The following is a 487,587-nucleotide window of genomic DNA, read 5'->3' as shown; positions in this document are numbered from 1 at the left end:
TGAGTGTGGAAGGGTATGCTCAGACATGAGTCCCTTGCTCATTGCACCATCAGGATTCAAGCAAGCTGGGCCGAAGACGGCTGTAATGCCAGAAACCGGTCCCCGGAAGCTTGTTTCCTTTCCAGTGAAGAATTGGCTTGGTAGTTTGGTCTGCCCTGTTCCCATGATGCACTGGGCCAGGGACAGACTAATTTGCATATAGCCAGGTTCTGAACTGGGATGGTGCAGTGAGCTAAAAAACGGTGATGGATCAAGCCCTGATCTGTTGACTGGGTAGGAGTGTTCTGATTAACTCAGATACTCTGTCCATCACCACCCCCTTTTTTGTAATTATTTTGGCCACCATGAGTGTGGAAGGATATGCTCAGACATGAGTCCCTTGCTCATTGCACCATCAGGATTCAAGCAAGCCGGGCCGAAGACGGCTGTAATGCCAGAAACCGGTCCCCGGAAGCTTGTTTCCTTTCCAGTGAAGAATTGGCTTGGTAGTTTGGTCTGCCCTGTTCCCATGATGCACTGGGCCAGGGACAGACTAATTTGCATATAGCCAGGTTCTGAACTGGGATGGTGCAGTGAGCTAAAAAACGGTGATGGATCAAGCCCTGATCTGTTGACTGGGTAGGAGTGTTCTGATTATCTCAGATACTCTGTCCATCACCACCCCCTTTTTTGTAATTATTTTGGCCACCATGAGTGTGGAAGGGTATGCTCGGACATGAGTCCCTTGCTCATTACACCATCAGGATTCAAGCAAGCTGGGCCGAAGACGGCTGTAATGCCAGAAACCGGTCCCCGGAAGCTTGTTTCCTTTCCAGTGAAGAATTGGCTTGGTAGTTTGGTCTGCCCTGTTCCCATGATGCACTGGGCCAGGGACAGACTAATTTGCATATAGCCAGGTTCTGAACTGGGATGGTGCAGTGAGCTAAAAAACGGTGATGGATCAAGCCCTGATCTGTTGACTGGTTAGGAGTGTTCTGATTAACTCAGATACTCTGTCCATCACCACCCCCTTTTTTGTAGTGCTTTTGTAAATAGCCTGTACCGTGCCCGAGCCCGTTTACTGCTTGCCCTTGTGAGGCCTTTTCCTCTCCTTCGCTCATCAGGGACCTGGGGCCTCTTGCGCCTTTTTCCAGCGTTGTCCTCCGATTTAAACCGGCCCCTCCCTTACTTTTCCACTCATTGCAGGCTCGCGCTGTGGGGCTAGGAAGCGGCGTGCGACGGGAGAATTCCGACGTCTACTCACTGGGCACCGCTTCTTCTCACACCAGCGCTATTGCAATGGGGGGGGTTCGGGGGGTCGGGGGGCCGAGCGGCCGCAATGCCGCTACGCCGCACTATGACAGGCCGTGTCCAAGCTTCTTTATTCTGTTCCGCTGGGGGGGGATCAGGGGGGCCGAGCGACCGCAATGCCGCTACGCCGCACTATGACGGGCCGTGACCAAGCTTCTTGATTCTGTTCCGCTGCACTCGCGGCTCTCGCGGTTCTTCGGTCACGTGGGGGCTCCCGGGTCACGGTACGGCAGTTACGCAGCTACGCACTGTCACGCAGCACAACAGAGATCTCACAACAGAATTCTCCACACACAATCCTCTGCCACATACCTCTGTGCAGCCACCTGTCACTCACAGAACTCGACACACAATACACAAGCTAGCAAGGCAGGCTGGATGGTTAGGTAAGAAAATACCTACTTTCTAAAAGTGGTATTTTCAAACGCAGAATGTTAAAACCAACTTCACTAAAAGATGTGTTTTATCATTCTGAGTTCAGGCATACTAAATTCGAATTTCTACCGTGTTCCCTGGGTCAGTTAGGGTTATAATGTGTTCTAATCAACCTGCCCATTCTGGCCTATGGGTACTGGTTGCCTTGCAATAGTGAAAAATGAAAATGGCTGTAATTCACTATTAGGACATGCCAGGGCATGTCCTACCTTATACTTACAATGCACCCTGCCCTTGGGCCTACCTTAGGGGTGTCCGATATGAAGAAAAGGGAAGGTTTAGGGACTGGCAAATTGGTGCACTTACCAAGTCAGCATGGCAGTAACTAGACTGCACACAGTCTCTGCAATGGCAGTCCTGAGACATACTTTACAGGCTGCTTCTGTGGGTGGCAAAACCAGTGCTGCTAGCCCACCAGCGGAATTTGATTTACAGGCCCTGGGCACCCATGGTGCACTATACTGAGGTCTGACAAGTAAATCAAATAAGCCAATCCTGGAGTCACGATTCCAGTACATCAATTTAACATAGGGAGTACTTGCACTGTGGCACTGAATAGCAGCAGCACAGTGCCCAAAGCATCTAAACCAGCAAAACATATCAAAAACAGAGGAGGCAATCAGTGAAAAATGGAAGGGAGACTCACGCCAGGTACCAGGTCTGACACCCCCGCAGATATAGACTTTTTGGGCTCTTGTGATGACTTCTGGTCTTTACCCTTCTCCCCACCCTTATCTGAGGTTTTAAAATCTTGCTTCTTAGAGTCACCACCATGTTTCTGAGCTTTCTGATTCACCCTGGTTCTGACCAATTTGTCTGCCTTCTTTCCCAATTCTTGGGGAGAGGTCAAATCAGAATCAACCAGGTAGTGATGCAACAACTGATGTTGGCACTTATTAAGGATCTGCTCCCTCATAATTAAGTTGTACAATCCTTTAAAATCAAACACCTTACTGCGAACTAACCAGTCTTCCAAAGCCTTAGTAGCATAATCTACAAAGTCAACCCAGTCCTGAGTCTGTACTTTCTGGGAGTCTCCGAACTCAATCCTGTACTGTTCAGTGGTTAAGCCAATCCAATCTATGAGAGCACTCTTCAAGACTGAGTAATTGTCAGGTCCCTCAGATAGCTGCCCATTGCTCCTGAGGGACCTTCTGTACTTTACAGGCCATTTCTAGTGCAGTTATCCATTTGTGGATGTCATCCGCACTCTGATATGGAGGGACTATCTTGTTCAGGTTCCTAAAATCATGAGAGTACTCTCTAGTTCTAGGGACACTGTTGCTGCCACCATGGGACTCTAGTCCCAATCTTCTGGTTTCTCTCCGGAGCTCCAGGGATTCCCTGTCTAGGGCCAATTGCTCTTTCTTGAGCCTGAGCATGATTCTCTCAATCTCTAGAAATTGGCACTACTTGTCATAAGAGGATTCCCTCTTATTAGGTATGGAAGACCCTACAAAAGTACCTTAGTGTTAGATTCCACAGAGGGAGATTTAGATCTCCTAGGTATAGGTATCTCTAAGTTTTCCAGGTTAGAATCATTTTGATTCTCCTGGTCAGGATTTGAGTCCAGGTCACCACAGTTTATACTGTCTGGCCTTTCCTCATTCCCTGTTCCACCCACTCTACCTACTTGATCAGACCCTGGGGTCTTTCTGAGGTCATCTATAAGCTATATCTCTATGAGGTGCTGTGTGCTGGCACTTCTCCCTGTCTTCAGCTTCCTAGATGTGCACATGTTTTTTAATTATTGAAATGAGAGACTATCATACCTAGTTGTCAAAGGGCCACTGCCCGCTTCTCTAGAAGACATACTAGTGTTATGTGATATAGGCACCTACCTAACCTAGTGGAGACTTAACTCTCTTGAGATGGAGAAAGGGTGTGCTAGACCCTTGGCTTACCCAACTCCAAGTTCAGTAGAACTTACTTTATTCTAATCTTGACGTATTATATGTACCTAATACTTTTAGTGCTTTTTATTTAAACGCTCAATGAGATTTATCTGATTTATCACCTTTTTCGTGTGGACTTAGGGCATTCTTAATCTCTGCTTTCGCTCTCTAGCACTTGGGGCTGCCTCTCACCATAGCGTGGGGACACACCAGTGGGTGTAACCAGGCGCTCTATAAATCTCTCTTATTATTATTATTATTATTATTATTATAAAACAATAGCAAGCTTGAATCCCACCGCTGCACACAAATGTGAGAAGTTGGCCTGGTATATGCTGTCCACTAATTAAAGTGAGCACCTTGCACCAGTCCAAGCGAACCTTATGGTGATTAGGTCAAAGATAACATTTATAGAAAGCTATCCCAGTGGAGAGCAGCCTTCAGGCTAAGACTTGAAGGAATGTAAAGCAGCTTATTTTACCAAAACAGAACCTGAGTGATTAGATTCCACAGAGGGAGAGCTAGATCTCCTAGGTATACTCAGTACTCTTCCTGATGGGGTAAAGAGATGGCCAATGGGGCCTTCTCCCTCACCCAAAGGAAGATCTAAGTTGTCCAGGTTAGAATCATTTTGATTCTCCTGGTCAGGGTTTGAGTCCAGGTCACCACAGTTTCCACTGCCTGGCCTTTCCTCATTCCCTGTTCTACCCACTCTACCTACCTGATCAGACCCTGGGGTCTTTCTGAGGCCATCTAGGAGCAATATCTCTATGAGGCGTTGATTGCAGGCACTTCTCCCTGTGTTCAGCTTCTTAGATTTGCACATGTTTCTCAATTTTTGGAATGAGAGACTATCATGCCTAGTTGTCAAAGGGCCACTGCCCTCTTCTCTAAAAGACATACTAGTGTTATGTGGTGTGGGCACCTACCTAACTTAGTGGAGACTAAACTCTCTTGAGTTGGCGAAAGGGTGTGCTAGACCCATGGCTTACCCAACTCCAAGTTCAGTAGAACTTACTTTATTCTAATCTTGACGTATTATATGTACCTAATACTTTTAGTGCTCTTTAGTTAAACACTCAATGAGATTTATCTGGTAAAACAATAGCAAGCTTGAATCCCACCGCTGCACACAAATGTGAGAAGTTGGCCTGGTATATTCTGTCCACTAATTAAAGTGGGCACCTTGCACCAGTCCAAACGACCCTTACGGTGATTAGGTCAATGATAACCTTTATAGAAAGCTATCCCAGTGGTAGCTATGGAGAGCAGCCTTCAGGCTAAGTCTTGAAGGAATGTAAAGCAGCTTATTTTACCAGAACAGGACCTCCTGAATGATCAAATGAAAGTAGACCACACAAGTGTTATATAAAAAATGTGTATTTATTACTAAACACTCTCTGATAATCTCTATATGAGATTAGAACATAAGGCACACAATACTTAATCATAGAACATCAGTAAATAGCAGAATACACAGTGGGCTCCAGGGGGAGACGGAACCATATACTAACAAAAATGGTATAACAACAACGACTTCACTAGACACAGGGCCTAGAGCCTGTAGAATTGCAGGGATCCCAAGGAACCACTCAAAGGAGTGACACAGAGAGCCCACGGATGACGGGTGTAGTGTGGGAACACAGACGCATGCTCCATACAACTCTATGGGAAAGTCACAGTTGGAAAATTATAGTTTGAGGACACTTCGGAGAGGACTTCAAGCAAACCCTTTGGAACATAGAAGAGTCTGGGTCACTTCAGGGTGCCCAGGGGCTCGATAGAAGAATGCCCACCAATGTCAGGTGCTTAAGGTGTGAAGATAGGATGCTTGACTCTGCAGCCACCGGTACCAGGAGACGTTGACGATGACCAAATTCTGGAGGTGAGCTGTCCCACAAAGTATGTCAAGTGCCGAGGGGTCAGTGTCTGGATTGAACACCAAGGAGCCTTGACAAAGGCAACCCACATGGGCAGAGGAAACAGCTCACGGTGTGGACCAGCAAGGTCCAGAAGACTCTCCAAGCTATGGGGAGTCAGGGCACATCTGGAGCAACCAGGGAAGCACAAGGAAAATCAAAGTGACCCTCACCAGGACTCACAGGCCAATGGACCAGGGATTGCGAGGGGACAATGAGCGGATTCACAAAGCACCAGCCCACAGAGCACCCGTGGAGTGGAGGCCAGAGATTTTGGTGGAAATGCTGCTCAAGGTCGGGACTACACGTAGTCCAAAGCACAGCCTCAGGTCAAAAAGCATTTGCTGCTACAAAAGTACTCTGTGCACAGGGGTTCGGGTTGCACTGTCCCCATGAGGGATACTGGTCTCAGGGTTGCTGAGAGGGCAGATCAACCTCAGGAACGTTCAGGAACCCACCTCCTGTGTTGCAGAAATCTTCAGAGTCCTCAGGAGCTGGGGAGATGCAAACCGGGCAGATGCATTTAGGTGCCTGCTGCTGCAGGGGAGTAACCTATTTACTCCAAGGGAGATTCTTCTGTCGTCCAGCGAAGTGTAGACTGTCAAAATACTTGGTTTCAGTTGCAGAGTTTAGCCCAGGTAAAATCCAAAGTCCTGGAATCAGGTTTCCCACTTTATACCCAGGGAATGGGTTGGACTGACTCAGGGGACCCACCTAGGGGAAGGGCAGGACAGAGGGGTGGCTACACCCATGTCCTTTGTCCCATTTTGTGCCAGAGCAGAAGCAAATGGCTCCTGGAACTGGTTTGAGCTAAACTATGCAGGGGGACACCAAATGTGCCCCCCGTGCAACCTATTAAAAAATACAGGAGGCAGAGGCAAAAAGACAGGGGAAACCACACCAAAGATGCCAGGTCTTACTCTGCTTGAGCTTGGCTCAGCAGCAGGAGGGCAGACTCGTGTCTGTGGCGGGCACCATCCATTTTCTGATGCCTAGGTCGAGAAAGCTGGTACCGGGTAGACTGGTGATCCACATAAGACCCTCTAGGAGGGTGGAATCATACCTTCGAGGTATGATTCCAAGGTGTTTGACACCAAACATGACATGTTTCTAAGAAGTCGTTTTAAAGTTAGCATTTACCATTGAGGTTATAATGCACCTAAGTATATATAATTGGCTGCATCACAGACAACCCCACAGAATAGGTTATGAAGGCTGCAGAGGGCCCCTACCCATGCAGGGGCACACTCTCACACAAAACTCAGCACCCTGCCTTCAGGATTTTGAAGGCCTGCGAAAGGGGTAACTGATATGTTTATATGTGTAGTGATTTAGACTAGATATAGGGAACCTATATCTAAGTAAGGGGTGCATGCACCTCCTTACACAGGCTGCAGTAGCAGACCTGTGGTGTCATTTTGAATGGCCTCTCAGGGGTGGCACAATACATGCTTCAGCCCAGGGGGATGCTCTGGGGTACCTATGCCCTGGGTATATGGTGTACCATATACTAGGAACTGATAAGTGTACCCCAGAATCCAATCTGGAGTGTACCTAAAGTACATGCAATCAATTTACAGGAGAAAGCAGGTAGACTGGGGTCCTGAATAGCAGGAACCCAGTCAGTCTAAGTCAAAAACAGTGATACATCATCAAAAAGTGGGGTAACCATAAGAGGCAGATCCTACTCTCCTACAGTTTGCTATTATGATGACGTAAACAACTTATATACAGGTACTAAGCTAGAGAACAAGTATTGTCAAAACCAATGGGTCTGGCATTGGCCGCCAGCCTTTTTGCAATTCTTGTTGTATCTGGTCATGTTTTTTGCAAAAAAAAATAATTCTGGAAGCTGCGGGGCACTCATTAAATCTAAAAAAAACTGGGTAAAGGCAAAATTGTTTTTCTCGCCTCAAAAATATACACGTTTCGGGCCTGATTCACAAAGGCAAACCTTCTCTTTTGTGTAAGTTTACCATTGCTTGCTATTCACAAAGTAATTTTACTAGTAGGACAGAACAGTCTTTCACGGTGTCTAGCTATACCAAATGACCTACCACATACTTGAGCAATCGTTTCGCAGACGCTGTTTTTCTCATTCAGGTGATTTTAAATAGCCTGAAGAGGATCTTGACCCAATACTGTTGAGATATTTACAGTGAACACCGGAGTCAAAAATCAAAACATAAATTAAGCATTAGCAGGGAACAAGTCTGTGTCCTCACTTTACCCGTGTACAATCATATTAATGTCTCTGTTTTGTATAATGAGAGCGTGCCCATGGATTAAAGGAGATGCAGTCTATCATTAAAGGAAGTATTTATCTTAGTATTGTTGTGCATCCAGCACAAGGAAGAGTGTTTTTCATGAGCAGAAAATGGATTGACGGCACCCAGATCAGATTTTAACTCAGCAAATCTTAGACTAGTGATCTTCGGTGAACGAGGGAAAAAACCTGTTTGACAATTAAGGTAGGAGCCATAAATAATGGATACTTTAAGCACAATTTGTGAATCTATATAATTCCAAAATAATCAAAATGGGGAAATGTGTATGAGGGTCTTCTCCAGTGTCCGGATCACAATGGCATCGGTTCATGAAAGCATTGAAAGTGTTGGGTGACGTAATAATTCAAAAGGTTTTTTTTCTCAGGTGTATACAGTTGCACAGAACTCAATAGGATGCCATTAATGTTTTAGCACCATCCATTTGTTGGTGTTCGAAAGGTGTATTGTGTTGGAAAGGTTTGAAACTGCATTTCCAGGATATAGCTTTTCAAGCATCCTATAGAAATGTTATAATGTGCCACTTTCTATTTCCTTATAGTTTTGTAACGCTACATGAAACCATGTTGTATCATGTGATAGGAATAATAACCTAATTTCCACCTAGCACCAACCCGCATTTTGTTTGCAGCTTCTATAGCTGTAAATAGCAGATGTTAATATTACCCTATTTGATGGTACCCAATGGGATCTATTCACAAAGGCATTTTAAGGATGTAAGCAAAGCAGTTCTCCTGTAGCACGCTTTGCATAGCCTTACTTGCTTAGGGAGCCTATTCACAAAAGCAATATATATGTATGTATGTATATATATATACACACACACACACACACACACATATATATATATATATATATATATATATATATATATATATATATATATATATATATATCTCTATATATATTATTGTTTACGAGTAGTACCTGGGTTTTCCCATTCCATCTCATTTTAGGGTCAATTCACAAAGGCAAGTAAGAATACATAAAAGAGTACAACAGGACTACAATTTTACGTACACCAAAATGCTTTTGTGGTTAGCCCCCTTTGTCAATCAACCCCAAAACATCTAGGAGACCAATTCACAAAAGCATTTAAGGGTATGGGAAGTAGTACTATATATTTCTGGAATATTCCCATTTTAAAGGTTTTAGCGGCAATATACGATGTCAGAGTACGAAAAGTACTAGTATACTACAGGAGTAGTACTTTACATACCCCCTTAAATGGAAATAAAGGAGGACTATTCAGGAAATATTCCTATACATTTGGTGCAAATAGAAAGGACTGAGCCCTTCTTGCACTTTTAATAATAGGTAGTTGGGCATCTTAGAGTTGATTCACATATGAATGTAAGATTAAGTAAATAGGTAGTCCTGTGGTAGTACTTTCTGTACTCAAAAATGTTTTAGGAAAACGACCCAAGGTGTCCCTCTCAAAACTATGGAAGGATGAGTTGTCCTTGCCTGATAGGAACTACTGCCCTGAAGGTCCACAGAGATAATAGCAGCCCGCGCTGGTATAATCGTATTTTTTTTGAGTCACTGAACCACACCATCGCAGTCAAGCAAATATATTTTCAGTAAAGAGAAACAACAATGTCTTTGTTTATAGACCCACAAAAAAGACCCACAAAAATATGTTAAATGTGAGCTATCACCCAACCTCTACTGTAAGGTACACAAACTCCAGTCATATTTTATCTGGAGTTACTAAAATGTAAAGGTAAAAAGTGTATGGGCAATGTTCCCTTTCTTTCACTATATAGTTTTCAGATGGAGTTCAGGTCATGTTATCTGTGTGTGTATTTCTGGCTGAACTCCCTGGGTATTTTCAGACAGGAGCTAATATTAATCCAAATAAAGGCCGCTATAGCTTGAGCTCTTTTTGTATATGAACAAACATACATGGTGTGTTTACATATCTGTCAGGTCTTGCAACTTTAGCATCCATGAGTTTGACCTCGTGAGGGCACCTCCCCTCTTTTGTAGAGACAAAGACGCCCTCAATGCTTGTGTAATAGGCAACCAAGAATATTCAAAGGCTAGCTGATTTTGTGGCTAGCTTACTTTTATGTGTGATCCGTAGGTCATCAGGTAAGGAGATTTATTCCAATTGTTACCCAAATAATAAAGTCTTCTGTCTCTATGGATGCATATAATCACAGAATCCAAAGATGGAATTTCCTAAGATTTACTAGCACAGCCAACACGTGTTTCACGACGCAGTTGCTCATCAGGGCAAGGCAAATGATTGCGAACAATGGTACCCTTCAATAATCAATAAATGCTGAAAAGCGAATTCAGCAACCTCAAATAACAGTATGGCCATGTTTAAAATCAGGCAGTATAGATATCCTCAAGAATGGATAGGGGACTCCATGCTAAGGGAATCAAACATCATTCAGAAAACGAACAAAATCCTGATCTTGCAGCATTCCTCCCCCAACAAATTTGGGAGGTATGCTGTAAGATCATGTTTTCGTTTGTGTTCCAAATGATGTTTGATTCTCCTATTATGGGGTCCGAATTGAAGTCTTTTCGGCATTACAGCTTTGAAGGATCTGTTCTTGCTCCTCTATTGAAGCTCTTTCATCAAGATGAACCCCGCCAATCTTTGGGTATCTCTTACCTAGGTGGGCAGAGGAGGGACTCCCAACACCGGAGGGCTTGCTGGTTCACCCTTCCATCTTTAAATGACCTTCTAAGTGTAAAAAAACACAGAAATTGCCTCAGTATATGGATTTGTATATTCCATGTAGATTACATACAAGATAGATTGCCTAATTTATTAGATGAAAGATAATGATGCAAACGTACATATGGCCATGTCTGAACTGGGGTGGCAGAGTGGGCTAAAGAACGTTGATGGATTAAACCCAAATCTCTTGACTGGGTGTGAGTGTTTGATTGGTTCAGATGCTCCGGTCATCACCACCCCCTTTTGTACTGCTTTGTTCGCCATAAGTTGGCAGGGTATGTCAGACGTGAGTCCCTTGCTCACTTTGCCACTGGATTCAAGCAAGCCTGGCTGAGGACGGCTGAAATGCCAGAAACCGGTCCTAGGAAGCTTGTGTCCGGTCCAGCGAAGGCATGGCTTGGCAGTTCGGGCTGAACTGTTCCCATGAGGCACAGGGTCAGACTGATTTGCATATGGCCATGTCTGAAATGGGGTGGCAGCGTGGGCTAAAGAACGGTGATGGATTAAACCCAGATCTGTTGACTGGGTGTGAGTGTTTGATTGGTTCAGGTGCTCCGTCCATCACCACCCCCTTTTGTACCGCTTTGTGCGCCATAAGTTGGCAGGGTATGCCCTGACGTGAGTCCCTTGCTCACTTTGCCACTAGATTCAAGCAAGCCTGGCTGAAGACGGCTGAAATGCCAGAAACCGGTCCTAGGAAGCTTGTTTCCGGTCCAGGGAAGGCATGGCTAGGCAGTTCGGGCTGGACTGTTCCCATGAGGCACAGGGTCAGACTGATTTGCATATGGCCATGTCTGAACTGGGCTGGCAGAGTGGGCTAAAGAAAGGCGATGGATTAAACCCAGATCTCTTGACTGGGTGTGAGTGTTTGATTGGTTCAGATGCTCCGTCCATCACCACTCCCTTTTGTACCGATTTTTTCGCCATAAGTTGGCAGGGTATGCTCAGATGTGAGTCCCTTGCTCACTTTGCCACTGGATTCAAGCAAGCCTGGCTGAAAACGGCTGAAATGCCAGAAACCAGTCCTAGGAAGCTTGTTTCCGGTCCAGGGAAGGCATGGCTTGGCAGTTCGGGCTGGACTGTTCCCCTGAGGAACAGGGTCAGACTGATTTGCATATGGCCATGTCTGAACTGGGGTGGCAGAGTGGGCTAAAAAACGGTGAGGGATTAAACCCAGATCTGTTGACTGGGTGTGAGTGTTTGATTGGTTCAGATGCTCCGTCCATCACCACCCCCTTTTGTACCTACTCTAGAAAAATGGACACCTCTGAAAGGGCAAAGAATTTAGACCAGCCGTGGGTGGTGCACCTTTTACACTCGCTCTATGAGTGGCTTTTGGATTTAACAATGAAAGTCCACAGACCCTCTGCAGTAACCCCTGAGAGGAAACTGTGCGCCCTGAAAAGAGAATGGCAAATGGTTTCAGATACAAAACCAGGCAGTGTGGAGAGTGTCACATATCTGGCCCTGAACACCCTTGCACCTGACTTCTAAGGGCTTCCTTTGGCCTTCCTGAAACCACAACTGCACCTTCGGCCCCATCCTTATAGGGTCTGGTGAGAAAGAGACTCTATGCTGAAGTGTTTCTAACTTAGGTGGTAAATATACATTGCAGTACCACCAGGACTCTGTTATATGTGCAGGGAAATGTCATAGTCCTGTGCATGTAAGATCATCTAATCAAACCACTAACCCATTCTTTTATTTGGGGCAGGTGTGATCAAAATTGAATGGCCAAGACATTGCTTTGGTCTATGGCCTTTTTAAGAAGCATTTGTGCGGAGTTACATTTTAGGTCCCTAACTTACATCCTTTCCTATCTAATAAAGAATCCTATTTAGACTGCATTTGACTCTTAAAAATAGCTACAGTGCAGTTAATGAAGTTAAATGGTGTTTGACATTATAACAATAGTAATACCTGCTTTCTTGCTTGCTTGCTGCTGCTTGCGGCTAACTGTTCAATTTATCACAATTAATTTTTTCTGACAAAAAACTTGATCTTAAAAAAAAATATTTACAATTAAAGACAAGCGTAATTATTCCGAATGATGTACTAATGATGGTAAGGATTGGGAAATCAGATTAAGCTTGATTCCCTTAGGTATGGTTTAGGAGGTAAAAACAAATTAAAATTGACAGTAGATGTGCTGTAGCCAAAATTCAGGACTACCTGAAGGTGTCATTCATGACATGGGCTTCCTTTTCAACTATGCCAGTCTGATTGTTGACCTTTGTGTGGTTTGTATGCAACTCTGCATTGCCTACTATGAAGGAAGGGTCCTAGAACTTCACATAAAACCCGTGTCTACACCCATTATGTTAGCACCAGATGGTGGGATGTGGTCATGTGCTTCTTCATTATGAGATAAGGCATTACAGAATATTTTGTTTGGTGCTGGGTGTACCAAAACTTGACAAACTTGATTCACCTAAGTGTCTCTGGGTTTTGGCATCATAAATACATTCTGATTTGATTTTGTGATGCTTACAATTTGTCAAAGTCTTAGACATTACCTAGTTTTAGTTTAGGTAAGCTATATTCCAAAATCTGCTTTTACTCAGATGCATGTTAATATTTTTTGTTACATGCATTGTTGTAAAGGCTGAATTACTAGTTTAACTGTTTCAAATAACCTTAATTTTGAATGTGTATATTTTTAGCAACTGTTATTTAGTTGATTTGACCAAAGTGCATGATTCGTGGGGTGTGTACAATCTACCAACGATCCTATTGAAGCTAAAATTAAGATTGGAGCCAGGATTGTTATCATTTTAATCCTAAAGACTGACTATTCTTTTTTGATGCTGTTTGACAGAAAGTGGTACAACAATTGTTAAAAAAAATAGGGCTCCATGAAATGCTCACATTGCAATGAATATTAGAAGCTATTAATAATCTTGTTGACGTTCATCTTTGTATGATGAACTACTGTACATGTGCAAGCATCTAAACAGTAGACATCTTTTCACGTAAAAGATGCACATTTTACATTGACGCACACAGGACTTTTATACTGCTTACATTTTAGATTTTATAAAACCAGTACAAGAAATCTACATTAGGATTCCAGGAAATAGTAGTGTTATGATGTGGAAAGAGTTGAAATAATGATTCGTTTTCTGTATTATATCAAAAATATTTCGGGCTCTTAAGACTTCGATATGAGTTTATTGAGGAGGCTGACTTGAAATTTTTCCCAATATTACATGGGTCAGTATAATATGAGTTTATTGAGGAGGCTGACTTGAAATTTTTCCCAATAACACATGGGTCAGTATATCCTGGAGATTACATTCTTACGTTTTTACAACTTTTGACCCTTTTATTGGGGAATGCCAGTGTGAACCTGTATTTGCAGTGATTTCACCCAATACAATACTTTTGCCCATTCATGCATTTCAACAGGTTTTACCTGCCCAAATGTGAACATGGGAAAATAAAAGGGCATTTAGGTTAAATGCACAACTTGCAATTTCAATGCAGGCGGATACTCCCTTATATGCCAGCTATAGAATTACAAAATACTTCACAATAGGGGTGGGTAGAAAAGGGATTGCATAGATATTCTTTGGTTGTCTTGTGTTACACCTCAGCCAACATAATTGGCTAGTATTCTGTAGGCAAATGATGTGCATGCATACTTAAGAACATTTGATTGGATGTGGTTTGATGATATCCTGAGACAATTAACTGGATACAGTCTTTTGTTTGTCCATGTTTGAGACTGGTCACTTCCAGATGCTGAAGGACACTCCAAAGACAGGCTGCTGGCATTCACTCCTACATTAACAGTACTGAAATCTGGAAAGAGACTGTCCTTCCTGATCGCTGGAGAGAGGATGTCCAGTTAGGCCCACTGGAGTCTCAAGCTGGGAACTGCTGAGCACTGAGGCCCTTGAGAGAAATTGGCCACTGTTTTTCACCCTTCTGTCCAAAATCACAGAAAGCTAGAGAGAGAGAGACCATAGTGAACAACGAGAGTTTGAGGCTGTGCACTATGCCAAATACCAGAAGATAATTGGTTTGAGGAGAAAACGTCAATTGGCTGAAGTATTACTGCCGATTCACAGCATTTGCTTCTCACATCAGTCTCCTGTGAGATTTCTCAAGCATAAAAGGTTGTCCATGCTAATTATCAGCTGCTGTACTTTGCAAGAACTCACAATCTTGTAAGGATTGCGAGAGTCATGATATTGATTTCTATCAGTTTTAGCTCCACTGAAAAGCACACTAAGGTCACCTTGCCAACAAAGATGTCTAATATTTCTATCTATCTCACTGTTATACTAAAGGATGTTCTATGTCTATGCTGTGAGCACTTAAGAATAAAGTAGTCTCAACACTAGTTGAAGATTCTGCCATCTGTAGGAGAACTCTTCTCTCTTTCTTCTATGTAGATGAAGGAGACACAGTGAAAAGATGTTAATTAAGGTCCCAGTGAGGCTCTTGACCCCTCAAGCATACTAAAAATGTGTAAAAGGCAGATTAATATATTTTCCTCTATTTTATTCATCACCCCCTCAAGGAAAGGGGACAAAGGGCTAAACAATATAATTAGGTACATCATTTATTACAATTCTACTCAATAGTTTCCTCCTCTTCTCTGTGACTGAAGGTTAGTCACATTTTTAGAGAGGCTTCCTGCTACCCTGCATTGTTCAGGTCCTCCACTGAACAACATAAACAGGGGTGAAGAACTACCACTCTTGAAAGAGGTTGTCTATTTGTAAAATGCTGCTATATACATGGGAATCCTTACTCTAAACTAGTGTCTCATATTAAACTACATTTTTTCCTTTGCCTAATCCTTCCCTCACATTACTACGTCAGTTCTCCCTAAATAAGATTTTTGCCATTCAAAAACATTAACCATGTTTCATCGCTGATCCTTCAACAATCAGAACTTCTTTCTATCTCTATCATAATGAAATTGATGACCTCAGCAATCATAAGACGTTCCTTGCCATGCTTCCAAAAGACCCTTAATTGCTTCATTAAACCTTGTAAAATCAATAAAGGCCCTAACGTAAACACTATGATAAAAATTCCAATTTCACTGATCCTTTCTAGAAATGTAACTCTGTTCTCACTGAAATGCCTTCTTCATGGAAGAATAGAAGCCAGATGCAAACTGAATATTGCAGGTGTGATCCTAAGGAAAACTTTAGACATATTGTTTCTGGTGTAGAAAAACACAGCTAAATGAATATTCTCATTGCATTGTTGACATTCTCATACTATAGGATTACTCAATATTCTAATCAGAATGTTGGTACACATAGTTGGAGAACTGCCCACCAGTTAAACCTCTTTTCAGCTATAAAATCTAATAAATGACCACTTCTAGGCTTTCCCAAGTCTATCTGCTGACCTGATTACAGATGAATGGCGCCACACTAAAGGATACCTCATTCATCAACACTCATATGTATTCTAACAAGTGTTTAGCAATTTATTTTATTTTTCACTATTCATGACATATGAGATATTTTTTATAGGGTTTCATCTTACTATTGATGATAATGAGAGCTATGCTGTCTCTAGTGGCCTACTTTTGCCTTAACTATGGCCATTTTATATCAAGCTCAATAACCACTCCTGAAAAGATGAAATCCTTGATTTACTAATTATTTAAGAGGATCTGTTAGGCCTGAGGCCTTATCTTAGGTTAGCTGTTCTTTTTATTTCGTAATCATTTTTTATATCGTACTCTTTGGAGTACTAATTAATGGACTAAGTGACCAAAGCACTGGGTCAGGGATACAAACATGCCTTCTCCATGATAGCATGACAACTCTAGATATATCTACAATCACTGCAGGAGACAAGCATGTACAATCTCTTGTGGAACATCACAATGAAGCAATGACTGATATCATCAATGAAGTAGCTCCAATTCAAACAAAAAAGCCCAAAACTCAAGAAATGTTCTTTAGGGTTCAGAAAGAAAGAAAACTACAAAATAATTCAGAACGCACTGATTGTGTCGAAATCTCTTCTCTTCCAACCTTTTGAATCTTTATAAGGATTGAATGATGTATACAAAATCATCTTTGAGGACAAACCCACTTACTTTAGCTCTGATTGGTCTCCTAAAAAAATCAGCCAAGAAAGTAAACATATTATTATCCAATTGACCAGTCAAACAAACTTTCTTGTGCAGATTTAGTAAGCGATCCCAAAGAAATAGGTAAGAAAATTAGAACAACTGAAAGATCTATAGCCAACTCTGATCAGTAACCAAGGACTAAATTCCGTGGTTCAGAAATGCAAGAAATGTAAGAAGGTCGTGTTGACTACAAAACTGAGTACATAAAAAGAGACAAAAACACCAAATTAACCTAGACCCAAACCTCTCAGTCAGTCAAAAAACTTTATTTTGCCATATTTTGACCATAAAAGCACATGTGCACAAACCATGTGTTGACTTGGCCCTTTTTGCAGGGTCATACCTGAACTTTTTGCCTTCCTCCTGGTATTTTTTCTCACCTGGTGTTGGTGGTTTTAGGACTCTGGGCACTCTATCACTGTTGTCCAGCGTAAAGTGCATGTGCTCTCTATGTTAAATGTGGTACGATTGGTCTACGGCTGTATGGCGTATTTAATTTACCTATCAGCCCTTGTAAAGGTGTATCTCATATACCCAGGGCTAGTAAATTAAATGCTACTGGTGGGCTTGCAGCGCTGCATGTGCCACCCACCAAAGTAACCTTTCAAACCAGTCTCAGGCCTCTGCCATTGCAGGGACTGCACACGCTGTTTACTGCCGCTGTGACGTGGCAAATAAAGTGGGTGCCACGTCTGTGACTCCCCTTTTACTACATATCAGTCATCCCTAAGGTAGGCCCTAACTAGCCCCATGGGCAGGGTATGCTGTAGGCAAAAGGTAGGACACGTGCCTTACATGTGTGGCATGTACTGTGACAAACAACCATTTTGTTTTTTCACTAGTGTGAGGCTACCCTTTCATAGGAATGCATAGGGGATTCTCTGATATGTGCTTCAGCTGTAGTTCTTGACATGAGAGGAGTGGAATGGTTAAGTTTGGTATGTTTGGAATAGTGGTAATAAATGCTGCGTAATGGTGTTTGAAGATTTATTATCACTATTTCAGAAATGCCACTTTAAGAAGTTGGCATTTCTGTGTGCTATGTGTCTCTGTGCTTGCCTCTTGTGTATTGCATATCTGACTCTGGAATGAAAGGGGGTTGGGGAGGTGCAGTAACTCCAGATGGGCTGGGTGAGTCAGCCCTAGGCTGAATAGGCCCATCTGCATTTGGAGTAGTGGGAGGTGTAGCACCTGACCCTGAATAGGACTGTGCCTGCCTTCCACAATGCTGGCTCCTCCCCCCTGTGGTGTGTCTGGGGCCAGAGCCTAATCTGACAATAGAGACTGTTGTACACTTGTTAAGTGCCCCCCAGATCTGGTTTTGACTAGGTCTGTGCCAGGGCAGAACAAATACTGAAAGTGGTATAAGTATTATGTGACCCCATTAAAAGAGTGTTGCTGAATGACCGCCGGGCGCCAGGAGGAATCCCCACAAGGGATTACCCATCAGCTGGAGGGACCTGTGAGCTGGTCTGCCTTGGCCCATCTCTGTCCTGTGTGAGTTTGGGGATTCAGCACAGGGTGCACGCTGGAGTTCCCACCTTCCTTTGAAGAACTAAGAACCGTGGCCTCTGGGCGCATGCTCAGCATGAGAAGAGCACTGCCTAGGCTCCGGTAAGATGATTGTCAGGAAGCGCCTGGTGAGCACTTTAATTTTTGGCTGCCTGAGTAGGGGGACTCACTCGGTGCAGCATGAGAGGAGTGCTTTTGGCCCTGCGGATTGGCAGGGGCCGCGCTGCACTCTTCTCCATGGCCAAAAGGTTGGTCCTGCAGCTGGGGCTCTGCTACGGGCCGAGGGCTGCAAGGAGAGCACAAGCGGCAGGGAATCCCCGGCTGGGGATTTCCCTAGTTACGTGAAAAGAGAGAGGTAGCCCAACCTTAAGCCAGCGAAGCACCGAGAAGCCAGGCAGAGGTAAAGCCTGTTTGAGGGTGGGACCCTACCCAGACAGCAAAGTCGCCGGAGCCTACGCTCCAGGTCCTGCTCCTATCTTGCAGGGAGCTTTTGCGGTTGACTCCGGTGGGGGCAAGGAGAGCCGCTGGACACCTGGCAGTGCACGCCTGCCAAGCCTGGGGGTAGGCAGAACCTCCAACGGGAAACGGATGTCAGGCAGGAGAATGCCTGGTTGTGGGCAGGCCCGCCAGCCCAGAACGACGCTGCGGGAGAAGAGCTTGAGGAGCCCTGTTGATTTTACCTACATTTTCTCAGCTGCGCCGCATGGTATATTAGTATAGCAAAACATAGGTAATTTCCTGTCTGCCACGGAGCGACGCGCACTGCCATCAAAGTGCGCCCGCCACCGCGGCCAAGGGCCAACACAAGATGACCATACACATACAAGGCTGGGCAGACACAAAGGCTAACTGTTCAATTTATCTCAATTAATTTTTTCTGACAGAAAACTTGATCTTAAAAAAAAATATTTACAATTAAAGACAAGCGTAATTATTCCGAATGATGTACTAATGATGGTAAGGATTGGGAAATCAGATTAAGCTTGATTCCCTTAGGTATGGTTTAGGAGGTAAAAACAAATTAAAATTGACAGTAGATGTGCTGTAGCCAAAATTCAGGACTACCTGAAGGTGTCATTCATGACATGGGCTTCCTTTTCAACTATGCCAGTCTGATTGTTGACCTTTGTGTGGTTTGTATGCAACTCTCCATTGCCTACTATGAAGGAAGGGTCCTAGAACTTCACATAAAACCCGTGTCTACACCCATTATATTAGCACCAGATGGTGGGATGTGGTCATGTGCTTCTTCATTATGAGATAAGGCATTACAGAATATTTTGTTTGGTGCTGGGTGTACCAAAACTTGACAAACTTGATTCACCTAAGTGTCTCTGGGTTTTGGCATCATAAATACATTCTGATTTGATTTTGTGATGCTTACAATTTGTCAAAGTCTTAGACATTACCTAGTTTTAGTTTAGGTAAGCTAAATTCCAAAATCTGCTTTTACTCAGATGCATGTTAATATTTTTTGTTACATGCATTGTTGTAAAGGCTGATTTACTAGTTGAACTGTTTCAAATAACCTTAATTTTGAATGTGTATATTTTTAGCAACTGTTATTTAGTTGATTTGACCAAAGTGCATGATTCGTGGGGTGTGTACAATCTACCAACGATCCTATTGAAGCTAAAATTAAGATTGGAGCCAGGATTGTTATCATTTTAATCCTAAAGACTGACTATTCTTTTTTGATGCTGTTTGACAGAAAGTGGTACAACAATTGTTAAAAAAAATAGGGCTCCATGAAATGCTCACATTGCAATGAATATTAGAAGCTATTAATAATCTTGTTGACGTTCATCTTTGTATGATGAACTACTGTACATGTGCAAGCATCTAAACAGTAGACATCTTTTCACATAAAAGATGCACATTTTACATTGACGCACACAGGACTTTTATACTGCTTACATTTTAGATTTTATAAAACCAGTACAAGAAATCTACATTAGGATTCCAGGAAATAGTAGTGTTATGATGTGGAAAGAGTTGAAATAATGATTCGTTTTCTGTATTATATCAAAAATATTTCGGGCTCTTAAGACTTCGATATGAGTTTATTGAGGAGGCTGACTTGAAATTTTTCCCAATATTACATGGGTCAGTATAATATGAGTTTATTGAGGAGGCTGACTTGAAATTTTTCCCAATAACACATGGGTCAGTATATCCTGGAGATTACATTCTTACGTTTTTACAACTTTTGACCCTTTTATTGGGGAATGCCAGTGTGAACCTGTATTTGCAGTGATTTCACCCAATACAATACTTTTGCCCATTCATGCATTTCAACAGGTTTTACCTGCCCAAATGTGAACATGGGAAAATAAAAGGGCATTTAGGTTAAATGCACAACTTGCAATTTCAATGCAGGCGGATACTCCCTTATATGCCAGCTATAGAATTACAAAATACTTCACAATAGGGGTGGGTAGAAAAGGGATTGCATAGATATTCTTTGGTTGTCTTGTGTTACACCTCAGCCAACATAATTGGCTAGTATTCTGCAGGCAAATGATGTGCATGCATACTTAAGAACATTTGATTGGATGTGGTTTGATGATATCCTGAGACAATTAACTGGATACAGTCTTTTGTTTGTCCATGTTTGAGACTGGTCACTTCCAGATGCTGAAGGACACTCCAAAGACAGGCTGCTGGCATTCACTCCTACATTAACAGTACTGAAATCTGGAAAGAGACTGTCCTTCCTGATCGCTGGAGAGAGGATGTCCAGTTAGGCCCACTGGAGTCTCAAGCTGGGAACTGCTGAGCACTGAGGCCCTTGAGAGAAATTGGCCACTGTTTTTCACCCTTCTGTCCAAAATCACAGAAAGCTAGAGAGAGAGAGACCATAGTGAACAACGAGAGTTTGAGGCTGTGCACTATGCCAAATACCAGAAGATAATTGGTTTGAGGAGAAAACGTCAATTGGCTGAAGTATTACTGCCGATTCACAGCATTTGCTTCTCACATCAGTCTCCTGTGAGATTTCTCAAGCATAAAAGGTTGTCCATGCTAATTATCAGCTGCTGTACTTTGCAAGAACTCACAATCTTGTAAGGATTGCGAGAGTCATGATATTGATTTCTATCAGTTTTAGCTCCACTGAAAAGCACACTAAGGTCACCTTGCCAACAAAGATGTCTAATATTTGTATCTATCTCACTGTTATACTAAAGGATGTTCTATGTCTATGCTGTGAGCACTTAAGAATAAAGTAGTCTCAACACTAGTTGAAGATTCTGCCATCTGTAGGAGAACTCTTCTCTCTTTCTTCTATGTAGATGAAGGAGACACAGTGAAAAGATGTTAATTAAGGTCCCAGTGAGGCTCTTGACCCCTCAAGCATACTAAAAATGTGTAAAAGGCAGATTAATATATTTTCCTCTATTTTATTCATCACCCCCTCAAGGAAAGGGGACAATAGGGCTAAACAATATAATTAGGTACATCATTTATTACAATTCTACTCAATAGTTTCCTCCTCTTCTCTGTGACTGAAGGTTAGTCACATTTTTAGAGAGGCTTCCTGCTACCCTGCATTGTTCAGGTCCTCCACTGAACAACATAAACAGGGGTGAAGAACTACCACTCTTGAAAGAGGTTGTCTATTTGTAAAATGCTGCTATATACATGGGAATCCTTACTCTAAACTAGTGTCTCATATTAAACTACATGTTTTCCTTTGCCTAATCCTTCCCTCACATTACTACGTCAGTTCTCCCTAAATAAGATTTTTGCCATTCAAAAACATTAACCATGTTTCATCGCTGATTCTTCAACAATCAGAACTTCTTTCTATCTCTATCATAATGAAATTGATGACCTCAGCAATCTTAAGACGTTCCTTGCCATGCTTCCAAAAGACCCTTAATTGCTTCATTAAACCTTGTAAAATCAATAAAGGCCCTAACGTAAACACTATGATAACAATTCCAATTTCACTGATCCTTTCTAGAAATGTAACTCTGTTCTCACTGAAATGCCTTCTTCATGGAAGAATAGAAGCCAGATGCAAACTGAATATTGCAGGTGTGATCCTAAGGAAAACATTAGACATATTGTTTCTGGTGTAGAAAAACACAGCTAAATGAATTTTCTCATTGCATTGTTGACATTCTCATACTATAGGATTACTCAATATTCTAATCAGAATGTTGGTACACATAGTTGGAGAACTGGCCACCAGTTAAACCTCTTTTCAGCTATAAAATCTAATAAATGACCACTTCTAGGCTTTCCCAAGTCTATCTGCTGACCTGATTACAGATGAATGGCGCCACACTAAAGGATACCTCATTCATCAACACTCATATGTATTCTAACAAGTGTTTAGCCATTTATTTTATTTTTCACTATTCATGACATATGAGATATTTTTTATAGGGTTTCATCTTACTATTGATGATAATGAGAGCTATGCTGTCTCTAGTGGCCTACTTTTGCCTTAACTATGGCCATTTTATATCAAGCTCAATAACCACTCCTGAAAAGATGAAATCCTTGATTTACTAATTATTTAAGAGGATCTGTTAGGCCTGAGGCCTTATCTTAGGTTAGCTGTTCTTTTTATTTCGTAATCATTTTTTATATCGTACTCTTTGGAGTACTAATTAATGGACTAAGTGACCAAAGCACTGGGTCAGGGATACAAACATGCCTTCTCCATGATAGCATGACAACTCTAGATATATCTACAATCACTGCAGGAGACAAGCATGTACAATCTCTTGTGGAACATCACAATGAAGCAATGACTGATATCATCAATGAAGTAGCTCCAATTCAAATAAAAAAGCCCAAAACTCAAGAAATGTTCTTTAGGGTTCAGAAAGAAAGAAAACTACAAAATAATTCAGAACGCACTGATTGTGTCGAAATCTCTTCTCTTCCAACCTTTTGAATCTTTATAAGGATTGAATGATGTATACAAAATCATCTTTGAGGACAAACCCACTTACTTTAGCTCTGATTGGTCTCCTAAAAAAATCAGCCAAGAAAGTAAACATATTATTATCCAATTGACCAGTCAAACAAACTTTCTTGTGCAGATTTAGTAAGCGATCCCAAAGAAATAGGTAAGAAAATTAGAACAACTGAAAGATCTATAGCCAACTCTGATCAGTAACCAAGGACTAAACTCCGTGGTTCAGAAATGCAAGAAATGTAAGAAGGTCGTGTTGACTACAAAACTGAGTACATAAAAAGAGACAAAAACACCAAATTAACCTAGACCCAAACCTCTCAGTCAGTCAAAAAACTTTATTTTGCCATATTTTGACCATAAAAGCACATGTGCACAAACCATGTGTTGACTTGGCCCTTTTTGCAGGGTCATACCTGAACTTTTTGCCTTCCTCCTGGTATTTTTTCTCACCTGGTGTTGGTGGTTTTAGGACTCTGGGCACTTTATCACTGTTGTCCAGCGTAAAGTGCATGTGCTCTCTATGGTAAATGTGGTACGATTGGTCTACGGCTGTATGGCGTATTTAATTTACCTATCAGCCCTTGTAAAGGTGTATCTCATATACCCAGGGCTAGTAAATTAAATGCTACTGGTGGGCTTGCAGCGCTGCATGTGCCACCCACCAAAGTAACCTTTCAAACCAGTCTCAGGCCTCTGCCATTGCAGGGACTGCACACGCTGTTTACTGCCGCTGTGACGTGGCAAATAAAGTGGGTGCCACGTCTGTGACTCCCCTTTTACTACATATCAGTCATCCCTAAGGTAGGCCCTAACTAGCCCCATGGGCAGGGTATGCTGTAGGCAAAAGGTAGGACACGTGCCTTACATGTGTGGCATGTACTGTGACAAACAACCATTTTGGTTTTTCACTAGTGTGAGGCTACCCTTTCATATGAATGCATAGGGGATTCTCTGATATGTGCTTCAGTTGTAGTTCTTGACATGAGAGGAGTGGAATGGTCAAGTTTGGTATGTTTGGAATAGTGGTAATAAATGCTGCGTAATGGTGTTCGAAGATTTATTATCACTATTTCAGAAATGCCACTTTAAGAAGTTGGCATTTCTGTGTGCTATGTGTCTCTGTGCCTGCCTCTTGTGTATTGCATATCTGACTCTGGAATGAAAGGGGGTTGGGGAGGTGCAGTAACTCCAGATGGGCTGGGTGAGTCAGCCCTAGGCTGAATAGGCCCATCTGCATTTGGAGTAGTGGGAGGTGTAGCACCTGACCCTGAATAGGACTGTGCCTGCCTTCCACAATGCTGGCTCCTCCCCCCTGTGGTGTGTCTGGGGCCAGAGCCTAATCTGACAATAGAGACTGTTGTACACTTGTTAAGTGCCCCCCAGATCTGGTTTTGACTAGGTCTGTGCCAGGGCAGAACAAATACTGAAAGTGGTATAAGTATTATGTGACCCCATTAAAAGAGTGTTGCTGAATGACCGCCGGGCGCCAGGAGGAATCCCCACAAGGGATTACCCATCAGCTGGAGGGACCTGTGAGCTGGTCTGCCTTGGCCCATCTCTGTCCTGTGTGAGTTTGGGGATTCAGCACAGGGTGCACGCTGGAGTTCCCACCTTCCTTTGAAGAACTAAGAACCGTGGCCTCTGGGCGCATGCTCAGCATGAGAAGAGCACTGCCTAGGCTCCGGTAAGATGATTGTCAGGATGCGCCTGGTGAGCACTTTAATTTTTGGCTGCCTGAGTAGGGGGACTCACTCGGTGCAGCATGAGAGGAGTGCTTTTGGCCCTGCGGATTGGCAGGGGCCGCGCTGCACTCTTCTCCATGGCCAAAAGGTTGGTCCTGCAGCTGGGGCTCTGCTACGGGCCGAGGGCTGCAAGGAGAGCACAAGCGGCAGGGAATCCCCGGCTGGGGATTTCCCTAGTTACGTGAAAAGAGAGAGGTAGCCCAACCTTAAGCCAGCAAAGCACCGAGAAGCCAGGCAGAGGTGAAGCCTGTTTGAGGGTGGGACCCTACCCAGACAGCAAAGTCGCCGGAGCCTACGCTCCAGGTCCTGCTCCTATCTTGCAGGGAGCTTTTGCGGTTGACTCCGGCGGGGGCAAGGAGAGCCGCTGGACACCTGGCAGTGCACGCCTGCCAAGCCTGGGGGTGAGCAGAACCTCCAACGGGAAACGGAAGTCAGGCAGGAGAATGCCTGGTTGTGGGCAGGCCCGCCAGCCCAGAACGACGCTGCGGGAGAAGAGCTTGAGGAGCCCTGTTGATTTTACCTACATTTTCTCAGCTGCGCCGCATGGTATATTAGTATAGCAAAACATAGGTCATTTCCCGTCTGCCACGGAGCGACGCGCACTGCCATCAAAGTGCGCCCGCCACCGCGGCCAAGGGCCAACACAAGATGACCATACACATACAAGGCTGGGCAGACACAAAGGACACCACACACATACTTCATGACATATCTCAGCCAGCTACTAAACATTTGCACAGCATCACACCCTGTGCTGTCAGTGTCCCCCAACCAGACATGTGAACAGTGTAGGCAACAGGAGCAAATCACTAACAAGATGGCTGCATGGCAGGTAAAATAGCCATCACACATTACAACATTAGCAGGGTCAGAATATACTGAAGACCCTGTCACCCCTGACCAAAAATATGATGCCTGCAAAGAGCCTTGCAATGTCGAAGTTATACATGGAGCATGGTGCACAGGCAAGCAAATGCGAACAGAAAAATAACTTTAATCAGCAAGGACACTGACAAAACACACAACAGAAGTAACGGTATTTATTCACATATTGCACAGATGTAGCGGTACAACAATAGTAGACAGCAGCAAGGCTCAAAATGATGTACAAAGGCTAGATACCATGCATAGGTGAAACACAAACAGGAAGGCCAGTGTCCATGGCAGGGGAGAGTACAGCACAGCAGAGTGACAGGGCCAATGTCCATGGCAGGGGAGAGTACAGCACAGCAGAGCAACAGGGCCAGTGTCCATGGCAGGTGAGAGGCCAACACAGCAGAGAAACAGGGCCAGTGTCCATGGCAGGTGAGAGGCCAACACAGCAGAGCAACAGGGCCAGTGTCCATGGCAGGTGAGAGCCCAACACAGCCGAGCGACAGGGTCAGTGTCCATGGCAGAGGAGAGTGCAGCACAGCAGAGCGACAGGTCCAGTATCCATGGCAGGTGAGAGGACAACACAGCAGAGCAACAGGGCCAGTGTCCATGGCAGGGGAGAGTACAGCACAGTAGAGCGAAAGGGCCAGTGTCCATGGCAGGGGAGAGTACATCACAGTAGAGCAACAGGGCCCACAACACACCAATGTTCCAAACAATGTACAGGACTAGCACACATGTATGATGCACAGGCATATGAGGGTGATGTCAACTCACTCCTGTCTGTCATGCGGACTTGTACCTGGCTGTGTGTCGGGGACAGCTGGCCCACTTGACTGTGGTGACAGAGCCCCAGGTGATGTGGGGCTAACAGTGGCTTGGCAAGCTGGAGGGTTGTGTGGACCAGGTGGCATAGTGGCACGTGGAGGTAGAGTCTTGCAGACCTCTGACACAGTGTGGGTGGGTGAGGTTGGCGGGGTGCCCTTCTACTTTTTGGGAATATGAAATGGCTTCCCTGTCTTAGGGTTGATGGGAAGTGGTGATGACACAACAGGCACACACCCCAACTGTCCCACATCAGGTCAGACACTGGCACTGCCTCTGGAGATGTGCTGGAACCCACAGAACGCTTAGTCTGGCTAAGTCTCTGGACCACCTTGCCCTCTTTGCTAGGTGTACCTCTTACCATGCCCTCCTTCACCTTCTTGGCAGGTGTACCCCCTACCGTGCCCTCCTTCGCCTTCTTGCCAGGGGTGATGTCTACAGTGCCCTCCTTTGCCTTCTTGCCAGTTGTACCCCCTACCTGCCCTCCTTCACCTTCTTGCCAGGGGTGGTGTCTACAGTGCCCTCCTTTGCCTTCTTGCCAGGTGTACCCCCTATAGTGCCCTCCTTTTCCTTCTTGCCAGGGGTGGTCTCTACACTGCCCACCTCCAGCTGCATCAATGGACGTGGAATTGGGGTAGAGGTTTTTGGTGGATGTGTCCCTGTGCTCTTCCTAGGTGTACCCCTGATATGCAAGACCTCCTCAGTGAGCACACACACTGCATGGGTAGGTTTGTGTGATGTACTACGGACAGGAGAGTCTTTTGCTGGTGATGCCTCTGCAGCATGTGAGCCTGATGTCTGCCTCATTGCTCTTCTGGCCTTGCCCTTCCCTGACTGGCTCTTGTCTGTGCATTCTGTGGTGGCCAATGCTTTCAGTGGGGATGGTGTCTGTGGGCGGGAGTGTTTGGGTTGTCTGAGTGTATGCCCTCCATGTATGCAACCACCTGGCCTAATTTCTTGACATGGACACTGAAGGCATTGAGCAGGGCAGTCTGGCCCACACAAAGCTCACGCAGGAGCTCAACACACTCTGCACTGAGGGCAGCAGGGGGGACAGGTGCTGGGGCAGCGGTACCAGGTGTGAATGTAACTCGTCCCCTCTTAGTGACACGGATATGGGCAGCACCAGAGGAAGTGGATGGGAGGCTGGGCACTGGCCACTGGGTGGTAGATGATGATGCAGACTCCCCATCCCCTGTGCCTGCCAAAATGGATGCATCCCCGCTGGCATCTGATGATGTGGTACTCTGTGTCTCTGCCACAGATTCCTCCTGCATACTTCTGTCCCCCTCAGATGCACTGGTGGGCTCGCTGTCGCTGGCCTCCGGTGCAGCTGTAGTGCTACTCTCGCCACCACTGGTTTCTGGCTCATGCTTCTCCGTGGTCTCTTGCGAATCTGCATGAGAGAGAGATACAGGGTTGTGTAAGTGTCATCATCTGGTCACACGAATTACAAGCAATGCAGTATAGGAAATGGCGAAATCTACATGGTAACCGCCACACCCTGCAATCACTGTGCAGCAACACACTACATAGACCAGAACAGAGCCTGTAACGCACAAATAATGCCATGAATTAGCTATGTTGATGCAACACAGCACTACTCCCTGCCCGTAGATGGAATCCCCCACCCCCCAACTCTCCCTGCCCTAGGGACATGATGTGGATACAACACTTATTACCAATGTCAGACCTTCAGGGAACAGAATGGGACAACACACACAACTATTAGGTCATTACAGTCCACAACGCCAAGTAGACCACAGCAAGCACCATGTGGTAACCTGGGGCACATTGTTGTCAGATGTGTGGGCATCAACGATCATGGTGCATGCAAAGTAGGCATACATGAAGTCACAGTCAGAAAGTTGACACTGCAGTTCACCCCATTAGAGATTCCCCACACTATCACAATGAAGAATGACCATGTGGAGCCTAACCCATCTGGCAATGCGAAAGTACATCAGTGATTAACAGCTCAGTAAAGCCAGGGTGGGCCAATGCTTGATACAACCACACAGCACCACAGCCACTCACATTACACTGCACATCGCAGCACCGCACGCATATCACATGGGTCTCCACTGCCACAGGCCCTGTACACATGCATCCACTCCCAGCAAATGTCACCCTCCCCAGATACTCACCACCCCTGCCTCGCTGCCGTGCTCCCTCAGATGTGCATCCAGGTCTGAATGAGTCACTGCCAAGATGCGGCCCATCAGTGGAGTCATGCTGCACCGTGCCAAACGCCCAGTGCGTGGTAGCATCCCCAAGGTCATCTCTACCACTTGCTTTGCCAGCCGGCTGATGTCGTCCCACCTCTTGTGACAGTGGGTGCGTCGTCTGTTGGAAACCCCCAGGGCTCGCACCTTTTCTGCAATGGCCCTCCACAAGGCCTTACGCTGGTGCACCTTGAGCTGCAGGTATGAGAGAAAAGAAGGGTAAATGTCCAGTTAAACAATGACAGATACCAACATCTATCTGAACAGTAGCAAGGCACAGACTCATGACTAATTGTAACCTCCCTCCCTCCAAAACTGGGGGACCCCTCACAAGGGCACTATGCATGGCCCAAACATTTGTGATTGCATGCACACATTGGGGCTTATAGGCTCCATGATCTTCCTACAAATGCATGATGCCTCAACACAATATGCATCGACAGAAGTGTGTAGGTCTGCAGAAATCCAGGGAATAGATGGGGCATATCTACTATTCAGTGTGAATGAACTGGAGCACGGAGCATGTAAGTTTGTTGATGTATAATCGTTTGGGTGGGCAGGCACTGAATCTACTCTCTGGGTCACACTCACTCAGACTACAGGTGCACACAGAAATATTCACACATGCAAATACTGTCCTGGCACCTACATGGCTATCAACCGTTGCCTCTGTATGTCTGACAATGTAACACACACCACACACACATACCAGTCTAGGCATATAAAAGAGTGACATTGTGACACACACACTCCCTTGCCAAGGAGACAGCTTGTCTGTCAGTGTTTCACACAACACCACACCACCAGGCATATACTGCAGCTGCGCAACTACACATCTGACACCCCCGTGCCCTGCAGCTACCTTCATGGTGACTTACCACTACATTGGGACCACCAAACAGCCTTGGGTACTGTGCCAGCACCTCGTCCAAAAGGACCTCCAGCTCCTCACTTGTGAATGGACTGGCACGGATCTTCTCTGTCCTTGCCATCCCTGTGGACATGGAACACCTGCGGTCGAAGTGAGTGGTCCCAGGCAGCAGTCTCCTCAGGCAGCAGCAGGAGAGGGTCCCAGGCAGCAGGCTCTTCAGGCAGCAGCAGGAGAGGGTCCCAGGCAGCAGTCTCTTCAGGCAGCAGCAGGAGAGGGTCCCAGGCAGCAGGCTCTTCGGGCAGCAGCAGGAGAGGATCCCAGGCAGCAGGCTCTTCAGGCAGCAGCAGGAGAGGGTCCCAGGCAGCTGGCTCTGTGAGCAGTGGAAATGTGAGTCTCACTCCCACAGATTTATAGCCCCCTGGGGTCATTTGGAAGCTGCAAAGCAGCAACAATTGGTTGTCCATGTCTGCCTCTTTCAAAAGCATCCAATGACCGCCTCCAAGGTGGCGGAGCACACCTTCCGAGACTTTCAAATCTGCATCATGCCACGGCGATCATCGCACCCATTGGCTGCAGGAAATGCTCCATGGCGGTGATGCACCGTGGGTGCCTGGGGTGCGCTATCGCGATGTTGCATCATTCAAAAGTATCCAATGACCGCCTCCGCGGTGGTGGAGCACACCTTCCGCGACTTTCAAATCTGCATCAAGCCACCGTGATCATCGCTCCCATTGGCTGTAGGAAATGCTCCATGGCGGTGATGCACTGCATTGTATTGTATCAGAGTGGTGCATTCACAATAGCTCATGCACACAACTGAAAGTTTTCCTGATACTGTGATCATTGTGTTGATGGATGTGTGCAGAGTTTACATGATGTATTGAGGTGTGACAGGTACAGCAGATGGGTATGATACAGACATGGTAATTTCCAAAACATTGGAGGATGTTACAGCACCTTGCCTGCACATGTTAATTGTGTTCTCCAGTATGTGTGCATTCACATTCCCCTATGTGTTTGTGGCACTTGTGTATTGTCAGTGGAGAGGTGTGCCCTCTGTGTGTATCAAAAGGCCACCCATGTAACCTGGTGTGCCATGCATCTCTAAGGCAGTCTTTGTTTTTCCATGACATCATTAATGGGATGTGCTGTGGCCATCTCATGATGGTTGTCACTGACATTTTCAATTTTACATCTCAACTGGGAGGAGGCCGAATCTCCTACGTCACCTGACAGTGCTGGAGGACATGGAGAATGAGGCAATAATCCGGAAATTCCACCTGGATAGACCAACACTGAAGATCCTGTGTGATCTATTGGAGCCCCACCTGCAGCCTCGCCATCACTATCCAACGGCATTCACACCCACATACAAGGTGTTGGCAGCACTCCACTTTTTTGTGACAGGTTCATTCCAGGAGACCGTGGCTAGCGCTGGAGGGATGTCGCAGCCCATGTTCAGCATGGTGCTGAGGGATGTTCTTGCAGCCATGATGCTGTATCGGAATCACTACATCCATTTCCCGGATGTATGACATTACAAAGCATGCTTTTACCGCGCATGCATTTACAATGCAGTTCTTACAACGCATGCCTTTACAACGCATAGCGCTTAGGGGTGCTGGATAGTGAATAGTTTAATTTACTATTCCAACTCCAGTCCCCGTGGATAGTAGGGAAGGTGTTGGATAGTAAATTAAATCTATTCCCTATCCTAGAGCGCCCCCCAGCGCAATGCGTTGTAATGACATGCGTTGTAATAGTTGCGTCGTAAAGGCTGGGCGTGGTAAAAGTTGCGTTGTAAAGGATGTTTCCCTCATTTCCCTAGAGGAGGAGAATTGGCTGCCGTGAAGGGTGACTTCTATCCCCTTGGGGGCTTCCCACATGTTGTTGGTGCCATCGATTGCACCCATGTAGGTCTGGTGCCACCACAGGCGACAGAGCACATTTATGGGAACCGCAAACATTATCATTCCATCAATGTGCAGGTGGTGTGCCTTGCGGACATGACCATTACTCATGTGTGTGCGAAGTATCCTGGCTCGGCGCATGATTCGTTCATCATGAGGAACAGCATGGTGCCATGGATGATGGAGAATCTGCATCCCGAGCGTGCTTGGCTTGTAGGTGAGTATACTGATATGGCGTGCTGTGTGTTACCTGCTGCACTCTGGCTGTGCAACATTGCAATGGGTGTTTGTCATTCGCAGGTGACTCAGCATATCCCAGTAGGCCATGGCTGTTAAGCCCCTCAGGAATCCCAGGACCCCGGCTGACATCCGCTACAATGAGGCCCATGGCAGGACCCGACGGGTAATCGAATGGACTTTTGGTCTGCTGAAGTCAAGATTCCGCTGCCTTGACAGGACCGGAGGTGCACTGGCATACTCGCCTGGGAAGGTGTGCAAGATCGTTGTGGCATGCTGTATGCTGCACAACATGGCCATCCACAAGGGGGTCCCCCTGCTCCTGGACGATGGTGAGGAACCAATGCCACCACCTGCTCAAGGACCTGAGTCCAGTGATGAGGACAGTGGAGAGGAGGAAGGAGTAGACCTGCGCCAGCAGCTCATCGACCGCTACTTCACTTGAAGGTGGGTGACGAGGTACAGCGTGTACATTGTCTGGTGGGGTTGCTGTTGTTGTGAAGGGCTATGCGCGGATGTAACCGGCAGGCACACGTTCAGTCACCTGTGTGTGGTAAATGGGACATTGACGTTCCATATGGGGACGTATGCTGGACCCTATTTGTTCACATCTGCAGCCCATTGTCTATTATGCCTGTTGTGTCTTGTGTATGTTTTGTGTAGTGTTGTTGCCTGTGATGCCACAATGAGAGCAGTGACTGTTGTGCTGTTGTGTCTCCCTAGGTGCTACAGAAGAATCCTGCCCTACATACTGTACATCATTTGGACGCATCATGGACATTGACAACACTGTAAATATTGCACTAAAAACGATACTACACAAAATCTGGTGCGTCAGGTATTTTATTTTGAAAGTGGACATGTGAATTGTGCGTGAATATTTACATGAAGGTGGGGAATGAGCAGTGAGTTGACAGTCCTGTTCGATGAGATGCAAGAGTAGACACCACATGGATGTGGTGACCCAGTCCAACAGACAGGTGCCATTGCCAAGGAAATGTGGGAAAAGACAGCCCAAACAGTAAATGCAGAGGGTTGTGGCAGGTGCTTTGCCTCCAGAGACTCCCAGGCTCTTCTTCGGATGCCCCCAGGATCTTTTTGGCGGTGGGGGCCTGCTGAATGGCCAGCGGTGTCAGAGGACTCGCCCCTCCCTGTTGGCGCAGGGGAGGAAGGTGCGCTGTCATCCTGCGGCACAACAGGAGGGGACGGAGGTGGTGTTTGGACACAGGCCTGTCCCTCTGCAACGCCACTTGCTGGCCCATGAGGTCCACCATCTGTCCAAGGCGGTTGTCGATGGACCTCATCAGCAGGATGAGCTCCCTCATCCAACCGGCCACTTTGTCCCTGGACCTCTTGGTATGCCCGCATGACTCCGGTGAAGTGGTCCAGGGATGGTGTCCACTTCTCCCGAGGTCTGGTGGTGACCCTGGCCCTCCTACCTGCTCTGCTGCCACAGACCTCTTGCCTCGCCACTGTGGGTCCACGCACTCTCTCCCTGCCCTCCACAGTTATTGCTGTGGGCTGGTCATCCCCTGGGACAGGGAGGGTGCTGCAGGTGGTACTGGTGGTACTAGTGGTAGTGGCGGTGGCGGAGGTGGCGGTGGTGGCTGCGGTGTAGGCAGAGGCCGTGACAGCAGGGGTCTGCTGCGCTGTTGTTGCAGCAGACGTGGTGGTGGGGATGATGGGGGCCTGGGACCTCTGGGTCTGTGGCACACCAGATGGGCCGGCCTGGAGTTCATCGTCCAAACTGTCCTGGGAGTCCACATCTGGAGTCCATGTGCCGGGGGTGGAGACTGGCTCTGCTGGTCGTTGGTGTGGTCCTCAGCAGTGAGTTCTTCATCACCTGTGGAGTAGATGTAGAATGGTCAGTGTTGTGCACTGTGCAAGTATTGTGTCAGCTGCGTATCATCGACTGTCTGTATGTACACTACACAATTATGAAATCACCAGTAGTACAATTCATGGCAACACTGTGTGTAATATCATAGTGCAGAGGAACATCTTGTACTCATACATGTTGAATGTCAATGCATTGCATGCAATTGTTGTTGTGTTTAGGGATGCAGGTCTACCACACACACACATACACCAGGAAGAGTTCAGATAGCTACCTACCTGTTAGGTGAAGCTTAAGAGTGCAATGGCTGACACATGCTCCTGGGTGGGGGAGGCCTCCTTGCTGTTGGAGTGTGGGCCAGGGGGCATGCTGGGAGTGGTAGTGCAGGCCTCCCTCCCCCAAACACCCTCCCAGTCAAGATGGCTACCTACCTGTAAGTTTGTTTGTGGAACAGTGCAATGGCTGACACTTGCTCCTGGGTGGGGGAGGCCTCCATGCTGCTGGCGTGTGGGCCAGGGGGCATGCTGGGAGTGGTAATGCAGGCCTCCCTCCCCAAACACCCTCCCAGTGAAGATAGCTACCTACCTGTAAGTTTGTTTGTTGAACAGTGCAATGGCTGACACTTGCTCCTGGGCGGGGGATGCCTCCATGCTACTGGAGTGTGGGCCAGGGGGCATGCTGGGAGTGGTAGTGCAGGCCTCCCTCCCCCAAACACCCTCCCAGTGAAGATGGCAACCTACCTGTAAGTTTGTTTGTTGAACAGTGCAATGGCTGGCACTTGCTCCTGGGTGGGGAGGCCTCCATGCTGCTGGAGTGTGGGCCAGGGGGCATGGTGGGAGTAGTGATACTGGCCTCCCACCCCCAAACAGTGCTCCAATACAAGAAGGCTACCTACCTGTAAGTCTGTTTGGTGAACAGTGCAATGGCTGACACATGCTCCTGGGTGAGGGAGGCCTCTATCCTGCTCAGCTGTGGGCCAGGGGGCATGCTGGGAGTAGTGATACAGGCCTCCCACCCCCAAACAGAGCTCCAATACAAGATGGCTACCTACCTGTTAGTCTGTTTGTTGAACAGTGCAATGGCTGACACTTGCTCCTGGGTGGGGTAGACCTCCATGCTGCTGGAGTGTGGGCCAGGGGGCATGCTGGGAGTGGTAGTGCAGGCCTCCCTCCCCCAAAGACCCTCCCAGTGAAGATGGCTACCTACCTGTAAGTTTGTTTGTTGAACAGTGCAATAGCTGACACTTGCTCCTGGGTGGAGGAGGCCTCCATGCTGCTCGAGTGTGGCCCAGGGGGCATGCTGGGTGTGGTAGTGCAGGCCTCCCTCCCGCAAACACCCTCCCAGTGAAGATGGCTACCTACCTGTAAGTTTGTTTGTTGAACAGTGCAATGGCTGACACATGCTCCTGGGTGATGGAGGTCTCTATCCTGCTCAGCTGTGGACCAGGGGGCATGCTGGGAGTAGTGATACAGGCTTCCCACCCCAAACAGTGCTCCAATACAAGATGGCTACCTACCTGTTAGTCTTTTTGTTAAACAGTGCAATGGCTGACACTTGCTCCTGGGTGGGGGAGGCCTCCATGCTGCTGGAGTGTGGACCAGGGGGCATGCTGGGAGTGGTAGTACAGGCCTCCCTCCCCCAAACACCCTCACAGTAAAGATGGCTACCTACCTGTAAGTTTGTTTGTTGAACAGTGCAATGGCTGACACTTTCACCTGGGTGGGGGAGGACTCCATGCTGCTGGAGTGTGGGCCAGGGGGCATGCTGGGAGTAATGATACAGGCCTCCCACCCCCAAACAGTGCTCCAATACAAGATGGCTACCTACCCGTTAGTCTGTTTGTTGAACAGTGCAATGGCTGACACTTGATCCTGGGTGGGGGAGGCCTCCATGCTGCTGGAGTGTGGGGCATGGTGGGAGTGGTAGTGCAGGCCTCTCTCCAACAGACAGACATCACAAGCAAGATGGCTACCTACCTGTTAGGTGAGGGTGAACAGTGCAATGGCTGACACATGCTCCTGGGTGGGGGAAGCCTCTATCCTGCTCAGCTGTGGGACAGGGGGCATGCTGGGAGTAGTGATACAGGCCTCCCACCCCCAAACAGTGCTCCAATACAAGATGGCTACCTACCTGTAAGTCTGTTTGGCGAACAGTACAATGGCTGACACATGCTCCTAGGGGAGGGAGGCCTCTATCCTGCTCAGCTGTGGGACAGGGGGCATGGTGGGAGTGGTGATACAGGCCTCCCACCCCCAAACAGTGCTCCAATACAAGATAGCTACCTCCCTGTAAGTCTGTTTGGTGAAGAGTGCAATGGCTGACACATGCTCCTGGGTTGGGGTGGCCTCTTTCCTGCTCAGCTGTGGGCCAGGGGGCATGGAGGGAGTGGTAGTGCAGGCCTCCCTCCAACAGACAGGCCCCCTAAGCAAGATGTCTAGCTACCTGTTGGGTGAGGTTGGACAGTGTAATTGTGTTTGGGTATTGCAAGGACGTACTTCTCAGTGTGTTGTTTGGCATTTGTTTGTACTTACCAGCCTCCGCTCCCCCGGCTACTCCTGTGAGACTCAAAGGCAGTAGTATGGCAAGCACCTTCTCCTCCCATGGTGTGAATGTTTTCAGTGGGATGGGAGGGCCACTGCCAGTCACGTTCGTCAGCGTCCAGTTCTTGCTCCTCCTCTCCTTGACAACCCTCTTGAGATCATGCCACCGCTTCATGATCTCCTTCTTGGATCTTGGGGTGGTCCCTACTGCATTCACCCTTTGGACTATCCTTTCCCACATTTGTGTCCTGGTGGCTAATGGTGTCTGTTGGACCAGGCTACCAAACAGTTGTGGCTCTACTCTCACAATCTCATTGACCATGACTGTCAACTCACTCTCAGTGAATTTGGGCATTTTTTGTGATGTCATGGTGTGTGGTGGTTGAGGTGTTTGTGGGTGCAGGGGTGTGGGTGCAGGGTTGTGGTGTTGAGGTGTGAGGTGTGTTGCGTGCTGGGGGATTGTTTGTGCTGGTGTAATGGTGGTGGTGGTGGTAGTGGTGGATGTGTGTGTGTGTGTTGTGCTCTTTTGCCTCTCCTGTTAGATATGGTGTATGGCCTTCTCTTCTGGAGTGTAGCAAAGGATTGTGGTTAGTGAAGGGGGTGGCTTTATACTCAGCTGTATGGGTGTGTCCAAGTAGAATTTGGGTGTCAGGTGTGTTGTGGGAGTTGTCCTGTGCTGTTTTATTTTTATTTGCATTTATTTGTTTTATTTGTATGTGTGTTATGTATTCGGGGGTCATGGCAACTTTTCTTTGTGCAATGTTTGGCATCACTGCGGTGTTTTGGCATTGTCCGCCATGTTTTTGATGTCCCATCCGCTGCGGTGGCTATGCTGCAGCTCTTCCACTATTTCTCCCATTCACTCCTGTGTGCGACCGCGGCGGTCGGTAACAGCGGTTCCGACCGCGACACCCTCGGGGATGTCCTGTGCGGTGTGTCTGCTGTCCTTGCGGCGGGTTGTTGCTTGTCCGCTGCTTTACCAACCGCCGCGGTCGGTTTTTGGCCATCACCGCCCGCGTCGGACAGCTTTGCTTAGACCGCTAATGCCACGCTCGGTCTTTGGTGGTGGTTGATCCTAATGTGGCCGCCGGTGTATCCGCGGTGCATGCGGGCAGTTGTTTTCCGCCTCCATGGCGGTCGGGGTGGTTTTCCGCCCGATATCCTATTGGCCCCTAAGTGTTAATATGCCTATTGATGGATGGAGGTTCCCAATAGGTGCACAGTGATGGTGGGACTCGGATGTATGCATAGTATGTGATACGGGTACCCTGCTGTAATGATTTTGCCTAATGTGTGCAGTGATAGCGATGCATTGCACTACTGCTAATTATGTTTCACCTAATTAGTGGTACCCGGTGATGTTAGGATGTATGCTTAAAATGCTTATGCCTAATGTGTGGTGCTAGGAGCATCTTTAACAGTAGTTACTGGTTGTGTTTATTCCTCACTACATGTGTGTTCTAATGGTGATGACAGTGGCCCAATTGGCCCAGTATTGTATATAATCCCCTGTAAAGTCATACCTAGTGCCAGGTGGTACAGTGTATATATGTGATTGCATTCTAATGTGTTTTATGAGTAATACAAAGGCTATTTTTTATATAAACTTGTGTGGAGTTTCTTTTGTGGTGTGCCTAGTGTGTCGCTGCTGTGTGAGTGTGTTGAGCAAATGCTTTACACATTGCCTCTGCGATAAGTCTGACTGCTCTGCCAAGCTATCAAGGGGGTGAACAGGGGTTATCTTTAGCATGTAACTCCCTTGCCCTGACCAGAGCGGTGGTTTCTGCCTGGCTTAGGCACATGCCCCAGCCAACCAGATATCCCATTTCTAACACCATAAATAAAAGGAATAAAAAGCACATATTCACAAAACATGAATTAAAAGACTAAGGGCCAGATGTAGCTCGCCAAATACTGGTCGGTAACGGCCGATTTCCAACCGGTATTTGGGATTTGTAATGTAGGGGGCCATTGATTTACAGAATCGGTAAATTTACCGATTCGGTAAATATACAGAGTCGGTAAAATAGCGAATCGGTAAATTTACCGATTCTGTAAATCAATATGTAGGTGGCACTGTAATCAGTGCCACAGACCCTTACCGAATCGTTATTTACCATGGAATACTATTCCATGGTAAATAACGAATTCCTGTGTACATGCACATCTGTGCATGTACACCTGTGCCATGTGGCACACAGACATGCCCTAAGGGCATGTATGTGTGTCACATGGCACACAAGCCAGAAACAGGGGTGCAACAGGGTGTCAAAGTGACACCCTGTCCCCTTGGCAATTCGGTATTTTTACCGATTCGGTAATTACCGAATCGGTATTTGCCATTGAATCCTATGGGCTTCGAGGCCCATAGGAATCAATGACAAATACCGATTCTGTAATTACAGAATCGGTAAACACCGAATCCTACCGATTCGGTATTTGTTACCGAATAATTACCTACATTAGATTTACCGATTCATGAATACTGAATCGGTAAAATTCGGTATTTATGAATCGGTAAATCTAATTTACCTACATTGGGCCCCAAAAACCATACAGTTCATCATAAAGATAGGTTTAAAAATTCATATGAGCTCATCTTTCATAGGTCTTAGTTCCCTCAATTCCATGATTAACCTATCAAGAGTTAAACTACTGCAATTTCATAAGCCTTGTTAAAGTGCATTTCAATACGATATTTATCATATACCCACTAAAAAAATAGTTGTTCTACTACACATTTATTGCATGGTGAAATATTTTCCTATGCCATAAGGCCCCAGCTAAAAAGCTCACCACCACAAAACATCAGAGTTGAGGACAGCATTTGCAGGTATGTCAGAGCAGGCCTAACTTGTGCAAAATTGCAATGTTTTAAAAGTGGTAAAATATGTCTGCTCCGGAGATCATTATAAAATCCACAAAAAAATGTAAAATGTGAAAGATCTTGATCCGAAAAATCATCACAGGTGCAAGGCTTCAAAGACCCTGGATTGTAAAAGCCCTTTGTAAATGTAAGACACCAGTGGATACAGTTAAACCTAAATCTTATTAAAAGAAAGCTATGGTGTACATTTTTGATATAAGACCAATTAGGTTGTTCTAGGGGTCCCGATTTCAATATTATGTGTTGTCTAATTGTCGGTTTTTTAAGTTCTATATTTTCCCTTTCCAGCGCCCTCCTGACTAAAAACTGATTTTTAATAGCTTTCAACTCTCCAGGATACATCTTTCTTGGATGTCTAAAGAGATCAGGACACCCTAGATTAGCTAGTTGCTTAGAAATGTAAGCTAACCGGGGTACCTCAGCAGCCCTATCCAGTCTCATACAGTCTTTTAATACACATTGGTTCAGGGTAGTTATGGTACTAGACCATGCTTTTAACCACCATATTAGGGTGGCCACTGCTATCTGATCAGAAATGTAGCCCTGCCCTAATTCTTCATGCACCATAAACGACGATTTACTGGGGGAAACAGCTTCCGCAAATATTTCTTTTCAGCCACTTGCAGATCACCGGTCTCTTTATAGCCCCATACTTCACTGCCATATGTGGCCATTGGTAAACATTTCTCATTATGGATCTTCAAACGTGGGCTTAACGGTTTACTCCTCAATCTCCTAGCAAAGTCCAAAGTAGCTCCTGCTGCTCTGGACAGAGTATTTTAATTAAGTAATCGTTCCGCCACCCATGAACCCTTTTCATCAAACAAAATCCCCAGCTACCGGAATGTGGCAACATTTGTTAGTTCCCCACCTTTAAATACAAGCATGCACTTTTCCTGTTTTGAATTACCTATGGAAATTATGTGGGATTTAGAAACATTTCAATATAATAAACCATAAAATTACTGAAGGAGTTTACAAGTCTTTCTAAAACTATCAGTGTCCTAGCTAGCAAAATGGCATCATCTGCATATAGGAGAGCTGGTATTGATTTAGAATCTGCTCTAGGGATGTTGTTACTAGCAGTTTCCAAAACAGCCCCTAGATTATTTTCAATATTTAGAGTAAACAAGACAGGGGCCAAAAAAGCACCACTGTCTTACCCCTCTATTCACATCCCTGACTTTGTGAGGGAACCATTTCCATTAAATCTGACAGAGGTAGTCACATTTAGTGATACCAATGTAAAAATGCCACCAAATTGGCTTCCATTCCATAATCTATTAATAAGGGCCATTGGTATGACCTATTCACTGGATCAAAGGCAGATGTTAAATCCATGAATGCCATATACATATGGCCCATTTTAGCAAATGTATATTTGCCGGTCAGCATGAGCAGATTTATACATTAATCCCCAGCCCATACCTTTTCTAAAACCATATTGCAGTTATGAGATTACATTCGTGGTATCTACCCATATTTTTAATTGATCTAGAATCGCCTTCCCCATAATTTTAGTGGAATCTGGAAACCTTTTAAAAAAGGGGAAAATTACTGCTGTTGACCATGAAGGCGGAAGACCACCTACTGTCACTGCATTAAGACCTTAGTTAAAATCTTTGCCCATGTCCCTGGATCAGCCTTATAAAGATCCACAGGGACCCCATCAGTCCAGGTGCTTTTCAAATAGCAGTGGCCATAATTGCTTTCTGAACCTCATCTATCCCAGAACTTAACAGTCACCTCTCTATGCTAGGTTCCCAGTGAGCAATATGTTTCTCTTGGTCCACACCTTTATAAATCTGTTCAAAGTGGCTAATTCATTTATCGGCAGGGTTGGCACAGTTGATATTCACCGTATGCTGTTCCGCAAAAAAGGGACTATGTACAATTTTTCTGAAATTTTGTACTGTTACGCAGAGCACAAACCTAATTTCGATCCAGCCATGACTGTTCCCATATCTTCTCTTTCCTTTGAGGTATAGCTAATTGATAAGCTTTCCTACAACCCTTAATCATTTCTGGGTTCTTTGGCTTTTTGTTTTAGGCTAAGCATTAACGCTTTATGGGTTTTAGAACAGTCTGTTTCAAACCATCGTTCCATTTTAGGCACTCCTGTCCTTTGCCCCCCCCTGGTAAATTGCCTGCAATTCGCTTTGCAAGGTTACCAAAGGCCTCTATAATCACACTGGTGTCTGTAAAATCATTAAGACACAATTCAGTATCCTCTTTTCCCTCCATATAAAGCTTGGCTAAAAAGGCTTTTGGAATTATCTTTCCCCAACTTATTTTTCTAGCCTGGTCTATTGGTATACATTTCTGATTTGTCAGGCTCTTTCTCTCACCCCTTGGAAGACTGACTTACCTGTCATTTCTAAAGTTAACGGCTTATGGTCACTATAACAACTCTAGATAGAGTTTCTTTAAATATGTCAATCAACAGAGGGGCTGATACAATATTAAAATCTATAATTGAATCACACCCCTGCCATTAAAAGATGGCACTTAGTCTGTCTCCCCTGTGTGCACAAGACAGTGTAAATTATTTATTGCAAGTAAGCTCTCTAACTGAAAACCTTGGGCAGAGTGTTCGAAATGATTTGAAAGGACCAAGATATCCCCAGATCTCCCACCTTGGGAATAATTAGAGGGACAAAGATGTATGTTAAAGTCTCCCATTAAAATTTCCTCAAGTAGGAGCTACTCTCCTCTCCATATTGCTCCAAAAAACCTCTAATGCTGCAATGTGCTCGTTATTATTTTCCCTGCAGAAGGAATTGTAAAAGTTAATTATTACCAAGGTTGGATGTTTGGCAAAAATTAATTCCACAGATTGGGGAGAAGAACAAAATATTCTCTTCAATGTGCCGGCTAATTTAAGCAATATCAAAGTAAGCATACCTCCTTTTGCGCGGCCTCCAGTGGAGGGTAAAGCTGCTTCATAAAGGTGTGTAAAAACATCCAAAACGAAATAGTTTGACGTGTTCCAGGTTTCTTGTAATGTAATGATGTGGCAGTACCTTACTATATCTAGCCACACCTCCTCGTCTTTCTTAGCCCTAAGACCTACAATGTTCCAAGACATTAACCTAAGGTTAGGTGGACCATATTTTATAGATACAAGCATTAAATCCGTAGTTGCGACCATGAAGAGGGTGCCTTCCAATTTCCCCACCCTCAAGATGAACCGCTTGTCTATCAATGCTAACAAGGTCCCTCAATGGGGCAAATCTATTTTCAAGCGAGATAGTTGTTTTCACAAATGAGTGTTGAAGTGGGCTTGCTGGCATAAGCCTTTAGTGTTGTACACCTGAATAATAGCAAAAATGAAGTGGGAGAATATTAATTCCAGTTTTAGAATCATGACTATAGTGGCTTTGAATCATGGCTTTAGTATGTATTGGGTGTGTTAGGTTAACTACTGTACAATCACCCTACCTGTCTTTTTCTGCAGTAGTTCCAACCTAACCCACTCTTCTGACCATGATAACATAGGATAAGTGACGATTATTTACTAGTGATTTATCCAACCTATGAATCACTTTGTGGATCAAATCTATTGTTGACTCCGTCGTGCCCTGTTTAACGGGCGGAACACATGTCATGACTGTCACTAAGGGAGTCCGAAGCAAAGTGCCCAAAATATTGGAAAAAAAAGGTACTGATTTAGAGTTCAGTGGGTTGATTACTCTGTCACAAACGTGACAAATATCCCTTCCACCGTATTACAAGTGCCATTGGGTATAATGCACTTGTAATATAGTGAACAGGTTATTGTCACATTTGTGATGGAGTAGCTCATCTGCTGAACTCTGAATCAGACCAAAAGTATTCAATACAATTAAACATAAAACAGAGTAACCAATAGAACTCTTAGGGGCTCATTAGGATGGCGGGCGGGCTTTGCCCGCCCGCCATCCTATCGGAAATCGGGACCGCCCGCCCTAAGGGCGGGGGTCCCGCATGCACCATTAGGATGTGCCCGCCACAGTTGCCAGCAAATCCTGTATTTATAGTATTGTGGCGGGCGGAGCTCTCTGCTCCACCCGCCACAATAATAAAAATGCTTTGCATCATTTACATAAACAAAGCGGCAGGCACCGCGCTGTGCCTGCCGCTTTGATTATGCAAATGCAGGGCGGTACCACAGGTACCCCCCGTGTGCACCCCCTTGGGCCTTCACTCTGGGGGCCCCTCAGGGGGCCCCCAGAGTAACCACTGCATGCCTTTCCGTACGGCATTGCCGCCACGGAAAGGCATTGCATTATTGCCAATGTAATATGGCTGGCTGTGTCTCATAGACACCGCCACCATATTAATCATTTTCCGCCCCGGCCTCAAGGCAACCGGGGCGGAAAAGTGGCGGGCGGTGTTTTGCTCCGCCGTTGTCCCCCCGCCATTCTAATATGGCGGGGGGGAATACAGGGAAGGATGGCGGATGGATTGCCCCCGCCAGGCTGGCGGTGGCTACCGCCAGCCTGACGGGGGCAATCCGCCCGCCATCCTAATGGACCCCTTAAACTAATTAAAAACACACTATAAAAAGAGCATACAAATCACCTAAACCTTGCAGCAAACATGCTATACTTAGATGAAACAAACACTCTGCTATATACTACATTGAAATTCCAAGAGCTACCCTGCACAACACTGACCATTTGCATTGAAAAGTAAGTCAAATAAACCAATTAACTATAGATTAACCCAAACTACTGTAGTGTAGCTCCTATTTTCCCAATAGGCTCTGCGCATTGGAATAGTACCTACAGCAGTAAAGGCCTAGACCAGACGTGAACTAGGTCTACTACTGTCGATACTAGACTTAATTTTTGGGTTTGCCAGCTAAGCTCAGAGTTCGCTAGAAACTTTCTCGAATGTTCAAGGAAGGATTAACTTCCCTGATTAGACAAGAAGGGATTTAGTTTCTGACAACCATAGAACATGACAACTTTGCTCTCCCCTAATCAAGAGTCAATCTCAAGAGTCGTGTGAGCACAAGGCAATTATTTTACTCAGTCAGTACGTGCATTCTTAGTCTCATCAGAATGTAGAGAAAAGGAAGAGACGGGCGTGTTCAATAAAAAGGTGTTATTTATTGATCAGTCTCTTTTCTCATACATGAGAAATGGATCGATATTATTGCAATACTTATAGTTAAGTAAAGTGCATACATTAAAAGCAATAGTATAAAATAATACTGTAAAAACATTGATATGGTTTCTGAGCCATATGATGTTTAAAATGATTAAAATATATTTACATACACATATACATTTGACTAAAGGTACTCAACTGGTGTTTCTAAATACGCCTACCCCGTGTACCTGACCTAAGTCTAATGCGTGGGCGGGAATAGAAAGTTACAGTTTAAGTTAAGTTTGTTTTTGCCAAGTGAATAACTAAAGAATTCTCTGTGAGGGGTTATTCAGTTCTGTACCTGGAAGTTAGGATGAATGAGGAATGGTATCTCTTTCTCTGCTCTCGATATTCCAGGCTGCCTGCGAGGGCTACCCGGAAGCGCCGGTGCTGGGTCTCTCGGCTTGAGATAGCAGCGCGTCTCTCAGCGCGTCAGGAAGGCGGGGCTGCTGCCAGCGGGGTCTGCTTCTGCTCTCGGCTTCGGCAAGTATGGCTGCTCCGTCTTGTCACCACGCGTGTGTTTGCATAGGGCAAGGTCGGCAATATTTATACCTTAAAGGTGCCGAGATTGACGTAAGGATGGACATAGGTACGTCAATAAAGATGTCATACGACTTGCTCGTTAGCACATTCTTTACTAAAGTTCTCTGTGAAATCAAAACAATGGCCGCACGGATTTTCCAGGTTGTCATAGGTTTGATTTGTTATGAGAACGTCGTATGCCTTATCAGGGGCTGGAGGAATGTCGCTTGTCTAATTAGATCTCAAGCGTTATGACCTAATCAGATAACACGTTCCTGTGCCGTAGTGTGACTGCGTCAGATAACGGTATCTGCATCATGGGGGATTTCTTGCCTCATGGGCTGACTGTTAGTTAACTTGATAGTTAGTTTAACCAGAATAGGGTCAGGAATAGGGGGATCGATTCAGAACCTATAGAAATACACGACACCCACTCCACGCTAACTATGGTCATATCTACTAATCTATGCATAGTATAACATAGTACAACATACTATAGAGTATAGTGTATACCTTACCACCCCAAAATACATAAATGCATTTCGAAATTTTCAAATATACCGAAAAATTGCAGTCATATATATTGTATGCACTTAAGCTATGAATTAAATGCAAAAGTAAACACGCATTGTTATGCATTATTGCTTATTGGTATATGAGAAATACACATGAAATGGCTCTTAATATCGCTATACAGAAAGGAAGTTCGAGACCATTTCATCACATAATAAAATATTTGTGAACATACCAGCGGGCAGCTAAAGTCTATAAAGTATCTAAAAATAGAAATCTTAGTTCTCTAGGAATAGTTTCTTACTTTAAGCAGAAGATCAGTGTCCCGGGGAAAAATATGTAGAAAAATAGTTTTAAGGGGCTTGCTGAAAAAATTGCTGTCCGTGAACTGGAGTGAAATTGTTCATGTGACTTTATTTTTAAAGTTGAAGGCCGAATTCAGGGAACGCCGTGTGCGAGTTTACTCAAAAGTCTCTATTTCTGTTCTGGAGAGAACATCATATCATTCAGGCTTTCGAAAAAACTGTCAACAGCTTCATGGGAAAGTTCCACTAAGTCGGAAATAGGGGTAACCATGCATTCGTGCGCATGATTGTCTGCATTGACATTCTGATTCGCATTGCTGACAGAAGGTCGTACCTGATCGATGCTGCTTTCATCTTGAACTTCACTACTCTTCAATCGTAGTGGTGAAGATTCCAGGATTGCCGTCATCAGGATTGGCAGCCTTTGAGGGCAGCACAAAGCGTGAACCTTGGTAGGAACCAACAGTGTATCTGCATCCACTGGCGCATCCGATTGTAGCGTCAGACAGGTGTCTAACACGCATTCTTCTCCGCATAGCAGACACCTTAGTACAGGTAAAACACACCTTTGCCACATTGGTCGAAATGATAGAAACCAAGTCATGTTCAGGTCTCTAAGCCGGGAGATTCCCAGGATTTTTGATATCCGGTCCCGGTATCCAATGGCTAGGATCGTATCTTCCATTGTCGCGAGAGTTTGATCTGTGACATGGGTTGCCATAACGAAAAATAAGGACTAGGAATAGGATTCCTGCAATTAGTCCCAGGATCAGGGGAAGTCCGCCAAAAATCGAATGGACGAAATCTGGAAAAATACCCAGTATGGCTTTGAATGGTGTTAATGCCATCGAAAATACTGTCTTAAATACCTTTGAGACCCCAGTGGTATCAGAAATATTTAAGATTTCGCTCAGGATTTCCGCGAAATGTACGGGGGAATTTAGTTGATAATAATGTATGTATCTCTGCAGTCGTCCTTGCGACTTGTAGATCATACGTTTCTTTTGATGACGTGAGCCTTGTAGGAGTCTGAAGAAGCACTGTTTTCATTCTGATTAAAGTAACTATTCGAATAGAAGTAATTTTCAAACTGGGCCATGCCCTTGCCTCCCTGTCTGGAAAGGAGCTGGGGAACAAAGAACGTCCACAGCACTTGACCTTCGCCGTTGTAGTGACTAGATAAGGAGTCCCGGGCATAAGACTGCAACATTTGCGGTCTACAATAAGAATGTAACTCCCATTATAGAGTCTTTGAAAGAATGGTTCTATTTCAGTTGCAGGTGCGCCTTGCTGGTGACATGAAAGGTTGTATGAATTCCCTTCACAGGCTCCATGCAAACTAATTCCGTTACACAGAAGCGTGCCGCTTAGTGACATAGCACAATTGTTGCCACTAAGAAACACTTTCTGTCCTTTATTACTGACACATGCATGTGAATAGGGCAGGTTCCAAGTTGTTTTAAGGTACCCCTTTCCCAATTTCTCGTACATGCCAGCCTGTATATATTTTTGGCAGTATTGAAACCTGAAGGTTGAGATTGGAATATTTATGATTCCGTGGATTATCCATTCACTGACAGGTCGTTCTGACATTGTCATTGGTAATCTTTCTAGTTTTTCAATGCTCAAGATTGTATAATCAGCACCCTTTTGCGCCATACCGATTTGTCTATCAGTAAGGTAAAGATTTGGAATAGTGACGTTGTGTTGATTAAACGCCAAGGCACGTAGCCTGAACGCAGATTTTGTAACGTCCAGCCAAGTTGTACAATAGAACGCAATTGTGACTGACCATGTTGTAATAACAGTAAGTCTTGCGATAATATATCGATTGCTGACGACACAATGCTGTCCAATGAAAAAATTCTGGAGGACAGAGTCATTAACCCATTGTCCACTACAGAAAGTGATTTTTCCAAATTGATACGGTCAATTTCCCGTATTCTTTCTGCTGTCTCAATTTGAGTAACCTTCCAGGCCTCATTGTATGCTGCATATACAGAGGCTGCTATGAAACGCTTTTGACGCTGTTTGCGTGGTCCTAGTATGAAATCACGCAAGTCAGCACCATCAGTAAGTAAAGTTAGGTGTTGCTTAATTTCAGGCAGTGTGGAAGTTTGTAGCCACTGAAGGCATAATTTGCCCACACTGTAGGTTGTTATTATCCCTGGGTGATGTCTTTGGGGATATCTAGGGTCTGGCCTGGTCATTTTGAAACCCTGTGTTTTATTCAGGAATCTATCTTGACAGTTATTTGTATCTGTGGGCCAGATCAACCATTGTTTCCAATCAGGATGTGTTCTGTTTTGGTTTAATATATGGTTTACGTCTATTTCTTCATCTTTAGAAGTTTTGCTAAACATTGTTGGCTTTGCAATAGACGGGTTATTTAAATCTTTGATTTTGGCTAAGCCAAGACAGGTGGTTTGTTGAACAGTGTCATTTAAAAATATCATTTGTTCTGGGATCATGCAGGCTCTAAACAAAGCTTCTAAACCCTGTACTTGCCATTCTTTTGTACCCCAAACACTTTTCAAATCAACATTTTTGTCCCAATAATCAAATCCAAAAGTGTTCATTTTTTCAAAGAATGAATCTGAATATATCAATTTTGTGTTGGTTATCATGGTTTTCATCCCTGTCTTGTTTGACAATTTAAAATAAAATGTTTCAGCATTACTTGTGTTAAAACCTGAAAAATATGAATATTTGTCATATACGGTTCTAGAGCTCCCTTTTGGAGGTGTAGCACAATGTTCCCATTGATTATAATTTAAAACATTTCTAGGTTGTGCCGATTTATGCAAAAAATGGTTACCATAATGGTTATAGCAATACATACTATCATAATTTGTAGAACCTTGCAAATAATCATGTTTTGTAAATTTAGCAGACATTACTAAATCAGACATCATGTTGTTAATACTCTCGAAGTCCCAATCATCAGCAAATGAGTTTGGTTTTGCAAAGTCACTCAAAGAGATCTTGATTTGGTGTGGATATTTCAGGATCTCGACCGGACCATAAATTTCATAGTCAGTGTTGTCCCAGGCTACCCCACCAGGTATAGGATTGGCTGTGAAGTTGGCTGAAGAAAGTTCTCTTTTCTCGACGTGTGAAGATGTGTGTGGTTTGAGGACCAAGTTGATGTTCTGACTTGCTGTGTCCATTTTAGCATATTTTCCCTCAATGAAGCGTCCCAAAGTAAATACCATGATGAGCCAAAGTATGAGGATAAATGCACCAAAACCCACCCAAAATTCAATCCATGGAGAAACCAGATATGTTTCTTTCAGTTGTTTCAAAAGTCCCTTCGCTTTGTCTTTAAAGGATTTTGATGATGGCTGTGTCTTTGATTCACTGAAGCCGTCAGAGGAATCATCGAAGTTGATGAAGTACCCGGATGCAGTTCTGTCAATTGTTCCAATTGGTTCAGGATTTTTGTTTTTTGCATTGTCACTCGGCACTTCATTGTAGATTGGTGTGTCTCTGCTAAATGTTTTTATTTGGGTTTTCAGAGGTCTGAGTTCTATTGCATTGTTGCATAGTCCTTGTTGTTCTTCTGTAGGCGTTTCGAATGTGATGAGCCTCTTTGATAGGACCTCTGTACTGGTAGTAAACCTTGGTGTTCTGCTACTTATTGGGAGTCCACTTGGCCTACTGTTTGTTATCGGCCACATGTTGTGGTTTTACCAGGTCGATGGATACAACTCGGTTCTCCTTTTTACCAGCAAGTGGCGGTAGTACAACTGATCTTGTCCCGTTGACAGACAAGACAGGAACTGCTTTTCTGTAAGAAGGCCCAAATTCCTTCTTTACCGCGATCTTCTCCCTGACTAGATCCCCGACTTTTGGAATCCAGACAGGTCTTGCTGGGACAGGTGGTGATTCTTCAGTGGTTGTTGGCTGTTGTTTCAACTGTATGTTGCTCAGGTCTTTTCTTGTTTTGTTTAAGTCCTGCAAAATAGCCAAACGGTCTTTGACATCAAAGGTTTTTTCTATTACCACTGAAGTCTGACTATCAAGGTCAGAGATCAACATCCTAGTTCCGAATAATAATTCGTACCGACTGAATCCCTTCAGAGAATTTCTTGGCAAGTTATTTAGACTACGTTGGACACTTATTAGATGTTTGACCCACCCAGCTCCCGAACCTAATATCCTTTCTATTATAGATTGCTTTCTGCCTTGGTTTTTTCTTTACACCATCCCGTACCCTCAGGAAGGAAGTGAGAAGATTCCCGCTGGACTGTGCTCATTTGGCCATGTTTCCCCCCAGGCTGGTTTGCCTGAGTGAAAACAATGGTCAAACGTAACATGCTCTTAGCGTATATGCCAATTAGACTCGCAAATCTTGTATAATAGTCCGGACGTCAGCCGAGTGCTGGTGATCTACATTATAAGTGGAAACTAGCCTGTATATGTTAATCGCAAGCCATTCTTTTTGCTGGTAATATTATCTGCCTTGATACGACGAGGTATTAAACTGCTTCTCTCCCCACTGCGATCTCTGTTGCAGTTTGGGCAGTTTTTTACAAACATGGTGTAGTGCAGGCTCATGCCTGGCCACCAGTACCGTGATTGTAATTCTTCCAGAGAATCTTTTAATTTAAGGTGTCTGAGACCCTCGCCCATGTGTGCGTCTGCGATTAACAAGTTTCTCCTGTCCATGTTTGGAATCACTCTATCCCCCACTCCAGGGATTCGAGCAAAAGGGACGGAGTTTGCATCGATTATGTATGTATAATTGAGTGGATAGTTGATCGGTAACGCTGAGCAGTCGCCTTTTGATGACGTTTTCACCGCCAGCCATGTTTCACCGTCAATGTATTTTAATGTACGCTTTTTTCGATCTACGGGAGCCGGTTTAGTGGCTGCCGCTGCGGCTGCTTCAGCCAATGAATTCCCTACAACGTGAACGCCATCACGTTGATGACTCAGTGAGTGAGTCACGTGAGTCTTTGGTAGTTCTTTTTTCAAAAGAGCTACTTGTTCCCAGAGCAGTCTCTGCTTTATTGGTGCATCTGTGTCATCTTTGTAACCGTTCTGAATCCATGTCTGCAAATCCTTGTTATATGCTTTGACGCAGTAATATGAATCTGACACTATAAGCGTCGGGAATTCGCGATCCGCATTATCTAGCGCCATTTTCAAAGCTATTATTTCAGTTTGTAGTTCTGAATTAGTTTCTACTGAGTGTGATTTTGTTAAAAGAGGTCTTAGTTTACCTCCGCGCCACACTTCTTTTGTAATCTCACATGTGGGGTTGTATGCATGTTCTCCCCAAACGGAGGGTTGAGCACGTCCGTCTGTATAGATTACACAGGCGTAATGTCGTAGAGCAAGAATGTCGATTGGCAGAGGATACGTCTTTTCATATTTTAGATTTTTTAATTCTTCTAGTTCTGGAACAAAGTAGTAGTATACTTTGTCCGTTGTGATTGAATTCACCCATTGTATCCATTCCGGATTCAATGTTGTTGTCGGTAAATTACACGGTGTTGTTAGTGCCTCAAAGGCTGATTCTGCTGTTCTGACTGTGATATGTCTACCGTCAGCTATGTCTTTTTCTCTAGCTATTGCGGTTTGAACTGCACGAATGATTTTTTCTGTATTACTGAATTTCTGTTCAGCTTCTGTGTACATGTGTGATTTGAATGCAATTGGTACCTTTTCTCCCTCATTAGAGGTCAGGTATGTGAATCCGCATCTCCCTGGGATGACTCGGATCACAAGGTTGCGTGTGTTATCACGTGTTTCTAATTTTGTTTTAATTAGCATGTCTGTTTGTAAGGATCTCCAAATTTCTGTGTGTGTTTGAGTCCAACTGGATCTTTTAAAGTCTGGTTTAATTAGATCATAAAGGGGTTTGACCCTTTCTGCGTAATTTGCAATGTATGTTCTTCCGAAATTTAGGAAGCCTAGAATTGACTGTAGGTTTTTTAGTGTTTTAGGAGCTTGGATTACGGCACATTTCTCTAGGAAATTGTCTGCCAGGCTTTTACCTTCACTTGATAACTCATATCCTAAGAATAGGACCGTCAGATGGTCAATTCTTGACTTTTTAAAGTTGAATTTGTAACCCTCTGCAGCGAACCCAAGTATTATGGTGTTCACTCTTTTCAAGTGAGTCTCCAAGTCATCATCTGTTAAGTAAATGTCATCAACATAAGATAATGCTTCATCATCATATAGTTGTAGTAATTCTGTTACTCTCGCTGAGAATACCCCCGGGCTGTTCTTGTACCCCTGGGCTAACCGACAGAATTGTTTTTGAGTGCCATTTACTGAGAATGCAGTTAAATATCTGCTTTCTGGTGCTATATTTTGACAAAAGAATCCATTGGAGATGTCCAAGGTTGTTTTGTATTTTTTGCGCACTATGTTATTCATTAGTGCAGCACTGTGTGAGTTTTGCACTGCAAAGGTTTTGCAACATGTGTTAAGGTGTCGGTAATCCAAAACTAGACGATATGAACTGTCTGGTTTGGAGACCGGAAACAAGGGATTGTTCATTTGTGAGGTGCAAGTTTCAATCACCCCCTGGTATTCTAGCTGATCTAGTATTTCATTTACTTGTTTTTTAGCTTCTTGCTTAATTGGGTACTGCCTTTGTGCAGTAGGTTGTGATTTTAACTGGATTTTGTGAGGAGGAGAATCCTCATCCCATCCTACATGATTTTTATATAAAGCAGGTGCTAAGGCCACTGCCCACTTTCTAGCAAGTGTGTATTTTTTATGAATCGGTATTTGATTCGAGAAGGCAGGCATAATTACTTCTTCGCCATGAGGGCACTCCCTGACAAACTCTGGTGGCCAGTCTTTTTCAGCTAGAAGGATGTCATAGCCTTTGGAGAGGTTATCCCAAAATAGTCCCCTTATTTTCCTAGTCTTATCTCCCTCTATACGTAATGTTATCTCGTAAATCTTGTGGGGCTTGCTAACTCTGGTGTCTGCAGTTTCCACTTGAAGGTATTCATTCCTGTCCACTGTCTCCAGATGATTCATAAGGACTTTGCGAGCTATGCTCACCTCTGCTGCGCTGTCTAGCATTGTCTGAGCCCATTCTCCGTTTTTCAGTTGTGTCCTCAGTATTCTCGGCATTGTTAACTACCTTGATACTGGCTACCTTCTTTTTTGGAAATTGTAATTTCTTTTTTAGCTGAGCAGGTTCCTTGTCTTTGGACTTGGCGTGCTCTTCTGACCGTCCTCTTCTTTCCGATTTCTGCGAGGAATTCTGAAAAGATTGAGAGGGACGTGTATCAATGTCTTGATATCTATCAGGTTTTTTAATATTATCCCTATTTCTAAGGTTATATCTGTTCCCAGAGGGGTCACTCTGCGGTGACCTCTGTCTTTGGTTTGGAGACTTCTCTCTTCGCCTAGGAGACCTTCCTCTGGACTGGAATTTCTTTTCTTTAGGATTGGATTGTTTATTTCCATCCCAGTTCTTTTTTGGTGAATTATTATTATTAAAAAATATTTTTTCTGGACTTGTAGTCAGTTGCGGTTTTACTGGTATTCCACCTAGACTATCTCTGCCTAGTTCTTCATAGGATTTTTCTATGATTCTGGCAATTTCAGCTGGTTGGTCTGCTATCTGTCTCTTTTAACCTCTGGCGGATCGCCACGTTTGCTGCTTCACCTTTTATGTTGGCTAATAATATAGCCGAGACCTGCTTGAAGTCTTTTAGTAATTTCATACCAAGAGTTAAAGCAGGTTCTGGACCGTATTCATCTTGAATTTGTTTTAGCACATCTGGTATTACCGAAATGGATGGAACACCGTGCGTTTTTGTGTAGATGGAAGCAAAGACTGTACCCCAAGTGTCACAGTCCTCAATGTGTGGTGCGATTCCCATTGGGAGACATATAGTCAGAATCCTGTGTTTTTCCAGCGGGGTGGTGTCAGGAAACACCGCCTCTATTTGGGTGATTTTCTGTGCCAACCAGAATGGTATTTGTTCCCGTTTAGCTGGAACTTTACCTAGGCAGGATTGGATGTTCTGTGGTGTAATTTTATTTGTGTTCCCCTGGTGAGGGGTCAGCTGTGGAAGTTTAATCGCTGGCTGAATTGTTGAAGTCCGCATTACATACTGAACTAATTGTCTATGAATTTTTAGTAGTTGTTTTAGCTGTATTAACAGCTCTGCTGCAGGCATTCTTTCGATGTCTGGATGTGGTGTGTATCCGGCTAAGACCGGCCACGTTGCTCCTGGTCTTCCTAAAGGACCGAGCCTTGTAATGTGATTGTTATGTATTAGGACGCCATCAAATAAGAGCAAATGCTCTTGGAATTTGAGTGGTACTTCCACCTCCTCGAAAGGAGTGTACGTTTCAGGAGGTTCCTCTACTTTGTAATAGTGGAAGTACTTTGTTACAGCATTCGCTGCTGGAAAATGTATCCATGAATAGTATACCTCTGTCTGCCGATATTCGTGTGCCTCAATTACGAATATGACTGTGCCACCTCTAGGTGTCAGTCCATTTTCTATAAGTTTTAGAGTTATAGATCTTCTTTTGATGACCGGAATGAGTATTATATCCGCGTCTGCTGCTTGCATGGTAGCATCAGCATCTGCGAGTTCAGTTGCTAATCTAACTGCCTCTCTTTCTTCATCACTGTCTCCCATTTTACAGACAGGATGGTATTATGTTTGTTTGCAGATCAGGTTTCTTTATGGAACAAAGATTAGATGCACAATATTTTGGAACTGTTTATCCTTCAACGTTGACTTGACCAAGAACCATACATAGGAGTTCCCTCCTGCGAGGTTTTGGAGGATATAACCTTTCACCCACTCCAGACGTCTTTGGAGTATTTGGGAAAAGGGGTCTGAGTGAGAAAGCACGACTGAGTTACTCTAAATGTCTTACGTTAGTTTTATCGCCCTTTCCAAACGCGTTGGGCGCCATGTAGTGTAGCTCCTATTTTCCCAATAGGCTCTGCGCATTGGAATAGTACCTACAGCAGTAAAGGCCTAGACCAGACGTTAACTAGGTCTACTACTGTCGATACTAGACTTAATTTTTGGGTTTGCCAGCTAAGCTCAGAGTTCGCTAGAAACTTTCTCGAATGTTCAAGGAAGGATTAACTTCCCTGATTAGACAAGAAGGGATTTAGTTTCTGACAACCATAGAACATGACAACTTTGCTCTCCCCTAATCAAGAGTCAATCTCAAGAGTCGTGTGAGCACAAGGCAATTATTTTACTCAGTCAGTACGTGCATTCTTAGTCTCATCAGAATGTAGAGAAAAGGAAGAGACGGGCGTGTTCAATTAAAAGGTGTTATTTATTGATCAGTCTCTTTTCTCATACATGAGAAATGGATCGATATTATTGCAATACTTATAGTTAAGTAAAGTGCATACATTAAAAGCAATAGTATAAAATAATACTGTAAAAACATTGATATGGTTTCTGAGCCATATGATGTTTAAAATGATTAAAATATATTTACATACACATATACATTTGACTAAACGTATTCAACTGGTGTTTCTAAATACGCCTACCCCGTGTACCTGACCTAAGTCTAATGCGTGGGCGGGAATAGAAAGTTACAGTTTAAGTTAAGTTTGTTTTTGCCAAGTGAATAACTAAAGAATTCTCTGTGAGGGGTTATTCAGTTCTGTACCTGGAAGTTAGGATGAATGAGGAATGGTATCTCTTTCTCTGCTCTCGATATTCCAGGCTGCCTGCGAGGGCTACCCGGAAGCGCCGGTGCTGGGTCTCTCGGCTTGAGATAGCAGCGCGTCTCTCAGCGCGTCAGGAAGGCGGGGCTGCTGCCAGCGGGGTCTGCTTCTGCTCTCGGCTTCGGCAAGTATGGCTGCTCCGTCTTGTCACCACGCGTGTGTTTGCATAGGGCAAGGTCGGCAATATTTATACCTTAAAGGTGCCGAGATTGACGTAAGGATGGACATAGGTACGTCAATAAAGATGTCATACGACTTGCTCGTTAGCACATTCTTTACTAAAGTTCTCTGTGAAATCAAAACAATGGCCGCACGGATTTTCCAGGTTGTCATAGGTTTGATTTGTTATGAGAACGTCGTATGCCTTATCAGGGGCTGGAGGAATGTCGCTTGTCTAATTAGATCTCAAGCGTTATGACCTAATCAGATAACACGTTCCTGTGCCGTAGTGTGACTGCGTCAGATAACGGTATCTGCATCATGGGGGATTTCTTGCCTCATGGGCTGACTGTTAGTTAACTTGATAGTTAGTTTAACCAGAATAGGGTCAGGAATAGGGGGATCGATTCAGAACCTATAGAAATACACGACACTACTAATGCTTAAATTAAATTAAACCACTAAAATAAATGTTTTTATTTATATGTCCAAACTTTAGCTGCTATTACAAACTACAAACAGAACACTTTACTGCTCACCAAAAACACCAACTTAACAAATGCAAAACTTGACGGACTGAAAAAGTAAATACATAATTAAATCTAAAAAAACTGACACCTCTAAACATTTTTAAAAAAGTAACAAATACCACTAAAACTAACATATTTTGTTTTAAACGTAAAATTAAAACAAACCTTTTCTATCCAATAGACAAGAAAGCATCACTTGACCCATATCTTGACTGAATTTAACAGAAGAATAGAAAAAGCATCACTTTAAAAGGACAGTTACTATGTAAGTATAAATCAGTAACATACCCCTAATTTACGCTCTGCTTGCTAATAAGCAAAGTGCTACCTACTGCAAACTACTCAGCAAAATTAAAATAACTAACAACCCCTACAAAATCATAATAGGCTTTGAACAAGGAATGATGCAAATAATTAAAAAAAAAAAACTACTCCTGCAGAGCCATTCATGGCTGCTATTACCATTTCAACCAGCTCCAAAAATCTGCAATAAGTGTAGAATATGCTACAAACAGACATTTCTTTTATAAAATAAAACAATTAATAGTCAACTCATATGTACTAGTCACAGAAACATCTAACCCCTCAGCCTCTGCATAGAATCCCTCTACTACCAAACCCACATGCAAAAACTAAGGGGACGATTACGATGGCGGTCGGTCGGACCTCCGGCTGATATTACTGTGGTATGGAGACCGCCCAACAAGCATGCGGCAGTAAGAACACCACATTTCAATTTGACCGCCATGCTGGTAATCAGAGAGTGATCTTTACCACAGCGGGGACATTATGAAGCCAAGGAAAAGGACTGCAGCACATTCAGCTGCCGTGCAGCAACTCTTGCACATCCATGCACTGTGTGCCACGCACCTGGCGGGGGCAGCGGTCTTGCATCCAAAAGCTCTGGGTCCGACCACCAGAATGCTAAAATGGCAGTCGGACTGAAGGGTTGTCGGTGGTCGCATAGCCACCGATGGCCTTTTGGCGGTCTGACTGCTCCTGTCGTAATCGCCCTCTAAGCCACCTAACAGACTATTTTGAAGACACCTGGATGGCCAAATGCAACATTCTAGCCACAGACGCCAACCCAAGTTTCAAATACAATGGCGGAATGTCTAGTAGGTGAAGCACTGTGTCCCAACAAGCCAGAACAAACAACTCAGGGGAAAGATGACACAATGCCTTCCAAGCGGAATTTGGCCAAACTCATCTTACCCTATATTAAGTCTTAGAAAAAACACGAAGCTACCAATAATTTAGGAGAGAGCAGTCTTTAACCCGAAAAAAAACCCTAAAATATCCAAACAGACCCAAAACTCTTTATAAATATTAAAGGCCTTCACAACCTAGAAAGCATAGCGAGAACAATACGATAAACCACATAACAATCCAGCCAACAACTCTCATTTAACACAAACCAACAAAAACAATACAATATATTTATATATATTATATTTATTAATCAGTCAAACTTAACATTTTCTTATAAACCATATCCAATAAGACTAATAAATAAAAATAATTTTACATAAAATCAACAAATAAATAAACACATAGAATAAAACACAATAATAGACAATGTAACAATTCTAAAGCAGCAAACAATAGGAAATAATATGACAATGATATACAGTACATAGGATTTTATTTTGTTTAAAATTACAGACTAATACAAAACTAGAAGCATAACAAACTTTTCTGAGACAAAATAAACATTAAAATCAACTCACAACAACAAACCATGAAATGAGAGTAACCCAAATCCAAATAAATTAATTTTAAAAATGCTCCTGGAAAACCAGAACATTACAAGAAATTAAAAAGTAATGTTATATTAAAATATACCCACAATATTTTCCTTTTAAAAACACATCAAAAAATAAGTAAAGGCTTCCATTCTAACCAAAATACTTATAAAACACAACATACCCTCCTACATATAATATACACCCCACAAACATAAAAAACCAATATAAAATGCATCCACAAACTATGCTCACATCATAAAAATAGCTAAATAAAGTAAGTACACCTCACATAGCATACTAAGACCTACCTTTCTTTACTACCTAACTACAAAACACTACCTAACACAACACTACCTAACTAATACAAAACTACACAACTAAGCACAAGACTATTCTACACTAACTTCCCCATCTCACATGCCCCCAGTCACAAGAACTTAAAATAAAAACTTAAAAGTTGTCTTACTTTATGCGCAGACCTTGTGGAATTACACTGCACAGAATCAAGCAGATTTACAAAAAACTCAGTGACATTCCATGGAGTACCACCAATGAGTGGAAAATGCATTTGTGCTGCTTGTAGTTCGATTTTAGCGCCGGAGGCGCATTCCACACTGAAAAGCCAGTGCCAATGGCACTATGCTATTTTGTTGTTGATTTTGCTGCTGCTAGAGTTGAAAATCTACTCAGGAAGCAGTCCTCTGACTGCAACCACTTGCGACCTTCCACGTTCATGAAACCTCACCAAAGGGGATCCCAAATTTTCCATACGATCGCCAGCTCGCACTTTAAAGCCTTTCTGTTCTCATCTCATTGCTCGAACAAGAAAATTATTCTGAGAGCGAACTTGAAATATTTTGGTGACTCCGTGTTACTCTTGTAACTCAGAGTTGCCTAAATTCTCCAAGTCCGCTTGCAAAATGAAAATACCACCCGGGCTTAAAAGATATGAATGGAAACTTAAAAAAAATATTAAGAATATAAAATGTGCTGGAAAATTGCCGTAAAGATGTTTCCAATGTGTAAAAGTATTTTAAGCACATGAAAAGGTATTTGGTAAATATATTTTAAAAAGTACTATAGAATTCATTTAATTAACTAATAGTACTAGAAATATATATTAAAAATATATGTTGTTATAAAAATTTTTATTTTTTCGATACAAATGTAAATGTTATATACAGCATGTGAAACAACATTTTGCAATGGCAAGTGCATATATATATATATATATATATATATATATATATATATATATATATATCAAATGAAAAATTACATTATAACATGTATTAACACCAAATAAACTGTATGTAAAATGCATTGTACAACAAAAGTATGTCAAACAATGTTTTTCCTACTATTATATGTAAAAAATAGTTTGACATACATGCATGTGTGGTAAATAAATGTAAAATATTTAAATATACCCAACGAAACACACAATAATTCAATATAAATATGTTTATCTTATTCCTCTGTATAATACTTAATATATTAAAAAGTATATGACATTGTTAAAGTATAGCACATTCACTAATATATCATGGAAACACATTAGGCATTAAAAGAATAAAATCTACTATTCCCACACCAAACTAAACTATACTCTATTGAAAATTAAAGCGGTCATATTTACTATTCAAAAATATATCGGTGAAGATGTTGGCCACCAAAGGGATCAGATCTACTGTTCCCAACTTTGGGGAATGCGCTGGGCACTAAAACAGTCAAAATTCTGTTCCCACTCAAATGTATGCCCATTTTGGGTAAGGTGTTGGATACTGAAGTAATCAGATTTACCATTCCCAATCCAGTCTGCACTACTTTGGAAAATACATTAGGCAATAAAGGAATCACAAATACTATTCTAACTACAATCTAAACCTTTTTGGCATATATGTTGGTTCATTAAAAGGGCCAGATTAACTATTCCTACTCAAATCTAAACCAAGCTTGATGGACAGTAATCGCTACTTTGCATTACTCTACCCCAGGGACGCATTCCTTATGTGTAGCATGGGTGTTTGCACACATCCACTTATAGATTTTGGCACATTACCAGATTTACCATCAGTAGTAGACCTGAGAATGCTTCAAAATGCTAAGCCTCCCTGGCAGAGGCCTAGCGCTACTATATGTTCTGCATTCTGCAGCACACATAGAATCTTTTGTGTATTTAGGTGTCTCTTACTACACAAAAACAATCCTGCTTACAACACAGGCACCCTTGCCCCATGGGGCAAGGGTGCCTGCATTGGCACTAGGCAGCATAGTGTGCACCAGCACTCTGAAATGACCGGAGTGTGCCATATATTGTTAAGTACAGCGCATTCCTGCCCTTTCCCTATCATGCAGTGCAGAAAGGTGATTTGCTGCGCTGGATGACTATTTGTTAAATATGCCCCTTAGTTTAAAGTTATTAGTGAATTTATTTTACCTGCAAGTAATTTTAGATTTAAATACAGCATTAAAATGGTGACTGAAACTGGCAGTTCCTCCCTCTCGAACTGCATGGGACTCACTTGAGGGCTGTCTATTTCTTTTTGGTACTACACATAGTTCCTATTTCAGAGAGATCTGCTAGATGAGAAGCCAGTTTTTGTCTATATCCTATTATGCTCACTTGATATGCAAGAGTGATGTCTTAGTATTTACTATAGGGGTTGCAAAGGACAGATCACAAGACAGTCAGAGTTCAGGCCCTAATAATCAAGGATCCCTTGGCCAGCCTGTAATTGAAAATGAGGCATGGTTATGAATGAAGTGGAAAATGTTATGTGCCAAGTGAGGATTGAGAGCATTAATGTAAACAATTTGAAATCTCAACTGAATCAAAAACAGCTGGTTATGTTCGAACAAATATGTAAATCAGTAGAGCATGACTTTTACATGATAAGTCTGAATGTTACTGTACAGCATTAAAGCCTGCACTCTTCTATGTTAGTGGTCAGGCAGTGCAGGGAAATGTTTTCTGATTAGAGTAGTGACTGCATTTGTTTACACAAAGACTAGTTGTGATCTTTCATATGTTCTGAGTACTCCTACTGGACTAGCTGCTCATAACATTAAAATAATCACATTGGATCGACTACTTATGTTGCCTGTGGAACATGACAAAAAGCTTGAGTAATTGAAATTATCTGTTTATGTTTTTCATGAGGCCTCCAGGGTTCTACAATAATTGAAGGTCTTTATTATTGATGGGGTTAGCAGGGCATCAAACCTAGTGCTAGCTTTCATTCATCTGGGGAAGCAAGAGGTCCTCAGAGCTGAATATGATGTGCTGTTTATTGGTAAGCATGTCAACGTTTTTGGGGACATTCTACAGTTGACTGCTGTGAAAGGTCAACCAGATTTTAAGAAACTGCCTCATGAAGAAACCAAAAAGTTGTTAGGAAGCATTGGAAATGTTAACACATGGTTACATTTTCAGTATGCTGAGTTGACTCAACATATGAGACAGACTGCAGATGTGAAGAATGATAATAACTTAAAAGATATGATAATAGGAATTATTAGTAAAGAAACAAAGCTCTTGCTTCTCACATGGCTAGCTTTCTGTTCCCACACAATCACTCACCTGCTTCTGTAATATGACATCTGTTGAAATGTCACAAACAGATTGTGTGCCTTATGCCAACAGTGAATGACAGCCCTCAACATAACTTTGAAATGCTTAATTTGGAAAAACAAGATATTGTTTATCTTAACAGTTAAGATAAAATTGAACATCAAAGTTTAAATGTAGCATTATGTCAATCAGTGGTAACAAATTTGAATCACTAGAGAAAACAGTTTCACATGCTGCACATTTAGAAAAGACTCTTAATCTCGGTAAAACTTGCAGAATATTTGTGCGGCAAAATATCAACGTCATGGAAGAATAAGTGAATGGTGCAGTGGGGAATGTGATAGACTTTGTTACATATCCCAATAGAGCAGAGCATGAGTATATTTTGATTACATGTGATCGCATTCAACAGGGTAAAAACATTGGAAGATGCATTACTATATTTCTGTTAGTAAAACACCTTATGGGGGAAGACAACTGTTTCCTCTGTGTTTGACCTATTCTGTCACCAGTCACAAATCTCAAGGATTACATTTGGATGCAACAATGATAAATATAGGTCACACAATCTTAGAAGAAGACATGTATTATGTTGCTGTATCAAGCGTTAGGTCATTGTCAGGGTTGTACCTCTTTCAGTTTGATGAGAGCAAAGTCAATGTTGACTCATCATGTGTGATAGAATACAATTATTTGAGAGGGCTATATTCTCCTCATCTGAGCTTATATCCCATTGTTGAGAAACAAGAAGTTATAGGAAGCAAAAAAGTGCTAGCTACCTGAAGTATCTACAAAAACTTCATAAAAGTTTAGAACTAATGAAGTCAAGAATGTAATATGTTTTGTATTTTCAAGCATTTCAGGAGTTTCATGTTACTGTAATGTAGTAGTTAATGGTCCATTCCACCTACTACCAATGGTTGCAAACCTTCAGCAGAACAAAGACAAAACTTTAAGCCAAGCTTTCTCAACTCTGCTCAGTTTAGTAGAGATTGAAAAACTTGTGTTCTTCACCGCATTTATACGCAATATTGTTGATCGCTATAATGGTGGTTCACAATTCACTCCGAAAGTGCCACAGGCTGCACAGGAATTTTGAATGATCGTGCTAAATGTACCAGTAAAGGAGGGAAATGCAATGAATAACTTTCTTAGAACAAGCTATTCATGGAATCATGAGTGTGGTAATTATTCCTATTCAGGCAGAACACACACTGATTGAGAGTGATTTGTGTACCTTACATTACCAGAGTACAAGTCAGTACCTTTTGAACAACATTTGGTTAAAGCTGGACAGAATAACTCCTGTCCAGACTGCAGATCAGAAGTGTTGTCTACATTAGTTTTGAGACACAGTTAAAAGTACCTTCATCTCATGCAACAGAGGTGTAGAGCAGATTTCAGTAAAATAAACACTGATATCACCAACTTTAATACTGGTCAGAAATAAATTTACAAGAAAATATACACTGCTGTTACCATTATTTTCCACCGTAGGCGTTGATCAGGTCTGGTGTTGCACTGCATACCTTATATATTCGCCTCGCTCAACAGAATGTAATGACACATACCTTACAGTAAAGCAAAGGGTAAACTGGAAACACCCACACTCTCATCCTATATTTTTGGAACCAACGTTCTTGAAAAAATAACAGTAACTAGAATTTATGTACCTATAAATGGCAAGAAAATGTGAGACAATGCATGTTAATTGTTGGTATGTGGCCTACCAAGGATAACAGCCATGTAATCAATGGCATTTTCTTTAATAGTAATAAACAAAGTTTCTATAAAATGTATTTATTATTTAAGAATGTGGAGCAACTTACTTTTCTAATAGAGTTATTTTAGAAGATAGCATTACAATAATGACTTACTGACAGTGGTGTTCAGCAAGTACTTTTTAGTAATGTACTTTGATATAGTGTTAAGATATGATTTATTTTTCCCCATAGTGCGATGAGGGTCTGCAATACTTTGATTTATTCCCAGTAAATGCACTTTTTGTATTCAAATAAAACATATGTCATATATGAGAGCAAGATATATTCAGTATGAATGTAATTGCTGAGATAACACAACATTCAGTTCAGTAATCAGTAACTTTAATAAATATAATAAAGCAGTAACACATACACAATATAAATAACATAATATGTTCTCTATTTTTTATATGGTTTGGAATATCTAAAAAGACATGGTGTTGAAGTACAGAGTCAATCTTTATAGATTCTACTGTACGATATTGGCACTCTATTGAGACCTTTTACCATACATTTCACTTACTGCACACTCTCTAGTGCAAATAGCCAACATTCGAGGAGACATGACCGATTATAGGTGTATACCTTTACACACTATAATAAATATGTATAGTAGACAGGAGAACAGTATCCTTGAACAGGGTAGTCTATCCCTACACTTTACTACATGAGACTAGTGTGTCTCTATATACTACTAACAACACTAACCATCTAAAACTGAGGCCAGTTTGAAGGTCTTTGTTAGATTTGGGCGTCTCTAGTTAGCACAGGAAGGTACTTGTGATAAATAGGGACCCTTGCCTCTGGTCAGGGTAAGGGGGTACACTCCTAAAATAACCCCTGCTTATCCCTTTGGTAGCTTGGCACGAGCAGACAGGCTTAACTCAGAAGCAGTGTGTAAAGCATTTGTGAAAATATCACAGTAATCAAGTGACAACACTACAGATGGACACCACACAAGTTTTACAACAAAAATAAGTATTCTTTATATAGATTTAACACAAGACCACCAACGACAAAAATCCACATTACCGAACAAAAAAGGGTAGAATTAGCTTAGTTCTCTTTTGATCTTAAAATGCGACACTTTGAGTCAATGTACCTTAAGGTGCGTAACGCTTCTACAACAAAAGTGTTGCAGGGATGATGATGCGTTAGTTCCTTACATGCAAAAACAGTGAGGCGTTGAAGATCCAGTGCAAAGAAACAAAGATGGCGTCTATTTCTTGATGCAGCACGCTCCTCCGATGTTGCAAGATGTCTCGACTCGATGTGACAGCTGCAGCGGCGACACCCTAAATCAGTGATGCGACAACAGCGAATTTGCCAGTGACACTCTTGTCTGACAATGCGAGACATTTCCGCTCGATGCGACAGCAGCAGCAGCGACACCCTTGTTCAGTGATGCGAAGGCAGCGGCTGCGATACGCTTCTTTGATGTTGCAAAACATTTCTTGTGATGCGGTGCAATGCGACAGCTACAGCGGCGGCATCTCCATGCTTCTCCGTGGATGCGAGGCGCTTCTGTGGTGCAATGCGACAGCTACAGCAGCGACACCCTTACTCAGTGATGCGACGGTAGCAGCTGTGACCCGCTTCTTTGATGTTGCGAGACGTTTCTTGAGATGCGGTGCAATGCTACAGCTACAGCGGCAACATATCCGTGATGTGACGGCAGCGGCTGCGATGGCGACATGCTTCCTTGCGACACGCAGGCCCTCAGAAGGCCCAAAACAGCTGCAGGCACTTCCAAAGAACTCTTGGGGAGCTGGGGATTGAAGTCTGTTGTCCCTGAGACTTCAGCAGGAGGCAAGCTCTTCTCTCAAGCCAATGGAGATCCTTCACAAGTTAAATAAAGCACACAAAGTTCCTTTCGCCTCCCTTTGGCAGTCAGGCAACCACTGCAGAACCAATCCCCCAAGCAGCACTTCAGCTTAGGGATAGTCTCTCCTCAGTCTCTCTGGTTCCACTCCTCAGCAAAGGTTTCTTCTTGTTTCCTAAAGTGATCTAATTCGCTGGGGTTTGGGTCCCCTCTTGTATACACAGTTTCTCTTTGTTCTCTGAAGGCAGAGAGGCATTTGCCTAGTCCAAACCAGTTCTTGTCAGTCCTGGAACACTCTGTTTACAAAACTTCTTCTTTCCTTTCACAGTGAAGGGCAGATACATCAGACACACCACAGTGGGTGGAGGCACAGTCCTATTCAGGTCCCAGGTGCAACTCCTCCCTCCTATCTAGATGCAGATCTCTCTATTTACCACTGGGCTGACTCACACTGTCTCCTGGAATCCCCCGGCCCGTCACGCAAACTCCAGACAAGGAATACACAACCAAGCAGAGGCAGGCTTGGATAGTTCGACAAGAAAATACCTACTTTCTAAAAGTGGTATTTTCAAACACACAATGTTAAAACCAACCACTAAAAGAAGTATTTTATCATTCTGAGTTCAGGCATACTAAACTCGAATTTCTACCTAGGTCCCTGAGTCAGTTAGGATTATAAAATGTTTTAATCAAACTGCCCATTCTGGCCTTTGGGGAATAGGTAGCCTTGCAACAGTGAACAATGAAAATAGCTGTAATTCGCTATTAGGACATGCCACACACATCAGGGCTTGTCCTACCTTATACTTACAATGCACCCTGTCCTTGGGCCTACCATAGGGGTGTCTGACATGAAGAAAAGGGAAGATTTAGGGCCTGGCAAGTGGGTGAACTTGCCCAGTCAACATGGCAGTACCAGACTGCACACAGGCTCTGCAATGGCAAACCTGAGACACACTTTTACAGGTTGCTTCTGTGGGTGGCACAATCAGTGCTGCAAGCCCACTAGCAGTATTTGGTTTACACGGCCTGGGCACACTCAGTTCACTGTACTAGGGTCTGACAAGTAAACTAAATCAGCCAATCATGGAGTCGCTAATCCATACATCAATTTATAATAGAGAGTGCATATGCACTTTAGCACTGATCAGCAGTGGTAAAGTTCCCAGAGTCATAAAACCAACAAAAACAGGTCAGAAAAAATAGAGGAGAAAGGCAAAATGTTCAGGGATGACCCTGCAAAAAGGGCCAAGTCCAACAGTCTCACTTCTTCTGTATATTCTATAATACACTTCTATCATCCTGATAAGTACCATCATACAAGAGACAGATGTGTTGGTATATACTACGATTTTGAACTATAACTCTCGTAACATCTTTCACTGAGCAGGATATTCTCCTTACTCACTCCACCAAACAGCGTTTTTTCTGAGCATCACTGTTACTTAACAGGCTAGTCTTTCCCTATACCCTAATATCAACTAATATTACTTTTGTAAGCAGTCTAAAGAGTAAACTAAGAATGGTGTTATACCCTACTACATACACCCAAAACTGTTACAAGATGTCTTAAGTTAGAGATCATTACTCGTACAGAATATACACACACTTCTGAGACAAGAGTAAATTCTTAGTAGACAGGCACGTTCCTGTTTACAATTGACTATACAGACTAGTTATTGAAAAGAAAAGTGCCAGTGGAGTCATGACACCTTTTCTACAACCCAAAAACAAACATTCTGTCCTGAAGACAGTGGTCTGAGCAGAGAAGCCCCAGTTTTGTTATAATCTACTATATAAAGCTGTGCTTAAGGAGACACCTCTGAACAAAAAGGCCATTTTCTCTTCATACTATACTAACAGCTGTGACACAATAGACATTTATCTGTAAATATGTTAGTGTCTTTACATGCCCTGCTACATAGAGTTGTTACTCAGGGAATCAGGGAAGAACATTTAGTAGAGAAGTCAGTTACTCTCTATACCGTGCTGTGCACAGTGAACACACTGAAAAGAAGTGTAAACAAACAGATCAGATTGTCCCCCACACAACCTTTTCAGTCTGGAAAATAGAATCAGCACAGAAGCAGTCCGTTCCAAGCCAGAGAGTTTGTTTTAGTTCAGAGGAGACTTCTTTTTCACATTTTATTCCTTAGATACATCCTTGAAGACAGAGATCGAGAAGGAGAGAAGTGTGCATCATCATAGTCTACTATCCGCTTTTGTTACCCTGTGTATAAGTCTCAATAGAAAGTTGAGTCTTTTTTTAACACTCTAATCTGAAGTACAAATACTCTCAAGAAAAATTTAAATGATGATTGTAGTTTGAAACCATACCTTATCACGCAGTAGTCTTATCCTCTATTTTAATCTTAGCATAGATGGCAGTTGATATTTCCACCCTAAAATACATGTTCATAATTTCGTTAACAGGAGTTATCTGTCTTTCTTAAGAATGTGATATGGACACCCATCATAAAAAACAAAGGTCTTACAGGTGAAACTAGTGTCTCACTGCACTCTAGTATATGGTTCATTTATACAACAAAGACTTTCAATTTATAACGTTGTGGAACTTGTAAAAATGTAGAAAAATCATGTGGATTAGGTCCTCAAGCTCCTGCGGGAGCCATCAGTTTTTTAATAAGGGGATGTTCTAATATAAATGCGGTAGAGAATTACTTTATAGGATAGCTCTGAAAATCTTTTGAGGAATTTTCCAACTTTTTTGTTGTATTTATTATATTAAAAAAAGAAAACTAAAGCATAATGCTTCTTCAAATAAATGGGACAAATATAAGAACTTTGCTTTTCTAAGAAGCCGGAAAGGATAACTTGGAGGAACCCAATACCCACCCAAAAAACTATTGCTGGGTGGGCACTCTTCCTGTTTAAGCTTATCCTGGGTAGCTCTACTCACATCAGAAGAAAAGATTATTTGATAACATGGGCAGCAAAACATAGCTGTGTTTAATTAGGTTGGATTAGTATCAGCCTGCCTGGACAGTACTTGAGGTGGTACTGTATTCCCAGTTGCACAATATGTAGAACCTCCTGAGGTTCTGTCCATTTCAGTAGAGTAAGCCATCTCAGTACAGGCAACTCTCTGTGGATGCATACACCTTAAATGCTGCCATATGCCAGTAGTGTCCAAGGGGTACTGCTTCTTTGTCCCTCTGCTAAATTCTCTTTTTACAAAGTTTTCAAGTAACAATCTTCAGGCAGATCACTTTTTTCCTCTTGCTCTCATGTGAAAAACTGTCAAACAAGAGACTGTTTTGCAGAATAAGCATAATGAGGTGGTGAAGCTGCTGATGCCTGCTTATCAGAGGATTTTCAAGAAGATGATCTTGGTAGGATTGCCCACACTCAAAGGCAAGGGTGGATTCTCTCTTTTGCAAGTAATGAAATTGATGTTAACAGGTAATAACTCTTTCAGACTTCTCAGTAGTTGTTGGGTGTCTCATGTGATCGAAAAAACTTTGAAAAAAATCATTGTAGGTTTGTAATGCTGTCATGCATACCCAGTTTTTGTCTTTTTCAGATAACCTGAAGGATTAGATGTCCTTCACAATTACTAGACAGTAGTATTATCAACACAATATACGGTCTCCCAAGCCATTTACGAGAGCGTAACAGGAAGTTCTGCCCCCTTGGACTGCACGCAGGGAAATATGTGCCTGCCTCTTGTGGGGGGTCATATAATAATAAATGAACTATAGATACTTACATGACACCCTTACTGAGCATTAGTATTAACCACGCACATAACAGGTAAATGACATGTATAGAAGAGCATTAAAGAAAATGTATGAGTGTACGATCTTGTAAGACTCCCACAAGAGTAGAGACGCAGCACTAAAAAGGGATTTTATTAATACTAATACCATACATTATTGAGTGAAGCGTTCACCTCAGTACAATCAGCTGTTTGATATGAAATGATCTCCTGAGCCCTGTGAGGATCTTCTCATACAATACTATTGAACTTGGTGCGAAGATGGCTTCATTAGAAAGTGATGAACAGAGAGAAGCTACATCAGCCAAACTTTCTAAACCCCCTAAGGAGTCGATTGCATGGCAATTGATGGGAAGAAGGAGTCTGCGAAAGCATTTAAAATGCAATCCGTAGATAAGGAGTTAATCTTCCCAACGGCCCCCAGCACCGGGACACCTCAGACGGAGGTAGCAGTGCGCTTTACAAATGCTGGCATTTAACATCCTATTATGCTCACATATCAGTCAATAAAGAGGTTTCAGCGAACAATGCAGTCCCTTCCCATAGACTACCTTACAAAATCATTCCCCTTGGAAGGGATGAGTGTAGACAGTATACTTCCTCTCAACATCTTACTATGTGCACCGTGGAAATAAAACATTACTTTACATTTGAAAAAAACATAGAAATCTACTGTAAAAAAGGTTAAAATAACATTACATTTAGGTATGATAAAAAAGATTTTTTTTGTTTAAAACAAAAAAAAATTTGAAATTCACTGAAAAAAACAAAGGTTAAATTGACGTAATAGACAATTATCTCAGTGACAGCATTAAAGTTTTGAACTAAGAAAAACACAGAAATTCACCAGTTATAGTTAGCAGAGCTAACTTTAACTTGTTCCTCCCATGCACTGATTTTGACTCACAAATTGCACCACTTATAACATGTTCTATTACATCATTTAGGTAGGACATCACTGATGGTATTTCAAATGACACCATTGATGACATCACTGATGACATCACTCAATCAGTGTGTTAGTTTGCTCTATAGTTTACATAGTGGCAGGTACCTTAATGGTACACCAAATTTGGTAGAAAGCTGAATCTTAGTCTAGAAGGAGGGCTTTTTGTGATTTGGTGTAAATTCGTTCATGTGCCTTTGAGCAAATAATGCTCAAAAATGTTGTGTATATTGTACTACACCTGAATAGAACTTAAAGCTCCCGGAGCCTCTTCAGGCCCCAGGAACCCCATCTACCGGGGTTGGCTCACCGACTGTGTCCCAGGGAACTTACACCCGGGGAATGGTAGTTTCCCTGCCCACGCTGATGCATACAAATAATTTCTCCCATTTTTAAACCTGCCACCTGGTTGAAGCAAACACCCCTTCCCTGTCTTCAGAAGTATAGGCAGGGAAGGAAAATCTGCTCTCTGTTTGCTGTTTGGTGGCCCCCCCCGGCGGGCACCGGGATACCCACTTAAAAGGATTAAGGGCTGTCCGCCCTTTGTTATGGTAATTGCCCCCAGGATAGGAGGTCTAAAGGGCCTATTAAGGCTTAGGTAGTTAGGCCACGAGGCCCCCTCCCCTTTTAAGTAGGGTTCATCCCAGGGGATGTCGTTCCCAGGGCCTGCTAGGGCTCGGTGAAGGGGGTCACATGCCCCATTTCCTCTTCTAAGGAATTTATTCCCGGGGGATGTGGTCCCTGTGGCCTATTAAGGCTTAAGGAAGGTCCCCTTAAAGGCCATGGGGGCATGGTTGCCATGGTTCTTTTTGGTTGAGGTAGGGGACTTGTGCACCCCTCCTTTTACAAACATCTTTTGGCCCTAGGGGTCTGGACCAACACCAGCTCAGGAAGGGGGCAGCGCTCTCCCTACCCTTTCCAAGAAAGTGCCTCGGGGGATGGGGCCTGAAGTGGCTTTGGGAGTGGGGCGCACTAATGGGTTGGATTCATGACATGGGGTTGGCTTTACGTATGGTAACAAAATATTACTTTAAGTTAAAAAAAACTAAAAATTCACTAAAAAACAAAGGTTAAAGTAAAGTTATAGTTAGGTGAGAATATCAGTGACAATGTACCATTTTAAACATACAAAACCACTGAAAATCACCAGTTATAGTTATCTCAAGTAACTATAACTCGTGCCATGAGGTAACTATTACCTTGTGTGCTATATGTGTCCTTTTCATTATTTTTTTTCAGCCCTCAGGGACCAAATCCTAAAGTCCAGGGATTGCGGCTGCAATGTGTTCACCTGAAGTGGTGGCCAGCAAATCAGATTATTTGGTCCTGAGTGTCGTTAACTTTAAAACCCATTCAAGCCCAACACTGCACCTTTTTAAGCAGTACTATCTCTAAAATGATGGATTTACACCAAAGGAAAAAGAACACTTTGTGAGTGAAGTTCTGACTTTTTGCCAAATTTTGTGTTATTCCTTTCAGCCATCTTTCCTGTATGGGGGAGCAAACATTCCTTTGGAAATTAAAATTGGAAGTCACACTTTTGGAATGTTCCCTTTTTCTTGGCCCCCTCTTGACGAATCAGCACAACACTTTCTAAGAAGGAGCTACAGTGGACAAATTCTTTTTTTGGAAAGGGTCATGCAGATTTGTCAAAAGGTGACAAGGTTATAAATAGTTCTCACTTTCCCACTGGATTCAAGCTAGCTTGGCTGATGAGGGGTGTTACCCTGAACCGGTCCCAGGATGCTTGTTTCCGGTCCAGGAAAGGCCTGGCTTGGCATTCCGGCTGGAATATTGCCATGAGACACAGGGTCAAGACTGATTTGCATTAGGCTGGTTCTGAACTGGAGAGGGAAAGTGAGCTATGATTTATTCAACCTAGATCTGTGACTGGGGGGGTGAGCGTCTGAAAAATGTCAACGCTCCGTCCATCATCTCTTTGTGTTTTCAAGGTTATAAATAAAACAAAAAATGCCTCACCTATGAAATGTCCACTCAAGCTATGCGCTGTGGAAGTAAAAATAAATGTGTCCCAAAAACTACACATTTATTACTACAGTGCAAATTCTAGTTCCTTTCCTCAATAGCATGACATTCACATGATAAAACCATTGTTTTGTGCCTCACAGAGTGCCTGCAACAATTGTTCTACACATGGGTATAGGCCTCTTTATAGTTATAAGGCCTCTTCAGTGTGTTTTTATATTTCTGCACATATTTAAACCTCTGCATCCGAGGTTTTGTTTAAACACCTTCTATTACAACAAATACACATGAACACAATGAAGTGGCATACACTACATATCTGCAGATGCACAGAGTACAATAAACTATTCATCAACATTGTTGAGGGGTGGAAAGGGCATCAAACTTATGTTTTAAAACAAAAAGAAACTATGAAATTCACCAGTTATGGTTTACTGAGCTAACTTTAACTTGGGCCCCATGCCATGCATTGTTTACATATTGCAAGAAAAAGTGGAGAAATGGAAAAAGGAGGAACAAATATATACAACTAATTTTCAAATAGGTGACAATAATTTCTCCTATTGGTTTTGTGGCAGAAGTCCACTGTTCGATTATTCACATATTCTCAATGTCATCATGCACACAAGAGGATAAGATTACAAATTTTATTTATTGTAATCAAACCGAGATGTTCTTATCTCATTTATTTTTTATATATATATCACAAAACCGAAAAAAATCCAATCAAGGCAATTTTATGCACTATACAAAGAATTACATACCTATGTACATACCTATATGCAACAATTTTACGCAGTGAACAACATATACACTTTATACAAACAAAACAAGTGACGGAAATGATATATATCATGGAAAGTACTTTTTGTCTTTTCTTCACCCTAAGAAACAATATTACAGGAGTGCCCTCCTATTCACTCTAGGGGGTACACTAGGAGGTAGTCGGACACAAAGATTCCAAGTAAGAACCTCATAGAACCTAAATCTTCAGATGTGTCCACTGGCATTAATTTCCCCAAATTAATTCAAAACATAGACTCCTCCATATGGGAAGTGTCGACGCGGTTGCGTTTCGGCCTTCCAACAAGTCAGGCCTCTTCAGGACAGGGTGACAAAAGAACTCCAGGGACGCAGTTCCAGGGCGGCAAGCCACCGGAAGCCCACGGAACGCCAACTATTTCTTTTCTTCTATGTGTCCGTTCTGTATGTACTATTCTTCACAACAGGCTCGGGGTAGTAGATATCCCAGGGGCCACTAAATTGCGCGTGGGTTATTAGTGATCCTAAATCTGTACATCGCCAACATATTGCATCACACATCACATGTTAAATAACATCATAGATGACATCACTGATGGCATCTTAAATTACATCATTGATTTCGTCATAGAATGTGAATTATGTTCCTAAACAAAAGTAAAAACAAAAAAATGTGCATCTGGCTCTCATGGGTTAACTTTGCACATGTAGATCTACTTCTATAACTAGGGGCCTGATTACAATGTTGGTCAAAAACTAAACCGCCCGACTCATTGTCGGATTCAGTTCTGACCGACTCGGGGTCGACGTTTGGGCCAGACCGATTAAGTCTGTTTTGACTTCAATGGGAACCTATTTTCCGACAGACAACGCTATGGGGAAATGGGTGTCTGCGGAAAACCTTGCACCCTGTCGAGGGCACCCCATGGTGCCTACCACATTGTGCAAGGTTTTACAGGGGGGTCCCTTGGGTACCGCTCAACTCCAAACCAGAAGACTCAGGATGAAGGGGGCCTGCTAGGGGCCTCCACAGTCAGTTTCCGACTGCCTTTTCATGTCGGACAGACCGAATCAGAAAGGTTATTGAAATCCGATATCTTTTGGAATTGGCTCCGACCGACTTGGATTCTCCTAATGCCGGTCAGAACCGATTTATAATGACAAAACGGTTCCCCTTCTGACCGCGAGCATCGAAATTGGTCGGTTGGAAATGTTGGGTGGGTGCCGACACGGTCTAGGAGAATCCGACTGTTGGTTGGACGCTTTCCGACCAACATCAAAATCAGGCCCTTTGTGTAAACCTCCACTAATTTGCTATTCATAATTTCTTAGTGGAGATTTACAACCCAATGTAGGTTCAAATGAGGGAAAGGAGACTTCTACAACTGAATTTGAGACTTCTACAACTGAATTTATCAGTAGAAAGTTACTGTTAGTTTAGGAGCAAATAGGCACATTTTAAAAAGTACTTTTCTAATTAAGGGATGAATAAATAAAATACATGTAACTATAAAATAAAAATGAAAAGTTATTTTCAACAAACACTATTATCATAGTACTACTTAAAGAAAAACATATTGCACACTACTTCCCAAAATGAATATTTTAATACAGTGTTTCCCAAACTGTGGGTTGCGATCCACTGGCGGGTCGTGAGCTGAATTTTGGGGGGTCACGAAAACTGATATTTGGTGGGCTGTAAAAGTCCAATCAATAAATATAGATGCCTTTAAATTCTGTATTGATCTTCTCACATTTGCTATAATTCAAAGACAAAGATCAAATGTCAGGCTATGTCTTCCTACAAATTACTGCTTATTTTTTTAACAAGGAGAATGGTCTTTACACACTCCCCTCAGTTTTCAGTCAGGGCGTAGTGAAATGCCCCTTTCCCATGTTCAACCCCACATTTTTTGACTGATGCTGTTGGTTTTTCGTGTCTGAGAGTGCACTGAGGCCTGCTAACCAGATCTCAGTGCCACTGCTCTGACCCTATACAAAGTTACACCCAATTGGCAAGTACTGCCTTTCTTATAAGTCCCTGGTAGATGGTACACTAGGAACCCAGGGCATATAAGGCAGAGGGGCCACCCAGGCCTGCAGCACTGTTTGAGACAACCTGCAGGTGACAGAGACAAGATGGACCCCAGTCTGCCACTGCAGTCTGACAGGGCAGTGTTTTACAGTGCTAGTTTATCTTTGCCATTACACCTGACGAGAAAGCCACCACTTCCCATAAGGATATATCTAAGTCTCCCCTGAGGAAGGCCTATGGAGCCCCATGGCAGGGAGCTATATATTATTAAGTACAACTTCATTTTCTCTGTGTCTGAGCAGCAACACTTCCAAATGGTTTTGCTGTGGGGAGGTTTGGAGTCCCCAGTCACTAACACAGGGTTACTCGCTGGCATCCTAGCCCGGCTAACTTTTGAATGGGGCTGCCTAACAAGGTCAAGTAGGGTATCAAATTAACTGTGGTATTAAATCCGACCTGAAGCCCAGGCCAGATTTAAATCACTATTAAAGTTACGTAACTTTTTGAAAGTTGCCCTTCTGTACTTCAGCTAGTCCAGTGGCCTTGCAAAGGCGCTGACACAAAGACAGATTTCTGACTGCCTGAAAAGATGAGTGAATGACTCCCAGATGTAGGAACAAAGGCAGTTGCCACAGAACGGAGTGTTACGTCCTCTCCCAGGATGGACATTCAAGGTATTAGCCCAAAAACGAACTTCAAAGGAGAAGTCTTCTTTGAAGAACCGCTCATGGCAACACCCTTGAGAAGAATGCCTTTTGTTCCTGCAGACAATTAGGAGAAGGAGCCAAAGAAGGGAAACCTGTGCCCAAACCGGTTATCCCTTGGGCGTGTAGCCCACTGGTAGCCACACCTCTAGGGTGGGCTACTCTGCTCCTGACAACCAAAGGAAGGGTTGTGACTTTTGTAAGAGGTAAGAATGGGGCACTCTGGTATAGCCAAATGCCACACATCACATGAAAAGCATCACTAGATAGGAAAGGATCCAGTGACCCATTGGCTAGTGCCCACCTGGTCCCCTTGGGCTCTTTTCTGGGATAACTATGGAACCCCTGGCCCCGTGCCCCTCAGTTCACACTGGCAAAGAAGAAACGACCAAAGAAGGACAGCCCTGCTGCCCTTGAACTGAACAAAGAAAAGCTGCACCATTGAGAGGACTGCAGCTGCAGCACCTTTGGGCTAGTGAGATAGGGACTTTGCCTGCGGCTCCTGACATGGGGAAAACTTGATTTCCCACCGTCACCCACAGCAGTGACTCCAAGGAATAGTCAGCTGATCCCTGGGTCCAGCTCCAGGGTTACAAGAGCTGAAAGAGCCCACAAAGAAATGTTGGTAGCCACTGCAGACGTTTTGCCACTACCAGTCACCAGGCATGACAATACACAAATCCGAGATAGCGAAAACTTGCACCTAAGTCTGCCGGACCCAGTAGTGCTGTCAGAGTCTGGATTTATCACATCTAGGAGACACTAGCCCCACCAAAGGTTTTGCATCCAACCGCGGTGCAGTCAGACCAGTTGTGCAGCATCAGCTGCTCGACTACCACAAGATAGAGGACTTCGAGGGACCACGATCTCTGTGGCCAAAGTCACCCCACATGGACCAAGGAAATACCACAGACCACACCCCCATTGACCCACCACAACTGGAACATCCTTTTGGGCATATTTGCCTGCATTCCTCAGCATCAGGACCACTCCATTGAAGTCTACGGTGGTCTTCCTGTAAAGTTTGGAACTTGATAAAAAAACGCTCTGGTGGCCAGGTCACTGTCCAAAGTATCCTTTCTGGCTCCCTAGACCTTTTACCTGCCATATTTGGTTGACCAACCCAGGCCAGAACACTCATACTCGCAGTAACTCTTTCAAACTTTTGAAAAAGAGTTACACATTTTTTGTTGACCATTGCTTGTTTGTGGTTGTATTTAAAAGTGATACAAGCTTCTAAAACCTGTATCTCTGGAACCCTCAAGTGGATTTTGATGATCAAGGTCTCTAAAAATCTGCACTATTTTAGGACTTATTGTTGTGTCTTTTTATTGGTGTGTGATTTTCTTATTCTGTTGTTTGATCATGTTAATTGCTTTACACCAGGGGGTATGTTTATGAACCTTGTGGCACAGGGTAGTGCAGCGAGTCACCTTGCTGTGCTGCCCTGCATCAAAGGGAAAGGGCAAGAATGCACTGTATTTGTCCAATATGGTCTATTTTTGCCCTTTCCTTTTGCGCAGCTGTGGGAGCCTAGCACCAGTGCAGGCACCCCTTGCACCATGGCACAAGGGTGCCTGTGTTGTAGGCAGGATTTTTTTTGTGCAGGAAGGGGCACTTTCCTGCACAAAAGCAATCCTGAGAGGCTTTTCCCTCTTTCTACGTGTGCTGCTCTGCGGCACACGTAGAAAGAGGAAAAAACTGGTGAAATAGAGATATTTCTGCTTGTTAATCCTCACCTGAGGAGCCGAATCTTTTTGGCTCACTACCAGGTTTGACAAAATCTGGTAATGCACCATGCCCATGGAATGCCTCCCTTCTGCAGAGTAATGCAACACTCCGATTTGCACTGAGTTGCATTACTCTATATTTTTTAAGTCACTCAGGGCCATGCAAAGTGGTTTTGCGTGGCTTAAAAAATATGACTTTAGGTTTGCATTGCACTTGCACCACCCTGCGTGTCAAAAATATGGTCCTAAGTTCCTTTGCCAAGCTTTAATGCTCGCAGCCACAGCTACCCAAGGTTGAGCTAAGGTTTAGTAAACAATACTGACTGGACTCAGAATGGTATCTGTGAGTGTACTCCACGATAAGGCCGCACAGCCATATCATATAGTACACCCAGATCTGCACACAGGGAAAGAAAAGTAAAGTAAATTATGTGATAGTCGTGCTGGAATACAGAGAATGAGAAAGGAAAGGCTGTAGAATGTCATTTTATGTCGTTCTGAAGTGTGATGGATGCAAAGATTTTAATAGGATCAAAGCAAATCAATGCAATTGGTTATGCGTAAATGATAAATATTCACTGAAACCCGATTTGTAAACGTTATCATTTGTGTGCAACTATCTTTAGCAGTAAAACTGTAGGTCTGTGCAAATGTAGTGGCCATTTCAATGGAAAATGTGCTGTTTGTAAATGACAGTGCGCTGCCACATGATGCTTAACTTACATTAAAAAAGAGCCCACCTCACGTCTATTAAATCTAGGTGTGTATTGAAAATGAGTCATTCTAAAAAGCGGGTTGGGAGTCTGAAAAGTTTGGTAAGCACTGTTCTAATAAATTATAAATTACTGTAATACATACAATTAATGCTTAAATATTATTTTTTGAAAATTGAAATTACCTGCTCCTTACTAACATTTCTAATTTTATTTACATTATAGCACACATGGTTATAAGTTTTGTTTTAATTCATTAAAAACATTCAACTTATAAACAAAGTCAAAAATGTATTTAATTTATGTTAAATGTAAGTGATTTTAAATGTAAGTGTACTGTTAAATTAAAAAATAAATTTACATATATTATTTAAATATGAAGAATAATTAAATTTATTTTACATTATATTCTAGGGTGTTATTGTCATATAGCCTGCCTTCATTGTTTCTAAGGCAGCGTTTTGCAGTACCAGTGGTTGACCATATGTGGAGCTTAACTTGTGTGGGTGTGGCTGGAGTATTTCAGATTGTTTTGTTACTGTTAGGACTGTCTTAGAACTGTTTTTTGTGAATAGCAATTGTCTTACTAGTATATGGATGTGTTTTATATTAGGCAATCCCTTCCTAACTCTCTCCTTAGACTACCATTATCCCCACTCATTTTATCATAATTTATACCCATTTTACCACCACTCCTTTCCACATTTATACATCTGTATAGAAAAGATAGGTGAGTTGCAGTTTGTGAATTGTCTTTTGTTGTATGTGAAGCATACTTTATGTACTCCAAAATGCCTTTTTGGTAATGAGGTCCAAAAAGTGATTAAAACAACAAAATAGTTATTTTCAGAACCAACTACAATGGCATCAAAGACACAAATATATGTTGTTTTTTGCATGCGTGTCAGAGAGATAGTGAAAGTGTGGGGGGCGGGTAGAGTGGATTAATACAATAGTGAGTGAAAGAGTGAATAGGAAAAGTGTGTTAATGTAAGGAAGTGAGCAGGGATTGAGTTGGTCAAGGTGAAAGTGACTTAAAGAGATAGAATGAGAATCATTGAGTGAAAGTGACGAAAAGTATGAGGGAGGGTTTGAGGGAGAGGGGATACATGAGAGAGCGGGTGACAGTTTTTGAGATACAAAGCGAGGGGATAATTGATGAGTGGGTGAGAGAGTTGGGAAAAATAAGAGAGGTCAGGCCCCGCAATCAGCCCTTGACCAACCCACCACGTGTGGGAAATCCGTGCTGTGCAAGGCCTTCACCCATGCTCATCAGGGGTAAGGCACAGACAGCCAAGCCTCACTGTGCCTGTCCTTCGGACAGTCAAGCACCCAACCTGCTGTGGGTGGCCAACAGTATAAAGTGGGCTATTAGTTGAGAAGAATGAGGGTCCTTTGGAAGTATTACGTTTCCAATCTTCCTTCTGCTTGGAACGGTAGCACTTGACTCCCTCAGGGTAGTGAGGAACAGCAGCCCCAGGGCTTACTCAATGGAGGTGGTGTGGGTTAGTGATTCATTTGTCATGCATGCAACAACAAAACTTAATAAATCATTGTCCAGTCAGCCCTATTTCATTATGAAAAGGAAAAGTACCTTATAATGTACACACTTCTCAATACTACACTTTAATTTGTAAATGTCTGTATGCTGGAAGGAAGAAATACCTTAGGTGAGCCCCTTTAACCATGTGCACCTCTGCAAGTTTTGAACCCTAAAACTACCCCTGAACGTATGTTTAAAGCAATATAATGCAGTGCAGTTATTTAAAGTCAGGTCTACTAACTTTGTCAACTGCCACCACAACAATAAAAGTGGAATCATCTCATTAAAAACCCACTGCAGTAATATTAAAACAGTTCAAGATGCTTTCTCCATTCAATGACACTCAATCATAGGTATACTGAACCTCTTTTAACAGCGACACTGTGAATGAAGAATTAAAATATGTGCAATGTGATTCTTTTTTACTTTGATACTTGCTTCTAAGCATTCTCTGGACCTAATAACAAATGTTTCTGTACACTAGAGCCCTTGGACTAAATGTACTACTGAAAGGACTCCCTAGGTCAGGATTTCAATGACCTAGCAGGCTTAGGGTGCCTCCGCCCCCCAAAAAAAAATCTGGCTCCTTTGAGGGCTGCTGTTCTCCTAACAGCCCCATGAACATATCTTATTCTGTGGGTCGTGCCCCTGAGTGTTCTGGGCACCATGAAGGTAGGTCAAAGTAGTCTCGGACAACACTCAGCTGTTTGTCTTCATTAAAGAACATTCTACAGCAGTCTTTGACAATTGTCAGGACAGCTGAAGGACGTTGCTGGCTGGATGGACAAAAATTGCTTGAAACTTAACACAGATAAGACAGAGATCTTATTTTTTAACCAAGCATTGCCTCCCCACTAAGCCTTTCATGGCCTTGGGAGATGGGCTCCCCACCCTCCCCAAAAGACTTGGTTAAAATCCTTGGAGTCAGATGGAGAAGGACCTTGCCCTCAATTCACAAGTCGGGTAAATTTCAGCAGTTTGCTTTGGAAGAATGAGATCCATCAGGAAATGTTTAAGCTTCCTGCCTAAAGAGAGCCACAGGATCATGGCTCATGCTTTAGGGAACTCCCAACTTGATTATGCCAACTGCCTCTAAGTGGGACTGCCTGGTTACCTGATCCGCAGGCTTCAGGCAGTGCAGAACGCGGTGGCAAGGCTCATCCGCAAGGTCCCTATGTGCCAACACATCTCCCCAACCTTAAATAGCTCCATTGGATCCCTGTAGCCAGAAGGACTAAATTTAAGGCCCTTACCCTCACCTGTCGAGCCATCTAGGGCAAGGTCCCCGGCTACCTCAGGTTGAGGCTTAGCCTTTACCCCCAGGAGTGGATATTAAGATCTAATCATCCGTGTCTCCTTAATGTCTCTCGCTTTGCTAAATTTTTAACTGTCAGGACCGCCAAACTTTGGAATGCCCTGCCTTATCACATTTGCACGCTGAATTCAGAGTTTGAGTTCAGAAAGGCTTTACAAACCTGGCTCTTCAAGCAAGGGAAATAGCAGATCGAGCCTCAATCTCTCTAGTCTAGTAAATGCCATTTGATTGATTGATTGATTGATAAAGCACAATATGCAAATTTCATAGGCCTTGCTAGGGCATATTGTGTAATTTCCTGCCCTAAGATAATCTTTTTTATAATCAGCCATGTGGGCCGTAAAAATTATTTTCAGTTTTTTCTTGTTTTTGCGTTCTCTTCTCTCTTGCTGGGTGCCACTACTCATCATCTGGGGAACACACTTTTTCTCCTGTTAGGCTGTGCTGAGCCTCCCATCACCCTGTGTGTGTTTTATTTACTGCCCTAAGTAGCATGGTTATGCCCAGACGTGGGTGCCATGTTTACTGTGTCACTGAATTCGAGTTGTACCCGGCTGTTGAGCCCATACCTAGGGAAAAACTGGTCCTGGGTTTCTTCTGTTATGGTTCAGGGAGGACCTGACTTGGCAGCTCGGGTTCGACTTTTCGCATGAGGAGCAGGGGGAAGACGGATTTGCATTTGGCTGGTGCCAAACTGAGGTGGCATGGTAAGCAAAAGAATGATAGGTTGGAGTTCTACCTTGAGATATTGCCAGTGCTTAGACTTATTGCAAGCAGTCTTTCATCATCTTTTGTGTGTTTCAAAATTTCACCTGGTCCCTGTATTTGACTTATGCCCCATTGTGGATGGCCTTAAACCTTACCGTTGTACTACTCAAATGCCACCAGATGGCTGCGGTTAGCACTTAAACACATTTTGGTGGTACTTTGAATGGTAGACTTTAAAAATTCATAACTCAGGTTCTACTATTTGGATTTAGTTGTTTTTGTGTCATTTTATTCATTAAAATTGCCTCTATTTTTCCAAATTGGGATATTTCCTGTATTGTGTTTTTACTTTATTACTGTTTGAGTGCTGCATGAATACATTTACAAATTGCCTCTAAGTTAAGCCTCACTGTTTTTTGCCTAGCTATCAGGGGGTTAAGCACAGGTTTATTTAGGGGCTTTTGTGGTTCACCCTGAAAAGGATTGGGTTTATTATTTGAGCGACGTTCTCACTACCGTCAGCTGATACTCCAATTTCTAACACCCTTGGAATCCTCTTTCTTGTCCTGGGTACAAGAGGAAGCAGTTCAAGTCCTTTGGGGCTCCTCTCAGGTCAGATTTAAGGTCATGTCCTCTTCTGTACTTCGGCAGGTCCAGGAAGAATTCTGTAGAGGGTGCCCGGGTATGCCTTATTTATGCCTCACACTAGCTAGTTTTGTGGGTGACTCCCATCCTCTCCCTAACCAAACCGGGTAAAAATTCCCGGGTGTTGACCTACCTACCTTTGCAGTAGGTCCTTTTTCCTGTACTTCAAACAGGCCCAAAAGACAATGCGTCAGGGCAAATCCAAGGTGGCAAAAGTCACTAAACTTGCCTCTGAGGACTGGGGCAGTATAGGGACTATACTATGAAAATTATAAGTATGGTAATTATAGTGTATTCTCACATCTAACACTAAAATCAAATTTGAAACAAGCACTGTGCCCACAACCAACCCAGAGACAGATGTCTGGTAGGGCAAAGCAGGGTCCTTCAAGAATTGTCTTGGCATTCTGTTCTCTCTGTTTCAAGTGTGCCCTAAGTGTTTCATTTGGCTCCCAGACCTTTTGTAGCAGGATTTTGCCCCAATTAAATGACAGCATCACCCATACAGCCTTCACAAGCATGCCTGAAAACAGATCCTGTGCAAATCAGATCCACAAGCAGCCCCACAAGCAGGGCTCCTGTCAATACCCAGATGGATCCCTTAAAGCAGACGAACAGTCTACCCCTGTAAATCTTAAGTTAAGACTAACTTCTCAGTCAAGTGATGTAACCAACCACAAGTTACCAACTCAAAAAAGATACAGCAATACAGAATCAGCAGGAATTGAGAATACTTTCAGCCCCCAAGCAGCACAATGGACCAGGATTTTGCCAGGCAGTATCAAATTGTTAACTTCAACAATGCTACTAGCCCTTGCGGCTTACGACCACCCCCATAATAAAGCAGGGAGAGCCCAACACTCATTCTTTATTGGATCTATCTTTCTTCCAGGCAGATTTAAACAGGATTACTTACACACACAAAGTTCAGGACATGACTGTGATTGAGCCTAATGCACTTTGGCCTCAACTTCTGCAAACCTTAAAATCCACAGTAAACGCAGTACATTTTCACTTGGATAAACTTGGCCTACAAATCGATCTTTTAAATACACTTGCAGTATACACGGCAGGGTTAGACCACATTCATGCTCAACAGATTTAATCACCAAGACTGTCCCTAAGGAGCATAGAGCAAAGAGAAAAATTAATACAGGAAACAAGGACCCTGGAGCAAGCGCCTACACTCCGTTGAAAGACGTCTCTGCAGCTGTCCTCTCCTCCGACAACCAAGCTGTAAGCACCAAGTGCAGAACTTACCAACAGGTTCAACCAGATAACAGGGATAAAACAGTATTGAAGATAGAACCACAGTACATGCTGAAGGCAACGTCTACATTGGGCATTGGGGATACCGGGGATGCTTGTCCAGGAACTGGAATAATAAATAACTCACTACAAAATCTACAGCTCAGTAAAAGGAAAAAAAAAGACTGCGAAAAAAGAGCAATGAGCGCAGTGCATAGGCACAAAATATAGTCATCAACTCCTTTCCAGCCTATAAAAGCAATACACAATCTGACTCAATAAGCACTGCAAGCACCTTTCTGTCGCAACAATCATCCCTAAAACCTCCAGCTGAGCTGACACACAACGTGACAGCTGAATTACCCACTACAATGAACTTAGGCAACTCCTGGGCATTGGGGGAAGCTCCGTCAAAGATATTACAACCCCCAACCCCAGTTGAGTCAAAGAAAGGACCCCGAGCTAGTATTTTCATTGAATCTTACTGTGACTGGAATTTATGTCTCAATAACCCCCATGATCACAGCAAACATGACTAAGTCAAACAACAAAAAGAAGTCACGGAGCAGCACAACGATGAAATAAAGCTAGGTGGTAAGGAGAGCCTTTGGATAACACTTGTCAAAAACCCCGATATTACAAACATGGGCAAAAAAGTTCCTAATAACGTGATCGTCCCCCTCGCGGCGAACAAGAGGGACATACGGAATGAGTAAACATCAAACAAAAGGGGAATGATTTATCTCAGCTAAAGGATAAGAGCAACTACACGTCCCCAGGGCAGGACCCAATCACAATTAAACCAACATCTAAACTGCTATTTGTCCCTGAATACCCCACCCGAGGGCTGCACGATATCCTGAACAGAGGAAACATCCTTAAATTTAAACTATGCAACCTTGAATCCAGCAGCATAATTTCCATTGAATTCATACCCACAAAAGGTAAACAAACCACTGAACCGACTTTAATTACACTGGCATCAGCAGCAGTTAAGGAGTTGGTAATATCAAGGTCAGACCAATTTAACAGCAGGGGTATCAAAATAACTTAAATAGAACCGCGGTACCCGTCGGTACTAGCAAAACTTCGGTTCCTCCTGACAATCACAGCAACCCACCCGTTTCAATATTAAAATCTGCTCAAAGTCGAGCTCCTGCAGGAATTAGCCAATTAGCAATAAGAAGTTAGCCTCTATGAAGGACGACTGGGCCTTGTGGGGAAAATCATGATTGAAATAGTGCCCAACTTGGACTTCCAGTGTGCTCCTGGAACATCAGTGTGCTCATCACAAAACTCTAGTCACTGGATGTGATAAAGTTCCTAAAAAACACACAATGTCATACTTCTTCAGGAAACATGGTCCGAGGTAAGCCTCCCAAAAGAAGGATACCTGTAATAATGGTCCCCCGCTCTAAGATTGAACAAGTTCAGCAGACCTAGGGGTGGACTGTCAATCTATATTGATGGCAAGATAAACGCAAACATCAACCGCTATCATTTGATGAAGAACGGATTACCTGTATAAGGATCAGAAGCCCCAAATCCATCGAACAAATGCTTCTGATCAATGTTTATTTCACCAAGCTCCAGAGAGAAAAGGGCCAAGTTTGACCATTTGACCCGGATCATGTGCAATCTACACACAGTATAGTCTGTCTAATATCAGGGGATCATAACGCAAATCTCTTCCAAGATCCTCCAGATGAGCACGATGAAACATGCCCGGGGAGATACCAGTATACCAAGGAACAAATAAAGCTAGCATTAACAAATACAGCAAATTCAATGAATACATTGTATTACTGCTCAGCATTTTGGGCTACACAACCCTGAACAGTCGTTTTCCCATTGACAAACCTCCAAACTGGACAAAATCAAATGGTCATACTCATTCCTTTCTAGACCACATTACATGAAATAAGGAAATGTTCTGGACAAAATTAGTCCATGCAAGCAAAAACCCTGATCGAAAGGCATTTTGGTCCCTCGTCAATGGGAGAATATATGGCCAAAGAGGACAAAGACGTGCAAATATTTGTGAAGATGAATGGGTATCCTTCTTAATGGCTCACTTTAAAGTACCTGAAAAGGAAGTGGGTCCATCTGTCAGACCAATAACATCAGTCCTCCCGACCAAGCTAAGTCATCTGCAGTCCCCCTAGGCACAATGCGACCCGGTATATCTGAGCAACTAGTAGATATTGCTATCCGGATACCATCAATAACTAACCATAAATTCCCGCTCCCGCAAGAGGAGCCTTCTCAACAGGCATCAAAGGCATCCGAAGCACTGCTGACCCAAATGGCACGAATCATAACCAAAAGGTGTTAAGACAGGGCCCCTGGGCCAAATCGTCTTGCCCAGGCCTTGGACAAGCAGGATACTGAGTTTGGGCCGAATGTCTGTCACCCTTATTTGGCTATTGTTGGTCTAGCCAGTTTATTCCAGAGTGCTGGTGTGGAACCATCATACATCCAATTTACAAAGGTAGGACATGATCTGACCCCAAAAATGATAGGATGATATAGCTCTCATGGATGCCGAATCGAAATACTACGCCGGTCTGCTGCTTGAAGATCTGTCATTGTGGGCTACAGAAAATCATCTTCTACCCTTTAATCAGACAGGATCCGTGGCAAAATCAGGACCTATACCAAACCTCTTTGAGATTTGAGTACTGATGGATAAAGCAGCGGCCTCAAGAATGCAAACTCATTGCTGCTTTGTTGATTTCATGGCAGCCTTAGTTCATGCGCCTAGGGGACTATTACGGTCCATAAATGAAGGATTCCACCCATCCTCTTAAAGGCTATAATTCAGCTCCATACAAACACATGGAGCTGTATACAATTGAGAGATGGATCACACATCTCAAGAAAAACACAAACAGTACGTGGAGTAAAACAAGGGTGTGTGTTGGTGTCCCTCCATTTTAACCTTTTCATCTCAGGTCTATTGCAGTCACTTGAAGACGTCAATTCACACCCTCCAAAACTATGTGGAACTTACTGTATGCAGATGAACTGGTCCTGCTCAGTCATACAAGGGTTGGCTTGCAGAGGCAGCTCAATAAGTTGCTTTCATACACAAACCGTAATCTAATATTCTAACAAAGACATGGGCAATCACCTATCAGACAAGAAAACATAAAGGCAACAAGTGGCAGTTCAACAGAAAAAGCATTAAAAGGGCCACCTCCTACAAATACCTAGGGGTTCACATGGGCACAAGATGCACGTTTTCAAAACATAGGGATGAGGTCGGAGCCAAAGCGATGACTATCCAGGTAGCACTTACGAACCTTGCAAGGCGGCTATCTGGACCAATTTTGACCCCTTTAATGGCCGTTATGAAGACAAAAATCTCTATCTATCCTATGGTCAGGAGATCATGCAGGGGAAAGACAACAGCCTGATGAACAAAATAACAAGAATCTTTAAGCAAGTGCTGAGTCTACCAAAAACCTCATCCCCAGCCTAGATAAGACTTGAGTTTGGTCTTCTAGATCACTGAGCAGTTGGGGCTGGAGCATTTATCAAGCTGTGCAATAAGCTACACATGTCAAGAAAACGAAGCTTGGAGGCTATGCTGTGGCAGGAAATATCAACCAGTCAGCTGGGATGAAAACATTGCCGTCACCTAGAAGACTCCTTGCAACTCTTGAAAGAAATCTGGGGTATTAATTCATCTCAGCACGTCCTCAAAAAGTATATCAAAAAGGGTGTTCGTTCTTAGTCTTTTCACTCGGATAGAGCACAACTGGCAAAACATAAACATACCAGGATTATTATATAGGGTGTAAGCCAGGGATTATGGTGCCACACCTGTCATGTACATATGCAGTTGTTTGGAAAAAGATTTCTGCCCCTCAGGATGGGGGAAAGGCCCTTTTTGCCTCACCTACCAGGCTGGCGCTGCACAAATGACAATACTATGTGTAGGGGGTAGGGATGCACCAAGGAATCGATTGAGCACGTGGTAAGTGTTTGCCCTGCATTACTCAATGATCGAAGGATACTGTTATGAGGCACATGGAATAAACTTGGTGTTCGCTCTTGCTGAAAACCCATCCTTGCATTAGGAATCCAGAGAATTCGATGCTCAACATTCAGTTCACTTAGTTTGTCATAAGAGCTGCAAAAAGGTTTACTTAGTGGGAGAGCCAGTAAGTTAATAACTATTATCCTGCATTGGGCTGCCTTAAATCCATCAAGTCGTCAATAGGCACGTTTTTGTACTGCACTAACTGATAGCGGCCCCGTCTGATAACTGGCACCCCCTTTTGAGGCTTTGTGTTTTTTGTGATATTAGGGTTTTTGCCACCCTTCTGTAAGGATTCATTCTTTTATAAATAAAATCATAAAGCCAGTGGAATTGCTAGTGGGTTTTTAATGATTAGAGCCCTGTCCCCTTCGTTTAGTTTGAAGTAAAAAACGAATAATTTACTAATGCTTCTCAACTACGTTCTAATTAAAAGGGCTCTCGTCTAGAATTAATCCTGTGAATTACTCGGAATACAGTTTTAATACAAAATAGTATGAAATTAGAAAAACTATGACATTTTAACGAGCACCAATTTGGTTTTTTATGTAATTATCAATTGCTAAATATTTCAATCTCTTATCACTTGCTATTTAAATGTGACATTAATAATGGATGAAGGGCTGTACTTAGGCTTCCCACAGAATGTTAAGAAAACACGCAGTATGGAATTAGAAATAAATGATTTCTTTTGATCATATTTTATTGTTCGTACGTTTACTATTGTAATGATTTTTTCTCAATCACACAATAAAGCATACTAGTTTCTCCACCACCGATTTTCCACTGTGTTGTCAGAAGGAAGCCCACTGCCACATCCTGCATATGCCATATTCTGTTGTGCTCAAAGGAGTCATATCTGCCCATTCATTTCAGCCTATTGTTTGCTCCTGGAAGGCATTTCACACCTCTGTAAAATCTACTGAACGCTACTCACTGACTGGGCTACTGCTGAAGAGCTAATGCATATTTGCCTCCAGGAGTTTCAGGCAGGGAAAGCGTGGCATTAATAAAGCTACTTTCCTTAATTTGTATTACAAATCTGAATTCACCATTGAATTGGATTTGTAATAATTATTAAAATAGTTATTATTTTTGTATTTGGTCCCTTTTTAATGTTAGCAGTATTGGTATTTAATTTACACAGGACAGCTAGGCCTGCCACACCTAAAGTAGCTTTATGTGTCTTTTCATCGTAGGAACATTGTTATATTAATGTTTTACATGTCCCAGTTTCAGATACCATGCCCTCTACCTTGTGGGCTACAAGGCTTACATTGAGCACTTACTAATATTTATAAGGGAGGTTTTCTCTAGTCCAAATGGGTTATTTTAACAGATCACAAAGCAGGCAATACACTGCACCAGTCAGTCTACAGACGGTAGGGCTGCAGCCATATTTGCACTCTCACTGTAGTGGATGGCACACTAAGTGCTGCAGTCAAGAAGTCAAGTCAAGAAGTGGCATTTAACTTCCAAGCACTAGATGTACTTTTCACACCACGTACTAGGGACTTATAGGCTAACACAACAATTGAATCTACAGTCGACTCTGAGCTGAGCACATTGATCTTAAAGTCCCATATAAAGTCGAGTCCTATGCCATCCATTTGTAGGCTTCCGGTATTGTGGTTCGTGGTTTCTGTTACTTTGTGCAGAAGGCTAATAGGATTCCAACGTCTGAGTTGTATCATGATCTCGTGGGCATAATGTGATGGCCCACAGTAAAGATGTCCTGTATGGTGTGGACATTTGTATCTTTATTTGTTCATTCTGTCAAACTGATTACTTTTAACTTCGCCGTTATCCAATTCTAGCCTCAACTTGGCACTGCTGTACACACTAGCGGGACCATCATAATTGGGTGTAGTTCCTTTGCTACAATTCCTTCTTTCGACTTCTGTTCATTGGATTTATGGTATTCAAACACAGGCTGTGTACTGTTCAGCCTGGAGAAATTGCCTGCATAAGAGATTAGCGAACTGCGCCCATGTACAGATACTGTAAAGACTTTGGATCTTGTGATAGATAATAGGATCGGGATTAACACTTTCCAGGCCAGAACTTTGGGTCCATCCTATAAGTCTACATTTCTCTTGCCCTGAGGAAGTTCCTTTAACAGCACCGAAACACGTTGTCTGTTGTCCTTTGTTTTTATGAAGATCAATAAAGAACCTTTGAAATAAAGTGGCCGATTTGTGGCTTCATTCCTGGTGCTGCCTCCACTTATGTAGTGAACTAGGGACTTATATGCAAGTTAAAGCTGCCAACCAGCAATATGTCAAGTTAAAGGGGAACTAAAACACGTTATTACATTTTAGAATGGAAAAACCTCACAGCGTTCTGAAGCCAACAAAAATAGGGTCCAGAATAAGGCAGAAGGCATTTGGGTTGATCTTGCAGAAAAGATAGGATCCCTGCAGCCGCCCTCCCTTTCAGTTATATGATGACATATTTTCTTTGTTATATACAACACATCTGATGGAGATGCCAAATATAAATATAATTGTGACACGCTGCAACAGTGAGAGATCATGAATAATATCATTAGGAGAATTAAAGAGGTCATATCAAAGAGCCTGAAAGGCCATGATAGTTTAAGAAGAGAATAAATACAACCTAGCCTCCCTTTCTGCATCAATACTTCTATACAGTCAATTAGACTTTAGGTAACATTTCATAAAAGGAAAGTGAATTGTTTGCAGTGTCAGCCTTAGGGTGATCTTTACCAAAACCTTTTTCCTACTTACTTCTATTTTTCTGCTGAAATTAGTTTTTGTTGGACTTAGGACTTAAGTAGCCCTTTAAAACATGTCCCATGCCTGCCACGGCAGCCTGAATGCAGTCTTAAATGCCAAATTGATGTGGCAATATAAAGTTCTTGTCAAGCCTTAAAGTCTACTTTGATTGCATGTAAGTCGCCCCTAATGTAGGCCCTAGGTAGCCCATAGGGTACGCTGCATTGTAATTAAAAGGTTGTCCATGCACATTTAAGTTTAAAGTCCTGGTAGTGAAAAATCCTACCTTCATTTTTCATTCCTGTGAAGCCTACCTGTCTCATAGAATAACATAAGTGCTACATTTTAATTGGGACCAGGAAAGCACTTCCTGTTTGTTATCAATGAAATGGTAATGAAAAATCCACTTTATTGATAAATTCAGGTTTTAAAATTCTATTTTTAGAATGCTACTTTTAGAAAGTTGACATTTTCCTACCCTTGGCCTTTCGGACCCAGAAATACCAGAGTAACTCCACGGGCTAGTTTACTGGCCTCCTGTCCGAGCCACAGAGACATAACAGGCTCCCACCATCATGGACCTGCACCTGGAATCAGCCTGACTTGAGTCCTGAACCCCCCAAATTGTGTCTCACCAGTCCTGGACCCTTGGTTGGGGTGCTAATGGTATCCAGATAGTCAAAATCCAAAACTTGGGAATTTTGGCTAAAAACTTCTCTGAGAACAGAGAGGAGACTAGAACCCACCTCCGCATCAATCTACCCAAGGTGCATTGCTGGTCGACCTGACCTTGCGGCTGCTCCTGCTACGCTCTTGTCTGCAGCAGTAAATCCTGTTCAGGGGTCCTTCAGCAAATGGGAATCCAGCCCTGTCTCGAACTATCTCCGGCTACAGCCTCCTGCCTCACCCCACTGGAGATTTTTCACTTTCAAAAAAGTAACTGAGTGAGAACTTAGAAATGTTCTCTTGAGCTTTGTCCGGATGCTCCCCAACTATGATGCTTCCTGCTCAGACACCATCTGCAGCCTTGTCCTGGTGAACTTTTACCTTCTCAGAACGTTTCTTCTAAATGTCTTGTAATTCCAAAGGTAAGGGATGACTGGGTCCAATCTACTCCTTGTGTCTGACCCACTCTCCAACGGGGTTGGCCATATTTTTTGACTTTGACCCAGTCTTGTGACACTAGATGTCAGCAGTTGGTGCTTTGATCTTTTAGGCACTTGTTTTTACAAAAAATGTAAAAATTCCTAACACTGGTTCTACTGATTGGATTCTTGTTGTTTAGGTGCAAAATTATTTATTGAAATTTACTCTATATTTCTAAATTGGTGTGAGATTTTTCTTTTGTTCTGTTTTCACTTTATAACTGTTTGTCTGCTGCATAAAATGTTACACATTGCCTCTAAATTAAGCCTGACGACTTTTTGTGCCAAGCTACCCAAGGTTAAACACAGGTTCATTTAGTGACTTTTTGTGGTTCACCCTGAGTAGGATTGTGGCTGTTGCTTGGTCAGCGCTCACACCCCAGTGAACCAACCACTCAATGTCTCACGTGAACATACCCCTATGTGGTCTTTTGGAGTTTAGTGGATTGGGTCATCTACTGTAAATCATCAGAGGCCCCATTCTGCCAAACTTACTGTCCCAGTGACTCAAAGAACCGCACCATTCTAATCAATTGTTCCCACTTCTCTACGTGTGAGCGAATAACTTTCACACCCAAGTTATATTTTTCCAGGTAGGATGCCTTTCTAGGAGATAAATCGGCAATTCTGGAAGAATAGCACAGACCAATTAGGTTCAGTAGAAAGTGCCTTTGTTCCAATTACCAAGCATAATACCAAACACATTGGTATACAGCTTTGCAAAAGGGCAACTAAAAGATTCTCGACTTGTTAGGGAAATTCTTCCACACTTAACACATAATCAATCCCAGTGACTGTAATTCATTCATGAATAAGGCAAACACTCAGCCTGGATGGCTTACTATTTCATGCAAAATAAAACAGGAACAAATAAGAGCATATGGTAAGGGAAGGGGAAACATTGTTAAGAACGCGGTCACTACACCGCAATGCTGTTACAACGCGGCCGTTACAACGACCGTGATGTAACCACGCTATGCCATTACAACGCAAGTCTTTACATCGACTTGCGCTAGATGGCGTGCTAACATTACAAATAGTGTAGTTTACTATCCCAAAACCTTCCCTACTGTTAAGTGGACTGGAGTTGGAATAGTAAATTACACTTTTCTAATGTTAGCACGCCATCTAGCGCAAGTCGATATAAAGACTTGCGTTGTAATGGCATAGCGTGTGTTAAGTGGACTGGAGTTGGAATAGTAAATTACACTTTTCTAATGTTAGCACGCCATCTAGCGCAAGTCGATATAAAGACTTGCGTTGTAATGGCATAGCGTAGTAACATCGCAGTCGTTGTAACAACTGCGATGTAATGGCACGCATTGTAATAGCTAGCGTTGTTCCGTCATACATCCTAAGGGAAGAATGTGCATTTGGGGAATGGATGTTACATTAGATGCAACCGTAAACTGTCAGAAAGAGCCAATCTTGTTGTGTGGATCCATGGGTCTGAATCCACTACGAATCATGCATCAAAAAATATTTTGGTTGCAAGTAAGCATGGTAAAATTGAAATGGGATAAGAGAAATCAGAAACTCTGGATATCACCACTATGATTTGTCATTCATCTCTACATATCCTTCAGATGGAGGAGCATGAATGAGGAGATAAGAAGAGGCTTCTAGCATCTTATCAATCATGATACAGCATCTAGTTTCTAATACTGCTTATGATGTACCTTCTAAACATTTCTGTATTTTCTTGTCTCCAAAACTTGGTTAAACTCTGAGTCCTTCTGTAGTGTAGTTCCTATATTCCCAATAGGCTCTGCGCATTGGAATAACATAAACGATAGTTTAGACGTAGGACTGAGGTCGACTAGGTCTCTATTGAATATGTTAGACTTAATTATGAATGCCAGTCTTCTTTCTCATGCAAGAGAAGTGAGTTGCCACAATTGCAATACTTGTCATAAAGTAAAGTGCGTACAGTAAAAGGAGTATTATGAAATAATACTGTAAAAGCATGGTAGAGTTTCTAAGCCATACCGTGTTTAAAATAGATAAAATATATACATACATAAAATCATTGACTAAACGTACTCAACTGGTGCTTCTAAGATACGCCTACCCCGGTGTACCTAACCTAAGCCTAGTACGTGGGAAGGAGTAAGTGAGCTGCAGTTTAAGTTAAGTTCGTTTTTGCCAAGAATCTGAATCAAGAATTCTCTAAGGATCTAATCAGCTCCGTACCTTGGTTATAGAATGAAGGAGGTCTTGTATCTCGTTCTCAGGACTCGATCTCCCAGTAACCCGCATGGCTGACTTGAAATACTGGAGCCGGGTTTCTCGGCAGGAGAAAAGACAGCGTCTTTCTCAGCGCGTCAATGTGAGGGTCGCTTCCTTCGGCACTTGCCTCAGCAGGGCGTCGGGCAAGTAGATAGCTGATCTGCTTCAAACCACCGTGTGTTTGTTAGGGCAGCTCTTGGTATATTTATACCTGAAAGGTGCCGAGTTTGACGTAAGTTTGGACATAAGACGTCACTAAGAACTTACAGTTCTTTCAGGACTCCAGGAGTTCTTGGACAAATCAAAACAGAAGCAGGGGGAATTCCCGGGCTGCTGGAGGCTTGGTTTGTTTAAAGAACACGTTGTACTTTCTAGGAGTCTATGGGAGTAGCCTTGCCGTATTTGGACTGCATTGGCTATGACTAAATATGGATATGATTCTTATGCCTTTATAAGGATTTGATTTGTTAGAACCACATAAGGGCATAAATCGGGAATATTTAAATAGGGTCCTAGATACGTTCACAACACCCACTCCACGTGTAATGTCCATCATTACTAAATACTAAGCAATATTAAACATATACCTATGCATGTGTTTTCCAGCCCACCCCAAAATACATAAAATGCATTTGAAATGGTATGTACACGAAAAATGAGTAGTATACTGTACGCTTTTCAAGCAATGATATCATTCAGATTATGCATATATTGTACAATGGAATGATGACTGAATGAATCACGAAAATTACATTTATGAAATGGCTCTTAATACAGAAGAGAAGGTTGAGACCATTTCATCACATATTTATACAATACTGTACATGTGCTAGATGCTAAATCAAAATATTGTCTCTAGAGTTTCAAAAATAGAAATCTTGTTCTCTAAGAATAGTTCTACTTTAAGCAGAGTATCATGTGCCAAAAAAAAAGTTAATACGGGAAAAGAATTTCGCTTTCAGGGCAAAACATAGTTCCAATAGTTTTTGAGGAATTCTGTTTATCAAAACTGTAGGCCGAATTCAGAGTTCAGGGAACGCTGTGTGCTCATGTTTTCAAAAGTTATTCAAAAATTATTCTCGTTGCTAGGAGAGAACATTAACTCAGATAGGCTGGCAAAATATTTGTCTACAACAGTAGGTGAAAGTTGGACCAAGTCTGAAAAAGTAGAAATAGTGCATATGTGAGATGCATTGCCGTCATCGATGTCTAGATCAGCAATGGTCACAGAAGGTTGTACCTGTGTGCCGCTTTCATCTCGTACCTCACCGTCACCTAATCGTAATGGTGAAGTCTCAACGAATGCCGTCATCAGAATAGGTAGCCGCTGGGGACAACACGTTGCATGAGCCGTTACCAAACCAAGCAAAGTATCGATATCCATAGGTACTGCTGATCGTAGTGTGAGACAGACGTCCAGCACGCATTCTTCTCCGCATAGCAGGCATCGTAGAACAGGTAGGATGCAATCTTGCCAGATTGGTCTGAATGAAAGAAATCATGTGGTATTCAGATCTCTTAGCCGAGCTAAGCCGAGTACTTTAGTTATTCTTTCTCGGTATCTCATCGCAAGGATCGTTTCTTCCATTGTAGCCTGAGTTTTGTCTGTGACTGGACTTGCCATATCGGAGCAGAAGAAACAAAAATAAAATTCCTGCTACGAGTCCCAAGATGAGAAGCAGGCCGCCGAACACAGAGTGCACGAAATTCGGGAAGATGCTCAGGACTGCTTCAAAGGGTGCTAATAGTCCCGAAAAAATTGTCTTAAATACATGTGCGATGCCACTGGTATCAGACATGTTTAAAATTTGACCTAACATTTCTACAAAATGTACGGGGCAATTTGTTGATAATAATGCATGTATCTCTGCCGCTGTCCTTGCAACTTGCAGATCATACGTCTTTTTGGACGAGGTTAAAGGCACAGTTGTTTGTAAAAGAATAGACTTCCTTCTGCTTAAAGTATCAATTCGAATAGAAGAGATATTCAGAGAAGGCCATATTGCTGCCTCCTTGTTTGGTTTGCTGTTTGGATACAATACTTGCATACAGCAAATGACCCTGGAAGTAACGCTCACGAGATAGGATATTCCTGGCACCATGCCACAACAGCTGTGGTCACTTATTATAACGTAGCTGCCATTGAAAAGCTGTCTGAAAAAAGGCTCTATCTGGGTTGCAGGGATGCCGTGCAGGTGGCATGAAAGGTTATTTGATGAACCTTCGCAGGCTCCATGTAAGTTAATACCTTGACACAGAAGTGTACCGCTTAGTGAATTTTTACAGTTGTTACCACTAAGAAATACCTCTTTTTTCCCTTGACTATAACTTCTATGTGTATAAGGTAAATTCCAGGTTGATTTGATGTATCCTTTACCCAACCTTTCATACAGGCCTGCTGGTATATACTTTTGGCAATATTGAAACTGAAAAGTTGTTATCGGAATTGTGATTGTGCCATGTATTATCCATTCAATGACAGGTCGTTCTGACATTGTTAAAGGCAATTTTTCTAGTTTTTCAATGCTCAGTATCGTATAGTCTGCTCCTTTTTGTGCCAAAGAGATTTGCTTATCTGTCGTTGTAAGCAGCGTATATACCGGCGTATATGAAACGTTTTTGACGCTGTTAGCGAGGTCCCAATATGAAATCTCGCAAGTCAGCACCTTCTTTAAGTAAAGTCAAGTGTTGCTTAATTTCAGGCAGTGTGGATTTCTGTAGCCATTCGAGGCATAGTTTCCCTACACTGTATGTTGTAACTATCCCTGGATGTTGTCTCTGGGAATATCTTGGGTCTGGCCTGTTCTGTTTGAACCCCTGTCTTTTATTCAGGAATATATCTTGACAGTTATTAGTGTCGGTGGGCCAGATCAACCAATTTCTCCAATCAGGATTTGTTCTGTTTTGTTGTAAAATATGGGATACGTCTATCTCCACATCTGTAGTGCTATTACTATCAGGTATGGTCTTAGGAATAGACGGTTTGTTTAAGTCCTTTATCTTGGCTAGGCCAAGACAGGTTGTTTGTTGAATGGTGTCATTCAGGAACATTATCTGTTCTGGGATCATGCAGGCTCTAAATAATGATTCTAGACCTTGTACCTGCCAATCTTTTGTACCCCAAATGGTTTTTGTTTCAATGTTGTTTTTCCAAAATTCAAAACCAAATGTAGACATTTTTTCATAAAATGTTGTAGAATAAATCAGTTTAGTATTTGTCAACATGTTTTTCATTCCTGTCTTATTTAACATTTTAAAATAAAACGTTTCTGGATCTGTGTTGTTAAACCCTGAGAAGTATGTGAATTTCTCATATAATGTTTTCGAGCTGCCTTTTGGCGGTGTGGAACAATGTTCCCATTGATTATAAGTAAAAGCATTTCTAGTATTAGCAGGTTTATGCAAATAGTGATGACCATAATGATTATAGCAATACATTTATTCATAATTTGATGAGCCTTCTAAATATTCATGCTCTGTGAATTTTGCTGACATTTCTAAATCTGACATCATATTATTAATATTTTCAAAGTCCCAATCATCAGAGAAAGTACTAGGTGATACAAAGTCACTTAATGAAACCTTAAACTGATGTTGATATTTCAAGAGTTCAACCGGGCGATAGATTTCGTAATCAGTTGTGTCCCATGCTACACCACCAGGTATAGGAATGGCTGTGAAGTTCACTGATGATAGTTCTCTTTTTTCAATGTGAGAAGATCTGTGAGGCTTTAGGACCAAGTTGATGTTCTGACTTGCTGTGTCCATTGTACTATATTTTCCATCAATGAATTTTCCCAAGCTTAAAACCAAAATGAGCCAGAGTAGGAGGAAAAGTACACCTAACACAATCCATAATTCAATCCATGATGAAATCAGATATGTTTCTTTGAGTTGATGAAAGAGTTCAGTCATTTTTTCTTTGAAAGTTTTAGTTGCTGGCGTTTCTTCATGTTCACTTGGATCATCAGAAAAGTCATCGAAATTGATGAAGTAGCCAGATGCAGTTCTGTCAATTGTTGGAATTGCTTCCGGATTTTCATTAATCTTTGCACTTGTGTAGTCAGAGGCTACATCATTGTAGATTGGTGTTTCTTGACGAGCTGTTGCAATTTGGGTTTCAAGAGGCACAAGTACCATGGCTTTGTTGCATAGTCCTTTTTTATTCACTGCAGGTTTATCAAATGTGATTAGTCTCTCAGTTTGAACCTCTTGAATTGTAGCAAGGTTTGGTCTTCTGCTACTTTTTGGGGGTTCACTGGGCCTACTACATATTATTGGCCACATGATTGTGGTTTTACCAGGTCGATTGATACAACTCTGTTCTCCTTTTTACCAGCAAGGGGCGGTAGTACTACTGATATTGTTCCGCTGACAGCTAAGACAGGTACTGCTTTTCTGTAAGGAGGCACAAATTCCTTCTTCACCGCGATCTTTTCTCTGATCAGATCCCCAATCTTTGGAATCCAGACAGGTCTTGCTGGGACAGGTGTTTTTTCTTCAGTGACCGTTGGCTTTAACTTTATGTTACTTAGACTTCTTCTTGTTTCATTTAATTCCTGTAAAACAGCCAAACGATCTTTGATATCAAAGTTTTTTTGTTTCACCACTGAAGTCTGACGATCAAGGTCACTGATGATCATTCTGGTAGCAAACAAAAGTTCATACGGAGTGATTCCACCCAGAGAATTTCTTGACAGATTATTAAGACTACGTTGGACACTTGTTAGATGTTTGACCCACCCATCACCCGAACCTAATAACCTCGCTGTTATAGATTGCTTTATGTCACGGTTTTTTCTCTCCACTACCACATTTCCCTCGGGATGGAATGGACTAGAGTACCGCAATGCAATGCCCAAGCTGGCTATGGCCTCCTTGTAAGCTCGAGAGCTAAACGCAGGACCCTGGTCAGAATGTAGCATGCCAATTGTGTATGTGCCGATAAAGAATCACAAATCTTTTATAACAGTTTTGGCGTCAGCCGAGCGCTGGGGCCACATCTAAATGAATCTCGTGCAGGAATCCACTGCGACCATGATATATTTATAGTTGCCATCCCTTTTTAAGGGACCACAGTGGTCCAGGTAAACACATGCTAATGGTTTATCTGAGATCAGAAGGGGCGTCTATGCTGGTCGTTTCACTGTTGATACCTTCATTTTTTGGCATATTTCACATTCTAAAACATAGTTTCTAGTTTGTTTTCTCATGCGTGGCCACCAGTATCTTTGTTTTAATAACGATACTGTGGCGGAAACACCAGAATGTGCAGAAGCGAGCCCTTCATGTGCCGCTAAAATTAGTCCTAACCTGTGTTCCATGTTTGGAATTGCTCTATCCCCCACTCCAGGGATTCGAGCAAAAGGAACATTATTCGCATCAGTTTTGTATATATTTCCGAGTGGATAATTTAGAGGTAACGCCGCATAGTTGCCTTCCATTGAGACTTTTACTGCTAGTAACGTTTCACAGTCTATTTGTTTTTTAGAATGCTTTTTGTAGCTACGGAAGCCGGTTTGACAGCTGCCGCTGTGGCTCTGTTAGCCAATGAATTCCCTGCAACGTGAACGCCATCACGTTGATGACTCAGTGTATGTATCACGTGAGTCTTTTTTAGTTCTTTCTGCAAAAGAACTACTTGTCCCCAAAGTTTTTTATGCTTTATTGTGGCACCTGTCTCATCTTTGAAACCGTTTTTGATCCAGGTCTGCATGTCATTATTGTAAGACTGGACGCAGTAATGCGAATCGCACACTGTTAGTGCGGGGAATTCGCGATCGGCATTTTCAAGCGCCATCTTTAAAGATCTTATTTCAGCTCGCTGAGCTGTACAGTTTCTGAGTGATTCAGTTTTGGTGACCATCGGTCTGAATTTAACTAAGCGCCAGCGACCTTTAACAATCGCGCATGCTGCATTGTAAACTTATTTTTCCACAACGTAGTGTTGTGCGAATCTGTCCGTGTATATTACACCCGAGTACTATTCGAGAGACAGAATTTCGATTGACAGAGGACAAGTATGTTCATATTCCAGATCTTCTAGTTTTTTCATTTTTGGATCAAATACGTGTTTCACGTCTGTTGCAGCAAGAGAATTTTCCCATTGTATCCATTTTGGATCTAATGCCATAGCATTTGGAATGCTTGGTCTTGTTACTGCCTCAAGGGCTGATACTGCTGTTAAGACAGATATACTCTTCCCTTGGGCTAGGGCTCTTTCTTTTGCTACAGCAGTTTGAACCGCAGTCGGAATTTTTTCAGTAGAACTGAATTTCATTTCAGCTTGTGTGTACAAGTGTGATTTATATGCTATTGGTACCGTTTCTCCCACATTAGAGGTCAGGTATGTGAATCCGCATCTTCCTGGGATGACTCGGATTACAAGGTTGCGTTTGTTTGCGTGTGTTTGCAGTTTTGTTTTAGTTAACATGTCTGTTTGTATTGATCTTAAAATTTTTGTGTGATTTTGTGTCCAATTAATTGGTTTGAAATCAGGTTTTAATAATTCGTAGAGTGGTTTAACCCTCTCTGCGTAGTTTAGAATGTATGTTCTTCCGAAATTCAGGAAACCTAGAATTGATTGTAAGTTTTTCAGCGTTTTTGGAGCTTGGAGTACTGCATACTTTTCTAAGAAGTTGTCTGCTAGGCTTTTGCCTTCACTTGATAACTCATATCCCAAAAATAGGACAGTGAGGTGGGCAATTCAGGACTTTTTAAAGTTGAATTTATACCCTTCAGCTGTGAACCCAAGTATAATGGTGTTCACTCTTTTTAAGTGTGTCTCTAGGTCATCGTCTGTAAGATAGATGTCATCGACATAAGATAATGCCTCATCATCATACATTTGTAGTAATTCTGTTACCCTGGCTGAAAATAATCCTGGGCTGTTCTTGAATCCCTGTGGGAGACGACAAAATTGCTTGTGGGCCCCCATACAGGAGAAAGCGGTCAAATACCTGCTTTCCGGTGCTATGTTTTGACAGAAGAAACCATTTGAAATATCTAATGTAGTTTTATATTTCTTGCGCACAATGTGATGTTATTCATTAGTGCTGCACTGTGTGAGTTTTGTACTGCAAATGTTTTACAACAATAGTTTAGGTGTCTGTAGTCCAAAACTAGACGATATGAATCGTCTGGCTTGGAGACAGGAAACAAAGGATTGTTCATTTGTGAGGTGCATGTTTCAATTACCCCCTGGTATTCAAGTTGATCTAAGATCCCCCTGACTTGTTTTTTAGCTTCTTGCTTAACAGGATACTGCCTCTGTGCAGTAGGTTGATTTTTTAACTGAATTTTATGGTGAGGAGAATCCTCATCCCATCCTACATGATTTTTATATAATGCAGGAGCTTGGGCCACTGACCATTTTCTAGCAAATGTGTATTTTTTATGAACTGGAATCTGATTTGAGAAGGCAGGCATAATCATTTCTTCGCCATGTGGGCACTCCCTGACAAACTCTGGTGGCCAGTCTTTCTCTGCTAGCAGGATATCATAGCCTTTTGATAGGTTCTCCCAAAAGAGACCACTTATTTTCCTAGATTTGTCCTCCTCTATACGTAATGTTATTTCATATAATTTATGGGGTACACTAACTCTGGTGTCTGCAGTTTCCACCTGAATGTATTCATTTGTGTCCACTGTCTCCAGAAGATTCATCAGGATCTTGCGAGCTATGGTCACTTCTGCTGCGCTGTCTAGCATTGTCTGGGCCCATTCTCCGTTCTTGAGTTGTGTCCTCAGAATCCTCGGCATGTTTTATTTTAATACTGGCTACCTTCTTCTTTGGAAATTGTAATTTTTTACTTTGATGAGCAGGTTCCTTGCCTTTGGACTTGACGTGCTCTTCTTTGTGTTCTGACCGTCCTCTTCTTTCCAATTTCTGTGAGGAAGTCTGAAAAGAACGAGAGGGACATGTATCAATATCTTGATATCTGTCAGGTTTTCCTAATTTATCCCTATCTCTAAGGTTGTATCTTTTCTCAGAGTGCTCCCGTTCTGGAGACCCGCCCCCCCTGTTCTGGAGATCTATTTCTCCGATTGGGTGAATTTCCTCTTGACTGGAACTGTCTTTCTCTGGGAGTGGTTTGTTTGTTACCCTCCCACTTATTTTTCGAAGTAATGAGATTATTTTTAATAAAGGTTATTTCAGGATTTTCAGTTAGTTGGGGCTTTACTGGTTTCCCACCCAAACTATCTCTACCTAATTCTTCATAGGATTTTTCAATTATTCTGGCAAGTTCAAAAGGTTGTTCTGCTATATCTGTTTCTTTCAATTTTTGGCGGATCGCCACAGATGCTGCTTCCCCTTTTATGTTGGCTAATAGTATAGCCGAGACTTGTTTAAAGTCTTTCAGTAATTTCATACCTAGATTTAAAGCAGGCTCTGGGCCGTATTCATTTTGAATCTGTCTTAGTACGTCTGGTATAACCGCCATGGACGGAACACCATGTGTTTTTGTGTATATTGAAGCAAAGACTGTGCCCCAAGTATCACAGTCCTCCACGTGTGGTGCGATCCCCATTGGAAGGCAGATAGTCAGATTTCTGTGTTTCTCATTAGGTGTAGTATCAGGAAATACTGCCTCTATTTGAGTGATTTTTTGAGCTAACCAGAACGGAATTTGTTCCCGTTTTGGGGGTAATTTGCCAATGACTGATTGTATAGTCTGTGGTGTAATTTTATTTGTGTTCCCCTGGTGAGGGGTGCTGTGGAATTTTTATTGCTGGTTGGACTGTTAAAGTCCGCATGGCATATTAGACTAATTGTCTATGTATTTTAATTATTTGTTTTAGCTGAACTAAAAGTTCTCCGTTTGACATTTCTTCAATGTCAGGATGTGGTGTGTAGCTGGCTAGAACCGGCCATGTAGCTCCTGGTCTACCTAGTGGACCAAGCCTGGTGAGGTGATTTGTATGTTTTAGGGCGCCATTAAACCAGAGCTGGTGTTCTTGGTATGTTAGTGGAATTTCAATGTCCTCGAAAGGAACGTATTCCTCTGGAGATTCCCCTACTTTGTAGTAGTGAAAATCGCGTGTCACAGCATGTGCTGCTGGAAAATGTATCTAGGAATAGAATACCTCTGTCTGCCGATATTCATGGGCCTCTACCACAAATATGACTGTACCACCTCTTGGTGATACTCCATTATTTATAAGTTTGTAAGTTGCACTCTTCCTTACATTGACTGGGATGAGAATAGCATCCGGGTCATCTTGCCGAAGACTTGTGTCCTTCGCTAGAAGTTGAGCTGCCAAAGCATCTCTTTCTCTGTCGTCGTCCGACATTTTACTGACTGAAAGTTTGCAGAGCAAGTTTTAAGGAAACAAAGATTAGGTGCACAATATTTTGGAACGTTGACTAAACCAAAAACTAATACATAGGATTCTCATCCTACTAAGTTTTGGCGGATATTAACCTTTCACCCACTCCAGACGTCTATTGGAGTATATACGGGAAAAAGGGGTCTGTGTGAAAAGCACGACTGAGATACTCTAGTATCTAGCGTTAAATTATCGCCTTACCAAACGTTCGGCGCGGTATGCAGTCTAAATATCGAGTTTTTATTTTCGAATGGACATAATATCGACTCCAGAATATCGAGATGGCAGTAATATTGAGGTAAGTAATATCGATGTATTTAATATCGATTTCTATGTTTGTTAAAAAATATCGATAGTAAAAATATCGAGTAAGTAATATCGATAGTAAAAAATATCGTTTCTTCTTGTTATTTAAAAATATCGAAAGTCAAAATATAGATTGTTGGAATATCGAAACTCATTTTATCGACTGTCATGATATCGACTGTCATAATATCGATAATCATAATATCGATATTAATAATATTGTATATTTAAATGTACACTGTATTTAATGTTTTAATAGTAATTTTGTTGTTTGAATAAATATGTATTTTAGTTCTTTATTTATTTGGAAATAATAATAAAAAATATTAAATATTTATTAAATATATTTTAAATAGTATATTAATTTCTAGGAGTGGGTAGTGGGTTTTTAGGGGAATAGGGTGGGAAGTGTTTTAAAATATATGTTAAATAATTATAAAATATAATACAAAAAAAAATAATACATGAAAAGTATGTACAAATAAAAATAATTATACATTTTTTATTAAAAAAGTTACATATTTTCTAGGAGTGGGTAGTGGGTTTTTAGGGGAATAGGGTGGGAAGTATTTTAAAAAATATATTAAAATGTTGTACTATATTTAGTAATTTAAAATTTTTGGGGTAAAATTTAAAAAAAATTCAAAATTATTTTATACATTTATTAAATGTATGAACATTTTAATTAATCAATTGTGTGTTTGAATGGGAATAGTGTTCGAATTGTATAAAATATAAAATTAAAAAGTTAATATATTTTAAAAATATTTAAAATCTATTTAAAATTAAATAATATATTTAATTTTAAAAATAAAAAATATAATTTTTTTCAATAATAGTGTTAGAATTGTATAAAAAAATTATATAAATTTTTTTTATTTAATTATTTTAAAATATTATTTACAATAGAATAAAAATAATTTATAAATATCAAAAATTATGTTTATATTCAATAAATGTATTAACATTTTAAAAATATATTTTTTAAATTTAATTTTAAATTTTTATATTTATGGGAGTAAATTTGATTATTTTTATAATAATAAAATATATATGTAAGTAATTTTAGGATATAAAAATATTATTATGATTAGTAATATGAATTTATTATGTAAATTTTATAATATTAAAAAAAGTAAAAAACTAAATTTGAAATTTGAAATTTAATTTTTTTAGAATTTTTTAAAATAATATTTAATAATTAATATTAAAATGTAGAAATTTATTACAAAAATTATAAATTTTGAAAATTTTAATTTAAAGATTGTTCTAATGGTGTATTAAAGTAAGTGTTTTAAATTATGTAATTAAATAATTTAACAAAATGTATATATTTAAATATGGCAGCATTACAAAAATGTTGTATTTGGTGCTAATATTGATTAGTGTGTGATTGTTTTTTACACAAAAGTCTTTTCAATAGAGAAAATTTTACTTACATTTAAAAACTAATATTGTTAAAAAAATTAAAATTTTAATAAAAATTATAAAGTAAATTTAGTATGATAGTTTAAGATTTATAATTTTAAGAGCTATATAATTTTTTTAATAAAACTTTTAATTAATTAAATATTTTATTTTATATTAATACTTTTTTTCAACATTTTTGTTCTTTATATAAGATTTGTAATGTAGGTTTTTAAGAGAATGATGTGATTTTTTATGTAAATTGTTAAGTAATAAATACATATTTAGATGTAGTTATTATTATTAATTACTATTTTTTGGTCTTACATTTAAATGTTTATTAGAATAAAATGTTTATATATAGGGTATTGTGAATGTATTATCTAATGGTTTCTATGTACATTGTTTATTTTGAGTTTCTATTTTGTGAATAAGAAATAATTTTTATATGGGTTTAATGTCCAAAACTATTACTGAGTTTAGACTTGGTGGATTGGGAATAGTAATTGATATGGGTTTAGTGTCCAACACCTTCACTGAATATTTCCTTGGTGGAGTGGGAATAGTAATTTGTATGGGTTCAGTGTTCTACACCTTCCTTGACTTTACACTTGGGGGAGTGAGTATAGTAATTTGTATGGGTTCAGAGTCCAACACCTTCCTTGAGATTACACTTGGTGGAGTGGGAATAGTAATTTGTATAGGTTCATTGTCCAACACCTTCCTTGAGTTTACACTTGGTGGAGTGGGAATAGTAATTTGTATGAGTTCAGTGTCCAACACCTTCCTTGAGTTTACACTTGGTGGAGTGGGAATAGTAATTTGTATGGGTTTAGTGTCCAACACCTTCCTTGAGTTTACACTTGGTGGAGTGGGAATTGTAATTTGTATAGGTTTAGTGTCCAACACCTTCCTTGAGTTTATACTTGGTTGAGTGGGAATAGTAATTTGGATGGGTTCAGTGTCCAAGACCTTCCTTGAGTTTACACTTGGTGGAGTGGGAATAGTAATTTGTATGGGTTCAGTCTCCAACACCTTCCTTGAGTTTACACTTGGTGGAGTGGGAATAGTAATTTGGATGGGTTCAGTGTCCAACACCTTCCTTGAGTTTACACTTGGTGGATTGGGAATAGTAATTTGGATGGGCTCAGTGTCCAGTACCTTCTTTGAGTGTACACTTGGTGGAGTGGGAATAGTAATTGGTGTGGGTTTAGTGTCCAGCACCTTTCTTGAGTTTACAATTAGTGGAGTGGGAATAGTAATTTGTATAGGTTCAGTGTCCAACACCTTCCTTGAGTTTACACTTGGGGGAGTGGGAATAGTAATTTGTATGGGTTAAGTGTCCAACACCTTCCTTGAGTTTACACTTGGTGGAGTGGGAATAGTAATTTGTATGGGTTCAGTCTGCAACACCTTCCTTGAGTTTACACTTGGTGGAGTGGGAATAGTAATTTGGATGGGCTCAGTGTCCAACACCTTCCTTGAGTTTACACTTGGTGGAGTGGGAATAGTAATTTGTATGGGCTCAGTGTCCAGTACCTTCTTTGAGTGTACACTTGGTGGAGTGGCAATAGTAATTTGTATGGGTTTAGTGTCCATCACCTTCCTTGAGTTTACATTTGGTGGAGTGGGAATTGTAATTTGTATAGGTTCAGTGTCCAACACCTTCCTTGCGTTTACACTTTGTGGAGTGGGAGTAGTAATTCTGATAGTCTCAGTGTCCAACACCTTCCTTGAGTTTATACTTGGTGGAGTGGGAATAGTAATTTGGATGGGCTCAGTGTCCAACACCTTCCTTGAGTTTACACTTGGTGGAGTGGGAATAGTAATTTGTATGGGTTCAGTCTGCAACACCTTCCTTGAGTTTACACTTGGTGGAGTGGGAATAGTAATTTGGATGGGCTCAGTGTCCAACACCTTCCTTGAGTTTACACTTGGTGGAGTGGGAATAGTAATTTGGATACGCTCAGTGTCCAGTACCTTCCTTGAGTTTACACTTGGTGGAGTGTGAATAGTAATTTGTATGGGTTCAGTGTCCAGCACCTTCCTTGAGTTTACACTTGGTGGAGTGGAGATAGTAATTTGTATAGGTTCAGTGTCCAACACCTTCCTTGAGTTTACACTTGGTGGAGTGGGAATAGAAATTTTGATGGGCTCAGTGTCCAGCACCTTCCTTGAGTTTGCACTTGGTGGAGTGGGAATAGTAATTTGGATGGGTTCAGTGTCCAACACCTTCCTTGAGTTTACACTTGGTGGAGTGGGAATAGTAATTTGGATGGGTTCAGTGTCCAACACCTTCATTGAGTTTTCACTTGGTGGAGTGGGAATAGTAATTTGTATGGGTTCAGTGTCCAACACCTTCCTTGAGTTTACACTTGGTGGAGTGGGAATAGTAATTGATATGGGTTTAGTGTCCAACACCTTCCTTGAGTTTACACTTGGTGGAGTGGGAATAGTAATTTGTATAGGTTCAGTGTCCTACACCTTCCTTGAGTTTACACTTGGTGGAGTGGGAATAGTGATTTGTATAGGTTCAGTGTCCAACACCTTCCTTGAGTTTACACTTGGTGGAGTGGGAATAGTAATTTGGATGGGTTCAGTGTCCAACACCTTCCTTGAGTTTACACTTGGTGGCGTGGGAATAGTAATTGATATGGGTTTAGTGTCCAACACCTTCTTTGAGTTTACACTTGGTGGAGTGGGAATAGTAATTTGTATGGTTTTACTGTGTAGTACTTTTTGTGATTTTACAATTGGTGCAGTGGTAATAAGAAAAGATTTTTAATAAAATATAATTTTTTTGGGTAGGATAATATAATAAAGTTTTACAATAAAATATAAAAACTTTACTATTAATTCTAAATATTGTTATTGTTGTAGTAAAAAGATATATACATTTTTATACATATTCAACTATAAAAAGCATCTTTAATTAGAACATTTAATATTTAGGTAATATTTATATTGAATATTAAAGAAGGACACATAGATAGGGTTAAATGGAACAAATAAAAAACAGTTTATTAACATGTCAAAATATTTTTTCTGTACAACTACTTTTTTCATTTGTAGTGTAAATTAGTAAGTAAATAGTTTTTATTATCACAAGAAATATAGTAAGTGTATATATATTTTTAAAAAAATGATTTTTAAATAATTTTTATGTTTAATCACATATATTGTAACATAAATAGTGAAAGCAAAAAATGTATAATATGTACTTTTCATTTAATAACAATTATTTTCATCACATAGTCATTGCATAAATAGTTAGAATAAATGTGTTGACAATTATATTTTTATTTGTTGTACATTAATTTTTACTTTTTGTAAATTGCAGGAAAATCATAGATACATATTTATACATTTTTTATTACAGTAAAATTTTTCTGGGTTACAAAGTTGTAATAGTTTGTTTAAGAAATTAATATTATGAATATAGAAAATATTAATAATATTAATTTTTACAAAGATAGACACAGAAATACATTTTTATATACATACATAAGTAAGAAAATAATATTAGATTTTTTATAAACATATTTTTTTGGACAAGGTTATACATTCAATTTTGTTTAACATATCAATTGTTTTCAAATGTATATATAAATACAAAGATATTTTTTAAAGTAACTTAGATAACAGTTCAAAAATTATTTGAAAGTAAACAAGATTTAAGAAATAATTTTCTAATTTTTTTTACATTAAGTACATATAATATAATACTGAGTTTATATTTTTAAAGTGTTGGAATATAGAAATTAAATAGCTTTTTGGGATATACAGGGACTACTTTTTAACCGCGTAATGTTATTTAGGCTTATTTGGTGCTTCAACAGATCGCGGTTGGATGCTGCTTCGCGTTGGAGAGGGTAAGTTTGTTTTAATTGAATTTTATAAGTTAATGAAGTTATTGTAAGTGTATGTGTGGCGTGTTTAGCTTAATTTAGATAGTGTTATTGAGATAAGATTGTGTTTTGGGTGTTAGGTCGAGTGTACGATATTTTCTGATTACCGCGTTTTACTTGTAACTGTGTGAGGTTAGCTAATATGTTTAAATGTTTCCAAATTAATATGTTTGCTGTATAAATATGTATTTTTATGTATGTACGGGTGTATTTGTGTGGGTGGGTATGTATTTTATGTTTTTCAGGTTATCGTCGCGTTTTATTGTTTTGGAGGAGGTACTTTTGTTTTTTCAGAGTTGTGTGACGAGTATTATTAACTCCTATTTTTACACACATACTTTGGTTTTCGGGTTTTCCAGGAACGTTTCTTTTTTTAAATTATTATTTTGGGGTTTTGAATGGTACATCGTGTGGATTACATTGGAGAGGAGTCGCTATGGAATTGCTTGTATTTTTCCCTTTTTTTTGGGCTTCCTTGGATTGTATTGGTTTTGGCAACGCTTTCGTATGGATTGCTTTAAATTGGATCACGTTTGAAGGTGCAACAGAAATGTAAGTATTTACAACACATTTTGTGGGTGGGGAAACTGTTTTCATTTTTGCTTTACTTACGTTGTATGTAACATTTTTTAAATACTTTATCAAAATACATTTAATATATGTTATTAATATGTATTTGATAGTTTAATTGCAAATTGTTACATATGAAAATCTAGGAATTGTGAAGAAAATAAATGCTTCATGTAACATGTATAGTTATGTAATGTTTTATAGAATAGTTTTTGCTATCATTGATAGATATTCTAGTCCTTTGCTAGTTGGATAGAGTGTAACTTGGCTTTGGAGTGTGTTATACATTTTTTTGTTTCTTTGGTGAGTTTAGGTGCAATCAGGGTTACTGAATGCTCCATTCGAAGCTCCTGGTAACTCTGTTCTTTTTGTAAGGATTGTATTAATTTGTGAAGGGTCGGCGTTCCTCTTCCTGTAGTTGATTGGAAGGCATTGTGCCATCCTTCAACTGCATTGTTGGTTTTTGCTTCCTTATTGAGTGTGCTAAGGTAGACATTCCACCAAGCTATTTGGTATTTGGGTTGTCTTCTATGGCCTGATCTGTGTAGCCTTCCTACCCATGTGTCTTCGAAGTAGTCAAGCATAGGGCTTAGTCTTTCTTCGTTTCTTTTATAGTAGGGGCTGTCTATTAACAAGTTATAGTGACATCAGTCAATGGAACATAGGCTAGGGCGATGAGTTTTTTTATTTGATAAGCAAATGTGCTATCTGTGGCATATTGGACACTCAAGGTAGATTTTTGTAGATGTCGCCATATACATTGGTTAAAATGATAATAGCAACCTTGTATTGCTGTGTGTGGGTATGTTTTAAGGATGCTATTTATCATTGCTTTCTCAAAGTCAATGATTATTCTTTGTGGAAAACAGTTGTTAGTATGTTGTTTGACTTCAGTTAGTATTTCTTGATAGGTTGCTTGCTGTTTGTTTGGTAGGAGGGCATATAGGAATGGAATATTAGCATTTTGGAAATGACCGTGGATAGTGTATAATTGATAAAAGGATTTTGGACATACAGAAAAAGTACCGTCCATCATCCAAGTTTGGCATTGGGTAAGTTTAGTCATGTTGTTTGCTGTGGCAAACAGTATAATTCTTTTATCTTTAGATTTGTTGTCATATAGTATAAATTGATCTTTACTGTGAGTTACACAGAGTTCAGGGGGAATTTGCACTTGTTGAAAAGTTGTAGGTGTGGGAGGAGTTGTGCATTTAGCTCTTTTTTGTCTAGCTACAGTTCTTTTAAGGGATTCTATAGATGGTAGCTGGCTAGAAGCATGTTGGGGAAGTACACTTAAATGATGTTTCAAAATAGCAGTTGTTGGTTGATCAGTACTAGTACTAGCTTCTTTCAGGGAATCAAGCATTTGTCTAATCTCTATTTCTGTTACATTGGGTGGGTGATTATGTTCCTTAGTATAAGTAACAGTTGTTTCCTGAGTTATAGCTCTACCATAACATTTGTTGGCATAATATTTTGTACATTTCCAAAAAACTTTCAAATCTTTTTGTTTCTCTTGAGTGTAGACATATCCCATGTAACAAAGAAGCATTTTCCCTTTTTGAGAATAAATGAATTTAGCTCCTTCAGTCATGCTTGTATTTTAGTGCTAGGAGGTAATTAAAAGAAAATATCAATACATTGTTTAAAGAATGAAAGTTGTATTATAATCACACACTTTAACACATTTCTGATTTACCTGTATATGTTTTTATGTTTTCAAGCTGTTCTTTTCAGATGTTGATGGTTTTCAAACTGTTATTTTCTGTGTATATCTTTTTGTACCTGTAGAAATAGACAAAATGTGAGCTAATATTTTACAAGTCTTTTTGATGTTTCCCTAGTAGGTTTTTAGCTCGTTTCTATTTAGTTACCTATTTATTAAATTTCGAAGTTAAATTTAAATTATATACTTACTTATTTAGATTTTGAGTTTGATGTCCAGGTGTTGTGTAGGTCTTTTGTAGATTCTTTTTGTCTGTAGGATAAAGAGTATAGATAAAAGATTTGTTTTAGTTATTTGACTTTTAAATACAGGTGTGAGGTTTGAGAGTTTAATTTTCAATGGATATTCAGGTAGTAGTACTTACTTTAGACAGGTGTAACTTTCTTTATGTTGAAGTCAATTAGTTTTCTTTCAGAAATCCTGCAGAGTTTCTTCTTCCTTTAATTTGGAGATTTAGTCTGCATTTTTAGTTTGTTGAAATCTTGTTTATATAGCATTTGTGTAATAGTTTCTGAAATAGGATTGGTTGTTTCAATTGATAGTCTTTTCTTATTTGTGGATTTGAATTTTTTTACATGGTATGGTAATTCCTTTCCTTATATGGGTGACGCCAATTAACGTATTTTTTATGTGTGAGGCCTTATTTAGTATAGGTAATGTTATACATTTGTTTTTAAAGTAGAGGAGTATATATACTTAGCAGTAAGACATTTTTAGGTGTTAGTAACATTGTTTATGTATTAGAAAATGTATATTTGATGTTATTTTCTGCTTTTAATTGTTAGTAAACTATATAGTATGTTTTATTTATGTTTTAAACGCTTTGTGATAAATTGTGATGCATATGAAAAAATTGTAAAATAATACTGTGATTTATGTAAGTATTTTGTAAAGTCGATATTTTAAAAAAACGATATCTTTGCATTCTATATTTTTGTAATCGATATTTTGTTTTTCATGTAAAGATGTGATATTCGATGTTTTAAACATCGATAATGTTGTTTTTCGATATTGTTGTAGTCGTGGTATTTTTTAGTCGATAATGTGGGTTCGATATTTTGGTGTTTTGTTGTTTAAGTATAGGCTATCGATAATTTTGTGGTCGATATTTTGGCATCGATATTTTGTCCAGCTGATATTCGGTCTGTCGAGGTTATGTCAGTGATCCGTTGGGCGCCATGTAGTGTAGTTCCTATATTCCCAATAGGCTCTGCGCATTGGAATAACATAAACAATAGTTTAGACGTAGGACTGAGGTCGACTAGGTCTCTATTGAATATGTTAGACTTAATTATGAATGCCAGCTAGCTCAGGGGTCACTAGAAACTTTCTCGAGTAAACAAGAAGGTGTTAACTTTCCTGAAAAGACAAGAAGGTATTAGTTTCTGACAACTGCATAAACATGACAACTTTGCTCCCTCCAGAATAAGGAGTATATCTCCAGAGTCGCGGAAACAATAGATAAATATTTTACTCAGTCAATCGTGCATGCGTAGTTTCACCAGAAGCGCAGAGAAATAGAGAGACGGGCGTTTTCAATAAAAGTGGTTATTTATTGAACAGTCTTCTTTCTCATGCAAGAGAAGTGAGTTGCCACAATTGCAATACTTGTCATTAAGTAAAGTGCGTACAGTAAAAGGAGTATTATGAAATAATACTGTAACAGCATGGTACAGTTTCTAAGCCATACTGTGTTTAAAATAGATAAAATATATACATACATAAAATCATTGACTAAACGTACTCAACTGGTGCTTCTAAGATACGCCTACCCCGGTGTACCTAACCTAAGCCTAGTATGTGGGAAGGAGTGAGTGAGCTGCAGTTTAAGTTAAGTTAGTTTTTGCCAAGAATCTGAATCAAGAATTCTCTAAGGATCCAATCAGCTCCGTACCTTGGTTATAGAATGAAGGAGGTCTTGTATCTCGTTCTCAGGACTCGATCTCCCAGTCACCCGCAAGGGTGACTGGAAACACTGGAGCTGGATTTCTTGGCAGGAGAAAAGACAGCGTCTTTCTCAGTGCGTCAATGGGAGGGTCGGCTTCCTTCGGCACTTGCCTCAGCAGGGGGTCTGGCAAGTAGATAGCTGATCTGCTCCAAACCACCGTGTGTTTGTTAGGGCAGTCATTGGTATATTTATACCTGGAAGGTGCTGAGTTTGACGTAAGGTTGGACATAAGACGTCACTAAGAACTTACAGTCCTTTCAGGACACCAAGGGGCTGATTCCGATCCGGTAAAATGCGCTCCGAATCATCGTACGGAGAGTTTTTTCCCCATACGAATCGTACCCATAGACGTCCCGTACGTACGACGAAGTACGATCCGTACCAGGTGCCAAACTCCGTACGAGTCGTACAGGACTCCGTACGACTCAAATCTCCGTACGAGTCTCACTCGGAACCGGCTGTACGCGACATCACTACGGTTCGCGGCTGGTTTTTACGACCCAGCAAGTACGATTCGTGTCGGGTACGCGCCGTATGACCCTTTTCCTACGGGAGCCGAAAACAGTCGTAAACGTAGAGTTCGCGCCGAAAAAGGTATGGAACGCCCCCCCCCGGGTACGGCACGTACCCCCCATGATTGCAGGGGTACGCGCCGTACCCCTGTGATCATGCGGGGGACCGTGCCGTACACCCAGCGTACATGGGGTACGCACCGTACCCCATGTACGGTGGGTGTACGGCGTACGGCGTCCGTACGAGTCGTACGGAAACGGCTCCGGATACGATTCGTACGGACGGGGATTTTACCGGATCGGAATCGACCCCCAGGAGTTCTTGGACAAATCAAAACAGAAGCAGGGCTGCTGGAGGCTTGGTTTGTTTAAAGAACGCGTTGTACTTTCTAGGAGTCTATGGGAGTAGCCTTGCCGTATTTGGACTGCATTGGCTATGACTAAATATGGATATGATTCTTATGCCTTTATAAGGATATGATTTGTTACAACCACATAAGGGCATAAATCAGGAATATTTAAATAGGGTCCTAGATACGTTCACAACACTTCTAGAACCAGAATACAAAATCATCTGTGAAATAAATGGTAAAGGTATTGAGAGCTATTCATTCTGCTTTTCTCAATATAGGCAATGACTTTCTGTATTATAAGAGAACACTGTATGATTTCAATTATTCTCAAAGAGACAGGTTATTAAACAGCAATGTATTAAACACAAATTAGGAATATAATGTTCCCCTGAAAATAAGAAATCACTTTTCCAACCTATATTGACATCATAATATAATATGAGAATCGAGAAGAAATGTTATCAAAGTCTGTGAAGTGGTGATGATCCTTTCCATTCTTCACATGAAGCTGAGGTTGTGAAAAATATGGATTAATATTCCTTAAAAGATTGCTCCTGAAACAGTACTTTAAAATGTAGTCTAAATCCTCTAGCACAAATGGTTTGGTATAATACTTTTCTGTATCCAGTTCACTCTTACGTCGAATCCAAAAGTATTGAAACAGTCTTCAAGGGTTCTCTTAATTCTGACAACAAGATCCTGGCTGCAGCAACAATGTGTCTCAGTTGCCAAGCAAGGACACTCTGGTACACAAAGTGCTTATACTCTGACTTCAAAAGGGCTACTGCTGCTTTCAGCCATAGTGAGAGTTCTGTGGCTTCACAGGACATGCGGTTTGCTTCACTGAACTCAGACACCTCATATAGCTTATCTAGAAAATATGCTAAGCCTGTCTACAAGTCGTATCAACACTAAGGGCCCCATTAGGATGACAATGTCCGCCCACCACCCTATCGGAGAACGGGACCGGCCGCCATAAGGGCGGGGGTCCCGTGGGGGGAATTAGGATGTGCCCGCCACAGTGGCGGGCACATCCTGTAGTTTTAGCATTGTGGCGGGCGGTGCACTCTGCACCGCCCGCCACAATGCTAAAAATGCTTTTGCGCAATTGCATATGCAAAGCGGTAGGCACCGCGCAGTGCCTGCCGCTTTGCATAAGCAAATGTTGGGGGGTACCATAGGTACCCCCCCGTCGTCCCCCACCTCTGCCTACACCAGGGGGGCCCGCAGAGGCCCCCGCAGCAAACACTGCCTGCCTTTTCGTGGCGGCATTGCCGCCGCGGAAAGGCACCTATAGCTCTGCATCGTAATATGGCTGGCGGTGTCCATTGGACACCGCCACCATATTATTCCCTTTCCGCCGCGGTCGCAAGGCGACTGGGGCGGAAAAGCGGCAGACGGTCTTTCCGTCTGCCACGGTCCCTCCCGCCATACTAATATGGCGGGGGGAATCCGGGTAAGGGTGTCGGGCGGATTGCCTCCGTCAGGCCAGCGGTGGCCACCGCCAGCCTGGCGGAGGCAATCCGTCCAACATCATAAGGGGCCCCTAAATGCTCCAAATTGCCAACCTTTCCTGCTTCTGATTACGTGCATCATCATGCATTTAGAAAATTGTGCTTCCTGTGTAGTCACTGCAAACACAACAATGATGGACAGAATGTGGATCAATGTCACACATTCAACCCAGTCCAAAGATCTGGGCCCAAATCCATCGTTTTTTCACTCCACACCACCCTGGGTTAGACAATGGCGATATGCAAATCAGCGCTGACCCTGTGCCCCATGGGAACAGTCCAGTCCGAACTACAAAAGCCATGTCCTTCCCAGAACAGAAACAAGCATCCGAGGACCGGCCCGGTTTCGAGGTAACACCTCTCTTCAGCCCGGCTAGCTTGATTCCAGTGGTGTGGAGTGCCTGGGACTCACGTCTGAGCATCCCCAGTACACTTAGAGCGGTAACTGCAAACACAACAATGATGGACAGAATGTGGATCAATGTCACACATTCACCCCAGTCCAAAGATCTGGGCCCAAATCCATCGTTTTTTCACTCCACACCACCCTGGGTTAGACAATGGCGATATGCAAATCAGCGCTGACCCTGTGCCCCATGGGAACAGTCCAGTCCGAACTACAAAAGCCATGTCCTTCCCAGAACGGAAACAAGCATCCGAGGACCGGCCCGGTTTCGAGGTAACACCTCTCTTCAGCCCGGCTAGCTTGATTCCAGTGGTGTGGAGTGCCTGGGACTCACGTCTGAGCATCACCAGTACACTTAGAGCGGTAACTGCAAACACAACAATGATGGACAGAATGTGGATCAATGTCACACATTCACCCCAGTCCAAAGATCTGGGCCCAAATCCATTGTTTTTTCACTCCACACTACCCTGGGTTAGACAATGGCAATATGCAAATCAGCGCTGACCCTGTGCCCCATGGGAACAGTTCAGTCCGGACTACAAAAGCCATGTCCTTCCCAGAACGGAAACAAGCATCCGAGGACCGGACCCGGTTTCGAGGTAACACCTCTCTTCAGCCCGGCTAGCTTGATTCCAGTGGTGTGGAGTGCCTGGGACTCACGTCTGAGCATCCCCAGTACACTTAGAGCGGTAACTGCAAACACAACAATGATGGACAGAATGTGGATCAATGTCACACATTCACCCCAGTCCAAAGATCTGGGCCCAAATCCATCGTTTTTTCACTCCACACCACCCTGGGTTAGACAATGGCGATATGCAAATCAGCGCTGACCCTGTGCCCCATGGGAACAGTCCAGTCCGAACTACAAAAGCCATGTCCTTCCCAGAACGGAAACAAGCATCCGAGGACCGGCCCGGTTTCGAGGTAACAATTCTCTTCAGCCCGGCTAGCTTGATTCCAGTGGTGTGGAGTGCCTGGGACTCACGTCTGAGCATCCCCAGTACACTTAGAGCGGTAACTGCAAACACAACAATGATGGACAGAATGTGGATCAATGTCACACATTCACCCCAGTCCAAAGATCTGGGCCCAAATCCATCGTTTTTTCACTCCACACCACCCTGGGTTAGACAATGGCGATATGCAAATCAGCGCTGACCCTGTGCCCCATGGGAACAGTCCAGTCCGAACTACAAAAGCCATGTCCTTCCCAGACGGAAACAAGCATCCGAGGACCGGCCCGGTTTCAAGGTAACACCTCTCTTCAGCCCAGCTAGCTTGATTCCAGTGGTGTGGAGTGCCTGGGACTCACGTCTGAGCATCCCCAGTACACTTAGAGCGGTAACTGCAAACACAACAATGATGGACAGAATGTGGATCAATGTCACACATTCACCCCAGTCCAAAGATCTGGGCCCAAATCCATCGTTTTTTCACTCCACACCCCCTGGGTTAGACAATGGCGATATGCAAATCAGCGCTGACCCTGTGCCCCATGGGAACAGTCCAGTCCGAACTACAAAAGCCATGTCCTTCCCAGAACGGAAACAAGCATCCGAGGACCGGCCCGGTTTCGAGGTAACACCTCTCTTCAGCCCGGCTAGCTTGATTCCAGTGGTGTGGAGTGCCTGGGACTCACGTCTGAGCACACCTGAGGGTGGTGTGGAGTAGAAAAATGATGGATTTGGGCCCAGATCTTTTGACTGGGGTGAATGTGTGACATTGATCCACATTCTGTCCATCACTGTTGTGTTTGCAATTACCGCTCTAAGTGTACTGGGGATGCTCAGACGTGAGTCCCAGGCACTCCACACCACTGGAGTCAAGCTAGCCGGGCTGATGAGAGGTGTTACCTCGAAACCGGGCCGGTCCTCGGATGCTTGTTTCCGTTCTGGGAAGGACATGGCTTTTGTAGTTCGGACTGGACTGTTCCCATGGGGCACAGGGTCAGCGCTGATTTGCATATCGCCATTGTCTAACCCAGGGTGGTGTGGAGTGGAAAAACGATGGATTTGGGCCCAGATCTTTTGACTGGGGTGAATGTGTGACATTGATCCACATTCTGTCCATCACTGTTGTGTTTGCAATTACCGCTCTAAGTGTACTGGGGATGCTCAGACGTGAGTCCCAGGCACTCCACACCACTGGAGTCAAGCTAGCCAGGCTGATGAGAGGTGTTACCTCGAAACCGGGCCGGTCCTCGGATGCTTGTTTCCGTTCTGGGAAGGACATGGCTTTTGTAGTTCGGACTGGACTGTTCCCATGGGGCACAGGGTCAGCGCTGATTTGCATATCGCCATTGTCTAACCCAGGGTGGTGTGGAGTGGGAAAACGATGGATTTGGGCCCAGATCTTTTGACTGGGGTGAATGTGTGACATTGATCCACATTCTGTCCATCACTGTTGTGTTTGCAATTACCGCTCTAAGTGTACTGGGGATGCTCAGACGTGAGTCCCAGGCACTCCACACCACTGGAGTCAAGCTAGCCGGGCTGATGAGAGGTGTTACTTCGAAACCGGGCCGGTCCTCGGATGCTTGTTTCCGTTCTGGGAAGGACATGGCTTTTGTAGTTCGGACTGGACTGTTCCCATGGGGCACAGGGTCAGCGCTGATTTGCATATCGCCATTGTCTAACCCAGGTAGGTGTGGAGTGGAAAAACGATGGATTTGGGCCCAGATCTTTTGACTGGGGTGAATGTGTGACATTGATCCACATTCTGTCCATCACTGTTGTGTTTGCAATTACCGCTCTAAGTGTACTGGGGATGCTCAGACGTGAGTCCCAGGCACTCCACACCACTGGAGTCAAGCTAGCCGGGCTGATGAGAGGTGTTACCTCGAAACCGGGCCGGTCCTCGGATGCTTGTTTCCGTTCTGGGAAGGACATGCCTTTTGTAGTTCGGACTGGACTGTTCCCATGGGGCACAGGGTCAGCGCTGATTTGCATATCGCCATTGTCTAACCCAGGGTGGTGTGGAGTGGAAAAACGATGGATTTGGGCCCAGATCTTTTGACTGGGATGAATGTGTGACATTGATCCACATTCTGTCCATCACTGTTGTGTTTGCAATTACCGCTCTAAGTGTACTGGGGATGCTCAGACGTGAGGCCCGGGCACTCCACACCACTGGAGTCAAGCTAGCCGGGCTGATGAGAGGTGTTACCTCGAAACCGGGCCGGTCCTCGGATGCTTGTTTCCGTTCTGGGAAGGACATGGCTTTTGTAGTTCGGACTGGACTGTTCCCATGGGGCACAGGGTCAGCGCTGATTTGCATATCGCCATTGTCTAACCCAGGGTGGTGTGGAGTGGAAAAACGATGGATTTGGGCCCAGATCTTTTGACTGGGGTGAATGTGTGACATTGATCCACATTCTGTCCATCACTGTTGTGTTTGCAATTACCGCTCTAAGTGTACTGGGGATGCTCAGACGTGAGTCCCAGGCACTCCACACCACTGGAGTCAAGCTAGCCGGGCTGATGAGAGGTGTTACCTCGAAACCGGGCCGGTCCTCGGATGCTTGTTTCCGTTCTGGGAAGGACATGGCTTTTGTAGTTCGGACTGGACTGTTCCCATGGGGCACAGGGTCAGCGCTGATTTGCATATCGCCATTGTCTAACCCAGGGTGGTGTGGAGTGGAAAAACGATGGATTTGGGCCCAGATCTTTTGACTGGGGTGAATGTGTGACATTGATCCACATTCTGTCCATCACTGTTGTGTTTGCAATTACCGCTCTAAGTGTACTGGGGATGCTCAGACGTGAGTCCCAGGCACTCCACACCACTGGAGTCAAGCTAGCCGGGCTGATGAGAGGTGTTACCTCGAAACCGGGCCGGTCCTCGGATGCTTGTTTCCGTTCTGGGAAGGACATGGCTTTTGTAGTTCGGACTGGACTGTTCCCATGGGGCACAGGGTCAGCGCTGATTTGCATATCGCCATTGTCTAACCCAGGGTGGTGTGGAGTGGAAAAACGATGGATTTGGGCCCAGATCTTTTGACTGGGGTGAATGTGTGACATTGATCCACATTCTGTCCATCACTGTTGTGTTTGCAATTACCGTCCTGAGTAGTCAAGCACAAAGAGAGCCATAGGTCATGATATAAACATAGTGAGAGATATTGAGCAGTCAGAAAAGTATGTGGAGAAGATACGAGCAAAAAGTAATATAGATGTTTATATAGTGTATACAAAAGCATCCTAGAAAAATATGGATCAAGTTGACAGAGCGACTGAACAAAGTCTCAAGAACAAGAAAAATTATTAATTCAAACGCTGTGATTCAATCATACTTTTTCCACTTAAATTTTGCTAAGCTGTTGTGAAAAAAATCAATAAGTGTGGCCATAGTGATAATTTTAGCAGAGTTTGCAGCGATACAGGGAAATCAGATATAAATTGAGTAAAGGATGGAGACATTCCTGAAGAAGATTGCTCAAATTGCAATATTGTGTTCAATATAGCTAGGAGCAAGAAACATGGAAAGGGATAACCACACTGTTTCATACAAATAGATGGGTGTGAAATTGAGGTTACGTTACATCCTGGGGCATTGTACACCATTAAACAAGAAAGTTTGCCAAGGTAAGTATGAGAATCAGGGGATCTACAAATGTTAGGTATTTACGTCCAGATAGTTAAAATTAACATTAATTAAATTTGACAGGATATGTTTGGGCTGATATTTCCTTTAAAGGGGGAAAACAAGAGGTAAGGTTTATTTTGTGAAGAAAGGGTTAAGTACCTTTAGGGTGCCACATCTAGAAGAGAAGGCATTACATTAGACCCAAACAGAAATCCTTCTTTTTATACCGTGAGTGAGAAAACAGGCAGAGTGCAATTGCAAATGGGTAAGCCGGAACACTAGCAATACTAAGGGGTCCATTAGGATATCGGGCGGATTGCCTCCGCCAGGGTGGCGGTGGCCACCGCCACCCTGGCGGAGGCAATCCGCCCGACATCCTTACCCGGATTCCCCCCCCCCGCCATATTAGTATGGCGGATGGGACCGTGGCGGACGGAAAGACTGTCCGCCGCTTTACCGCCGTGGTCGCCTTGCGACCGCGGCGGTAATATATTAATATGGTGGCGGTGTCCAATGGACACCACCAGCCATATTACGATGGCAAAATGTGTGGGCCTTGCTGCCACGGAAAGGCAGGCGGAGATTGCTGCGGGGGCGCCCTGCAGGGCCCCCAGGTTGCCGCCACTGTCGGGGGGGCACATGGGGGGTACCTATGGTACCCCCCCACATTTACATATGCAAAGCGGCAGGCTCCGCGCGGTGCCTGCCGCTTTGCATGTGTGAATGCGTCAACTTATGTTTTACATTGTGGCGGGCGGTGCAGAGACCACCACCCGCCACAATGTAAAACATATAGGATGTGCCCGCCACTGTGGCGGGCACATCCTAATACCCCCAATGGGACCCTCGCCCTTATGGCGGGCGGTCCTGATCTCCGTTAGGGTGGCGGGCGGACAAAGTCTGCCCGCCATCCTAATGGACCCCAAAGTATTAGAAAATAAATGTAAGCATTGTTTAGTGGGACTTTAGCGAATGTGGTGTGTTTCAAGGAAATACATTTTATGAAAGAAGATGCTGCACTTGTGAGACATTGTTCAAGAAATGTATCTTTTACATACAGGGCCGCTTTGAAAGAACTATTAGAGTATGTATGTGAGAAAATATATCAGCACACCTATTGAGTTACCTCTAGTTGCAATTCATCCTAAGTCTTCAGACGATTTAAGATTATGAATTGATTTAAGGAACATAAGTGAATGCAAATGGGTGTGCTGCCATCCTCTACTTAATATTCATGAATTGTTATCTTGATTGGCTGGTGCAACTGTATGCTTGACCTAGCTAATGCCTAGCACCATGTAGAGTTAGAAGACATTTCTAGCGTTTGCAACACTTTAAGGGTCTTTAAAGTTTGGCCTTGCGAGCAAAGTCTCAGGATTTCAAAGAACCATGGACAAACTGCTGAACAATCATTGTGGTGCATTGGCATTCCAAGTTGACATCTTAGTCTTTGGAAAAGATCAAAGCAAACATGATGCTAATTTGGAATCATTATTTAGAATATTAGATGACCATTGGCCTACTCCAAAAGTGGGTAAATGTAAATGTGAATAAAAGCGTGTAGAGTATTTTGGCCATATAATTTAAGGCAAAGGAATTGAGCACCTCAACCATCCTAAAAAAAATACTAATTTATTTTAAGGACCTGCATAGTTTTATTCTAAAATATTCATAGACTTTGCAAGTATGACTGAGACTCTCTGTTCTTTCCTTAAGAAGAATGCTAAATTTGTGTAGTGGAGGAGCAAAACATTGCCTTTGATTGTCTAAAGCAGGATATTGCTAATGTACCATCTCTAAAATCTATTGTTATGGATAAGAAATATATCCTATCACTGGATATGAGTCAATATGGTTTAGCTTCTGTATTCTCACAAAAAGATGAGTAAATAGAATGAATAGGAGCATTTGCTTTAAATACTCTGAGAATGAGTGAAAGGAAGTACTCTGTGAAAGAGAAGGAGTTGCTAGTGCGTTGTTGTGAGAATGAACATTTTCACAATTGCGGGAGAAAAGATTTCACATCCGGACTTACCATTAGTCTTTGGTAAGTGTTCTCTCGCCCAGTGGAGGAATCACATTAAATTATCATCCAAAATGCAAGCATTTTAAATCAACACAGAGTACGGAAACTCAAGGTGGATTTCTGTATCTGCTCGACAATGAAAAAATTATGCTAGTGGGACGGAAAATTAAATCAGGCTCCCCCCGTGTTCAACTAACCTCCAAATTATTTGCCATCCTTGCCCCAACGCTAGTAGATCCTCGCTCTAGCCTTTTAAACAAATCCCTGAAAGAAGCAGAATTCCCAAAAATTTGGAATGCCGCAAGAGTTAAACCCATATTTAAAAAACTTGGCGTCGATGCTAATGTTTTTCTAAACTATCGCCCTATCTCCTTGCTGCCATACTCAGGGAAAGTGTTGGAAGCATTTGTAAATGAACAACTGGTAAATTATTTGGAGATGAACAACTTACTTGATCCCTCACAGTCAGGTTTCCGTGCTGCCCATAGCACGGAAACTGTACTGATCGAAGTTGTCGACAACATTAGGCTTGCTCTGGATAAACGTAAATCCTCTATTCTTGTCCTTTTAGATTTGTCGGCTGCCTTTGACACCATCTCCCACCAGATCTTGATCAGAAGACTGTGGGAGTGTGGTGTCAGAGGGCAGGTCTTAAAATGGTTTGCCAGCTATTTGACTAACCGAACAACCACATTACAAGTAGAGAATACCCTGGCCAGTACTCGGCCTGTCCTAAGAGGTGTGCCTCAGGGCTCTATTTTGAGCCCCTCACTTTTTAATGTCTATATGGCCCCCCGGGCCAATGTGATCAGGGCATACGGGTTTGATGTGTTATCCTACGCGGATGACACACAAATACTGGTCACATTTGGCCCTGACGTAAACGATACCAAAAGGCGTTTTAAAATGTGTATGGTAGAGGTAAAAAACTGGATGGGCCATAACCATCTCCAGTTGAATGACACCAAATCCGAAGTCATGCTATTTGGGCGAGCAAGTGAACACTGGACCCAAGATTGGTGGCCTTCGGAATTAGGGGAGTGTCCCGTCCCAAGGGAATCAGTCCGCAATTTAGGATTCCGCATAGACAACCAGTTGTCCATGAGGGACCAAGTAAATCATACGGTGGGCACCTGTTTCGGAATTATGCGGAGTTTACGCAAGGTCTTTAAATGGATACCAACCGAAGCACGCAGAACTCTGGTCCAGGGCCTCATCGTAAACAGGCTAGATTATGGCAATTCACTCCTCCTCGCTATAAATGAGTGCCATACTAGGAAATTGCAGGTAGTACAAAATACGGCCGCCCGTCTTATTCTAGGCATACCTAGACGATCTCCCTCACTGCCATGCCTGAGAATCCTACACTAGCACCCTGTAAACAAAAGAACTATATTCAAGACCATGTGTCTGGTTCATAAACACATGTACGGTCGAGGACCAAAATACTGGACTCAGAAATTGACATGGTATATGCATGGGCGACAGCTGAGATCAAGTACTAAATCACAGCTCACGCCGCTCAGAGTTCAAACGGCCAGAAAGGGTGGTCGTGCCTTTTCTTTCATGGCACCATCCCTATGGAACGAACTTCCCTTAAGCCTACGCACAACAACGGAACATACGACCTTCCGCAAAAAATTGAAAACATGGCTCTTCTGCTAGTTCCATCCTCTGATTCATCCTCCCACCCCAGGATCGCCCGCATGTGCCATGAGACTCCCTTGGGACGTGATATGTTGCGCAATACAAGTATCCAGACTAGACTAGACTAGATTTCATTCCCAAACTGCCTATTCAGGTGTCTGAAGTGAGGGACTCTATGAATGAGTGGGAATGTGAAGTAGGGTTTACTAGTATGGCTGTTAAAACAGGTTTTGACTATAAGATGGATTTTCTAGATACTGTTGCGAATTGGAATCTACCAAGCACACGTGCCTGGAAAAGGTTCAAAAGTTTACCCATCAGGGTGGCCGAAAAAGAAAAATTGAGAAGGGTACTTCAAAGTTTTTTTAAAATGTAGAGTTAATCCAGAAGGTGATGTGGACTATTGCTTATGCAAAGAATGATTATTGATGCAAGCATCTTGGACATAAAGGGATGTGATACACTAAATGCTGAATTTGCCAATAATTTTCTGATAGCAAGGACTGGATGCTGAGGTCGACACAGTGGTGCAATGTTGTTAGCTGCAAATGACAAATTAGTCAATGCTTGTATTGTTCCCATTATTGTAGTTGAATTTCTGTTGAGTCTGTGGTGTAAACTTGTCCTTGACATTGTGGGTCCATTACACTGAAAATGACCAGAGCCTGAGATGGGTGGGAGAGTACACACTCAAAATGTAAGAGAATTCCTAGGAGACATTTTTTGCACAATGGGATTCCTGAAGTAATTGTTTTAGCCAATGAGTTTGTTTCTAGCAAAATGCAGTTATTTGAAGGAAGTCTGGTACTGTGCCTAGTGGGGTTGCTATTTTCACCTAGGGGAAATGGAAAAATAGAACACATGAACTGGGTTGTTCTAGAAGCTTACAATTGGCTGTGAAGTTTAACATATATTAGTGTACTGTGCTTCAGAATGTCTAATTGAGCTTATAGATCAACACCACACTTGGCTGGCCACTTCTCAGAAGGAAGACTGCAACATAATTGGCCCTTAATAGATGATGGAAAGATGTTGTTCCGAGATGAAGGGAATAGACTGGGATATGATGCAGAAGGTGAAATCTCAGTATGGAAAGATGTTGAGGTACATGAACCGTAAGCAGAATTTCAAGAACTGTGAGCATATGATGATAGTAAAGGAAAGTTTAAATGGTCTAACCACATAAGCATGGTGAATCTTTAAGGAACATTGAGAGGATAGGGAATGGCAGGGTATCGAATTTGCGTAGGGCGGCAATTTGCAAAGGGGTGGTGAATGGACCATGGGGAGCTGAAACAATGAATGATGCAAGGTTCTATGATAAAATGACAGACGACCGCACCTATGTAGTTGGGGGAGAAGGTTATTTAGTGGGAGGATATAGTGTTGATCATGATTGTGGTTCACAAGATGTGAGGATTCTGAGAACAGGTGACTTGGTTCACAGGATGGTGAGGATATTTTCAGTTTGGATTTCCTAGGAGACATAAGTTATCTGATGATTATTAGGATTTTGTTTTAGATTCCTATTGATTTTTCTTTGATGCTGTTTTTACTTTTTAGTGTTTTTTATTTCGATGGGAGACAGTTGTGTGTTAGGGAAAGAATGTGTACATGTGGAACGTTCAGAGAGGGTGTCCTCTTTGGAACATGGGTGAGAATGTTGATGTTTGGGCGACAGGCAGATGGGTAGAATGGAGGAGTGAAGAGAGTAACTTGGTTACTTCTTTTGGATCACTATACATCTTTTGAACTATGAATAAGGTATTAAAGCGTACTGTGTTGTACCCTTGTCTTTGCAACAATGCGAGAGAGAGAAATGAAGAGAATAGTGAAAGAGGGAAACGTGTGGGATAAAAAAGACTATGTTCAGGATGCAGTAGGTGTGGATAAGGCAAGAGAGTTAACAAGGAGTCTGTTATAGTGTCTGAAAAATCTACGGTTGGACACCATTGGCAAAATGGCAGAAAAATACTGTGATGTTGACTGACATACAAAACCTAACTTAGGCCCTATTTAGAGTTTACTGAAGAGGGTAATCCATTGCAACAGCAAAAGAGTATACTCACCACCAAATTGTCAGTCCGCAGAGGTAGGCGGACCAAAAGTATAATAACGAAGGAGCTTACTCCAGCTCTGGCACTGACATACTCCTCCAAATTATCAACAACAAAAAGGGGGAGAGAGAGAAAATATAAATGGATTCGTTCTCCCTAAACATATGTAAATAAACAAACAGAATCCACTCTTCGTGTATTGGGTGTATCCTCCACAGTTGGGGAACACCTTCCTTGTTTTTAGGTCCCCTCACATACCAACAGGCCCCTTGGTGTCATGCTTCATCATCGGGGTCATCGTACCCCTATACGGTTTACGGCGTGCTGCGACCTACGGATACGGGGGAGCACTTGGTAGACTATGTGTGGTGCGGATGAGGGGTTTTAATTTATGTGAGTGTGTGGTGTGGTTTAGAACTAAGTGAAGGTTAAAAAGGACCTGGCTCATGGGGTGACTACAAAATATTTAATAAGCCCCCGGGCTGGTGCTGTTAAAATTAAAGTGTGGGAGGTTACCACGCAGACAATGTGCATTACCTCCTCTCGGTGTGCATCGACATGTTTCGGTGTAAAGACACCTTCTTCAGGACGGGGTGCACAAATCCCCACCTTACTCACGTTTCTCTAACTTGTATCAGAATCTCCAATAAAAAGTGAGAATTACAGTGCAGGTAAAACAATGTACCTAACAAAACGTCGTTTTTTAGTCAACTGTTTAGATGGGGTTGAAAAGCTTCATGAGCCAAACGTCAGGGTCTGGTATGCTATTTAGCACGATTTCAGCAAGGAAATTCCTCCCGATCGACCCCTCCGTGGCTCCGGTGATTATAATCCAATACACGAAGAGTGGATTCTGTTTGTTTTTTATACTCCTCCAAATAACAGATGGAGTGCAGTTCTTCGTATGTTAGCCATCCACTGCCCACCTTATTTAGAGTGAGTGGTCGGATGGCTTTTTTTGCCGTCAGTCACCACCAGGTTTTACCTTGCAATAAAGGAAGTTAAACATTAATAATGACCTCCACACTATGATGAGGGGGCCATTAGTTTTACATTTTTCAATAACAAAATCTAATTTTATAATGGTTTGATGGAGGGCCATCGTGTTTGATGGAGCCGTTCTTCAAACGTTTACAACATTGACCGAAACTGCTGTGACAGTGATTTGGCTGAGGTCTCTCAAGATGGCAGGAGGAATGTCACAATCTCAACAGACTCCTCTGTAACTGTCAATATATAAATCAGCCCCTAAATCAGTCTCAGGAAATGGTAATCACAACTTTTTGTTCTGGATTTGTGCACCAGAGCCAGCCAAGATGACTCTCACTACTAGAAAATTACCCTGAAATGCTGTAACAGCCGCCCAACAAGGCGAAGGTGGCTCATAGAGATTTCAAGCAATCATGCTACTAAGAAAGCCTAATTAGGCACTTTATCACAATGAAAATGCAGTGCACTAAGAGGCCATATTGTTCTAAGAAATATGCATGTTGTTGAGGACTTCAGAAGGTGTCATTTAGTTCGAGCAATCTCTAACAGCTGTGCCTAGCTGCCTGCTCTCCATTGCAACTTTATAATTTAGAGTTAGGTTATGGATGAGGTGTGTCAGAAAAAGACTTTAATAACAATGGAATTTGATTCAGTTTTTTATAAAATTACAAATGTTTTCACATTGTAGCACTGCACACTTTTGATTAGTTTAAGCACAAAAACAAAGCAACACATGTTGGTATACAGCAAAATAAAAAAGTCATTCATTTGTTATGGGTCAAACTGGCCTGATGCAATAAATGTTAGTGAAAGGTTTGGGATTTCATTTATGACTTGTGTAGATTTCTGACTTTTCAAATATTCTCAAAATATTTCTGAAATGTCCATAGAATTCTATGCATATTACAGATTTCTGTGTTCTCTCGTTCCTCCATGTGTACTCCATTGCTTTGTCTGCATGACCAGTAATCTGCTTGAATGCAAGTGGCAAAAAGTGCATTCACTATGGTTTTCTGCGTTGACTCTTGCCAAGTAAAATGAATAAACTGTGGGGAACCATTTTGATATACCGCCATGAAATCTGTGGTGATACCTTAACCTACCATACAAAAAATACTCTTACTGCATTTTTGAAACTGTGTTATGCTCATTCCCACGGACTGAAAAATCTTGAAAGATGTTTGTGAAATGTGCTCCCTTCCTCACCTCTACTCCGAAACGTAGTTTTCTTTAATATCCACCATGCTAGATGAATTACTGGGATACACAGTTTACCCTGCAAGCATGAACCTCAACATGTTCTGTTTATAACACAAGTTATTAGAATGTACTACAGCAGATACTACTGTTTCTACAGCTAAGTTTAACAGAAAACATCTCTTAATCAGGTTTGCTTTTTGTAGTTCATCTATATGTTGCCCAATATATAAGGGAGAAAGTACCCCCTACAGTGCATGAAAAGGATATTGCAAGTCACTGAGACGTTCCATAACCATATAGAGGAACAGGCCAAAGGCCGAGTTCCTTTATAGGAGTATGGAAACTCCAAGGTGATGCACAATATCCTTATAATGTACGGCAGGGGGTACTTTATACCATCACCTTTTCCACAACCCACGTAAATCCTTGGTGTATAGTTCTTTCATATGAAAGAGAGAGCATGTTTGTAAACATTCAGATTACAAATAGTACCACTAGTGCAAAGTAAAACACATCAAAAACCTGTTAGGTATTTGTTGTAAAATGATATTAGACACATTACAAATCAGTTTTTTTCTAAAAAAATAAAAAAGCTGCAGTAACTTTTAATGTGTATAAACATGCATAAAGACTCTAACTGTTCTATAATTATCTAAAGAATGCATCAAATAAACATGTTCTTTCAGCTTGTCACTGTAGGCTAGAAAAATAGAGCAGAAGAAAGAAAGGCAATGCTTTATTTCTACTGCTTTAAACAGCTCCTCTCTGTCCTGACCTGTCTTTTGCTTTGACTGCTGGCTCTGGCAGCAGGCATTGTATTGTCAGAACTCAACTGTAATAACTTATGGAAGTTGAGCTCTGACATTTTTTCTTCATAATCTGTGATTGTGTGCGTCATAAGTCACATTTAGAAAGAAATAAGAGACGGGTCTTAATACAGGGATTACAGAATCCCATGTATTATAGTTTGATAAGGCCTTTGAGTACACCATTGGGCTGCCTGAGGATTATGCCTGCATGCCTGACATTTCTGGTGAGCCTGATTATTATGCAGAGCCACAACTGATGGTGCTGGAGTACAGTTATGCAAGTTTGGGGGCCGATTAGTCCTGCTTTAGAGACATATCCAGGGAGAATCTATGTTAACTTTTTTACTCACCCCCAATAAACTGTATTTGTGGATCTTGACATTAGGAACACTCATTATACAACACCACCTGTGTCTCCAAACTTTGTTTCACAACTTGTGAGAGATCTCAAGTGTGACACCAAAAATATGTAGATATTTGAACACAGTGAAAGACAGGTGGAAAAGAGAGAGCATGAAACAATAAAATGGAAGAAATGTGTTGTTCTGCTGTCTCTCCTTTTCTAGATCCCTCCACTTGAATTCAAATGAAAGTTTTAGCAGAAAAAAGCCACAATGAAAAATATTAATTTAAGAGTTTTCATTTTAAAATCTGTTCAACAGATGTTATTTAATATAAAGGGGAGAGATCTCAAGTGTGACACCAAAAATATGTAGATATTTGAACACACCTGACAAATCACATGTGAAAGACAGGTGAAAAAGAGAGAGCATGAAACAATAACATGGAAGAAATGTGTTATCTGTTGTCTCTCCTTTTCTAGATCCCTCCACTTGATTTCAAATGAAAGTTTTAGCAGAAGAAAACACAATGAAAAATATTAATTTAAGAGTTTTCATTTTAAAATCTGTTCAACAGATGTTATTTAATATAAAGGGGCCGTTTTCGATGTTGGGCAGAAGCAACTCAATCCTGGGACCGACTGACCTCTGGTCAGTGGTCCCGACCGACCTCTGGTTGGTGGTCCCCACCGCCTCATTAGGATGCAACCGAACAATGTTCGGTCACATTCCTGATTTCCCTATGGGAGCATGCATTACGGCATGCGGCATGCATTCCGGCCATAAACCTCCTGTAATACACGCTCCCATAGGGAAATGGGAGGTGCTGTTCATCCCTGCACCTCAAGGTGCCTGCCACGGGGTGCAGGGATCAACATGGGAGCACCATAGGTGCCCCCTCAGCCCTCAACCAGAGGCCGCGCACCCAAGGTGGCCCTGCTGTAGGCCTCCCAACATGGTTTCCAACCTGGCTTCCATGTCAGAATGCCAGAAAGAAAAACCATGCATGGTAATCCCAAGGGCAGAAAGGCCCGTCCTATGGGATTACGAGCCGGTTCCGACTGGCCAATGGGTTCCTTAAGCCTGTCAGAAGCGAGTCAAAAGGACCAGCTGGTTTACATTCTGACCTCTAGCATTTACAGGCCGCATTGTAATCGGCCCCATAGTCTTTATACCTTTAATACATATGGGAGCTAAGCTGCACTTCCTGGATATATGCAGAAGCTATGTCCAATATACTCAAACCTCATTTAAAAAGCAACAAACACTTAGCAAAGCTGTTATTTTGCAATTCTGTGCCCTGAAATGTCTTTCAAACCAATTTGCATTTGTGTTGAGATTCATCTATTTAAAAGAACTTATTTTCATAACTAAAAACTAAGCAAAAACATCCCCACAGTTAGTGTAAATGTCTCTTATAAGATTGACAAAACATTGCTTCCTGAAAACAGCTCTGAGTTGTTCTAATTTAAATCTCTCTCCATTTTATTATCTCTGAGTCCTTCTGTTATATATAAATGTTTATTGTTTTAAAAAAAGAATGTTGTCCTTATCTCGCCATAGACTCAGCAGTTTTGACAAGCCGTTTTGTATTAACTGTACTCCCTCCGACTTACTGCTTCCGTCTAGCCATCCACGGCCTTCCTCTTTATCCCGAGGACTCGGCGTAATCATTGGACTTATATTCCGCTCTCTCCAGACCTTAACCATTTATCATATGCAGGCGTCGTCCCCACGATGTCAAGGGGGGCCAGATATATGTTGATGATTCTTCATATTCTAAACTCGCCATTCGCAGAGCGGATTTAATTCAACTTTCTCTGGTTGGGGGGCAGAATCCTATCATTTCATGCAGATCTCTCTTCTGGCCAAAACCACCAAATAAGAAGCAAACCCATCTGGGGCTGTAAAGATGTTATATTTTCCTATTTATTCAAGCCGAAAATGACCAGAGGCAGATCCGGCACTATATGCATTTGAAAAATATTGGTCAGGGATTCTCCCACCTCTTTCCAATATCTGCCCAGTTCTGCACACTCCAAAAACATGTGTATATCATCCACCTTGTTAATATGGCATATGATTGTTTATAGTGTAAACCTGGCCCTAAGGCAGCAGGGTGCTGGGAATGGCCAGAGACAAGAATAAAGTCAAAGAGTTATAGGAGAGGTAGCGAGGTGCTTGAAGGATAATTCATTGTGATGTGGTGTTATTTAATAGGTGCATCTTCAACTGTTTCCAAAAGTGGAGCAAGGTTGGGATGGTCCTGATGGATGCAAATATATTGGATCAGATCCTGGGTACATAGATGACAAAGGCCTGCTGCATTGTTTTTTATTTCTTACATTCCTTTTAATGCAGTCTGGTGTGTTCTGGCTGCGGGTGTGCCAAGAACCATCAAAGAAGGTGATATTTTCTGCAAGGTAAGCAGGGCTACTGGTTGTGATGGCTTTGTAAATGATTGAGCTGGTTTTGAAAATTATGCTTGGCAGCAAGGGAGACAATGGAGTTCAACCAGGATGAAGTGATTTGATCATATTTCTTCAAGTCCTTATTGAGGATGCTACAGCATGTAGATGCCATTATGGGGCGCCAGTCTGGAATCTGGGATGGATTGGAGTAGGGGTTTTTCACCTCCCAGTTGTAAGAGTATGAGGGTTTCAACAGCATTTCTGAAATCACTTACTGGAAGAAATGGTTTCACTTTCTTTCGAAGTGAGAGCTGGTATTAGGTCTCCTTTGTGTTTTTGGAAATGTATTCCATGAGGGTGAGGTTGGTTTCCAGGGTGAATCCAAGTGACATGGCATTGTTATGATTCCCAATGTACCCCAATATAGGCCTGGGTAGTCACCTACCCTTTCACCTACATTTACCCTGCCATTGTACTCCACAGGGGTTCTGGTGGTGGCCTTTTATCTAGTTAGGTGCTGCATAAATATTGTGTGGTTTTCTCTGAAAACCAGACTCATTTATTATGCATGAGATTTCTCAGAATCACAGCAGGATTACCCTCTTCTGCATAATTACTCTGTATAAGGGTCATCACTATCGTCATCCAGGCTGGCTTGACACATCTAGGCAGAACCCTTGAGGGTACCTTTTTGGTATATAAGCACCACATCTTTGCTGGACAAGGAAGAAGAGAAATACTTCCATGGTGACACACTGACACAAGACGCTGGGGTTCCTGCATGCAGATACTCCAGCACGCAGTGGCCTGACATCCCTCGAGGGGTGTCCAACTCGAGACCAAGATTGAGTACTTCATTCTCTCACATCAGGTAATAGGGTTGGCTCTTTCCTAGGGTATTCTTGGCTATACACTTACATACATGCCAGGTACACTTAGGTACATCTACTTAGGGTGTGCATCGTAGGTGTACGCATTACTGTCATGTATCTATGGTATGCCGACAAAATATTGATGTTTTAATATCGATATACCATAATACAGAGTATTAAATATCAAAGGGACATAATATAGAAGGTAAGTAATATCGAATTTTTTAATATCGAAGGTACATAATTTCGGAGGTAAGTAATATCTTTTTTGTTAATATCGATGTAAGTAATATTGATGTTACTAATATCGATATTAGTAATATCCATGTTACTAATATCGATTTTTATATTATTTTTATGTATATTATTATGTATTTAATATGTATTATTTTTTTTAATGTAATTTAAGTAAATTTTGTATTTTAGTACCGTAGCGGGTTGTGGGTTTATAGGGGAATAGGATGGGAAGTAATTTAATTATAGTAAATTAATTATAAATTTTTTGGGAATTATAAAATCTTTTAAATTAATTAGTAATTAATTTGTATTAATTGGTAATTTATTTTAATTAATTGATTAATTGATAATTATGTTTGTAGGGGGTTATGAGTTTATAGGGGAATAGGGTGGGAAGTAATTTAAAAATACTAAATTAATTATTAATTTTTAGGAATTATAACATCTTTTAAATTAATTGTTAATTCATTTTTATTAATTGGTAATTTATTTTAATTAATTGATTAATTGATAATTATGTTTGTAGCGGGTTATGGGTTTATAGGGGAATAGTGTGGGAAGTAATTTAACTATACTAAATTAATTATAAATTTTTTAGGATTTATAAAATCTTTTAAATTAATTTTTATTAATTGGTAATTTATTTTATTTTATTGATTAATTGATAATTATGTTTGTAGCGGGTTATGGGTTTATAGGGGAAAAGGGTGGGAAGTAATTTAAATGTAATTAAATAATATTTTATTTTCATTAATTGTTATTGCTAATTATATTATTGTTAATCAATTATTAATTGTGAATTAATTTTCAATATTTGATAATTAATTTTAATTAATTGATTAATTGATACTTATGTTCAGTGTATTATTTTATTATTGGTGTTTGTTGTGTGTTCATATGAGAATTGTGTGTTAAGTATTTGATATGTTATTAAGTAGTTATTAAATATATAGTTGGGTATTGATAATTATTTTTTGGATATTCATTATTAATTGGTAATTATTTTAAAATAATTATTTATTGTTTTTTGTAAATAGTTTAGACTAATTCAATAAATATTTTTTATAAGTATGTTATTTTTTACTTCTACAATATCCAACACTTTCCCTACTGTTGCACTATCTGGAGTGGGAATAGTAATTTTTACCCCTATGCTATCTAACACTTTCCCTACTGTTGCACTCTCTGGAGTTGGAATAGTAATTTTTACCCTTACGCTATCCAACACTTCCCCTACTGTTGCACTCTCTGGAGTTGGAATAGTAATTTTTACCCTTACGCTATCCAACACTTCCCCTACTGTTGCACTCTCTGGAGTTGGAATAGTAATTTTTACCCCTACTCTATCCAACATTTTCCCTACTGTTGCACTCTTTGGAGTGGGAATAGTAATTTTTACCCTTACGCTATCCAACACTTTCCCTACTGTTGCACTCTCTAGAGTGGGAATAGTAATTTGTACCCTTACGCTATCCAACATTTTCCCTACTGTTGTACTCACTGGAGTGGAAATAGTAATCTTTACCCCTACGCTATCCAACACTTTCCCTACTGTTGCACTCTTTGGAGTGGGAATAGTAATATTTACCCTTACGCTATCCAACACTTTCCCTATTGTTGCACTCACTGGAGTGGGAATAGTAATTTTTACCCCTCCGCTATCCAACACTTTCCCTACTGTTGCACTCACTGGAGTGGGAATAGTAATTTTTACCCCTCTGCTATCCAACACTTTTCCTACTGTTGCACTCTTGGGAGTGGGAATAGTAATTTTTACCCCTACGCTATCCAACATTTTCCTTACTGTTGTTTTTTTGGAGTTGGAATAGTATTTTATTCCCTCTATTATTTAATATTTTTTGTACTGTTTTAGTTAATGCGTTATATAAAAAATGTTAAATATATTAAAAGTAAATTATTTTTTTAAATTTGTTTTACATAATTATTTTATTTTTATTTATGTAATTATTTTATGTGTGTAGATGAATTTGTAATTTATAATATTTTTAATTATTTATAAGTTATTACAATAAATATTAAAACTAATTATCATGTAAGTATATATATATTAAGGGGTCGATTCCGATCCGGTAAAAAGCGCTCCGAATCGTCGTACGGAGTGTTTTTTCCGCCTACGAATCGTACCCGTAAACGTCCCATACGTACGACGAAGTACGGTTCGTACCAGGAGCCGTACTCCGTACGAATTGTACAGAGACCGTACGAATCGTATACCCGTACGATTCGCACTCGGAACCCGCTGTACGTGACGTCTGTACGGTTCACGGCTGCTTTTTCCGACCCGGCAAGTACGATTCGTGTTGGGTACGCTCCGTACGACCCTTTTTCTATGGGAGCTGAAAACTCCTGTAGAAGCAGAGTTCGTCCCGAAAAAGGTACGGAACGCCCCCCCCCCCCGGTACGGTGCATACCCCTCATGATCGTAGGGGTACGGCTCATACACCTACAATCATGGGGTATGGCTCGTACACCCCATGATCGTAGGGGTACGGCTCGTACACCTACGATCATGGGGTACAGCTCGTACACCCCATGATCGTAGGTGTACGAGCCGTACCCCTACAATCATGGGGTGTACGAGCCGTGCCCCATGATTGTAAGTGTACGAGCCGTACCCCTACGATTATGGGGTGTACGAGCCGTACCCCATGATCGTATGTGTACGAGCCGTGCCCCTACGATCATGGGGTGTACCAGCTGTACCCCATGATCGTAGTTGTACGAGCCATACGGTGTGTATGTGAATGTGCTTTTCCGTACGAATCGCCCTTACCTGACGTGGCCCGTACGAATCGCGTCCTGATCACCCGGTCTGGATCGTACTCGCCGAGTCATATGGTGTGTGTAAGAGTCGTACGGAAACGGCTCCGGATACGAATCGTACGGACGGTGATTTTACCAGATCGGAATCGACGCCTATATGTATATGTTTAATTAATTTTTTATTAAATTATGTATATTACTTATTAATTTCAAATAATATAAAATAATTTTAACTATGTTTATTATATTTTTAAGTATTTTTTTATTAATTTTACGTATTTTTTTTTAAAACAATATTTTTGACATCGATATTTTTTTCCCGATATTTTAGTACTTACCTTGTTGTAGATAGGATATCGATATTGTATACATCGATATTATTGCTCCGATATTTTTGTATTTCGATATTTTGGGTTTCTATATTTTGTCATAGATCCGTATCTATATACCTGCATATATCCAATGTTTTAGCACTATGGTAGAATTCTGCCATCTGTTTACTATGCTGGTGCTTATAAATGTATAGATCTGTTTCTGTCTTATGGTTTTTGCAGCACACATATTTTATACTAGAATGATTCAGGTTCAAAAAATGCTTATTGAATTTGTCCCCCTGTATATCTCTCTGAGACAAACTGAGCATGAGTAACTGAGCGAAAAGTACTGTACTGTTTCCACGATCCCTGAGGGGTCAGGGTTGTCATGTTCGATAGTTGCCAGAAACTATTTTACTCCTTTGTAAGAGGAGTTCATAAGGGCACTGTGAGCTAGCTGGTATACAGGCGAACACATCCGGTGGGAGAGTCTGGAATCAGTCTGGACACCAATCCCATAGTCTATGTTGTCCAAACGTGCAGATACTATATAGATGTATAGGAACTACACAACAGCATCTGACGAGAGTTGGGATCCAAATATTTCAAGGTTCATGTCATTGAGCCAGGTTTGTAATGTTTCTTGTTTGTTGTCATCAGGAATTTTATGTTGGATGGTTTGAGCTTTAGGTAGGCCCTGGATGCCAGATTTTGATAATGTTCAGGCAGTGTTTGAGGTGTTGGATGTCTGAAGCAGGGGAAACTTTGAAATAGATTGTGTATCATTGGTGTATTGATAAATCTTGATACGCTATCTGTGATTAGTGCACCAAACAGCTCCTTGAAGAGGTTGAAGATGACAGTAGACAGTATGGCATCAGGGGGTAACTCTGCAGGTGATAGGGATGTTTCGGGACCTGGAGATGTCTGTGTGAAAAAAACTGGTGTTTGTTGGTAAGGTAGACCAAGTGAAAGACATTGCTGGTGAATACCTTTGAGACTCCAGGGTGCGTATGAGGGTGGGATGGTTGACTGTTTCGAAGTCAGCTAAGAGGTCCCGCACTATCTGGAGGCAGGGGTAATTTTAATCTCTGGTAATTTTCATTGTGGCCTGGAGGCATCGTCTATGATGTGTTATGCACAAAAACATTTTTTAATTTTAAAACTGTCATTTAGAATTACATTAAACAAATGTATCAAATAAATATGAACTTTTGCAACATTGCAAATATATTTTATATTAAATCACTTTACGACATATGTTGATGTTGACTTTCTTACAATGCATTTGTAGGAGCACATTTTAATGTAACATGTTTTGCCAAAAATAAAGACTTTCATGTATCTAAACCAGCACTTAAATTGTAAAAAAAAGAAAAATTGCCAGTGCGCAAGATCTTTCTCAGGGAGCATCTGAAGCTTTCATCTCCCATTGTTCCTGCTAGAGCTGCCAAATGCCATTCACAACGCTACAAATTCACAGTCCCATTCCTACAAATGGGATCGTTTATTTAGATTATTGCTGCCCATGCACTGCTGTTAGAATGGCCTGGTTGCAGTGGCATTGTTAAATCCTTTGCTGATGTTTAACAGCAGGCAAACAGGGCCACCATGTGTCTGGCTGCCATAAAGAAGTGCCCGTGTTAAGAAATTATTGCTGGTGCCAGCATCCGGCTAATGCCGTCATAGTCAAACAACGATGTCAATCAACCCCAAGTCTGCTTCTATGCTTTAGGAGTATTTTTAAATGGTAAACATTAACTCAAGCCATTTATATTTATATTTGTAATAAAAAATGTTACCTACGTTGCTCTGTGGAACTGGAGTATTATATACTTTCTTGTAAATTCTGATGCAAGAAAGCTAAATGATTATCTAATTTTTATAAAATGCATTTTACGAAGTGTAACTCAATGTGGCCTTTATTTGGAGGCTGCAGATAATCAGATATTCAACATAGAACTCATTACCCCTCAGCTCCTTCAGACATACCTTTAAGGTTAGCCAGATTCAAACAATCCAGACTTGATCTAATGTTCTGCATTATCAATTGAATTTTCTGTCTGTTCTAGAGTAGAACCCTGTACTTCTAGATAATTTAACCCTTTGGTCCCTCCTGCCCATCTATCCTACCATTTTTAAAGAAAATTCCTCCTTTTAGAATTTAAGAGTGTAGGAAAGTGGTTTATTAGTAGATGTAGGTAGGGACCTACCACTAGTAATAATGCCACAATCACAATATAAGGTACAGTTATGGTCTCAATAAATTATTCCCTTGGTAGATGGCAACGAGCATGCAGTCTTAACTTGGGAGACAGGTGTGTAAAGCATTTAAAAACACAAATTGATTTAATAAACAAGTGACAACTCACAATAAAAATCCATCACGAATTTAATAAAATAGGAAATATATGTATTTTCAAAATGACACCAGAATGACAAAAACCCAATCTAGGGAACCAGATATATGATTAAAAGAAAATATAGTGCTTAGGAGCAAATAGCGCTGTAAGGGTTAAAATAGGTTGGGCTGGGCCAGGAGAAAGTTACAAATTCGAGCCACTCACCGTGTAACACTTTTACACTTACTTCCAGAAGTCTTTCTTGATCAGGAAAGAGTACACCCGCCAGGGCTCCAGAAGCTCTTCTTTGCCTCTTAGAGGTTTGGCACTACAAGTCTCGCAATGCACCTGGTCAAATCACTTAAAAGTGCACTGGACGCTGTTCAGCTGGGCTATTATTGGTGGAGTTGATGCAGGTGACTTCTTGAAGCTCCTTTGTATCTGTTGCTTACAAGGATCTCACTTCTTATACTTTAAAGCGGGGCAGAGCCCTCCTTTGTGAGGCCCAAAGTTTGCAGCATGTGCAGTCCTTATGATTGCAGTCCTCTGTGGTGCAGACAAGGGGTTCAGCGGGGCAGTCCTTCTTCTTCTTGTTGCTTCTTTTGCGTATTTGTCCACAACACCAAATCCTGAATCTCTGAGTTGCTCCTTGGGAAGTTGGGACAACAAGACCCACAATGCACCTGGCCAAATCCCTAAAAGTCCCGCTGAAGGTGGTTGGCTGGTTTCTTCTTGGTGGAGATGATGCAGGTGGAGCTCTTTTAACCTGTGGCTTTCAGGGAGTCCACTCCTTAATCTTTCAGAGCCAGGCAAAGTTCTTAGAGCAGTAGTTCCCAAAGCGTGCAGTAGGTGCAGTCATTCAGAGTGAAATCCTCTTAGTGCAGGCCAGGGTTCCAGAAGGGCATTCATTTTTCTTCTTGTAGTTTCAGGAAGGGATCTGAGTTGCTAGGCAGCTCTTCCATATTTAGTCAGTGTTCCTGGGTGACAAGCAGGGAGGTGCCCCTGGCCAATGTGGTGCAGTGGGCCACACTCAGATATGACCACTTCCTCCAAAGTGTGGCATATTATTGACCCTGAGAGCACTATTCTTCCAAAATCCAAAATGGAGAAACTCTCTCCTGGAGGTTAAGATGTGGCTAGGCCTTCCCACAAGATTGGCTAAGATTCCATAACACTCCATTTCTAGCCCCTCTGCAAATCTAATTACTGGGGCTTCTGTCTGGCTGGGGGTGCAGGATGTAGGGGCGAGCCTGTGCTGCCCTAAACTGTCATTGCCTCTTTGAAGACCAGTTTGGTTACTCCACCCCCATCCTTCCTTCTGGTTTGCAGTTTGCAGTTCTCTTTTCACAGGAAATCCTGTATCTCCAGTCAGGCCAGATCACACCTCATTAAGACAGTGTAGGTCAGCCTGGCAGAGGCTGGCTAATCAGAGAACGGCTGCTGGAAGGCGGGATTGTGGCTCACAGAAAAGAAAGTACTATAACCTATTTTCTGTGATAGTTATAATAATTCTAACAGTGACAAGTTGTTGAACTTTTTCTAGCTATCATTTTGATAGTTTGAAGTATATTCTTAGCTGTTTTCTTTCAATAGTTAAACTTTAATACAGTATTCCCATGTTAGGCTAAAGATATATTGTGCTACAATGGGGATAAACAAAATTGGCAGTTTCTTTCTCACCAGGGCATATAAAACATATTTTATAATGTTCCTGTTTCTAGGTACAAGGCACCCTACCCCTGTGGTGCCTAGGGGAGACCCCAATGGTGACCTTTAAGTAAAAATAAGGTAGTTGGACACTTGGGAAGTACCTTTAATTCCAAAGTCAAATTTGCATGTAATTTAAGTTTAAAAGCAGCCTGCAAGGCACGGCTGGCTTTTAAAATGACATCAGGCACCACAATAGTGCATACTTAAGTGCCTTAAATCTACTGGGCCTCTAGACCTACATGCCCAACCATATGCTAGGGACTTACAGGTAGGTTGTCAGTACCAATTGTAATTATACCTAACAACCATGTACTTATAATCAAAACACAGGCCCTGGGTCTGGTTAGCAGAGCCCAGGGCACAATCAGTCAGAAGACCACCATCTAGTAGCCAAAATGGGAGCAAAAAGTGGGGGGACACTACAAAAGTTTCTCACAAAGAGCCCACAGTAAAATGTGAAAAGCATTCATTGGGAACTCTTAACCCCTTCGACGCTCATGACGAGCTGGGCTCGTCATGAGGTAGCCTCCTCGCACGCTCATGACGAGCCCAGCTCGTCATGAATAATGGGTTTTTGCATATTCCAGCACAGCAGGGGAAAATGCGCCGCAACGATGCGGTTAAGAATATTTTACCTCCCTGTTATAGGAAATGACTGCAGTAAGATACACCCCTTACCTGGATGTTTGGAAGGACTCAAGGAGCCATGGGGCCTCCCAGAATCCAGACTCCTGTTTCCCAACCCGGTGTGTTGTTAGGATTCCCCAGCAAGGTCAGTATGAACTAATCCCTCTCCCGATGTCATCTCAGTATGGCCACGATCCAAAAGAATGAAAAGTCCTTGAAGCAGACAGAAATGTCAGCAGAAGCCTTGCAAAAAACAAAACAAGAATCCCCCAACAACCAGAGTGAAGATCCAGCTGCACAAGCCAATCAAAAGATCCATCACTCTCTGTCCCTGCTAATAATGTGTGGTCAAATGTGGCATCTCTCTTTCTAGAGGTATCTAAAAATATATTTTATTTCTCATCAATCCAATATGATAAGTTTCATATAAAATCATCATTCATCACACAGCAGAAATCTCAAACATTCAATGCTGATTTGGGTCTGTATAAAAGTAGCACTTTTATACAGACCCAAATCAGCATTGAATGTTTGAGATTTCTGCTGTGTGATGAATGATGATTTTATATGAAACTTATCATATTGGATTGATGAGAAATAAAATATATTTTTTCATCCTTGCAACCACCTTCATCTAATTTTTATCATGGAGGACAGTTAAAAGAAATTGTACATAATGAAGGGCTGTTCTCGACAGGTTTAGTTGTTTGATGCAATATTGAATTAAACAGTTTTTACTTAGCTTTGAAATGTATCCTTTAATTTAAGTATACAAATCAAATGTGTCCTTAAATCTAAACATGCAAATTTACTCGTACAGTTTGTAGTAAATGTACTACTTTTGGCTATGCACCATGTCCAAGGGAAAATGTACTTCATAGTGTACATCTACAATTCTAAACCCGCTGAAATGGGATAGAACTAAATTTATGACTGTAAAGTTGCTACCAGTAAGTTTTCACATGTAGGCAAAAGTCTCCAACACCAGAGCGGAGTTCTCTGTATAGAAAAATATAGGGACATTTTAAAAAGTCTATTAAACTTTAAAGAAATAGTAAAAATATGTTATATTAATATTAATTTTATATATTTATTTTAAATAAAGAACGCAATAAAAACATGCTACAGGACTATAAACTTAATTTGGAATTAAAAATGTAATTAATTTAAATATATTAAATTAACTAAAACATTTTTTAAAAGATTTTTTGAAAAAAGAAATCCCACGAAAAGTAAAGTATTTCTGTTTATTTATCACTCATTAAACATTGCTAAAAAATATCTGCAATTAATTAAATTAATTTAAGTAATTTTAGAAAAAGGCATATTTATTTTAAAATGTAAATGGTTATTCAAATATTTTATATTAAAAAATAAGTAATGTTTTATTTATATTCATTTTTAACATTACAATAAAAGCAGATATATAGTTAAACAACAAAAGTAAACATAATTATTTTAACTTTATTTCCTCAGGGATTTGATTTTAAGTCCCTTCCTCTATTATTGCCTATGAGAGTGTGTTGCAGCACCAGTGGTTGCCCATGTGTGGTGTTGGATTCACACCCGGTCTGAGCTGGGGTACATTTATGACTGTTTTATGACTGTTTGGGTCCATTTTGGCTGTAGTAAGTATAAAAGTGCCGTTTGTGAATAACAATGGGCCTACTCTTTTCTGAGTGAGTATTTGCCCCTCTCCAACTCCTCATTAACCATACTTTAACCCCACTTAACCCCTCATTAAATCCCTCCCATTTTGTAATAAGTATGATTTTCCAGTTACTCCGCTCATCGCTCCCACATTTCCTATTAAAAGATAGGTTTATGTGTGTAGACAAGACAGACATCTCTGCATCAGAAAAGAAAGGAGAAACAGAGACCTTTACACATAGGTTTGTAAACTGCATTTTTGTAGTCTGTGAGTAGCACTATTTTAGTACTACTAAATACAAGACAAAATGCAGTTTGTGAATAATCCCATTGTTTTTATTTGCCACATATCATGACTACATTATAGCTCCATTAACCATAACACAAGTAATACTTCATGCATTGCCTTCTGAATTAAATGACTAATCACGTTTCATCTTTTCCCCAGGGAAGTCATGCATTCTTGCTCCATAACATGTACTTTGCAGGTGTGATGGCCTCTGTATGGGACAAAATTATGATTAAAAGGCAGTACAAAGAAGTCCAACAAATCTCTTGCACGAAGGAGATTTACTTGAGAAACATCTGTTCAGAACTAATCCAACAGGACTACGAAATGATTAAATAAATGCACTCTTCTAGTGTACAAAACATGTTTCCCTCAGGCTGTATAGCAGACATATTTGGTTAAACCCACTACGTATTTGCTCCTAATAGAAAGTAAAATGGGATTTCTGAGATCATTATCTCTCTTCACATAAATCCTGACTTCTACACTTTTCTAACCAGACTCCTACACTGTGCACTACACAATGTCATAATGAATATGCGACGCCATAATGACGAATATTTGCCTCTTCCCTCTGCAGCATCTGCCTCACTTCCGGATCTTGCTCAAAGACCCGGAAACCTCCGAGTATTTAGGTCTACGTGTTTAACTGAAAGTGAAAATGGAAATACTTCACCTGAAGAACATCCTGATCCTTGGTGTTGGGTTTCTGCTTTTATTTACTGCCTATGGAGGACTTCAAAATTTGCAGGTAAGCGATATGGGCTCATAATTAATACATTATGTTATGTTATAGATTCTCCGCCATTTGTACTCTGAAATGTACAGTTATTCTATCCTTATTACTACGTTTTTACACATTAGAGTATTTCTTGCTATTCAAAATGTTGGAGGGGAGTAACTGGGCTTACACAAAGCACCAGCTCATACTTGCCTGTGAAGATAAAGGAAAGGTGAATTATAGCTTCAACAAAAAATGCATAATTTTCTGGTAGGATATTTGTCTTCGTATAATTTCGCATTTGTAGGAAACCCGTTGGCAGATCTCACTGCATCAGTGTGAGCTTGAAATAACAACAGTGATGGACAGAGCCAGTATGTGCAATTCCAGTGAACTCGCCTCAACAGGACTGAGGGCTGCACATGTTCTTACACTGGCTGACAATTAAAACAATCACATTTGCATGTCTGCTTGTGTGTCCACTAGTCGTAAGTAATGTCTCAAGCAGATTGGTTTTTCCTTGCACTGATTTCTAGACAACTTAAGAGCTGTGTGTCGGTCTGAAGAACAGAGCCTTCTGGCACCTGCAGTTTCCAGACTCCACTGCCTGGCAGCACAGACATGCCCCCACAGCCGTCCAGCCACCACTGCAGGGGGAGGGACTTAGTCCAATGAAGACTGAGGCTTGTACCTGCCACACAGTTGACTTGCAGAGGTCTATGTGGCACTGTTGGTGGGGAAGGGGTCTCCTACTCGGGGGAGTGTCACTTCCCATTCGAGGGGGCTGCTTGCAGCTTTTGATTCTCTCGTCCAGGCTATTCCAGCAAGATTTAATTTATATAGTCTGGCTCACAGGCCACTGTGCACAATAAAAAGGCTAGCGTCACATCCTCACCTCTTCCTCGGCCTTGCCAGAGGGGCTTATGTACAGGAAGGCCCATAATGGTCAACGCTTCCCAGCACCGAGCACCGTGTGTAGATGTGGAGAGCATTATAGGACTTCGGACGAACTCTGGCTATTTCTCTCGGGAGTGGGAATCACACCTGCCAAAGAGCACCGGAGGCATTGCCTAAATATTGGGTCCCTGGCTTAATGTTAGCTGTACGTGGGGGCAAGGGGCGTAAGGCATAGAAGACCTTGCTATATAAGTTGTATTGCTTTTGACAGGAAAATGAATGACATCATACTCCAGGAATGGATAGAGCATTCATTGAGATTGGCAGACAGGCCTGCCAGTCACTCTGAGGATTGAATACAATATTAGAAGCCCTCTCTTGTTGGTGCTCAGGGGAAGTTGTGCTTTCCTATGGGACTTTTCAAGAGAGAGTATCTTTCCTCTTCAGGCATGGGCTCTCTATGCTTACTGTCAGAAATAGACAATGTCTGAGGGGTGGAAGTTCTTCTTATACTCTTGTGGAACGTCATTCATTTTACAATTACCTGCCTTCCTCTCTAAACTGTGTCTTTAGTACCAGTCGCCCCAGATACTACCCAGAGCGTACAAACCTTACCTACTCGAAGATGATAAACCTGCTGGGATGGGTCTGCCCAAATGATAAAAACTACTTGGCAGGGATTTGGTTATCTGCCCGTTAGGATCAGAATACAGATTCTTGATCCAATTTCAACTGTTTGAATCTTTCTTCACTATTTGACTTTTTGATGGTGCATCCTCAGGGCTCCTAAATGTTCAATGTTATCTTGCTTGATTTCGGCTATGGAGTATTTTAGGGAACTGGTCTATTCTTGTAACATGTGGCCCTATCTTTGTGGATTTGCACAAATCTCCTTTTTTGTTTTATGGCCTAACCATTACACCATTGAGTCTGTGTAAGATCCTCTGACATCATCATTCAGGAGAGGTAGGGTTGGTTGCTCAGAAATGTGTTTCTAGACATTGCAAGTCCCTCCATCTACCTGGTCGCCCAGCAGGCTAAATGTTTATCTGACAACTGCAGTGCTCTGTGGTGCCAGTCATATGTGATGCAGTCATTCCATCACCAGCTCACACAGCAGTGCTTTATTTGTTGCCATGAGAGTGGTTTTACACACTTAGTGCCTTATTATGATGAGGCTCGGAAAGCCTCTGACCACGGGTCAGAGGCTTTCATAGTCTTATCGCACTTTCACTTCCGACCACCTATTTACAATCTAGGCGGTGAAAAGTGAAACCGGCCGGTCATTCAGGCTGGATTCCGACGGGCTCAAGAAGCATATCGGCAAGTCGGATACCAGCATGTAATCCCAGTGGACGGCTTTTTTGCCATTCGGGAGTATGATGCTCGATTTCTGGCAGGCTTTCCATGCTGGACTTTCCGACATGGATAGCTGGTCAGGAAAGTGAGTTTTGGGGCCCATAGCAGGGCCCCCTTCTCCCTGCTGTCTGCGGTTGGGGGCCAGCGGTGCACCAATGGTAATCCCTGCACTGCATGGCAGGCACCTTGAGTTGCCTTCCACGTGGTGCAGGGATTAACAGAATCTCCCATATCTCTATGGGAGCCTGTGCTACGGCAGGTCAAAAGAAGCATTACGTTGATGACAGTGCTTTGTTTTCAGCAGAACAAAATGAGCGACTGTAAGCCGCTCTGCAATGGGTCATCACTAACATTTTTTGCCATTTATATCCTGGCTGGGAAAGCAGTCAAAAGGGAAGAGAATCAAAATACCCTTCAAAACCCCCACCGCCATTTCTAATAATCACACTGTGGATACTTATACACATTATTAGAAGATTGGAATGTGGAGCACTCCATTGAATACAAAGGAGTTCTCCTTGCTTCTACGGCAAGGAAAAGGCTAGCAGAGCAACATTCCAATGTTGTTTTGAACAAATGCCTCTCAGAGCCCCAGGGTATTTCAATCCCCTTGGGCTCCAAGTGGCCTTTGTTTTATTTGTTTGAACATTCTGCCCTCTAGTAGCAGAAAGTTCTAACAGCCTTATAGCCCTTCGTAACAGGGCTAAATAAGTCCTTCTCCCTTGTTTAACGCTGGAGCGCGCCTTTAATAGCCGATATAACCCGCTACAGCAGGCTATAAGGCTATTGTAAGGTCTGCTTGACCAGAACAGTATGTTTGGCAATCATATTTGATTGCATTTTTAAAACAGTAACAAAACTTAACTTCAATGTTGAAATAAGTCTAGACATATTTAAACATTGGCAGTTTATTAGAATATTTGTGAAAAATGTTGAGATTGTTGGGATTACGATCCGACTGATGGCTGACTGACTCTTTGAGCCTGTCGGAGGGGTCGGTCGGTCCCTCCGACTGCCGCGGTTGGAATGACTACATCATAATGCGGTGGTAGGGCTACAAGGTTGGATGGCTTCCTAATCAGGTCCTTAGTATACATCCTTCACACCTCATAAAAGTTCATAAAGTTACTCTGGAGATAGACAGGGATGTATTTTACCAACATATTTACTTAACGTATTTCTCAGTGATATTTGTGAGCACCTGACTTCCATTACTACCTGTCAACCTGGTTAGATTCCACAAAAATGTGTGTGCTATTTCTTCTGATAATTTGTTACTGTTAGACCACATAGTCACATGTCTACAAAGAGTGCTTAATAAATTTGCCAAGTACTCCTAGACAGACCATCTAGACATTAACGACATGAATCAACTGTTAACGTTTGGCAAGTTGAGTTACGAAGAGTATTCCCTATCAAAACACTAAGGGGGAGATTTACCAAACCTCCACACAACGCAGTGCAGCCTCCCGCGAGGCAGTGCTGCTTTGTGTAACAAGGAAGGAGCAGGAGAGTGCCTCTTTTTCAAAGATGTCGTTCTTTCTGCTCCTTTCCCTGAGCCAGCACTGATTACAGTTGCCGTGCACCACACATCACCTTGGCACCATAGCGCTAGGGTGGGTGTGTGTGAGTCTAGCATGAAAGCATTTCTCCTTCCTTGCGCCTAGTTTAAAAGGGAGCAGTTTTCTCACACTAAACCCAATCTAATGTGTTTAGTAAATTGGTTTTAGCATGAGAAACCTTAAGTGGTTGCATGGGAATGCCATACGCCACCCTTGGCATGTCCCCATGGCGCAAAGTAAGTTATGTGCTGCTTCGCATTACTTTTACATTAAACAGTGGCGTAACGCACCTTGAGGGGGCCCCCCCTGCAGGGTACGTGAAGGGGCCCCCTCCGGACTCAATCTAGAGCTCCCCAGCAGAAGTGCGGTGCTGACGGGGCCCCCTGGAGGGTGAGGGCCCCCCGCACCACGGGGGCTGCAGGGGCCTGTGTTACGCCCCTGTTTCGAGGAGAAGTTACCATATTTTTAATGCACTCCTAGTTGGAGCTCTATGCTCATCGCTGTAGTGCAAGGCTCTGTTGTGGTTGTTTTTATGATTGAATTTTATGGGCAAAAAAATGTAGAAAAAGAAAGAGTCAGAGACATGTTGATTTTATTTTTGAAAAAAAAGCCCATTTCTGAGTCTTTCGTATAATATTTTTCAGTCCACAAAATGCAATCATAAAAGCTATGTTAAAAGAAGGACTCACAGAAATGTCGATGTTCTTTTCCAATTAAAAGTTTAATAAACATTGTGATAATAATCACTATTATTAAACTTTGCATTGTGTGAATTACTAAAATATACTTAATTGAAAATATTGGTGATTTTTGGACAAAGATCATAGATCTGTTTTATATATATATTGATATATTCACCCCTTGATAGAGCCAATAGGTCTACTTTTAAGTTTTTTGGTATTGTAACTCTTTGACAAAGTCCGTAAGTCAGCCTCAGTGGGGTAGGACTTACGAGATCAAACCACACATTGCGCATGCCAGAAGGCTGTGTGCTGAGAGTGTAGGGCTCTCACAGAAATTCACTAAAAAAAAATAAAGATGAAAATGTTAGTCACAGCAAATGTTTTAAACTCGAAAAAAACACTGATATTCACCAGTTATAGTTATCTCAAGTAACTATAATGAATGCCCTAAAGTAACTATAACTTGCATCCTCGCCATGCACTGCTTATGACCTCACATATTACAACACTCATGATATGTTCTATGACATAATTTATGACCACTGATGTCATCTCAATTGACATCACTGATAATAATAATATATGTGAAGAATCGTATTGTTTAATTACATTTGTTGGAAGCATATTGTGGTATTTGCTCCAGCTTGCTGCTCAGCCTGTGGATGTGTGTGTGGAATGTTCGTATACTGAATGATGTCATAGAGTGCTGTATGCGTGGATGAATGTCAGTTGAGTGCAGGGCTGGGCAGCAAGGAGGCTGCTCCTATTGGGGTTCGTGTATCTACCTTACTTCATACCTAATAAACTACATAAAGATACCACCTGCATCCGGTCATTCTTCCGTTACGACACTGGCGACGATCTGAAGAACCTACATCTGTTCCCAAGGCCATCTGAACTTTAAAAAACTAAGCAACTACAAGGTATGATCTAGTAACTATTTATGAACATGCAAGGCATTCTGGAAACCTATGTACTTTTAAGCTTTCTGGCACCTACGAACCCCAACAGTGACCTCCCACCGGTCGCCCTCAACACCTACGTGCCAGTCTCTGCTTCAATTCTTCCTTTATGCCTAATGTAACCTGCCTCAGTGTGTTCCTTTTATTTACGCATGGAACCTGTCTCTACTGTCTTTACTGCTACCTGGAGCACTGTCCAGCTTCCTGTTGGATTTTCTGCCTGGTACCTCCTTCATTGCTGCCTCTCTACTACATGCCTGCCTGCCTGCTCGCTACATGATGCCTACAGACTGCCTTGCAGCCTGCTCTGCTGCCGTCCTGTATGCTGTAATCTGCTTTTGGACATTATCACTTCTTTTGTGAGGGAGAGAGCGTTCCCACTGTGTTTTCATCATTTGAGACTGCTGCGTTGTGAAGAAGGTGCCTCTTCTCTTGCTGCCTTCATTGCGCATTTTGTCTACCTGCTCTAGCCAATGTACCAAGAGCAGGTAGACAAATGTAGGAAGGGGCGGAGCCGGGCGGTCATAACCCGTCTCGGCTCCCGGCTCCAGCGCTGCTCGGGAGCCTAATTTGGCGGTTCCCCAGTGGCCTGGGAGCTGTTTCCAGCACGCCTCGGAAGCGGAAGGTGCAGGGCACCTGCGGGGCTACTCCGATCGCCTCTGGTGCCCCTGAAACGGCTAGATCTGCGAGGAGACGTGAGGAGAGGACAGTCGCGGGCAAAATGGCGGCCGGAGCCCTGACGAGAGCGCCGATGACATCAACCCTCTGTGGGAGGTACGCTTAACGGGCGAAATTTAATTGACACAGGGGCTGCCTCTAGTTGAGGATAATCTCGGGGGGGCCTCTATAGCGGCAAGACACCGGGGGCGGCCCCCGTCACAATCTGCCTTCCCACGCCTGCCTGACCTTAAAATGGCGGCCGGGTGTGACACGCAACTATCGGTCGGCGCCTCTACTTGACCATCTGGCCCCAGTGCTTACTGCCTCTCCCATAACAAAAGCTGCATCTGTGGAAAAGTAAATTTTGCCATGTTCTGTGTCCCTACGCCTCATCCATCATATGTTATGTGTGCATGACCAATATGCATATGTATTCCCCATGTCCGATTAATGACGCAATTACAGTTGTGTCCACCTCTAGTATGCCAGTTTCCAGTCCTCGTGAATACTACGAATATTAGGCCTATGTAAAGTTACGTTGCCACGTTTCTCAGTGTGCACGTTATTTCATTATAAAGTCCCCGTTTCCAGGCCTCAACAGGGCCTGGACATCAGATTCAGCTCCTGTCTCCCAAAAGCCTCGCTGAGGAGCGATACAGCCCCCACCTGTATCCTCGACCCTTCACTTACTTCCTGTCTCGCAGTGCCCGGTGCAGCTTGGCTCTGCCTCTGAGTCTGCCAAATGTATGTTATAGTTCCAGTTATCAGTTCAGTCCTCCCTCTCTGCATTCCTAAGCTACTGAACTGCATCAATAGTTCCCGTCATTGTCTAGCCTATGCGGCTCCACGTTAGAGAAATACTGTATTTAATGGTCATTTAATATTCTTCATCACGCACTACATGTAGAATAATGCATGGTCCAGTCTTAGAGTCAAGTTAGCTTTTCCCCTCATGACTTCTAGTTTATATCAACATGTTCCCTAAACATCAGATACCAGATAGGGTTTAGGTACATGTCGCTCCGACCCTCCAGACTTTAGTCTCTGCTCCTAGCACAGAGTTCATAGCCCCCAGCTTCTCCTAGTGATACGTCATTGCCAGTTTGCGCGCACCATCAGGTTAGAGGTCCCGGCTCCTTAGGTAGCCCCCTCCTATGTTTCCGCCCCATTCATGACATATTCTGTTACGTTTGCACCACATGTCTATGTACACGCCCAGTTACATATACTTTTACTGTTATCTTTCGCGACTGCTACGCGTCACGCCTTCTGCTCCACCCACTGCTACGCCTACTGCAATGTAATGCTATGTGTTTGCGCTATGTATAAATGCTCTTGTATTGTTATGAAAAGTTAGCGCGCGCTCATCCCAGACCCAGCCCCGGCAGCTGCCGGGCCTTATTGTCCTATTCCTATGCAGGTTGTCCTGATCCTGTCCTTATGCTGTAATAAACCTGCAGAAACTCCTACTACCTCGAATCTTGACTCTTATTTATTGAGCTATCTGTTATGCTATATGCCTAGTCAAAAATAGGGTATTATTTATTTATTTACCACATAATGGCGCCCGAATAGGGACTTGCCCTTTCCCCACGCGTCGGTGAAGCCACGCCGACCCCCTGACCCTCTGCAGTCGTGACGGAACCATACCGTGCACTGGCAGATATTTCTGCTCCAAGTATCCCTCAGGCCCACGGAGGAGACGGAGGAGGCGGTCCAGCATCCGAACGAGACGGTGGAGGAACGCGGCGAGTCCCGACCAGAGCCCAAGCCGAGAGTCCAAGGTCCGAGGTATCCGGAGGCCCACCCGTAACTGAAGTCCGAAGTCCGTCGTCGTAGCAGTCCAGTCCAGTCCAAGGCTTTCCGTTCCGTGCTGCCCGGTGAGTACCATTGCTGGGGTAGTATCTAGACAGGACCAATCTAAATTGACTCCTGGTCCGTGGGTTGGTGGTGCCCAGACTCACAAACGAAGTGTTCACCTAGGTGGATACGGGTCTTGATGCGTTCCTTTATGGGACCGGTATGTTCCGTACTGTTACAGCAGTGCATCCAGTAATTCTAGTCTGTTCCGTTCTCGAGAAAATTCTTGTATTTCTGTTCTCAGTATTTCAGGTAATATTCTGTTCGAACTGTTATTTATAATGTTCTTTATGTATTTTAATGTTGTGGTATGAGTGTGATGTGATTTCGTGTTTTTATTGTGTATTGTATTGTGTCTAGATTACAGTTCAGTCATGCCTATATTTTCCAAATTACGCCAGTTAAAAACTAGAAAGGGTCTGCTGGAAGCAGCAGTTCCTGTTCCGCCTAGGGACAGTCCAGGTCACTTTATGTATCAGAAACATGGCATAAGCGCCATATTGTATCTAGATTTATGGGTAGAGTATACCAAACAGTTAGAAGAAAAGTATAGATGGCCCGTATCGGGTACATGGGATGCCGAATGTATCATGCGAGTAGAAGAAGCATTATGGAAAAAGAAAGCCAGACAGTCACAGAAAGATGCCATCGAGTTATGGCGTAAAGAAGCGCATAGAAGAACCGAAAAGGAAGTCAGAAAGTCAGAGTTAAGTAGAGAATCCCAAGAACGAGCCCAAGAAAGAGAATTAATCGAGATAGGTGAACAAGTCAAAGCCGAACAGTCAGACAGACAGAGGCATGCCCTCATTAAGGGTATGTATCCTCTTCTTGCCGAGGGCTTGCCAAAAGCGACCCCAGAGGCATCCAGTAATTTCCCGCCACCATTAGTTCCGACCAAGCTACGTCACAAACAGACCGCAGCTGATATTTTTATTTCGTCCTATTTGGACGACACAGTCCCAGAATATGCAAATCCTGTTCGCGCTCCGCCAGTCCCTGTAAATCAGGTAATTCCTGCTTCTCCAGACACCGGAGTACCTGTTACGGTACCCCCGGTCCAGCCCGTCATACAAGTCCAGCCTGCATTTCCATTTCCCACTCTGCCAGGACGTAGAGCCTCAGTAGACGACTCCAGTTTAGGGGCCGCAGGAGGAGGTCCTCCTCAAACCCCGCCGCCACACAAGCGTTTAACGTTAGCCGAATTACATGCACAAGCATCACAGCGTACGCCTAGGTATCAGTCTGTTGCAGAAATAAGAAAATCCCTTGCCGAATGTGTCTATGATCCAGTCCCAGGCGAGGATAATATGGTTTTATATTCATTCCGCGTAAGAAAGGTGGCCGAGTATCTAGTCACCTTACCGAATATGAAAGAAGATCTAGACAGAATATATCGTTTCATCCGTACAGGGGATGATCCAGAAAGTATTAGCGAGACTATGTCTCAAAGGAAAGCCGAGATCCAGCTCATGATATTAAAGTTCCTGATCAATTGTCTAATAAGAGAACAAGATTACCCGTCTAAAGATTCCGCCGAAATGAGAATCCTGACAAGGTGGAGTGATAATATAGCCGAGGGTAAGCACAAGACCGTCGGTGCTATGGAAAGTATGTACAAGAAAATCCGTAAAGAAATAATAAAGATACACGAACAGCGTAAAGCAGCACAAGTAAGCGAGAAAGAAAGTATCTCTGATCCTGAAGAGGAAGACGAGAATCCCGCCAGAATAGCGTATGTAGGAAAATCTAGATTTCCAGATCGCCATTTACGCCTAGAACACAAGTCTATTTTTCATCATTCAGCACCAGAACAAGGTTCTCTAGAACAAGTATTTCAAGCTACCGATCACATTCTGAAATCACGAATCGGTTATAGTGAGTTAAGTACCATGCATGAACAAGAACTAGCCCGATCAGCAGTCCGATGGATTACTGATTCTACCACTTTTCCAGACGAAATAGTGGCACAAATGTTCCTGAAATTGCCCCCAGCCGAGCAGCGACTGGTGGGTATGTATATGATTCAGCACCTCATTACTCTGTATGAGGGTCAACATTCTGATCCAGGTCCGTTACATGATATCCTGAACGAGTTACTCCAGTACAGATGGAGAGGTCTAGGTACCGATTTAATTAGTGTCATTCTAGAACAGCGCCACAAATATAGAACGTTTTTGAACCCGCATTTTGTTCATGTCTCACCCCCAGAAAGTAAATCATTCTATATAGACAGACAGAATCCGTTACGAGAAGTCCACCCAGTCAGAGGGACGGGTGGCGAAATGCAACGAGTGTTTGTATACACTCCAATATCAAAGATGGAACTTCTTGAAATGAAGAAATTAATTCCCTGTCATGACAAAGATCCAGCGGGGTTCCATAGAGAATTAAAAGACATGCTCCGTATGGGAGAATATACTTACCCAGATATCATTAAAATGTTAAAGGTTCTGCTACCCGCAGGGGTGTATGAAAAGCTAAAGGAAAAAGAATGGGAGGTGGGAGAGAAAAAGATCGATTGGACAGCTCTAGAAGCTGAAGACAAGGCACGAGTACCAGGTACCGGTCTTGGAGATAAATGTAAAGAATTACCAGAATTATTGATTCAAGTTTTACCCAGATTATTGACAACGAGAAAAGAAGACTGGGATGCAATCTCAGCCTGTAAACAGAAACAAGACGAAGATATTAGTGATTTTTATTCTAGATTTGAAAAATGTTTTAGTATTAACAGTGGTCTCAAGACAAGTAGTGAGTCATACCCTCACCTTTTCGTTACTAAATTAGTCGAGAATTCAAGTCCACAAATTAAAAATCGAGTTTTGAAAGTCGAAAGCACCTGGCAAGCAAATACTCCGTCCCAGATGCTCCAGATGCTCCAATACCACCAGAATAGAATTAGGGAAGAGCAAGAACACGAGAGAAAACGTATGAAAGACACGAAAATGAAAGTACTAGTTGCACAATCTGTTCCTCAAGACAGTCAGAAGAGAGGTCCGAATCAAGCCAGTCATCCTGCAGCTCCCGTTAAAGGGAACTGCAATTATTGTAAACAGCCAGGTCATTTTATAAACGAGTGTGCAGTTCTGAAACACAATATAGCTACTGGTAAGACTAAAGAAAGACCACGTCCGCCGAGACAAGAACAAGTTTCACAGACTCCTCAGTCACAGAATGCACAGCAGACAGTTACAGCACCGCAGCCTATTGCTGCAACACAGCACGTTACATCGCAGATGTACCAGTATGCACAGTCCGAGTATCCAGAGTACCAGTCATATTCATGAAACAGCCTAGAGAGGGAGGTAGGCTTGCCTCTCATCGAGATACCTGTAGATCAAGAAGGTCCCTATGTTCACAGTCAAGTATTAGGGAAAGACAGAAAGTTTTTGATCGATACAGGGGCAAGTAGGACCACAATTAGTCACGCCGAAGTTCCAGGGGCTCCGCTCTCAGGCTCAAGAAATGTTTCCCTTGGATTTTCAGGAAAGCCAATAGTTAACGAGATATCAAAGCCAGTTACTCTAGAAGTAGGTCCATTGTCCCGTACTACTGATCTGTTACTTACTAAGTCATGTCCAGAAAATCTGTTAGGCATTAAGACACTGAAAGAGTTAGGTGCAGTTATTTGCTGTTCCCCAGAGGGAATACGTCTGTTCCTACGTGACTTCAAGGGTCACTATGTATTACGAGATTTTGATTCCAGATTGTCTAATGTTCCGCAGCATTTATGGGCACAAGGTCCAACAGATGTAGGTTATATGCAAATCACACCCTATCGTGTGACTCTCAAGCCAGGTGTAGTGTTACCCCGAATCAGACAGTACAGATTGCCACCTGAGGCTGTAGCAGCCTTATCCAAAATTATTGACGAGCTCATGGCACAAGGAGTAGTTGTAGAAACTGACTCAAATGTATGTAATTCTCCGATCATTCCAGTCATGAAACGTACTGATCCAAATGCACCCCCAGTATATCGATTAGTGATTGATTTACGAGAACTTAATAAATGTATTATTCCTCAGTACCCAGTTGTCCCAGATATCTCTTCCCTGTTAACTGCTATTGATTCCGAAGCCATGTTCTTCACTGTCATAGACCTCAAGAATGCATTTTTTAGTGTTCCAATTCATCCAGACAGCCAGTTTCTTTTCGGATTTTGTTTAAATGGAAGGAGCTATATGTTCACACGCGCTCCTCAAGGTTTCACAGAAAGTCCTAGTATTTACAGTCAAGCACTCAAGAGACAACTAGATAATATTCACATGCCAACTGACACTGCCCTGCTCCAGTATGTCGACGATCTACTGATCACAGCCCGTTCTGAACGTGCTTGCGAGCGAGCATCACTTACAGTCTTGTATTTTCTAGCCGAGATGGGGCACAAGGTGTCACCTTCGAAGCTTCAATTCTGTGTCCAGCAAGTGGTTTACTTAGGACACTTGCTGTCCAAGAGGGGTAGGCAGTTGACACCCGACCGTATCCAGTTAATAGCGAGTCTTCCCCAGCCCAGAACCCAGAAGGAGGTACGTGCCTTTATCGGCCTTACTTCTTATTGTAGGCAATGGATTCCCCAGTATGCATTTCTAGCCAAGCCACTGATACAGTTAACGACACAGGAGGCAGCCGTATCGACTGTCCTCCCTTGGACATCTGAACATACACTTAGTTTCAACGAGTTAAAGAAAGCCTTATGTCAAGCTCCAGTTCTAGCTACACCGAACTACAGTAAGCCTTTTACACTTTTCGTTACTGAACGTGAAGGTACAGCATTATCTGTTCTCACACAAGATCAAGCAGGACAATCCAAGCCCTGTGCTTATTTTTCTAGCACATTAGATCCAGTCGCCCAGGCGTTGCCTGTGTGCCTCAAGTCAGTTGCAGCCACAGCACTAGCTATCAGACAAAGTGATTCCATAGTTTTAGGACATTCCCTGACAGTACAAGTCCCACATTCCGTGGAAGTTCTTTTAAACCGAACACAAACTCAGCACTTGACAATTGCACGTTTAACAGGTTATGAATTGACACTGTTCCAGCCACACATAGAAATTAGACGCTGCAACGTTTTAAATCCTGCTACACTGTTACCATCAGTTAGTTCAAATTCTGATCCACATGACTGTGTGGAAGTAGTTAACATTACGACAAAGCCAAGACAAGACCTGACAGACATTCCGTTACCAGATCCCGACCTGACACTTTATGTGGATGGTTCATGTATGAGAACTAGTACAGGAGAACTAGTCGCCGCGTATGCCGTGACTACTGACACCGAAGTTATTGAAACACACCGTATTGACACCCTGTCCGCTCAAGCAGCAGAGCTAGTCGCTCTGACACAAGCCTGTATACACGCCAAGTACTTGAAAGTTAATGTTTACACAGATTCGCGCTACGCATTCGGAGTTGTACACGACTTCGGAGTGCTCTGGCAGGAGAGAGGTTTCATGACTTCTCATGGAACCAAGATTCAGCATGGTCTCCTTATTCAAGCTCTGTTAGATGCCATACATTTACCGACATCCATTGCTATCATAAAGTGCAAAGCACATACGAAAGTTACTGACATTATTTCTCAAGGTAACGATCTAGCAGACCGCACAGCCAAGCTTACAGCACAGACTCTAGACATTCCAGTTAATCAGACACACACTCCAGATCCGACTACATGCATGACAGTTAAGGACCCTACTCAAGATGTCATAGATATCCAGTTACATGCTACTTCCGAAGAAATCAAGAAATGGTCTGAACAAGGAGGGGTCCAGACAGATCAAGGATGGTTAACGAAGGGTAGAGCCACATGGTTTCTCCCCGACTCTATGGTTCAAGTCATTATCAATACCGCACATAGTCCAGCACATTTAGGAGAAAAAGCTATGTTAGACAGTATCCAGAACATTTGGTTCAATAAGCATTTACGAGCTGCAGCCAAGCAGAAAGTCCGTACCTGTATGATATGTTGTCAGTTTAATCCAGGTAAAAGTGTCCCGGTGGAACAAGGTGGTTTCCAGCCCCCTGACCACCCTTTTGAGGTCCTCCAGATGGATTATATTCAAATGGAGCGATGTCGAGGTTTCAAGTATGTCCTTGTAGTTGTATGCGCTTTGTCCAGGTGGACAGAAGCATATCCAGTCCCAGATTACACAGCCGCGACCACTGCCAAGCAGTTGGTTCGTGAATTTTTCCCTAGGTATGGACTCCCTAGAGTCGTATATTCTGATAACGGTCAGCCATTCTCCTCAGAGTTAATGAAGCATGTTTCCCTGTTGTTAGGGTACCAGTGGAAGTTCCATTGTGTACGCCATCCTGAAGCAGCCGGTCTAGTCGAGAGACATAATCAGACCCTGAAAATCCGTATTGCAAAAGTCTGTAAAGAAAAAGGTGTGGACTGGCTAGTAGCTCTGCCAGTCGCTTTATTTTATATGCGCATGGTTGCACATTCCAGATCAGGTCTGTCCCCGTATGAGGTCGTATTCGGCCGCCCCCCTAACATGTGGGGTACTCCTAGACCCCGAAGTATTACCGATGTTTCATGTAATATGTTGACAGATTACCTAGCTTCCTTGATGTCTGCCCTCAACTCATGTCGTTCACAGGTTGCTGCCGCCTTTCCAGACAACACCGAGGTGGCACCGCATGAAATCGTTCCAGGTTCCCTTGTGATGGTCCGAAATTTTGACAGATCAAGTCCGCTGGAACCTCGTTGGAAGGAGCCACGTCAGGTCCTCTTGACCACCCGTACTGCCGTCAAGCTGGAAGGCAGGAAGGGGTGGGTCCACCTTTCTCATGTAAAACTTTTCAATGGATTGAAACCCGTTTCTAAAAACATTTCTAAGGAGTCCCAGGATTTTAAAGACTGCCAAGACATTGTTTTAAAGGACTGTCCCGCAAAAGACATTGACACAACCCCTTCCCTGTTAGAGAAAACTCCGCAACAGGAGTATAAGTTAAAGCTCAGGTCTAGTAAAATAAGTCAGTCAGTTTGATTGTATAAGTCCTCCCCTAGGTGAAACGGTTAGATTGTTTCTGACATGTATAAAATAGACCCCCATAGTGAGAGAGTCAGTCAAAGTTCAATCAAATGTATCGTTTTTCTGAGTTTCATATTATTTCTCAGCATAATGATTTCCTGCACCAGTTATGCATTTTTCCTGTGTTTCTCAGTTCCTCATGTAAATATGTCTGCTAATGCTACAGTAGAGCACACGTTTAGTGATCTGCCTCCTCACGAATATTCATACCGCCTCGCTATGCGTAACAACACATTTATCCGTATGTTACATTATTCACACCAGACCAGCAATGCCACTAATTGTTGGGTGTGTGGTCGACTCCCCCCTTTCCAGACATCAAAGGGAGTTCTGCCACTGTTTCCTTATCCATTCTCACATAATGGTTCATGTGGAGCATGGTCCACGTTAACGTCATCCGCAACAGATATGTCTTTTCTTAACAGTACATGTTTCCCAGACAAGCAAGGTCTCCCCCACAGAACAGGTTTAGATCTAGAAAATGAAGTGTATAATTTAGGTAATTATTCGTCGAATTTCATGGTCCTGAATGTTCAGTCTGATACTACTCCAGACTCACCTGCTATTTCAGTACTACCAGTCAAAGGCGAATTATGTGTCCGTAATTATGGTTCTGTACACGTAGGCCATAGTGAATGTACTACTATTGTCAAGTATAGTGACAGTGGGAAATCTATTTTTAAAGCCTCACGTCATTCTTATTTTGTTTGTGGTCAAACTGCATATGTTCGTCTGCCCCTCGATTGGGAGGGAACCTGTTACATTGCCTTCCTACTGCCACCTGTTTTTCTAGCCCCACCTGACTACCATAGGAATTCCTTCCTAGTACATACTAGACACAAGAGAAATCTCCCGATTGTCGATTTTACTGAAACTGCCGCAGAGCAATTCATTGATATAGATAAAGGTGTCTTCCCTTATTTAGGTACAGTTGTAAATAGTAAGCTAATCCGTAGGTTAACAAGAACCCTTGAAGCAGTAGTAGATGAGACTGCCTCCGCTCTAGGTAACTTAACTGAAGAGCAATCCTTTATGAGAATTGTCGTTTTACAGAATCGTCTCGTCCTTGACGTCATACTGGCCGATAGGGGCGGGGCCTGTAGAGTTCTCGGATCTAGTTGCTGCATTTTCATTCCAAATAACGCGCCGTCTGTTTATTCAGCTATAACCAGACTTCATAAAATTGCCCATCTGTTACATCAAGATCCAGGCACCTGGACATGGTCCGGTTGGTTCTGGAATATAATTTCCGCATGGGGATGGAAAGTCCTGTCCTTTCTAAGTATTGCAGTAGCGATCATATTTAGCTGCTGCCTCTGTATACAATGTGGCCCTGCGATTTGCAGCATGTGTGCTACCTCTTGTATTCCTAGTCCCAAGCCCCGTTCTAAGTCCCGTTCCAAGATAATTCGAGACGAGCAAATGGTACTGTATGAAATGATAGACGGTATCATGAATATTGATGTTTCCTGATGGAAACGTAGTGACAAGGAGGGAATGTGGAAAAGTAAATTTTGCCATGTTCTGTGTCCCTACGCCTCATCCATCATATGTTATGTGTGCATGACCAATATGCATATGTATTCCCCATGTCCGATTAATGACGCAATTACAGTTGTGTCCACCTCTAGTATGCCAGTTTCCAGTCCTCGTGAATACTACGAATATTAGGCCTATGTAAAGTTACGTTGCCACGTTTCTCAGTGTGCACGTTATTTCATTATAAAGTCCCCGTTTCCAGGCCTCAACAGGGCCTGGACATCAGATTCAGCTCCTGTCTCCCAAAAGCCTCGCTGAGGAGCGATACAGCCCCCACCTGTATCCTCGACCCTTCACTTACTTCCTGTCTCGCAGTGCCCGGTGCAGCTTGGCTCTGCCTCTGAGTCTGCCAAATGTATGTTATAGTTCCAGTTATCAGTTCAGTCCTCCTTCTCTGCATTCCTAAGCTACTGAACTGCATCAATAGTTCCCGTCATTGTCTAGCCTATGCGGCTCCACGTTAGAGAAATACTGTATTTAATGGTCATTTAATATTCTTCATCACGCACTACATGTAGAATAATGCATGGTCCAGTCTTAGAGTCAAGTTAGCTTTTCCCCTCATGACTTCTAGTTTATATCAACATGTTCCCTAAACATCAGATACCAGATAGGGTTTAGGTACATGTCGCTCCGACCCTCCAGACTTTAGTCTCTGCTCCTAGCACAGAGTTCATAGCCCCCAGCTTCTCCTAGTGATACGTCATTGCCAGTTTGCGCGCACCATCAGGTTAGAGGTCCCGGCTCCTTAGGTAGCCCCCTCCTATGTTTCCGCCCCATTCATGACATATTCTGTTACGTTTGCACCACATGTCTATGTACACGCCCAGTTACATATACTTTTACTGTTATCTTTCGCGACTGCTACGCGTCACGCCTTCTGCTCCACCCACTGCTACGCCTACTGCAATGTAATGCTATGTGTTTGCGCTATGTATAAATGCTCTTGTATTGTTATGAAAAGTTAGCGCGCGCTCATCCCAGACCCAGCCCCGGCAGCTGCCGGGCCTTATTGTCCTATTCCTATGCAGGTTGTCCTGATCCTGTCCTTATGCTGTAATAAACCTGCAGAAACTCCTACTACCTCGAATCTTGACTCTTATTTATTGAGCTATCTGTTATGCTATATGCCTAGTCAAAAATAGGGTATTATTTATTTATTTACCACACATCTGTTGCCACGATATGGCGGCGCGGCGGGGATTTCTCTCTGTGTCGCATGCCTGCGGGGGTGAACCCTCTTCAAGGATCCTTGGCGGTGACTTGTGCGGAGTGCTCTGCCTCTCCCCCTCGCCTGCACCCCAGCGTCACACCATGCCCCAACAAGCCCCAGCTTTGACTGGCCTGCTGACTCAACAATGGTGGCGGTTGAGGAACCAGCCAGCGAGATGTGCGAGGCGAGAGTGGCGAGGAGCGCCACAAGATCCGTGACAAACGTGGTGTCAGCGAGGAGACTACCACACTGATGTTACACTGCTACCACAATCTACCTGACATTTGCAGTGCCTTAATGTGAGGTTCCCACCCGAAGACAACAACCCACCATGCCATGGCGCCTGTGGTCTTTCTTCTCATCTCCCACCTGGGCAACAGGCTGCTGGTGGGTGACGGGTAGCCGTACCACACCACCACCTTCTCTCCTGGACTTCTTTACTTTTTTGTTTTGTCCTGGCCGCCTTTTTGCTGCTGATTTTGGACACTTTTCTATGGACTCTGACCCTTCATCCTTTCCCTCGTCCTCTAACCCTTTTCCCCGTTGATGATCCTCAAATGTTTCTGCTTTGCCTTTTTCTCCATACCCTTGCATCCCTCCCACCCTCCCTTTGTGCTGTGACTGCATCCCCCCTCCGACCCCACTTATGGAACTCTGCTTTTCTGTATATAGAGATAACTCTAATCACTAGTATATGCAGTAGACCTTTGTACCATCTACCATTCCTATGTGACTCTTAGACTATATCCATTTGTATCCCTTCCCTATGTATATAGAGATAACTGTAATCACTAGTATATGCAGTAGACCTTTGTACCATCTACCATTCCTATGTGACTCTTAAAGTATATCCATCTGTATCCCTTCCCTATGCATATAGAGATAACTCTAATCACTAGTATATGCAGTAGACCTTTGTACTATATATCATTCCTATGTGACTCTTAGAGTATATCCAGTCATATCCCTTCCCAATGTATATAGAGATAACTCTAATCACTAGTTTATGCAGTAGACCTTTGTACTATCTACCATTCCTATGTGACTCTTAGAGTATATCCATTTGTATCTCCTTGTGTGACTTTACATCTTGTACATTTGCAATTTTTTTCTGTTTGTATCCTTTATGTAACGCATGTAATCCTAAGTCCTTATGTTTTTCAACTGGTCCTTATGTAAAGCGCTCTGACACCTTCGGGTAAAGTTCGCGCTATATAAAATCACAAAAATAAATACCCAATTGCCTGAAAAAGAGCTTTGAACTGCTCGTTTTTGTGATCTGGGGAGTCTTGGATGTTCTTCTCCCACTTTTTAATTACTGCCACATGTAACTTTATTTGTGTTTTCACTGCGACACGTTTTTTTTTTTTGCTTCTGCTTGCTCTGACAGTAGTGAATGGAAGGAGCTCTACGGACCTGCTCTTCAGCAGTGCTTCGGATGTTACAGTGAGCTTTTTGAAAAAAATTTTTTTACAATTATTATTGTAAATTGCCTAATGGCAGTTTAACTGTCATCTAAATCTTTTTCAAATACTACTTGAGCGCACACACAGCTAGCTCACGCTGTCACCGTCATCTCTGCTGCCTCTGTTCCTCATGATGTCTCCTGCATTCAGAGCTGCATTCCTTCCTCTACATTCCAACATGCATCGACTTGCCTGGAGCCACCCATGGCGCCGTCGCGGTGCGTGCCTCCATTTTGTCTGGCCCCGGCGGAGCTCTTTGACTTTCAATTGTGCTGCCAACCACTTCTAACCACACTTTCAAGATTTTGGCAGTCGTGTCACTTCGTCCTCACCCGCACATCGAGCATTAGCTGTTCCTTGCTGCGTGCCAATACTGAGGTGTTTTCCAGCTTGTGATCGGCATTTTCTTGCCAGTTTGGGACCAAAATGTTCTTCATCATTGCATCGTAAGTACTTCATTTGGAGTTTCATTAACCACAGCGCCATCTAGCGGTTATCTAGAATTACTGCACCTGTTCCAGGAAAAGGAAAGTCCATGTTTGTGCTTTTTAGGTCTCGGCCTAGAGACGCGCGAAGCGCATTCTCGGCAGAGAACTATTGTAATCATGTCAGCCGCCAAAGCCGACAAAAGGAGACAAGAGCTGGGCACGCGCCCAGCAATCCTAATGGGAGAGGGAGCGACAAGTGCTGGCACGCGCGGATTCCATCGCGCGCACGCTCACGGCGCCAGCGTCCCCGCCGCGCGCCGATCACTGCTCTCTTCCTGGCCGGCATCGAGAAGTTTCGCAAGGCAGTGAGGGCACTGAGAGGTAGGTGCTTGTTCAGAATGTTATGTTCTCTAATTGCATGGACTTGAGTGAGTGGTGAGTGTAGAGTGGTGAGTGCAGAGTGGTGAGTAGTGAGTGCAGAGTAGTGAGTGCAGAGTAGTGAGTAGTGAGTGGAGAGTAGTGAGTGCAGAGTAGTGAGTGCAGAGTAGTGAGTAGTGAGTGCAGAGTAGTGAGTAGTGAGTGCAGAGTGGTGAGTGCAGAGTGGTGAGTGCAGAGTGGTGAGTAGTGAGTGCAGAGTAGTGAGTGCAGAGTAGTGAGTACAGAGTAGTGAGTAGTGAGTGCAGAGTAGTGAGTGCAGAGTAGTGAGTAGTGAGTAGTGAGTGCAGAGTAATGAGTAGTGAGTGCAGAGTAGTGAGTAGTGAGTGCAGAGTAGTGAGTAGTGAGTTCAGAGTGGTGAGTACAGAGTGGTGAGTACAGAGTGGTGAGTGCAGAGTGGTGAGTAGTGAGTAGTGAGTGCAGAGTAGTGAGTGCAGAGTAGTAAGTAGTGAGTGCAGAGTAGTGAGTGCAGAGTAGTAAGTAGTGAGTGCAGAGTAGTGAGTGCAGAGTAGTGAGTGCAGAGTAGTGAGTGCAGAGTAGTGAATAGAGTGCAGAGTAGTGAGTAGTGAGTGGTGAGTGCAGAGTGGTGAATGCAGAGTGATGAGTGCAGAGTGGTGAGTAGTGAGTGCAGAGTAGTGAGTGCAGAGTAGTGAGTAGTGAGTGCAGAGTAGTGAGTGCAGAGTAGTGAGAGCAGAGTAGTGAGTAGTGAGTGCAGAGTAGTGAGTAGTGAGTGCAGAGTAGTGAGTAGTGAGTGCAGAGTAGTGAATAGTGAGTGCGGAGTGGTGAGTGCAGAGTGGTGAGTGCAGAGTGGTGAGTAGTGAGTGCAGAGTAGTGAGTGCAGAGTAGTGAGTAGTGAGTGCAGAGTAGTGAGTAGTGAGTAGTGAGTGCAGAGTAGTGAGTAGTGAGTAGTGAGTGCAGAGTAGTGAGTGCAAAGTAGTGAGTAGTGAGTGCAGAGTAGTGAGTAGTGAGTGCGGAGTAGTGAGTGCAGAGTAGTGAGTAGTGAGTGCAGAGTAGTGAGTAGTGAGTAGTGAGTGCAGAGTAGTGAGTAGTGAGTGCAGAGTAGTGAGTAGTGAGTAGTGAGTAGTGAGTGCAGAGTAGCGAGTAGTGAGTGCAGAGTAGTGAGTAGTGAGTGCAGAGTAGTGAGTGCTGAGTAGTGAGTGCAGAGTAGTGAGTAGTGAGTGCAGAGTAGTGAGTAGTGAGTGCAGAGTAGTGAGTAGTGAGTGCATAGGAGTGAGTGCAGAGTAGTGAGTGCAGAGTAGTGAGTAGTGAGTGCAGAGTAGTGAGTAGTGAGTAGTGAGTGCAGAGTAGTGAGTGCAGAGTAGTGAGTAGTGAGTGCAGAGTAGTGAGTAGTGAGTGCAGAGTAGTGAGTGCAGAGTAGTGAGTAGTGAGGGCAGAGTAGTGAGTAGTGAGTGCAGAGTAGTGAGTGCAGAGTAGTGAGTAGTGAGGGCAGAGTAGTGAGTAGTGAGTGCAGAGTAGTGAGTGCAGAGTAGTGAGTAATGAGTGCAGAGTTGTGAGTAGTGAGTAGTGAGTAGTGAGTGCAGAGTAGTGAGTGCACTGTAGTGAGTGCAGAGTAGTGAGTGCAGAGTAGTGAGTAGTGAGTGCAGAGTAGTGAGTGCAGAGTAGTGAGTGCAGAGTAGTGAGTGCAGAGTAGTGAGTAGTGAGTGCAAAGTAGTGAGTGCAGAGTAGTGAGTGCAGAGTAGTGAGTGCAGAGTAGTGAGTGCCGAGTAGTGAGTGCCGAGTAGTGAGTGCTGAGTAGTGAGTGCAGAGTAGTGGGTAGTGAGTGCAGAGTAGTGAGTAGTGAGTGCAGAGTAGTGAGTGCAGAGTAGTGAGTAGTGAGTGCAGAGTAGTGAGTGCAGAGTAGTGAGTAGTGAGTGCAGAGTAGTGAGTGCAGAGTAGTGAGTAGTGAGTGCAGAGTAGTTAGTAGTGAGTGTAGAGTAGTGAGTGTAGAGTAGTGAGTGTAGAGTGGTGAGTGCAGAGTGGTGAGTGCAGAGTGGTGAGTGCAGAGTAGTGAGTAAGGAGTGCAGAGTAGTGAGTGCAGAGTAGTGAGTGCAGAGTATTGAGTAGTGAGTGCAGAGTAGTGAGTAGTGAGTGCAGAGTAGTGAGTAGTGAGTGCAGAGTAGTGAGCGCCGAGTAGTGAGTGCCAAGTAGTGTGTGCCGAGTAGTGAGTTCCGAGTAGTGAGTAATGAGCGCAGAGTGGTGAGTGGAGAGTGGTGAGTGCAGAGTGGTGAGTAGTGAGTGCAGAGTAGTGAGTGCAGAGTAGTGAGTGCAGAGTAGTGAGTGCAGAGTAGTGAGTGCAGAGTAGTGAGTGCAGAGTAGTGAGTGCAGTGTAGTGAGTGCAGAGTTGTGAGTGCAGAGTTGTGAGTGCAGAGTTGTGAGTGCAGAGTAGTGAGTGCAGAGTAGTGAGTGCAGAGTAGTGAGTAGTGAGTGCAGAGTAGTGAGTGCAGAGTCGTGAGTGCAGAGTAGTGAGTGCAGAGTAGTGAGTAGTGAGTGTAGAGTAGGGAGTGCAGAGTAGTGAGTGCAGAGTAGTGAGTAGTGAGTGCAGAGTAGTGAGTGCAGAGTAGTGAGTGCAGAGTGCAGAGTAGTGAGTGCAGAGTAGTGAGTGCAGAGTGCAGAGTGCAGAGTAGTGAGTGCAGAGTGCAGAGTAGTGAGTGCAGAGTAGTGAGTGCAGAGCAGTGAGTGCAGAGTAGTGAGTGCAGAGTAGTGAGTGCAGAGTTGTGAGTGCAGAGTAGTGAGTGCAGAGTTGTGAGTGCAGAGTAGTGAGTGCAGAGTAGTGGGTGCAGAGAAGTGGGTGCAGAGTAGTGAGTGCAGAGTAGTGAGTGCAGAGTAGTGAGTGCAGAGTGAGTGTGCAGAGTGAGTGTGCAGAGTGAGTGGGCAGAGTGAGTGGGCAGAATGCAGAGTGCGAGTGCAGAGTTGTGAGTGCAGAGTGTGAGTGCAGAGTGTGAAGTGTGTGAGTGTGTCGGGTGAGCAGTGTGTGAGCGTGCAGGGTTAACAGTCTGTGAGCGTGCAGGGTGAACATTGTGTGAGCGTTCAGGGTGAGCAGTGTGTGAGCGTGTAGGGTGAGCAGTGTGTGAGCGTGCAGGGTGAACATTGTGTGAGCGTGCAGGGTGAATAGTGTGTGAGTGTGCAGGGTGAATAGTTTGTGAGTGTGCAAGGTGAACAGTTTGTGAGTGTGCAGGGTGAACAATTCCAATCCAAACCACATAATTCCATTACACACCACATGCATACACTCCATAACACATGGCTAAAAGACTTTGCCATTTACAATGCCATTAGCTCTAACTCAAATAAATCCGAGACCTATTGCATTTCCAATGCTTGTTCTTCAAACTGTTGTAATTGCTCAATGATGTCTTCATTGGTCATCTTTGCATCAGTCCATGGCAAGGTACTGTTCCATTCTGTTTGGACATCAGCTGCACACTATGACGACTACGGTGACCACTTTATTTGTGTTATCTTATTATTTTATTGGAATCTTACTTAAAGTTTAAAATGTATATCATTTATGTTATGAACCATTTTGCCAACATGTATTTCCTTGTGTTCTCGCATTTTGCGCTGACATTATTAGTACTTATTTTACTTTATGTTACAGTACTTTAGTGGCTGGTATTTATATGGCTAAGTGCATCTGTTTTAATAGCCTACTGGCTCTATACCTTGCCTTGCAGTGTTTTCTTCTCAATTTCTTGTTTGTGAATCCTCATGGGTACTTTTATAGTATGTATTGCAACATTACTTACACTTATACTGTTATCATTACGGTACTTTACTGTGCCATTTTTTTTATGTGACTTGCCAGGTCACCTCACCATGTTGCATTACGGTATGTTCTTTTAATGGTTATGTGACTTGTCAGTTCACACATATGCTTCACGGTTTTTTACATTCCTGTTACGTGACTTGTCAGGTCACCAACAATGTTATCCATTTTGTATGTTACTTTCTCTTGTTTCGTGACTTGTCAGGTCACTTTCACTGTAATCTATATTACCTTACTTTATATGTGTCTTATCCTTCTGTATATGGATTCGTCATTTCCAACATTTCTTTCATACATTAAATTGTACATTGCCTTACTGCGCCTACCTTTGGGCATATATTATATTTGTCATTGTGTTGTAATAGCCTATGTTTCCTATTCCTTGCATCTTATTACTTATTCATGTTCTTGGGATCTATGACACATTGTATTTCATTTACATGGTACCTGTATTTTGATTTTCATGTTGTCACATTATTATTCTCTTGCCTATTTTCTAAATACTAATAATTTTCCTTATACATCTCTCATACATTTTGAGTGTTTTTCTTGTCTTTGGCCTTCAATGTCCGTTTTCCTTTGCTGTTACTTCTTGCCATCTTCTGTCTAGTCTGGCCAACTGGTATGTTTGGTGGCGATTTGCAGCGTCAATTCTTTTTGCTGTTTGTGTTTGGTCACTATTGCTACGCTATTGTTGTCCTTCCATACTTTGTTAGTATCTCTTTACCTTTTTAGCATTTCCTATTTTCTTCTTCCTTTGCTTTTCCTACACATGATTCTTTGTCGTTCTATTAAAGAGGGAGGATGGTTGTGGGTTAATTGGTTATTCCTGTTATTCCTGGTTGAGGTACTCATTGTCCTCTTCTTCCTTATTTTAGTGTTATGTTCTCATTGTTAGTCTGCATATTAATTCCATTGTTTTATTGCACAGTTCTTTATCATAATATTTGCAATATGTTCTCATTTAGTTACTTAAGTTATTTATTTGCTGACTAATTGCTTCTTCCATGCATTGTCGTTATTATGCTTATTCTTTGCATTTTCAATTTTTGTGTTTTTATTAAAGGGGGAAGAAGTGTGGTATTTGCTCCAGCTTGCTGCTCAGCCTGTGGATGTGTGTGTGGAATGTTAGTATACTGGATGATGTCATAGATTGCTGTATGCATGGATGAATGTCAGTTGAGTGCAGGGCTGAGCAGCAAGGAGGCTGCTCCTCTTGGGGTTCGCGTATCTACCTTACTTCATACCTAAAAAACTACATAAAGATACCACCTGCATCCGGTCATTCTTCCATTACGACACATATGGCTGCGACTTGTATTTTTTACTTCTTTTTGCAGTGTATACAAAAAAAAAATGTATCATTCACAGCAGCTTGCCCTGGCATGTCCTATTGGCTTTTTTAATGCTTGTTTTCCACTGGATCACTCTATCCCATATATTACTTTAAGTAAACAACAAAACAAAATTGTGATCTGTTTTGGTTGTGGTGTCTACAGTAGTCACTCCAAACACAATCATACAAGAAGAAAGGTTAAAAAAGTATATTAAACCAAAATTGAGGGGGAGCTTGTAATTAAACATTTTCTGAGACACTGAATTACCCCAACTTCTAAATGGCCACGTACATCACAACCAAGAAAGACCCGTGTTTAATGCTCTTTTATAAGCAGATATGTATTTTTAAAAAAACATTTGTGTAACTAGTCATTACACCAACATATTCTTTCGATGATGCAGTTTAACTTCTATTCTGAGTGCTCCTGACAAATTATTTTGTTGTTTATTTTTTACAGAGCAGCCTGAATCCTGCTAAAGGGATGGGTGTTGCCTCACTAAGTGTCATTTATGTGTCCCTCATCATCTCCTCAATGTTCCTGCCTACTGTAATCATCAAGAAAATTGGTTGCAAGTGGACACTTGTTATTTCCATGTGCTGCTACATCACATACACAGTGGCAAATTTCTACCCACAATGGTAATGAACACGTAGCACATATTTCTTGTAATTGAAAATAGTAACATCTGTAGACAGCTATTGAAATGAACCGATGTCATGTTTGAAGCACTCACTCTTTATTGCTCTGACAAGCATTAAGCAGACATTTACATTATGTGGCCTTTAGGCTCTTTTGTGTTATAGGAAAAGTGAACTACGAGTCCCAGAACGCAAAGTGCTGTTTGCTAAACAAACAAATAAAGGATAGTATTGGCTCAGGGTGTCATGGATGCCATTTGGCCACTTAATAGCTGTGAGTTCTACTTTTTTAGTGAGATTGCAATATGGGTAATTCCTATCAAGTTGGCCACTCCCTACCAGTGTCCTGGATTTAAAAGTCTGTAATACTGCAACCAATATCAGGATTATCCGTAACACTTGGTCCTGGTTTTACCAGGAAATCATCCTGATTCTTGCATGTAAAACCATAATTGCGGGCTTTTCAGCAGGGACAAAGCCCTTTTGGGATGAGGGCCAGATTTACTAAGGGCTTGCCTTCCCCTTGTGTGACGCAAGTATTCGCAAAGCAACACACAACCTTGGATTCTGAAACACACATAGAAAAAAGGAAAATGCCTTTAAGGATTGTTTTTGAGCAGGAAGGTGTTGCTTCCTGCATGAAAACAATCTTGCTTGCAACACAGGCATCCCTGCACCATGGTACAAGAGTTCCTGTATGGGTGCTAGGCAGCATACAATGTGCCAGCGCAGGGAGGCAGTTGGCGTATTTTTCAGTACATCTGGGCTTAAGTGCAATACTGTATCACTTGTAAAGAAGGCCTTATTCTCAAAATTGGGGTAGACTCTTTAGAAATCAGTCCTTTTCTTCCATTTTAAAGTTTTTCTTAATACATTGCTTTTGTAGCAAAGGCACAAGAGTGCATCATAGGCATCAAACAAAGCAGTAGAAATCTTGAGCGAATGAAAGTATTATATATGTAAATTTTAGTACTCTTGAAACTTATACAATTAACTGTCCAATGGTCAAAATATATACAATGCATAACTGTACCGAACAAACGTTTTGGATTAAGTTTTTTAGGATTAGACCAAGGGAAAGAGAGGAAGATGAGTTGCCCTTGGTTGTATGGAATCTCCTCATAATCCCTTAAGGACAGCTTTTCTGTCATTGGAATTATAATGTCGGTTTCCGACAGCCTTTCCACCGCTAGCAGGGCCCCCTTTTTCCCCTGGCCCTTCGTATGTGGCCCTATCATGCCTGTGCCTGCCACACAGTGCAAGGATGTTAAAATAAACGTAAATTTTTCAATGGGAGCTTGTGCTGTGGGCGGTTTTGGCCGGCAACACAAGCTCCATTGAAAAGTATACGTTTGCGACCTCATAATGTGCAGTCGCATCCTAGATGCGGTGTCGGAACTGCCGACCTGAGGTCGGTCAGTTCCCCATCCGCAACGATGTCGGTCTTAGGCAACACCGACCTACATAGTAACAAGCCCCATAGTGTTTTATTTTCTGACTACTAGAGGAGTGTGTTATCCATAAAGGAGTATGTAAGGAGTGTGTAATGTATTGTGTGTTTCAGCCCATATTCTACAAATGAATGAAATGCTTGGAGGCCAGGCCTTCCAAAAATCTGTGCCATCAAGTTTTATAAGAGTGGAAGAATGGATAGAAGAGAGAAAGAGTAGGAGAGAAGTAAATGCAAAAATAAACAAGAACTTTAAACCCACTTGCACCCCCAAATGAATTGACAAGGCTCTCGTACCCACCCCTCTTTAGACACAGTTGGTGTGAAGGAGCACCCTGAGCAAGCCTCCAAAAGCTAATGTAACAGTTTGTTTGTTGAGTTATTGACATTACTAAACTTAGGGAATAATAAGAAAACCTTAATTGTCTACACCTTGCTAAAAAACTGTAGAGAGCTTTTCTTTTAATGCAGAAGTCTGACTAAATGATAATAACAGTGTGAAGATTACTCATATGGCTTGGATGTGGCATAACTTGTAATCAACAAGTATTGGTTCACAGGGTAAAATTCTAGCACAGGTAGGGACCAATGAGAAAAATAGGAGAGCACTTAAACATACCTTAGAACAGAGTAGCAACGCCTCTTATAGATGACCCCTCTTTCACTTTGCTAAGTTTACTATCCAGAGTTCAAATTGAGAATCAGCCAGGACAATGCAGACAGGAGAATGTTCAAATCTTCCCTAAAACGCTAATACCAAATGTTTTGGACCACTAAATGCGCCGCTCTGGCGTACCTCATTGTTGCCAACACCAGAAGCAAAAACATCTTTGCCATTGTGAAAAAATTCACCACTGGCCGCTTTCAATTCGATCATCCCATGGCTGGACCTTTGCAACAATCTCCCTCAATTCTTCAGCAACAAAATCCCCAACATTTACAGCAACTGCAGCCCGCACCTGGGCTCGACAGAACTCACTGAAAGCCTCCTGGTCCTATCAAATTACCAATGCTAACCACATAGGCCGTCATCAAACCTGAGAAAAAACACCACCACCATAGTCCATGCATTCAGGGGGACCTTCGGACCCATCCCTCTGCAATGCCTACTCCAGAGGACTGCATCCCATCAGCCCCATGCTCACTTCCATTCTGAAAGCCTCCACCTCTTCTGTGACCCTCCCCGATGCTTGGAAATACACAGCTGTCCTCCTATTGCTGAAGAAACCCTCTACGGACCCTTCAATGCTTGCCAACTACAGACCGATCTCCCTGCTACCTTTCTCAGACAAGGTCTTAGAGAAAATCATCAAAAGGCATCTCACTGAATACCTCAATGACCACCAACTACTTGACACCACTCTGTCTGGTTTTAGACTCAACCACAGCTTGGAAATGGCCCTCACCGCTGCCATGGATGACATCCACATGACTCTGGACAGAGGAGACATGGTGGCTCTCATTCTCCTGAACTTCTCTTTAGCATTAGACATGGTCACCCACCCCATGCTCATTAAAACATCTACACAACATCGAAATCCAAGGACACACACTCCTATTGATTCGCTCCTCCCTGACTGGAAGGGCACAGTCAGTCAACCTGGCACCATACTCCTCAGGTGCCCGGGACCTTATCTGTGGCGTTCCGCAAGGATCCTCAATGAGTTCAACCCACTTCAATGCATCAACACCCTCTCCTATGCCAATAACACTCAACTTACTCCCTTCTTAATGAACAAGAACCACAGTAGCCAGATCATGTTCAATGCCTGCATGACTGAAATCACCCACTGGATGAAGACCAGCTGTCTAAAGCTAAACAACAAGATCAAAATCAGGGTCTTCAGGAATAGCACATCACTATGAGACTCCAACTGGTGGTCATTAGACTTAGGACTGACACCACCCACACCAGGAACCTTGGGATCATCATCAACAGCAAATTCGACATGACCACTCAAGTCAATGCTGTCACCACCTCATGCTTCCATATCCTGATGATGCTGAGGAAGATTTTCAAATGGCTTCCAATCAGCATCCAGAAACTCATCATGCATGTCCTGGTCACATGCAAGCTGTACTATGGGAACATATTCTATGCCGGGATCAACAAAAGACTCAACAGAAATATGCCAATCTTTTTTAAATAGGAGGCCAGAATCACTCTCAAACTCCCACACCGCACTCAAATCACATCCCACCTGAAGGAGCTCCATTCGCTCCCTATCTACAAATGAACACAATTCAAACTCCTCACCCACACATTCAAGGCACTGTGTAGCACTGGCCCTGCATCTGCTTTCACAAACCTTCCAGATACCGCCTCTCATCCAGACTCCTAATTGCAAAATCCCACACATATGGAAAACCAGATCCAGCAGTAGAGTCTTTTCCTACATCACTCCTAAAGCATGGAACAGCCTGCTGCTACACATAAGAGCCTCCTTCTCACTTCTTGAATTCTACAAGAAGCTGAAGACCTGGCTTTTGAGTAGTCCCACTAGGCTGTAGGCGTGCCTATACTCACACCTGCTCAGCACCTGGATACCCTCCCTGGTGACAGTGTGATCTACAAATCTTCATAACATAACTATTAGCATTACATAATGACTAATTATGAGCTGTGCAAGTTGGGGTCTGAATTGCGGCAGATAATACTACAAAAAGTACATTTTTCAAAAGTTGCTGGGTTACTGTTTCATTTGTAAGTTTTTGTAACTGTAACTGTAAGCTTTTATTAACTGTGTGATTACTTAACATTTTTACAGTGTAAAACACATGAACAGCGCCCCCCTCCCAACCACCCTTCCCCTAGAAACAACCCGATATTCAGCTTTAAAATAGCACTATGGCTACATGGGCTCTATTTACTACTTTATGTCCATTTAAAACTTCAACAAAAAAAAATTGTTTAAAATATTGAGTTACCATCCTTTCACATTTTTACACCTATAGGGATCAATGGTTATATAAAAATCCAACAGGGTCATTCCCTCCGTGATATTAATTGTCATTACAAAAGAGTTCTTAGCATGCCCCCTGATGGGCCCCAAGTTTGATTTATGATTACAGTGACCTTGCCAAAACCCCCTGGGTTAGGTGACGACTGACAGGGTTAGGGCACCAGATGATTTTCATTACAGAATGACAGGAACCCTGAATTCTCCGGCCTTTTGAAGGGAATCAAGTGCAATTCTAATTTGATTGATAAACTTGCCAACTGTGGCAAGTGAAAGTGAGCAAGTTGTGCTTTCTGAAAAGCACCAATCCGAGGCCTCACTGCAAGTTCTGAGGCCCATGTTCCATTTCTGTGTGGTTAGTGCTCACTAGGAAAGCCTGAAGATAATCCAGTTCCTCAAAGATATGGACTTACAATTAAAGGTGATTTTTAAGTGCGATGGTCCTACAAAGAAGAAACAGAGAGTTAGATCACAACGTTTTTTTACTGAGTGCTAAGAACCCTTTCCTTCTTAGTGCTGTGTCTGTGGTATAGTCTTGAACAATGTTGATTCTCACCCTTTCTAAGAAATGTTTTCATCCTTTTCATATGATTAAGAATTTCTTAAACATATCTATATTTCCAGGGTTTGAAGATCATAGCCTAAACTGAGTTGCCAGAGAGCTTGCCTGGTGGAATTGTATGTGCTCTCTCTATTTCAAAGTATTTTGTAAAGGGGAGAACCAAGACACAGGAGATCCAAGTTTCTAAGAATTCTGTGCAGGAGCTTGCTGATTTTTCCGATCCCTCAGGCAAAATATCTTTAAGGTTCCTCTTTGGTTTCAGTTGTCAAGTCCATGGGCGCTTTAGATAAGGACGAGACTTTGATCACCTTCTATTTGAAAAATAACTGCTCACCTCCTCTCCACTGCCTATGCCTATGCTACTGATGACCCCAAATCCCATCTGATGCTTGGGTTAGGTTAGGCTAAAGTACACAAAAAAGTGTTGGATAGGATGCTTGAATTAATCTCAGCCACTGGTAAGTACCCGGGCCGCATCCCAATTAACTCATATTTTGCACACTATGTCAGATCAGTTTGGACCCAGCCATTTCCAAATCAGCCTTGACCCTGCTACATTTGGAACAGTCCCGCCTGAACTGAAAAGCCAGGTCCTTCCTGAACAGGAAAACAAGCCACCCAGGACCGCTTCTACAAAATATTAGCCTATTAGAGTAAATATTATAGCATTATATTCCGCTGCCGAGAACTATAAAAGTGGTTAAAGGTCCTTCTAAGAAATTAGGTTACTGCTTGAGTGGGTTGTGAGCCCTGGTCAAGAAGCAACCAAAAGTCTTCCTAGGGTGAAGTCACTAGCAAACCCTAAATTAACCTTCGCTCAACCCTCGGGTAGCTTGTCACAGAGCAGTCAGTCTTAACTCAAAGGCAATGTGGCGATTATTTGTGCAACACTTCAAACAGTAACACATGCAAAATGCACCATAAAAGGAACCTATAACAATAGAAAAATAGAGTAATTTTTATTAGATGATACAAGACCAAAACCACAAAAAGCCAAAGAGTAGAACCGGAGGTATTCAATTTTAAAGATTTTAGTGAAAATAGTACCAAAAAGCACAAAGCGCCAACTGTGGATATCTGACCACCCTGGATTGGGACAAAGTCACAAGTTCAGGCCGACCACGATGGAGTGCTGCCAGCTGCAGGGATCCAGTTAGGCCGGCTATATAGAGTACCTTAAACTCTGGTTTATGGAGTGCTGAGAGGATCCGCATCACACATGCATCATGCAGCTGACGTGATGTGTCAGTTCCAGTAAGCTGTGAGGCTGTGGTGCGAGGTCCTGCGTCAATGATGGAGATCCTTTCGACGAAGGCTTGTGATGCATAGTCCAGCATCAAGAATGCATCTGTTCTGAGGAGTTGCAAGGCTGCGATACAGAGTCCGGCTGCCATCACCGAGAGATGCAAGGCCCTGCACCGAGGAAGCGTTGTGCAGCACAGCAGCGGTTCCGATGAAGTAACAGGCTGCAAAGCGGATCTTTGTGAGGGATCTAACCATGCAGCAATGGTGATATGTCGGTTCTGCTTCGGGTTGTGCTGCACAACAAAGATGTGTCAGTTCCACTGGATCCACAGAGACTGGCAAGCCCCTTAGGCCCACTTCCAAGGGTCCCGGACTGTGGCGACACCACTTACCAGGGTAGACTTACAGATGGCCGAGTCCAGGTGCAGAGGCAAGTGAGCTGTTGTTCTCCGCTCCTTTTCCTGGCCTGCTGGATGAGACTAGAGTCGGAGCCACAGCCTGAGAAACCTGTGTTTGGGCCCGTTGTCAGAGAGGGGTGGCCTGGGCTCCTGACCAACCCCAGAGAGGCCTGACAGCTGTGGGTGAATGGCTGAAATCCCCTGCTGTGACTCCATGCTGGGTAGCACTGTGGACCTTGGTGTATGGTTCTGCCTGCTCTTGGAGAAGTTGGAGTCAGGGGCCTTGCCTGAAGGGAGGTGCAGGAGGGCATTGGGATGGGGCTCTCCTGTTGTTCATGAGGGCACCTAGAAGCTGGGGGCTTCTAGGGGTGGTCCAGCTACAGATGATGAAACTTACCTGGGACTGACCTCCCTTCTGTGCTGCCCTGCCTGCTGATCACTTTTCTCTCCTCCTTATACCCCTTTAGATGGGCTACTGGAAGGGGCCCCGCACATGCTTGGAACCATGAACTAGTGCGCTCTAGCCATTTGCCTTCATCTCTAGGCTCTATCATTATTTCTGAGGCCTCTTTTGACTCCCTCTCTACCTCTTGTTGGTCTGGTTGCCACCGGAATACTACAGATTGGCCTGTTGCCCTGGTAATTGGGGTGGGGGGTGCTTCCGCAGTGTTAAGCCCCAGATGAGGCGGATGAGAAGACTGTTGCTGGCACTGCACTTTGCTGAGTATAGGTGGCCAGCCTGCCAGTTGAGGAAGGGCCTTGTGGAGGACTCTCTCTAATGAGCCAGTGGACTGCACAGTGGGTAACTGCCTGCTAGCCTCAGCATTCCAGGGCTGGTGTGGTGGCTCCCTGGGTGGGTTGGCACCAAGGATAAGCCATGTCCCACTAATCTGCCGGCAGCCCCCTTGCCACATCTGGATGACAACGTGGTGTCTCCTTTGGCTGCTTGATCTAGCTCCAGGGAGTGCCCTGGACCTGGCCGTGCTGCCTGCTGCTCCTGGCCCAGGAGGCAATGCACAAATCCTAGAGGTGATCAATGCCTCCAGATTATCTGTAGAGGTCAAAATGAATTCTGTGGCCATTGACTTGACTCTTCTCTGACTAGATCAACGTAAGCTGCAGTACAGAGTTGCAAACATGGAGTCGGCCATAGAGCAACATCAGCCCCAGGTGACAGATCCCCAATGTAGGTAGGGTCTGGGAGCTTGGAATTCTCTCCATACTCTTGAGGAGCTTATGGATGGTCTCCATACTCTTGAGGACAGTGCTGAGGATGTGGAAGGGCGTGCTCGGTGAAGCAATATCAGAGCAGTTGGTCTGCCAAAGGCACAGAAGGTCAAGAAATGGTGATCTTTATGGAATCCTGGCTAGCTGACACAGTGGTTCCCAGTGTCAACTCAATGATTCCTCAGGAACGGTTGATGGCAAAAAGTGGTCCACCTCTCAACAGTCCCAACCCTGAGTGCTATAACAGCACAGTTAAATGGGATGATCAAGCGGGGGAAGGAAAGGAAAGGGGTTAGCAGGGAGGGAGATCTGAAAGGCAAAACAATGAGGGTAAGTATTGGTGGGTACAATGTCCCTCCTACGGCTACTATTTGAGCTGCCCATACCTGTAAAACAACACTTCCCCATCCAGTTTGGAGAGAATAGAGTCCAAGTTCCTGTAACTAGATCAGCAAGGCTAGGAATTGCGCAGCACACAGAACAGGTTCCACATCACAGGGGAAGAGCAGAAGGTCGCTTCTTGAACCCCCTGTTAGAGTTAAATAAACAGTCACCAAAATTCTTTGTTTGTTTTTCTTATGTTGTATGCAACTATCACATGTAAAAAATACATATATGCACATCTGCTTATCTCCTCTTTTTATCCATAGATCCTAATTACCTCTGTGATAATGCTTTAATCCTTTAAGTCGTTGTATATCCAAAACATAAACTTGATCATGAACAAAGTTTCTTTGCTACCAGCAATTCCATTGTTATTAATAAAGGGACTAACAAAACTTCACGTGAATCAAATATTCTGCCAAAGTTGTAGCAGCTGATCTTCACAGTATCGAGGAAGGCTGCGATTACGGACGGTGCAAGTGTACCCTTAGCATACACAGAATTGATCAGGAGACATTCAGGGTATGCGTGCTTCTTGGCGAAGGAATTATCAGCAGCTTCATTCTTCTCGGAGGCTCCTTTTAACCTTTCCTCCTCTTCTGAGTCGTGTGCAGATGGTCCCAGGCAGTCGCGGATACTTCTGCTTTACCTCATGGGACTTGTAGTTTTTTAACCATCCGTTGTGCAGCTCCGGTACCCTCTTTATTTCTCCACCACTCCACTAACCAGGACCAGGCTCTTCCACCCCGGGTAAGGAGGGGCGATGAGGAGGTAGACCCCTGATTACCAACTAGAGTGCAGGCATCTGTATGGGGGCAGATTGTGTGTGTGACACCCAGGCAGCTATCCACTTTCTTCTCCCTGGACAGGGTGCTGGGGCAGCTGCCACCCCCAGCGCCCTACACAGGCTTGTGATGGCAAACTCCTCCACTGCCAGGATCAGTATGTTATCCTGAAAGCAGCAGGACTAGCTGGTCATTACATGGTTGGTGACAGCCGAGTGCTTACCTTACTGGACTATACTGTGGCTGTGCATAAACAGCGTGCATTTTTCTTTGCAGTTAAACATAAGCTACGCAATATGGGACTCCACCATGTTTTGTTCTTCCTGGCCAACTTAAGCCTATTTTGGACAATAAATCCTTTTTCTTAACCAATCCGTAGAATGCCTGGAGCCGGATGGAGACACAGGGATCCTCCTCTCATGATCGGGCATCACAGAAATGGTAGCAGCAGTCCCGGGGCTCTCACAGATCATGCCACGAGACAAAGCGTGGAAGAGTAGCTTCCAACAGTCAATCAGCCTTAGTTCCAGCCAACTCTCAGAAAGCTGCTTATAAGGAATTAGCACTGTGGGCCTACCATGGCTATCCGAAAAAAGGACAGACATTTTTGCTTCAGACTCAAGTAGCGATAGAGCCCCTCCTGAACTCCTTAGTAGCTCCGAGGAGGAGGTGGAAGCACTGCTCAAAATCCTGCTGCAATCTGCTGATGATATAATTTAACTGAAGACAAAGGCAAGGACCCATGTTTCTTAGCTGGAGAAAGCTTCATCCCACATTTAACTGTATATCCAGATGCCATTGACTGAATTCGGGCTCCTGTGGGACCTCACAAATTTAATGTGCTATGGCTAATCTTCTGAAGGTTATTGCACCACCTCCTATTAATTCCTCTTGCTTGATTCATTATAGGCATACTAGATGTTCATATGATTCCCCTGGGGGCCTATCTCTTCTTTGTTATGACTGTTATTGCTTGGGTGCCGTGATACGTTCTCATGAGCGCCATCCTTACTCCGCCCCCTTGACAACATTTGTTCCTTTTTTGCTACATTGTTTTTCCGTTCCTCGATTTTCCTTCTTCTCCCCTTATGTCCTCCCTTATCTTCCCCTCCCTTTCTTTACCCACTGTTACTGTATTGCCCTTGCTTATATTTGTTGCTTCAATTGGGCAGGGTGTGTTTTTTTCTTACCAGCCCTGGTTGGGGAGTTTATGTTGAGACTGATTTATTATTGTTGGGTTGTTATGCTTTTAGAAGCTTTTTTGCATGCACATAAGCAACGGATACCATTGTATTGCGAGACATTGGCTTAATAATTCACCTTGGCATTGGATTGTTTTTGGGTTGATACGTAATTCTTGTAGATGTACTGATGTACGGCAGAGGAGGAGGTATCTTTGCTCCCCTTCCTCCTCTCCCGACTACCTAGCAGCATGTCTAGTTTGCATACATTTACCTTTTTTGACTTGGCATGTTCAGGGAATGGGGTATCCTGCTAAAAGGCAAAGTATACATTCATATCTCAGCAGGTGCAGTATCCATATTGCCATATTGCAGGAAACCTATCTCACTCAGGTGAAAGGTCAACATTTGCAAGTGTGTAGAGGGGTCCACAGTATTATACCACATGTTCTGCATTCTCTATAGTGGTGCTTACTTGGATTAGGGCAAATGTCCTCTTTCACCTTGACACACAGAGGGTGAATTCAGAAGGGAGGTATGTTTGCATCTCTCCTGGATAGGTGTCCTAGTCACCATCTGGGACTTTATGCACCCAACACCAGGTAGGTTACCCACCTGCATTCCTTGGGTGGCTTTGTTGAGTCCTCCTTTTCAGGGCCTCTAGTGTTAGGAGAGGACTTCAGTTGTGTGCTGGATACTTCCTTAGATAAGTCCCACCCCCCTTTACCAGGTTCACTTAACCATGCCATGTTTTCGGCCCTGAGCGCCTAGACTCAAGCCTGGAACTTGACCAACGCTTGGTGTGTGATCCAGATGTGAGAATACTCCCATTTCTATTACATTCATGCCTTACACACATGTACAGATATGTTTATGGTCTCAACACACCGCCTAGGGTCAATATATAACGCTGAGCTGCTGGCCGGTCTACAATCAGATCATTGCACCCTTTTGCATACTCTACTCTGGGGCCCCTTGTGGGCCAGAATCCCTTTGTGGTGCACTAAAACACAATTGAGGAGGAGGTACAGAATCTCTTTACAGAAAATGCCAGCTCTGCATCCAGCCCCCCCATCAGATGAGATGGATTTGTTAGTGGGAATTTGTCTTAAGACATCAACCGGAGTTTGATTTGCGTTTTTGGAGATCTGAGCTGTATCGGATGTGGACCCGCGCCACCTTCTTGTACAAAACCACTGGCAACATTCCACAAATATAACACCATGATTATGTCATATATATGGCTACCAAGCATGCAGAAGGGGATAGAGCCTGCAGACTTCTTGCAAGGAACCTCAGGGCAGAGACTCAACACCATCCCATTGCCACAATCTGTCACCCAGATGGCCATATAGTACACAAACAAGCGGACATTAATGCAGTATTTGCCACGTACTACCCGACGTTGTATGACCAACAAGAGGGCTTGGATGTGGATATTCTGAATCGCTTCTTGCATGATACCTCTATGGTGGTGTTGAAGCCTGATGACCATTTGGAGATAGAGGGTCTTATTACGGATCACAAAATTAATGTTGGTATTTAACAGTTAGCCACTGGTAAAACACAGAGCACTGATGGGGTGGCCCTAGAATTTTACAAATGCTTTCAGGAGGACCTCACTAAACTCCTTGTGGTGATGTATCAGGCTGCATGTGAGGAAAAACGTCGACCACACTCCTCCAGAGAAGCCCTTATTGTATTACTTCCTAAAGTACAATAATGGTAACATCCTCATTCAAGCCTCGGACCTGAATCTCATGCGCTTTGACAGAATATTTAGGAGGGTTAAAAATACACCTAATATCTTGAATCTGGCTACAAACCATTATATCAGTCTAACCACATTTTCTGCACCCTCTAGCCAGGGCCGGACTGGGCACCGAAACTGGCCCTGGCACACTGCTCGGTGGAGAGTGCTGGCCCCGGTAACAAAAACTGCACCCTAGAGGGCCACAACCGTCCCCAACCCGGATGGCACATGGAGGAAACACCCGGTGCCCTCTACAGTCAGTCCGGCCCTGCCTCTGTCTCCTATGCTTCTTCTTTCCCCAATTCCGCGACCCCCTCTTTATCTATTTCCTGTTCAGTTATTTCCAACAGTCCGGAGGATGAGTATAACACCCACACAACTAACCCTGACAACCCTGATAATCTACCCTTAGACTCCACTATTACCAACCCGAGGGCCTTGCACATAACTGTGGTCCCCAGTACTTCTCCTCTTTACCCACACCTCCCTTACTCCTCTCCCTGCACATCCCCAATTGCATTTGTTAAAACCACCTTGCCCATAACCAATCACACTCAAAGATCTTCCCCGCGCCCCCTGATCCGAGGCCTATTCCCCTCCATGCTAATCTTCCTTCCTTTTTGGATGTTGAGACCATTCTCAAGCGGAACTCTATCTTCCCCTGTAATTGTAGTGAGGGATATACTTTGCCATACAACAACCCTCTCACAAATGGGTCAGAACCTCCCTTACCTTGAAGAGAAGATAGCTGACCTCAAGCAGGATCTCCTTGCTGTCAAAGATATCATGCATACCTTTTTACAATTCTCCATGAAGATGGTGAAGCTCTGGAATCTGTACCCCTCCTGGGGGACTGTTCAACCAATCTACTAAGAGTTAATTACGGCAGTGATGAACGGTCCTCTATCATCGCCCCACCTAGCCCTAGTAGGAGATCTAGGCCTCTTCCTAACCACCATTCTAGGCCCGTAAGTCTCAGCCTCAGTTGTCGGTTGAGGACACTCTTGCTCTTCTTCTTCCATACAATAGCTCTGGGGGTGTGTCCTCTAACTCAACAATCAACATCCCTACTATTACCTCTGACCCTGACAGAGCGCCTATGGTCAACATCAGATCGGTTAATCAGGAAAACTTACTTACCTCAGGTAACCACTTCTCACCATGAAGTGGTCACTACCAACCCTCACATCAAATCGATGCTTCTCAACTGCAGATCTGCAGTGAAAAATGCAGCTGTTAATTCTGAACTCATCATTTCGCAAAATTTGGACCTCTTGTTTCTCACTGAAACCTGGCTTAATATTGCCTCCTCCCCAATTCTCAATATCTTAATCCCTCCAGATTATGCCATTATTAGATGCAATCGACTTGGGGGGGGGGGGGGGGGGCATTGCTTGCATTCATCGTTCCAGCCTCATTATAAAACAATCTGAAAATGCTTTGTTACCCTCGTGTGAGCAACTAGTCACTGAAATCTGGTATACTGGCAAGATTGTCTGTGTGCTCCATACGATCTATCATCACCTGATGATAATCTGTTCTTCATCAAGCAATTCATGGAGGACATTAGCTCTTGTTCAGACCAACCCAGCCATATCTTTCTCAGGGACTTTAACCTTCATTGCAATGATTCAAATGACCCTTTAGTATGCTCCTTTAAGGCTTTCCTCTCTGATCTCACTTTCACACAGGTATGTAAGGGACCTACCAACAACAAGGGCGCCACCCTCTACCTTATCGTAGCTAAAGACAATATCATACAATTGGCTGACATTCTACCCTGTGACTGGTCGGATCATCATCAAATTGCCTTCCACATTCTGGAAAAGATCACGCTCAGATAGGGCCAACCTCTTAAAGCTAAACAACCAACTCATAAACTGAGAGACATCAACCTTAATGCTCTAACATCCATCACCAAGAACAGGCTTTAACCACCCCTTAACAAGACGAACCTGGACGATCTCTGTGATCACTGCATTAGCACTTTGGCTAATATTTTGAACACTATTGCGCCAAAGCAACTCAAAAGGATTCCAGTCAAACAATCTAAACCTTGGTGTAATGCCCACCTAAATGATGAATGTTGCAAACTTAGGCTTTCAGAGAATCTTTGGAGAAACTCTCCCTCCACTTCAAGCCTCATACATTTAAGGAAGATGAGACGCACCGACAACAAACACATTTGCAATGCTAAAACCGACCATTTCAGAGCTCAGCTTGACGGCGCTAAAAATAGACCCAAGAAGTTCTTTGAAATCATTAAGCAACAATCTACTCTTCCAAACATATCTCAACACCCATGACCTCCCTTCCTAGTGCGGAGGTCTTCTCAGCTCATTTCTCTGAAGAGGCAAGAAAAATTAAACTGGAGCTGTGACCTGCCTGTCCAATTATGCGGCCTCTGAACTACACTGCATCATCAGATGAACCTAAGGAACCACCGATAGGGCCTTCACCGTCCTTCCACATAGGTTGTGTTTCCAAAAACAATGCCTCTTGGAATTCTTTTCTTCTTCCAGATGACACGGAGCTACTCCACTCTATGGCATCTTTTAAACCTTCCAATCATTTCAGCGATCCACTACCTGTTAAGTTTTTTAAATATCTCAATTCGGCTATTCTCCCTCGTTGGTCCTGGATCATTCGTGAATCCCTCTTTCAGGGAAGGCTCCCTGACTACCTCAAGATGGGTCATGTCACTCTCATCCCTAGGAAGCCTAACACCAATCTAGCTGATCCTAATAACTTCCGGCCTATCACTAACATCATGACTCTAGCTAAATTACTTGAGAAATGTGTCCACATGCAGCTCTGCAACCACATAGAGAAGTTTCAACTCCTTGACCTCTACCAGTCAGGTTGCAGAGCAGGACACAGTACTGAAACAACACTAACTCACATTGTTGATGATGCCCTGAGATCCCTTGATCATAATGTCCCTTGTCTTCTGATCCTTCTTGACCTGTCCTCAGCATTTTACACCATCAAACATAAAAACCTGGCTGCTCTTCTTCAGCATAGGATGGGTCTTTCAGGCCATGTCTTAAATTGGTTTGCCTTGTTTTTACAGAACCGCACACAAAGAATCAAAGTTAACAATTCCCTTGCAACCAGTATCCCACTCGCCATTGGAGTTCCTCAAGGCTCTGCTCTTTTGTCCACTCTTTTCAACCTCTCAATGGAACCTCCCTCTGATATTTTGAACCGTTCTAATATACATTACCACATGTATGCTGATGACATGCAACTGTACTTGAATATCACCTCTCCAGAGGACATTAAAGCCATAAATGATGCAATCTTACAACCTCAAAAATGGGTAGCCCAGAACCATCTTTTGTTAAATACTCTCAAAGCAGAATTCCTTCTGATTGCCCCCTGCAATCTCTCTGCACCTACCCTGGACTGGCTTAAACAACTCACTGCTCTTAACTGCACCCCTCATGTTGTTGACTGTGTTAAATCATTAGGTATCACCTTAAACAAATACCTAAATATGCAAGCTCGCATGAGTGAAGCAATTTGGGGATCCAGTCTTCAAATCAACGCCCTTAAGGAAATAAAGCCTTTCCTTCCGCCCGAGGACATCCGGCCTGCAGTACAATCCCTGATTGTCTCTCAACTGGAATATGGTTTGGTGACCCTTGCTGGGCTTCCTAAAGTTAGTTTGTCTCCACTCAGAGCCACTCTAAACGCATCGGTCAGGCTCATCACAGGCTCCAGAAAGCATGACCACATCACGCCAGACCTAATTCAACGAAATGGGCTGTCTATAGGATATGTTTTAAGATAGCTTGCTTGATGCATAAAGCTATTCAATACAACACCTACAAAATTACTTGGCTAAAAAGCTTGAACTATCAGGCTCGATTCGGAACCTAAGAAGTTTGGCCACCCTTCTTTTGGAACCTCCCAAATTCAAAAAGAATAGAACTTATAATCGTGCTTTTACTGGTCTTGCTCCAAGAATTTGGAGCGCTCTTCCTCCCGAGATTAGATCCAACCTACTCACAGCATCTTTCAAGAAACATGGCGAATGGCTAATCTTGAGTGAACATCAGCAGCATTAACCTGGCTTACCTTCCCTAGACCCTTTCTATATGGATTTGAAACTTCTTTTATACCGTTTGTTTGAATTTTATGCTTTCTGTTTACTTGTTATCTCATTCTATGAACCTTCTGAAACTGTACTGGTCCCTCCAGTCTGGCTGACTGACCTGCCCCTTGACAGGGATTGTTCCCCCCTTTGTTTGACAGTGTGATTATTTAACTACCTCATTTGTTCCATTGTGTTGTGTTATTCTTGCTTTCGCCACTTTGTACTGCGCTCTAATATCCGTGAGGGTCATGTTCGCACTTTATGAAACTTTTCAAATAAAATAAATAATGAATAAAGATGGAGGTGGCCCACTGGATAGGAGTTTCTATCACCCATTGTTCACTTGTAACTTAGATTGCAGAATCCTTGGGAAAATAATACCCAATCCTATTATTCCACAGCTGTCCCTTTTGTTCCATCAAGATCAGTTGAGATTCATACTTGGGCATAGTCAGCTAATATTAGGCAGCTTTTTTCAACCCATCTCCCTTAATGTGGTCGACATCCTTATATATCTTGAGGACATTACCTTTGTTTTGGATCCAGTTATGCAACTCCTACACAACTTTGGTTCATTTTCTGGATTCCATGTTAATGTGCAGAAGTCCTGTATCTTTCGTTTGTTAGACCCATATGCCGCTCTGCGGGAAGAAGGCAGGCTGACCACTCTGCCTGCAGCCCTTCACAACTTTAAATATTTAGGTTTCTGGGTGTATCATGATCTGGACGCAGATTTGGGAATATCATTTTGGGAGGGCCGTGACGGGGATACGATCCTCTGCCACTTTTTGGAAGCGCCTCCTTCTGTCAGTCAGTTAGTATAACATTATTTCGGCTATCAAAGCCATAAAAAATCGTACAAAAATACAATTTAAAATGTATATACAATACAAAAAGCAAAAATGTTGCCAATAAAATGCAGGAACAGATAAATGATGAGATATAAAATATACTCAAAAGGCCCTATAAGTAAATCACATCAATGTAAACAATAAACATGAAATATAATAGTTAGAACAAACCTTATAGGCAATATTGTACATTTGCAAAAAGGGGGCCTTTCGCTGAACCCGCCACAGAGCACCCAGAAATTTAGCAATTGCAAAAGCATGTAAGGGTTGACAGTCGAACCTGAGGATAGGAAGGGCAGAACCATAACTTCTGGTGCCTAGCTGCCTATAAAGAGGAGACAGCCTGACATCACGCGCTTGGGCATATGCAGGGCAGGCAAAGAAAGCATGAGTAACAGTTTCCTTAGGGGCATCATAAATGAGACAAACCGTGGAATTAGATGCCACCCACTTACAAGGAAAGGATTTTAGAGGTAGAGTTCCCACTAAAAATACAGTTTTCAATCCAATGGCACTGTAATGATATCCTGAAGCTGTTCGTATCCACAGGATGATTTGAAGTCAAAAACCTCTCACAGGGTAGCATTAGCAGCTTTACGGGCATCATCAGAAAATATTTTCACTAAATAAAGCTTTTTCAAAGTTCCTTTTGATGGAATAGGGAACCCCAATGGATTTGACCATAGATAACCAAAGCCAATAGAAACTAATGAATGTTTGATGTTATGTAGCCGCTGTCTCCAGGTGCCCCATCACATTGTCCAAGATGGTGGTATTGTCTTGTCTCTTGTATTTCTTTGCCAATGTCCCCATGTTGATCCATTAGAAGGCATTTAGGGAGCTTAACACTTGTCTTTCTGACCTATTTGGGTATCTAGCAGGCATCAGATTATGCTGTATGGATTGTTCCTCCCACTAGCATCAGAGGGCCTTGCTGCTCCTGACTATGTGGCATATAAATTAGCCAGACAGGAATAATGGCTGACTACTTGGATCACATTGGACCCCTCCTTTGGATGCATAATATCGCTAGTCCATGGTCGACCGGCCTAGGGGTGGGTGATAAACTCCGCTGGTAAAGTTCATGGGGTTTTGCCCACTCTGTGTTACGCTTGTAATGCAGAGTTCCAAAAATCTCTGCTAACCACCGCGTGCCAGAGTTTTTTCGTGAGATTTTGTGTCCCCTATTGTGATTTTTGGGCGCTAGAATGCCACCTGTTGAGGTTTTCTCAACGTGGACAGTCACGTCAGGGCTCAACCGTTAGTGATCAGAAAGCTGCCACTCGAGTACAAAATCTACTCGAGCGGCAGAAAGAACCAGTGCCCTCTGGCACGCCACATGGTGCCACTCGTGCTGATTTTACAGTGCGGAACAATCACCCAGCACTATATATCAGTACGACGTGTCGAATACCGCAACATGCCGAATACCGCCCACTCGTGGAATTCCGTGGAAAGTCGCAGAATATCACAGAGTTTTTATTTAACTCTGCAGAATTCCATGGAGGTTTGCACACCCCTACCTGAAGTACTCAGAGATGTGCCATGGTCCTTGCCTATGGTTGTTCCAATGCTCCTTTGGGTGGTCAGGTACTGCTGGTTCAGGTATCTCCAGCATCGACATTGTAAAATAGCGCACTCACTGGCTCTTCTCCTATGGCCAGATCTCGCTGAGCTCGGTGGTTGAGTGAATCAGGTTCACTGGCAACTTGCTGACTTAGACTAAGTGGGGAAACTCTTTGACTCCGAAGGTACCCATTCATTTGATGAGCTTTGAGAGACTTACGCTTTGCCTCCTGGCCAGTTCTTTGAACGCGCTGCCTTGCTCAATGACTTGTGCACTCTCTGGTGTAACTCCAACTCTGAGCTGAACACTGACCACACGATACAGATGCTGCTGACGTGGAGCCCTGAACATTATAGGGTCACTAATGTCTACAGTGAAATTTGTCTTACTATTCCCGCTGTACAGCAGAGTAGGCGACAGAACCTGCAATTGGATCTAACTAATAAGGACTGGTCCAATATCCTTGATTACATGTTGTGGATTTCCAGCTAAGCAAAACTAAAGTTTTTGCTATTTAATTATGTTTGACGTACTTACTTAGCCCCATCTTGTTTACACTGGATATTTCTGTCAGTCCCTCATGACTGCCCTCGCATATGTTTTCCACATGACGTGGCAAGTCTCATGCTGGGCCATTTCTGGACTGCTGCCTGTGACTACATTACCCGGGTGACCAGAAGTCGCCATATCAACATCCAACAAACCTGCTTTTTGGGTTGGATGCCCCAACCAAAAACTGATAGAGCCAGGACAAAACTAATCATTCTCGCTTTTGCATTGGCCAATCATTCCATCATGATGAATCGAAGAGCGAGTGTAACCCCATCGATCTGTGCCTGGCAAATAGAGTTGCAGCGTTGGGCCCAGAGACAAGATTTTGTGATGCGTAGACTTTGGGAAGGGATGCACAGATCACAGGCTGGGATATTATATTGCTTGCCTTAGAGCCCGCTTCCGACCTGAGACCACTGAAAGCTACCAACACACTACTATGTGCACCCTATCTGTTTATGCTCCAGTGCACCTGGGCCATCCATTCCTGCAGTTGTGTCTGTGCAGCCTTTCCCTCTTTTGCACTGTAGTTCCCCTCTTATTTGTAATTATATGAGGTTACGCTTCTGCATGCCCTATCTTTGTATTCCCACTCTTTTATGGTCATGCAATTTAGTGTGGTTGCATGGATGTATGCTATTGCCTTGTCTCCCACCCTGCTTGTCACCTCTTTGTTATGTCTCCTTTTAATTTTTCAGATTTCCTCGTCATATGCTATAATGGGCATCATGTCTAATTATATTGTTGTCTTGCCTGATGATCTTTTTATGTACACTTTTTCAAACTGCAATTCAAAAATTCGACTTCACCATAAGTTAGGATTGCAACTCCAAAAACACTATATATGAACTGGGTACCTGTTCCCATTTGGAAATTCCAGCTTATTAAATGTAATATATGATTCCAATGTTATCCTATGGAAGAGATAGGCCTTGCAGTAGTGAAAAACAAATTTAAATGGTTTTTCACTACCAGGACATTAAACCTTAAGCATGTCCAACTTTTTAATTAGACTGCACCCTGACCTTGAGGCTGTCAAGGGTCTCCCTTAAGGGTGATATATGTATTAAAAATGAAGGTTTGAGCTAGGAAAAAGGTTAATTTTGCCAGGTCGACATGGAAGGTTATAAATGCAAGCACAGCTCTGCAATGTCAGGCCTGAGACATGTTTAAAGAGCCAATTAGGTGGGTGGCATAATCAGTGCTACAGGCCCACTATTAGGATATAATTATATATTAGTTTAGTGCAAATATTACCATGTTTTAAGGAGAGGGCACATGCATGTTAGCACTGGTTAGTAATGGTAAATGATCCAGAGTACAAAGGCCAGCATAAATGAAGTCGGCAATAACAGGAGGTCAGAAGACAAAATGTTAGGTGGAGACCATGCCAAGAAGGCTAGTTCAAACAATCAATTTATATCACTGTTTTGAGAGGAATTTATTAAAACTGTTCATAAATGCCTCTCAATATAGTGATCGAAACTGAGGTACTAAAGTGTAGAGCTCCCACATTAAAAGCATACAAGAGACTAGAGCACTTTTAAAACTGTGAGATAAAGAAGTGTGCATCAAGTACTGAAGTAGTCTCTTGTATTTTTCTAGCATGTGGGAGCATTTCACTTTAGTACATCAATTTATATCACAATAATATTAACAGTTTTAATAAATGCCTCTCAAAAAAGTGATATAAACTGATGTACTAAAGTGAATTTCCCCCGCATTATAAAAGTACACAAAGGGAGCACTTTTAAAATACAAGTTTAGGTGCTGGGCCAGCCTCCAGTTTGTTTTTATTCTTTCAAAAACAGTCAAAACAAGCATGCAGGCGGGCCTGATTAAAGGCCTCCATCCGCTCCCCCCCCCATCCTACTTACCTAGCAAATCCTGCTCTGCAACACGCAGGGTGGCACGCAACAGGATGTGCTGCTACTGCCTTGTCCGGGAGAGGAGGCTTGAGAGTGCCAAGCGTGCCCTCTCAGCCTCTAAATACAATTACGTGCTATACGATGCTCTGTACATGATACAGCATGTGCAGTGTTTCTGTTTACAGCATGCATGTGACACGAGGTCACAGAGTCTCATGACTCTGTGCCCTCGAATCACATGCCCACAATATTTCACAAGCTACAAGCAACACCCTTTCCCATCATGTCACAGGTGAGGAGTTCGGAAAGAGAGTTGCTTGCAGCCTGTGAAAATGATTGACAGGCAGTACTGGGAATGCCATAGATGGCAGGAATGCTTGTAAATTTGACACTGCTGCATGTCACGAATGAAAGGTCTCTTCAGACCCCTGAAAATTGGAGGCCAGGGCTGGTGCTAGGTCAGCCATTAGCCTGGCTTAAAGATTTTTTTTAAAGGATCATGCTCACTAGAGCATGAGTCCCTCTCAAAAGTGACTGGATGCCTGACGCTCATCACAATAAGTGTGAGATGCAGCCAGACACTGAGCAACTCCCGGCACAGGCTTAAAGCTCCTATTTAATACATGAAAAAAAAAATGTATGTGTATGGTAATTTCACGAGACAATTACTTTCCAGATAACTTGTAAATTGAGGCGGGTGGCGCCCTAGCGACCTCTAGTGGCAGCCGCAGCTGTAGAGGAGAGAGATGTCCAGGCGGAGGAGGAGGGGAAGATTTCACACCCCTAAAAAGACTCCCTGATATGGAAATGCTTCAACATTTCATTAGGAGGCAAACAAAGGCAGAGAAGATAGCGGGGTGCAACATCTGCCACAATCAATCTTCCCGAAGAACTGGGAAAAGATACCCTCTTGGGAACACAGCATGTGGAAACACATGTGAGCCATTCACCACAGCACCTGGCTCGACCACAGAGGGAGTCCCAGTTGGTGAACACTAATCAGCATATCAGCGCAAAGTGATTCTGCTAGGGACGCTGCCCCAACAGATGTTTTGGAGCAGGGACAAGAGATCATCTCTGAACATATGAAGATAGTGATCTATTGTAGGATGTGTAAAACCATTGTGGTACTTGGGGAACAGTTGACCTCTGCATGGAATACACTTGTGAGGGAGCACAAATGTCTCACACACAATTTTCTTTTTTACAACTTTCAAGTTTTGATGCTCTTTTTTCCAGTTTGGGTAACGACTCGCTTTTTTACAACAATTACAACAAATTTACCAAAAGAAAAACGTTTTTTAATAAATGGTTCTTTTAAGAGCCATCTATTGTGGTTTCCAAATAGATGTGTTTTTATGTTTCTGTATAATTATAGTCTGCTACAGAAGTCTGTTCTTAATAATAAAATTCGATTGTTATGTGCTGAAAATAAACTCAAGCAGATATATTAATAGATTTATTTTACAATTGTAAACATTTTGTTTCAGGCTTATGAAAAGCATACCTGATATAAAAGATATTTCTATTTATAATTTAACAGAAAGTACTCTTTCTGTTTGTTTATAATCAACAGACAGTTATACAATGCAATGCAATGCACTTCTTTGAATTGTTTTGGATAAAGATGGTGTTCCATGGGTCTTTATGGCCACACAAATAGAGTTATCCATGGAGTTTGATGCCAGTCCATATTTACAATAACTCGTAAACATAGATTTGTGGCAAACTACTGCACCCTCTGAGGGTAGCATAACAAAAAAAATGTATTTCTCTTTTTTCTCTCTTCACGTTTGCTATACTCTGCACAACATATACACAAAGGAATTAGCCTTAACTGATAGTTGTATTACACAAAGGGACTCCTTCTCGTACAAAAACTATCTTAAATAAAACACAGACAATATTGCACCACAGCACAAAGGTGTCTGTCTTGGCACATGTGTACATAATGTGTGGCAGTGCATTTAAAGAGCACAACTGTGCTCTTTCTTTGAAAATGTGAAAGAATAGTGTACAAGGTGAATATTGTGTGTAGAAGCGGATTGGCCACCTCCTTAAGCTTGGATGTGTAAAATGAGTAGGTACTCTGTAAACAGTTGTGCACATATCAGTACAATATAAAGTAATGCCTTAGCATCCTATATGTCAGGGCTGTGCAGTGCTTAATTTGTAAAATATTTAAGTGCCAGGGCTCTGACTAGGAGGCCACTGCAGCTTGCACCACCCAGCGACCCTGCCATCGCTGCCAAAACAACTACTAACCATCTCTCTCACATTTAAATGTGACAGTTCAGATTATTCCAGGTCCCCAATGCTAAAGGAATGGCTGGGGAGGCCTGTCCTAGTAATTTTTCAATGTATATTGTTTTCCTAAACAACTGTTATACTGCTCATCTCTAAATTACATGAGCAGCGCAATCTTGTGGCAGACTGCCCTAAGTGTGGTGTTGACAATTAGGTGCTGGTGCTGAGCACCGGAAACCAATTAAGTGCCGGTGCTCAGCACCGGAAAGCTCCAGCTCAGATTAAGCACTGGGGTTGTGCCACTTTCATGGGGAAGTCTAGATGCAAAATCCTTTCTGGCATCTATGCAAAGTCGATTTGCGTGGCTTTGTGTTGTGTAGTAAATACAAAGTAAAGCAGCACAGCTCATAATGCTGCCTTGCGTTACTTTGGATGGGGTAGGCAATACATTCTTGGAGCATGGGCATTCTCGTGCATCCACCCATGTATTTTGATGCAAACCCAGATTTACAAACACTTCTAAACCTTGTTTTGTGGTAAACTAGTGGGCCTAATTGACAGAGGTGTAACAAGGAGAAAGACCTTAACTTCTCCTTGTTACTTCCTCTTGTGTGCTGCATTCTGCGTGCCTGGAGGGAATGGGCTCTCCATGAAGACATCCGTGCAAGGCAAAGAGTAGGCGCTATCACACCTAATGGGATGAGGCTGTCTGCGCAGAAACTGACGGAATACCTGGTGCATCGGCATTGTTAGCTCCTGACCCACTGGGGGTATTGGCGACACCTGAAACTTGAAATATCAGGTAAACACTTATTCTCTGTTTTTGGTCGGTGCTTTCTTCTACTCAACGCCCCAGGTTATAACAAATCCCAGAGGCAGTGCTTTTTTGTATCTGAAAATGCTGGCCCCAGTCTGCGTCTGGTGGTCTCAGTGTGGTAGAACACTGATGCAAACCCAAGCTGTGTACTTAGAGCCCTGCAAAGTAACTGACCCTTGCTTCCATTTCCTACCTTCTAGCATGGCAGTGTGTGCGATAAGGAAGAGAGTACTGTATATTAGGTATAAACTGCATCAGTTTGCCATATACCATATGTAAAGTGTCTGGAGAGCCACAGACAGACAAGTTAATACACAAACCGATTGCATAAAAATAATCCGTCACTGAAAAAAAAATGGGTTGTGGGTGGTCTTTCTTATTCTAATTTTTTCCTGAAAAATATGTATCCATAATTTACTGCGTTTCTTTTCAGGTACACTTTGATGCCGACTTCTGTAATCCTGGGGTTTGCAGGAGGCCCTCTGTGGACTTCAAAATGCACATATCTGACAACAAGTGGCATCAGATATGCAGAGAAAAAAGGCAAAGACAAGACACATGTTGTGAACCTCTACTTTGGAATATTCTTCCTGTTATTCCAGTCAGCAGGCGTATGGGGAAATCTCATCTCTTCTTTGATATTTAGTCAGAGAGCCACAAATGGTAACGATTATGTGTGTGTATTTGTTTCATTATTACCACACAATGACTTCACTTTGAACAAGCTTCTCCAATGAGTAGCTCGTGAGCTCCTGGCAGCTCTCCAGCTACCTGTGATTAGCTCTCCTTTGTGTAGCCCAGCCTACGAATTTACTAGCTCTTTCTTTGTTAAATTGATAAATGTATATCAAAATTGAGAATATGTATTCAAGACGAAATTGTGTGTATGTCTAAACTATTTGGTTGGTGTCTGCAAAAAAATGGCTTATTTTTTTAAAAATATATTCAAAGTTCATATTTGAATATTAAAATAATCAGGCACAGGGGAAGACTTATCACAAATATAATCACACTGAAAAAAATATATATTTTTTTACATTAATGCTGGCAACTCTGTCTGGTGCACCAATCTGATCACTGCTAGAAGCCTTACATATGTGGCCACTACTGTAATCTTGTCTAGCATGGTCACTATTACAACTCTAATAGTACCAGTAGCTCTGGATTGTTTAAGTAGCTTTTTTTACTAAAAAGATTGCAGACCCCTAATGTATTGTATCAGGGCACAATGCACACAAGTCCTTGAATTACCAAAACCAGCTCAAATAGCTTCCCCAATGGAAAGTCCCAATTTGTAATGCACAAAAGGGCCTTACAATTCATAACGACCCTTGATTATCATGATAAGCATGTTGTGAAACCGTGAAAATTTAAATGAGAGGTAATTGAGTGCTTTTTTTGCATTTTTTTATATAGCGCAAGTTCGACTTGAAGGTACCTGAGCTCTTTACATGCTCTGCTACATTGCACAAGGAAGCATTTTTTTGTGGGCATGGGGTGATTAAGTGATTTGCCCAGAATCACAGGATGTTGAGCTTACGCAGAGACTTGACCTCAGTTTTTGGCGCTGCCCCATTCTTGTAAGAATGGGACAGTGTCAAAAAGCAATGGGTGATGCGGTGGAAAGCCCACTACAACACCAATTCCCTGCCCCTTTAGCGCAGCAGACTGCTGCGGAAAGGGGCATATTTACAATGTGAGGTTAGGCCATATTAAGTGACTTAATGCCACCTTTTAAACATGGGGTATTGATCAACGTCACCGGATTATCAGAAAAAGTGACGCTCCTGTGGCATTAGGGGCTTGTAAAATATGCCCCCCAGTTCCCCAGTCACACTGCCGGCAGCTCTGGTTGTAATGCCACATCCTTTCAAGGGGTTTCCTCCCCCTTAGGACTCACTATGGAATGCACAAATGCTTTGAAACCTCTAATGCAGTCTAAAATCAAGATATGGTACCAAATGGAGAGAGCAGGCAGCAACTATTCGCAAGGTGTAAGTCAATAGCTAACAATTGGCATTCTGCGTTTGCAGTCTACCAACACTGGGAAGACTATACAGCTTCCACAGATACTCATGCATTCTCTCCCCAATGTCTAATTCACAAAGTGCCATTACAGGGGGCAATCGAAATGGTGTCACATTACAAACCCGAATGCTGGGAGAGGTGTGCTGTCCCATTCAGACCTCGGTCCAGTCTTTCACTAATGTTCATAGTGAGGCGCAAGAAAGGGCCCATCTATTATTATAAATGAGTCAGGCAGTTTGCATCACACTGCGAAGAAAGCCTTTCTGCTGGGATGGATGACAGAATCCCTCACAGCAAAAATGGTGCAGCTGCATGTAGCACAAAACAAAAGCAAAGCATCATATGCCATGAGTAATTAACATGTTTCATTTATGAAAAATTCGAATATTTAATGAACAAACATTTTAATCCAAGCGTATCTGCCTCTGTAACTGCCACCATTAAGGTGTTGCACTACAAAGCCCTGTAAGAATATCTTCTCATATAAAATCTGTGACTTAAACATGTGCTAGAAAAATATCTTCCCGTTGGGTGTGTATTTTATATTATTAACTTCACTTTGATGGTAATTTTGTAACCAATGTTTAGGATACCTTATCTATGGCAGAGCATGTTTCTGTAGGTAAACATTCTCACAGTCAACCCACTATGACCACTGTAGCTTTCCTCTTAAGTGCTTCCGGATTAGGCACCACAGAAAAGATAGGTCATGGTGTGTGGGTCCTTCCACATGCTTTAGTACTCACTGCCCACCCCTCACACCCTCCATCGAGTACCACTATCCATGAAGACCACGCAGAAGCAAAATAAGAAATCACCATTTCTGAAATTCAATTAATAAAGAAGTCCTCTTAAGCAATTCAGTTTGTAGAGTTAGACCATACAAGTCTGTTCAGTCATTCATTTATATGCTCATTCATATCATTGACCAATTTAATTTTGATTGATTTCCAGTAATTCCTTTCTCATCATTTTACTTTCACATCATCTGTGCACAAGCAAACATAAAATTCTGTCATTCGCAGGGCAAGAGGAAGCTGAAACATGTCAATGCTTGCACCTCCGTCTATTTTGAGAAACAAGAGATTTGTGTGTGTGTGTATATATATATATATATATATATATATATATATACATATATATATATATATAGAGAGAGAGAGAGAGAGATAGATATAGATATATATATAAATTCCGAACGCAATGTTCACCTCAAACGAAGGAGCCAAACAACTGGTGAGTAGTGCTTTCCAATCTTTAATCAGGGCAGCAGCGCACATTGGTTAGAAACACAGGCAGTCAATATCCACAGCTGACGCGTTTCTGGACTCTTCCCTTTTTCACAGGCAAGTTAATCGTGACATCAATAGACGAATGGTGCACCTGATTGTCCATAAGTACCCCGCCTCAGTGGGCGTAACCGCATGCACAGCCTCCTGGTACTTGCAGTGCTACCCATGTTTTGCTTCCGTGAGCCGTCTTGAAGTCAGTCCGATAAAACAAACATTAAACCCCAGTGGGTTGCTCAGCGTCCTCCTTACTTGGCGCACACATCTTGTTGCCCTGATAAATAGCTCCCGTCCCGTAGTGATGAGACCAGATGGCGTCACCCAGGTCAGCAAGTATGCAGCAGGACTCCTTCACAGCCAGGCAAAGCCGTTGCTCATTCCAATCGCAAAGTTCACCTCAAACAAAGGAGCCAAACAACGGGTGAGTAGTGCTTTCCAATCTTTAATCAGGGTTGCAGTGCACGTTGGTTAGGAACACCCTGCCCTTGCAACGCAGCCCCCTGGCGCATACTGGAGGTACCTGGTAGGCTAGTTGGCCCCCAGGGACCCCCATGTCATGAGTGATGTAATATGTGATGTCATCAGCTGTGGATTGCGGGCGTGCGAGTTATAGTTAGCTGAACTAACTGTAACAGGGGAATTTCAATGGTTTTGTATGAGTGAAATGTCCAGCTAACTATAACATGTGTGAAACCTATGGTTATTTCAGTGAATTTCTAAGGTTTTTAAATGCTAATTCCTAACTACAACGTGGCTGAAACCTATGGTTTTTTCAGTGAATTTCAAAGGTTTTGTAAATGATAATTTTTAAATGTATTAATTGTTATATTTTTTATACTGATTTCCTACATTGTTTTAAAGTATTTATTTGTAGATATTTTATTTTTTACATTACATTGCATATTTTTAATATAAATTGAAAAAAATGTTTTAAAAAAGATTGAAATTGTAATTTTTTTTATTTTATATTTTTTATAATTTATATATATTTTATATAGCAGGCAATGATATCCTATGGAAGGAAATTCAAGTTACTGGTAAGTACGGTTAAAACTAATTTTCAGGATCAGTACTGGGCTGAAAGATGCAGCACTGAGGTCTCTCCTGATACCAGGTGAGTAAATTGGAATTCGTAGTTCGGCTGATTTTAGAGGAATTTTTTAAAGTTCCAAAAATCCACACTTGGAAAAATTTCCAAGTGAAACCAGTCAATGTTAGCCTATGGAAGGAAATTCAAGTTACTGTAAGTATGGTTAGAATTACTTTTGAGGATCAGTAGTGGGCTGAAAGATGCAGCACTGATAACAGGTGAGTAAATCGGAATTCGTAGTTCGGCTGATTTTAGAGGAATATTTGTAGGTTTCAAAAATAGACACTTAGAAACTTTTCTGGTGAAAACCACACAATAGATTCCTATGGAAGGAAATACATGTTACTGGTAAGTATACTTAGATTTACTTTTCAGGGTCCGTACTGGGCTCAAAGATGCAGCACTGACGTCTCTCGTGATAACAGGTGAGTAAATCGAATTCGTAGTTCAGCTGATTTTAGAGGAATACTTTGCTCAATAGTGAAGGAAGGGGGCGGGGCCTGAGGTGACATGTGTGCAAACACGCCCTGTGGCGCGTTTTAAGTTAGAGAATTAATTCCTCTTCAATCCTGAGGTCCCCTGTGGGCCAACTAGCCCACCAGGTACCTCCAGTATGCGCCAGGGAGCTGCGTTGCAGAGAGGTGTCAGAGGCCATGCCCCCTTTTTACAACACTCTGCAACGCAGCTCCGTGGCACTTACTAGAGGTACCTGTTGGGCTAGTTGGCCCCAAGGGGACCTCTGGATTGAAGAGGAATTAATTCCCCAACTTAAAATGCGCCGCGGGGCATGTTTGCACACATATCACCTCAAGCCCCGCCCCCTACATTCACCACTGTGCAAACGTGCCCCGTAGCGTGTTCTAAGTTGGGGGATTAAGTCCCCTTGCATACTGGGGGTCCCTGGGGGCCAACTAGCCCACCAGGAAACTCCAGTATGTGCCAGGGGGCTGCGTTGCAGAGAGGTGCAAAAAGGGGTGTGGCCTCATTAAACCTCTCCAACAGGCCCCCCTCCCGGCCACTTCTGGCCCCAGGCACGCCATCCCCGGGGCCTAGCCCTCTCCGTTGGGGACTGTGGGGGGGTCCCCAAGCCCCCCACGGTCCCTGCCGGCTCCCCGCATCCTGCGGACGCCGGCATTGCTTTTCTGCATGGGGAGCAGCTAACATGCTGCTCCCCATGCAGAAAAGCAGTCCGCTTTGGTTTTTGAAAGAAAGAGCAGGTTTCCTGCTCTCTCTTTCAAAAACCAAAGCAGTTTGCAATTTTACACCTCTCTGCAACCATGTCATGAGTGATGTAATATGTGACGTCATCAGCAGTGCATTGTGGGCGCGCGAGTTATAGTTAGCTGAACTAACTATAACGGGGGAATTTCAATGGTTTTGTATGAGTGAAATGTCAAGCTAACTATAACATGTGTGAAACCTATGATTTTTTCAGTGAATTTCTACGTTTTTTAAATGCTAATTCCTAACTATAACATGGCTGAAACCTATAGTTTTTTCAGTGAATGTCAAAGGTTTTTTAAGTGATAATTTTTTTATATATTAATTATTATATTTCTTTCTTTTTATACTAATTTCCTACATTTGTATTATAATTTCTGTTCCCTCCAGTGGGTTGTGTGTAAATACAAAATATTTCCCGAACGAGTGAAAAACCCTTCTGTGGGTCTCATATTAGGAGTCCTGTTTCACATTACAAGCCGACTTAAATGCTCTGAAATGCGTAGGGAAGGAGGACTGAAATACTCGGTTAAGATGCCTATTTCTATGAAATAAATGGTTGAATAAATCACCGATTTGTTGGATTTGCGTCCTTAAATGCAGGGCACAGTTGGGAGGATATATATATTGTTAGATTTGGTGGTCTCTAGTTGGCACAGGTAGGTACTTGTGACAAATAGGGACCCTCCCCTCTAGTCAGGATAAGAGTATTACACTCCTAAAATAACCCCTGCTAGCCCCCTTGGTAGCTTGGCACAAGCAGTCAGGCTTATCTCATAGACGTTTGTATGTTAAGCATTTGTGACCACATACAGTAAACCAGTGACAACACCACAGATGGACACCACACAAGGTTTTATATCAAAAATAAGTAGACTTTATATAGAGTTACCACAAGACCATAAGCAACAAAAATACACAATACTATTACTTTAAGATGGTAGATTTAAGCTTAGTTCAATTCCGTTTTTAAATACGACACTTTACGTCAATGTACCTTAGGTTGCGTTGCGCTTCCACGACAAGCAATGTCGCAGCAATGGGAATGCGGCAAAGTTCAGATACAAAGAAATAAAGACGTGAAGATCTTCCAGATGCTTCTCTGCGATGTGGTGCAGTGCAACAGTTCCAGCGGCGACACCCTCCTTCGGAGTTGCGATGGCAGGCCAAGTGACGGCGACACGCTTCTTCTCGTTGAGTCGTGCTTCCTGCTCCTTGCGACACGCAGTTCCTCAGAAGGTCCAAAACAGCTGCAAGCACTTCCAAAAGTACTCTTGGGAGCTGGGGATTGCAGGCTGTTGTCCCTGAGACTTCAGCAGGAGGCAAGCTCCTTTCCAAGCCCTTGGAGATCCTTCACACGTTGAAAGCAAAGTACACAAAGTTCCTTTCTCCTTCCATTGGCAGTAAGGCAACCACTGTAGGCCAATCTCCCAAGCAGCACTTCAGCTTGGGAATAGTCTCTCCTCAGTTTCGTCAGGTTCCTCTCCTCAAAAGGTTTCTTCTTGTAGTCCAAAAGTGATCTTATTTCCCGGGATCAGGGTCCCAATTTTTAACCCCCAAATCCTTTGTTCTCTGAGGGGAGACGGGCCTTTGCCCAGTCCGAACCAGTTCTGAAGCACTCTGTTTTCCAGACTTCTCCTTTCCTTTCACAGTCCTGGAGCACTTTGTTTACAGGACTCCTTCTCTTCTTTCAGTGTGCAGGGCAGAGACATCAGCCGCTCCCCAGGAGGTGGAGCCAGCATTGTGGAAGGCAGGCACAGCCCCATTCAAGGTTCAGGTGCAACTCCTCCCTCCCATCTAGATGCAGATCTCTGTGTTCACCACTGGGTGACTCAGCCTGTCTCTTGGAATCCCCGAGCCCTGTCACTCACAAAACCACACAAAGGAATACACAACCTAGCAGAGGCAGGTTTGAATGGTTAGACAAGCAAATACCTACTTTCTAAAAGTGGTATTTGCAAACACAGAATAGTAAAATCAACTTCACTAAAAGATGTATTTAATTATTCTGAGTCCAGGCATACTAAACTTGAATTTCTACCATGTTCTCTGAGACAGTTAGGATTATAAACATGTAATAATCTAACAGCTCATTCTGGCCTATGGAGAACAGTTAGCCTTGCAATAGTGAAAAACGAAAATGGCTGTAATTCACTATTAGGACATGCCACATACATCAGGGCTTGTCTTACCGTATACTTACAATGCACCCTGACCTTGGGCCTACCATAGGGGTGCCTGATATGATGAAAAGGGAAGGTTTAGGGAATGGCAAGTGGATGCACTTGCCCAGTCAGCATGACAGTACCAGACTGCACGCAAGCTCTGCAATGGCAGACCTTAGACACATTTTACAAGGCTGCTTCTGTGGGTGGTGCAACCAGTGCTGCAGGCCCACCAGCAGCATTTGGATTTACACGCCCTGGGCACACTCAGTGCACTAGACTAGGTTCTGAAAAGTAAGCCAAATAGCCAAAAATGGAACCACTGATTAATAATTAATTGCGGTGTGCGCAACCGCCGACCCACTTCCCCATTTTATATATAACACACCCACCGATGGGAGGTTGCGCACACCGCTTCCGTTAAAGCCCCTGAAGAGAAGCATATGGAGCTTCGAAACGCGTCGGGCAGATCCCGTACGGAGCGGCGTCTACGAGTGGATCCCCGTCCTCACCTATACATAAACCAAGCTGCTGTTTGCGTGCTACTCAAAGGTGGACACCTTCGAGCTTTGATATATATATATATATATATATATATATATATATATATATATATACTCTGAAATAACCATAGGTTTCAGTCATGTTATAGTTAGGAATTAGCATTTAAAAAACCTTAGAAATTCACTGAAAAAACCATAGGTTTCACAAATGTTATACTTAGCTGGACATTTCACTCATATAGTTAGTTCAGCTAACTATAACTCGCGCGCCCGCAATGCACTGCTGATGACGTCACATATTACATCACTCATGACATGTTCAGTGACATCACTCATGATATCACTGATGACATCTCAAATGACATCACTGATGACATCACAGATGCCATCATCCAGTGAATGTGTGTCTTTCTGAAAAATAAATATTTTTTATATATGTATATCTAAAGGTCGATGGAAGATTAAATGGGTAAATAAGTGTCTAAATGGATGTTTTTTTTGTAAAATTGATTGTATAACCGACTTATTAAGTGTATCTTAGTCAATACATGCATTAGCGAGTAATGTTTAAATATTTAAATATCTGTATCGTTGTCTCACTTTGTGTATAAGTGGCTGCATCGGTTGGTGAGTAGCTACATGAGTGTGTAAATGGGTTATTAGTTGTTTTTTTGAGTATCAGTATGAGTGTCTGTATGGTTCGGTGGGGGATATTACTTAACGCATAGATGCATGAATGAGTGACTCACTGCTTGTATGTGTTTTGAAGACAGCATGTGTGCAGGACTGTTTGGGTGGATGAGTGTGTGTATGGGTGTGTTAGTGAGTGAATGACTGTCTCAATAGTGTCTTTATGAGTACGTGCATAGGTTATAAACTAGTATATGTATATGTGAGTATTGATGTATATAAGTGAGTATATGTGAGAGTGAGAGATTGGAAGAGTTCCTGTATAAATAAGTATGTCTTTCTATAAGTGATTGTTTAAGAGAGTAAGTATGTGTATGTTTCTGTAGACGTACATTTAGTGGTGTGTGTATAGCTGTATACGCAAGTAAATGGATGTTTGATAGTTTATTTGCATGTGTGAGTATGTGTGTAATTCTATGTATGAGTGTAGGTGTGTAACAGGATGTATAGGTGTATGAGTACATATGATGAGTCAGTACATGTATGAGTGGCTATATAGAACTGTTGGTGAATGAGTGGATGTGTATGTAGATTTTGGAATTACTGAATAGGTTGTTCTAACTGGTATTGGTATCTCCATTGTTTTGAAAATGTTAGTTTCTATTTTTCAATGTGTGTATCAAAGGTTATATTAGGGTGAGTGGAGGTCTGCCACTCTTTCACAAGGATGATGTCATCAGTGATGTCATTTGAGATGTCATCATTGATGTCATGACTGATGTCACTGACCATATCATGAGTGATGTAATATGTGACGTCATCAGCAGTGCATTGCGGGCGTGCGAGTTATAGTTAGCTGAACTAACTATAAAGGGGGAATCTCAATTGTTCTGTATGAGTGAAATGTCCGGCTAACTATACCGTGTGTGAAACCTATGGTTTTTCAGTGAATTTCTAAGGTTTGTTAAATGCTAATTCCTAAATATAACATCGCTGAAACCTATCGTTTTTTCAGTGAATTTCAAAGGTTTTTTAAATGATCATTTTAAAATATATTAGTTATTATATTTCTTTCTTTTTATACTAATTTCCTACATTTCTATTATAATTATTTATAGTTATTTTATTATTTAAGGTATATTCCATATTCTTAATGTAAAATAATAACACAATTTTCAAAAAATTTTTTTTAATTAATTAGTTTTTTCAATATATTAAAATTAAATTCTACACATTTCCCTTTTCAATTTTTTTGGGGGATAATCGTACGGTACGCATACGTTGTTCGCACCGTCCTTTGTATAGCTAATCGTACTCTGCGCGTACCCGCGCACACGTCAAAAATACGTTTTGACGTTATGCGGCACATCGGGGCTTCCGCATGATGTCATGTATTGTTGTACGGTGCCCCGTATGCGTACCCCACGAAAGTTTTATAATGTTTAAAATGATATATCTATGTATTTAATGTACATTTTAAGGGTAGACATTATCTGGTTTAATCATGAAAATCGTTTTTTTTAACTTTCAATAAGTGTATATTACTTTTAAAAGCAATTACCCAAATCGTGTTGGTACGTCGTTCGTACTCGCACCGTAAGATCACCGTAAGCGCCCCGTAAGCGTATGCAAAGCCATGTGACTTTCAAAGAACAGATTTTATTGGTTCATAACACTTCCTATTCCAACTGTTCAAAGACCCCTCCCATTTTAATCATTCTTCTTTGAGTTTCTCAGGAGAAGCATCTCTTCTGTGGAGCTTCAGTCATTTAGAAAACAAAATCACCATGGCTCAATTTGTTGACTCTTCTTCTCAACATTCCTCTAATGAAGAATATCTACCTGAGCAGCCTCAGAAGAAGAGGAAGGAAGCTGTTATTTGGAAATTGTTTACATTTCCTGAAGGGGAAAAAAGGTCAACGCTCCCAAAGTAACCTGTAAAATTTGTGAGGTTACTCTCTCTAGGGGTGACCCCAACAAAAAATAATCATTCGGGACGGCAAGCATGGTGCGCCATATGAAGAATCTGCACCCAAACAACTACGCCAGTGTTGCAACACAAAGGTTGCAGGAGGAGCGTCAAGCTGCTGTTCCTAGCACATCAAGAGCACCACCACCTTCGCCGAGCAGTCCACATGCAAACATACAACCAGATTTTGCAGATCTGACTATTCGTTGCAAATTTTGTGATGAATTATTATGCTATGGGGAACAATCTATTGACCTCATTGTACGCCGAAAACGGGAGCACCATTGTCCACGGCAATAATTTTTTTTTTTACTGTTTTCTTGCTGTTCCACAGTTTTTTGGGTTCCAGTTTCATTGTTTAAAAAAAAACTTGTTAAAAAAATACAAAAAAATACAAAACTAAAAAGACAAAAAAAACAGTTCTTGTCAGAACTACCTTCACTGGTCAAAAAGAGATATATTTCTATAATAGTGTGTAAAACTTTGTCTGATTGAATGTGTAGTGCATAAATGAATGAATGAATACATTAGTAGTGTATGGTAAATGTGAAAGTGCAGAACTATAAGGAAGTGGTACAGCATAAATCTATAAGGTGTTTACTTATAGTAGACTGTAGTACTTTCAAAGCACTTCAATGTCACATATGTGCATAAATATGTTACAAGTCTTTGCTTCCCTTTACACTGCTGGTGAACCTGCCTGGGTGAATTTGTAAGTGTTAGGGGAAGCTTTACAACCTCCTTCTGCCTCTTTTACACTGCTATTGCATCACTTTTCTGATGCAGCAGTGGTGCAAAAGATGCGTCATGGTGTGTGGTATTTACAATATGATGCATGTGGGAGGTGCGTCACATTGTAATTTCCTGTACCAGAAGGAGACATTCCTACACGGGGGGATGGGGGGCGTTCCGGCGCAGGAACACCTCCTAAAAGTGGCTGGTGAAATCTACAAGATTTCGCTTTGCCACTTATGAGCTCAGGTTGCGTCAAAACCCTGCACTTGCTTGAAGCAGGTGTAAGGATTGACTCAGCATTCTGAGCATAGAGCCCCCCGAGCATTGCTGGAGATGCGTTGCGCTTGCAACACAACTCAAGCAATGCGCTGACTTCAGGGCACAGATACATCACATATCTGTGCTGTTTTTGCCCCGTAGTGCACCATATTGTAAATAAGGCGCATCCATGGTGGTGATGTCACAGTGCACAATAACTGGCATATCCCTGGGGATGTGCCAGTTATTGTACATCTGCCCATTAGTGTTTTAATGTAGTGAATGGATTACTACACACTGATCAATGAGTCACTACAAAACTATACCAGGAGTGACAGAGTGTTTGGTGGAAGTGTAAGGATAGAGACTTGGGAATTGAACATATAAAAGGCAAGTTTGCAGGTCCATAGAAGTCTGCAAGCACAGTCTATAGGAGTTTAAAGTAGTCCATGGCCTAAGGCCTACTTTGTTCCATAATTACTTGGGTACTGACTGGATGATTACAGTTTTACAACAAGAATGCATGACTGAATTTATAAGAGCTTCATTTTTAGCACAGTGCATAGATAAGGACATTCTGCTGAATGGCTCAGTACAATACTGCATCAGCAATCACAGAGTATTTGCTGGAAGTGTAAGGATACAGACTGGGGAATTGAAGGTATAAAAGACAACTTTTCTGGTGCATAGAACAGTGCATGCATAGTCTATAGGGGTTTGAAGCAGACCAAGCCCGAAGGCCCACTTTGCTCCATGAGTACTTGGGGACTGGCTGAATGATTACAATTCTCCAAGGAGAGTGTCTGGCTGAATGTATAGCAGATTCGCTTTTAGAACAGTGTATAGATAAGCACATAGTGCTGTATGGCTCACTACAATACTGAAACAGAAGTGTGAAAGTGTTTAGTGGAACTGTAAGGATACAGACTGGGCAATTGAAGGTTTAAAAGGCAAGTTTGGAGGTGCATAGAAGAGTGCATGCATAGTCTATAGAGATTTGAAGCAGTCCATGCCCTAAGGTCTACTAAAACAGTGTATAGATAAGCACATACTGCTGTATGGCTCACTACAATACTAAAATAGCAGTTTGGAGGAAGTGTAAGGATACAGACTGGGCAATTGAAAGTTTAAAAGCCAAGTTTACAGGTGCATAGAAAAGTGCATTTATTATCTATATGTATTTGAAGCAGTCCATGCCCTTATGCCTACTTTGCTGCATGACTACTTGGGTAGTGGCTGAATGATTACAATTCTCCAAGGAGAGTGTCGAGCTGAATGTATAACTGCTTCACTTTTTGTACAGTGTATAGATAAGCACATATTTCTATATGGCTCACTACAATATTGAAACAGTAGTGGCAGAGTGTTTGGAGGGAGTGTAAGGATAGAGACTGGGTAATTAAAGGTTTAAAAGACAAGTTTTCAGGTGCATAGAAGAGTACATGCATAGTAAATAGGAGTTTGAAGCAGTCCATATTCTAAGGCCTACTTTACTGCGTGAAAACCTGGGTACTGACTGAATGATAACAGTTCTGCAAGCAGAGTGTCAAGCTGAATGTATAACTACTTCACTTTTAGAACAGTGTATAGATAAGCACATACTGCTGTATGGTTCACTACAATACTGAAACAGTAGTGTGATAGTGTTTAGTGAAAGTGTAACAATACAGACTGGGGAATTAAAGGTGTAAAAGGCAAGTTTGCAGGTGCATAGAAGATTGCAAGCATAGTCTATAGGGGTTTAAAACAGTCCATGGCCTAAGTCCTACTTTGCTCCATGATTACTTGGGTACGGACTGGATGATTACAGTTTTGCAAGGAGAGTGCCTGACTAAATTTATAAGAGCTTCATTTTTAGCACAGTGCATAGATAAGGACTTTCTGCTGAATGGCTCACTATAATACTGCAACAATAGTGTGATAGTGTTTAGTGAAAGTGTAACAATACAGACTGGGGAATTGAAAGTATAAAAGGCAAGTTTGCAGCTGCACAGAAGACTGCAAGCATAGTCTATAGGAGTTTAAAGCAGTCCATGGCCTAAGGCCTACTTTGCTTCATAATTACTTGGGGACTGACTGGATGATTACAGTTCTGCAAGAAGAGTGCATGACTAAATTTTTAAGAGCTTCAGTTTTAGCACAGTGCATACATACGGACATTCTGCTGAATGGCTCAGTACAATACTGAATCAGTAATAACAGAGTGTTTTCTCGAAGTGTAAAGATACAGACTGGGAAATTGAAGGTATAAAAGACAAGTTTGCAGGTGCATGAAAGACTGCATGCATAGTGTATAGAGGTTTGAAGCATTCCTTGGCCTAAAGCCTGTTTTAATGCATGAGTAGTTAGGTACTGGGGAATTGAAGGTATAAAACATATGTTTGCCGGTGCATAGAAGACTGCATACATAGTCTATAGGGGTTTAAAAAAGTCCATGTCCTAAGGCCTACTTTGCTCCATGATTACTTGGGTACTGACTGGATGATTACAGTTCTGCAAAGAGAGGGCCTGACTAAATTTATAAGAGCTTCATTTTTAGCACAGTGCATAGATAAGGACATTCTGCTGAATAGCCCAGTACAATACTGAATCAGCAATGACACCACTATCCCACTGTAAGTAATATCTTGCTTAATCTTCCCAACGCACCAAGCGCCAGCACACCTTTCTGAGGGTAGGTTTACGATTTACAAATGCTAGCATTTTTTAAATTAAGAAGCATAATAATAACAAATATTAATCCTTTTTTTTTCTTCTAACGATAACGATATTTTTTTTTATTATGTCTTCTATTTAGATGTTTTTAATCATGAAAATGCAAAGAACACAGTTTACCGAGTAACACTTTTTAAACTCTTCAACGTATGTAGATAATAATACCTTATATGTGTTACTATAGAAATCAAAACCTTTACAGCTTCACAGTTTGTAACTTTTCCCAACACGTGCAGAAGTAAATCAGTTAAAACGTGAGCACGTGTAAACTGCAAAACGTGGCATCTAAATAGACAGAGCCACATCTTCCTTCAGTAGACTACTAACAAACCAAAAACTATATAAACCACACCTACTGTGCAATTAGTTTCGTTTTCGCGAGTTATTTATGAGTCGCCAATCTGTGTTGCAGGTTCCATTTTCTACCATCGGATTCTCTTTTTGCGTCAACAAACATATTCCGGAGTTGTAATTTGTTTCAATATGGCATAGGCATAGTACTTAGTTATAATTTGTGGCTATTTGTCAATATTTAAACATTTATTTCTAGAAAAAAATGTTATTGCATGTTTTTCGCTTTTTCTCTGTAACGTCAGCAGCTTGTTTTTAGAAACAGATAGATTACAAAAAACATTGCTCCTTTTCTGGCTCCTTTCAGCTTATATATTGTGACTTTTTACATTATAATATTGACACTGTACTTCGCTCGAGAGGTGTTGGTGACCCATCGGCGCAAACACTAAACATTTACAATCAACGTCACCATCTTCCACTTGTTATTGGGTTTTCCCCTAGAGATCACATACTGTTAATATGTATATTATAACAATAACAGTCTTGGTGTTCTTAGTGAAGTTCACGATCCGTCGTCACAAAGAGTAACGATAAGTAAGCAACGTTCCCGTTTTGCGGTTTTCAGTCTATTTTCCCCTTGTGGTCATGTGCTGTGAAAATATATACATATTATTATTCTCATCGTCGTGATCTCAGAGAAGTTTATGATCATTCGCGACGAAGATCAAACTTTTTCATCTCCCGTAGAAAAGAAGTTCAGTAAATAATTACCCCTCGAAAGTATTTCATTATGGATGTTCTGTTAAATACATTACTTTATTTTCCTTTTCTTTTTACTGTAACAATGGTATCACTCGTTAAATTATAATAGATTGTCCTATTGCTACAGAAGAGGAATGGGACATTTTTCAGCGCCATCTGTAATATAACTTTCAAATATTAAAAAGTACTTGATCAGATATTTTTTTCAAGAAACATATTTTACAAAACAGCAGAACAAAAAAATATAGCTATCATGCATACTTTGTTACTTTAAATATTTAATAAACCCTACATTTCTAAATGTTATTTTCTAATTTCTATTCTTATTTGCGGTTCCTATTCACCTTCTCCCTAAAGAAAATATAGGACATGTACTATATATTATAAGAGTACCATCCTATATATTCTTTAGTGAGTATGTGATTTGTTAGTGGAACAGTCTGCAACCTCTAAGCACTACGACAGCACGTTCCTGAATTGTACAAAATACAAATTTGAAAAATAATAATGCATACATTTCTATGTAATATGAAGTCACTTGTATTTAACTGTTTTTTACTTGTTCTCTTGATCTCAGATAATGTAGTGCGGGAGTGTTTGTTGTAGCACTTCTATTCTACTTTATCTAAAAGTAACTGATGCCCTCTTACATCATCAAGAATGTGGGGCAACACTTTTACAAACTGTAGCAGAAAAAAGAAGGATATAGCCACGCTTAACTGATCATTTATGAAATCCCATTTTTAATTGTCACCCCTTTCATATATACAGCGACAGTTTCTGAAGAAAGTTTATTTGTATTTGCTTAATAAATACTGTTTCAAACCTAGACTGAATTTTTTGCTGCACAACCACACCTCCCCATCAGGAAAGTAAACACCTCATTATAAGTAAATAGTACTCCTAAGAAGTATGTCACCCACAAACTTGATAAAAAAAACAGCGCAAGACACTTTCATTTTTCCGCCGTGATTTATACACCACACTGCAAATAAATAAATGGCCCTTGAAACATATAAAAACTATGTTTTCCCTCATAATCCCTCTCCACCACCTTATGGGCACTGTACAGAGTTAATAGTGTTCCTAACCTGCCCTCTGACAACAGTGAACCGTACCCACCCAATAAGGAGCAAACTTGTGCTCAGAAAACTTTAGCCAATAAAATGTCCATGTTGTTCCACTCAGGAGGAAGGAATGACTGCCAAAACTTATACTTTTAATACTTCACAGCCAATGAACATTAAGCTTCATAAAGTCCCGCTTGGAGCACGTTACCCTAATATTCCGCGAACAGGAAGGAATCGCTTACAAAACTTTTCCACTGACTTCTTCTACGACTAACGGTTCCTATGAAGAAAATATAAATCTCCAGCTCAGTAACTATTTCAATTAGCAACATATTGTGCTGAACTTTTAACCTCTGGGCTCACGCAAGTATTCCATGAACTGTTACTATGGTAACAGGCAGAAAGCCGTTTGAGGATAAAGTTGAAAGGTACTGGCTGTACAAAAACCGTTATATTTACCCAGGATCCTCTACAAGACAGAAAGGAAAGCAAACTAAAACAAAACACTGTGTACCACATTTACAACCCCTTTGCGCCACTTGTGTGTCCATCCCCCCCTACAAAATTAAAAGTGTGTGGCCCTCAAATCCTGGGAACAACCGTCCCCGGAGATTTTTGTATTGTATGACAGGGGCTCAGAGGCCCTCCGCCTGGTGCCCTCGAGAGCCCTGAAGACCACCACGCCCAGAGCCAGTTCCTACAGTGTCCCGGGGTGCCAACCCCCGGTATACTGCTGTTTGCTATGAGAGGGCGGAAGTCTTATGGCTCACGCCTTCCCATAGCAAACTTAGTTTGAACTTTGAAAGACACAACAGTGAAATCTGTTCTCACTTTCAAAATCCAAACAAGATTGCATTTCCACATGCAACTTAGCATCTCCCCATGTGTAAAAGCAAAGCTGGCTCCAGAAGGACACAAGGAGTCGGCGGGACCGTGGGGGCATTGTACGCTCCGTCTTTTTTGTAGATAGGGTCACATGTGTAGTGACGTATGCGCTGGATGGGTGTGGTGTGGGTGTATACCAGCCATGAGGTGTGTTCCGATCTGACAACTAGACCTGGAACTAAGAAATCACTACAATTGAAATCTGGGCCATGTAGTGTTGTTGTGTTTTACTGGTAGCGTAAGCACAGTGGGCTGTACCAACGTCTTCAGTCTCGATTAATTTACACCTCCCCCCGGGGCTTTTAAATGTTGGGAGTGGGGGCGCCCGGCTCCAGGACACTGCAGGAGCTGCCTTTCGGGGTCTTGCGAAAGCAATTTATCTTTAATAATTCCCTCTCGCTGCATGTACATGTGAAGATATCTCATTTACTCGTATGTTAAAAACAGAAACTTTCAACACCTCTTTTTGATTGGTTGTGAAGCATTGTAAGAAAATAAATTAGCGACCAATCCCTTTCCTTGGGCAGATTTTGAAAAAAATGTGATTGGCTGTTGAGTACTTACATCTACCTTCCTCATGCTAATTTTGATTGGCTTTCTTTTTTCTATGTGACGTTACGATACAGTCACCATGTATATAGCCCATTTTGTGACGCACTTTATTTTACTATGCGTTTCAAAAACTAGTTGTGGTAGGGTGCTTTTAACTTAAACTGTGCACTCTGCTTACGAGTTTATTGACTGTAAAAGTATTTAAAAACATTATTCCATTTTCTATTCAATCATAATTGTGCTGACTTTTCTCCTTTAGCGTGCAGTACTATGTTATTTTATAAAATGTATAACTTTCAAACCATCCTTGAAAGAAAAATACTCATGTTTTCAAAATATTTTTATTGAGTCTTTTATATTCATCATATGGGTGAAATGCAAAAATTCTTTTACATTCATTAGTATCACGCGCTCCACCACATTTATTTTATTTTATCATAAGCACTTATTCCTTATGTTTACATTATATAAGTGTTGCCCCATCATCTTTGTATAAATGTTTGGGCTTCTTTTACTTTCAGATAAATTAGAATAGAAGTGCTATGACAAACACTCCCTCACTACTTCATCTTTCTTTTTTTATGTACATTTCATGTCATTGTTACATTTAACAATCATGACATTTTAAACCACAATTTTATTACTTTTTTTCAAAAAAGTACTTCCGAAGATAATCCTCCTATTCTTCACGAGTGAAATTTACAAAAAGCACTACTTAATATAAATACTTTAAGCCCAATTTCACTCTAGAAGATAAAGAGTTTTGGTTTTAGTACATTTTTCAATCATAAAGAAATACTTGCATACTAAAAAAAGAAAATGTTGGTTGTAAGTCAATCAACTCCAGTTGAAGGAGCATACAGTTTAATATAAATTAAAATATACATTAACAATATATGATCCCTCTCTGGAAATGAAAGATAAATTGAAGATTATGACAACGCTCCTAATCAATACTTTGCACGTACTAATTCATTAAATAACCTATATTCCCATTCAGAAAATGTACCTCTCTTCGATATTGTTTCCTTCCTCCGTTGAAATTCATCTAAGTCCTCTGAAGGGCACATAGTGATTTATGTATTTTTAAATATACATTAACAATATGTTCCCTCTGAGGAAAGGAAAGATAATGTGAAGATGTTTCCGCAGTCCCGAATCATTCCTTTGCTCGTAGTTTCTTCGCCCGTATTGATTCTCTGAAACAAAACTAATCATCCCACGGGTGTGGTTTATATACTTTTTGGTTACTTAACAGTCTATGGGATCAATCTATTGTTCCTCCCACTATTAAGTCATGTTTTTCAGTTGACAGGGGTTCTCATTTCACTGTTTTAGCGTGTCACGTGTTGATGTAAATGTGCCTCTTTCCATACTTTTTAACTTTCGTGTAATTTCTAAAATGCTTTATTTAAACCCGTTTTTATTATTAAAGCATTTTTATAGGTTACTATTTTTTTAATAGGACTATTAACATTCATTCCCCCTTTTTTTGACTTATTATTCTAGTAACTTCTCTTTTTTTTAAACTTTTTTTTAATTCTCTTTATTACCGTATATTAATGTAATCATTCACTCAGTAAGCATGTACTCATGAAGTGAGGCAGGCTTTAGGGAATGCACTGATTCAAAGTGCTATGTATTATGCATTTTCTGGTGTAATAACCTTTACATTCACGCTTCAGGACTACAATTCCCCACTCACTATATATACCAGGAGTCTTCAATTACTAGCTCGGGAACTACTGGTAGCTCACCATACCCTAAAAGTAGGTCTCAGGCGTGAAGCCAAACCAAACCAATCTCAGAGATTCTGTGTATATTAAAGAAGGTAGTACTGCTCATTTCACTACCCTTAAGAGTTACAGACAGCCAAAGCAATGGCAGGGCCTGTTCATAACACTCAAACACAAACTGTGGTGGCGTATGAATTAATCAATTAGAGATGTATAGCCCTCACTATTCACCTGTGAGGATATCCAAGCGCTGGGGGAGTATGTGGGGGGGATTTGTGCAGCTTTCGTCATTCGAAAAGGCATGTGTTATGGCTCTTCCTGAATGCTTTCAGTGTGGGGGTTCATCTGATGCTGAGGGGGTGCCTCTTGTCTGGTTATCTCATTACAGAGGATTTCGGCCAAGTCCTCGTCAGATGTGTGGACCCCCCCTCTGGGCCACCCATTATAAATAAAAACATTCCCCCCGGGGGCTAATTAACAATAAAGCGGGTTTTGTTTTTTTTTTCTTCTTTTTCACAGCTTACGCGTATACCGCAACTTAAAAAATTTTTTTTTTTGCCTAGGGGGTTCTTGTGGGACCCCCTGGGCAGGCCTACGGGGTCAGCGTATTTCTACCATGCTTTGCATGTTTTTCGCGTTTCTTTCGCTGCTTTCTTGTGCCTCGGTTCTACCGAGGCACAAGATGGCTGCCAACACTTCCTGGTTTGGAGTGTTGACAGACAGTCGACAGCCAATTAGCATGCAGCTCGTGCTCGTAGTGGTACGCCCACTTTCCTCGGACAGTACTCGTATGGTACTTCATCTATAGATATAGATATATGATTTTACTTTACATTTTCTGAGAAACTACTGAACGAATTTACACCATTTAACAAAAAGTGTAATCTGCAAACTGAACTCTACCTTTTTGCCAAATTTGGTGTAATTCCGTTCAGCAGTTCGGGTTGTAGCCTCACTCAAAGGTCCCTATGGAAAATTGCACGGGGAGAACACGTTTTGGGACTCCCTTTTTTCTCTGCCCCTGCTTTACAAATCACCCCCAAACTTTCAGGGAAGGAGCAGAGCAGAGCAGGCCATTTTCTTGGAGAATTTTGCGAAGATTTATTGACCGGCGCCAAAGTTATTCCAAATAGAATGTTGCGGATTTCCTATGGAAACTAGGTCCTAATTATAACTAACTACTGGCGACCGACAGTAGGTAATATATATATATATTTATATATATAATTATATATATATATATATATATCAATGCTCGAAGGTGTCCACCTTTGAGTAGCACGCAAACAGCAGCTTGGTTTATGTATAGGTGAGGACGGGGATCCACTCGTAGACGCCGCTCCGTACGGGATCTGCCCGACGCGTTTCGAAGCTCCATATGCTTCTCTTCAGGGGCTTTAACGGAAGCGGTGTGCGCAACCGCCGACCCACTTCCACATTTTATATATAGCACACCCACCGATGGGAGGCTCAAATGAGACTGTGCATTCTGGGAAGTGTGGTCCAGGAAGCACACAATCAAGTCCTGTATGGACTCCACAAGTGGGCCCGTCCTCGATTCCAAGTACGACTGCTGCTTCACTTTCGTGACCCCCAGGGTACCGGGGTGGTGCATACTCCGCGGCTGGACGGCCGCGTATAAATCAATGCTCGAAGGTGTCCACCTTTGAGTAGCACGCAAACAGCAGCTTGGTTTATGTATAGGTGAGGACGGGGATCCACTCGTAGACGCCGCTCCGTACGGGATCTGCCCGACGCGTTTCGAAGCTCCATATGCTTCTCTTCAGGGGCTTTAACGGAAGCGGTGTGCGCAACCGCCGACCCACTTCCACATTTTATATATAGCACACCCACCGATGGGAGGCTCAAATGAGACTGTGCATTCTGGGAAGTGTGGTCCAGGAAGCACACAATCAAGTCCTGTATGGACTCCACAAGTGGGCCCGTCCTCGATTCCAAGTACGACTGCTGCTTCACTTTCGTGACCCCCAGGGTACCGGGGTGGTGCATACTCCGCGGCTGGACGGCCGCGTATAAATCAATGCTCGAAGGTGTCCACCTTTGAGTAGCACGCAAACAGCAGCTTGGTTTATGTATAGGTGAGGACGGGGATCCACTCGTAGACGCCGCTCCGTACGGGATCTGCCCGACGCGTTTCGAAGCTCCATATGCTTCTCTTCAGGGGCTTTAACGGAAGCGGTGTGCGCAACCGCCGACCCACTTCCACATTTTATATATAGCACACCCACCGATGGGAGGCTCAAATGAGACTGTGCATTCTGGGAAGTGTGGTCCAGGAAGCACACAATCAAGTCCTGTATGGACTCCACAAGTGGGCCCGTCCTCGATTCCAAGTACGACTGCTGCTTCACTTTCGTGACCCCCAGGGTACCGGGGTGGTGCATACTCCGCGGCTGGACGGCCGCGTATAAATCAATGCTCGAAGGTGTCCACCTTTGAGTAGCACGCAAACAGCAGCTTGGTTTATGTATAGGTGAGGACGGGGATCCACTCGTAGACGCCGCTCCGTACGGGATCTGCCCGACGCGTTTCGAAGCTCCATATGCTTCTCTTCAGGGGCTTTAACGGAAGCGGTGTGCGCAACCGCCGACCCACTTCCACATTTTATATATAGCACACCCACCGATGGGAGGCTCAAATGAGACTGTGCATTCTGGGAAGTGTGGTCCAGGAAGCACACAATCAAGTCCTGTATGGACTCCACAAGTGGGCCCGTCCTCGATTCCAAGTACGACTGCTGCTTCACTTTCGTGACCCCCAGGGTACCGGGGTGGTGCATACTCCGCGGCTGGACGGCACCTCCCCGAAAGAAAAAGGGGACCACACGAGGAGGAGGCACCTCATCGAATTTGTGGGGTAACAGCAGGGATATAAGACGGAACCCCCTGCCTGAGTCAATATCTGTATCTATAAGAACTATCGCTCCCACAATGCTCAGCCATATCATCATCCTATTGGAGGACGTGCATTGTTGAAATGGGAGCGTGAATCTCCGTGAAAGCCTCTGAAGAGAAAGCTGAGGAGCTTTTGAAACGCGTCAGGCACACCTGCACGGAGTGATTTAAGCGGCAACCGCCTGTACCGTAAAGAGAGTCTGACTCTCTGCTGCTGTTGGTCGAGTGCAATTCCAAACTGATGGACACTTTCCTGGAGCTTACATATAACGCGGCCGTCCTGCCGCGTGGTTTTGCACCTCCCCGAAAGAAAAAGGGGACCACACGAGGAGGAGGCACCTCATCGAATTTGTGGGGTAACAGCAGGGATATAAGACGGAACCCCCTGCCTGAGTCAATATCTGTATCTATAAGAACTACCGCTCCCACAATGCTCAGCCATATCATCATCCTATTGGAGGACGTGCATTGTTGAAATGGGAGCGTGAATCTCCGTGAAAGCCTCTGAAGAGAAAGCTGAGGAGCTTTTGAAACGCGTCAGGCACACCTGCACGGAGTGATTTAAGCGGCAACCGCCTGTACCGTAAAGAGAGTCTGACTCTCTGCTGCTGTTGGTCGAGTGCAATTCCAAACTGATGGACACTTTCCTGGAGCTTACATATAACGCGGCCGTCCTGCCGCGTGGTTTTGCACCTCCCCGAAAGAAAAAGGGGACCACACGAGGAGGAGGCACCTCATCGAATTTGTGGGGTAACAGCAGGGATATAAGACGGAACCCCCTGCCTGAGTCAATATCTGTATCTATAAGAACTACCGCTCCCACAATGCTCAGCCATATCATCATCCTATTGGAGGACGTGCATTGTTGAAATGGGAGCGTGAATCTCCGTGAAAGCCTCTGAAGAGAAAGCTGAGGAGCTTTTGAAACGCGTCAGGCACACCTGCACGGAGTGATTTAAGCGGCAACCGCCTGTACCGTAAAGAGAGTCTGACTCTCTGCTGCTGTTGGTCGAGTGCAATTCCAAACTGATGGACACTTTCCTGGAGCTTACATATAACGCGGCCGTCCTGCCGCGTGGTTTTGCACCTCCCCGAAAGAAAAAGGGGACCACACGAGGAGGAGGCACCTCATCGAATTTGTGGGGTAACAGCAGGGATATAAGACGGAACCCCCTGCCTGAGTCAATATCTGTATCTATAAGAACTACCGCTCCCACAATGCTCAGCCATATCATCATCCTATTGGAGGACGTGCATTGTTGAAATGGGAGCGTGAATCTCCGTGAAAGCCTCTGAAGAGAAAGCTGAGGAGCTTTTGAAACGCGTCAGGCACACCTGCACGGAGTGATTTAAGCGGCAACCGCCTGTACCGTAAAGAGAGTCTGACTCTCTGCTGCTGTTGGTCGAGTGCAATTCCAAACTGATGGACACTTTCCTGGAGCTTACATATATATATATATAGATATATATATATATATATATATATATATATATATATATATATATCATTTTTAAGGAATATTTTTAGTTTGTGAAAATAAACCCTTAGAAACTTTTCTGCTGAAAACCAAACAATGGATTCCTATGGAAGGAAATACAAGTTACTGGTAAGTACACTTAGAATTACTTTTCAGGGTCAGTGCTGGGCTAAAAGATGCAGCACTGGGTTCTCTCCTGATAACAGGCGAGTAAATCGGAATTCGTAGTTCGGCTGAACTTAGAGGAATATTTGTACAATGGTGAAGGAAGGGGGCGGGCCTGAGGTGACGTGTGCAAACACGCCCTGTGGCGCGTTTGAAGTTGGGGAATTAATTCCTCTTGAATCCTGCAGTCCCCTGGGGGCCAACTAGCCCACCAGGTACCTCCAGTATGCACCAGGGAGCTGTGTTGCAGAGACGTGTTCAGAGGCCACGCTCCTTTTTACAACACTCTGCAACGCAGCTCTGTGGTGCATAGTGGAGGTACCTGGTGGGCTAATTGGCCCCCAGGGGACCTCTGGATTTAAGAGGAATTAATTCCCCAACTTAAAACACGCCACAGGGCGTGTTTGCACACCTATCACCTCAGGCCCCGCCCCGTACCTTCACCACTGTGCAAACGCACATTATAAGTTGGGGGATTAAGTACCCTTGAATCCTGAGGTCTCCTGGCGGCCAAGTAGCCTACCGGGGGCTCCAGTAAGCACCACAGAGCTGTGTTGCAGAGAGGTGTAAAAAGGGGCGTGGCCTCAGAACACCTCTCTGCAACGCAGCCCCCTGGTGCATACTGGGGGTCCCTGGTGGGCTAGTTGGCCCACAGGGACCCCCAGTATTCAAGGGGAATTCGTTCTCCTTCTGCAAAGACGCCAGGGGGTGCGTTTGCCGAGTGGTGCAAGGAGGGGGCATGGCCTCCGGCCCGATCCCGTTTATTTTATTTTTCTAATATATTAGCCCTGGGGACCCCATCCAGGGACTGCCCCCAATTTTTAATAAAAAAAATCGGGAAGGGGGCTGTGTGGCCCCCCTTCCAAGGCCATAATTTGCTTGGGGCTGTGGGGGGTCCCCAATCCCCCCACGGTCCCAGCCAGCTCCCCGTGTCCTGCGGGAGCCGGCATTGCTTTTCCACATGGGGAGCAGCTAACATACTGCTCCCCCTGTGGAAAAGCAATCTGTCCTGCTCTCTCTTCCAAATAGTAAAGCAGTTTGCATGACAGGGTGGGAGCCATGAGGCTCCTGCCCTGTCATTGCAACCTACAGTGTCCCAGGGTTGGGCACCCGGAACACTGCAGGAGCCGGCCCTGGGGGGTGGTGGTCCCCAGGGTCATCTTGGGCTCCAGGAGGGGGGAAGCGCGGCCCCCACCCACACTTTGAAGAAGCCCCTGGGGTGGCAGTCCCCAGGGATGGGGGGGGCTCTGAGCCCCCCACCTAATGTTTTGAAGCCCCGGGGGTGGCGGTACCCAGGGCTGGGGGGCCTAAGAGTCCCCCACCCATTTTAAACAAGCCCTGGGGGTGGCTGTCCCGGGGGCTGCGGGAGGGCCCCGTGAGCCCCCCACATACATTAAGTTAGAGCCCCGGAATATGGCTGTCCCCGGGGCAGTGTGGGGGGGTTTGGGACCCCGCACACTATTTTTGGAAAATGCCCCCGGTATTTGGCTCCCCGGGAGCTAATAACCTTTAAAGCGCGGGAGCCGGTGCTTTATTTTTTTTTTCAGCAGCAGGATGCGCGGATCCTACGCGCATCCAGCGATTTAAAAAAAATATATATTTTTGGGGGGCTGTGGGACCCCCTGAGCAAGCCTAGGGGGTCAGGGTGTGTCAACCCGGCCCCCTTTTCGCATTTTGCAGCGTTTTTTGGGGGGTTTCTTGTGCCACACTTCCTGACTCGCTCTACGCTTTGGCCGGAGTGGTCGCTCCCAGTGCCCCTAGCACCTCACTGGTATCGTTTGCAGCGCTTTTGCCAAATTTGATTTGTGATTTAAGCCTTCAGCTGTGCCTGGCTGCCGCTTTGCTCTGTAGGCGCTTTACCTGATTGTAATAGGACTTTTATGCTGCATTAGCGATCTTGCCGAATTTGATTTGTGATTTAAGCCTTCAGCTGTGCCTGGCTGCCGCTTTGCTCCGTAGGCGCTTTACCTGATTGTGGTTGTACTTTCATGCTGCTTTAGCGCGTCCTCCCCAAGCGCCCTGTTGTGCTCCCCCCTCCTCCATTTTGTTTGTTGTTGTCGTGCGCAGCCCGCCCCGCCTCCCAGCTGAGCCGCCCTCCCACAGACTACAAACGAAGCTTCCCGACCTGGAAGCGCTGTGACTCGCTCTACGCTTTGGCCGGAGTGGTCGCTCCCAGTGCCCCTAGCACCTCACTGGTATCGTTTGCAGCGCTTTTGCCAAATTTGATTTGTGATTTAAGCCTTCAGCTGTGCCTGGCTGCCGCTTTGCTCTGTAGGCGCTTTACCTGATTGTAATAGGACTTTTATGCTGCATTAGCGATCTTGCCGAATTTGATTTGTGATTTAAGCCTTCAGCTGTGCCTGGCTGCCGCTTTGCTCCGTAGGCGCTTTACCTGATTGTGATTGTACTTTCATGCTGCTTTAGCGCGTCCTCCCCAAGCGCCCTGTTGTGCTCCCCCCTCCTCCATTTTGTTTGTTGTTGTCGTGCGCAGCCCGCCCCGCCTCCCAGCTGAGCCGCCCTCCCACAGACTACAAACGAAGCTTCCCGACCTGGAAGCGCTGTGACTCGCTCTACGCTTTGGCCGGAGTGGTCGCTCCCAGTGCCCCTAGCACCTCACTGGTATCGTTTGCAGCGCTTTTGCCAAATTTGATTTGTGATTTAAGCCTTCAGCTGTGCCTGGCTGCCGCTTTGCTCTGTAGGCGCTTTACCTGATTGTAATGGGACTTTTATGCTGCATTAGCGATCTTGCCGAATTTGATTTGTGATTTAAGCCTTCAGCTGTGCCTGGCTGCCGCTTTGCTCCGTAGGCGCTTTACCTGATTGTGATTGTACTTTCATGCTGCTTTAGCGCGTCCTCCCCAAGCGCCCTGTTGTGCTCCCCCCTCCTCCATTTTGTTTGTTGTTGTCGTGCGCAGCCCGCCCCGCCTCCCAGCTGAGCCGCCCTCGCCCCTCCCCCTCAACTATCCGTATATGACAGGAGTTCCCGCGCCCTCAACTATCCGTATATGACAGGAGTTCCCGCGCGCAGCGTTCACGCGCAGCGACCGCGCCCAACCCGCGCCGAAGGTGCGCCAAAGGTAAGCCCGTCTACGCCCGTCCGCGCCTGGACCGCGCCCAGCGCCAGACCCCCTGCCCCTCGCGCTCCCCAGCCCTCCCGCATTACCTACGATGCCGCCACCCTCCTAGCCTTTAACCCCGGTCGCGCCCCTAACTGCGTCCAAGCCGCTCCAGGACACACCCATGGACCTGTCTCCTGCTACTCCTGCAAATTCAGCGGCACCGACAACTTCTCCGCTTCGACCACACCTCAGACTCCCGACCCCAACCACCTACAATGCATCCTTCTCAACACCCGCTCGGTCCACAGACACGCCATTGAACTATGGAATCTACTAGACACCATCTCTCCAGACATCGCCTTCCTAACGGAAACATGGATGAACGCTTCCTCCGCCCCAGACATCACCATTGCCATCCCTGAAGACTATAAGATCACGCGCAAAGATCGTACCGGCCACACAGGAGGAGGAATCGCTATCGTCCATAAGAAATCAATCCGCATCTCAACCAGCTCTGACTCCAACCTCACCAACTCCGAACACCTTCACTTCCAGATCCACATCGACCCCAAGACCACACTCAGAGGCACCCTCCTCTACAGACCACCAGGACCCCGCGCAAAATTCAGTGAAGACATCTCGGACTTCATCACTCCACACGCGCTCCCCTCCAAAGAATACATCCTTCTGGGAGACCTCAACTTTCACCTTGAAAAGAACAACGACCGCAACACCACCACCCTCTTGGACAACCTCGCCAACCTCGGACTTAAACAACTGGTCACTTCCCCCACCCACATCGCAGGTCACATACTCGACCCCATCTTCACCTCCAGCAATCATGTCTCCTTCAGCCACACTACGGATCTCCTCTGGACTGACCACAGCTGCGTTCACTTCACCTACAACAAGCCCAAACCCACCAACCACCTCCAACCAACTCTACAAAGAAACTGGAACAAAATCACCACCGACCAGATCTCCTCATCGCTCCTTCTAAGCACCCCAACCCATTCTTCTAACCCAAACCAAGCCGCCGCCAACTTCACCCTATGGCTATCCAACACCGCCGACACCTTAGCACCACTGAAAAAACGTCAAAGCAAACCTGGCAACAAGAAGGCCTCATGGTTCAACGATGATCTTAAGAAGTCCAAGAAACTCTGCCGCACCCTCGAAAAAGCTTGGAAAAAAGACCCAACCACCAACACCAAGGACGCCTTCAAAAACGCCACCCGCACTCACCACCAACTAATCCGAAAGGCTAAGAAATCAGCATTCAAGGAACGACTTGACAACAACGCCCACAACAGCAAGGAACTTTTCAACATCGTCAAGGAATTTTCCAATCCCTCAGCCAACTCCAACGACATCACCCCCTCTCAAGCCCTCTGCGACTCCCTAGCCTCATTCTTCCACAACAAGATTGCAGACATCCACAACAGCTTCGACAACCAACCCGGAGTCCAACCCACCCAACCATATGCTGAACACTCTCCCCCCGCGAACACCCTTAACAACTGGAACCCAATCTCCACCGAGGACACCATCCGCCTGATGAACTCCATCCACTCTGGATCCCCCACAGACCCATGCCCTCACCACATCTTCAACAAAGCAGACTCCGTCATAGCACCGTACCTCCGAGACGTCATCAACTGCTCCTTCAATTCCGCCACCTTCCCAGAAAACTGGAAACACGCTGAAGTCACCGCCCTTCTGAAAAAACCCACAGCGGACCCCACCGAACTCAAAAATTACCGCCCCATTTCGCTCCTTCCATTCCCGGCCAAAGTCATCGAGAAAGCTGTCAACAACCAGCTCGCCGCTTTCCTCGAAGCCAACAATTCCCTCGACTCCTCACAATCTGGATTCCGAGCAAAACACAGCACTGAAACCGCCCTTATCGCAGCAACAGACGACATTCGAACTCTACTGGACAATGGAGACACAGTCGCCCTCATCCTCCTCGACCTCTCTGCAGCATTCGACACAGTCTGCCACAGCACCCTTTTACAACGCCTCAGCAACATCGGAATACAAGGAAAAGCACTTGAATGGATCACCTCGTTCCTCACCGGAAGAACCCAGAGAGTCCGCCTTCCACCATTCAAGTCCGAGGCCACCGAAGTCATCTGTGGCGTACCACAAGGATCCTCACTCAGCCCCACCCTCTTCAACGTATACATGAGCCCCCTCGCGGCCATCGCCCGCCAACACAACCTCAACATCATCTCTTACGCGGATGACACTCAACTAATCCTTTCTCTCACCAAGGACCCCAGCACCGCCAAAACTAACCTACACGAAGGAATGAAAGAAGTCGCTGAATGGATGAAACACAGCCGTCTGAAACTGAACTCAGATAAAACAGAAGTCCTCATCCTAGGTACATCCCCCTCTGCATGGGACGACTCTTGGTGGCCGGAAGCCCTTGGAAAAGCACCCATCCCGACAGACCACGCACGGAACCTAGGCGTTATCCTGGATTCTTCACTCTCAATGAACAGACAAGTCAGCGCCGTTTCCTCATCCTGCTTCAACATTCTTCGCATGCTCAAAAAAACATTCCGCTGGATCCCCACCGAGACCAGGAAAACAGTCACCCATGCTCTGGTCACAAGCCGACTGGACTACGGAAACACCCTCTACGCAGGTACTACCGCTAAACTCCAGAAGAAACTCCAACGAATCCAAAACGCCTCAGCCAGAATCATATTAGACATCCCACGCAACGAACACATCTCTGGTCACCTTAAAGACCTCCATTGGCTACCCGTCAATAAGCGAATCACCTTCCGACTGCTAACCCACGCGCACAAATCACTCTACGACATTGGACCAGAATGCCTTAACTCACGACTGTCCTTCTACACCCCCCCGCCATCTACGTTCTTCCAGCCAAGCCCTCGCCACTGTACCTCGCATCAACAAGACCACCATGGGAGGCAGATCTTTCTCATACCTGGCTGCTAAAACATGGAACTCACTTCCCACTTACCTTCGCCTCACCCAGAACCACCTAGCATTCAGAAAGCAACTTAAAACGTGGATATTTGACAAGTAATCCTCTTCCCCTCCTAAGCGCCTTGAGACCCTCTGGGTATGTAGTGCGCTATATAAATTCTCTGACTTGACTTGACTTGACTTGATTTGGAGTGTTGACAGCCAATTAAAATACAGCTCATGCACGGCAGAATTCGCGTAGGCTGCGCTTGGGGTATGCAGATAGGTACGCGGATCCACCGGGCCCACAGATATATAAATGCTTCAAACTGTAATTTTCTCAAGAATTACTGAACGGATTTGCACCAAATAAGCAAAAGGCATGAGTCTGAACCAACGACTACCTCTTTGCCAAAAGTGGTGTAATTCCGTTCTGCAGGTCGGGCTGTAGCTGCGCCTAAAGGTCCTATGGGAAATTGCATGGGGAAAACGCGTTTTGGGCCCCCCCTTTTTTCTTGCCCCCCGCTTGATGAATCATCGTGAAACTTTCAGGATAGGAGCTGACCGGAGGTGGCCAAAAGTTTTGAAAATTTCGCGAAGATTCGTCAATCGGCACCAAAGGTTTTCCAAATAGAATGTTGCGGATTTCCTATGGATAATAAGTCCTAACTATAACTACCTGAAACGCGTTGATGAAAGGTTTAAAGAAGACGGATTAAATGCCACCTCCAAGCAGGAAATGAAAGTATGATTACATACCTGCTGCTGTCAAGTGCTTCTTTTCTGCAGGGCACATTGGAAACCAAAATTTACACAACGGCCTCCGTTGTGAAAGAAGCACCACCTGGTAAATGAGGAGGGAGCCACTGGAGTATGGGGATGTCACAGCAGGAACTATTCAAGCTGTAAGGACGGCGGTGAACAGACATAATATCGACCACAAAAATATCGACTGGACATAATATCGAGGTAAAAATATAGAATAGACAAAATATCGACCAGACATAATATAGACTACAAAAATATCGATTACTATCGATATTAATAGCCAAAATATCGAATCAAAAATATAGACTAGACATAATATCGACTAGATAGAATATAGACAACAAAAATATCGAAAATAAGGTAAGTGTTTTATAATTTGTAATAATTGTGTAATATAAATCTGTAGCGGGTTGTGGGTTATAGGGGAATAGGGTGGGAAGTAATTTAAATATAATTAATTAAATCTGTAATATAATAGTAATTGTTAATTAATTATTAATTGTTAATTAATTAAAATATAATTGGTAATTAATAATAATTGATGAATTGATCAATAATTACATTTTCGTAAAATATTTTCTGTAGCGGGTTGTGGGTTTATAGGGGAATAGGGTGGGAAGTAATTTAAATATAATTAATTAAATCTGTAATATAATAGTAATTGTTAATTAATTATTAATTGTTAATTAATTAAAATATAATTGGTAATTAATAATAATTGATTAATTGATCAATAATTACATTTTCGTAAAATATTTTCTGTAGCGGGTTGTGGGTTTATAGGGGAATAGGGTGGGAAGTAATTTAAATATAATTAATTAAATCTGTAATATAATAGTAATTGTTAATTAATTATTAATTGATAATTAATTAAAATATAATTGGTAATTAATAATAATTGATTAATTGATCAATAATTACATTTTCATAAAATATTTTCTGTAGCGGGTTGTGGGTTTATAGGGGAATAGGGTGGGAAGTAATTTAAATATAATTAATTAAATCTGTGATATAATAGTAATTGTTAATTAATTATTAATTGTTAATTAATTAAAATATAATTGGTAATTAATAATAATTTATTAATTGATCAATAATTGCATTTTGGTAAAATATTTTCTGTAGCGGGTTGTGGGTTTATAGGGGAATAGGGTGGGAAGTAATTTAAATTTAATTAATTAAATATGTAAATTAATAATATTTGTTAATTAATTATTATTTGGTAAATAATTAAAATATAATTGGTAATTATAAATATTTAAAGAATAAATAAATAATAATTAGTCAATTATTTTCTGTAGTGGGTTGTGAGTTTATAGGGGGATAGGGTGGGGAGTAATTTAATAATAACTAATTAAATATGTTAATTAATTAAATTTGTTAATTAATTAATAATTGACCATTAAATAAAATTTACTTCGTAAATAAAAGTAATTGGTTTTGGAAATTAAATTTAAGTTTTGGGTTTTTGGGTAAAGGGGTATTTTTAGGGTTCAGGGTCAGTTTTGGGTTTTTGGGTAAAGGGGTATTTTTAGGGTTCAGGGTCAGTTTTGGGTTTTTGGGTAAAGGGGTATTTTTAGGGTTCAGGGTCAGTTTTTAGTTTTTGGGTAAAGGGGTATTTTTAGTGTTCAGGGTCAGTTTTTAGTTTTTGGGTAAAGGGGTATTTTTAGGGTTCAGGGTCAGTTTTTAGTTTTTGGGTAAAGGGGTATTTTTAGGGTTCAGGGTCAGTTTTTAGTTTTTGGGTAAAGGGGTATTTTTAGGGTTCAGGGTCAGTTTTGGGTTTTTGGGTAAAGGGGTATTTTTAGGGTTCAGGGTCAGTTTTGGGTTTTTGGGTAAAGGGGTATTTTTAGGGTTCAGGGTCAGTTTTTAGTTTTTGGGTAAAGGGGTATTTTTAGTGTTCAGGGTCAGTTTTTAGTTTTTGGGTAAAGGGGTATTTTTAGGGTTCAGGGTCAGTTTTTAGTTTTTGGGTAAAGGGGTATTTTTAGGGTTCAGGGTCAGTTTTTAGTTTTTGGGTAAAGGGGTATTTTTAGTGTTCAGGGTCAGTTTTTAGTTTTTGGGTAAAGGGGTATTTTTAGGGTTCAGGGTCAGTTTTTAGTTTTTGGATAAAGGGGTATTTTTAGGGTTCAGGGTCAGTTTTGGGTTTTTGGGGTACAGGGGTACAGTCTAAAAATAAAGTAAAATTTAATTTAAATTAAATTAATTTAATGAAATTAAATTAAATTAAATTATATTATATTAATATGTTTATTTAATAATATGTTTATATATATATATATATATGTATTATTTTTGGTGATATAATTTTTTAATTTATATTAATTATTTATTAATATTACATGTATTTAATAATTATTTCTAAGTTTATATTAAATATATTTATATATATTATTTTTAACTTAATTTTAAGACATTTAAAAAAATCGATATTTTTACAGTCTATATTTTTGTAAGTCGATATTTTGGAGTCGATATTTTAGTACTTACCTGTTTGAAGATAGGCAGTCGATATTTTGTCCCTCGATATTTTAGACTCGATATTTTGGTATCTCGATATTTTTGAGGTCGATATTATGTCAGTGATCCAAGGACGGCACAGCAGTACATTAATAAATGAAGGAAGCAAATCATACAGGGGCGCACTGGAGTGCCTTATGTCACAGTGAATCCACTAATCACTGTGAACCTTGCAATTGATGGCAAAAGTGCGGAACCCACTGTGGGCGAAAATCGGCAGGAATTACACCACAAGTCCCACAATGCACAAGAATGAATTCACGCTACAAAGCGGTGACTGCTTAAGATACGAATTCATGAGACTGTGTGGAAGCCGGAAATCAACTGCAAACAGCCGTCACACCCAGAGGAAGGAGCAGACAGCTCTGAAATGCGTTGGTGAAAGGTTGAAAGAAGATGGATGTAATGCCACCTTCAAGCAGGAAATAAAAGTATGATTACATACCTGCTGCTGTCGAGTGCTTCTTTGCTGAAGGGCACATTGGAAAACACAATATATATATATATATATATATATATATATATATATATATATATATATATATATATATATATATATATATATATATATATATATATATATATATATACATATTACCTACTGGCGGTCGCCAGTAGGTATATACAGTTAGGATTTTTTTGAATAGGGATTTCTGAAAATTCTATGTTGGATAACTTTGGCGTTGATGGACGGAATTGGCTGAAATTTTCAGGAAAATGGCACATTTTGTTTCTGAGTGTCCCCTGAAAGTTTGGGGGGGTTTCGTCAAGCGGGGGCCGAGAAAAAAGGGGGGTCCCAAAACGTGTTTTTAACATTGAGTTTTCCATAGGGCGGTTAGACTCACTTTTAGCTCGAACGGCTGAATGGATTTCCACAAAACTTGGCAAAATTGTAGGGACTGGTAGCCCGATGTGCCTTTGCTATGTCTCAAGATATATGCTCCAGTGGTTTTTACGAAAATTAACTTTGAAAAATATATATTGGGCTACATTGGGCTATATATATGTTAGAGCCCAAATGTAGCCCAATGTAGCCCAATGTAGCCCAATGTAGCCCAAAGATGGCCACCAGAGGCAAAAAAAACAAATGTAGCCCAAATATCAGCCAGATGTAGCCCAACTATAGCCCAATGACAGAATGTCCCAGAGTGTTCTAAAGAACAACTAGAGCGCTAACAGTCTTACTTATGACAAAAGTATGGCACACCTGAAGTCATCTTGATTGGAATAAAGTGTTAACACCTAAAACATTTAATTTGCAAAGGAACAAAATGAGGGGGTTCATTTTGCCATAGAAATTATGATTAGTGCTGAAGAAAGAAAAATTAGGGCACATTTTGTAGTGACTTCTCAAATCCTCTTATATTTCATTAAAAAAATTCTGATATGCAGTCTCCCAAGATGGGCACCAGAGACAAAAGAGCCCAAATGTAGCCCAAATATCAGCCAGATGTAGCCCAACTATAGCCCAATGACAGAATGTCCCAGAGTGTTCTAAAGAACAACTAGAACGCTAAAAGTCTTACTTATGACAAAAGTATGGCACACCTGAAGTCATCTTGATTGGAATAAAGTGGTAACACTTAATACATTTAATTTGAAAAGGAACAAAATGAGGGGTTTCATTTTGCCATAGAAATGTTATATATATATATATTACCTACTGGCAGTCGCCAGTAGCTATATATAGTTAGGATTTTTTTTAATAGGGATTTCTGAAAATTCTAAGTTGAATAACTTTGGCGTTGATGGACGAAATTGGCTGAAATCTTCAGGAAAATGGCACATTTTGTTTCTGAGCGTCCCCTGAAAGTTTGGGGGGGTTTCGTCAAGCGGGGTCCGAGAAAAAAGGGGGTCCCAAAACGTGTTTTTAACATTGAGTTTTCCATAGGGCGGTTGGACTCACTTTTAGCTCGAACGGCTGAATGGATTTCCACAATACTTGGCAAAATTATAGGGACTGGTAGCCCGATGTGCCTTTGCTATGTCTCAAGATATATGCTCCAGTGGTTTTTACGAAAATTAACTTTGAAAAATATATAATGGGCTTCATTGGGCTATTTATATGTTAGAGCCCAAATGTAGCCCAATGTAGCCCAATGTAGCCCAATGTAGCCCAAAGATGGCCACCAGAGACAAAAAAAACCAAATGTAACCCAAATATCAGCCAGATGTAGCCCAACTATAGCCCAGTGACAGAATGTCCCAGAGTGTTCTAAAGAACAACTAGAGCGCTAACAGTCTTACTTATGACAAAAGTATGGCACACCTGAAGTCATCTTGATTGGAATAAAGTGGTAACACTTAATACATTTAATTTGAAAAGGAACAAAATGAGGGGTTTCATTTTGCCATAGAAATGTTATAATTATATATATATATATATATATATATATATATATATATATATATATATATATATATATATATATATATATATATATATATATATATATATATATATATATATATATATATATATATATTACCTACTGGCGATAGCCAGTAGGTATATATAGTTAGGATTTTTTTCCTATGGGATTTTTGAAAATTCTATGTCGAATAACTTTGGCGTTTGAGGACAGAATTGGCTGAAATTTTCAGGAAAATGGAACATTTTGTTTCTGAGCAGCCCCTGAAAATTTGGGGGGGTTTCATCAAGGGGGGGCCGAGAAAAAAGGGGGGTCCCAAAACGTGTTTTTCCCATGCAATTTTCCATAGGGCGGTTGGCCTCACTTTTAGCCCGAACGGCTGAATGGATTTACACCAAACTTGGCAAAATTGTAGGGACTGGTAGCCCGATGTGCCTTTGCTATGTCTCAAGATATAGGCTCCAGTGGTTTTTACGAAAATTAACTTTGAAAAATATATATTGGGCTACATTGGGCTATATATATGTTGGAGCCCAAATGTAGCCCAATGTAGCCCAATGTAGCCCAATGTAGCCCAAAGATGGCCACCAGAGACAAAAAAAAACAAATGTAGCCCAAATATCAGCCAGATGTAGCCCAACTATAGCCCAATGACAGAATGTCCCAGAGTGTTCTAAAGAACAACTAGACTGCTAACAGTCCTACTTATTACAAAGGTATGGCACACCTGAAGCCATCTTGATTAGAATAAAGTGGTAACTCTTAAAACATTTAATTTAAAAAGAACCAAAATGAGGGGGTTCATTTTGCCATAGAAAGTATGATTAGCGAATATATGACGAAATCCCGCATACCATCAGTCCGCAAAAAAAATCCTGCATGTACTATTAGGCCGCAAATTAAAATAACGAAAACTTTTAGAATGAATATGCCTTTAGCATACACTAAACAACTAAACTACCCTAAACCCTAAAACACTACCCCCAGCATGACCCTACACTACACAAACAGTACAACACTACCCTAAACCCTAAAACACTACCCCCAGCATGACCCTACACTACACAAACACTACAACACTACCCTAAACCCTAAAACACTACCCCCAGCATGACCCTACACTACGCAAACACTACAACACTACCCAAAACCCTAAAACACTACCCCCAGCATGACCCTACACTACGCAAACACTACAACACTACCCTAAACCCTAAAACACTACCCCCAGCATGACCCTACACTACGCAAACACTACAACACTACCCTAAACCCTAAAACACTACCCCCAGCATGACCCTACACTACGCAAACACTACAACACTACCCTAAACCCTAAAACACTACCCCCAGCATGACCCTACACTACGCAAACACTACAACACTACCCTAAACCCTAAAACACTACACCCCACCATGACCCTACACTACGCAAACACTACAACACTACCCTAAACCCTAAAACACTACACCCAGCATGACCCTACACTACGCAAACACTACAACACTACCCTAAACCCTAAAACACTACCCCCCAGCATGACCCTACACTACGCAAACACTACAACACTACCCTAAACCCTAAAACACTACCCCCAGCATGACCCTACACTACGCAAACACTACAACACTACCCAAAACCCTAAAACACTACCCCCAGCATGACCCTACACTACGCAACCACTACAACACTACCCAAAACCCTAAAACACTACCCCCAGCATGACCCTACACTACGCAAACACTACAACACTACCCTAAACCCTAAAACACTAGCCCCAGCATGACCCTACACTACGCAAACACTACAACACAACCCTAAACCCTAAAACACTACCCCCAGCATGACCCTACACTAAACAACCACCACAACTCTACACTACACTAACACAACACTACACTACACAACACTACACTACGCAATCACTAACCCACGAAAAAATTAACACAAACCCACTTACCTCTCTCGTCATCGTGGTTTTCACAACGCAAATGCATTTACCATACATGCCTTTAAAACGTAATTCTTTGTAAAGGCATGCGCGATAAATGCACATGCGTTTTGAAAAAATGCAGGATAATGGTATGCGAGGTCAATGACCTTGCGGGATAATGGTATGCGGACTGAAAGTCTGCGGGATAAAAAATGCGGGAAAATGGCTGCAAACCATGATTAGCAGCAGACTTCTCTGGTGGGCACTAGCTTTACTACAGTGATCTAATGAGCAACTAGAGTGCTAACATTCAGAATTTATGGCAAATGTGTGACACATCTGAATGCCTTCTTGATAGAACCAAAGTAAACAAGCATTGAAAATGCAATAGATCTCGCCCTCGTTTAAGTTAAAGCCATTCTGTTTGTAATGAGGTGGCTTTTTAGCTTTGCTTTTATTAGTGTTTTTAAAACTTTCATGTAAATAACATGCATATGTATGCATATATGTATATGTATGCATGCATTTATATTTATATAGATATGCAGATTATATATGTTTATATATGTATATTACCTACTGGCGATAGCCAGTGGGTATATATAGTTAGGATTTTTTCTCTATGGGATTTCTGAAAATTCTATGTCTAATAACTTTGGCGTTTGTGGACGATAGCCAGTGGGTATATATAGTTAGGATTTTTTCTCTATGGGATTTCTGAAAATTCTATGTCTAATAACTTTGGCGTTTGTGGACGGAATTGGCTGAAATTTTCAGGAAAATGGCACATTTTGTCTCAGAGCAGCCCCTGAAAATATGGGGGGGTTTCGTCAAGGGGGGGCCGAGAAAAAAGGGGGGTCCCAAAACGCGTTTTTCACATCCATTTTTCCATAGGGCGGTTGGACTCACTTTTAGCTCGAACGGCTGAATAGATTTACATGAAACTTGGCAAAATTGTAGATATGGTTTGCCCGACGTGCCTTTGCTATGTCTCAATATATGTGCTCCAGTGGATTTTGAGAAATTAACGTTTAAAAAAAATATATATCTGTGACAGCGCTCCGGTTAGCGCCCCGGTTCGCGTACCTGACGCGTAACGGAACTTCGCGAAGCGAAGCTGATTGGCTCTCCGGTGTCTGTCAACATTCTAAACAGTCCGGAGCGGCCGCCATCTTGTCTCTCGGTAGTATCGAGAGACAAGATGTGGTGAAAAACGAAGGGGGAAATGAAGGAAAGGGGGCAAGGTAGACCCCTCCTGACCCCCTAGGATTGATGAGGGGGATATTAAAGTGCCCCGCGGGGCAATAAAAATATATATTTTTTTTTTTGCGATTTTACGCCGTAGAGGCGAGTCCCGGTACGCGAACCGGGCAGCTCACCGGGCAGCTAACCGGGCAGCTAACCGGCAGCGTAGCTGTCAACATTGTAAACAGTCCGGAGCGGCCGCCATCTTGTCTCTCGGTAGGTTCGAGAGACAAGATGTGGTGAAAAAAGAAGGGGGAAATGAAGGAAAAGGGGCAAGGTAAACCCCTCCTGACCCCCTAGGATTGATGAGGGGGATATTAAAGTCCCGCGCGATTTTTCACGGTAGAGGCGCTTCCCGGTACGCGAACCGGGCAGCTAACCGGCAGCGTAACGGGAGTCCGCCATCTTGTGTTTTTGGAGCGTCCGGTTCGCGTACCGGGTAGCGTCCCGGTAAGCGTAACAAGGGGAAAACCAAGAGAAACAGTAAAAAAAAAATGAAGGGAACAGATTTCCAGCAAACTTGGCAAAATTGTAGGGACTGTTTGTTTGATGTGCCTTTGCAAGGCCTCAAGATATGTGCACGTGTGGATTTTGTCTAATTAAGGTTAAAAAAAATATATATCTGTAAGCGTGCTCCGGCACGCTTACGTTACGGGTTTTGTTTGCGATGCAGAGCCGATACGTCACGGTTATGCGACGCGTCATGAGGCGTCTCACGTGGCTACGTGATACGTCACGTAATAAAGAATATATTTTACAGCTATAGATATTAGCTTTTAAAAAACCAATGAAATTCACTGAAAAAACCATAGGTTATAGACCATATATAGTTAGGAATTTGCATTTACAAAACCTTGAAAATTCACTGAAAAAACCATAGGTTAGAGACCATATATAGTTAGCTGGACATTTTATTGACATAAAACCAATGAAATTCCATATATAGTTAGTTGCACTAACTATATATCGCGCACCCGCAATCCACTGCTGATGATGTCACATATTACATCATTCATGACATGGTCAGTGACATCACTGATGACATCACTGATGACATCTCAAATGACATCACTGATGACATCACTGATGACATCTCAAATGACATCACTGATGACATCATGACACACCAATACCAGTTACTACATACGCACTCACTGATTCCTACGTCTACACACACATTCACTCATTCACCCATACAATCACTCATACATACAGTCACTCATTATTACAACACTATCATATGCACTCATACACCTATGCAGACACTCACACACTGCCACTCATCCATGGAGTTACTCACACACCTAGTCAGTCCTGTAAAGAATCACTCACACTTCCATTTCCTCATCTATACAGTTAAACACAGAACACCATACTTCAGTGACATCACTGATGACATCACTGATGACATCTCAAATGACATCACTGATGACATCTCAAATGACATCACTGATGACATCATGAAACACCAATACCAGTTACTACATACGCACTCACTGATTCCTACGTCTACACGCACATTCACTCATTCACCCATACAATCACTCATACATACAGTCACTCATTATTACAACACTATCATATGCACTCATACACCTAGTCAGTCCTGTGAAGAATCAATCACACTTCGATTTCCTCATCCATACAGTTAAACACAGAACACCATACTTTTTCACACATATACTAACATATACTTACTCTCTTATACAATCACTGATACAAGTACACATTGATATGCACAGAGTCACACACCTCCCAGCCAGCCACACACACACTCAGTCTTCCATACATCCACTCATTCTTCAATATGTAAAACATATTTAACCACTTGGCTGCTAAGGGGTGTGTGCGAGGTCCATTGACTTTCCATTGAAATCAATGGAAAGTCCATGACGAGTTACCCTTGTCATTAGCGCTGAAGGGGTTAAACTTTACAAAAACACACAGACACTAGATGATGTCATCAGTGATGTCATTTGAGATGTCATCAGTGATGTCATCAGTGATGTCATTTGAGATGTCATCAGTGATGTCATCAGTGATGTCACTGACCATGTCATGAATGATGTAATATGTGACATCATCAGCAGTGGATTGCGGGTGCACGATATATAGTTAGTGCAACTAACTATATATGGAATTTCATTGGTTTTATGTCAATAAAATGTCCAGCTAACTATATATGGTCTCTAACCTATGGTTTTTTCAGTGAATATATATATATATATATATATATATATATATATATATATATATATATATATATATATATATATATATATATATATATATTACCCACTGGCGGTCGCCAGTAGGTATATACAGTTAGGATTTTTTTGAATAGGGATTTCTGAAAATTCTATGTTGAATAACTATGGCGTTGATGGACGGAATTGGCTGAAATTTTCAGGAAAATGGCACATTTTGTTTCTGAGCGTCCCCTGAAGGTTTGGGGGGGTTTCGTCAAGCGGGGGCCGAGAAAAAAGGGGGGTCCCAAAACCTGTTTTTAACATTGAGTTTTCCATAGGGGGTTGGACTCACTTTTAGCTCGAACGGCTGAATGGATTTCTATGAAACTTGGCAAAATTGTAGAAACTGTTTGCCCGATGTGCCTTTGCTAGGTCTCAAGATATGTGCTCCAGTGGATTTTGAGAAATTAACGTTCCCAAAAATATATATATCTGTGACAGCGTCCCGGTTAGCGCCCCGGTTCGCGTACCAGACGCGTAACGGAACTTCGCGAGGAGAAGCGGATTGGCTCTCCGGTGACTGTCAACATTCTAAACAGTTCGGAGCGGCCGCCATCTTGTCTCTTGGTAGGATCGAGAGACAAGAGGTGGAAATAAACAAAGGGGGAAATGAATGAAAGGGGGCAAGGTAGACCCCTCCTGACCCCCTAGGATTGATGTGGGGGCTATTAAAGGGCCCCGCGGGGCAAAAAAATAAAATACATTTTTTTTATCGATTTTTCGCGGTGGAAGCGCTACCCGGTATGCGAACCGGGTAGCTCACTGGTAGCGTAACGGGAGTCCGCCATCTTGTGTTTCGGACGAATTTAGTCACAAGATGGAGGATAAACAATGTTGGGAATGGGTATAAGGGGGCACGGGAGACATATCCTGACCCCTTAGGTTTTCTGAGGGTGGCTGAGGAGGCCCATATATGTAAAAAAAACACCTTTTTTTTCAAATTTTCGCACGGTTAGCGCCCGGTCCACGCACCGGGTAGCGTTTCGGAAAGCGTAACAAGGGGAAAACCAAGGGAAATATTAAAATAATATTTTAGAGTGCTTTGAGGTAGGGTAGCTCTGAATAGAGCTGTTGTGTTGTGTGGGTGATGTAAGTACCAACATGTAGGTACCAATGAAGAGTCTAAAATTCAATGTACACCGTCTCCTCTGTAGATATTTTGAATGTTCTAATATGGGTTATTTAAATGTAAATGTGTGGAAAAGCACTTCATGCTTTAAAGCAATTGTATTTTTGAACTGATTGTTCTTTCCTCTTAGTCCTCCTCTTTGTTTTTTTTCCCCACACTCTTCTTCAGCATGATAGTTGATAAATTTGTTCCCTCAAAAAATTTATATACATAAAAAAATTATATTAAATACATATAAAATATATTTTTCCTTTAAAAGAAGAATACATTTTACAGCTTTTGATATTTGCTATTAAAAAACCATTGAAATTCACTGAATAAACCATAGGTTATAGATCATATATAGTTAGGAATTAGCATTTACAAAACCTTATTTTACTCACACAAACCATTGAAATTCGCATATATAGTTAGTTGCACTAACTATATATCGCGCACCCGCAATCCACTGCTGATCATGTCACATATTACATCATTCATGACATGGTCAGTGACATCACTGATGACATCACTGATGACATCTCAAATGACATCACTGATGACATCACTGATGACAACATCCAGTGACTGTATGTTTCTGTAAAGTTAAAATATGTCTTACATATTGAAGAATGAGTGGATGTTTAAGTGTCTGGATGAATGATTTAGTAGGTGCATGACTGACTGTATGAGTGAGTGATTAAATGTGTCTCACTGAGTGCATGGGTTAGTGACTAAACTGTCTTAATTTGTGCATCATTATGTCTGTTGTTCTGTAAACTGCTGCATGTGTTGATCAGTAGCTATATGAGTAACTATATGGGTTATTGATTGGTTGCCCAAGTATTTGTATGGGAGACTGAGTGTGTGTGTGGGTGGCTGGGAGGTGTATGACTCTGTGCATAGATGTGTGAGCAGTTGATTCACTAGATGTATGGGTTCAAAAGTGCATGTGGAAACAGCTGTATGGGTGGTTGACTGTGTGCATGAGTGTAATGGTGAGTGAATGGATATCTCAGTGCTACATGTCATAGTAAGTACATATGTAAAACACAGTACATGTGAGAGGTGACATATATAAATAACTGTGCATAAGAGCCAGTGAATGTGTGAGTGGCTGTATGGATCATTGTGAACTTGTATCAGGGATTGTAAGAGAGTAAATATGTGTTAGTATATGTTTGAATAAGTAAGGTGTGTATAACTGTATAGTTGAGGAAATGGAGGTGTGATTGATTCTTTGCATGACTGACTAGGTGTGTGAGTAACTCCATGGATAAGTGACAGTCTGTGAGTGTCTGTTTACACTGAGTGTATCTAAGGTTATATTAGAGTCTGAAGAGGTTCATCGTATTATCACATGAATTATGTCATCAGTGATGTGATCAGTAATGTCAAATGAGATGTCATCAGTGATGTCATCAGTGATGTCATTTGAGATGTCATCAGTGATGTCATCAGTGATGTCATCAGTGATGTCATTTGAGATGTCATCAGTGATGTCATTTGAGATGTCATCAGTGATGTCATCAGTGATGTCATTTAAGATGTCATCAGTGATGTCATCAGTGATGTCACTGACCATGTCATGAATGATGTAATATGTGACATCATCAGCAGTGGATTGCGGGTGCGCGATATATAGTTAGTGCAACTAACTATATATGCGAATTTCAATGGTTTGTGTGAGTAAAATAAGGTTTTGTAAATGCTAATTCCTAACTATATATGGTCTATAACCTATGGTTTTTTCAGTGAATTTTCAAGGTTTTGTAAATGCTAATTCCTAAGTATATATGGTCTATAACCTATGGTTTTTTCAGTGAATATATATATATATATATATATACATATATGTATATATATATATATATATTACCTACTGGCAGTCGCCAGTAGGTAGTTATAGTTAGGATCGTTTTGCATAGGAAATCTGCAACATTCTATTGGGAATAACTTTGGCGCCGAATGAGGGATCTGCCTGTAATGTTCCTTAACGTTGCCTCGCTGCGCTCCGCTCCTTCCCTGAAAGTTTTGGGGGGATCCGTCAAGCGGGGGCCGAGATAAAAGGGGGTCCCAAAACGTGTTTGCCCCATGTTAATTTCCATAGGGCGGTTGGACTCACTTTTAGCCCGAACGGCTGAATGGATTTCCACCAAACTTGGCAAAATTGTAGGTACTGGTACCCCGATGTGCCTTTGCTATGTCTCAAGATATATGCTCCGTTGGCTTTTACGAAAATTAACTTTGAAAAAATATATATTGGGCTACATTGGGCTATATATATGTTAGAGCTCAAATGTAGCCCAATGTAGCCCAATGTAGCCCAAAGATGGCCACCAGAGACAAAAAAATAACAAATGTAGCCCAAATATCAGCCAGATGTAGCCCAACTATAGCCCAATGACAGAATGTCCCAGAGTGTTCTAAAGAACAACTAGAACGCTAACAGTCTTACTTATGACAAAAGTATGGCACACCTGAAGTCATCTTGATTGGAATAAAGTGGTAACACTTAATACATTTAATTTGAAAAGGAACAAAATGAGGGGTTTCATTTTGCCATAGAATTTTTTTATATATTTATATATATATATATATATATATTCACTGAAAAAACCATAGGTTTCACACCAGTTATAGTTAGGAATTAGCTTTTAAAAAACCTAATAAATTCACTGAAAAAACCATAGGTTTCACACCAGTTATAGTTAGGTGGAAATTGGAATTTTTATTTGCATAAAACCATTGAAATTCCCACGTTATAGTTAGTTGGACTCACTATAACTTGTGCGTGCAATGCACTGCTGATGACGTCACATATTACATCACTCATGACATGGTCAGTGACATCACTCATGACATCACTGATGACATCTCACATGACATCACTGATGACATCATCCAGTGAATGTGTATCTTTCTGAAAAGTAAATATTTTTTATATATGTATATCTAAAGGTTGATGGAAGAATAAATGGGTAAATAAATGTCTAAATGGATGTTTTTTTGTGTAAAATTGATTGGTTAACTGACATATTAAATGTATCTTAGTGAGTACATATATTAGCGAGTAATGTTTAAATATTTAAATATCTGTATCTGTGTCTCACTTTGTGTATAAGTGGCTGCATGGGTTGGTGAGTAGCTACATGAGTGTGTATATGGGTTATTATTTGTTTTTTTGAGTATCAGTATCAGTGTCTGTATGGTTCGGTGGGGGATATTACTTAGAGCACAGATGCATGAATGAGTGACTCACTATTTGTATGTATTTTGAAGACAGCATGTGTGCAAGACTGTATGGGTGGATGATTGTGTGTATGGGTGGGTTAGTGAGTATGTGTTTTTATAATTGATTGTTTAAGAGAGTAAATATGTTTCCGTTTCTGTAGAAGTATGTGTAGTGGTGTGTATATAGCAGTATAATCAAGTAAATGTTTTTTTGATAGTTTATTTGCATGTGTGAATTTGTTTGTGAGTAACTATATGGATGAGTATTAGTGTGTAACAGGATGTATAGGTGTATGAGTACATATGATGAGTAAGTACATGCATGAGTGACTATATAGAACTGTTGGTGAATGAGTGGATGTGTATGTAGATGTTGGAATTACCTAATAAGTTGTTGTAATTGGTATTGGTTTCTCCTTTTTTAAGAAAATGTTAGTTTCTATTTTTGAATGTGTGTGTCAAAGGTTATTTTATGCTGATAGGAGGTCTGCCACTTTGTCACAAGGATGTTGTCATCAGTGATGTCATGAGTGATGTCACTGACCATGTCATGAGTGATGTAATATGTGACGTCATCATGAGGCCCTGGTGGCAATGTCGATTGCCCTTGACAAACGGGAGGCACCCGTTCAGGTACCAACAACATTTATCATCTTATTGCTCAAGATTGCTATGATGAGGAATTTCTTCATTTTCCGCAATTGCTTTTATCTCCAGACCAAGGGTGTGGCGATGGGGGCGGCCTTTGCTCCTGATCTGGCCATAATCTTCATGTCTATGTATGAAGATACTTTTGTACTCACCAACGCCAATCCGTTCAGATCCCAAATACACCTTTGGATGAGATACATAGATGACGTTATCTGTATCTGGTCAGGCACCGAGGATGATATCACCAACTTCTTCAACTGGCTCAATGATAGATCACCAGATATCAAGTTTACGACTAAATGTGATAAGAAATCCATCGATTTCCTGGACCTAACCATCTTTGTGGAGAATGAGATCCTTCAAACCAACCTGTTCAGGAAACCCACGGAGAGGAATTCCCTCCTTCTGTACTCCAGTCACCATCCTAGGGGCCTCCGTGACAACCTCCCCTTCGGCCAGTTTTTGCGGATTCGCCGCAATTGCAGCAGGAAGGAGGACTACATGGATCAATCTTCAATCCTATTGGGCAGACTACTTGAACGTGGATACCCCAGGCGGTTGGTAAAGAAAGCCATGAAGAGAGCATGGTTCAACCCCAGAGAGACCTTACTGGAACCAGGAGACAAACAAAATAAGAATGAGGATCGCATGATCTGTGTTACAACGTTTTCCACCAAAAGTAACAGGATAAAACATACCATCAATAAGTACTGGAACCTGATATCTGATGACCTTAACATGAAGTGCCCTCCTCTTCACGCATTTAAAAAGGCAAGGAACATCCGAGACCATGTGGTGCGCTCCTTCCTATCAAGCCCAGCTGAACCATCGATCACAACCATGTGGAACCTTCCTCCCATTGTGGGACACTATCGGTGTGGGTCCTGCAAAGCCTGTCCGTCGACCATTCAGACGAAGATCTTCACCTACAAACAACATCAAGTTCCCCTCAAGTCACACACCAATTGTAACTCCACTAATGTGGTGTATTGCGTAATATGCCCCTGCGACCAGATATATGTGGGTCAGACACAACAACGTGCGAAGGTACGTTTTCTGCAACACTGTAGCCGCGTGAGATGTAAAGTCGTGGGAGCCCCGCTGGTCGATCACTGTAACACACACAACCACCCCCCCTGAAAGTCTGAAATGGACAATTCTGGAACAGGTCCGACTGGGCCCAAGGGGCGGCAGCATCGAACCCGTCCTTAACGTAAGGGAAATTAAATGGATCCGTCTCTTTGATTCAGTGTCCAGGGGTCTGAATGAATCAGAAAGTAGCTTTGCACAAATGGCCACGTTGTGAATTAGGTCCCCCTTTTTCCCAAGCTCTGGGGTGCCTTCACACACCAACATGCTGACTTTCTAACTCATCTGTCTCTTTAATCCAGTCTGAGTGCTTCTCCACTTAATCCAGGCGTTTGACTACCTTGTTCGGTGGGTCCACGCCGTTGCGTCACATGCAGTGCATAAGAGGGGCCTCATTGGGGAATCATACGTGTTTTCTGCCAGCGTGACTTATTTGACCTTTTAGTCGCTTGACTACCTTGTATGGTTGGTCCGCGACCATGGAACATATGTGTTGTATACCACACTCAGAGATTATATAATAGTTGCTATGGGGATTTTTTGTATAATATTCCTTTGCCCCATATGCGCCTTGACTACCATGCTGGGTTGGTCCGCGCATATGTTGGACTATCAACACATACAAATGCCCTTTTCCCTTGAATGCGGGTCTTTCTCTGACTGCTTATGTCTATTTGACTCCTATGCTTTTGCGACTCAGTTGACCTACCCTGTTTTGAGATACTGTGCGCCAGACCGCCATGTGTGGCAGGTTCGCGCTAGTAATTATTATTATATATTTTTTGCTGTGTGTTGAGTCTAATTCACCCCTTACTTTTATGTCTATCTGGGGCCCCATTGGAATTGTCAATCGCTGCAGATTGAACCCATATCAACGGGTCATATCAATATCAACTCCGTCACCTTTTGCAATAATCCCCCTGTACCAGTCTTTTCTCCAACTGGGACGCTATCCTGTTACTCAGCAACCCGTTTGAGTCTTTCTTCAGGAGTTTATAAAATCGATCCGCGTAGCCATGGCAACACTTCCTGGTTCCAGGCTGACACGCGCAAACGCTGGCTCCGCTCTGACCCTTCACGGGTGAGTTCTCTGAAAGCAGCCGCGTCTGCAACCCCTCTGTTTAGAGTCAAATCCGTTTTCTCACTTTCTCTCTGGCATTCGCTTTTCCAGATGGCGGTCTGATGCACGATATCCACTTTCTGGGACGCTCAGGCCACGGAGGCCCCTGCCCTTTTCAAGGAGACACGCTGAGACGGCTCCTTCCTGATAGCATTTTATAAATCCCCTTTGGGTAAGTCACAGCTCTTCGTCCACACCTCTCTGACTATGCGTGCCATCCTGCCTGCATATCCAGCTCTCTATTTGATACTTGATACCCACTCGTTTTTTTTCAGACGAGCGCCTGGGGAATTCCTAAAACGCACTTGAGGGACCCCACCCGCCGGGCCATCCAGACCGGTTGACCTATTTACTATAAGGTAGGCCTTTGACGCTCCTGCCCCCTACCTGCTTGAACACAGGTTACCATAGGTGTTTGGTGCTACTGTACCGAATTGGTCTCATATGTTTTTTCAGATAACTCTAATATTAATCTGGACTGGGCCCTGCCTGGAGACGCAACACGCCCAGCAGGCTTTGTGGCCGTGTCTACCTGCGCTGCCAGGTAATCATTTTTGTTCTGCCCTCAGTTCACCTACCCTCCTTTTTAAACCTTCTTAACTCCTCTTTCACATGTTTTGTATTTTGATGCGACTGGCCTGCGGGCTTTTTAATTTATGTGTGTCGGGACTCTTTTGAGACCGTCTAAATAATGCGCATTTTTTCATATTACACTTAGGACCCGGCCCCACCTCTTCCTTCACCCCCTCACGTCCTGATGAAGACCCTCGAGTAAGGATCAATTGTCCTACACCTCTGGGTCGAAACGTAGACCATCTTCTACTTATACGAACTCCTTACCCCAAGATTGATATTAAGAATCATTACAGGAGTCTCTGTTTTATGTGGAATGTTGTATTTAACGTGTGTTTGTCTTGATCTTTCATTTATGGATCAATGATAATGATGGTTTCACTTGTGGATTTGTGCTTATGGATTTGTTTGATTAGTGATGTTAACTAATTGAAACACACCCCCTCCCTCTGCACTCCTTCCCCTCCCCCGTGTGGGCGCACTTATAATTTTGTGCTTAATAATAGCGAATGTACAACCATTATACGGTTCTTTTGGGTTCAGTGAAAATAAAAACACTGTCAACCAGCATTACTTTTGATTTTGATCTTATTCAACTGTGTGAAGATTAAGTATTTATTGTGTTTGTTGGTCTGGGACCACTCCATATACTTCAATTTATTACCCAGGTCCCACTGACCATATGGGTCGAACCCCTCTGTCTACAACAGTGACATCATCAGCAGAGGATTGCGGGTTTTTTGGCAACGTGCCTTATCCACGGTTTAATAACGCTGCCTTTTGCTTTATATAAGTTTTCAAATTGTATGAAATATATATCAATAGGTCGTTATGAACCTTTAGGTAGTGCTTTTCTTCATGAGGTCTTGTCGCTTCCATACACATACAGATGTTTCAAAGATGATCAAGAAGTTTATCTGAATGGAGAGGAATGCACTGAGACGCCAGATCATTCACTAATGTGTAGGCACATACAGTTACACGGTTCATGCAACAAACACCGACCAAATATGGCTTGCGTGTTGCAAGGCACGCCAGTTCCTGCTATCATCCCCACGTTCAAGTTGTTGGAAAATGGTAGTTATTTGATGCTCAATAATGAAGATTGTTCTGAGTTAATTAAAAGTATTCCTTTTATCGTAACAGTAAGTGAACGGGTTATTTGCTGCAGAAATGTTCTATTTCCTCCCACACATGAACATAGGGAGTTTTCAATCTGGCCACAAATACCAACCTTGGGACAGATTTCAACGGCATGGCAAGAATAAGAGCTCTTTTGTCTCAGAGAGAGGTGGCCTTGAGTTCGGCCCGTGAAACTTTCGTGCTTCACATAGCGAACACCCGTACAGAGGTGCAGACCCTTTTCAATTCAGATTTGCCTTTCAATTTCAGCAAGATGGTTCCGACTATCTTTAACGCATCCTCCACAAAAGCCCTGGCGCACTTTTTTAAAGTTGTTACCAGTGGTCTCGTGACTTCATTTGAGAAAATCTTTGGAGTCATCCCTGCTTCCTTTCATTCTATTTTCTCCACTCTGGTTCGTGGATTGGCATTTTCACTTGCATTACCAGCGGACGCTCTTGTGCTTTTTTACATTTTTAAATATGGATGTCCCTCCTATGCAACCTCCCACCCTGCAGCTGCTGACACTGTTCCGCAATCGCATGCTAGAATATTATGGCACAATGCCGTTGGCGATATTAAGCACGGCATATGGATTATCTTTTTGATTCTCCTACTTCACCTGTGTCCAGCCTGTATTTCACTGCCTGACCTGTGATTTCGATTGGGCCATTGATTTGTGTCTCTGCGGACCGGTTTCTCCTGACGTCGACTTTAATCAGCTGATGACTCCTATCATTACTCACGAGTTGGTTTGTCCTGGCGAAAGGATTATGGCTGTGGCATTGATGCATGGACTACTTGGTCCCTGGAATTTACTGGCGGCAGCACAGTCTTTCTTGGAACAGAGCTTTCTTGAAAACCCACCGAGCTGTCCTCTGATGGTGATAGAGGATCCGGTGTTGGGAGAGCACGTATGTTCTTTTCCGCTTTTAAATTGGATGGCTGAACTGTTTTCGGATGAAGACGGTGACTTCCTATTGGAGGCTGTTGCAGCTTATTTTGCATACACAGTTATGTCATAGACCTTTTTCATGTTTGATATGCTGAGTACTAGCATTTCATTGACAATTCATTGACTTATTTGTCAAGTTTTTATTATTTACCTTGCCTATTGGCTTAAGACTCGATAAAGTACTTGGCTGTTTTATTTTTCTTTAGCATTAAATTTTCCTAGTTTTTAATGCTTTACCTTGCGGACCGTCCACATATAAACTTGCAATCTGCTCTCATGAGATGGCACTTTTATTATCTTATTCAGTTCGTTTCCGGATCATGGGGAGGTGTCATCTAGGTCCTGGATATCTTTACACCGTGTTAAGTTAGCATGGGCTCATTACCGGTTTAAACGCCATTTTTCCTTTTTTGCAACTTCTGCACACGACACTTAGTTGTTGCTTTAGCTTTCCACCTAGTAGTTCATCGTGGTTTACATGAGAATAATATGTTATTGCTCTACTATCTGCTTTGCTTGTTAAACTATATCTGTACAGCGAGTGCTAAAGTTTCAAGAACAACACGATACAGAATTGTTATGAGGTCTGATCTCCACGACTTCATACTCATAACATAAGTGCAACTTCTGCCAATTCTGGGCATGAGGCGGGTTTTATATTGCTTTGCCGAACACACATACACAACAGTTGATGCGGTTCACATGAAGAGAGAGCTGGTGTATGCTGATGTGATTCCTTCAAATCTAAGACACTAAAGTATGGGCACGCCCTAAACCACAACAAAGAGACCTTCTTAGCAAATAATATAATATGTGTATTAGGGAGGGTGAGATATAAGCAGCCGCGGGCCGTGGAGGGAGTTACGGTGAGGCAGGGAGGCGGGGAGGGGGAGAAGCAGGGTGGAGCCCTCTCTACCTTGCCCCTCCCCCTCCCCGCCTCCCTGCCCCACCGTAACTCCCTCCACGGCCCGCGGCTGCTTATAAGTGTTGCTAACTCTTATTCATTTACAGCATGTTAACATACTGTCACCATTCGCTTTTTATGTACTAGTAACTATGCTGGTAATTTTGCTACTGATAATATGTGTACTTGTATTCTCCACCCTGCTTCTCCCCCTCCCCGCCTCCCTGCCTCACCGTAACTCCCTCCACGGCCCGCGGCTGCTTATAAGTGTTGCTAACTCTTATTCATTTACAGCATGTTAACATACTATCACCATTCGCTTTTTATGTACTAGTAACTATGCTGGTAATTTTGCTACTGATAATATGTGTACTTGTATTATCTAAGATACTACGCCTGAGAAGACGGCATTAGTAAATAAACATTTCAAATACACATGTGTTCTTCTTAACTCCATGTTCTGGTTTCTAAGAAATATATAACGACCGACTGTTCATGAGTTCCACGTATCCTGAGGTACTATAAGTTCATATTCTGGATTGTCTAAACATTGAGAGTTTGTTATATCCAATGTGACACTGTACCTAGCTTGCTAAGGAGTTTTTGATTACTAACGTGAGTTTTGGGACACCCTAATTCGCCGAGGTTCCAATCCTCTGTCCACAGTTCTGTGTGAGAACAGAAACCCTGCGACAGGGGCACCCCCGACCCTTGCTGGAGCTTCATCACACTTGCGATACAACTCCAGCAATGCGCCACCTTTACGGCACAGATACATCACGCATCTGTGCTGTTTTTGCCCCATGATGCGCCGCATTGTAAATGCAGCACACCATAGGTGACGGAACAGCGGCACAGAATGACTAACACATCCCTGGTGATGCGCCAGTCATCATAAATGTATCCCTATGCTTCTTATCTTGTTAGAGATGAACCGCCATATGTATCATCAAAGTTTTTTGCATTTCCTAAATAGCGAACTTTAAGGAATAAATAGCGATTCTTTACCATTCCTAGTTTGCGATTAGCTATTTGCTAATTACAAATTACCCATTCATTTCCTTCATTTCCATAGGGCGGTTGGACTCACTTTTAGCTCGAACGGCTGAATGGATTTCCACGAAACTTGGCAAAATTGTAGGGACTGGTAGCCCGATGTGCCTTTGCTATGTCTCAAGATATATGCTCCAGTGGTTTTTACGAAAATTAACTTTGAAAAATATATATTGGGCTACATTGGCCTATATATATGTTGGAGCCCAAATGTAGCCCAATGTAGCCCAATGAAGCCCAATGTAGCCCAATGTAGCCCAAAGATGGCCGCCAGACACACAAAAAAACAAATGTAGCCCAAATATCAGCCAGATGTAGCCCAACTATAGCCCAGTGACAGAATGACCAATCAGCTTCGCAAACCTCCGTTACGCGAAGCGGAGCGCTGTTACAGATATATATCTTTTTTTGAACGTTAATTTCTCAAAATCCACTGGAGCACATATATTGAGACCTAGCAAAGGCACATCGGGCTACCAGTCCCTAATATTTTGCCAAGTTTCGTGCAAATCCATTCAGCCGTTCGATTATTATTATTATTATTATTATTTTTTGCCCCGCGGGGCCCTTTTAAAACCTCCACATCAAACCTAGGGGGTCAGCGAGGATCTACTATGCCCCCTTATAGTTATTTCCCCCTTTGTTTTGACCTCCTCTTGTCTCTCGATCCTACCGAGAGACAAGATGGCGGCCGCTACGGACTTTTTGGAATGTTGACAGACGCCGGAGAACCAATCAGCTTCGCTTCACAAAGCTCCGTTGCGCGAAAAGTATGCGTCCTGGGACGCTGCCAGGTCCGCTGTTACAGATATATATCTTTTTTTAAACGTTAATTTCTCAAAATCCACTGGAGCACATATATTGAGACCTACAAAAGGCACATCGGGCTACCAGTTCCTACAATTTTGCCAAGTTTCGTGTAAATCCATTCAGCCGTTCAGGCTAAAAGTGAGGCCAACCGCCCTATGGAAAACTCAATGTTAAAAACACGTTTTGGGACCCCCCTTTTTTCTCGGCCCCCCCTTGATGAACCCCCCCAAATTTTCAAGGGCTGCTCAGAAACAAAATGTGCCATTTTCCTGAAAATTTCAGCCAATTCCGTCCACAAACGCCAAAGTTATTACACATAGAATTTTCAAAAATCCCATAGAGAAAAAATCCTAACTATATATACCTACTGGCGACCGCCAGTAGGTAATATATATATATATATATATATATAATATTTTTTTTCCTTACAAATATTTTTTCCATTGACAGCTAAACCATTCTGAAGAGATTCTAGGCTTTTAACTTGGTCCACCTTATTCCTGAGTCTCATATTTGTCCATCTGTATTGGGATAGAAAAACAGTTGTACAACAGGGGTGTGCGTTGTATTACTGAGGACAGTGCAGGTGTCAGCTACTTCTAGTGATCATTATCAATTGGGCACTACATTTATCCAATTAGCCCAGGATTATTTAGTTTCATTCATTTTATACAGACATCCAACCATGGATGGTAACATTATATGGTTATCTTACTTTCGGAAAGTTATGAATGAGTTTCTATTATGAAGCTGGTGGGTTGAAGGTTGATTGACTTTGTCTTATACAATGTTTTAAGATGATTATACACTGCATTAGCAATTCTGGTATTCCAAAGGTTATATGAAGACAAAGTCTTGTGTTTAACAATGGTTTAAAGTGAGCTTTGCATTTCTAATGGCTTCATTTGCATTCTCTAGGGACAGGACTGAACTACTCAAACTGTGGAGCTGTCAATTGCCCAGAATTGAGCATTAATGCTAATAATTCTACAGAAACAGTTCGACCATCAATTCATTTAATTTACACTTTGATGGGAGTATATACAGGTATGTGCTTCTGCAGGTACTTAAGAGAAGTCTGTAACGTTGCATAAATAAATGTTATTACCCATAGTAAGTAAGTAATTTTATTGTCTGGTTAATTACAACTTGTAAAAATCCATAAAAGAAGAGTTATAGCAGCAGGGGTCACAATTTCAACAGATTAAAAATAGCATTCCGTAAACTCCCATTCATAGTATTGGCTGCAATGGGACATATGGCAGACATTATTATTCATTCCTTTGATAAAATACATTAAAAACAACATCTCATAAAAACATTCATACATTATACTGGCTAGTGTCCATAGTTGTCATAGGATGCAGTACAATGGTAAAGGGGTTACAGCCTTTCAGGTCAAAAACAAGTTACCAAATAGTTTCCTTGTGAGGATCTGCCCTTAAAAGAGAACTTTTGTTGCAGTGGTAAGGCATACCGTTCAAGGGCGACAGAGTTTCTTCCCTGCCACTTCCATAAATTGCACCAAGCTGCATGCTCACTGAACGTCTCCTCCTCCAAGGCAGGCCTTCACTGCTTGTCTGCAGGTTCTTATCCCCTTACTTAAAAATGAAGGCTTCAATAGCTGATGTCTTTTGATTTCTAGTTCTCTGCAGATGCACAGGAGGTGCATTACGCTTTCTTTGGTTTTCTTGTTGTAAGCGAGCTATGTCTTGGCGCTGTATGTCGAATTCCAGCCTTATCTGGGCTGGTGAGACGTACTTAGGTAAATTGAAGATCATTCTGGCTGCTTTTGAAACAATGCTACCTAATATGGCCGCATCTCTTCCCCTCATACATTCGCTCCCATAAGTGATTGCCGGAATGAGCTTTGCTTGCCAAACTTTTAAAAAAGGAGTAAGGTTTGGGCCAGTGATTTTGTTCTTTGTGTAGGTTGTAGGAGCCCCTGTTGTCCATTATCACTCCTAGATATTTATATTGTTTGACTACTTCTAATTTTGAGTTAGCCATATGCCAGCGGAATTTGGAAGTTTCCTTTCTTGGGTGAATCCTCATTATCTTGGTTTTGTCGTAATTGCTGGTCAAACCGTTATTTACAGAATATCTGCTAGTTGTGTCTAGTAGGTTTTGAAGGCTAATGGGAGTTCGACTAACCATAGAGAGAGAATAACTTCTGAAAATAGTAACCGGGGCTCGTTTTTCCTTAGCAGAGAAATCACAAGTCCTTCCTTCATCGTGTTTCACGGAGCAATTCGAACTGTTGTGGACTTTTAAAATGACTGGCAGGACAAAAATTAAAGAAACAATGTTTTTTAGTTAGCACAGTTATAATACCTTAAATGAACTCGACTTCTTGAGTCATGGGTAAAATATTATGAAAATGATGCCTGAAATAGAGTTTTAAGTGTTGAGGTAAATTGCTTATGAAAAGGCACAATGTTGACCCATGCCCAGCCGTCTTGCCTGGCAAACATTAAAAACTTTGTTTTCAGTAATATTCCCAAAGAACTTTGAGATTTCTTGCCAAAAGAAATGTAACTTCAACAAGACTTAAGAAATACACCCTACTCAATAGAACCTTGGCTGATCAATATGGTACATATGGAAGGATCTTCTATTGGATTCCTTTTGTACAAATATTGAGAACATTTGTGTTTATCAGTTATCTGTTTTATTTTCTGGTTAATGGTTACATAATATTTTGGTCTGGGCTACAGGTAGCTGTAACTGTCTGTTGGCAACACCTCTTGCTTCCAATACAAATTACTTATATATTTAGAGAGGGTAACCGATGCTCATGATTGGATTACTTTGTTGCCCGTTTCAGGTGGCTGGTGTTTGTCCCACCTATGAGCATTTAAGTTTTACTATGCTTTTGATTGGATTTGTTGTATGGTTCCAATGCAAACATCAGGCAACTATCTCTCCTTTTGCTGGAACATGATACGATTTTTAGCTCTCAAATGGAGTGCATGGCCTTCTTATTTCCCCTCATGTGTGTCTGTCTGTCCTCGCTCATGCTGACACTATCTCTCCCCCAATCAGTCCCCTCCCATCACTTCATATCTCTCTTAGGCAGCAGCAATCGTCTCTCTCTCTCTCACTCACCCCCTCCCACCACTCTCTCTCCCTCTGCCTCACCTGCCAACATCAAGCATGATTGCTTTGCATTTCTATGTCACCCTCCAATACTCAGTGAGCAGGGCAGTTTCTTTTTTCTCCTTCTCCCACCTTTGGACTCCAGATTGTCCCACAGGCATGCTACATGGCACCTATATGTATGTCCATTCTGTGTTTTGGCTAACACAAAATATTAGTACAGTGGCACTTATCAAAGAATGATAAGCTGTGTAATCGATGCTCCAAGACTATTGGCTCTTACACGTGTAGAGACTAAAAAGAGCTTCAACCTTAGCTTACTGTCTGTGGAAAGTCATCCTTAGTGGAAGAGGAAACCTCACACACTTTTTTAGTGTCATGCTTCATCATATGAGTCATCTCAACCACCCCAGTAGGACAGTGCCACCAAGGCAGACTCAACCTCCTTGAAGACTGACTAGATAGGAGGGAGTTCTTACGTACATCTTACTGGAAAATACCTACAGAAATGGGGATCCAGATGTAAACTTAAAAATACCTTAGTGTACATTGGAAAATACCTTTATTCAATGGGACACTAGGTATGATTAAAAGTCAAAGTTGGGTGGGTATCTAGAGTACAATGGCTCACACCCATCCACTACCTGCCAAGATGTTTCTGCCTATTGGTAAATAGCCTTAAAGGTCTAGGACATTCGTCAGGGCATGTGGATCCCTAATGGTGATTTGTTCCTAAACAATCTAACCTTTCGACTGGTTTAGTTGGTCAGTAAGACTGTCTAATTAGGCCCTACACATCTGTCCTACCTGTTCCTTGATTGGTGGGAACTTGAAACCCTAGTTTTCAGGGGATACCAGCATCAGGGTCCCAGGGGGGGTAGGGTCCTTTTTTTAATTAATTTATTATGTTTTATATAGCGCTGGCTAAACTCGTAAGTATCAGAACGGTTTCAGTTACAGTTACAAGTATAGGCATAGGAGAAAAACATGAGATTACACAATAACATAATTGATTAGCGCATTGCATAGCAAAGATACATGTCTTATGGGGAAAGGAAGGTAGGGGGGAGAGGAACACAGAGGAAAGGAAAGCAGATAGAGTCATGCAGACCAGAAGGGGGAAAGTACCTCAGGAGTAACAAGGCAGTCAAAGAGAGAGACAGACAGTGCCGTGAAGAACCGTTAAAAACAATGTCCGAAGTTCCTGCTAGGTAGGTGATGGCCAAGGGGGTAAACCAGAGCCAGACTCCTCTAGTACTACAAAGTACAGCTCCACCGGGCAACGTCCGAAGATAGTCGGGTTCTGCGGCAAGTAAAAATAGTTCCAAGCTCGTTGTATAGACCCGGAGGGAACAGAGCGCTTGACATAAGAGATTACACAAGTAACATATGCATAGATGCAGATTGCATTGAACAAGAAAAAACATTGGAAATAAGACGGAGCAAGGTGTAAACAATAGGAAAAAGTAGTACTAGAGTAGGGGGGAGGGACTAAGGCAGAGGCAATCATTAGTTTAAATTAACATCAAATTCCGCAGATCAACAGAGTTACAAAGTTACATCAGTTATTGGAGAATAAAACATAGCATAGAGAAAACCAAGTTATAAAATTACATCTGTAGCTAGAACATCAAATAAAAATAGAGAGCAAGTCCTGTAGAGCATTGAGGGGGTGGGGGGGATAGTAAAGTGTTTATCAGGAAGATCAGTACAACAGGGGACATAAAAAAAAAAGTCTGAGTGTGAGAGCCTACAAACCGGAAGGGGACCGGTGATGAAACAACAACTAATGCCGTACATCATCACAGGTCGAAAAATAAATGACAAGGATCCAAACTGGTCACAAGGGTGATTCACCGTGACCAAAACAAGTAGTGAAAGGTCTTCCAAAAGGGGTCAACTAAGGCAGTGGTCAAACTGGCAGCACAGGCGGAGACCAGCGGCAAGAATCGATCAAGGGGATCTGTTGTAGATGCAAGATAGGGAGTCCAAGTCGTGAGCCCCAAATAAATTCGAACTAAATGGTGAGATTGTGGGAGAGACAGAGACCTGAACACAAAGTCATTATGGAAAAACACAAAGTCACTAAGGAAATATACCCCCAGAGCAGGGCTGAAATGTGGAAGGCAGCCACCAGATCTGGCGGGAGGAAGGCTGGAGGGAGCCAAAGTTAAAGTCGGGCATTGTCGTCAGGGGGAGTCAGCGCGGGCATCCATGAAGCAGCCCCAGAAAAGGATAACAGCTGCGGGGTCAGGAGGGCATGCTAATTCGGAGAAGAAAGAAGGGGGAGCCAGGTCGTTGGAACAAGGCAATAGAGTTGCAGCAGTTTCGATGCTGCTTTGTTGGGGGAATCAGGAACTCAGGTGACCCAGCCGCCGTCCTGTAGAGTCCTGGATGTCGGTGGAAAAATAATCGTGCGTCTCAGTGGCAGTCCTTGAGGGTGAAGTGGGATGTTCCAGAAGGGGCTGCGGTATGTCAAGCAACAGAGGTCGGGTCTGGAAAGTAGGTGGCGGCCGGTGGGGAGATCCGCTAGCTCATCTCCTATCAGCTGCGGGCAGCTCAACTAAAGCATCGGCCATGATGGCATTGGCTCCGCAAGCGTACCATCGGGATGCTCCGAGGGTGAGTAGTAGGACACGGACATCTCTCGGGGGGAAGGAAAAGACCAGAATGCAGTCCGTTTGTCCCCGAAAGTGTAGGTGGTAGAAGGGAAAGGAAAAACCCAGGACAAGTGTCAAGGATAATCCCTAGTCGGAGGAGCTCCTGGCCGGAGCTCTTCACCCTGCGGCCATCTTTTGACCATCTTTATAGTCACACATTTGTTAGAAGGAGCACCCAACCGTGTTACATAGTCTGGTCCCTTCTCTGTGCCGAGAGACAGTTTCAAGTTCGTACCAATGGGTGTGAGTCATTGTACTCTAGATGCCCACCCAACTTTGATTTTTAATGATATCTAGTGTTCCATTGAATAAAGGTATTTCTCAAGGTGCACTAAGGTATTTTTAAGTTTAAGTCTAGATCCCCATTTCTGTCGGTGTTGTCCAGTAAGATTTATGTAAAAACTCCCCCCTTCTAGTCAGTTTTCGAGGAGGTTGAGTCTGCCTTGGTGGCACTGTCCTACCGGGGTGGGGAGAGGACACCTATGATGATGCATGATACTAAAAAGTGTGTGAGGTTTCCTCTTCCACTAAGGATGCCTTTGCACAGACAATAATTTAAGGTTGAAGCTCTTTCTAGTCTATAAACAGGTAAGCGCCAATAATCTTGGATTGATTACACGGCTTATCATTCTTTTATAAGTGCCACTGTACTAATATTTTGTGTTAGGTATAATGTAAGAGATGTACAGTGTCATGCCCTTCTCTTCTCCTTCAATTGTGTTTCCATTCTGTGTTATGGTCCAGCCTCTCATTTCACTCTGATCCTTCCATGCTCATCGTATAATTGTTTGTTTTGTTACAAAGTTATACATGTTTTGTTCTTTTAGAGCAATGGTGGTGAAATTTAAATTATGCTGGCATAATTTGCAAAAAGCTAGGAATTTTGAGTTACCTTTCTAATGTAAAAGGCCAACATTATGCCATTACGCCAATCCACATAATTAAGCACGAAGTGGCGCCTTTACAAATGCACAGGAACAACAGAACGCAAGTAGCTGTTGCTCATGCTGCTTGTTTTTATGGACTATTTTTTCGAGTGAAATGTATTTCTAGGGCAAAACTCAAAGAAATTATGCATTTGGTGCTTGGGGACAGTTTTGCATTTCACGCAATTCTGTTTAGTTTTGTACAATTTTGCTGAAATATAACATAATTAGGCGGAAGCAAATTATGTAAATTTCTCATACCCTACTTTTTTTCTAATGTCTGTGCTGCTTGTTGTTTTATGAACAGGGGCACTACTGTTCATTAACCAAGCTGAGCTGAATGTAGAAATAAACCCCTGTGCTTCTCATGACCCATATGAGATGCAGGGCGAATTACTGGTGTGCGTTACCTACTTGCTCCGTGGGGCGCTACACTCTCGAGCAGCCCTTCTGGCCTAATGGGTATTTTCCTTTGTTTTTTCTTTGGGTAAAACAGTAGTCCCACAGGTGACTAGGGTGATCAGGGGTTAACATCAACTTCGGTGGACTGCGGCCCCGCACACCGGAGTTTGAGTAACTCATCTAGAGCTTGGTGGGTAGCTTGCCATCCACAAAGGGGTTGAAGGTAATAACCTATGCTGCCTTGGCTGACTACCACCCACCATGTTTTGAGCTCTCCTTCTGCCTTGCAAAGAGCTCCATTCATTCACAGGTAACACTGCCATGGCGGCTACCCTGAAGACACTGAAAGTTTGCTGCTTGGCCGCCATGTTTCATGTTCAACAGATTTTTTTTTCACCAAAAACAAACTCTCAAAGCAGGAGTTAGTTTTTGAAAATATATGACCCTGATACTCTAGGAAAAAACCTACCTTGGCTTGGGAGTAACTTCTACATTTTTACAGTTACAGACTGCCAGGATTTCTCTTGTGCACCCAATCATTAATAAGCACCGGGGGAGGGGGGGATGCGAGGCTAGCAGCCGACGAAGATGGCCGCAGCTTAGGGAGGCTCCGTGTCCCCCGTATCAACCCTGTCGATCCGCACATAGATCCGGTTGCCCCGCTCGCCCCTGACTGGGAGCTGCAGTAGCGGAAGCACCGGATTTCGAAACGAGCTGATCCCGGGCCGTGAGGAGAAGTTTCTGGGCCGGCTGCAGCGTACAAAACTTTGGGGCCTGGTGCGGCGAGGAAAGCCGGGGCCTCAATTTTCGAGACAGACCAAGGCTCTCCTACAGGCGAAGGGCTGCATACCGGAGGACGGTGAGTGGCGGCTGGGGGTCTGTACCCACTGCAGCGGGGCTCAGGCTGCCCTGCCCGCAGTGCTGCATTACTTTGTAGACAGCCCAACGGTGCGTGTTGCGGCTGCCGATGTGCCCCTGTACCTCGTCGGCGGGATCACCAGGGCTGTGTACAGCGAGCGCTCGAGATGTCACGGAGGTAGGGGACTCGGCGCCGCACCGTTTATTCACCTCATGCCGGGAACACCTAAAATATGTGCAGGTACGAGTCCTGAGAGAGGATTGACTGGTCTGGCCCTGAGTAACATCTGAATGAACTGGCTACTGCGGAGGGAACAGTGAGGCCTGGACCAGCGTGGTGAGCCGGGGCCTCAAGTTTAGCACCGACCACGGGGCCTCTGGCTTAAAGGAGCGGCAGGGAGTGAATGAAGAACTGGCTCCGTACTATTAAGGATATTGTGTGACTTGAGGAGACTTTGGCCAAGGAGGACCCAGATGGAACACTTAATTTCAGATGGAGGGACCCTGTGCTCCCACACTGGCTCTGGGGAGATAGCGCCTGAGCGTCACGAGGATCGGCGTCATACTGTATGCCTGGCAGGCGCTGTGGGACAATTGTGTTGCGTCTAATCCTACCACCCAGAGTCCTAGTGAGGGATTTTGCCTGTCCTTGTGGCTGAAAGCTCTACCTGCGCTACAAACTTCGCTGGGTTGGAAAAGGACTGCTGCTGGAGACGCAGCTAGTGACTACAACATAGGACTCGGCCCGGGTGCAGGTGGTCGACTACAATGAGTGGCAGGAACACAAAGGGCTCTAGCCTCACAAAGCTAGACAAGTTTTCCTATGCCAAGACACTGACGGCAACACCAGAGGTGGGAACCACACCATCGCAGGGCGGACCTGCCAGTGCGGAGCAGGAGGTGACACTGCATGACATTATGGCAACATTGAACAAAGTGGACTCCCGCATTGAGACTCTTGCGGTGGATCTGTCCTTAATCCGTGCTGAGTTCAGTAAAATGTCAATGAGAATGTCGGCAGTCGAATCTGCCACGGAAACATTAACAACTGGTACCTCCACGCTTAAGAAACAGGTGAACCACCTCCTGGCAGAAAATAAAATACTAGCGGCCAAGCTGGAGGACCAGGAAGGACGATCGCAGCGGAACAACATACGCCTTATTGGTGTGCCGGAGCGGACCGGGGGCCTGCCCTTGACCTGTTTGTGGAGGATCTGATCATGAACCATTTGCACCAATTATTTTTTGGTGGAGCCTGCAAATCGGGTCCCTGGAGGCAGACCGAGGCCTGGGGCGCGGCCGTGGCCTATTCTGGCGCATATTTTTAACTTTCGGGACAGGGAAGCGATACTACAGGCCGCGCGCGCACCCCCCCCATTGAAGATCGACAATGCGACTATGAAATTTTTTCCTGACTATACCGCAGCTGTAACGAAGCAACGGCAGAGCTTCCTGGAGATCAAAAAGACGCTTCACCACCGAGGCACTAAATACTTCATGCTCTTTCCAGCCAAACTAAGGGTTGAGGCCGAAAGTAAGACGTGGTTTTTCGCCTCCCGGATGAAGTGCAGGAATGGCTGGAGGGTTGGCAGAAGGCTGGGCGCCCTGGCAGAAACGGAGACAATGGCAGCTGGCGCAGAGACCGAGCGTTAAGCGAGGAAAGTGAGTGACACAAGGCATAGACTGCTTCTTTGAATCTTGCGCACTGAGATGGCGCCCTGATGGCGGGTATACCAATGAATAGACTATGCTTAGTTACAAGGAATTCCCCAAGACTATCCTTAATGAGCATGAGAAGTGGTGGAGTCCTTGTCAGGTTATATTGTTACTTTATTTAGCATGGCCCCATGGTCCTAATGTTTCCTGAACATTTATTGTTAATGCACATTACATTTGACATATCTCTCCATATGGTGGCCCTGTGTCCTGGGTTGGAGGGGAGGGAGAGGGGTCGGGGACGCTATAGAGTTATGTGGGATTGGGGGACACCAGTTGCTATCCTTCACCCCTGTCCACTGGGAATTGGGAAAGGGATTAAGCACTCTGCTTGGTTGGGGAGGCGGGTAGTTTTAAATACATCAGGCAGGGAGGCAGGGAGGGGGGTGGGGGAGAAGGTACTGTTATTAAGGGTTTGTTTTAGTTTGTTGACGCAGTTCATAAGGGCATGCATAATGAAACGAATGGCTATCAGTGCATTAGGGTTGTATTGTCCGACTGAATTTACAACGCTGCAACTTGTTTTCATTACCTATGTCTACACAAAACCAACGCGACACTAATGAACAGATGGCTCAGCTAGCCCCGGGGACCCCACTGACTGTGCTAACTTGGAATGTGCGGGTATTGGGGGACAAGGTGAAAAGGGGTCTAGTATTGCAATACCTGAAGAGATGCGCGCCTGCGGTGGCTCTCCTACAGGAGACACACTTAATGGGCCCAACGTGCAAGGCCATGAAAAAAAAAAGAAAAAAGAAAAAAAAAGCACCGCAAATTGTATACTGAGTATTAAATGTAACCCAAAACCAGTCTGATTAAAGTATGCTCTTCAGTCCATTATTTTTGGTAAAATACATTGCAAAGGGAGACAAGCTATTTATTTAATCCATTATGCAATGCCCACGAGTTGCTTGTGAGAATTCAATGGAAAAGAACATCAACCTTTTACAAATAAACTGCAATGCAGAACCTTTGTTGTGAAAGCATGATGTGAAGTCAGTCTTGTGTAATCTCCATCCTGCAATACCTCCACTAAAGGTGAAAAAGCAGTACACCTTGACACTAGCATTACTGATGTGAAGCATGTTATGTAGCTGTGTTTCTATACAGCACAACACACACCATTCTCGAGGAACTGACGGCATTAACCATTATTTGCAAGGCTAATGAATCACTTCTAATATTCAAGTCAGAGTCAGACTTAGAGATAAACAGAGTGGAGTAAGCCTGGACAGTATGGTGAAGTGGATTGAACACTTGCTAGTGATATCTGGGCCATTTAGCCAAGTAGCAGTGGTATAATCAATCTATTATTAGTAATAATATCCACAGTAGTATGGGCCCAAATGCCACCCAGAGCACCCTTGGTCTGTTTGCTGTCTCTAGCTGTCTGTATAACACACAGAAACCCCAACCCATGGATAGATTTGAAGGGCTTCAGAGGTGTTGTCTACTTTTTTGATCAGGGGGCCACCTTCCAACTTGCACCTCTGAAACACCTATAAAACGTTATCCTCCTGAATATCCCATGGCCCTCAAACCTCCCTCCCCTCACTTATTTTACAGTCTATTTTTGTTGAATACAACTCTATTTATCTCAGCTAATCTCAGACTCAACCCCTCCGTACCTCAGTGCTTACTACTGATGAGCGCCGGCTTTTATGGTAATAACATGTGCCAAATATTCAAGTAGAATATTAGAAAAATGTTCAGGTCAACATATTTTTTTATATTTTTGTATTTTAAAGTTTTAACAAACATCAAACTTTTGCCAGCAGAGCACTGTGTCACAATCAGTACAACATCTGTGAAATATCATAGTAGAAGATTGTTTAAAGATAGTAGCGCCATTTTTAAAAATGTTCACTTATTGTGGTTTACTGGAATCTTAAGTTTATGTATTTTATTTTATAAAGCGCGTTGGTGCCAACCTGGACTCCCCAGCAATAATGAATGGCCATTAGCAAGTCAAAACTGCCTAACAAAATAGGTTTTTAGCTGTTTCCTAATAATTCCGCTCCGCCACCGGCGGAGTTCATGGAATTTTGCCCACTCTGCATTACGCTTGGAATGCTGAGTTGCGACCAAACATCACCAACAGCCACGTGATGGAGTTTTTCTCGTGCACGGCAACGTGAGCAAGAATCTGCATCCCTTTGCGTGATTTTCAGGCACTAGAACGCCTCCCAGTAAGATTTCTCAATGCTGTTAGTCGTGGCAGGTATCAAACGCTCCTATTGATAAAGCTGCTCCTCTAGTAAAAAATTGATTTGAGTAGCAGAAAGAAGCAGAGCCCTCTGGTGCTCTGCGTGGTGCCGTTTGGGCTAATTTTACAGCATGGAGCAAGCTCCCGATGTTAAACATCAGTTCAAGCAGCATGACGTGCCGAATTCTGCCAGCTCGCAGAACTCCACGGAATCTCACTGAGTTTTTATGTAACTCAGTGGAATTCCATGGAGTGAAACTCCGCAAGTTCCGATCACCCTTAATTAGGACTATGACAAAGGTGAGGAGGGACAATTCCAGCAATTGGAAGCCAGCAATTTAATGTACCTGCCACCCACCCTGGCTCTTCTAAATCTAGGATGGATGACTGAGTTGGAACTAGCAGATTTAAGTGCTCTAGCAGGAACATAGGGCTGTACAAAAGAGTTAAGCAATATTGCCCACTCAAAAAATGTTCTAATTGTATAGAGTGGTGTCTTGATTTGAATCTGCTTTTTCACTGGAAGACAAAATAGAGCAAACAGCTGAGAGGGCACAGATTGCCACTTAGGCATGTGTAAAAGCAGTCATGCTGCAACATTTTGAATAGCCTGCAATGCTTAATCGAGTAATGAGAAGTACCCAGATAGAGACCATTCCCATAGTCAAGGTGAGAGATGATGACTGCCTGCACAGTTTTTTTGGGCTGGAATTTGTCAAAGTTCAGAGAAACATTCAAGGCTTCAATTGACCCCACTGTTACTGGGCGATATGGGCCATCAGAAATTAGTGGGTCTTCTGTATTGCCAAGATAGGATTTGGTCAAACTTCCTGGCCGACTTACCTATTGCCAGGTATAGGGTCTCAAATGAATATTTCTTCCCATGGCTCCAGGTGAATTATCTCTGGTGGGCCGTGGCTCTTGTGCTGCATTTTTCAGGATCTTCTGTACATTTCTGTGCCTGTCTGCAGGTCGACAGTTGTACTCTACATCCAAGACCTTTAGTGGTTTTAAATAATTCACCACTCACCAGTGCACATACCATTTAAGGAAGACATTGCAGCCCCATGGACAGCATTTAGGGGTCGCCAGGGGTCAAAGCTGTGACCCCTGGCTTGCCCTTTGCGACTGACAATCCTGGGGATTTTCACAGTGTTGTTTCTTGTTAAGCCCTATTGAAAGGGTTCTATATTGTTTTGCAGGCTGTATTTTTTGTTACATAATTGTGCTTTTATAACTGTATATATGAAGGTTGCCAGTGTCGGCTAAGGTGTAAATCCAATGGTAAAGGCTTCCTCAGATCATTGAGAAAAGTCATGCCATATTTCATAGGACTCATCTGCCTATTATGAAATGCTATAACAAAGTTGGAGGCCTGGCCAACTTATTGTGAATAGCATGTGTTGAATATATCTTTAAAGGATAAATTGTTATGTTACTATGCTAAAAACCTGTAGACAGGTATTTTCTTATATGGAATTTCACAGATTACAATACTAAACAAATATTTTATGTCGGTAATTTACCTTAAACTGCGGGTATAAAAGATATGCATTAAAATAACCGTTGTTAGGCTCTTTTTGGACAGATAGAATTTTGCTTTGCCATCTGTCATTTTGTATTGTATGTAGGACTGTAGCCTTGTAGAAGGTTTAAGCTCAGTATAGCAGGCTTTAGTTGGTTTTGGTGACATGCCAATATTAAAGGTTATAAGCTTGATAGTTTTTAATCAAAAGTTACAATAAAGGAAGGACACCTGTTATATTGATTTTAAAAACATATGTTAAAGTCAATATGTATTTAAGGGTGGTTTGTTATTACTCTGCATTAAAGCCTACAGATATGTTTTTGTTAGCTGAAACCTCACAGATGACCTTAGAAGACAAGGGTGTTGGTGCTGGTTACTCCATATGACAAACAATGGGTGTAGAAAATGTGCACTGTGAGAATCCTTGCGTAGCCCTGTTAAGAAAGTATTTTCTTTGCCAACAGTCATTTTGTATACATTTGCAATTTAATGACTGTATGACTGATGGTTGTCTTGTGGGATAGCTCACGCTAAGCACAGTAGGTTATGGTGACAAGCTAATTATAACAGCAAAAGGCTTAAGTGATGTAAAGGTAAAGGTTAAGCCAGATGCCATACGTTTGGCCAGTGTATTATGAAAAGTTAGTACAAAAGCAGTAGACTTCGTTAACTTTTAGTGGAAAGCACAAGGGAAATCCAATTGGCCTCCAAATGTAGATTGTTGTCACATTGTTACATCCTGAGGAAAGGTATTTATTTACATGTAATCATACCGATTACTATCATAAGAAAGGGTTTTGGTGTTGGTCACCCACTCTGACAAACCCAGGAAGCAGAGTGTCACTGAGATTATTTTTGTTAGGGCTGTATATTGTTTTGTCAACTGTAATTTTATAAATATTTGTAATTTTACACTTTATACGTGGTAGTTGTCAGTTCATGCATATTTCAGTAGACCCGTGTTGTACTTAGTGTGAAGCCATTGGTGAAGGCTAGAAGGCTTTTAAGGTTCACTCGGGAAAAGTTATGTCAGATTACTTACAAGTATTCTATTAATATGACTGAGTAAGTAGGCGTTACATACTTATTGGGAAGAGCATGGTTAAAGGCAATATGCTGTTAAAGGTGAATTGTCATTACACTATGCTAAAGCCTCAAAGCAGGTAATTTGTCATGTGGAACCTTGCAGACCTTAGTAAGCAAGGGTTTTGGTGTTGGTGACTGAGCCAATCATACCATGAGGATACATTATTTACACCATATTAATCCTTATAGGCTTTATTGATAGGGATTTTATGTAGTCTTTACTTCTGCATTTTGTAAATAATTTCATTTTTGTATGGTATTCCTGATGACTGCCTTGTGGTGGGAGGGCTTATAACAAATGTATTAGGTCTAAGTTGGCTATGGTGGCAAACCATTGATAACAGCTAGAGGCCTAATTGGTTCACTAGGAAAAATATATATCCAATATTTTCCAATGTCCCTATATCTGATCTGTTTATTGATATAGTCCAAACCTTGGTTGATAAGAAGGTGTTTCCAAAATATATTTCATAATCTGCTTTTGTTGATTTCTCAACAGCAGTTGACAGGGTGGATAGACCTACCTTCTGGAGGAAACTGGTTTAAAGTCCTGATGGGTGGGAATAAGTGCTTCGCTTCGAAGATACACACAGAAAATGGCTTGAAGAAGGCTGTATTTTAGCTCCTCTTTTGTTCCTCAGCTATATGTATGATTAACCTGCTCAATTCATTAATAATAAGAATTTCTCTCCCAGAATTGCTTCACATGACTCGCATGCTGTTATGTATACGGACAATGTTGTTATTTTTGATCTCACTCCAATTGGTCTCCAGCAAAACATAAATATTTTAACCTTGTTTACGGAAGAAAACTTTTTGAAAATAAACATTCCTAAGAAAATGTTTTTTATAAACTCTTCCAGAAAGCACCACTTTAAGTTTTATTGGAAATTTACAGAGCAAAAATCCTTCTATTCTATTTTATGCGCTTCGGTACCAGCACAAGCCTTGCTTTGTTTATTTCTTAGCAATGGCAAAGGTACTGAGATGAGCATATCAATTACGACATCCTTCTGATGGCACCCAGAGAGATTTGCTAAAGCGCAAAACTTTTTTTGTTGACACAGAAGACTATACTTTAAATGTCAATCTCAAGACTGCCCTCACCAAACTGCAATGTACAATAGTCCATTTACATTTGTTGACCCCTGCTCTACTTCAGGTATTTAAAAAAAATGTAGCTCATAGAATAAATTATTCTAGTGACATTTCTCACTGATTGTTTTAAAAATGCATATATCCAGATATAGTAACTTTTAAGCAGATTAAAAAATTCTACCTTTTTTGTTGGATCATAGTGTCAGGGGAACAATACTTGTTGTAAGACTGGGCATTTTGCCTTTGAGTGTGTACAATAGGCACTGCTCTGGCAGTGTTAGTATGGACAGAATATGTGATCTTTGTGATGGGGGTACAACACCACAGCCATGCACTCTTTTTCTGTCCGAACACCGTTGTATTTGAAGCTAGAAATTATTTCATAATGCCTTTGGATTTTAAATGCACAGTAACAAAAGCTGATGAATTGATTAATATGGTAAAAGCTACACCAAATGAATGAGTCTGTTTCAATCTTTTTACATTTCTGAAATTGTTTCAACTGTTGTAGATAATACGTCATGCTTGTTTATATTTCAATCGTATTATATTGTGAATCCCAATGGGATCTAAATCAATAAAAATGATGTCTTTGACTTTTGATCTATTTAGTCCGAAAATTTATGATGAATGTAGTAGTCCTTTTGCGGTGTAAATGACATGCAGAGTAATGTATGCTGGGTAAAAGATGTTTCCCATGAATTACTTACATCTTGAATGTAAATCATTTCTAAATAATCAGGAGTCTTTCACAAAACACTGTTTTTGAGTAGTTACCTTTTACGGCAAGTATATGTGTCACTTACTCATGATTTGTTCCTGAATAAGACATGCTTCTTCATGGAAAAAAAATTGTGAATCATGAAAGTTGTTTCTATGAGTAAGAATGTTGACATCTGTTAATTTAGTGAGCTGAAAATTCAGAAACATCAGTAACCAATCAATGTTTGTCTACTGGTGTGAGAACCTTTTCTTCAAGCATTGCTTCTCTTTTAGTGTAAGTAAACATTTAGGCCCCGATGTACTAAGGCTTTGCCCTAGATCACAGTCACAAAAAAGCCATGCAATCCCAAGAAAAGTCTTGTAAGGGTATTTACTTTCCAGGTGCTCTTTTTTCACTGCAAATGGCACCTTATACCTCTTTATGTTGCTTTGCATCAAGGGGTCGGTACTGGGTTGTTACTTGAGCAGGTCAGCAAACATTCATATGTTTTAATGCAAATCCTGACCTTCTAATAAAGCCAGACTTGGCTTTGCATCAATGAGCCTCCTTGAAGCAGGCACAAACAAGGAGATGTGTTTTAACTTCTCATACATATCCACATGCTGCATGTGTGCTGCAGAGCACAACACTTAGCCAAAGAATGGGATGCTACAGAGTTTATCTAGGCATAGGAATTGTAGCTTCCAGAACAATGGTTATGCTAGACAGCTCACATTCACCTCTGCAACAGCTGGTCAATCTTAGTAGATATGGCTGTCCGCTGTTTTTCCCCTCGCGCAATGTAGTGCAGCAAATATGGTTGCTGCACTGCGTTGCGTGAAAATGTAGTACATTTTGCCCTCAGTGTCAGACTAGCCATGAAGAATAATTTGATTCCTTGACAAATTACACTTCAGTCTGGATTCCAAATTAGGGAAACTGAACCCTGTTGGTGCTGCGGTGCACCCGTAACTAAGAGCACCCGTTGCAGACAGTGACTGTGCTCCTAATCCTACTAAAAAATGTAATGTACTCAATGCAGGCACAAGCTCTAACCCCATGCCTGCACTGCTGAGTTCTCAGTCTGTCACTATGTATTATGTACTGTGCTGCAAGCAATACTCAACATCAATAATGGGGCTTCCCTCCTGATTGTTCTTTTGCATTTTTTGCAGGTTGTGGTGTGCTGGCAGTGCTGATTGTTGCAACATTTCTGGATCAAATTGATCTCAAAGAAGGCCAGGAAAAGGAAGAGGAAGATTTGACCATGTCTACTTATTTTCTAGCAACCTTCCGGCATATGAAAGATAAACGGCAACTTCTCCTGATCCCTTTGACCATGCTCAGTGGTTTCCAACAGGGATTCCTTTCTGGTGATTATACACTGGTATGCAGTGGTTTGGAAATGTGCACCTTCAGTTTTGCCTTTCACACATATGTTCGATATTTGTTATCTGTATTCTGTTAGTTATTTTATTGAATCTAGCTCATGAACCAGGATTCACTGTCAGATCCCCTTTGTATGTTAAACAGGCCAGGAGGGGCTACTGGGATTTAGACATTGGTCACAGGTCATTTGCTTCTAGTTTCCTTGGGCCCAGAGTACTATGGCATTGAAGAATGGGCAAGTACAACCCCTTCATCACTTGATTCTCAGCAGTAGTGATAGCAAACAGTCACAGACTCTTCAGGGAGGTACTGCGGGGGTATATAAAATCACAATTCAGTGATTAAGATCAGAGCAATCACCAATTCCACCATGCTTTACTTTGGAAATGAAAGAAATACTGTATTACACATTTAAAATGGAATAGTCCACAGGAAACAGAAACACCCACAAGTGAAATTACTGGCTCTAGGGCTACTGTACCTTGGATACCAATTAACACTTCCCCTTTCCTGGGTGTCCCTCCTCTGGTAAGTTTGGCAGGTTCCGCCTAAGGTTAGAGCATCTATGCAGCTCAAATAATTCAAAGCTCAGCTGCAGATAACCCCTGTGTAGCTGAAGCGGTACCGAGTTCAATACAGTCCTCTCTGAAGTTTCACCAACTGCAGCTCTCCATGTTCAAATTTCAGCTAGCAGGGAACTGGCATACACACCTTCACTCATGTCAATGTTTGTTTTACCATTAATAGAGCTCATTAGCTGGATCGGGCCATGTGAGTCCCAAAGGAAGAATACCCTAAGCCTTGAAATACAGGAAACCCCACACAGAAACATCAACACAGGATAATCCACACCAAACAAGATTCAAAGTACAAGCCATGAAAGCCTATTGAAAATGAAAAATTCATTGCCGAAGGGAAAAAGTCAAATAGTTAGTCAATTCAATTCAGCATCATTCTCTTAAAATAAATATTCTAAGTATAACATCAAATCACAATCTGTAATAAAGAAGACTAATGAATAAGAATAAGAAATGAGCTCTCTAAATATTCTATTCATCAGTAAATAGATTGGCTTGAAGACTGATTTGAAAGAATATTAAAATAACTCTGAAAATATTCTAAGTATAAGAGGAACAAGAGGATTGAGGGGAAGTTCACCACTAGGAAACCCAGGGAAAAGTCTTTAAAATATCTAAGTCTCATTCACATAACAGACTAACATGGAGCTTCTCTTTCAGGAATGGGAAAAGCTTCTGGATCACTTCCTAAATGCAGCGTGTTATTTCATTTTTCGAACAGAGTGAATATATTTTAAATGTAGAGTGAACACACATTTTATATCACAATATTCAATAGTAAAACAGAAAATAAATCACTTGGAAACCAACTCTTGCTGTATTACTAATGACTAATCCTCCTTCACATATGGAAGTGACAAATAAAGCACATTCAAATTATAGACACAATCTCTGCTAGCCAGACTAAAAGGCCTGGTAGATATACAGTTGAGCTCCATTCCTTCTTCCAAGAACACCAGTAACATGAATAGGAATACATTTTGAAAATACCATAAAACTGCTTGGATTAAAAGGACTGTACAACTTGCTGAGGGATACATTTTGACTTGAGCTGTACAAACAGAGGAACAAGAAAACATGTTTGATTTAAAATATACAAATGCAAGTGAAATTGAGACATGAGTAGGCCTACTTAAAAAGCTCAATTATGTTGTTTTCGACTCCTATATGTTAACTAGACACACATATTTTGCTAAATCCAATTTCACTCCATCAATTGCTCCCGCTTCTGGGAGGAAATGCACAGTTCACAGGAGTAGCCTCTGTCAGACATGTATATTGGCGGGGCCAGGTCCCACTTGGCTTCTGATCTGGCCAAATGTTTCAGGTGGGCCACACCACATTAAAGGGAGGGGCACAATGGCACTCTAGATAGTCACTGGCACCCGTCTAGATTATCATCCCAGCATTCATATAAAAAGAGCGAGTTTTTACATAGAGCTGCCTAATGCACCTCTTCTGTTTCTAAGCTTTCTTCTGAAAAGTGGAAGGCTGAGTTGGCCTTGATGCCATTCAAACTTGTGGCCTGCAGATTATCAGCAGAGTTTGCTTGTGAATGGAGCACTTTGCAGCCGATTGGTCTGCCGTTCTCTTATTGCCAAAATTAGAAGTTAAAAAGTAGTTGGGTAGTGAACAGGTGCAAATTCTGGATCCAGTGATGGAAAACTTCAATCGATTGTGCCCAGTGTGATTCTGAGAGGCAGTGATGAGGGCAATCTAGTGCTGTTGTAAGTATCAGTTTCTTTGCCGGCTCAGGGTGAGCAATCTGCTCAGGTCAGAACTGAGCCTATCCTGGAAGTTCCCACTTCCTATTATTATTGGATTGCTCTAAAAGGATCAGTCAATGAGAGGATGAGGAATATCTTGCAGGCATGGTGAGTGCAAAGCAACTTTTGCTGTCTGTGAATGTCCCTTCTATCATTGCTGTCAGCCTTGTTCTGCTGTCTCCAGCCCCATACTACCTTGACTCAGTTCTGACTACTGTGAGGTGTCAAATGGTTTATCCCAGAAATAGACTTCAGACCGTTCCACCTAGCACTTGCCCTGCCAAGAAACATTTATGGGAGCTCCCTTCTAATGGGAATTCTGATTCTCCACTAGGCCATCTTAAAGCAATCCTCCATAAAGCTGCCAGACTGATCTCCTACATAAGAAAATTCAAACGTATTTCTCTAGTTCCTACTTCATTAAATGTGCCGCCCCCACCAAAGCAAGGATGTCTTTCAGACTTGCGTTTATCACCTATAAGGCAATTTAGTTGGAAGAACCAAAGAATCTTTACCCCAAAACGTCATATATTAAGTGGACAAAGACAACTTAGAACTGCAAATGAGATCCCAACTGTGAAAAAATCCCGAACACTGAAGCAATTCTTTGCGGAAGAGACCAAAACTTTAAATGTCTTTCCCACTAATAACCAGACATTACAATCGAATAATGGATTGAAAAAGGAAATTAAAATACTTATTTTCAAAACACCAGCAGCATCCAGGATGGCATATTAATGTAACCAATTCCAAACTGAAATGAAAATGCTGCTTTTCGGACACTATTGCCATCCTATGTAGCCTTCTGATGCACTTTACTTCTGGGTCCTTAGTCCCGCATGAATGTGTCTGGCACAATTCAGTGTTCAATCCTGTATACTTTGCATATCTACTTTGCTCTGGCTGTAAGATGATTAAACGTTCAAAAATGACATTCTTAAACCTCCTCATTTCTCTATCGTATTCCTCCTTCCTGCTTGGTCTCTTGATAGCCCCAACCTTTTGGGTACAGTATAGCGCTCTGGCACATACAGGTCTGTTTCACGATATGTAAAATGGCAAAATAAATACATTAATCTCATCCCTGAACCCCCATCCTGTCATTCCTCTAGTCTCATACCAGAAGCCCTAGATTTAACATTTCCTTCCCAAACAAGCTAATGTTTTGCTACCACCCAGCTTACAAAATATTGAAATCCTGTAATAAATGGACTGGAATATTGATCAAAGCAGAGTTCCAATTTAAAGAAAGCTAAGTGTTCTTCATTAGGAGTTTTCTTATCGGAGTCTGGACAGTATGAAACATGCGTTTTGACCAATTGACAGTCCTGTGCGTGGTGCTAGAGATGTGGTGACACAGGTTTAAGAAGAAGATGTGATTTAACTAAGCCAATTAGATTCATAACATGGATGGTGAAACAAAAAGGAAGCCCACTCCTGCTTAACAGGATGTAGATAAGCTTTTGACTCAATTTTAAGCATGTGGGTCCAATAAAAAAGGTTGCACTCACAACATCATGGCCTGGTTTGAATTGAGGTAGAGATAATTTGTGTGGGTAAGAGAATTAAACTCCCTAGCAAGGGGAAAATGTACTGTGCTTTCACTGAATAGCTATTGAAATATACATATGCCAAGGAAGTGTTCTCCACTGTGTGAGGCAGAGAATATTCTTGGTGCTAAAGCTAAGAGAAATTGATGGTGATCGTGTTGGGTAAACGGAGTCTTTGGCTCAGTTCTACATTGTTTGTTTTCACACCCACGGGTGACATGAGTGAACATAATTCAATGCACCAGCTCTGAATGTGAAGGAGAGGTTATTGAAGCCCTGCAGAAGTCCATCCAAAATATAAAAGAAGTGGTGTCAATGCTTATGGGTATTAACAGGGAGCAGAGGTAATCCAAACAAACATTCATTAATGATTTACACACTCAAGTTCACTAGAAATGGAATATGTAGTTCAACATGTTTACTTTAAAATATATTTTGGTTGTACCACGCAAGATTAAAAAAAAGAGGCTAAGCTAAGCAATAACAGTGAAAACATAACAATTTATAGTCATGAAACCCTCCTTGTCCTATCTCTAAGTGATATGCTAGTTCTAGCTGATGAATAAAACATAAGCCCGAGATTTGGAGGTGGCACGCACACCCGGACAACATGGTTTGTTGTGTTGTCTGTTTGGAATAGCTTGTCAGCTATTTTGAGCACAAGGCTAAGAGCCAGGAGATTGCTTCTGAGAAAGAACACAGTCCTGGCACCAATTCATAAAGGCAGCATGGAATGCTTGCTGATACTACTAAATGTAGTAAGTGTGTTACTTGTGGAAGTGTAAAAATGTTTATGTCAGCGCCTGATCGAAACCCAGCCAACATGTGACAGGTGACTCTGAACCATTACTACCATTCTGCGTTGTATGGGACAATTGACCACCAAACCATGTCTGGTATTCATGATGTCTTCAAGAGACTTATAGGTCTCAGTAGAGTGCCTATGTAACTACAAGCTCTGTTGGTCTGAATGTCAAAAAGTTCCCAATATTGGAAACCATATAAACAAACTCCAAAACTCAAACCATAAATAAAAATATTTGCAAGAGAAATGCAATGAATGCATTCACCCTCTCTCTTATAAAGAAGAATGCAGTGTGTGCATTCACCCTCTCTTCCAATTAGGAACACATCTACAAAAGAGATGTGTGTGGGTGCCCTACAATACCTTCTATTGCAATAAAAGCTATTTGTGCCTTGTTAGCAAACAGATTTAATAAACATGAGATTCATACTCAGAAGTCAAATGAGTCATTAGTTTTTATCAGACAGGCGCTTAGCAAACCTATGTTAATGTTGCTCACTATTTAACAAGTAGGAGGTAACACCAATATTACACCGGATGGTCTGGACAGCCATTTTTAGGCATAGAAATTGGTCTTTTGAGTGTGCTGTCAGTAACTAATAAGTTTACTATCTTTATGTCTCATTGTATGGCTGTGTCTTTGTCACCACTATATCCACTATAGTAAGTATCTAGAATTCTGAGATAAATCCTGTTTTGCAAGAAACAAGGTCTAAACACTTATATACGGATTTCAGGACCCCACACATAATTTTAACAATCTATGCATCCAGCTCATTCTGTGCCCAGAGCAACATCTTATCAATACTACTGGGCATTTGCATTCGAAAATGCTCTAACTAAGCAGGTGCCGAGGATATTTGAGTGAGTAAATACATGCACAAAGTTAGTTGGTTGTGGTCACTCTATGGTCTGTGTACTACTCAAAATGACAAATAGGTTTGAAAAGTGTCCACTAACCATTACATAGTCAGTCATACTTTAGGGAATCCTATGAGTAGATATGAATAAAGTTTCAGATACACCACCTTTGTACGGCCAACCTTGTATCTCCCACTGCCACCACAGGGCTGCCCCTCTCCAACTTCTCATCAACCTTGTGGCAAGGCAGCTTGAGATAATTAGAACCCACCTTTGCTTTAAAGTCTCCTAATATAAGGCTGACTTACCCAGAGTCAATAGACCAATGTGTTTCAAAAGTATGGCCCACAATGTCAGAAGAAATACCATAATTGGTTATATTTCCGTCCCAAAATAGTTGCTCTAGCAGTTAGCTGAAAGGTAAAGAAGAGCATTCATAAACCAAAACTCCACCACCAAAATATTACTTGACTTTCTCACCCGTTTTCAATAGGGTATGAAATGTTGACAGATACTATCTGAAACAAAGCCCCACCCCATTGGCCTGCCAGTACTACCCATAGTACATGAGGATGAGAAGCATTGACGTCCTTAAAGGTGACACACCTTTCCTGCAAAGCTACTGAACCAAAAGTCTTAATGAAAGAAGCCCGAGCAATGGCATTTAATTTTGAGGCTAACCACAGACATCCTATGATAATACCACCAGTAGACTAGTGGAGTTAATATGTCAACTGCTGGGTTTCTACAAATATGCGCCCAGAGCTCCCATTAACATTCTTTTTACCTTTGGCAGTATACCTCCTCTAGACAACTGAAATCATATCCAATCCCTCCTTGTTTTGGGGTTCTTTGAAGATTATAAACCCTCAGAAAGTCAATTGTTTTGGGCTGGTGAGGGCATGTGGTCAGGTCCATTCTAGATCTACAAATTTGGTGCAAAAGACCCTTTTTTATTTTGAATTAATGCCTCAGAGGGACCTCTCTCTCTCAAGTAAGTTACTAAAATTGTTATGCCATGAGGAAACCTACTGGACGCTCTTTGAATTTAAAGCTGGGGAACTCAATATCGGTACTTCCTGAAGAGTCGCCAGTGAGCCCAGACCTGGAGAATTGTCACTGTAGGAGGGTAAGTCAAGCACTACTTTTTTCAAACTGTCTCCACATAAAAATTAGGAAGGTATGTAGGCAGGTTGTAAAAAAAGTTAAGAAGGGAAATATATTGATATAAGTTTGATGCTGAAGGATGGTAGAAGTAGTCTTTCTGGGTATGGGTAGGAATAAATGTAAACACCACACTAAAGTCACCTCATCTAACCTTGAAAGAGACCCCCACGTATGTTATCATGGACTCTCTCTGAATATTGCACAACTTCTGATGTGTGACAAATGTATTGTGCTTTGCAAGTGCAAGGGCATGCTAATTGGTGACACTGTATCGTTATATTTGTATCCTTATATTCGTCAGTTATTAAATGAAGGGAAGACATTTATTAGAACAGTTACAAAGCCCCTTGAGGGAGAGGAAGTATAACCCCTTATGGAAACAAGAACAGAGGAATCATCTCCCTAATTTCCAATTGTCCCTTGTCTGGATCACAGTATGCACACCCTACCAGAGGGTAAGGAAGGTGATCTTCATAAATCTGGCAGCTTTATAGTTGTGGCAGACAATATGAGTTCCAAGACATACACAGACATGGTGATTACGACGTCAATAGAGAATGGAATCTAGTTTATTGTCTGTCATTTATCATTCTTCCTTTTCACCTTTTTCGTGGATTGTGGTTTAGGCTTAAATCTAATTGAAGTCTTCCTTGTGTAGCCAGACATTTTCTAAGGAACAATTACTTTACAGCCCATTTGATCATTGTTGGGAAAAAAGTCGTGATGATCGCCACCCGCTTCCTTCGCCACAGGCAGAGAAATCTTGCATTTCTCCAGAGGTAAGGCTTTTCCAGATTGGGACTGTATAGCAGCAGTCTGGAGAGATCATTTAGTAAGAGGAGATCTTTTCTTCTAAATGCGCTAATCAAACAATTTCAAAAGATGGTCTATTGGAGCAGAATTTAGTACTCTTTTTTTACTACATATTTGCACACTGACTTCCATCTTTGCCATGGTTGTCACCTAAGTGAAACTTGTCAGAGGAAATACTTTGTAATAAAACACTAACAACCCTTGACCAAAATGTACCCAGTTAGAATCATGTGTTAAGTTTCAGACAGAGATCTATTTCTACACCTAAAATGGGTCAGTGTATCAGTCCTTGGATGCCCAGAGGGATGCTAGACAGCTAAAACACATACTTAATCCAAGGTCACCACACTCAGCTCACAGCACTTTTTAGTTTGCATTAAGTTTACAGTTTAAGTTATGAAGGAACCACCATCAGGACAAAAAACAATCATTTGAGACACGCTTTGGTCAACTAGACTATAGCCCAGATTGTGTACTTCAAAACAGTACAATTATACATTTTCAAAAATAGATGGAAGCTTTTACGGGAGCTCACAAATTAAATGGCTCACCGTCATGCCACTTCCTCAGTGTAGGAGCACAGATGAGCTCACTATCGGCTTCTCTGTTGCCTGACAGCTGCTAAAGCAGAGCCCATGAACTTTAATGCTTAATCATTGGTATAGACAAATGTAGCGCCTGGTACTTCCCTCTAGCTCCAGCTGCTCCCAAACAATGAACAGGGCTGTGGTTTCTCTGTGCACTTGACATAGCCCAATGTAGCATGAGGTACTCGGGTGGGTGAAAGTCCCAAGTTAGAGAAAACTATTGGAGCTAAAGTCCTTAGTAATCATTTTTTGGCTGACTACTATAGAAAGTTCCAAGAAAATCTAAAAGAGCAAACTGAACAAAAGAGCTTTCGTCGTTTCATTGAAAGTCAGTGGGAGTGACCGTTAATGACAAGGGTTGTGGATTAATACTTTTCTCTCTGCACCATTGGACTGAAGATGCACCTCACTGAAAATCCCAAAGAGGCTAAAACATGTCTCATATTGCTCATGTTCCCTTGATGAGGCTTGGGCTGGACAGAAGCGGGATTAGCACTTATTTTCATAAGCTGATTGGTCTCTGTATTGGTGCAATCAGCAAAAATAGGAAGGACTGGAATGTGGCATTAGGTGATTACCAGTGGCTCGGATTATTTAAAACATTTTTATTTTGCATTTTTGAAGCCAAATTCTACTGAATTTAGTCACAGACGGTATAAATCAACAGTTGATAGGAATGCATGCTTTTTACATGGAAAGACTATAAAATCAAGCGTCAACACTAGCCAAAGAAAGATCAACGTCTATTTTAGCAATGTCCTTAAAAACATGAGAAAATGGTCATTAATATGCTTGGTAGTAAAAGGAAGACTCTAGATGTGTGAGTGTAACAGTTGAGACAAGAGAAAGTGTGCAAGTGGCATGCATATTGAAATGTGGAAGGAAAGCAGTGAGATAGTCTGTCGAAAGAGGTGAATACAAGGACAGTAGAAGAGATGAATTAGTGAAAAGGTGCACAGGCTTTGGGAGAGAGGGCGAGGGGTGGGAGAAAAGTAGACCAAAAGTTGTTTGTGTGTGTAAAAGGCCGCTTTATTAAGACACAGGTGCACATTACAAAACACAACCCTTGGCAACGCCTTACAAAACTAAACCTCACTAAATAAATAAATAACTACAAACTCAGCCCCCCGAACCCTCCCCCACCCCTAAAACATTTGAGCCCTCCCGCTCCCAACAATACATCAATAACAATATAACAGCATTATAACATAACGTCATCAATAAAATTACCTCATCAATAAAACATTTCGTCATTAAACAAACATACGTCATCGTTAAAACTTTATTCGTCCAACCACAATTGCAATAACAACGGTCAGGTCCTCCATAACCATAAACCCTGCCTGACCCTGCACTCCTGCAGATAACCCCCCCTCACAAAACTGAACGGTCAAACCATGACCAACATACCCCAGCACTTGTCAAAGAAATACTTGAACTAATACCCAACCAGCAATCTGCCTAAAAACCGTAATGATACCCAAAAACACCGCACAGCACCTGTGTCTAGCGACGGATACAAATACAATAAAAACAACCCCTGCACACCGGTAGCCCACAAAACAGCCTTTTTCTCAAAAAAGAAAATAGGGGCAAAAACCCCCAAAAAAGGGGAAAAAACTGAGCAGCGAGGGGAAAACAGGAGCATTTAAAACGACAAATTGAGGGAGGGAGGGAGGGACAAAAAAGCTATGAGCCCACCTAGCCACCAGGTCACCAAACCTAAAATGGTGGCTTGTAGGCAGTGGGCGGGGGGTTTATAATTTGGGCTATTCTGGTCCTACTGGACCAGCCCAATTCTAGAAACTTCTGTCCCTCTTAAAGGGACACCCCTCGCAGCTCTCCCAAACCGCCCGGGGGAGGAGACCTCCCGGCGGTCGGCTCCCTCCCCCAAGCCCCCCTTGGGAGAGAGGGCGAGGGGTGGGAGAAAAGTAGACCAAAAGTTGTTTGTGTGTGTAAAAGGCCGCTTTATTAAGACACAGGTGCACATTACAAAACACAACCCTTGGCAACGCCTTACAAAACTAAACCTCACTAAATAAATAAATAACTACAAACTCAGCCCCCCGAACCCTCCCCCACCCCTAAAACATTTGAGCCCTCCCGCTCCCAACAATACATCAATAACAATATAACAGCATTATAACATAACGTCATCAATAAAATTACCTCATCAATAAAACATTTCGTCATTAAACAAACATACGTCATCGTTAAAACTTTATTCGTCCAACCACAATTGCAATAACAACGGTCAGGTCCTCCATAACCATAAACCCTGCCTGACCCTGCACTCCTGCAGATAACCCCCCCTCACAAAACTGAACGGTCAAACCATGACCAACATACCCCAGCACTTGTCAAAGAAATACTTGAACTAATACCCAACCAGCAATCTGCCTAAAAACCGTAATGATACCCAAAAACACCGCCACCCAGAAAGGTAGGCGGGGGAAACAACGCCTCCCTTTCTGCCCCCCAACCTCAAAGCGAAAGACAAAGGAGAAAATCAGCGCTGCATGGCCAATGCCCGGGCTAAAACCTCGCGAATCTCCAACAAGTAAAGTTCCATGCCCACACGGGACAAATGAACTCCATCATCCCTAAAGCACTCAACAGCCTCAAACTTAATGTCCCTGTGTGAAATCCTACTGAAACCAAGGCTCCTACAGCAACGAGACACCTCTGAATTCACTTTCTTCCTAGCCCGATCGACCGCCCTGGGATTCACCGCTCCCCTCCATATCCTGCGAGGAATTAACTCTGTCCAAAAAACATGACACCCAGCCCATCGTTCCTTAATGAGGCCTAAATCTCTTTTCATAGCTCGCAGCAAGACTACACCTTTCGTTGCACATAGGTCATTTTCTCCCAAATGAATGACTAAGATATCCGGGCAGACACCGCCCACCATGTTGTTGTTCAAACAAGGTATCAACTCTCTCCAGAGCATCCCACCTTTACCCTTCCAAAGAACGTTAAACATTCGATCATTGAAACCAAGTAGATCTCCAAAGTAACTCCTCGCCGCCTGGACTCTGGCCCACTTGACAAATGAATGCCCCACTATCCAGACCGTTACCACCGAGGAGCGAGGCCCAGCAACGGATCCTGAAAAAGAAAAGAGAGTTAGAATCCTGTGAAGGAGGATGACGCATGCGCCTCCTCCGCCGAGCTCCTCACGTAACGCTGAAAACAATTAGAGGACCAGCGCCCCAATCGCTTAATATCCCTTTCAGACCAATTTCGGTGAAAAGCTTCAGTGGCAGCACCTATTCTGAAAGAGTGAGTACCATAAATAGTGCCATCGAGACCTATGTGCTGCAGCGCTTTGCGCAAAACCATACGTAATTGATAAGGTGTTACAGGGGTGCCATTGATATGTTGGAAAACCAGGACTTCATCGCCACCCCCACACAAGGAACGCCAGCGCCGCGCAAGCAGTAAAGGGCAAGTAAGCTTCGGAGCACATGCCTGTAACCATACACCTTTCCCCTTACCCGTCTGATCCGTTTTAGAACTGGCCAACCATACATGAACTCCCTCATCATAACAAAAAACGTCCTTCCAAAACAAACCACACTTATACTTTGAACCCAACAACTCAGATACCCTGAAAGCACCAAAAAACATGAAAGCCATCAACATTGAGAAAAGACATGCCTCAAAATCATCTGAACAAACTAAAGGCAAAACCGTAAGTAACCTGGCAAGAACTTGCCAAGATATAGGGGCTCTGGATCTACCAATGTGCCCTTGTTCCCTGGCCCAGCCCTCAAGCATCCTTCTACCAATCTCCCCTGCAGATGGAGGATAGCCCCACCACAACTTCCCCATGAAAGCAATCCCCGCCAGTTTCCCAGCAATGGTTACTTTAGTCAAACCCTTATCCATGAGATCCAGTATAAAGTTGACCACATCATCCGACCGACTCGACAGATCCTCCCTTCTGACAGCACCAGATTCCAGAAATTCCTTCCACGCAAGGGAATACGCAGAACGCGTGGACACAGACAGAGAACCTACCACCAATTGAACGACCCGACCTCGCCGACGTGCCACAGATGACTCGGCATCGGAGTCGGGGATCTGTCCGCATCCCTCGCCAGTCCACGGAATCTCTCCCACTGCGAACGAGACAGAGCATCCGCAATGTCATTGTCCACGCCAGGAATGTGCAACGCACGAAAATGAATATCGTGTTTCAAACAACCAAGAACAAAAACTCTCATAAGTTTCAACACTTGACTGTCCCTGGCCGACTGGCGATTCACTATCTCCACCACCGCCATGTTATCCACACGAAACAGCACCTTCTTGTGCGCCAATTCCTCCCACCACAGTGTCAAGGCGACCAATAAGGGGAACAGTTCCAGGAAAGTGATGCTGCGACCTCCATTCAACCATTCATCGGGCCAACGTTCTGCACACCATTTGCCATTCCAAAAGAGCCCAAAACCATCACTGCCAGCAGCATCCGAAAACATTTGTACATCCCACTGAAAGTCAACCTCTCTGACCAAGGGGACACCATTGAAGGAGTTCAGAAAAAACTTCCACATTCTCAAATCCTCCTTGACACCAGCAGACAAACGAACACGATGGTGGGGCAAATGATGACCTGCCAAAGCCCTGCCCAGTCTCCTACAAAAGGTCCTGCCCGCTCTCACCACTCTGCAGGCAAAATTCAAATGACCCAAAAGCACTTGAATCTCTTTCACCAACACTTTTCTCTTTGACAACATCACATCCAGCAATTCAATCATGTTGACCCTTTTGTCCTCCGGCAGTCGAGCAGACATATCCACAGAGTCTATTTCAATACCCAAAAAGGATAGGACAGTGGCAGGGCCCATTGTTTTCTCGGGAGCCAAAGGAACTCCCAAATCCTCCATGAGCCCTTGGAATGTGTCCAGAGCCTTCTGGCACTCCGCGGAGCCCGGGGATCCGACAAAGAAAAAATCATCGAGATAGTGTGTTACCAGGGTATGACCGGACTGATGGGAAAAATACCATTGCAGAAAAGTACTAAAACACTCAAACAAGGCACATGATATAGAGCAGCCCATCGGCAGCGCCTTGTCCACGTACCACTTACCATTGAACTGAATACCTAAAAGGCTCCAATCGTCCGGGTGGACAGGCAATAGCCGAAAAGCAGACTTGATGTCACACTTAGCCATCTCAGCGGCTGCGCCCGCTGTCACAACAAGTGACATGGCCACGTCAACCGAAGAGTAAGAGACAGACACTGCCTCTGGGTCAACGAAATCATTCACAGACGACCCTTCAGGCCATGACAAATGTTGAATCAGTCGAAACTGTCCCGGTTCTTTCTTCGGGACAACTCCAATCGGTGAAACAATCAAGTTATGGATCGGCCAATTGTGAAACGGGCCAGCCATCCTCCCTTCATGTACCTCCTTATTAAGTTTGTCTTGTACCACTGCGGCATGTTCAGAAGCTGATTTTAAATTGGCAGACCACCTCCGGTCCCTAGCACCTAAGTAACCGAGTCGGAAACCAAACTGAAAACCTTCCAACAGTGTAACTTTTGCTGACTGATCTTCGAAACCATGTAGGGCAATGCGCAGCCTTTCTAAATTAACTGGCGTACGAGCCCTTGGACCCAGCACCCTTAGCACCTCTGTATCCCCTTCCTCCTGAAAACTGTGTAGTCGTATTCGATGTTCCTGAAACTGTTTGCTTTCCCTGTGTACCGTCCGATGGCTGATTATGCCAACACTTTGACAACGGGTGTTTCTTACCACAGCCTGAGCATTCATGTTTAAATTTACAATACTCCCTGGTACAGGAGCCCCTATTAAATTCCCAACAGAAACCAGACCCTGAGTACAAGGTTGCAGTGGCCCCCACCCCTCCCCGGGTGGGCTTCCCCTGAAAGGGCCGATAAACTAACGGCAAACCACTTGCCGTGAAAATGGTTTTCCCCCCTGACGCTGACCCCATTGTGTGTTGCCACAAGTCATTATCTATCTCCCCCCACTTAGCTTCCGGGTCCCAAGCCATCCTGGCCCTAAATTCCTCATCATATTGAGACCAAGCAAAACCACCCCCGGTGATCTGGGCCTTGCGAATGACGTCCATGTATTTAAAAAGGGACACGCTGCGCTCAGGGAACTTTTCGCAATAAACACTGGCATAAATCAAAAATGCAGCTGTCCAGTTTTCAATAGTTAAAGGCACTCTGGGGCGTTTTGCCAGCTCAAACTCCTCCTCCTTAGACCCCTCTTTGGACCGGACTTCTCTGTGGAGTAGCTTCAGTAGTTCCACATACTCACCGTTCCAAATTCGTTCCTTGGTACTTAACATGAGATGAGCACCTAATGGTTTCGTAACCCCCATGTAAGGCAGTTTTTTGATTTTTAGTTCTTTACTGGCCACAGGCTCTTTAACCTTGCTGGAAGCACCAGCCATAACCTGACCTACCACTGTGTTCTGAATGTCTACCACATCATCTGTACCAACTGCTGTGTCTTTTACATATCGACCTTTGACCAGACGGCCATCACTACTAATCACTTCAGTTTCACCACCGGTACCCACAGACACCATCTTAGGTTTGGCCTGTGTGGCTGATTGCTCACCTGGCAACAGAGAGACCACTCTCGATGGCTCCGCCCGTGTCTCCGAGGTCAATGCATCCGGTCTGCGAGGCGCCCTACTCGATGGGCCGTGCTCTCTTCTCCCTTGCACTTGACTTTGGACCACTGGAGCCTGTAACACACTAGAAGAAACATGAGAGGGCACCCCCCTTTCCGTATCCCGCACTTCACCTTCTTCAGGACTGTCTTCGTCGTAGTCCAACACCACTGAATCGACAGTAGTGTGCAACAAATCACCACGGGTCTTACCTAACCCGGTATCAACCACCGTACATTTAAATGATTGTGAAACTCCAGGAGGGGGAGCAGGCTGTACGCGCCCGTACCTCCCTGTGCGTTGACTCTGTAGCTCCTTAGCCGCCGGCAAGGCCTGCCACCTATACCTGCTACTCGTTGGGGCCAGCGGGGTCACGCCAGACCCTCGTGTGCTGGCCGCGGCGGGATCCCTCGATGGAACAGAGAGGGCCGCGCTAGGCATTCTCGTCGCTTCCCCTTGGCGAAAGTGGACTGGACCGCGCCCTGCCAAGTCTGGATCGCCGCCCCTATTCCTATCCTGAAAAGAAAAAGTTTGGACTGGTGTGCTAGGGTCCCTAAAAGCAACACTCGAAACAGACCTTGACCTCCGTAAATTAGCATCAACAAGCGACCCCTGACACCTCTCCAAGGAACGTCCCCTAATGCAACCCTTCAATGGCACTTCCCTAACCGGAGAGTCGCCTATCAGCTCTTCCTCATCACTCTCATCCAGGTTAGCGCCCGCTGCCGCTGAAGAAGGGGCCTGTAAAGGGATCCCCACACCTCTCGTGATGCCCTCCATATCCTTGTGAAGACCACGCTGCGCTAAACCTGCTGTACCAAAATGCTCCCATCCAGGAGAACCGAACATGACATAAGGACCTCTAGCGTCTCCATGGACAGGCCCTCCAATCCTCTGCCTGGAAAACCCTTCACGCTCCAACAACGTATTTGAGAAACCCCCAGCCCCTGTAAACCCCCCGCCAGGGTGAACTAACCTCACAAAATCATCCCCTACCGCCCTACCCAATCCCCCCAAACCTGGGCCATGCGCAGGTGCAGACCCCCGACTCTCACCATGAAAAGCTCCATGACCCCCTTGTGACAATCCCCTGTCATCCCTCCGTAAACGGACATTCCCTTCCTGTAAACCAGGAAACACAACAGCCCCTGACCTTACCATATCCTGGCCCAAAACCTCACCAGTCATGGAACTACTTTCACCCATTTGGGCCCACTCACCTTCTCCTCTGGATCCCTCTCCAACAGACCAAGCAGCCCCCACATAAGAACCCGGGGTAGAGAACAATAACGGGCTGCCCACATTACTGTCCACATCCCCACGAGTATTAACAACATCCTGTGCAAAAAGAAACTGGCCAGCATGAGGCTCCATACCAACCTGACTTCCCAATCCACCTGTAACAAGTTGGCTAGAAGCCCTAAAATCAGCCACATCCATACCTGATACAGCAAGGTTCGAAGATGTCAGCAACATTCTAGCGCCTGGAACAATATTAAGCTGTGTCTCTGCCACCAAACTCGGCTCCACATTCAAATCCGGCATATAGTGCTGCTGAGAGGCCCCATGACACACCCCCAACTGTATAGAACCCCTGCGCTTCCCTCGCGCAGATACAACAAGCTCTGGCTCCACTCTGCGCTCCCCCACTGGGTCTGAAGCGGACCGCTTCTTGATCCCTCTCCGCCCCCCCCTCCCCCGCTTGGCCATCACCAAAGAAACCGGCGCGAGCGCTTCAGCTTCGAAGCCTCGCACCACCCGCCCCGCTGAGGACAACGAAAGCGCGTCAGGCGCTTGACCCGGTTGCCTCGGGGACCGATGCTCCTCCGCCGGTGCACCTCCCGCCCCCACCTGACATTGCGGGATAACCAAAGGCGCCGAACGCGCCTCCGTAAGAGCGATCCCAGGAGCGCCGCCATGCACCGGCGCTCCCCCCTCCCCCACCGCCACACGCGCCTGCAAGGAAGGGGCCGGTCTCCTCGTGCGGGACCGGCCCCGCTCGCTTACCTGGCCCGAGCGCCGTTTCTTGGGCGAGGAACACGCCAGTACCGCCGCCGATACGCCAGCAGAGGCCTGGCGCTGGGGGCGCGCCTGCCCCCCTCCGACCAGCAAATCCATGCGACCCGCCTCGGACAAGAGGCGCATGGCTTCCAAAACGCGGTAATCCTCCATGTCAAACGAAGTAAGTACACCAATTCACACAAAGCTACAATAAACTCTGACAAAAAAGCTATGAGCCCACCTAGCCACCAGGTCACCAAACCTAAAATGGTGGCTGGTAGGCAGTGGGCGGGGGGTTTATAATTTGGGCTATTCTGGTCCTACTGGACCAGCCCAATTCTAGAAACTTCTGTCCCTCTTAAAGGGACACCCCTCGCAGCTCTCCCAAACCGCCCGGGGGAGGAGACCTCCCGGCGGTCGGCTCCCTCCCCCAAGCCCCCCTTCCCAGCAATAGTTTAAACAAGTGTGATTTCAGCCTTTAGAAGACCTGCTTTGGTGACTCTAAGCATCTCAGGCCAGGAGGAAGGCGGATCCATGTGGAGGGGGGCTGCTTCAGCAAAGGACTTTCTGTCTGCTGTATGAGTTAAGTATTTTTTTTTATTTTATGTATGAAATATATATATAGGTTCCTTAGATTTTGTTGCCACCAGAAATCTTCAGAGATGAGCAATGGTATTCTGACTATCACAGAAGTAGAGTTTTAAAAGTAATCGGCAGCAGTTTGTACTTTCATTTGGTTTACAGTGGGGATAAAGAAGATGTTCGAGTGTTGGCCTAGATGATATTTCTATAATAGATACTGGTTATCCCCAAGGCCTGTACTACAGGTCTCTGTGTAAAATAAAACTTTCAGTTTACAGCGTGAAGAGTGTATTTTCCTTTATTTAATGTAGGTTTCATGACATTAGGTCAGAGGGGAACCAAGTATTAGTCATTTAGAGGACATTATTATATATTGTTGCATTTTATTCTGTATTGTGATATGTGGAGAACATTTATCATTTTGCTCACTTCATGCTGACTGTGTGATGTTTGCTGATTATTTTGCTATAAAAGAGGGCTCATTTTGGAGGAAAGACTGACTTGCTTTACCTGTTTTTTAGGGATCAGAATTGTGTTATTGGGACAGACCTTAAGTCACTTCGTGCTACACCTATTAGCTTATAACATTGACAGATGTGGATCAGTCTATATATCCATTGATTTGACTTTCCTGGTCATTGAGGGGGAACAGCCTTTATTGTTTTACTCTGTTAGGCATTCTCTGTTATATTTGGAATCTTTTGGCCCACGGATAAGAATACATTCAATTTCTAGGGAATTAACTTGAAAAGGTTTAACCATTGAGGCCATGGATTGAGGAGATCTTTCAGAGTGGCGACACCTCTCATCAATACATTGCGGAGATCATCCAACTATTTCGTTTGTTTTTCACCATGTGGCTAATGTGCTATCTTGTCATATAATCTAAAGATCAAGTGCCAATGTAGGATCTTGGCATTGGGGATTCTCCTCAACAATGTATGATGTTATATGCCCTTAAAAGATTAGGAATGTCAACAAATCAAGTTGCATAATCATTGAAATAAGCCTTCTAGAGTAAGAAACCATGAAGGTTTATCAAAAGTTTAAAATCATTATAGAAGGCAAAAATCTGGTCAATCTTTTAATGAAATACAGGGAATTAGCATAAACTTCCAAGCTATTAGGTGCAGCACGAGATGACTTAAGTTCCTTCTTAATATCACAAATCTGCTCCCTAAGAGACCGGCAATGCAAGTCTGATTCTCCTATAAAGCAAGCTCCCATTTATAGCAAAATACTCTTGAAAAACCATACAGTCAGCATGAAGTGAACAAAATCATACATGTGGTATCACAATGCAGAATAAAATGCAACAATCCATACTAATATTATAAAGAGAGAGCCCAAACCTTTGAGGCGGGTAATCTCAGTAACCACAGCACCAATCACAACACCCAATACAGCGTTGGAAAGGGCAGTTGCAGCAGAAGGACATAGGCTATGCAGACGGCTACCATATATATATATATTTTTTGCACAGTTTTATATAGCGCGAACTTGACCCGAACTGAATCAGGTATCGGAGCGCTTTACATAGCACCAGTTACGTTACATGAAGGCACACATTAATTTTTGTTAGGCACGGGGAGATGAAGTGATTTGCCCAGAATCACAGGATGTTTGGTGTCGTTACCAAGACTCAAACCCAGATCCCCAGGTCCGAGGTCGAGCGCCTTAGCCATTAGGCCAACTCCTCTATACATTTAAAAGGATAAAGAACCGTGCCAGCAAAGTAGTCCCTTGTGGTCGTGTCTGCATTGTGCTGTGGGCGTGGGCTGGGGGCGTGTCTAACGCTGGGGGCGTGTGGTACGGCTATCACATTGTGGGCTGTGGGCTTGTGCTGGGGGCGTGACAAATGCTGGGGGCGTGTGTCCGCCCTTCATGCCATGTGAGTCGTACATACAAGCGCCAATTACTTTGCTGCGCAGCATCAAGGGGCACGCTGGGGGCGTGACACGCTAGGGGCGTGAGAAACGCTGGGGGCGTGTGTCCGGCCTTCATGCCGTGTGAACGCAATTGCGCCGCATCAAGGGGCACGCTGGGGGCGTGAGAAACGCTGGGGGCGTGTGCTACGTTCCGCCCTTCATGCCATGTGGGTCGTACATTAATCAGAAGATCGTCTGCTGTGGCCGTGTGCTGGGGAGGTGACAAACGCATTCACCTGGAGGTCTGGTAAGTAACGTAACTGCAGCCTCTCCTGCGCGCTGTTACTGAATTCTCTCATTCAACGAAATTACAAGCGCCTGCTACCATCAACCAGGGCTCTAGCCGGGCTCAGGCAGCGGATCAGTACACTATTTACACGGGCCTGATAACATCAACCAGGGCTGCAGCTGGGCCTCAAGAGGGGGAAAACGCGCCTGCTAACATCAAACAGACCTGCATCTGGGCCTCAAGCGGGGGAACATGCAAATGAGCGTGTCTGCGGGGACAATTACTGCAGCCTCTTCTACTCGCTGTCACTCAACTCTCTCATTAAACGGATTTAACCGCGGCTGATAACTCTCTCATTCAACGACATTACACACGCCTGCTAACATCAACCAGGGCTGTAGCCGGGCTCAGGCAGCGGATCACTACACCAATTACATGCGCCTGCTAACATCAACCAGGTCTGCAGCTGGGCCTTCTCCGTCCCTATTCTAATGAAATAAAAAATGTTGTCTACCGCGAGACTTTAAAATAAATTGCCCTTGCCAAATACACACATTACACACATTCTATTTCATACCCGGACAACGCCGGGACGGGCTGCTAGTACCTGATATAGTTGTCTAAATGAATACTATGTTGTGCCACTCTGGCCTAATGACTTCGGACATGACAGTTTAAATCTCATTACTCATGAAACAATGGCAATTGTATTAAATGAATAGACTCACTGAGTTTCAAGCAGAAAAAAACCTCAAACAGTTACATTCAAGAGGAAAAGATTCCTCCTGAGTTTACCAAAAACATCATATTATTGATAGTACAAAACATCATCTCAAAGCATTACATCTAATAACATTTCTGTTCACATTTTGCTGGGTGTGGAGAGATAGGTAATTAAAGCACAGTCACGTTGTGATTTCCAAAATGGAGTTGAGCCTAGTTTAGCCAATTTAAGGAAAACAAATTCATAAACTATAGCTAATGTGTTTCAAGTGCAAATCATTCAGGGCCATAAAAAAATATTACTTATTGATTAGAAACATCTTTCTCATATACACCAAGAACAATGGGTATGCCCAAGATGTGGGTCCCATACTCACTGCTCCTCAAGGATGACCCCAACAACGCTGTAATATGTCAGAGGTTGTTTGAATTCTCTTTTGGATGGGGCATATCCTAGCAGTTCCTACTGGAATATCCTATTGGGGCCGGGCCAGGCCGGATTTGTTTGTGGTTGATTCTTGACTTTAATGACAGAGTGAGAATTATCAACTGGAGTGCAGCCACAAACAATTAATTACCTGTAACAGCTAATAATTAACTCATTCAATCCATCTATTTTTGTTCAATAAGAAGTGGTCAAAAAAGGTCAAAGGGCCACAATGTTTTTTTTTGTGGGACCAATGAAAGTTGTGTCAACTTGCACACTTAACTGGTCTTACTTGATTTTCCCTAATAAACAAAAATGACTTTGATTTGAATGTTTTTAAAGAGCACACTACTCTCCATAACTTTCTGTCTTGAAGGAGTAACTTGTTAGGGCTTGGGAGGTACAAATAGGTATAGCAAGAGAATGCGGTGGAGGAGGCATGGGAAAGATTAATAGTTCTAATTTGTAAGCACATGTAAAAACTGGGGAGTTCTCTTCTTGTGCCCACAATTGAATAAGGCACTGAGTGAAAAAGAGGTACGATTTTATTGCTGGCAATCTGGGGAAGTCTTCAAATTCAGCTCACAAGAATTCTGCAGATAGTGGTGGTTTAAACTTAAATGCTCAATCCAGAAAGGGCCGTCAATCTGAATGCCAAAAGACCATACTCAAGCCCTGCATACAAACTAGTGGGTGTCAATTTCTTTCTCACTGCTCCTGTACAATGCCAGTCGTTGAAATACAAGCTGTCACACGCTTAGATTCATAGCTTCAAAGAGGGCCACTGCAAGTCTCTATATTCTATGTTCTTCCTGGAATCTTCAGCTGTCACACTGTCAGCTCTTCTTAACATGAAAGGCCAGCTGGAATTCAGAAGAAATCAAGCACCAAACCTGGTGAGAAAGAAGATAAAAAAGCTAATTTCACCTACTTTGCTAGGTACATTTAATCAACAAGAGGACTTAGATGAAAGGGAGTTCTTCGCTGCTTTTGTATTCAGGAAGTTAGGCATTTTGACTTAATCCAAAAAAGCTCCAAGGTTCTGCAGGTTATAATTTTTAGTGGTAAAACCTATTCTTAATAGGGCAACATTCATGCCTTCAAGAAACTAATCCAAAGATGAAATTGAGATATCACACACGGACATTATTCTGCAAGATATCTTGTGAGATATTATTTCAGCTGCTAGTTTTATATATCACACTTCTTCCCGAATATTGAATGTCACCAGCCTCTACTTCCTGTTAAGAGCTCTCTCTTGCTCTTTTAATTCACAACAAAGGATGTATTTCAGTCAGAGCTAGCCACATCAGCTAGACTGGATGCAGTATTCCAATAAGCCCCCTCCTGAAACAATAGCTATACTTCCTGGATTCATTGATACCATAATTATTTTGCTCGATTCTCCAGTGTGTTTTTGGCTGTGCTGCTATTTGTGGCAGTGCCATCTGCACCACCCCCACAAGAGGAACTATATCGGACTATGCTGCCTAACTAGAGGAACCATTTTATCGTCTAGCAAAGTATAATATAATTTAAAAGACAAATCTTTGAAACTATTTTTAGATTCAGAAGATTCACAAAAAGTTGTATCTAGGGATTTCCACTTGAGAGAAGTGAAAATATACTTTTATTTCAATACTGAGCATCTGGAGGATCTGCTCTGTTGTGATTTGTTTGCTACTTAGCAGACAAGGGGCCTGATTTGGAGTTAGATGGGCAGGTTACTTTGCCGCAAACATGATTGAGTAGCCACTTCGCGAAACTCTTGGTTTGCTTCTCTATTTATAGCCAAGCAGACTGTCTACCTTCATTTGGCTGTGGGCTCTGTCAACATAAAGCTTATTCCAGCAACCTGACCGGGTGCTAGCCACCAGAGTAAGGGCAACACACTACCACCTTATTTAGTGTTGATGGTCTGATGTCTTTTTTTTAACAGAAAAATTAAAATAATGACCTCACTCCCTGGGAAAAGCTTCCTTGGTGTGGGGGTCATTAGTTATTTGTTTTTCAAAAAAAATGTCCCAATTTGGAAGCTTATATTTGAAAAACAAAAAGGCTGATGATGGTCATCAAAACCGTTGTTGGCCTTTCACCAAACCTTTGGTAACTTTAGAGGAACGTTTTGATGGTGGTTCCTCTGAAGGTACAGAGCTCATTGCTTGGATGGAGGTGATCTCTAAATTTGGTGACCGGTAGTTCGTTGTTGTGTTAGACGTCATGTATTCTGCTACCCTGACGGGTGGACAGCCAACCTGCAAATATAAATGATTCCCTAGATCCTTATTAAAGAGAGTTGTGGCATGCAAAGAGAAATAATTTTTCTGCAATTTCAAAAATTGTTAGGCCCAGACTGCTGAACAAAGGGCACGGAAAACTATTTTCTGTGAGCACCTTTAGAAAGAACAGTGTCCCCATGCACACTTCAACAGGCTTGTTTGGTGAAAGCTACACTTATATTACCCATTTAGTTTGAACATTTCTGAAGCGCTGATGAATTACGCAGATGTACGTGAGGACTGAGTAAAAATTGCATACATCAGTTCCCTGCTGATGTAAAAAATGAAGGTTAAAAAAAACAAAATGTCCCAAAGTTCACAAGAGGCAATCTCACAACATCTTTACAAATGGAAGGAGGTGAAGGAGAGTTATGGAATTTGGAGTTCCTAATCTTCCTAAGAAGAAAGAGGTGCCATGAGTCCAGTTAATAATGGTACTATTTTGTTGCTTTACAGGGGGATTCACCTTCAAGAGACAGTACTGTACAATACACTAAGGCAGTCATTTTTAGTTACTTGCCTATTTGGCAAAGGAAGCTGCTTGGGGTTTTTGTGCGATACTTAATCTTCTCTATACTCTGGCCTGTGACACAGTACCTCTGCATGTGATGGTGTTCACCTGGTCTTCATGTGTTTCATAGTTGACTATTCCTGAAGGTGCTGGGTATGGCCAATCTAGGGAACCAACTCAGGCAAAAATGCTCATACTAGTTCCTCTCTGTCAGGAAAGAATCCAACGCTTCGTAGGAATGGCATGATGCTAAGAATGGACCCACCTCCAGATACCACTGGGATGCTGCAGGAGCCTAAGGCTTAATCAAGTATGATTCAAGATTTACACACCCACTTCCAAATACCATCCTTGGAAAACCTGTGGCGATTGAGAGGTCAGATGAACCTTTTCCACCGTACGAAAAATTGAAGCGAGAACAAAATAATACCATACATATATCATTGACACTCAGGATTTTAAGTTCAGTCAATGACAAGATGTTGGAGAAGGTTTCAACACCTTTATTTATATTTCAAGATTAGTATTGTCTTTGTAGTCTTTATTCAGTTTAGTCGGTATACAAAAATCTCAATAAAAGATTGATTAGAGACAGCATAAAATCAATACACAGTGCTCCATAAAGGAAGAATCTATAAATTAGCTAAAGCACCCAACTTAGCCTTAACAGAAAAGAACAAGAGTTAGACGATCCTCACATGAAGGGTCGACCTGGAAAATCAGCGAAGTTTTCTACAGCCACTATAGCAACTGTCTGCAATAGAAAGGTATCTGCAGTAGCACTGATAAAAGAAAGAACAATAGATAGAAGAAGGTAAGTCACCATAGCAGAAGCTGTCGGTAACAAGCAAAGAATCAACTCTTCATAATAAAGAGTCTCCGAGCAGGGGAAGACTATCAGCCATCTGAAGACATCAATCTCCCAAAGGCAGTCATTAAAGGAATAAAATAGCAGCCTCTCCTCAACAATTCTAATATTCCAATACTCCTACTAACTAGTTAAGAACACTCATTAATAATAAGTCACATAAATTGTATCAAACATTATGAGGCGTTTCACTCGCCTCGTCCAATGGGGATAGGTCATCTGATGCTGTCACCAATCTTCCAATGCTTTTCCTTCTGATTGCTGCAGAAAATATTCATGTCACTATATGATTCTACATTATTGCAAGACTTTGTAACATAGGGGAAGTTCTCATGAGAACTATCTTTCCTAAGCTAAAGGATGCACTATTAGCTCAGCATGAATATAACAGCTTTTCAGTGATGTGGAGGCAAACTATCAATAATATTCGGTAAACATCACTTACAACAAAACTTTTACAACGCACTACCATTACAACGCGGTCATTACAACGCAAACTATTACAACGCATTGCGCTGGGGGGGCGCTCTAGGATAGGGAATAAGTTTAATATACTATCCAACACCTTCTCTAGTGTACACGGGGACTGGAGTTGGAATAGTAAATTAAACTATTCACTATCCAGCACCCAAAAGCGCTATGCGTTGTATTGGTATGCGATGTAAAAACCGCCTTGTAAAGGCAGGCATTGTATTAGCCTGCGTTGTAACGTCATACATCCATAATATTCGGATGTAGTGTGCATAAAATATCTAAATCATTATTTATTATAATAGTCACATCAAGTCTCATTGTGTTTGAATAGTCTAACATGGGTGAGAAGCAAATGAACATGAGGTATAATCAGCATATTACTAAGTGAGTTGCTAGTGCTTGGCAGAATAATCCAAACAAATGTCTATGAAACCATGTGCAAGAGTAAAGAGAAAAATGGCCTCTTGGGTCTTAACTAAAGGAGCACAATTAAGAATTACTGCTCAGTGTGAATTTTTTTTACAGACGTTAATTAGTAAACATTCTATGTACACTCTTAACCCAACATATTCAAAGTTTCTACAAATGTCATGTGATGTGCACCTTTCAGCTACGTGTCATTTTTCAATGAGAAAACGTTCCTGCAGCAGTTTAAACACATTCTAAAGTCCATCTCTAACATGGTCTACAAGTCAAATTTTATTTTAATCTAATTTCCCTCAGTTCCCTCTCTTATGATGATTGTAAAGTGTAGAATGCACTTTTATCTCCAGGTGAGTATTGACTTATTGTTTTTATTCATCGGTTAAGCTGAAGTGATTTCATGTAATCATCATTCATTCTTCCCATCAAACCCATGTCCTTTTGTATCTTTTTAGTTGGAAAGCATCCTGTCTTTTGCGCATAAAATATTTACAGATCTGAAACTGGACATAAAGAAATATTAAGCATATGTCTGTCATCAGTATAGGCATTAGTTTAGCTTTAATTATTTCCTTCCCAGCTGTTGAAAACCAGTTGCCAATTGTGTTCAATTCTTTTCCAAACTTGGTGTTTCAAATTTATATATTCGGGTTCTAATACTGATATGTTATTTGGAAAAGATTCTATCTTGATGCTTTCTTCTGGCATGTACGCACAGCAGTGTATTAATTTCAGCATGTGACAAACTCCCCCTTTCGCTGCAATAAGTATGTCTAAAAGAAGTCAGTCACCATAGACCTTACAGAAATTAATTCAGTATTAATTAAGAGTAAAGCTCCTGATGTGATTGTCACAGTTTTATTAACTATAGTAGCCAACTTCCTGCATTTTCATCATTCAATGTGATTCCCTTATGTATTCTTGCACTAATCTGGAATAATTTTAAGACAATGTCAAGGTGACAGTCGCAGTCCGTGCATAATGCAAGGCATTTTGATGGATACTTGAATGGGTGCCAGTGGGTATCGCCTTCTGATCAAGAGGCGTGTGGATTAAAATATTGAAATAATGCGTTTTCCTGAAGAGGCCAAAACGTCCCCACTTGGCACACCTATGAATCAGCTTCCTAAATTAGACCATTCATCCATATTTAATATTCTTCTTTTCTTTATTAATCTTCCAAATGTTCAAAGAATATACAGTGTTCAAGGACACACTACATTGTAGTTTCATCTGTAATTCTCCATATGCGATAAAACCCAATGCATTACGGGCTTGGCCCTTTGTCAGGGGATTATTCCCTAAAAAGTAATATCACTAATTATTCCAAAGATTCTGATTACCACCTAAATCATGTCTGAAGTACCGGTGTACAAAAACTGATAGTGCAAAAAGAACTAGAATATATGGAAACCTCAATACATTCCTTAATCAATTAAATAAAAATAAAGTGCAACACATTTGTGCAAAAAAGCAGTGAATGAACTGTTAACTGATTGCTGTACATCAATGAGATGGTCATAGCCAAAACAGTCACCGCAATTTATGCTTAAAGATCACTTTCACCATAAAGTTAAAAGTCAGTCCATCCAGTGTGTAAAACCTGTTCACAAACACAAAGAACATATCAAAAGAGTCACAGTGATACTCATCTGTGCCATGATACATATGCTTAAACGCAACCAACTGGTGGGTAATGGCTGCTCACCAACGTAATCATTATTTCACAAAACTGACCGTGATTATCTTAAGTGCCCTAATAACCATGCTGCAATGCAAATCGCCATAAAATCAAAAGTTAATTTCTGCATACCATACACATGTAGTACTGTCAAACAGAATACAGTAAAGTGAAGGATCTGAGGTCCGCTGAATTCTGCGAGACCGGAAAGGTACTGGTACCAGGGAAGGAAAAACTGATAATAGCATGTTGTTTTTCACTCGTTTGATGCCTTTTTCCACGTCACTTACCTAAACACTTTTTCTATTTCACTTTACTGGTCCTTGCACAATTCCGGCTGCACTCTTTTGAAGGCTGTTATCAGTTTCATCAATTCAGAAATGGTCAGTGAAGGAAACATCCTTATTTCAACATTTAATTTAATCAACTTGATATTGGCATCCTCATCATGAGTCTGGAATGCTACACCTTCCAGTGTACAGTATAATGTGCAATTTAAATTACACAACAAATCTCATACTAATAAGTATACTGGGCTAGAATCACAAAGTAATACATGGTGTTTCCCTTTGAATGAGCCTATTTTTACTGGAACCTCTTTTGAAATCGTTTTTGACATTTGTTTATTTGTTAACCCCAACTACTTTTATTTTTTTCTCATAGAGAGGCAAGTCTGTAACTTCCACTGTTCTAACTGTAGATCTGGTAGCTCCGGTGTCAATCAAAAATAACACGTCGTGACCAAAAACATTTGCTTCTAAATATGGGCCACTTTGGTCTGCCTCTAAGACTGCGCCAAGTATGCAATCCTCTTCATCTCTCCAGCACTTTCATTAGGAATTATCAGAAGTCAATTATTTCCTTTCTTTTTTGACTTTATTCGATATTCCAGAGGCTGATCATAAAAGATACGCAAAAGAGATCATACAATAAAAACAGAAATATAAAAAACATCTACAATAAAAAAAATTGCTAACTTACATCAATGTGAATAAAAGTGCTCAGATCTTAGTTCAATGACTCAAGAAGAGAATGGCAGCATATTCTACAAATAAACTCACGTCCCCCAGCGGCAGCTTTAAGGGATTTAAAGTGCATAGGTAAAAATTCAACATCATGGTAAAAGGCCAACAAATCATGATACCAATGGATATTTTTACACTATTATTAAAACAGCATACTACTTCTTAGTGCTAAAATGCTCTATAAAAAGCTAGCAAGAGAATTACGTGTCACAATCGTTGAGTTGCAATAGAAAAAATAAAGCAGTTTTACACTTAGAATTTATATCTACGCAACAAAGGTAATAGAAACCTCCTTGTAGATGGCAAATAATATCAACAGAAAAATACAACATGGAATAGAGTTTGGCTAGAATGCTCATCACATGGGCAGGTACCAATGGTTGCTGAGGAGTATTGGCCTAAATGAAAACAGAATAGCCAATGAATAGAGCCTAACCTAAATCTAGCCAATAATGTTCTCTCATACATATTTGACACATATAGTAAATAAGGGGGAATCACTGGCACCGCCATGATTATACAATAATCTCTAACCAGGGGTTTGGCCACTTCCGTTATTTCCCAAGTGGCCAGTCTATTCTTAAAAAAAGCTGTCCTGAAGCCAATATGTATCCTTTTTCGTAATGGTCTTCGGTGTTCAACCAAATGTACACTACCAAGAGCTAGGAAGCGGTCTTTGGTATATTTTAGCCATGTGATTGCCAAGCCACAGCCGATTGAGATCAGCTTATTTGTTAGCCCAAATTAAGAACCAGAGAACCAATGGGGGGGCATTGATAATCTCCTGCACATACTCCATACCTAGTTCCTGGAGCAGGGAGAAGTGCATGGTCGGGCGCCTAATAACTCGTGGCAGAATCAATTCTCCTCCATCTGAATAGCAGCAACATCCCTGCATCCCCAAATACCCATTCCATAAGTTAAAATTGGAAAACATTTCCGATTGTATATCTCCAAAATCAGTGCAATAGATTTTTGCCAATAATTACAGAAGTGAATTTATCAAACTCAAACAAAGAAAATTATCCCAAAGCATCGTGATTCTGATTTAGAATTTGTGTATTGCATTTTGGAATGGATTTGTATTAAACCTTGGCATTTGATTTAAATCTATTCTAGGATTTCCCTTTTGCGTAGGAGTAATGGGCATCATTTTCTGTGATTCTGCATTGGGATCTGTATTTGCTCTGCGGGCATTCTCTGACCTGTCATGCCTTGGGGATTTTGGATCAACCTGACAGCAATTTCAGAATTAAATTGACATTCTCGTTTCCAATGCCCCACCTAATTACAAATGTGACAAGTGGTAAAAATTTTTATGGAAGCCACTTCTGTCCCAGATCCCACACCTGCGGAAACACCTCTGCCTCTACTTTGGGGCATTCCCATCCCATTCTGATTTCCTGTAAAACTAGCCTGTGGAACAACCACTCCCTGCATCATTCCGTGATTTTCTACAAACAAAGGATTTGAAAAACCTATCTGAGCCAACCTTGTTTGAACCAACATGAATTTCTAGTTTATTTTCCTATTTTCACGTCCAGTTCATCACTGTAGTTCTTTGCATAACGCAATATCTCATCTAGTGTTTTTGCCTGCCAGCAGATAACACTTTACGTGATGTGCACACTAATTTCAGGTTTTTAACCCAAGACAAACTTTGGCACAATAATTTCCATATCCGTCTCAGGATACTCACAGCCAATGTGCTGTTTGAACACCTTCAACAATCTTTCATAATATTCATGAACCATTTCCTTCTGCTCCTCCATAGTGCTTATACTTTTTAACAAATCAGTGTCTCTGGGAGGTATTTTTCCTTTCAGTAAAGTCATTACTGCCTCATATTTACATTCTGGTGTTAAATCAGCTGGAACCACAATGTCAAGAAATGTGTCATTTACCTCCACAAAACCTTCAACATCTTTATAAATCTCTCCACCTGATCATACAACTTCACTAGTTTGTCTCTCAGCTTTGGGAAATTGTTTGTAAATGCAATCAAATCACCTCTATTCCTTGGAACATGTACATAAGTACCTCAAACAACTTCCCTCAATGGATATGCTGTTGCTTCATCTAATTCATGCAGTTTCATCCTGTTTCCTGTTTTATCTTCCATCTTGTTCTTCTCATGCTTCTTTGCACGTCTAAGCTCCAACTTCTCCACATCCTTCCATTTGCATATTGTAGGACGATGGCTCTCTGTATAGGACACTAAGGGCCAGATGTAGGTAATTTTTATTTACCGACCTCTTAAATACCGAGTCATACCGACTCGGTATTTAAGAGGTCGGAAAATAAAAATACCGAGATGTAGGTAATTGCAGATGTGCAAATACCGAATCGGAAACAGTCGGTAATTTCCGATGTGGTAAATACCGACCAGTTAATGCCCATGCATTCCTATGGGCTTTGAAGCCCATAGGATTGATTGGGCATATACCAGTCGGTATTTACCACATCGGAAAATACCGACTGTCACAAGGGTGCAGGGGGTGTCACTTTAACACCCTCTGGCACCCCCAAAAGAGGCTCGGGTGCCATGTGGCAGGCATACCTGCCCTAAGGGCAGGTCTGCCTGTCATATGGCATAGGTGTGCATGCACACATGTGCATGCACACCAGAAACGGTATTTTACCATCAAGTAGTATTTGATGGTAAAATACCGATGTTGTACTGCTTGTGGGACTCAGAAGAGTCCCACCTACATACCAATTGTCCGGAATCAGTAATGATACCAACTCGGTATTTTACATACTCGGTAAATTTACCTATCGGTAAATTTACCGAGTCTGTAAATTACAGGGACCTACATGTCAAATTGCTTTTACCGGGTGGTAACGGCCGAATTCGGCCGTTACCACCCGGTAAAAGCCTACCTACATCTGGCCCTAAATCTAAGAGACAGATTACAGTGGCGGGCGGACCTGAGTCTGCCCGCCATCGTTGCAGTGCTTGGGACCCGCCAGTCCAGCTAAGCTCATTACGATGCACCCAACACTATGTCCGGCGCATCCAGGGCCCTTAACATTGCAGACAGCGCTGCTGGCTGCAGCACAGTTTGTAATGCAAAAATGACACGTAGTGCATTTCCCTGCACTACATGGCAGGTACCACGTGGTGTCTGTCACTTTGTGCAGGAAAATGCCCCCCCAGGGCATCACCACCCTCCCCCCACACAGAGGGGGCCCCCAAATCCATTCTCCACCAGCCTTTCCATGGTGGTTGCCCCACCATGGAAAGGCTGGATGAGGCTAGCATTGTGATCTGACGGATGCTGCCTGCTTGGCACGCCACTATTCACCTCCATCTTTCCGCTCCTACAGGCCATTGTAATGATTGCCTGTGAGGGAAGCGTGGTGGGCGGTCTTTGCACCCGCAACGCTTGTGAAACAATTCCCCACGCCATCTTAATGTAGCGGGGAAATTGCCAGTCAGATGGCGGAGGGCCTGCCACCGCACGGCTGGCGGTGGCAGGCTTTCCACCGTCAAAATGAGCCCATAAGTACCCAGTGCAGAAAGTCCAGTGGTTTCCTCAATTGGTAAACAGATGTAAAAGTAGATAATACTAATGCTCTTTTTGTGGTTGTGTGGACAGGCAGTTATACTTATCAGGGGGTTGTGCTAAGCGTTTGTTGTACTCCACATAGGCATTAAAGGAGATAAGCATTCAAGAATAAATATAAAACCATTTGTATAAAAATAACAATTATCTTTATATATTTTAGAAGCAAGACTTCATAATTGGATAATTACTTGGTATACTTTTGGATAATGTAAAGAAAAACACGGTACAGTTCAACATATGCAATTCTTTCAGTATCTCAGCGCACAGTGGAAGATACCGTCAAATATTTATCATCGCTGTCAGTGGTTTTTAATGGAGTTCGGAAGTCTGCCAACAGAGCTACCACCCCGGTTGCTGGAAGAAGGCAATGGAGTTTAATAGAGTCGGGGGACCACCACAAAGTTACTGTGGATGTTGCTGGGAGCAGGAGTCCGTCATTGGGTTTCGGTCCACAGTGGTCTCTTAGGTTTCTGAGGTGGTGTTCAACAGAAGGATGGAGGTCTTTGGTGGCCCATGATTCGGGCACAGCAGGTCATTTCGGATAGCGTGACTCGGAGTCACCAGTGGTCACAGTGGCATTTTCAGTCCTCACTGGCAGTGATTGGGCCCCCGGCTGAGATGCAGGGCGGTCCGTCGAGGATGGCGCTCATGCACAAGTTGCTGCTTTAGCGCAGACAATGAAACCCACACAAGGGTGCAGGGTCTCAGAGTAGGGCTGCTTCCAGCGTTGGTCACTAGGCAATGAGGAGCCCTCAGAACTGATAGATGTTCTGTAGGGGTTGAGGGTGGTGAGTCGTGTCGACACAGTCCATGCTGATCCTAACCAAGATGGTCTGCTTTACAGGCGGAGGTCGGGGACTAGAGCTTCTAGCCCAAAGGGAGGTTCTTGGTAATGTGCAAAGGCTGCAAGGGCTCCATGGTTTCTTTGAGGTCATGCAGGTTTCAGGAAGGACAGCATTTCACAGTTGTTGAGTCCTGTTTGCAGTTGGTAGTGTTTGTGCTGGTTTCTTTTGCAACAGGACTCAATTCCTGGTCAGCCAGCGGTCTTTTTTCATCCTCTGAAGCTTCCCGCTTCTGCTAGGCAGATCCTGCAGGGGGAAGGTGTGGGCACCTCCACCCTCAGCAGGCTTTGTTCCTGGATCCGGAGAGCACTGGCCCTCACTCCATGGGTCCAGAAACATGTCTTGTGGTGACAGACTGACCAAAACCAGTCAAGCAACACCAATGTTTGGTAAAATTTTAGGTGAGCCTCAAAAAGACTCTCATGTGTGAATTTATTAAGGAGTCACTTACTGGCATCAGTAAGTAAGAATTTATTAACACAAGATGTTTGGTACCAAACATCTTAGAAATCAGTGAAGCCATCATGGAGCTAGGTAACTCTTTTTGACAAGGATCCAGCCCATGCACCCCTGTTCATTTACAACACCCAGAATGGACTTTGCATGGTAGAGGCATATCTGTTCATGCTGATATGCCCACACATAGGATATAGTGCACCCTGCCTTAGGGCTAAAGTCCTCCTGTAGGGGTGACTTACCTATATAATATGCAGTATGAGGGTGGCATGGCACAAAGGGCTGAGCGCCATGTCGATTCTTTGGTTTCTCTGCACAGAGAAAAGCAGCCACCAATGGCAGGGTAAATAGCATTTTTGAGGGGCCCGAGAGAGTGGCACAAACAGTGCTGCAGCCCCCGAGGATCCTCTTCAATACTCACCTGCCCCGGTACCAGGGGTATAATTTACCAGGCACTTTAAACAGGGGGATCTGAAGGTGTGACAATCATTTTACAGTTTTGGAGAAAGAGCTCTGGCACCGGGAACCTGATTGTAAGGGCCCAGTGCACTTACAGTTTGAAATCACATGAGGCAGAAAGCGGGGGCTAACCAAGCAAAAAGAGGCACTTTCCTATACATATGTACTTAATTAGTTCCACAATATGCACTCGCATTCCTGCAATCCTAAAATTTGCTATGGCCTGCTCATCAAATTTGACTCTTTAAGTATGTTGCAGATTTACATTGTTAGTGAGGTCTGTATCATATTTCTTAGCTACTCCATCAAATGACTATTGTGTTGCAGATGCTTTTCAAGTATTCTTCTTACACAGGTAAGCCAACTCATGTCTCTGGTATTGAACCAAATTATCAAAATCAAAGCTACCTCTGATCAATTTTTCTAAATTGATTTTTAGTCTAGGAATGTCCAATGGTTTATCCTTCTTAGTTTATCTGTCCCTTTTGAGGTCCTCTAGCGTCAGCTCTTCTGCCTCTAGTTATTTCTTCAGTCCAAACTGGTAAACCTCCATCTCCATTCCCAGCCAATTCATTTGCACCCAAAGGAGCCGTAAAGACTATGGTTCTACGTTCATCTATTAGAGCTTGCAAATTGTGTGGAGGTCTCCACATCATTAACTGTGATTTCTAAGTTTTCAGTACATTCCCAACAAGTGCCATCATCAAGATCTCTGTACATCTCTCACTTTAAGGTGGTGATGTAGGGACCACTCGAGGTGTAACTGGATCAGTATCAATTGGAACCCCAGCTATTGGTCATCTCGCAACTGGTAAAGTAAGGGTTGTTCAATGGGAAGTGGGCCTGAAACCACTGGAGCAGTAGCTAAAGTTTGACTGGCACTAACACTTATCTCTCTGGGCTCAGAATACATTACATGTGGTGGTGGTCACGAAGACAACATTTGCTCCAATATTTCATCTCCTGACTTTGAATCTGAGTCATCCTCCTAATTTTTTTTTTAAAACAAATTTAATTATGTCAAAAGTCATATACAGCGCAGTGCTCCTTGACCCAGGAAACATCTGCCACATCAAACATTACAGATCATTGTCTTTGACAGTCAGTTTATACATTATTATCGTCAAAATTATTAAATACAATATAACATAAACACCTCGAACCACCCCCATTTTCTTCTTTTCAGGCACATTCTTACCCTTTACTGTACTTTCAGATTTAAGGACCAAATATAATCTGGTTCCTTCAATAATCACCTTTCTCTCTCTATGCTGTTCTGCATCCCATACGGCATTTGCATAATTTTTCATTGCTTTCCCTATTCCTCTAAGGTATTTCTCCTTCTCTTTTTCCCTCACAACCTTTTTCCAAGCATTCAAAGAATCATATTGCATAGGAAGGGCGGATGGCTTCATCACATACAATGATCCCTTCAAATGATCTAAGATTCTGGTATTAAATGTCCTATATCTTGAAAAACGTATAGCAAATTCACCATCCTTTATTCTCTCCCATTGCTTTAGCCACGGTCTGTAGTCATTATATATGGTGGAGTACCATCAAGAGGTGCCTCCTCGCCTTTTCATACAGTAATAGTGATATCACCCTTAACAAGCTACTTAAAATACTTAAAATATTTTTATTGACAGTCAAATTTTTTAAGTTTCACGTAAAACCAAATGCTTTGATTCTGTTCCGTATATGTCAATTTATATACCCCAATTAAATGACAGCTTTGATTTTCCCTACAATTCCTCACCAAATCCAGAAAAAGACCTCACCCGTCAATATCCTATCACAGCGTGACAAAGAAAATCAACTGGCCAATGGCAGTGCAAAAGTGCACCAACCGTCCAATCCCAGCACGAAACACTATAACATCTGACTCACTCCTCGCAGCATTCAACCTCCTTCACAGTTTTCTCCATATTTGCACACACTTCTCAAATAGATTCTTAAATCAATTCCTTGTTTGCTCGTTCTCCTAAAGAAATCAAGTTGACACTCACACACGAAATTCTATACTCGCAAGTGACTTTTAGACCATTGAAAATTCACACAAATTAATGCAGCCTGACCCGTTCGCACAATTATCTTTCACCAACCTTAACAAAGTTTAATCACACACAAAAGCTTGTCCCTAATGTTACTGATGGAAGTGATGGTACCTCACACTCCATATAATCTTTTTCCGGCAAACAAGTTTAATATCCTGGGATCTTTTGACTTTAATGAGCATGAAATCAACTTCTCTTCAACATCACATCAACTTTTCAATATTTCTTATTACTCATTCAAGCCACCTGAAAAGGAAAAGAAACATCCAAATACTACTTTTAACTTTACAACATTTTCGCCCTATTGATACTCAGACCTCCAAAACTGCAACTGCCAAGACCGCACCGCTTTGTCGGGATCTGGACACTGGAAACTGGAATCAGGGTTTATTTACAATAGCTTGGGTACTAATTTTAAAGCTCCACTCAAGGTGTGAACCATATCCCTGCTACCAGAAACTTATAGGGTGTAATGATTAGTCAAGTATGATTCAAGACTTAGGCACCCACTTACAAATATTGTCCTTGTAAATCCCATGGCTCTTGAGAGGTCAAATGGACGTATTCCTCCGTACAAAGAATTGGAGCTAGAACAAAATATTACCATACATATATCATCGAAATTCAAAGTTTTAAGTTCAGTCAATTACAAGATTTTGGAGAAGGTTTTAACACATTTATTTATTTTACCAGATTAGTAAGGTCTTTGTCATCTTTATTCAGTTTAGTCAGTTTACAGAAATCTCAATGAAAGATTAGTTAGAGACAGTATAAAATCACTACACAGTAATCGATAAAGAAGGGAACAATAAACAAGCTAAAGGAACTAACCTAGCCTAAGGTAGAATCCATAAGGAGTCCTTTATGAAAAAGAGCAAGAGTTAGACAAATGGTGCACAGACATATTACCGAGTTTTAAACGTCGACATGCACAAATATCGAGTTGGAAATATCGTGATGCAGCTATATCGACAGCAAGAATATCGTGGTCAAGAATATAGACGTGGGGGTAAGAAATATCGTTTTTGAAAATATATCGAAGTGTGAACAATTTTTTTTAATAAGTATTGCTTTTGTTTTTTAATATATGTGTTACATTTTTAGTAGTTATTTATTTTATTTTAATAAAATGTTAAGTTTTTCAGTTCTGTAGTGGGTTTAGGTTTACAAGGGAATAGGGTGGGAATTAATTTAATTATAATACATGAATTATTATTCATTAAATTTAGATTTTATAGTGTTAATTGTGGGAATGCATTTATTATTAATTAATTTTGTATTTGATTTAATTATGATGAATTAATTACTTGGTCATTATTTCAATGTTGTAATTTTTAAGGAGCAGGTTGTGGGTGTATAGGGGAATACGATGGGAAGCAATTTAATTGTAATACATTTATTATTATGTTTTATTTATTATATTTATTTAATGTACATGTTATAGTGTTAATTGTGGGAATTACATTATTATTAATTATTGGTTAATTGCTTGTTAATTATTAAAAATTAAATAATTGGTAATTAATTATGTTAAATATGTTATTTTTGTAGGAGCAGCTGGTTGGGTTTATTGGGTAATTTATTTATAATTTATATTTATTTGTTAATTAATGCTAATTAACTAATTACAGTTTAAATATGACAATTGTGTAATTCATTTTAGATGTGAGTTGTCAGTTTTATAGTGGTAAAGGGCGGAAAGTATTATCTTTGAAATGTATTAGTAAGTTGTTGTTAATTTATATTAATTTATGAATGTTAAGTTAGTTATGGAAATTGTGTAATGATTTTTAGGTGTGGATTGTGGTGTTCATTGGGGTAGAGGGTGGGAAGTTATTTATGTTTAATTAATTAATTAGTTGATCATTAATATTAATTAATCAATTCATAAATATTTATGGTAATTGTTCATTTTTATTTTGTGTGTGAGTTTTGGTTTATAGGGGCAAAGTTTGGGGAGTAAATACATTTGTATCTGTTTTAATTTATCTTTAATTAATTATATTTCTTTTCTACCTCCAAATGTTAATTATGGAGGTAACATTTTTTTACATTTAGATGTGTGTTGTGAATTGTGTGGTGTTATAGGCTAGGAAATAAAAAAGATTACATTTATGTAATAATACATGTTTTTGATTGTAAATATTTTCTATTACAAATAGTTGTTTATATTTTCAAAAATAAATCTTTATAGGTATTTGTTAGATCTTTTTAACATTATATTATGTTTTTATATTTTGTAAAGTTTTAATATTTTTATGTTTTCTTTTTTAAAATATTTTTGTGTTGTAGCTGATATTTCGTTTGTTTTTAATTTTGAACTGACTCCAATGGATGTGAACATCATTACCCCTCTGCTATCCAACACTTGTCCTACTGTTGCACTCACTGGAGTGGGAATAGTCATTTTTACCCCTCCGCTATCCAACAATTTCCCTACTGTTGCACTCACTGGTGTGGGAATAGTAATCTTTACTCGTCCAATACCCAAAACTTTCCCTGCTGTTGCACTCACAGTAGTGGGAATAGTAATGTTTACCCCTCCACTATCCCACACTTTCCCTACTGTTGCACTCACTGGAGTGGGAATAGTAAGTTTGACATCTCCGCTATCCAACATGTTTCCTAGTGTTGCACTCACTGGAGTGGGAATAGTCATTTTTACCGCTCGGCTATCCAATATTTTTCCTATTGTTGCACTCACTGGAGTGGGAATAGTATTTTTTACCCCTCTGCTATTCAACACTTTCCCTACTGTTGCACTCACTTTAGTGGGAATAGTAATTTTTATTCCTCCACTACCCAGAACTTTCCCTGCTGTTGTACTCACTGGAGTGGAAATATTAAGTTTTACCCCTCTGCTATCCAACACGTTCCCTACTGTTGCACTCACTGGAGTGGGAATAGTAATTTTTACCCCACTGCTATTCAACACTTTCCCTACTGTTGCACTCACTAGAGTGGGAATAGTAATTTTTATTCCTCCACTATCCGACAATTTCTCTACTGTTACACTGATTGGAATTTTTACCCCTTCGCTATCCAACATTTTTCCTACTGCTGCACTCACTAGAGTTGCAATACTTATTTTTACCCCTCCGCTATCCAACACTTTCCCTACTGTTGCACTCAATGGAATGCAAAATGTAAGTTTAAAGACTTAAATATTTTAATGTATAATATAATGTTTTTCTATTAGATGTTATGTTATAGGTTCATGTGTATATATCTATTTATTTGTAAATTTTTATATATTTATAAACTTTACAAATAAACGAAAATGAATAGTTTATTATTTGTTTTAAAGTAAATATATATATATTGCATTTTATATATATGTGTTTATTTTTTGTAAATTAAATGTATTTCTTATATTTGTTAAAATGTATAATAAATCCAATTTTTTTTAAGTTAACGTTATTGTTAAATATATTTAACATTATTTTTTACATATATAAGAAAATAGATATTTTGTACAATGATATTTTTTAAATCAATATTTTTTTCTGATATTTTCATACTTACTATTATAAATATAGGATGTTGATATCTTTGACATTGATATTTCTGACTCGGTATTTGTGTATGGGGATATTTTGGGCGTCAATATTCTATCAGTGAACCGAGAAGGGTCGTTCTGGAAACTCACCCATGTCTCCTACAGCCACTGTAGCAACTTTCTGCAATAGAAACATCTCTGCAGTAGCATTGATCAAAGAAAGGATAATAGATAGGAGATTTTAGTCACCTTAGCAGTTGCTGTCTGTAACAAGCAAAGAATCAACTCTTCATAAAGAAGATTCTCCGGGCAGGGGAGTAAGATCAGGAGTCTGAAGACTACAATCTCCTAAATGCAATCATCAAAGCAATAGAATAGCAGTCTCTCCTCAATAATCTCAATACTCATCATACTCCTACTACCTAGCTGGGAACACTCATTAGTATAAAATCACTTATAAAGTCTATTAAGCATTAATAGGCATTTCACTCTCCTTGTCCAATGGGGTCAGATCATCCAATGATGTTGTCAATCTTCCAATGCCTCTCCTTCTGAATCCCACAGAAAACATTCACGTCGATATATGATTCGACATTGTTGCAAGACTTCGTAACATAGGGGAAGTTATCATGAGAACCGTCTTACCTAAAGTGAAGGATGCGCTATATGCTCAGTGTGAATACAAAGGTTTTTCAGAAATGCGGAGTCAAACTACCAATAAACTTCGGATGTTGTGTGCGTAAAATATCTAAATCATTATTTATTATAACAGTCATAGCAAGTCTTATGGTGTTTAAATACATTATATAACATGGGATGAGGAACTAAAGGAACACATGGGTAAATCGGCACATTTCTAAGCGAGTTGCTAAGTGATAGGCAGAATATTCCAAACAAATGCCCATTAAGCCATGAGCTAGAGACGAGAAAAAAATGGTTTCATGGGCTTTAACTCAAGGGAGCACACTAAAGAATGACAGCTTTGTGCGGAAATTTTTTAAACACACAATAATTAGTAAACATTATATGAACTCTCTTAACCCTATATTTGGTTAAATAATATAATGTGCCCCTTTCATCTTTGTGTCATTGTTCTATGTAAAAATTATCTGCAGCAGTTTAAACACATTCTAAAGTGCAACTCGAACATGGTCTACAAGTCACATTTTAATTTTAATCTAATTTCCTTCTGTTCAAGAAAGCTGCATGGGGTTGTTGAGCAATACTTAATCTTTTCTATACTTTTGTCACAGTACCTCTGCATGTGATAGTGTTCACCTGGTCTCCATGTGTTGCATTTTCGACTATTCATGCAGTTGATTGGTAGGGCCAATCTGAAAAACCAATCCCAGGTCTGGCAAAACTAATCAAATATTTTCCTCTCTGTTAGGTCTGTTAAGAAAGAATACAACACTTTCCAGAAATGGGCTATTAGGCTATATGTCTCAAATTCAATAATCACCTAAAACGAATATACTTGTAATTCCGCTGGTACCTTCAATAAATGTTTTGAAAATCTTTCCTTCCAAAGGGAGATAGGCTTTACAAAATAAGATCCTTATTTATCTTTCAGGAAAAATGGACAGAGAGAGAAACACCTTGGTATGATTGTTCTCTTTCCACAGTGTGTCTTTCATAAAGAAAATAACACATAGCTTTCACCTTCTAACTATGATAAAGACTCAAGATTATCTTCTCACGATTGAGTCAGCATTATCAAATATGTATGCCATAAATTCTTCTCACGACTGCGCTTTCATCAACGCTTGAATTCATTGTGTCTTTGAAACTCCAAAAATTGCGCTTTTCTTCAGAACTTGATGCTTCATTAATTCTGTTATAGGTCACCTCAATTACGCTTTCCTCAGTGCTTGTTAAGTAATGTCAGTAATACTTTGATCTGAGTTTGTATTTACCAGATAAACTGAATTATTCCCAAAGATCACCTTAATTCAGTATTTAACCCTTGCACTTTCCTGGTGCTTCTGAACAAGCAAGTCATCATCATTCTCATAACTTTCTTTATTTAAAATACAGATCATAAAAGTACAGAAAAACATTTAAAAAAAAATAAAGATGTAAACGTATTGACACAGAATCCATTTCTAGATACAGAAAGCCCCTTAAGTTTGTCCCGATATGCTGGGCAATGCTGAAATATATCATACCAAAATGGTTTATAAACACAAACGCCTCATACTCCCAATTTATAAAGAACTAGGTTACAATTGTTTCCTTCTACTAATACAGGCCCATTAAAAGGATGCTATTGAACAACATAAAAGTATCGGAAAGTCTCTTTAAAAAGTAACGTGCTACACAGCATTGCTTAAAATTGAAACTTTTAAGGTTAGGAGGATGAACCTTTCACGTTTTTCCTTGTAAAAACCAAAAAATAGGAATATATGGAGGTTCTGACTGCTGTGAAAGATTGTCACAAGGGCAGGATGACAAATCAGATTGGCTGAACTTCTTTGTAGTAAATCCCAACATCAGAGGAATTAAATTCATTCGGAATCTCAACAAGAAAGTCTTATTTTTCTCGAAAGAGTAAATTGTTGTTGCAAAGTCTTTAAACATTTAAGACTAAACGAGGTTAACAGAGTTCGCTGTCAAACATAACATGTCCACATTCTTTGAGCTTCTTGATAACAACGGTGAATCTTAGTTTTACTCCGAAGAATTAACTTGAAAGAAAAAGTAATTTAGCTTTTGAAACTGAATGCATATTAACAGCGTTCACTACTAAACAAGTTGAATGTGCTGAATTGAAAGCAGTTACCAGCGTTCACTGCCAAGAGAGACAAATACATTCATGCTGTACTTAGACAGGAAACTGAAACAGATATCTCTAAGAGCACACATTGATTTTTCAAAAAATGAACTCGCTTCCACAGTGGTGCTTACAACGCACATTACAAAGGTGTAACAGAGACTGCATTCACTGGGCAGATTTACAAGCTCCACAAGGAGTCTAATGTGCTGTAAACATACAAACTCTCATTCCAACTGCAACTGCAAGTCAGAGAGAGAGAGAGCACTTCTCCCCTCTGGTAAGCGAGGGAGAATTTGAATAGTAAGCATTTGTAACTGGGTGCGGCTATCTTATATGCAGGAGACACCCAACCAGGCAAGGCAAAGGATCATGGTACTCATAGTCCTCTAAATTCATGGGCTTGTTCATGGGGATACGAATGAAACAGTCACCTAATTTCTGATCATGACACTCTCCCTTCATCTCAAGGCCATCTCTATCTTACCATCTATTCATTCTCTCTCTCTCACCTTCTATCCTATCTCTCTGATCACTTTCTCTCTACTTTCCTCCCCTTCACCCTTTCCCCTATTTCGTAGTAAGTATTCTACATTTTTCAAGCCACTTCCCTTGCCACTTCCACATTTTCTATTAAAATAAGAGACTGCTCTGTTCTTAGGCCCAATATGTGTGGTACGTTGGACTAAACAAATAATACATTTACTTCATTATAAATTGTATACTATGTTGTTTTATATGTTCATATTCTAGCCCTTTTTTGTTTTAATTTCTTTGGCTCAATATATTGATGTAAGTTGATGTTCACGTTTTTTTCATTTGATTTATTCTCATATTTCATTTCCTACAGTTACAGTAATCACTTTGGTACAGTGTTCCCTGTGTATTATACTTAAAATTAATAAATATCTCTTAACAGAGATCTCCATGTAGAAAAGATAGGAGAGGCGGAGGCAGAGGTCTCCCTCTACAGATTAGTGAATAGCTTTTTTTAGCATGTGAAGTAGTACTAATTAATTACTACTTCATGTATTACAAAATGCAGTTTGTGAATCAGGCCACATCAGTTCGAGGTGATATCCAGGGTTATGGTCTCGATGCTAGGGAGAGAAGATACATAGCAGTTCATGTGCAATAAAGTTTTTTATGATTAAAATATTCAAATGATTGAAAATGTGTTGGATTGATGGGGGGTGAATTCATTGCGAATGCGGCACAGGAATTCCTGTGGGGTTTCTTCCTTCAGCCCTTGTATTTCCTTTTACTTTCCTCCACTATTTCTTTAAAAGGACAGACACGAATACCAGATATACACTTACGCATTCTGTCCTGGGCCATCACGTTCTCAATGTGTTTACAATCTCAGTTGCATGGTGCTGGAATAATATGGAATAAATATTGTCCAGCAAAATATTGTGTCCTAAATATAATTTGCAATAATATCACCCTACTGGATTTAATAATAGACAATCTATACTAATGAAACTGCTTAAACAATATTTAGGACACATTTTTTATTTCACATGCTATATTTAGCAAGAATATTCTGACATGCAATCCTTCTATTTCAGTGCTCAACTGATCACTTGTTCGATTAATGAACATAAATACTGATACTGTTGAACTGTCTACAACCTTGTTCAGCAGATTTTGAGACATCGTTCCTCCCTTCCTCAACCTTGGGGAAAAATAACATGGCTTCCCGTTGCTAAAAATAGTACTTTGATGTATTTTCACCATTCTATTTTGTCTTTCATGACATGCTCCTAATAATGAAATAGGTTTTGAGATAGCTTCTTAAAATAAATATTGTTTAAAAATGAGAATCAGTTATTCACAAGTGTTTACATGTTTGAATGTATTTCCCTCTCTTAGTACTATGTAACCTGTGCCCTTGGGATACAGTTTGTGGGATATGTCATGATCTGTTTTGGAGCCGGCAATGCCATTCTCTCAATGCTGGCTGGAAAGCTTTCCCAGTACACCGGCCGAATTGCCTTGTTCGTTTTAGGTAAGGATCTCCATGCGTGCAGATGAATGACTGGATGATGATTGGTGTTGTCAACTTTGTTGGAAATAAAATGTTGACTTTAATTACTCCATGTGTTAGTGACACATTACTTTCAGCACCTTTCACTACAAATGTACTCAATATAAGAATCCATATACATTTGCATTTGCTTTTTATGGGACATATGGTTAACATGACAATCAAGCTGGGAGAATGAGGGGTCATGGTCATTATAGGAGCTTTGACTAATTTCCCATTCTGCCAGAAATGTAGACCCCATAAGAGTAAAACCTCTTGTCCATAAGGACATCCCTGTCTCACCTTTGGTAGCTTTGTTTGGGAAACCATGCACATTTCCAGAGAAATGTAAATAAGGTTCATGTGTAACAAAATTAAACATTGAATAAACAACTGGAAACTTAAACAAAGTTCTAGCAATAAGAAATCAATAAGGTTGAAAATGTTGCCCATCATCTAAAACCAGGTGGACTGGGAGAGGAGAAGAGGGCGTGGGAGTGTTCCTAGGAATAAGAGCGTATGAATTTTTAAAGAATGACATAGGAGTACCAAGGGAGAGCGATAAGGATCAAGACGTGGAGGTTGAGGGATGTAGTGTAGGTGCACTTTAGCAGCTTTCACATCCTCAAATGAGGGAAAATCTTGATATCACTAAATAATACGAGCTGGGGGAGGAGAATAGATGGACGATCTCAGGTGGAAGACCACAAGAAATGCAGACAATCACAGGAGGTCAAAGTTATCAGTTGGGGCTTGTGTGTCAGATGATGTCTGAAATGGTAAGACTTTTAATATTGTTGGATTAAGCAAAGGATTGGTTGAGTCTTGAGGTTGTTATAGAAAATTATCTTTTAAGGTTGCAGCTCATGAGAAGGGGCATGAGTGGTGTTGAAGCGTGGAATCTGCCAGCAATAGCCACAAATATGTCATTATATATGTCAAGAATGAACACCATTTTGCTAGGGCCAATCAGTGCCTAATAGTAGAAGAGACAGGTGTAAACTGTTATGAATTATAGCTTAGCTGGCCTGCCTGGGTCCTTGTTTCCTTTTCTAGTGGCTGAGGCAAGGCAGACTTCACAAATCAAATGAGAACGGCTGGATCTAGAGGCATGTTTGCCTTGCAAGGGCTTTTTATACATATCCCTTCACTTGTAAACTTCATAACGAAGGAGGGTAAAGGTTCAGGTAAGCCTCCATCCACTGTAGCTAAGAAGATGGCCAGAGGAGATGATTGAACTTAACTAATAACAGCTTGACTGGCAGTGTGAAAATGGTGAATGCACACTCTTCACACCCTAATAGGCCAGCTTTCTTTTGGGTTTGAAAAGGTATACCTTATAATGTTTTGGAAGCTAATTTATACAAGAAGGTACACATGTAGGTAGTATTTACCAGGCTAATGCAAAGCCATATACCCATGATTCCAAATCTCAATGAAAACTCTTTGAAGAGATGAATAAGATCATAATGGAACACGTTTTTTTAATAGTCGAACATGTGTGTTTTTAACACACACCTCAAATGCTCTCCCACAGATGGAGATAGCAGATAAATTACATTTCTATTGTAGCGGTTCCTATTGATTTCTTCAGGACTGGTGATAGTGAATCCAGTCCTCCTTACTTAAGCTGTATGTGATCCCCACGAGCAACATTCCTTGTAATGCTAGACTAGAACTCCTCATAGCACTGAGTATACTACCATACTTCGAAAACCTTTCAGTTCTAGGCACCATTAAGCTCCAGAAGAAGGTCCAACTACAGCATACAATCTTCCCACTGTAACCAAGTTTCCAGTTACACTCAAATACTGTTTATGAGACACAATTCCACAGTATAGGAAGAGGTCCATGAATGTCTATGTTCAGGTAGAAGTTAGGCCTACTTGCCTAATATTTTGCTCCCGGAAGCAAGGTGCAGATTCTAGCATACCATAGTAGTGCACCAACCAATTCCACTTGTATGCCATTCCTTATGTACCTACAGTGTGATGCCTACTCTTACCTATGACACTTGTCTTAAGGTTGTGAAAATTGCATATCCCACTTTCTAATGAATCCGAGATGGTGAAGCCCTCTCTTGCAGGACTAGAGGTCTGCAGGACCTTGAACCAAGTTGCTAATTCAAACTCTTTGCATAACAAGGGGCCTGATATAGATGTCAGCAGATGGATTGCCCCATCACAATGGTGGTAGATATCCTAGCCTCTGAAATATAAATCCCATAGGACAGAATGGGATTTATATTCGGTGGACGGGATATTCATCACTGTTGTGAAAGAGCAATTTGCCCACCAAGATCTAAATCAGGCACAAAGAGATTACTCATCTCCTTCCTAACAGGGAAGAGAGATGCCAGCCTCACAGGATAGCAGCCAGAGTCTGGGGACAGGGCAGCATTCTAAGTGAAGATTGTAAGCTCCATTAAGAATATACCTGAGAGTTCCAGGCAAGGCGCACAACATCGCATCTACGTTGATTTTCTATTGAAATGACAATCCAGCATAGCAGGGGAATGATTCCTCCCTAAACGGTCATTTGCTGCATTAAAATTAATATGATGAACTTCTTAAATTTGTTTGACAAATTAACATATTTGAAATCTGATTTGGAATTCTGGGGTTTTTGCCCAAAATTCATAATCAACCAATCAATCCATCAATCAAGAATTTGTAAAGCGTGCCTACTCGCCCGTGCGGGTCACAAGGCATTTAGGGGGCCGGGGGGGGGGGGGGGGCTCCTGGTCCATCTGGGTGTGGAGGTTCAATCTAAGAGCCAGGTCTTGAGATCGTAACTGAATTGGGTCAGCGACGGGGAATGCCTTAAGTGGAGGGGCAGGTTGTTCCAGGTCTTAGCCGCAGGTAGGAGAAGGATCTTCCTCCGGTTTTTACGTGTCACTAGGCCTTAGAATTTATCATAGGCTTAAAACACAATTTAATAAAGCTAAAAGTGCAGGGAATGGGTAGTCAGCTTTCTGTGTGACACATAAATATGAGACAAGACACATTTATCTGTGGAGGAAATGCACTTGTTGGTACATTGTGGCTAATTATGTGTGTATCTGGTATTCTGGCTGTTACTTTTGGTTCTGATGGTACACTAATCTAGTGTATGTGCAGAGGCCAAGGCCTGTTGTACCTGATAATGTGAGTTTCAGGACCTGTCCTGTTACCAGGAGATGTGCACCAAGCGTATGATTACGGTGAACTGAGAATTACTGTTCCTCTCTTGGGTTTAGTACAAAATGCAGTGGTGACAATATACATGATTTGTGATCTCATATGATTGACCAGCCCTTTTTATATGTGTCAGGGAGAGTGTAGGCTAGCTACTTGCCCTCTTGTATAACTCACTGTTATGTGAGAACACATAATCTTGCACTGACATTCCGTTTATGTTGAAGTCAGCTTCATACACAGTAGAAGCTTCTTGCCTATATTCCTATATATGAAAGGTGAAGATCCAGACACTGAAGTGAGGAAGATGGAGACAGGACTACCTTTAGAAATTCTATAGAGACTTTGTTATCAAGGAGCTCCTGAACTCGTAGACAAGACGCCCTGAGAAAGCCCAGGCTTACGGGCCACAGGGGGCGAAACACGTGTTGGCTGAGCCTCATAAAAGATATTCTTGACGTTATCATGTATGACCCTAAATAAGCTCTGATAAGTCAAGAGTTTCCAACCTCTTGTTTTGACTGTCCTAAGTTAATTCGAGACACAAAACATGGATTTTACCGAACTCTTGTAAATACCACTACTTGTCCTGCTACTTTTTGACTGTACATTTAGTGTAACCTGTTACAACAGTTACCTAAGTCAGTGGTGTCTAACATAGATCCAAAAGGGTGAGATATACATACCATGTGTTCATCATAGCTACTGGCTATTACATACATTTCATTTACATTCTTCTTTATGCAAATGTCCCTAATGGTTATAATTTGACAATCTTGCATTGATACAACCTCCTCCGACCTTCATTGAGCTCCCCATCTTAAATGATAGTGTAAATCAATATGCATTCTGTCAGTGTGTTTTAATGTGTGACTGGGGGACAGATTTACATATTTAATGATACTAGCAGGGATGCCCAAGACTATTATGGGCTATGTAAAGTTTCTCTACAGTCAGATCTTTCTTTTTACATTTGCAATCAATCAAAGATAAACCTTTTTAAGGCATTGGTAATTTAAATATATACCATTGTAAAATAGTTGGCTGCTTTAAATATAGTAAAGTTCGGCACCTAGCTTTCCATGAGAAATATTTTCAGTCTGACATATTTTAAACATGTTTTCATATCACAGCTGAAATTTGTTGCACTGATTTATCATCTAGGCTTCATTAAAATATAAATGATGCATTATTGTGCCACTTACTGCCTATAGGGCTGGCAGAACATCCTGGCATTCGTAAATTCCCAGTTTTCACAGTATGGTTCCATAGTATCTATTACTATGTACATAAGCCTCTCCTCACCCAAGAAGCTCCAATTCCTAGGACTCAAAAATATAGCTTGTTTAGTATGTGGATCTAACAAGGTCCTCTGCCTTCCTCTTACTTCCAGGTCATGCAACCATACTGAAACAGTCATGAAAATTCCTATATCGAGGGATTTACTGCACACAACAGAAGAGACCATCTACTTTGGACTCATATCTGTGTATGCCTTTGAACTTGAACACAAATGATGTTAATTACATTTCGCATTGACTACTTTGGGAGCATCATTCACCAAGCAACATGTCATTTGGTAAGATGTCATGCCTTTCAATAAAAGGATGCTGTAGTTTGTTCTCTAGAATAATAACACACGAAAGAGAACAGCTTCAGTTTGCTCATATAAAAATTGAGCTTCTCCTATTCTCTTATGTGATCTGACAGATCATGGACACAGCTGTCATAGGAGCACATCAGCAGCCTGAATGAGGGAGAATGAATAGTGTGGTGATGAAAACAGGAATGCTTTTGATATCATTTGAGAGGAGATTGCTGAGGACCCTATCAAATATAGCGATGAACTAAGCATATAGCAACCCTGGAGCCGTATTAAATAAAATGGTCTATGTTGCAACAGGCATGTGCACCTGTTGTTTTCAACCACAAAGCACTTTGGTATTACAGAAGGTGCTTCAGATGTGTGTGATCCTTTGTGTAAAATGTATCACGCAGGAGCATTCCCTCATCTGCATGTGGTGTGACCCCTAGCAAATGATGAAACCCTATGCTATTGCACCCACGCTGTATTACCATGTATTACAGACATGGGTCCAAGGATAAAGAAACTGTCACAAGATGCACTGATTGTGCGCCATATAGAATGCAGTCCACAGCCAGTGTGCCTTTCTGTAGGCACTCTTTGGGAGGGATTCACAGGGGTCCTAGGGACCCACAGGCATGCCACTGCAGGTAGGTGCAGTTATTCAACTCACCTGGAGAGGGGATCCCTGCCTCACCTTCAGCCTGAGGCCAATCTGCCTCTAGTAAAAGATGGAGATGCATTTTCAAACGGTAGCTATGTTTGTCACTAATGCGCTCCCCTCAGTGCAGGCACAAACTGCCACAGAGTTCACACTTGTGTTGAGGAAAGCACATTATTTAGAGTAACAGGGCACACTGTCCCCATTGGTGCTGGGTGCACACGGTTAAGGAGCTGTGACCCAAACAGAGACAGTGCGTCTGATGTATAACTCAAGTCATGGGCCTCTGTTAACATCATATTAAAGGATGTTTCAGCCTGTGAAGAAGTGTTAAAAGCAAAATACAGCAAAGCTGTTGTCATCACACTAGAGGTTGAGGCACAGGAGAAGGAAGCTGAAGTGAGAAAATGGACTAAGTGTTTAGCACACCAAGGTTTCTGCTAACATCATGCGAGTGGAGTGGAAAAGAAAAGAAGGACTAAATGCAAACAACAGCAAGGCTACTGGCCGTGAAGAGACGCCTCCTGCTGCACCCGGGATGAGTACAAGCAGGGAAGCCGGCAAGGTTGTGGGGCCCATGGGCCTCCTCCCCCTCCCCAACGAGGGACCTGCTGTGGAATGACCTGGGTGGGCAGCCCACTTAAAAAAATGTTTTAAAAAGTTGATGATGCCAGGTCCTGCAGGAAAATGGTGGGGGGCACTGAGACCCTCGGGCCCCCCCCGCTGCTCCCAACAAAAATGATGGTCTGGGGTGCCCCAGATTGATTTTAACAAATTGCCACAGTGGTCCTTGGTCTCCCCCTTCAGCCCACAGACAAAACAATACCAACAGAGGGTGCCCTGCGTGGAACCGGGACACAGAGAAACATAAAGAATGGAAAAAGATGTTAATAAATAAGTGGCCAGAGCGGCTCATTTATTATTCATTGCTCCTACCAATGAGCACCCCATAATGCCTAAGCCATTTTCAGATAACATAATGTTAGTGGTGACCCAGGAAGAAAAAGGAGCACCACCAAACTTTTTTAAAATTATGTTGGGGGATGTAGGCAGCTTTGCAGCCCCCAAGCAACATTAAAAAAGTAAGTCTCCTTGGTCAGTCAGTCAAAAGATTCTTAATTCAGCTAATAAAAGCCATCAAAGCCGAAAGATAAAAGTAAATGTACCAAGAGAAGTTGTTATAACAGGTCATTTAAAAGCCATAAATGTCTGACCGGTACTATTTGCACATATACATTTTCCTAAAACCATATTTACAGACGATAAAATAAAGATATGAGTCAAAATACTATGACTATTTAACATATAAAATTAATTAGGTAAAGTGCATATACATTTCATCAAATGGGGTGCAAATTCAACTAAACAAAATGGGCCTTTCTCCTAATCCTTAGAGCACCTGAGAAGAAGCTAGCAACTTCAAGGCAAGCCATAGGCGAGGAAAGCATCTGCAAGTATAATAAAGCTGGCCTTGCCTGGGCAAAATTACATAAGCTCAATAGCAGAAGAATGTATTTTTTCCTCAGGGAGACATAAAAAAAAGTAAAGTGCAAAGTGTCCTGGTCAGAGAAGTTGTCACATGAACATAGCCTTGAATCCCCAGGCTTCAGAAGGCCTTTAGGAAAGGCTAGTAACCAATGGATAAGATTTAATCTGAATTGGGTAAGCAAAAAGCGGGGGTCTCATGGGTCAATTAATCCATGATCCCAGGGAGCTTACTGTACTTTTTCAAAACACTGTTAACTGGAGCTCTATTTGTATTTGTATTTGTATAGATTATTTATAGAGCGCTAACTATCGCTCCGAAAGGAGCATCCTGGCGCTGGACATGAGTACAAACCAAATATTGGGTTTAAATAGCAGCCATTACAAAATTGTCTGTCAAACCGAAAATCCACGTTTTTAAATGCTTCCTAAAAGCATTTTCATGTACAAGGGATCTAAGGGCAATGGCCATGGTATTCCAGGCTTTAGAAGCCAATACTGTAAGAGACTTACCGCCTTTAGTTTTAAGCTTAAACCTTGGGATGCTAATTAGATTACCTCCGGATGATCTTAAGCATCTTGGGCCTGTCTTATTGAGGGACCTAAAGGTGGTTAATAGTATCTTAAACAGAATCCTTTTATGTAGAGGTAACCAATGAAGAGTCGAAAGTGCAGCAGAAGCAGAAGATCCTCTTGATGATTTGAGGACTAATCTTGCTGCCGCATGTTGAACACTCTGTAATTTTTTTAGAGTAGCTTTTTTGACTCCAGCCATTAGTCCGTTGCAGTAGTCCAAACGCGATAGTATTAAGGCCACTGCAACCGACTTTTTAGAGTCCATAGGGAGGAAGTCAAAAAACTTTTTAAGGGACTTGATGATACTAAAACAACTTCCTGCCAGACTCCTTACATGTTGATCGAAGGAGAGAGATGAATCAAATAGGATGCCTAGATTTTTTGCAGTTTCTACTGAATGTGGGGGGCAGGTGACTCTGCAGGCCACCAGTCCTTTGGGCAAAAAAGAACCTCTTTACCCAGGGGTAAGATTTCAGTTTTATTAGTATTGCATCTTAAATGATTATTTGTCATCCAGTGGAAGACATCCGACAGGCAATTCTTAAAATTTTGCTCCGCATTGGTGGAATCTTTATTCAAAGAGACCACGAGTTGCGTGTCATCGGCATATGAAGTAACCAATATGCCGTATGACTCTATCAGTGCAATAAGAGGGGCCATATAAATGTTGAAAAGTAAAGGGCTCAAAATGAAGCCCTGTGGCACCACTTATAATACCTTTTTAGGTCTCGGCTAGCCGCGCGAAGCGCGTCTCCGCCGAGAACCTTTTGTCGGCGTGTGAGCTTCCCAGGAGACAATCCTGGCCGCGCACATCGCCTTGGAGGCGATTTCAAACTGACACGCGCACGTGAACGAGCGCTGTGGCCAGGCGCTGTCTCCTAGGAAGCTCAAAACACCACACACGCATGCGCATACACACACAGACACACACACAAGCGCCCACGCACGCACATACATACAGAGACACCCACCCCCCCTGCACACATACACACACACGCGCGCACACACACACGAGTGCACCCCCCCTCTCCCCCGCCGTCGCACACATGCATACACACACGAGTGCACCGAGCCCCCGCCCTTTTCAACTTACCAGGTCAATTTAGAGGGACTCCGCTCTCCTTCTGGCGTCGCGAGACGCTTTCACTCCGCCTGCCTTCTTTTCCGGTGCAGACGCAGCCCCGCCCCTGTCACAGGCGACTTTGCCTGACTTCCGGTGAGGCTGCGTAGAAAATAATGCTGGGCTCGTGAGTAACAGTGACTTCCTTGTTTTTACAAATTAGGCGGGTATGCTGTGCAGCTGAGGGACAGGAATGAACACTGCAACAGCACACACACAAACACGTGTTTCTAGGCCGGTGACAAAATGCAAACACCCCTGAGGCGGCATAGCGCGAGATGGTGCAAGCTCACAAGGTTTTGACGAAACAAAGACCTTTAGCGCAAACCAGGGATTTCTGCCCAAATGAATCATGCAGAAGGGATGTGCTGCAGAGGGTCGGGCGCATCCGGAACAGGATCTGGTGGGAGGCCTCAGAGATGTCAAGTGGGTCCATGTCATGTCCTCAACCTTCAGCCAGCCCTTACTCTTAGTTAACTGCACTTTGCATTTTATGACTCGCAGTGTCACTAACAGCTCTGTTTACATTGGCATACAAGTCCCAGCTTGCATATATCTGCTGGCAAAATGTCATCATAAACTCCCTATTCACCACAACACAAAACCCTTTGCTGCCTGTGTGACATGTTCATTTCACTTATACCCAGCTTTTAAGTCCACAGCAACTGACATGCTGCGAACTTCGAGCTCGTGTCTGCACTGTTGAAAGTTAAGCCACAAGTCCCAGAAGACAACATGCTCTTGGCTATAAAGTCATGGCTGGCTAAAGTTGTCACACTCGACCTGGGGCTACTTGGCAGTTATGCAGAGACTTACCTGACTCATGCCATATGGGAACCATCAAAGAACAAGTATTCTCCAGAGCCCAACGCAGTATGGACTGGACTCCAGTGGGATGGGGACAGGGATTCTCTCTGACCCGAAGAGAGGATTATCCAGAAACATGCACAGGCAGGGACCCATGGCCATGTGTGGAGAAGAACACAGACTCCTCCTGAACTGTTCTGGTAAATCATGGACAGAAGGCAACCTTGGTGCAGTTGGTTACAACGTAAGCGCGAGGAATGAGCTGAGAAATGACGTTTCTCTCCTCAACTAGACATCCAGAAGTAGGACACACAAGACTAGAGACAAGGGGGGATGGGAGACTCCACAGACGGCAGCAGCTACATCATTCACTGTAAAGTGGGTCAAGGCGGGGACATTCATATCAAGCGTTAATTAAGTGAAAGGGCACTCGTCAGGAGGCTACTGTAGTTAGCCATACACATTACGCGACTTTGAGCTATTGGCATTGTAAATGACAATGACTTTTATTTATATTTTTGTTTTTAAAACATAAATAAATGACCTTGTCATTTACAATGTCAAGACCTTAAACTTGCGTTAATTTACAATGCTAATAGCTCTAACTTTTGCAATGCCGAGACCGTTGCATTGTAAATGCTTGTTTTCGTTGGAAAGGAAGGGGCCCAAAGACACCATTTGGGATCTATTGGTCAGAAAGGATACTAGCCAGGTCAAGGCAGCATCTGTTATCCCTATACCTCTCAGTCTGTCAATCAAGATTTCATGAGAGATGGTATCAAATGCTGCCGTGAGGTCCAGCAAAATCAGGACAGCTCTTTTCCCCTCGTCTTGCAGAAATTTGATGGAATCAGTGAGCTCAATAAGCGCCATCTCAGTTGAGTGTCTGGGACGAAAACCGGACTGTTGTGGGTGAAAGATATTATGGGTATCTAGAAAGTCTCTTAATTCTTGATACACTATCTGTTCAGTAATTTTCCCCAAGACTGGGAGGAGTGATAAGTCGGTGGTAGATTTATTATGTATCTTCATTAACGGCTTTACAATAGCCTTTTTCCATTCCTGAGGAACAACCCCTGAACTCAATGACGAATTAACAATGGCATTGATGGAGGAATTGACTACATCAATCAGCTGATGAAGTATCAAAGGAGGGCACGAATCGGAAGGTGCCCCAGACTTACATGCCAAAATGACTTCCCTAGTTTGAAGAAGAGAGGCCGATTGAAAGGCACTCAGGGTATAAGTCATATTGTCCCTTCTCCCTTGATGACAGACGGGAGAAGTAGAGGGGAGTTTAGGGAAGTCCCTCTGGATAAGCACAATCTTCTCCTCAAAGAAATCTGCAATTTGATTGCAGAGAGCTGCCGAGGGGGGAATTTTTGGCTGGAGAGCTTTAGGATGAGTAAAGGATTTAACTATAGAAAAAACTGTTTTCTGCTTATTCTGAGCCTCATTGATAGCCTTGGTGTAATGGTCTCTTTTGGCAAGTTTAATACTGGCCAGATAGGATTTCCTTTGTTGGACATAGGCAATTTTGGCTGATTGGTCGTAAGATTTCCTCCACTTCCGTTCCATTCTCCTGCATAATAAATGACTTTCTGCGAGCGTCTGTGAAAACCATGGGGCATTCGGTTTCGGCCTGGTAGCCTTGTATTGGCATCATTTTGGCAGGACACAATCTGTGATGACCTGATGCATCCAGGAATGAAAACTATTAGAATCATGAGACGCGTCCCCAGTAGGACTAGGGGCTTGCAGCTGTTGAAAGGAACTCGCCGTTATGATTTTGGCTACCTTCTTCCAATTAATGTTTCTGGTCGATGGCTGGTTAGCCCAGGATATTCTTGTCTGACCTACAAGACAGATATTGAACGGGATCAGGCTATGGTCTGTCCAAATTTGTGGGATAGGGCTAAGGGTTGATAAAGCCGGGAAGTTGGAACAAACACCATCTAATGTGTGTCCTGCGGAGTGGGTGGGTAATTTCACCAGTTGTTGTAGACCAAAAATGTCCAAGGTCTGATAAAAATGGGCAGATTGGACAGCGTTAATCGATTCTAGCTGGAGCTGGCTCTTCAGCTGGAGAGAGCAAGGCCTCCTTGTGGTGAGTATTACAGCTGCATATTGTAGCTTAAAAAATATTTTTTTAAATCTTAAATACATGTTGGTTTTCTGTTTAAGTAAAACTTTATTTTTTTTATTACTTTATTTTAAAAATACACCAAAATCCACTTAAAAACGTAGGTTAAAGTGACAGGCATAGTTAGTTATGGTAAAAATATATTTCTTCACGTTAAAAATCATTAGGAATTCACTGAAAAAAACAACGCTTAGAAGGGCAGTTATAGTTAGGATAGTTAGGTGACATTTTCAGTTAAAACATGCCATTTTAAATAAGCAAAACTGCTGAAATTCACCAGTTATAGTTATCTCAAGTAACTATAACGTATGCCCTAAAGTATTTATAACTTGAATATTTATGACTAAATGGGAAGGATTTAGGGGGGAGTAAGGTGGGGTTAAGAGAGTGCTAGGAGGAGTTTAGGGAGGGACATGCACCCACTCACAAAACAGTATGCCCATTTCTATTCACAGACTATGGGGGTCATTATGATGGCGGATTTTCCGCATACTCCGGGCCGGCGGTGGGTATGCGGGAAATCTGCCGAGGAGGCCTGAAAGACCCACCGCCAAATCAGGATGGCTGGTGGGTCTCACAATGTGTCCGCCGCTTTTCCGCCGCGGTCGGAAGGCGACCACGGCGGAAAAGCACTAACATGGCTGGCGGTGTCTATCAGACACCGCCAGCCATATTAGGATGTAGGGAAAGTAATGCTTTTCCGCGGCGGCTTTTCCGCCGTGGAAAAGCATACGGACAATCACTTTGGGGGCCCGTTGCGGGCCCCCTGGGTGAAGGTTGCGTGGGGGGTGCACATGGGGGGTACCTATGGTACCCTCTGCCTTTGCGTGCACGAAGCGGCAGGCACCGCGCGGTGCCTGCCGCTTTGTGCATGCAAATGCACAGCTTTCGTTTTTTACATTGCGGCGGGTGCTGCTTCAAGCTGCACCCGCCGCAATGTAAAACATACAGGATGTGACCGCCAGGGTGGCGGTCACATCCTAATTGCCATGGAGGGACCGCCGCTGCCCATGCGGACGGTCCCTCCTACTCAGGGGTGGCGGACGGACGCAAGTCCGTCCGCCATCCTAATCGGCCCCTATATCTCTAAAGTTACTGCACCCAAAAAGGACTCAAATCATTTGTAAATGGATCACAGCTCAGATCTGGCCAACCAATTAGTAGCAACATTACACTTGGAAATTGGGCTCCACCCCCGAATTCAGGGCTCGAAACATGCATGTCTACACTTTGTGGTAAGTTTACACTCATAAATGGTGAGTAACCCAAAATAGTAAATTGACTCCAAAGAGAATATTTACACATGTAGATTTACTCCCAGGTGTAAATTTTTTCCCCTTGTTATAGTAGCATACCATCAGGGGATGCTATTTGGTACAAAGTAATGCTAAGTAGTACAAAACTCTATTTGCATTACTTTTTTCTGGCTACTTTCCAGATCAAATCACGTTTTGTGCCAAGATATTGCAGCAGCTTGCATTACTTCTTTTGACTTTGCAAAAGGTTAACAAATCAGCCCTACTGTTTGTTTCCTATGCAAGTATGGTACTGCTCCTTAGGGCGTCATTTATGGGGTTTAGACACAAGGCAGTGCAGCAAGTTACGTCAAAGTGAAAGGACAGGAATGCACCGTAATTATCCAATACATTGCATTCCTGTCCTTTCCCCATTCACTGGTGCTGTTTCTTCAGCCTAGTACCAATGCAGGCACACTTTCACCATGGTGCATGGGTGCCTGCGTTGTAGGCAGGATTGTTTTTGTGCAGAAAGGAACACCTTCCTGCCTGAAAAAAAATCCATAGAGGTGTTTGCCTACATCTATTGAAAAAACGAGGACAAATAAAGATATTTATCCTTGTTACTGCTGTCCTGAGGAGGTGTAAGATTATGACGTATTCCCAGGTCTACAAGTCCCTGTAAATCTGGGAATGCATCAAAACCCATGGGAGTTGCGTGGGAACACCCACAGCAATGCCCATGGAAAGCCTCCCTTGTGCAGAGTAAGGTGACGTATCGATTTGCGCTGCATCCCCTTACTCGAGATTTATGAGGCCACTTAAAGCCACACAATGTGGCTTTGTGTGACTTCATAAAGTTGACTCAGAGGCTTGTGTCATGCATGTACCACTTTGCGTGGTGTAAACGTGGTACAAGGCTCTCATAAATATGCCCCTAGGTGTTGAATTTATTTTGCTGGTTGAACAGTTGGCTGGTTAACGGAAAAAAAGAGCAAAGTGTTTCTTGTGTTGGTGACTGATGTACACCAGCCTTCGCTCTGAAGCTTTGCTCAAGCTGATAATGCACATCTCTTGCTTAAACAATATTTTTGATCCACGTCATAGGAAAGGATTTCCTCTTCCTTTTTTCAAATTTGCGTTATCTTTATTCACTAGAATCTGAACGCCGTAACCTATGCAATTAATTGATATATTTTATTTTTTTCACTAAGTAGATCTGAAATTAAAAGTTTCTGAGACCATAACACAGATCATCGAACAATAATCCTACATATGTTATGATTACTTTCTCCCACACAGCCGCAGTTACAAGCGCTTCCTGTATAATTGCCCTACTGCTGTGGAGACCTCACCCTGATCAGTTTGCTGTGTTTTTTATCTTCCCTGCTCTCTGGAGTATGGCTGATGCCATCTGCCTGACACTGCTGAATGGTAAGAAATGTTCATGAGATGGACTGGTCTTGCATACCGATCCTTATCGGTCTACTTAATGTATGTGTGACCTTGTGCGATCCACTTTCTCCCAGTATCTCAACTGAATCACCTGTAATTGTTTTGCCCTCAGAAAGTAATTTGGTGTGAGTTGTAATAGAGATTTCTATTCCTCGCTTTGAGAGTTACACATATAAATGGGGTGATCTGAGATCCTGAACTCAGAAGGGCTAGAAGTTTGCAAGATTGGCCAAATACAATCAGATTCAGAAAAGGGGGTGGTGATGAACAGAGTGCCTGAATTAAGCAGACCACTCTTACCCAGTCCAAAGATCAGGGCTTGATCCATCACCGTTTTTTAGCTCACTGCACCATCCCAGCTCAGAACTTGGCTATATGCAAATTAGTCTGTTCCTGTCCCAGTGCATGATGGGAACAGGGCAAACCAAACTACCAAGCCAATTCCTATACTGGGAAGGAAACAAGCTTCCGGGGACCGGTTTCTGCCATTTCAGGCGTCATCGGCCCGGCTTGCTTGAATCCTGATGGTGCAATGAGCAAGGGACTCACATCTGAGTATACCCTTCCACACTTATGGTGGACAAAATGATTCAGAAAAGGGGGCGGTGATGAACAGAGTGCCTGAATTAAGCAGACCACTCTTACCCAGTCCAAAGATCAGGGCTTGATCCATCACCGTTTTTTAGCTCACTGCACCATCCCAGCTCAGAACTTGGCTATATGCAAATTAGTCTGTTCCTGTCCCAGTGCATGATGGGAACAGGGCAAACCAAACTACCAAGCCAATTCTTATACTGGGAAGGAAACAAGCTTCCGGGGACCGGTTTCTGCCATTTCAGGCGTCGTCGGCCCGGCTTGCTTGAATCCTGATGGTGCAATGAGCAAGGGACTCACATCTGAGTATACCCTTCCACGCTTATGGTGGACAAAATTATTCAGAAAAGGGGGTGGTGATGAACAGAGTGCCTGAATTAAGCAGACCACTCTTACCCAGTCCAAAGATCAGGGCTTGATCCATCACCGTTTTTTAGCTCACTGCACCATCCCAGCTCAGAACTTGGCTATATGCAAATTAGTCTGTTCCTGTCCCAGTGCATGATGGGAACAGGGCAAACCAAACTACCAAGCCAATTCTTATACTGGGAAGGAAACAAGCTTCCGGGGACCGGTTTCTGCCATTTCAGGCATCGTCGGCCCGGCTTGCTTGAATCCTGATGGTGCAATGAGCAAGGGACTCACATCTGTGTATACCCTTCCACGCTTATGGTGGACAAAATGATTCAGAAAAGGGGGTGGTGATGAACAGAGTGCCTGAATTAAGCAGACCACTCTTACCCAGTCCAAAGATCAGGGCTTGATCCATCACCGTTTTTTAGCTCACTGCACCATCCCAGCTCAGAACTTGGCTATATGCAAATTAGTCTGTTCCTGGCCCAGTGCATCATGGGAACAGGGCAGACCAAACTACCAAGCCAATTCTTCACCAGAAAGGATACAAGCTACCGGGGACCGGTTTCTGGCATTTCAGCCTCGTCGGCCCGGCTTGCTTGAATCCTGATGGAGCAGTGAGCAAGGGACTCATGTCTGAGTATACCCTGCCACACCTATAGTGGCCAAAAACGATTCAGAAAAGGGGGTGGTGATGAACAGAGTGTCTGAATTAAGCAGACCACTCTTACCCAGTCCAAAGATCAGGGCTTGATCCATCACCGTTATTTAGCTCACTGCCCCATCCCAGCTCAGAACCTGGCTATATGCAAATTAGTCTGTCCCTGGCCCAGTGCATCATGGGAACAGGGCAGACCAAACTACCAAGCCAATTCTTCACCAGAAAGGATACAAGCTACCGGGGACCGGTTTCTGGCATTTCAGCCTCGTCGGCCCGGCTTGCTTGAATCCTGATGGAGCAGTGAGCAAGGGACTCATGTCTGAGTATGCAACTTATTCAGAACGCTGCGCTCAGCTGAATATGAAGATTCCGGTACGCTCTTCGGTTGCGGCCCCCCTGCCAAGTCTACATGGCAGGAGCACACATAGAAACAGCAAAACCTTGGAGAAATAAAGCAGTTCTCCTTGTTTTACCTGTTTAAGACCAGGTTTTCCCTGGTCTTAATTTTGGTGCTGCCCCATATTTACGCTGCCCTTTTAAATAGGGGGCTGCATCAAAATCAATGGATGTTGCGGTGAAACGCCCATCGGAATGCCTATTGCCCACCACTTTCACGCTAAGTATAGCGTGAAAGGGTATCTTATGTACAAGGCGGCGTTAAGCCACATTAAGTTAAGCTAAGTCACGCTAAGACAACAACCAGAAGCTGCCCAGATCTTGAGATTGACTAGCTTATATGTCTGGACTCTGAGGAACAGTGAACATTTTCTTGGATTGTCACTTTTACTGTGTAAAATGGTCTTTGGGTATGATTACTCCCACACAGGATGTCCGTGGAAAGTTAAAATTCATTGAATTAAAAACTCAGCTTTTATATACAAATTTGTATTTGGTTTATTCTATTTCTATTGTTTTTTGGGAAGATTTATTTAAAAACATTGCAGCACATTGTGCTAGAGGGCAAGAGCAATCCAGAGCTCAATCTATTAAAATATAGCGCTGCCGCTCTCTTCTCCAAAGCTGTTGCACAAACAAGCTGCCTAGCACCAAGCGCACACATTTGCACAATAGTATGTGTGATATCAAGCATGGGTTTTATACCAATATGCGTAGATAAACTTTAATTATTTTCACACATTGGATGTGTGCTAGACAGTGCAGCGCACATGCAATGCGTTAAAAGTTAGGAGAGCAAAAGGCTCCTCCTACTTAGCACTTGCCCCATGAAAGCAATATTTGTAATGCAAAGTCCAGTCTAACAATTTTAGTAGATAGGGCTTTGCATAAAAAAAAAACACGGTCATAGTTTGGGAACATCCATGTACCACAGGTTGGATGCCTCCTTGAAAACTTGATGAATCTGCCATTAGTGAGTAATTCAATCGCAGAGTTCAGACATGTCCATCACTGTGCAATAGGTGTGCTAGAACTCCTTGCAAAGAACACAACAGCTGTTAGAGTGGTCCCTTGCATGGTCTGCAGCATTGACTTCATACTGTGCCCCTCTCCCTGGGAGCTTGCTCTCCCCATTCCCTTAGTTGCATGCTCCCCCAATCCCTGCACAATTAAAATCTCCCCCTCTAATTGGGTGCTTCATCTCTCGCTCTTCCCTATCCCTAGGTGCCTGCTAATCAACCTCTTGCTGTATCAATGCTCTTTCTACTCTCACTGGGTGCCTGCACTCCTCCTCTCTGATACGCTTTCTGTGCCTCTCACTGTGTGCCTGTGCTTTCTGCTGTCCCTACGATCTCCCATCCCCTTCGGCCATGAGTTCCACCTTCCTCCCCTCTTTATTGCTGCACAGAAGTCTTCCTGGGTGTCTGCTGTCTCATTATGTCTAGTTCCCTGCTCCCTATCCCTCCTTGTGTGCCAGATGTTTACTCTGACAGAGTGGTTGACCTCCTCCTTTCTATTGGTGGCCACATTCCCCCTCTTCAGGATGAGTGTTCTTCCCCTTTCCCAGCACACTCTTCTCATCCCTCTTCTCCCCTGCCTGCCCTTCATCATTCTCTGAGTGCATGCTGCACTTCTTAACCCAGTAACCTTACTCTCCTCCCTCTCCTTGGGTATATGCTAGCTCACTTGGTGCTTGCACACTCTCTGTCTCTTTCTCTCTCTGTGGACACTTGCACTCTCCATCCCGGTGGGTCCTGCTCTCCTCTTTCCCAGTAAGACTGCTCTCTCGTCTCTACCTCCAATTTTCCATCGGTCGCTCTGTGTGCTTTTTGACTGCCTCTCCTTCTGTACCCACTCAGTGCCCTGTCCCTGTTCTTTCCCCCATTCATGTCTGGCTGCTCTCATACTGGCCCTGGTTGCCTAGACCTCTGGCCATTAGTTTGGTGCCTTCTCAGCACTGTCTCTTGATGCCAGCTCTCCCAGGATACCTGCTTTCTGAATACTGTGTGCTTACATTTATCCTCTATTTGTGTGCACGCACTGCCCCTCTACCTGGATACCTGCTCTCTCCCACTTTACCAGTGTGCTTGTTCCTTCCTTGGGCACCCATCTCCCTTTCTGATTTCTCCTCTCATGCTCATTCTAGAGGCTTGCTTTCAGTCAATGGTTCGTTCTGCAGTGCTTTTGTTGCTGGATATATCTACTATACCACCCTTTATGGTCACAGACTAATTCCTCTTTAAACTTAGGCCACCTGCCTCAGAGGGCTACAGCATGGCCCCAACTTCTCTACTCCTGAATGAATTGTGCCACACACTTTCAAAACTGTCATGTGCTGATGCTTCTTCTTTTAGGGACACCATAACATGGTACCTCTATTGAGAACCAGACAATTTTTATTAGCCCTTCAACCAATCGCTTTGTTTCAGAGACAGAAAGGTGCTGCTGAAACTTGCACAAATATGCTTTGCACATGCACACCTTTCATGATATGGCCCATGCTCTGTCAGAGTTGCCCTGCCCTACTAGCTACAGGGTCATCATTCAGGCCATTTCCAACTTGCTCATTTTCATAGTCTTTTACATAAGTGTTTAGGTGTGTTATGGTGCCTGGCTTCAGGTTGATGATACCTTCCTGCATGATGATGCCGTTCTAGTTCTGGGTTAGGCAGTGTTGCGCAGGAACCAGCCAGGCAAAAATCAGGAAAGAAGCAAATAGCATATGAGCAGGACATTGTAGCGAGTGCTCTGTCTCAGCCCCTAATGCACGTGGGCCTTATATGAACCGCATCGATGCGGCGGCTTTTCCCGCTGTACGCGGCAATTTTAAAATTACCGCGTTACATGACGAGCTCAGCTCGTCATCAGCGCACGGCAGGTTACGCTCATGACGAGCTGAGCTCGTCATCAGCCAGGAAGGGGTTAATCTGTGTGACACATATGTACGATGCTGATTATGACTGATATGTAGAGCAATTGTCACCTATCACCAACTCCATTTGTTATGCATCATTATCATTTGTCAGTCTGATAATTACATTGGGTGATTCTTAGCCATACCTGAATGAAGGTGAGAAATCTTGCACTGGCAATGAGGAAGGCACAGAACACACATTGTGACACAGCCCTTGATCTTGCACAAATAACACATTAACACTACAGCTCACAGCAGGATCACTTTAGTGTCCGAAGATGACAAGCCATTTGCAAATGCAGGTAAAAGTTCTTCTGAATATGTACCTGTATAATCAACTTCACCTTCTGCATCACCTTCCTAAGACATTGTCCTTGTGAGGGCCATAGCTTTTTATATTAACTGATACCAACAATCCCGTGTCCAGGAGGTGTCGATGGATAAAGGACGTTGACATTTACACAGAAGTCCTGGGTCTAGAGATTGTAAAATGCCTTGTTTCTTTACTAGTAGATTGTGTGGGCTCTGATACTTGTTACATCATCTACCAGTCTGATGATAATGAATGATCATAATATGAAGGTCTGAAAAATTGGTTCATAATAGATTTTCTGTCCAAGAGAAATGTTGATTATCAGCACTACCAGTTTCATTCAACGAGGTTGAAGGAGCATGTATATATTGGGTTTATCAACTACAAAAGTGAAGAAGACCTCAGATCTCAGATCTTTGCTGGCTGTGAATCGGCTGCTTTCAGACCGAAGCTACTACAGAAACCTAGAAAGCTTGAAGCCATCATTTTTATTGCGTCTACATCCAGAACTATAGAATATCAAGCAGAAGTCATGAGTAGACACAAAATGAAAACTGAAACAGGAGAATCAGTAATTCACATCAAAGATCTGCGCTTTACTGATGTCAGCTCCAAACAGATGTGTTCCCAAGAGAAAATGAAGACCTATCAAGGGTAGAGAGCTCTTGCCTCCTTCCAATTGCAAGGGAGATTTGTACTTGTCAGATCCTGGAGTAATCGTAAGAATGATTCTAACTATGAACCCAATCTATATGTGGTCAATTGATGACACTGGGTTCATGACTATTTTATGGTCAGATGGACACTACATTACACAAAAGCCTTCTTTCTCCTGGACATTACATCGGGACGCTTTTGAACAGTTATCTGACGAAGAATTCATTCTTGCAGACAGTTACTCTGCGGAAGAAGATCAATAAGATAGTGAAATTCCAGATGAAGGCTAAAATATCTCAAATGACCACGTATCCTGCCATTCACTCTCCATTCCATTCTCTCTCCAGCTTGTCACACTGCCTCACCCTCTGTCTGTCAACCTGAAGCAGTCTCAAATGTAAATACTCCTCACTCTCTCACTTATGTTGTATCTCTTGTCTTTTCCACTTACCTGCCAAGGCCAAAAAGCTAAACTGTAGCTCCAGAGCATAAATAAATGAACTAATGTGGTGAGTAAATTTAATTTAAGGGGTGAGAGGATGTAGAGTTATTATGATGCTTGGCTTCTGAATGCATCACTTCACTCCATGATGATGCCTCCCTAGCTATAAGCTGGGAAGAGAAGCATGTGCGGGATCTAGGCGGGTCATAATCAAAAAGCATAAGAAGTGCACCCCAGCAGAACATCTTCACAAGTGCTTCAATTCAAGCCTGATGCATGAAGGCATCATGTTATCCTGCATGACAAGTACTGGAATACTGAATGTGATTGATACATTCACATATAGTCACTTTCAGTGTCCAAATCCATTTGTTATGCTTGGTCATCATTTGTCTGTCCGACAAGTACATTTGGTGACTCTCTGCAGTACCTACCTGAAGGTGAGAGATTTTTACTTAGGGGGTGGACCAACGTCCGCCTCTCTGGTGTATGAACATCCGTCTATCTTTACTGCCAGACACTAATTCAATAACGCAAGGTCAACTCAGGCCTTATGCAAATGTCAGTCATAACTGGTCCGGGAAGAAAATTCCCACTTGAACATTGGTCAGAATCTGATCAAATATCTTGACTACAGTAGGGCATGCTGTACTACTAAATACAACAACATGTGGTTTTTAGCTACTCACTCAGCACGCTGCCCTGTTACATGGCAAGGAGTGAAATAGGATTGCCGTTAATAGGTGAAAGAGAGCTTGACATTAATATACTGTTATTCAAAATAATCCGTCTTAAAATGTAATTTATTTTATATTCAATTAAATAAATAACGGCAGGATATGCTTCAAAGTATGCAGAAGATATGATAGACCAATTTTGCATACTCCCTCTTTACCATCAACTAAAGGGGAATCATATATATGTCAACAAATGGAGGACAAAAGTTTACATTTTCTCTTTCCTGAAAACGAACACACTTAAAAATCTAACTCATACTCCCATCAGTTTCAATATAAACATAGAAAGGGAAAGGTCTCAATAAGCCATAAAGAAAACAACGGGGATATATGACTGTAGAAGCTATTAGGCCGTCTACCCTTACCATACAAGACAGATTGAAGGAAATCCGACCCATACCAGAGCAAAACCAAAGAGGATGCTGGACGGAGTGTTGAACAATGCAAGCACTCACCCCCAGTCAACTGATCTGGGTTTAATCCATCATTATTCTTTAACTCACTCCGCCACCCCAGTTCAGACATGGCCATATGCAAATCAGTCTGACCCTGTGCCTCATGGGAACAATCCAGCCCCAACTGCCAAGCCATGCCTTCCCTCGACCGGAAACAAGCATCCTGGGACTGGTTTCTGGCTAATCAGCCATCATCAGCCAGACTAGCTTGAATCCAGTGGCAAAGTGAGCAAGGGACTCATGTCTGAGCATACCCTGTCAACTTGGGGCGAACAAAGCAAAACCAAAGGGGATGATGGACGGAGTGTTGAACAATGCAAGCACTCACCCCCAGTCAACTGATCTGGGTTTAATCCATCATCATTCTTTAGCTCACTCCACCACCCCAGTTCAGACATGGCCATATGCAAATCAGTCTGACCCTGTGCCTTATGGCAACAGTCCAGCCCGAACTGCCAAGCCATGCCTTCCCTGGACCGGAAAGACCCATACCAGAACCATGGGGTACAGAACAAGCAATACTGGATATAATAGAATAGCCCCTGCCCAGGGGAGGACCCGCCAGCGACATACTGAGCAGCCCGGTGCCACCATTGCCCCTAACAGGGGACCGCCTCCATCCCTATACAACAGCCAGGTACAGCACATTTGAATCGGCGGATCCTCACAAAATGATATTCACCCCTGCAGTACAAATCAGACACTCTCAACAGATCAAACATACTAAAACTTGTGAAGCACATCCCCTTATTGTCATTCATCATCAAAAGTGAAGACATAGCAAGGATACAGTTTGATGTCAAAGGGTAAGACAAATTTGAGAAAATCAACAATAATATCATTGTGAGATGCTAGCTCATTAAAAAGAAAGGCCGGTTCATGGAAAGCAGGATCTTAGTTCAGACAATGGAGAGAGAAACATTTCCATACATTCTAAGTCAACCCTCAACATACAGCCTAAAGAAAGGGATTACTAAAGGAAACAAGGAGGGCCAAAACCAACCTAGCTTATACAAACCTCAACATTCAGTATCAGACAGAAGGTCAGAAGTATGCTGAAGAGTCATATCCACTCAGAGTATCACCCCAGATCACATGACCGGCGTCGCCAACTGGGACTGGGTCGCCTCCAGCCTATCCTTAGGGAATCTGAGATGCTCCTAGCACAAGGCATGCCAAGGTCTCAACATAGTGACCTGGAAAGTGGCAGGAATCATTAAGATCATACAGAGAGATGACCTATTAGCATTTCTGGAACAAACAGACATTATCTGTCTCCAAGAGACATGGGCATTAAAACCCATATTGCTACCCAGGTATGCTGAACATCAAAAGCCTGATAAAAGCTCCACTTGTTTGGGAAACCCTCAGGAGGGGCATCAATCCACATTAAGCACTCAGTAAATCTGTCCTTCCATGAAATTAACAGCAAATCAGAAATACTTCAAGCAGACATAATAAAAGGCCTCTGTGGCTACAGAGGATCACAGCCAACACTAATCATTAATGTCTACTGTAAAGCTCACGGAGCCAGCGGGCTGGAAAAAATAGAAATCTTAATTGGGCGAATCACTACAAGGCATTCACACTGGCATGGAAATGGTCCTGGAGGGGGACTTCAACATGCATTACCTGGGAGAAGATGGAACAAACACCGGACATGCAGTGAGACAACTTTGAAGTCCACACACTTTCTTACGGTCTTATAATTTGGAATCAGTACAGAACTCAGCAAAAAAGCACAAACCTTGGGTCAATTACCCCCCTCCCTTTCAACAATCAAACCACAATTGACTAATGGACCAACTTCAAAAGCGACAGGCTTCTATCGGTGCTGGACATTGAGGGGAAGCCTATGCTAGTATACTTCTTCAGAAGCTAGCCAACTGGTCCTCCGCTGAGGGCTTGCTGCCCTTTTACCAAACAGGATTTCGAGCGGGAGGATCTACAATAGACAACATTGTCGCCATCTCTTATCTTGCCCATCAGGCTGTCAATCATAACTGTTGTACAGTTTCCACTTTCTCAATAGGAACTGTTAGTTTGTTGGACAACAGAAAAGTTGGGATGGTTCAGACTTATTCTATGCACCCCCTCAGGATATGTTGACCTTTAGTCCTACTAGCTCACAGTGCCACCATAAGTACCCCTAAACCTAATGAGGTAGCATATGGTTTGGGCAACCTCAGAACATGACAACCCTGACTCCCCAGGGAATCGTGGTAACAGATCTAGAACCTTTTCGCTCAGTCACTCGTGCGTGCTCAGGAGGATACACAAGAAATACACAAAGAGGCGTTTCAATATATATTGAACCATTGTGATTCATGTATAAAATATATGCACTGCAATGATTAATAGACAGAAGCAGATACAAGTGATTAGCAATATAAGTGAAAAAGATGAACAATTCCACCATTGTGCTAAAAAAGTGTATGTATGCTGGCATATAAGTGCTGAACATAGTGTACTCCTACCATGTGCTCCCTAACCTAGTTGCCTAGTGTGGGTGTTCTGCCGAGAATTCCCTGCTGGATGATCTAACTCCCCGATTACCGTAGGTAAGTGTGTGCAGGTCCCCGCCTTAGTCACAAGTTGGACTACCCTCCTCACTGAGGGTAAACAAAGAATCAGCTGGGCTGCAACTTCAACTCAATAACCTCGCAATGACAGCAGAGTGCTCCTGTGATTTGAGCACGAAATGTGTGTTTATTTATAACATCATCCATGCTTCTGTGTCAAGGCTTCAGCCAGGCTGACATTTGTGTATTCGCTTGTGAAAGCCATGTCTCCTCATGGACGAATAACAAACAACATTTGCACAATTGAGCCCAGGCCTTGTAATTATGTTCAAGATGTAATGATAGGGTACTTACGAAGTGGAACTGTAAGCAATGTGGTTTCAGAGGAACTAGTCCTGCACTGTCATGCAAGCAAATGTTTGTCAAAAGTCATTGTGTAGAAAAGAAGGAAACTTAAGAAACACGTGCATGTAAAGATGGCAGGGTTTCTTCATGGGCCTAACCTAGCCACATGACTTAACACTGTACTCATTTCACTTTTTTCAATGACTATTCCTCAGACTATGGTGGAGTAGTCCAGCACATCCTCTGGCAGAAATTAGAGAGGTGGAAAATCTGTCCCAAATTACTGCGGGACAACATGTCACTCTATACCAATACATGGGTGAGAATCAAGCTCTCGGGGGATACAGCAACAGCAAAACTTACCACCGACCAGGGGTTAGAAGAGGGGTGCGTGCTCGCCCCAATCCTACATAACCTATATACTGCTGATTTGGGCCCGGCATTATCCCACGCCAACCCAGCTACCCTGAGAATTGGAGTCAGGAAAATTCACTTCATGCAATATGGAGACGACCTCGTCCTTTTAGATAATATGAAAGTAGAGCTCCAGAAGGACCTGAAATCCCGTAATGTGTTTAAACAAACTCGTGGCCAATACTAGTAAATCTAAAATTGAGATTTCGGGGCGCTACCTGAAAAAAAGGCTCATGAAATGGAGGCTGGGGTCACAGAGACTCGACTATGTACAAAACTAAAACTATCTTGAGTTCTGTTGCGCGAAACGGGCAAACCAACCATGCATCTACTAAAGATGAAGGCCAAAGGAAAGATAGTCACACATGCCCTCTGCAAATTAAATAACACCCTTGACAGTCCAACGGCCATCAGGAGGGTGCTCAGGGCTAAACTCCTGCCATCAGTAAACTTCGCGGAACAAGCCTTCCCATGTTTGATGGCTGCTGAACTCGATAAACTCCAATGTACGGGGTACAATAAATGTTTCAACTGCCACCCTCCACAAAAAACACTTTGATTAGACTCGAATCTAGCCTCCGTAACCACAAAATCGAGTGCATTGCTGCCTTGGCCATATATTTTAATATGACAACTGCTGTACCTGAGAATATAATGAAGCCATAATCCAGTCAATCTTTGAAAGCAAGAACAATCCCTGGTCCACTAACCTTGAAGCGGGAGTGGATATCCTAAACCTTACAGTGAAGAACTAGGCCCCAGATACCACTAATTACACAGCCATCAAATTGGTGATAAAAAAGCAACTTAAACTCTGCTTAGGGGAAATGGACACCAAAATGCTACAAGTGAGAAACCTACACGCTTCCTTGATGATACCCCAAATAAACCAGTCAAGCAAACCACATTTTTAACAGGCATTGGGAAAATGTGGTTTTAAAAACATTATTTTGGCAATACTGGTGCCACTTCCAATCAGGGAACTGAGCCCTGCCTGGAAATCACTTGAAAATATTCTACATTGCAGACTGTGCAACTATAGAAGGTAATTGCTGGCTCACATAATACTTGGTTGCTCTGGACTGCAAATCGCCCGTCACACACTCCTGAGGCCTATTCTTCTACAGCAGGGCACACACTGGGTAATAGAGGCTCAGTAGAGGCTCAAAAACTCTTATCCTCCCTGGAAACATTCCAAACTTGGAAAATGTATATACCAAGCCCATCCCCTGGGGCAAGCCGTCGGAGTCCCCTGTCCAATGGCCAGTTTTCGCCCTACCCTGGAGCACAGAGCAGTCAAGTGCACAATTGACTCTGCCACCGCTACATCAGCCCTAGGGCACTGGACTTTGCACTGGATCACTTTGATCCCTGCACTTGAGAAGGTTTTTTCTTTAAAATACCCTGTGTTGCTGCTCTGAAAAGGTTTTATTCTTTCATCCACCAGGTCATAAACTAACTGCTCTTAAAGAAAAAAATATAATAATAATAACCCGTTTGCTGCTTTGAGAAGTTTCATTTTCGTAATCATTTTTGTAATTAATAATGTATCTCGAATATGGTTTTATATTGGCTATTGTCTTATTTTACACTGTTTTTACATGTGTAATTGTTTCAAGTAATCATAGAATAAAATATTCATTTATTCGTTAACATAGCATAACATGACATTCTGCAGTCTGCTCTGGGCATAAGACATATTTCATTCCTTCAAGCAGTTTTGGAAGGTTGTCTTGGTCCAGTCTTAAAGCTTGTTAAAGATTTTAGCCAGTTATTGAAACGCCTTCCGGTTCAGGCATGCAGCTGTCCAGTGCCATGATAGTGCTCAGTAATCACCATCAATTGTTTCACTAATTTACACAAGGCTGCAGATTAAATTTATCTACTGAATGGAGCAGTGCGTCCGGTAAAATCACGTCACTCCATTTCTCTCTCAGAGAGATCCAATGAGTTTCCATGACAACGTCCTTTGAGTTTATGTTCCTGAAATCTCTTATAACTCTTCTCAAAAGAAATGTGCCCTAGTACTCTTATCAAAATATTCTGTTCCTAAACTATTTCTAAAGCAGTAGCAAATCATAACGAAGCCACACCTAGTGAAGATTACATATTAAAAATATAAATATGTCAATATATACGGTAATGGAAAGGCGGGATTTTACCTCTAGAGTCTGCTTACCATTCTCCAGAATGCCGTCACAGGTCGACTAGACCTTTTTACCTGTCATAGAGTGAATTAGGCAACCCTGTCTATAGATTCAACAACAATTTTAGAAATCCCAATAGCTTCCCCCAAGAACCACTGACCAAACTAAGTTTGAAGATTTATTACATAACCAAAAACAACTGAAGATACAAGCACCTCAGGAAGAGGTTCAAAAGATACACTGGGACTAATACAAACATAATTCTACGGAAAAGTCTCAAGCGACTGATGAATAATACGAGAATCAATTCCAGAATCATCAGACTGAACATAATAGCTATAACCTGGGTTCTAGTACTCATTGGGATAATAGACATAAGTTCAAATTAGTCTGTCCCTACTCTATACTAGGTGACATCCCTACTTAACAACAGTCCATCCTAGCAAAAGGTGTCAGCCGTGGTGACTTCCAAAGAAGTTCACCCACGTCCTCTGAAATCAGGTGTAATTCTCAATCCTAGCTAAGCTCCTTGCCATCCGACTGCTCTCTCTAGCTCCTCAGCCCATCTGCTCTGTCTCCACCCTCGGGGTGCTGTCCCTAATACGAAACCCCACAATGTGAATGACACGCCTTCAGGTACGCCCCTCTCGGAGGTGTTAACTTCGAAACTTTCCAGGATGGCTCTTTTCCATCTTTGTCCGTGCAGACGTCCTTGGGTCCCAGACTCTTCATCGCTTCTAGTTGCTTCTTCAAATTCCTGGTCTACTCCTCCATGTCTGAGTCTAGCATTTCTAACTCTCATACACAATGGGCCCTTCTACTCTATAATCTACTTGGTGATGCACCTGCAAAGGAATATACGCAAATAGGCTCACAGTCTAATAATGTTGCAACATCTTCTAAAAGCCTCTTTTATAAAACATTTCCACATCTATATGCTTAAGCAAAACTTTCAACAGGCCTGCATCAATTCTATGAACTAGGCCTCAGCTTGATTTAAAGGCCCAACAGTCTACATTAGCAATCCCTTGTTTCACTAGGCCTCCAACCTTAACAGCAAATACATTTTCTACTTTAAGCTAATTGTCAAATATAAAAGGCACAGTTAACTTCAATAAGCAGATCTAAATGCACAATAGTGCTCGATTAAACGCACTCCTCAAAAATGAAAGATTTCATTTTAACGACATTTCTAGGTTATACAGCAAGTGTGGATGTAATTCATAACCGTGGCTCTTCAGATTTCTAATACAAGTTACTCTAGTTCTCCATCCCACATTACATCTAAGCATGATTAAAGTCCTCTATATATACGGGTGCTGACTACTTGTACATATGATGCACCCCTACAAATTTCACTGTAAATGGCGCTCTCTCAGTTCCCCCCTTTGATGACCTGTGTCATCACCACCTTACATCATCCTCAGGGTAAGAACGGCTCTAAACCGTGCTCGTGGCCATTTTCCCTCGCTTGAGCATTTCCAACGCTCTCAAGCTGCGGTATTGACTGTCCTGCAGCCTCTCCATTCGTACCTCTTGCGCTCCTATTGATCTCGCCAATCTATTGGACTTGTACCATTTGTACAACCTCACCAAACCCCACAATCCAATCACACATGCCACTGCTATGATAAGGGGTTTCAGTACAAACCCAAGGAAACTCTTTCCTAAATTGGCAAACCAGTTTCCAACCTTCCCAAATCCTTGCCAGCCGTCTCCCACGCATTCTCTTGTGTCAAATCCTCAATTTCATAATGGATTGCAGTAATGTTGCTTATATATTTCTCCAGGTCTTTAGAATTGTCTGGTATATAAGTGCAACATTCTTGGACCTTCAAACGTTTACAGACCCCGCCCTCTTTTGCTAGAATGACGTCTAAGGCAAGACGGTTCTGTAAAACCATTGTCCTAATCGACAACATCTCACCCTCAACCAGCACTAATGACTTGGCCGTATTCATTGACAATTCATCCACTACAGTTGCCAACCGCCATATCTTTATGTCATTCAAAATGACACCCAACATAGGTATCGCTGCTCCAAACACATCTCCCACAATTGCTCCAGCACTTTCCCTCGCTTTACCCTCCTTTGAGGCCCTCCCTCTAAGAGTGCAAAATCTTCTGTATGATAAATCTTGGGAAAGATAATTGCTAGATAGCAAGTTCCATACCACTTCTCTGGCAACCTCACATACGCATTCCTTCCGCAAACAAAATATACAGTAGGAATCACTTGCACCACGCTCTTCAGGAAATCTTTGGTGTAGTATTCCAATGTGAAGGTGTGTTCACACGTAGTATGACCCACATACACATTTTCATAATACGTCTGTGAAGACACAACTTCCCTTTCTGCACTTCATCTAGAGCTATTGGACCATAACTCCCTCTAGACTTATGCTGCTTCTCTTCCTCCGTCCAATCTACCTTGCCTTGCCCTGAATCTCGCAACTGTTTTTGCTTCGTGTACCTATCTTCCACCTGTTCAATGAACTTCTTCTCCGTTTCAGATAATGAGCAGGTCAAGTTCTGTCGGTGTGCATACGGTGTGTCGAGCTCCTGGGTGGGAATGAAAAAATATCCAAGTCTGTCCTCTGACTTATAATAATCCCACTTGTTCAAATGATGCTTGTAATTCGGGACTTCTGGTAACACAGCATCATAATTCGAAAAGAAATATTCTAAATGATTTCGCCCATAAAGTATACTAATCAGCAAACTACATGAAATTCCATATGTCAAGGGAAGGTGATGGTATCTAATGCCCTCATCTACTGAAGCTGGCAGCTGCATACACACATAACAGTCCTTCGCATCCATCGCATCAATGTATTCATACAATAGCTCTGCATATGCATTCTGTCCAAAGTTTCCCTTAGACAGAGCTGTATGTAGCCTGCGACTTTCTGCAGCTAGCAAAGCCTTCTCTCTTCGCTCTCTGTCTTCTTTCTGACTAGGGGTGGTAGGTGTCGGTGTCCCCTCAGTCTTCGCTAACTGTTCGTGTGGTGCAAAATAGGAAACTAAAACTACTATAGCTATAAGGAGTATCACTCCTCCTAACAGAGTGCCTACTATGCACTTGGCTCTACGATTCGGGTTTCCAGGCGCCATGGTCTCAGCACAAAGTAGTTCGTTCTCCGAAAGTACCCAAAAGTCTCTTTCTTTGTTATTTGAGTCTCTCGAACCACCTTGGAAAGCAGAAATCCCCGTTTTCAATTCTTCTTTTGCTTCAACAATAGACAGCCCTAACCCTTCTCCGTCCTCTGTGGAAAGTCCCTAAATTTGTTCTTCTTCCACTTGGCTCTAGGTTAAGTTCAACAGCTATTTACAAAGTCTTTTCAACGTCTTTTCAAGTCTTTAATAATCAATGATGATACTTGATCCGATTGCCTGCAACACATAGTGTAAAAGTTCCATGCGGAGCACAACTGCGTCATAAGATGGTATGTCCGGACCAAATGTAGGAAAAATCAGTCTATCCAGGAGTAAATCACGTATCTTGCTTAGGAGAGGGGGATTAGGAATAGTGAGTGTTAGTACGCCTTCAATTTCAAGTCCAGGTACCAACAGTATCACTTCCAGCTTAACATTTGGGATCGTACTGGTCACCGCCACTGACCTCACCCTCCCGGACCTCAGTACTCCTGGCATTTGTGAAAGGGTAGGTCTACTCTGGAGTGGCGTATCTTCGGCAAGGTACTCTCACCCTCCTTGACCTTCTCGGACCCCTTTGCTCAGCTCCTTGTTCTCCCTCTTCCGGATCTGATTCTTCGGACACAGGGGCAAGATCTATTTCGGAAGCCAATCTCACATTCATTCACATCCGTCTCTCGGGCCAATGATCCTCTGCGCTTCTTGCCCTTATGTTTCTCGTTTGCACACCCTGTTCGTCTCCACTGTCAACCTCCTCTGCGCTCAGATCACCTTCTCCGCCACTTCCTCCTTCTGAGGCAGATTCCGTGTCACTTTCTTCTTGGCCGTTTCCTGCCTGATCAGGGGAGTCCCCAACTTCCACAGGCACCCTCACAGCTTGACTTGCCCCCTCTGATGAATCCTCTTCTTCGTTATTATTTTCATCTACGAGAGGAGCTGTTCCCTCCAAGGGTGCTGGGACTCGTCGGGTGTGAGAAGCATGGACCCAATTTGGCAATCCGCCACACTTCACAGCAGTAGTAGTGACTAGAATCACTTGGAAAGGGCCTCTCCAACGTACATCCAGGCAACTCTTCCGCACGTGCTTCCGCACCAGGACCCAGTCACCCGGGCACAGGTCGTGACAAAGGTCACTAGAAGCCGGGATTTCAGTAGCCTGCACCTGAAGAGACACAGAACGTATGACGTCAGAAAGTCCCCTGCAGTAATCAAGGATCAGGTCATCTGTGATATTCAGCAAAGCAGTTGTAGGAATAGATGGCAGTCTCATAGCCCTCCCCATCAGCACTTCATGAGGTGAGAGCCCTGTCCTCCTGTCTGGGGTACTACGCATACTCATTAGTACCAACGGCAATGCATCGGGCCACTTCAGGGATGTGGATGAGCACACTTTTGCCATTCGGGCTTTAAGGGTTCCGTTTATTTGCTCCACTATGCCAGAAGCCTCTGGACGGTAGCTACAATGCAGTCTCTGGTCTATGTTCAAGGCAGAGCAGAGCATCTTCACAACATCGCTATTAAAGTGCTTTCCTCTGTCCGATTCCAAAGAGGTCGGAACCCCGAATCGTGGCACTAGCTCCCTCAACAATAGTTTTGCTACTGTGAGTGTATCGCACCTACGAGTGGGATATGCCTCAACCCACCTAGAGAACACACACACAATCACCAAGACATACCTGAGGCTATTGCACCTCGGCATCTCGATGAAATCTATTTGCATCCTATAGAAAGGTCCGCCGGACCTCCCAATGTGACTCAATGTAACAGATGTTCTTTTCCCAACATTCAGCTGGTGACAGGTTACACATCTCTGACATACTGCTTCCGCAGCCTGTCTAAATTTTGGATTGTACCACGTTTGTCTGAACACACGCACCATCGCATCCCTTCCCAGATGCACAGGACCTTGTATCTGTCGTGCCATTGCACTCACCAGCACATTTGGCAACACAGCTCGTCCATCAGCCGAAACCCACATATCCAACTCTCCCTTGACACAACCAGCCGATTCCCACACCCTTCTTTCATAATCTGACGCTTGTCCCTGCATGTCTCTCAACTCCTCCCATGTGTCTGCCACCTCAAGCATCATGCTTAGTTCGGTTCTTCCCTTGGCCCCTCAATAGTTTGTTCGGTAAAGGAGTATCCCTGCTCCGCACAGTATCGTGCAACTTCATCAGCATAACGATTCCCCATTGTCACAAAATCCGTACCTTTGGTATGGGCTGTACATTTTACCACGGCTATCTCTTCAGGACCTTGCAAGGCCTCCAGCAATAACCTGATAAATTCGCCATTCCTTATTGGGGAGCCCGATGATGTCATGTAGCCCCTTTGAGACCACAATTGACCGAAGTTATGAACCACTCCAAACCCATATTGGCTGTCAGTGAATATGGTGATCCGAATCCCGTTGGCTGCCAAACAGGCACGCGTCAACGCAATTATCTCAGCCACCTGCGCGGAGTGACCTCCTTCCAGGCAAGCGGCTTCAATTATTCCAGAAATAGTGCAGACAGCAAACGCTGCTCTCAACTGACCAGTATTGTCTCTTACACATGAGCCATCCACAAAGTAAATTTCATCAGGGTCTGTCAATGGCTCATCAACAATATCCGGTCTAGGTTTGGTGCATAGTTCAGTCACGTCAAGGCATTCATGGTCTTCCCAATCATCTTCTATATCATTTGGTAATGGCAACAAAGTAGCAGGGTTCAAGACAGAGCACCTCCTGAGAGTCACATTCTCTGCAGCAAGTATAACCTGCTCGTAGCGTGTGAGTCTGTTGTTGGTCAAGTGCTGCGTCTTGGTCCTGGTCATCAACAATTCCACAGAATGAGGTACATGCACTGTCTGTGGATATCCCATCACAATACTTTCACATCTTTCAATGCTGACACCCGTTGCAGCAACGGATTTGAGACATCCGGGCAACGCTGAGGCTACTGGATCTAAGGTAGCCGAGAAGTATGCAACTGGTCTACGGACTCCTCCATGGTCTTGCACTAAGACTGCCAATGCACACCCCTCTCTCTCGCAGCAGAACAATGCAAATGATTTGGTGTAATCAGGCATTCCCAGAGCTGGAGCGCGACACAGGTCCTCTCGCAGCTCGAGAAAGGCCATCATACAATCTGTGTCCCATGGTACCGAATCACTCATGTCCTTGTGCGTCAGTTTCTGCAATGGTTTCGCCTTCAGGGAAAAGTTAGCAATCCACTGTCGGCAGTAGCCAACCATACCTAAGAACATCCTAACCTCTCTTTGAGTCGAGGGCACAGTCATTCTCATGATAGTCTCAATCCTGTCAGGCAACACCTTTCTCTTCCCATTCTCTATTCTGTGACCCAGATACTGCACTTCTTGCAGGCAGTACTATAACTTGCTGGGGGACACCTTGTGTCCATTCTCTCCCAAGTGGTTCAACAAGGCAATGGTGTCAATCCTGCAAGCATCTTCTGTGTCTGACGCAACAAGGAGGTCGTCTATATACTGCACAAGAACAGAGTTCTGTGGCAGTACCAGACTCTCAAGATTCCTTTTCAGCAACTGATTAAAGATCGATGGGCTCTCTGTATACCCTTGTGGGATACGACACCATGTTAAGACGCGACTCTCTATTTTGAACGCAAAAAGAAATTGGCTCTCCTCGTGCAATGGGATGGAAAAGAAAGCCTGACACAAATCAATCACAGAAAACCATTCAGCTTGGAACGGTATCTGAAACAGTATCACTGATGGATTCGGTACCACTGGACAGCATGGAACAACTATGTTGTTAACCTTTCGTAATTCCTGCACAATCCTGAACTTCCCACTTGGCTTCTGCAACCCAATTATCGGAGAGTTACAGCGACTGCCCATAACCTCTTTTAGAATTCCCTGCCTAATCATGGACTCAATCACAGGTTTTATCCCTGCAACTGTTTCCGGAGTCAACTTGTACTGGGGTGTCCTTGGGAATTCAGCATTCGGCCTCACTTGAATTCTAACTGGCTCTACTCCTTTAATCAATCCGATTTCCTCCCCTGTAAAGTCCCACACCTGTGGTGAGACTGAATCTCTCAGGTTCCAAGGGAGTTCCTCCACTGTTAACGCAGGGTACAATTCAATGCACACATGCGTATTTGCAACCTTAAAATCTGCATCGTCATCGTTTGTCTGCAACTGAACTCCCTTGGGGGTACAATAGATGGTGCAATTGAGTTTACACAAAAGATCCCTTCCTAACAGGCACACAGGACTAGAATCACACACTACGAACTGGTGTCTATCTCTGAAACTTCCGATCTTCACAGGGACTGGCTCAGTCAGGGGGTTTGTCATTCTTCTGTTTGCTACTCCTACAACTTATATGGTCTGTCCTGAAAGGGGTAAGTTGGGGACTACCGCAGACCGCACAGTAGAGCGAGAGGCACCAGTGTCAACCAGAAAGATGGTGGGATGACCATCTACATCTGCCTCTACAAACGGTCCTCTCTGATCTACCTTCAGTACTGCTCCAAGAGTACAGCCCTCCTCCCCATCCACATACCGTCCGGTCACTGGGTCAAATTGGTAACATCCGTCCCCTTCCACTATGAAAGGCATCTGCTTGTATACCTTGTTCCCTGTTGAAATCTTCGGTGGCTGGGAAACCGGAGCCCTAGGGGCTGACGTCCCCCCTTTCGTCGTCTGGAACTTGGTCACTGTCACCTTCCGTACCGGAGGGGCTTGTACTTCCTCCTCCTCCTCCTCCTGTACCTGATTGTCTGGGTTATGGGGGCACTCGCGTCTCCAATGCCCGACCTCATGACATTGATGACACTTGGTCGTCTTTTTCAGGGTGGCTATACCTATCCTTGGTCTCGGACCTTCCTCGTTGTCCCTCTTCTGTCCCCCCGACTTCCTCCCCAATGTGCCATTGCCTGACTGACCCTGTCCTCCCGATTGCATATGTACTAACATCAGTTTGTCCTTCAGCTTCCTTGTCTTCGAGTCTATCTCGTCACTGCAATACCTCGCATATCTCAAGATCTCATCCAGAGGCTTGTTTTGCCAACAGATTAAATGTTGCTGTATCATAAGGCAAATATCAGGCCTCAGTCCCAGAACAAATTTGGATACGAACTGTCCCATGTCCTTTGGGTCCATCACATCTAACCCACTGTACTGCTTGAAAATCTGCAATAGCCTCTCGTAATATTCATGCACTGTTTCCTTTGGTTCCTGCCTAGTCCGATCTATTTTCACCCAATCAATGTCCTGTGGAGGTACCTTGGACTTTAGCCACGTGATCGCTTGCTCATACTTTGCCATCACCCTGGGTGACGGTCCATTTGTGGCGGCATCTCGCTCTGGCTCCGCTGTGGGCCATTCCACACTGACCTTACATGCTATCCACAAATCACCTGGAACCACAATGTCAAACAGCGTGTTCAAATCAATCCACAGCACCTTTGAGATTTTAACGAACCTCTCTACCTGCTTGTACCATTCCACTGGACTCTCACGCAACTTTGGAAATGTGTTCGTAAAGGCAGCCAGATCTCCCCTACTCCAGGGTACATGTACATAACCCCCGTGAGCCACCTCCCGCAAGGGGTACGCTTCTGTATGCATCAATCCTCCTCCCGGGGATGTCTCAATAGCACTTCGTCTAACCGTCTTCTTCTTTGACCACCTTTCTTCCCACTTCTCCAAATTTGACCACATTTGGATTCCCACAATCAGTTCCCTGATGTGAGTTTTTAACCCGATCACCCTCTTTTCTTCTAGATCTTGGTCCGAGTACTGCAACCTATGGCCACCCTGCAGCGCTTTTGTCTTTGTCAAATCCACAGCATACTTATTCGCTAGTTCAGAGAGTTTCTCATGGGCTGTCCTAGCTCTCCGGGTAACATCTTTAGCCACAAACAACAGCTCGTCTGGTTCATAGAGTTCTATTCTTTCTAGTGGCAATGTACCTTCCACTATTTCCTCCACTTCTGATTTCAGCCTCAGCACATCTAACCTTCTTGCCTTAATTGCGGCCCTCAATGTACCTTGACTAGAAGTCCCATTAGAGTCCCTCCCACCACAGTCCTGACTCTCTTGTCTGTTCTCTTCAGGTGTGTTAGGGGGAACCCTTCTGTTTTCCCAGCCTTCACGGTCCCACTCTTGTCGGCTGTCTCCGGAGGTGTGGTGGGATGCCCCCCTATTCTCCACACTTCCGCGTTCCCATTCCTGTCTGCTTTTACCAGGTGCGCAGTGGGACACCCTCCTACTTTCCTGGTTCTCGGACCCAAACACATTCCTCGATCTATCGCTCTGAGTGTCTACAATGGTCTCCCAAGTTCTCAAATCTGGCCTTAATTCTCTCATCGGCCTCGGTCCCCTCAGATCCATTGGTCCTCTCCAACCCATGTGCTCCTCTGAGGAGTCTGCTGATGCTGCCAAAGGAGTGCTTCTTTCTACAGGCTTTGGCAACTGCCTCCACCCATCTGCCACGTTACTCCTGTCCTCACTGAAACATCTCTTGCTCTCTCTTTGTGGTGAACTCTCGCATTGTTTCTGTTCTGGATTGTACACGGATACTATGGGACCTATGGTAACTGGTACCGTAAGAGCATCTGGCAGTTTCTGAGAGTTGACTCCCTCTTCTACCCAAACTTTTTGTACTGTAAACCTTCCCACTACTCTCGCCACTGGGGAAGGTGGAGGTACCTTTTTCCCTTCTTCTGGGCAAAACTTGTCCCCTAAGGTACTTGACTCACTCACCATTTTACCCCCTCCATCCCCGTCCGAGACTCCCCAGTTCTTTGCTGGTGTTTGCGTTCCTTCCAACTCAGGATTGTATGGAGGTGGTCTCTCTGACAACAGCCTCTCTATCAGGCTGTCATCTGTCTCACTGTCTTCATCCTCCGTACTTTTCCTCTGTGCATCCCCTGTCTTTTCCAGCAATGGGTACAACCTATCCCCTTCTATGGTCTGTACCCTCCACCTCTTGGCCAATGCATCCCATCTCGCATTTTGAACCACCCTAACTGATCGTTTCACCCTTTCTTGTCTCCTATCTCTGTTCCGTTCATGGGCTGCCCTGATCCATGCATTTAGTGCTTCGAACTGTGTTGGTCTGGGCAAGGGTCGCAACGCAGCCATAATCGCTTTCAGCTGATACAACACCTCTAGTCTAAACGTTCCATATTTAGGAAATGTCAATTCTTCGTTTCCATCCGTCATCTTACACCAGGTACTAAGCCACAATATGGTGTGTAACCCAACATTCGTTGCCATATAATAAGCTGGAGTATCCTCGGGCGGAGCCTCCTCCCTACCCCGAGGTTCTATCCTGTTGTCGCCCTTGAAACATTTCCGCAACAATTTAAAACATTTCATGATGAAAATCCACAACGTTTCCTTGTTTACAGCACTCGTTTACTTCCTGATGACAATCTACCAATCCCAGCGCGGCTTCTCACTAACCGACCTATCCCAGCGCGGCTCCACGCTAGCCGACCAATCCCAGCGCGGCTCTTTCTGACGTCACTCGCCTCCGTTTCGCAGCAGTTCCCCTCCTTTCTCCGCTCGTCTCCCGATCACGCATGCGTCCCAATCATACACTGAAAATGATTACTTCCGCCCAAGCAACCACCTCCCTGACTGTACGTCCACAGTCTGACTGTAATTGTCACCAAAACTGGCAAATGTCTGTCCGCGAACGACCGGACAATCGCCTCAGCAGATAGGTTACAAACTCACGGCAACTTCCGACCAGCGTCCGTTACCCACGCACTCACACATTCGTTCCCCCTATCTCGGTCCTGCGGGCGATCAATGGTACCTCATGACCCCCTTAACAATGGTCGACAATTACTTTGGGTGTTCGATACACCCGAACCACTTAAACTCCCCTCGAGCTTAAGATTTTCACTGGTTGCGCGCTCTCACAACCTGTTCTCTTTCACCCTACAGGTACTCAACTCAGCAAGACAATACAACATACAACACAACATAACCGCAATCTAACAACGCATGACCCTTTTCATACTCACTCTCCTCCGACCTGCTGCTTTCTGCCGCACTGTCACTTTTCGTCAGTTTCCATGGAACGCCATCCGTCCGCAGCTTTCTGGACACTCTTCATTGCTTCTCTATGGGCCTCGGGGAAATCTCAACCTAATTCTAGATTACCCTCACTACAGAAGATAAACCATCCTACTCTGCTACCAACTGGAAAGGCGGGATTTTACCTCTAGAGTCTGCTTACCATTCTCCAGTTTCCCGTCACAGGTCGACTAGACCTTTTTACCTGTCATAGAGTGAATTAGGCAATCCTGTCTATAGATTCAACAACAATTTTAGAAATCCCAATAGCTTCCCCCAAGAACCACTGACCAAACTAAGTTTGAAGATTTATTACATAACCAAAAACAACTGAAGATACAAGCACCTCAGCAAAAGGTTCAAAAGATACACTGGGACTAATACAAACATAATTCTACGGAAAAGTCTCAAGCGACTGATGAATAATACGAGAATCAATTCCAGAATCATCAGACTGAACAAAATAGCTATAACCTGGGTTCTAGTACTCATTGGGATAATAGAAATAAGTTCAAATTAGTCTGTCCCTACTCTATACTAGGTGACATCCCTACTTAACAACAGTCCATCCTAGCAAAACGTGTCAGCCGTGGTGACTTCCAAAGAAGTTCACCCACGTCCTCTGAAATCAGGTGTAATTCTCAATCCTAGCTAAGCTCCTTGCCATCCGACTGCTCTCTCTAGCTCCTCAGCCCATCTGCTCTGTCTCCACCCTCGGGGTGCTGTCCCTAATACGAAACCCCACAATGTGAATGACACGCCTTCAGGTACGCCCCTCTCGGAGGTGTTAACTTCGAAACTTTCCAGTATGGCTCTTTTCCATCTTTGTCCGTGCAGACGTCCTTGGGTCCCAGACTCTTCATCGCTTCTAGTTGCTTCTTCAAATTCCTGGTCTACTCCTCCATGTCTGAGTCTAGCATTTCTAACTCTCATACACAATGGGCCCTTCTACTCTATAATCTACTTGGTGATGCACCTGCAAAGGAATATACGCAAATAGGCTCACAGTCTAATAATGTTGCAACATCTTCTAAAAGCCTCTTTTATAAAACATTTCCACATCTATATGCTTAAGCAAAACTTTCAACAGGCCTGCATCAATTCTATGAACTAGGCCTCAGCTTGATTTAAAGGCCCAACAGTCTACATTAGCAATCCCTTGTTTCACTAGGCCTCCAACCTTAACAGCAAATACATTTTCTACTTTAAGCTAATTGTCAAATATAAAAGGCACAGTTAACTTCAATAAGCAGATCTAAATGCACAATAGTGCTCGATTAAACACACTTCTCAAAAATGAAATATTTCATTTTAACGACATTTCTAGGTCATACAGCAAGTGTGGATGTAATTCATAACCGTGGCTCTTCAGATTTCTAATACCAGTTACTCTAATTCTCCATCCCACATTACATCTAAGCATGATTAAAGTCCTCTATATATACGGGTGTTGACTACTTGTACATATGATGCACCCCTACAAATTTCACTGTAAATCGTGCTCTCTCAGTAACATGCCACAAACTACCCACATATCATCACAAAGCAAGGCAAACTGATTATAAAAATTATAATTTGTACTTTTTTTATTAATTATTGTAAAAAATCACTATTTAAAACATCAAATACATTAGCAAACCTTTATGTATATCAACACACTATAGGATATTAGAGGCACCAGTGAAGAGTCAGTTTACAACATGTTTGAAGCTTTAGATTTATGTTGGCTACAATGATGTCAGTTATTATCAGCTCTGAGGATGTAGTAAAAATTCCCTATTTCACATATCAAATGTATTCTCCTATTTGTTGTGATGCCTTTTATAGAGTGATCCTTTTAACTTTGTACACTTATTGTCATATTTCCACAGCTCTGTATGGAGTTTTATTTGATGAGCACAAGGAGGCCGCCTTTTCTAACTATCGTCTCTGGGATTCATTAGGATTCGCCATTTCCTTTGGATACAGCGCAGCCCTGTGCGTCTATGTGAAGCTTTACATAGTGCTGTCATTTCTGGTGCTTGGAATGCCTCTCTATGGAATTGTTGAATACATCGAACGCAGGAAGCGACCTGTAACAGCTACAGAGATGCAAGAAAAATAAAGTCGCCTGGTTATCAAAAATACAAGCATCCCAACATACCAATGGCTATAAAAGCAGGGATGAATAAATGGACAACATTTTTTTTTTAAAAGCTGTTCAGAAAGACAGGATGCTAGCATTATGCATACATCTTGTTGTCACTCCTTCTGACCAGCATGCCTAAAAGCCTCCAAAACAGACCTTCAAAAACATCACAATGTAATTTAGAACTTTCTGTCACATAAATATTCCATATCCTCTCTCTTCTTCCTCTTTTGTTTCATGCTTCTGAGTAAATAAGTATATAGAACTTTGCTTAGTGCCCAATTCACAGAACTAATTTAGGACAAAATCCTAAACTTACTACCATTTTGGTATTCACAGAAGGCACGGACTCATTTTGGTATTCACAGAAGGCACTTACTCATTTCGGTATTCACAAAAGGCACTTACTCATTTCGGTATTCACAGAAGTTAGGACTCCTAACTTTAGGACTCCTAAATGCCTTCTGTGAATACCGAAAGTCTTAAAGTTAGGATTTTTCTCAGTTTAGGAGTAGTAAAGTTAGGACTCCTAACTTTAGGACTCCTAAATGCCTTCTGTGAATACCGAAAGTCTTAAAGTTAGGACTTTTCTCAGTTTAGGAGTAGTAAAGTTAGGACTCCTAACTTCTGTGAATACCGAAATGAGTAAGTGCCTTCTGTGAATACCAAAATGAGTAAGTGCCTTCTGTGAATACCAAAATGGTAGTAAGTTTAGGATTTTGACTTAAGTTAGTTCTGTGAATCAGGCCCTTAGAGTCCTTTAGTGGTTGATTATATCATATAGGTTTGATGTCTGTATGAGGTTAACTTTACCCAATTTATGGGTATCTTTTGGGGAGAAGATTGTCTTTATTGGAGAATTTTTATTTGAAGAAATATCTTTATTTGTGTTGCTATGTAAGCTGATGTTATTTGAAGTACTAAACTATCTATTAATTTTCGCATTGGTTTCCTAGCGGGTGAGTGTGGTAATAAGTGTTTTTTCATGTACTCATACATTTTGTATGAGTTTTTGCCTCATGCTGAGATGTGAGTCTGCTCAAGCGCATAGATCGGTTGATCGTCCTTCAGAAGCGCGAGGGAGTTTGGCTGTTCTCAGTGTGCATGGTGTTCTCCGGGTGCATGAGGCAGTGACTGCAGGCGCAAGCTCAGTGATCGAACAATGTGTCAGAGCTTAGGACGACTTTAATTATTGATACTCAGCTATGTTGATGGCGTGTAGGCCATTTTCGGAAGGAAGTTGGGCATTTGTTGACATTACGGTCCATTTCTAAAGGAAACTAACATGCAAAGCTGTTTCTCTGGCAATATACTGCCTGGTCAGAGCATTGGTTGCCAGGAACAGTTGGAGAGTGCATTGTTTTGATGAGAGAAAGTTTATTTGTTTAAAAAAGTGTGAAAAATGTGGAATTCATTGAAAATACACAGAGGAAATTTAAATCTATAGTCCAAAGAAAGAAAAAGAAATTTCATAACTGTAAGTTAAAGACAAATGTCATTATGACTGAAAATCTGAATGAGGGCTCCAATTCAGAGGAGGCAATAAGGATAATTGTGAGTAAGGAGGTGCAGGCAGCCATATAGGAGACAGTTAGACATGTTTTGGTCAAAAGAGATTGGCGGAATGTGGATGAGGAGGAAAATGTCTCTGTTGTCGGACGAGGAGGACCTAAATAGAGGCCCTGGTGAAAAGTGCCTTAGGAAAAAAGATACATATGGATGGTTCATCCAGTGACAAAAGAGCCCAAACGCGGCTCACAGAGAACAGGTGTGCAAAGCAGCACCCAGAAGGGTCAACTTTACACTGAGAGAGGAATAAATCCCAAAGAGGAGTTGGGGATGCTGGGAGAAAAATCAAATGAAGATCTAGATGAGTATATTTTAGATTAGAAAATGTGTAACCACTGATAAACACAGTTTTTTTAAGGTTTTGAAAACACTGAAAACACCCCACCAGAATTTTCCTAAAATGGAAACTGAAAACAGGAAAGCCTAAATATAATGATGGATTGGATGAGGAGAGTGGGATAAACAGTAAAAATAGGATTAAAGATATGACAACGGTGGTTGGTCCATATGGGGAAAAATTGTTTGACTCAAGGCATATTAGACATCCCAGGCTCAAGAACTGTTGCCTTTGGATCATGTTGCAGAATACATTGAGGTCAGATTAAGGAAATCCTTGGAAGAAGGAGACAGAAATATTATGTGGGCAGAGTGGTCCAGACCCATAATAGATGAAAAGGTGACTTTGATATCACATGTGGACCCCGAGTTAATTAATTATATGTTCAAAATGGGAAAAAATCCCAGAAAGAGGCTAGAAAATTCATTACAATTATGCCAAGACAAGGTGGTGGACATCCTGGGCCCCTTAGCAAAAACGTTTGATGCTGTGAAGTAAGCTTTTTTAAATGGTACTCATTTGGATCTCGCTCTGGTAAGAGGGTGGTGTCAGCGTGCAGTTTGCCTTTTAGGCAGCCTAATTGCAGACCTTTTGGCAGAGAGGCATAAGACACTGCTTATTTGTATTCATCTAAAAATGAGTGAGTTGGCTAGAAAAGAGTTGAGTGAAGATGCAAAAGGTTTATTATTCGGGATGGGATGGTGAAGTCCCTGACCAAATAAGTAAAAACATTCACGAGGCTGGATAATGCATAATACTCGATGTGCAGGGAATTCGAAGGCAGCTTTTTTATGGCAAGACTGGTAGGAGAAGGCACGCTTCCAGCCAGACAAATTTTATCAAAATTCAAAATACCAAGAGTATGGATCTTACAAGAGAAACCATGGAGGATCCTAATTTTCAGGCTGACTTTTTTTTGCCAAATCATGCCAGTTGGAGACCGGATCTGGGAGCAGTGGCTTAAGATGGCTTTTACAGAATTGGACGGGTAGGAGAGGTTATGCATGTCCCCCATTCTGTAGGATTCAGAGAGTAATGGTACAGGTGAGGAGACAAATATGTCAGATGGCACTAGTTTCTCCTTTTTGGAAAACTCAGCCATGATTTCTAAACGTGATGGAATTGGTGATAAAAAAAACTGTACTTGATAATTTCATGCAAAGGAAGGTCTGTTATTAGGCTTAAAGGACAAGGAGCACCCTTTGGTGGAGTTGGGTTCTCTCAACCTTCTAGTTGGGAGGTTATCAGATGTTCAGGAAGGTTCACAGGTTTACTCAATGAGTCATGGGCTCCAGGTACAATGAAGAGATATAGAGGAGCATGGAAGGTATGGTTATGTTGGTGCGTGAAAAAGGATTTGGGTCCCATGGAGGTAGATGACGTAGAGGTGGCATACTTCTTATCAGAGTTATTTGAGAAAGAGATGTCATACAGGATGGTACATTGCTATAGATTGGCTTTGGCAGCCGATCATTTATTTCAGCAAGGTTTGTTGTGGGTAGGAGTCCTCTGGTCTGTAGTGTGATGAAAGGGATTCGGTTGAAGAGACCACCTAATGCAAAGTATCAGACTTTGTGGGATGTAAATCTAGTGTTACAGTTATTTGTGTATTGGCCAAGTAATGAAGAGTTTGAGGTAAGGGAGTTAACTAGGAAGTTAGTGACATTATTATGTCTCATTTTATACAGGAGAGTTTCAAATGTTCGAGCATTGAAGGTGTCTTATAGATTTATTCAGCCAGACAGAGTAGTTTTTGAGATTAGTAAGCAGACAAAAACTACGTCAGGGTCTATTTTTTACCCTAGATTTGACAATTCGCCAAATTTTTGCATTGTTTAAAGGAGTTTGAAACACAAATGTTAGATAAGCGATGTGCCTGGATAGAGCGGTTGTTAATATGTTATGTAAAACCGTTTAAAGCTTTTACAAATGCAACTCTAGCTAAAAGGGTAAAGGCTGTGATGAAGAAAAACAGGTGTAGATATGTGAAAATTTACAGGTCATTCTGGCAGGGGTTCTATGGCAAGTAAAGTTTGTATGATGGGAGGACCACTGGAGGGCATCATAAAGGCGGCATATTTCTGCAGAAACATTCAGGAGGTTTTATTTCAAAGCAGTATAAAATGTTTCAAACTGTGTTTTAAAAGGCTTTGAACATGCATATTGCTAGCTTTCTGTCTTGCCATAAAATGATGATTCTTATAGGTTTATTGAATAAAGAATTGCAATTTTATTAAAGACAAGGAGTCTAACATTAGCCCACCCACACTTCCCTTGTAAGGAAGTAAAGTGGGTAGGGTAATCTTCAGAGACGTTACTGCCTTTCAATCTGGTGGGCATTTTAAGAACTATAATTGCAGTAGAGTTAACTGTTGATATTTTAGAAATGGAAATATGTGTTTGATTTATTTTGCAGATATTAAGGAGTGTGTAGTGTGGGCGGGAGAAAAGGGCAAGAGACGTGTTTTAGTAACTGGGGTCTTTATTACTGAATACAGATAGTCTGTGCAAGTTCACCGTGGAATTAGGCTCCGCCGGGGATATCTGCTCCGGTCGCTCCGGCGGGTGCTCTTATCTCTCGTCTCGGTCCTCCGTCTGGGTTCCGAACTCCTCCTGGGTAGTGGGGCGGTGGGGTCCGTGATGCCTTCAATGGTTCACGACGTGTTAGGGAAAAGGACAGAGAAGGCACTCGTCAGGTTTTATGAATACTAACACTCTAGTGAAAGGGGAAAGGGAGTGAAGAAGAACCCGGGGTGTCAAACTCTCAAGCTCGTAGTGGCGGAATGGGGGGGGGAGTGCACGGGGAGTTACGAATACCGGGAATAAGGAAACCAGGTCACGTTACTGACCCTCCCTTTTTCCCCACCCACGCTGCTATCCGACCCCGTACCTGCTCAAGCCATACACCTCCGGGCGTATGGCAGGGTGGCTTGTGTTGACGGTGGCCTCCTGGCGTCCGCGCCGTCGACGGGTCGGCTCCTCTCTCTCTCTCTTCTGACTCCTCTCCGCTCCTGGCTACGCTCTCCTCTCCACTCCTGACTCCGCTCTCCTCTCCGCTCCTGACTCCGCTCTCCTCTCTGCTCCTGACTCCGCTCTCCTCTCCGCTCCTACGCCTCCGGTGAACAAGCACAACTCCTCATCTCCCCCTTCCATATTTGATGCTTCCGTGCTCGATCTAGGGCACGCCCATTCCTCCCGGTCTTCCCAGTTAAAGCGATAGGGTACTTCATTTACCTCCGCGGGATGAAACTGCATTTCCTCGTCCGTCTGATCCCGCTGTTGAAACAAGAAGAGAGGGGTGGTTTTGCATGAGTCCTCAAGAGGGGGTCCGGAACCCCTATTCCGTGGGGACGAGAGCCTCTCCTTGCTACACAGTGATTAAGCGATTGTATTGCGGAGGAAATATGGTAAAAGTTTGAGGGAAGAAACACTCAAAAGAGGAAGAAGATGGAGCACATGGAGTATTGATGGGACTGAAAGTTCTAAATTACATTGTGATGTTTTTGAAGTTCTGTTTTGGAAGCTTTTAAAGTTGGTGCGCAGAAGGAGTGAATAAAAGGTTTGTGCATAAAGCTAGCCTCCTTGTCTTTAATAACATTGCAATTCTTTATTCAGTTAACCTATTGGAATCATCCTTCTTCTTTACAATATTATTGGTAAAAGTAAAATTAAGTATTTCAAGTTGTGCCCAGCGCTTGAAATGATAGCCTTGAAGACACCATGCATTTCTTCACAGGGACCACATCTAATTTAGCAGGAGTATCATGGTGCATGTACCCTAAACTGGCACCAGCGCTCAACCAATGTTTGTTTTTTAAATAATAATGTATCATTGATTTTTACAATAGGCACAGATTGTGCTAAATTGGTCAGCACATTTTGAAGTAAGAACTTTTAATAAGTAAATGAAAAGTATGTTTGATATCTCCATAACTCACTTGTATCATGAGAGAATTAAAACAATGTAAATATGAGACTACTGTAAGATGTCACATGTATTATTCCCAGGGCTTTCATGTAAAGTATGAAATTTCACTACAATACCCAAATATGAAAATTCTGAGGGAGATTTACTAAGCTTTTGTGCCGTGTGTGTGACACATAAAGACGCGAAATCCTTTTTTTTTGGTAATTTCCTGTTAGCGCTGGAAATAACGTAAAAGTAGTGCGAAGCAGCACATTGCGCTGCTTCGGGTCACTTTGCTCCATGGGGGCGTACCAAGGGTGGAACATGGACGTTTCCATGCAACCACCCAAGGTTTCTCACGCTAAACCCAATTTACTAAAAACAGTAGGTTGGGTTTAGTGTTAGAAATAAAACAATCACACCCTATGCAATAAAGGCTCAAAAGGTTCTCAACAGGTCAATCCATAAGCAGCTTTTGAAAGTGGCAATGTTACTTGGTTAGAATTAAGTATCAGTTTTGTCTTTTGAACCCTTCAAAACACATACTGAATCGCAGGGGCTTGACTTTGTTTTTCGCTGTTAAATGTATGTGCTTTGCTGAATCCAGCCATAGTAATAACTTGCCTTTCTATTCGAGATATGCTATGACTTGTTTTTTAAAATATCCTTATTGGCATTTCAGAAGTCAAAAATAATAGAAAAAGAAACAGCATGCATAATTGTTTACAATCACTTGTCTCATTATCAGTGGGCGCTTCATGCGAGAACAGTCACCGTAATGCCATTGCCATGTGTATTCCATAGCACTCACTGACTCTGTCATCACCCATGCTAATGCACATTTGGCATTCGGAGTGCCAATATGGGCACCTACTAACAATACTACGTCATTAGACATTTCAAAGTCATGAGAAGGGAGAAACATGTACTAAAACACATAACTTAAAGAAAATTCTTGCCCAGTAATAGGTGCCCAGCGAACCATATATATCTGCTAGCATGCTCCCATAGGGACATTGCTAATGGAGAGTCCTCATATCCCCAAGACTCAGGGGTCATGCAGGTACACCCAATACGCAATTCAATTCAAATAAACTTTATTCGGTTTCACGTCAGAAAACCATAAAAGTTACAACAGTTAAAAGTATATAAAAGCAGTAAAACGTTAAAACTTGGTTTAAAAAATATGCACGCTATTCCCCTACCGACCTTCTTTTCCAATGCAAATAGCACAGGGGGCACGAAATTAGTCCACTCCAGTGGGATAGCTCCTAGGGCTGATAGTCCCCCTGAAGCTTTTGAGCACCTCACCCACAAGTCTGCAATCGTTTTTCATGCAGCCCCTCTACAATCCTCTATGTGCAGTGCAGAACCCTCGGCATCTGAAATATGCTATGCCTTAAACACTATTTTGTTTCGTTTTCTGTTGTCATTTCAACGACATGGTTGTCCAATATAATACAGTTGTGAGATTTACCCTGCTAATGCTGAATGTTTGCAATTTTGAAAATGTACTGTTTGCTTGCAAGCCTTCCTCTCCTACGTGTCCCATCTCATAGGAGTGAATTGTTCTCGCCTTTGAGCATCTATGGCATTATGTTTTACCTTAGGCATGTTTTATTAACATCTCTTTTTTTTACAGTAGCTTAGGTTAAAAATTACAAACATATGTAATGAAGCACCTGATATTTTGCCATTTCCATCAACGAACTGAAGGCACCTACACTGCAGACAGTAAACTTACATAACAGACAGGAATGTAAAAAAAAAAGAAGAGTTCCGAAATTCACCATCAAGGCCACTACAAAATTGAAACATTCTTCCGAATGATGGGTACCGATGATAGCTGCTTATGTTAGGTGTCTGTTATGTACTGTAGGAGTACTTAAAGCTTTATCTGCAGCTTTAATGTCTTGAGGCTTCTTTTCTTAGCATATATTTACCTGAATATTTTCCGTCTAGTTAAATACTTGTTATGGTGTACCACTGCTTTTTTCAGTGTTTTAAGTGCTGTTGCCCTTTTAGGCTTCCAATATACGGCATTCAGATAGCGATATCTGATGTAGCCCAAGTGTTCTGAAAAACATTAAACAAAATGTCATTGTTTTAAAAAAAGCATATGCATCAAAAGACGATTAGAAAGGATGGCACATTTGATGATGGTTTCCTTCACTGCATTCTGGACACACAATCCCAGTCGAGTCCCAAAAAGGTCTGAAGGCTCAGACTTAGCGTATTTTCTCTCATAATATGCATCGACGCCTTTCGTGAGCCCGTCGATGCATATTCTGAGAGAAAATACGGTATCTGTAAAGCAACAACTCTGACTACAAAAAAGGATATATGTGTTAGAGTGTGATTACTGTAAGACTGGTGTATTCTCCTCATTCCAATAGGGATCATTTAATCCTTGCCTTTGTTTCCCATTTGTGCTTTTTATTGTATTTTTATTGAATGCACATTTTTATATGGATCCTTTTTATTGACTTATTATGTATTGTGGCAGGGGTTTACTGTGTATTTTTAATATTTGTTTGAATAAACTGTGTATTTTTATGAAGATAGTTTTAGGAAGTTACTTTTTACATCTCCTCTTTGTTATCCCTTTTTGATTCAATGCTGTGAATGTGAGTATATGTGACACATTGTTCCATCCAAAAAGGAATTTCTGTTCTGACATTTGTCTTCTTGGTACCCTATCCCTTTTTGGTTTTTGGGTCCCTCTTTTTCACTAGAGGTAACTTCTAAAATACCGAATTTCATTAAATTCGGGAATTTAAGAGCCGGTAAATACCATGGATTGAAAGCAGGTGGTAACCAGGTGCAGGCTATAAAAAAGCCTCCAAAATGCAACAGTGTGACCATAATGGCGGCATTCCACATGATAGCAAGGCAGCTACGGCTACAGGCAGCAGGAGAGAGGGTCTGGAGACGGGAGGAGCAAGTCTACAGACAGCGGATAACGCTCTTCCAACTCACTGAGGCAGAGATCTTGCAAAGGTACAGGCTACACCCCCACACCATCTTGGACTTGATTAGGGACCTGCACCCACTCCTGGAGCACCCAACTCCAAGGGCACACGCCATCCCACCCGATGTGCAGGTGCTCGGTAGCCTACACCTGCTTGCATCTGGGAGGTACCAGGGGGTAATAGCTGCAGTAGGTGGGGTGTCACAGAGCTGCCTGTCCCGTTTCTTCCAGAAGTTCCTTTTTTATTTTTTTATTTATTTTTATTACCAGAGTTGGGTCATTTGACAGATAATACATTCACAGCATCTAAATATATACATCCATAATTTTCATTTACAAAATAGTCTGAAACGGCCGGGGAGGATAAGATTACCAAATTCATATACAAAATATATAAAATACGTAGATCCATAAACTATTCCTCTAAATACTCTTTAAGTACCCCCCAAATCGATATACCTAGTCGTTTTTTCCTATCACCCTTTAGAGCATACAGATTCCATTCTAATTCATATACATTAAACATTTTCCTTCTCCAAAATTCAAACATCGGTGCTTCAGGTTGTAGCCATTCTCTGGCAATACATAACCGGGCAATGGTCATTGTCACAAATAAAAAGTTCTTAAATGTACCCAAATTCACATTTTCATTAACACATTTCCCCCCCCCCATTAACATAAGTGCGGGGGATATTTTAATCGGATAATGAATAACTAAAGATATAAACCTTTCTATACTGGAAATGAAAGACGATAGTTTAGGGCATTTGTAAAAGACATGAACAATATCTGCATCATCCCCTCCACGCCGAAAACACTTTCCATCATACATAGACCCCCATGTTGCCATTCGTTTGGGAGTGTAATATAATCTAAATATAGTCTTATATACCTGAGCTTTCAGATTGGCTGACAAACACATATTCTTAGCCATCAGAATAGTATCTACAATATTTAGGTCGGTTTCCTCCAACTGGTTCTGCCAGTATACATTATATTTGTTCAAGTCAACAGGTTTATATTCCATCAGCAACCGATATATCATACTAATCCTTTTTTTTGATTGAATTGCCTCTATTAATTTACTAGGAGTGGGTCTGGTTAGTTTCTTTAAACAAAAATCTCTAACTTGGAGATATTTAAAAAAGGAAGAATGAGGTAGTTGATATTTAGTACCCATATTTGAAAAAGATCTAAATATTCCGTCCGCCTCATATAAATCTCCAATTCTGACCACCCCTTTCTTGCTCCATTCTTTTGCTACATTGTCCCAGAATATCGAAGGGAGTATTTTCTCCGCTGAAAAAGGAGTATGATACAAAATTCTCTCTAGCTTCATAATCTTCGCAACCTTTCTCCAAACTTTATATGCAGACTTAACCACCTTAAAACAGGTGTGCTTGTAGTAGTTCCCCTCCGACTCTTTTAACAAACATCCCTTTGCATGCTCCCCCAATAATAAGTAGAATATCGACGGGGACTCTGCCGGATCCTCAATTTGTTCTCCAGTCAGCAAGATTCTCATTCTTTGTAGAAAACAAACATAATAATAAAACAGAAAGTCCGTAATCCCACGCCCACCTCTCTCTATGGGCAAGGTCAACCATTTCATTGCTCGCCTGGTTTTTCCGGGTGCCCATAAAAATTGAATACATAAAGTTTGCAGCTTATGAATATGATTTAAGGGTATCTCTAAAGGGATACTGCGATATAAATATAATATCTTGGCTAATACATTCCTTCCACCTTGATAAACCTGCCTTGCTGACCGGATTGCCCGTGGATTCTTTGCCTCTCCTCCAACGCCTCGCGGAACCCGCTGCGCGGGTCCCGCTTCGCAGAGGGGCACTTTCCTTTCCTTTGTGGGCTGTTAGCTGCTGCTGGGGTAAGACAGGGGCTGAGGGCTGCGAGCAAGAGGGCTGGGACTACGTTTCCCAGGAGTCCCAGTAACCCCGCCCGTTCCACCTGGGCTGCTCTCCCTCCCCGCCCCGCCCCCAACGACCGGGTGATCAAATACCGGCTTTCACTGCACTTCGTGGGACACCTTGATAAACCTGCCTTGCTGACCGGATTGCCCGTGGATTCTTTGCCTCTCCTCCAACGCCTCGCGGAACCCGCTGCGCGGGTCCCGCTTCGCAGAGGGGCACTTTCCTTTCCTTTGTGGGCTGTTAGCTGCTGCTGGGGTAAGACAGGGGCTGAGGGCTGCGAGCAAGAGGGCTGGGACTACGTTTCCCAGGAGTCCCAGTAACCCCGCCCGTTCCACCTGGGCTGCTCTCCCTCCCCGCCCCGCCCCCAACGACCGGGTGATCAAATACCGGCTTTCACTGCACTTCGTGGGACACCTTGATAAACCTGCCTTGCTGACCGGATTGCCCGTGGATTCTTTGCCTCTCCTCCAACGCCTCGCGGAACCCGCTGCGCGGGTCCCGCTTCGCAGAGGGGCACTTTCCTTTCCTTTGTGGGCTGTTAGCTGCTGCTGGGGTAAGACAGGGGCTGAGGGCTGCGAGCAAGAGGGCTGGGACTACGTTTCCCAGGAGTCCCAGTTACCCCGCCCGTTCCACCTGGGCTGCTCTCCCTCCCCGCCCCGCCCCCAACGACCGGGTGATCAAATACCGGCTTTCACTGCACTTCGTGGGACACCTTGATAAACCTGCCTTGCTGACCGGATTGCCCGTGGATTCTTTGCCTCTCCTCAAACGCCTCGCGGAACCCGCTGCGTGGGTCCCGCTTCGCAGAGGGGCACTTTCCTTTCCTTTGTGGGCTGTTAGCTGCTGCTGGGGTAAGACAGGGGCTGAGGGCTGCGAGCAAGAGGGCTGGGACTACGTTTCCCAGGAGTCCCAGTAACCCCGCCCGTTCCACCTGGGCTGCTCTCCCTCCCCGCCCCGCCCCCAACGACCGGGTGATCATCGTAATAGCTATTTATTAACGTGTGCTTACCGCTGCGCGGGAGCTCGCCGGGAGAAGCCCGGGACAAGGGCGGGACCGTCTGCGGCCGTCAGAGGCCTAAAGAGACTGGACTGGGACATAATCCCTGGTCGATTACTAAACGACCTAGGACTCTTGTGTAAGTGCCTGCGGGGTTATACTATATTATCAATCATTATGTCAACTGAAATACTAACCCCGGAGTTGGTTGGCCCTGAGAAACCTGTGAGTTTGATAAATGGGAAATTAGATAATTACTTTAAGAAAACTCTTTTAGATTCTCCTACCACCGCCACCCTTGAAGAACTTCGGGCTGAGCGACGGCGGTCGGTTGAAAGCCTAAAGAATAGACCATTCCCGGGTTCACCAGTGTTAATTAGCTCCACGGGGGACGGAACTCTTACAGAAAATATCTGTACCCCCTCGCAGGACAGCATCCCTCTAATATTTAGAGAGGGAACATCTACGAGTGAATTTGAACCCTTAGGCACTACTAGTAAATTGCCAACTATTGCTACCACTCCTAGTATAACTAAATCTATTGTTATAACCAATGCACAAATTACCCCTATTCCTAAACTATCTAAAGCAGTTCAAAGTAGGGGAAAAAAAGTCACACCAGTTAAAATTTATGGCCCTCCTCCGACAAAAAGGCGTAAAAAATCCGACCTTCCAAAGAGGAAAATTAATCATGCAGACTTTGGCATCAAAAAGGACGACAGTATTAGGGGAGAACGGGTTAAAGTAACAGAAAAAGGAAGGATAGTTATATCACCTACGCATTCATGCGTAACCCCCCTTATAGACCCTGTTATCTCCACCGCCGACAGTCCCCCCGCAGTTGTGACGCTACAGGAACCACTAAATGGTGCCTTGATCGATAGTATAGAGTCTATATTGAGGACCCATACTCTGGCTATCGTAGACAGACTCAATAAACTAGAAAATAGACTTGAGAAGATAGAACAATAACTGGGAATTAAGATAGGGATTAATAAAGTGATGCCTAATCCCCTTATACCAACTCCGATTTTACTTACCTCACCAGGAATTCCCGCTATAACTACTATACCAACCCCTGTTCAGACTACCATCTTGCCTCAATCTTCAAATAATATGAGTGGAAGCACACCAGGGAGTAACCCTGTTGTACTTAAAAGTAAACCCACATTGTCCCCGGCTGTAACGTTTAATGGACAGCCGAATAACCTTGGTCAAGCTCCAGGGATTAAGACGAGAGTTAGAGGAAACGAGTGGCCGGCTCGAGGTAACTATAATAAGGGCCCCCTTCCAGAACTCCCACCAGAAGCTGTACCCTTTGTAGTAGTTCTTACTGGGGTACCAGAGCTAGAGAAAAACAAACGGGAGGGCTTTGCCCAGCTGAAAAATAAAATATCGCACTGGTTAAGTCTACACAGACCTATTGTAAATAATATCAATGGCGAAATTGTCCATGTCCGCCGCCTTCCTTGGCTGGGAGGAAGATCCAAAGATATTGAGGGAGATATAGTGGTCATTAATTTTAGAGATCAGAATGCTGTCCATTTTATACTTAACTGGCATTCTGACCACGGTAGTAAATCTATTACCCCTCGTCCCCTAACATATTTTTACCCTCGCTCAGTGGTGTTTCCACCCAATCATCCATCAAGGCAAGCCCCTCCCCCCCCCTTATTGAGGCAAATGCTCTCAAACCCATATCGTCCACCTGTCTACAAAAATGGATCTATTTTTAACGACAAGCAACCTCCCATAGTTGTAGATCCGTATGGGTGGAATACTGTAGGACCAAGGTACAACTCCCTAACACACAGGAGAATGGATCATCTTAAACCTTTTACACCCCTAGACACCACCAACAGGTTTGACGTGTTTAGTGGCCTGGAAGACTGCGATTGATGCCATCGAGCCACAGGGGAGGGGGGTAAGGAATTCTGTGGAGACACAGGGGGAGATACGGGTGCAGGCACGGGGGAAAAAGGCTTAACTGATATTACCCCACTCAATGGCTACAATGCTACTTGTAGCTTTGGGGGTAATACATGTAATTCTGGGCAGCTTCATTGTAACTCAGATATTCCTACCCCGGCTAATGGAAGTACAACTCCGACCCGACTGTCTGAAGACCCCGTGCCAGGGGAAGTAATTCACATCCATACCCTACCCCCACCATCTAGGGAGGCTGTTAGTTTAACAGAACGGGGATATAAGATGGCGAGTTGGAATATTGCTGGGTGGAATAATAAGATAGATTGTCTAGGATGGTTAGAATTTATAACCCAATTTGACATCTTGTGTCTCCAGGAGACTTGGGCGGCCGTAGATGTCTATCTTGATGGGTATGTTGCCTATAATTGCCATGCTCAGCCATCCAACATGGGGAGAGCCAGTGGTGGGATGGTGATATTGCTCTCTGTGAGGTTACCGGTTCGAGTGAAAACCCACCGGATTGTTGGTCTGCACTCCCAGCTGTTGTGGTTACAACACAGGAATGGGCGAAATGTTTTAGTAATAAACCATTATAACAATGTCTTTAACCATTCAAAAACATATATGGTTGATGAACTAGAAGCGGAGGTGGAAAGGCTACATGGGCGCAGTGATGTGTCTTTTGATATTCTGTGGGGCGGAGATTTCAACATTCACATGTGCCCATTTGCTGGCAAAGGGGTGTGTGGGTATGGGGGAGAGGTGGGGGAAGATCAGACCCATTTTCTACATTCTGTTTATGGGGAATCTCTAAACACTCTTATGCTTAAAATGGATCTATGCATTATGTTACCTGGCGTAGACAGTGAGGGTAACTCGGTACCGACCTTTATTGGTAGGAATTGTGCCACGGTTATCGACTACCTCATTGCCTCCTCCAGTATTACAGCTTTGTGTTCCTTACCCGTAATAGTAGACCCAGCCTTAAGCGATCATAACTGTCTAACTATGTATCTCTCCTTATGGGGGGATAAAGTAAAGGCGTCACATGGTGCAGTGACAGATGTAGTTCCACATAGACCTAATGGCCCTAGAATTAAATGGGGTAGGCAAAATGAGGAACGTTTACTATGTACCATTGTGTCTGCCTGTATAGACGAGGTGGAATGCTGCCTTGAACCCGAAAGGGATAATGCTGATATTCTAGCTAGCTTCGATATCATTAATAAAAACATTGCACAAATTTTAACTGGAAGAAAACCAAAGGGCCCTAGGATTAACGGGGGATGGTTTAACAGGGAATGTACTAACTCCTTACAAAAACTTAAAGCTGCTCTTAAGGGTAAACCCAGGGATAAGGAAGCAGTTAAAACCCTTAGAAGGGAATACTCTATTCATCTGAGGGATAGAAAACAGGAACTAAGGGAAGAGGCCTGGAACAACTTGACTAAGGCAGTGGATCTTAAGGATGCAAAGCTTTTCTGGTCCACTGTCAATAGTCCCTTCCTCCAAAATGAAGAAGCCCCGGTAATGTCTGCTCAGGTGTCTGAGGAACAATGGGTGGCTCATTTTACTAGCATTTTTAACCCTGAAGGACTAGTTGTAGAGGGTGATAGGGAGACCGTGGCTTTTATCCCCCTACCTCTTAATATCACAGTCTCTGAGGTGGATGCCGCCATCCGGGCCAGTAAGGGGGGAAAGGCGCCGGGCCCTGATGGGGTACCCGTTGACCTTTATAAAGCCGAGGTTTCTATCTGGAGTCCATTGTTAACAAAGGTTTTTAATGCAGCTGCAACGATTGCGGCCCCACAGATCTGGGGGGAATCAATCATTATCCCGGTGTATAAAAAAGGGGAGAGGGGTGAGGCAAAAAACTACCGCCCGATTTCTCTCCTCACTGCTTCCCTAAAAATTATGAGTAGGGTATTACTGAGTCGTCTGGAGGAATGGGTAGAAGATAAAGGGATCCTTGCGGATTCTCAGTATGGATTCCGCAAGGGGTTAGGCACCATAGAACAATGCATTAATTTAGATCTTATTATATGCAAATATACAAGGGCTAAACAAGGCTCGTTGTTTCTTTGTTTTGCCGACCTGACCAGTGCCTTCGACCTGGTTGATCATGGTCTTCTGTGGTCAACCTTGTTGGACATGGGTGCTCCAAAGGATATTATCTATTTTTTGGCCCAACTTTATAGGAATCTGACGGCTAAGATACGCTACGGGCAATCGGGGGAGTGTACACCCAGTATCAAAGTAGGTTCTGGAATTAGGCAGGGATGTGTTCTTGCACCTCTTCTTTTCTCCCTTTTTATAAACGCAATTGAGTCGGAACTACGGACCATCAGTGCAGATGCACCGACTGCTGATGGCCTTTCCATCCCAATATTGCTTTACGCGGATGACGCGGTTCTGCTCTCACAAACACCTCTTGGGTTGCAAAAACTTATGAATAAATTTGCAGATTTTATTAATGGGAGAAAATTAAAAATTAATAATTCAAAAACTTTTATAATGCCCTGTGGGAAGAAAATTAAAAACTTAAGGCCCTTTACAGTTATGGACCAAACTATAAAAGTGGTGGACAAATTTTGTTATTTAGGTATCACCTTTAACAGAGGGGGGATGTGGACACCTGAAATGATTAATGTAAGAGCCAAAATGGCCAAGTGTTCTTTTGGCATATTTAAGTTCGCATCCAAGTTAGGCTCAAGACGGATACCAGACATGTTGTACTTATACCGCCATAAATGTGTTGCTCTGGCCCTATATGGCTCAGGAGTGTGGGGCCATTGTAATAACAACATGCTCCAGGTTGAGGAAAACAAATTTGTAAAAAAACTCCTGTGTTTACCATCTTCTGCCTCAACAAAGCTGATCCATCAGGAGGTTGGTCTAGAACCTCTATCTGACTTGATCAGATTAAGACCCCTGTTAGTATGGAGATCTATATGGATTAAGGAACAGACTGGTTTCACAAGGAAAATTATTTTAGACTGTCTTCATATGGACAAATGTTCCCGCATCCCTTGGCTTAACTTTATTATTCTAACATTTAGTGATGTTTTTAATCTTACTGTGCGTGATAACCCTTTTTGTGTTTTAGATATACCGAAGAGTGAGCTTAAACATGAATTTTTGAGGGTTAGCATGGGGAAGCGTAACGCAGCTATTGCCCAGTTCTCTACACATGTTTTTTACGACAGATACACTAAGGAAGAAATGGGGCTTTCAGGATATTTTAAATTGGTCACTATCCGATCCCACCAATATGTATTGACAAGATTACGGATGGGGATTGTTCATTTGCTTGTCGCTTATCCTGTAATGAAGACCTATACTACTGCCCCCTGTCCGTGTGATGGGACCACAGAACAAAGTACGGAGCACTTTTTATTGTTATGCCCTCTCTATCTTCACCTCCGAAAAATATATCTGAAACCGCTTTTCAAAAAATATAATGTATCCACTATTGTATCGGCCATGGGGCTTTTATTTGCACTTGATTCACAGGACATCTGTTTTTTTACTGCTGTATTTATTTTAAAATCGATTTGTTTGAGGAAAAGCACCCTTTTTGATATGTGATTAACTTAAAATTTGCTATATCCTCATGTTTTATCACTTATGTATGTATGTACTTTTATGATCATTAATCAATGATCGAATAAAGTTTTTGAATTGAATTGAAATACATTCCTCTTAATGATGTTCACTCTCCCAATTATGGATAATTGGAGTCTCCCCCATCTATCTAAGGGTTGCTTGAGTTGTTGCATTATCCTACCCCAATTAACATCCACTATCTCCTGTGTATGAGATTTAATTATGATTCCTAGATATGTCGCTTCGGAGGTAACCCTATCATCGTTAAATTGAACGCTATCTGTGCAGAGCACCTGCGTTTTTGCGGCATTTAACTTATAGCCGGAGCTATTTCCAAAATCAGTGGCCAAGCATTCAATCTCTGTCATTGCCTGTCCAGGATCAGTGGTAATGATGGCTATGTCATCCGCATACGCGAATACTGAGTGAGGTACGCTTGAGGCAATGAATGGTTTAATATGTGGTGACTCTAGCAGTTTAGTTAAGAATGGATTAATAAATAGCGCGAAGAGAAGTGGAGAGCAGGGACACCCCTGGCGTGTACCTCTTGTAACAACTATCCTTTCCGACTTTCGGCCCATAGCTACAACTCTAGCGTTAGGTGATCTATACAATACCTTAATAGCTCTCAGAAAGTTTTTACCAAATCCCATTCTGTTCATTACTACCCACAAATATGCCCACTCTCCGCGATCGAACGCTTTCTCAGCATCGAGTAATATCAGCGCCAAGTCTCTTCTCTCGGTTTCTGCTATGTCTATCAAGGTGATCACCTTATTAACATGTGCCACAGTTCCTCTATGTGGGATGAACCCATGCTGAATCAGTGATACTAAAGATGTTATAACCTTAGACATGCGGTTTGCTAGCATCTTTGAATAAATCTTGCTATCGCAATTTAGTAAAGATATGGGCCGATATGAGGCGGGCTGCTCTGGGGGTTTCCCTTTTTTAGCAAAAACAACAATTGAAGCATCATCCCATGACTGTGGAGCTCTCCCCAATTGTGCCATTCTAAAAGTCTCCAGTATAAGAATTTTTAGGGGTTCAAAAAAGCATTTGTACACCTCCCCTGGAATAAAATCAGGGCCAGCTGCCTTCCCATTCGGAATAGTTTTGACTGCTCTTTCCAGTTCTTCCATTGAGAAAGGCTGATCTAACGCCTCTTTCTCAAGATCTGTTAATTTACTGAAAATGACCTCATGCACAAAGGCGTCAGGAGATAAATTAGATTGATGGGTATATAACTCAGTGTAAAACTGGTATAATATTTTCTCAGGATCTTCAAACATGACCCCATTTTTATCTTGCATTTTCGGAATTTGGCGAGCAGACTCCTTCATTTTTAGTTTTAGGGCCAGAGCCCTTCCTATAGCCTCCCCATACTCATGAATGTACCTTCTATATGTAAGATATTTCCGAGCTATCTCCTCACACCAAACTCCTGTGATATTAGCACGACATTTAGAAATAAACCCCTCATACTCCTGGATTTTAATCATATTATCCCCCTTCTCTATTTCTTTAGTCAGGTATTCTTCAGCCTTACACAACTGATCATACAAATCCCGCATTTTATCCCCTCTGCTGATTTTGATGGTAGAGTCCATAACTCACCGCTTCCCCTCTAAAACAGGCTTTCCAAGTATCCCATATTATCTCAATATTAGCAGAGCTCATATTGTTCTGTATAAATTCTGCAATCCATTCACCCATATATTCTCTGTATTGTTCATCCAGGCAAAGTTTCCTGTCGAACGAAAAGCTCCTGCTTTGTTTTATTTCTCCAACATGGGCAATCTCAATTATCAGTGGGGAATGGTGTGGAAAAGTAAATTTTGCCATGTTCTGTGTCCCTACGTGTCCCCCATCTTATGTTATGTATGCATGATTAATATGCATATGTATTCCCCATGTTTGATTAAAGACGCAATTACAGTTGTGTCCATCCCTAGTATGCTAGTTTCCAGTTCTCGTGAAAGCTACGAGTATTAGGCCTATGTAAAGTTGCGTTGCCACGTTTCTCAGTGTGCACGTTATTTCATTGTAAAGTCCCCGTTTCTAGGCCTCAAAAGGGCCCGGACACCAGATTCAGCTCCTGTCTCCTGAACCCTCGCTGAGGAGCGATACAGCCCCCACCTGTATCCTCGACCCTTCACTTACTTCCTGCCTCGCAGTGCCCGGTTCAGCCTGGCTCTGCCTACGAGTCTGCCAAGAGTATGTTATGATTCTAGTTATCAGTCCAGCCCTCCTTCTCTGCATTCCTAAGCTACTGAATCGCATCAATAGTTTCCGTCATTGTCTAGCCTTTACGTCTCCATGTAAGAGAAATACTGCATTTAATGGTCATTTAATATTCTTCATCACGCACTACATGTAGAATAATGCATGCTCCAGTCTTAGAGTCTGTTAGCCTCTCCCCTCCTGACTCTTAGTTTATATCAACATGTCCTCTAAACATTAGATACTAGATAGGATTTAGGTACATGTCGCCCTGACTCTCCAGACTTCAGTCTCTACTCCTAGCACAGAGTTCATAGCCCCCAGCTTCTCCTAGTAACACGTCATTGTCAGTTTGCGCGCACCTCTAGGTCAGAGGTCCCGGCTCCTTAGGTAGCCCCCTCCATGTTTCCGCCCCATTTATGACATACTCTGTTACGTTTACATCACATGTCTATGTATACGCCTCTTGTTACACCCACTTTCACCCTTATCTTTCGCGACTGCTATTGACCACACCCACTGCTCCGCCTACTGTAATTCACTGTAATGCAATTGTTTTAGTATATATACTTGTGCACTGTTATTAAAGTTGTGCTAGCTAGCCATCCCAGATCTTGTCCGTGCAGGTTGTCCTGTTCCTGTCCTTTATGCTGTATTAAACCTGCAAACTCCTACTACCTCGAATCTTGACTCTTATTTATTGAGCTATCTGTTATTCATATATTCATTCAAAAATAGAGGTATTATTTATTTATTTACCACATAATGGCGCCCGAACAGGGACTTGCCCTTTCCCCACGCGCCGGTGAAGCCACGCCGGCCCCCTGACCCTCTGCAGCCGTGACGGAACCATACCGTGCACGTGCAGATATTTCTGCTTCAAGTATCCCTCAGGCCCACGGAGGAGACGGAGGTGGCGGTCCAGCATCCAGACGAGGCGGTGGAGGAACGCGGCGAGTCCCGACCAGAGCCCAAGCCGAGAGTCCAAGGTCCGAGGTATCCGGAGGCCCACCCGTAACTGAAGTCCGAAGTTCGTCCGTCCGGCGTCGAAGCAGTCCAGTCCAGTCCGAGGCCTTCCGTTCTTGCTGCCCGGTGAGTACCGTTGCTGGGGTAGTATCTAGACAGGGTCAATCTAATTGACTCTGGTCCGTGGGTTTTGGTGGTACACAGACCCAAAACGAAGTGTCCACTTCGGTGGATGCGGGTCCTGACGTGTCTCTTTATGAGACCGGTAAGTTTCGTACTGTTTTAGCAGTGCATCTAGTTTCTGTTCTAGTCAGTTCTGTTCTCGAGAAGATTCATGTATTCTGTTTTCAGTATTCCAGGTAGTATTCTGTTCGAACTGTTATTTTAAATGTTCTTCATGTATTTCAATGTCGTGGTATGAGAGTGGAGTAATTATCGTGTTCATTGTGTATTGTATTGTGCCTAGATTACAGTTCAGTCATGCCTTTATTCTCGAAATTACGTCAGTTAAAAACCAGAAAAGGTCTGCTAGAAGCAGCAGTTCCTGTCCCGCCTAGGGACAGTCCAGGTCATTTTATGTATCAGAAGCATGGCATAAGTGCCATATTATATCTAGATTTATGGGTCGAGTACACCAAGGAATTAGAAGAAAAGTATAGATGGCCTGTATCAGGCACATGGGATGCCGAGTGCATCATGCGAGTAGAAGAAGCATTATGGAAAAAGAAAGCCAGACAGTCACAGAAATATGCCATCGAGTTATGGCGCAAAGAATCTCATAAAAGAACCGAAAAAGAAATCAGAAAGTCAGAACTAAGTAGAGAATCCTTAGAACGAGCCCAAGAAAAGGAATTAATCGAGATAGGTGAACGAGTTAAAACCGAACAGTCAGACCGACAGAGGAATGCCCTTATTAAGGGTATGTACCCTCTTCTTGCCGAGGGCTTGCCAAAGGCGACCCCGGAGGCATTCAGTAATTTTCCGCCACCCCTAGTTCCGACCAAGCTACGTCACAAACCGACCGCAGCTGATATTTTTATTTCGTCCTATTTGGACGACACAGTCCCAGAATATGCAAATCCGCCAGTCCCTGTAAATAATGTAAATCCTACTCCTCCAGTCACCGGAGTACCAGCCACGGTACCCCCGGTTCAGCCTACATTACAATTTCCCACTCTGCCAGCACGAAGAGTATCAGTCGACGATTCCAGTTTAGGGGCCGCAGGAGGAGGTCCTCCTGGTACCCCGCCACCACACCAACGTAGAACGTTGGCCGAGTTACATGAATGTGCGTTACAGCGTACGCCCAAATATAAGTCCGTTGCAAATATCCGACGAGCTCTTACTGAATGCCGCTATAATCCAGTTGCAGGTGATGACAGTACAGTTATATATTCCATCCGTGTAAGACGGGTGACCGGGTATTTGGATACCCTACCGGATATGAAAGGAGATCTAGACAGAATATATCGTTTCATCCGTACAGGGGATGATCCAGAAAGTATTGGTGAAGCCATGTCTCAAAGGAAAGCTGAGATCCAGCTCATGTTATTAAAGTTTCTGATTGATTGTTTAATAAGAGAACAAGATTACCCGACTAAAGATCCGGCCGAAATGAGAATCCTGACAAGGTGGAGTGATAATATAGCCGAGGGTAAGCACAGAACCATCAGTAGTATAGAGAGTATGTACAAGAAAATCCGTAAAGAAATAATAAGGTTACACGAGAAACGCAAAGAAGCACAAGTAAGCGAGAAAGAAAATGACTCTTCTACTGAAGAGGTAGAGGACGAGAATCCCGCCAGAATAGCGTATGTAGGAAAATCTAGATTTCCAGACCGCCATTTACGCCTAGAACACAAGTCAGTCTTTCATCATCCAGCACCAGAACAAGGTTCTCTAGAACAAGTATTTCAAGCTACCGATCACATTCTGAAATCACGAATTGGTTACAGTGAGTTAAGTACTATGCATGAACAAGAACTAGTCCGATCAGCAGTCCGATGGATTACTGATTCTACCACTTTTCCAGATGAAATAGTGGCACAAATGTTTCTGAAACTGCCCCCAGCCGAGCAACGACTGGTGGGTATGTATATGATCCAACACCTCATTACTCTGTATGAGGGTCAACATTCTGATCCAGGTCCGTTACACGATGTCCTGAACGAGTTACTCCAGTATAGATGGAAAGGTTTAGGTACCGATTTAATTAGTGTCATTCTAGAACAGCGCCACAAATATAGAACGTTCCTGAACCCGCATTTTGTTCATGTCTCACCTCCAGAAAGTAAACCCTTTTACATAGACAGACAGAATCCGTTACGAGAAGTACACCCAGTTAAGACAACGGATGGTGAAATGCAACGAGTGTTTGTTTACACTCCGATTACAAAGATGGAACTCTTAGAGATGAAGAAATTAATTCCCTGTCATGACAAAGATCCAGCAGGGTTCCACCGAGAATTAAAAGACATGCTCCGTATGGGAGAATATACGTATCCAGATATTATTAAAATGTTAAAGGTCTTGTTGCCCGCAGGGGTATATGAAAAACTGAAGGAAAAAGAATGGGAGGTGGGAGAGAAAAAGATCGATTGGGCAGTTCTAGAAGCTGAAGATAAGATACGAGTACCAGGTACCGGTCTAGGAGAGAAATGTAAAGAATTACCAGAACTGCTAATACAAGTTTTGCCAAGGTTATTAGCCACTAAAAAGGAAGACTGGGATGCAATCTCAGCCTGTAAACAGAAACAAGATGAAGACACTAGTGATTTTTATTCTAGATTTGTGAAATGCTTTAGTATTAACAGTGGCCTCAAGACAAGTAGCGAGTCATACCCTCATCTTTTTGTTACTAAACTAGTCGAGAATTCAAGTCCACAAGTTAAGAATCGAGTTTTGAAAGTCGAAAGTACCTGGCAAGCTAGTACCCCGTCCCAGATGTTACAGATGCTTCAATACCACCAGAATAGAATCAGAGAAGAGCAAGATCATGATAGAAAACGTATGAAAGACACGAAAATGAAAGTACTAGTTGCACAATCTGTTCCTCAAGACAGTCAGAAGAGGGGTACGAATCAAGCCAGTCATCCTGCAGTTCCCGTTAAAGGGACCTGCAATTATTGTAAACAGCCAGGTCATTTTATAAACGAGTGTGCAGTTCTGAAACACAACATAGCTACCGGTAAAACTAAAGAAAGACCACGTCCGCCTAGACAAGAACAAGTTTCACAGACTTCTCAGCCACAGAATGCACAACAGACAGTTCCAGCACCGCAGCCTATTGCTGCAACACAGCATGTTACACAGCAGATGTACCAGTATGCTCAGACAGAGTATCCAGAGTATCAGCCATATTCATGAAACAGCCTAGAGAGGGAGGTAGGCTTGCCTCTCATCGAGATTCCTGTAGATCAAGAGGGTCCCTATGTTCATAGTCAAGTACTAGGGAAAGACAGAAAGTTTCTGATTGATACAGGGGCAAGTAGGACGACCATCAGTCACGCCGAAGTTCCAGGGGCTCCGCTCTCAGGCTCTAGAAATGTTTCCCTTGGATTTTCAGGAAAGCCTATTGTAAACGAGATATCTAAGCCAGTTACTCTAGAAGTAGGTCCATTGTCCCGCACTACTGATCTGTTACTTACGAAGTCATGTCCAGAAAATCTGTTAGGCATTAAGACACTGAAAGAATTAGGTGCAGTCATATGCTGCTCCCCAGAGGGAATACGCTTGTTCCTACGTGACTTCAAGGGTCACAATGTATTACGAGATTTTGATCCGAGATTGTCCAATGTTCCGCAGCATCTATGGGCACAAGGTCCAACTGATGTAGGTTATATGCAAATCACACCCCATCGTGTGACTCTCAAACCAGGTGTAGTGTTACCACGAATCAGACAGTATAGATTGCCACCTGAGGCTGTAGCAGCCTTATCCAAAATTATTGACGAGCTCATGGCTCAAGGAGTAGTTGTAGAAACTGACTCCAATGTATGTAATTCTCCGATCATTCCAGTCATGAAACGTACTGATCCAAATGCACCCCCAGTATATCGATTAGTGATTGATCTTCGAGAACTCAATAAATGTATTATTCCCCAGTACCCAGTTGTCCCAGATATCTCTTCCCTATTGACAGCCATTGATTCTGAAGCCACATTTTTTACAGTCATAGACCTCAAGAACGCGTTTTTCAGTATCCCCATTCATCCAGACAGCCAGTTTCTTTTCGGATTTTGTTTAAATGGAAGGAGCTATATGTTCACACGCGCTCCTCAAGGTTTCACAGAAAGTCCTAGTATTTACAGTCAAGCACTCAAGAGACAACTAGACAATATTCACATGCCAACTGACACTGCCCTGCTCCAGTATGTCGATGATCTACTGATCACAGCCCGTTCTGAACGTGCTTGCGAGCGAGCATCCCTTACAGTCTTGTATTTCCTAGCAGAGATGGGGCACAAGGTGTCCCCTTCGAAGCTTCAATTCTGTGTCCAGCAAGTGATCTATTTAGGCCACTTACTGTCCAAGAGGGGTAGGCAGTTGACACCTGACCGTATCCAGTTAATAGCGAGTCTTCCTCAGCCCAAGACCCAGAAGGAGGTACGTGCTTTTATCGGCCTCACTTCTTATTGCAGACAATGGATTCCTCAGTATGCATTTCTAGCCAAGCCACTGATACAGTTAACGACACAGGAGGCAGCCGTATCGACTGTCCTCCCTTGGACATCTGAACATACACTTAGTTTTAATGAGTTAAAGAAAGCTCTATGCCAAGCTCCAGTTCTAGCTACACCGAACTACAGTAAGCCTTTTACACTTTTCGTCACTGAACGCGAAGGTACAGCATTATCTGTTCTCACACAAGATCAAGCAGGACAATACAAGCCCTGTGCTTATTTTTCGAGCACACTAGATCCTGTAGCCCAGGCTCTGCCTGCGTGCCTCAAGTCAGTTGCAGCCACAGCACTAGCTATCAGACAAAGTGATTCCATAGTATTAGGACATTCCTTGACAGTACAAGTTCCACACTCCGTGGAAGTTCTTTTAAACCGAACACAGACTCAGCACTTGACAATTGCACGTTTGACAGGTTATGAATTGACACTGTTCCAGCCACACATAGAAATCAGACGCTGCAACGTTCTAAATCCTGCTACACTGTTACCGTCAGTTAATTTGAATCCTGCCACACACGACTGTGTGGAAGTAGTTAATATTATGACAAAGCCAAGACAAGATCTGACAGATATTCCATTACCAGATCCCGACCTGACACTTTATGTGGATGGTTCATGTATGAGAACAAGTACAGGAGAACTAGTAGCCGCGTATGCAGTGACTACTGACACTGAAGTTATAGAAACACACCGTATTGACACCCTGTCTGCTCAAGCAGCAGAGCTAGTTGCTCTGACACAAGCCTGCATACACGCCAAGAACCTGAAAGTTAATGTTTACACAGATTCACGCTATGCATTTGGAGTCGTACACGACTTTGGAGTGCTCTGGCAGGAGAGAGGTTTCATGACTTCTCATGGAACCAAGATTCAGCATGGTCTCCTTATTCAAGCTCTGTTAGATACCATACACTTACCGACATCTATTGCTATCATGAAGTGCAAAGCACATACGAAAGTTACTGACACTATTTCTCAAGGTAATGATCTAGCAGATCGCACAGCCAAGCTTACAGCACAGACTCCAGACATGTCAGTTAATCCGACACAGACACATACTCCAGATCCGACTACATGTATGACAGTTAAGGACCCCACTCAAGATGTCATAGATATCCAGTTACATGCTACTCCTGATGAAATCAAGAAATGGTCCGAACAAGGAGGGGTCCAGACAGATCAGGGATGGGTAACGAAGGGAAAAGCCACATGGTTTCTCCCCGACTCTATGGTTCAAGTCATTATCAATACCGCACATAGTCCAGCACATTTAGGAGAAAAAGCTATGTCAGATAGTATCCAGAACATTTGGTTCAACAAGCATTTACGAGCTGCAGCCAAGCAGAAGGTCCGTACCTGTATGATATGTTGCCAGTTTAACCCAGGTAAAAGTGTCCCGGTGGAACAAGGTGGATTCCAGCCCCCTGACCACCCTTTTGAAGTCCTCCAAATGGATTATATTCAGATGGAGCGATGTCGAGGTTTCAAGTATGTCCTTGTAGTTGTATGCGCTTTGTCCAGATGGACAGAAGCATATCCAGTTCCAGATTACACAGCCGCGACCACTGCCAAGCAGTTGGTTCGTGAATTCTTCCCCCGCTACGGACTCCCTAGAGTCGTATATTCTGACAACGGCCAGCCATTCTCATCTGAACTCATGAAACATGTTTCCCTTCTGTTAGGGTACCAGTGGAAGTTCCATTGTGTACGCCATCCTGAAGCAGCCGGTCTAGTAGAGAGACATAACCAGACCCTGAAAATTCAAATTGCAAAAGTATGTAAAGAGAAAGGTGTGGACTGGCTAGTAGCTCTGCCAGTTGCTCTGTTTTATATGCGCATGGTCGCACATTCCAGATCAGGTCTGTCCCCGTACGAGGTCGTATTCGGCCGCCCCCCTAATATGTGGGGTACACCTAGACCCCGAAGTATTACCGATGTTTCAAGTAATATGCTGACAGATTACCTAGCTTCCTTGATGTCTGCCCTACACTCTTGTCGTTCACAGGTTGCCGCCGCATTTCCAGACAATACCGAGGTGGCACCGCATGAAATCGTTCCCGGATGCATGGTTCTTGTGAGGAACTTTGATCGTTCAAGTCCGCTGGAGCCCTGCTGGAAAGAACCCAAACAGGTCCTCCTGGCCACCCGTACTGCCGTCAAGTTGGAAGGCAGGAAGGGCTGGGTCCACCTGTCACATGTGAAAAGATTTTTTGGACTAAAACCTGTTACCAAGAACATTTCCGAGGATTGTAAAGACTGCCAAAGTACTATTCTTAAGGACTGTTCCGCAAAAGACTATGATACGAATCCCTCCCTGTTAGAGAAAACTCCGCAGCAGGAGTATAAGAAGAAATTAAGGTCTAGTAAAATAAGTCAGCCAGTTTGATTGTCTAAGTCCTCCCCTAGGTGAAACGGTTAGACCGGTTTCTGACATGTATATAATAGACCCCCACAGAGAGAGAGTTAGTGAGAACTCTAAAAGTTGCACTATTATTTTATGTTTTCTGCTATATCTCAGCCTTATGATTACCTGCATAGGTTATGCATTTTATTTGTGTTTTCCAGTGTCTCATGTAAATAAGTCTGCTAATGTTACGGTAGAGCACACGTTTAGTGATCTACCTCCTCATGAACTCTCATATCGTCTTGCTATGCGTAATAATTCCTTCATCCGCATGTTACATTATTCACACCAGACCAGCAATGCCACTAATTGTTGGGTGTGTGGTCGACTCCCCCCTTTCCAGACCCCGAAGGGAGTTCTGCCACTCTTTCCTTATCCATTTTCACATAATGGTTCGTGTGGAGCATGGTCCACGTTAACGTCATCCTCAACAGATATGTCTTTTCTAAACAGTACATGTTTTCCAGACAAGCAAGGTCTTCCCCACAGAACAGGGTTAGATCTAGAAAATGAAGTTTATAATTTGGGTAATTATTCTTCGAATTTTATGGTCCTGAATGTTCAGTCTGATTCTACTCCAGACTTACCTGCTATGTCAGTATTACCAGTCAAAGGCGAATTATGTGTCCGAAATAATGGTTCCGTACATGTAGGCCATAGTGATTGTACGACTATTGTCAAGTATAGTGACAGTAGGAAATCTATTTTCAAAGCTTCACGTCATTCTTATTTTGTTTGTGGTCAGACCGCATATGTTCGTCTGCCCCTCGATTGGGAGGGAACCTGTTACATTGCCTTCCTACTGCCACCAGTTTTTCTAGCCCCACCTGACTATCATAGGAATTCCCACCTAGTACATACTAGACACAAGAGAGACCTCCCGATTGTCGATTATACTGAAACTGCTCTAGAACAATACATAGATATCAATAAAGGTGTCTTCCCCATCTTAGGTACTGTTGTAAATAGTAAAACTGATACGTAGATTAACGAGAACACTTGAAGCAGTAGTGATTGAGACTACTTCTGCTCTAGGTAACTTGACCGAAGAGCAATCCTTTATGAGAATTGTCGTGCTCCAGAATCGTCTCGTCCTTGACGTCATACTGGCCGATAGGGGCGGGGCATGTAGAGTCATCGGATCTAGTTGCTGCATTTTCATTCCTAATAACGCACCGTCTGTTTATTCAGCTATTACCAGACTCCATAATATTGCCCATATGTTACACCAAAATCCAGGCACCTGGACATGGTCCGGTCGGTTCTGGAATATAATTTCCGCCTGGGGATGGAAAGTATTGTCATTTCTGGGTATTGCAGTAGCGATCATATTCAGTTGCTGCCTCTGTATACAATGTGGCCCTGCGATTTGCAGCATTTGTGCTACCTCTTGCATTCCTAGTCCCAAGTCCCGTTCTAAATCCAGTTCCAAGACAATTCGAGACGAGCAAATGATACTGTATGAAATGATAGATGGTATCATGAATATTGATGTTTCCTGATGGAAACGTAGTGACAAGGAGGGAATGTGGAAAAGTAAATTTTGCCATGTTCTGTGTCCCTACGTGTCCCCCATCTTATGTTATGTATGCATGATTAATATGCATATGTATTCCCCATGTTTGATTAAAGACGCAATTACAGTTGTGTCCATCCCTAGTATGCTAGTTTCCAGTTCTCGTGAAAGCTACGAGTATTAGGCCTATGTAAAGTTGCGTTGCCACGTTTCTCAGTGTGCACGTTATTTCATTGTAAAGTCCCCGTTTCTAGGCCTCAAAAGGGCCCGGACACCAGATTCAGCTCCTGTCTCCTGAACCCTCGCTGAGGAGCGATACAGCCCCCACCTGTATCCTCGACCCTTCACTTACTTCCTGCCTCGCAGTGCCCGGTTCAGCCTGGCTCTGCCTACGAGTCTGCCAAGAGTATGTTATGATTCTAGTTATCAGTCCAGCCCTCCTTCTCTGCATTCCTAAGCTACTGAATCGCATCAATAGTTTCCGTCATTGTCTAGCCTTTACGTCTCCATGTAAGAGAAATACTGCATTTAATGGTCATTTAATATTCTTCATCACGCACTACATGTAGAATAATGCATGCTCCAGTCTTAGAGTCTGTTAGCCTCTCCCCTCCTGACTCTTAGTTTATATCAACATGTCCTCTAAACATTAGATACTAGATAGGATTTAGGTACATGTCGCCCTGACTCTCCAGACTTCAGTCTCTACTCCTAGCACAGAGTTCATAGCCCCCAGCTTCTCCTAGTAACACGTCATTGTCAGTTTGCGCGCACCTCTAGGTCAGAGGTCCCGGCTCCTTAGGTAGCCCCCTCCATGTTTCCGCCCCATTTATGACATACTCTGTTACGTTTACATCACATGTCTATGTATACGCCTCTTGTTACACCCACTTTCACCCTTATCTTTCGCGACTGCTATTGACCACACCCACTGCTCCGCCTACTGTAATTCACTGTAATGCAATTGTTTTAGTATATATACTTGTGCACTGTTATTAAAGTTGTGCTAGCTAGCCATCCCAGATCTTGTCCGTGCAGGTTGTCCTGTTCCTGTCCTTTATGCTGTATTAAACCTGCAAACTCCTACTACCTCGAATCTTGACTCTTATTTATTGAGCTATCTGTTATTCATATATTCATTCAAAAATAGAGGTATTATTTATTTATTTACCACAATGGTCCGATGTTACCCTTGGGTATAGCTGAATCTTTATATTAGATTGGATGCTGGTTGAAGTAAAAAAATAATCCAGACGAACAAATTTCCTGTGTGGTGAGGAATAATAAGTATACCCTGGTAATGTTGGCCAATTTTTACTGCACATATCAACCAGCGCGTAGTCCTAACTAAGTTGTATAATGCTTTAAAAACACGAGGTTTTTGCCCCTTATAATTCTCTACTCCAGCATCTAACTCCCCAGCCGCCAAATTAATGTTCAAGTCACCACACACAACCAAGGGAGAGCTCCAATTAGCCAACTCAGAATTTAAATGCTCAAATACTTCCCCCTCATCCAAGTTAGATCCATAAATTGAACATATCGTTATGTGTGTACCTCCTATATTTAATGTCACTATCACCCATCTACCCCACCTGTCCGTTAGACTCTGTACAAGCGTACCTAAACGCGGTCTAATCAAAATCATTACCCCTCTAATCAATCTTGTTTGCTGAGATGCTGCCAACACTATATACCCTAAATCAGCAGCTAAGCCCATTTTCTCCCAAGGGAGATGGGTCGCCTGCAAACACAAAATATCCGGTTTCAAAAAACAAATTTCAGAGGCAATCCTCTTCCTTTTATTTATATTGTTGAGACCCGATACATTAAAAGAACACATTTTGATATTCCTTGCCATCACAGTAGTTTCCCACCATCTTTGCCTTCTCCACTTACATGATTCATTATTACTTTGGTAAATCCCATCCTACCCCCAGCTAGTACCACCACCACGCTGATCGGAGCGTTGCCTTCAATGCCCAGCTAAATAGCATTACCTTGAATTTTATTCACTGTGTTATATCTGTTTTTAAATTGCCGACGGACGTGCACTCAAAAGCGCCCTAGCGGTTTTTAAACTATGTCACACTTATTTTGCTATGTCACTAAAGTAAATTGAATTGCGAACTTACTTTGTGCTCGGATAGGCGTGTTCCCCGGTCCACCACTGAGCCTTCAGATTGTGTGGAGGGATTGATCGCCTTACAGGAAGTGTGAGAAATACACTTCCAGTTTGCGCCGAGGTTAGCAGTCTAGCTGCTCACCACCACCGGCATAAAAACCATTGACTCTCTCAGCTCGTGGATTCTTTTTGGGACACCACCACGCTGATCGGAGCGTTGCCTTCAATGCCCAGCTAATTAGCATTATCTTGAATTTTATTCACTGTGTTATATCTGTTTTTAAATTGCCGACGGACGTGCACTCAAAAGCGCCCTAGCGGTTTTTAAACTATGTCACACTTATTTTGCTATGTCACTAAAGTAAATTGAATTGCGAACTTACTTTGTGCTCGGATAGGCGTGTTCCCCGGTCCACCACTGAGCCTTCAGATTGTGTGGAGGGATTGATCGCCTTACAGGAAGTGTGAAAAATACACTTCCTGTAAGCGCCGAGGTTAGCAGTCTAGCTGCTCACCACCACCGGCATAAAAACCATTGACTCTCTCAGCTCGTGGATTCTTTTTGGGACACCACCACGCTGATCGGAGCGTTGCCTTCAATGCCCAGGTAATTAGCATTACCTTGAATTTTATTCACTGTGTTATATCTGTTTTTAAATTGCCGACGGACGTGCACTCAAAAGCGCCCTAGCGGTTTTTAAACTACGTCACACTTATTTTGCTATGTCACTAAAGTAAATTGAATTGCAAACTTACTTTGTGCTCGGATAGGTGTGTTCCCCGGTCCACCACTGAGCCTTCAGATTGTGTGGAGGGATTGATTGCCTTACAGGAAGTGTGAAAAATACACTTCCGGTTTGCGCCGAGGTTAGCAGTCTAGCTACTCACCACCACCGGCATAAAAACCGAATGCCCCCTAGGACGCGCAGTGGACGAGCGCAGCGGGCGCGCCGAAGGCAAGCCCGTCTGCGCCCGTCCGTGCCTGTTCCGGGCCTGGGGCCATACCCCCTGGTCCAGGAACCACCTACACTACTGGCACTCTCCTGCGCTATCCCTCCAAACTTTTAAGGGACCTCAATTATGGTAGTTCTCATCAGAGTATAACACTATCACTTCCCACTCTCTGCACGTCAGCCCCCACAATTTGTCCAGGCTGTGGCTTTACAATCCACCCTCCCCTATCTTCTATCAGTTCGCGATCTATAACCCAGGAATATAAACCACCTTACCGTATAGCATTGATCAATGCCCGCTCCCTTCCCAAACACCATCTGGAAATTAGGGAGTGTATTACGGACCAGGAACTAGATATTCTTTTTATCACAGAATCATGGGGGGACGCAGCCTCTGGTCCAGATTTTTGTGTGGCCACGCCCAATGGTTTCTGTGTGACAAGACTTGATAGACAATTAGGCAGGGGAGGCGGCCTAGCCATTATCTATAGAGCCACATACTCTGTTACTACAGAATCTATCCAGCATGCCGGCTGTGAGGCTCTGGCCTATTCTATATCATTTAACCATAATCAAGCCTTTAAAGGCATTTTACTATATCGCCCCCCTGGTCCTCGCACACACTTTCTTGCATCTTTACATTATTTCACGGAGCTATCCTTAGAACCTATTGACTTCACCATTCTTGGTGATTTTAATTTTCACTTAGAAGCGATATGCGATGAGGACACTATCCACTTAATAGATGATCTCCAGTCAGCAGGACTGCGACAATTAGTCAGTTGCCCCACTCACCAAGCAGGGCACACTTTAGACGGATTATTCACTAATAACCAGGACATTTCTCTGCTCACTGTACTTCCGCTGGTATGGTCAGACCACTTCGCAGTGGTCTTTACCCTACCAGTTCATAATCCTAACCCGCCTCAGTTCAAAACACATGCCCCCATAACTACTAGAGTCTGGAAGAATCTTGACATTCCACTTCTCTCTGTCACCCTTAATAACGCCCCATATAAGGCCTCCCCCGACCCATGCTTAGGGTCCACAAGGTATCAAGAATGGATCCGGGAGGCGGCCAATCAGTTAGTCCCGACCAAACGTGTCTCCCCCAATCGTGCAGTGCCTTCTGCACCATGGTTCACCGAGGACCTTAGACTCCACAGACAGTACTGCCGGAACCTAGAGAGACACTGGCGAAAGCACTACTGCCCCACTGCGAAGCTTGCCTATAAAAACGCCTTGGCAATATACAAAAAAGCTATTGCCTTACAGAAGAGCGCCTATTTTTCATTTCACATAGAGTCGGCACAGACCTTAGCTAGGAAGCTATTTCAAGTTGTGAATTCCCTTTCCAATCCCCCCACAGGCCCATCCATTGAGGCAACACAAGACCTTTGCAACTCTGTAGCCACCTTCTTTGCATCCAAGGTTATTATTATATACTCTACCTTCTCCCCCCCCAAATGTCCTGAAATTCCCGCTGCTCATTCCTTGCTTTCTTCTTCAAAACCCACTTTCTCTGTTTTTCAAGCAGTTTCGGTACAAGAGATTAGCAAACTCCCCACCACCATCAGATCAGGCTCCCCTTTGGACCCTTGCCCACCTTCAATATCCAACTCTATATCCGAGGTCATTACCCCTCCTCTGACGGATATCTGCAATTCCATTTTCCAGACCGATATCTATCCAGACACATGGAAGAAAGCAGTCATGAGACCACTGTTAAAAAAAACCCTCTTGACCCGGGAGAATCAGCCAACTATAGACCTATTGCCTGTCTCCCCTTTCCTGCCAAAATCTTTGAATCTTTGATGAATCAGCAGCTCTCAGAGTTCATAGATAGGCACCAACTCTTGGATGACACGCAATTTGGTTTCAGGAAGGGCCATGGTACTGAAACCGCCCTGATAAAGGCTTCCGATGAAATTAGGGCCATTTTAGACCAAGGGGGGGGGGGGGGGGCGGCAGTCCTTATACTATTAGATCTGTCTGCCGCTTTCGACACGGTCGATCACTCTATATTGATCGACGTGTCGCATCCTTGGGGGTCAACCATCTGGCTAAAGATCTTCTCACATCCTTCCAGGCCAACCGTACGCAGGCAGTTAGACTGGGGGAATTCTACTCACCCTTTTTCACTTTACCCTGCGGTGTGCCCCAAGGCTCCTCGCTAAGCCCTACATTATTTAATATATATGTAGCGGATCTGGCGAGGGTCATAAAGGTGCACGGGCTGTCTCTAACCACCCACGCAGACGACACGCAGTTGGTGTTGGCCGTACATAAGGATAGCCCGGCAGTTGCCTCGAGATTCCAGGAGGGGATGTTTGCCATCTGCTCCTGGATGTCGGGGAACTGCTTGAAACTCAACTCGGACAAGACCGAGGTGATGACCTTTGGCAACCTTTCGCCGGAATGGTCTCCCATTTGGTGGCCAAAGCAAATGGGTCCTCCCCCTGTCCCGGTTGCCAAGGTCAGAAACCTAGGAGTTGTTTTTGATAACAAGCAATCCTTTAAACATCATGTCAACTCGGTGGCCTCATCCGCTTTTTTCATGCTGAGGAAAATTAAAAAATTACTCCCATATCTCCCGGCCTCAGCAGGGAAAACATTGGTGACCACCTTGGTCTTCTCCGAAATGGATTATAGTAATGCCCTTTTTCTTAACGCACAAGAACAAATCCTAAATAAACTGCAGTCGGTTAAAAATGCGGCAGCAAGGGTCCTTCTTGGTATCCCTAAACGTCACGCAACTTCCCTGGCCATGCGACAGCTGCACTGGCTACGAGTCAGAAGCAGAATTAAATTCAAGGCACTTTGCATCGCCTATAAGGCCATACATGAGAATGGGCCTCGTTTCCTCAGAGACGCTTTCAGGATCTATGCCCCCAAAAGACTGTTGCGATCAGCTTCCACCTTCGCACTTCCCGTCCCCCGTACTAGAACATCTACCTGGGGAGACAGACGCTTTTTGGTGGCAACTCCCAGACTCTGGAATTCTCTGCCCACAGCCATTAAAACTTGTCCCACGCTCATGGCCTTCCGTAGATCCTTGAAAACCTGGTTATTTGATCAATAACTCTTCCAGCCAGTTTCTGTTCCATAAAGTATCAAATGCGCCGAGACACCTTCGGGTATTTGTCGTGCAATACAAATCTCGAAAATAAATAAATAAATAAATAAATAATAGATCTATGACTTTTTGTCAATTCTCTACAGTCATTTGACCCCAACGTGGATTTTTCCCCCTTTAACCCCAGTGCCCCCCTCCACCAACAACCCCCCTAACCCTCCGGTCGCCCTCCCCCCCCTCCATTACCGAGACTTTCGGACTTCTGGTCCTGGTGATGGTAATGAGCTTCCCGCCCCCTCTGTCGTCACCCCACAGGTTTCTTTCCATTCAATTTTTAACTTTTGACTTATAAGCAAACTGCTGATTTTGCATCATCACATCCATACCTTCCAATTCTTACTATCAAAAACCAAAAGATAAACAGTACATCTCCTAAATATATAACCGTTCCTTTAAAGAACAGAGAGAAAGATTGCAGCAACTATTCTATATTGTACATTATACAAAATGCAAGTCCGTTTGCTGAGTCAACCTGGTACCTAAGAGTCATTCATGGATGACAGATATTCTTTTGCCGCCGTGACGTTAGTAAAGAATTGAGTCTTCTCCTTATAAATCACCTTCAACTTTGCCGGGTTCATTATATAGGCTTGTGCCCCTTTTGCTTGATATTGATTGACCAGTTGACGTAGCTGCCACCGACTATCCATTGTATATTTGCTAAAGTCTGGTGTAGCAAAGAAGTTAAATCCATCAGCCATACTCTTACTGTTAGGTCTGGTATGCATATAAATATCTTCTCTGGCACGAAAGCTATTAAATGCAACTAGTACTGGTCTAGGTTTAGAGACATTTTGCCCAGATTGAAGATGAATGTTAAATGGATATCTATGGGCTCTTTCTACCTCTCTGTCCCAATCCCGTTTTTTCAAGTCAGGAAAGGCCTTTTGGAATAGGTCTACAACAAATTTCCGTACATCATGTCCTTCTTTCCCTTCCGGAATTTGCAGTAATCTTAAATTGTTCCGCCGGGCTCGATTCTCAAACTCTGCCATTTTCCATAACATATCTTCTTTATCAGCTTTAAAAGTCTCTGTAACAGCCTTTCGTTTCACCAATTTGTCTTCAATATTAGAAACTCTTGTTTCCACTTCCGTAAACCTTTCCCCAAACTCAGATTGTGATTTCACTAGCCTGCGGATGGACCCTTGCAGCTTGCGGCATGAATTCTGAATTTTTAAACTATCCTGCTCTGTCTTATCCATATGATGCAGTATAGTCTGATATATTGTGGCTAATGTAATGTTCTCCTCAGCACACTCCTGAAAACTACCGGTAGCTCCTTCTATCATTGACACATCCTCTGCCCCTCTTACAGTATTGGGACTATCCTCCGTATTGTCATCTACTTCATCATATTCTGTCTCGCTCTCCTCATCTCCCATGCGCATCTGTTTGGAGTACTGTACAACCAAGTCCTCGCAAGAAGAAGCAGAGTTTTCTGAGGCTGAGTAAAAGTTCCCTGACTCCGGTTCACTAATGACCCCCTTTCCGTGGGTTGAAGCTGAGGACGATTCGGACATAGCCAATTAATTTACAGATTCATTAGTCGCTGCCGGTGTGCCATTTTTTAATAGTACCTCATTGTCAACGTTATCGACATTATCAATGCTAGTATCAGTCTCAGTGTCAGTTACCTTGTGGCCCCCTTCTTCAAAAGTCCTTAATAAATCTGCTGGTACTACTGGCACCGATATGTGCTCCTTTTGGAGAGATACAACTAAAGCTTCTGTTATTCGACTCTCAGCTGGCGCATTGGGAGTCTTACCCTTTCTTTTCTCATCTGCCACAGTAAAGAGAGCCGGAATCGTTTGTCTCTTCTCCGCCGGTTTCTCCATAGCAATCCCATTCCCAGCCATATTTTTTTCCGCGCCCGCCCCACACGGGTCCTTCTCACCTCCAGTATTGGCTGCAATGTTACCGGCCGTCTCTTGGACTCGTGCCCTGCGGGCGCCCTTAGGAGCCATTGGCGTTTCGAATTCCACAGTCCACGTCCTCCTCTCCGTACACCCGCGCTGGAATCGGCGTTCTCTGAGCCAAGCCGCAACACCTGAGCGTGTTACCGCCCACCAAGCACAACAAGACTGCAGAAACGCGAAGAAAACCTCCAGCATCTACGTGTCTCCGACAAACAAACGGGAGGTTGGATAGTTACTGTTTTCTGGCCGTCCGTTTCTCCTGATGAATCACTTATTCTCCCGGTGAGTTCCAGCTTTATCACGCATGCATTTTGCGATAGACCTCCTCATATAAGCTCCGCAAATAATTTTTTTTCCCCATTAGCCGGGTACTAACAGCAATTCAGCGATTCAGCAGTTCAGCGCCGTAGCTTCCACCTGTGGGCCAGCGAGAGAGTTCTGCTCACACGTCCGTCTCGGCTGACCGTGCAGACGCCATCTTGCCTCAATCCTCTTCCAGAAGTTCCTAGAGGCCATGATGCAGAGAATACATCATTACATCAGCTTCCCTGACACACATGCGGAACTGCTCAAGACCAAGACTGACTTCTATCAACTCGCACAGTTCCCACACGTACCCAACGTAGTTTAATTTTTGGCACTAGGCAAGTACTCAAAGGCACAAATGTGCAACACAAAATGTATCCATCAATAATGTGAGTCCTGGGTCACTTTCCCATTCAAGGTCATGGAGTTTGGGCAGCATTAGTCATTTGCGGCCACGCCTACCGGTGCCAGATGAAATTGGCTGGTTGTCCTCATTGGGTGTGTGGGCAGTGAGAGCACCATGGAGTCTGCTGCTCCCCCGTGTTTCAGCAATAGGGGGAATTGTCATGCTGCTCCTACTGGTGCTTTCCTCGCTCTCAGGTACATCCAGAGCAGCAGTATGTGCTGACTGTGCATTGAGAAGCACCTCTACAGCACTCGTCACCCTTGCAAGGCCCCTACATTGCGGCTGTGAGCCAGTCCCTCCTGCATGTTCAAGCATCGCCTGCAAAGAAGGGAAGTGGCTGTGGCCAGGCGCTTGACTGCCTTAGTGTGTTGTTGTGCTTGCTGCCTGTCCTTCCGCCTTGTTGTCCTGTCCTGGTCCTGGTCAAGTTTGGTGCACAAGAGCAGCACGGACTGTGACATGTCCCTCATCCCTGCAGCCATCTCTCTCATGCCTGATGCCATGTCTCCGTTGCATCCACCAATGCGCTGATGCCCTTTCCTATATTTGCCATGTTCTCATTCAGATGCCTCATCTGGCTTTGCACCGACTGGATGGCCTTCCCCTGCATACGCTGAATTTTCACCATGCTACCCTCCAGTCCATGGAAGACACTGGGACCCTCCACATGTTGTGAACCACTGCTGTCTCTGGGCCTGCGGCGTCTGGTACCTGTGCGGGCACCCTTAGCGCTGGACTGCTGTATGGCAGTGCTTTCTTCACCAGGCAAGGTTGGTGTATCATCCCCCACCGGGTCACCTGCTGATGGCTCCATTTGCACTAGTGTGGCAACTACGTGCCTCTTGCTTTTTTGAACAGCAGGTGTTGTGTTAGCCGGTGACACAGGCAGTTCAGGTGAGGACAGGAGCCAAAACACTCTGGGTAGGCCTGCAGCTGTGGTGACATTTGCAGGTCTTGGGAGGCTGGCTGTGCTGTTGGTGCACCAGTGTCCTGTGTGGAATTCCCTCCACTTGTGCTTGCCTCCTGTGTGTCTTCCCTCTGTGGTGCACTGCCTGCCTCCTCCCTGGTACGCCTGCGAGATGTCTCGCCTGTGGACAGAAAAGCGTACATTAGCTCTGTGTTCCTGCAGCACTGCTTATACAATTACATTCTAATCACTTAAACACTGTCGCTATTGCCTCAGCTTGCTTGTCACTGATGTGTGTCGCATGCCTTATTGCTTGGTGTGCTGTATGACATGGTAGGTGTTTCAATGACTACATCTCCCATAATGCATTGCTGGTGTATATTGCTACCTCTACTGGAGTGGGGTTAACACTGCCACATAGGGGAAAGGGATGGGGTGGGGTGATTGCTGTGCATGCTTCTTACCTTTTCTGGTGGCAGCTCTGACTGATCTGTCTGCATCTCCGAGTCCACAGATGCTCTCTGGTTCAATGGTGAACTCCACCAGCTCCTCCAGCTCAGTCAGGGCAGGTGCCCTCTTCTTCCCTCCTCCAGTAAGGTTCGCCTGTTTGTGGAGCTCTGCAATCTTTCGCTTTGTTAAGCTCCTGAGGTCGTACCCCCTCTTCTTCAGGTCGTCTATCTCCCGTGGGGTCAATCCAACAGCATTTACCTTTGACTGTATTTCCCATGGTATTTCCCATGGTAATTCCCATTCATTCCTATGGGCCTCCAAGCCCATAGGAATGAATGGGAATTAACAAATCGGTAAATACCGATTCAGTAAATACCGAATGGATGATACCGAATATTACCGATTCAGTAATATTTACCAAATTTTTGCCTACATCCCATTTTCCGATTCTAAAATACCGAATCGGTAAAATTCGGTATTTTAGAATCAGTAATTTTAAATTACCTATATCTGGCCCATAGTTACGTGCGCAAATGCAGCATGATGGCAGAAAAACTCATGCTAAGTTACTAATGTCGACAATCTCCCTAGGGGCCATATAACACCACAATATTCATCAGTCACCTAAACCAGCATAAACCACATTATTCTAAATCAGCAGTGCACCCTAGTAACACTGGTAAGGTTCACACATCACCTTAGGGCCTTGCGCCCACCAGAACGCAAGACAATCTCTAGGCCAACTGGCCATCCTCTCGGGACCCGTCTTGGGTTTCCACGCAATGCTCTATGTCCCCAGAGTCAGGTCTCTATCAGCATGTGGCTTCCACCGGCCCGTACTTTGATGGGAGCGAGGGTGCAACTCACCCTTGTTTCTCTCATGCCCAAAAAGAAATGTCCCCGTCGTTACAGCTAACCGAAATGTGGCAGCGCAGCTGTGCACACAAATCGACACCAATAGTGTGCTGCGTCAGCCCCACTCTCCAGGGCTTCTCTTTCGGGCGTTATAGCTACCCGCGATCTGGCGGTGTAGCTGTAAATGAAGACTGGCACCAACACTCGCCGGGGCTGTCCTTTCCTCTGGCACTACACATGGGACTTCAGCATGGAGCGAAGTTGCTGTCGGCCTGGTCTTCTTAGCACCACACTCGGAGTTCTCCTCAGTGCTACAGGAGCCCGCCTTGGTTCAGGCACAGGATTGCCTGACTTTCCCTTTATGGCCATCTCCACTTAGGAATCACACGAGGCTCTCTTCTCTTCCCGGGAGCCCTGCCGAAAACCAGGTGCCCGCTGCCTCGCTTCCGGCGGCTTTGGTAACACGCTGGGAAATCAGGGCCCCCTTCCTTGGTCTGAGGAGGGGCAAAATTGAAACACTCTCAATGCGCTTCCTGTGGGCAGGACTCTCTCTCCTCAGGGGTCCTCGAAGGCAGAGTTTCCCTACTCCTGCCAGCGCCGCCCACAGTCAGGCTTTCACTGCCTGACTTGTGGCTGCTAATGACTCTCAGAGCGAAGTCTCCGTGCTCCTCCCGCCCCCTCTCCTCCAGCCCAGGAAACGAAATCAGAAGCACTCACCCTGTGCCAGAAAGCAAGAGCCCACTTCTAGGGCTCAAAGGGCAAGGAAGAAAAAATGCTCACCACGTGCTTTCTGCAGATCACTCCCTAAAGTCTGGGCAGTGTCCTTCTTGGGCCGAGCGTGCTCTTTAGTGCAATGGCAATCAGCTCCCTAGCAAGCAGGGGAAAATCTAGTGCTTGCCACAAGCTAAGTCTAATGTCACCAGGGGCAGAGCTGGGCACAGAAAGGCCAGCACGTAGTGACCCCCAGGAAGCAGCAGCTAGGTTCTTCAGCTTCACAGCTCCACATAAACACAAAAACACTTACACTGCATGTGTCCTTTGTTCTCTCCCTGGCACAGGGCTTAGTGCTAAGTCCAAAGCAGTTCAGGCACTCCAACATTTGTTTACAGTGCACAACAGTCATCATTGACAGAGCAGGTCCTGGCCCCAGACACACCACAGGGGAGGGGCGGACCCAGCATTGTACAAGGCAGGCACAGACATATTCCGGGTCAGGGACTACTCCCCCCACTACTCCAAATGCAGATCAGGCCCATTCAGCCTAGCGCTGACTCACCCTGCCCCTCTGGAGTCACTGCACCTCACCAGCCCTTGAAACTCCGGAGCCAGACATGCACTACACATCAGGCAGGCTCAAAGACACATAGCTACACAGAAATGCCCACTTCTAAAAGTGGCATTTCTAAAATAGTGATAATAAATCTGCGCACACCATTACGCAGCATTTATTATCATTATTCAAAACATACCAAACTTGACCACGCTACTCCTCTCATATCAGGAATTACCAGTGAAACACTTATCAGGGAATCCCCAATGCATTCCTATGAGAGGGCAGGATCACAGTAGTGAGAAACTAAAATTTCTGTTTGTCACTACCAGGACATGTCGCACAGTTAAGTTACATGTCCTACCTTTTACCTAAGGCACACCCTGCCCATAGGGCTAGCTCGGGCCTACCTTAGGGGCGACGGATATGTAGTAAACGGGAGGGTCACAAATGTGGCACCCACTTTATGTGTCACAACCAAGCAGCAGTAAATTGCGCGCACAGGCCTGCAATGGCAGAGGCCTAGGACTGGTTTGAAAGGCTACGTTGGTGGGTGAGTGGCTACCCACCAGTAGCATTGCATTTACTGGCCCCAGGTATATGAGATATCACATTACTGGGGACTGATAGGTAAATGAAATACACCAAACAGGTGTAGACCAATCTTACCATGTTTTACCATAGAGAACACATGCACTTTAGACTAGACAGCAGCAATAAAGTGCCCAGAGTCCTAAAACCACCAACACCATGTCATAAAAGAGACTAGGAGGAAGGCAAAAAGTTCAGGGAGGACCCTGCAAAAAAGGCCAAGTCCATCACCTAATAACAAGCATGTAGGGGCAGATTTATGAGGCCCTTGCGCCTCTTTGTGCCGCAATTGCGTCACTTTATTTGACGCAACGGCGCGCAAACAATGCGCCCTATTTACAACGTGACGCATCTAGGAGATGCGTCACGTTGTAAAGCCCTGCGCCATAAGGAGGCGTTCCTGCGCAGGGGGGGTCGTTCCTGTGCAGGAACGCCTCCTGAGAGTGGCTGAGTGAATCTATAAGATTTCACTCAGTCACTTTCAGGCCAATGCTGCGTCAAAACCCTGTGCCTGCTTGAAGCAGGCATAGGTCTTGACGTAGCATTGTGAAGATGGGGCACCCCCGAGCCTTGCTGGAGCTGCGTCGCGCTTGCGACGCAACTCCAGCAATGCGCCACCTTTACGGCCCAGATGCGTCACGCATCTGTGCCGTTTTTGCCCCATGGTGCGCCGCATTATAAATGCGGCGCACCGTGGGTGGCGGAGCTGTGGTGCACTGTGGCGCACATTAACTGGCGCATCCCTGGGGATGCACCAGTTAACATAAATCTGCCCCATAGTTCTTTTTGTGTCACTTACTAATTCAGTTCTGGTTCACAAATAACTCTGAATGCGTAGCTAAATGTGACTTCCCCCTTGTTGGGTCTTGGGTAAGCAAGGCCCCTAATCCATATTTACTTGCATTCACCATTATAGTGCATGGGAGGGAGGGATCATATAACTTTAATGCCCTAGCATTATTCATTTCTAATTTTACCACATAAAACATTTCCTGACATACCAGACAAACAGCTTGTTTTTCTTCAACATGTTAGTTAGACTCTTCATTTTTGTTGCAGACCCTGGAATGAACCTGGAATAAAACTCGCAGAGCCAATGAATAAGCGTAGCTCATTCTTGTTTTTAGGGTTTAGACATTCAACCACCACCTTAATCCGACCGGACATATGGAAAACCTGATTCCCTGAGAGCTTATGACCCAGGAATTCAAAATTAGCATTTCTCCTTTTTTACCATTACTCATTTTGCATCAAAGACCTAGAGAAATGACCTAAGCACTTGAGCATGCTCCTCCAAATGCTCTGCATAAATAAACACGTCATCCTGAAACACAAGAACTCTATTTATATTAACCAGCAGCTGATGCTTGATGCGCTGACAGACAGAGGCAGGGGAGGCGAAGCCAAAAGCCATCTGGCAGAACTGATACATGCCAAAAGGTGAATTAAAACCAGTATAATGACTGAAAGACTTCTCGAGCACCATCTGATGACAGGCAGATGGTAGATCAATCTTCAAAAGCCATTCTGCTCCCCCTAGCTCTTCCAACAAATAACTGATTCTAGGTAAGGGATGGGAATCCACAAAGATCTCTCTGTTCAGGATTCTAATATTACACAGAGCGGCATGTCACCACTGCATATATGCAGCATCACCAAAGGTGACAACCATAAACTAGACTCAACGAGTTCAATCACACCTTTAAGCTGCAAGCTCACCAATTCCTTCTGTAAATCATCTCTTAGACTGAACGGGACTAACCTTATCTTCTGCTTAACTGTGATGGCTCCCTGTTTCACCTTTATCTTGTGTGTGTACCCTTTGATTTTTTCCAGGTCTGACAAAAGGACCGTCGGAAACTCAAGTTCAATGGAATCTGATGGAGACAATTGTCTAACAATCAGAACCTGTGTTCACTCATTCCAGTTTTGAGTACTAATCCACAGAGTCCCTGATGGATTCACCTCAATATGTTGAGGCCTTTAACTGTTACATATTTTTACCTTTGATTTTACGTCCCTGGAATTCTAATACCTCTTCAATGAAATCCTCCAATTCAATTTTCCTGCCTTCTTAAGAAACCGGGGCTCTATCTGGGGAAAAAATTTCCTGTCATCCCACATTTTATAGAACAAATCAGATGTTATCATGAAAATTCTTGCTCCAAAGTTCACCAAAAGATGTAAATATTTATCCCGCACCAAAACATCAATGTATGGATCAACGCACTTATTAGGATCACCACTCACCACTTCTTGCTCAGATAACACAAGAGTCATATCCTGGAACTCTTTCATCAAATGTTGCTACACATCCTCAGAAGCATACTCTTCAACTTCTACTTTAGGCACATTTGCCTGCCTCATTTTGCAAACCTTGGAGAAATATCACAATTTAGCACATTTGCAGCACGTGACATTCCTAGCAGGACACCCCTTAGCTTCCCTTCCATGGGGATTGTTACCACATCTGAAAAAATGTTTCGTACATTTAAAGAAATTCATTTCACTAGACTACACATCTTTCCGTACCTGTAGACTACTGTGAGCTACATTAACATTCTCTTTTCCAGAAGTGGAAACATTCAATTCCTTCAATAAAAATTGTGCCAATTCAACACTTTTTGCCACCTCGATGAATTCTTCTAGCAAAACTTCACCCATGGGTAATAACTTTGTTGAATGTTTCTGTCACAGCGGTGACCAATAAACTGATCTCTAATTAAGTGATCAATATATGCTCCGAATTGACACTATGAGCATAGTTTTCTCAAAACACTTACATATGCATCCACGTTCGTAATTTGTGTTTGGACTCTTTTGAACAACTTGTGACGTAGAACCACTAAGCTAGATTGGATGTCAAACTTTGCTTTACATTTTTTGACATCTTCCTGCAACTCATCTAAATCATCTCCCACCACTACTGCCAAATCCGGTTTGAAAATTTCCCTACCTTTAAATCCCAGGTGATGTAACAATTTGTTTCCCTTTTCTGCTCTGAACCTGGATACCCCTACAACTCCCAAGTACATTGCAAATGCATCAAACCATTGTTTCTATGGAACTGCAAGATTCCTCAGTGATTCCAGAAATGGTGGTGGTGGATTTACTGACTGCATCTCACACACTATAGCAAAACAAAAACTTAAGAAGGAGACTGATTTGGACGGGGCCAAGATGGTGGCAAGTGTGGACGCGCTTTGTTGAGCTTGTGTGTGGCAAGTCAAATTATCCTGTATTTCATCGATATGAGCCACCTATCTGGGGTTTAATGTGTAGCGGAAGCCCCCCGCATGTATACTCACCCCCAATTGCGGAACAGAGGCAGACCAAGAGTGATACCTGAGGTGTGCTGCCCGGCATCATTGGAGGGAGGGGCGGATAAAGAGGAACCTCGGCAAAGGCAGCGAGTGAAGCAGCATTTTCTCCCACACCGGAGCCGAAAACGACTATCAATGGTGAGCCCAGAGCCGAACACGATTATCTCTGGTAAACGCTTAGTGTGCCCGGACCCGCCATTGCTGCGATCTCTGTGGCCGGCACCTGACCCGACCTGTGTGTGGCTGGGCCTGGGCCTGTACAGCACCTTTGCCTCCCCCTCCCTCTCCTGCTTAGAAGATCGGATGGCCAGTGACCCTGAGTGCATCAGCCATGCACAGAGACTCTCCCCCCTCTAAGAAGGGTGCAGCGAGAAAATAAATAAGGCGCATTACTGGAGGGCTTGACCACTCCAGCAGTGAGGCCTTGCTGATAACAAAGCTGTGTTTTCCCCCCCATGCCTGGAGCACCATCCATAGTGAAGGCCCAGTGATTCGCGCTGAGCCCTGGGGGCCATTAGTGAGGCAGAAGCACGGAGTAAATCGCAAACACTTGTAATATGCAAAAGGAATACCACAAGTCTCCCTGGGCTGCCGCTGATTCAATAGACGATACAGGTGCCACCATTGGGTGCTCGAAGACGCTGGAAGTGGCGCCTTTGTGAGGGATTAAGAAGCTTGGCAGCTGTGATATGCTGAGAAGCTACCCAGTCCCACCTGCTGAGGACATATCCTGTGTGGTCTGGCATCCCCCACAACGTGAGTGCAGAAAAAACCTAGAAATGCAGAGTGGACCGCTGTGCAGGGCGTGGACCACAATTGCCTCTCATATGTTCTGAGACGCCACGCAGGCTTTCTCCCCCGACCCGCTGGGGTCACTAGAATATAGGGATTGTATCACTTGGTGTAATACGATTACCGGAGTGAGGGTGGTACAGCACAATGCCCTGCGTGGTGGGGGTGGACGAATACTCAAAGGCTCATAAAGGCCTCCCAAGTGGGAAAAGGCCTGTGCCTCTGTTGCTAGAGGGACCAACCAGCGCCTATTGACACAATGGGAAAGCCACGATTGGACATATCTGCCACAACCAGTGGTGGCAAGGTTGTTCAATTATCGAGACAGAGACCATATCCTCCAAGTGACTAGGTCCAAGGGTCCCTGGCAGGTGGAGAATGCAGAATTACATATCTACCCTGATTACACTCTGACTGTCTAAAGCCGTAGATCTTTGACGAACTCTATAACCTTGGTTTTCAGGTTTTTTGATTTTGAACTGAGTGTATTGAACATTCCCTGGCTTTATTTTATTTATTTATTTTATTTTATTAATTAATCTTGTTAAGCGCGAACAGCTACCCATAAGGGTTTCCCGGCGCTAGGAGAGAGAACGACAACATAAGGCAGAAGAACTTAGAGATCGAAGAGCCAGGTCTTCACTGCTCTGCGAAATCGCGTGTGACTGTTTTCCATACGTAAGGCCAGTGGAAGTGAATTCCACAGTCTGGGTCCTAGGTTTGAAAAGGAGCTACCGCCCATTCTGGTAAGTTTAAACCTAGGTACATTGAAAAGATGGTGAGCTGAGGAACGGAGAGAGCGAGCTGGATGGTAAGGGCTGACAAGGGCCTGAAGGTAGAGGGGTGCTGATCCGGCTTTGATCTTGTGCATAAAGCTTAAAGCTTTAAACTTAATCCGGTTTTCAACACGAAGCCAATGTAGCTCTCTCAGATGTTCTGTAATGTGGTCACGTTTACGGCAGCCACAGAGAAGCCGAGCTGCAGCATTTTGTACTAGCTGAAGGCGACATATGACGGCCTTTGGAGACCCCAGATAGAGCACGTTGCCGTAATCCAATCTGGAGGTCACCAGGGCGTTCACGACAGATCTCTGGGTGTTTTGGGGGATCATCCAGAAGATTTTACGCAGCCATCGTAAGATGGTAAAACAGATGGCTGTGACTCTGTTTACCTGATCTTTCATGGAAAGACCCCTATCGATGATTACTCCCAGGTTTCGCACTTGTTCAGATGGAGTTGGAAGGGGACCCATGGAAGTGGGCCAGTGAGTCAGGTTCCAGAGATCAGGTTTGTTGCCAAGAATCAGGACCTCCGTCTTTCCGCCGTTTAACTTAAGTAAATTGTTGTTCATCCATTCAGATATCTTGCTCAGTCCAGTTTGCAAAGGGGAGGGGGCCGTGGGATCAATTCGAGAGAGTGAAAAAACAATTTGTGAGTCATCGGCATACGAAAAAAGATTTAATCCCGAACATTGTGCAACATACGCCAAAGGTGTAACATACAAATTAAAGAGCAGAGGGCTAAGAATAGACCCTTGGGGTACCCCGTGGGGAGAGGAGTGACTCTTAGAGGATGATGACTTAGAGAAGATTTGAAAAGTGCGGTCAGACAGGAAAGATGCAAGCCAGTCCAATGCTTTGTTGCCAATGCCAATGGCAGCAAGGGATTTGAGAAGGATACTTTGTAACACAGTATCAAAAGCTGCGCTGAGATCAAGCAAGATCAGCGCAACTGTTTCTCCTCGATCCAGGAGCAAACGCAAATTATCTGTGACGCCCAGCAGGGTCGTCTCCGTAGAGAAACCAGGGCGAAATCCCGATTGGGAAGGATGTAGCAGATTGTTGTCTGTCACAAATTTTGAAAGATGGATATGGATGTGTCGTTCCAAGACTTTCGAGATTGCCGGTAATAACGAAATGGGACGATAATTGGCGGTTATTTTGGGATCCGCCTGTGGTTTCTTCAATAGCGGGGTAACCATGGCATGTTTCCAGCAGCTAGGAACAGTAGCAGTATCAAGTGAGTGGTTTACCATCTTGCAGATGGTGGATAAATGTGAAAGGTTCAGAGAACGCAGAATAGGGACGGGCAACGGGTCCAGTGGGGATCCTGATTTAATTTTGCTCAGTGTTTCTGAAAGAGTTTCCGAGCAGAGATCAGGCCACGACAGCAGTAGTGGCAAAGATGACCCAGAAGAATTGGTGGGCACGTTCCTAGTCTGAGGACACGTGGAGGAGACACGTATTTTGTTTTGAGCAAGGATATCTGATGTATATTCGTGATTTTGGAAGTGAAGTACTGAGCAAGCTCATCACATTTCGCGTTGGATAGTTGGAGAAGTATAGCCGTAGTCTGTGAACCGGCGAGCTCCTTCACCACATTGAACAAGGTTTTTGATTTATTTATTGCTTCACTTATGGATTTGTTGACGTGGATGGCTCTGGTTGTAGCACACGCCTTATGATAGCATTTCAGCTCAGTTTTATAGGCGGTACCAGATGTAAGAGAATAGTCTTTCCTCCATAGGCGTTCTAATTTCTTACATTTTGATTTGTGCAAGCAAAGCGACTCATTGTACCAAGGGGCAGGTGCTTTGTGAGTAATCCCTTTCTTGCGGGTAGTAGAAAGACAGGTATTTAAGGCTTCCGAGAGCCAATCGTTTGCAGCACTGGCCATCACATCCATATCATTGGACGTAAGTAAATTCTCTGGCTTAAGATCGGATAGAATTGTATTGAAAAACATCAGGGTCAAACTTTTTCCAACCCCTTTTCTGTGAGTAGGTATCAGGTTTGTGAGTGGGTGTATTTACATAATTTGTGACAGTGAATTTAATTAAAAAGTGATCAGACCAGATGATTGGCACAGCCATGGAACACTTTACGTGGATACAATTAGAGAAAATTGGGTCTAAAAGGTGACCGCCTTTATGAGTGGAGCCCATGTTAGATAGGCTGAGGTTCATGGAAGCAAGGTCTGCAATAAGGTTGCAGGCCAAATTGTCATTCTGATCGTCAAGATGTACGTTCAGATCACCAATGAGTACGAAATTGCTAGATATAGATACAGCCGGGGCTATGATTTCAGAGAGTTGTGACTGCCAGGCGTTGCTAAGACCTGGCGGGCGATAAACCAGTAGACCAGAAAGGGTGATTTTGGGTTGGAGAGCAAGCTTAAAAAACGCTGCCTCACAACCGTTTAGTGGAACAGGATCCAGATGGCATTGATAGATATTTTTAAATATTATTGCAACACCGCCACCAATTTTCCTGGGGCGATCATGCCTTACAATCGCATATTGAGCAGGGAGAGCTTCTGCAATATCTGGTCCGGAGCTATCATGGAGCCACGTCTCTGTAATAAAGAGTGCGTCAGGGGATTCATCCGTGAGGAGATCAAAAATCTCACGTTTGTGTTTGGGTAGGGAACGACAATTCAAGCTGAGGAAAGTGTAGCTTGAAGGGGAAAGGGTTGCTGCTCGAGAGCCTAGACTACGGCATCGTTGTGGAGTATCCAGATGGAAGGAGCAGTGGGGGCAGCATTGTGGGAATTGATCTAATAAATTAAAAGTAGCTATCGGATGGTCGGAATTAGGATTGAGAGCGAGAATTTCATCAGCGTCATAGCATAGTCGAGGACGTACCGTTTGACCAGGGGGTATGGTCCATGGGCCCGGAAGGGCGCGGACGGGCGCAGACGGGCTTGCCTTTGGCGCGTCTTGGGCGCGCTGATGGCGCGCCCGCTGCGCACGTCCGCTGCGCGTACGGGGAAAGCACATTAATATTAGGAAGGGAGGTAAGGGGGGGGCGTGGCCTGTTTGAGGGGGGCGTGGCCGGTGGCCTCTGGACAATAGCGGCGGCGAGGATGTTGTGGTACCGCTGCAGCTCTTACAATCAGCTGCGCGGGACTGCTAGAGCCTTGGAAGTTTTTACAATGCAAGTGCCCAGAAGGGGGGACAGGTGAGTAAAATACAGTCAAAATACACAATTTAAAAGAAATCACAGGTTTCGCTACCTCCCGGCTTCCGCCTCAGGAGTCTTGTTAGTCTCTACTTTGCGCTCGCATTCAGTGCGATTTAAAGGTTTTGGCGGGGGCGTGGCCTGTTTGAGGGGGCGTGGCCGGTGGCCTCTGGACAATGGCGGCGGCGAGGATGTTGTGGTACCGCTGCAGCTCTTACAATCAGCTGCGCAGGACTGCTAGAGCCTTGGAAGTTTTTACAATGCAAGTGCCCAGAAGGGGGGACAGGTGAGTAAAATACAGTCAAAATACACAATTTAAAAGAAATCACAGGTTTCGCTACCTCCCGGCTTCCGCCTCAGGAGTCTTGTTAGTCTCTACTTTGCGCTCGCATTCAGCGCGATTTAAAGGTTTTGGCGGGGGGCGGGGCCTGTTTGAGGGGGGCGTGGCCGGTGGCCTCTGGACAATGGCGGCGGCGAGGATGTTGTGGTACCGCTGCAGCTCTTACAATCAGCTGCGCGGGACTGCTAGAGCCTTGGAAGTTTTTAGAATGCAAGTGCCCAGAAGGGGGGACAGGTGAGTAAAATACAGTCAAAATACACAATTTAAAAGAAATCACAGGTTTCGCTACCTCCCGGCTTCCGCCTCAGGAGTCTTGTTACTCTCTACTTTGCGCTCGCATTCAGCGCGATTTAAAGGTTTTGGTGGGGGGCGTGGCCTGTTTGAGGGGCTTTGCCCCATGTCTTTTGAATGAAGTGCACCCTGTGCTTTGTACACTTCTGAGATGAGATATGCAAAATCTAATTTGTCATTCTTGTTTCAGAAAGCATTCCAACACAATGTTTCTGTAGCCCCAGATACGATGAGAATACCGTGTAACGAATTAACATAATGAGTTCCGCGCAATACTGACTGGACAGTTTTACTTCCAAAGATTTCAGCCTCAATAACTGCATTGTCTATGCTACATCCACTGAGATAACTTCCTGCACACCGCAACATAGCTTTTGTTATATGGAAAACACCCATCATTCGATAAAGATCATCAAATTTTACTGGTTTGCTCATAAAATTGTCAACTACAATACAGAAAACACCTTAGTCACAAAAAAGTGGCAGGATAGACTGGTCTTCAAGCTGAGCACGCACATTTTGGAATTTGTTTAGAGCTGTGTATACTGTTGTATAGTTTTTGACTGGTTATGGTGTTACTGGTAAAAACCCAACCTTCTTCAGTGGCATGGTATTCTGAGAGATCAGCGCATGAATTCCAGCCCACGGAGAAACTGGCTTTTCTTCATCCTCAGTCCGCACAGAGTAAGCGATATGAAAAATTCAGTTAACTCAGCTTTGCACACCACAGCATCAGATAGAAGAAGATCCAGGTCCTCAGTCACTCTGGTAGACTGGGACATGTTGTTGGCTTGTAGTGATTTTGCACACCTTGGCTAGGCAGTTTGGTTGTAAGTTTGCAGCTTCGTTTGTTTCTTCCTATAGCTAACACAGCTTGTTTTCCAGTAGCTACTTCATTGGTACTGTCTTGAAAAAGCACCATGGCAGTGTCATTGATTTTCCAGACAAAGAAGAGCTGTCTTCAAAACCGAAATTATAAAGAGCCGCAATTGTAAATCCTTTCCTGGTAAAGTGACTTGAAAGTGGTGTGCTTTCACAAGACTTTACAGCATGAGTTGGTAACAGGTTCCTGCGCCATACTATATCATTATAACTTGTTGATACAGCAATCCTAGTCAATGAAGTGATGAGCTCTCTACTTTTGCACCTGTCATAGATTGTGCGGGCAGTCAAAATGTGCAGCAGAGTTTTGTTTTTCCCGTGATATAATTAATAAAACATGATTTGGGAAAAGACAGGACATTTGCACAGCATACGCCTGTTGATTTATGGTATTGTCTTCCACTTCTTGGCTTATATCTTCAAAGACATCATTAATGATCTTGGCTTCTGTTCCGAACTCAATAACTTTAGTTTGTAACAGTTTTGCTTTGCTGATATTAAACAACGATGTAAAGAATGTTAAGACCGCACCAGGCATTCTTGTTGACTCCCATGATTTGTAGAGCTCTGGGGCATAACAAAATTAGCTATTTAGTCCACAATTTAAATCTTTCAAAAAATGGTTCCTGCTGATTTTACTGAATCCTGTGACCTTATTTTGGCAGCAAGAACTTAAGGAGTCAAATCAGCTGACAGCACCATAAGTGGCTCATTCTTTTTGTTAGACTGACAAAAACATTCTCTTATTGTACATTCTCACCAGAAAAACATTCATTTAATTATTTTGGATCAATACAGTTCCATCAATGTTGACCATTATTTCTCTGATCTCACCGAGTGTGAACCCTTTGCCAGCACTAAAGAGTGGCTTTCAAGATTCATTTGCTTTTTCAAAGATCGCAAAGTTAAGTGAAGGCTGGTGGTTACGTTGCTGCTGGGAGCTCATTGTACATTCATATTTTCGAATGTATGCATGCATGCAGATTGGGTATACAAATCCACTGCAAATACAGTCACCTCGCTTTTTAGATCAGTTACAAGGCTGAAAACTTCAACTTGGAAGAAATTAGCTTCAGATAAAAACATGTTTGCCATTTGAGACTCATGTACTCTATACTTTATTCTTTCATCAATCTTTTGCTCCTTGTTCTGGCTAAACCACAGATAACACATTGAAGATCCTCTGCTTTCTGATCAGTTGCTGGAGGTGGACGAGGGGTAGCCACCAATCTTCTAAGTGGATGGGCATTTGGTTTTGGTTGTCGTCACTTTCTCAGGATACTCGGATTCTTGTTGTGATTCACTGGTTTCTGCTATTTTTTTTTTAAACAAATTCCAGGCTTTTTTCAATTGTACACAACTTGTAGCACTTGTTGTTACAATGATCAAATATTTGATCCTCTTCACCCATCAGTTTCAATATTTTGTGAACGTAATCTTGCCGTATTTCTGCAGCATCTCAAATTCTCATCTGTCCAGCTGCAGGTAATGTTAGCTTTTATTTCAGATTAGTTGGGTATATGATATATTTTTCTTTGTTGGAGTCCTCAGGTTTTGTAGTTAGCAACACTCTGTCAGGTTGCAAAGATCCTCTGCGACCACCTGCTTTGCTCATGTTTACGAATTTGAATCAACAGAAAACCTGCAACGAAAACAATATTAAAATAGATTACCAATAAGATGACTAAACACATCATTATAGAGCCGTCATTTTGGAAATTGGTGGAAGGGTGGCTCTGAGGAGATATTTCCTGTCTCTATGAGACTACTTGACCCCCAAAAACCTGTTTTTTCATCAAAATGAAGTATATAAGTCCCATGGTTCCTGAAATATGACATCATCACTGCCACACATCCACATTTTTTTAAATGTCTTCCAGAAATATTCACCCAGGATTAGCAATGTCTACCCAAGCTAAATTACTTCTTTAATGATACAAAAACACAAATCATAAATGAAAATCTCTGGACAACCATTTTTTTACATGGACATATCATTGGCGAGGACTACCATGCCACTTCAGTTTGGACCCAGCCATATGCAAATCAGTCTTGGCCCTGCAGTAAAAGTCCAGCTCGAGCTGCCAGGTCCTCAACAAAGTGGAACTCAAGCAACCCAGGACCGGTTTCACCCTAGTTAGAGCTCATCACCAGGTATAGCTAGCAGAACTCTAGTAGAGCAGAGATAGTAACGGAGTAAAAAAACTGGCAGATCTAATCTAATATTATAGAACCAACTCATTTTTGAAAAGCCGGTTTTTAAGGACTTTCTGCATTTAATAAGGGGGGTACGAGCCGTAAGGTCACTGATTTCTTATTTTAAAGCTTCAATGCAGTCTCTGCAAAGGATTTACCTCTGCGTAAACACATTTGTAGCAAGGGATCACTAACAGATTAGCTGCTGCTGATCATAAATTGCAAGCCAGAATGCATTGATGGATCTTCTCCACCAAATAATCAGGGCCACTAAGGCCACTTTTAGACCTAACAGATCAATTTAAACATCACCTCTTAAGCTTACTGGCTGCCAATAAAGAGCTATGAGTGCGCCGGTCGAAGAAGAAGAATATGGCCAACAAAGTGTTAACTTGGCAGACCGTTCTGAATTCTTTGTAGTTTCTTCAAAGGCCCCACATCAAGGCCTAAGAAAAGGGAGCTGCAGTACTCCAGGCGACTCAAGACCTTCACCTGGATCACCACCCGATGAACCGGCTGGGACAGGAAGTGCAGGCTTTTCCTCAGCTGTTTTTAAAAGGATGAAACACTTGAATGCAAGGTGATTAGTTTGACCCTCTAAAGACAGCTCTTTGTACATATGCATCTCTAGGCTTTTTAACATTTTTGCAGGTGATTGATATAAGGTCAAGAAGTTGAGTTGAATTTGAGTGAGTTTGAATGCAGCCACTCTGCTATCGCAGCCACACACCGTCAAAGTGTTTTTTCAGCTACTTGATCCAGTGTGATGATCAGCTGGGTGTCATCTGCATAACTCACACACTAAGACCAAAAGATTTTCTTAATTTCACCAGTGGACAGATGTATATATTTAAAAATCTCAAACTAGAAGCTGATCCCTGCTGCACTCCGTGACTCAAATTAAACTGAGAGGTATAGGGTGGTAGGAAGACTGCTTGTGATCTCCCATGTAGATAAGACCTACACCATTCAAGTGCCTTTCCAGTTATGCTAATCTCCTTCAACCTAGTGAGTGAGATGTCATGAGACAACATATCAAATGCTCTGGACAGATCTAATAGGACTTAAGCTGTGCATTGTCCCAGGTCTGCCAGCATTCCCAGGCCAACTACCAGTGTTACAAGGGCCATCTCTATGCTGTGAAACGGGCAACACTTGGACTGAGATGTCTCAGGTAGGTTGCTTTTAAGCAACCAGTCAGTTAATAAAAGGTTGACATTTTGTTTGACAAGCTTTCCAGCAAAAGGCAGGAGCAAATTAGGGCGGTAGTTTGACAATACATCATAAGATCCACCTTGGCCTCTATGTCATTCCAACTATTCATGGGTGCAGAGCTCAAACCCTTGTTTAGTACTGCCAATTTATCAGCTGTAAGTAATCTGTCAAAAAGATTATTAACAATGGACTTTATATCGATGTTTCTTTCCTTAGTTGTGATCTTGTTTTTATTCTCTCTTTTTCTCTGCCTCCTTCTTCCCGTCCTTGTGTTCCATCCTCTGGTTCCCTCAAGCCTTGTTGCTTATCTGTACCTTGTTTCTTTCTTTTTGGTGAAACTCTCAAGCCCAAAATCCTAATTCTTTTCAATTCATCTTAAAACGTGCTTGACATTCAACATCTCTTAGGAATAGCCCTAGAAGGCTTTTCCGAATCAGAATCACTATTACTGGATGCAATACTGGACAAACTATTATTACTTGGTAATTCTGTTTCATATGTAGGTTAAAAATGCTTAATATCACCAGACCTTTCCAGTGTAGGATCAAATTTCTTAACTTGGACACGGGGGAAGATGGGGGCATCGCTGTTTGGCTCCACACTAAGAGGATCGAAAACAGCAAAGAAAAGGAAGAATGGCCGCTAACACAAGACAATAAAACCCACTTCCTGCAATTGGAAGATGTAAGGAACATCCAACGCCAAAATACCGAGGAAACCAGTCTGTTTAACTGAAAGATCTATGTTAGACCACTACCCGACCGCTATTCCTCCAGAGACCCAAAATGGTGCAGCTCAGCTAACGGAGTAGTCAAGAATTTCAGCATCCTCCTCACAATAAGGAGGTAATAAAGGGAGCACTTCCAAGTGCTTTACCAAAGCATGCTGCAGGGGACATGTCCCAATTCATCCATGAGCAGCTTAACAAAAAGGCAGGGAGTGTTACTGGGCCAGGCGCGTAAAGCTTCTTGTGAGCCAGATGCCCCGTCTACATCCAGCTGCTACCAGTCAGCCTTTCAGACATCCTGCATAAAATGTATCCCCGATTAAGACAGGAAGGCAATTACACCATAGAAATACATTAATCTGCTGCCTCAGACAAGATAAATGCGTAATTCGTGACATTAAGGTAACTGAGTAAGGCGTCCGCATGGTGCAGCGGCATTGAACAATGACCGGGAAACACGTTTACAGAGCCGCAGGAAGACAATGGATGGTTGAATGGCTAAAACGATTGTAGGGCCAAATGGACTAAAAGTACTGTGAGGATTGTTAACAAACTGCTTGTCAGGGCTGGACAATACCGTCCCTTAAATTACCTTCATTCAGGTTGCAAAAGTAAGAAAACACAGAATTTTCCTTGGAATCAGCTTCGCTGATTTACCCCATTGAAGACTGTACAGACAAGCATTGGCATAGCCAATAGGTCTCGCCTTTCGGACATTATAAGTGTTTAGCCATGCAACAGTTGATGTTGCACCAAGGATATTGTGCTGCATGATTAAATACTTATAAGGTCCCAAAGGCGAGACCTACTGGCTATGCCAACGCTTGTTGCTTGCTGTGCCTGCTGAAATGATACAGGTACCTCATCCGGTCCACATGCAACCCCACAGTGTTTTTAAAGTTCTGCCTATCTAATGCCCCAATACTGCAGCAGCTTGCCCCCTTCCCCCGGGCAAAGCATCGCAGGTGCCATATGGCTTGGGAAGTAAACAACATTTTACCTGCCCTCCTGCCATGTGTGTTGGGTGTTATAGATTAACAGATGTGTAGGTGAACACTGCATCACTGTCTTTAAAGGTTCGGACCAGCTTGTGACTGTCCTTGATTGGCGGCGGCGACACTCAGTTCAGACTACAAACTGCACTGAGCCCCATGAATCTGTAAAAAAAAGTAGATCAGTGCCTGCCAACAGCGTAACACCAATTTCAGTGCATCAGCACTTAAACAAGCAATTTAACAAGGCACTGATAGAGACCTCTACACTGGACCTGCAGCATTTCCCAGTTGGTAAGTGAGGACATGCCTTCTTCAGGACTAGTGAACCAGGCTCAAATCTCTGCATCGCTACTCAAAATCCTGTGACTCTGGGCAAATCACTTAATCTCCCCTTGCCTAAAATAAAAATAAAAAAATGCATACTTGTGTAGTATAAGTGGTGCTCATATCAAGCACTCCAATACCTTTAAGTCAGCTTCATGCTATATAAAAGTGCAAAAAAAGTGCCCAGCCAAGAATGGTGAAACACTGCCAGAGAGTGAAGCCTGTTTGGAGCGGTTTAATGTGGTATGCACAAGAAAGGTTTCACGTAGGGATTTAAATGTAATGATAAGTCTAGTTCTGGTAAGGTGCATGTAGCCAAACATGGTCTGGAAATGTTACACCTGAGACAGCAGTGTGGCCTGTCTGTGGTACAGCAAGTAGGTGCACTAAAAATATAGCATGTGACAGATCAGTAGGTTATTGTCCTGGATTTAAGGTTTTTTACGTAGTTGCAGCATCTTTTTAAAGTTTCTCATTGCTTAAGGGGGGAGAAAGGCAATGCAAACTAAGGTGGGAGGGGCGGGAAGAAAGTGAACACAGACAATGGGGGGGGGCATGAAGAAAGGCCACACGAACTGCGGTGGAATAGAGGCAGTAATCCATAGTGCTTGGTCTGGAAAAACTCAGGATCTAAAACAAAAGACGGCAGTTGGGGTTGACTATACTAATAGGAATGTATTACTACCCAGCGGAACCCTTTTTTAATTTTTTTTATATTGATCTCGGAATAAGGTTGAGCAAAATAACAGGGATTTCCTAAACCTATGCCTTCTGGTTTCCTTGCAGCTCTTTGATGTTATCACCCCTGATAGCAAGGCGCTTTGCACCGTGATTCCAGAAATATATGCATGTGGCCGTTGTCTCAATTCAGGGGTATTTTACACATGAAAAAAAGGTAGAGGGGGGTAATTTCACGGAGTGTTATTTCACAGGGTGTTGTGCCAATAAGATGCGCGAAGCACCTCCTTGTCCCTTTATAATGTCTGGAGTCGAAGAATTGGAGGTGTCTGTATTTCCTGGTGTCGGCAGTGCAGACGCCGCATGGCCTCTGAGGTAGTCAAGCACCCACGAACGGCCTGGTATTGTGAAGTCCAGTGCGTCACAGCGTGACGACAAGGTGTTAATGTCCCAGAGGATGGAGGTGCTGCTACACAGGAGGATGGCCCCAAGGAGCAAGTAATTAAACAGGCCTTCCCATTTGCCTCTGTTTCATTGCTGCCAAGGTTTCAGATTGCAATGTGTGACATTTTCATAATTCCAGTGTAATTATGCATGACATTTCAACGCATATGAGTGACACTATCTTGTGGGCAAAAATCAAGCAATGAAGATGAGAGGCACATATAAATATCAGAGATTGTACCCATTAACGCTCTTCTGGTTTTGCTGTAGAGGAGACTGGCCTCAGAGGACAACGCTCTGCTCTCTGAGTCAGACTGGCTACCTGCGACCAAAATTATGTTTGGGGGTGGGGCGCAGTCAGCACTTCGGTAATTGCGAAGCAGGGGAAAAAACATCCTGCCAACACCACCTAAATTTAGAGGCAGGGACAGCCTAGGGCAGCTCGGTAAAAAGAACCAAACTGCCCGTTTCCGTCTGGTCTGCACTTCTTGAAACATGAAGCACGGTACCGTGAAGCCGAAAGGTTGTGAGAGAGAGAGGGAGCAGGAGGTGAGCCCACAAGTATTGCGCGTGCGCGCTTGGGAGAGCAGTCTTCACTTGTCAAGCACTGCACTTGTGCTTATGGCACGCCGCTGCTCGCTCCCGCAAGGTGAATGCCACCACAAGCACGGGTGCAGTGCTTGAAAAGTGAAGACTGATGGCTAAAGGTCCTCCTAGAGCAGCGCATGCGCGCTGCCTAGGCAAGACCTAAAAAGGTTTAGGCTCTGTTGATTTTCCCTCCCAAGATGGCAGCCTCCAGTTGTTCTCCCTTTGTAGTGCTGAGTGCTAGTGTTTAATAGTAATTGTGAGTGTCCAGGGTATCGCGCGTGCGCGCCTTGCGCTCCGCGCACGTCAACCGTCATCCCTGAGGAGAAGGTAGCGTTCCTGTGCTGTGCTCTCTTCAGGACTAACATCTCATCAGGGGAATTGCGTTTCGTTGCACATTTCCGACTGAAAATCCCCGCAGCTTGAAAGGTGTATTCCAGTGCGGTGTTGAGCTCTCTTTCCAGTGAGAATTTCTGCAGTAAGTTGTTTTTTGTGTTTACAGATGCCGAGCAGTCCCTCGCTGGAAAAACTTGTGAGGAAGAGGCACAACAATGGAGTCTCTCTTGTCATTCCTATTCCCCTGCTTCACTGAAAGTGAACTAGGTGTTGGCTGGCAGGGAGTTGGAGAAATGTTTTTCTGTCCCTGTGGAAGCCCAAGTAATTCAGGTGCATGGTACTCTCGTTCTGATATACTTGACACTGCTTCAAACCTTAATTGAAAATGACGAAGGCGGATTGGGGCACTCTGAGGAGGGACTACTGATCAATAAGAGAATCATGTTGTGTCCTCAACAGAGATGTCAGAGGATTAGTGAGGAACAGCAAGGAATGCAATTGCAATATCCTCATTCATGTATCAGTAACTAAACCTTCTCCTCACTAACAAGAAAGACGGGAAGAGGGTAGGAGATAAGAATTCATCAATAAACTGATTGCTCTAGACTGGGTAATAATACGTAATCTTACCACGCGCAGCGCAGAAGAGGATTAAGATGAAGGTAGCAGAACTGTAAAACAGGATGGCAAAGAAGGTCCATGAACCTGGGTGTACTCTCTGAATGTGCTGCGTCATCCATGGCAATACAGGCATACAACTGAGCCCAGCGCATTGCTCTACTAACTTGCACCACCTGAAATGCCCATTCGCCAGAGAAGCTCTAAGAGCAAGGAAATCACATGTCACCGGGAATGTAGTGAGCAGAGAGCATTGAAAAGGCATACACTTGATGGTACAGCCTCATACAGCCTAATAATATTTCCAAAACAGAGTTAAGGCACAGCTAAACCTTCAGAAGCCAAATAAAAAAATGCCATATGGGACCTTGTTGCCGGGAGCACAGGGGGCAGTGACCCTACATCAGCCTTAATTGTCTAAAACACTCTGAGCTTTTCATCTTCAATCCAGTATCAAGTGAGCCTCCCATTCACATTGACTCAAACATCTGAGCTGAAACCGCGCAATGTATGCACACACAGCCCACAGAACAAACAGGTATCCCACCAGTAGACCCACACAACAGCAATGAAAACCACTGACACAGCATTGAAAGCGATACAGAAAAGGGGGTGGTGATGAACAGAGTGTCTGAATTAAGCAGACCACTCTTACCCAGTCCAAAGATCAGGGCTTGATCCATCACCGTTATTTATCTCACTGCCCCATCCCAGCTCAGAACCTGGCTATATGCAAATTAGTCTATCCCTGGCCCAGTGCATCATGGGAACAGGGCAGACCAAACTACCAAGCCAATTCTTCACCAGAAAGGAGACAAGCTACCGGGGACCGGTTTCTGGCATTTCAGCCTCTTCGGCCCGGCTTGCTTGAATCCTGATGGAGCAGTGAGAAAGGGACTCATGTCTGAGTATACCCTGCCACACCTATAGTGGCCAAAAACGATACAGAAAAGGGGGTGGTGATGAACAGAGTGTCTGAATTAAGCAGACCACTCTTACCCAGTCCAAAGATCAGGGCTTGATCCATCACCGTTATTTATCTCACTGCCCCATCCCAGCTCAGAACCTGGCTATATGCAAATTAGTCTGTCCCTGGCCCAGTGCATCATGGGAACAGGGCAGACCAAACTACCAAGCCAATTCTTCACCAGAAAGGAGACAAGCTACCGGGGACCGGTTTCTGGCATTTCAGCCTCTTCAGCCCGGCTTGCTTGAATCCTGATGGAGCAGTGAGAAAGGGACTCATGTCTGAGTATACCCTGCCACACCTATAGTGGCCAAAAACGATACAGAAAAGGGGGTGGTGATGAACAGAGTGTCTGAATTAAGCAGACCACTCTTACCCAGTCCAAAGATCAGGGCTTGATCCATCACCGTTATTTATCTCACTGCCCCATCCCAGCTCAGAACCTGGCTATATGCAAATTAGTCTGTCCCTGGCCCAGTGCATCATGGGAACAGGGCAGACCAAACTACCAAGCCAATTCTTCACCAGAAAGGAGACAAGCTACCGGGGACCGGTTTCTGGCATTTCAGCCTCTTCGGCCCGGCTTGCTTGAATCCTGATGGAGCAGTGAGAAAGGGACTCATGTCTGAGTATACCCTGCCACACCTATAGTGGCCAAAAACGATACAGAAAAGGGGGTGGTGATGAACAGAGTGTCTGAATTAAGCAGACCACTCTTACCCAGTCCAAAGATCAGGGCTTGATCCATCACCGTTATTTATCTCACTGCCCCATCCCAGCTCAGAACCTGGCTATATGCAAATTAGTCTGTCCCTGGCCCAGTGCATCATGGGAACAGGGCAGACCAAACTACCAAGCCAATTCTTCACCAGAAAGGAGACAAGCTACCGGGGACCGGTTTCTGGCATTTCAGCCTCTTCGGCCCGGCTTGCTTGAATCCTGATGGAGCAGTGAGAAAGGGACTCATGTCTGAGTATACCCTGCCACACCTATAGTGGCCAAAAACGATACAGAAAAGGGGGTGGTGATGAACAGAGTGTCTGAATTAAGCAGACCACTCTTACCCAGTCCAAAGATCAGGGCTTGATCCATCACCGTTATTTATCTCACTGCCCCATCCCAGCTCAGAACCTGGCTATATGCAAATTAGTCTGTCCCTGGCCCAGTGCATCATGGGAACAGGGCAGACCAAACTACCAAGCCAATTCTTCACCAGAAAGGAGACAAGCTACCGGGGACCGGTTTCTGGCATTTCAGCCTCTTCGGCCCGGCTTGCTTGAATCCTGATGGAGCAGTGAGAAAGGGACTCATGTCTGAGTATACCCTGCCACACCTATAGTGGCCAAAAACGATACAGAAAAGGGGGTGGTGATGAACAGAGTGTCTGAATTAAGCAGACCACTCTTACCCAGTCCAAAGATCAGGGCTTGATCCATCACCGTTATTTATCTCACTGCCCCATCCCAGCTCAGAACCTGGCTATATGCAAATTAGTCTGTCCCTGGCCCAGTGCATCATGGGAACAGGGCAGACCAAACTACCAAGCCAATTCTTCACCAGAAAGGAGACAAGCTACCGGGGACCGGTTTCTGGCATTTCAGCCTCTTCGGCCCGGCTTGCTTGAATCCTGATGGAGCAGTGAGAAAGGGACTCATGTCTGAGTATACCCTGCCACACCTATAGTGGCCAAAAACGATACAGAAAAGGGGGTGGTGATGAACAGAGTGTCTGAATTAAGCAGACCACTCTTACCCAGTCCAAAGATCAGGGCTTGATCCATCACCGTTATTTATCTCACTGCCCCATCCCAGCTCAGAACCTGGCTATATGCAAATTAGTCTGTCCCTGGCCCAGTGCATCATGGGAACAGGGCAGACCAAACTACCAAGCCAATTCTTCACCAGAAAGGAGACAAGCTACCGGGGACCGGTTTCTGGCATTTCAGCCTCTTCGGCCTGGCTTGCTTGAATCCTGATGGAGCAGTGAGAAAGGGACTCATGTCTGAGTATACCCTGCCACACCTATAGTGGCCAAAAACGATACAGAAAAGGGGGTGGTGATGAACAGAGTGTCTGAATTAAGCAGACCACTCTTACCCAGTCCAAAGATCAGGGCTTGATCCATCACCGTTATTTATCTCACTGCCCCATCCCAGCTCAGAACCTGGCTATATGCAAATTAGTCTGTCCCTGGCCCAGTGCATCATGGGAACAGGGCAGACCAAACTACCAAGCCAATTCTTCACCAGAAAGGAGACAAGCTACCGGGGACCGGTTTCTGGCATTTCAGCCTCTTCGGCCCGGCTTGCTTGAATCCTGATGGAGCAGTGAGAAAGGGACTCATGTCTGAGTATACCCTGCCACACCTATAGTGGCCAAAAACGATACAGAAAAGGGGGTGGTGATGAACAGAGTGTCTGAATTAAGCAGACCACTCTTACCCAGTCCAAAGATCAGGGCTTGATCCATCACCGTTATTTATCTCACTGCCCCATCCCAGCTCAGAACCTGGCTATATGCAAATTAGTCTGTCCCTGGCCCAGTGCATCATGGGAACAGGGCAGACCAAACTACCAAGCCAATTCTTCACCAGAAAGGAGACAAGCTACCGGGGACCGGTTTCTGGCATTTCAGCCTCTTCGGCCCGGCTTGCTTGAATCCTGATGGAGCAGTGAGAAAGGGACTCATGTCTGAGTATACCCTGCCACACCTATAGTGGCCAAAAACGATACAGAAAAGGGGGTGGTGATGAACAGAGTGTCTGAATTAAGCAGACCACTCTTACCCAGTCCAAAGATCAGGGCTTGATCCATCACCGTTATTTATCTCACTGCCCCATCCCAGCTCAGAACCTGGCTATATGCAAATTAGTCTGTCCCTGGCCCAGTGCATCATGGGAACAGGGCAGACCAAACTACCAAGCCAATTCTTCACCAGAAAGGAGACAAGCTACCGGGGACCGGTTTCTGGCATTTCAGCCTCTTCGGCCCGGCTTGCTTGAATCCTGATGGAGCAGTGAGAAAGGGACTCATGTCTCAGTATACCCTGCCACACCTATAGTGGCCAAAAACGATACAGAAAAGGGGGTGGTGATGAACAGAGTGTCTGAATTAAGCAGACCACTCTTACCCAGTCCAAAGATCAGGGCTTGATCCATCACCATTATTTATCTCACTGCCCCATCCCAGCTCAGAACCTGGCTATATGCAAATTAGTCTGTCCCTGGCCCAGTGCATCATGGGAACAGGGCAGACCAAACTACCAAGCCAATTCTTCACCAGAAAGGAGACAAGCTACCGGGGACCGGTTTCTGGCATTTCAGCCTCTTCGGCCCGGCTTGCTTGAATCCTGATGGAGCAGTGAGAAAGGGACTCATGTCTGAGTATACCCTGCCACACCTATAGTGGCCAAAAACGATACAGAAAAGGGGGTGGTGATGAACAGAGTGTCTGAATTAAGCAGACCACTCTTACCCAGTCCAAAGATCAGGGCTTGATCCATCACCGTTATTTATCTCACTGCCCCATCCCAGCTCAGAACCTGGCTATATGCAAATTAGTCTGTCCCTGGCCCAGTGCATCATGGGAACAGGGCAGACCAAACTACCAAGCCAATTCTTCACCAGAAAGGAGACAAGCTACCGGGCACCGGTTTCTGGCATTTCAGCCTCTTCGGCCTGGCTTGCTTGAATCCTGATGGAGCAGTGAGAAAGGGACTCATGTCTGAGTATACCCTGCCACACCTATAGTGGCCAAAAACGATACAGAAAAGGGGGTGGTGATGAACAGAGTGTCTGAATTAAGCAGACCACTCTTACCCAGTCCAAAGATCAGGGCTTGATCCATCACCGCTATTTATCTCACTGCCCCATCCCAGCTCAGAACCTGGCTATATGCAAATTAGTCTGTCCCTGGCCCAGTGCATCATGGGAACAGGGCAGACCAAACTACCAAGCCAATTCTTCACCAGAAAGGAGACAAGCTACCGGGGACCGGTTTCTGGCATTTCAGCCTCTTCGGCCCGGCTTGCTTGAATCCTGATGGAGCAGTGAGAAAGGGACTCATGTCTGAGTATACCCTGCCACACCTATAGTGGCCAAAAACGATACAGAAAAGGGGGTGGTGATGAACAGAGTGTCTGAATTAAGCAGACCACTCTTACCCAGTCCAAAGATCAGGGCTTGATCCATCACCGTTATTTATCTCACTGCCCCATCCCAGCTCAGAACCTGGCTATATGCAAATTAGTCTGTCCCTGGCCCAGTGCATCATGGGAACAGGGCAGACCAAACTACCAAGCCAATTCTTCACCAGAAAGGAGACAAGCTACCGGGGACCGGTTTCTGGCATTTCAGTCTCTTCGGCCCGGCTTGCTTGAATCCTGATAGAGCAGTGAGAAAGGGACTCATGTCTGAGTATACCCTGCCACACCTATAGTGGCCAAAAACGATACAGAAAAGGGGGTGGTGATGAACAGAGTGTCTGAATTAAGCAGACCACTCTTACCCAGTCCAAAGATCAGGGCTTGATCCATCACCGTTATTTATCTCACTGCCCCATCCCAGCTCAGAACCTGGCTATATGCAAATTAGTCTGTCCCTGGCCCAGTGCATCATGGGAACAGGGCAGACCAAACTACCAAGCCAATTCTTCACCAGAAAGGAGACAAGCTACCGGGGACCGGTTTCTGGCATTTCAGCCTCTTCGGCCCGGCTTGCTTGAATCCTGATGGAGCAGTGAGAAAGGGACTCATGTCTGAGTATACCCTGCCACACCTATAGTGGCCAAAAACGATACAGAAAAGGGGGTGGTGATGAACAGAGTGTCTGAATTAAGCAGACCACTCTTACCCAGTCCAAAGATCAGGGCTTGATCCATCACCGTTATTTATCTCACTGCCCCATCCCAGCTCAGAACCTGGCTATATGCAAATTAGTCTGTCCCTGGCCCAGTGCATCATGGGAACAGGGCAGACCAAACTACCAAGCCAATTCTTCACCAGAAAGGAGACAAGCTACCGGGGACCGGTTTCTGGCATTTCAGCCTCTTCGGCCCGGCTTGCTTGAATCCTGATGGAGCAGTGAGAAAGGGACTCATGTCTGAGTATACCCTGCCACACCTATAGTGGCCAAAAACGATACAGAAAAGGGGGTGGTGATGAACAGAGTGTCTGAATTAAGCAGACCACTCTTACCCAGTCCAAAGATCAGGGCTTGATCCATCACCGTTATTTATCTCACTGCCCCATCCCAGCTCAGAACCTGGCTATATGCAAATTAGTCTGTCCCTGGCCCAGTGCATCATGGGAACAGGGCAGACCAAACTACCAAGCCAATTCTTCACCAGAAAGGAGACAAGCTACCGGGGACCGGTTTCTGGCATTTCAGCCTCTTCGGCCCGGCTTGCTTGAATCCTGATGGAGCAGTGAGAAAGGGACTCATGTCTGAGTATACCCTGCCACACCTATAGTGGCCAAAAACGATACAGAAAAGGGGGTGGTGATGAACAGAGTGTCTGAATTAAGCAGACCACTCTTACCCAGTCCAAAGATCAGGGCTTGATCCATCACCGTTATTTATCTCACTGCCCCATCCCAGCTCAGAACCTGGCTATATGCAAATTAGTCTGTCCCCGGCCCAGTGCATCATGGGAACAGGGCAGACCAAACTACCAAGCCAATTCTTCACCAGAAAGGAGACAAGCTACCGGGGACCGGTTTCTGGCATTTCAGCCTCTTCGGCCCGGCTTGCTTGAATCCTGATGGAGCAGTGAGAAAGGGACTCATGTCTGAGTATACCCTGCCACACATATAGTGGCCAAAAACGATACAGAAAAGGGGGTGGTGATGAACAGAGTGTCTGAATTAAGCAGACCACTCTTACCCAGTCCAAAGATCAGGGCTTGATCCATCACCATTATTTATCTCACTGCCCCATCCCAGCTCAGAACCTGGCTATATGCAAATTAGTCTGTCCCTGGCCCAGTGCATCATGGGAACAGGGCAGACCAAACTACCAAGCCAATTCTTCACCAGAAAGGAGACAAGCTACCGGGGACCGGTTTCTGGCATTTCAGCCTCTTCGGCCCGGCTTGCTTGAATCCTGATGGAGCAGTGAGAAAGGGACTCATGTCTGAGTATACCCTGCCACACCTATAGTGGCCAAAAACTATACAGAAAAGGGGGTGTCCATCACCACCCCTTGTTGTAAATAATTTTGTCCACCCTAAGCGTGGAAGGGTATACTCAGATATGAGTCCCTTGCTCATTGCACCATCAGGATTCAAGCAAGCCGGGCCGAAGACGCCTGAAATGGCAGAAACCGGTCCCCGGAAGCTTGTTTCCTTCCCAGTGTAAGAATTGGCTGTTGTAGTCTGGTCTGCCCTGTTCCCATGATGCACTGGGCCAGGGACAGACTAATTTGCATACAGCCGGGTTCTGAAACTGGGATGGTGCAATGAGCTAAAAAACGGTGTTGGATCTAGCCCTGATCTCTTGACTGGGTGAGAGTACTCTGCTTAATTCAGAGACTCTGTCCATCACCACCCCTTGTTGTAAATAATTTTGTCCACCCTAAGCGTGGAAGGGTATACTCAGATGTGAGTCCCTTGCTCATTGCACCATCAGGATTCAAGCAAGCCAGGCCGAAGATGCCTGAAATGGCAGAAACCGGTCCCCGGAAGCTTGTTTCCTTCCCAGTGTAAGAATTGGCTGTTGTAGTCTGGTCTGCCCTGTTCCCATGATGCACTGGGCCAGGGACAGACTAATTTGCATACAGCCGGGTTCTGAAACTGGGATGGTGCAATGAGCTAAAAAACGGTGTTGGATCTAGCCCTGATCTCTTGACTGGGTGAGAGTACTCTGCTTAATTCAGAGACTCTGTCCATCACCACCCCTTGTTGTAAATAATTTTGTCCACCCTAAGCGTGGAAGGGTATACTCAGATGTGAGTCCCTTGCTCATTGCACCATCAGGATTCAAGCAAGCCGGGCCGAAGACGCCTGAAATGGCAGAAACCGGTCCCCGGAAGCTTGTTTCCTTCCCAGTGTAAGAATTGGCTGTTGTAGTCTGGTCTGCCCTGTTCCCATGATGCACTGGGCCAGGGACAGACTAATTTGCATACAGCCGGGTTCTGAAACTGGGATGGTGCAATGAGCTAAAAAACGGTGTTGGATCTAGCCCTGATCTCTTGACTGGGTGAGAGTACTCTGCTTAATTCAGAGACTCTGTCCATCACCACCCCTTGTTGTAAATAATTTTGTCCACCCTAAGCGTGGAAGGGTATACTCAGATGTGAGTCCCTTGCTCATTGCACCATCAGGATTCAAGCAAGCTGGGCCGAAGACGCCTGAAATGGCAGAAACCGGTCCCCGGAAGCTTGTTTCCTTCCCAGTGTAAGAATTGGCTGGTGTAGTCTGGTCTGCCCTGTTCCCATGATGCACTGGGCCAGGGACAGACTAATTTGCATACAGCCGGGTTCTGAAACTGGGATGGTGCAATGAGCTAAAAAACGGTGTTGGATCTAGCCCTGATCTCTTGACTGGGTGAGAGTACTCTGCTTAATTCAGAGACTCTGTCCATCACCACCCCTTGTTGTAAATAATTTTGTCCACCCTAAGCGTGGAAGGGTAAACTCAGATGTGAGTCCCTTGCTCATTGCACCATCAGGATTCAAGCAAGCCGGGCCGAAGACGCCTGAAATGGCAGAAACCGGTCCCCGGAAGCTTGTTTCCTTCCCAGTGTAAGAATTGGCTGTTGTAGTCTGGTCTGCCCTGTTCCCATGATGCACTGGGCCAGGGACAGACTAATTTGCATACAGCCGGGTTCTGAAACTGGGATGGTGCAATGAGCTAAAAAACGGTGTTGGATCTAGCCCTGATCTTTTGACTGGGTGAGAGTACTCTGCTTAATTCAGAGACTCTGTCCATCACCACCCCTTGTTGTAAATAATTTTGTCCACCCTAAGCGTGGAAGGGTATACTCAGATGTGAGTCCCTTGCTCATTGCACCATCAGGATTCAAGCAAGCCGGGCCGAAGACGCCTGAAATGGCAGGAACCGGTCCCCGGAAGCTTGTTTCCTTCCCAGTGTAAGAATTGGCTGTTGTAGTCTGGTCTGCCCTGTTCCCATGATGCACTGGGCCAGGGACAGACTAATTTGCATACAGCCGGGTTCTGAAACTGGGATAGGTGCAATGAGCTAAAAAACGGTGTTGGATCTAGCCCTGATCTCTTGACTGGGTGAGAGTACTCTGCTTAATTCAGAGACTCTGTCCATCACCACCCCTTGTTGTAAATAATTTTGTCCACCCTAAGCGTGGAAGGGTATACTCAGATGTGAGTCCCTTGCTCATTGCACCATCAGGATTCAAGCAAGCCGGGCCGAAGACGCCTGAAATGGCAGAAACCGGTCCCCGGAAGCTTGTTTCCTTCCCAGTGTAAGAATTGGCTGTTGTAGTCTGGTCTGCCCTGTTCCCATGATGCACTGGGCCAGGGACAGACTAATTTGCATACAGCCGGGTTCTGAAACTGGGATGGTGCAATGAGCTAAAAAACGGTGTTGGATCTAGCCCTGATCTCTTGACTGGGTGAGAGTACTCTGCTTAATTCAGAGACTCTGTCCATCACCACCCCTTGTTGTAAATAATTTTGTCCACCCTAAGCGTGGAAGGGTATACTCAGATGTGAGTCCCTTGCTCATTGCACCATCAGGATTCAAGCAAGCCGGGCCGAAGACGCCTGAAATGGCAGAAACCGGTCCCCGGAAGCTTGTTTCCTTCCCAGTGTAAGAATTGGCTGTTGTAGTCTGGTCTGCCCTGTTCCCATGATGCACTGGGCCAGGGACAGACTAATTCGCATACAGCCGGGTTCTGAAACTGGGATGGTGCAATGAGCTAAAAAACGGTGTTGGATCTAGCCCTGATCTCTTGACTGGGTGAGAGTACTCTGCTTAATTCAGAGACTCTGTCCATCACCACCCCTTGTTGTAAATATTTTTGTCCACCCTAAGCGTGGAAGGGTATACTCAGATGTGAGTCTCTTGCTCATTGCACCATCAGGATTCAAGCAAGCCGGGCCGAAGACGCCTGAAATGGCAGAAACCGGTCCCCGGAAGCTTGTTTCCTTCCCAGTGTAAGAATTGGCTGTTGTAGTCTGGTCTGCCCTGTTCCCATGATGCACTGGGCCAGGGACAGACTAATTTGCATACAGCCGGGTTCTGAAACTGGGATGGTGCAATGAGCTAAAAAACGGTGTTGGATCTAGCCCTGATCTCTTGACTGGGTGAGAGTACTCTGCTTAATTCAGAGACTCTGTCCATCACCACCCCTTGTTGTAAATAATTTTGTCCACCCTAAGCGTGGAAGGGTATACTCAGATGTGAGTCCCTTGCTCATTGCACCATCAGGATTCAAGCAAGCCGGGCCGAAGACGCCTGAAATGGCAGAAACCGGTCCCCGGAAGCTTGTTTCCTTCCCAGTGTAAGAATTGGCTGTTGTAGTCTGGTCTGCCCTGTTCCCATGATGCACTGGGCCAGGGACAGACTAATTTGCATACAGCCGGGTTCTGAAACTGGGATGGTGCAATGAGCTAAAAAACGGTGTTGGATCTAGCCCTGATCTCTTGACTGGGTGAGAGTACTCTGCTTAATTCAGAGACTCTGTCCATCACCACCCCTTGTTGTAAATAATTTTGTCCACCCTAAGCGTGGAAGGGTATACTCAGATGTGAGTCCCTTGCTCATTGCACCATCAGGATTCAAGCAAGCCGGGCCGAAGACGCCTGAAATGGCAGAAACCGGTCCCCGGAAGCTTGTTTCCTTCCCAGTGTAAGAATTGGCTGTTGTAGTCTGGTCTGCCCTCTTCCCATGATGCACTGGGCCAGGGACAGACTAATTTGCATACAGCCGGGTTCTGAAACTGGGATGGTGCAATGAGCTAAAAAACGGTGTTGGATCTAGCCCTGATCTCTTGACTGGGTGAGAGTACTCTGCTTAATTCAGAGACTCTGTCCATCACCACCCCTTGTTGTAAATAATTTTGTCCACCCTAAGCGTGGAAGGGTATACTCAGATGTGAGTCCCTTGCTCATTGCACCATCAGGATTCAAGCAAGCCGGGCCGAAGACGCCTGAAATGGCAGAAACCGGTCCCCGGAAGCTTGTTTCCTTCCCAGTGTAAGAATTGGCTGTTGTAGTCTGGTCTGCCCTGTTCCCATGATGCACTGGGCCAGGGACAGACTAATTTGCATACAGCTGGGTTCTGAAACTGGGATGGTGCAATGAGCTAAAAAACGGTGTTGGATCTAGCCCTGATCTCTTGACTGGGTGAGAGTACTCTGCTTAATTCAGAGACTCTGTCCATCACCACCCCTTGTTGTAAATAATTTTGTCCACCCTAAGCGTGGAAGGGTATACTCAGATGTGAGTCCCTTGCTCATTGCACCATCAGGATTCAAGCAAGCCGGGCCGAAGACGCCTGAAATGGCAGGAACCGGTCCCCGGAAGCTTGTTTCCTTCCCAGTGTAAGAATTGGCTGTTGTAGTCTGGTCTGCCCTGTTCCCATGATGCACTGGGCCAGGGACAGACTAATTTGCATACAGCTGGGTTCTGAAACTGGGATGGTGCAATGAGCTAAAAAACGGTGTTGGATCTAGCCCTGATCTCTTGACTGGGTGAGAGTACTCTGCTTAATTCAGAGACTCTGTCCATCACCACCCCTTGTTGTAAATAATTTTGTCCACCCTAAGCGTGGAAGGGTATACTCAGATGTGAGTCCCTTGCTCATTGCACCATCAGGATTCAAGCAAGCCGGGCCGAAGACGCCTGAAATGGCAGGAACCGGTCCCCGGAAGCTTGTTTCCTTCCCAGTGTAAGAATTGGCTGTTGTAGTCTGGTCTGCCCTGTTCCCATGATGCACTGGGCCAGGGACAGACTAATTTGCATACAGCCGGGTTCTGAAACTGGGATAGGTGCAATGAGCTAAAAAACGGTGTTGGATCTAGCCCTGATCTCTTGACTGGGTGAGAGTACTCTGCTTAATTCAGAGACTCTGTCCATCACCACCCCTTGTTGTAAATAATTTTGTCCACCCTAAGCGTGGAAGGGTATACTCAGATGTGAGTCCCTTGCTCATTGCACCATCAGGATTCAAGCAAGCCGGGCCGAAGACGCCTGAAATGGCAGAAACCGGTCCCCGGAAGCTTGTTTCCTTCCCAGTGTAAGAATTGGCTGTTGTAGTCTGGTCTGCCCTGTTCCCATGATGCACTGGGCCAGGGACAGACTAATTTGCATACAGCCGGGTTCTGAAACTGGGATGGTGCAATGAGCTAAAAAACGGTGTTGGATCTAGCCCTGATCTCTTGACTGGGTGAGAGTACTCTGCTTAATTCAGAGACTCTGTCCATCACCACCCCTTGTTGTAAATAATTTTGTCCACCCTAAGCGTGGAAGGGTATACTCAGATGTGAGTCCCTTGCTCATTGCACCATCAGGATTCAAGCAAGCCGGGCCGAAGACGCCTGAAATGGCAGAAACCGGTCCCCGGAAGCTTGTTTCCTTCCCAGTGTAAGAATTGGCTGTTGTAGTCTGGTCTGCCCTGTTCCCATGATGCACTGGGCCAGGGACAGACTAATTCGCATACAGCCGGGTTCTGAAACTGGGATGGTGCAATGAGCTAAAAAACGGTGTTGGATCTAGCCCTGATCTCTTGACTGGGTGAGAGTACTCTGCTTAATTCAGAGACTCTGTCCATCACCACCCCTTGTTGTAAATATTTTTGTCCACCCTAAGCGTGGAAGGGTATACTCAGATGTGAGTCTCTTGCTCATTGCACCATCAGGATTCAAGCAAGCCGGGCCGAAGACGCCTGAAATGGCAGAAACCGGTCCCCGGAAGCTTGTTTCCTTCCCAGTGTAAGAATTGGCTGTTGTAGTCTGGTCTGCCCTGTTCCCATGATGCACTGGGCCAGGGACAGACTAATTTGCATACAGCCGGGTTCTGAAACTGGGATGGTGCAATGAGCTAAAAAACGGTGTTGGATCTAGCCCTGATCTCTTGACTGGGTGAGAGTACTCTGCTTAATTCAGAGACTCTGTCCATCACCACCCCTTGTTGTAAATAATTTTGTCCACCCTAAGCGTGGAAGGGTATACTCAGATGTGAGTCCCTTGCTCATTGCACCATCAGGATTCAAGCAAGCCGGGCCGAAGACGCCTGAAATGGCAGAAACCGGTCCCCGGAAGCTTGTTTCCTTCCCAGTGTAAGAATTGGCTGTTGTAGTCTGGTCTGCCCTGTTCCCATGATGCACTGGGCCAGGGACAGACTAATTTGCATACAGCCGGGTTCTGAAACTGGGATGGTGCAATGAGCTAAAAAACGGTGTTGGATCTAGCCCTGATCTCTTGACTGGGTGAGAGTACTCTGCTTAATTCAGAGACTCTGTCCATCACCACCCCTTGTTGTAAATAATTTTGTCCACCCTAAGCGTGGAAGGGTATACTCAGATGTGAGTCCCTTGCTCATTGCACCATCAGGATTCAAGCAAGCCGGGCCGAAGACGCCTGAAATGGCAGAAACCGGTCCCCGGAAGCTTGTTTCCTTCCCAGTGTAAGAATTGGCTGTTGTAGTCTGGTCTGCCCTCTTCCCATGATGCACTGGGCCAGGGACAGACTAATTTGCATACAGCCGGGTTCTGAAACTGGGATGGTGCAATGAGCTAAAAAACGGTGTTGGATCTAGCCCTGATCTCTTGACTGGGTGAGAGTACTCTGCTTAATTCAGAGACTCTGTCCATCACCACCCCTTGTTGTAAATAATTTTGTCCACCCTAAGCGTGGAAGGGTATACTCAGATGTGAGTCCCTTGCTCATTGCACCATCAGGATTCAAGCAAGCCGGGCCGAAGACGCCTGAAATGGCAGAAACCGGTCCCCGGAAGCTTGTTTCCTTCCCAGTGTAAGAATTGGCTGTTGTAGTCTGGTCTGCCCTGTTCCCATGATGCACTGGGCCAGGGACAGACTAATTTGCATACAGCTGGGTTCTGAAACTGGGATGGTGCAATGAGCTAAAAAACGGTGTTGGATCTAGCCCTGATCTCTTGACTGGGTGAGAGTACTCTGCTTAATTCAGAGACTCTGTCCATCACCACCCCTTGTTGTAAATAATTTTGTCCACCCTAAGCGTGGAAGGGTATACTCAGATGTGAGTCCCTTGCTCATTGCACCATCAGGATTCAAGCAAGCCGGGCCGAAGACGCCTGAAATGGCAGAAACCGGTCCCCGGAAGCTTGTTTCCTTCCCAGTGTAAGAATTGGCTGTTGTAGTCTGGTCTGCCCTGTTCCCATGATGCACTGGGCCAGGACAGACTAATTTGCATACAGCCGGGTTCTGAAACTGGGATGGTGCAATGAGCTAAAAAACGGTGTTGGATCTAGCCCTGATCTCTTGACTGGGTGAGAGTACTCTGCTTAATTCAGAGACTCTGTCCATCACCACCCCTTGTTGCAAATAATTTTGTCCACCCTAAGCGTGGAAGGGTATACTCAGATGTGAGTCCCTTGCTCATTGCACCATCAGGATTCAAGCAAGCCGGGCCGAAGACGCCTGAAATGGCAGAAACCGGTCCCCGGAAGCTTGTTTCCTTCCCAGTGTAAGAATTGGCTGTTGTAGTCTGGTCTGCCCTGTTCCCATGATGCACTGGGCCAGGGACAGACTAATTTGCATACAGCCGGGTTCTGAAACTGGGATGGTGCAATGAGCTAAAAAACGGTGTTGGATCTAGCCCTGATCTCTTGACTGGGTGAGAGTACTCTGCTTAATTCAGAGACTCTGTCCATCACCACCCCTTGTTGTAAATAATTTTGTCCACCCTAAGCGTGGAAGGGTATACTCAGATGTGAGTCCCTTGCTCATTGCACCATCAGGATTCAAGCAAGCCGGGCCGAAGACGCCTGAAATGGCAGAAACCGGTCCCCGGAAGCTTGTTTCCTTCCCAGTGTAAGAATTGGCTGTTGTAGTCTGGTCTGCCCTGTTCCCATGATGCACTGGGCCAGGGACAGACTAATTTGCATACAGCCGGGTTCTGAAACTGGGATGGTGCAATGAGCTAAAAAACGGTGTTGGATCTAGCCCTGATCTCTTGACTGGGTGAGAGTACTCTGCTTAATTCAGAGACTCTGTCCATCACCACCCCTTGTTGTAAATAATTTTGTCCACCCTAAGCGTGGAAGGGTATACTCAGATGTGAGTCCCTTGCTCATTGCACCATCAGGATTCAAGCAAGCCGGGCCGAAGACGCCTGAAATGGCAGAAACCGGTCCCCGGAAGCTTGTTTCCTTCCCAGTGTAAGAATTGGCTGTTGTAGTCTGGTCTGCCCTGTTCCCATGATGCACTGGGCCAGGGACAGACTAATTTGCATACAGCCGGGTTCTGAAACTGGGATGGTGCAATGAGCTAAAAAACGGTGTTGGATCTAGCCCTGATCTCTTGACTGGGTGAGAGTACTCTGCTTAATTCAGAGACTCTGTCCATCACCACCCCTTGTTGTAAATACAGCATTGAAAGCGACAGCTGGAGAGGAGGTACCATCTTTGTACCTGACCATGGCAGAAAAAGACTTTAAATCAACGCATAAGAGGCCTAAACCTGATCCGCCTACTTAGGAATCCCCAATCAAAGGGAAAACAGATGTTAATGCTACAATGCACACAAATACTAAATGAGTTGGCAGAAGTACACACCTTAGCCAAGTCAACAAAGTCTAATAGGGATGCTATACAAAATGATATTGCAGTAATCAGATCGTACATAAGGAAAATAAATACCAGAGTAACAGAAATGGAAGAAAGACTAAGCAATTTTGAAGACTTCGACACAATAGCAAAAAAATATATCATTCATCTAATGTCTAGCTCAGAAAACTTACATAGACAAATATCAGAAATGAAGGACCGCAACAGGAGAGGGAACCTCTGCATATTTGGGGTCGCAGAAGGGGCAGAGGATAGTACAGGCTCATGCGCTACATTTTTAGAAACATGGCTCTCAAAAGCAGCAGGGATTCGCTTCAACCAAGACTAAGAAATGGAAAGAGCGTACTGAGTTCCCCCCTTCAAGCCCTCACTTTTCGAGAAACCCAGTCCAATTGTATGTAAGCCTTTGGGATATTAGTTTGTCAAGTGGATCCTATGGTCTACATGAGGAAGAGCACATCCATTGAATAGAACAGCAACACAATCTACATTTCAAAAGACTTCTCTAAAAGAACTGTGGACACTAGAAAGGATTTTCTTAAGCTACGGCGAAGATTTTGTAATAAAAAACATCATGTTCTCCTTTGTTGGTCCTACAAGAATCAGGATAAACATAGATGGTGAAACTCAAATCATTAATGACCATAGAGATCTTCAAAAATGTTTAAATGAAAATGAGGAAGCCAAGATGGACACCTCGCATCCAAAAACAACAACAGAAACACAAAAAAGTTGACCTACCAGGTTTGGTAATCTTAATGTTTGAATTGATCGGTTAGACAGAGTCATCTAGTTAGAGGTACTTTCAAATCTTTCCAGCTGCACTTGCCTCTATATTACTGGATCTCTGTCACAGGTTAAATAATGGGAAAATTATAGTGGGTTTCAAAACTACTATTGATCTTACGACATAAGGTTCTTAATGTATTATTATGACCACAAACTGTTTGGTAACAGTTTGGTGATAAGACTGTTAATATATGAATTTCGTGAAATAGCAATCAGTGGCCACAGTTTTTAAAAAGGCCCATGGGTTCACAAAATGGCCTTACAAAATGCTAGTATGTTAGGAATGGTTTTATATTATTTGCTAATCAAAGCCTGGACAGATACTTGACAAAACTCACAAATCTGGCACAACCACAACTTACAAGTAGTTTCTATACTTCAAACAAGAGAGAGAAACAACGCTATATTTCAATTAGGGTTACCATCAGCATTACCTGAGTGTACGGTAGATCACCTTCACTTACTTGCACCCAGGCAACCAAAGGCAATTACAGGTATTCATACCTCGTCTACGAAACAGCGACAGCTAAGCAGCTCTCCCGGTACGTATTTAAAGGTTGGATATTTTGTGTCCACACATCACTTCAACTCTAGATACAAACCTCATATTGGAATCATAATCCCCTTTCCACTCTGTAGGATTAACTGACATGGTCATTTCAGCCACATCAATACGCAAATGTCCTCACCATTGCATTATAAGTCATTAGTAATATAGAGTACACATCTGCCTACAACAACTCTATCACTATCGGTGAAAGATGCATCCCCCTTGATCGCCACGTTCTAAAATGACAAATGGGGAATAGGGTGAGAACAGGGACGGGGAGGGTGGCAGACTAGGAGGGCTACCAAGGTCTGCTTTTTGCTTATTTGTATTTGTATGTATTCTTTTATAATTTGTAAAGTTCACCTCATTAACACTGCAGTCACCGCAGTTACAACAATGAGTTTACAGGTGTGATCTTGCTTCAAAACTCAGCACAATACACAAACATACTATGACGGGAATGATAAAAAATCCTCTACTGAGATCTGCATAACAGGAACACCCCTACCAATTTGGTGGTCATTTGATCCTGCAAGACACTTCTTTCAATAAACTGAGATATTAGGACACTACACAAATACATTATTAAGGCATGAAACATAAACCACCACCAGCACTAAAAGTAGTATCATTAAACACCATGGACTTGAACCACCTGGTCAAGAGATAAAAAATGCTAAACTACCCTCGTAAATTAAAAACAGACATAATTATTGCAGGAAGGTAGAAACTGACTGCATGGCTACCCGCACTTTTTTCCTGGTGTGTTGTTGTTTTTTGACTAGTCTGACTGGGATCCTGCTAATCAGGACCCCAGTCTATCTGCTTTCTCCCTAAATTGGTTGTGTTATGTACTTAGGTACACTCCAGATTGGATACTGGGGTACCCTTATCAGTCCCTAGTATATGGTACACATGTGCCCAGGGCATAGGTATCCCAAAGGCCTCCCCTGGGCTGAAGCATGTATTATGCCACCCATGAGAGGCCATGCAAAATGGAACTGCCGGACTGCCATTGCATCCTGTGTAAGCTGGTGCTTGCACCACTTACGAAAGATATAGGTTTACTATTTCTATATGTCACTACACTTAAAACCTATCAGTCACCACTATAGCAGACCATGTCAGTCCTGAAGGCAGGGTGCTGGGTTTTAAGTGAAAGGGTTCCCCTGCATGAGCAGAGCCCCTCTGCAGCCTTCGGAGACCATTCTCCCGGGTTGTCTGTGACACAGCCAGACATATAGGCAGAGGTGCATTATATGTTCGAGTAAAATGTTTGCTCAAAAACGGCTGCAACAAAATATGTTGTGTTTGCTATCAAACACCTTGGAATCATACCTCCACACCAGTAACTCGTGTGGGAGGTATGATTCCCCCCTTCTGAAGCAAGCTTCATTGGGTCCCTGATTTTACCGGTACCAGCCTTCTCGACCCGGACAGCACAAAATGGTTTCTGCCAGCCAGAGACACATTTCTGCCCTCCTGCTGCTGAGCCAAGCTTGAGCAGGGGAAGGCAGAACAATAGGAATCCTTTTGCCAGGGAGGTGTGACCACCTTCCAGACAGGATTTAGTATATTGGGGATGGGTGGGTGCACTGTCCAAGTGCCAGAATGTCTGCATGAGGGGCACATTTGGTCTACTTGTGTATAGTCCAGCTCAAACAAGTTCAGGAATGCCTTGGCTCCTGCTCTGGTGCAAAACTGGACAAAAGACATGGGAGTATCCTCCCCACTGTCCAGACCCTCCCTTAGGAGTATCCCCTGAATCTGTCCACCCCTCTCTCGTGGGTATAAAAAAGGGATTCCTGACTACAGTACATTAGATTTTACGTGGACAAGATTCTGAACAAGAAACCACTGACCTTCAACCTTCTGGACACACTGAACTTTGCTTGACCTCGACTGGGCCAGACTTCATCTCCCTCTCAATCCAAAGCCTTGTTTGTATCTGTGCAGGAACCTGTGGAACTCCAAGACAACTGAAGAATCTCCTTTGGGGTATAGGAGTTACTCCCCCGCATTCACAGGCACCGTAACACATCTGACTGGTCTGCTGATCCTGAGCTCCTGCAGACTCCAAAGGCTCCAGCAACACAGGAGGTGGGTTCCAAAAGTCTTCTAGAATGAGCTGCTCTCTCACCAAGTTTGAGGCCAGTATCCCTCGTGGGGACTGCATAACCCTTACCACTGTGTACCAAGTTTATTTGCAACTGCATATGCTTGTTCGCGTGCAACAACTTTGTGCATTGGGCTACCTTTAGCCCCGACCTCTGCGCACATTTTCTACAAAGGAATAGGGCCTCCTTGCACTCTGTGCCCTGTCAGCTGTTGTCTTGTGAAACTGCCTGAGGCCCCCATGCGACTGCTGTGCCTCCGGCCTTTGGGTCTTCTTGAGGGTCAACACTGCTTTTATTGGAGTTCCCTGGTTGCTCCAGGCTTGCCCTGACTCCCCCTTGCTGTGGTGAGTCTCCTGGTCCTTGCTGGGACAGACCAAAACCAATCTTGACCATCTTCGTGGGTTGCCCATGCCAAGGCTTGTTGGTGCTCCCGCCGAACGCCAACCCCTCAGCACTCAACATCATTCATGGGACAGCTCACATCCCGCTCCTGGTCATCCTACACATCTCTTGGTCCCTGCAGCTGAAGAGTCAAGAACCCCTTCATCGCCTCTGAAGCACCTGACATCGGTGGGCATTCGTCTCCCGAGCCCCCGATCACTCCTAAGTGACCCAGACTCTGTCCCATCTGCTTTCAGGTTCCTTTCTTCAAGAATCAAGGTGTGGATTCCACCGACCATTCTGCTTCATTCCAGCAGTGGCATTTGTTTGAGGTCCTCCATAAAGAACAATGACGGTTTCTGACACCACTTCAAACCTATGCACCCAGCTACCCATGGACAGGTAACTCTGGTACTACAGTATCCACAGGTGGGGTGGCTCTCCAACATTATAAGTTCCAAGGGGTTTCCTCATAATCCACTGGGAAGGGTCCTTAATCTTTACATTTTCAAACTCGACTCTCCCACAGAGTTGTATCGAGCATGCAGTTGTGTTCTCTGTGTGGTCCCTACGTACTCACCATGGGTGGTTCCTTGGGGTCCCTGAAATTCTACAAATACTAGACATTGTCTTGACTCGAGTCGTGGTACTCATACCACTATTTTAGTATATGGTTTGGTCTCCCCTGCAGCTCACTGTGTATTGTGTTGCTTATGGTTGTTTCTTTGCTAGAGTATATTTTGATTTGTGTTGTATCCTTGTGTAGAGGATGAAAAAGTGTTATATTAATAAATACATATTTTTATAACTACTGTGTGGTTTCCCTTTCATTTAGCCAATATATAAGATCACATTCTGGTAATACGAGCTGCTTAACATTCCTTCATGACTAAGGGGCTGATTCCGATGTCAAACGGACCTGAGTCCGTCCGACATCGGCCAGGAGCTGTAACCGACCAACCTGCTGTTGTCGGGTACAGCCCTGCTAGTACGATGCGACCGAACAGGGTTCGGTCGCATTCGTATACTTTGCAATACAAGCATGCATTCGAAGCAGAATGCATGCCTGCATTGCTGAAAGCAGGGGTGCAGTTCATCCCTGCACCCTGTGGCCGGAACCCCAAGGTGCCTGCCACTGGGTGCAGAGATCAACGGAGGGGCACCTATGGTGCCCCCAGGCCGCCATCCAGCAGCATCACACCCATGGAGGCCCTTCTGGGGGCCCCCAAAGCCAGCTTCCGACAGCCTTTTCGTGCCGGACACACTGGCACGAAAAGGCAGTGAAAAGCTGCCATCGTACTCCCTCGGTTGTAAAACAGCAACTGGGGGAGTACTGAGGGATTTCCGGACTGCGGACAGGCTCTCCGAGCCTGTCCTCTGCAATCCAGAAATCCGAGTCAGATTCCTTTCTGACCGAGCCCATCAGAATGGCTCGGTCGGAAAGGAATCCGGGCCACACATTCCTGGTCGGTCGGAAGGGCTCCGACCATCGTTTGGAGCCCTTCCGGCCAAAATCGGAATCGCCCCTTTAGCCTGAAGGCGAATCACTGACAAAATATCGACATAGAAAATATCGACCTACAGAAATACTGAGGCAGGAATATCGAAGGCAAGAATATCGACATCCTCTCTACAACATGGTAAGTACAATAAAATCCAAACCAAAATATCGATGTTAAAAATATGGTAATTAAAAATATCATTTTTTTCCTGTTAAAAAAAAATGGTAAAATAAAGTAAATTACTATTCAAAGTCCCAAAAAAACTACAGTAATGAAACGTTGGATAGCGTAGGACTTGAAATTACTATTCCCACTCCAGAAAATGCAACAGTAGGGAAAGCATTGGATAGCGAAGGGGTAAAAATTACTATTCCAACTCCAGAGAGTGAAACAGTAGGGAAAACATTGGACAGCGTAGGGGTAAAAATTACTGTTCCCACTCCAGAGGGTGCAACAGTAGGGAAAGCGTTGGATAGCGTAGGGGTACAAATTACTGTTCCAACTCCAGAGAGTACAACAATAGGGAAAGCGTTGGCTAGTGTAGGGGTAAAAATACCTATTCCCACTCCAGAGAGTGCAACAGTAGGGAAAGCGTTGGATAGCGTAGGGGTAACAATTGCTATTCCCACTCCAGAGAGTGCAACAGTAGGGAAAGTGTTGGATAGCGTTGGGGTAAAAATTACTATTCCCACTTCAGAGAGTGCAACAGTAAGGAAAGCGTTGGATAGCATAGGGGTAAAAAATACTATTCCCACTCCAGAGTGTGCAACAGTAGGGAAAGCGTTGGATAGCGTAGGAGTAAAAACTACTATTCCCACTTCAGAGAGTGCAACAGTAGCGAAAGCGTTGGATAGCATAGGGGTAAAAATTACTATTCCCACTCGAGAGAGTGCAACAGTAGGGAAAGCGTTGGATAGCGTAGGGTGGAAAAAATTACTATTCCCACTCCAGAGAGTGCAACAGTAGGGAAAGTGTTGGATAGCGTTGGGGTAAAAATTACTATTCCCACTTCAGAGAGTGCAACAGTAAGGAAAGCGTTGCATAGCGTAGGGGTAAAAAATACTATTCCCACTCCAGAGTGTGCAACAGTAGGGAAAGCGTTGGATAGCGTAGGAGTAAAAACTACTATTCCCACTTCAGAGAGTGCAACAGTAGCGAAAGCGTTGGATAGCATAGGGGTAAAAATTACTATTCCCACTCGAGAGAGTGCAACAGTAGGGAAAGCGTTGGATAGCGTAGGGTGGAAAAAATTACTATTCCCACTCCAGAGAGTGCAACAGTAGGGAAAGTGTTGGATAGCGTTGGGGTAAAAATTACTATTCCCACTTCAGAGAGTGCAACAGTAAGGAAAGCGTTGGATAGCGTAGGGGTAAAAAATACTATTCCCACTCCAGAGTGTGCAACAGTAGGGAAAGCGTTGGATAGCGTAGGAGTAAAAACTACTATTCCCACTTCAGAGAGTGCAACAGTAGCGAAAGCGTTGGATAGCATAGGGGTAAAAATTACTATTCCCACTCGAGAGAGTGCAACAGTAGGGAAAGCGTTGGATAGCGTAGGGTGGAAAAAATTACTATTCCCACTCCAGTGAGTGCAACAGTAGGGGAAGCGTTGGATAGCGTAGGGGAAAAAATTACTATTCCCACTCCAGTGAGTGCAACAGTAGGGAAAGCGTTGGATAGCGTATAAGTTAAATATAACATACTTATAAATAATGTTTGTATTCAAAATTATTAATTTAATTTTTAAATAACTCTACATCATTTACAAATACCCATTAATAATTATTAAAAACATAATTACAATTGAATAATTAATTAACAATAAATTAACAACAAATACCAATAAATAATCTCTCGGTGATTTCTCTGCTCCCCCTCGCAAGGTGCAGTGCGGTGTTCCTCAGGGCTCTTCCTTTTCCCCTCTTTTGTTCAATCTGTACATCTTCCCTCTTATTTTTGATTTACAGCATATGGAGGTCACGGTCTTCAACTATGCCGATGACCTCCAACTTATTTTCAATCTTTCACACTCCCCTGGTTCTATTCACAATTGTCAATCAGTCATGATCTTCATCAGGGACTGGATGAACTACAACCATCTTAAATTGAACCGGATAAAACCGAGCTAGTTCTCACCAGAGGTTATCGCAGTCCCTGGACCCCCGCTTTTTGGCCCCCTTCCCTTGGTCCCCCTCCGTCACCTTCCCCTTCAGCTAAAACACTAGGGATCACGCTGAACCAACATCTCACACTGCACTCCCAGATTAGCACCGTAGTCTCATCCTGCTTCTTCACTCTTCGCACTATTCGGAAGATCTCCCGGTTCTTTTCCTTCCCAGCCCTGAAACTCATTCTCATGGCGTTGGTTCTTTCGCACCTGGACTATGGCAACATTCTGTACAATGGCATTCCTGCCTATGCCCTCCGACTCCTCCAACTGTTCCAGAATCAGGCTGCCCCTCTCGTTTATGGTCTATCCAAGTCTCATCATGTGACCCCACTTCTTAAGGCCCTGCACTGGCTCCCCATTAAAGAACGTGCCCTTTTCAAGCTGGATTGTACAGCTTTTCAGGCCCGTGCTGGGACTGCCCCAGCTTTTATCAATTCTGAAATCCAGGCCTACACTCCCTGCAGAGAGCTACGTTCATCCTCTCAGTCTCTTCTCTTTGTACCACGGTTTAAGAAGAACAAATCGGGAGGGATGAAATTTGCTGTTCTGGCTCTAACCTTTTGGAACACCCTCCCTCCCCACATAAGATCTGCTGGCTGCTACCTTAAGTTCCGCGGGGCACTCAAAACTTTTCTTTTTCTGCAAGCCTTTTCCTCTTTGCATCTGCTCCTCCGTTTCCTAGGGTCTGCGTCTTCTAGCGCCAAGAAACCGACTGGTAGTCGTGCGCTTAATAAATACTTTTAAATTCAAATTCAAATAAGAATTAATAAATATTAGTTACCAAATAATAAATATTGAACAATGAAATATTTTTCATAACAAAAAACATATTAATTATTAAGAATCGATTAGAAATATAAAAATATAAACAATACAAATATTTTTTACACCAAAAAATACTTGTTATGAAACATTAATTATCAATTAATAAAAAAATATTTCCAATTAATAAAAATTAATGACCAATTAAAAATATTAATGGGCAATTAAAAAAATTAACTGCCAATCAAAAAAGATAATTACCAGTTAAAAAATGTATTACCAATTACAAACATTAATTACCAATTGAAAAAATTAATTACAATTAAAATAATTAATTGCCAATTAATAATTAATTAAAAATAAAATAATTATCAATACCAATAAATAAAAATAAATCATTACATAATTACAATTAAATTACTTCCCACCCAATTCCCCTATAAACCCACAACCCGCTACAGAACTTAAACGCAAACATTAATTAAAATTAATTAATAGTTCCTAAAAATTGATAATTCATTTAGTATAATTAAATTACTTCCCACCCTATTCCCCTATAAACCCATAACCCGCTCCGGTACTAAAACATAAAATTGACTTAAAATTACATTATTAATATATGCAAATAGTACACATATAATTTAAAACAAGTAAAATACTTAACAAAAAACAAATAACACATACATATTAAATACATAATAAAATACATAACAATAATACAAATATCGATATTAGTAACATTGAGATTAGTAACATCGATATATTTCATATGGATATTACTACCTTCGATATTACTTACATTGATATAAAACAAATTGATATTACTTATCTTATGGTCGATATTCTGTCCAACGATATTCTTGACCTCGATATTCTGTACCTTCGAAATTTCCAACTCGATATTTCTGTAGGTCGATATTTAGGAATCGATATTTAGACTGTGCGCCCCTGATGGCTGCTCTCCACATCTACCACTTGGTTAGCTTTCTATAAAAGTTATCTTTAACCTAATCCCCATAAGGGTTGTTTGGACTGGTGCAAGGTGCCCACTGTAATTAGTGGACAGCATATACCAGACCAACTTCTTACAAAAATGCAAACTTAATCAAGATTGAGCTCTATTTCTATGTTAAGAACTTTGGAAACCAACCCTCCATGTGACCTCTTGTCACCATCAACCAATTAGGATCAAACAAATTCCTGTTATCTTTTGCAAACTTTCAACATACATAATACCTATCCAATCTGGATTTGTATACATTTTTAAGCCTCAAAGCCTGCATCCGGAAACTAACTTACACCGATATACCATCATTACCCCAGTTTGCTAATAAACTAGTTCAAAGGGGGGCTTTTTTAAGTCAAATGTCTTAGCAGAAGTATACACACAACCTTGTTTATATTCCTGTTCATCACAGACATTTTTTTAATCTATATCTAGGTTGCTAAGCTCTTAATGTTTTCTGGACAATTCACAAATCAGCATGTACATTTATCTTTTAATGTGTTCAATTTCTTTAATAGTATTTTCTCACTGTTTCTCAGTGAAATAAATTAACTTGGCAATACATTCTCTCAAAGTTTGATTTAATTTATCTTCTTATCTTCCTATTTTTAGCATTGTCTTTGGCAAAATTCTCCACAGAAGAATAGCTATTAACCCCTGAGCCCTCTTGGGTAGTTATAGGTAGGATCATGATTCCATAGAAAAAGTGTTTTTTGGTTTACTAATAATTTTGGCGACTTTGACGATTCTTCAGAAAACCTTCCTCCAAACATTTTCTTCCACCATAGCTCCTTCCTGGAAAGTTTCGGGGTGATCCATCAAGTGGGGGCTAGGAAAAAGGGGTGGCCCGAAACATATTTTCCCCGTGCATTTTTCCATAGGAACGGCTGAACAGATTTACATCATATTTAGCAGAAAGCTTTACCTTGGTCAGAAAGAGTGCTATTTGTGATTTAGTATATATCGTTTTCAATTAATTAAGGCCCAAAACAATTGTATATATCATATTGCGGAGGCTCTGTGGACCCAACAGATCTCATGCTGATATTTAATTGGCTGCCACCACATCAATGAGGATGTGGTGGCAGCCTTTGTAGGACTTGGCACTCAATCCAGAATCCTAAAAAAAGATAAAAAAATACACCAGGGGCAGGGTAGGGCTACCCTGAACCCCAAGGCCTGGCTGGGGGAGGGGTCCCAGTGGGACCCTGCCTGAGGCCAAAAATGTGTTATTTTTTAATTTGCTGCAAATTCACAGAGGAACCCCAAAACCTGCGGCAAATTAAAAAAAGGAGCCCATGGTACTATAAAACAACCCTGTGGGGTGGAGCAGTGCTCAGGGAGTGGCATAAGACATTCTTTTGGAGAGAGGGGCATGTGGATCCCATCCCCTAGAGCTGTCATGTAAAGTGAGGGGAGGGGACGTGCAGCCGCAATCCCCATCCACCATAGCAGCAGGGACCCCATCCCCTTGGTCCCAATTCCAGTAAAAGAGTTAGGGGTGTGGGGCTCCCCTCCTGAGCCTTAATAGTCCTGGGGACCCCATCCCACGGGGCTGAATGAACCTTCGAGGGGAGGAGGCATTCAGCCCCCTTCCTGAGCCTGTAGAGGCCCTGGGGAGCCCATCCCATGTGGCTTGCCAAATTACTATGACCCGGTGAGCCCTTCCCTGGTACACCCTAGTTTCCCTGCAGGCAATAACGTGTGCAGGGAAACCTATGTCTGCTTCTACCTAGCCAAACCTTTTTAAAGGTCCCACTGGGTGGGAGCAGACATGTTTTCCCTGCCCATAGGAATGTGCTACTGCAGGCAGGGTAACACACATTGCTCTTGCCCGGTGAGAACAAACAAAAACTAGTTCTCTCAACGGGGCGAGAGCAATGCAAGCTCCCTCAGCAGCCAGGATGGGTGCATGCAAGGAGCTGGCTGGGGCAGTGAGGCTCCATGGCACCCGCAGCTGCCCCCAGCTTACTGTCTGGAGGGTGCCCCAAGTGAACACCTAGGGCACCCACCAACGAGCACCACAGTGCCAAGGGATGAGTTCCCTGGGCCACTATAGGCTCTGGAAAGGGGGTGCACATGCCCCCTTCTCCTTCATTTAAGTTTGAGACTCGGGCATGAGGTCCTTGGGGCCTACTATGGCTCAGGGTTGGGGGACTGTGATCCCACTCCTCTTAAAATACATGCTTTGGCCCCAGATGATGGGATACTCAGGCCAATATTGGCTCAGGAAGGGGTGCAGTGAGTCCCTCCTATAAAGCAACCAGGAGAGGGGTCGGTGGGATTGGGTCCCGTGGGCCTGAAGTGGCTTAGAGGAGACATGTGCCCCTGTCCCTTTAAAAAAAAAAAGGCCACAGGGGGTGGGATCCCTACAGTCTGAAGTGCCTTAGGAATGTGGGTTATGCGGCCAGACCCTGCAGCGAACCCCATGCCATACATGGCTGATGGTCGTGAACAGTCTAGGGTCAGCTTCCTGCCGGGGGTTGGGTGTAGGGCATCGCCTGCGGCCAACCCCATGCCTCGCATGGCCAAAGGCCGTGCACAGCGTGGGTTTGGCTACCTACAGGTGGGCAATAGGGCTAAGGGGGATGGGATCCCCAGGACCTGTAAATGTTTGGGGAGGAGGTTGTGTACCCCCCTCCTTAAAAAAGAATATGCCCCCAGCAGATCGGGTAAAGGGTGACTGCTCAGGGAGGGGGCCACATGCTCCCTCCCCTTTTAATGAATGTTTGTTCTGGGGGATGGGGTCCTGAGGTCTTCCAAGGCATGCCGAAGAGCGCTGCACGACTAATCACCGTTAAATGAAGTTGGGCCATGGAGATTTGGTCCACAGGGCCATTGGCTGAATGCAGGACCTTGCCACAGGCTAGGCCCTATGCCCAATCCAGCACCACAGATGGCTGAAAGCGATGCGTGGTGCAGGTTGACTGCCTGCAGGGCGTTGGATGCAGGGTCACGCCATAGGCCAGGCACTGCAGCCAACCTTACCCTGTGTATGACCTTTGGTCGTGAGCCATGAGGTTGGGATACTGTATAGTAATAAAATATTACTAATAAACCTAGAAAGTCATTGAAAAAACAATTTTAAAGTGGCATCATAGTTAGGAATTGTAATATATCTTGTGTGACATAATGAAAAAGTCTAAGGAATTTGCTGAATAACTAAAGGTTAAAGGGATGTTATAGTTAGGTCAAAATGTCAATTAAAACATACTGTTTTTAAACTAATAGAAACACTGAAATTCACCAGTTGTAGTTATCTAACGTAACTGTAACTCGTACCCTAAAGTAACTATTACTCACACCCTCACCATGCACTGCTAATTACCTCCCATATCCCATCACTCATGACATGTTTTATGACATCACTAGTAACATCACAGCAACATCTGAAATGATATCATTCATGACAACACTGTGCATGGCGGGTGAGTGAGTTATAGTTACTGCAGTGCAAGCCAGCACAGCAATTATCAAACCTAAGCGGAAAGTTCACTAACATTATTTGATTGGGAACATGAATACTTAAGGCATCAGAACATCCACATATTTCAACAGGTTTGTGTGAGACGTTGGCCTGGTATATGCTGTCCACTAATTAAAGTGGGCAACTTGCATCAGTTCGAAAGACCCTCATGGTGATTTGGTCATAGATAACCTTTATAGAAAGCTATCCCAGTGGCAGCTATGTAGAGCAGCCTTCAGGCTAAGTCTTGAAGGAATGTAAAGCAGCTTATTTTACCAGAAGAGAACCTCCTTAGTGATCAAATGAAAGGAGAACCACATAAGTGTTACATAAAAAATATGTATTTATTACTAAACACTCTCTGCAAATCTCTATATGAGATTAGAACATAAGGCACACAATACTTAATCAATAGAACATCAGTAAACAGCACAATACACAGCGGGCTCCAGGGGGAGACCGAACCATATACTAAATAAATGGTATAACAACAATGACATCACTAGACACAGGGCCTAGAGCCTGTAGAATCGCTGGGATCTCAAGGAACTACCCAAAGGAGTGACAAAGGGAGCCCACGGAGGAAGGGTGCAGTGTGGGAACACAGACTCGTGCTCCGTACAACTCTATGAGAAAGTCAGTTAGAAAATTACAGTTTAAAGACACTTTGGAGAGGACTTCAAACAAACCCTTTGGAACATAGTAGGTTCTGAGGCCAGCATCCTTGTGAGTACTGAGGTACCCGTGTTACCTATCCCAAAGGAGCCAGGTTAATACGGGTCAAGTGGTGTTGGAAACCCTCGTTGTTTTCAATAGCGTGATGCGAAGAAGTGCTGCTGCCAAGAAGATGAAAAGTGTCCAGTGGAATCCAAGCCTGGATATGAGGTGAGAAGAACCTGAAAGTGGAGGGGATAAAGTCTGGGTCACTTCAGGGTGACCAGGGGCTCGATAGACGAATGCCCACCGATGTCGGGTGCTTCAGGTGTGAAGATTGGATGCTTGACTCTGCAGCTGCGGGGACCAGGAGGTTTCTATGATGACCAAAATCCGGAGGTGAGCTGTCCCATGAAAGATGTCGAGTGCTGAGGGGTCAGTGTCTGGATTGAACACCAACAAGCCTTGGCAAAGGCAACCCACATGGGCAGAGGAAACAGGTTAGGGTGTGGACCAGCAAGGCCCAGGAGACTCTCCAACCTATGGGGAGTCTGGGCACACCTGGAGAAACCAGGGAAGGCCAAGGAAAATCAAAGTGACCCTTGTCGGGTCGGGACTACATATAGTGAAAAAGGCACAGCCTCAGGGATTTCCAAAAAGCATATGCTGCAGCAAAAGTACACAGTGCACAGGTGTTCAGGTTGCACGGTCCCCACGAGGGATACTGGTCTCAGGATTGCTAAGAGGGCATATCAAGCTCAGGGACGCTCTAGAACCCACCTCCTGTTTTGCAGAAATCTTCGGAGTCCTCAGGAGCTTGGGAGATGCAAACCAGTCAGATGCATCTAGGTGCCTGCTGCTGTAGGGGAGTAACTCCTTTACTCCAAAAGAGATTCTTCTGTCATCCAGCGAAGTGTAGACTGTCGAAATACTGTATCATGCTGCTCCCGAGTCGAGCCGAGGCAGAGTGAAGCAAAGTGAAGCAGCAGCCTGTGTGTAAGCCTCTCTCCCCACCCTCACCCTCTCCTAGCCAGCCGTCCTTCAACATTCGCCTCACCCGATCCTCAACTGTACGCGAGGCCACGAAGCCGGGCCGTGAAGCCGAGAGCGAAACAAAAGTACTGGCGTGATTTGGCCCTCGCACCCTCTCCTCATTACTTCGGCCCGCGCCGCGGCTGGTTGGACGATCCTGTTCGGAGTTGCCGCTATCGTTCAGTGCTAGGTGAGGAGCGGCTGGCGAGTTGGCAAGTTGGAGAGTCCAAGGTGCGAGGGGGCTAGCGTGGGGGCTAGTGTGGGGGCTAGCGCCTGCCCGCATTGTGTGCACGAAGTTGTGCCTGAGTTGTTCATGAGGCAGGCGGCTGGAGGCAGGAGGCAGGAGGCAGGAGACAGGCGGCAGGGTTTTGTGAGACTGCATTATGCTCCCTGTCTCACCTGCCTCTTCTGGAGGTGTGCGTCATGAGATCTCCAGGAGTAGTAGCAGCGGAGGAGCAGTGAGGAGCAGTGAGCTCAGTGAGCACAGCGAGAGGCTGAAACAGTGTAGTGCACGGAGTGTGGTGCCCTGTTGTGCACACGAGGCACGATCTGGTGATGTCCGGTGAGGCACGAGGCACAAGACACTGGGACAAGGCAGCAGGAAAGCGTGCAGCGGAAAGTAGCGGAGAGGACTGAGACGCAGTGAAACGCCAACAAACGATACGAGGAGAGAGAAGAAGTGGCGGTATTGGCACTGGCACCAGTTCCTGCTTTCTAGCGCTCCCACTTCCAAGCGGCGTCCCCCCACAGTGCCTTTGTTTTGTGGTCGAACATTATCGTAGCTTTGGGCACTCTTTATGTCCAATTGACTATTCATCGGTTCTTTTTCATTGTATTCTCGTTTGTGACACTTATTCTAGTATCCGGTGTTTTTATCTTAAATAACCACTAAACATAATGACAGCGAAAAAGCTCAGGTCTGGGCGGTTACTGGTAGGAAGGACTTGTTCAAAGACTAAATCTAATCCCCTACGTAACAAAGATGTTCCTGGTATGTTGTTAAAAGGACAATGCCAACTTTATAGTTTATGGGAAAGGGGAAAGGACAGAGTCCCCCTAGTGGGATAAAATATTGTAAATAGTAAGGGGGAGGGTGATGGAGATGGAGGAGTAATAGTGATTGGGAACAGCAATTATGTTGAAATAGTTGAATCATTAGATATGGCAGATGATAAAGAAGCACTTACTGTCGGGGTGGGTAGGTCTCAAGGTCCCCCAGAACCCCTGAGCCACTTGATGCTAATCCCTGGGGTTCAAAATGGTTCTCAAACCCTCCATGTATCCTCTAGACCTACTTCTAAAATAGTGGAGGTGAGTGTGCATAGAGCCTTACCTGGCCCCGGTGGAATCATAGAAGACCGTCTCGGTCCTTCTCCGGTTGTGGAGGTACGTAGTAATGATTTCACCCTTCCGGATTTAGATCTAGAGCTTTATAGGAGATATATCGCCTGTGATACCAGCAAGATTACAGAATTGGCAAATACCCCAGTAGTATCAGCCCCTATAGGACTTCAATTATTCTGTAATACTCCATCTAATAAATCTAATTACTCTCTATCACAGTCTCGCACCTCCACGAGCCCTGATTTAAATATTACTGATATCCAACCTAGTCAAACCACCAGGAAGGATATAATCGTTTCAGACTCTCTGTCATCGTTAGAACATCTGCTATCCTCCATTTTAAAGTTACTTGAAAAATTCGTTGGAGGGTCAGATTGTGTGCTGGAAACCGTAACACAAATACTAAAGGTAGTATTAAATAGCAAACAGAGGAGGGAACTTAGTTTAGAAACGGACTCTATTAAAGTAGGATTGGAAGTGAAGATTGATAAGGTGGTGGCGAACAGGTTTGAGAACTCTAATTGTGATTCAATCCCAATTGACCACAATGGTATACCCCAAACCTTTGAGCAAAAGAATATAGTGGTTACGGTAGAGAAGATTCTTGATTCCTCATTAAACCCACTATTAGTTGATTGCGCTCATGAGTGTGTTCAAGAAGATAAAATCGTGGTGGACCAAGAAAAAAGGATACATAAGGAGATATTTCCTCTTTTTAAGACCCAAACAAATGAGGAGAGAGAGTGTGTCTTGGATTCATCATGTTTGGGAAAAAAGGAAAAAAATGGGAAACTTAAAAAGAACAGCGGGAAACAGCTGAAACCAAAACGAAGATTTGCAAAAAAGAGGCAAAGGAAATTTTTTTTAAGGAAGATGTAGAAACCCTCATGTGAAAGGACCCTTCCGAGGGGGTATTGCACAATGTATCACAAGATATGAACCAGCTTGTCGAAGTAGATCAAGTGATCACAGAGCCCAAAGATCTGACGTTAGGGCCGTTGTTGATTCATAATGCTTGCCCCCTAAATACTATACACCCCCAGTTAGTTCCCTATACTATTGTAACAGAGGGACCTCCAAGTGTTAAAATGGCGGCTCAGCAGACGCCTGCTAGCCTAGTTTCATCAGCACTTAATCCCTTGGCTATGCCGTTCCCGGAAATGGAAGAAAGTAAAGGAGAATCAAAGTTACCTAATGATGTTCGCGTAAGGGAATTGATAGATACATTTCATTTAGACTTCTTGCCCCTGTTTGATAGGGATCTCATATTGAATAGGTCTTCTCTCCTCAAATGTTTTTTTGGAGATCGAAAGTTTGAAACTCATTCAAAGTAGTGACTTAAGTTTAGTCTCTATCCTTGAAATAGAAGTTGGGCATATAGCGAGGGTAAGGTTTAATTCTAAAATCATTGTAAATCTTATACTCCAATGGTCAGAAAGTCTGCAAAGTAGGGGGATCGATGTCATCCCTTTTGTAGAGAAACCACGAAATAGAGTTTTTGATAACAAGCCCCCGATAACTCAGGCAGACTCTGTCACTAGAGATCGCCTTCTAGAATTTGAGGACTTAAAAATCTGTATTTCTAAAAAGGGAAGACAACTCTCTCCCCTTCCAACGGAACTCCATAGAGGAGAGCCTACAATGGAATTGGTTACCTGGTGTCCTGTCGAGCAGATCCTGCAATAATCTCCCCCTGCATCCATTCTTTTAGCAATGAACTAAAAATAACATCGTGGTATGCTGCAGGAATAAAGAATAGTAGGGAAAAGCTGCAATTTCTACACACACTAGATGCAAATGTGATCTGTCTCCAAGAGACTTGGTGCACAGAGAATTTATTACTGGACAAAGATTACTTTACGTTGGACGTCAGAGCAATCCCATCCAGGAGAGGACATGCAGGGGGCGGGGTGGCTTGCCTGTTGTCTAATAAGATAAAATGGAGTTATGCTTATTACATAGACCCTAGTAACCTTTTTCAGGCAATAACTTTGTTTAACATGGGCAACGCTGGAAAGGGTAAACCATTGATTCTGATAAATGCTTACATTCCTCCGGATGCCTGCCACAATGCACTTTTAAAAAATTTCTTTTGAATTTGAATTTGAATTTGAATACATGCAACTCTGGGCAATAGCTGGCTTAATCTCCACAACGGCCCCAACCGCGCTGGGATGCCTGGCTTCACCTTGGGGGTTCCCAGGAGTGGACATTTCACAGGGAAAAGCCAGGAAGGGTTCCACAGCGGTATGCGTTACAGCGCCAGGACATCCCAGTTGGGGTATTAGTGCGCTTTACAAGTACAAATTACATTTACATTTACATACATAAAGAAAGTCACTGAAGCAGAACCTACCCCTCATATCATTTTGGTAGGGGATCTTAATTGTAACATCTCCAATCTTAACCTACAGATTTTCAGAAATAAGGATAAAGAAGAATCCTTGCAGATTCCTCAAGCGATCTTTCCACAAAACATCAGGACAAATACGAGAGGGAAAATGCTTCTTGATGAATTGATAAAAGTTGATGGCATATTAGCAAATGGAAGGCTCCCGTCAGATACACCGGCAAACTTCACCTGTAAATCAAATAACAGTGAATCCATCCTAGATTATGTGATAGTGGGAAGTACCTCCTTCTTCCTCTTGAAAGATCTCAAGGTCACTAATACTCACCATAGCGAACATAAAGTGCTAACTCTCACTGTAAATTTAAACCCAATTCAGACCGATCCCTGGTCATTAAATAGTGATTTGGTCGGCTTCGGTAAGAAGTCAGGAAGATGTCACTGGGATATCAGGACTATTAGGGGTTTGGAAAGTATTCTAGAGGCTGCTGTGGTCAATTTGGTTAACTGGAACGGCTTTGAAATAGCATGTTTTGCTGACTTTATGGAAACAGTGATTGCAGGTGCAAAAAAGTCGATCCAAAGAAGTAACATTAGAGTAACTCCCAGATCTCTACGCCTACTTAATATTGAAATAAATAAAGTAATTAGGGAACAATATCTGACCAACTCCTCCGAAAGATATCGTAGAATCTTACTACTCAAGAGAAGGAGGACTAGGGTGAAGGTTAACATGAGAAAAGAAAGGGAGGATAGTACATGGATTAAATTGAGGGAAGCTGCATTGAAAGGTCAAACAAGAACATTCTGGTCTCTTATCGGGGAGGGTTGTGGAGTTAGATCAAGACCACTTCCAGTTGCTCTTGAGGAGCATATATGGGTTGGCTATATCCAGAACCTTTATGCAAGTAACGGGAATATGATTGATTGTAGCAGAGTAAATGAAGACCCCTCTCCATATGAACCACCTTCTGAAAAAGATATTGAACTGGCCATCAAGGGTATGCGCTCCTCGGCGGTGATGGGCCCGGATGAACTCCCAATCTCAGTTTTGAAACAAAACAGTGCAATGTGGAGTAAAATCCTTTTTCCGGTCTTTAGATTCTGCTTTGCAAATAAAACCGTTCTCCCATCTTGGAAAGGGAGTATTTTAGCCCCCCTCTTCAAGAAGGGAGACCGTGATGCCCCACACAATTACCGACAAATTGCACTTTTGGATGCCGTGGGTAAAGTCTGCGCCAAATGCCTCCTGATGTAAATCAATGTCTGGGTGGACTTGGGTGAAATTCTTCCATTTGAACAGACCGGATTTAGGCGAAGGCATGGAACCATGGATAATCTCACTGCATTGCAAGTAATAACTGAAAAATATGTTAAAGTCCGAGGAGGGAAAGTGTACGGAGCTTTCATCGATTTCTCCACAGCATTCAACAAAGTAGATCGTCCTTTGCTGTGGAGAAAACTATCGGACCTCGGCATGCCGGCCACCCTTCTGGAGTTGGTTCGAGCTCTCCATACTGACACTTGGTGTAGAGTCTTGATGGGAGGGGAAAGAGGTCTATCCCAAGTTATTTCTACAACAAACGGCCTAAAACAAGGTTGCTTGTTGGCCCCCCTATTATTTTCTTTATATATATCTGACCTACCCTATGCCCTGTCCATAAGTGAAGGTATCGCACCATTATTGGGGGAAAAATCGATAGTCTGTTTGCTATATGCCAACAACATATTAATACTGGATTTAACACCGAGGGGATTAAATAGTCGTCTGCAGGTATTACATGAATATGCTGAGGCCCATCACTTTAAGATAAATGTGTCTAAAAGTAAAATAATGTGGAAACGGGGAAGGAAAAAGTTGAAGTTTGGGAACTATGTTTGGTCTGTTGGTGGACAAAAATTGGAAGTGGTAAATTCATATGTCTTCCTAGGAAAAATAGTGTGTGGAAACTCAAGTGAAAATGCTCATATAGGAAATAATATTAGGAAAGCAATGGCACAAGGTAAAAGCTTAATCTCCCTTTACAGATCCACAGGCAGAAGACACTTTGCACTTTTACTAGAGGTTTTCTGTGCTAAAATTCCAGCGTCCCTGTTCTATGGTATCGAACTACTCCACATAAGAAAATGGGGCTTTTTAAATACAACAGAAGGTAAAAATTTTCTGAATTTAGCCTCAGTTAACTCTGCCTGTTCTGTTGCGGCTCTTAGGCTGGAATTTGGGCTGCGCAGTAGTTGGGTACAGGGTCTCGCAGGGATAGTGCACTGGGTCTCAAGCCTTGTAAAGGGTGATCCTGGTGCATTAAGATCCTTTATTCAGAAAGAATTATTAGGAACCTTAAACGAGCAATCATTAATTGCAAAAAATGTTAGAACTAAGGTGGAGTTGCTCCAATTGGATGAATCGGTACTTTTTACTTTATCATCATATCAGCTTAAGGCAACTTTGAAGCAGGCCACCTGGAAATTAAGTTTTACTATGGACAGGGAAGCCCGTATTTCAAAGAGAGACATTCAGCCAGCTATTGATTCTTGCCTGATAAACAAAGTACAGTCTTATATTACTTGGAACCTCCCTCATGGAGTGCGTCGTTTTTGGCTTTTATTGAGGCAGGGTTCTCTCCCACTTAACAATGTATTGTCCAAATGGTACGGTTCCTCCCCTATGTGTAATTTGCGCAATAATTCCACCCAGGATGTTACACATGTGTTATTTGTTTGTCAGGCTCTTTTATTGTATCGACGTAAGTGGATGAGGCCAATCTGTCTGCAACTATCCATTGTGTCCGCCACCGCATTTATGGATGCCATTTATAATCCTCCTAATGCAATGTTTTGCCACAGGATGTTTAACTTTTTAAAATGTTTTTTAGATATATAATAAAATTTCTAAAGGATGTTATGACTATCATCAGTGATTTTACTTGACGTTTTACAAGATTATGTATATTTGTATATCTTATTCTATTGTTCAAAATGTATGTTTTATCCTTTATGTTTCTTTTTATGTGGATCTCATCTGAGTTCCAAAATCATAAATAAATTGAACTTAAGACTTAAGACAGGTCGAAATACTTGGTTTCTGTTGCAGAGTTTAGTCCAGGTCATATCATATCAAGTAAGCTTTATTCGGTTCATTTTGTTTAAACCATAAAAGCAGCAAATAAAAAATACATACATGTATAATTGACTCAACAGAACATATACAGAATAAAAAGAGTCCAACTATTGAAACAACTAAAAATCAATTTGACAGTGTACGTGCAAAATCAGAAAGGGTAGATGGATTAGTGGGACTAAATACTTTGGAGCCCCTTTCACCAGGAATTGTGGTCCAATGTCAATTGCGTTTTGGGAAGATTGAATCGAGGGCCAGGATAGAAATCATGCAGGTCCCAGATGGAAATGGGGCCATCTCCCTCTTTGGGCAGAGAAAGTCGCAAGTAGGGGACAATGTTCACTCTCTTGAATTTAATTAAAATCAAGTTGCCCGGGATGTCTTTGGGTGACGTGCCCAGCCACCCCACCCTCCTAACACTCAAGATTCCACCATCCAGTCCAGATGGCAATGGTCTGTTATGTTGTAGCCAGGAGATGGTTTTGTGTAACAAGTCTTGGTGGGTTTCCAATTTACTCTGCCTGGGTGCTGGGACCCCGGAGAGAACAGCCACATAGGGGGCGGCTTCCGGTGGTAAATTAATCCGGGGTGCTGTCCTGGGAACTCTAAGAGGTACAGGTACAGAGTTAAGGGTAATACTCCGGCTTCTTGGATTGGGTATCGGCATTAAAGGTTTAAGAGTTTGCGCTTTCGTACTTGTCATACGTGTCATGGGCTTAAGGTTTTCATTTTTACTGGGGAAGATGGGGTGGGTGGGTGTAGCATTATTTTCAGTTGGGGTGTGGATCCTTAATACTGTTTTTTCGATAATGGTCAGCCTGTCTCCCAGGGCGTCGATTTTTGTGACCAAGGGTGTTAAAGCAGATACTAAAAGTTGCTCTATCTGGGCCAGTAAGGTCAAATGAAGAGGTGAAACAAAGTCTGGTATTATGTTCACGGTCTCAACCGGCAAGTTTAAAGGTGGATTGAGAGGAGATGATGAATGGCTTGTGCACATTAATTTAGCGTTCAGTGATTTCCCAGTATCATTGTCTTTTTTCGCGTCAGGATCTCTACTCACTATGGGGGGGGTAGACACATCCTGGGCGTAATTCGTACCACACAAGGCATTCAACTCCTCCCAGATAGACATGTTGAGAGGAAAACAATAAAAGAGAGTTCAACGACAAGGATTAATGAAAGACAACCCAATACCTCCACCTTCGTTGGGGCCAAGTGGGGGGGCCCGACCCGGCCTCTTCGTGCCTCTGAGGGCCACAGAGGGCCCGCCCTTTGCCCGGGCTTAGCCCGCGCGCGGTCCCGCGACGCGGGTGTTGAGACCCTTTTTGTGCGCCTCCTGGCGCGGAAATGGCGTGCTGCGGCTGCAGGGGTCCGCTAGGGCGTCTGGGAGTTGTGGTCTGTAATGCCTCCCCCTCCGCACTGTGGCCGCTGATGGCTGTGGGCTGCGGCGGCGGGAGGGATGAGGACAGGAGCAAGTTCGTCGGTGACTGGCGCAAGAAAGACCCCGGACAGAGTTATGCCCCCACGCTGCAGGTAAGTCCCCCACTCCACGGAGGTTGAGACCCTTTTTGTGCGCCTCCTGGCGCAGAAATGGAGTGCTGCGGCTTCCGGTGCCGCTAGGGCATCTGGGAGTTGTGGTCTGTAATGCCTCCCTCTCCGCACTGCGGCCGCTGATGGCTGTGGGCTGCGGCGGCGGGAGGGATGAGGACAGGAGCAAGTTCGTCGGTGACTGGCGCAAGAAAGACCCCGGACAGAGTTATGCCTCCACGCTGCAGGTAAGTCCCCCCTCTTTTTAGTCAGTTCTTGATCACCTGCCTTCTCGAAAGAACAACGTCATCTCAAGAACTCAACCATACCAGAACCGGAACGCTTATGTGCTCCTTGCCATGCGCCTTACATCTCCCACGTAGAAGAATGCAACGTTTAGTCCAGGTAAAATCAAAGTTTTGGAATCAGGTTTCCCACTCTATACCCAGGGAAGGGCTTGGACTGACTCCGGGGACCCTCCTAGGGGAGGGGCAGGACAGAGGGGTAGCTACACCCATGTCCTTTGTCCAGTTTTGCGGCAGAGCAGGAGCAAATAGACCCTAGAACTGGTTTGAGCAGGACTATGCATGGGGACACCAAAGATGCCCCCAGTGCAGACATTCTGGCACTCTCAGAGTGCACCCACCCAGCCACAATACACTAAAGCCTGTTTTGGGGGTGGTCACACCTCCCTGTGACAGGAAACCTATTGTCAGGCCTTCCTCTGCTCAAGCTTGGCTCAGCAGTAGGAGGGCAGACTAGTGTCTGTGGCTAGCAGCATCAATTTTGTGAAGCACAGGTCAAGAAAGCTGGTACCGGGTAGACCGGTGATCCACATAAGTCCCTCTAGGAGGGTGGAATCATACCTCTCCCGCCAGTTACTGGTGGGGAGGTATGATTCCAAGGTTTTTGACACTAAACACAACATATTTCTAAGCAGCCATTTTAAAGTTAGCATTTCCCGCGAGCTTATAATGCACTTAAGTGTACATGGTTGGTTGCATCACAGACAACCCCGGAGAATAGGTTTCGAAGGCTGCAGAGGGGCCCTACTCATGCATGAGCATCCTTTCACACAAAACCCAGCATCCTGCCTTCTGGATTTTTAAGGCCTGCCCTAGGGGTGACTGATAGGTTTCTATGTGTAGTGATTTAGACTAGATATAGGGAACCTATATCTAAGTAAGGGGTGCATGCACCTTCTTACACAGGCTGAAGTAGCGGACCTGTGGTGTAAATTTTAATGGCCTCTCAGGGGTGGCACAATACATGCTTCAGCCCCATGGGTGCCTCTGGGGTACCTAGGCCCCAGGTATGTGGTGTACCATATACTAGGGAGTGAGAAGGGTACCCAGAATCCAATCTGGAGTGTACCTAAAGTACAAGCAATACCTATAGCTGAAAAGGCAGATAGACTGGGGTCCTGAACAGCAGGATCTCAGTCAGTCTAAGTCAAAAACAGTGATATATCAGCAAAAAGTGGGGGTAACCATAAGAGGCAGATCCTACTCTCCTACACAACCCCCCCCCCAAACGCAGGAACATTAAACTAACCTTGACCGGTTGAGTCTTCATGTTCTAAGTGGAAATATCTTGAGAGTCCATCTGCATTCGCATGGTTACTCCCAGGTCTATGTTCCACTGTATAGTCCATCCCCTGTAGGGAAATGGACAACCTCAAAAGTTTGAGGTTTTCACCCTCCATCTAATTTAGCCATAAGAGGGGCTTGTGGTCTGTTTGAACAATGAAGTGAGTGCCAAACAAGTATGGCCTCAGCTTCTTCAAGGCCCAAAGCACAGCAAGGGCCTCCCTCTCAATAGCTGACCAACGTTTGTCTCTGGGGGTCAGCCTTCTGCTAATAAAAGCTACTAGCTGATCCTGACCCTCTTCATTCAGTTGTGATAACACAGCCCCTACCCTCAACTCAGATGCATCAGTTTGAACAATAAATTGTTTGGAATAGTCAGGACTTTGCAGAATGGGAGCAGTGCACATGGCCAGCTTCAGGTCATCAAATGCCTTTTGACAACTAACTGTCCACTGAACTTTCTTAGGCATTCTGTTGGAAGTTAGATCATTTGAAGGGGTCCCTGTGGATCCATATCCTTTGGCAAACCTCCTGTAATACTGAGTCAGGCCCAAGAAAGCTCTGAACTGAGTTTGGGTAGTTGGAGCAACCCAGTCTACGATGGTCTGGATTTTGCCCTTCAATGGTTGAACCTGACCTCCACTCACAAGGTGGCCAAGGTATAAAACTGTACTCTGCCCTATCTGGCATTTAGTGGCCTTAATAGTGAGGCCTGCTTTTTGCAGAGCCCCTAAAACATTTCTCAGGTGAACCAGGTGATCCTCCCAGGTGGAGCTAAAGACAGCAATATCATCTAGATAAGCTGCACTATAGGCTTCCAGGCCTGTAAGGACTTTGTTCACCAACCTTTGAAAAGTGACCAGGTGCCTTATTCAAGCCAAAGGACATCTCCACAAACTGGTAGTGCCCGCTAGGGGTTGAAAATGCTGTTTTTGGTTTTGCATCCTCAGCTAATCTGATTTGCCAGTAACCAGCTGCCAGGTCAAATGTACTCAGAAACTTGGCTGAGGCCAAAGTATCTATAAGTTCATCTGCCCTGGGTATTGGATGGGCATCAGTCCTAGAGACTGCATTGAGACCTCTGTAGTCAACACAGAACCTCATCTCTCTCTTACCACCCTGGGTGTGAGGTTTTGGTACCAAGACTACAGTTTGCTGCTGGTCAGTGAGGCTGCCTGCCAGGCTACACCATCAACTGAACCATAATCAGAGTTCTGTGAGAGCAGGTCAGAGAGTAGATTACTCTCTTCCTCCTGTCCCTCATCAGTAGCCATGAGCAAGCCCATGTCTGCCCTGTCCATATATGGCTTGAGCCTGTTCACATGGAGTACCCGATGGGGGCTTCTGGGAGTTCCAAGGTCCACAAGGTAGGTAACCTCTCCCTTTTGCTCAATGATAGTATGAGGTCCACTCCACTTGTATTACAGGGCTGAAGGGGCCACAGGTTGCAACACCCATACTTTCTGTCCTGTCTGATAAACAGCTCCAACAGCCTTTTGGTCATGCCAGGCCTTTTTAAATTCCTGGCTAGCCTCAAGGTTTTTGGATGCCTTCTTCATGTACTCAGCCATCCTGGAGCGCAGACCAAGTACAAAGTCCACAATATCTTGTTTAGGGGGTTTGAGAGGTAACTCCCATCCCTCCGTCACTAGACATAAAGGACCCCTAACTGGATATCCAAACAGAGTTCAAAAGAGCTGTAACCAACCCCCTTCTGAGGAACCTCTCTGTAGGCAAAGATAAGGCAGGGCAAAAGGTTGTTAAATCTATGCCTGAGCTTTTCAGGGAGACCTTTAATCATGCCCTTGAGGATTTTGTTGAATCTCTCAACTCACCCATTGCATTGTGGGTGATAAGGGGTGGTAAATGTACCGCATACTCCTTCCACATAGCAGTCAAGTAACCAGACATAAAGTTTGCACCTCTGTCTGATACTACCTCCTTAGGAAAACCCACCCAGGAAAAGATTCCCAGGAGGGCTCTAGCCACAACAGGAGCTGTAGTAGTCCTCAGTGGAATTGCTTCTGGATACATAGTGGCATGTTCCATCACCACTAGTATGAATCTGTACCCAGATGCAGTCTGAGGATCCATGGAACCAACAATATCAATCAATCCCAACCGTCTCAAAGGGAACCCCCACCACAGGTAGTGGTATCAGGGGGCTTTTGTAGTACCACCTGCCTTACCACTAGCTTGGCAAGTGATACAGGAGCAACAAAACTCCTTTGTGTCCTCTGACATGTGAGGCAGATGAAAGCGAGGAACAAATCCGTCCCAGGTCTTGTTTTGGCCTAAGTATCCTGCTAATGGGATATCATGTGCCAGTGTCAATAGGAAGCCCCTAAACCTCAGAGGTATAACCAACCTCCTGGTTTCACCAGGTTTGGGGTCCCTACCCTCCCAGTTTAAGAGTCCATCATCCCAGTAGACCACTGGCACTCCCAGCAGCCTCAGTAGCAGCCTGCTGTCTGAGGGGTTCAAGAGAAGGGCAACTCAGCTGCTCCTGGATCACATCTGCCATGGAAGGCCCCCCTGTCCCCAAGAACTCAACCTGATCAGGTCCAAGTTCCTCAGAGACAGTTCCTTCTTCAGGACTAAGATCATCTCCTTCAAGAGACTGATCTGTACTCTGAAGCAGGGGGGGGAGACACTGCCGTACCCCTACTGCTCCTTCTCTTGGAAGGCACCTGGTCCATTTTTCCAGGATCCAGGGCCTGTTCAGTGGAAGACATTTTTGCCTGTGACCTAGTCATGGCAAACACATTTGCAGGATGCCAAGTATTTCTGCATGTGTCCTGAGTTCCACTTTAGCCAAAGCTGAAGTTTCCAATTAATTGCCCAATAAGCATTCAACAGGGAGGTCTGAGCAACCCAGAACTTTGTTAGGGCCAAGTACCCCTCCCCAGGTCAAATTCACAACTGCCAAGGAATGGTCTGTCCTGACATTGCTTGCATTGGTCACTTGGTACATCTCACCAAGTATGATCTGTTCAGGGTCGACAAGATCTTTTGTCACCAGTGTGACACTTGCACCTGTGTCCCTGTATGCCATGGCCTCCGTACCATTGATCACAGGCTGTTGTCTGTACTTGGACAGATTACTGGGACTGACAAATAAGGAGGCAATATCCGTGCCTCCATCACAGACTAAAACAGCCTGAGTTGGAAATCTAACTAGGCTAAAATCCATCTCAGATCCCAGGGTCACCCTTATTCTGTGTACCACCACTTTGAACTGAGCTAGGGGGAACAGTTGCCTTAGGGGCAGTGGTTGCTGGAGTAGATTCCTTGGCCCTTACACAACTGACATCTTTTGTCCAGATGTGACACCAAGGTTACTTTTTGCCTTTTCACTTGTTTGATTGTGACTCCCCCTGTTAGAACTGGGGGCCTCTAGTTGGCAGAGGTAGGTACCTTTGACCAAATAGGGACCCTTGCTTTTAAGTCAGGGAAAGGAGATTACACTACTGGATAAGCCCTGCTCACCCCCTTGGTAGCTTGGCACGAGCAGACAGGATTATCTCAGAGGCAGTGTGTAAAGCATTTGTGAACACAAACAGTAATACAGTGAAAACACGACAGATTGACACCACACAGGTTTTATAAAAATAAGTATTCTTTATATAGACTTAACAGAAGACCACAAATGACAAAAATCCACAATACTGTACTCAAAATAGACTTAAAGATGGTAGATGTAACTTAGTTCAAGTTGATGATAAATGCGACACGTTTCTCACAAAAGTACCTGGATGCGTAACGCAAAACAAACAAAAGGTGTGCAGGGAGGGAGATGCGTTGGTTCCTTGCTTCGGGGGCTAGGATGCGTCGTGCCTCAATGCTTGCGCAAAGTAGGGGATGCGTCTTGGACCTAACCGGAGAGGAGTTGATCCGTTGATTTTCGTACTGAGTTCCGGTTACGATGCGACAAGATGGCGCCTCGATGCGATGCGACATTCCGGTGCGATGCGATAAGATGGCGCCCTTGATGCGACAACTTGAAGACGATGCGTGCACACCCGGCGGCCGTGCGGCTAACTCTGTAACTTTGGAGCCATGTCAGGCCCTGCGACAAACTTCTCTGGTGATGTGATGGCAACCTCTCTGACGGCGACATACTTCTCCACTGATGCGTCGGGTAACAGCTTTGATGAAGGCACGCCTCTCTGGTGATGCGGCGGCGACCTCTGCAGCGGTGACACGCTTCCCTGGCGATGCCAGGGCAACAGCTGCGACTGCGACATGCTTCTTCTCATTGAGTCGTCCTTCCTACTCTCAGCGACACTCAGGCCTCTGCAGACAGAATTCCCAGCAAGGAAATTCAGAGGGGAGCTGGTGGTGAAGTCTTTTGTCCCTGAGACTTCAGCAGGAGGCAAGCACAAGTTCAAGCCCTTGGATTAATATTCTGCAAGATGATGAAAGTTCTTTGACAGATCCTTCTCCTCTCCATGGCACCGAAGACACCACTGTAGGCCAACCCAGCAACTCAGCACACTGGCAGGGGGGCAGACAACTCCTACAGCTTCCTTGGTTCTTCTCCTTGGCAGAGGTTTGTATTGTTGTTCCAGAAGTGATCTCAAGTCTTGGGGTCTGGGTCCCCATATTTATACTACTAAATCCTTTGTCCTCTCAAGGCAGAGGGGCCTGTACCTAGTCCAAAACAGTCTGTGCAGTCCTGGAGCAATTTGTGTACAGGACTCCTTTCCTTTGGCAGGGTGGGCCTGGGACAGGAGGAGCCAGCATTGTGGAAGGCAGGCACAGCCCTATTCAGACCCAGGTGCTACTCCTCCCATCACTCTACATGCAGATACGCCTATTCAGCACTATGCTGACTCACCCTGCCTCCTGGAATCCCCCAGCCCCTGTCACTCACAAAACCAGATACACAATACACAAGCTAGCAAAGGCAGGCTGGATGGGTAAGTAAGAAAATACCTACTTTCTAAAAGTGTTATTTTCAAACGCAGAATGTTAAAACCAACTTCACTAGTCAGGCATACTAAACTCTAATTTCTACCATGTTCCCTGGGTCAGTTATGATTATAAGGTGTTATAATGAAACTGCCCATTCCGGCCTATAGGGATTGGTAGCCTAGCAATAGTGAAAAACGAAAATGGCTGTAATTCACTATTAGGACATGCCATACACACCAGGGCTTTTCCTACATTATACTTACAATGCACCCTGCCCTTGGGCCTACCTTAGGGGTGTCCAATATGAAGAAAAGGGAAGGTTTAGGGACTGGCAAGTGGGTGCACTTACCAAGTCAGCATGGCAGTACTAGACTGCACACAGGCTCTGCAATGACAGGCCTGAGACATACTTTACAGGCTGCTTCTGTGGGTGGCACAACCAGTGCTGCCAGCCCACCAGCAGCATTTTATTTACAGGCCCTGGGCACCCATGGTGCACCATACTAAGGTCTGACAAGTACATCAAATAAGCCAATCATGGAGTCACTAATCCATAACATCAATTTAACATAGGGAGCACTTGCACTGTGGCACTGAATAGCAGTGGCACAGTGCACAAAGCATCTAAACCAGCAAAAGATATCAAAAACAGAGGAGGCAATCAGTGAAAAATGGACGGGAGACTCACGCAAATTGTACCAGGTCTAACACATGTCCCCTCCAGCTGAAATGTGGGGAGAGCTACCCTTCCCCTTGGGAGTTCTCTTCACTAAGGTAAAACGATCTGGACAGACCATCAGCATTGGTGTGTTCTGTACCAGGGCGGTGTTTCATCATAAAGTCCATCCCACGTAGGGAAATGGACCACCTCAACATCAACCATCTGAGGGGCCTTTGGTCTGTCTGAACCCAGTAGTGAGTCCCAAACAGGGATGGTCTCAACTTCTTCAGTGCCCAGACCACAGCAAATGCCTCATGCTCAATTGTACTCCCCCTCTGTTCCCAAGGAAATAACCTCCTACTGATGAAAGCTACAGGTTGATGTAGGCCCTACTCATTAATCTGTAAAAGAACAGCCCCCAAACCATGCTCTGAAGTGTCCATTTGAACAATGAATTCCTTTGAGAAGATGGGCGCCTGAAGCACGGTTTCTGTGCACATGGCAGTCTTCAGGGCGTCAAAAGCCTTCTGACAGGTGTCAGTCCAGCTCACTTTCCTGGGCTGCTTTCTGGAAGTCAGCGCAGTCAAGGGTGCAAAAATGTTGCCATACCCCTTGACAAACCTCCTGTAGTACCATTTGAGTCCTAAAAAGGCTGTCACCTGTGTCTGAGTCTTTGGGGGTTCCCTTGCCAGGATAGTATCACTCTTGGGGTGTAGGAGCGCCACCTGGCTGCTCCCCACCTGGTGCCTTGATCGTGGTGACCTAGCTTTTTGACCGATGCCCGGTGGAGATACTTGATAGCTAAAGAGGAGATGGGCTGTGGACTACCCCTTCGGCCGTCACCTAACCAGCCGGTCTTTGGGCAGAACTTACTTCGTCTCTCCGTTGTATTCTCTCTCCTACCCCTTTACTCCACCCCCTTTCTCCTATATGCTCCATTTATCCCTCCTCTTTGCACTTTAATTGTTTTCCCGTTGAGACCTAGCTGTTTGACTGATGCCCGGTGGAGCTACCTGATAGCTAAAGAGGAGACGGGCTGTGGACTTCCCCTTCGGCTGTCACCTACCCAGCCAGACTTTGGGCATACTCTCCTTCGTCTCTCCATCCTATCTCCCTTCTACCCCTTTTCCACACCTCCTTACCCTTCTAAGCTCCATTTATTTCATCTTCTACACTATTGAAATGTTTTTCTAGTAACTGATGTAACTTGTAACTGAAGTAATTTTGTGGAACCTTATGTAAAACTTTCTGGTACCTCCCGTGTTGTATAGCATTTTAGGACCCTAGTGTAATTTTCCCGATTCATGCCCTTATATAGATATAAAATACTGTATCCTTATATAGGCATAGAAATCATAACCATATTACGACATAGCTCAAGTAGTCCTAATACGGCTTCGCTACTTCCACCAGTTCCGAAAATCTACAACGATTTCTTGGAAAAACCCGCCTTCAGCAGTCAGGGACTTCCCGCTGCTTGAATATTAGGTTATCCAAGAAATAATGGAGTTTTCAGAGAATTAAGTCTCCGATGACATTCTTATGTCCAATCTTACGTCAAACTCAGCACCTTCAAGGTATAAATATGCCCACACTTGTCCAAACAAACACACAGTGGTTTGGAGCAGTTCGACTATCTACTTGCCTGACGCGCCCTGCTGCAGCAAGTGCCGAAGGAAGCCGACCCTCCAGCTGACGCACTGAGAGACGCTGTCTTTTCTCTTGCCGAGAAATCCAGCTCCAGTGTTTCCAGGGTACCCTTGCGGGTTGCTGGGAAATCGAGTCCTGAGAGAGAGATACAAGACCTCTTACATTCTAAACCAAGGTACGGGGCTGATTAGACCCTAAGAGAATTCTTGGAATAAATTCTTGGCAACTAATACTAAAACTAGGCTACACCTCACTTACTTCTTCCCTTGTACTAGACCTAGGTTAGGTACACCGGGGTAGGCGTATTTTAGAAGCATCAGTTGAGTACTTTTAGTCATTATTTATCACTGTATGTATTTTATGCATTTTAGGTATCTTATGGCTTAGAAACCATATCATGCTTTTACAGTACTATTTTATAATACTCTTCGTATTATATGCTCTGTACTTTACAGCAAGTATTCCGATCGCAGCAGTTAATTTCTCATGCTTGAGAAAGAAGATTGTTCAATAAATACGTTTTATTTGAAAACGCCCATCTCTCTATTTCTCTGCACCTCTGGTGAAACGAAGCATGCACGATTGACTGAGTGAACTAACTGTCTATTGTTTCTGCGACTCTAGAGATATATTTCTTATTCTTGGGAGACAAAGTTGTCATGTTTTAAGCGGTTGTTAGAAACTAATCCCTTCTTGTTTATTCGAGAAAGTTTCTAGTGACCTCTGAGCTAGCTGGCACACACACAATTAAGTTTAGTATATTCGGTAGAGACCTAGTTGACTTCAGTCCTACGTCTAAACCACAGGATACACTATTCTAATGCGCAGAGCCTATTGGGAATATAGGAACTACACTACATGGAGCCCAACGTTTGGTAAGGCGATAATTTAACGCTAGACACTAGAGTAACTCAGTCGTGCTTTTCACACAGACCCCTTTTTCCCGTAAAATACTCCAATAAACGTCTGGAGTGGGTTAAAGGATATATTATCCGCTTTAAACTGAGTAGGATGAAAAATTCCTATGTTTTAGTTTTTAGTTTTTTCAAGGTTGAAGGATACAGTGTTCCAAAATATTGTGCACCTAATCTTTGTTTCCTTGAAACTTGCTCTGCAAACTTTCGGTCAACACAATGAGTGACGAGGAATTAGAGAGAGTTACAGCTGCCGCTCAGGCAGTTTTGGATGACACAAGTCACCAACAAAATTACCTGGATGCTATACTCATCCCGGCAAATATAAGGTAAACCATTACTATAAAACGTATAGAAAATGGAATATCACCAAGAGGTGGTAAAGTAATATTTGCTATAGAGGCACATGAATATCGGCAGACAGAGGTATTCTAGAGGAACCTCCAGAAGAATACGTTCCTTTCAAGGACGTTGAAATTCCACTAACTTACCAAGAGCATCAGCTCTGGTTTAACAGTGCCCTACAACATTCAAACCACAATACCAGGCTCGGTCCACTAGGTAGACCAGGAGCAACATGGCCGGTACTAGCCAGCTATACACCACATCCTGACATTGAAACAATGACAGCTCCTGAATTGTTAGCTCAGCTAAAACAGCTGATTAAAATACACAGGCAGTTGGTTCAATATGTCATGCAGATTTTAATGGTATACACTCAAAATATCGAGTTTTTAATATCGATTTGCATTAATATCGAATTAAAAATATAGAATGGACACAATATCGAATGGACAGAATATAGACTACAAAAATATCGAATAGAATAGCAGTAATATCGAATTCAAAATATAGAATGGACAAAATATCGAATGGACAGAATATAGACAACAAAAATATCGAATTTGAGGTAAGTAAGTTAATATCAATTTCTTAATAATATCCAATTTTTTAAAGTGATTTTTTATGTTAGTGTATGTGTGAAAAGTGTATATTTTTTTTATAATTAATTTTAATTAATTTTATGGTATTTCATTTTTGCGTAATATAATTCTGTAGCGGGTTGTGGGTTTATAGGGGAATAGGGTGGGATGTAATTTAATTATAATTAATTAAATATGTTAATTTGTTTATTTGTATTTATTTAGAATTAATTGTTAATTAGTTGTTAATTGGTAATTAATTAAAATATAATTGTAATACATTTTAAGGAATTGATTAATTGATAATTATGTTAATTTTAATAATTTATTTTCTGTAGCGGGTTGTGGGTTTATAGGGGAATAGTGTGGGAAGTAATTTAATTATAATTAATTTAAAAAAAATACTTATTTATTGGTATTTATTTTGAATTAATTGTTAATTAATTGTTAATTAATTAAAATATAATTGGTAATTAATTTTATTTAATTGATTAATTGATAATTATGTTAATTGTATTAATGTATTTAGTTTCTGTAGCGAGTTGTGGGTTTATGGGAGAATAGGGTGGGAAGTAATTTAATTATAAATAATTAGTTTTTTAATCTATTCATTGTTATGTATTGTGAATTACTTGTTATTTACATTTTTAATTGGTAATTAATTAAAATATAATTGGTAATTACTTTTAATTAACTGATTAATTGATACTTAAGTTAATTTTATTAATGTATTTTCTGTTGCGGGTTGTGTGTTTATAGGGGAATAGTGTGGGAAGTAATTTAATTGTAATTTATTAAATATTTTAATTTATTTATTGGTTTTTTGTTGTAATTTTTAATTATTTTGTAATTTTTAATTAATTAATTGTTAATTGGTAAATATTTTGTATTAATAGGTAATACTTTTTAATAATTAATTTGTATTTGTATTTTTAATTGATTAATTATGACATTATATACAATTGTTAATTACTTTTAATTAATTTGTAATTGGTATTAATATTTGATTTATTTTTATTCATATATGAAGTATTTACTTTCCCTACTGTTGCACTCTCTGGAGTGGGAATAGTAATTTTTACTCCTACGCTATCCAAGGATTTCCCTACTGTTGCACTCACTGGAGTGGGAATAGTAATTTTTACTCCTACGCTATCCAACACTTTCCCTGCTGTTGCACTCTGTGGAGTGGGAATAGTAATTTTTACCCCTACGCTATCCAGCGCTTTCCCTACTGTTGCACTCACTGGAGTGGGAATAGTAATTTTTACCTCTACTCTATCCAACGCTTTCCCTACTGTTCCACTCTCTGGAGTGGGTATAGTAATTTTTACCCCTACGCTATCCAGCGCATTCTCTACTGTTGCACTCACTGGAGTGGGAATAGTAATTTTTACCTCTACGCTATCCAACGCTTTCCCTACTGTTGCACTCTCTGGAGTGGGAATAGTAATGTTTACCCCTATGCTATCCAGCGCTTTCCCTACTGTTGCACTCACTGGAGTGGGAATAGTAATTTTTACCTCTGCGCTATCCAACGCTTTCCCTACTGTGGCACTCTCTGGAGTGGGAATAGTTATTTATACTCATCCGCTATCCAATGCTTTCACTACTGTTGCACTCACTGGAGTGGGAATAGTAAATTGTATGCCTACGCTATCCAACACTTTCCCTACTGTTGCACTCTCTGGAGTGGGAATAGTAATTTTTACCCCTACGCTGTCCAACGCTTTCCCTACTGTTGCACTCACTGGAGTGGGAATAGTAATTTTTACCTCTACGCTATCAAATGCTTTCCCGACTGTATTTGTATTTTTAATTGATTAATTATAACATTATATACAATTGTTAATTACTTTTAATTAATTTGTAATTGGTATTAATATTTGATTTATTTTTATTCATATATGAAGTATTTACTTTCCCTACTGTTCCACTCTCTGGAGTGGGTATAGTAATTTTTACCCCTATGCTATCCAGCGCATTCTCTACTGTTGCACTCACTGGAGTGGGAATAGTAATTTTTACCTCTACGCTATCCAACGCTTTCCCTACTGTTGCACTCTCTGGAGTGGGAATAGTAATGTTTACCCCTATGCTATCCAGCGCTTTCCCTACTGTTGCACTCACTGGAGTGGGAATAGTAATTTTTACCTCTGCGCTATCCAACGCTTTCCCTACTGTGGCACTCTCTGGAGTGGGAATAGTTATTTATACTCATCCGCTATCCAATGCTTTCACTACTGTTGCACTCACTGGAGTGGGAATAGTAAATTGTATGCCTACGCTATCCAACACTTTCCCTACTGTTGCACTCTCTGGAGTGGGAATAGTAATTTTTACCCCTACGCTGTCCAACGCTTTCCCTACTGTTGCACTCACTGGAGTGGGAATAGTAATTTTTACCTCTACGCTATCAAATGCTTTCCCGACTGTATTTGTATTTTTAATTGATTAATTATAACATTATATACAATTGTTAATTACTTTTAATTAATTTGTAATTGGTATTAATATTTGATTTATTTTTATTCATATATGAAGTATTTACTTTCCCTACTGTTCCACTCTCTGGAGTGGGTATAGTAATTTTTACCCCTATGCTATCCAGCGCATTCTCTACTGTTGCACTCACTGGAGTGGGAATAGTAATTTTTACCTCTACGCTATCCAACGCTTTCCCTACTGTTGCACTCTCTGGAGTGGGAATAGTAATGTTTACCCCTATGCTATCCAGCGCTTTCCCTACTGTTGCACTCACTGGAGTGGGAATAGTAATTTTTACCTCTGCGCTATCCAACGCTTTCCCTACTGTGGCACTCTCTGGAGTGGGAATAGTTATTTATACTCATCCGCTATCCAATGCTTTCCCTACTATTGCACTCACTGGAGTGGGAATAGTAAATTGTATGCCTACGCTATCCAACACTTTCCCTACTGTTGCACTCTCTGGAGTGGGAATAGTAATTTTTACCCCTACGCTATCCAACGCTTTCCCTACTGTTGCACTCACTGGAGTGGGAATAGTAATTTTTACCTCTACGCTATCAAATGCTTTCCCGACTGTTGTACTCTCTGGAGTGGGAATAGTAATTTTTACCCTCCCGCTATCCAATGCTTTCCCTACTGTTGCACTCACTGGAGTGGGAATAGTAAATTGTATGCCTATGCTATCCAACGCTTTCCCTACTGTTGCACTCTCTGGAGTGGGAATAGTAATTTTTACCCCTACGCTATCCAACACTTTCCCTACTGTTGCACTCACTGGAGTGGAAATAGTAATTTTTACCTCTACGCTAACCAACGCTTTCCCGACTGTTGTACTCTCTGGAGTGGGAATAGTAATTTTTACCCTCCCGCTATCCAATGCTTTCCCTACTGTTGCACTCACTGGAGAGGGAATAGTAAATTGTATGTCTACGCTATCCAACGCTTTCCCTACTGTTGCACCCTCTGGAGTGGGAATAGTAATTTTTAACTCTACGCTATCCAATGCTTTCCCTATTGTTGCACTCACTGTGGTGGGAATAGTAGTTGTTACCTCTACGCTATCCACTGCTTTCCCTACGGTTGCACTCACTGGAGTGGGAATAGTAATTTTTGCTGCTACGCTATCCAATGTTTTTTATACTGTTGCAATCACTGGAGTGGTAATAGTAAATTTAACCCTCCCGCTCTCCTACGGTAAAAATATTGTATATTTTTTATTAATATTATGTTTAGATACATATGTATTAAAAAAAAATAAGTTACATTAATTATGTATCAATTTTAAGGTTATTTAAGTATTTTAAGTATGTTTAAGTTAATTATATTTATTATTTCATTAACTTTCAATTATTTTTAAGACATTTAAAAAAATTCGATATTTTGACTAACTATATTTTTTACAACAATATTTTTGTTCCAATATTTTTGTACTTACCTGTTTGGAGATAGGGATTCAATAGTTTTGCATTCTTTATTTTTTAGTCGATATTTTGGTAAGTCTATATTTGTGCCGTCAATATTCTTTCAATGATCCGACTTTAACAGTCCAACCAGCTGTAAGAATTCCACAGCACACACCTCACCAGGGGAATACAAACAAAATTACACCACAGACTATACAGTCAGTCATTGGTAAATTGCCTGCAAAACGAGAACACATTCCGTTCTGGTTTGCACAAAAAATTACTCAAATAGAGGCAGTATTCCCTGATAGTATACCTCATAAGAAACACAGGATTCTGACAATCTGTTTACCAATGGGGATTGCTCCACAAGTAGAGACTGTGACACTTGGGGCACGGTCGTTGCTTCAATCTACACAAAAACACTTGGAGGTCAATTCCGATCCTGGAGAAAATCCGTCCGTACGATTCGTATCCAGAGCCCTCTCCGTACGACTCTTACAGACGCCGTACGACCCGACAAGTACGATCCACACCGGGGTATCAGGACGCGATTCGTACGGTCCACTTCAGGTAAGTGCGATTTGTACGGAAAAGCACACATTCACATACACACCATACGGTGCATACCCACCATGATCGCAGGGGTACGCACCGTACCCCTGCGATCATGGGGGGTACGCACCGTACGCCGCGATCATGGGGTGTCTGCACCGTACACCCAGCGAACATGGGGTACGGTGCGTACACCCTATGATCGCGGGGTAAGGTGCATAACCCCATGATCGCAGGGGTACAGTGCCTACCCCTGCGATCATGGGGGGTATGCACCGTACCCGGGGGGGACGTTGCGTACCTGTTTCAGCGCAAACTCTGCTTTTACGGCTGTTTTCAGCTGCCGTAGAAAAAGGGTCATACGGTGCGTACCCGACACGTATCGTACATGCGGGGTCGTAAAAACCAGTCGCGACCCGTACATATGTCGCGTACAGCGGGTCCCAAGGGAGAATCGTACGGAGATTTGAGTCGTACGGTTTCTGTACGATTCATATTGAGTCCAGCTCCTGGTACGAATCGTACTTCGTCGTACGTACGGGGCACGTTGCATGGTACGATTCGTATGGGAAAAATGCTCCGAACGGCTATACGGAGCGTTTTTTCCCGAATCAGAATCGACTCCATGGTGTCCCGTCTATGGCGGTAATACCAGACGTTCTAAGACAGATTCAAAATGAATACGGTCCAGAACCGGCCTTAAATCTGGGTATGAAATTACTGAAGGATTTTAAACAGGTCTCGGCTATACTATTAGCCAACATTAAAGGTGAAGCAGCATCAGTGGCGATCCGCCAAAAACTTAAAGAAACAAATATTACTGAGCAACCGTATGAGCTTGCCAGAATTATTGAAAAATCCTATGAAGAACTAGGTAGAGATAGTTTGGGTGGGAAACCATTAAAACCCCAACTAACTGAAAATCCTGAAAAAGCTTTTATCAAAAACACTCTCAATACTCCTAAGAAGAAGTGGGAAAGCACTAAACAGACACTTCCTAGAGAGAAGCGTTCCCAGTCCAGAGGAAGGTCTCCTCAGCAGGAGCCCTCCGAAAAAAGATATAACCTTAGAAATAGGGATAATTTGAGAAAACCTGATAGATATCAAGATAATGATACACGTTCCTCTCGTACCTTTCAGACTTCCTTGCAGAAATCCGAAAGAAGAGGACGTTCAGAACAAAAAGAAGAACGGGTGAAGTCCAAAGACGAACAGCACGTTCCAAAAACTAAGAAAAGCCAATTTCCAAAAAAGAAGGTAGCAAGTCTAAAGATCAGACATGCCGAGGATCTTGAGGACACAACTCAACGGGGAGTGGGCCCAAACAATGCTGGACAGCGCAGCAGAGGTAACCATAGCTCGCAAGAGCCTGAAGGATCATCTGGAGACAGTGGACTTGAATGAAAGCATCCAAGTTGAAACTGCAGATACCAGGGTTAGTGTACCACATAAATTATATGAAGTAACACTCCGGATGGAGGGGGACAAACCAAGAACAATTAGAGCACTCTTTTGGGAGACGCTCTCTAAGGGTTATGACATCCTACTAGCTGAACAAGACTGGCCACCTGAATTTGTCAGGGAGTGCCCACATGGCAAAGAGATAATTATTAATGCATGTGAAGATAGCCGTTGCACACCTGTTTGTAATAATTTCTTCAAGTTTATCAATTTGTTCCTTATTTCGCGTGCAGTCTGGGACCGTGCCTCGCCTCATTGCGCGGATGATTATAGATTCAGAAAAGTGCAACATGACTGTGTCGCAAACCCATTCGCACAGCATCAGAAAAATGTGTTACCAACTTTTCAATTATAAATTCATTTTATTTGGAGGTATTCATAAGTTATCCATCTTGACTCCAGCAGGTAACTTTGAAGGCACTACATCAGGGAGGGCAATTCTGTTTATTTAAATAAGATGGGAATGTAGGCATCGAAAATAAATATTAGAGAGTTGTTTTTGAGATATTTAGAATATGTTTAATTCACTAGGGATGTGTACTGTTTATGCAAACGCAGGAGTAAGTTTGGCAGGTTTAACAACGAGGTTGGAGAGGGGGAGGTTACTGCGTTCAGTAAACTTTGCACTTTGCACTTTGGGAGACAGGTATTGTGGGTCAATTTGGGAGTAAATCATTCATTCATCTAAAAGTGCAAAGAATGCAGGTTATGTTTATAGCATGCAAGGTCAGATAGATTTGTCGGAGAAGAGAACGGGAGGACTAACATGGGTTTTATTTTATTGAAATAGCTTCCCCTGACGAAGAGCAAGAAAGCTGCTCGAAATGCATTGGGAATAATTCTTTTGCTGCGATTCATGAATTGAAAATGTCCTGACGCAATGTAATAAGAGGCCTGGATGGGCACGATTATTTTGTGTGAAGCTTATGGATATTTTGGACAGCTTTTTCGTGATTAATGGAGTCAAGATGGATAACTTATGAATACCTCCAAATAAAATGAATTTATAATTGAAAAGTTGGTAACACATTTTTCTGATGCTGTGCGAATGGGTTTGCGACACAGTCATGTTGCACTTTTCTGAAAGAGATAATTATGCCAGCCTTCTCTAATCACATTCCAATTCATAAAAAATACACATATGCTTGGAAATGGGCCGTGGCCCAGGCACCAGCACTATACAAAAATCATGTAGGATATGATGAGGATTCCCCTCACCATAAAATCCAGTTGAAAACTAAGCATGGGCGGATTTTGCGAATTGGCAATCCGCGAAATTGCGTATTTACGGATTCGCAATCTGCAAAATCCAAGAACTCTCGCGAATTTTGCGGATTCCTTTTTTTTGTGTTCGCAAGTGTTTCTGCCATTTCGCAAGGGTTTTTTACCAGTTCGAAAACGCGAACTTACTTGTCGGGTAGCAACGGTCGCGACCATGTTGTTTCTACGTCTGGTTCATCACAGCACCCTCTGTTTCACCACTGCCACCCTCTGTTTCACCACTGCCACCCTCTGGCTCACCCATGCCACCCTCTGGCTCACCCATGCCACCCTCTAGTTCATCACTGTAGATTATGGGGGGAAAAGCACACCTGCCCTGCCTCAACTGACATGAATGAATTAGGGGCTGATTAATGTGTCACTGAATTTGAACTTCCAGGCTGGCACCTGCTTCCTTATCTGTAATTGCTTTCTGTTGCAGTGTAATTTTTTTAACAGGACCTTTGTTGTATATTTGTAGCTATTCTCTGAGCCTGCTGTGAGGGTCAGAGTAGGGTCATAGAATAGTTGCAAGTAGGCAACTGAACTCTGAAGGGGCCCCTCAGGAAGCACTACAGGGAATGGTTACTAATGATAAGATTGAACTTTTGCACCTGCTGAGTGCTTTCAGTTTTGCAAAAATCCAAATATCCAGCAGCATCCACAAAAAGTAATCCTTCCAGGTCAAGATCCAAATCAAAGTGACCAGCACATGAAGAAAGCACTGGGAGGAGCCTGCTGGACAGGATCAGGAAGTTGGAGACTGTGGGGCACTTCCTTCCTCCCACCCCCCCCCCACAATGGACTCCTTGCAAAAAAAAAGTGCAGGCAAATGTCAACCTGAGGAGTTATTGTGATAAAAATCATAATTTTCAAGGTTTATGCTGCCTGCTGGTGGATTTCCTGTGCGAAATCGCAAATTTTGCAATCTCGCAATTGCGAGATTGTCGCTGCCCGCCGCATCTACGTGTTCGCAAGTGCTTACTCCTGCGATGCGTGATCACGGGCCTTTATGATGTACTCGTGTTGCCAAACTCCCGCTGTGCAAGGTGGCAAGCCGCGATGACGTCGACAAACTCCCGCGGGATCCCGCAGCAAGATCCAAAATGGCGCAGCACACGCAAACATGGAGAAAAACAACTCTGCAAACGCTGAATGACGGTAAGTGAACGCTGCACGCCGCAAAATTGTATAGTATTCTAGTTGGCAAGTGCGACCAAGCAAAAAATCTGCTTCGCGCGGATTTGCGAATTTTCGGCAAATTCGCGAGAGTTCGCGGATTGCGAATTTGCCGAAAATCCGCAAAATCCGCGAACGGAACGGATTTTACGCCCATGCTTATTGAAAACTCAACCAACAATGCAAAGGCAATATCCTGTAAAACAGGAAGCTAAAAAACAGGTCAGGGAGATTTTAACCCCTTCGATGCTCATGACGGAACGGTTCCGTCATGAGTGTCGGTTGTCCTGTGCTCATGACGGAACTGTTCCGTTATGAGCCCGTTGGCTCATTAGAACCTTAAGCACAGCGCAAAAATTCGCCCCGCGCTGAAGCGGTAAAATCAACTTGAATACCAAGGGGTGATTGAAACATGCACCTCATCAATGAATAATCCTTTGTTTCCTGTCTCCAAACCAGACAATTCATATCGTCTATTTTTGGATTACAGACATCTAAACTCTTGTTGCAAAACTTTTGCAGTACAAAATGCACATAGTACAGCACTCTTGAATAACATTGTGCGCAAAAAATATAAAACTACATTAGATATCTCAAATTGTTTCTTTTGTCAAAACATAGCACCTGAAAGCAGGTACTTGACCGCTTTCTCCATAATGGGGGCACAGCGACAATGTTGCCATCTCCCCCAAGGATTCAAGAATAGTCCAAGGTTATTTTTAGCCAGAGTAACGGAGTTACTACAAATGTACGATGATGAGGCATTATCCTATGTCGATGACATCCATCTTACAGACGATAATTTGAACGTGCACTTGAAAAGAGTGAATACTATAATACTTGGGTTTGCTTCTGAAGGGTATACATTCAATTTCAAGAAATCACAAATTGCCCACCTCAACGTCCTATTCTTAGGCTACGATTTATCAAGTGAAGGCAAAAGCCTGGCAGCTAACTTTCTAGAGAAATGTGCACTGCTCCAACCTCCAAAAAGGCTGAAAAACTTACAGTCAATTCTAGGTTTCCTGAATTTCGAAAGAACTTGTGTTCTAAATTATGCAGAAAGGGTTCAACCTCTCTACAAACTAATCAAACCTGATTTCAAACCTACTAATTGGACACAAAAACACACAGAAATTTTGCGTTCAGTGCAAACAGACAAGTTAGCAAAAACACAGTTACAAACACGCGACAACAACGTGCGTAACCTAGTGATCCGAATCATCCCAGGGAGATGTGGATTCACATACCTAACCTTTAATGAAGGTGAGACGGTACCAATAGCATACAAGTCACACTTGTACACACAAGCTGAAATGAAATTCACTTCAACAGAAAAGATACTGACAGCGGTTCAGACTGCTGTAGCAAAAGAAAGAGCCCTCGCGCAGGGTAAACGCATAAAAATCATTACACCTGTACCTGCCTTAGAGGCAGTGACAAAGGCAAGCATTTCAACTGCTAAAGCTGTACATCCAAGATGGATAGAATGGGTTAATTCTCTTGCTGAAACAGACGTTGAATACGTATTTGACCCGTATTTAAAAACACAAGAATTCCTACAATACGAATTAGAATGTCCTCTGCCGACTGAAATTCTGCCACTTGAACATTACGGCTGTATAATATATACAGACGGCTCAGCACAACCCGCATTTGGGGGTAAACAAGCTTACAGTGCTGCGTGCGTGATTGTTAAAGGTCGCTGGCGCGAAGGTAAATTAAGACCTATGGTCACTAAAACTCAATCCCTCGGAGACTGTACAGCTCAGCGAGCTGAACTACAGGCATTCAAGATGGCGCTTGAAAATACTGATCGCAAATTCCCCACACTGATAGTGTGCGATTTGTATTAATGTGTACAATCTTACAATGAATACTTACAGAACTGGGTTCAGAACGGCTTCAAAGACGCTAAAGGTGGAACAATTAGGCATAAACTGCTATGGGAACAAGTAGTTCTTTTGCAAAAAGAACTACAAAAGACTCACGTGATTCATACACTGAGTCATCAGCATGATGGCGTTCACGTTGAAGGGAATTCATTGGCTGACAAAGCCGCAAAGGCAGCTGGTCAAACGGCTTCCGTAGCTGCAATCACTCGTTCAAAAATGAAAATATACAGCAAAATAATGCAAGCTGTCACTGCTTCAGTAAGAGACAGTGGTAAGACACTACCGAAAGGCTTTCCAGTCATAGTACTCATATATAACTGATGCAAATAATGTTCCTTTTGCTCGAATCCCTGGAGTGGGGGATAGGGCAATACCAAACATGGAACATAGATTAGGACTAATCTTAGCAGCACATGAAGGACTCGCCTCTGCACACACAGGAGTTTCCGCCACAGTATCATTATTAAAACAGAGATATTGGTGGCCACGCATGAGGAAACAAGCCAGAAACTATATTCTGGATTGTGAAATCTGCCAAAAAATGAACCTGTCTACAGTGAAACGACCTGCGCAGACGCCCCTTCTAATTTCTTACATTTATAACAGCTAGGGTATTAGGTTCGGGTGACGGGTGGGTCAAACATCTAAATAGTGTCCAAAGGGATGTATGTCAGTACAACGCGATCTTTTAGATCGCGGTACATGACAACGCTGCCATTACAACGCAAGTCGTTACAACGACTTGCGTTGTAGGGCGTGGATTGTGGAATATTATAATTTTATATTCCAACACCAGTCCACGTAACAGTAGGGAAGGTGTTGGAATATAAAATTGCAATATTCCTTATACAACAGCAGCATCCAGCGCAAGTCGTAGTAACGACTTGCGTTGTAATGGCATCGTTGTAAAGGCAAAGCGGTGTTTTCACCGCCTTGTAAACGATGTTCCCCGTCCAATGAAGTCTTAATAATCTGCCAAGAAATTCTCTGGTGGGAATCACTCCATATGAATTATTATTTGGTACTAGAATGCTTATCCAGGACCTTGATTGTCGCACTTCAGTGGTGAAACAGAAACCCTTTGATATCAAAGACTGTTTGGCTGTTTTACAGGACTTAAATGAAACAAGAAGAAGTCTGAGTAACACAACACAAAAGCCGACGACCACTGAAGAAAAACCACCTGTCCCAGCAAGACCTGTCTGGACTCCAAAGATTGAAAGTCAGAGAAAAGATCGCGGTGAAGTAGGAATTTGGGCCTTCTTATAGAAAAGCAGTACCTGTTCTAGCAATTCTTGGAACAAGATCGGTGTTACTACTGCTGCTTGCTGGTAAAAGGGAGAACAGAACAGTATCAATTGACCTGGTAAAACCACATCATGTGGCCAATAATAAGTAGTAGGCCCTGTGGACTCCCAAGAAGTAGCAGACAACCAAATCTGGCTACTATTCAAGAGGTTCAAACTGAAAGACTTATCACGTTTGATAAACCTACAGTGAGAAAAGAAGGACTAAGCAACAAAGCTATGGAACTCGTCCCTCTTGATACCCAAATATCCAGTTCGTCAAGAAACTCTTGTCTACAATGATGTAGCATCTGACTATACAAACATGTCAAAGGAGGAAGCAACTCCAGTGATTTCAAAGAATCCGGAGGCAATACCAACTATTGACAGAACTGCCTCTGGCTATTTTATCAACTTCAATAACTTTTCTGAAGATCCCAGTGAACCTGAAACAACGGCAGTTAATACAACTTTCAAAGAAAAAATAACAGAACTCTTTCATCAACTTGAGAAAACATATATGGTTTCATCATGGGTTGAATTTTAGTTTAGATTGGGTGGACTTTTTTTACTACTATGGCTCATTCTGGTTTTAAGTTTGGGACGAATGATAGATGGAAAATACAGTACAATGGACACAGCAAGTAAGAACATCAACTTACTCCTGCAACCTTACAAATCATCTCATCGTGAGCAAAGAGACCTGCCATCAGTAAATATCACAGCCGTTCCTATACCTGGGGGTATTGCATGGGACACAACTGTTTATGACATTTTGGGCCCGGTGGAACTGTTGAAAATTCTACACCAGTTCAAGGTTTCTTTAAGTGATTTGGTTCATCAAGCACCTTTTCAGATGATTGGGACTTTGAAACTGTTAATAATATGATGTCAGACTTAGAAATGTCAGCAACAGTTCAAAAACATGAACACTTAGAAGGTTCAACAAGTTATGAAGAACTGTATTGTTATAATCATTTTGGTCACCATTATTTGCACAAATCTGTAAATCCTAGAAATGCTTTTATTTATAATCAATGGGAACATTGTCCAACGCCACCAAAAGGCAGCTCTAAAACATTTTATGGCAAATTTACATACTTTACAGGTTTTACTGTCACAAACCCAGACACGTTTTATTTCAAAAATGTGAATAAGACAGGAATGAAAACCATGTTGACCAATACTAAACAAATGTATTCTGCAAGCTTTTATGCTCAGCTGTCTACATTAGGTTGTAACTTTTGGAAAGACAACATTGAGACAAAAACTGTCTGGGGCACAAAAGAATTGCAGGTGCAGGGTTTAGAAGCCTTGTTCAGAGCCTGCATTATACCAGAACAAATTATATTTTTGAATGACACCGTTCAACAAACATCATGTCTTGGCTTAGCTAAGATAAAATATTTAAACAAACCGTCCATACCTAAGGCCACACCTGACAGTAATGGCACTGCAGATGAGGAGCTAGACGTAAAACAGATTTTAAAACACAACAGAACCAATCCTGATTGGAAACAATGGTTAATCTGGCCCATAGACACGAATAACTGTCAAGATAGATTCATGAACAAAACAGAAGGGTTCAAAATGAATAGGCCAGATCCAAGGTACTCCCAGAGACAACATCCAGGGATAGTCACCACATACAGTGTAGGAAAACCATGCCTTGATTGGCTACAGACATCTACACTCCCTGACATTAAACAACACTTGACTTTACTTAAAGTAGACGTTGACTTGCGATACTTCTTACTTGGGCCTCGCAAACAACGACAAAAACGTTTCATATACGCCGGTATATGCGCTGCGTACAACGAAGCTTTGGAAAATAACGCTAATGGAAACTGCAGAAAAAATACGGGAAATTGATTGTATTCATTTAGAGAAAGCACTCTCTGTAGTGTACAATGGGTCAACAACTCTGTCCTCCAGAATTTTTTCTTTGGACAGCATTGTATCATCTGCCATTGGCATAATAGAACCGGATTTGCTAATGTTACAACATGGCCAGTCTCAATTGCATTCTATAATGCTACTAGGCTGGACATTGCAAAATCTCCGTTCAGGCTATGTGCCATGGCGTCTAATAAATACTACGTCATTGTTTACTGTTCTTAACCTTACAGATAAACAAATCTCTTTGGCACAAAGAGGAGCAGACTATGCGGTGCTGAGCATTGACAAAATGGAAATATTACCATTGACAATTTCTGAGAAACCTGTCATTGAATGGATAATACATGGCACCATCTCAATACCAGTGACGATTTTCCAATTTCAGTATTGTCTACAGCACATACCAGCAGACCTGTATGAAAGGTTGGGTAAAGGATACATTAAGTCAACCTGGAATTTACCATATACACACAAATGTTGGAGTGGGGGAAAGGAGGTATTTCTTAGTACAAAAATTGTAAAAACTCACTAAGCTGTACACTTTTAAGTAAAGGTATTAATTTACATGGAGCCTGCGAAGGTTCTTTAAATAACCTTTCTTGCCACATGCACGGTACTCCAGCGGCTGTGATAGAACCAATTTTTAGGCAGCTTTCCAATGGGAGCTACGTTATGCTCAACGATCTCAGCTGTTGTGGTATGTTGCCAGGAAGAGCATATCTGGTTAGTGTGTCAGCCAGGGTCACTTGTTGTATGCAAGTATTGTATCCAAAGACTACTACAGACAGGGAGACGGTGTTATGGCCTTCACTGAATATCTCTTCTATACGAATTGATACTTTAAGCAGAATGGAAGCCATTCTTTTACAAAAAACTGTGCCACTGACGCCGTCTAGAAAAATGTATGATCTGCAAGTTGCAAGGAATTCTGCAGAGATACATGCCTTATTATCAACAAACTGCCCAGCACATTTCACAGAAATGTTAGGTCAAATTTAAACATGTCTGATACCAGTAGCATCGCACATGTATTTAAGACGATCTTTTCGGGACTGTTAACACCATTCGAAGCAGTCTTCGGCATTTTTCCAAATTTCGTGCACTCTGTGTTCGGCGGTCTGCCTCTCATTTTGGGACTCGTAGCAGGAATTCTATTTTTATTTCTCCTGCTCGGATATGGCAAGTCCAGTCACCAACGATACCCAGACTACCATGGAACAGGCTCTCCTAGTCATGCGGTATCGTGACAGAATTACACAGATTCTTGGCTTGGCTCGTTTAAGAGATCTGAATACCACTTGGTTCCTTTCATTCAGACCAATCTGGCAAGATTGCATCTTACCTGTTCTATGATGCCTGCTTTATGGAGAAGAATAAGTGTTAGACATCTGTCTTACACTTCCATAAGCACTGCCAACGGATGTTGATGCCCTGCTAGGTCCGGTAACGACTCATGCATCGTGTTGCCCCCAACGGCTGCCAATCCAGATGACGGCATTCATTGACATCTCACCAACGAATCCAGCTCTTGGTGAGGTACGTGAAACAACAGGAACACAGGTACCATCTACATCGAACATTGCTAATGCGACTGACACTGGCGGCGATGCTTCACATCTTTGCACATTTGATCTACTTGATGAAGTAGTTCCACTTTCACCAACTATGGTAGACGGTTTGTTTGCCAGCTTAGAAGATTTGATGTTTTCTCCCGACACCGAGAATAACTTTTGAAAGTGCACACACCGTTCCATGAACTCTAAAATTTGGCCTTCGGTTTTTCAAAACAAACCCTCAAACTTGGGAACTCTATATTTCTACAATCTACATTTGAAAACTTTTCTCTTCATCCCAGAATAGACTGTTTTCAATTGGCACAAAGTAATCTGCTTAAAGTAGAACTATTCTTAGAGAACAAGAGATTCATTTGATACTTCCTATAGACAAATATTTGGCGTTATTTCATAAAACTTTAACTGTTTAAATATTATGCTATGGAATGGTCTCGACCTTTTTCTTCTGTAAATTTAGAGCCATTTCATAACTGTCATTTCATGTATCATTTGGATAGCATTTTTTAATGACAGCCATTGCTTGAAAAATGCGTACAAGAAAAATACTTGTGTATGTGTATAAACCATGTTTCAATGCATTTCATGTATTTTGGATGGGATTATGAACACATGCTTTAGTTATGTTTCTTATGCTTATAGGTTTGGTAATATTAGACATAATACGTGGAGTGGGTGTTGTATAGCGTTTTAGGACCCTAGTGTAATTTTCCCGATTCATGCCCTTATATAGATATAAAATGCTGTATCCTTATATATACAACAAGGGGTGTAAGAATTGGCTTTTGTAGTCTGGTCTGCCCTGTTCCCATGATGCACTGGGCCAGGGACAGACTAATTTGCATACAGCCAGGTTCTGAAAATGTGATGGTGCAATGAGCTAAAAAACGGTGTTGGATCTAGCCCTGATCTCTTGACTGGGTGAGAGTACTCTGCTTAATTCAGAGACTCTGTCCATCACCACCCCTTGTTGTAAATAATTTTGTCCACCCTAAGCGTGGAAGGGTATACTCAGATGTGAGTCCCTTGCTCATTGCACCATCAGGATTCAAGCAAGCCGGGCCGAAGACGCCTGAAATGGCAGAAACCGGTCCCCGGAAGCTTGTTTCCTTCCCAGTGTAAGAATTGGCTTTTGTAGTCTGGTCTGCCCTGTTCCCATGATGCACTGGGCCAGGGACAGACTAATTTGCATACAGCCAGGTTCTGAAACTGTGATGGTGCAATGAGCTAAAAAACGGTGTTGGATCTAGCCCTGATCTCTTGACTGGGTGAGAGTACTCTGCTTAATTCAGAGACTCTGTCCATCACCACCCCTTGTTGTATCCTTATATAGGCATAGAAATCATAACCATATTAAGACATAGCTCAAGTAGTCCTAATACGGCTTGGCTACTTCCACCAGTTCCGAAAATCTACAACGATTTCTTGGAAAAACCCGCCTTCAGCAGTCAGGGACTTCCCCCTTCATAAATATTAAGTTATCCAAGAAATCATGGAGGTATTATGTCCAATCTTACGTCAAACTCGGCATCTTCAAGGTATAAATATGCCCACACTTGTCCAAACTAACACACGGTGGTTTGGAGCAGTTCGACTATCTACTTGCCCGACACGCCCTGCTGCAGCAAGTACCGAAGGAAGCCGACCCTCCAGCTGACACACTGAGAGACGCTGTCTTTTCTCTTGCCGGGAAATCCAGCTCCAGTGTTTCCAGACTACCCTTGTGGGTTGCTGGGAAATTGAGTCCTGAGAGAGAGACACAAGACCTCCTACATTCTAAACCAAGGTACGGGGCTGATTAGACCCTATGAGAATTCTTGGAATAGATTCTTGGCAACTAATACTAAAACTAGGCTACACCTCACTTACTTCTTCCCTTGTACTAGACCTAGGTTAGGTACACCGGGGTAGGCGTATTTTAGAAGCAGCAGTTGAATACTTTTAGTCATTGTTTATCACAGTATGTATCTTATGCATTTTAGGTATCTTATGGCTTAGAAACCATATCATGCTTTTACAGTACTATTTTATAATACTCTTCGTATCATATGCTCTGTACTTTACAGCAAGTATTACGATTGCAGCAGTTAATGTCTTATGCTTGAGAAAGAAGACTGTTCAATAAATACCCTTTTATTGAAAACGCCTGTCTCTCTATTTCTCTTCACCTCTGGTGAAACGAAGCATGCACGATTGACTGAGTGAAATAACTATCTATTGTTTCCGCAACTCTAGAGATATATTTTTTGTTCTTGGGAGACAAAGTTGTCATGTTTTAAGCGGTTGTCAGAAACTAATCCCTTCTTGTTTATTCGAGAAAGTTTCTAGTGACCTCTGAGCTAGCTGGCACACACACAATTAAGTTTAGTATATTCGGTAGAGACCAAGTTGACTTCAGTCCTACGTCTAAACTACAGGATACACTATTCCAATGCGCAGAGCCTATTGGGAATATAGGAACTACACTACACCGGGTCTAGCCAGCGCTATATAAAACTCAAATAATTAAATAAATCGTGAGGCCTGCCTTTCGCAGTGCCATCAACACCTCCCTCAGGTGGCGCAGATGTTCTTCCTAACTAGCACTGAACAATGCAATGTAATCCAGGTAGGCGACATTGAAATTCTCCAGTCCAGCAAACACCTGGTTGACCAACCTCTGAAAGGTGGCAGGGGCATTCTTCCTCCCAAAGGGCATAACCCGGAATTGGTAGTGCCCATCTGGGGTGGAGAATGCTGGCCTCTCTTTGGCTCCATCAGTTAAGGTGATCTGCCAGTACCCAGAGATCAAATCAAACGTGCTGAGGTACCGTGCAGCCCCTAACTGATCAATGAGCTCATCGGCTCTGGGGATGGGTTGCGTATCAGTCTTGGTGACTGAATTGAGTCCTCGGTAGTCCACACAGCACCGGAGTTTAGGTGTGGCACCAGGCACGGCAGCCTTTGGGACCGAAACCAAGGACTGTTAGAGGACTCAATCATCCCTAAGGCAAACATCTTGGAGACTTCCGCCTTGATGTAAGCTCTGACCCTGTCAGTCACTCTGTAAGCTTTGTGCTTCACAGGAGGACTGTCCCCGGTGTCCACATCATGGACACACCACTCAGTGACACCAGGAACCAGGGAACACAAATCAGAGAATAGTCCCAACAGTTAGCGACAATCTTGCTGCTGATCAGGGGTCAGTGTAGCAGAAGGCTGACCCCATCCACAGACCCATCTTGCTCTGTTGCAGACAGGAGGTCAGGAAGAGGCTTGGTCTCCTCCTCCATTCCATCATCTGTTGCTAGGAGCATGCCACTTCGGACCTTTCTAAGTGGGGCTTCAGGTGGTTAACATGCAGGACCCACAAGGGGTTCCTTGGAGACCGCAAGTTCACCAGGTAGGTGACATCACTCTTGCACTCCACCACCTCAAATGGTCCAGTCCACCTGTCCCAGAGCACACAAGGCTCTACAGGAGCCACGACTAATCTTTGGTCCAGGTTGAAGCTCAATCAGAGTGGCATTCTGATTGTACCGCCACTTCATTTCCTCCTAGCACGCTTCCAGATTTGCCTGAGCGAGCTGTCTGAATCGCCTAGTTTGGTTCCTGAAGGCCAGCAAGTAACTGTATACATCCTGGGGAGGTTTCCTGGGAGATTGCTCCCAGCCTTCCTTCACCAGACTCAAAGGTCCTCTTACCGGGTGGCCATGCAGCAGCTCAAAGGGAATTAACCCTAAGGACTTCTGTGGCACCTCACGGTAAGCAAAAAGAAGGCATGGCAAGAGGACGTCCCACTTATGCCTCATAGGTTCCTAAAGACCCATAATCATGCCTGTAAGGGTCTGGTTGAATCTCTCAACCAGCCCATTACCTTGGGGGTGGTAGGGAGTGGTGAACTTGTATGTAACACCACACTCCTGCCACAGGGACTTCATATAATTAGATATGAACTTTGTATCAGGGTCTGACACCACCTCCCTGGGGAATCCAACACGGGAGAAAATCCTCATCAGTGCACGTCCCACCACGGGGGCTGTCACTGTCCTGAGCGGATGGCTTCAGGGTACGGGGTAGCATGTTCCACCAAGACCAGTATAAACTTGTTGCCCATGGCTGTCTTGAGGTCCAGTGGCCCCACAATGTCAATGCCCACCCGTTCAAAGGGAGTACTGACTACATGAAAAGGATGGAGAGGAGCCTTTTGCTTACTTCCACTTTTCCCACTTGCCTGGCAAGTTTGACATGTCCTACAATGAGTGTCTGAACTCGTCCGCATCTGGGGCTAATAAGAGCGGTGACAAGCCTTTCAAAGGTCTTGTCATGCCTCAGATGTCCAGCTAAAGGCACATCATGAACCAACCCAAGTAGGAAGGCTCTAAAGCGCTGGGGTTCCACCAGCACACGGGCTGACCCAGGATCAGCAACCTTAGGCCCTCTATACAGGAGGTCGTTCTCCTAGTAGATCCAATGTGATCCAGACTGATCCCCTGCTGCCTGGTTTGTGGCCTGCTGCCGCAAACCCTCAAGAGAAGGGCACTTCCTCTTTTCTGCACAAAATTCCACCCTGGAAGGTTCTCCTTCTTGCTGCCAATGGGTCAGCTCAGGCAGGTCCCCCAGTTCAGCAACTTGCTCCCCTGTAGGTTCCGAGCATCCCCCTCAAGGTCTGCCTTCTCCTAGACTGTGGGAACAATGGGGGCTGGGTTACCGCTCCCCCTCTCTCTTCTCTGTAAGGCAGGTACCTGGGCCATACATACAGGCTCTAGGATCTCTTGAACATCCCTACTGGCCGCTATAGACCGAGTGGTCACACACGCCCACTCAGGCAGACCCGACATCTCCAAATGAGCCTTCTTCTCCACCTTAGCCCAAGGAAAGCTCTCTAAATCAGTGCCCAACAGACAATCCACAGGCATGGCTGGCCTCACAGCTACTTGGAGAGTAACTGAAACCCCCCATTCAAAGGGAACTTGAGCCACCTCACACTGGCTCTGTGAATTGTCCGCGGCAACTATGGGGAAGAATGCATGGGGGATAACCAGCTCCTTGGACACCCACCGGCAATTGACAGCTGTCACACTAGCCTCGGTGTCCCTCAGAGCCTCCACCTTATGGCCATTGATGGTCACCCACTGCCTGTATTTCTTAGTGTTATCAGGCTGCTGGGTCTTAGGGACCATCTCAAAGTCTCCCAAAGAGACAAGGGACATTTCTGCATGACCCCACCCACATTGGGCACCCCTTTTCTCCCCTCCGAGGGGTACACTCACAATCTGACGGGGTGGTGCACGTGGTGGTGCTTTGGAATTCTTCATGGGACACTGTGCATCATACCAACGGCCGCCCACTTGACCACACGTAAAGCACTTGTAGGGGCCCCTCTGAACAGGTTTACCTGTCAGGGCCTCTAGCTTCTTCTCAGGGGGAGGCTGGGAACCCTTCCCTTGGTTCCCTTGGGAATTACCTTGGGGCCCTTTCTGGAACTCCCTCTGTTTACCCTTGTCCCTCCCACTCTTCTGCTGGGGACCCTGCCCACCTTTGGGGGAGTCTCCCACATGACCCTTGGGGACCCTGGTACTGACCCAGCAGTCTGCCTCCTCAGCAAGCTTCCTAGGGTTAGTTAACTTGCAATCAATAAGGTGCTGGCGTAGCTCGGGAAAACAATTAGCAGACAAGTGCTCCCATGCAAACAAATCATAGAGCGCCTTAAAAGTATCCACATTGCTACCCTTCACCCAACCATCTTTAGCTCAGCAAAAGAAAAATACATATTCTACCCAAGTTGTTGCCTCCAGCTTCTTACAATTCCTGAATTTCTGTCTATAAAATTCTGTGGTCAAACCATACCTTGTCATCAGGGCTTCCTTCATGAGGGCATTAGACATCCTATTCTCACTGGGTAGGTCTAGCAAAGTATCCCTCCCTTCACTCACAAAGCCCCCCACAACCCAGCTCCCCAATCCTTGTCAGGGACCCGATGGGCCAACATTCCTATCTCATAGGCTGTAAACCACTGCCCAATATCTTCATGTTTATGGAAATCTTTGATGACATTCTTGGGGATATATACCCTGCCTTCTGAAGGCACAGATGGTGCACTGCCACCAGAGGGATTGTTCTCTAAGCCCTTTGCCTTGATCTCTAGCTCCCTCAACATCCTCTCATGCTCCATTCTCATTCTCTGTCTCTCCAAGGACAACCTGTTAATCTATATTTCCCTCTGACTCTCCATCTTAAGCTTAGCCACCTCCAGCTTGTGCATTCTATTTCTTTCCATATCTTCTAGCTCTCTGGGGGGACAGGTCCTTGAAAGAGACGCTTCTGCCAGGCAGGGACGGTACCCCTTCCCTAGCTGCAAACACTGGCCTATCCAGCTGCCCATCTGCATCCCCAGCTGGCTCTACCACCAGCTCAGGGGCATTTCTTGCTTCTACCCAGGCCCTTAGCGCCTTTTGGTAGTCATCCTTTTTGCAAATGCCTGTGGTAGCAACTTTCATTTTTCTGCAGAGATGCTTGAGCTGTTTCAATTTGTAGGTTTCCAACCTCTCTTCCTCAAAATCTAGATCCATAGATGCAACACATGCTGGTCTGCTCATAAGCGTAAGAATTGGCAGTTCTCAGGGAAAATACAGTCCAAGGAAAATTAAATTCTACCAACAAAAAAGTATGAGGTCATGTTTGGTCTGCACTCACTAGTAGTGTACACCAATAAGTCACAAATACAAGTCCAGAATCCTCACCGCTGACCATCAATGTTACAACTGGGGGTCTCTAGTTGGCAGTGATAGGTACCTTTGACCAAATAGTGACCCAGCCCCTGTCACTCACAAAACCAGACACACAATACACAAGTTAGCAGAGGCAGGCTGGATGGTTAGGTAAGAAAATACCTCCTTTCTAAAAGTGGTATTTTCAAACGCAGAATATTAAAACCAACTTCACTAAAAGATGTATTTTATCATTCTGAGTTCAGGCATACTAAACTCGAATTTCTACCATGTTCACTGGGCCAATTAGGATGATATGGTCTTATAATCAAACTGCCCATTCTGGCCTATGGGGACTGGTAGCCTTGCACTAGTGAAAAATGAAAATGGCTGTAATTCACTATTAGGACATGCCACATTCACCAGGGCATGTACTACCTTAGGTGTGTCTGATATGAAGAAAATGGATGGTTTAGGGACTGGCAAATGGGTGCACTTACCAAGTCAGCATGGCAGTACTAGACTGCACACAGGCTCTGCAATGGCAGGCCTGAGCCGTACTTTACAGGCTGCTTCTGTGGGTGGCACAACTAGTGCTGCGAGCCCACCAGCCGAATTTGATTTACAGGCCCTGGGCACCCATGGTGCACTATACGAAGGTCTGACTGGTAAATCAAATAAGCCAATCCTGGAGTCACTAATTCAGTACATCAATTTAACATAGGGAGCCCTTGCACTGTGGCACTGATTAGCAGCGGTACAGTGCCCAAAGCATCTAAACCAGCAAAACATATTAAAAACAGAGGAGGCAATCAGTGAAAAATGGAAGGGAGACTCACGCCAATGGTACCAGGTCTAACACCCCCGCAGATTAAGACTTTTTGGGCCCTTGTGACGACTTCTGGTCTTTACCCTTCTCCCCTCCCTTATCTGAGGTTTTAAAATCTTGCTTCTTAGAGTCACCACCTTGTTTCTGAGCTTTCTGTTTCACCCTGGTTCTGACCCATTTGTATGCCTTCTTTCCCAATTCTTGGGCAGAGGTCAAATCAGAATCAACCAGATACTGATGCAACAATTGATGTTGGCACTTATTAAGGATCTGCTCCCTCATAATTAAATTGTACACTCCTTTAAAATCAAACACCTTACTGTGAAGTAACCAGCCTTCCAGAGCCTTAGTAACATATTCTACAAAGTCAACCCAGTCCTGAGTCGGTGAATTCTGGGTGTCTCTGTACTCAATCGAGTACTGTTCAATGGTTAAGCCAAACAAATCTATGAGAGCACTTTTCAAGACTGAGTAATTGTCAGCATCCTTTTCTATAACGGTGAGGAGCTTATCTCTACCTTTGTCAGCAAATGAGAGCCACAAGGTAGCTGCCCACTGCTCCTGAAGGCCCCTCTGTACTTTACAGGCCCTTTCTAGTGCAGTTATCCATTTGTGGATGTCATCCGCACTCTGATATGGAGGGACTATCTTGTTCAGGTTCCTATGATCATGAGAATACTCTCTAGTTCTAGGGACACTGTTGCTGCCACCATGGGACTCTAGTCCCAATCTTCTGGTTGCTCTCTGGAGCTCCAGAGATCCCTGTCTAGGGCCAATTGCTCCTTTCTGAGCCTGAGCTTGATTCTCTCAATCTCTATAAATTGGCACTGCGTAGCATTAAATAATTCCCTCTTATTAGATATAGAAGACCCTACAGAAGTACCTGAGTGATTGGATTCCACAGAGGGAGATCTAGATCTCCTAGGTATACTCAGTACTCTTCCTGGTGGGGTAAAGAGAGGGCCACTGGGGCCTTCTCCCGCACCCAAAGGAAGATCTAAGTTAACCAGGTTAGAATCATTTTCATTCTTCTGGTCAGGGTTTGAGTTCAGGTCACCACAGATTTCACTGCCTGGCCTTTCCTCATTCCCCGTTAACCCACTCTACCTACCTGATCAGACCCTGGGGTCTTTCTGAGGTAATCTAGAAGCAATATCTCTATGAGGCGTTGAGTGATGGCACTTCTCCCTGTCTTCAGCTTCCTAGATGTGCACATGTTTCTCAATTATTGGAATAAGAGACTATAATACCTAGTTGTCAAAGGGCCACTGCCCTCTTCTCTAGAAGACATACTAGTGTTATGTGGTGTAGGCACCTACCTAACCTAGTGGAGACTAAACTCTCTAATGAGATGGAGAAAGGGTGTGCTAGACCCTTGGCTTACCCAAATCCAAGTTCAGTAGAACTTACTTTATTCTTGTCTGCTTAGAATTTTCACTCAACCTACAAAAGCTGGAAGAGATGGCTGCCTGGAGCAAATATTACTATCTCACAATGGCGGCACAAGACAAGACACAGAAGGCAGTTCTGAAATATATTTTCACGGAATCCGGGAACACTTGGTCAGCCACCCTTACCACGGCGGAGGAACTCAACCTCGCCACCGATCATTGGAACCCTGAGCTTGTCAATTACACGGCAATCAAAAACGCGATTAAAAAGCAAGTTCGCATCCGCTCCCAGGAACTGGATTTGGAGTCATTGGCAAAACGAGATTTCCATGAGTCCCTATGTCTGCCGCACACAGTGCATAACCCCAAACACCATCTCACGCAGGCCGTGGGCCGCTCAGCCCTTCATAAGATTTTAGCCTATAGACTACACCCCCTGCCCCTTAAAGAACTATATGCCCTTAAACAGGCAGGTCTGGGAACTCCGAAATGCAGGCTCTGCAATTACAAATGTGAGTCGCTGGCTCATCTTTTACTTTGTTGCCCGGCTCTGCACGCGGCACGCAGCCTTTATCCCGAGCCAATCTTACGACAAATGGGGACACGAACTACAAAGGAGGCGGTTTACCAATTATATACATTGACCACAGTAAAACAGATGGCCTCATTTGGAAAGTTTATTCAACAGACACGGTCCAAGCTGATGGCCACCTAGGGCACAAACGATTAGAGACTTTGCAGATGCACGCTGGGCCGCCTTATCACGGACATTATTCCTTTGAGCTTACCAGCGTCCAGGGATCCATTATATAGACTTGCCAGCTGACTTACTTGTTGTTTTAATTTTTGTAATTTTGTACTTTGGTTTTAACATAATGGTTTTGAGTAACCTAACAATAAAATTAATCAGTCAGTCAGTCATTCCTACTTTATTCTAATCTTGACGTATTATATGTACCAAATACTTTTAGTGCTTTTTAGTTAAACACTCAATGGGATTTATCTGGTAAAACAATAGCAAGCTTGAATCCCACCGCTGCACACAAATGTGAGAAGTTGGCCTGGTATATGCTGTCCACTAATTAAAATGGGCACCTTGCGCCAGTCCAAATGAAGTGTTATGGTGATTAGGTCAAAGATAACCTTTATAGAAAGCTATCCCAGTGGTAGCTATGGAGAGAAGCCTTCAGGCTAAGTCTTGAAGGAATGAAAAGCAGCTTATTTTACCAGAACAGGACCTCCTGAATGACCAAATGAAACTAGAACCACACAAGTGTCAGATAAAAAATGTGTATTTATTACTAAACACTCTCTGCTAATCTCTATATGAGATTAGAACATACGGCACACAATACTTAATCAATAGAACATCAGTAAATAGCACAATACACAGCGGGCTCCAGGGGGAGACCGAACCATATACTAAATAAATGATATAACAACAATGATATCACTAGACACAGGGCCTAGAGCCTGTAGAATTGCTGGGACCCCAAGGAACCACACAAAGGAGTGACACAGGGAGCCCACGGAGGACCGGTGCAGTGTGGGAACACAGACGCGTGTTCCATACAACTCTATGGGAAAGTCACAGTTGGAAAATTATAGTTTAAGGACACTTCAGAGAGGACTTCAAGCAAACCCTTTGGAACATAGAAGTTCTAAGGCCAGCACCCTTGTGAGTACAGAGGTACCTGTGTTTAATAATGGGCGAAATGCGAATTCGCGGTCCGCAGATTTTTTTTTTTCCGTGTTCGCGGGGGAAATATTGCGCGAACTTACCCACGCGGTCCTCAATGGGCGCGGCCATCTTGTTTTTCAGTCATTGCTGTGGTTCTGGGCATGCTTTTTCAATCCTACCCTAAACTTTGCAATCCTTTGTTTCTTTGAACTTTTTTTGGATCTTTTTTACTAATTATCTATCCCTCTCTTTTTCTACATCTATATTTTGTGTTTTTTTCTACTTTTGGTTACCTTAAACTACTTTTTTAAACTCTTTTCTTCTATTTATTTTTTCCCTATTCTTTCCCTATTTTTTATTTAACTTTCCTGCCCAGGACCATGGCAAAAGGAGCCGGGAAGAGCAAGGGGAAGGGTCCCGCACACCCTTAGCCGGCTCCCTTGCGGGCGATTGAGGGGGGAGGATGTAGTGGCCAGGGAGATTTTCAGTGTGGTGGAGGTGGCCGCACTTATATTTTATGTTCAGCGCCACCGCCCGAAGACCATGGCAGCAGGGGGCAGGCCAAGTCAAGGTTATGGCCTCCGGGAGCATCGCCAGCTGTGGGATATGGTGTGCCGGGCCATACGTAGGGAATCGGGGGTCCGGCGCACCTATGACCAAGCGACGCACCGGTGGGCAGATGTCCTTGACCGGGAGCAGGACCTGGTCCACTTGCTAGGCTGCGAGATCCCTGGCCATGGTGAGTAGCTATTTAATAACTACTTTGTATTCTTCTGCCCTGTGTTATATTGCTAATAAATGTTTTTCCCGAAGAGTAAGAATGCTGCCGATTTGATTACATTGCAGGTAAAATAATGTTTAAATAGCTTCTGTGATTGCAGGTGCTCGCCTCCTCAGTGGCGTTGCTACTATGCTTACTTGTTTGCAACTTTGTGCTCATTTGGCCTGAATATGTATGAGTGTAGTACTTTACAGAACTGCGTAATGCTGTAGAGACTAGAGACTCAAGTCTAGTCCTTCCTTTGTACTCCTGCTGCCACTAAGAAGAAGAGATACTGGTGGATTGATAGATTGAGTATATTATGACTTGTTATTAGTAGTAGGACATTTTTTAGTGGTCTGCAATCATGATGACAGACTGTGTCTGTCACGCCGCGTGCTGCTGAGTGCTGGCAGTCGTAGTAGAACCTTTTTGTTGTTGGTTTAGTTAGTGATTTACATAACTTTCCAAGTAGACTGTCTGCGAATCCAGCAATACTGTACTAGTATCCTCCTATTTGACCAGATCAGATAGGTCAATACATGTAGAGCAATTGTTGGTAATTTGTTTCCCCAAGATAATTTTAGATTGTGGTCAAAGAAATCAAATATTTCAAAAAAACAATCATCCATGATTGTGTTTATTTCATGTTCACATTCAGCACCTCTCAGGGGCAAGAAGACTACACCCAAGACTCCGGCGGAAGAAAGTGGGCAGGAACGGTCCTCTGCAGGCGCATCTGCTGGCCCCAGTAAGTTGTTCTGTTTTTAATATAATTATACTTTCCTACCTTTTACAGCTCCTTTTCATTCCAAACTGTTTCCTAATTCTATTTTTTACAAAATAGTATTTGATCTTCTTGTAGACTGTTTCTACATTCTTATCATGCCTCTCTACCATCACTCTCTGTGCTACTACTATTTACTATTATTATGAGTCGGTCTGTGTAGGTAGCTAAGCTTGCCCTGTCGGCAAACGGTGTTAAACAAAACTCTGATCCAGCAATAGATCAAGAGGCACTGAGTGCAGTCCTCTGGGTTGCCCTTGCTGTGTATTCCAGTTTTCTTAATGTTAGTGCTTTGACAATTTCCAACAACAAAATGTCAATGTCAACCAAGAATAAGCTAGTAGTTGGCTTTTTGATTTGATAGTAGCACATACCATACCGCTAGTGTTTCAGGGACTATTCTGCACATACAGAAGTATGGACAAGAGAAATAGGACATTGTTGATGATAGGTGCACTTCGACTTTCCACATACCTCAGTCAGAAGTAACTGTGCGGGACTCGGGAGCCCTCACCTTGTTGGAACTTCAAGTCCTCCTGGTGGTGATGAGGAGTAGTTGGTTCTGTCTGTGTTTAGAAAAATGTTGCACGTTAAAAAGCAAGCATTCATCAGTTGTGCCAAAAAGTGTTGCATGTTGTGGCTAAGCATATAAGTTAACACCCTCCCCAAAACCGTGACTTTTCTTCAGTCCCAATAATTAAAAATTGTATATCTATTAACATTTTCTCTTCCATTACAAGACGAAATAGGGGGTGGTGTATGGCATCTAAAAATATGACATGTTTTTTCTAGGCGTCACAACATTGAATGTGGCACTTCCCACCACCAGTGCCGGGGCCAGCAGCGCGGAGGGGTCCACTCCAGGGGCGGATGCGGCGGCGCCACAAGTGCCACCAGGAGGAGCTGAGGGGGATGGCTCAGCAGCGGCGGACGGTGGTAAGTTATTATACTCCTTACTTATTGACATTTTAGAGTAGGCTCGCAAAGGAGTGTATGATGTACTGTACAGTAGACAGTACACTACTACAAGTACACTGTACTGTTAAGAACAGTTACTAATTTAGAACTACATTTTTGCCTATCACGGAGAAGACAGTCACCCTTTACTTAGCAATAGCATTAGCGGCAGTAGTTCTCGAGTAAGCAATGGCCCCCACTATTTGACTGCAACTCAGCTGGGAAACTTTTATCGTGAAGCCAAGTCATATCAGATGAACTTGAGGGATGTGATGAACGAAAAGGGAAAGAACTTAGGGTGAATGGAAGGACGAGCGAGTCGTAACATTTATGACTGTAAAGAATGATACGTGTTTTTGAATGCAGGCAGAGGTGGCTGATAGGAAGGAATCAGATGCATGGCTGCTTGAAGCAAGGATGGTTGGAGGAGAAAGAAAAGAGGACTGCCTGTGTGGGTGAATCAGAAAATTCATGTGTGATGTGCATTGCAATATATCATTTGGGTGAAACTCAAATGCAAGTCAAGACGGTGGTTTACCAAATAAAATGAACAGGTTGTTATTTGGTTGTTGAGAAAAAGTAAAGTTGGTACAGTTGAGACATTAAGAAGAATGATAGACTTTTTCTTTGGAAGCCTGGATGGTATCTTCTTCCTCATAGATAGCAGAGGTGTATGTAGAGCAGACGCTCAGTACATGAAGAGTGTTACTTTGTTTGAACAGCATGTCCGTGCCAGAGTAGCAAAGCAGAGGAAATCCAAATACTAGAAGTTGTGATTGTTCAGAAACTCTCCCTTGCCTAAAGTAACAGTACAGTAGTTCACTTTGCAAGCACAGCATATATTGTGTATGTATTGTATAGTTGACAATTATATCAAGTCAAGTCCCTTCCTCCGGCAAATATGTTTACCACACTCACTCCCTATGTTCATAATTTTCTTTCTGCTGTGTCAATCATGGGTGGACTATCGCTTTTGTTCACTCAATCTATCACAACAAAGCACCTAAAGTCATTCATCATATAAGCAAAGAGATCATGGATACATGATCAGAAATTAATAATCTTCATTTTCCCTTTGTAGTACTGAAGGCCCGGGGGGGGGGCAGTGCGAAATATGAATTACATTGAACAGTAGCCCTTGATGTAACCAAGTATGGCCAGTGCCACCCCTATAAAAAAGTAAGAGCTTCCCTATCCCCACCTGCATGTATTGCTTAAAGTAATGTGAGTCTGCGTCATCATGGCTTGTGGCTGTTTTTCTTGGGTGCAAGCTGACTGAGCTGGCATTATGCCGGCTACCACCAGTTCACGTACAAGTAATTTCTTTCGCAAAACTAGAGAAAAAAAGAAGAATACTGGTGTACTCTCTGACTCGCTGACTATGTATTGAGTCTATAGTGCTGTCTGCTAGTAGAATTCCTGAAACTCCCACTAATGTTACAGGCCTACAAAGACGGCAGAAAGATACATGCCAAAATGTTATACTGTGATTGCAAATTTCTAGTGTTACTGTGAGACAACTTTCTATTGAATTATTTTGTGTTATTGTTAAAGAGTATTGGTTACAGCATTTTTCTTTCTTTCTTCATATAGATGCTCCAAAAAAGCTCACCAGACAGGAGATGGCTGTCCGGGCCAGGGCCCGGAAGTTGGAGGCCATTTGTGTGGAATATCGCCAGCTGTGGGCTCGGGAACAGGAGGAGGAGGCGGCAACAGCTGCTTCCTCCTCCAGTGCCCCCGGGTCCACCAGCCAGCAACCTCCAGCCCGGCACCTTGGTCGGACAGCCTCCCGCCGCTCAGCTGCAACAACACCAGAATCTGCCCCCCCAGAGCCTGGATGGCACGCCTGCGCCGCCTGCGCCGCCTACGCCTCAGAGTGGACTACCTGGAGCGCAAGGTGGAGAAGCAGCAGCAACAAATCTGGGACCTCCGCAAAGAGCGGCGGGACCGCCTGTACACACACCGCCGGAAGTGACTGTGTCCCTTGCCCCTTTTTTAAAGACTGTTGGGGGGGGGGGGGATCAGGAGTTGGGGATTCTTTGGGACTTTTCTCCCGACATTTAAAATTGACAATTGTTTGAGTTAGGGAGGGGGGTGGTTTGGGTCTTTGGGACTAGTTTATTTTTGTTAGGGTAATATATAATTATTTATTTTACATACTTCAACATAGTGTACGCGTTCATATTATTTTGTGGGGTGGTGGGCGTGGGTTACTGCACGTTTGGTTTTCTCAAACTTACCAGCATGAAATATGTAAAGCGTCCAAAATTGTTCAAAAG

At 43.3% G+C, this 487,587-nt stretch overlaps 1 protein-coding gene across 1 annotated transcript; it reads left to right on the top strand.

The window, feature by feature from the left end:
• Nucleotides 1-7,883: 7,883 nt before the first annotated feature.
• On the top strand, nt 7,884-348,714 carry LOC144761599 (protein unc-93 homolog A-like). Its single transcript, XM_078646899.1, has 9 exons — nt 7,884-8,010; nt 142,492-142,662; nt 168,296-168,477; nt 192,860-193,089; nt 247,511-247,639; nt 264,050-264,261; nt 307,738-307,873; nt 321,982-322,113; nt 348,177-348,714. Exons 2-9 carry the CDS (start codon nt 142,573-142,575, stop codon nt 348,407-348,409), a joined length of 1,344 nt encoding a protein of 447 aa, XP_078503025.1. The 5' UTR covers nt 7,884-8,010; nt 142,492-142,572; the 3' UTR covers nt 348,410-348,714.
• Nucleotides 348,715-487,587: the final 138,873 nt, after the last annotated feature.

This window comes from Lissotriton helveticus, chromosome 6 (genome assembly GCF_964261635.1).
Source record: "Lissotriton helveticus chromosome 6, aLisHel1.1, whole genome shotgun sequence".
Classification (NCBI taxonomy): domain Eukaryota; kingdom Metazoa; phylum Chordata; class Amphibia; order Caudata; family Salamandridae; genus Lissotriton; species Lissotriton helveticus.
Note: the sequence above shows the minus strand (reverse complement) of the source record. Positions and strands in the feature narration are given on the sequence as shown.

Coding starts and splice junctions, on each gene's coding strand:
- LOC144761599 (XM_078646899.1), top strand. CDS start 142,573: ATGGAAATACTTCACCTGAAGAACATCCTGATCCTTGGTGTTGGGTTT. Junction 168,478..192,859: donor GCAAATTTCTACCCACAATG/GTAATGAACACG, acceptor GTTTCTTTTCAG/GTACACTTTGATGCCGACTT. Junction 322,114..348,176: donor CTGCCTGACACTGCTGAATG/GTAAGAAATGTT, acceptor ATATTTCCACAG/CTCTGTATGGAGTTTTATTT.